At 44.5% G+C, this 576,716-nt stretch overlaps 5 protein-coding genes across 6 annotated transcripts; 1 reads left to right on the forward strand and 4 right to left on the reverse strand.

Annotated features, from left to right (window-relative positions):
* Positions 1–51,209: 51,209 nt before the first annotated feature.
* Positions 51,210–251,832, forward strand: IPO4 (importin 4). Its single transcript, XM_073671034.1, has 30 exons — positions 51,210–51,398; positions 53,521–53,607; positions 54,072–54,151; positions 92,793–92,834; positions 93,936–94,065; positions 96,208–96,387; positions 96,486–96,551; positions 113,076–113,177; positions 115,574–115,657; positions 116,762–116,926; positions 120,143–120,196; positions 121,910–122,019; positions 124,260–124,368; positions 126,771–126,900; positions 141,316–141,429; positions 141,577–141,690; positions 141,802–141,925; positions 142,232–142,343; positions 142,608–142,714; positions 144,392–144,469; positions 150,978–151,035; positions 157,281–157,386; positions 179,317–179,510; positions 179,735–179,779; positions 209,243–209,368; positions 209,690–209,898; positions 222,906–223,038; positions 237,718–237,822; positions 245,030–245,099; positions 251,354–251,832. Exons 1-30 carry the CDS (start codon positions 51,333–51,335, stop codon positions 251,476–251,478), a joined length of 3,225 nt encoding a protein of 1,074 aa, XP_073527135.1. The 5' UTR covers positions 51,210–51,332; the 3' UTR covers positions 251,479–251,832.
* On the reverse strand, positions 201,495–204,796 carry LOC141254673 (uncharacterized). The gene is made up of 2 exons (XM_073671033.1): positions 204,247–204,796; positions 201,495–202,399 (listed from the first exon to the last, which is right to left on the reverse strand). The coding sequence occupies exons 1-2, from the start codon at positions 204,389–204,391 to the stop codon at positions 201,714–201,716; spliced, it is 831 nt and encodes a 276-aa protein (XP_073527134.1). The 5' UTR covers positions 204,392–204,796; the 3' UTR covers positions 201,495–201,713.
* A 546-nt stretch (positions 251,833–252,378) lies between the features above and the next one.
* REC8 (REC8 meiotic recombination protein) lies at positions 252,379–373,251 on the reverse strand. The gene is made up of 19 exons (XM_073671035.1): positions 372,932–373,251; positions 361,447–361,515; positions 350,589–350,731; positions 349,038–349,113; positions 348,356–348,473; positions 347,612–347,702; positions 341,382–341,455; positions 309,453–310,173; positions 307,231–307,297; positions 298,618–298,700; positions 288,389–288,459; positions 286,894–287,049; positions 283,904–283,970; positions 282,618–282,724; positions 282,307–282,355; positions 279,238–279,304; positions 267,787–267,894; positions 267,473–267,579; positions 252,379–253,344 (listed from the first exon to the last, which is right to left on the reverse strand). The coding sequence occupies exons 1-19, from the start codon at positions 372,985–372,987 to the stop codon at positions 253,244–253,246; spliced, it is 2,331 nt and encodes a 776-aa protein (XP_073527136.1). The 5' UTR covers positions 372,988–373,251; the 3' UTR covers positions 252,379–253,243.
* A 29,411-nt stretch (positions 373,252–402,662) lies between these two features.
* IRF9 (interferon regulatory factor 9) lies at positions 402,663–422,522 on the reverse strand. Of its 2 annotated transcripts, none has more exons than XM_073671038.1 (8): positions 422,370–422,522; positions 420,600–420,779; positions 420,286–420,466; positions 415,843–415,952; positions 415,637–415,766; positions 406,515–406,877; positions 406,128–406,243; positions 402,663–404,040 (listed from the first exon to the last, which is right to left on the reverse strand). In XM_073671038.1, the coding sequence occupies exons 2-8, from the start codon at positions 420,777–420,779 to the stop codon at positions 403,885–403,887; spliced, it is 1,236 nt and encodes a 411-aa protein (XP_073527139.1). In that variant the 5' UTR covers positions 422,370–422,522; the 3' UTR covers positions 402,663–403,884. The 2 variants fall into 2 exon arrangements, with proteins under 2 accessions (XP_073527139.1, XP_073527138.1); XM_073671037.1 differs by having other exon boundaries at positions 415,843–415,967.
* Positions 422,523–502,334: 79,812 nt separating this feature from the next.
* On the reverse strand, positions 502,335–556,663 carry RNF31 (ring finger protein 31). Its single transcript, XM_073671039.1, has 22 exons — positions 556,564–556,663; positions 549,691–549,919; positions 543,847–543,990; positions 539,906–540,061; positions 539,758–539,817; positions 539,600–539,648; positions 538,879–539,047; positions 537,561–538,164; positions 537,282–537,479; positions 533,853–534,104; positions 533,511–533,693; positions 533,227–533,433; positions 531,933–532,106; positions 531,550–531,648; positions 513,412–513,501; positions 512,965–513,079; positions 509,757–509,875; positions 507,705–507,818; positions 505,618–505,675; positions 503,344–503,440; positions 502,967–503,135; positions 502,335–502,861 (listed from the first exon to the last, which is right to left on the reverse strand). Exons 2-22 carry the CDS (start codon positions 549,844–549,846, stop codon positions 502,805–502,807), a joined length of 3,270 nt encoding a protein of 1,089 aa, XP_073527140.1. The 5' UTR covers positions 549,847–549,919; positions 556,564–556,663; the 3' UTR covers positions 502,335–502,804.
* Positions 556,664–576,716: the final 20,053 nt, after the last annotated feature.

The following is a 576,716-nucleotide window of genomic DNA, read 5'->3' on the forward strand; positions in this document are numbered from 1 at the left end:
TAGGATCGGTGCTCTTAGCAGCACCGATCCTAGGCTGCACATCACTGTTTCCGGCAATCTGATTGCCGGAAACAGTGAGAAATGCTGTGATTGGCTGTTCAGAATTGAACCCTGAGGTAAGATGGCACCGAAATTTTAATTTTAGCACTGCGACTTCGGTCGCGGTGCCGCTTTAAAGATAGGGCGTACTAATACGTATCTGGTCCATAAGTCCCAGGGCACAGATACGTATTAGCACGCCTTGGGTCGGAAAGGGGTTAAAGTCCCACAATCGTAATATTTTTTGGAAAGCACAGTATCTGTACAACTCCCATTAATACAGACAAATCACAACAAAACTTTTCTTTCTTGCACCAAGGATCACAGGTATCCAACTAAAAAATCAATGTGGCACTTGGCAAAAAAATCTTTCAGATGTTTTCATCATATATATGAAAATATTTTTTTATTCTAGGCAATCAATAAAGCACAACGCGTTTTGGCTAATTTTTCACAATAGCCTTCTTCAGATAATAAAAAATAAAATCAAGAGCACAAACAAACCATGGTCAACACACAACAACAGTTCTTCCATTATAAAGGCAATCAAATTTAGTAGGAGTGGTTGTTCACAGAAAGAGAATTGTTACAACCACACCCATCCCCAAAAATTTTTCTAATTTTATTTAAAAACTTGCATATAAATCATATTAAAGTATCTAAAATTCACTGCGTTGTTTCATTATATTAATATCAGATAAAATCATGAGTACTAAAAACTTATATTTTCTCCACCACATCATTTAACCCATCTGGGTAAAGGCATTGCAGGCGGTAAATCTAATAGGATTCTTTTCTGTTTAATAGTGCATTGCGATTATTCGCATTTTTGGGAATCTGCTCTATAGGGGTCACTTTCACATCAAAGCATTTCTTATGTTTTATCATCAAATGTCTTGATAGGCTATGTTTCACATACCCATTTTTAGCATTGTGCCTGTGGCCATTCATGCGGGACCGCACATTCTGAACAGTGCGGCCCACATATTGAAGACCGCAGGTACAGCTGATAACGTATATGACGTAATTGCTGTTGCATGACATTCTTTGTTTAATTTGGAATGTTTCACCAGTAGCATTGGATCTGATACTTTTTGCTCCAAGATCAATTACATTGCAACTGCAACATTTTTTCAAATTGCATTTATATACGCCTGCATCTCTTGTTTTAAAGGTAGTGATTTTTTCTTTATTTTTAATCTCTTTAATCCTGCTTGGTGCGAGTAAATTCTTTGTTTGCCCCATTTTGAACGTTATTCCTGGTTCAGTCGGGAGGAATTTATTTAGTACTGGATCTTTCATAAGAATATACCAGTATTTTTTCAAAACCTGACGAACTATCCTGTTCCCTTTATTATACGTCGTCACAAAATTGTATTTCCACACATTTTCTTTTCTTTCACATTCTCCTTTTTTTTAATTCTTTGCAATGCATTTTCATTTCTGATTTTTTTATTTTCATTTGATTTTATGAAACAATCCTGGGTTTTTTGTAAGTTAATTTCATATACTCCACTTATAAGTTTGTCTGGGTATATTTTTTGTTTAAATCTTCTTTTTAAAATGTCAGACTCTGTAATATATTGATTAGTATTAGTACAATTTTTTCTAATCCTAAAAAACTTATTACAGGGGATGTTTCTTTTCCACTTAGTATAGGGTGCACTGCGAAAGTCCAGATAACCATTTGTGTCAACTTTTTTAAAATGAGTTTTTGTGGTTATAGTAGTATTATGATAGCTTAATTCCAAATCCAAAAACACTATAGTTTTATTACTAATATTAGAGGAAAAAGATATACCCCAAACATTGTGGTTTAAATCTATCAGTTTTTGGGCATCTATTTCACTCCCCTTCCAAAATATAACTAAATCATCTATGTACCGCCGGTATAACATGATCTTATCTCTGTATTTTGGAGATTGTAATGGCGATAGGGACTCGAATCTCCCCATAAATAAATTAGCAAAACTTGGCGCGACTCGAGTCCTCATCGCGGTGCCGAGTTGCTGTATATAAAATTTATCTTGAAAAGAAAACAAATTGTGCCTAAGAATAAAATATAGACCTTCATGTAGAAAGTTTTTTTGTTCAACCTGCATATTTGGAACAAGACTCAAATAATAATCCACTGCTCTAACACCCAATTCGTGATCAATATTCGAATAGAGCCCGTTCACATCAAGCGTTATAAAAAAAATTATTTTCATTCCATGATAGAGATTTGCATTCCTTGATGAGTTGACTTGAGTCACGCAAGTATGACGGTAGAGTTTTCACAATATCCTGTAAAAACAGGTCTATATAGTGCGAGAGGTAGCTTGTTAATGACCCAATCCCTGATATTATCGGGCGGCCCAGGGGTGTCACTGGGTCCTTATGGACCTTTGGCAAATTATAGAAAAATGGTATAGTAGGAGAATTATTCGTTAAACGTTTTTATTTTTTGTTCAAAATATTTTCCTCAAAGGCCTTATTAATTTATTGCTGATATTCCTTATTAAAATCGTGGCTTGGATCTATACAGGGCTGGCGTCAGCACCCGGCACACCCGGGCAAGTGCCGGGGCCCTGAGCAGGCTGGGAGGCCCATTCGCCGTCAGGCACCCCACCGCGCTATGGGATCCATGAGCGGAGGAGAGCGGTGCCAACGCCCGCTCCCCCCACTTGCTCAGGTCCCTGAGCCATCACAGCACAGAGTGGGAAGACGCCGGCGCGCGTGAGAAGTGAGGTGAGTATTTGATATTTTTTTAATTTTTTTTTTATATTGTATGAAGGCTTGTGGCATTATAAGGGAGGGGAGGTGGGGTGGTGTGACATCCTGCTTGGGGCATTATAAGGGAGGGGGTGTGTGTGACATCCTGCTTGGGGCATTATAAGGGAGGGGGGGTGACATCCTGCATGGGGCATTATAAGGGAGATGGGGTGACATCCTGCATGGGGCATTATAAGCGAGAGGGGGGTGTGACATCCTTTATGGGGCATTATAAGGGAGGGGGGGTGTGACATCCTGCATGGGGCATTATAAGTGAGGGGGGTGTGTGACATCCTGCATGGGGCATTATAAGCGAGGGGGGTGTGTGACATCCTGCATGGGGCATTATAAGCGAGGGGGGTGTGTGACATCCTGCATGGGGCATTATAAGCGAGGGGGGGGTGTGACATCCTGCATGGGGCATTATAAGGGAGGCAGGGTGTGACATCCTGCATGGAGCATTATAAGGGAGGCAGGGTGTGACATCCTGCATGGAGCATTATAAGGGATGGGGGGGGGACATCCTGGATGGGGCATTATAAGGGGGGGTGACATCCTACATGGGGCATTATGCGGGGGGAACAGCCTGCGTGGGGCATTATGCGGGGGAACAGCTTGCGTGGGGCATTATATGGGGGGAACAGCCTGTGTGGGGCATTATGTGGGGGGAACAGCCTGCATGATTCATTATGTGGGGGGAACAGCCTGCATGATTCATTATGTGGGGGGAACTGCCTGCATGGAGCATTATGTGGGGGCACAGCCTGCAAGGAGCATTATATGGGGGCCAGTATCCTGTATGGAGCATTATGTGGGGGCACAGCCTGCATGGAGCGTTATATGGGGGCCAGTATCCTGTATGGAGCGTTATATGGGGGCCAGTATACTGTGTGGAGCTATTTGTTGGTTTCTGAGCTATTGTGGAATTTACAATAGATATCGGTCATGTAATGTAAGAAGTGAAATCTTCGGCGTTGTACTATATATTTATGTTTATCTGCGGTATCTGTTCAGCATGAATCGTGGTATGTGTTAAAGGAGCCCACTGAGACTCTTTCGCCCAGGGCCCACAAAAATCTGGAAACGGCCCTGGATCTATAGATACCTCTTTATAATATTTATTATCAGAAAGTATATTCATCGCTTCTTTGAAATAATCATCTCTATTCTGGATGACTATCCCTCCCCCTTTGTCTGCCTGTTTAACAACCAAATCCTGATTGTTTCTTAATTTCTCTAAAGCATTCTTTTCAATTCTGGTGATTATTATCCCTAATTTTTTGTTCAGATTTCTGTTCTGATGAACTTTTCTTTTTCTTTTTATTCTTTATACTTTTATTTTTACTATGATCAATTTCTAGTTTAACCCCTTTAAAGCCCATGACGTACTAATACGCGTCTGTGCCCTGGGCTTTAAGAGCCTGACCCGTATTAGTACGTCATGGCGATCGCGATCGCCGCCGGGTGTCAGCTGATTGTCACAGCTTACACCCGATACTATGTGCAGGGAGCGGTCCTGCACCGCTCCCAGCACATTAACCCCCGCAATGCTGCGATTGAAGTCGATCGCAGCATTGCGGAGGCAAGGGGAGGTGATCGCCGATACTTGCCTCCTCTTCCGGCGTCCAGCGCTGTCTGCCGCGGCTTCCCGGGTGTTGCCATGACGACCCGATGTCGTCATGACAACATCCGGGTCACCAGACAGCAGGAAGATAGTTTGGAGATGCACTGCGCATGTCCAAACAATCTTCTCCCTGTCCAGCGCTGACAGCCTGCATGGCACAGGGATGGTGCTGCATTCCTGTGCCATGCAGGCGATCAGAATAAAAAAAGTGAAAGTCCCATAGTGGGACAAAGTAAAAAAACTGTCTGAAAGTGAAAAAAAAAACTTAAAAAAAATAATCCACTAAAAATAAAAACATAATGTACCCATCAATAAATATTATTATGAAAAAAAACAAACAAACAATAAAAGTACACATATTTGGTATCACCGCGTCTGTAACGACCTGACCTATAAAACTGTCCCACTAGTTAACCCCTTCAGTGAACACGGTAAAAAAAAAAGCAAAAAAACAATGCTTTATCATCATACCACCAAACAAAAAATGGAATAACACGCGATCAAAGACGAATATAAATAAAAATGGTACCGCTGAAAACGTCATCTCATCCCGCAAAAAACAAGCCGCCATACAACTCCATCATCCAAAAAATCAAAAAGTTAGAGCTCTCAGAATAAAGCGATGCAAAAAAATAATTTTTACTATAAAATAGCTTTTACTGTGTAAAAGCGCCAAAACATAGAAAAACTATATAAATGTGGTACCGCTGTAAACGTACTGACCCGAAGAATAAAGCTGCCTTATCAAATTTACCACATGCGGAACAGAATAAAAAAATGTAAAAAAAAACAATTCCTGAATTGTTGATTTTTGTTTATTCTGCCTCCCAAAAATAGGAATAGAAAGTGATCAAAAAATGTCACGTGCCTGAAAATGGCACCAATAACAACGTCAACTCATCCCGCAAAAAACAAGCCGTCACATGACTCGGTCTGCCAAAATATGGCGATGCAAAAACTAGATTTTACAAAATATGTGTCTTTTAGTGTGTGACAGCTGTCAATCATAAAAACCCGATATGATTCTGGTATCGCTGTAATCGCACCGACCCGAAGAATAAAGTAATCTCATCACTTATACCGCATGAGGAACAGCGTAAAAAATAAACGCTAGGGCTGACGTTGGGGTTGTGCTAATGTTAGGGTTGGGGTTGTTTTATTTTCCAATGTAAAAAAAAAAAAAAAAAAAAAGATGACGATATGGCGACTAGTGTTGAGCGCAAGTGCTCGCTACTTGAGTTTGCATCGCGTGCTCAGGTATGCACTGAGTATCGCGGGTGCTCGAGTCTCCGCCCCATATGCTTCGCGGCCAAAAAAACCTCGCGGGGATTGCCTGCAATGCACGAGCGATCCCCGCATGTTTTTTTGGGGGCGTCTAATAACCGTGAAACATGCGGGCGGGGACTCGAGCATTTCACTTGAGCACCCGTGATACATGGTGCATACCTGAGTACCCGATGCAAACTCAAGTAGCGAGCACTTGCGCTCAAGACTAATGACAACTTATTCAATATGATGACCTAATGTTATCAAATTCTGTGTCGTACCTCTGGGTTCAAAATGTTCACTATACCCCTTGATAAAATCCTTGAGGGGTGTAGTTTCCAAAATGGGGTCACTTGTGGGGGAGCTCCACTGTTTAGGCACATCAGGGGCTCTCCAAACGCGACATGGTGTCCGCTAACAAATTGAATGGAAAATCGGCTCAAATTGTTAGCGGACACCATGTTGCGTTTGGAGAGCCCCTGATGTGCCTAAACAGTGGAGCTCCCCCACAAGTGACCACATTTTGGAAACTAGACCCCCCAAGGCACCTATCTAGATGCATAGTGAGAACTTGGAACCCATAGGTGCTTCACAAATTGATTCGTAAAAATGAAAAAGTATTTTTTTTTCCACTTTTTCATTTTTACGAATCAATTTGTGAAGCACCTGAGGGTTCCTAGTGCTCACTATGCATCTAGATAGGTGCCTTGGGGGGTCTAGTTTCCAAGATGGGGTCACTTGTGGGGGAACTCCACTGTTTAGGCACATCAGGGGCTCTCCAAACGCAACATGGCGTCCGCTAATTATTCAAGCAAATTTTACAATCAAAAAGTCAAATGGCGCTCCTTCCCTTCCGAGCCCTGCCGTGCGCCCAAACAGTGTTTTTTCCCCACATATGGGGTATCTGCGTGCCCAGGGGAAATTGCACAACAAATTTTGGGGTCCATTTTTTCCTGTTACCCCTGCAAAAATAAAAAAAATTGGGTCTAAAGTAACATTTTTGTGAAAAAAGTTAAATGTTCATTTTTTTTCTTCCACATTACAAAAATTCCTGTGAAGCACCTGAAGGGTTAATAAAGTTCTTGAATGTGGTTTTGAGCACCTTGAGGGGTGCAGTTTTTAGAATGGTGTCACTTTTGTGTATTTTCTGTCATAAAGACCTCTCAAAATGACTTCAAATGTGATGTGGTCCCTAAAAAAATGGTTTTGTAAATTTTGTTGGAAAAATGAGAAATCGCTGGTCAACTTTTAACCCTTATAGCTCCCTAACAAAAAAAAATTTTGGTTCCAAAATTGTGCTGATGTAAAGTAGACATGTGGGAAATGTTATTTATTAACTCTTTTGTGTGACATATCTCTCTGATTTAAGGGCATAAAAATTCAAATTTTGAAAATTGCTAAATTTTCAAAATTTTCGCCAAATTTCCATTTTTTTCACAAATAAACGCAAGTGATATCAAAGAAATTTTACCACAATCAGGAAGTACAATATGTCACGAAAAAACAGTCTTAGAATCAGGGGGATCCGTTGAAGCGTTCCAGAGTAATTACCTCATAAAGTGACAGTGGTCAGAATTGTAAAAATTGGCCTGGTCATTAACGTGCAAACCACCTTGGGTTGTAATTGGGTTAAACTCCTCAGAGACTAATGAAAAAAACATTTCCAAATAATGTCCCCTATGGTGTATGGGGTAAAAAGATGATCTCGGTAGGACTTCTTTATGTAAATAATTGTCTTCAAAACTTTCCTTTTCTGTATATTCAATGCTATTAACCTTATTTCTTTCTTTAATAGCAAAATGCCTTTCTAATGTGAGTTTCCAAGTGAACTGATTTAAATCTAAAAATAAATCAAAACAGTTCGCATTTTTCGTTGGGCAAAAATTAAGCCCTTTGGATAGAATTTCCATTTCAGCTGATGGTAATATATATGAAGATAAATTAAATATTTTTTATAGTACATTCAGTTATTTTAACGGACTCCAGAGTTTGCTTCTGATCCGGATCCGTCTCTATACCCCTGTTCTCAGACTGCATAGTCAATGTGTTTACCTGATACATTTTATTTTCATTAATTAACTCCATTATTTTGTTACATTCTTTTTTTAATCTACCACTCCCTCTGCTGCCCCTGGGCCTCCTTTTCTTTTTTTTTTGTTTGCTTGTCCCGATATCTGGGGAAAACAATTTGTGATTGTGTTTTGCAGAGTGGAGGAGAGAGATTGAGCTGTCTGCGAGCAGCTTGTTACAGGTGGGAGAATTATATCTGAATTTGTTGGGCGCGTCGGTCCAATCTCTAAAAAAGAGATGTGTGAACAGGTTGATAATGGAGATGGTGTGGATGCCTATAGTACTGTGGAAAAAAACTGTTGATTGATCTGACAGATTATGGACTGTCAAGTCATTGATATTAAATTCTGGAGAGGATAGATCTAATTTATCATTTATAATACTGGTTTTCTTAAAGGGACATTCTACATGAGATAAAGGTAAATGCAGTGTTATTTTACTGCAATGGGCTATGGGCTCCATATCCAGAATTTCAAATGGTCTGGATTGGATTGCATCTGGTGTAAGGGAGACAATAGGATATTTATTCATAAAAATTTCCTACATTCTTAATATTCAGGGTTTGCAATCTCTTAGAAAACCAGACAACAGGTGTTTTCACGTTATTCAGGTCTTTTGGGTTATTTATTAAATTATTGGATCTCTGCAGATTTTTTCGATTTTAGATCCACTCCGAGTTCTCCAGTATTTTTTTCTTTTGGAGATGTTTTATTATCTTTCGTTTCCAGCGCATCTCTACGAAATTTTTTAATTTTAGTTTTCACTAAATCGTTTTCAAAGGTCTCCAACTTCCTTGTTACATCCGTATTAATTGTATCAAAAAAAGAACAGGATTTATACCCTTCTAATTCTGTAAGATTACCTTCACACATATTATCTGATTTTCTAGCTAAAATAGTACACTTTTTTACTAATAGTCTCATAAGATCGCATGAACAATTATCTAAGATATTATCCCACTCTTTACTAAAAACCACATCATCTGGAAAAGTACCTTTAAAATATATTTGCACCCCTTTCGGAATAATTCCTTGTTCAATACAAGGAATTATTCCGAAATTCCTGTATACCCGTGAAATAGGAAACTTTGGGGGATCCAGTAATAGATTTTTATATTTCACTTCAATGCAGCACATGGTGGATAATTAGGAGAGATTTTAACGGCTTTCCTAAGGCAACATCAAGGATCACAGGTATCCAACTGAAAAATCTATTACTGGATCCCCCAAATTTTCCTATGACATAAGATTTCAATTGAAGCCTCAATATATTGGATACCAGGTGAGCAAAACACTTGGTGAATTGATTCTGTTATCCTTAACAGCTACTCTTAGATCGGCACCCTGGTCTCCTTTTTCTCCTTACAGAGAAACCCTTCCTAGTTTCTTGCACGTAAGTGTCTTTTCATCATCTTCTGCCCCTCTGTGCATCCACTTTCACACACCTGAATGGATGGTCATTTTGTTATATGCTAAAACTACATTTCCCAACAGCACACTGCTTCTGCTCACTGTCACAGGCCGCCTCTGTTTTCTCCTGGGATGGGTGACTATGTAAAAAAATGTTTTTAGGTCACATTCACTAAATATTCATTATTATTTTCAATGCACTTAGAACTCGAGGCTTCATTGGCAGTGATCATCAGGGTATGTGCCCACGATGCGTCCAGGCCTGCGGCCCAGATGCTGCGGAAGAGCCGCCTGCGCCTTCCGCTCATTTTATGCAAATAAGCGACTGTCATTTTTTTTTTCACATGCGGACTTTCCTCATAGAGGTTAGGTCTAATGGGAAAGCCCGCATGCGGACCCGCAAGAGAAATTGACATGCTGCGGTCTGGAAAGACGCGCCGCATGTCAGTTTCCACGGGTGATCCGCAGGTGCACGGAGACGCATAGTGGAAATGGGATTAAAATCCCACCCACTATGCTGTAATATCTGGCCGCTGTGGGTTTGATGCTGCATAAACACACAGCGGCTCCGGATCATGGGCACACAGCCTCAAGCTTCATGTGCAGGCAACGAGGTTGCCAAGTGCAAGCAAGCTAACAATTTATTGGAAAAATAACAAAAGTCACAGAATACTGTGTATATACAGCAGAACTAGAAGAACCTAGAATATGACATTTTCAGTTGTTTCACACTTTTTTGTTAAGTATATAATTCCACATGTGGTAATTCATAGTTTTGATGCCTTCAGTGTGAATGTACAATTTTCATAGTCATGAAAATACAGAAAGATCTTTAAATGAGAAGGTGTGTCCAAACTTTTGGTCTGTACTATATAAAAATATATATATAGCGCCAACATATTCCACAGCACTTTACAATTGAATACAGGCAATAGTATCATTTAAGGAGAACCTGTCAGCACAATTTAGCAATGTAAAGTAAAGACATGGCCATTATTGCACTGATTAAACTGATACCATTGGTGAAGAAATCCACTTTGTGGATCTTGTTTAATGAGCATTTGGAGTTTTCTTCTATTGAGATTTCTGTGCACAAAGATGGGACTGTGGGTAGGGTCTTCTCCTCCAGCGTTTCAGTTACACAAATCTCATTAGAAGGAAACTTCAATTGTGGATTTCTTCACCAAAGGTATCAATTTAATCAGTTTAATAGCACCATTATGGCCATACCTTTATTTTACATTTCTAAATCGTGCTGACAGGTTCTCTTTAAATGGTTAAACAGGAGCGATCAGATCAAGCTCTAGTTGCTGCTATTACAGGAAAATGCAGGAATGGTGTGGACTCCGTTCCTGAGCCTATTCCAAACTTGGGGACCCAATGTTTGATGTACTATTTGTTGAGAAAAGGTTAAAGTGGTTGTCCACTACTAATAAGCATATTAAAATTGGCACTGGGTGCTGCTAAAAAAACAAAACACATACTCCGCTACCAGGCCCCCTGTGCTCTTCTGTACAGCTTCCTGCGTCCCTCACTTTACTCCTGGCAGGACCAATTATGTATTTTTCTATGTCTATCATATGTAGTATCCCTAAATTGTGATCCTTCCACTTATACTGGTTGTAAGTGGAAATGCTACCCATATTGATGTTCAGCAAGAGAAGACAGATGTATAGTCTATGCACCATCTGCACCTCTAACACATGACATTTTAGGTTTGCTGGCTCAGGATCTTGGACCCATTTTACACAAGTCTATCTTAATTCAGTACTTACTCAAATAATCATATTTTATTTACCAGTTAATAAAATCTACACTTTTTGATGGGCTAAAAATTAAAAGGAAATTTTTGAGAAATGTTTACTTATTGTTTTATAGACAAATGTAATGAAAGTAAAATTGTTGCACGAACATTATACATTGGTGTATGCTTGAAGAATGACAAGGGCACAGTCCAGTAACCTCGTCCTGGTGGAAAACTCATATTGATAGCTCTCTCCCAGTTAGAAATAAATGAAGATCCAAGGAGAGTGTATGAGAGAGGGCATGTCCTAAGACCCGGGCTGTATTCAATTATGGCAGCTTCATTGCAGTCATTTCTGAGAAAGGACTCCTGAAAAATGTATCCGAAAATGCTATTCACTTCTATTATAACGACTTGTTGGTCATATCTTTGGTCTTTTGAACATTTTCTTACATTTCAGGTTTTGAAAATCCCGACAAGAAACAAGAAATAGCTTTGCACTTTGCAGGGTCTCCTGATGAAATACGCTCAAAACTAGTCAATGTCCAATCAAAAAGCTGTAAAAAAAATAAATAAATAAAAAGCTTTAGTAAATAAAACTTTCTAAGGGTATGTGCACACGATGCAGAAATGCTCAGGATTTTTTCCTGAGCGTTTCTGCATCTCTCTGGCAGGAAAAAACGCATGCGGATTGTACATGCGGTTTCCTGCCAGGGACATGCGGAAATGAAGCGGTCTTCACTTTCATTTCCGCATGCGGGTTGACAAGCGCTTTCCAAGCAATTTTAGCATCACTTGGAAAGTGCTTGTCAACTTCACACTATATAAATCCATGCACCCGGCATGGATTTATATAGTGTGTGAATGTCAAAAAATAAATCTATACTTTACCCTCTGATGGCCCCCGGTGTCCTGCTTCGCTCGGTCCCGGCTGCCGGCAGTGAAGACTTTAGGACCTTCCGACGTCAGCGTCACGTGACCCGTCACATGACTCTGACGTCAGCGAAGGTCCTTCTTCATTCAACCGCGAAGTGCGGGGAATCAAGCAGGAGCGCTGCGCGGGCCGTCAGAAGGTGAGAATATATATATTTTTTATTTTATTCTTTTTTTTTTTAATGGTACCTGGGTCTGGATGAGAGTCCTCTCCTCCACACCCGGGTACCATCCGCACATTAGACCACATGAAAAGCGCATCAACATATACAGTGATGCCGATTCCATGCGGTCTAATGCAAGTCAATGGCGGCAAAAGAGCAGCGTTTCCGCAAAATTAATTGACATGCTGCGGATTTTTGAGCGCAGCGTTTACGCTGCGGAAAAATCCGCATCATGGGCACAGCACATGCGGATTTCAATTGGGGAACATTGCTGCCCTTCTACCATGCGTTTTTCATGCGTTTCTGCGGCGTTTACGCAACTGCAAAAACGCCGCGGAAACGCATGAAAAACGCATCGTGTGAACTCAGCCTAAAACCGCTTCAGGAGATTAAAAACACTCTGAAGAAGGAATGATTTCTGAAGCTGTTTCCACTAGTAAACTTGTCATTTTTGACTGCCTTAAGAAAAAAAATCTCCTATCGATATACCATAATTTTCCCAGATAGGAATAGCCCATTTAAGTGTGTGACATGAAAGCCTTAGGCTACTTTCACACATCGATTTTCCTCATCTGTGCGCTGTCAGTTTTATAAACAGACCGCTCACTAAACTATCGATTTTAATATTACCATTCACACCATCCTAAGGCTGTGTGCCCACTATGCATTTTCTAAGTGTTAATACTGCGGAATTTAAGCAGCCGAAACGCTTGGGAGACGCTTAGTAAACCTTCCCCCATGGTCCCCAATACAATTCCGCACTTTCAATGCCCATGATGCGGATTTTTCCGCAGCGTTTATGCTGCGCTCAAAAATCTGCAGCATGTCCATTAATTTTGTGGAAGCGCTGCGTTTTCGCCGCCATTGACTTGCATTAGAACGCGTGACATACGCAACACTGCATCTGTACATGCGTAATTGGCGCGTTCTAATGTGCGGATGGTACCCGGGTGTGGAGAAGATGAGACTCTCCTCCACACCCAGGTACCATAGAAACTGTAAAAACAAGAATAAAATAAAAAATAAAGATTTTACACTGTGTGCAGAATTATTAGGCAAATGAGTATTTTGATCACATGATACTTTTTATACATGTTGTCCTACTCCAAGCTGCATAGACTTGAGAGCCAACTACCAATTAAGTAAATCTGGTGATGTGCATCTCTGTAATGAGGAGGGGTGTTGACTAATGACATCAACACCCTATATAAGGTGTGCTTAATTATTAGGCAACTTCCTTTCCTTTGGCAAAATGGGTCAGAAGAGAGATTTGACGGGCTCTGAAAAGTCCAAAATTGTGAGATGTCTTGCAGAGGGATGCAGCAGTCTTGAAATTTCCAAACTTTTGAAGCGTGATCACCGAACAATCAAGCATTTCATGGCAAATAGCCAACAGGGTCGCAAGAAGCGTGTTGGCCAAAAAAGGCGCAAAATAACTGCCCACGAATTGAGGAAAATCAAGCGTGAAGCTGCCAAGATGCCATTCGCCACCAGTTTTGCCATATTTCAGAGCTGCAACGTTACTGGAGTATCAAAAAGCACAAGGTGTGCGATACTCAGGAACATGGCCAAGGTAAAGAAGGCTGAAAAACGAACACCTTTGAACAAGAAACATAAGATAAAATGTCAAGAATGGGCCAAGAAATATCTTAAGACTGATTTTTCAAAGGTTTTATGGACTGATGAAATGAGAGTGACTCTTGATGGGCCAGAGGCTGGATCAGTAAAGGGCAGAGCGCTCCACTCCAACTCAGACGCCAGCAAGGTGGAGGTGGGATACTGGTATGGGCTGGTATCATCAAAGATGAACTTGTGGAACCTTTTCTGGTTGAGGATGGAGTGAAGCTAAGCTCCCAGACCTACTGCCAGTTTCTGGAAGACAACTTCTTCAAGCAGTGGTACAGGAAGAAGTCGGTAACGTTCAAGAAAACCATGATTTTCATGCAGGACAATGCTCCATCACATGCATCCAACTACTCCACAGCGTGGCTGGCCAGTGAAGGTCTAAAAGAAGAAAAAATAATGACATGGCCCCCTTGTTCACCTGATCTGAACCCCATAGAGAACCTGTGGTCCATCATAAAATGTGAGATCTACAGGGAGGGAAAACAGTACACCTCTCGGAACAGTGTCTGGGAAGCTGTGATGGCTGCTACACGCAATTTGATCGAAAACAGATCAAGCAACTGACAGAATCTATGGATGGAAGGCTGTTGAGTGTTATCATAAAGAAAGGTGGCTATATTGATCACTTTTTTTTTTGTTTTTGCATGTCAGAAATGTTTATCTCTAAAGTTTGTGCACTGATGTTGGTTTACCTGGTGAAAATAAAAAAGTGAGATGGAATTATATTTGGTTTATATTAAGTTGCCTAATAATTCTGCACAGTAATAGTTACCTGCACAAACAGATATCCTCTTAAGATAGCCAAATCTAAAAAAAAAACACTCCAACTTCCAAAAATATTAAGCTTGGATATTTATGAGTCTTTTGGGTTGATTGAGAACATAGATGTTGATCAATAATAAAAATAATCCTCTAAAATACAACTTGCCTAATAATTCTGCACACAGTGTATTCACCTTCCGACGGCCCCCGGACTCCTTCACTGTGCTTGCCGACAGATCGCGCAGGACTGAAGGACCTGCGCTGACGTCACAGTCATGTGACGGCATGTCTTTCAGTACAGTGTCCCGCGATCAGCTGGCAGCCAGAAACAAGCGCTGCAAGACTGCGGGGGCCATCGGAAGGTAAGTATAGGTTTATTTTTTTATTTTTAACCATTCTAAAGGTCACACTATATAAATCCATGCCGGTTGCATGGATTTATATAGTGTGACCTAGTTGTCAAGTACTTTCCAAGTGATACTAAAATCGCTTGGAAAGCGCTTGACACCCGCATGCGGAAATGCATGTGAAGAATGCTTAATTTCCGCATGTCCCTGGCATGAAAAACCCATGTACAATCCGCATGCGTTTTTTTCTGCCAGGGAGATGCAGAAACGCTCAGGAAAAAATCCTGAGCATTTCTGCATCGTGGGCACATAGCCTTAGTGTTCTCAACCCTTTTATCGCCCTATAGATTTAAATACCCCCAAAAATGCATCCAACACACTGTATGATAACCCCTACAGTAAATTCCCCTACTGTAACCCCCACATGCACAGTATGATGACTCCATAGTCCCCCCAGCAACATATGATGTCCACACAACCACCCACACAATATGATAGCTCTGACAGCACCCAAACACAGTATGATGGTCCACACACACCCCCCACAGCAACCCCGACAGCAACCCCCCCCCCTCACACAGTATGAAGGTCCCCACAAAGTATGATGATCCCCACAGACCCACATTGTATGATGATCCTCACACAGTTTGATGGCCCCATAGGCCCTCCACAGGACCTCCAAACAATATGATGAAGGTACCCACAGTATGATGGTCAGCACATTTCCCCCACACACAGCAATAGGGCAGCACGGTGGCTCAGCGGTTAGCACTGTATGGTAGCTCAGTGGTTAGCACTGCAGCCTTGCAGCTCTGGGGTACTGGGTTCAAATCCCACCAAGGACAACATCTGCAAGGAGTTTGTATGTTCTCCCCGTGTTTGTGTGGGTTTCATCCGGGTTCTCTGGTTTCCTTCCACATTCCAAAGACATGATAGGGAATGTAGATTGTGAGCCCCAATGGGGACAGTGCCGATAATGTCTGTAAAGCGCTGTGGAATTAATGGCGCTGTATAAGTGAGTAAAATAAATAAATATATACCGTATTTTGCGGATTATAAGACGCACCCCAAATTTTGGGGTACAAAATAGGAAAAAATATTTGTTTGTTTTTTTTAAATAAAATGGTGCGCCTTATAATCCTTTTTACCTGGGGGCAGTGGTAGTGGAGGGTGGGCCACAGGAGCCAGGATCACACATACCGGAGACTGGTGGCAGAGGAGGCTGCGGCAGGAGACGGGCGATGCTGCGGCCCCGCCCTCAAGAAATATCAGTGATTCAAGGCGGTGGTGGTGGCGGCGGGAGCTGGGCTACCGCAGCGGGTCGATGCTGCTGCCCTGTCCTCAGAAGTCGGCGGTGAGCGGAGGCGAGGTTCCCTATCCTGTACATAGCCCTGCGCTGTGCTTTTGTAAAATGGCCGCGGGAGCATGCGCAGATCGAGATCTCTAGAGAACTAGCCCAGCTCCCGCCACCACCACCACCGCCTTGAATCACTGACATTTTTTCTGAGGGCGGGGCTGAAGCATCGCCCCGCTACTGCTGCAGCCGCCGCCAACCTCCTGTGTTTGGGACCCCATCCGACGCCGCCCCCCCAGGTAACGGTAACTTTTCATTATAAGACGCACACCCTTTTTCCTCCCAAATTTGAGGGGAAAAAGTGTGTTTTATAATCCGAAAAATACGGTGAGTAAAATAAATAATATTGGCCCCCTCAGTAGTCCCCACCACAATATGATGGTCGCCACAAGCCCCCCACATCATATGATGACCCCCTTTCAGTAGTCCCCATCACAGTATAAGACCCCACAGACCCTTACAAGTCCTGACTAGGAGAGCATGAGCTGCCGTGCAGATAAATGTGTGTAAAGCAGTAATTTATACAATTTATTAATGTTCAGCTGTAATCCCCTCTGGTCCCAGAAGTTCCTCCTCAAGTCTTTTGGTGGCTGACACTGGATAGTGTGATAATGACTCGATGTGAAGGAGGCTTCATGACTCTCTTTGTGCACAATCACAGCCCTCCTCCCCAGAAACCTGCAAATAGTTAGCAGAATTCTATTTACGACCCCTCCCCCTACCTTAACACCCGCACATCCAACAATCAGCATGCAGGTGGAAACTCATCTGACTGAGTCATTTCACACAGAGAACACAGCGCTGCCCTGCTAACCTGCAGTGAGTGTCACCCCTGCATCCAGGACGGCTCCCTCTGTCTCCATTAGCCAGGCTCCAATGATCACCACGCTCCGCTCCGGGTGCTCAGCTCCTCTCTGCTGTGCACGCAGCGCAGTGATCTAGAGGGTCGTGTCTATGGACAGAGCAGCCGGCTCCGGGCCCCCTGAACGCTGGGGCCCCATAGCAGTCGCGTGGTCTGCCTCTATGGACGGTACGCCACTTGTTGGACCTTTTGGTGTTGAAGATGGACTCAAAACCAACTCCCAAACCTACTGCCAGTCTTTAGAAGATACTTTATTCAAGTAGTGGTACAGGAAAAAGTCTGCATATTTCAAGTTCTTCACTGCTTGGCTCACCAATAAAGGCCTCAAAGATGAAAGAATAATGACATGGCCGCTTACTCATCTGTCCTAATCCATATTGAGAATTTGTGGGCTCTTCTTACTGGGATATCTGGGGTGAACGAAAACAGTCACCTCTATAAACAGTGTCTGAGAGGCTGTGGTTGGTGCTGCCCAAAAAGTTGGTCATTAACAGAGTAAGAAACTGACAAACTCCATGGATGGAAGACTTATGACTGTTATTGAAAAGGATGGTGGCTATATATTGGTCACTGTTATACAGTGCAGACCAAAAGTTTGGACACATCTTCTCATTTAAAGATTTTTCTGTATTTTCTTGACTATGAAAATTGTACATTCACACTGAAGGCATCAAAACTATGAAATAACACATGTGGAATTTTATACTTAACAAAAAAGTGTGAAACAACTGAAAATATGTCTTATATTCTAGGTTCTTCAAAGTAGCCACCTTTTGCTTTGATGACTGCTTTGAGAATCTTTAAATGAGAAGGTATGTCCAAACTTTTGGTCTGTACTTTATATATTTTTTAAATGTCAGAAATATATTTTTGTACATTTTGAGTTGTTTAGTTATTATTCGCACTATAACAGATGAAAATAAACAATTCTGATGGGAAAACTTACATTTCTCATTTAGTTGGGTAATAATTCTGCACACTAATAGTTGTCCAATAATGTGAACACGTGGATATTCTCCAAAAAAAAGACCAACAACTCCCTTATACTTTCTCAAACATTCACGTTTTTGGTTTATTAACCTTTTGGATTGACCGACAGCACTCTAGTTATTCAATAATAAAATTAATCTTCAAAACTACAAATTGCCAAATAATTGTGCACATGGTGTATGGGGATCCATCAAAAACAATTTAAAAATGGAAGACAATTGATCCATTTCTAAAAGTTAATGGAAAAAAACTTTAAACATTCTACCTCGTTAATTTTTTTTTTTTTTAAATAGATGAGGAAAAAAAAGCAGAGTGTACGCAAAATGGAGGGAAAATGAATGACACATTGGGAAAAAATTAGTCTGTTTTTGATGGATGGAAAACAGCTGTATGAATGTAGCCTTACACACAATGCCAAATAGCTATGACCACGCACAGCAATAGATCATCCAAGTCCAGGTCTGCACTCACCTACAAGTTTTCATAAATTCGGTAATTCACAATCTCCATAAATTCAGGTACACCTGGGCATCTGAATTCATATATCAAAATATTTAGCAGTGTTAGACCACGTTCACACGCTCAGTATTTGGTCAGTATTTTACATCAGTATTTGAAAGCAAAAATCAGGAGTGGGTGATAAATACAGAAGTGGTGACGTTTTTCTATTATACTTTTCCTCTGACTGTTCCTCTCCTGATTTTGGTTTACAAATACTGATGTAAAATACTGACCAAATACTGACTGTGTGAATAGGGCCTTAGTGATACGGAGTTCTTCCTTAATATTAAATATTCATCAATAATAAACACTGAAATGTCTCTTACCAATTGGTCTCACGAGCCACGTCATTTCGGAGTACATGCCTCCTTGCTCATGCGTGCAGAGATGGACCAGCTACCAGCTAGGACAACCCTTTTTTATCGAAATGTTTGGTCCCGATAAAATAAAAAAGCTTATACTCCCCTCCCGTGCTGGAGCCGTTCCAGCAGTGGTGGCACTCGCGTTCCCAGGGTTTCCATGCGGTTGTTGTGACATGTGAGCCCCGTGCCAATCAGCGCCGGCGTCACTATCTTCGCCTTCATACGAATTGAACATGAAGAGGAAGTTCCAGATCAGCCGCAGACCCGGCTTTCTCTTCATGTTCAATTTGATTAGTACGAAGGAAATGCCAGTCACCCAGCTCTGATTTGGGCACCAGGTTCACGTGTCGTAAGAATCGCATGGGGGCCCTGCGAGTGCCAACACGGCTGGAAGAGCGCCTGCAGGGGAGGTGTGTATACAGCAAAATTACAGTATTGGTTTAATCCTCTTTGATAGGTTGTGTCGAAACCATGTTATTCAATATACAGTTAGGTCCATATATATTTGGACAGAGACAACATTTTTTCTCATTTTGGTTCTAGACATTACCACAATGAATTTTAAACAAAACAATTCAGATGCAGTTGAAGTTCAGACTTTCAGCTTTCATTTGAGGGTATCCACATTAAAATTGGATGAAGGGTTTAGGAGTTTCAGCTCCTTAACATGTGCCACCCTGTTTTTAAAGGGACCAAAAGTAATTGGACAGATTAAATAATTGTAAATAAAATGTTCATTTCTAGTACTTGGTTGAAAACCCTTTGTTGGCAATGACTGCCTGAAGTCTTGAACTCATGGACATCACCAGACGCTGTATTTCCTCCTTTTTGATACTCTGCCAGGCCTTCACTGCGGTGGTTTTCAGTTGCTGTTTGTTTGTGGGCCTTTCTGTCTGAAGTTTAGTCTTTAACAAGTGAAATGCATGATCAATTGGGTTGAGATCAGGTGACTGACTTGGCCATTCAAGAATATTCCACTTATTTGCTTTAATAAACTCCTGGGTTGCTTTGGCTTTATGTTTTGGGTCATTGTCCATCTGTAGTATGAAAGGACAACCAATCAGTTTGGCTGCATTTGGCTGGATCTGAGCACACAGTATGGCTCTGAATACATCAGAATTCATTCAGCTGCTTCTGTCCTGTGTCACATCATCAATAAACACTAGTGACCCAGTGCCACTGGCAGCCATGCATGCCCAAGCCATCACACTGCCTCCGCCGTGTTTTACAGATGATGTGGTATGCTTTGGATCATGAGCTGTACCACGTCTTTGCCATACTTTTCTCTTTCCATCATTCTGGTAGAGGTTGATCTTGGTTTCATCTGTCCAAAGAATGTACTTCCAGAACTGTGCTGGCATTTTTAGATGTTTTTTAGCAAAGTCCAGTCTAGGCTTTTTATTCTTGATGCTTATGAGTGGCTTGCACCGTGCAGTGAACCCTCTGTATTTACTTTCATGCAGTCTTCTCTTTATGGTAGATTTGGATATTGATATGCCTACCTCCTGGAGAGTGTTGTTCACTTGGTTGGCTGTTGTGAAGGGGTTTCTCTTCACCATGGAGATTATTCTGCGATCATCCACCACTGTTGTCTTCCGTGGGCGCACAGGTCTTTTTGCATTGATGAGTTCACCAGTGCTTTCTTTCTTTCTCAGGATGTACCAAACTGTAGATTTTGCCACTCCTAATATTGTAGCAATTTCTCTGATGGTTTTTTTCTGTTTTTGCAGCTTAAGGATGACTTGTTTCACCTGCATGGAGAGCTCCTTTGACCGCATGTTTACTTCACAGCAAAACCTTCCAAATGCAAGCACCACACCTCAAATCAACTTCCCGACCTTTTATCTGCTTAATTGAGAATGACATAATGAAGGGATTGCCCACACCTGTCCATGAAATAGCCTTGGAGTCAATTGTCCAATTACTTTTGGTCCCTTTAAAAACAGGGTGGCACATGTTAAGGAGCTGAAACTCCTAAACCCTTCATCCAATTTTAATGTGGATACCCTCAAATGAAAGCTGAAAGTCTGAACTTCAACTGCATCTGAATTGTTTTGTTTAAAAATTCATTATGGTAATGTCTAGAACCAAAATTAGAAAAATGTTGTCTCTGTTCAAATATATATGAACCTAACTGTACCTCCCACTCTAATAATGTCTATTGCCTTTTTTTATCCGCACTTAACCCCTTCACTACTCAGATTTTCTTTTTTTTGCTTTTGTTTTTGACTCCCCTTCTTCCAAGAGTCAGAACTTTTTATTTTTCCATCAATACAGCCGTGTGAGGGCTAGTTTTTTTTGTGGGACAAGTTGTACTTTTGAACGACACCATTCATTTTACCAAATAGTGTACTGGAAAATGTGAAAAAATTCCCAGTGCAATGAAATTGCAAAAAAACGTGCAATTCCACAAATGTTTTTTTGGGGTTATATATTTGCCATGTTCACTATGTGGTAAAACTGACCTTGCAATATGATTCTCCAGGTCAGTATGAGTACCCAAATACTAAACATGTATAGTTTGTTTTTTTATTTAGGTGGTGAAAAAAAAATCGTAAATTTATAAAAAAAAAAAAAAAAAAAAAAAGAAATGTTTTTGTTGCCATTTTCCGAGGCCCGTAACGTTTTCATTTTTCAGGATCTGGGGCTATGTGAGGGCTTAATTTTTACGCCCTGAGCTGATGTTTTTATTGATACCATTTTTCAGTACATATGATGTTTTGATCGACTTCTACAGCATTGTTGCGACAGCCAAAAAAATGTAATTCTGACATTTTGATTTTTTTCTTGTTACAATGTTTACCAATCGGATTCATTTACTTTATATTTTGATAAATCGTACTTTTCTGAACACAGCAATACCAAATGTGTATTTTTTTTGTTTGTTTTATTCTTAATGGGAAAAAGGGGTGATTTGAACTTTTCGCCTGTGCTATACATAACATTGCTTCAGCAGCTCCCCATCTGTCATGACAACTCATTGGTGCCCCGCGATTAAGTGACCATGGAGCCGATGGGTGGGATGAATGACGCGCTTCCGGTTGGCGCATGTTAAATCCTGCTGTCAGTGATTGACAGCGGGATTTAACTGGTTAATAGCTGCAGACAGAGCATCACTTCACTCGCGGCTGTTAGAACCACTTGATGGCTGATTACTTCAGCTATCAAGTGCGGGAAAAGATGTGGGCTCGGCTTGTGAGCCCACATTAAAGGCAAGTACACGACCTTTGACGTACATGTTCGTAGTCACTTAAAGGGGTTGTTCAGTACTTTATATTGATGACCTATACTTAGGATAGGTCATCAATATCTGATCGGTGGGGGGTTTGACACATGGCACTCTCACAAATCAGTTATTTTTGATGACAGCAGCATCCAGATTGGGCTTAGTTATGGAGTGGAGCTACACATTTCTGTCAACTGTAGAGTGGCTGCAGCTCGGTGCTGTTGTAATAGGCATGGATGAGCAGTACCCGGCCTCGGCCAGTATACTGTTGACAGAGCTGTGTAGTTATTTTTCAAGACCTCTGCAATTTTCCCTGGCTGGATATTACAGTAGCTTCTGGGCTAAATCCAGACTGATGGCAGTCCATTCTTGTCCAGTTAGTTCTTCAAGTTTTTTAAACTTTTTATGTTTTTGTCTGTATACCCATTTTTTGAATATTGACCACAGGTCTCAATGGGATTAAGATCTGGGGAGTTTCCTAGCTTCCTGGCCATGGACCCAGAATTTAAATGTTTTCTTCACCTAGCCATTTAGTTTTTACTTTTGCCTTATGACGTGGTGATCCATCGTGCTCGAAAAAGCATTGGTCATCACCATATAGAATATTATGCAGCCCCAAAAATAAGCCATAATCATCAATATTAACAGAAATAAACACTTGAAATAGATCACTCTGTTTGTAATGACTCTATATAGTATATGAGTTTCACTTTTTGTATTGAAGAACTGAAATAAATTAACTTTTCGATGATATTCTAATTTTGTGAGAAGCACCTGTGTATATATATGTCCTCCATCCTAGTGTATATGTTCCCAATCCTGGTATATATGTCCCTAATCCTGGGCCCCATCCTGATATATATGTCCCTAATCCTGGACCCCATCCTGATATATATGTCCCTAATCCTGGGCCCCATCCTGCTATATATGGCTCGATCAAGGGCCCCATCCTGCTATATATATATCACCCATTCTGGTATATATGTCCCTTATCCTGGCATATATCCCCCATTGTGTTATGTATGTTCCCCATCCAGGTATAGAGTCATGGGCGAAAGTGTTTGCACCTTTGAAATTGTTCCAGAAAATGAAGTATTTCTTCCAGAAAATGATTGCAATTACACATGTTTTGGTATACATGCGTTTATTTCCTTTGTGGGTATAGGAACAACACCAAAAAAAAAGATAAAAAAAGGCAAATTGGACATAATTTCACACAAAACCCCAAAAATGGGACGGACAAATTTGTTAGCACCTTTCCAAAATTGTGGGTAAACAACTTAGTTTCAAGCATGTGATGCTCGTTCAAACTTACCTGTGGCAAGTAACAGGTGTGGGCCGGCTTGGACTGGCCCACTGGTGGGCCCCTGTGCAAGAGTGGGCCACCACCCTCTTATATGAGCAGTACTTGGCACTATATACTTGAATCACTATGTACAAAGGCAGCATCTAAGGCTATGTTCACACACGTTGTGTTTTACTGCGTGTTTTGCAGCAGATTTTTATGCAAATTTTCAGCTGTGTCTAGCAGTACCAGCAAAGTCTATGAGAAACCAGAACTCTCTGTTCAGACATGTTGCTTTTTGTTTGCTGCGTATTTTCTGCCTTGCTTGTGTATTTGGAAAATAGAGCATGTCACTTGTTTCAGCGTTTCTGCAGCAGAAAATGCACCTGCATTTCCTGAAGTTGAAAAATGGGGCCCTGGAGTTGGTTACTGGTGGGCCCTTGGCACCCAAGTCTGACACTGGGTGTGGGCAATATGAAAATCACACCTGAAAACAGATAAAAAAAAAGGGGAAAAGTTTACTCAGTCTTTGCATTGTGTGTCTGTGTGTGTCACACTAAGAATGGAGAACAGAACGGTCTGAAGACTTGAGAACCAAAATTGGTGAAAAATATCAACAATCTCAAGATTACAAGTCCCTCTCCAGAGATTTTGATGTTCCTTTGTCCACAGTGTGCAACATAATCAAGAAGTTTACAACCCATGGCACTTTAGTTAATACTCCTGGACATGGACGGCAGAGAAAAACTGATGAAAGATTGAAATGCAGGATAGTCTGGTGGTGGATAAGCAGGCCTAATCAAGTTCCAAGGAAACTCAAGCTGTCTTGCAGGCTCAGGGTCCATCAGTGTCAGTCCAAACTAACTGTTGATATTTGAATTAAATGAAACGCTATGGCAGGAGACCCAGGAGGACCCCACTGCTGACACAGAGACATAAAAAAGCTAGACTGCAGTTTGCCAAAATGTACGTGAATAAACCAAAATCCTTCTAGGAACGTGTCTTGTGGACAGATGAGCCCAAGATAGAGCTTTTTGGTAAAGCACATCATTTTACTGTTTGCAGAAAATAATGCCTACAAAAAAAAAAAAAAAAAAAAAAGAGTACAGTACCTCCAGTCAAATATGGTGGAGGTTCAAAGATGTTTTGGGGTTGTTTTGCTGCCTCTGGCACTGGGTGCCTTGACTGTGTGCAAGGCATCATGACATCTGAAGAATATCAAAGGATTTTGGGTCACAATGTAGTGCCCAGTGTCATAAAACTGGGTTAGCGTCCTAAGTTAGAGGCAGTGGCCTTCCACCAATGGAGGCAGACCACGCGGCCGCTATGGGGCCCGTAAGTCAGGGGGGCCCCATGCCAGCGCTGACACAGGCCCCTCTCCCGCCCAGCAACACACTTTCAACTGTATTGTCATCGCCGATGCTGGTTCAGTTGAAATCAATGATGAAAGATGAAGTGCTCTGCTCCCTTCATTATTCTCCCACGTGTCTTAGATCTGAAAGCGCAGCACGTGCGATGATGTCATTTCATCGCGCTTGCTGTACAGAACAGTGAAGACACAGCTTCAGAATGCTCCCTGCGAAGACCAGAGCAGCGGCTGACCGAGGAGAGACGAGTATTTATTTGTTTAAAATCAGTGAGCACACGGTGGCCACACTACTACATGGATGACTATTGACTGTGCATTATACTATATGGAGGACTATGGGTTATGCATTATATTATATGAAGGCTATGGGCTGTGGATTATACTAATATGGAGGACTATGGCTGTGCATTATATATGAAGGTACATTATACTAGATGGAGGACTACGGGGAATGCATTATATATGCAGGACTATGGAGACTGCATTATATTATATGAGGACTATGGGGTGCATTATACTATATGGAGGACTACCGGCTGTGTGTAGCGCCAGCATCCCTGCATGCTTCCCTCCTCCCCCGGCAGGGACGCTGACTCACTCATCGCCACGGCCCAAGTCCCGCACTTCCTTCTCCGGCTGCTGCGTAGGGTCTGCACATGGCTCACATATCCCCGAGCACTGTGCTTAGGGCGCGCGCTCCCTCCATCTTAAAGGGACAGCACACGTTTTCCTAAAGTGTCCCAGACACTTATGATTTAAGGCAACTCGATCTGATGGGAGGTGCCTGAGCAATGCGTTTAGTCAGTCTGCACGTTTGTTAGTTCTCAGGTCTCTAGTTTGTTAGTACCTGCCAGTACCCGCTAGTGTCTGCCTGTACCTGCCAGTACCCTCTTGTTCATACTTGTTCCTGCCTGTCCTTGCTTGTGCCTTCCAGCGTACCTGCCTACACCTGCCGTGCCAGTTTGTACATCAGCCATTCGTGCCTGCATCTGCTTGTACCAGTCTGTATACCAGCTGTACCTGCCTGCATCTGCCAGTGCCCACCTGTGTACCAGCCATACCTGCTTGCATCTGCCAGTACCCACCTAAATACCAGCCCTACCTACCTGCACCTGCCAGTGCCAGTCTGTATATCAGCTGTCCCTGCAGGCACCTGCCGCTCCGGGGTTCTAACCGTGGCTGCCTGTACCAGCTGAACCTACCATTGTTGGCCTTTCCAGCTTCATATCTTTTGGGGACAAGCTGCCGTGCATCTGAGATCCATCTTGGTGTAGCACCTGTTGTCCATCTGGAGCCAAGTCTAATCCCACCATCAGGGGCTCTAACGAAGAGTCAGGTGTTCACCTAGTTGCGCCCCTCCAGGCTCTCCTTATATCACGGCATAGTGGTTCCACCACTCCCATTACACTGTGCAGTATAGTATATGGAGGACAATGGGCTGTGCATTATACTATATGAAGGACTATGGGCTGTGAATTACACTATATGAAGGATATGGGCTGTGTACAGTCATGGCCAAAAGTTTTGAGAATGACGCCAAAATTATATTTTCACATGATCTGCTGGCCTCTGGTTTTTATTAGTGTTTGTCTGATGTTTATATCACATACAGAAATATAATTGCAATCATATTATGAGTACCAATAGGTTATATTGACAGTTAGAATGAGTTAATGCAGCAAGTCAATATTTGCAGTGTTGCCTCTTCTTCTTCAAGACCTCTGTAATTCTCCCTGACATGCTCTCAATCAACTTTTGGACCAAATCCTGACTGATAGCAATCCATTCTTGCATAATCAATGCTTGCATTTTGCCAGAATTTGTTGGTTTTTGTTTGTCCACCCGTCTCTTGATGGTTGACCACAAGTTCTCAATGGGATTAAGATCTGGGGAGTTTCCAGGCCATGGACCCAAAATCTCTATGTTTTGTTCCATGAGCCATTTAGTTATCACCTTTGCTTTATGGCAAGGTGCTCCATCATGCTGGAAAAGGCATTGTTGGGCGCCAAACTGCTCTTGGACGGTTGGGAGAAGTTGCTCTTGGAGGACATTCTGGTACCATTCTTTATTCATGGCTGTGTTTTTAGGCAAGACTGTGAGTGAGCCGATTCCCTTGGCTGAGAAGCAACCCCACACATGAATGGTTTCAGGATGCTTTACAGTTGGCATGAGACAAGACTGGTGGTAGCGCTCACCTCTTCTTCTCCGAATAAGCTGTTTTCCAGATGTCCCAAACAATCGAAAAGGGGATTCATCAGAGAAAATGACTTTGCCCCAGTCCTCAGCAGTCCACTCCCTGTACCTTTTGCAGAATATCAGTCGGTCCCTGATGTTTTATCTGGAGAGAAGTGGCTTCTTTGCTGCCCTCCTTGAAACCAGCCCTTGCTCAAAGAGTCTCCGCCTCACAGTGCGTGCAGAAGCACTCACACCAGCCTGCTGCCATTCCTGAGCAAGCTCGGCACTGCTGGTAGTCCGATCCCGCAGCTGAAACAGTTTTAAGATACGGTCCTGGCGCTTGCTGGTCTTTCTTGGGCACCCTGGAGCCTTTTTGACAACAATGGTAGCTCTCTCCTTGAAGTTCTTGATGATGCAATAGATTGTTGACTGAGGTGCAATCTTTGTAGCTGCGATACTCTTCCCTGTTAGGCCATTTTTGTGCAATGATGGCTGCACGTGTTTCTTTAGAGATAACCATGGTTAACTGAAGAGAAACAATGATACCAAGAACCAGCCTCCTTTTAAAGTGTCCAGTGATGTCATTCTTACTTAATCATGACTGATTGATCGCCAGCCCTGTCCTCATCAACACCCACACCTGTGTTAATGGATCAATCACTAAAACGATGTTAGCTGCTCCTTTTAAGGCAAGACTGCAATGATGTTGAAATGTGTTTTGGGGGTTAAAGTTCATTTTCTGGGCAAATATTGACTTTGCAAGTACAGTAATTGCTGTTAAGCTGATCACTCTTTGACATTCAGGAGTATATGCAAATTGCCATTACAAAAAATGAAGCAGTAAACTTTGGAAAAATTACTATTTGTCTCATTCTCGATACTTTTGGCCATGACTGTATATTACTAATATGGAGGACACTGGGTCTGGGCTGTGCATTATGTTATGGATCTGGGTGGTGGAACCTCTGTGCTGCGGTGCAAGGAGGGACCAGAGGGGCGTAACTAGGTATCTACTCGGACTGACCAAGGTTGCACGGCGGCTAAATCGACTCCGTGAACCAGGGAAGGACCGAGCAGAGGGACCAGGGCCTGTCCTTGTAAGAGAGCAGGTGACTCCCACGGGTAACTGGCAGGAGCCTCCGGGTAGGCACGGCAGGTAACTGGTAGGAGCCTCCAGGTAGGCTAGCTGATAGGCACAGCAGGTAACTGGTACGTTCTCCGTGTAGGCAGGCACGCCAAGTCCATAGACAGACTGGAGGGTTGGGATCGTAGGCAGACCGTCGGGCTGGTGAGTACTCTTGTCTGGCGGAGACAGGTAGTCAGGCTAGCAGACAGGACTGGTAGTTAGGCTGGCGGACTGGACTGGTAGTCAGGCTGGCGGACTGGACTGGACGTCAGGCTGGCGGACTGGACTGGACGTCAGGCTGGCGGACTGGACTGGACGTCAGGCTGGCGGACTGGACTGGACGTCAGGCTGGCGGACTGGACTGGACGTCAGGCTGGCGGACTGGACTGGACGTCAGGCTGGCGGACTGGACTGGACGTCAGGCTGGCGGACTGGACTGGTAGTCAGGCTGGCGGACTGGACTGGACGTCAGGCTGGCGGACTGGACTGGTAGTCAGGCTGGCGGACTGGACTGGTAGTCAGGCTGGCGGACTGGACTGGTAGTCAGGCTGGCGGACTGGACTGGTAGTCAGGCTGGCGGACTGGACTGGTAGTCAGGCTGGCGGACTGGACTGGTAGTCAGGCTGGCAGCAGGACCTGAGGGCTGAAGCTGAGTTTAGGACACAAAGCTACAACCTTGCACGGGCACCTCCATTTTGGAGGAGGTGCCTTTTATATGAGAGGTCCTCCGGCCATTGGCCGGGGACTCCTTAGGACGGCGCGCGCGGCCCCTTTAAGAGGGAGGGAGCACGCGCCCTAAGCACAGTTCCCGGGAAGCTGCGCGCGCCGGCGGCAGCAGCAGCAGGAGAGCCGGAAGACGCCGGGAGCGCGGCGGTAAGGGGGACGGCGTCTCTGCCTGTCAGGGGGCAGAGACGCCGCTACTTGGGGGGCAGAGACGCCGCTACTACACATTTTATATGGAAGTACATTAAATTATGGGGGTGCATTATATACAGTATGTATAACTATGGAGAATGCATTATATTATGGAGGACCATGGGGTGCATTATCTAATATGCAGCACTATGGGGTGCATTATACTATATGGAGGACTATGGGCTGTGCATTATACTGTATGGAGCACTATGGGCTGTGCATTATACTGTATGGAGCACTATGGGCTGTGCATTATACTGTATATATATATATATAGGGCTATGGGCTGAGCATTATACTATATGGAAGTCTATGGGCTGTGCCTTATCCTATATGGAGGGCTATGGGCTGTGCATTATCCTATATGGAGGGCTATGGGCTGTGCATTATATCTGGAGGAAGGCTATGTTGGGGCTATTATAATTTTTGCAGGGCTATGTGGAGGCCATTATACTATTTGGAGGGCTACGTGGGTGCCATTATAATAATTGGAGGGCTATGAGAGAACCTTTATACTTTATGGATAGCTATTTGAGGGCCATTATACTGTATGCAAGTAATTATACAGTGTGAAGGATTGTGTGGGGTCCATCATACTGTGCAGATGGCTGTGTGGTGGCCATTATACTATTTGGAGAGCTAGTGGTAGCCTTTATACAGTGTGGAGAGGTGTGGGGGCCATTATACTATATGTAGGCCCATTATGCTGCATGGAGGGCTGTGTGGAGGTCACAGTTGGGGACTATACTGTGTTGGGGGTCACCATACTTTGCTAGCGTAGTTGGGGGGTACAGTGGGGTCATTATACTGTGCATGTGGAGGACACAGTGAAGGATATCACTCTGGAGGTATCATATAGTATTTGTGGGGCACTTTTGTTTTCATCATACTTTATGGGTGCAGTGCAATTGGAATATATGGACTTCAATAGGTGGAGAATTACTTTGAAAAGTTGTGAGATATGCTCTTATGTGACCTAGCCGAATATTATTATTTTTTTTTTTTTTTGGGGGGGGGGGGGGGGGGTTAGGGGAGCCCAATTAGAACTTATGCTATGGGGCCCCATTTAAGTCTTCAGCTATGGGGCACCATGACTTCTTCGTACACTCGTGGCCTTAAGTCTCTCAGCAGGACAATGACCCTACACATTCTTCAAGAAGCAGCCAGAAATGGATGGAAACAAAGTGCTGGAGAGTTCTGAAGTGGGCAGCAATGAGTCTGGATCTAAATCCCATTAAACACTCGTGGAGAGATCTTAAAATTGCTGTAGGGAGAAGGCACCCTTCAAATATGAGAGACCTGGAGCAGTTTGCAAAAGAAGAGTGGTCCAAAATTCCAGTTGAGAGGTGTAAGGCTGCGTGCCCACTATGCGTTTTTCAAGCATTTTTGCTGCGGAATTGCCGCAGCGGAAACGCTTTAAAAACGCTTGGTAATACGTGCCCCATGGTCCCCAATGATAATCTGCATGTTCTGTGCCCATGCTGCGGAATTTTCCACTGCGGATTTTCATTGCAGAAAAATCCGCCGCATGTCCATTAGTTGTGCGTTTCCGCATGCGGATTTGACTACACAATGCATTTGAAAAACGCATGGCAAATCCGCATGTTAAAACGCTTCAAAAACGCTTAAAAAATGCGTGTAAAGTCTGCATGCGTTTTTACTGGCATGGACATGCAGAAATGCTGCGGAAAATTTCTGCTTAAATTCTGCAACGTGGGCACATAGCCTAAGAAGCTTGTTGATGGTTATAGGAAGCGATTGATTGCAGTTATTTATTCCAGAGGGTGTGCAATCAAATATTGAGTTGAGGGTGCTAACAATTTTGTCCAGCTCATTTTTAGGGTTTTGTGTGAAATTATGTCCAATTTGACTTTTTTCCTGTTTTTTTTTTTTGTGTGTTGTTCTAATACACACAAAGGAAATAAACATGTGTATAACAAAACATGTGTGAGGCTGTGTGGCCACTATGCGTTTTTTAAGCGTTTTCACAGCCGCAATTCCGCTGCAGAAACGCTTAAAAAACGCTTGGTCCCCAATGCCATGTTCCCCAATGATAATCCGCATGTGCTGTGCTGTGCGGAAAAATCCGCAGCACTACCAATTATTTTGCGGAAGCGCTGCGTTTTCACCGCCATTGACATGCATTGGAACGCATGGATTCCGCATCACTGCATCTGTACATGTGGATTCCATGCGTTCCAATGTGCGGATGGTAACCGGGTCTGGAGAAGAGGAGACTCTCCTCCGGACCCGGGTACCATAGAACCAGTAAAAAAAAGAATAAAATAAAAAATAAATATTATACTCACCTTTTGATGGCCCCCAGAGTCCTTGTCGCTGTTTGCCGGCAGCTCGCAGTAGACTAAAGGACCTGCGCTGACGTCATTTAGTCATGTGACGAGTCACGCGACCGCTGACGTCTGCAGGTCCTTAAATCTACAGCGAGCTGTCGGCAAGCCAGGACGCATCGGATAAAGACACCGGGGGCCATCAGAAGGTAAGTACGAGGGTCAGTCAATAAGTAATGCCTCATATTTTTTTTCTCCTTTTAATTGGCAAGAAATTCAAATGCAATTACATAGGTTGAAAACCACAACATTAACGATTAATTTGTCACTTTTCAATCTCCATCCATTTCCACAGTCTTGGTCCACCGTTTAACAAGGGCATGTATTCCAGCATGGTAAAAAGCATTCTTGGGACCCACCGTGCACAAACTTTTCTGTATCCCAGTTGTCCAATACTTTTCATCACACTGCCTTTACTGAGGCAGATAATGCCACACAATTCATCTGCAGTCACCCAGCGGCCACCACGAATGATGTCATCGACTCGCTGAATGTTGCTTGGAGTCACTGCGGTTACTGGCCTGCCACTCCGCATTTTTTCAGCCAACGGTGATGGCCCTTCAGCTGTGTTACAGCGATGAACCCATCGTCTAACAGTACTGACATCCACTGTTGCATCACCGTACACATTTTTCAGTCTCTCATGAATTCGAATGGGCGTTTCACCTTCTGCATGCAAGAATTCAATCACAGAACGTTGTCTAATACGAACATCGATGTCAGTCATTTTGCAAACGGATACAGTCCTGCCACCTGTTGGTGCAGGAAGTTGCAATTGCTTTGGATTGGAGAAGAAGGTTTGAGGAATTGTGCCAAATTCGAATATTTAACATAACTACCTTATTTAAGGAGAAAAAAAAAATAGGAGGCATTACTTATTGACTGACCCTCGCATAATATTTATTTTTTTATTTTTTACCATTCTTTCGGTCACACCATATAAATCCATGCCGTTTGCGTGGATTTATATAGTGTGACCAAGTTGTCATGCATGCAAAAACACTTCACTTCCGCTTGTCCCTGGCAGGAAAAACGCATGTACAATCCGCATGCGTTTTTACTGTCAGGGAGATGCAGAAACGCTCAGGTAAAATCCGGAACATTTCTGCATCGTGGGTGTGATGAAAGCCGGCCGGTGGGTGCAGCTCTCTGGCGCCCCCTTACCTCTCAGGTCAGTCAAGGTACTGCACCTAGAGAAAGTAGTGCCAGGTAGCTGCAACCAGCACAGGGAACACGGTAGAGTGTTATCCCTTCAACGTCACTAAACCGTAACGTCACTACACAGCACAACTCGCTAGCGCCCTCTTAGCCTCAGGTCAGTCAAGGAACTGCACCTAGGATAAGCGGTCGCCAGAGAAACTGTCCTGTAACCTACTGGGTATCGGGGCCCTCTGTAGTGAGGGCGGTATATATATCTTCCTTGGCCGCGCCAGGAATATATATATCTGAACCTCCGACCGTCACTACCAGCCTTCCCCAATCCCCAGTTGGTATGCTGCCACCAGTCCCTATTTTAGATATACGCCCAGTCCGTGAATGGGCCTATATCGGGTCAGGAACCAACCCTGGGTAGCGTTTTTGGCTTGAGCCGAGCTCACACGGACGTGCGTTCGTTATGCAGAATAAAAGGCAGGCCCACAATTACTTGAGGTAATTGATTATAATAATACACGATATACAACTAAATATACACAGGTATAAGGTCAGGCTAAACTATACAACAATGGAATACAACACACAGAATCACCACAGCATATCAGTTACCGGTTTCTTGATTTTCTTGTGACGCAGGGAGAGGATTCTGCGGTCGCAGGCACGGTTCTTTGTTACAGGCTGAGGCCTACCACCGCATGGTCAAACTGCTCCTCCCCTTGGTGGCCTCAGCTGGTGCTCAGATGTTCAGCACACCACTCTTGGGTCAAGACTGACTTATCTCTTGTCTGTCCTGCTATCTTACCTGCCCCGTCCCGCCCACTGCTGGTGAGGTCAGCTGGCTCAGTCTCCACCCTCAGGTCTAACTTCGATCAGAAGCCCAAATTCTAAGGAACCCAATAACTTCTTCTGGGATGGTCTCATGATACCCCCAGGGGTTCCCATGGATTCGGGCCGCCGTAACCGACCTTTTGATATCAATTATGATACCATACGGTCCTCAGGAATGGCTCAGCGCTATATCTTGGCTTCCAGAGCACGTACAAACGTCTACCGCGGAGGCTAGTGTGCGCAATGGCTCCGGGACGCCGTGATATTTTTTATTGGCCCATCCCACGCAACATGCGTGTACTATTCATGTTTCTATATCTTATGCCTCCATGCTTGTGACAGACAAAGAAACTAGTCCTATGGGACAAATGGTCAGTTACAGATGGACGAAGCACCCCCCCCCCTGCTGGCTGTGTTTCCTCTCGAAGTTTTTGAAGCTCCTAGCATTCAAGTGTTAAGTAGGCCCTGGGGCTTCTTATCTCACAGGAGCCTGGATGGGGGAAACTATCTAGTTGACGTTTTAACAGAAGGTCCCAAGGGTGGGGGCTGCTGAAGTGTGGCCATCCCTGGATATGATTTATCATTACCAAGATGGCGGCTACGGGTTCATCACACCTCCCCCTATACGAGGGCGCGAGGGGGTAGCACATTCCTGTGTTCCCCCGTGCGTCCTTCTGCACCCTCCCCTTGCCGGGATAACCCGTCAGCGTTACCGTGGTCACGGCCTCTTCTGTGGCGAATGGAGAAGTGGTACTGCTGGAGAGCGAGGCTCCAGCGTAGCAACCTGCCATTCGACCCAGAGACCGTGTGTAACCAGCTGAGGGGGTTGTGGTCCGTCTCCACGGTGAAATGGCTCCCGTACAAGTAGGGCTGCAGACGCTGCAGGGCCCATACAATTGCCAGGCATTCTTTTTCCACCGTGGAGTAAGCCACCTCCCGGGGCAGTAGCTTCCTGCTCAGGTACAAGACAGGATGTTCCTGGCCTGTCGTGTTGACCTGACTTAGCACAGCACCGAGGCCAAAGTCACTGGCGTCGGTCTGTACCACAAACGGCCGGTCGAAGTCGGCAGCTTGCAGTACAGGGGAGCTACTTAGGGCGGCCTTGAGTGCCCCGAAAGCTGTCTCAGAGGCGACTGTCCAGTCGACTGCGACGGGCAGCTTCTTCTTGGTGAGGTCCGTCAGGGGCTTGGCCAGGGTGCTATAGTGTGGGACGAACCTCCTATAGTACCCGGCGGTCCCCAAGAAGGACATCACCTGCTTTTTGGTCCTAGGAGTGGGCCAGGATGCGATGGCATCCACTTTCCCAGGTTCTGGCTTCAGAACCCCCCCCGCCTACCCGGTGACCCAGGTAGAGGACCTCACTCATGCCCAGCTGGCACTTTTCCGGCTTGATGGTCAAGCCTGCCCGGTGGATCCGACCGAGCACCTGCCGCAGGTGCTCTAGGTGATCCTCCCAAGTGGGACTGAAGACTGCAATATCGTCCAAGTATGCAGCCGCGTACCCTTCAAGTCCCTCAAGCAGCGTATTGACCATCCGCTGAAAAGTGGCAGGGGCATTCTTCATGCCGAATGGCATCACTGTGGACTCGTACAGTCCAAAAGGGGTGATAAAGGCAGAGCGTTCCCTTGCCGCGGGGGTCAGAGGAATCTGCCAGTACCCCCGGCTCAGATCCATGATGGTCAGGTACTTAGCCCCGGCCATCCGATCGAACAGGTCATCGATGCGTGGTATGGGGAACGCATCGGTGGCCGTTACAGCGTTGAGCCCCCGGTAGTCCACGCAGAACCGTGTAGTTCGGTCCTTTTTTGGAACGAGGACTACAGGCGAGGCCCACGCGCTGCTGGATGCCTGGATCACCCCCAGCTTCAGCATCTCGTCTATCTCTTGGCGCATGTTTCCCTGCACCTCGAAAGAGACCCGATATGCTGAACGCCGGATCGGCGGGTGATCGCCAGTGTCCACGTCGTGGACAGCCATCTCAGTCCTTCCGGGCAGGCTGCTGAACCGCCCCCGGAAGGGGTGCAGGGTGGTCCCCAGCTGGGACCGTTGGTCCTCCGTGAGCTGGTGGCCAACCCCCACATCCTCGATGGACCCACCCGCCTTGGCTTGGGTGAGCAGATCCAGGAGGGTTTCTACCTCTCCTTCCTCGGGAAGGTTGCACACTGGGTGGGCAGTCGCTTCCCGCTCATGATGAGCCTTCATCATGTTCACGTGGAAGGCCTTCCTCCTTCCACGGGCGTGATCCAGGGTGACCAGATAGGTGACGGCATTGAGTTTCTGGTGCACGAAGTAGGGACCTTCCCAGGCTGCCTGAAGCTTGTTCTGTGGTACAGGGACCAGTACCCACACCTTTTGACCCACCTGGTAGGTCCTCTCACAAGCATTCTGGTCGTACCACCGCTTCTGGTCGGCCTGGGCCATATTGTCCTGCACCAGCTTTGCCAAGGCCATCATCCTGTCCCGGTGGCGCACGACATACTCGATGACCGACACCTCGGGGGTGGCCAAATCCCCTTCCCATGCTTCCTTCACCAGAGCCAGGGGGCCCCATACCCATCGCCCGTACAGGAGCTCAAAGGGGGAGAACCCCGTTGAGGCCTGCGGAACCTCCCGGTAAGCAAATAGGAGGTGTCGGAGGTAACGCTCCCAGTCTCTCCCGTGGGAGTCGACCAACATCTTAAGCATCTGCTTTAAGGTGCCATTGAACCGCTCACACAGGCCATTAGTCTGTGGGTGATACGGGCTGGCCACCAGATGTTGCACCTGCATTTGCTTACAGAGGGACTCCATCAGCCGCGACATGAACTGGGTCCCTCGGTCGGTGAGCATTTCCTGGGGGAAACCCACTCTGTAGAAGATCTCCAGTAAGGCGGTAGCCACCTTGTCGGCCCGAATGGACGACAAAGCTACCGCTTCCGGGTACCGGGTGGCATAGTCCACTACCGTGAGTATGAAGCATTTCCCGGAGTGGCTGGGGGTGGACAGAGGTCCAATAAGATCCACAGCGACCCTCGAGAAAGGCTCTTCGATGATTGGCAGAGTTACCAGTGGGGCTTTGGGGCGCGGCCCCGCCTTCCCCACCCTCTGACAGGTGTCACACGAACGGCAGTAGGCACCCACCGCGGCTCCCATCCCAGGCCAGTAGAAATGCTGAGCTATCCTGGCCTTGGTTTTAGCGATCCCTAGGTGTCCGGCCATCGGAATCTCGTGTGCGATCCGCAACAATTCCGCCCTGAACGGATAGGGTACCACTAACTGTCGGTCCCTGGGCCACGCCTCCGGTGAACCCTGCTGGACCGTTACCCGGTACAGCCGTCCCTGGTCCCAGACCACACGCTCGCAGTCTGACTCCATGGGAGGCTGTGCCGCCTGTTCCTTGAGAGCTTTCAGGCTGTCGTCTGCTTCCAACGCAGCCTGAAATTCCTGACTTGATGTGGCCAGAATCGACGAAACTGCCACATCCTCCGTCAGCCCCTCCGGGCATGTCACCTGGCCGCTGTCTGACCCGGCAGACACTTGGTCAGAAGTGGGGAAGCCGTCGGACCTCTGCAAGGCTCCTTGGGCTCCCACTCCTGGTGACAGCGGCTATGACCGCTGTGACCGTGGGTAGTGCCCGCTTCCCCTCTGTTTCTGACCAAGCCGCCCGATCAGGCAAGCTTCCTAGGCCTTTGGACATCTCGGATGTGGGGAACTCCTGCCCTGGGGTCTTACCTGGCGGCTCCTCTCTTGGGACACCCCCACCCCCCATGGCCTGTTCCTCTACAGAATCCTGCCCGCCCCCTTCCTCACCGGAGGACAAGAGGTCACGGCACGCCGGCTGAGCACCTCTGCGGGCATCCCCACACTCCCCACCTGCTTTCACTAACCCTGTTTGTGTTGTGTCTGTGCAGGTGTTACCCTCAGGTTTCACTCCCTCCTCCTCAGCAGGACGCACACTACATACAACATGGTTGGCATTAGCAGCAGACAAATCAATACACTCTTGGGGGGCCGAACTTGGGGGTTCAGAGGGTACATACTGCGATACTAGACGCCCCAAGTCGGTCCCTAATAAAACATTTGCGGGAATATTTGGCGTTACTCCCACCTCCCGCATCCCCCTCCCGGCACCCCAGTCCAAATACACCATGGCAACGGGAAGTGCCGGCTCCACGCCTCCAACCCCGGAGACGGAAAGAGTCTTTCCTGGTACCAAGTCCTGGGGGGACACCACCTCAGGCCGTACCAGTGTTCGTTCAGCGCCAGTGCCCCGCAGTCCCATGACCACAGAACGGCCTATGGTGACGGGTTGGATGTTGTCCAGGGACCTACCACCACCCCCTCCCACACACAAAACATTGGGCGCTCTCTGGGACTGGGATGGGGTCTTTTGGCGCTGGGGACACTCAGCCCTAAAGTGTCCTGGTTTGTTGCATAGATGACAACGTCTTACGTCTGGTCCTTGCCTGGAGAGGGCAACAGGGGGATACACCCCTTGTGTTCTAGGGGCCGGCGAAACAGGGGCATGATTGGGCTTACCCCCTCTCCAGGTGCTGCTGGCAGACTTCTTCAGCTCAGGCGCCCTGTTATTGGCATACTCGTCTGCCAGGGCGGCTGTAGCAGAAGCCCCTGTTGGTTTTCGGTCACGGAGGAACTGTCGGAGGTCCTCTGGGCAGTTCCACAAGAACTGCTCCGTGACGAACAGTTCCTGGACCTCCTGGCGGGTAGTAAGCGCTAGACCCGAGGTCCAGTGCTCTGCGGCTCTCAACAGCGCCCGCATATGATCGGTCCAGGTGTCCTTGGGGCCACGCAGCAGGCTCCGGAACTTCTGGCGGTACGACTCGGGAGTGAGGTTGTACTGCCGGATCAGGGCCCGCTTGATGCAGTCGTAGTTCTGTACCTCCCCGGCAGGTAAGTCCCCCAAGGCATCCAGGGACTTACCCCTCAAACGGGGGGTCAGGTATCTGGCCCACTGATCCCGGACCAGATGGTGCTGAAGACAGGTCCGTTCAAATGCCACCAGAAAGGAGTCCAGGTCCCCATCCTTCTCCAGTAGAGGGAAGTCCTCAGCTCGGACTTTGGACGACTTGGTCTCCTGATGGGTTGGTTGCTCTAGCGGAAGCCCCCGCTGGGCCAGGTCCAGTCGGTGCTGGCGCTCCGCAGCTCGCTGTGCACGCTCCGCAGCCTCCCGGCGCTCTGCAGCTTCACGCTCCGCAGCCCGCTCCGCAGCCCGCTCTGCACGCTCCTCCTCCGCTGCCTTCTCTGATGCTGCCAGGAGGGTTTTGTAGACGGCATCGCCATGAGACTGGAGACTTGCCATAGCCGCTTGTAAAAGGGCTTGTGATCTGGACAGGCTGGGCTGGGTAGGTGGTGGGCAGCCCACTGCGGGACCGTATACTGGGGACTGGCTCCCTGAGGTGCCCGGGCTGGACTCCTCCTCGCCATGAGTAACAATGTCCTCCCCTCCTGCCACACGGACCGTAGCATTAGCCTCCTGCAGGGTCTTGCTCCTGGTGCCGTCTGCCATCTTGGTAACCGACACCGCTGCAACCATGAGTTTGCACACACCTTGTTATACTTTTAGCCTGACCGTCTAACGTTGGGCTGACCTTAAGACTCCAGCAGTGGAAGTTACCACTGGCAGTCTTTAGTGCCTGGGAGTAGGGGTCCCACAACACTATTATTCTGCAATCCCACCGCTGACACCAATGTGATGAAAGCCGGCCGGTGGGTGCAGCTCTCTGGCGCCCCCTTACCTCTCAGGTCAGTCAAGGTACTGCACCTAGAGAAAGTAGTGCCAGGTAGCTGCAACCAGCTCAGGGAACACGGTAGAGTGTTATCCCTTCAACGTCACTAAACCGTAACGTCACTACACAGCACAACTCGCTAGCGCCCTCTTAGCCTCAGGTCAGTCAAGGAACTGCACCTAGGATAAGCGGTCGCCAGAGAAACTGTCCTGTAACCTACTGGGTATCGGGGCCCTCTGTAGTGAGGGCGGTATATATATCTTCCTTGGCCGCACCAGGAATATATATATCTGAACCTCCGACCGTCACTACCAGCCTTCCCCAATCCCCAGTTGGTATGCTGCCACCAGTCCCTATTTTAGATATACGCCCAGTCCGTGAATGGGCCTATATCGGGTCAGGAACCAACCCTGGGTAGCGTTTTTGGCTTGAGCCGAGCTCACATGGACGTGCGTTCGTTATGCAGAATAAAAGGCAGGCCCACAATTACTTGAGGTAATTGATTATAATAATACACTAGATACACGATATACAGCTAAATATACACAGGTATAAGGTCAGGCTAAACTATACAACAATGGAATACAACACACAGAATCACCACAGCATATCAGTTACCAGTTTCTTGATTTTCTTGTGACGCAGGGAGAGGATTCTGCGGTCGCAGGCACGGTTCTTTGTTACAGGCTGAGGCCTACCACCGCATGGTCAAACTGCTCCTCCCCTTGGTGGCCTCAGCTGGTGCTCAGATGTTCAGCACACCACTCTTGGGTCAAGACTGACTTATCTCTTGTCTGTCCTGCTATCTTACCTGCCCCGTCCCGCCCACTGCTGGTGAGGTCAGCTGGCTCAGTCTCCACCCTCAGGTCTAACTTCGATCAGAAGCCCAAATTCTAAGGAACCCAATAACTTCTTCTGGGATGGTCTCATGATACCCCCAGGGGTTCCCATGGATTCGGGCCGCCGTAACCGACCTTTTGATATCAATTAGGATACCATACGGTCCTCAGGAATGGCTCAGCGCTATATCTTGGCTTCCAGAGCACGTACAAATGTCTACCGCGGAGGCTTGTGTGCGCAATGGCTCCGGGACGCCGTGATATTTTTTATTGGCCCATCTCACGCAACATGCGTGTACTATTCATGTTTCTATATCTTATGCCTCCATGCTTGTGACAGACAAAGAAACTAGTCCTATGGGACAAATGGTCAGTTACAGATGGACGAAGCACCCCCCCCCCTGCTGGCTGTGTTTCCTCTCGAAGTCTTTGAAGCTCCTAGCATTCAAGTGTTAAGTAGGCCCTGGGGCTGCTTATCTCACAGGAGCCTGGATGGGGGAAACTATCTAGTTGACGTTTTAACAGAAGGTCCCAAGGGTGGGGGCTGCTGAAGTGTGGCCATCCCTGGATATGATTTATCATTACCAAGATGGCGGCTATGGGTTCATCACAGTGGGCACATAGCCTAAGACCTCGCTCACACTTGCATATAAATGCCCCGCATGCAATGCGATAAAAAAAACACATTGCACTCACACCAATGTTATTCAATGAGGCAGTGTCCATCTGCGAGTTTTTCCTCAGCTGGAATCGGATTGAGGAAAAAAAATCATAGTATGCAGCGATTTCACTCCGAAATTGGATGGATGTGAGAAAAAAATTGGATGCTATATGTACCATCAGAGTGGCATCCGATGTTGACGGTGTAAGGCAGCACTAGTCATCATAATGGGGGATACTCGCTGCACCGGGTAAATCAAAGCACATCAGCAATGTCCTTCCGGTATTTCACAATGCTGCAGTTTATTGCACTTCATAAACCACAGTTCACCGGGTCCAACTCAGTGGCACGCCGACACACATATATATATATATATATATATATATATATAATGTTCACGAGCAAAGTGGCAGACCGGCCCACTTGCTCCAGGTACAGCCTTCAGCAAGGTAATAACATAGCAATGTCCATATAACACAGTGTATTACCTTTGCCGGGTTTAGCTGCTGCAGTCCATTAGGCTTGCCACCACTGTGGCTTTGCGGCTTCCCAGGTGGGGGTCTCTAGCCGTCATTCCCTCAAAGGCCACTGACATCCACACAGGATCCAGGCTCTGTCTTTCAGGCACCAGGCTTCACTCGGCCTCACTAGGCCTCACACGGTCAGTGTCCCACACACATGGGAACAGGCCTTACGCCTCTCTCACAGAACACACCTGTCTCCCATCAAGCAGTGTTTATATATGCATCCCGTGCACACACACACGCAGACAGGACCTTGCTGATGTCACAGTCATGTGATCAGACAGACATTCTGTGCGCGCAGGACCTGTGCTATGTCACAGTCATGTGACCAGTCACCTGAGGGGGAAGGTACATGGTCAGGTAAAACACATCCTGGACCATTACCGTAATGCCAGCAAGTCCCTGCATTACAACGGATACATTACAATTCTGTAACATAGGAAACTGTAAATGATCCTGTAAAAGATTAATAGCTGCAGAATACAAAAACGGATTGTATATGGACAGCACACAGATGACAAGTGAGAAAAAATCGTCCCACTCTCCTGGATGAGAATGGGACCAATTTTTTATGCGTAAGTGTGAGCAAAGCCTAATTGCAATAATTTTCTGGGAGAAACTTCATTTTCTGGAACAATTTAAAAGGTGCCAACACTTTCGGCCACAACTGTATATATCCCCCACCCATATATATATTCTGGCATATACTGTATGTCCCCCATTCTGCCGCTGTTCTTTAATGCATAGAAAAAAAATGATTGTACTCACCTTCCCTCCGCCCCCCCCCTCGTGCCGTGCACCATACTCCTCTGAGGCCAGCAGCTGACTTCCGCGTGCAAGTGACGGGAGCGCATGACATCACTGCCATGCGGCCCCAATCATGTGCACGCCGACATCAGCTGCTGGCCTCTGATTGACCAGCAGCAGGTATTGCAGAGCACAGACCCAGCGGGTCTGTGTGCAGCAATACACTGGAGCTGAATGTGTGTCCGAGGACGTACATCTATTTGAAGTTTGCACTGGCATGGGTGGGCACCTCACCCACCCAGAGCCCAGAAGTTGATGTGAAATCACAGGATATGGGCTCCGGCTACATCTTGGTTGTAGCATCGGCGTCTCTGCCCCGTTCTAGGCAGAGACGCCGTCCCTCTCACCTCCCCGCTCCTGGCGCGGCATCCTCCAGCGCTGCTCTCCCCGCTGCTTCCGGCACGCGCTCCTTCCCCGGCAGTGTGCTTAGGGCGCGCGCGCGCGTGCGCTCCCCCTCTCTTAAAGGGACCGTGCGCGCCGTCCTAAGGAGTCCCCGGCCAATTGCCGGAGGACCTCCCATATAAAAGGCACCTCCTCCAAGATGGAGGTGCCCGAGCAATGTTGTAGCACTGTTCACTACTCTGCTTCAGCCCTCAGGTCCCGTTGCCAGTTACCTGCCAGATACCTGCCAGATTCCTGCCAGTCAGCTGTTTAAATTCCTGCCTGATATCCTGCTACCCGCCTGCTAGCCTGAGGTCCGACGGTCTGCCTTACTACTCCTGTCAGTCTGTCTATGGACCAGCTTGCCCGCTCACCTGGGAGCGCACTCCTGCTACCTGCCTGCTAGCCTACCTGGAGGCTCTGCCGTCACGTGCTGTGACCACCTGCCTGTCCAGTGACTCCTGCCCGCTCACCTGGGAGCGCTCATCTGCTGCCTGTCTGCTAGCCTACCTGGAGGCTCTGCCGTCACGTGCTGTGACCACCCGCCTGTCCAGAGACTTCTGCCCGCTCACCTGGGAGCGCTCATCTGCCGCCTGTCTGTTGGTCTTCCTGGAGGCTCCGCCGTCACATGCTGTGACCACCCGTTTATCCAGAGACTCTCGCCTGCTCACCTGGGAGCTCACGTCTACCATCAGCCGCCACAGGTCGTACCAACCCTTTACCCAGAGACTGCCCCGGTCACTTGCCGTAACCATCTGCCCGTTCATCCAGAGACTGCCCCGGTCACTTGCCGTGACCTCCTGCCCGTTCTTCTAGAGACTGTCCCGGTCACCTGCTGTGACTGCCTGCCTGGTCACCACCCGCTCCCTTACAAGGACCGCTCCCTTGTATAGTAGCTCAGAGGTTCCGCCTCCCAGACCCGTTACAGTTTGCTCGGGCCATGGAACCCGGTGGCACCCAAGCTCCCTCGCTCTCTGACCTATACCATGAACTCTCCTGTCAGAGATCCCAGCAGGAGTCCATCCTGAACCACCTGCGGAATGTCAACTCCCGCCTGGACACACTGTCTGCTCCACCAGCAACCACCGCTAGTGTCACGACTCGCACCCCGGCAGCACCGTTGCCCACCAATACCATGGCATCCTGTCTCGGACCCCGGCTGTCTGCACCTCCTCGCTTCGGAGGGGACCCCACTCAAGCTCGGGGCTTCATAAACCAGTGCACTCTGCACTTTGAACTCTTGACTCACCAGTTTATCTCCGACCGGGCCAAAGTGGCATTCATCATGTCCCATCTCACTGGGGAGGCACTGGCATGGCTTAACCCCCTGTGGGAGAGAGGGGATCCCCTGGTGTCCGACCTGTCGTCTTTCCTCATTGCTTTCCGGAGAGTCTTCGATGAACCGGGACGAAAAACCTCATCTGCCTCCTCTTTGCTACGTCTCCGTCAAGGGAGTCTTACCGTGGGCCAATATGCCATACGGTTCCGCACCCTCGCTTCTGAGCTTGCCTGGGATAATGAGGCCCTGGTGTCCGTCTTCTGGGAGGGCCTTTCCGGTCGGATTAAAGATGAGCTCGCCGGTCGGGATATTCCTACCACCCTGGATGACCTGGTGTCGTTGGCTACCCGGATTGACATCCGGTTTCAAGAACGCACCAAAGAGACCACCCGAGAGAGAAGGTTTCCCCGCCTAGCTCCTACTTTCCAGAAACCTGTCTCCTCTTCTGTCACTCCCCGGGCACACTCACCCGAGCCCATGCAGGTCGACCAGACCAAGATGGTCAAATCTCGCCAGTAGTCTCGCCGAGCCGAGGGGAGCTGCTTCTATTGTGGCAGTAAGGAGCACTTGATTCGTTCCTGCCCGGAGAGGCCGGGAAACTCCAGTGTCTAGGACCGCTCGGAGAGGTCGCCCTAGACAAAAATAAATCCTCTCCAACCCTGACTTTGTCTGTATCTATCTCCTGGGGAGAGACCCGTCACTTTGAACTTGCCCACCTGGATTCTGGATCCGCTGGAAACCTCATCTCCCAGTCCCTGGTTGAGAAATACCGTATTCCCACCAAGTCTCTGGCTGAACCCTTGTCGGTCGCCTCAGTGGATGGAAGACTCCTTCCGGTGACCATCCTGCTCGCCACGGAACCCATAACCCTGCAGGTGGGAATGCTGCACTCTGAGGTAATCTCCTTCCATGTGTTGCCCGGACTCTCCCACTCCCTATTGCTAGGTCTACCTTGGCTCCAAACACACGAACCCGTGTTGAACTGGCATTCCGGTGAAGTACTCCGGTGGGGACCGGACTGCCATAAGACCTGCCTGGTTCCGGTTCGTCCGGTTCGTCCTCCACCTACCCCAGCTAACTTACCCGGTCTTCCGGCTCCTTACTGGACCTATGCTGACGTCTTTGGTAAGAAGGAAGCAGAGACATTGCCACCTCATAGGCCATATGATTGCCCGATTGACCTGGTTCCTGGCGCCACTCCACCCCGTGGGCGTATTTATCCGTTGTCTGCGGCCGACACCCGGGCCATGTCTGAGTACATAGAGGAGAATCTGGCCAGGGGATTCATCCGGAAGTCTACTTCCCCGGCTGGAGCCGGATTCTTCTTTGTCAAAAAAAAAGATGGCTCGCTACGCCCCTGTATTGACTATAGAGGACTCAATCAGATCACGGTTAAAAATAAATACCCCCTTCCGCTCATCTCCGAGTTATTTGATCGCCTTAAAGGCGCCAGGATCTTTTCCAAGCTGGATCTACGTGGAGCGTATAACCTGGTCCGTATCCGTCAGGGAGACGAGTGGAAAACGGCATTTAATACCCGTGACGGACACTATGAGTACCGTGTGATGCCCTTCGGTCTCTGCAATACTCCCGCCGTCTTCCAAGAACTGGTCAACGACATCTTCCGTGACCTTCTTTACTCCTGCGTGGTGGTATACCTGGACGATATCTTGGTCTTCTCTCCGGATCTTCCCTCACACCGGAGGGATGTTCGTCAGGTCCTGCTGAGGCTCAGGCAGAACCACCTCTATGCTAAATACGAGAAGTGCCTTTTTGAGCAGACCTCTCTTCCATTTCTGGGCTACGTTATCTCCCAGACGGGTTTGCGAATGGATCCCGAGAAGCTCTCTGCTGTCCTAAAGTGGCCCCGGCCGGAGGGCTTGAAGGCGATACAGCGATTCCTGGGCTTCGCTAATTACTATCGTCTCTTCATTCCTCACTTCTCGTCTCGAACTGCGCCCATATCTGCGCTCACCCGTAAGGGAGCAAATCCCAAGGTATGGCCACCCGAAGCTGAGGAGGCCTTCCTTTCCCTGAAGCAAGCCTTCTCCTCTGCCCCTGTGCTGCACCGTCCGGACTGCAACAAACAGTTCTACCTGGAAGTTGATGCTTCCTCCTCTGGAGCCGGAGCGGTGCTCACCCAAAAGTCTTCTTCCGGGAGAATGGTAACCTGCGGCTTCTTCTCTAAAATCTTCTCCTCCTCTGAGCGCAATTACTCCATTGGAGACCGAGAACTGTTAGCCGTTAAATTGGCGCTGGAGGAGTGGCGTTACCTGCTTGAAGGGGCTCTATACCCGGTGATCATCTACACGGATCACAAAAACCTGGCATATCTCCAAAATGCCCAGAGACTTAATCCACGTCAGGCCCGGTGGTCTTTGTTTTTTGCCCGCTTCGATTTCATCCTTCATTTCCGCCCGGCGGACAAGAATGTCAAAGCTGATGCCTTGTCCCGATCTTTCCTGTCCTCCGACCAAGAGGAGGAGCCTATGCACATTATCGACCCCTCCAAGGTGATGAATGTGGCCCCCCTGGATTTGACTCGTCTTCCACCCGGCAAGACGTTCGTGGCGCCTCCTGACCGTGAGAAGGTTCTTCACTGGGGTCATTCTTCTAAACTTGCTGGCCATGCCGGCCAAAAAAAGACCTTCCTACTCATTTCCCGGCATTACTGGTGGTCTACTCTGCGTAAGGATGTGGTGGACTTCGTCTCTGCATGTTCATCTTGTGGCCGCAACAAGGTTCCCAGACACTTACCAGCTGGTCATCTCCTGCCGCTTCCCATACCTGTTGCCCCGTGGCAACACATCGCTATGGACTTCATTACCGATCTTCCTGTCTCTGCCGGGTGTACTGTCATTTGGGTGGTCGCTGACCGCTTTTCTAAAATGGCCCACTTCATTCCCCTGCCTGGTCTTCCATCTGCACCTGAGCTGGCTAAGGACTTTATCCGCCATATCTTCCGTCTTCATGGCCTACCCCTCCACATCGTGTCGGATCGAGGAGTTCAGTTCACCTCGCGCTTCTGGAGAGCCACATGTAAACTGCTGGACGTCACCCTGGACTTCTCCTCCGCTTACCACCCTCAGTCCAATGGTCAAGTGGAGCGGATCAATCAAATCCTTACCAGCTATCTCCGGCACTTTGTTAATGCCCACCATTCTGATTGGGTGGACCTCCTCCCTTGGGCCGAGTTCTCTTACAATAACCACGAGAGCGAGTCCTCTTCCAAATCCCCGTTCTTTGTTGTCTTTGGCCAGCACCCCCGGATTCCGTTTCCCGTCTCCGCCTCTGTGGACAACCCTGCCGCGCAGTCTCTTGTTAGCGAGTTTTCTACCATTTGGGAAAGTACTAGATCCGCACTTCTTCTGTCCTCCGAGCGGATGAAGAGATTTGCTGATAAGAGACGTCTGGATCCGCCTCAATTCCGTCCGGGAGACAAGGTTTGGCTCTCCTCCAAACATGTGCGGCTCAAGATACCCTCCTACAAGTTAGGTCCTCGCTTCATCGGCCCATTCAAAATCCTCAGGCAAATAAATCCGGTGGCCTACAAACTGAAACTCCCGGCCACCTTACGGATTCCTAACTCCTTCCATGTGTCTCTCCTCAAACCCGTTGTCTTTAACTCTTTTTCCAATAATCCAGGTGCCCCTCCTGCTCCGGTTTCCGCTGATGACGTCTTTGAGGTAGAGAGTATTCTGGCCTCCAAGAGGGTAAGAGGAAAGACCTTTTTTCTGGTAGATTGGAAGGGGTTTGGTCCTGAGGAGAGAACTTGGGAACCCAGGGAGAACATCAACGCCCCGCTTCTCCTTGAGAAATTTCTTTCTGGCCAAAAAAAGAGGGGGCCTAAAGGGGGGGGTACTGTAGCATCGGCGTCTCTGCCCCGTTCTAGGCAGAGACGCCGTCCCTCTCACCTCCCCGCTCCTGGCGCGGCATCCTCCAGCGCTGCTCTCCCCGCTGCTTCCGGCACGCGCTCCTTCCCCGGCAGTGTGCTTAGGGCGCGCGCGCGCGCGCTCCCCCTCTCTTAAAGGGACCGCGCGCGCCGTCCTAAGGAGTCCCCGGCCAATTGCCGGAGGACCTCCCATATAAAAGGCACCTCCTCCAAGATGGAGGTGCCCGAGCAATATTGTAGTACTGTTCACTACTCTGCTTCAGCCCTCAGGTCCCGTTGCCAGTTACCTGCCAGATTCCTGCCAGTCAGCTGTCTAAATTCCTGCCTGATATCCTGCTACCCGCCTGCTAGCCTGAGGTCCGACGGTCTGCCTTACTACTCCTGTCAGTCTGTCTATGGACCAGCTTGCCCGCTCACCTGGGAGCGCTCATCTGCTGCCTGTCTGCTAGCCTACCTGGAGGCTCTGCCGTCACGTGCTGTGACCACCCGCCTGTCCATACACTTCTGCCCGCTCACCTGGGAGCGTTCATCTGCCGCCTGTCTGTTGGTCTTCCTGGAGGCTCCGCCGTCACATGCTGTGACCACCCGTTTATCCAGAGACTCTCGCCTGCTCACCTGGGAGCTCACGTCTACCATCAGCCGCCACAGGTCGTACCAACCCTTTACCCAGAGACTGCCCCGGTCACTTGCCGTAACCATCTGCCCGTTCATCCAGAGACTGCCCCGGTCACTTGCCGTGACCTCCTGCCCGTTCTTCTAGAGACTGTCCCGGTCACCTGCTGTGACTGCCTGCCTGGTCGCCACCCGCTCCCTTACAAGGACCGCTCCCTTGTATAGTAGCTCAGAGGTTCCGCCTCCCAGACCCGTTACATTGGTTCACGTGATCGGCACTGAGAAAGCAGGGATATCGTCCCTCAGAATGAAAGAAGAGGGTAATTAAAAAAATACTTGTTTAATTGATTTAAATCAAACTGTAAAACACTGAATGTAGTGAAAAACCTCTTTAAGAAAATTACCACGAATCGTATATAATCCTCCAAGAGCTCCTAAGGATCCAGGAGCAATGCTTTTGCCAGCAAGATGGAGCACCATGTCACATTAGAAAAGTGAAAACTGAGTGGCTCAGTGAACAAAACATTAGCAATTTGGGTCCAAGGCCAAGATCTAAATCCTATTGAGAACCTGTGGTCAGTCCTCAAAAAGGAAGTGGACAAACAACAACATAGAAATTGTGATATACTCCAAGCACTGATTAGAATGGGCTGCCATCAGTCAGAGTTTGGACCAGAACCCGCTATTCCGTTTGTCAGAGAAAATTGCAGAAGTCAACAGTGTAAATATTGAGTCTGTGCATAAACTTGATGCATTTGTCAATAAAAGTATAAAAAATGCTGAGATGAGCGGATCGATTAGCAGGCTCCGTGGCCAGTGTCCATGTCAGTGGTACTTGGCGACTAGACTGGAGGCCTGAGAATCTCTTACGTTCTGGTGTTCCTCAGGCGGTATTTGTCAGGGCTGGTGAGACACGATTTGTATATCACTTTGCACCAATGACATTGTGCCAGCCATGGCTAATCAAAAGCCACTCTAGGGGCTCTGGAAGGTAAGAGATTCGCAGGCCAGTGTTCAGGTCAGTGGTACCTGGTGGCTAGACTGGAAGCCTGCGAATCTCTTATGTTCTGGTGTTCCTCGGGAGGCATTTGTCAGGGCTGGTGAGACACCATTTGTAGATCACTTTGCACCAATGACGTCTTGCCAGCCATGGCTAATCAAAAGCCACTCTAGGGGCGCCGCAAGGGAAGAGATTTGTACGCCTCCTGTCTACTCACCATGTACCACTGACTTGGACACTGGCCTGGAAATCGATCTGCTCATCTCTATAGTAACCATAGAAACATCTGACTAAAGAACTAAAAACACTGAAGCAAACTTTGTGAAAACCAAAATTTGTGTCAGTCTCAAACTTTTCACCACAACAGCATGTGACTGCAGTTTGCTAAAGAGTGACAATGTGTAATGTGGGTGAGCATAACTGGAGTAATATTTCTGGCCAGGCATCTTAATTAATTTGGGGAATCTCATTCTTTCTCGCCCCTCATTAAGACTGGCAAACAAAATGCCATTCTTAATGAATCAGGGCGTATGTGTGCATAAGTCATTTACTATAATGATTAAAATAGTACAGGTCAAAAGAGGAAAGAACAAGATGGTACATTTGTAAAAATGCGCACACCTCAATACTATAATTTATAAGCTTTATTGGACTAGTTTAAAAACAACAACACACATGATTTCAACACCCAAAATCCACAATACATGATTGGCCATGTGCAAAATACAACTCTAATAAATAGCTTAGGTTCATATGATTATCATATACAATCTATTCCAAGGTAAATGCATAAAAAATCACAGTAATAAATATATTCTCTGGCATACCCCAGGATAATATCAGCAATACAGTTCATTGATGTATGCACCCCATCCTGGTATACGTGTCTTCATACTGGTATATGCCCCCCATCCTGGTATGTGGTCCCCCATCCTGGTATGTGGTTCTTTCATCCTAGTATATGTCCCACATCCTGGTCTATGTCCCCTATCCTGGTATGTGGGTCCCCCTTCCTGCTATACATTTCTTCATCCTGGTATATGTCCCCCATCCTTGTATATGCTCATTTCATCCTGGTATATGTCCCCCATCCCAGTATATGCTCCCCCTTCCTGGTATACATTTCTTCATCCTGGTATGTGGTTCTTTCATCGTAGTATATGCTCCCCCATCTTTGCATATGCACCCCATTCTAGTATATGCACCCCATCCTGCCTTCTCTGCTGTTTTTCAATACCTAGAAAAACAAACAAGCGATAAACGCTCCTGCTCACCTTTCCCAGCTCCCTTGTAGCATGTCGTTGTCTTCTGAAGCCGGGCAGCTGATTTCAGTGTCCAAGCAACAGGGGTGCAAAACATCACTGCCCTGCGCCCAGTCACTTGCATGCCAACGTCAGCTGCTGGCCTCTGATTGGCTGGCAGCGTGTATTGCGGCACCCTGACCCGGCAAGTTCATGCGCTGTAATACACTTAGGCTGTGTGCCCACGTAGCGTTTTACAAGCGTATATGATGCGGAATTTCCACAGCGTAAACGCTTGTAAAACGCTTGGTAATTCGCACCCCATGGTCCCCAATGAGAATCCGCAAGTTCAATGCCCATGCTGCGGATTATTCCGCAGCGTTTTTGATGCGCTCAAAAATCCGCAGCATGTTCATTAATTTTGCGTTTACGCATGCGGAATTGCCTTGTCAATGCAATAAAAAACACAAGGCAATTCGACATGTCCAAAACGCTTTTAAAACGCGCGAAAAACGCTTGCAAAATGCCGCATGCATTTTCCGGGAAAGGACATGCAGAAATGAAACAGAAATTTTCAGCTTCATTTCTGCAACGTGGGCACATAGCCTTATGCTGGATGTGCATCTAAGGACGCACATCCAGCTGAAGTAGGGGCTGGCGTCGGCGGCGTTGGTGTCCGCACTATGGCACCATTATATTGAAGACACTGTTCAATAAAATGGTGCCGCACGCTGGTATGTTCACACGCTGTCTTCGGTGCCACGCTGGTATGTTCACACGCTGTCTTCGGTGCCACGCTGGTATGTTCACACGCTGTCTTCGGTGCCACGCTGAGCAGGCTTCAGACAGAAGGACACATCCACCGTTTTATATAAGAGATAGATATATATCTATTTATATACAGGATACCAGCAGCGATAATACTGCGATAGTAAAACACTTCTTGTTTTCTGTGGAGTTGAATCTAGTGAATTCCTCCATGTGAAGGAATGGCGCGCTCTGCTCCTCCCGGGCAGCAGATGGCGCTATGCTCGGTCCTCACTCTGCCGGACACCCACGTGGAGGAGACAGTTAGGGGCAGCTCGCGGTGGCAGCAACGACATTCCTGTCAGGGTAAAGAAAGCCGTTAGTTATCATGGCGCACATACTAGAGGCCATGCTGACTAATCTTCTGCGGCCGGACAACGCCATCATCCAGCAGGTAGGAGCCGAGATGAGGCAGAGGATGGGATGACAGGAAGAGGCAGAGTGACAGGACTGCGCCAGGGATGCTGGACATGGCGGGGACACGACACATATGACAGGACTGAGGGCGGCTCTTCGGTTCCTGACTGCCCTGTTTACCTCAGCTGATATTGTCACCCATGTCTCCAGGCTCTCTACCACCTCTCCTCATACTTCTGGCAGAATGACAGGACTGTACCAGGGATGCTGGACATGGCGGGTACACGACACATATGACAGGACTGAGGGCAGCTCCTCTGCTCCTGACTGCCCTGTTTACCTCACAGCTGATATTGTCACCCATGTCTCCAGGCTCTCTACCACCTCTCCTCATACTTCTGGGTCCACCATTGGCACTGGAGGACATCTGTAGGAACATGCTGGGCACAGGAGTGTTTAGTGGCACCGTCCCTGCTGAGGGAGTGACCACTTTGGTGTCCTCAGTCTGGCCCTGAAGCCTGGTCACCCACCTACTGTGGTGCCTCCTGCCATGATGAGACTGCTGGGCACAGGATTGCCAATGCTGTGCTCCAGCCTATGGAGCTTTTAGGTGCCTGTTGGAAATATTCAGACCCCGTATGATTGCACTGGTGGGGTCCAGGCAGCACACTGTGGCTCATAGTGCCAGCATATCACTAGAAAGGGTCTCTTCAGTCTTTCTACATTAGATGTTTATGTCGGGAGGGTTCTCCAATAGAAGCCGCCAGGCTATTACAACTGTATGGGCATTTAGTGGCAGGTGTCAGCCATTGTAAAAACAAAAATACACTGCACATTATCCATTACAGAGGCTGTCTCCCTTCTTGAAAAGTTTCCTATAAGTTCAGTTAGCAGTTGAAAACATTCTGTGCTTCACTCACTCTCCTGATGTCTGCAGCACTGACGTCATGTTGACAGCACTGCAGCCAATCAGTGACCTCCGCTGCTCTATTGATGTAGACAGGTTTTCCAGCTCCAAAGTTCGAGTCTCCATTAATTTCTTTGGGCTAAAGTTCAGTCGAACTTCCACAGGTCTTCTCATCCCTACTGCCGCGTGAATATAAGATGGCACTTTTTTTATATAGTGAAAATAACACATACCTGCCTAGTGTCGTAAAATCCCCCAGGTTCACTGGGACCTATGCACACATGAAAAACGTCGGTTGGGGAGACCCCGTCACTTGACTAGGCGAGTTTGAGCCGCAAACTGAATAAAAAATGGTCATGTTTCCATTTGTATTTAATTTTTTATTGCGGATGATCGGTTTGCAAAAATGGCCGATGATATGCCTATAATTAATATGCTAATATTGAGCAGAATTTATTTCCGCCTCTTGATTTGGCCCGCCACAACAGTCACAATTTCTCAATTAATTGCCCACCCCTGCTACAGACTATAATTTAGAATATCAGTGAATTAGGCTGTTTTTAAAGAGGTTAACTAGGTGCAGCTTATTTTAAATAAAAGCAAACTGCACTTTATTAACCATCCCTGGGTCCAGCAGTATACCTTTGACATAGCCAAAAATCAAAATCTGAACAAGCTTTAAAATAGTACATTTCTAATATATAACAAGGAGTATAGCCTGTTAAAGGGATGACTAGGTAATAAATAAGTCGCATTCAGATGTTTTTTTTTTTGTTTTTTTTCTGGCGTACGATTTTCATTCATTTTAGTCTGTTTTTACTGATGTGTGGTTTCTTATTTTTTTCTCATACACAAAACAAATAAATAAAAACTTCCACCACTGCTCCCAGTGTTTGTTGTTGTCTGCAGCGTTGATGTCATGTCGACAGCACTGCAGCCAATTAGTGAGCTCAGTAGTGTGTCTGCCCAAGTTGACAGCATAAGCTATACAAAGCCGCTGAGCTCACTGATTTGCTTCACTGCAGAGACTCTGCACTGGACCCAGGGAGGGTGAGTACAGCTCATTTTGTTTGATTTTTAAATAAACTGCACCTGAGGACACTGGAAACTTCCTGTAATTAGCTATATTTTGGATAAGCCTGGAGTATAGCACTTCATCTTACACTATTGTTGGGCATGAAAAGTGTGGAGTTTCTTTTCTTTTTCAAGAACAGTACTGATTGGCTAACACATTTTTCCTCCACTTTTTCAGGCCACTGCTCAGCTAAAAGAAGCTGTCAAAGATCCATTGATTATTCCAGCATTGTGTGATGTACTGCGAGGTGCTCAAGACCCACAGGTAACAACCAACTACGAGGACCACCTCTTACCTGATTACTGTAAGACCGGCTGGGCAAGTTTTACTTTTCTTGCAATAACATGGTGTGGACAAGGCGGCCTATTCCCCCACAAATACCGACATGAGTCTTTAAATTGACTGGGTCTACCCTTGGAAATTAAGATTTCTGCAGATAAAGCATAAAGGGGGTTTCGGACTCTTACAAATACTCAAAGTTTTTCAAAATAATTAAACCATAATAATTTATATTTTTTTCCCCCAAAGATGTACTTTTAAATTGATTTTTTTGATGTACCCCTGTAATAGGTAACACATTTTGCTTGTTAGGTACAGCATTGGTGAATTATTTCTCAAAAGAATTGCATTTTGGCAAGACTTGCTTATATTTGCAATGTATTATCGTTCTGAAAAAAATATATTGAATGCAGCTTTACAATATTGTTAATTATGTATATTTGATGCAGATTCGTCAGTTTGCAGCAGTTTTATTACGTAGACGTTTGATCAAAAGATGGAAGATGATGCCTCAAGATCATCAAGAAAGGCGAGTAGGAAGGAGTCGATCTATTGAGCTGTCCTATTACCTGGCAGTTCTCACTTTGTATGAGATCACACTTATAGGGGTAGAAAAATACATAAAATGTCAAGTCACACTCGATTTGTGTAAAGAGGTATTTGCTTTAGCGCATCACAATGTCCGCCATCATGTTACACTGACAGAAACCTGTCCTAGAATATTAGTAGGACGGGTGCCTGTGAGCATGTGCAGTAGTGGTTCCCAGGGCTGTGGAGTCGGTATAAAATGGACAGACTACGACTCCTAATATAAATAATAAATTGGGTACAGTAGTTCAATGTAGTTTGTGGGGAATATTTTTTCATAAGAATTTGGGAAAGTTATGAAATGTCCTATAAATGTCTGTCCTATTCCTGATCTAAGGGTCTAGACTTTTAGCTGAGATTATTCTGTGCTACAGTAAATTTATCACTTAAACATGAGCCATGTATGAGGGAGTCGGAAGTCAGGTAAATTAAGGTGTTGGAGGTTTGGCTTACCGACTCCACAGCCCTGCTGGTTCCACCTACGTGTCTTGGGCATAACCTATACCACGTACTATGAATATGCCGCTCAGTAATCAGAAAGGCAGGGTGGACAGTAGTGTGAGCAGCCCCTTTAGAGGGAGTGTTTTAAAAATAAAGAAATAAACATTACGTACATCGGTAACACAAGTGATGTTGTCCCATCCATCTTCTTTCACCTGACCCTTGCAGCTAATAGCTGACCTCAGCCTTGACGTTTACATCTTCAGCACATGAATGCTGAAGCTGGTGAATTACTGCTGTCACATGAATGTTGGATGAGGCCTCAATAAATGAAGCACCAGTGCTGGAGCTGCAGGGGATTGGAGGAATGAGTAATGCTTATTTCTTTGTTTTATTACAGGCTTCTCCTTTTGAAAATAATTCCAGTAAATCCCTTTTAACATGAACAGCTTCATTAAAATAAGTGTAAGCAGCAGCTAAGGTGTTTTATTACTGTGCCAGCTTCATTATACTCCTCTCCTTTAAAGTGAATTTGTCACCAGGTTTTTAACACCTAACCTGAGAGCAGCAAAATAGAGACAGAGACCCTATTCTCTGTCAAACAGCTGTTTTCTGTAGTTTTGATAAAATCACTGTTTTACCAGCAGGAGATAATTACTAGAGGACTAGTAAACCTGCTGCCATGTAGTCATTAATATAAATGAGCACTGTATACCCCTGCCCCCACCACTGATCATCAGCTTTCTGCCTATGCGCAGTGTACACTGAATACATGATAGTTTCAGAGAGCTTTCACTTCTCACAGCAAACCTGAAACATTCTAAGCAAGTGTTCATTCATTCAAATTAACCAGTTCAGGACCAAGCCATTTTCCCCTGTTTTGGACTTTTATGTACACTTTTTTTTGTTTAGATATCAAGGAAAAATAGGAAATGCATGTCAATTCATCCATTTTTATTATGACCACAAAAGACTGTTAAAATTGAGATGGTTACCCCTTCTGTAGAAATTATTTTTTTATATTGGCCATAATTTTTTTTTCACGAAGGGGGCAAGACTAGAAACAGCGATTCTGACTGGAAGTGTCTTTTTTTATTATTTATTTTCGCTTTTTGTACTTATTTATTTCACACACAGTGCCACCTATAAGGTCTTAACTCCTTCATAGCATGGCAATTTTTTGTTAGTTTTTCCTCTCCTTCTTCCAAAAGCCATAACTTTTATTTTTCCATCAATATAGCCATGTGAGGGCTTGTTTTTTGAGAGACGAGTTGTACTTTTGAATGACCCCATTCATTCTACCACATAGTGTACTGGAAAACAGGGAAAAAATCCAAGCGTGTTGAAATTGCAAAAAAAAAAAAATGTAATTTCACAATTGTTTTTTTTTCCTTAGAAACAGATACTCAACCTCAGGATTTCTCTCTATATATTATAATTTAATATATATATTATAATGATATGAGGACATCCTTTCAAATATAGCAATATGTCCTGCCCAGGATAAGAAGTATGTTATCCGTAAGCACCTAAAGGGTATCCCAATCCAAACACCTTTTTATGTCAACAAGTTGAGGGTATCTATGAACTCTTGAGGGCCTCTTTCATGGGTACAATAGTGACTAGTATACACCTAAGTCCACGGCCCCACTATCAGTATTTGGTCAGTATTCGGTCAGTATTTTTTCTCAGATGTGAAAGCCAAAACCAGGAGTGGGTGATAAATGCAGAATTGGTGCACTTGTTTCTATTATACCTTTAATCTGATTGTTCCTCACCTGGTTTTGTCTCCCATTCCTGAGAAAAAATACTGACCAAATACTGACAGTGGGGCCGTGGCCTTATAGACAGATCCTATATCCATCCTAATACCCTTTTTCTAGGGGTTTGCAGCATGAGAACCACACTTGGGTGCTGCCCTTGTTAGGATGGGAGTCAATGCAAGGGGCACGACAGGGTAGCTTTCTTGGTCTTTGAACAACCTGAAAGAAACCCCCGGTCGTCCTATGGCTTCGCCACAGTGAAGATGGGTGAGATCCACAGGCGGACCTACCGCTGGTGCATATGCATCGGGGCCTGGCAGTGCAGGGGGGCCCTTGCAGGGTGGATAATAATGATGGCAATCTGGCCAGTTTCACGGAGCCCGAGGCTCCCGTGGGCCCATGGCCAGATTGCCCTCATCCTGTGCGGCGGGCAGGGAGCGATCCCTGCAGCTCTGCTGCCTATAGGAGGAAATGGCAGCAGAGCTGTAGCGATCTGTCCTCTGCTTCCTGCCCGCCTGCGCTTTGTGTGACACAGATGCGCGCCTGCTTGATGACGTCAGCAAGCAGCGCGTGCCTGTGTCAGGGAGAAAGTTGCTGGTGAGGACGATGCTGCAGGGGAGCGGGCTTAGAGGTAAGTTGTTGTTTTCTTTTATTTTATCTAATACACTGGGGCAGTGATGGGAGAGCAATGATGGGGGGGAGCAATGATGGGGATGATGGTGGGTGGGGGAGAGCAATCATGAGGATGATGGGGGAGAGCAATGATGGGGGGAAGAGCAATGGTGGGGATGATGGGGGGGGAGCAATGGTGGGGATGATGGGGGGGAGAGCAATGGTGGGGATGATGGGGGGGAGAGCAATGGTGGGGATGATGGGGGGGAGAGCAATGGTGGGGATGATGGGGGGGAGCAGTGATGGGGGGAGAGCAATGATGGGGGGGAGCAATGATGGGGATGATGGGGGAGAGCAATGATGGGGATGATGGGAAGGGAGACCAATGATGGGGGGAGAGGAATGATGGGGATGATGGGGGGGAGCAATGGTGGGGATGATGGGGGGGAGAGCAATGGTGGGGATGATGGGGGGGAGCAATGATGGGGGTGATGGGGGGAGAGCAATGATGGGGGGGGAGCAATGATGGGGATGATGGGGGGGAGCAATGATGGGGATGATGGGGGAGAGCAATGATGGGGGGAGAGCAATGATGGGGATGATGGGGGGGAGCAATGATGGGGGTGATGGGGGGAGAGCTATGATGGGGGGGAGATCAATGATGGGGTAATGGGGGGGAGCTATGATGGGGGAGAGCAGTGATGGGGGCAATGATGGGGGAGAGCAATAATGGTGATGAGGGGGCGCGATGATGGGAGTGATGGGGGGCAATGATGGGGGTGATGGGAGGTAGCAATGATGGGGGGCGCGATGATGGGGGTGATGGGGGCGCGATGATGGGGGTGATGGGAGCGCGATGATGGGGGGGAAGCGATGATGGGGGTGATGAAGGGAGCGCGATGATGGGGGGAGCGCGATGGGGAGGGAGAGCGATGATGGGGGTGATGGGGGGAGCAATGATGGGGGTGAAGGGGGAGAGCAATGACGGAGCTGGTGTGGGACAGCAATGACGAGGGTGGGGGAGAGGACACTGAGGTGTGGTGTGGAAGAACAAAGATGGGAGGAGAGCAATGATGGGGGTAAGGTGTATAGGACACTTTATAATGAATTGAAAGGTGGGAGAAGACGCTGTCAGGGACTTGTAATGAATTGAGATGTGGCGGAAGATGCTCAGTACCTGATAACGTCTTCTCCCACCTCTAAAGTGTGGGGGAGATATGTATGTATACAATATATGTGACCTTGTTATTTTCTAGGCTGGAGATCATCATGACAAGACGAGTTGTGGCTGGGAGATATCGACATGAAGGTCTGACCAGATGGAGAAGAAGCAGCAGAAACCGACTCTGGTCAGATGAGACGTCAGCGGTAAGTGCCTGGATGTAAATATTATTCTGTATCTGCACTGTGTGACTTGGAGTGATAATGTTACATGTAAAATCCCTTAGGCTGCATTCTCACATTTGTGTGAAATGTCCGTCTGCTATCAGATTTTTTATTGGCCAGCACAAGGACTTGTAGAGTTTTATAGATTCATTCACACATCCATGAATATCACTTATCTGAGAATGAGATCAGTGAGGGTCAAAGAATGTCCTGTTCTGATCCAATTTTGATAATCAGAATAGGACATGCTCAATGCGTCTGTAAAATCGGGCAGCACACCGACACTGCACACATACAAGAATGTAGCCTTATTATGTATAGCACAGTCCCTTAGTATATAGACTATGTAAGGTGTGTGTGTGTATGTATATATAATATATAATGTCTGTGGCTATATATATATCTGTAGCTTTGTCTCAATAAAAGGTGGGGGGCCCAGACACATTTTTTGCACAGGGGCCCCAAGCTGTCAATGTCTGCTTCTGGTGAGATCTATGCATGTGTTTTCACTATTGCACTTTTAATGTGTGTGTGCACATGAGATTTGATTATATTAATGTCTGGGTGAACTTGGATGTAGAATCTGTCTATTAGGTGCATAGTAGTCACTAGTGTACCCTTGAGAGAGATCCGTAAGAGTTTGATACCCTCTACTTGTTGACATAAAGGGGTGTTTGGATCGGGATACCCTTTATGTGCTTATGGATAAAATACGTATTATCCTGGACAGGACATACTCCTATAGGTGAATGGATTTTTGGACAATTCATTTTTTTTATTGGAATAATTAAGTTATAATTTAAGGGATGTCCCCCTATCTACATATATGTAAAACTGATGTGGGAATATGATTATCCAGGTCAGTATGAGTACTACGATACCAAACATCTATAAGTAGATTTTTGGTACTCATCGTAAAATCTTTCTCGTAGTCTTAATTGGGGGACACAAAAAAAACATGGGATAGTCTGCTGCCACCTGAAGGCTGACCTTATTAATACATCTAATTGAAAATTTGCTACTCCCCTCTCTGCAGACTATATGTTGCCTGCTACCATCAGGCTCTTCAGTTTAGTGAGAAAGCAGTAGAAGAACCCCAAACAATAATTAGGCTATGTGCACACGAAGCATTTTTACTGCGTTTCCGCGGTGGTTTTTCCGCTGCGAAAACGCTTAATAGGTCTGCCAACTATAGCAATGGTAATCCTGATGTGCTGTGCACATGATGTGGAAATTTACACTTTGGATTACCATTGCGGTAAAGACCGCAGCATGACCATTGTGCGGTGTTTCTGCTGCAAATTCGCATATATTTTTACCTGCGCATTTTCTGCATTTCAATTAAAGCCAATAGGCGCGAATTTGCGGCGGAAACGCGGTGCGGGAGGTACCCGGGTCGGGAGAGGAGGACTACTAGCAGTAGTCTCCTCAGCCAAGCCGGCTACCACGCGGTGTAAAAAAAAAAAAAAAAAGTAAAAAACAAAACAAAAACACTATACTCACCTGTCCGGCGCCTCCCCGGTGTCCTCTTAGTCCTGGTCCCGGAGCGATGTTCCCAACATTGTACTGAGCTGCCAGGACCTGCGGTCACTTGAGCGATCAGCTGATCGTTCACATGACCTCACTGTGGGAACATTCTGAAGAATGTTCCCATGGTGCTGAGCTCACCGGGGCTGATCTTCAGCTGATGAACCCCAATGACCTCCTGCAGCAGCATGTATACTGGCAGGAGTGATTTTACACCCCTGTCAGTGTACATTGCTGTCTTCTACAGCAGTGACATCAGTGATTGCTGATGTTACTGCTGTAGAAGTGACCCGGATCGCCAAGGGACAATCGTTGACATAATCGTGGACTGCGTCGTTGACGGCGGGCAGGTGAGGGATATGGTTGTTTGTTTTTTTACTTTTTTTTTTTTTCAGAAGATCGATGGCTTCGCGGACAGAGTATAATAAAACATTTTTTTAAAACCATGTGTTTTTTATTTAATTAAAATACTTTATTCTGGCCATATCTTTTAGTGAAAAGGCGGCGATAACTTTACTACGCAGTTAGTAATGGTGGCATCTTAAAGACGCTCTCGATTATTAACCTGGGCTTCACGTCAGTCGCCAATACAAGGCTGATTTGAACCCCAACTCCATTACCCCACTCGCCACCGCTACACAGTAGTGGGAAGAGCGGAGGCTAAGCGCCAGATTTGGCGCATCTTATGGATACGCCATTTCTGGGACTGCTGAGGGGTGATATTTATATCCGCGGAGGAGGCTAGTATTTATGTCCCCTTCCCTGGCTATTAATATCAGCCCGCAGCTGTCTGTTTAGCCTTTTCTGGTTAGATTTTATAAGGGGACTCCACGTCAATTTTTTTCTGGGGTCCCCCTGTAATCTAGCCAGTAAAGGCTAAATAAACAGCTGTGTGATAATATTAATAGCCAGGGAACATTTTTGGCTAATGGCCCCTTCCCTGGCTACTAATATCAGCCCCCAGCCGTCGGCTTTCCCTCTGCTGGTTATAAAAATGAAGCGGGAGGCCATGCCATTTTTTTTTTTTTTAATTTTAAGCTCTGTGCCCACGGTCCGGACGTAGCAGCGCTTTGGACACACATTTTTCTGCGTCCAAAACGTTGCATTCTATTGAACGCAGGTAAATCCACATGTGTTCACTGAACCATGCGGATTTACCGCATTCAATACATTTTTGTGGTCAAATTTATTTTGCGGAGACTAGCGACTCCGCAAGAGAATTTAACATTCTGCGGTCCTGAAAGACGTGCCGCATGTCAATGTCCATGGGTGATCCGCAGCCTCAGATGCACTCATATTGGACATGGGTTTTCTAGAGATCCCATCCACTATGCTGTAACATTTGGACGCTGCGGGTTGGACGCTGTATAGACACGCAGCGTCAAACCTGCAGCGGCTCTTGATCGTGGCGACGTACCCAAACTCACCCTCACCATGTCAATTTCTGTAACTGACACGCCAGTCTCCGCTGCAGATTTTGACCGATTGAAGTGTCATTATATGCGATGGATTCACATGTACCGACAACAAAAGTGCTGCATTAGAACACTGCGTTTTGGACGTTGCAAAAATACGCTGCTTCCAAAGCGCTGCTGAGTGCTGATCGGGGGGGATGTAGCAGCTAGCCAAACAGCTGTGAGCTGTTAATAATGGCCAGGGACCATGTTTGCAAATGGTACCTTCCTAGGCTAAAAAATAGCAGCTCACAGCTGCCACATAAATTACATGAATGGAAATGCTAATGAGATTGGGCGAATGGGATTAGCTGACGCCTAGCTTTTATGTTTGGTGATGACAAGGTGTCAATCAGACCCCTTCATCACCAAACCTAATTAAAGTAAAGAGTAAATAAACACACAGAGCAAACACTTTATTTGAAATACAGCAGACACATTCTTTAATCATTTAAATTAACCATTATACTCACCCCAGTTCTGACGGTAATCCAAGGGTTTAAGCAATGTCCCACCAAATAACCTTATTTAGCTCCAAAAAAAACATTCATTGATGTACAAAAACTCTTCAAAATCTGCATCAAAAAATGCGTCAAAACTGCGCGTTTTTTCCACAGCGTTTTTTCTGCCAAGGAGATGCAGAAACGTTCAGGAAATTTCTGCTTCAATTCCTGAACGTGCGCACATAGCCTTACAACGTAAAAGGAAAATAATCCAATTACATCTTGAGAGAAAAGCAAAGTAAATGCATGACTGACCAGACAACCAAGGTTGGGTGCTGTGTCCCCCAATGAAGACTACCAGAAACAGATTTTACGGTGAGTACCAAAAATTCACTTTTCTCGTTCATTTGGATACACAGAAACCATGGGATATCCCAAATCTCTCTCTGGGGTGGGAATGAGCAACTGCTGACTGCAGTATCTTCCTGCCAAGACTTGCGTCTGCAGAAGCAGACTTAGAAAACATCCTCACCAATACGCTGCCTTACATAATTGCAGAACTGATGCCTGGAGAAAAACGGCCCAGGAAACCCTTAGTCCACGCAGATTGTTCCCAAACCATGCACTGGCACCTGCCCTATAAGCCTTGTTCATGGCTGATCTGATTCAGCGAGCAATGATCCCCTAGAGGCAGTTGAGCCTCTGGCAGACCATACCGGGATGACCACAAGATATCAGAACAGAGCTCTGAGAGACAGGTAGAGATTCACAGCTCTGACTGTGTCAGATTATCCTAAGAGCCTCTCCGAAAAATGAGAGGTGAAGTAACTAAAGGAAGGAGAGCAGTCTCGTTATTAAAGTGAAAAGGCGGAAAATCCTGGAGGGAGCCGAATGCCAGAATACTGTCCCTGAGAAGGCGATCACTAGAAAGCCAAAATAGAGGGTTCTCCCTGATTGGCAAAAGGGGGAAGACCGAAGGGCGGTAGGTTCCACTAGAAATCTCCCGGATCCCGGGGAATAACACTGTGCCCACAAGTTCGCCCTGCCTGGACAGGCAGTTCTGACCCATGGGCTACAAGTTAAATTCTGCTAGACAAGGAAAGCCAAGGTAGGAACCTGGCCCTTGGGAGTCTGTCCTAGCTCAATATAGGCATGCAAAAATGTAAAAAGAAGGATATTGCCATACTACCGCTAAATTAAATAGCCGAAAAGTGACCCTTAAAGGGGTTTTCCCACGAACAAAAGTTCATTTTAAAAACTGGCTGTTTTTGACCGTGTATGGAACATACCACAGCTCCTGAGCGGGGGAGGAAGCAAAAGACAATACAGACATTACAGCAGGGGATTGCAGAGGATTCATTTTGTGAGGTAAAACATTTCATTGCCTGTTTTTAAACAATATTTTACCTCAGAAAATGAATCCTCTGTGAACCCATGCTGTAATGTCTGTATTGTCCTTTGCTTCCTCCCCTGCCCAGGAGATGTGGTATGTTCTGTACACGGTCAGACACAGGCAATTTTTAAAATCAACTTTTGTTCGTGGGAAAACCCCTTTAAGGCCACTATTCCCTAACCTTAGACAGACAAACTAAATCCGAAAGCTCTGGGCCTTTCAGAACTACGGACCCGACAATCCTGCAGGTAAACTAAAATGACCAAATTATTGGGGAGAAGAGGATAGCTTGGGTCTGTGGGCATCTGCCACGATGAACAAGGGTTCTTGACTTAAACTGCAGAATCCTAAGCAAAACCAACCTTCAACATATTGAGACCAAGCTGAGTAAAGAGAATCCTACGCTAGTAAGGAAAGACCAAGATTCCTCTGGAATGTGGAAGAGCCCAGAAATCTCCCCTGACCATCCACCTACTGGGGGAAGCACTAGTGTAGGCGGTAGGCTACTTGGGAGACCCACAGAGGCTTAAAATCTCCACATGCCCTGGGGATCCAGACAACGTATCAGAAGTCAATAGTCTGAACAACCTGCATTAACACCAAAATGAGACGAATTTGGCCAGAGCTTCCATAGGAGGTGAAAGGATGGACGCACTGCCAGTACTCTCCTATATAGGCATCAAGGACTGTAGGTGAACAGGACTAGGATAATGTAGAGACTGTGTAAAGGATAAAATGAATAACTGAACTAAACACCTCAAAAGAGAGACCTCAATAGTCACCCATTGTATCGAAGGCCTCTTTCACATTTCTGGATATTTCCGGTTCTGGAAAAACCAGTACCGGAGATGTCCGTGTGTGCCGTATCAGGAGCATATGTACTGGCGCTTTGGAATCAGCGGTACTATTCCCAAGCGCCGGGTGCTGAACGCTGCCCTCATCATTGTCCCCTGCGGCGCTGGGATCAGTGCGAGCAAAGGACAATGATGAGTGTAATATTCTGTGCCCGCTGTGTCCTGGTGTAAATATAAGAATAAAATAAAAAAGTCCTTATACTCACTTGTCCGAAGATGTCCCACGCTGTGACCACTCACGCCGAGAAGCCGGGGAGACTGACTCACTGCAGCGAGTGGGCCCCCTGCATTGTGTTGAGCTCATGAGCAGTGCAGCAGATAAAATACAGACATGTCAGCGTGTTTTGCCCACGGACACATCGTCCGTGGAAACACACTAACATGTGCACAGACCCATTCGTTTGAATGGGTCTACATGTGTAAGTGTCTCCAGTACGTGTCACCACACGTACCGGACACACTGAAGTGTGAAAGAGCCCTAAAGAAGTACTACTCAGGAAGCATCATTCCTGGTGCATCTGATCAATGGTCTCTTATTGGCTCAAGACGCTTAAATGAGCGTAAGCCAACTACATCCCATTCTGCCAAGTAAAAAAGATCTGCAGGGTAAGTCGGTAACCCCTGTTTCTAGAATTAGAGGAAATGGTTCTACTAAAGGCTGGAATCAAGAGGAAGCACTTGTTGTTCAGCGGAAAAGCCTGAGCAGGGCTACCTGGGTTACCTAACGTGAACCTGTCATGTCGTATTTACTGTCTACACTGCCCCCATTGCTTTGTTAGTGATGCAGTGTGCATCACTAACAAGCTTTTTTCATTAAAATTGGTGGTGTTGTAATGATTCTATAACATTTTATTACTTATATCCTACCTGCTAGTTTTCAGTCATAGGGGTGTGATCCTCATATTCAGTCAGGGATGGGTGCAGCATTCAGTCACTGCTGGTGCCACCCACGTATTTGAAATTTGTTCTCGGCGAGCGCTGATATTTGTGGGGCGCAGGCGCAGCTTTACATGTCCGGCCCCGGGTCCCCGCGCGTGAGCAGTGAGGCTGTGTACTTCGCTATGACTGCTCTATGATCCGCTGGTCCCCTTGTGTGTGCAGTGAGGCTGTGTACTTCGCAGCTTCACTGCGCATGCGCTATGACCTGTGAGGAGCAGCGAGTTATAGCGCATGCGCAATGAAGCTGCGAAGTACACAGCCTCACTGCGCACGTGTCGGGACCTGAAGCTGGACATGTAAAACTGCGCCCGCGCCCCATAAATATCAGCGCTCGCCGGGAGCAAATTTTAAATACGTGGGCGGCACCAGCAGTGACTGATTTCTGCGCCCGCCCCTGACTGAATATAAGGATCACACCCCTATGACTGAAAATGAGCAGGTAGGATATAAGTAATAAAATGTTATAGAATCATTATAACACTACCAATTTTAATGAAAAAAGCTTGTTAGTGATGCACATTGCATCACTAACAACGCAGTGGGGCAGTGTAGATCGTAGATAGGACATGTCGGGTTCCCTTTTAAGGAATGCAATAATATGAGAGGTCTCCTCCTGAGACTAAAACAGTGGCTGGAAGTTGAAGAAGTGCATAGAATTCCTGTAACTTCGCCAGCACGGAAGGTCTTTGTTGTTGACACACCTAGGACGAGATCAGAGACCTGTTCACCTGAAATACCAAAGGGTCTGAATTAGCTGGACTGAGTAGGACGAGGCCAAGGTACCCACTGGTCCATTTGTGCAAGCTGACCTACCAAGCGGTATCCGCTAGATGGTGTCTTGCCCTGGATAGTGGTTCTGGTGCCAACTAGATTGCCTTTGTGATCAGCCATACAAAAAGGCCTTGCTTGTAGTGCTGGCCTGCTGAGAAAAAATAAATGGTCAGAACAATGCTTGCGTAATCTGCAAAACTGATAGTCTAAGTTAGCCTGACTGACTCCTTTCTGAAGAGGCATCTGTCCTGGATAGGGTCACCTTAGGACAGGTTACATGCTACCCTGAACTGATGAGTCTGAGTTTGATGGTTTGACTCATCTAGAAAAAAAGATCAGTGTACTGACTGGTCTGCTATTGTGATCCAACCTGCCACGGAACTCGCTTAGTTGAACCAGCTAATGTAAGTGGAAAGATCCTTGCCTGGTCTGCTTCCATGCCGTGTGGCTCGCTTGTGCGATATGACCTAAAAATGAGAAGTCACTGGTTGTACTTGCTCCGAAGTACAGTCAGGTTTGCATGAGAGGTCACGTCCTGCGGAGGGTCTCTGCCAGATAGTCTACCCCTCTGGGAGAGAGCAGATATGAGTAAACTGGGGAGCCCAAACTAGAACTACCCAAATCTACCCCTAAGAGAGAGCACTAGTGATGAGCGAGTATGTTCGGTTAACCCTTTCGCCGAGTATACTCGGCCGAGCACCGAGTATTTATAGAATGCTTGGGCTTTACGTTTTCGTCGCTCCGTGAACATGATTTGCAACTGTTTGACAGATTTAATACATGTGAGGAATGCTGGAAAAAAAGGCATTCCTCACATGTATTAAATCTGTCAAACAGTTGCAAATCATGTTCACGGAGCGACGAAAACTTAAAGCCCGAGCATTCTATAAATACTCGGTGCTCGGCCGAGTATACTCGGCGAAAGGGTTAACCGAACATACTCGCTCATCACTAGAGAGCACATCATACCTGCCCTCACCATACGTACCGCTGAGAAGACAAACAGTAGCATTGTCAGGAAACTGTCTGACCCACCTAAGCAATACCTTCCTGTGAGTGCAATCTATTGGTTGACCAACTGTGGAAAGTAGCCAGAGCACTATAAGATACCACTCGTGCTGTCGGATCGCCCGCATGACCACCTGCTCTAAAGAAGTCCATGCTGGGGGTAGCAAACCACTGAGGAAGGTGGTTGAGAGTTCCTGTAGATTGCTAAACATGTGGTGCGCTCTATAGAGAGAACCCCCCTCATGGGCCTGACTCACCCAGGAAGGAGGTAGAGTGCTAGCAGGATCACTCCTGCAATGCGCCACTTTACCTGCTGTGGGAGGTGATCCACCTAGTTTCCGGGTTATATCACCTGTGGAAACTTTACGGCTGTGAGGTCTCTTCTGGAAGGTTTGACTCACTTTAGACGGTGGTCCAAATAACCTTTTGAATTACAGGGTCCTGAGAGGGATTCGCCCGACTGTAAGGCTTCAGCTGGTTGGTCTTGACTCGCTCTGGAAGGTGGTCAGACTAACTTCCGGGTTGCAGGGTCATCTGTGGGATTTGCCTGGTTGTACGGTCTCGGCTGGCGGGTCTGTCCTACTCCTGCTGGTTACACAGAAGAGCATCTAGGTTGCAAGGTTCTCTGCTAGCTTAGCCCAGCTGTACAGCCTGAGTTGGTAGGTCTGACTCTCTCTGGGAAGTGTTCAGCGTATCACGGACTGGGAAGAGACTTTTAGATGCCTCATGACCGCATGCCAGGTATATGTCATCCTGGCAGCCTTGGCCCCTGCTGTGACAAGGCTAAAGCCCATCTACGGTGGCTTGTAAAAGTTTGGGCACCCCTGGTCAAAATGACTGTTGTGAACAGTTAAGTAAGTTAAAGATGAAATGATCTCTAAAAGGGCTAAAGTTAAAGATGACACATTTCCTTTTTGTATTTTAGGCAAAAAGTCATTTTTTTACATTTTAAAAATTACAAAAAGGAAAATGGGCCTATGCAAAAGTTTGGACACCCTTGGAGATTTGTGTGCTCAGATAACTTTGACCAATGTTTCAGACCTTAATTAGCCTGTTGGGGTTATGGCTTGTTCACTGTCATCGTTAGGAAAAGCCAGGTGATGCACATTTCCCAGTTTTATAAAAACCCAGCCTCCTCTAACGTTGTGCCAAAAAACAGACCGCAGCAGGAGAAGGCTAAAAGAAGATAGCAAAGCGTTTTCAAGTTGCCATTTCCACAGTTTGAAATGTAATTAAGAAATGGCAGTTAACAGGAACAGTGGAGGTCAAGATAAGGTCTGGAAGACTAAGCAAAATTTCAGTGAGAGCTGTTTGTAGGATTTCTAGAGAGGCAAATCAGCACCCCCACTTGACTTCAAAAGACCTTCAGAAAGATTTAACACTCTGGAGTTGTGGTACATTGTTCTACTGTTATGTACACCAGCACAAATATGGCCTTCATGGGAGATTCATCACAAGAAAACCTCTCCTGTATCCTCATCATATAATTCAGCAAAAGAACATTTAAACAAGCCTGATGCATTTTGAAAACAAGTCCTGTGGACCGATGATGTTAAAATACAACTCTTTGGCCACAATGATCAAAGGTATGTGTGGAGAAAAAAAACACTGAATTTCAGGAAAAGAACATCTCGCCAACCATTAAGCATGGGGGTGGATCAATCATGCTTTGGGGTTGTGTTGCTGCCAATGGCACCTAGAACATTTCATGGGAAGAGGGAAGAATGGATTCAATAAAATTTCGACAAATTCTTGATGCCAACATAACACCATCTGTAAAAAAGCTGAAGTTGAAAAAAGGATGGTTTATACAAATGGATAATGATCCTAAACACACTTCAAAATCCACAATAGACTACCTCAAAAGGTGCAAGCTGATGGTTTTACAATGGCCCTCACATTACCCTGATCTCAGCATTATTGAAAATCTGTGTCTAGACCTCAAAATAGCAGTGCATGCAAGATGACCCAGGAATCTCACAGAACTGGAAGAATTTTTAAAGGAAGAATGGATGAAAATTCCTCAAACAAGAATTGAAAGACTCTTTTCTGGCTACAAAAGCATTTACAAGCTGTGATACTTGCAAAAGGGGGTGCTTCTAGTTAGTGCGTGAGTGACAACAAAAGTGTAAATCGCCACACACTGAACGAATGAGAACCAATGACTACCTTGGAGTAACCAGGGCAGTCTGGCGAACACAATCCCTCCCAGTTTCGGCCCCTATAAGCGTGACTAAACTGCCAGGACATCACTAGTGTTGGTCGCCTGACTAACCAACTGTTTGCTTGATCCTGAAGAATGACTTCACATATACAGCGGGCAGTGGCCATAGTGCTAAGGGTGGTAAAGGCCCTCAATGCTAGTTCCAGAACTGCACCCAAGGTCTAGGGTACAGAGGAGCTGGGGGCCCATGCAGGTAGAGGGCACATCCTCATACCCAGGTCACGGGGGATCCCCTGGGTAGCAATTGGCAGAGGACGAGGGAGGTACGAGCAGTGCTGTATGTTATAGCCTGGCTTGAGGGAAACCCGACCCTGCTCACATGCAAGCATACTAAATAACTACATGGTGATAGGAGAAAGGGGTAGCTGCTGGGACACTGCGAGTGTAGGATCCCCCAACAACAAACAGCCCACCCCGTCCTAGGGTCGCTAAGGTCAGAAATCACGGTGATGCGCAACAGGATTGTGACCGAGGGCGCTTAGGCTGGCCGGTGCGTTGAGTTGGGCTAGAGGAAGCCTAGAAGTTATGGTTGAATACCCAAGGAAGATGGAGCACAAACGAAAGAAAGAGGAAGAGGTGTGGCCCCGTGGCAGGAAGGGGCGTAGCGCACTCTAATTGGTCACAGGGTGGGCATATCCTGGCGCACTGATTGGTTAGCAGGTGGGGCTCACCAGCCACACTGGCTGTGGGGGTGTGTGCACGCTGAACCTGCTGATTGGCTGTCAGATGGTCAATCAGTGGGTCCGGTGGTTGTCCGTCAGGTGAGGCCTGCAGGCGACCCTGATTGGCTTGGGGTGCGAGAACAGTGAACGAGCTGATCATGAAAAGTGATCTAGTGTGTGAATAGTGCAAGGTTACACCCAAGTTTGATATTCAAGGTGTATACATGCATACATCACCTAGCTTGAGCATACCTGGGCAACAAGTTTAAACACCTATCTTGACAAACTACACCCCCATCATCATACAGGACCTCTCCCAAAAAGCTGCATGCACCCTGGATGGGAGGAGAAGGTGCCCCCACAACTCCCTTTTTTCTCCAGAGCTGTGCACTCAGAAGCTACCACCCTGAGAAGGCATAGAGGGAGGAGAGGGGAAAAGGACTCACGACAAGGTTATATTTTTCCTGGTCTGAAGATCCAGAACCCTTTATCTTCTGCTCCATGCGCACACGTGCTATGTGGGACGGCGGGCAAGAGCTAGTTGGCTTATGGACCTCTGACCCCCAATATCTGACTATCGACTGTGTCAAGATACGTTGGTCCGGCCACATCGACGCGAGAGGATACGGACTGAGCCTATACTCTCCAAACAAAAAGAGAAAAGGGAGACAATGAAGGCACCAAGCACGCTAAATAATTGAATATGGATGCAATATCATGAAAAAAAGATATAAATTTTATTAGGACACTAGACACAACCATTTAAAAGCATCATTAAAAAAAAATTCAAGACAGAAAAAAAGGACACATAGACAAAAGAATCCCCTTACATAAATTGACATATCAATCCGATACAATCTTTGGTAACAAACAATTGATCTGTGGGAAATATTTGGCAAATATAATAGATAACCTGATAAGTCTATTGGATATTAAGATATGTAGGGGTTCTGGTGGGTCTATTTAAATCACTCTATTATACAAACATTAGCCTTATCAGGTTATCTATTATATTTGCCAAATATTTCCCACAGATCCTAATAAAATTTATATATATTTTTTTCATGATATTGCATCCATATTCAATTATTTAGCGTGCTTGGTGGCTTCATTATCCCACTTTTCTCTTTTTGTTTGCATAATATTTACATAGGAACTCCGGCACAAGCGTGTATTTAGATATTTTGAGTTGCTGGGTCAGATACTACTTAGCCTATACTCTCCATCGCTACGTGGGTGAAACAGAGTGCACAATTACTCTGTTCCCTAGGACATCCATCTGAAACACAAAGAAAAATGGTTAGTACCTAACCTAAGACAGGTCTGACAGACCGTGCCTCCAACTGACACTACAAAAAACTGAAGAGCCTAATGCTAACAGGCAAGGTATAGTCTGCAGGGGTGGAGCCAAATTTCAATTAGATGTATTAATAGTGTCAGCCTCCAGGTGGCAGCAAACTATCCCATGGTTTCTGTGTCCACTAATGAAACGAGCAAGAAAGCTTTTTTTTTTTTTTTAAGTGTTGAAAACAAATTCGAAAATTTGTAAAGGAAAAAAATAATTTGCTTTTCTCGCCATTTTCCGAGACCCATAACTGTTTAATTTTTCGGTATATGGGGCTGTTATTTTTTTGCTCCGAGTGGATGCTTTTATTTATACCCTCCATTTTGGAGTAGATACGATATTTTCCCCTCACCCATGACAGCACACCTTGAGAGAGGGATCCGCCCCACCAAGGACAGGAAACCGTCTGAAATAAAAGGGCGGTACCTCTTCCTCGCTTCAGTTGATTTCCTGTCCTTGATGGGAACCTGTCTGGAAGAAAGAAGACTTATCTGGGGCTGTTCCGGTGTGGAAGAGTGGGCACTGGCCTGTGCACCGGGTTCCAGTCTCCAGAAGCGCCGTCCGCAGCTCCCCTGGGGTCCTGCGTCCAAGAAGGCGCACGCGGTGAGGCAGGCTCCGTCCTCCCATAGACCGCGGCGCCGTCCTCCCCCTGCCGCTCCTGTCGGCCGCGCTTCCGGATATGACGCGCCTGACGTCACAGTTCGGGGCACGCTGGGAGAGGCGTGCCAGGTGATGTCAGGGGGCGGCACCCGATCTAAGATGGCGGCGCCCTGTGAAGCGTTCCAGGCCATTTTTTTTCAGATTGGAGCTCCGGCCTGGGAAAGGAGGAGGGCCCATGAACCGGAGGAGGTTCTGGATGGCCCTATTTTAGGGTGGGGGGTTATCCTGGAAGCGTGGTACGCTTCTGAAGCATGGCTGACCAGGATAGCCAAGAGCAGCAGCTAACCCCCCCCCCTCAGCAACGGAAGAAGCAGAGGGATGCCTCGCACACAGACAGCCGCTCGGGCAATCGTAGTGGCAGCCGCAGGAACAAGGTGTCAAGCGCCTTTGGACCATCCAGAAAGGAATCATCGGTTCCGCTACAGCCTCCGAATCCGGTACCCGTTTATGACTTCCGGGGGTGAGTGATCTTCGTGAATGTCACCTTTTTAGTAATGGGAAGTCTCTTATGTGCTTCCTTTTTATAGGAGCCTAAGAAGAGTAGCGCCAAGCAAAAGCACAGATTGTGTGCCCTATGCCAAACTTCCCTCCCCATAGATTGGCAAAAGCCGCTTTGCCCGAACTGCGTTGCTAAAACTATAGCGGAAAATTCCCTGGATTTCGCATCTAATTTAAAGTCTATAGTCCACGCAGAGGTTCACGGGTCCCTGAAGGGGTTGCTTAGAGGAAAGAATAGATCCCATAGAGATGTCTTCTCCAACTCTGATTCCTCCCAGTCCGAGGATCTGTGGCTGAGTGATTCATCATCCTCTTCCTCATCGGATAACGGTAGACCCTGCTTCCCCATTGAGAGTACGGACAGGCTGGTTAGAGCAGTCAGATGAACCATGGGTCTGGGGGAGGAGAAAGCATCCAAATCCCGGGAAGACATTGTTTGCGGGCCTTGGAGAGAAAAAGAGACGCTCCTTTCCGGTAAACATTAAAATTCAGGGCCTCATTGACCGGGAGTGGAGGAAACCAGAAAGATCAGGGGCCTTACCCTCCTTCTCTAAAAGAAGGTACCCCTTCGAAGAGAAGGACTCTGAGCCTTGGGATAAAGTCCCCAAAGTTGACGGGACTGTAGCCAGGTCATCCAAAAAATCTTCCCTGCCCTTGGAGGACTCTGGCGTCCTAAAAGATGCCCTTGATAAAAAGGCTGACTCCTTTCTGCGTCACACTTGGGAAGCTGCAGCAGGAAGCCTGAAGCCAGCGGTAGCTGGCACCTGTGTGACAAGATCCCTAATGGTGTGGCTCCAACAGTTGGAGGACCAACTTAAAGATAAAAAGGTCTCTAGGGATAGAATCCTTTCAGATCTACCCCTAATGCAGGCAGCATCGGCCTTCCTGGCGGACTCTTCAGCAGACTCTGTCAGGCTTTCGGCTAGAGCAGCAGGTCTGTCTAATGCTGCCAGATGGACCTTGTGGCTCAAAGGTTGCCCAGGCGACCTACAGTCAAAGCATAAATTGTGTTCCCTCCCGTGTGATGGTAGACTCCTGTTTGGCCAGAAGTTGGAAGGCCTTTTAGCAAAGGCGGGCAATAAGAACAAAGGGTTCCCAGGATTTTCAGGGGACTCAAAAAGGTTTGGTTTTCGGAGAAGGAAATTTAATCGGGGTCGCCCTCCAGGAGACAGGAGAAGATGGGAGACCAAAAAGGAGTCGGGCTATATGTTTGGAGGACCGTCCTCAAATACAAAGAGATCCTCCCAATGACTCCAAGCTGGAGGTTGGGGGGAGGCTTTCCCACTTTTTTCCAGCTTGGAAAGCAATTACAGCAAACCCCTGGATTTTGAACATTGTAAGTGGTGGCCTGAAGATACGGTTCAGCCAGATCCCTTGTCGGACCTTTGTGGTTACCCCCAAAAGGAAGGTCCAGGAAGAACAGATAACACTGGAAGCCGAAATATTAGGGCTAGTAAGGAAACGAGTCCTTCTCGAAGTGCCGATACCACAAAGAGGGAAGGGATTCTATTCCCCTCTGTTCATGATAAAAAAAAAAAACAACGGGTCCTTAACCCCTTAATAACATCTGACGTACTAATACGCGTCTGTGCCCTGGGACTTAAGAGCCAGACCCGTATTAGTACGTCATCGCGATCGCGCGCTCACACAGGCTGTGCGGGCGCGATCGCCGCCGGGTGTCAGCTGATTGTCACAGCTGACACCCGGTACTATGTGCAGGGAGCGGTCCTGCACCGTTCCCAGCACATTAACCCCCGCGATGCTGCGATCGAAGTCGATCGCGGCATTGCGGGGGCAAGGGGAGGTGATCGGCGATACTCACCTCCTCTTCCGGCTTCCAGCGCAGTCTGCAAAGGCTTCCCGGGTGTTGCCATGACGACCCGATGTCGTCATGACAACATCCGGGTCACCAGAGAGCAGGAAGATTGCTTGGACATGCGCAGTGCATCTCCAAGCAATCTTCACACTGTGCACTCCTGACAGCCTTCATGGCATAGGGATGGTGCTCCATTCCTGTGCCATGCAGGCGATCAGAAAAAAAAAAGTGAAAGTCCCAGAGTGGGACAAAGTAATAAAGTGTATAAACTGTGTGAAAGTGGAAAAAAAAAAAAAAAATGTGCAAAAATATTATAAAAAAATGAAAAAAAATAATACACCAAAAATAAAAATATAATGTACCCATCAATAAATATTATTATAAAAAAAATAAAAAAAAAAAAACAATAAAAGTACACATATTTGGTATCGCCGCGTCCGGAACAACCTGACCTATAAAACTGTCCCACTAGTTAACCCCTTCAGTGAACACGGTAAAAAAAAAAAAAAAAAAAAACAAAGCAAAAAACAATGCTTTATCACCATACCGCCAAACAAAAAGTGGAATAACACGCGATCAAAAAGACGCATATAAATAAAAATGATACCGCTGAAAACGTCATCTCGTCCCGCAAAAAACAAGCTGCCATACAGCTCCATCAGCCGAAAAATAAAAAAGTTATAGCTCTCAGAATAAAGCGATGCTAAAAAATATTTTTTTCTATAAAATAGCTTTTATTGTGTATAAGCGCCAAAACATAGAAAAATGATACAAATGTGGTACCGCTGTAAACGTACTGACCCGAAGAATAAAGCTACCTCATCAATTTTACCACACGCGGAACAGAATAAAAAAAAAAAAAAAAAAAACAATTCCTGAATTGTTGGTTTTTGTTTATTCTGCCTCCCAAAAATCGGAATAGAAAAAATGTCACGTGCCTGAAAATGGCACCAATAACAACGTCAAGTCATCCCGCAAAAAACGAGCCGTCACATGACTGTCTGCCAAAATCTGGAAAATTATAGCTCTCAAAATATGGCGATGCAAAAACTAGATTTTACAAAAAATGCGTCTTTTAGTGTGTGACAGCTGTCAGTCATAAAAACCCCATATGATTCTGGCATTGCTGTAATCACACCGACCCGAAGAATAAAGTCGTCTAATCACTTATACCGCACAAGGAACGGCGTCAAAAATAAACTCTTGGGTTAGGATTGGGCTAGGGTTGTGCTGGGGCTAGGGTTGTGCTGGGGCTAGGGTTGTGGTTGGGATTTTTTTCAAAAGTAAGAAAAAAAGATGACGATATGGCGACTAGTGTTGAGAGCAAGTGCTCGCTACTTGAGTTTGCATCGGGTGCTCTGGTATGCATTGAGTATCGTGGGTATTTGAGTGACATGCTCGAGTCTCTGCCCCATATGCTTCGCAGCCAAAAAACTTTACGGGGATTGCCTGCCATGCACGAGCGATCCCCGCATGTTTTTTTTTGGGTGTCTAATAACCGTGAAACATGCGGAGCAGGGACTCGAGCATGTCACTCGAGCACACGCTGTACATGGTGCATACCTGAGTACCCGATGCAAACTCAAGTAGCGAGCACTTGCTCTCAAGAATAATGACAACTTATTCAATATGATGACCTAATGTAAACAAATTCTGTGCCGTACCTCTGGGTTCAAAATGTTCACTATACACCTTAATAAAATCCTTGAGGGGTATAGTTTCCAAAATGGGGACACTTGTGGGGGAGCTCCACTGTTTAGGCACATCACGGGCTCTCCAAACGCGACATGGTGTCCGCTAACAAATTGAATGGAAAATCGGCTCAAATTGTTAGCGGACGCCATGTTGCTTTTGGAGAGCCCCTGTGTGCCCAAACAGTGGAGCTCCCCCACAAGTGACCCCATTTTGGAAACTAGACCCCCCAAGGCACCTATCTAGATGCATAGTGAGCACTTGGAATCCCCAGGTGCTTCACAAATTGATTCGTAAAAATGAAAAAGTGAAAAAAAAAACACTTTTTCATTTTTATGAATCAATTTGTGAAGCACCTGGGGTTCCAAGTGCTCACTATGAATCTAGATAGGTGCCTTGGGGGGTCTAGTTTCCAAAATGGGGTCACTTGTGGGGGAGCTCCAATGTTTGGGCACGCAGGGACTCTCTAAATGCAACATGGTATCCGCTAACAAATTGAATGGAAAATCGGCTCAAATTGTTAGCGGACACCACATTGCGTTTGGAGAGCCCCTCTGTGCCCAAACTTTGGAGCTCCCCCACAAGTGACCCCATTTTGGAAACTAGACCCCCCAAGGCACCTATCTAGATGCATAGTGAGCACTTGGAATCCCCAGGTGCTTCATAAATTGATTTGTAAAAATGAAAAAGTGAAAAAAAAACCACTTTTTCATTTTTATGAATCCATTTGTGAAGCACCTGGGGTTCCAAGTGCTCACTATGAATCTAGATAGGTGCCTTGGGGGGTCTAGTTTCCAAAATGGGGTCACTTGTGGGGGAGCTCCAAAGTTTGGGCACAGAGGGGCTCTCCAAACGCAATGTGGTGTCCGCTAACAATTTGAGCCGATTTTCCATTCAATTTGTTAGCGGATACCATGTTGCATTTAGAGAGTCCCTGTGTGCCCAAACATTGGAACTCCCCCACAAGTGACCCCATTTTGGAAACTAGACCCCCCAAGGCACCTATCTAGATTCATAGTGAGCACTTGGAACCCCTAGGTGCTTCACAAATTGATTCGTAAAAATGAAAAAGTGTTTTTTTTTTCACTTTTTCATTATTACGAATCAATTTGTGAAGCACCTGGGGGTTGCAACTGCTCACTATGCATCTAGATAGGTGCCTTGGGGGGTCTAGTTTCCAAAATGGGGTCACTTGTGGGGGAGCTCCAATGTTTGGGCACACAGGGGCTATCTAAACGCAACATGGTGTCCGCTAATTATTCAAGCAAATTTTACAATCAAAAAGTCAAATGGCGCTCCTTCCCTTCCGAGCCCTACAGTGCGCCCAAACAGTGTTTTTTCCCCAAATATTGGGTATCTGCGTGCCCAGGGGAAATTGCACAACAAATTTTGCGGTCCATTTTTTCTTGTTACCCCTGTGAAAATAAAAAAAATTGGGTCAAAAGTAACATTTTTGTGAAAAAAGTTAAATGTTCATTTTTTTCTTCCACATTCAAAAAATTCCTGTGAAGCACCTGAAGGGTTAATAAAGTTCTTGAATGTGGTTTTGAGCACCTTGAGGGCTGCAGTTTTTAGAATGGTGTTACTTTTGCGTATTTTCTGTCATAAAGACCTCTCAAAGTGACTTCAAATGTGATGTGGTCCCTAAAAAAATGGTTTTGTAAATTTTGTTGGAAAAATGAGAAATCACTGGTCAACTTTTAACCCTTATAGCTCCCTAACAAAAAAAAATTTTGGTTCCAAAATTGTGCTGATGTAAAGTAGACATGTGGGAAATGTTATTTATTAACTCTTTTGTGTGACATATCGCTCTGATTTCAGGGCTTAAAAATTCAAATTTTGAAAATTGCAAAATTTTCAAAATTTTCGCCAAATTTCCGTTTTTTTTCACAAATAAACGCAAGTGATATCGAAGAAATTTTTCCACAATCATGAAGTACAATATGTCACGAAAAAACAATCTCAGAATCAGGGGGATCCGTTGAAGCGTTCCAGAGTAATTACCTCATAAAGTGACAGTGGTCAGAATTGTAAAAATTGGCCCGGTCATTAACGTGCAAACCACCCGCGGGGCTTAAGGGGTTAAGGACCATCATCAACCTCAGGAGTCTGAACCAGTTAATAGAAAACCAGACTTTCAAGATGGAGTCAGTGAGCTCGGCAGTGAAGCTCTTACACCACAATTGCTTTATGGCAGTAATAGACTTGAAGGACGCATATTATCACTTCCCAATTCATCCAGACTACCAGAAGTATCTGAGAGTAGCCCTGTTCATTCAGGAAGAGCTGAGGCATTTTCAGTTTGCTGCCCTACCCTTCGGCCTCTCCATAGCCCCAAGAATATTTACAAAACTAATAGCGGAAGTAACAGCCTTTCTACGAATCAAGAACGTAGTGATCGTGCCCTATTTAGACGACTTCTTAATAGTAGGGAAATCAAAAGTCCACTGCTCCAGTCAACTTTTAGAAGTCATGACTGTGTTGCTTCAGCTAGGGTGGTTGGTAAATTCCCAAAAGTCAAAACTAACCCCCTCAAGGACTCAGACCTTCCTAGGTCTAATCCTAGACTCTCATCTCCAAGCCTGCTTCCTCCCAGAAGACAAGATCCGCAAATTGATCGTTTTAGTCTTGAAAGCCATGCGATCTCCAGTGATGTCCCTAAGAGAGGCAATGTCCCTCCTGGGCTCTATGACGGCCTGTCTCCCAGCAGTCAAATGGGCTCAGGGGCATATGAGACTTCTTCAGTGGGAGGTCCCATCAGCGCAGAGGTCCTTCAACGGGCATTTAGAAAGCAAGTTCTCTCTCTCCCCAGAAGCTGTAGATTCCCTTTCATGGTGGACAGACAGGGGAAATCTGACCTCAGGCGTACAGTGGTCCAGACCAGTAGATCGGGTGATTACGACCGATGCGAGCAGTTCCGGATGGGGGGGTCATCTGGCAGAACTCTCAATACAGGGTCACTGGACATACCACGAGATTGGGGCATCCTCAAACATAAAAGATCTTTGGGCAGTAGAGAGATCCCTCATAGGCTTTCTTCTTTACATTCAGGGTCACCACGTCCAGGTCAGGTCTGACAACCGGACATCAGTAGCCTATGTGAATCATCAGGGGTGAACAAGATCACGCTCTCTGATGGCTGTGGCAGACAGAATCCTTCATCTGGCAGAGCGACACCTCCCATCCCTCAGTGCCCTTGACATAAAGGGGGTAGAAAACGTAAAGGCAGATTTTCTCAGCCGCCATACCCTAAGACAGGGGGAATGGAGCTTAAACCCGGGGGTCTTCCAACAGATTGTCTAGTTATGGGGGCAGCCAGACATAGACCTGTTCGCCACAAGAGCAAACAGGAAGGTAGACAGATTCTGTTCCTTAAATCCAGCAGAAAGTCCCCATGCCGTGGATGCCCTCCAGATCCCTCGAAAGTTCAGGAAGGCCGATGCCTTTCCCCCTTTAGTAGTGGTTCCAGTAGTGGTGAGGAAGATTCGGGAGGAAGGCGCAAGGGTAATTCTTATAGCCCCTTTTTGGCCCAAGAGGTCTTGGTTCTCCCTGCTTCGACTAATGTCGGTTTCAGATTCCTGGGTTCTACCAGAGAGGCCGGACCTTCTCATTCAGGGACCAGTATTCCACGCCCAAGCCAGAGGTTTCCATCTTGCGGCGTGGAATTTGAGAGGTCACTACTAAGTAGCAAGGGGTTTTCACCAGGGTTAGTCTCTACCTTGCTGGGTAGTAGGAAACCAATAACGACTAAGATTTATAACAGAGTCTGGAGTAAATTCCTAGAATTTATAGATGCCCCATTATCAGACAAGCCTCCAATCAGGGGAATCTTGGAATTTCTGCAAAAGGGGCGTGACCTGGGTCTAGCCACAGGGACTCTTAAAGTTCAGGTGTCGGCATTGGGGGCGCTCTATAATTGTAACTTGGCTGGGAACAGGTGGGTCTCGAGGTTTATCAAGTCCTGTGCCAGAGCCAGACCGGTTCGGTCCCTAAGAGTTCCTTCCTGGGACCTGAATTTGGTCTTGAACGCACTTACCAGTGACCCATTCGAACCCCTGCAGGATATCTCTCCAAAGATCCTCACCCTTAAGACCATCCTCTTAGTGGCCTTAACGTCGGCTCGTAGGGTGGGTGACCTACAGGCCCTTTCGTTTAATCCTCCCTACACACAAATTTTTGACGATATGGTCACCTTGCGTCCAGATCCAGCATACCTTCCCAAAGTGGTATCTAGATTTCACTGTAACCAGGAGATTGTACTACCCTCGTTTTGCAGCAATCCTAAGAACCCAGGGGAAGTTAGGTTCCTTAACCTAGATGTTAGAAGATCCCTACTACAGTACATTAACATGACTAGTGTATGGAGGAAGGACTATTCCTTGTTCCTGGCCTTTCAGGGGAGTAGGAAAGGTCACGGGGTGTCCAAGGGTACCATTTCTAGGTGGCTTAGGGAGGCCATTCGCTTAGCATATACGTCCACAGGAGTTCCGGCCCCGGACAATGTCAGGGCTCATTCCACTAGAGGCGTCGCAACCTCCTGGGCGGAAAGGGCAGACGTCTCAATCGATCAGATATGTAGAGCTGCTACTTGGTCTACACCATCCACCTTCTTTAAACACCATCGGTTGGATCTGTCCTCCTCTGACCTCACCTTTGGGAGAAGGGTACTTCAGGCGGTGGTCCCTCCCTAGGGTGCTCATAATTCTCCAAAATTCTCTCAAGGTGTGCTGTCATGGGTGAGGGGAAAACACCAAGGTTAGTTACCGGTAGCCAGTTTTTCCTGAGCCCATGACAGCACCCGTAGTCCCCCCCCCCACCCCCCCCCACCCTATTTTTTCTGTTTCTCACACCCTGGTGTGCACTGCTTTGGGTGTTATATATTGTAGGTGTTGGTTATATGCCTAACCTGTTTGAGAGGTCCTCTCAATGCTCTGTAAACAACTGAAGCGAGGGAGAGGTACCGCCCTTTTATTTCAGATGGTTTCCTGTCCTTGGTGGGGCGGATTCCTCTCTCAAGGTGTGCTGTCATGGGCTCAGGAAAAAACGGCTACCGGTAAGTAACCTTGGTGTTTTGTTCTCCTCTTATTGCATTTTATTGCCGTGTGGCAGTGGCCAAAAAACCGCAGTAATTCTGGCGTTTTGATTTTGTTTTTATTATGCCGATTACCAATCGGATTAATATATTTTGATCGGACTTTTACGAACACAGTGATACCAAATAGGTGTTTTTTTTTTTTTTAATTGGGCAAAAGGGGGGGGTAATTTGAGTGTTTTTTTTTTTCTTGATACAACCCCTGGCAAAAATTATGGAATCACCGGGCTCAGAGGATGTTCATTCAGTTGTTTAATGTTGTTGAAAAAAAGCTGATCACAGACATGGCACAAAACTAAAGTCCTTTCAAATGGCAACTTTAGGGCTTTAAGAAACACTAAAAGAAATCAAGATTAAAAATGTGGTTCACCATCAGGCTTCGGCTTCTGAAATCTGTAAAGCTGCAACGTGGTCTTCACTCCACACCTTTTCAAGGTTTTACAAGATCCACACTTCTTCTTTGGCTGATGCCAGTCCTGCAGGTGGCGTTTGCCCGCAGTCTGACCTAGTCTGTGACTTTCTTGTGTTCTCCCACCCAAGGGACTGCTTTAGGACGTCCCATGGTCCTGTGTCCCCCAATGAAGCGATAAAGAAAGAGGGATTTTTGATACTCATCTTAAAATCTTTCTTGGAGCCTTCATTGGGGGACACAGCACCCCCCCTAATTTTGGGCATCTCCTTTAGTTTTCACAGTTGTGCCCAGTTGGGCATTGCATAGTTGGTTATTTTATGTTTCTCCTACTGGTTTAGCCACTAACTGGTGAGCTTGGTGCCTGTAGGCACGTGCATACTGCGGAGGAGGAGCTATTTCTTTTTTTGCCTAGTGTCAACCTCCTAGCGATAGCAGCAATGTGTCTCCCATTGAAGGCTCCAAGAAAGAGATTTTACGGTGAGTACCAAAAATCCCTCTTTTTTGGTCACCACAACATTGCAATAAAATTAAATAACAGGTAATCAAAACATCGTATCTAGCTCAAAATGGTATCAATAAAAACAGCAGCTTGGCGGTCAAAAAATAAGCCCTCAACCAGCCCCAGATTCTGAAAGGTGGAGACGATACTGGTCTTGGAAAATGGCACTATATATATATATATATATATATATATATATATATATATATATATATACATATACATATATATATATATATATATACATATACATATATATATATAGTATGTGTGTGTGTGTGTATATAATATATAATATATATATATATATACTAGATCAGATCTGGGCAACGTGCGGCCCGCGGGCCACATCTGGCCCTCTGGCTGTTCCAGTCCGGCCCGCGGACCGAGACAGCCGAAGGGCTGATAACAGTGGCCCACGAGCCGCACTGCACCGCACGCCGTCACTGCCCGCCTGCACACCGTCACCGCTGTCTCAATCCGTGGTCTCAATCCGCGGTGAATGCATTGGTGGAGGAGGGGCCGCCACTTCCCTCTTCCACCAATCAGCGTTAGAAACAGCTGACACAATGGCATCAGCCTGCACACTGCGGAGAGTCAGTGCATCAGAGACAGGAGCGTAGGGAAACGGGGAGTGAAGTAAGTATATGCTGGACACAGGGGGGGCTTTAATGCTGGACACAGGGACGGCTTTGCTTTGATGCTGGACACAGGGGGGCTTTAATGCTGGACACAAGAGATGCTTTAATGCTGGACACAGGGGGGGCTCTCATGCTGGACACAGGGGGGGCTCTCATGCTGGACACAGGGGGACTCTCATGCTGGACATAGTGGGGGGCTCTCATGCTGGACACAGGGAGGGCTCTCATGCTGGACACAGGGGGGGCTCTCATGCTGGACACAAGGGGGTCTCTCATGCTGGACACAGGGGGGTCTCTCATGCTGGACACAGGGGGGTCTCTCATGCTGGACACAGGGGGGTCTCTCATGCTGGACACAGGGGGGTCTCATATGCTGGACACAGGGGGGACTCTCATGCTGGACACAGGGGGGACTCTCATGCTGGACACAGGGGGGACTCTCATGCTGGACACAGGGAGGGCTGTCATGCTGGACACAGGGGGGGTCTCATGCTGGACACAGGGGGGGTCTCATGCTGGACACAGGGGGGGCTCTCATGCTGGACACTAGGGAGGGCTGTCAGGCTGGACACGGGGGGCTCTCATGCTGGACATGGGGGGCTTTAATGCTAGACACTGGGGGGCTTTAATGCTGGACACTGGGGGGCTGTCATGCTGGACACTTGGAAGGGCTGTCATGCTGGACATGAGGAGGCTCTCGAGCTCTCATACTGGACATGGGGGGGTGGGTGGTGCACATGCTGGACATGGGAGGGCTGTGTGGGGCTCATGCTGGACATGGGGGGGGCTGTGTGGGGCTCATGCTGGACATGGGGGGGCTGTGTGGGGCTCATGCTGGACTTGGGGGCTGTGTGGGGCTCATGTTGGACATGGGGGGCTGTGTGGGGCTCATGCTGGACATGGGGGGGCTGTGTGGGGCTCATGCTGGACATGGGGGGCTTTGTGGGGCTCATGCTGGACATGGGTAGGCTGTGTGGGGCTCATGCTCATGTTAATATTAATATTGAGCAGAATTCATTTCAGCCTATTGGTTCGGCCCTCCCCAACAGTCACGGTCTCTCATGTGGCCCCTCGGGAAAATTAATTGCCCACCCCTGTACTAGATGGTGGCCCGATACTAATGCATCGGGTATTCTAGAATAGGTATGCGGCCGACCGGGTGCAATTAGCAGAGCGGTGTTTAAATTTTGCGCCAAAATCGCTGATTGGTCGCGTTCGGCAACCGCGACCAATCAGCAAAGCGGTGTTTAAATTTGGCGGCAATATTGGAGATTTGTCGCGGGCGGTGGCCGCGACCAATCAGCGAACCGTGTTAGTGAGGACTGGAGAGCGTGTTTAAATTTGGCACCAAAATCGCTGATTAGTCACGACCAATCAGCAGAGCGATGTTTAAATTTGGCGCCAATACTGCTGATTGGTCGAGGCCGCCGGCTGCGACCAATCAGCGATTTTGGTGCCAAATTTAAACACGCTCTCCATTCCTCACTAACACGGTCCGCTGATTGGTCGCGGCCGTCGCCCGCGACCAATCCAGCGATTTTGGCGCCAAATTTAAACACCGCTCTGCTGATTGGTCGCGGCCGCCATCCACGACCAATCAGCGAGATTGGCGCCAAATTTAAACAACGCTCTGCTGACTGGTCGCGGTCGCCGGCCTCGACCAATCAGCATAGCGATGCAGAGCGGTGTTTAAATTTGGTGCCAAAATCGCTGATTGTTCGCGGCTGGCGGCCGCGACCAATCAGCAGAGTGAGGTTTAAATTTTGCGCCAATACTGCTGATTGATCTCGGCCAGCGACCGCGATCAATCAGCAGAGCGTTGTTTAAATTTGGCGCCAATCTCGCTGATTGGACGCGTCTGGCGTCCGCGACCAATGAGCAGAGCGTTGTTTAAATTTGGCGCCAAGCTCACTGATTGGTCGTGGCTGGCGTCCGCGACCAAATAGCACAGCAGTGTTTAAATGTCGCGGCAAGATCGGTGATTGGTCGCGGCCGCTATTTAAATGTGGCGCCCAAATCGGTGATTGGTCGCGGACAGCGGCCGCGACCAATCAGCAGAGCGGTGTTTAACTTTAGCGCCAAGATCACTGATTGGTCTCGTGCGGAGAGCGCGACCAATCAGCGAATCTTATTGGTGAGGAGCGGGGTGCGGAATCGTATTAGTGAGGACCGGGGAGCGCCGTTGCCTGTGCGGATACTTCCACTCCGAGAAGCCGGGAGATGAGTGACTGCTCGCAGCAGAAGTATCCCGACCCGCAGCGCCGCTCCCCGGTCCTCCCTTCACACCCTAGCCGCTGATGTCCCCACAGTATCCGCATGGTGTTACAAAGGTCCGGACATTTGTGTTAAAAATCGCTGATTGGTCGCTGGCGCTGCCCGCGACCAATCACTGATTTGGCCGCCAAATTTAAATATCGGCCGCGACCAATCACCGATCTTGGCTCCACATTTAAACACCGCTGTGCTGATTGGTCGCCGACGCTGTGCGCGACCAATCACCGATTTGGGCGGCACATTTAAATAGCGTCCGCGACCAATCAGTACAGCGGTGTTTAAATGTGGAGCCAAGATCGGTGATTGGTCGCGGCTGATATTTAAATTTGGCGCCGAAATCGGTGATTGGTCGCGGGCAGCGCCAGCGACCAATCAGCGATTTTTAACACAAATGTCCAGACCTTTGTAACACCATGCGGATACTGTGGGGACATCAGCGGCTAGGGTGTGAAGGGAGGACCAGGGAGCGGCGCTGCGGGTCCGGATACTTCTTCTCCGAGCGCCCGCTCATGTCCCGGGTTCTCGGAGCGGAAGTACCCGCACAGGCAGCGCCGCTGACATCCATGCGGCTAGGGCGTAAAGGGAGGACCAGGGAGCGGCGCTGCGGGTCCAATTGGTCGCGGCCGCTATTTAAATGTGCCGCACAAATCGTTGATTGGTCGTGGACTTGGCCCGCGACCAATCACTGATCTTGCTGCCAAAGTTAAACACTACTGTGCTGATTGGTCGCGGACGCTGCCTGCGACCAATCACCGATTTGGGCGCCAAATTTAAATATCGGCCGCGACCAATCACCGATCTTGGCTCCACATTTAAACACCGCTGTGCTGATTGTTCGCGGTCGATATTTAAATGTGGCGCCCAAATCCGTGATTGGTTGCGGGCAGCGTCCTCGACCAATCAGCACAGCGGTGTTTAAGTTTTGCACTAAGATCAGTGATTGGTCGGGTCCGAAGACCGCGACCAATCATCGAATCGTCTTGGTGAGGACCAGGGAGCGGCGCTGCCTGTGCGGGTACTTACGCTGCAAGAACCCGGGACATAGCGGGCGCTCGCAGCAGAAGTATCCCGACCTGCAGCGCTGCTCCCCATTCCTCCCTTCCGCATGGAGGTCAGCGGCGCCGGCGGTCCTTCCGCTGATACCGGCCGGGAGAAGAGCGCCTCGCGCCACTCATCTCCCGGCTGCATCTCCGTCCCGCAGATGGGTCTGGCGGTCGGGTTCCTTCTGCTGTTGCCGGCCGGGAGATGAGCGCCTTGCGGCGCTCATCTCCCGGCTGTATCGCCGCTCAGCTCCGTCCCGCAGATGAGCCGCTAACGGCCGCCATCTTTTTTCAGAGATCCCGCGACACTGATTGGCCGCTGCCGGACCAATGAGCGACGCGGGATTTCCTGGACAGACAGACACACAGACAGACAGACGGGATAAGACGATTATATATATAGATGTATATAGTATGTGTATATATATATATATATATATATATATATATATATATATATATATATATATAGTCCGGTTTTTTAAATGTGCCTGGCGCCAATATAAGCAAGTGACAGCGAGGCAGCAAACATGCCCCCTGACGAAGGGAACCACCGAAACGTGCGTCGGGGCTTCTCTGCTCTGCATGTGCCGACCTCAGACGGACCTTTAAATCCCTGACTATTCCCTGACTGTCTTTTGCTGAAACTGGATATCTCTGGTATGTATATATAGTGACTTTGGCATATGATAGGGAACGTATACTCAGCAATATAGGACAGCATGGGTATTTTAGTCTAGTATATATGCTGTACTTGGAAATAGGTATTAACATATCATCTATATATGGTGTTACTCCTCAAATACTTAGATAATCTATATCCGCCTTATATTGTACTGTTTGGTCCTGTATGTGTCCGCCATGTGGAGAGGGTTGTTGCGGGTTTTTATTCCTCATGTGTTTTCCACACTGATTCCTGCTTTTGTCTGATCATATATGTACTAATAAATTTTGATGCATATCTTTAAACTGTTGGCTCCTTTTTCGTTGTTTTGTTTTGGTTGGCTTTGTAATTTATGGCGATGGAGCTCAATATGTCCGTCATAGGGTAGTATTGAATAGAGTAATAATTCTATGACTATTAATATTTGACACGATATATACTATCTACTCATGATTAGCGTATTATATATATATATATATATATATACACACACATACACACACAAACTTTGGATTTTTTTTTCACCACTTAAATAAAAAAAGAACCTATACATGTTTGGTGTCTGTCCAGGTAATTACCTCGAGAATCATAATGGCAGTTCAGTTTTAGCATTTAGTTAATGTTATGCACACGCCCGGGCTAAGCGGCGTGTGCGTGTGATTGGTAGTGATTCCACTGGACCGTGCCGGAGAGTGAATGCCTGGAGGGGCGTGACTAAGTATTCACCCGATCCGACCAGGGTCGCACGACGGCATACGACGCCAGTGCACCAAGGAGGAACCGAGCAGAGGGACCAGGTGCTACTCCAGGACAGACCCCGGACACGGCTGTTGACCCACACAGGGGAATACAGGAACAGGCTGGTAGGCTGGCACACAGACTGGTGGGTATAGGCAGGCACGACTGGTATGCAGGCAGGCGGGTATGCAGGCAGGGGGGTAAAGGCAAGCACAGCTAGAGTGCAGACAGGGAGGCACTAGCAGGTAGGAACACAGGCGGGAAAGGACCCAGTACACACCGGGACTCAGGAACAAAACAGGCAGAGGGTTACAGGCAAGCACAGCTAGAGTGCAGACAAGGCTGAGCAGGGAGGACAGGGCTCTGTTCACACGGAACAGACAGGAAGGGAAAGACAGAGCCAGATACTCACACAGTACTTGCAGAGAAAACAAGCAGGAGTTAGGTACGAGTTCAGACTCTGCAGAAAAAGGAAGGGAACGGACATAGAGGCAAAACAGGTAAAGGACAGGAGAGTGTTCAGACTGGAACTGAGTGTACGGAGGAGACCGACACTACAGCGGGATACAGGAGCGGGTCTGGGAATACGGCCCCCAGAGAGGCGGAACGAACAGGCAAGGAGCGTGTTCAGACAGGACAGACCAGAAACAGGAGCGGGTCTAGGAAATCGGCCACTAGAAGGCGGAACGAACAGGCAAGGAGCGTGTTCAGACAGGACAGACAAGAGAACACAGAAAGGACTCAGTTCAGACACGGGAACTAATACCGCAAAGCAGGAGACATACAGGACACAGTTCAGACACGGGAGCTGATACCGCAAAGCAGGAGACATACAGGACTCAGTTCAGACACGGGAACTGATACAAAAAGCAGGAGACATACAGGACTTAGTTCAGACACGGGAACTAATACCGCAAAGCAGGAGAAATACAGGACTCAGTTCAGACACGGAAACTGATACAAAAAGCAGGAGACATACAGGACTAAGTTCAGACAGGCCTGGAAATACAGCCTCCAGGAAAGGCAGACAAGGAAACAAAGACGGGACCTGGCACCTTCAGAGTGCAAGCACACACTGAAGGAAAACACTTATGCTCAGGCCAGGATAGAAGGGAGCTGCTGAGCTATATACCAAGTGTCAGACAGCAATAGGCTGAGGACGCACAAGGGGTGTGACCCACAGCAGGTACAAAAAGCAGGAAGTGATCGGGCGCCGCCCTTAAGCAGCAGAAACAGACACAAACAGACAGCATGGAGGGAAGCCAGAGAGACACTCTGGACAGGAGATCAAGTGCGCTCTCTTGCACAGTGGGAGATGGACCACCATGCAAGGACGCCGCCAGGTATGTTACAGTTAACATGGTAAGCTAGTGCGAAATGCGCATTGGGGCCAGGGGTCACGTGGTAAGTGGGTCCTAACAGCTTTCCTGACTGGTAATAGCATGTAACACATGATTTGACACTGCTAACACCACAAAATGAGATATTCTTGCTTGATTCAGTGAGGTGACACTAACTGGGGTCTGAGATTTCAGCACAGTGTAACTGTGTACTGGGCACATGAGCACTGATAGTCTGCAGCCTGCATTTATAAGTGCACTTGAGGCATAGACTGAGGTATATATATATATAATGGTGTGCTGTTAAACTGTGACTTGTGTTTTCTCTGCCTGCTGTTTGCTACCTCCCGTGGAGAGGGGAAGATAAAGCCCTTCTGATTACTAAAAAGACTGGTGTTAAACTGTTTACTGCAATGTGATTTGATTGATAATGGCACTCAGGATATATACTTGTAAACCTGCAAACCACCCCAATTGATCGGTTCATTATTTACTATGGCTCACTGTCTGCTAAATAACTGTCAGCATATATATAAAATAAATGGATTTATACTTTTTCACAAAAATTGCTGCATTTGTAATTACTCTGTCTTTCTAAGTAAAATGCTTAATAATGGAGTTAGCATGATTTATATCAAAGTCTGGTTCTTTTTTTGGTATACTACTCATGATTAGCGTATTATATATATATATAGATAGATAGATGGATATACACACAGAAACTTTGGATTTTTTTTTCACCACTTAAATAAAAAAAGAACCTATACATGTTTGGTGTCTGTCCAGGTAATTACCTCGAGAATCATAATGGCAGTTCAGTTTTAGCATTTAGTTAACATGGTAAAAAAAACAATTGTGGAATTGCACTTTTTTTGCAATTTCGCCGCATTTGGAATTTTTTCACATTTTCCAGTATATTATATGGTAAAAATCAATGGTGTCATTCAAAAGTACATCTCATCCGGCGACAAAGAAGCTCTCACACGGCCATATTGACGGAAAAATAAAAAAGTTATGGCTCTGGGAAGAAGGAGAGCAAGAAACAAAAGCACGTAAACGGAAGATGGCCAGGGGTGAAGGGGTTAAAAACCTTTTACTGTATTTAATAGTCCTCTTAGGGGACTTTTAAGTTGCGATCGTCTGATCGCTTCTGCAATGCATTGTAATAGAAAATCGTAAAGGACCATTAAAAGACTACATTTTATTAGATATATTTTAAAACCAATCAATCATATAACAAATAGAGCAGACAAACGAATAAAAAAATACAGTAAAAAAGGGGTGACAATAAAGGCCCAGTGACTTGATAGGCTGTAGCACCAGGCGACACCACAACCACCCTTTTTTGGGTATTTTAGTCATTTGTCTGCTCGTTTTGCTTTATCGTTGATTGATTTTAATACATACAGTACAGACCAAAAGTTTGGACACACCTTCTCATTTAAAGATTTGTCTGTATTTTCATGACTATGAAAATTGTACATTCACACTGAAGGCATCAAAACTATGAATTAACACATGTGGAATTGCATAGTAAACAAAAATGTGTGAAACAACTGAAAATATGTCTTATATTCTAGGTTCTTCAAAGTAGCCACCTTTTGCTTTGATGACTGCTTTGCACACTCTTAGCATTCTCTTGATGAGCTTCAAGAAGTAGTCACCAGAAATGGTCTTCCAACAATCTTGAAGGAGTTCCCAGAGATGCTTAGCACTTGTTGGCCCTTTTGCCTTCACTCTGCGGTCCAGCTCACCCCAAACCATCTCGATTGGGTTCAGGTCTGGTGACTGTGGAGGCCAGGTCATCTGGCGTAGCACCCCATCACTCTCCTTCTTGGTCAAATAGCCCTTACACAGCCTGGAGGTGTGTTTGGGGTCATTGCCCTGATGAAAAATAAATGATGGTCCAACTAAACGCAAACCGGATGGAATAGCATGCCGCTGCAAGATGCTGTGGTAGCCATGCTGGTTCAGTATGCCTTCAATTTTGAATAAATCCCCAACAGTGTCACCAGTAAAGCACCCCCACACCATCACACCTCCTCCTCCTCCATGCTTCACGGTGGTAACCATGCATGTAGAGTCCATCCGTTAACTTTTTCTGCGTCGCACAAAGACACAGTGGTTGGAACCAAAGATCTCAAATTTGGACTCATCAGACCAAAGCACAGATTTCCACTGGTCTAATGTCAATTCCTTGTGTTCTTTAGCCCAAACAAGTCTCTTCTGCTTGTTGCCTGTCCTTAGCAGTGGTTTCCTAGCAGCTATTTTACCATGAAGGCCTGCTGCACAAAGTCTCCTCTTAACAGTTGTAGAGATGTGTCTGCTGCTAGAACTCTGTGTGGCATTGACCTGGTCTCTAATCTGAGCTGCTGTTAACCTGTGATTTCTGAGGCTGGTGACTCGGATAAACTTATCCTCAGAAGCAGAGGTGACTCTTGATCTTCCTTTCCTGGGGCGGTCCTCATGTGAGCCAGTTTCTTTGTAGCACTTGATGGTTTTTGCAACTGCACTTGGGGACACTTTCAGAGTTTTCCCAATTTTTCGCACTGACTGACCTTCATTTCTTAAAGTAATGATGGGCACTCGTTTTTCTTTACTTAGCTGCTTTTTTCTTGCCATAATACAAATTCTAACAGTCTATTCAGTAGGACTATCAGCTGTGTATCCACCAGACTTCTGCACAACACAACTGATGGTCCCAACCCCATTTATAAGGCAAGAAATCCCACTTATTAAACCTGACAGGGCACACCTGTGAAGTGAAAACCATTTCTGGTAACTACCTCTTGAAGCTCATCAAGAGAATGCCAAGAGTGTGCAAAGCAGTCATCAAAAAAAAAGGTGGCTACTTTGAAGAACCTAGAATATAAGACATATTTTCAGTTGTTTCACACTTTTTTGTTAAGTATATAATTCTACATGTGTTAATTCATAGTTTTGATGCCTTCAGTGTGAATGTACAATTTTCATAGTCATGAAAATACAGAAAAATCTGTAAATGAGAAGGTGTATCCAAACTTTTGGTCTGTACTGTATCTAATACAATTTAGTCTTTTAAGGGTTATGATTTTCTACTTTGATGACCTTGACACACATATATTACACTTTGTACTTGTCAGTTTGATATCACTTCTATGTATAGAGAAAATCACGATCTCCTATAAATGCCATCCACAAGCTGGCTTTTACAGGAGGATCGTAATGACAGGCATAATGGTCTACAGTAGACCCCCGGTTGTCATGACAACCCATCGGCGCACAATTATGTCACATGGGCGCCGATGGGAACGTGCAATGACACACCCCCACTTCGGTACACGTTAAATGTTGGTGTCTGAGACAGACAGCTTGATTTAGCAGGTTAACAGCTGCTTGCAAGCCCGCATCAAAGGCAGGGTCACCCGTCATATGTTGTGAAGGGGTTAAAAGACATTTAGGGTGCATTTTATATTATTGATTATTTGTATTGCCGATTTCCCCTGTACCTGGGGCTTGTTTATTAGTCCCAGTAACAGGTGAAATTCAGCCTCCTGACTGCATGGCAGAGCTGACGGGGTCTCTCCCTATTGCATGATCACTGGGTCCAACGGAGGAATCGCTCTCCGTTTCCTAATCTATTTACACAATGATCGAGAAAGCAGACATCAAAATAATCCATGTTTGCCTTCATGTTGAGGAGTCAGGCTGTGTCTGGCAGCTGCACAATGTCATGCAATCTAAATACTTACTATGCATTGACATTTTAAAACAGCAGTGCAGATTAAAGTGCAGACTGCCCGAACGTATAAAATATATGGTCGCTCCAGGACTGATAATGACTGTGCATAGATGGTTGCAATCTATGTGTAGTGATAAAGCTTTAGCTCTCTATTGAACCATTAATTCTGGGATCAATGTTTGTTTTAAATCAGAAACTTCACTAGTGTGATGCTTTACAGGACCCACAATCCCCAAGGTAGGCTATCAATATCAGATCTGGGGGAAGGGGTCTCAGTAATCCTGGACATGGTTCTTTTCCATGTAATATAATTACTTTGGAATTGATAAGATGATCACTGATCAAATACTAACACAAATTTTCTGTAGAGTAGGCCATCAATATCAGGTCAGTGGGGGTCCATCTATAAGCAACTGAAGCAGACTGGTACGGTGCTTGCCAGACCGCCTCTCCTTTATTTTTAACTAATCATCTCTATACATGACATAGTGGCTGTTCCTGGTACTGCAGAATCTTGCATGTATGCTAATAATGACACTTTCACTTACTACAACATTGATATTACTAATACAGCAGGGACTTAACTGTGCTGATTTAAAAAAAAAAAAGTAATATATTGTGTATTTTCTGTCTCTTAAAGTATTGTAAAGTGGCTGTTTGTCTCTTTATTCAGTGTGAAGTCCCTCCTGCTTGAAGCCATTTCAAAAGAATCAGAGTAAGTGAAAAAGATTGGTGTTAGGCCACATTCACATATTCAGTATTTGGTCAGTATTTTCCATCAGTATTTGTAAGCCAAAACCAGGAGTGGGTGATAAATACAGAAGTGGTGACGTGTTTCTATTATACTTTTCCTCTGATTGTTCCACTTTTGATTTTGGCTTACAAACGTGTGAACATGGCCTTAATCTGTTACTATATGCAGAGGTGTTTTATTCTGGGATGAAAGGCACATAGTGTTTTGGAAATGGAAGAGTGCACAGACAAGAGTCATGTGATCTGTGAGATAGACTGGTCAGACCCCCACCAATAACATAAGTACAATTTTCTCTAAATATGACAGGATTACTTGTGCATTCACAGCCCTTACCATTTTTTTTTTCTCAAAGTGTTTACCTATCATTAAAAATATGTCCAGTTTATATGTAGAGTAAACCGCAACGAGTAACTTTTTACGAACGTTTTAGGTTAAAGCCTTCAATATAGTCCAATGATATAATATCGGAATTTTTTTTAAAGATCTGAAATTTCCCAGCTTTTCTTGTATGGCGCTTGTTCTTGTGATTTTGTTTTTTTAGACGTCTTGTCTGAAAAATTAAAGGCCACATGAGAGAAATGCCGGCCCACCATTTGATGTTTGTTGGGGGCTCCAAGATCAACTGTCGGTGGAGGGGTGGGGGCTGGAGGAACTATAGAAGAATTAGGCTAGCTTGATTTCAGCATCCAATCCTTTTGCTTTTATGGGAGATAAGGCTCTGCCAGAGATGTTTGAAGACTGTGATGCCTTAATCCAATGCAGTTTTATCTGTCTTTCTACAAATATGCTGTTATTAGTGGTATTGATTAATAGCAGCATTTTTCCATTGTCCTGTGTAATGCTCAGAAATATCATTTGTTCGCTTGTTATTTCTTGTAATGTTGTATAGCAATTGCCATCCTACTAGTGGTCTCCTCTGCAGTGAAACTCCTGTGCTTCCGAACTATTATCACTTTTTTTTTAGAGAAAGTAGGATACATTATAATGGGGGATAAAGTTATGGTTAGGAGTAAAGTTTCATCATGTGGCCTATTTTTTTTCATAACTTATTCATCGATTTAGGCACAAAGTTCGCTATGCAATCGCCCAGCTCTCTGCCGTTATCCTGAGAAATGAGCAGTTGGAGCGTTGGCCACAGTTCATCCAGTTTGTGCTGGAGGCATGTCGCAGTAACATACCAGAGCAGACCCAGGTATGGATTTAAACACTTTTTGGTTTTCCACTATGTTTTCTCTTTGCTTGATATATTTCTTTAAATATTTGCTACACCCTTGACAATCTAATAGTCTTAGGCATATATATACACACATGAAATAACTGAGATGCAAGTGAAGTGTAGACTTTCAGGTTTAATTAAATCGGTTGAACAAAAATATCATGGGAAAAGTTTATCAATTGCAACCGTTTTTCTACAAAGTCTCCTTATTTAAGGGTCTGAAAAGTAATTGTACAAATAAACTTTACCATAAATGAAATGTTCATTTTGAAATACTTTGTAGAGAATCCTTTGCAGGCAGTGACTACCTGAAGTCTGGAAGCCATGGACGAACATTGGGTTTCCTCCTTTGTGATGCTTTGCCGGGCCTTTACTTCAGCTGACTTCAGTTGTTGCTTGTTTGTGGGTCTTTCTGCCTTAAAGGGTATTCCCATCTACAAGTTCTTATCCCAATATGTAGTAGGTGTAATAATAATAATATTAGCAAATACCTTCAATTAGAAATGTAGTATAGTATTTTTGATTCGCTATGCCACTTACCTCATGTGCAGGCAATACGGGACCTTAGGTATCTATGGTTACGACCACTCGCAGCTAGCTAGCTACCTGTCACTTTATCAGTGGATGTAACCATGGATACCTAAGGTCCTGCAATGCTACCTAAGGTCCTGCAATGCCTGCAAATGAGGAAAGAGACATAGCGAATCAAAAATACTATATTACATTTCTAATTGGAGATATTTGCTAATATTATTACACCTACTACATATTGGGATAGGATATTGGAGATGGGAATACGCCTTTTAAGTTTTCTCTTAAACATTTGAAATGCATGCTTGATGGGGTTAAGATCCGGTGATTGACTCGGCCGTGGAAAATAGTCCACTTCTTTGCCTTTATATATCTTCTGGGTTGCTTTCGCAGTGTGTTTTAGGTCATTGTTCATTTGTACTGTGAAGTGCCATCCAATCTTCCTTGCTGCATTTGGTTGAATCTGAGAAGCATAGCCCTGTACATTTTAGAATTCATCCGGCTGCTTCTATCTTCAGTCACATCATTAATAAACACATCATCAGTAAACACTAGTGACCCAGTGCCATTGGAAGCCATGCATGGCCCATGCCATCACACTGCCTCCACCATGTTTTACAGAGGATGCGGTGTGCTGTGGATCAAAGCCTTCTCCATTTTTTTTCCTTCCCATCGTTCTGTTACAGGTTGATCTTGGTTTCATCTGTCCAAATAATTATTTTCCAGAACTGGCTTCTTTATATATTTTTTTCAAAGTCTAAGCTTTACAAAGCCATTCTATTTTTAAGGCTGCTTAATGTTTTGCACCTTGTCATGGACCTTGTATTTGCTCTCATGAAGTCTTCTCTTTATGGTAGACTTAGATACTGAGACACCTCCTTCCCAGAGAGTGTTAATTTGGATGGATGTTGTGAAGTTTTTTTTATTTACCATGGAAAGGATTCTACGGTCATCCACCATTGTTGTCTTCCCTGGACGTCCAGGCCTTTTTGAGCTCCCAAGCTCATCAGTGCGGTCTTTTTTTTGCAGTATGTACCGAACTGTTGATTTGGCCTCTCCTAACATTTCTGCAATCTCTCTGATGAATTTCATCTTTTTTTCAGCCTAATGTTGGTCTGTTGCTCTTCCACTGAGTGCTCCTTTGACCTCATGTTGTGGATTTACAACAACAGTTTCCAAATGCAAATGCCACACCTGGAATTTGCTCCAAACCTTTCACCTGTTTAATTGATGATGGATTAACCAAGGAATGGTCCATACAGCTCAATAAAGAGCTTTTGAGATATCTGTCCAATTACTTTTGGTCCTTTTTAAAAAGAGGCCGCTGCATATTAAAGAGCTGTTATTCCTAAACCCTTACTCCAATTAGGATTAAAATACCCTCAAATTAAAGCTGAGAGTCTGCACTTTAAGCCCATATTGATTATATAATCTTGAATATGTTTTGGTAAGCCACTAAAATAACAAAACTTAGGTCCAAAAATATTTGGACAGCGACATAACTGTGTATATATGCATATGTATGTATATATTATGCCCATGGAACTTTTGTATTATAGCTATTATTATTTTTTTTTTTTATTTCAGGTCGGTCTCTTGGTTCTGCGCTGTGCCTTAGATTTCAGTGCTGCAAGCTTCCACCCCCACTTCCCAGATCTAATCAAATTTTTTAACCAAACTATTACTGTTCTTCAGAATGGACCCTTACTGTTTTATACTGTTCAGTGTATCACAAGTATTGTGCCTGAGCTGGTTGGTGATGAAACTGTAAGTACTGTGCAGCACCTAACCTCTTGCTTTACTTGTAATGATTTGCCTTTAGTCATGCTTTAACAGTTTTAATAATTTTATTTTATTTTTTTTAGAACATACTGAGAAGTTTGATGCCAAAGTTGGTAATAGCGATTAAAGAGTTGATAAAAATTAATCAGGTACTGCTTAATTTGTTTATTACTTTAATTAAATGGCACATGTCACATAGAAAATGCAGTCCAGTGTGCAGGCAGCAACAGCAGACTAGTGATAGTTTAATGGATAATGATTAAGTATAAATTACATTTTATTTATTTTAAACCTTTCTCTTTCTTTGTGTAGGAATTTAATATGCTGTTCTACTTAGTGGCTATCAGCCTTTTCTGTAAACCTTTTCACGTAGGGGTAGCCATCAATCACTGAGTTGGATGGCCCATGTAACTTTTAAGCATAGAAAGCTCTTTTATATAGAGAATGGCCCATGTCTTTTAAAAGAAGATAACAAGGCTGGATATTTATTTTACTACCTATTGTATGCAGGCTTATTTATTCCATAGAACAAGCTTAGGTTTGGAAGAAGAAAATACTAGTTATACATAATAAGTAATGTATCCAAAGGCTTTAAAAAGGTATTCCCATCTCCAAGATTTTAGCCCAATATGTAGTAGGTGTAATGATAATAATAGCAAATACCTCCAATTTGAAATGTGGTATAGTTCTGATTCGCTATGTCTCTTACCCAATCTGCACGGCATTGCAGTAGCTTAAGTATCCATGGTTACGACCACTAACAGCTAACTGTCACTAAAGGAATGGTCATAAACATGGATACCTAATCTACTGCAATGCCCTGCACATGGCTTATGTGACACCGAAACAGAAGAACTAGCCTACATTTCTATTTGAAGGTATATGCCAATATTATTATTATTAATATTACTACTACTACGTATTGGGAAAGGAACTTGTAGATGGTAATACCCTTTTAGTAATATCATAACGTCAAAAAAATGAAAAGAAAATGCCAAATAAAAAATGAAATACATTTTATTGCAGTAAAGATAAATTCACATTAGCAATTATAAAAAAAAGTGACAAAGGAATATCAAGCATATAAAAATACATTTCGGTGGGTGGATAAAGTCTTGAGGTTTTAAATCAAATGGCAGACAAAATAAAACCTGTGTGCATGCCGAGTATAATCTAATAGCAAAGAGCTAAGTAGCCTATTGGATAGACATACATATAGGTATCAACCAGTATTGCAAAAGATATATATATCTTAAGCCTTAAGAAAAATAGAAAATCATCAATAGGTCAAAATAGAAAAAGTAGCCATAGTTAGAAAAATGGTTTACATACACCCACCTAGGAGAAAACACACCCAACGATCATTTTGCTGAGGCTTCGTCTGAGGTATTGAGTAGATGGTCAGAAAGGCTGTATAAATCAGGGTGAACCAATCAGAGTAGAGTGTAATAACAATTAACACCTGTGGGAAATGATGGTAACATAAAGGATATTAAATACCTGTTTTCCCGGGGAATGGTTTGCAGAAGGATGTGTGTGCTGAAATGGCTTAAGGTAAACTGGAAGCAAAAAATGTTCACACGATCGCAGATAATAACACATGGTTGCGGAAAATGAGGACAAATAAAAAAGCATAGTGGAATGAGCAAGGCATGGGTCTGGAACAGGGATGTCAAACTCAAATACACAGAGGGCCAAAATTAAAAGCTTGGATAAAGGCGCGGGTCAACCTTGATATCTGTTAAAAAAAATGTCTACAATTGAGGTAGTTTTGCCTAATCATCAAATACACTACTCAAAAAAAATAAAGGGAGCACTCAAATAACACATCCTAGATCTGAATGAATGAAATATTCTCATTGAATACTTTGTTCTGTACAAAGTTGAATGTGCTGACAACAAAATCACACAAAAATCATCAATGGAAATCAAATTTATTAACCAATGGGGGCCTGGATTTGGAGTCACCCCCAAAATTAAAGTGGAAAAGCACACTACAGGCTGATCCAACTTTGATGTAATGTCCTTAAAACAGGTCAAAATGAGGCTCAGTATTGTGTGTGGCCTCCACTTGCCTACAACGCCTGGGCATGCTCCTGATGAGGTTGCGGATGGTCTCCTGTGGTATCTCCTCCCAGACCTCGACTAACGTATCCGCCAACTCCTGGACAGTCTATGGTGCATGGAGCGAGACATGATGTCCCAGATGTGCTCAATCGGATTCAGGTCTGGGGAACGGGCGGGCCAGTCCATAGCTCCAATGCCTTCATCTTGCAGGAACTGCTGACACATCCAGCCACATGAGGTCTGGCATTGTTCTGCATTAGGAGGAACCCAGGGCCAACCGCAGCAGCATATGGTCTCACAAGGGGTCTGAGGATCTCATCTCGGTACCTAATGGCAGTCAGGCTACCTCTGGCGAGCACATGGAGGGCTGTGTGGAAATGCCACCCCACACCATTACTGACCCACTGCCAAACCGGTCATGCTGAAGGATGTTGCAGGCAGCAGATCTCTCTCCACGGCGTCTCCAGACTCTGTCAAGTCTGTCACATGTGCTCAGTGTGAACCTGCTTTCATCTGTGAAGAGCACAGGGCGCCAGTGGCGACTTTTCCAATCCTGGTGTTCTGTGGAAAATGCCAAGCGTCCTGCACGGTGTTGGGCTGTGAGCACAACCCCCATCTGTGGACGTCGGGCCCTCATACCACCCTCATGGAGTCGGTTTCTAACCGTTTGTGCAGACACATTTGTGGCCTGCTGGAGGTCATTTTGCAGGGCTCTGGCAGTGCTCCTCCTGTTCCTCCTTGCACAAATGCAGAGGTAGCGGTCCTGCTGCTGGGTTGTTGCCCTCCTACGGTCCCCTTCACGTCTCCCGGTGTACTGGCCTGTCTGCTGGTAGTTCCTCCAGCCTCTGGACACTATTCTGACAGACACAGCAAACCTTCTTGCCACAGCTCGCATTGATGTGCCATCCTGGATGAGCTGCACTACCTGAGCAACTTCTGTGGGTTGTAGAGTCCGTCTCATGCTACCACGAGTGTGAAAGCACAACCAACATTCAAAAGTGACCAAAACATCAGCCAGAAAGAATTGGTACTGAGATGTGGTCTGTGGTCCCCACCTGCAGAACCACTCCTTTATTGAGGGTGTCTTGATAATTGCCAATAATTTCCATCTATTGTCTATTCCATTTGCACAACAGCATGTGAAATAGATTTTTAATCAGTGTTGCTTCGTAAGTGGACAGTTTGATTTCACAGAAGTTTGATTTACTTGGAGATATATTCTGTTGTTTAAGTGTTCCCTTTATTTTTTTGAGCAGTGTATAACGATTAACCTTTTCTTATAGAAACAAACTTAAAGGGGTTGTCCCACTATCAAAGTACATTTAATTATTAGATCTTAGAATAAAATAAGCACAATCACAAATGGGGCCTACTGGAATAATATAGACGGATTTTTGGTACTCACCATAAAATCTTTCTTGGAGCCTTCATTGGGGGTACACAGGTAACCATGGGTGTATGCTGCTATCGGTAGGAGGCTGACACTAGGCTTAAAAAAAGAATTAGCTCCTCCTCAGCAGTATACACCCTCCGACTGGCACTAAGTTCGTCATTTAGTGAAAAGCCGTAGGAGAAGCATATTAATACAAGTTAACAAGGCACATAGTCCAAACAGGCGCAAACCAGGGAGATTGCGGTGTCCTCCAATGAAGGCTCAGAGAAAGATTTTACGATGAGTGCCAAAAATCCTTATTTATCGCCTCATTGGGGGACAAAGGTAACCATGGGCAGTCCCTAGGGAGAGAACAAAAGCACTTGCTCAAATCAGGTCGGGAGGCTGTCAACCGCGGCCTGTAGCACTTTTTTACCTAGTCCAGCATCGGCCGAAGAGTAGGTAAGAACTTTGTAAAAGTTTGCAAAGGTATGAAGAGACGACCAGGTATTCTTGCAAGCCTGTGCTGCCGTAGCCTGGTGGCGAACGGCCCTGGATGCCTCTACCGCCTTGGTGGAATGAGCCCTTACTCTCGGAGGGGGCAGCTTGTCCTTTACTCGATTAGCTTCCAATATTGTAGAGCGAATCCAGCGAGCGATGGTAGATTTAGAAACAGGGAGACCCTTGCGACGACCCTCAGAAACGACAGAGAGTCAGAACACCTGAAAGAATCGTACCTTGAGAGGTAGCAGCGCAAAAGCTCTGACCTAATCCAGGTCTTTCAAGCCCTTTCAAGCGGATGCACAGGAGAAGGGCAAAAAGAGGGTAAGACAATATCTTCATTAATGTGGAAGGCGGAGACCACTTTTGACAGGAAAGAAGGTACTGCTCTAAGAATTACCTTATCCTGATGAAGAACGGGGAGCGACAGGAAAGAGCTGCCAATTCGGAGACCCTTCTAATGGATCTGATTGCTACCAGAAAGGCGACCTTCCAAGAAAGATAGGACAATGAGATCTCCTGAATAGGTTTTAAGGGAGGATCCTGATGAACACCCAACACGAGTTTAAGGGCCCACGGTTGTACAGGTTGACGATACGGTGGAACCAAGTGAGCAACGCCCCGAAGGAAGGTCTTTACTTGAGAACTAGTGGTCAAGTTGTGTGAAACGGGATCGAAAGCGCAGATACTTGACCCTTGAGGGTACTGAGGGATAAGCCGGAATCAAGGCCAGACTGGAAAAAGGCCAGAATGAAAGGCAGGGAAAAAGACATGGTGTGAAGAGAGCCAATCAACTCCCATTGAAAAAGGCCTTCCAGGTTTGGTAATAGATGCAAGAAGAAGCGGGCTTTCTTGCGCTGATCATGGTCTGTATGACCGGTGAAGATAAAACCCACCTCCCTCAGCACCACGGCTTCAACGCCCATAACATCAAACTGAGATACCAAGAATTTGGGTGGGAGAGTGGCCCTTGGGAGAGGTCTGCGTGGTCTGAGAGTGTCCAGGGAGTGTCTGCAAGCAGGTTGACCAGCTCTGCGTACCAGGCCCTTCTGGGCCAGTCTGGAGCCACCAGAATGACAGTAACTTCCTCCATCTTGATCTTCTTCTTGATGCATCTTAAAATCAAGGGAAGGGGCGAGAAGAGGTAAGGAAGGTGAAATTGAGACCATGGAATGACCAGGGCGTCATAAGCGATTTCCAGAGGATCACAAGACCTGAATACGAAGTGAGGGACCTTGTGATTCACCCGAGATGCCATTAGATTGACGTTGGGAGTGCCCCATCTCTGACAAATCTGATCAACACGGCTGGGTGAAGGGATCACTCGCCCAAGGACAGACTATCGTCCGTCGTGACAACTAGCCAATGGACAAAGAATGATCTCCCGAGGCACATGGAGGGGAGAGGGTCCACTAAGCCAACGACTGTCTCACTCGAGGAGGCAAGAGAAGGGGGTGGTCCAAGGAGGAAGTCCTCTTGTCCCAAGCCGAAAGGAGAGTCAGTTGGAGAGGGTGGGTATGGAACTGGGCAAAGGGAACGACCTCCAATGCGGCAATCATCTTCCCCAGAGCACGCATGCAGCGTCGTAGACGGTGAGGGGTTGGGCGTCTCAGCCCAAGGGTTTCCAGGCTGTGGGCCGAGATCTTGTCTTCAGGAAGGAGAACCCTGGCCAGAGAGGTGTCGAACAACATACCCAGGAAAACTAAGCTCTGGGACGAAATCTGTGCCGATTTCGCTCTGTTCACTATCCAACCGAGACGGGCAAGAGTGCCTAAGGCGATCTAGAGGCTCTGGCAGAGCAGTCCCGGAAGGAAGTACCCTTGATTAGCAGATTGTCCAGGTAGAGGATGATGACTGTTGCCTTTACCTTCGTGAACCCTCTGAGGGCAGAGGCTAGGCCGAACGGGAAAGCCGTGAATTGGTAATGATTCTCCTGGATCGCAAATGAATCTCTGATGTGACACGCAAATTGGGATATGAAGGCAAGCATCCTGAATGTCTACCGACGAGAGAAACTGCTCGGGTTCCATGGAAGAGAGAACCGAGAGTAGAGACTCCATTTTGAAATGACAGAGCCGCACCCGACGGTTCAGGAGCTTGAGATCCAGGATCGGGTGAAGGAAGCCGTCCTTTTTTGGGACAGTGATCAAGTTGGAATAAAAACCCATGAAAATCCCTTGAGGGAACGGGAATGATTACTCCTGCCTGTAGGAGAGAGATGGCCTCGAAGAAACCTGAAACGTGCCACGTCCCTTGGAGGGTGGGACATGAAAAAATGACTGATGGGGTGGGAAGAAAATTCTATTTTGTGGAAACTATATCCCTAACCCATGCGTCCCGGAAGAGGAGGAGACGGCCACCCACCCTGAGAGAGTTCCCAGGTGGGGGTGACCCGTCATGCCGAAGTGAATCTGCTAGAACAGGATTCCGAGGGCTTGTTAGGACGATCCCTTTTGCTCCAGGGAGGGGCAGGCTTATATGACTGCTTCCTCCTGTCCCTTTGGGCTGGGGATCGGTCCCGCTGAGGAGGAGCCATGGTAGAGGGGAAGGAGCGAAAGGGACGAAACTGAAAAGAACGTCTGGTGTTGAACGGCGTTTTAGCAGAGGCTGAGGAAGAGTGGTTCTCTTACCACCTGTGCCGTCCGAAATAAGCTGATCCAGCTTAGATCCGAAGTGCCGGGAACCCTGGAAGGGAAGGTTGGTAAGAGATTTTTTTTGGGAGGCGGATCAGCGTTCCAGACCTTAAGCCAAAGAATCCTACGTATGGCAACAGTATTACTGCTGGCCCGAGCTGAACAGTTGGCAGTGCTTAGAGAAGCAGAGAGTAGATATTTCCCTGCTTAGGAAATCTGGTCCACCAACTCTGCCAGCTCCTATGGTGAAGCAGAAGATGCAAGACCCTGACAAAGTAGTTTTGCCCAAGCGGAAATAGACTTGGCTACTCATGCGGAAGCCAAAAAGGGACAGAGGGAGCCTCAAAGGCTGATTTGGCGAGGAATTCAATTTGTCTGTCCATGGTGCCCTTAAGAAAGGAACCGTCAGGTAATGGCAGAATTGTCTTAGCAGATTGACGGGAGACTGGTGGATCGACGGATGGGGATTCTGCCCACCTGTTGACGAGATCCGGACTAAAGGGGTATAAGACATCCAGTTGTTTCCTACCAGGGAAACTCTTGTTAGGGTGTTCCCAGTGTTTTGTGAGAATTCCCTCTAATTCCTTATGACTAGAAAACATACGGGGGAGACGTTTAGTCTTTTTGAAGGATACGAATGGTCCTGAGGGAATCACGCATCCTCTTTGCTATTGATGGTCTGATTAACCGCGATAATGAGGCTGTCGACCATGCCCTTGAGTTTGGAATTCTGGTCCACATCAGAATCTGATTCCGAGCCGGACTCCGGATTGGATCCAGGGGTCATTTCAGGGGAGGACAAAACCAAAGGCATCTTAGAGGACGGGGATGGAGATCTGGATGAGGAAGGGGAGCACGCTCGGTTCTTGGATCTAGTCCCTGAACTGTCCTTGTGAGAGTGGCGGCTAGGTGCCTGCAAATCATGCTGAGGAACACTCGTGCGATGGAAGCGGCTGGGAGACTGGGTAAATGTTCCATGACCTGGACTAAGGATTGGCAAACCTTGGTAAGGTTTGACTGAGATAGGGCAACAGCCCACTCCGGAGGAGGGGGCATCCTCTCGTCCCAGGCTATGGTGGGCTCCTGTGAGGATAACATGATGGAGGGGCTGTAGGTTAGGCAAAAGGCTGTGGCCGGGCCTGTTGGGCCACTTCCTTAAACAGACGGCACAGGCGTAGTGAATTATGTTGGGAGAGGGACAGGAGAGAGGCTCCCTGAGCCTGTGCATATGTATGTGCCTGGGATACTGCTGAGGAGGGCTGATCCTGACATGAAAAAATAGCCTTGGTAGAGCCTACCGGGTCTGGAGGAAGGATCCAGTGAGCCGTCTGGTACAGTGTCCCCCAGGCAGGAGCAGCCGAGTATCCGATGGCTACGCAATGGGCTCTGCAGTAGCTGATGAATCCGGAAGACCGGGAGCCAGTGGATATGGACCGATGCGAGGAGAAGACGGAGGGCGGTCCCAGGCAGGGCGCTCTAAGACAGGGGGATGCATCCATAGACAGAAAAAAGCGCGCGAGGAAAAAACCTGCACACTGATTGGACAGTTTGAGCGAGGGGGCGTGGTCTCGCCAGCAGCAGGAGAGCTGGATGGCAGAAAAGAGAGGTGCAGCCCGTGAGCAATGTGGGTGGGCTCAGAGAACCGGAAGGATGATGGTAAGGAACATGCTGGAGGGAAGCCCGCTGTGATAGGCCATATGTTGTGAACAAGGGGTGTGTCCAAGAGCAGGCCAGGGACTAGATTAGGGACCTACCGGGGCTTCGGGAGTAGATTAAACTCCACTGATGCTCCCCCCACCGCGTTGATGGATGGTGGGAATCAGGAAGTACGGTACCTGTGGAGACCACCAGCTGCTGCAAAGGTACCAATGCGGCATCCGGCAGCCTGATTTTCCTATCATCCATGACCGCACCACAACGAGAGAGGGGATCCGCCCTTCCAGGACAGGAAACCTACAAAATAAAAGGGCGGTGCCTCTCAACCACCTCAGTTGGTTTCCTGTTCTTAAGGGGGAACCTTGTTAAAACGGCGGCAGAAAAAAGAAGAGAAGATTATTCCCAGACCTGGGCTGGTCGATTTCCAACAGGGCACAGTCTCTGCTGCGGCCGGCGCCAGGGACCTGGAAGTGCCATGGTGGGTCCAAGGGGGCCTCTTCCGTCGGACAGGCGCGAACAGCAGCCACACCATTACCTTATGGGGGTCTGTTCCATCGGACGGGCACTAGCAGCAGCCGCACTATTACCTTATGGTGGCCTGGCAGCCGCGCATCCCGGTGGCGCAGGACGCTATCCAGGAAATCACGCCCTAAGACGCATGCCGGTGAAAAAAGAAGTAGCGGAGACCCATGTCTTCTAACATGTTTCCGGCTACTGTTTTGTACCAGCCTGCGGCCCTGATGACGAGCGTACCGGAGGGTCCTTGATGGGAGAACCTTAGACAGGCTTACCTGTTGAAGATCCGGATAAGACTGAGCTGCGCCCCTACTTGGGGTCGGCAGCTCCAGCTCCGTGCATCAGTGGAGAAGCTGCTGTGGAGCGGCGCCCCTGTCTGGGGTCCGCAGCTTCAGCTCTGCATGTCAATGGAAGCACCTGTTGAGCTGCGCCCCTGCCTAGGGTCAGCAGCTCCAGCTTTGATCGGCACACTATTGGAGGCGCCCCTGCCTGGGGTTGGCCACCCCAGTATTGCTCAGGCATGGCCGGATGGAGAGGAGCAGGCCTATGACTTGATCCAGCCTCCAAATCCATACAGCTGCTGGTGAGTGATCTTCGTGCATGTTTACCTTGTTTATGGGGCCATTTCCTTGTTATGGTTACTAGGAAAGGCTGAAGGAAGTTAGCGCAAAACCCAGAAATGGGTGTGTATGCGCTCTGTAAGACCCCATCTGGGCCAAGGGCCACGTGCTTTAAATTTGGCTTCAGGACGGAAGCTGGACATTAGACCTCTAGGCTAAAGTTAGCCACATTTCTGGGCCGCACAGAGCCTCATGATTGGGCTTCTGAATTTATCACAAAAATGAGCCTCAATCTGCTCAGTAAATGTTAAACTAACACTCAGATGTTTTTACTGTTGTCCTCCAGTCTGTTTTACTCCATCCATAGGGACGGCACATGGTATTAATACAGTACATGGTCTCTGTGAAGGTCTGCTGTCCAGCTGCGTCTCATCAGTTGGCTCCTTCAGGTGGGGCTAGTCTGACAATTGAGATTTACCACCCAAAGGAAAGGTTTATCCTACATTCATTTTAAATAAAAATCTGAGCGCAGTGCCTCACAGTGCCTCATAAAGCCTCGTTGCGCTTCACAAAGAGCACATCATAGTGCTTTATAGCACATCGTAGTGCCTCATAGCACAGCATAGCGCTTCATGGCACATCATAATGCCTCATGGCACAGCATAGCATTACGCCTCCTGGCACAGCATAGCATTACGCCTCATGGCACAGCATAGCATTACGCCTCATGGCACAGCATAGCATTACGCCTCATGGCACAGCATAGCATTACGCCTCATGGCACAGCATAGTATTACGCCTCATGGCACCTCACAGCGACCCTCATAGCGCATTATAGTGCCTCATAGCACTTCATTGCACATTATAGTGTGCCATATAGCATCTCATAGTGCTCAATAGTGCCTTATGGCTCTTCATAGCGCCTCATAGCTTAACATATCATAGTGACTCATAGCATATCATAATGCCTTATGGTGCATTCATAGTGCCGTATAGCGCCTGTTAGTACCTCATAGTGCCTCATAGCGCTTCACAGTGCCTGTTAGTACCTCATAGTGCCTCATAGCGCTTCACAGTGCCTGTTAGTACCTCATGGGACCTCATAGTGTCTCTCGGTGCTTCAGGATGCCCCTGTGCCTTGTAGAGCTCTATGGGGTGTCTGTGCCTTGTAGCGCCCCTGTGCCTCATAGTCCCTCTTTGTTAAGGTACTGGTTGCACAACTAAGTTTATGTCTGAAAAAAACAAGTTCAGCAACTGTAAACCGTGCATGGTAAGGATACAGAATTCAGGGGGAAAAATATCCTAGCCTCTATTTTGAGACAGAGTGTGGCAGTATTCCTAGCTGGTGCTCAGCTGGCTCGGTGTAATGCCGGTTGGAGGCAGGTGACAATAAGAGCACTTCCTTAGTTTCCTTGTAGGTTTCACTCTTAAAGGTAGGAGGCATCACTTAGTGCTCATACAGCCATTGTGGGTTTGGTTCAATCAAGCGCAGTTTTATTGCTTTTTACAGGTTGCACAGAAGTCATAAACATTAATATTTCTGGTCTTGTCCAAGCGCTGACTAAATAGGACAGACACTGACTACTCATATACAGCTCAGCTAACCCAGCTTGATCAAACAAAACAATATCTATCCAGGGCAACCACTGATCCTTGCAGACTCAGCTCAGGTGCAGTCTGGCCTGTGTCTCTGATTAGCTCCAAGACACATACCATCTGCTCTGCTTTCCAGCAGTCTGACTAAGGTGAATGCCTAGCCTGCTCTGGTGCTTAGCTCTCCAGGTGCCCTAATCAAGACCTGTAAAGCTATTATTTAACCCAGTCTTACCTGGGTTTGCTACAACCCGAAGGGGCTGTACAGATTCCTGAGAGTTAGATCATTGGAAATGGACTCTATAAGATCTGCTATTAAATCTGCCGTTCCAGATTGCTATATAGCAGTATAGGCGTTTAAGGAGGTATACAATCAGGTTCCAATTCACGTGAAAAATCAAATTTCCTGAAAATAGTTCTTGGCATAAAATGAGGATTTAGTCCTTCAGTTTGTGTCCTTCCATTTAGCTGTTAATGAGCCTTAAGGCTTTTGGAGATTTATAGTAGTTAGGGCAACTCTCATATCGAAGGAAGAGGCATTGACAATATTTTTCCTCAACTATTTCGGGATTATGGGCAGATCCATCGAGCACTGCAGAACTCACTGGGCAGTGAGTAAGAGTTGTGGTCTCCCAAGGTAGAATAAGGAGTCCTGCTATATGTCAAAATTAATAAGCAGTCTGGCCACAACTCTGAACAAGGCAATATTGCTGTTAATAACTCTAATCTCCTACATTCCAGTAGTAGCCTGGTCACGGGTACCCGTGGGCTGCCTCTAAAGATCCGGTTCCTCTAACCTAAAGAAGCTTTAGGCAGTATATAAGAAAGCTCCATTCATCTATACATGGTCACCATGTAAAGGTCTTGTCATACAACAGAGTAGCTTTAGCTTACGCAAACCATTATGGAGGAACTCTGCCAAGATCCATAATGACACTTATGTCTAATCAGTTCAGATGGCGAAGTCTCACCTTTTATCTTTAACAGCACCTCATATAAAGAGGAAGAGAATTGCAAGTGGACCTTTTTAGCCGTAGACTACTGGAACAGTGCCTAATCTGCATTGAATAAGCAAGGAATGTGAAAGTGAGTTTTGGATCTAGGCCCATTTCCAGTCCAAAGATGGCACTCTGGTATCTGAATCCAGTGCTTACGGCTCTAACAAGCCTTCGCTTGAACCCATGGATTCAGGGTCTTCACATTAAAGACTATTATCCCGGTGGCCCTGACTTCAGCATGGTAAGTTAGTGACATTCAAGCTCTGTCGGTTAATCCTTTGTTTATACTGATACTAGAGGATGGGCCGGTTCCGGAGCTACCCTATCTTCCGAAGATGGCTTCGAATTTCCATAGAAGTCAGGAAATTGTGCACCATACTTTCTTTGCTAATCCAGAAGAATACATGGCAGAACAATAAGAAAGCAAATGTCCCCATCAAGCATTTTGTAAGGTTGCGATTGTCTTCATCTTGCACCTTCTATACACACTATAGGCTTGATCTGGGATCTTCTGCTGTCCTTTCCTTTAGGAAAACTGTTCTACAGGCTGTGGTCCCACCCTAACTTTAAAGTTTTTTCTCTGTAAATCTCTCGTTGTGGTGCTGTCATGGGTGATAGGAAAACACTAAATTACTTACCGGTAATGTGATTTTCCTGAGCCCATGACAGCACCCTTATATTCCCTCCCCTCACTGGTAGAAGTTGATCACGTCATTTCCTTCGTGGTGTTTGATTCACGCGGTGTGTAGAAGGAAAAATCATGGGATATATAACTATTAAGTAGTGTCCTCTCATGCTCTGTAAACAACTGAGGTGGTGGAGAGGCGCTGCCCTTTTATTCTGTAGGTTTCCTGTCCTGGAAGGGCAGATCCCCTCTCTCGTTGTGGTTCTGTCATGGGCTCAGGAAAATCACATTACCGGTAAGTAATTTTAGTGTTTTCACTTCTTGGGACGACATTAGGAGCCCCGGTGGAAGAGATGATTCTCTGGTGGACGTCCTTCTTGCTGCACCGTCTTGGTCCCTGACGGTGCAGAAGATGGTATCGACCCCTGGAGAGGGGGAAGGTCACAACTAGTGACACAGTCTTCCTCCCAGCCTGCTCTGAGGAGAGGGCTTGGGATGGGAATTACCAAGGACCGAACTCCTCCGACCGCACTGAACACTGTGAGGTGACAGGGAAAGGGTCCTGCCTCGCAGACCAGAGAGTGGGCGATGTGGATGGCACCACACTGCTCTCAGTCTCACCTGTGCTTGAAAACCGGGTGAGATACTACACCCTGTTACCCTGGGAAGGAATAATCTGAAAGAGAAAGGAAAAAAGATTAATTAACCACAACAGGGTACCTAAAAGGAAGAAGACTGATTTGAGATCAGATCCAGGTCTGCCTCCTACTGACACTAAGCTTAAACTGACGAGCTTGGTGCCAGTCAGTGGGTGTACACTACTGAGGAGGCGCATTTATTTCTTTTTTTTTTAGCCTAGTGTTAGCCTCCTAGCAACAGCAGCATACACCCATGGTTACCTGTCTCCCCCCAATGAGGCGATAAAAAAAATGTTATATAAGAGCCGTAAAAAGCATATGGCCTAATTTAAATATGTAATCCTAAAGAATGAAAAACCTAAAGAATGAAAAACCTTGAATTAATAACTATAGATAATAAAGTATGATGCCAGCAAAAGTGCCCCACAAACAGTTTGATACCCCCACAGTGATTTCCACACGCATGGTATGATGACCCTACTGTACTCCCCCCGCAAAGTATGGTGACCTCAAGAAAGGATGATGCCCCAACTGTGATCCAACAGCATAATGGTCTATGCAGTATAATGGGCTCCACATAGTCCTCCATGCAGTATAATGGGCCACATATAGTCCCCCATGCAGTATAATGGGCCCCATGTAGTCCTCCATGCGGTATAAGGCGTCCCACCTAGTCCTCCACACAGTAAATGAGCCCCACAGTCCTCTATGCAGTATAATGGGCCCCATATACAGTGGGTACGGAAAGTATTCATACCCCTTTAAATTTTTCACTCTTTGTTTCTTTGCAGCCATTTGGTAAATTCTAAAAAGTTCATTTTTTTTTCTCATTAATGTACACGCTTGCACCCCATCTTGACTGAAAAAAAAACTGAAATGTGGAAATTTTTGCAAATCTATTTAAAAACTAAAATATCACATGGTCATAAGTATTCAGACCCTTTGCTCAGTATTGAGTAGAAGCACCCTTTTGAGCTAGTACAGCCATGAGTCTTCTTGGAAATGATGCAACCAGTTTTCACACCTGGGTTTGGGAATCCTTTGCCATTTTTCCTTGCAGATTCTCTCCAGTTCTGTCAGGTTGTATGGTGAATGTTGGTGGACAGCCATTTTCAGGTCTCTCCAGAAATGCTCAATTGCGTTTAGGTCAGGGCTCTGGCTGGGCCAGTCAAGAATGGTCACACAGTTGTTCTGAAGCCACTCCTTTGTTATTTTAGCTGTGTGCTTAGGGTCATTGTCTTGTTGCAAGGTGAACCTTCGGTCAAGTCTGAGGTCCAGACCACTCTGGAAGAGGTTTTAATCCAGGATATCTCTGTACGTGGCTGCATTCATGTTTCCTTCAATTGCAACCAGTCGTCCTGTCCCTGCAGCTGAAAAACACCCCCATAGCATGATGCTGCCACCACCATGTTTCACTGTTGGGATTGTATTGGGCAGGTGATGAGCAGTGCCTGGTTTTCTCCACACATACCGCTTAGAATTATCACCAAAAAGTTCTATCTTCGTCTCATCAGACCAGAGAATCTTATTTCTCATAGTCTGGGAGTCCTTCATGTGTTTTTGAGCAAACTATGCGGGCTTTCATATGTCTTGCACTGAGGAGAGGATTCCGTCGGGCCACTCTGCCATAAAGGCCGAGGGCTGCAGTGATAGTTGACTTTGTGGAACTTTCTCCCATCTCCCTACTGCATCTCTGGAGCTCAGCCACAGTGATCTTGGGGTTCTTCTTTACCTCTCTCACCAAGGCTCTTCTCCCACGATTGCTCAGTTTGGCTGGACGTCCAGGTCTAGGAAGACTTCTGGTGGTCCCAAACTTCTTCCAATTAAGGATTATGGAGGCCACTGTGCTCTTAGGAACCTTGAGTAATGCAGAAATTCTTTTGTAACCTTGGCCAGATCTGTGCCTTGCCGCAACTGTCTCTGAGCTCCTTGGGTAGTTCCTTTTGAGCTCATGATTCTCATTTGGTCTGACATGCACTGTGAGCTGTGAGGACTTGATTTGGAAAGGCACACACCTGTGTAAGAACTATCCGTTTAATTAAACACAGCTGGACTCCAATGAAGGAGTAGAACCATCTCAAGGAGGATCACAAGAAAATGGACAGCATGTGACTTAAATATGAGTGTCTGAGCAAAGGGTCTGAATACTTTTGACCATGTGATATTTCAGTTTTTCTTTTTTAATAAATTTGCAAAGATTTCTACATTTCTGTTTTGTTTTTTTTTCAGTCAAGATGGGGTGCAGAGTGTACATTAGTGAAAAAAAAATAAACTTTTTAGAATTTACCAAATGACTGCAATAAAACAAAGAGTGAAAAATTTAAAGGGGTCTAAATGCTTCCCGTACCCACTGTAGTCCTCCATGCAGTATAATGGGCCCCACATAGTCCTCCATACAGAATTATGGGCCCCACATAGTCCTCCATAAAGAATAACGGACCCCACATAGGCCCCACATAGTCCTCCATAAAGAATAACGGACCCCACATAGTCCTCCATACAGAATAATGGGCCCCACATATTCCTCCATACAGTATAATGGGCCCCACATAGTCCTCCATACAGAATTATGGGCCCCACATAGTCCTCCATTGCGGGCCAAATATAATCACCCTGCGGGTTAGATTTGGCCCACTGACCAGAGTTTGACATGTGCATGTGTGGTGCAGAGGATATCTGCACTAAACATAGTACACTATAAATTGATTAATTGGAAACCGAATCTAAAGAAAAACGTGGAATAAAACATGAAGCCAAAATTGGCAGCAGATATGATTGATAAGCTTGTGTACAATATGCAACACCCACGGAGTCCAGGTGACTTGCTACTTGTCCATATGGATGTTAGCAGTCAAACATTTCATAAAGCGAAGAACCTTGGGTTGGTACAGAATGTTTCCATAAACAGTTAAAATGGGCACTGGCAGCAGTCAAAATGTGGAGGGGCATAATATGTGGCAGCATTTTTATATGGCATATTAAAGGTGTACTCTGGGGAGATACATTTTTTTGTTCTGACCCCTCACACCTCCCTTCTATGTCATTGCATCCTACGCAAGTATTCACCCCCCCCCTCCTGTAAGGAATAGCCAACCTGAGGATAGCAGGGTGCGTGGTACACAAATTTTTTCTCCCCGGAGTACCCCTTTTATGGAGGCAGATTGAAGAATCTGAGGGACAATTCTGTAAGAAAAAAAGCCCCCTTAGAAATAACGCTTGAATGGCATTCCAATCGGGTATGAATGTTAAGGATTTCCAAAATATATATTAGAAAGAACAAACATGGGAACTGTAATGCCAACAGCATTCTGAAACAGTCTGATTGAATTCATGAAAATTTTCTGTTATGGTAGCATTTCCCAAGCAGTTTTATCTAGTTTTCTTTGTAAATTGTAATTTTTCACAAGGAGTTACACCCTCAACTCCTTAACAGCTAGATCTCTGCATGGAGGTCTCTACCTTGTGAGACCACTCATATGAACTTTTGTTTTCTACCATTATCACTTTTTATTAGGCCCAGGCCTGTGAAGCAATGGAAGTATTTGATGAACTCATGGAAAGTGAAGTGTCAGTCATTGTCCACCATCTGTCAGAAGTGATCCACTTCTGCCTTGAGGTAGGAATAAACAGGGGCATTCTCAGAATCATGTTAGTTTTCAATGAAATAACCATATAGGCAGATTTATTAATATGGTGACACCATAATTTTGATGTAAAACACCTTACAAAAGTCTTAACATTTTCGTGCAACTTGGGAGATAGTTGTGGCTTTTGGCGTTTTCATGCTAGTTTGGCCAGCTTTGCCTAAATTGGCAAGAGCATAGGTGGGATGAGGCCTGCGTAAGCGTGCCCATCTAACTCATAAACATTTTTTTTTTGTATTTTTGCCAGAAATGTGCTAGAGTTTCTGACTGTAGTACATCTCTGGCAAAGGCGCACGGCACTTGAAAGATGCACCTAATTCATTTAGTGGCGTGTGTCTCTTTATCAAATGGGTGCATTTTATTCCTGCACGCCCCCCACATTAAGATTAGTGTGTACAATTCTGGTCTAATCAACCCCATAGTGCACACTGACAAACATATTTGTAATGGTTAGCCACCAGAAATATTTGGACAATGACACAAGTTTTGGCGGTTTAGCTGTTTACCAAAACATATTCAAGATATAGTTGTATAATCAATATGGCTTAAAGTACAGACTCTCAGCTTTTATTTGAGGGTATTCACATCCTAATTGGAGTAAGGGTTTAGGAATCACATCTTTTTAATATGTAGCTGCCTCTTTTTAACGGGACCAAAAGTAATTGGACAATTATTTCAAAAGCTCTTTAATGGGCTGCATGGGCTTTTTGCTAATCCATCATCAGTTAAGCAGTTAAAAGGTATGGAGCTGATTCCAGGTGTGGCATTTTCATTTGGAAACTATTACTGTGAACTCACAACATGCGTTCAAAGGAGCTCTCAGTGGAATAGAAACAGACCATCATTAGGTTGAAAAAAAAAAAAAGAAGAAATCCATCAGACAGAGGGCGAAAATGATAGGAGTGGCCAAATCAACCGTTTCGGTACATTCTGAAAAAAAAAGGGCACTGGTGAGCTTGAGAACTCAAAAAGGTCTGGACGTCCATGCTAGACAACAATGGTGGATGATTGCAGAATTCTTCTCGTGGTGAATAATAAACCCTTCACAACATATACCCAAGTGAAGAACACTTTCCAGGAAGTAGGTGTTTCAATATCCAAGTCTGCCATAAAGGGAAGACTTCATGAGAGCAAATAAAGAGGGTTCACTACAAGGTGCAAACCATTAATCAGCCTTAAAAATAGAAAGGCCTGCTTAGACGTTGCCAAAATGCATTCAACCAAATGCAGCAAGATTTATTGGACGACGCTTCAGAGTATAGATGGACAATGACCCAAAACATATTGTGAAAGCAACCCAGGAGATTAATGCAAAGAAGTGGAATATTCTGCAATGGCCGAGTCAATCACCAGATCTCAACCCCCGTCGAGCATGTATCTCACATGTTTAAGACAAAACTTAAGGCAGAAAGACCCTCAAACAACCACCTGAAGTCATCTGCAATAAAGGCTGGAAAAGCATCAGAATGGAGGAAACCCAACATTTGGTGATGTCCATGGCTTCCAGACTTAAGGCAGTCATTGCCTGCAAAGGACTCTCTACAAAGTATTAAAAATTTATATTTTATTCATGGTAAAGTTTATTTGTACAATTACTTTTGAGTCCCTAAAATGAGGAGGCTTTGTAGAAAACTAATTGCAATTGCTAAACTTTTCACAAGATATATTTGTTCAACCGCTTTAATTAAACCTGAAAGTCCACACATCAATGCATCTCAGTTATTTCATGTGTGTATGTATGCCTAAGACTATTAGATTGTTAAGGGTGTAGCTTGTGGGGCGGCGTAGCCTGGAGTCATGGGGACTCGGTCTTGCAGCAGGGTTGCTGTGAGGCACCAGGCTCCCCACCCTGCCGGTGCATTGCCGCCGCGGAGGTGGTTGGCGCATGGCGCCGCTCCTTTTAGGCAGGAAATGTTAGGACCCACTGCAAGGTTTGCCATGACGTGGCACTGGGCTTCATACAGTCTGATCAGAATGTTAAACTAAGAACCTCATGTTCGGTTATATATATTTTTGCCGAGATGCTTTAGATCAAATGTATGATTTTTTTGGAGGTGCAGTCCATGCTCCTTTTTTTGTATATCAATGCATCTCAGTTGTTTCATTTTAAATAAATCGTGACATGCAGAGCCCAAATCACGAAGATTCAGTCACTGTCCAAATATTTCTGGAAAAAATACAGTTCTTTCAGCATAAAATTGACATTGACCATTTAAATATAGTACTAGGAATGTAAAATCTCTGTCAGGCTAATAAACTCAATGGACACATTTTGAATGTAGCTTTCATAATGTGCGTGCTAAACATAAATTAAAAACATTATGGGAATGACCCTTAAATGTGACTTTGCTCTGCTTTTCTTGTGCAGATCGCCATAAACACATCACTGTCTGATAACCTTCGTGTGAAATCCCTTTACTGTATTCGCTTCCTCATCAAACTGAAAAGCAAAGTGAGTTATATACTGTTTGAACAACTTCCATTACATTAGTTAGGGAATGGCAACCATATTAAATGGGAAATTGGCAAGTAATTTGTGCAATTAAAACAAATGTGGGCAATGCTGTATAGTTCTATCTTATTCCCATGCATATGGTAATGTATTGAAATTGTCATCTCCATTCCAGCAGTCTGCAAGATATAGAGGACACTTAGGCTTAGTGCCCACGATGCAGTAATGAAGCAGAAATTTTCCTGAGCATTTCTGCATCTCCTTGGCAGAAAAACGCATGCGGTTTTTGCATTCATATTTGGCATGCGTTTTTCAAATGCATTGTATAGGCAAATCTGCATGCAGAAATGCACAAGAATTGGTCATGTCCGGATTTTTTCTGTGCGTAAAACCCGCGCAGAAAAAATTCTGACCATGTTCACAGAACTTGCAGAATGTCCTAGGAAGTCATGGGATAAGGTATGCAATTTGTTTCTGGAGCGTTTCCATACTGCAAATCCGCTCCAAAAACGCATCGTGGGCACACAGCCTTACCATAGTTTTAATAGGTCTGTATGCTATTTACATTGATGGTTAACACAGGGTTTTTTTTTTCAGTACCTCTTTCTAACCTAGCTTAGTGTGAAAGGAATGACCTTTGGCGATCAGTAGACTTGATCTACTATTTCTTAATTTCTTATTATTGTACCAAAATGACAGCAAACAGACTGGCAAGTTTCACATTGCTGGAATCAGGATCTCAGCCCTTTACATCATGCTGCTCTCAGATTACAGATCAAGAATCTGGTGACGGATTCCCTTTTAAACTGGTTGTTTTAGTATATTATAAGGGAATTCTGTGTTGATATAGGGAATGTGATGTTTTAGAGATTCAGCGAATAGCCAGAATAGATAGTTTGGGGGACTTGGCACATCTCGGTATTATGCAGACATCTAATTATCAGTAGGCACGCTTTGTTGTCCCACTTGTGGTAAACCCTGGCATCCGCTTATCACTAGGTATCCCTCCTGAGAAGAGGAGACTTGTAAAATGGACAACCTCTTTTAAGATGAGGGCTGCTATTTTGTTCTTGAGTTAATGTCCTTTTACTGTTTACATTTTAGTCTGTCTTGAAGCAAAAGCTGCTGCCCAAGATTCTTAATGGGATTTTCCCCATTATGTGCGCTGAGCCTCCTGCTGGGCAGTTGGACCCTGAAGATGAAGATGAGGATGATGAGTTGTTAGAAGAAGAAGCTGAGATGCAGTTACCCAAACACTATGCAGTTCAGGTCAGTCACACAAATCATAAATTCATTTAGAAGCCATAGAAATGGTATACACTTCGTCTAAAAGTATTGTTAATTTGCAGAATTTTACTTATCTTTTTTCCTCCCTTAATCAGTGCAAATATATTTAGTTTATAGAGTTTGTAGAATTGTACAATACCTAAAATGTCCTTTTAAAAATATCAGTTAGCTTTATTATAAAATATCTTACACTTCTCCCTTCCCTGCTAATTTCTAAATGTGTTTTTTTTTTTTACTTCTGTTCCTGTGACGTTTCATTTGAGGATTCTCAAATGAGGCATTACCAGGAGGCTGGGGCTGCGCTCACTTCCCTTTATCGTCTATCACCCTGCCTGGAACAGGAAGTCATCAGGGGGCTGCTCTGAGGTCACTTACCACAGTTTTCTTTTATCACCACTCTCTAAAGATGTCCTAAATCCATGGCACTGATAGCTGTGGGAGAAGTGACTGGGGTGCTGGCACTCTGCTTTTGTTCCCGCTGGATGCAGCTTCTTAAAGGGAAAGAAGATCTCATCAGGGGGTCGTGATGAAAGCAGGGTGAGTGACAGCAGTGCCACCCGACAACTTCTATCGCTGCCCTCAAACAAATTGTCGTCAGAGAGCGGCACTGCAATTATTCACCCTGGCTTTATCATCGCTCTCTGATGATGATTCGTTTGAGGATGGTGATAGAAGTTGTTGGGCGGTGCTTCTGTCACTCACCCTGCTTTTATTACCGCCCCCTAATGATGTCTCCTTTCACAGTAAGAAGCTATGTCAGGTGAGGACAGAAGCAGAGTGCCGACACTGCAATAATTACTGCCACAGCTTCTATCAACACCATGCATTTAGAATATTTTCAGAGGGCGGCAATGAAACTGGTAAGTGGCTGCATCGCCACCCCCTGAGGACGTCCTGCTCCAGGCAGGGTGATACACGCTGCAGGGAAGTGTATTTCCAGCCTCCTGATGATGCTTTGTTTGAGACTCTTCTGAATCGAAATATTACTGGAAGTGAATTAAACAAACACATTTATGGATTAGCTGTAGAAGACTTGTAGGGCATTGTATATTAAAGCACCCCTCCAGCGTTTTTTTTTTATTGCACTGTTTAGTGCTTTAAATGTAAAGTCCCATGCCCCTGTCTGATACTCACCTTCCTGCGTTTTCATAGTTTTTTGCCGTTGCTCCCATCGGTCTCTGGTGAAAAGTGACCTGCCTGCCGCTCCAATATTTCATGGAGCTGCGCGGAGGTCATTTCTCAATACAAGTCTATGAGAGCCTCGTTCTGGTTTTCATAAACTTTCATTGACAGCTTGTGATGTAGCTTCTGTCTTCCGGACAGTCAGAAGGCACCGTCACAAGATGGCGCCGCGGGACCGGAGCAGCACCGAAAAACAGGCAAGCCACCGGAAGGCGAGTATATGATCAGGGGCAGGGGACTTAAATTTAAATCGCCGCTCCAGCGCTGAAAAACAACAACCGCTGGAGTGGCGCTTTAACCCCTTAGTGACAGAGCCAATTATGTCCTTAATGACCAAGCCAAATTTTACAATTCTAACCACTGTCACTTTAAGGTAATAACTCTGGAATGCTTCAACGGATCCCACTGATTCTGAGACTGTTTTTTTTCTTTAAAATTATTTTTATTAGGAGATTTTTACAGTATAGGGAACAAGGGGTCAGGAAAGGGACAGAAACTGTTTTTAATTTTAACAGACATGTTGTACTTCATGGTAGTAGTAAAATTTCTTCAATATGACTTTTGTTTATTTGTGAAAAAAATGGAAATTTGGCGAAAATGTAGCAATTTTCAAACTTTGAATTTTTATGCCCTTAAATCTGAGAGATATGTCACACAAAATTAATAAATAACATTTCCCACATGTCTACTTTACATCAGCACAATTTTTGCAACAAAAGTAAAAGGAAGTTATAAGGGTTAAAAGTTGACCACTGATTTCTATTTCTTCCAACAAAATTTACAAAACCATTTTTTTAGGGACCACATCACATTTGAAGTCACTTTGAGGGGTCTATATTACAGAAAATACCCAAAAGTGAAACCATTCTAAAAACTGCACCCCTCAAGGTGCTCAAAACCCACATTCAAGAAGTTTGTTAACCCTTCAGGTGCTTCAAAGGAACTGAAGCAACGTGGAAGGAAACAATTAACATTTAACACAAATTTTACTTTAGACCCCAATTTTTTTATTTTTGCAAGGGTAACGAGAAAATGGACCACAAAATTTCTCTTGAGCATGCCGATACCCCATGTGTGGAAGAAAACCACTGTTTAAGCGCACAGCAGGGCTCGGTAGGGAAGGAGCACCGTATGACTTTTTGAACTCAAAATTGTCTGGAATCTAGAGCGGGTGCCATGTCGCTTTTGGAGTTCCACTGATGTGCCTAAACAGTGGAAACCCCCCACAAGTGACCCCATTTTGGAAACTACACCCCTCAAGGATTTTATCAAGGGTATATTGAGCATTTTAAACCCAGAGGTACGACACAGTAGTTGATAACCTTAGGTATTCATATTTAGTATGTTGTCATTAGTGATGAGCACAAGTGCTCCCTACTTTACTTTGCATCGGGTGCTCGGGTATGCACCATGTATCGCAGGTCCATGAGTGACATGATCGAATCGAGAACCCCAGCACAACCCTAAACTCAACCCTAACTGCCCGCCGGAAGATGACGGTAATCCGGGGTATGGTAGATGTACCGGGAGGGCTCGAAGGGGGCTTCATTTCTCGCTCCTCTGACATGTATATCATGTCAGAGGAGTGAGAAATGATTGTAACCGCGTTCACACTTTTTTTTTTTCGTGATTACAGTTATTCACTGAACAACGGTGATCACGTGATTGGGGACCGAAAAAATTGAGATTTTCCGACGCTGGGGGGGCGCTACACTGTTGTTCCTGGGCGCTGTTAAGTAGCGGTGCTGAGGAATAAGTACCCTTAACTGCCGCCGTGAAAAGGCGTATCGGCGGTCTTTAAAGCGAATGACAAAAGTGCTTCAGGAGTAAAAATAGATAGTTGTAAAGGACATTTTATGTATCTAACCACCCCTTTTAATATGAAATTGACTTTGGCATCATTTGTGATGTTTCCTGGGTAAATTTCATACTCCAATTCACCGAGGCAGTGATTATTTAAAGATAATGCCTTGTTACAAGTGTACTGATTTAATTCAAAAGCATTTTGTATTACAGGTTATTGATATATTGGCTCTTCATCTACCTCCTGAGAAATTGTTTCAGCAGCTGGTATGCAAGTGCAATAACCATTGTATCTATATTTTGTCAATTGATGTTTTTTTCTGTGAACTTTAATGAATTAGTCAAACCATTTTTCACTTTATTTAGATATAAGGGGTTCTCTGAGAAGGTGTCAAAATGGCCACTGTAAAGTGTTTCGTACTGCAACCTGTCCTAGACGTTACTGTCTTGCTGAGGGGTGGAATACTGAAAGAGCCTAGCTGATCTTCTCATTCATCCTGACAGGTTTACAACTGGCCAGAGCTGAAACAGCCTTTCCTGCTCAGTCAGTTGATGAGAATTTATTTTTTTTCCTGCTTTAGTTGTCTAGTTTTAAACTCTTTCCGCTCAGTCCACCTCTGTGTTTTGCTGTAAACTTGTAAGGCTGGCTAAGCATGGACCTGGAGAAAAAACATTCTGATGAGGACTTTTTTCCTCATGCTTCAGCTTTGCTCCATGTCTAGCTGTAAACCTGTCAGCCTAGTGTGCAGATTAGCTATGCCTCTTCATGATGTTACCTCTCAGCTTGACAGGAACTTACTCTAACATTACTCAGAAACAATGGGTTTCATTGTTCATTGAAACATCTGTCTTGAACAAAGTTTTATCAAGCAACCAATCCTAAAGCAAGCTTTGGATGAGTTTCAACCTGAAATATGTGATGGCAGTCATTTTGGACAATTTCTCGGAAAACCCATCAATAGATGTACTCCAGTTTCAAACATTAAAGGGGTTGTCCAGTCTAAAACTATAAGTCTGCAGTCACTCTATTCTCTGGTTCTGGTGCCGGGAACAGTGGTTATGTTACCGCAAGTGTGTGATATGCATACTCCTGGCCACAATCCGCCTAGACTGTTTCCTGCCTCGCTCAATACATTTTCATTCACCAAGGTTGTGCCTATCTTGTCGGATTGTGGCCAGGAGTATGCATATCGCATACTTGGGGTCACATAACCGCCGCCACTGGAGAATCCTCACAGCGCACGATGTGAAGATTCACAAGTCTGCAGACATAGTTTTAGAATGGACAACCCTTTTAAAGTTTTATCACTGTATAATTGCCAGTTATTCCATTTTCTTACATACTTTTTAAAAGGAAATCTTTATTGCCTACTTTCAGAACTTAAAAATCAGTCCTGGTCATGTGATAGACACATGGATCCACAACCTGTACAGGTATTAGAGCTGTGTAATGTAATAAGCTGTGCACCTGTATCTATCACATGACCAGGACTTTCTTTTTTTTTTGTTCTTGTACTTTTTTTCTTTCTTTTTTTTTTTTTAAATCTTGTAGAGTTTACATTTAAAGCTGGGCTTACATGACTACTTTGGCAGTGACACTTGCTGCTACATCGCAGTGTAATACAAGCGAATGGGATCGCATCACTAGCGGCAAGTCACAAGAAGACCTACGGCGTCTCATTTTTTGCAACTTGTTTGTCATAGTCACATTGTGACCCCTTTCATTTCTATTGCACTGCTATGTAGCAATGACACCTAGCGAACTTGGTCATGCGACAGAAGTCGTCGTGTAGCCCTAGCCTAATCTTTGTCAGTTTCTTCACCTACATCTCCTGTCTAAAACCATTATGTATTTTTCTAAATTTTTCTACTTCCTTGCCCTGTCCTTTTTTTATTCTTAATAAGGTAATTAGGGATTATTTATAGGAATATTGGTTGTACCTTGTTAATGTGCAAAATTTCTGCAACTTTTTTCTCAAGTCTCCACTCATGGAGCCATGTCTTCTTAGTTCGAATCCTTATGAGCGCAAAGCTGGTCTTGTGTGTCTTGCGGTGTTAAGTGAGGGCTGTGCAGATCACATCCGGAACAAGTATGTATAAAATAGACAAGTTATTTTTTTTTGTCTAATCAGTAATCAATTATTGTGATGTAATTATTGATGTTAAATTCAAATGTTTGAGCGAACAGTTGGAAAACTTTGTGATTTGCTGTAAACATGTAAAAAAAAAAATGAAGTGCATTAATTTATTTAGTTCAGTTTTGCTACATATTACATTATGCTGTATTGGCATCCTCAACAAATATTTTTAACTAGATGGTTTAAAGGGGTCGTCTCACCAAGATATCCCATGTCAATATGACCTTTGAAGCATATGGTTGTCATAGCGTGGGTTTGGCTGTCATGTATGGATGCTGTGGTGGATCAACCAGAAATGTAATGCTACATTCAAATTGTGTGTCTTCCCTCAGCGATAAAGGAATGATTACATGTGGGTTAGAGATGCTGGATTCTTAAAAAGAAAAAAAGAAATGGTCTGTCTTTATAGAGTAACCCCTTAAATTGCATACCAGTTTAGTGTAAATTAAAAACGTTTTATGCCAGTCACTGTGTGTACTGTCTGAGTATGGTATATGCACAGAGAAAGCGGAGTCGGCTCTATTGATTGGTAGGCCCTCCATGCAGCCAACATAAGTATATGCTTTCTTTTAAAGCACCACTCTGGCATTTTCTTTTTATTCCACTGCCCGAGTGGAATCACTAATTTATGTTTCCTGCATGTAGTTGAATACTTACCAGCCACAGTTTCTTCTGCTGTACTCTGTGTCGCTCCGGTCCTCTTCTGCTAGTTGTGACTTGCCGGATCGCTCCAGTGGTTGCTGGGCAGACAATATATTACTTCTTAATGTAAGTCTATGAGAGCCAGAACAAGGCTTTAATAGACTTACACTGAGAGCTTGTGATTAGTGATGAGCGAGTATGTTCTATTAACCCTTTCGCCGAGTATGCTCGGGCCGAGCTCCGAGTATTTACAGCTGCTTGGTGATATGGTGGAATCACTCCCATGTGCATGATTTGCGACTGTTTGACAGCTTTATTACATGGGAGGAATGTCTATTTCTTACACATTCCTCACATGTATTAAAGCTGTCAAACAGTCGCAAATCATGCACACGGGAGCGATTCAACCTTATCACCGAGCAGCTGTAAAAACTCGGAGCTCGGCCCGAGCATACTCGGCGAAAGGGATAACAGAACATACTCGCTCATCACTACTTGTGATCATTATCTCTGACTTGGAGCAGTGCTGGGAAGAGCAGAAGACAGCAGCAGGGAATATAAATTAGTGATGCCACTCAGGCAGTGAAATAAAAAATAAATAAATGCCAGAGTGCTGGTTTATACCTGTATATAAAAGGGTTATTAACTGCACTTTTCTGTGCTTAGGCCTCCTCAAAAAATAAAGACCCCGATTGATCAATTGTTTGTCAGAATTCTGCTGTAAAACTGTTATTTGAAAAGTCACAAAATAAATAAAATAAAGGTCACAAGTCAATGCTTAGCCAAAAGGAATTGTGGCCCAGTGTAGCCAACAAATTGATCATAATTTGCATTACACAGGTGGCATAAATTATGATAGAAATGTACTTAAAGGAGTATTCAAATCTCCAAAATCCTATCTCCATATGTAGTAGGTGTAATACTAATAATTTTAGCAAAAACTACAATTAGAAATGTGGTATAGTTTTTCAGATTCGCTATGTCTCTTGTCCTGCAATGCCCTGCACATGAGAAAAGAGACACAGTGAATCTGAAAAACTATACCACATTTCTAATTGGCGACATTTGCTAATATTATTATTATTACACCTACTACATATTGGGATAGGATCTTGGAGATGGGAATACCCCTTTAAGTATATTTTCTATGCTGGCGCACACCATCTGGAGCATGCTCCAAATGTATACCTCCTAATGAATTTAGTGCATTTTACTCCAGCACACCTTTCATTAACACTGGAGTGCAAAACGCAAGTCTTGATGAATCAGTGCCAAGGTATATTAGGATGTGAGTATGTGTAGATATGTATGCCTCCATATACCTATATACTGTATACATTGGGACCTTCTGCTGGAGGTATAAGATATGAAAGGCTCTCCATCTATACCAACAGATCGCTCAGATGTTATTTCAACAGGACTTTAGATGCAATGGAAACATCTTAAAAATAGAAGACTTTCATTTACAATTTGAGTTGCCATTGATCTGTCCCCAATATTTAATTCTGAAGGTCTTTGTTACTACATATATTTATTCTTTATCTTGGCAGGCACCTTCAGTCTATGCTACAGTTGGTTTGTCAAGCTATAACAGATGAAAATTGTATAGTACGGAATGCAGCACTTTATGCTCTGGGACAGTTTTCTGAACACTTGCAGGTAAAGTTCTCAGGGTTTTTTTTACCATTACTTTTATTCTTTTTTTGTAGATGGGTTTTCTTTTAACCAATATATTATAATTTTTTATTAAGTGTCTAACATGACATATCCAACGTATAGGAAGTTCACCTTAGTGGATGTAGTTCAACCGCTGAGTTTGAAGTACCGCTGTTGATTTCTGGAGCAAAAAAAACTGCTGGTGCTCTTCCACATGCAAGGCTGTCCATCTCTGTATTGACTTTCATGGGAAAAGTAGCACTGCAAACTCTTTGAATTAGTCATTGTTCACCTAATGCCCTGTCTTTCATTAAGTGAGATGTGGCATCCACCTATCAGGCATTGATGGCACATGCCCATACATAAGTTCTTTTATTATTGATAACTGCGATAGAAAAGAAAGGGACTATATTGCTTACTCATTTTAAAGGGTTTGCCAGTCTTTTGCTAAAAGTCTGCAGTCATGCATCCTCACAGTGTGCACACTGCATGCTGTCTGGATTCTCTGGTGTCTGCAACGAGAGTGGGTGGTCACATAACTGATGCACGTGAATTGAGAGAGGCGGCGCATGTATAATTGGAATGTGGCCAGAATTATGCAAATCGCATTACTGCCTGCTTTCGCTACCGAACATGGAGAATCCTGACAGCTAGCAGTGTGCTCGCTGTGAGGATTGAGATATCTGCAGATATTTATCAAAAGATCACACAACATCTTTATGGTGAACTTAAAATCAAAAAGTCAACTAGAATGTTCAACAGATTCATCTTAAATTTTTTTTTCATAGGATATGCAAAACACTTTATGATTTTAGTCAAGCTAAAATAATGTAAAATTATCCAGTAGTCTTGAATAACTATGGATGAAAAGTTGGTTTGATAAGGATAGGGCATCAATGTAAAAATAGTGGACAACTTCTTTAATCATTCCCCTTTTCAACTCCTGACCCAGCTGCTCCCCCCCCCTGCCTGGGACTTTTTGCAGTGACTCATGGCACAAACAGGGAAAATTGACCTCCTGTTTCTACATGGAGCTCAGAAGGATTCAGCTAGTCAGGTTTTAATCATGTGTTGTCATAGATCTAATGGAAACAAGAATTAGCTGGGTAGAAAGGCAAAATGAGCAATTGTAAGTACACAGTGTTATATAATATGATGACTGCAATATACTAAGAAGATAAAAATGTTGATGGGAGGAGTGCTTCTTTAATCGGTTTGGCTGAAATTCTTTTTTTTTTTCCCATTTAATTTTGCTTGATTCATTTTCCAAATAACAAGTAAGAATCTCAATAGATTATAAAACCCTAAGAAATGATTAAGACATGACTTAATAAATAATATGTTATTAATAATATAATATGAAAATGGATCTATGTGGTCATACAGATGAAAAATATGCAAAGGCAGTACATAATGTAGGTTATTTATTGGTGCCCAGCTATGACTATGGGTCAGATTATAAATTCCAGTAAGGTATCAGATTACCCATAAACTATAACATTGGATGGATAAGGAGGTGAAGGGAATAGACTATATTAATAAACTATAGCAACAGGGAAGGCGAGGGGGCAGGCTGTTTATCCATAGAGTTTAGGGAGGAAGATTCAGAGCCTCTGTACTGTGTATACTAAGAAGCAGAGGTTTGTGGAAGTGTAGTGTATTGTGATATCCAAGGCTCCCATATTTTCATAGTGAAAGAGTGGGAGATTGTTTCCCAACTGTAGATTTCCTCCAGTCTAAATGTTTATTTTATTTATTCTTTCACGAACTGAGGAAGGATCTGCTTGCAACCAATGGAGCGGTACCAATAATTTGGCTGGTGCTAAAAATTGGATCAAAAGGTTATGGTTAGATGGTTTGTAAGTTGTAGATGGGAGTGACCGAAATTATCTTTTAACTACTTTTAGGTAAATTATTTAGCAAATATACTTGTTTGTTTTTTTCCATAGATCAATGGTACAAATGAAGATGTGTAAATGTGTTATTAGACATACCTGTATAAGCTTCCTTCCCTACTTGTCAGTCACTTTTTATTTCCTCCACTTTTCATTCACTCTCAAAAACTGTTGAAATGTGTCTACAGTGAGGGATCACATAACACCTGCTGTCTATAAAAGTCTATGGAGAGGGGAGGGGGAAGCAGCTGGAGGGGAAAAAATGCAGCAAGACACTAGGAGAAACTGCTGAGGCTTCTATTGCAGAGGTAATAACTGCTAAAAATGCAGCATACAGAGGAATACCATACCAGAAAATAGTTTTGCTCTTCATATATCACACACAGGACAGTTACACTTTATCAAGTTTAATAGTTAGTTTTTTTTCTTCTTGTGATAACTTCTCAGCATACATTCTTGTACCTACTTTTGCAAGTTTTATTTGTAACGTCTTGCCTTGGTCTTTCTTAGCCGGACATCAGTGGTTATTCAGATACTGTGCTTCCATTGCTGTTGGAATATTTGTCACGTGTGGACCCATGTCATACAGCTCACCTCACTAAGGCTTACTATGCTCTTGAAAACTTTGTAGAGAACCTTGGTAAGAGCTGAGACTATCACTTTTATGTGTATGTGTGACTGTGATACATAGCCTCCATAATAATTTTAAGAAACTGTTATACAGGAAATATTGTAACCCATTATCAATCTGTGACGTTCATTTTTGTCACAGTTTGCAAGTGGGGTTTATGGTTAAGGCTCAGCCTGCTCCATACCGAGCAGTTGCTCCCTGTGTTACACAGCTGGCATCTGACAGCAACCTGAGCTAGCTATGATTGCTGCTGTTATATCATTTAGATACCACTGTCAATCACTGACAGCAGCATTTAGACAGAGCAGTTGTCGGTGAACGCATGCATTAGCTCCCATCAGCCTTTTTTGACACTATTGTTGGGAACCAATTGCTTGTAATGACAGCTGTGGTCCTTCTGAAGGCCCCCATGGCATATATAAATATAGATTTAATATGTATAATTATAAACACACATATTAGTAATGCTGCTATTTGTATGGCTGTAGGTCTTTTCTTTTTATAGTATGAGGCAGAGCTGGGCAAAGTGCAGGCGACATGCGGCCCTTTGGTTGTTACTGTGCATACCAGGACTGCCAAAGGGTTGGAAAAAGCTGCCCTCCACCCAACATCTAAGTTTCACCGTTAACTGCATCCTTGTGATGCAGATATCTGTGTATACAATGATGGAGGAGGGAGCAGTCTTCCACCATTGCACTTGCTGTACTCTCAGACACACAGACTCAGTGACCTCACTATATCAAGCCAGCTGGTGTGCAGCCTCAGTGGGGAGGGGAGGCTGCAATAGTACATCATAATGCGGGTGGAGGTGTGTGGGCACATCATACTCTGAATGGGGGCTTTGTGGGCACATCATACTGCATGGCATGGGGCTGTGTGAAGTCATTATTATTATTTATTATTGTGGCGCCATTTATTCCATGGCACTTTACATGTGAAAAAGGGGTATACATACAAGAACAATTACAGTAGTCTTGAACACAATGTGACAGCGACTGGTACAGGAGGAGTGAGGACCCTTCCCGCGAGGGCTCAGAATCTACAAGGGATGGGTGAGGATACAGTAGGTGAGGGTAGGGCTGGTCGTGCAGCGGTGGTTACTGCCATTTGTAGGCTTGTCGGAAGAGGTAGGTCTTCAGGCTCCTTTTGAAGGTTTCCACGGTCGACGAGAGTCTGATGTGTTGGGGTAGAGAGTTCCAGAGTAGGGGGGAAGCACGGGAGAAATCTTGTATGTGATTGTGGGAGGATGAGATAAGAGGGGAGTAGAGAAAGAGATCTTGTGAGGATCGGAGGTTGCGTGCGGGTATGTAACGGGAGACTAGGGCAGAGATATATGGAGGAGATAGGTTGTGAATGGCTTTGTATGCCGTGGTTAGGGTTTTGAAATGGAGTCTCTGAGCGATAGGGAGCCAGTGAAGAGATTGACAGAGAGGAGAGGCTGGGGAATAGCGGGGGGACAGGTGGATTAGTCGGGTAGCAGAGTTTAGGAGTGCATGGGGGGCTGTGTGGGGCTCTTTTTGGGGACATAATGTGTGGGATCTGCAAGGGGACAACATACTGCGTAGGGGGCTTTGTGAGCATTTAATGTATGGGCAGTTCTGCAGGGACAACATACTGTGTAGAGGGCATCATACTTTGGGCCTTTTTGGTGACTTAATACTGTGTGGAGGGGCTTTGTAGGGGCATCTTACTGCGTGAGGGGGGGCTATGTGGGGACAAACTGTTTGAAAAGCTTTGTGGGGACATCATACTGTGTGGGGGCCTGTGTGGGAACATTATACTCTGTGGAGGGACAACATACTGTTTGAGAGGTTGTGTTCGAACATCATACTGTCATCACCATACTCTGTGGGGAGCTGTGTGGGGGCATAATTTTTGATCAAGTGTAAGGGTGAATAAACAGGAGCAGTATAATTTGTACACTTTATAAAAATCAGTAAATTATATGGTGTTGATTAGCTGCCACAAATAACAGTTAATGTTAGGCTTCATTCACACTTCCGTGTTTAAACATGCACTTGAAAAAATGGTATCGGAGTCATCAGTGTTTTGAATCAGTGTGTCACTAGTGTATTGTCCGTGTGTCCGTTTATACCATCAGTGTGTCACTAATGCATGGTCCATGTGTCCGTTTTTACCATCGGTGTGTCATCAGTGCATGGTCTGTGTGTCCGGTTTTACCATCAGTGTGTTATCAGTGCATGGTCTGTGTGTCCAGTTTTATCATCCGTGCATGTTTCGTGTGTCCGTTTTGCACAGACTTACCACGGGCAAACTGAACGCTGCAGCTGATCACTGGCTGCTGATTTGGTTGCAGCGATCACATGACAACCCTATAGATTTTGATACCAATCGACAGGTAGGTAACACAGTGATTAGTTCGAAGCAGTGATGCTGTTCCAAGAAGATGGTATCAATATTTTTTTTAGTCCCTTAGTATGGGGTTGTTCAGTAGTGGACAACCCCTTTAAGTGCTAAGCAAAACTGACCTGTTAGAATTGGTAACAGTTGCTCTTCAAAGCAAAAAAATATGGTTAGTTTCTGCTTTGATCAAAAAGCCTTGTGCACCTATATAAGCTTTTTTTTTTTATATTCAATTCTAAGGGCCTTAGCTTTTTATCAAAGCTTTTACTCCAGAATTCTGATTTGAATAGCTCTGAAAAGTCGCAAAATGTTAAACACAATGACAGGCTGCTGTTTTTAACTTTTATCTTTTTCACTCCATTTTCATAGAGGAGGAGTTGGGGCAGGACAGCAGCGTGGCAACCCCCGCTCATCAAGTTCATGACGTGTGGTTGCGTTTTGTACACCACAAATCTTAGTCGTAGGGCTGTGGAGTCGGTAAACCAAACCCCAACTCCTCAATTTCCCTGACTTCCGACTCAGACTCCACAGCCCTACCTCACTACTGAGCATGTACATAAAGTGCAGCACAGATTCATCTCACTGCCTCACTACTGACCGTGTACATAAAGTGTAGCACAGATTCATCTCACTACTGAGCGTGTACATAAAGTGCAGCACAGATTCATCTCACTGCCTCACTACTGACCGTGTACATAAAGTGTAGCACAGATTCATCTCACTACTGAGCGTGTACATAAAGTGCAGCACAGATTCATCTCACTGCCTCACTACTGAGCGTGTACATAAAGTGCAGCAGATTCATCTCACTGCCTCACTACTGAGCGTGTACATAAAGTGCAGCACAGATTCATCTCACTACTGAGCGTGTACATAAAGTGCAGCACAGATTCATCTCACTGCCTCACTACTGAGCGTGTACATAAAGTGCAGCAGATTCATCTCACTACTGAGCGTGTACATAAAGTGCAGCACAGATTCATCTCACTACTGAGCGTGTACATAAAGTGCAGCACAGATTCATCTCACTGCCTCACTACTGAGCGTGTACATAAAGTGCAGCACAGATTCATCTCACTACTGAGCGTGTACATAAAGTGCAGCACAGATTCATCTCACTGCCTCACTACTGAGCGTGTACATAAAGTGCAGCAGATTCATCTCACTGCCTCACTACTGAGCGTGTACATAAAGTGCAGCACAGATTCATCTCACTGCCTCACTACTGAGCATGTACATAAAGTGCAGCAGATTCATCTCACTGCCTCACTACTGAGCGTGTACATAAAGTGCAGCACAGATTCATCTCACTGCCTCACTACTGAGCGTGTACATAAAGTGCAGCACAGATTCATCTCACTGCCTCACTACTGAGCGTGTACATAAAGTGCAGCACAGATTCATCTCACTGCCTCACTACTGAGCATGTACATAAAGTGCAGCAGATTCATCTCACTGCCTCACTACTGAGCGTGTACATAAAGTGCAGCACAGATTCATCTCACTGCCTCACTACTGAGCATGTACATAAAGTGCAGCAGATTCATCTCACTGCCTCACTACTGAGCATGTACATAAAGTGCAGCAGATTCATCTCACTGCCTCACTACTGAGCGTGTACATAAAGTGCAGCACAGATTCATCTCACTGCCTCACTACTGAGCGTGTACATAAAGTGCAGCACAGATTCATCTCACTACTGAGCGTGTACATAAAGTGCAGCACAGATTCATCTCACTGCCTCACTACTGAGCGTATACATAAAGTGCTGCACAGATTCATCTCACTACTGAGCGTGTACATAAAGTGCAGCACAGATTCATCTCACTGCCTCACTACTGAGCGTGTACATAGTGTAGCACAGATTCATCTCACTACTGAGCGTGTACATAAAGTGCAGCACAGATTCATCTCACTGCCTCACTACTGAGCGTGTACATAAAGTGCAGCACAGATTCATCTCACTGCCTCACTACTGAGCGTGTACATAAAGCGCAGCACAGATTCATCTCACTGCCTCACTACTGAGCGTGTACATAAAGTGCAGCACAGATTCATCTCACTGCCTCACTACTGAGCGTGTACATAAAGTGCAGCACAGATTCATCTCACTGCCTCACTACTGAGCATGTACATAAAGTGCTGCACAGATTCATCTCACTGCCTCACTACTGAGCGTGTACATAAAGTGCAGCACAGATTCATCTCACTGCCTCACTACTGAGCGTGTACATAGTGTAGCACAGATTCATCTCACTGCCTCACTACTGAGCGTGTACATAAAGTGCAGCACAGATTCATCTCACTGCCTCACTACTGAGCGTGTACATAAAGCGCAGCACAGATTCATCTCACTGCCTCACTACTGAGCGTGTACATAAAGTGCAGCACAGATTCATCTCACTGCCTCACTACTGAGCGTGTACATAAAGTGCAGCACAGATTCATCTCACTACTGAGCGTGTACATAAAGTGCAGCACAGATTCATCTCACTGCCTCACTACTGAGCGTGTACATAAAGTGCAGCACAGATTCATCTCACTACTGAGCATGTACATAAAGCGCAGCACAGATTCATCTCACTGCCTCACTACTGAGCGTGTACATAAAGTGCAGCACAGATTCATCTCACTGCCTCACTACTGAGCGTGTACATAAAGTGCAGCACAGATTCATCTCACTGCCTCACTACTGAGCGTGTACATAAAGGGCAGCACAGATTCATCTCACTACTGAGCATGTACATAAAGCGCAGCACAGATTTATCTCACTGCCTCACTACTGAGCGTGTACATAAAGTGCAGCACAGATTCATCTCACAGCCTCACTACTGAGCGTGTACATAAAGTGCAGCACAGATTCATCTCACTGCCTCACTACTGAGCGTGTACATAAAGTGCAGCACAGATTCATCTCACTGCTGTTATGTTCTGCTACCAAAGCTAAGGAAAGAGAGGAGATCTGTCCCTACTATAGGACTCAGCTGAATCCCTACGATGTAACAGGGAACCTGATCCTGCGATCAGATCTGCTAAAGTCCTAATCTAGTCTGTACGGAGACCTATAGATGTGGGGAGGGAATCCCTACAAGTACTAAGGACTGGGAGGAATATGGGACACCTCCTAACAGAAATAGTAGCAGACAGACGAACAAACAAAATAGATAGAACATAGAGGTCCGTAGACCAAGCAAACTAACAGAGTTAGATACAGAGCACAGGCTAGCTAGAAAGTAGATATACAATGAAGTCCAGCAAAGCCAGAAGGGCGGAGCAGGATTAAATAGGCCAACAAGGTCATGTGACCAGCAAAGGAAAAAAGACCTAAGAGCAAGGTTCTAACAGTACCCCCCCTTCTAAGAGGATCCTCCGGATCCCCTAGGACCAGGCTTATCAGGAAATCTCCTGTGAAACGCTCTGATAAGTCTGGACGCGGAAACATCATCTGATCTCACCCAAGAGTTATCCTCGGGTCCGAAACCTTTCCAGGCCACAAGATACTGCAAACTACCTCTATACCGTCTAGAGTCAAGGATGCGAGAAATTTCATATTCCCCGTCCTCCACCACCGGAGGAACAGAGGCAGAGGCGTCACCATCCGACACAACAGCTTTTTTTAACAGAGAGACATGAAAGACCGGATTAATTCTCCAGGAGGTAGGAACCTCCAACCTAACAGCAGATTGGTTGACAACCTGAAGCACCTTAAAGGGCCCTACAAACTTGGGACCCAATTTCTTAGAAGGAATCCTCAACCGCAGATTCCTAGAGGACAACCAAACCATGTCACCAACAGCGAACAAAACCTCCTGTCGTTTCCTATCAAAGTAGTCTTTAGATTTTCTGTTGGCCTCCTGAAGATTACCACGCACATCCGTCCAAACTCTTTCCAAATCACCGGAAAAATTCTCCTCCTCAGGCACGGCAGATCCCAACTTGGAGAACGACCCAAACGACGGATGTCTCCCAGAACAACAAAAAAAAGGCGAACAACCAGCAGAAGAAGATGTATGATTGTTCAGAGCAAATTCGGCAAGTGGCAGAAACTCAGACCACCCCTCTTGATTGTCTGCCACAAAACAACGCAAGAACTGCTCAACATCCTGGTTTTTCCTTTCTGTCTGGCCATTAGATTCAGGATGATATCCGGACGAAAACGACAAATGAATTCCCAACCTGTCACAAAAGGCACGCCAAAAACGAGCCACGAACTGAGGACCCCTATCAGAAACAATGTCAGTAGGAACGCCATGAAGTCTGACAATTTCCTTGACAAAGGCCTTAGCGAGAGTTTTAGCGCAGGGCAGTTTGACGAAGGGAACCAAGTGACACATCTTGCTAAAACGGTCCACGACCACCCAGATGACAGTAAAACCCTCAGAGGGGGGAAGGTCAGTTATAAAGTCCATAGCCAAATGTGTCCAAGGAGCACTGGGAACCTCCAAAGGACAAAGCAACCCCGCAGCAGGAGTATGTGAGGACTTAGATCTAGCACATATAGTACCTTGACGCACCCACTTAATGACTTCCTTCTGCCATCCAGGCCACCAAAAACTGCGACCCACCAGTCTCTTGGTCTCAGAGATTCCGGGATGACCTGCCAACCGAGATTCGTGACACTCAACAAACAAATCTCTCCTAAAGGTCCCAGGCACAAACAACCTCCCATGAGGAGTGTTAGATGGGGCATTCTCCTGAGCTTTAAGAATCTCATCTTCCAAAACGGAGTCTAAAGCAGCTATCACAACACCTTCTTGTAAAATGTTCTCCTCTTTCTCACCACCGACTATGGGAGAAAAACTGCGAGACAAGGCATCCGCCTTAACATTCCTAGTACCAGGGATGTAAGTAACGGAGAAATTAAACCGCGAGAAAAACAGTGCCCACCTAGCCTGACGGGCATTCAGGCGCTTGGCAGCATCAAGATATATCAGATTTTTATGATCCGTAAGAACCTGAACGGGAAATTCCGCACCTTCCAAGAAGTGGCGCCAGTGTTCAAATGCGAGTTTAATAGCCAATAATTCCCGATTACCAATATCGTAATTCAGTTCAGTCTCCGAAAAATTTTTTGAAAAAAAGGCACAGGGATGTAATCCATCCCCGTTATCCTGAGACAATACTGCGCCAACCCCCACAGAGGAAGCATCAACCTCAACCAAAAACGGCCTAGTAACATCAGGCTGCATAAGGATGGGAGCAGAGGTGAACCTCTCCTTGAGATACACAAAAGCTTCAATGGCCTCAGAAGACCACTGAACCGCATCAGCACCTTTCCTGGTGAGATCAGTCAGAGGTTTGACAATACTAGAAAAATTTTTTATGAATTTTCTATAGTAATTGGCGAAACCCAAAAACCTCTGTATCGATTTCAAACCAATAGGCCTAGGCCATTCCTGCACAGCCTGAACCTTAACCGGATCCATCTCAAAACCTTTGCTGGAGATAATGTAGCCCAAAAAACTAATTCTCTGTACAGCGAACTCACATTTCTCCAGCTTAGCAAAAAGCGAATTGTCCATTAATAACTGTAATACCTCACGCACGCTCCGCCAATGAGACTCCAGATCTGGCGAATAAATCAAAATGTCATCCAAATACACAACCACATTTTTACCGATCAAAGGTCTAAGGATGTCATTAATCAGATTCTGAAAAAATGCAGGAGCATTAGTAAGACCAAAAGGCATAACCAGATTCTCAAAATGACCCACAGGAGTGTTAAAAGCAGTCTTCCATTCATCACCCTCCTTCATGCGCAACAGATTGTATGCCCCCTTAAGGTCAATTTTAGAGAACCACTTGGCCCCCAATAACTGGTTAAACAGATCAGGAATCAATGGCAGTGGGTAAGGATTGCGTACCGTAATTTTCTTAATCTCACGAAAATCCAGACAAGGACGTAAACCGCCGTCCTTTTTTTTTTACAAAAAAAAATCCAACCGCCACAGGAGACTTAGAGGGCCTAATGTGACCGGCGGCCAAGCTTGTCTGTATGTATTCCTCCAAAGCCTTCCTCTCAGGAATAGTAAGGTTAAATAAACGACTCTTAGGAAGAGTCGCTCCAGGGACAAATTCAATAGAACAATCATAGTCTCTATGGGGAGGCAAAACCTGCGATTCTTTCTCAGAAAAAACTCTCCAAAAATCCTGAAGAGGAACAGGCAATTCTCCCCTATCCAAAGCTGCAATACGCCCGTTACAACACTTGTCATAACATTTATGGCTCCAGGATTTAATTTCACTGGTAGACCAATCCAGTACAGGATTGTGAAATTTTAACCAGGGCAAACCCAATATTACTGGAGAAGGCAAGTTATTCAACACTACCAAATCCAATTTCTCATGGTGAACACCATTAATAGTGAGAGGAAATTCACTGACCTTGAGAGTAATATTCTTCAAAGGAGAGCCATCCACAGAAACCACAGCAATGGGGGATGATAAAGGTTCAGGTTTTAAATTGAGTTTTTCCACGAATCCCCCATCAATTACATTCAGTGTAGACCCGCAATCAACAAACACCCGAAATTCCATCAATTTTTCCTGAGCAATCGTGGAAGCAGCTTAAAATATACCCTTGGAATTTAAACAGGCAATACGGGCGTGACTGACCATTTTTTTTTCTTTCTTCATACGAAGCTCACAGCCTTTAATCAAATGACCAGATTTTCCGCAATAGAAACACAAGCCTTCCGAAAAACGACGGTCTTTTTCTTGAGAGCGAGGTGCCACCGATCCAATCTCCATCGGTTCACCACTGTTAATACACACATTATCATAACCAGAAACTGACATAGCAGAGGATTTGCTCTCATTAACCCTAGCACGCAGTCTTCTATCCACCCGTATAGCTAATTGCATAGCCTGTTGCAAATCCTCAGGTGTAGGATAAGCAATTAGCAGGTCTTTAACCCTTTCACTGAGCCCAGCAAGAAATAGACTTTTCAGAGCAGAATCGTTCCACCCTGTTTGAGTGGACCAACGACGAAAATGTGTACAATATTTTTCCACATTACCCGATCCTTGTTTTAAACGTCTCAACTCAGTCTCAGCTGATGCGACACGGTCAGGATCATCATATAATAGTCCCAAAGCAGAAAAAAAACTATCCACTGATCTGAAGCATGAATCACTAGGTTGCAAAGAAAAGGCCCACTCCTGAGGCTCTTTGCGCAAAAGTGACATTATGAACCCTACGCGCTGGGATTCATCCCCAGAGGACTTAGGTCTCAAACGAAAATACAATAAGCAAGCATTTTTAAATGAAAAAAATTCTCGGTGTTCACCAAAAAATAAATCCGGCAAACATACCTTAGGCTCCAAGAAATGTGCTCCAGGACAGTTACTCACGTGCTGACGGAGCTCGGCCACCTCCAGAGAGAGTCCCTGCAGGCGATGAGCCAAATCCTGAACCGACACCATGATGGAACAGAAAAATCTTTCCTTAGAGAATTTGCTGGCTGGACTTACTGTTATGTTCTGCTACCAAAGCTAAGGAAAGAGAGGAGATCTGTCCCTACTATAGGACTCAGCTGAATCCCTACGATGTAACAGGGAACCTGATCCTGCGATCAGACCTGCTAAAGTCCTAATCTAGTCTGTACGGAGACCTATAGATGTGGGGAGGGAATCCCTACAAGTACTAAGGACTGGGAGGAATATGGGACACCTCCTAACAGAAATAGTAGCAGACAGACGAACAAACAAAATAGATAGAACATAGAGGTCCGTAGACCAAGCAAACTAACAGAGTTAGATACAGAGCACAGGCTAGCTAGAAAGTAGATATACAATGAAGTCCAGCAAAGCCAGAAGGGCGGAGCAGGATTAAATAGGCCAACAAGGTCATGTGACCAGCAAAGGAAAAAAGACCTAAGAGCAAGGTTCTAACAACTGCCTCACTACTGAGCATGTACATAAAGTGCAGCAGATTCATCTCACTGCCTCACTACTGAGCGTGTACATAAAGTGCAGCACAGATTCATCTCACTGCCTCACTACTGAGCGTGTACATAAAGTGCAGCACAGATTCATCTCACTGCCTCACTACTGAGCATGTACATAAAGTGCAGCAGATTCATCTCACTGCCTCACTACTGAGCGTGTACATAAAGTGCAGCACAGATTCATCTCACTGCCTCACTACTGAGCGTGTACATAAAGTGCAGCACAGATTCATCTCACTGCCTCACTACTGAGCGTGTACATAAAGTGCAGCACAGATTCATCTCACTGCCTCACTACTGAGCATGTACATAAAGTGCAGCAGATTCATCTCACTGCCTCACTACTGAGAAAGTACATAAAGTGCAGCAGATTCATCTCACTACTGAGCGTGTACATAAAGTGCAGCAGATTCATCTCACTGCCTCACTACTGAGCATGTACATAAAGTGCAGCAGATTCATCTCACTGCCTCACTACTGAGCGTGTACATAAAGTGCAGCAGATTCATCTCACTGCCTCACTACTAAGCGTGTACATAAAGTGCAGCACAGATTCATCTCGCTGCCTCACTACTGAGCATGTACATAAAGTGCAGCAGATTCATCTCACTGCCTCACTACTGAGCGTGTACATAAAGTGCAGCACAGATTCATCTCACTGCCTCACTACTGAGCATGTACATAAAGTGCAGCAGATTCATCTCACTGCCTCACTACTGAGCGTGTACATAAAGTGCAGCACAGATTTATCTCACTGCCTCACTACTGAGCGTGTACATAAAGTGCAGCACAGATTCATCTCACTGCCTCACTACTGAGCGTGTACATAAAGTGCAGCACAGATTCATCTCACTACTGAGCGTGTACATAAAGCGCAGCACAGATTCATCTCACTGCCTCACTACTGAGCGTGTACATAAAGTGCAGCACAGATTCATCTCACTGCCTCACTACTGAGCGTGTACATAAAGTGCAGCACAGATTCATCTCACTGCCTCACTACTGAGCGTGTACATAAAGTGCAGCACAGATTCATCTCACTACTGAGCATGTACATAAAATGCAGCACAGATTCATCTCACAGCCTCACTACTGAGCGTGTACATAAAGTGCAGCACAGATTCATCTCACTGCCTCACTACTGAGCGTGTACATAAAGTGCAGCACAGATTCATCTCACTGCCTCACTACTGAGCGTGTACATAAAGTGCAGCACAGATTCATCTCACTGCCTCACTACTGAGCGTGTACATAAAGTGCAGCACAGATTCATCTCACTACTGAGCATGTACATAAAATGCAGCACAGATTCATCTCACAGCCTCACTACTGAGCGTGTGCATAAAGTGCAGCACAGATTCATCTCACTGCCTCACTACTGAGCGTGTACATAAAGTGCAGCACAGATTCATCTCACTGCCTCAACACTGAGCATGTACATAAAGTGCAGCACAGATTCATCTCACTGCCTCACTACTGAGCGTGTACATAAAGTGCAGCACAGATTCATCTCACTACTGAGCATGTACATAAAATGCAGCACAGATTCATCTCACTGCCTCACTACTGAGCGTGTACATAAAGTGCAGCACAGATTCATCTCACTGCCTCGCTACTGAGCATGTACATAAAGTGCAGCACAGATTCATCTCACTGCCTCACTACTGAGCGTGTACATAAAGTGCAGCACAGATTCATCTCACTGCCTCACTACTGAGCGTGTACATAAAGTGCAGCACAGATTCATCTCACTACTGAGCATGTACATAAAGTGCAGCACAGATTCATCTCACTGCCTCACTACTGAGCGTGTACATAAAGTGCAGCACAGATTCATCTCACTACTGAGCATGTACATAAAGTGCAGCACAGATTCATCTCACTGCCTCACTACTGAGCGTGTACATAAAGTGCAGCACAGATTCATCTCACGGCCTCACTACTGAGCGTGTACATAAAGTGCAGCACAGATTCATCTCACTGCCTCGCTACTGAGCATGTACATAAAGTGCAGCACAGATTCATCTCACTACTGAGCGTGTACATAAAGTGCAGCACAAATTCATCTCACTGCCTCACTACTGAGCGTGTACATAAAGTGCAGCACAGATTCATCTCACTGCCTCACTACTGAGCGTGTACATAAAGTGCAGCACAGATTCATCTCACTGCCTCACTACTGAGCGTGTACATAAAGTACAGCACAGATTCATCTCACTACTGAGCGTGTACATAAAGTGCAGCACAGATTCATCTCACTACTGAGCGTGTACATAAAGTGCAGCACAGATTCATCTCACTGCCTCACTACTGAGCGTGTACATAAAGAGCAGCACAGATTCATCTCACTGCCTCACTACTGAGCGTGTACATAAAGTGCAGCACAGATTCATCTCACTGCCTCACTACTGAGCATGTACATAAAGTGCAGCACAGATTCATCTCACTACTGAGCGTGTACATAAAGTGCAGCACAGATTCATCTCACTGCCTCACTACTGAGCGTGTACATAAAGTGCAGCACAGATTCATCTCACTGCCTCGCTACTGAGCATGTACATAAAGTGCAGCACAGATTCATCTCACTACTGAGCATGTACATAAAGCGCAGCACAGATTCATCTCACTGCCTCACTACTGAGCGTGTACATAAAGTGCAGCACAGATTCATCTCACTACTGAGCATGTACATAAAATGCAGCACAGATTCATCTCACAGCCTCACTACTGAGCGTGTGCATAAAGTGCAGCACAGATTCATCTCACTGCCTCACTACTGAGCGTGTACATAAAGTGCAGCACAGATTCATCTCACTGCCTCAACACTGAGCATGTACATAAAGTGCAGCACAGATTCATCTCACTGCCTCACTACTGAGCGTGTACATAAAGTGCAGCACAGATTCATCTCACTACTGAGCATGTACATAAAATGCAGCACAGATTCATCTCACTGCCTCACTACTGAGCGTGTACATAAAGTGCAGCACAGATTCATCTCACTGCCTCGCTACTGAGCATGTACATAAAGTGCAGCACAGATTCATCTCACTGCCTCACTACTGAGCGTGTACATAAAGTGCAGCACAGATTCATCTCACTGCCTCACTACTGAGCGTGTACATAAAGTGCAGCACAGATTCATCTCACTACTGAGCATGTACATAAAGTGCAGCACAGATTCATCTCACTGCCTCACTACTGAGCGTGTACATAAAGTGCAGCACAGATTCATCTCACGGCCTCACTACTGAGCGTGTACATAAAGTGCAGCACAGATTCATCTCACTGCCTCGCTACTGAGCATGTACATAAAGTGCAGCACAGATTCATCTCACTACTGAGCGTGTACATAAAGTGCAGCACAAATTCATCTCACTGCCTCACTACTGAGCGTGTACATAAAGTGCAGCACAGATTCATCTCACTGCCTCACTACTGAGCGTGTACATAAAGTGCAGCACAGATTCATCTCACTGCCTCACTACTGAGCGTGTACATAAAGTGTAGCACAGATTCATCTCACTGCCTCACTACTGAGCGTGTACATAAAGTGCTGCACAGATTCATCTCACTGCCTCACTACTGAGCGTGTACATAAAGTGCAGCACAGATTCATCTCACTGCCTCACTACTGAGCGTGTACATAAAGTGTAGCACAGATTCATCTCAGCTAAACGCCGAGATCCTTAGATCAGGAACAGAATAGATATTTATAGGACATTTCATAACTTTCCCAAATTCTTCTGAAAACATTTACAGCACATCCTGCATTGTACTACGGTACAAAATTTATTATATATTTTAGGAGTCATTCCATTTTATAGTGACTTTGACTCCACAACCTTTCTTAGTCCATTCTAGGACTGGAATAAGATTTGTGGTGAGGCAGACATGGATTCATTAAGAGTTGTGCACCCCTTAATTAATCAGAAGTGTCTGACTACAAAATCCCCCCTCATCAAAACTGGTGAGAAAAAGGCCAATCTTGATAAATCAGGGCCATTTTACTATGTAGTGATTGTGTGAGAGTGAAGTTCTAAGTAACTGATAATGTGTCCACATGTTTAATGAGATTTCTAATACTTATCTATCCAATGGCTTAATGCAGGTTATAAAATTGAGCCATACCTCCCCACCTTGATGGAGCGAATACTGAGGTCCCTGAGCAACTCGGATAATGTCAGATTGAAGGAACTCTCAGTGAGCGCTCTGGGTGCCATCGGTGAGTATGCATTCTTCTGTCCCTTTTTTTTTTTTTTTTTAGCCCAGTACATCAGTCTTTTCAACAGTGTTGCGTTTCCTGCAACAAATCAGCATTTTGTCAGGTTTGCCTTTTGCTGCAAACTTAACCTTTTCTTTTTTTTGTCAGCCAATGGAGCCGGGAAATTGCTCTGCCCATATTTTCCTTCCATTATGGAAGTATTGAAAGTTCATTTAACACAAACAACCGAGGAAGGACGACCTGTTCAGATTCAGTGTTTAGGTGAGTGGAAGGGAGTAGAGTGGGTTGATATGTTCTGAACTGTTCACTTGTCTAAGTTCTTTTTTTTATCATGTTTCTTCTATGAACTAATCTTTCTTAATGTCTTGTCAGAAACCCTTGGAATTCTGGTCTACACTCTAGGTAAAGAAACATTCTTGCCATTGGCTGAAGACTGCTGCCTTCTAGGACTCGACTTATGTGATAGAATTGATGACCCAAGTATGAGAAGCTGTGCGTAAGTTATACCACACAATACAGGACAAAATGGTTGCAAATGCTACCAAAATAAATTGGTCCTTATATTTTTAGACTTTGGACCCAAAAGTGCCCAAGTGATTTTATTTATTTCATTTTTAGCCATTTCACTTCACTTGGAACTTTTTTTTCTTGTTTTTTTTTTTCCAATACTACAGTATATGGAAAAGGTGAATGGTGCCATTCAAAATTGCAACTGGTTCCACAAAAAACAAAGTGCAAGAACAGAAAACCACCCAGTCATGAAGGGGTTAAAGTATTGCATTTGTAATTTGTTTTGTTACAGTTATAGCCTGTTTGCCGCTCTTTCTGGAGTTATGGAACATAACCTTTCTCATCATCTGGAAAAAATTACAACTTTGATGCTGCTATCTCTAAAGTCAAGGGAAGGAATAGTGGTAAGTTTCAATTAGAAGAACTGCTTACATGTGTCTGCAGATCCATATGATTGCATCTTGGAGCAGGTATTACTGCCCCAACACCTAGAACCCCTGTGGTTCCACTGAACTGAGGGTAGATTACCATGAAACCCTATCAGCTGCCTCCTCCTACTGCTGCTACCCTCTGCGAAAGCAGCATGATTCACTGCAAAGGTTTCTGCACATAACACTTGTGTGCACCTAGACTAAATCCATTTTTTATTTACTCCTTTATTACCAAAGATCCAATATCATGAGAATCGCTCCTTCGTGTTGTTTGATGATGAAACAGATGAAGAGGATGTTGTCCTTCACGATGAAGATGACGATGGAGATCCCGACATTGAAGGGTATTCTGCATTTACTTGTTTATAGGGAACCTATAAGTTAATTCATGCTTCTCAAATCATAGGCGGCACAATTGCAGCCAGGTATATTTTTTTCTTGAATCACTCTAGCATTTTAGAGAAACTACTATTTGAAGATCTTTTAGATCTTTTTCCAGCAGTGCTCCAAGTGATTATTATTATTATTTGTTATTATAGCGCCATTTATTCCATGGCACTTTACATGTGAAAAAGGGGTATAATACAAGAACAATTACAATAATCTTGAACACAATGTGACAGCGACTGGTACAGGAGGAGCGAGGACAAGTCTCTCTCTATGTACACACTTGGGAGAGACCTGATAATCAACTAGTGTGGTGCTGGGAGAAGCTGCTGGGAAAAGATGTTCAGAATATGCATCGGACCGTTTTAGAGAAAACTATTCCGGAATCCATTTGTGCAGCCAGGTTTCTAATTCATGCTGCCCATGGTTTGGGCCCCATGAATCAGCTAGCAGATTCCCTTTAAAAGGAAACCAGTCACCAGGTTTTTGCCACTTAATCTGAGAGCAGCATAAAGAAGACACAGAGACCCTCATTTCAGCAATTTGTCACTTACTGGGCTGCTTGCAGTAGTTTTGATAAAATTACAGTTTTATCATCAGAAGATTATCACTAGAGGACTAGTGAACCTGCTGACACGTAGTCCTCCATATTCGTGAGCTCTGTATAAACCTGCCCCACCACTGATTGGCAGCTTTCTGCCTATGCACAGTGTGCACAGAAAGCTGTCAATCCATTGTATGGGCGAGTTTATACAGAGCTTATTATTCAGCGAACTCCGAGAACTGTTAGATGTGCATCAGAGAAAACAGTTATTTTGTCAAAATCACAACAAGCAGACCAATAACACATCTCTGCAATCAGTGTCTTTGCCCCTACATCATTCTGCTTTCAGTTAGGTAACAAACGCCAGATGACAAATTCCCTTTAAAGCAAGGATCTCTCATAGTGGCAGAAAATGGAAAATGTAGCTTTTTTTAATCATTTTAGTATTGCTCAGAAAACTTTTGTTATATATAATATTGTATTGTATGTATATTCCCGTTTTGTATCGCTTACTGGGCTGCTTGCTGTAATTTTGGTAAGATCATTGTTTTATGTGCTGCCGATCGCCCAGCTACCTGAATGTTTATCTCTATGTAACTCAGCCCACACCACTGATTGTCAGCTTTCTGCTCATGCCAATCAGTGGTGGTGGCGGGGTTATATGGCGCTCATGAATATTCTGGACTACATAGCAGCAGGTTTACTAGTCCACTAATGATCATCTCCTGCTGGTAAAACAGTGATTTTTATCAAAACTATACTAAGCAGCCCAATAAATGACACATTGCTGGAATCTGTCTCTCTGCCCCTACATCAAGCTGCTCTCAGATTAGGTGGCAAAAACCTGGTGATACATTCCCTCTAATTGCTCCCTGGATACAGTATCTTTTCATCATGTTGTTATTCTTATCTAATGATGTTGAGCAGATACTAAACAATTAGTTGTTGCTCGGTTATAGCAAACACGGATTGCAATAAAAAAAATGGTTTATTTGTTTACCAGTAGACTTGAGTTCCTTTATCTTTTAGAAATGGATATGACATGAAGTGCACGCTGCCTTATTATGATGTATTTATTATGTGTCTGCAGTTTTATTGTGGAGAATGTCTTTGTTGATGAGAAAGAAGAGGCATGCTCATCTCTAGGAAGGATAGCAATTCATGCCAGGTAACATTTAATTTTCCTTCACTTACTTTTCTCCTTCCTTCTTTCCCTTCTTAGTACATGGTATATCATTTCTTTCCTTCAACCCTCAGAAAATTCTTTCAGAAAGTCTTTATTTAATGACTAAGATTAATGTTATTTTTTTTTCTTCCCTTCATTTTATTTTTATTTATGTTTACCTACTTGACCTCTGTCTCTTCTTCTAATTTTCTGGTTTGTATTACTTACTCTGTCGCCTCATTGGGGGACACAGGACCATGGGGTGTTATGCTGCTGTCCACTAGGAGGCGACACTATGCTAAATCTGAAAGGCTATGTGCCCACGATGCAGAAATGAAGCAGAAAATTTCTGCAGCATTTCTGCATCTCCCTGGCAGAAAAAACGCATGCAGATTGTGCATGCGTTTTTCCTGCAGAATACATGCGGATACACATGCGGATTCACATGCGTTTCCGCATGGAGATTGACAAGCGCTTTCCAGGCGATAGCATCACTTGGAAAGTGCTTGACTACTAGGTCACACTGTATAAATCCATGCAAACGGCATGGATTTATACAGTGTGAACCGTAAAGATTAAAACAAATAAAGCTATACTCACCCCCGAGGCCCCGGCGTGGCTGCAGCGCTCGTTCCTGTCTGGTTCCCGGCTGCCGGCATATCGCGAGACAGAGCGGTGAAGGGCCTGCGGTCACATGACTGTGACGTCACCGCAGGTCCTTAAGCGATGCTGGCATTCAGAGAGAAGCCTTCGGAAAGGTGAGTATAAACTTTATTTGTTATTTTATTCTTTTTTTACAGGTAGAATGGTACCCAGGTCTGGATGAGAGTCTCCTCTCCTCCAGAACTGGGTACCACCCGCACATAGAGACGCATAGAAGCCGCTTGTAAAAAATGTACAGTCGCGGTTTCTATGCGTCTCAATGCAAGTCAATGGCGGGAGTTCCGCTGCGCTTCCGCAAAATTAAATGACATGCTGCGGATTTTTGTACGCAGCATAAACGCTGTGGAAAAATCCGCAGCATGTGCATAGAACATGCGGAATCCCCTTGGGGACCATGGGGTGCAGATTACCTAGCGTTTCACAAGCGTTTCCGCTGCGGAAATTCCGCAGCATAAACGCTTGAAAAACGCTACGTGGGCACACAGCCAAAAAGATTAAGGCTATGTGCCCACGATGCAGAAATGAAGCAGAAAATTTCTGCAGCATTTCTGCATCTCCCTGGCAGAAAAAACGCATGCAGATTGTGCATGTGTTTTTCCTGCAGAATACATGCGGATTCACACGCGTACCCACATGCGTTAACGCATGTGTTTCCGCATGCGGACTGACAAGCACTTTCCAGGCGATAGCATCACTTGGAAAGTGCTTGACAACTAGGTCACACTGTATAAATCCATGCAAACGGCATGGATTTATACAGTGTGACCATAAAAATAAAAAAAAATAAAGCTATACTCACCCCCGATGCCCCGGCGTGTGCTGCAGCGCTCTTCCTGGCTTCTTCCGGGTTGCCGGCACATCGCGAGACAGCCTGCGGTCACATGACCGCGACGTCATCTCAGGTCCTGGAAGGAGAAGCGCTGCCGGCAAGCAGAGAGAAGCCGCCGGACAGGTGAATATAAACTTTATTTTTGATTTTATTCTTTTTTTACAGGTACAATGGTATCCAGGTCTGGAGGAGAGTCTCCTCTCCTCCAGAACTGGGTACCATCCGCACATAGAGACGCATAAAATCCGCTTGTACAAATGTACAGACACGGATTCTATGCGTCTCAATGCAAGTCAATGGCGGCGCTTCCGCTGCTCTTCCGCAAAATTAATGAACATGCTGCGGATTTATTTGCGCTGCAGAAACGCTGCGGAAAAATCCGCAGAATGTGCATTGACATTGCGGAATGCCATTGGGGACCATGGGGTGCAGATTACCATGCGATTTGATGCGTTTCCGCTGCGGAAATTCCGCAGCATAAACGCATGAAAAACGCATCGTGTGCACGCAGCCTAACTGTGGCTCCTCCTCTGCAGTATACACCCCTGGATGGCGTCAGCCTTCTCCAGTTTTTGCTTAGTGTCGCATAGGAGGCACACCTAAAGATTTTTACTCAGATTTTTTTCCGACGGAATTACAGATGAAGATAAGTGGGTCTCCTGCGAGACTCCCGGCATGGCTCCTTCCTCTGCCCCCTTTTATGGGGTGCACAGTTGAAGTCGAGACGTCTACTTACCATGTCGCTCCTTCCCCAGCCCCTCGGGTGCTGGTTCGAAGTCGAGACCGCCCTCCTTCCCCAATTCCTTTTGGTCTCTGGGTTGAGGTCGAGGCGAGGATAACAGCCCCCTGATGGTGACAGCAGCACCCTCCCTAATCCCCCTCTGGGGGGTATTAGGTTGAGACGCCTCAGGTAGGGCCTGTGCAGGCATCCGCAGCTCCCAGTAGCTGACACTCTGCACCGAGTCCAGGAATCCCAGCCCTGCTGCGGACTCCTGTTGGGGCCGGGGGAGAGTGCAAGGCAGACATGGCATACATAGATACAGGCCTTCCCAGCCCTGTCTCTTTGCTGGCACCAGCGCTATGGTACCTCAGGGGGACCCTTTAAGGGCCCCCCCTTACACTAATACCCCCACCGCCATTACTGCCGTTAAAACCGGGGGGGGGGGAGTCACCAAACAGTGGACAGATCCACCTGAAGTGGATCTCCCAGTCTCCAGACTAGCAGCACAGACACTCCTTTCACTGCCAGATAGCTTAACCCTCAGGGACACAGCAGACCGGCAGGTGGAACGCATGGCTTGTTCAATTTTCGAGGCCGCAGGGGCCTCCCTGGCTCCCGTGTTCACCTCAGTTTGGGCTGCCAAGGCCATCTTGGCCTGGGCCCAAAATTTTCAAACTGGCCTACAAGCATCTACCCCTGAACTGTCGGACCAAGCGGCCCAAATAGCAGTTGTAGCAGATTACATGCTCCATGCAGCTCTGGATTCTGCAAGGGGTGCAGCGGGGATAGCATCAAACGCCATCACGATTTGTCGTATCCTCTGGCTGCGGGAATGGAAAGCAGATACAGCCTCAAAGAAGTCCCTCACACACCTCCCATACCTCAGTGGTCATCTTTTCGGTGAACAGTTGGACACAATGATATCCAACGCCACCGGGGGTAAGAGTACCTCTCTCTCCCAACTGAAGCCCAAACACACTTACAAAAAGCGCAATCAAGCACGATTCCGATCCTTTCGGAACTCTTCCGGCTGGTCCGTCTCCCGACCAGCACAAAATAACAACCGCACTCCACGCAGGGACAACTCGCGGTCGACGCAAAAGTCGGACAAGACCTGGCAATCAAGGGCAGGCCAGTCAAAATTTAAAGGAGGAAAATCTCGCATTTCCTCCTCATCATGACTCACGGACTCCGGAAGACACCCCACCTGTAGGCGGCCGTCTTTCGCTCTTTCACCAAGTCTGGCTGCCTATTACAGAAGACAGGTGAGTCAGGGAACTAGTGTCTTCAGGATACAAGATAGAGTTCACTTCCAACCCGCCAAACAGATTCTTTCTGTCTGTTCCCCCAAAACCGCCAGCCAAGGCTCTTGTCTTCGACCACGCGGTCTCCTCGCTTCTTCAAGCAGGAGTCATAGTACCGGTCCCCACGGCCGAGCGCTTCCAAGGGTTCTACTCACATTTATTCGTAGTCCCCAAAAAAGGAGGCAGTGTACGGCCCATACTGGACCTAAAACAGCTCAGCAAATATGTACGGGTACGTCATTTTCGCATGGAATCCCTTCGGTCCATCATTGCGTCCATGGAGAAAGGAGAATTTCTCGCCTCGATAACATTCAAGACGCATACCTGCATATACCAATTGCGTCCTCCCATCAGAGATTTCTCAGGTTCGCAATCGACCAGGAACACTACCAGTTCGTGGCTCTCCCGTTTGGACTCGCCACGGCTCCCATAGTGTTTACCAAAGTCATGGCAGTCACCATGGACGTCCTGCACTCCAGAGGCTTAATAGTCGTTCCATATCTGGACAATCTCCTCATCAAGGCTTCCACCTTCAGGGACTGCGAACTCAGCGTCTCAATCACAATCGACATTCTGACTCGCCTGGACTGGTTAGTCAACCTACAAAAGTCATCACCAACCCGAGTCAGTCTCTGACCTTCCTGGGAATGTTATTCAACACCCTCAAGGGTCTAGTACTCCTTCCCAAGGACAAGGCACTGCCTCTCCGTTTAGGAGTCCGTACCCTACTTCGCAAACCCCCTCGTTCTCTCCGGTTTGCCATGAGAGTCCTTGGCAGGATGGTGGCGGCAATAGAAGCGGTCCCATTTGCCCAGCTTCACCTCAGGCCTCTCCAACTAGCCATCCTCAAGTCATGGGACAGGAACCCTTTTTTTCTCGACAGGGAGTTTCAATTGACGTCGTCAACCAGGAGGTCCCTGCACTGGTGGCTCAAGCCAACCTCACTAACAAAGGGGAAATCCTTTCTCACAGGTCAATGGAAGGTTCTGACCACCGACGCGAGCCTGACGGGTTAGGGTGCGGTACACCTACACCACAGAGCACAGGGCATGTGGTCCCCAGCAGAAGTGACCATGCCCATCAACATCTTGGAAATTCCTGGCGGTGAGAGCCTTCCATCACTTACTGGCAGCCTCTCACATCAGAGTACAGTCGGACAATGCCACGGCTGTGGCATATGTAAATCACCAAGGGGGGACCCGCAGTGCCCAGGCGATGCGAGAAGTGACACACATTCTCCACTGGGCGGAAGACACAGGTTCGGTTCTCTCTGCGGTCCACATTCCAGGTGTGGGCAACTGGGAAGCAGACTTCCTCAGCCGGCAAGGAATGGACTCGGGAGAGTGGTCTCTCCATCCCGAAGTTTTTCGCCAGATCTGCCATCGCTGGGGGACTCCGGATGTGGACCTAATGGCATCTCACTACAATGCCAAAGTCTCCAACTTCATGGCCAGAACACACGACCCGCGGTCGCTAGGAGCGGACGCCCTGGTTCAGGACTGGACCCAGTTCCAGCTCCTGTACATTTTTCCACCTCTCCCCCTGATATCCAGAGTGGTGAGGAAGATCAAGCAAGAGGGAGTTCCAACCATCCTAAATGCACCAGACTGGCCCAGACGTACGTGGTACGCCGACATCGTGCAGCTCACAGCAGACGTTCCCTGGCATCTCCCCGACCGCCCGGATCTTGTGTCACAAGGCCTGTTATACCACCAGAACTCAGGGGCCCTCAATTTGACGGCATGGCCATTGAGACCTGGGTTTTAACCCAGTCAGGGTTCTCGCCTGACGTCATTGGAACCATGATCTGAGCACGGAAGCCAAGCTCTGCAAAGATTTATTACCGTACCTGGAAAGTGTCAGTCTCCCTTTCTTGTCTTCCATCAGTGCAAGGCGGTCCTCAGACCGGTACCTTCCTTCCTACCGAAGGTGATCTCTTTCCACATCAATGAGGACATTGTGTTACCATCTTTCTGCCCGGCTCCAGCGCATGCGCTTGAGAAGTCTCTTCATAAACTGGACCTTGTTAGAGCTCTACGCGTTTACCTTACAAGAACGGCTCCCTTTCAGCTTACGGACTCCTTGTTTGTCATTCCTGAGGGTCGCCGCAAGGGGTCTCTCCGCTTCCAAGTCGACCATCGCCCGTTGGATACGTTCGGCCATTTTGGAGGCATATCGGGTCTGAGATAGGCCTCCTCCGGGGGTAAAGGCCCACTCTGCTCGGACGGTGGGTGCCTCCTGGGCTGTTGGCCACCAGGCTTCCGCGTCTCAAATCTGCAAGGCCTCAACCTGGTCTTCCCTTCACACCTTTACGAGGTTTTACAGAATCCACACTTATGCCTCGGCTGATTCCAGCCTAGGACGGAAGGTTCTGCAAGCGGCGGTTGCCTGCCGTCCGACCTAGTCCGTGGCTATCTATTGTTCTCCCACCCTAGGGACTGCTTTTGGACGTCCCATGGTTACCTTTGTCCCCAAATGAAGCGATAAAGAAAGAGGGATCTTTGGTACTCATCGTAAAATCTCTTTCTTGGAGCCTTCATTGGGGGGGACAGCACCCTCCCTGGCTTTATGCATATGATGGGCCATTGTGCCCCTGTTGGACATGTACATAGTTACTCTTTGTTTGGTTCCTCCTACTGCTTTTGTCACTAACTGATGAGCTTGGTGCCTGTCGGTGGGTGTATACTGCCGAGGAGGAGCCATTTTCTTTTTTTTGCCTAGTGTCAGCCTCCTAGCGACAGCAGCGTACACCCATGGTTACCTGTGTTCCCCAATGAAGGCTCCAAGAAGGAGATTTTACTGTGAGTACCAAAAATACCTCTCTTTCATTTTTGGTCTATTTATTCAAATTCTTGTATTTTCTCACTGTCTTCATCTTTTTCTATGCATTATAATTCCTTTCTTATACAATTTTTATATTTTGATACTTTACCTCCAACAATACAATTTATTTTCTCCTTTTTTTTTACATTTTGCTTTAAATTTTTCCTTCAGCTCTTCATTTTTCCCTTATCTTGACTCATGCTTCCAGGAAGTATTTGAACACATTGAGGTAAGAGTGAACTATGGCAAGGGATGAAAATTTTGTTCTTTATGATACTTAAAGTAGCAAGTTGTTAATTTACTTATCTACTGTGTATATAACATATCTGAGGTTATGTGCACGTTAACTATTTGTTCTGCATCAGAAACGCTTTTGCAGGAAAAATGCTGCATAAAAACGTGTTTTTGCGTACGTTTTTATTGCTATTTTTATTGTTTTTTTTCCCAGTCATTAGAATGGGTGAAAAACACTGCAAAAACGCTGAAAGAGTTTATTTGCTGCATATTTGAAAGAGCTTCAAATCTGCCAGGAAAAAAGTAAGCTGCATAATTATAGGTTATAGACTAGATGGTGGCCCGATTCGAACGCATCGGGTATTCTAGAATATGTATGCGGCCGACCGGGCGCAATCAGCAGAACATTGTTTAAATTTGGCGTCAAAATCGCTGATTGGTTGCGGCCTGCAACCGCGGCCAATCAGCAGAGCGGTGTTTAAATTTGGCGCCAATATCGCTGATTGGTCGCGGCTGGCGGTCGCGACCAATCAGCAGAGCGGTGTTTAAATCAGCGATATTGGCGCCAAATTTAAACACCGCTCTGCTGATTGGTCGCGGCCTCTTGGCGCAAGATATAAACACCGCCGGCCGCGACCAATCAGCGAACCGTATTGGTGAGGAGCGGGGAGCTGAATCGTATTAGTGAGGAACGGGGAGCGCCGCTGCCTGTGCGGATACTTCCACTCCGAGAAGCCGGGAGATGAGCGACTGCTCGCAGCAGAAGTATCCCGACCCGCAGCGCCGCTCCCCGGTCCTCCCTTCACACCCTAGCCGCTGATGTCCCCACAGTATCCGCATAGTGTTACAAAGGTCCGGACATTTGTGTGAAAAATCGCTGATTGGTCCTGGCGCTGCCCGCGACCAATCACCGATTTGGGCGCCAAATTTAAATATCGGCCGCGACCAATCACCGATCTTGGCTCCACATTTAAACACCGCTGTGCTGATTGGTCGCGGCCGATATTTGAATTTGGCGCCCAAATCGGCGATTGGTCGCGGGCAGCGCCAGCGACCAATCAGCGATTTTTAACACAAATGTCTGGACCTTTGTAACACCATGCGGATACTGTGGGGACATCAGCGGCTAGGGAGTGAAGGGAGGACCGGGGAGCGGCGCTGCGAGTCCGGATGCTTCTGCTGCGAGCGCCCGCTCATGTCCCTGGTTCTTGCAGCGGAAGTATCCGGACAGGCAGCGGCGCTGACATCCAATTGGTCGCGGACGCTATTTAAAATTGCCGCACAAATCGGTGATTGGTCGCTGTCTTGGCCCGCGACCAATGACTGATCTTGGCGCCAAAGTTAAACACTATTGTGCTGATTGGTCGCGGACGCTGACCGCGACCAATGACCGATTTGGGCGCCAAATTTAAATATCGGCCGCAACCAATCACCGATTTGGGCGCCAAATTTATATATCGGCCGCGACCAATCACCGATCTTGGCTCCACATTTATACACCGCTGTGGTGATTGGTCGCGGCCGATATTTAAATTTGGCGCCCAAATCGGTGATTGGTCGTGGGCAGCGTCGGCGACCAATCAGCACAATAGTGTTTAAGTTTTGCGCTAAGATCATTGATTGGTCGGGTCCGAAGACCGCGACCAATCATCGAATCGTCTTGATGAGGACCGGGGAGCGCCGCTGCCTGTGCGGATACTTCCGCTGCGAGAACCCGGGACATAGCGGGCGCTCGCAGCAGAAGTATCCCAACCTGCAGCGCCGCTCCCCGGTCCTCCTTTCCGCATGGAGGTCAGCGACGCCGGCGGTCCATCCGCTGCTACCGGCCGGGAGATGAGCGCCTCGCGCAGCTCATCTCCCGACTGCATCTCCGTCCCGCAGATGGGTCCGACAGTCGGGTTCCTTCTGCTGTTGCCGGCCGGGAGATGAGCGCCTCGCGCCGGTTATCTCCCGGCTGCATCGCCGCTCAGCTCCGTCCCGCAGATGAGCCGCTAACGGCCGCCATCTTTTTTTAGAAATCCCCCGGCGCTGATTGGCCGCTGCCGGACCAGTGAGCGACGCGGGATTTCCTGGACAGACAGACAGACAGACTCACACAGACAGACAGACTCACACAGACAGACAGACTCACACAGACAGACAGACTCACACAGACAGACAGACTCACACAGACAGACAGACTCACACAGACAGACAGACTCACACAGACAGACAGACTCACAGACTCACTCACACAGACAGACAGACAGACTCACTCACACAGACAGACAGACAGACTCACTCACACAGACAGACAGACAGACAGACAGACTCACTCACACAGACAGACAGACGGGATAAGACGATTATATATATAGATAATTTAGTGCTAGAAAATGTATAATTGGTGGAGAAAGGTTGAACTTTATGAACCTAGGTCTTTTTTTCAACCTATATAACTATGTATGCCCGAGACTTCAGGAATCTCATTCAATTTGCTGGTACTATGCAATGCTTCGTTTTTTGTGACAAAAACTGCGTGAAAATGTGACAAAAAACGCAGCAAATACGTGTGCACATATCCTTATTAGTGTTCAAATATGTTAGGATAAGAGTAAGGGTATGTTCACATGTTGAGTTGGCGGGAAAAGTGCTACGTACAATACATGCATTTTTACTTGCATTTTTTCCCCAGTCATTTGAGTTTGTGAAAAATGCTGAAATGATTGACATGCTGCAAAATCTGCAAGGGAAAGAATAAGCATGAGGTTTCAGAAATCTCACCTCATTCTCTTTGCTGGTACTGTAAAATGCTGCATTTTTTCCCCAGCAAAAGCTTGAAAGAAAAAGGAAGTTATCACCTACCCACAGGATTAAAAAACATAAAACAAGGCCATCACATCTATTATATTCAGTTAATATGCAGGTTCACAAATATGCTGTGACCAATGTACAAACACACACATATATTTATCTATCTCTGTGTGTGTGTGTATGTATGTGTATATATATATATATATATATATATATATATATATACAGTACAGACCAAAAGTTTGGACACACCTTCTCATTTAAAGATTTTTCTGTATTTTCATGACTATGAAAATTGTACATTCACACTGAAGGCATCAAAACTATGAATTAACACATGTAGAATTATATACTTAACAAAAAAGTGTGAAACAACTGAAAATATGTCTGATATTCTAGGTTCTTCAAAGTAGCCACCTTTTGCTTTGATGACTGCTTTGCACATCCTTGGCATTCTCTTGATGAGCTTCAAGAGGTAGTCGTCACCGGAAATGGTTTTCACTTCACAGGTGTGCCCTGTCAGGTTTAATAGCACTTGTTGGCCCTTTTGCCTTCACTCTGCGGTCCAGCTCACCCCAAACCATCTTGATTGGGTTCAGGTCTGGTGACTGTGGAGGCCAGGTCATCTGGCGTAGCACCCCATCACTCTCCTTCTTGGTCAAATAGCCCTTACACAGCCTGGAGGTGTGTTTGGGGTCATTGTCCTGTTGAAAAATAAATGATTGTCCAACAAAACCCAAACTGGATGGAATAGCATGCCGCTGCAAGATGCTGTGGTAGCTATGCTGGTTCAGTATGCCTTCAATTTTGAATAAATCCCCAACAGTGTCACCAGCAAAGCACCCCCACATCATCACACCTCCTCCTCCATGCTTGACGGTGGGAACCAGGCAAGTAGAGTCCATCCGTTCACCTTTTCTGCGTCGCACAAAGACACGGTGGTTGGCTCCAAAGATCTCACATTTGGACTCATCAGACCAAAGCACAGATTTCCACTGGTCTAATGTCCATTCCTTGTGTTCTTTAGCCCAAACAAGTCTCTTCTGCTTGTTGCCTGTCCTTAGCAGTGGTTTCCTAGCAGCTATTTTACCATGAAGGCTTGCTGCACAAACTCTCCTCTTAACAGCTGTTGAAGAGATGTGTCTGCTGCTAGAACTCTGTGTGACATTGACCTGGTCTCTAATCTGAGCTGCTGTTAACCTGCGATTTCTGAGGCTGGTGACTCGGATAAACTTATCCTCAGAAGCAGAGGTGACTCTTAGTCTTCCTTTCCTGGGGGGGTACTCATGTGAGTCAGTTTCTTTGTAGCGCTTGATGGTTTTTGCAACTGCACTTGGGGACACTTTCAAAGTTTTCCCAATATTTCGCACTGACTGACCTTCATTTCTTAAAGTAATGATGGCCACTCGTTTTTCTTTACTTAGCTGTTTTTTTCTTGCCATAATTCAATTTCTAACAGTCTATTCAGTAGGACTATCAGCTGTGTATCCACCAGACTTCTGCACAACACAACTGATGGTCCCAACCCCATTTATAAGGCAAGAAATCCCACTTATTGAACCTGACAGGGCACACCTGTGAAGTGAAAACCATTTCCGGTGACCACCTCTTGAAGCTCATCAAGAGAATGCCAAGAGTGTGCAAAGCAGTCATCAAAGCAAAAGGTGGCTACTTTGAAGAACCTAGAATATAAGACATATTTTCAGTTGTTTCACACTTTTTTGTTAAGTATATAATTCCACATGTGTTATAGTTTTGATGCCTTCAGTGTGAATGTACAATTTTCATAGTCAAGAAAATACAGAAAAATCTTTAAATGAGAAGGTGTGTCCAAACTTTTGGTCTGTACTGTGCATGTATATGTGTATGTATATATACACATATATATATATATATATATATATATATATGTATGTATGTATGTATGTATGTGTGTGTGTGTGTGTGTGTGTGTGTATATATATATATATATATATATATATATATATATATATATATATATATATATATATATATATATATATATATATATATATATATATATATATATATACATATATATATATATACATATACATACACACACACACACACACACACAATGTGCATCAGCACACTGCAGTTAATGAGTACTTTCATTTCACTGTTGTTGTACACGTAAATAATGTGAAGTACTTAGTTAACAGTTTTGATCAAAAAGCATAAAAGCCATCCCACCACCGGCAAAGGTGACCTCAATGGGTGGGACACTATATCTCTTTAATTTACCTATTTTTGTGCCTAACTAAGCTTCAAACTGAGAAGGAGATAGGATCCGGCTTAACTCTAATTAAACCCTGTCTGGGATAGATGGGTGCTTCACTGTCCAGTGTTCGGTTGCACCCCCCAATATACAATAAAAATAAAAACCTAAAACAAGGCCAGCACGCCTAAAGTATTACATTTAGTAGGCAGGCGCTCTTATGTGTGGCCTATCCACAGGGTAAGTGATAATTACTTATTGCTAGGGTCCCACAGTTAGCACACCGACCATTCAGATCCCAAGAATGAGACCCTATTTTGAACCATGATTGCTGATGCGCGGTACCCCTCCATTCATTCTCTCTACGACTGTCGACACTCCAGAACCTCATTCTTGGGATCAGTAGAGGTTCCAGGGGTGCATAGGTGATTACTTGATTTTGAAGGAAAACTTCTTTTAAACGGTCCCAAAAATGTGAAGGTGTTGTCCCATTAAATAAAATTGATGACCTATCGTAAGGAGAGGTCATCAATATCACTTAACTGATCAATGGGAGTCCGCCACTCTGCAACCTCACTAAGCAGCTTTTGTTAGCTTTGGCGTTGGCCTGATGCTACCATTGATTGGAGCTGTACTGCACAACTCAGTGTATAGTCTCCACTGCTGAGGACAAATTAGGTCCTATGCAATGAAATTAGGAGCTGAGTTTCAAGAGAATAGGAGTTAGGCCATGGCCCCACTATCAGTATTTGATCAGTATTCGGTCAGTACTTTTTCTCAGGAGTGAGAGCCAAAACCAGGAGAGGAGCAATCAGAGAAAAGGTATAATAGAAACAAGTCACCAATTCTGCATTTATCACCCACTCCTGGTTTTGGCTCCCACTCCTGAGAAAAATTACTGACCAAATACTGATAGTGGACCGTGGCCTTAATGTTCAGTACTCTGCAGTGGTGACTACACATTGAACAGAGTTTAGTAGTTTAACTTAACATTAAATGTTAACACCCACCTGCCTATAATGCTAATTACAGTTGATCGGTGATGGTTTTGGCCCCCCCTCTGATCCAAATATTAGGCCAGTAGTATTGAATGCTTGGACGACTCCTTTATCTCACAGAGCTTGGCTCCTATAATTCAGTTTCTGATTGTTAATCTGTTAAGTCTTAATTTTGATATCAGTCATTGAAACTTGTCTCTGTCTCAGTCACCACATAACAGTGTCCGGAAAGCGGCATATGAAGCTTTAGGAAAATTTGTGTGTTCAATGGACCTTGTGTGTCAAAAGAACCCCAGTGAGCCGAATGCCAAAGGTGAGGGTTACAATAACATTTAACTTGTTTAAATGTGAGTGTACAAAAAGTATATATATAAATTGTGAGATATAGAAAGCTTCCTTCACACGTACGTGAAAACCTGTACTGGTGCCATAAGTGTTTTCCATTAGTGTGTCATGTGTGTGTTCTTTTTTACCATCAGTGTGTCATCGGGGTTTTTCCAATATTATTAACACCTTTAAAGCCCAAGACGTATTAATACTAGTGTTGAGCGAGCATGCTCGACACTGCTCGGTACTCGCCTAGCATCTCACTACTCGGGATGTTCGGCGAGCACCGAGCATTTTCGGGTTACTCGGGCGGGAGCTCGGGTCTCCACCCTGCATGTTTGGCGCTCTTTACAGAGCCAATGAATATGCAGGGATTGCCAGCCAGTCACTGTAATGCCGCAGCCATGTTGGTTGTACCTCGAGTATTTAAAAACGGGCGCCGCCATTTTGGACACAGTCGCTCCGGATCAGACAGTGTAGGGAGAGTGCTGCTGAGCTAGGGGGAGATTTATACTGCGAAATAGGTAGTGTAGGGTCTCTAAAGCCTGCAAAATGAAACAAACAGTCCTTCTGAGGACTAATATCCATCCCAGATATCAGGCAGGCAGGGAGGCTGTATAGGAGATGCAGTGGTTATACCAACAAACACTGCATTACAGTCCTGTGTGCTGCTGCTGCTCAAATTGCTAGACTTAGCCCCAGGTCTCAGGGGCCAGGAAAAAGCCTTTTTTTTTTTTTAATCTAAATCCTCTTTTTTTTTTTTCCTCAGTCAGACTGTACAAATACCCGTGTTATTAACCTTTTGGTATTTCTCCCCCCCCCCCAAAATAAATAAATAAATAAATAAAAATGGAGTGTGTCTGTGAGTGTTCAGACACAAATATATCTGTTTAAAAGAGTCTGGTTTCCGCCAGATAACTAGAACTGTGGTTTTGCAGTTCCACGGTTCAAATCTCTGTATTATCCACTTTTTTGCCTTTTTTCCATAAAAAAAACAGTTTCAGTGTCTCGCTGACTGTTCAGACACAAATATACAGTTATATGAAAAAGTTTGGGCACCCCTATTAATCTTAAGCTTATTGTTTTATAAAAATTGGTGTTTTTGCAACAGCTATTTCAGTTTGATATATGTAATAACTGTTGGACACAGTAATGTTTCTGCCTTGAAATGAGGTTTATTGTACTAACAGAAAATGTGCAATCTGCATTCAAACAAAATTTGACAGGTGCATAAGTATGGGCACCTCACCAGAAAAGTGACATTAATATTTAGTAGATCCTCCTTTTGCAAAAATAACAGCCTCTAGTCACTTCCTGTAGCTTTTAATGAGTTCCTGGATCCTGGATGAAGGTATTTTTGACCATTCCTCTTTACAAAACAATTCCAGTTCAGTTAAGTTTGATGGTCGCCGAGCATGGACAGCCCACTTCAAATGATCCCACAGATGTTCAATGATAGTCAGGTCTGGGGACTGGGATGGCCATTCCAGAACATTGTAATTGTTCCTCTGCATGAATGCCTGAGTAGATTTGGAGCGGTGTTTTGGATCATTGTCTTGCTGAAAGATCCATCCCCTGCGTAACTTCAACTTTGTCACTGATTCTTGAACATTATTGTCAAGAATCTGCTGATACTGAGTGGAATCCATGCGTCCCTCAACTTTAACAAGATTCCCGGTGCCGGCATTGGCCACACAGCCCCAAAGCATGATGGATCCTCCACCAAATTTTACTGTGGGTAGCAAGTGTTTTTCTTGGAATGCTGTGTTTTTTTGCTGCCATGCATAACGCCTTTTTGTATGACCAAACAACTCAATCTTGGTTTCATCAGTCCACAGGACCTTCTTCCAAAAAGAAATTGGCTTCTCCAAATGTGCTTTTGCATACCTCAGCCGACTCTGTTTGTGGCGTGCTTGCAGAAACGGCTTCTTTCGCATCACTCTCACATACAGCTTCTCCTTGTGCAAAGTGCGTTGTATAGTTGACCAATGCACAGTGACACCATCTGCAGCAAGTTGATGCTGCAGCTCTCTGGAGGTGGTCTGAGGATTGTCCTTGACTGATCTCACCATTCTTCTTCTCTGCCTTTCTGATGTTTTTCTTGGCCTGCCACTTCTGGCCTTAACAACAACTGTCCCTTTGTTCTTCCATTTCCTTACTATGTTCCTCACAGTGGAAACTGACAGGTTAAATCTCTGAGACAGCTTTTTGCATCCTTCTCCTGAACAACTATGTTGAATAATCTTTGTTTTCAGATCATTTGACAGTTGTTTTGAGGAGCCCATGATGCCACTCTTCAGAGGAGATTCAAACAGGAGAACAACTTGCAAGTGGCCACTTTAAGTAGCTTTTCTCATGATTGCATACACCTGGCTATGAAGTTCAAAGCTCAATGAGGTTACAAAACCAAAAATAGTGCTTTAGTAAGTCAGTAAAAAGTAGGTAGGAGTATTTAAAACAAGAAAATGATAAGGGTGCCCATACTTATGCACCTGTCAAATTTTGTTTGAATGCAGATTGCACATTTTCTGTTAGTACAATAAACCTCATTTCAAGGCAGAAACATTACTGTGTCCAACAGTTATTACATATATCAAACTGAAATAGCTGTTGCAAAAACACCAATTTTTATAAAACATTAAGCTTAAGATTAATAGGGGTGCCCAAACTTTTTCATATAACTGTATCTGTTTAAAAGATTCTGGTGTAGGCCAGAGAAATAGAACTGTGGTTTTCCTCTTCCACGGGTCAAATCTCCTTTTTATTACCCTTTTTCCATTGATAGTGCGAGTGTAAGCTATTTTACTTCATTTACAATGGGCAAGGCGCCTGGCAAGGGACGTGGAACTGGATGTTCTGGTGATGGTGCGTGTAGAGGACGGGGCCATGGCCAAGGTGAAAATGTGCCACAACCAACAGCCACATCTTCTCGCTCCCAGTTCTTGACCGAATTATTAGGGAAGCATACAACACCACTATTGCGAACTGATCAGTGTGAACAGGTTATTAATTGGATAGCAGATAATACTTCCAGTCACCTGGGCACCACAACCTCCGGTCTGTCTTCCACTCGGTCAAGTCTTAGTAGCCGTGAGTCTCGATCGCATACTCCTTCTCACCCTCCTTCCTCGCACCATGCCGAGTGTCGTCAGACAGCAACTGATCCCACAGTTGGACACTCTGAAGAGCTGTTCACTGGTCCATTTCCATATTTGTGCTCCTCGCCTGCTCCGCTTGAAGTGGTGGAAGAGGAGATCCCATGTAGCGATGGCCAAATATTTGAACAGCCACGGCCACAGGAAGGCGACGCTGGCAATTTGTCACAAGAGGTGGATGATGACGAGACACAGTTGCCATGAAGTGAGGAGTAGGACCGTGGTGCGGAAGTGGAAGAGGAGGAGGAGGTGGTGGATGATCTAGTAACTGACCCAACGTGGCAGGAGGACAGGCAGAGCAAGTCCAGCAGCACACACGGGGAGGGAGGCAGAGTACCCCAACAGGCAGGAAGAAGCAGTGTGGTGGCCGCACACAGAAAGCGGGCAACCGGTCCCCCTAACACCAACACGAGGGATGTTGCCAGTACACCCGGTAGGTCTTCCAGAGTCTGGAATTTTTTTAAAGACTCTGCTGATAACCCCAAAAAGGCCATTTGTACCACCTGCCAGGCCAGCTTCGGCAGGAGTGACAATACTACCAGCCTGACCACCACCAGCATGATCAGGCTCATGTCAGCAAAGCACCCGACTTTGTGGGGCGAACCCCAGGGTCCACGACCAGTGTCAGCGGGTGTCACCACTGCTTCTTCCGCTGTTGTGCATGTAAGAGAACCCCCTGTTGTGAGTGCAATGCAATCCTCTGTCCATACTGCATGCAAAGATGCCCCCTCCTCTCAGTCTTCACTTGTTATGGCAGTTTCTCAAGAAACAGCATCAACATCCACGTCCCACCGCAGCGTTCAATTGTCCATATCCCAGAACTTTGAACGAAACCGCAAATTCGCAGCCAACGCCCCACAGTCCTAAATTCGCACATTTCACGACTGCTTGCGTTGGAAATGCTGCCTTTTAGGCTGGTGGAGACGGAATCCTTCCGCAACCTTATGGCTGTGGCCGTCCCTCGGTACTCGGTCCCCAGCCGACACTATTTTGCCCGGTGTGCCATCCCCGCACTACACAATCACGTGTCCCAAAACATCTGCCGTGCCCTCAACAACGCAGTTACCGGGAGAGTCCACCTGACAACGGACACGTGGACAAGTGCTTGTGGCCAGGGACGGTACGTCTCCCTGACGGCACACTGGGTAATCAGTGGAAGCCGGGACCCAGTCGGACCTTGGGATGGAACACTTCCTCCCCACACCGAGGATTACGGGCCCTATGTCAGTCAGAGTTGCCCCCACAGTGTACAGCTCCTGCGCATCATCCTCCTCCTCCTCATGTTCAGCCTCCATCTCCGATATCACCACATCAGTTACAAGCTGGAAGCACTGCAGTACTGCCTCAGCCAAGCGGCAACAGGCTGTGCTGAAACTCATAAGCTTAGGTGATAAACCTCACACTGCTTGTGAGTTGTGGACATCTGTGAAAGAGCAGGCAGATCTGTGGCTGAGACCGCTGAACCTACATCCAGGCATGGTCGTGTGTGACAATGGCCATAACCTGGTGGCGGCTCTGAGGCGAGGCGAGATTACACACATACCATGCCTGGCTCATGTGCTTAACCTTGTGGTTCAGTGGTTTCTTAAATCATACCCCGAGTTGCCAGATCTGCTCGTCAAAGTATGCCGCCTGTCAGCTTATTTTCGGAATTCGGCTACAGCTTCCGCCGCCCTTGCTTTGTTGCAGCAGCGTTTGCAGCTTCCGGCACACCGGCTGGTGTGTGATATCCCCACTTGTTGGAACTCTACCCTCCTCATGTTGCAAAGGATTTGTGAGCAGAAGAGAGCAGTTGTGGAGTACCAGCTGCAACAAGGCTGTCGATATTCAGGTCAGACTCCACACATAAGACCTCAGGAGTGGACCTGGATGTCTAACATATCTACCATCCTGACAAACTTTGAGGCGTCCACCAAGATGGTGAGTGGCGATGACGCCATCATTAGCGTCAGTATCCCACTTGTCTGTCTTTTGCAACGTGCTCTGCAGAGAATTAAAGAGGAGGCATTGCAGCCAGAGTATGATGAGATGGATGAAGAAGCCATAGCGGGCGATTACACACAGCCCAGCCTCATCTCATCCCAACGTGAATTGGGGGACAATGAGGGAGAGGAGGAGGAGGAAGAACAGGAGCTGGTATCATGCGCTGTAGATGGTAGTACCTGTACAACTGTCATACAGTCGGTTCAGCGTGGGTGGCCTGAGGACAGGGGGGAGGAGGAGGAGGAGAGCATGGTCAGTCGTCATCTTGGTGAGGACAGGGAAGTCTTTCCTGTTACCAGTCTGGCACGCATGGCTGACTTTGTTACGCTGCCTTAACCGTGACCCTCGCGTTGTCAAAATGTTGTGTGACAGTCATTACTGGTTGGTGACACTTTTAGACCCCCGCTACAAGGAGAACTTTCGCTCTCTTATTCCTGAGGTGGAGAGGTCTACAAAAATGGGGCAGTACCAGAAGGCCCTTGCTGCAGAACTGTTAAAAAAAAAAATTCCCATCTGAACATGCTAGCGGCAGAGGTCACAGTTCGTTGCCCAACCAAGGCGTACAGGCGAGAGAGACGCAACTCCAATCCAGCAGAGGCAGGGGAACACTGTCAACGTTCTGGGACATTTTTCTGACACCCGCCCAGCTTACAGGCCCTGAGGCGCGGGGTACTCTCACAAGGAGTGGAAAGTTTCAAAAGATGGTGAGGGAGTACCTTGCCGACCATACCAGCGTCCTCCGTGACTCCTCTCTGCCTTTTAATTATTGGGTATCCAAGCTGGACACTTGGAATGAACTCGCTCTGTACGCCTTGGAGGTCCTGGCCTGCCCTGCTGCTAGCGTGTTACGGAGCGTGTTTTTAGTGCCGCTGAGGGAATTATAACTGATAAGCGCACTCGCCTGTCAACTGACAAGCTGACCCTTATCAAAATGAACAAGGGCTGGATTGGGCCAGACTTCTCATCACCACCAAATGACAGCAGAGTAACCTAAAGTCAAATCCACTGTGTTATTTCGGGAGGTGTATTCCCATGCACTGCTTCACACCCACACATGGGTATACTCTTCCTCATGCCAGCTGTTTTTTGCTCTTCTCCTTATCCTCAGCCTCCACCACCACTATACCACCAGATTGACCGTGGTCCGTGTTGCCAGCATTGCAAGTTCCTCCGTCCTAATTTTTGGCAGCTTTTGCTTGGAAGGCATAGGCAAAGACTATGGGAGACTGACTCCCCAATAATGGGAATAATGTTTTTAATATGCTGTACTGCATGGCTCTTATAAGGGGCATTGCAAGTTCCTCCGTCCTAATTTTTGGCAGCTTTTGCTTGGAAGTCATAGGCAAAGACTATGGGAGACCCACTCCCCAATAATGGGAATAATGTTTTTAATATTCTGTACTGCATGGCTCTTGTAAGGGGCATGAAAATCGTCTTGTTAAGCTACTGTGACCTCCACGTCTCTTCCAAGGGTCATTGATACTGTCTTTTTATTCCACTGTGACCTCCACGTCTCTTCCAAGGGGCATTAAAACCATCTAGTTAAGCTACTGTGACCTCCACGCCTCTTCCAAGGGGCATTAAAGCAGTGTTGTTAAACCACTTTGAACTCAACGTCTCTTCCAAGGGGCATTAAAATCGTCTTGTTAAGCTACTGTGACCTCCACATCTCTTCCAAGGGTCATTGATGCTGTCTTTTTATTCCACTGGGACCTCCACCACTTTTCCAAGGGGCATTGATATTGTCTTTTTATTCCACTGTGACCTCCACGTCTCTTCCAAGGGGCATTAAAACAGTCTTGTTAAACCACTCTGAACGCTACAGCTCTTCCAAGGGGCATTGAAATGTTGTTTTTAATTACCTCTAACCTCCACGACTCTTCCAACGGGCATTGCATTTCCTCCTAATTTTAGTCGGCTTTTGCTTTTCAATGCATAGGCGAACACTAAGGGAGACCCACTCCCCAATAATGGGTAGAAGGTTTTTAGTACGCTGTAATCCACGTCTGTTTCAAGGGGCATTGCAATTCCTCATAATTTTTGGAAAGCCTTCCATTCACTGCTTAGGCCAACAGTGTACAGGAGACCCATTTGCTATAAATGGAAAAAACGGTTTAGTTAAGGCCCTCTGACCTCCATGTCACTTCCAAGGGGCATTGGAGTGCCTCTAAATTTTTGGTAGGCATTGCACTCACTGTATGCCCTATAACTGTGTAGCCGAACCGCTCCTTTTGATACAGATACATATCCTACAAGACATGTGTGGTTGACTGGCCTGATATTTATGTGAATGGTCCCTGTTCCTCCTGCTCTTTCTCCTTTGCCACCACCTCATCCATCATTCATCACATGAAACTTTGTTTTAACGGGAGTCATAGAACTTGGATAGTAGCAGGAAAACATCCAGCAATCCTCAGAGGAGGTAAGATATGCGCCAAAACGCTGACCACCTCAGGCCTCGCCGCTACTACGTACATGCGCTCACATTCCAAGGAACGGAAAGCTAAGGCGATGGATGGCCTCATGATCATGAATAATTTACTCGTTGTGTAGGAGGCCGACCACTGCTGCTGTCTACCTTCTGAACTTTGCGTTGAAGCCTGATTGACCCAGGACCCGCAATCCTCTATGTCTGCATCCCAGTGTCCAACTGTGTCCCGGCTTCCACAATATTAACCCAGTGTGAAGGCGTCAGTGAGATGGACCATCCCTGGCCACATTCACTTGTCCACGTGTTTGTGGTTAGGCTTTCCTTCCCACTAAATGCACTGGGTAGGACCGTTTATGGACACCCCCGCCCCCAGGCGGCTGGGGACCGTGTGTGGGCACCCGGCTGCGGGGCGGCTGGGGACCAAGCGTGGACACCCGGCCGCCGGGCGGCTGGGGACTGAGTATGGATACCAGGCCGCCGACTCAGCCATGATGTGGTGGCCGGATTCCGCCTCCACATGCCTAAAAGGCCCAATTTCAAGTGCAAGCAAGCAAGCAGTATGGTATTGCAGCCTGGGGGTGGGTGGGTGGCAGGCTGCATACTTGCGCTTGCATTGCAAGGAATTGGGGAGGTACAATTGAACACTGCCCTGGGACAAGGACTTGAACGGGGATAGTTGCAAGTCTGCAACGACAGGTGCAGGGCGGGAGGCATCTTCGCATGTGCCATGAACAGGGGGTTGGCGTGCACACACTACAGCGGAATAGGCTGTCCTTCCCACTAAATGCACTGCGGAGGGCACAGGTAATGTTTTGGTATGCGCGCTTGTGTATAAGGCGCACCGGGACAAATAGGGGCGGCTGGGGACAGAGTGTGGACACCCGGCCGCCGGGCGGCTGAGGACTGAGTATGGATACCAGGCCGCCGACGCAGCCATGACATGGTGGCCGGCGTGTGCCTCCACAAGCCTAAAAGGCCTCACTTCAAGTGCAAGCAACTAGCAGTATGGTATTGCAGCCTGGGGGTGGGTGGGTGGGTGGAAGGCTGCACACTTACGCTTGCATTCCAAGAAAACAAAGCAGATGCTAACTTCTATCATCATCATCATGCTCCTCACCTTGGCACTCTCAACTCCCCTGATGGAGAAGCCAGGGCCCACCAGAGGAGTCTGGTTGTCTGGTGGGCTCATCCAATAATGCCCTAAAGCAGGCCAGGCTAAGAAAAGTGTGGGGAAGGTTACCGGGACAAATAGTGGCGGCTGGGGACTGAGTATGGAGACCTCGCTGCCGAAGCAGCCATGAGGTAGTGGCCAGCTTCGGCCTCCTCCTCCTCCAGACTGTGCGGGCGCGATCGCCGCCTGGTGTGAGCTGATTGTCACAGCTGACACCCGATGCTATGTGCTGGGAGCGGTCCCACACCGCTCCCGGCACATTAACCCCCACAATGCTGCGATCGAAGTCGATCGCAGCATTGCGGTGGCAAGGGGAGGTGATCGGGATACTCACCTCTCCTGCGGACCTCCAGCTCTGTCTGCCGCGGCTTCCCGGATGTTGGCTCAGCTTCCCGGATGTTGGTGCGACGTCCCGATGTTGCCATGACGACCCAATGTTACCATGACGACATCCGGGTCACCAGACAGCAGGAAGATATTTTGGTCATGCGCAGTGCAATGCAATGACCAAAATATCTTCTGCATCTGCAGCACTGACAGCCTGTAGAGTACAGGGATGGTGCTCCATCCCTGTGCTATACAGGCGATCAGAATAAAAAAAAGTGAAAGTCCCATAGTGGGACAAAGAATAAAAGTAAAAAAAACTGTCAAAGTGAAAAAAAAAAAAAAAAATTGTAAAAATATTTAAAAAATCCATAAAAAAAAAAAATATAATGTACCCATCAATAAATATTATTATGAAAAAAAAAACAATAAAAGTACACATATTTGGTATCGCCGCTTCCGGAACAACCTGACCTATAAAACTGTTCCACTAGTTATCCCCTTTAGTGAACACGGTAAAAAAACTAAATAAAAAAACGAAGCAAAAAACAATGCTTTATCATCATACCGCCAAACAAAAAATGGAATCACACGCGATCAAAAAGTCGAATAAAAATGGTACCACTGAAAACGTCATCATGTCCCGCAATAAACAAGCCGCCATACAGCTCCATCAGCCGAAAAATAAAAAAGTTATGCTCGAGTCTTCGCCCCATATGCTTCGCGGCCAAAAAAAACTTGCGGGGATTGCCTCCCATGCACAAGCAATCCCCGCATGCTTTTTTTTTGGGTGTCTAAAAACCGTGAAACATGCGGGGTGGGGACTCGAGCATGTCACTCGAGCACCTGTGATACATGGTGCGTACCTGAGTACCCGATGCAAACTCAAGTAGCGAGCACTTCTGCTCAAGGCTAATGACAACTTAATATGATGACCTAATGTTATCAAATTCTGTGTCGTACCTCTGGGTTCAAAATATTCACTATACCCCTTGATAAAATTCTTGAGGAGTGTAGTTTCCAAAATGGGGTCACTTGTTGGGGGTTTCCACTACACTGTGTTCCAAATTATTATGCAAATAATATTTTCTCAGATTTTCCCAAATTACCTATATGAATTGCAGTCATTGTAATTTTCCAGTCAAATAACTATTAGAGTACAATTGAAAGGTTTTTGTACAAACTGCCTATGATAACAGTATATTTTTTAAAAAATAAAAAACTCAAAATGCATGTTCCAAATTAGTATGCACAGCAGCGTTTTCAACCTTTTCATTTTAATAAAGAACAAAAAAATGGTCATTTTTGAAATTATAAGCATTAGCAGGTTATTACAAACTGAAATCAAACAGTTTTCAACTCAAAACTTTATTCTAGGTGATGTAACATTTGCACATAGGACCCCTTGTTCGAAAGGAGCTTCTGAACTCTCTCATTCATTGAATTTGTCAGGTTTTGGATGGTTTCTGCTTCAATTGTTTTGCATAAGGACAGAATACCCTCCCAGAGCTGTTGCTTAGATGTGAACTGCCTCCCGCCATCATAGACACTCCTTTTGATGATGCTCCAGAGGTTCTCAATGGGGTTGAGGTCAGGGGAGCATGGGGGCCACACCATTAGTTTGTCCCCTTTTATGCCCATAGCAGCCAGAGATGCAGATGTGCTATGTGCAGCATGAGACGGGGCATTATCATGCATGAAAATGATCTTGCTGCGGAATGCACTGTTCTTCTTCTTGAACCATGGAAGGAAGTGCTGTTTGAGAAACTCAACATACATTATGGAGTTCATCTTTACCCCTTCAGGGATCCTAAAAGGGCCGACAATCTCTCTCCCCATGATTCCAGCCCAAAACATTACTCAACCTCCTCCTTGTTAGCGCCGTAGCCATGTTTGCATGGGGTGTCCATCAACCAGCCATCCCCAATCCATCCATCTGGACCATCGAGATCATTTCATGCATGATAATGCCCCGTCTCATGCTGCACATAACACATCTGCATCTCTGGCTGCTATGGGCATAAAAGGGGACAAACTTATGGTGTGGCACCCATGCTCCCCTGACCTCAACCCCATTGAGAACCTCTAGAGCATCATCAAAAGGAGTGTCTATGATGGCGGGAGGCAGTTCACATCTAAGCAACAGCTCTGGGAGGGTATTCTGTCCTCATGCAAAACAATTAAAGCAGAAACCATCCAAAACCTGACAAATTCAATGGACGAGAGAGTTCAGAAGCTCCTTTCGAACAAGGGGTCCTATGTGCAAATGTAACATCACCTAGAATAAAGTTTTGAGTTGAAAACTGTTTGATTTCAGTTTGTAATAACCTGCTAATGCTTATAATTTAAAAAATGACCATTTTTTTGTTCTTTATTAAAATGAAAAGGTTGAAAACTCTGCTGTGCATAATAATTTGGAACATGCATTTTGAGTGCAGTTTGAGTTTTTTATTTTTTAAAAAATATACTGTTATCATAGGCAGTTTGTACAAAAACCTTTCAATTGTACTCTAATAGTTATTTGACTGGAAAATTACAATGACTGCAATTCATATAGGTAATTTGGGAAAATCTGAGAAAATATTATTTGCATAATAATTTGGAACACAGTGTATTTAGGCACATCAGGGGCTCTCCAAACGCGACATGGCGTCCGCTCTCGATTCCAGCCAATTTTGCGTTCAAAAAGTTACACAGTTCTCCTTCCCTTCTGAACTCTGCCGTGCGGCCAAACACTGTATGTTCCCCACATAATGGGGTATTTGCGTACTCAGGAGAAATTGCACAAAAGTTTTTGGGGTCCTTTTTCTCCTCTTACCCTTGTGAAAATAAAAAAAATTGGGGCTAAAACATAATTTTTGTGGAAAAAGTTTGATTTTTTTTATTTTCACGGCTCCATGTTATAAACTTCTGTAAAACACTTGGGGGTTCAGGGTGCTCACCACACATCTAGATAAGTTCCCTGAAGGGTCTAATTTCCAAAATGGTGTCACTTGTGGGGGGTTTCCACTGTTTAGGCACATCAGGGGCACATCCGCTAATTATTCAAGCAAATTTTACATTCAAAAAGTCAAATGGCGCTCCTTCCCTTCCGAACACTGCCTTGTGCCCAATGTTTCTTCCCCACATATGGGGTATCTGCGTACTCAGGGGAAATTGCACAACAAATTTTGGGGTCCATTTTTTTCCTTTACCCCTGCGAAAATATTGGGTCTAAAGTAACATTTTTGTCAAAAAAGTTGAATGATCATTTTTTTCTTCCACATTCCTAAAATTCCTGTGAAGCACCTGAAGGGTTAATAAAGTTCTTGAATGTGGTTTTGAGCACCTTGAGGGGTGCAGTTTTTAGAATGGTGTCACTTTTGGGTATTTTCTGTCATAAAGACCCCTCAAAGCGACTTCAAATGTGATGTGGTCCCTAAAAAAATGGTTTTGTAAATTTTGTTGGAAAAATGAGAAATCGCTGGTCAACTTTTAACCCTTATAGCTCCCTAATAAAAGAAAAAATAATAAATTTGCTTCCAAAATTGTACTGATGTAAAGTAGACATGTGGGAATTGTTATTTATTAACTTTTTTGTGTGACATATCTCTCTGATTTAAGGGCATAAAAATTAAAATTTTGAAAATTGCTAAATTTTTGCCAAATTTCCGTTTTTTTCACAAATAAACTCAAGTGATATCGAAGAAATGTTACCACAATCATACAATACAATATGCCAGAAAAAAACAATCTCAGAATCAGGGTGATCCGTTGAAACGTTCCAGAGTAATTACCTCATAAAGGGACAGTGGTCAGAATTGTAAAAATTGGCCTGGTCATTAACGTGCAAACCACCTTGGGTTGTAAAGGGGTTAAAGAAATAATTACATTTCAAAGCTTCTACTATACTTTGCAATATTAAACATATATAGCACACGGATGCCATACGTGTTCTGTATTTGTTTTTCACAGACCTATAGACTTGTATTGGCCCTTGCTGCCGGAAATAAATTGACATGTCTCCATGTGTTTTGCATCGACACGCGGTCCATGTAAAAACACGGACATGTGCATAGCAGCATAAGTTATAATGAGTATGTGTGGTATTTGTTAAAAAAATAACTGTAAAACATGTTTGGCTGGAAAACCTTGGGTCTTGGCATTCATATGGATGTTACTGTGACACCTATCACATACTTAAATTGCTTACCATGTAAAGCCCTTCATGACAATATTATTCCATAATGCCAGTGAATTCTTTCAGCAGCAGATTGAGCCCTGCAAAACTGCAGGAATGGTTTGAGGAACAGTATTTAGAGTTTATCCCCTTCCTGCAAGTGGACTTAACGGCACGTCCTAGTGTTGGGTTACTTAGTGCACGAGGACATACCAGTATGTCACCGGGATGACCACACACACCTTCCTAATGCAAGAACAGGTACTATTAGGTTGCAGTGTATAGCATCCCATCAGATTCTAGCATAATTGCGATCTAAAAGGTTACCAAGAAAGCCACACAAATTTGGTTCAGCTTCTAAAACAAGACATCGTCAGGGAGCGGAGATGCAAGAAGTGAGTGACACCAGCGCCGCCCCGCAGCTTCTATCACTACCTTCAAACGAATCGGCATCGGGGAGTGGTTATAGAAGCTATGTGAGTGATACCAGCACCACCCCTTGATGACTACTCATTTGAGGAGAAGTGAGTGCAGCCCCAGCCTCCTGTGACATCCTGTTTGTGACTCCTCTCAAATGAAACCTTACAGGAAGTGAGGCAAAAAAACAAAAAAAACATTTAGGGATTAGTAGGATATGGAATTTTATAATAAATCTAATTTACAAAAGTGCTTAGAGAGTAAAAATAGATATATAGAAAGAATATTTTAGGTACTGGATCGCCCTTTTAATCATGCTGACTCAAAGAATACAGCTAACACTTGGTTTGTGCTGAACAGTGACAGCAAAACGCAAAAGAAAAATTAATAATTTTAGAATTGTTTTTGTTGTTGCTTTTTTAAGAATTATGTTTACCCCTAATAAGTTACAAAAAGTTTAATGAGTTATATGTACTCTCAACAATGCCAGTGACAAATAAAACTCTGCTCCCCTCCATCTAAAACAAGCCCAACTAACTAGCTTTGGTGGTAATGTGTTACAATTCATTGAGGTCTCAGGAGAGGAGTTAGGCTAAGTGCCCACTATGCTGAAATGCTGCAGATTTTTTCCGCTTCTCCCTGGCAGGAAAAACACATGGGGATTTTACATGCGTTTTTCCCGCCAGGTAGAAGCGTTTGTCAAGCGTTTTTGCATGCATTTCTGCATGCTGGTTATCAAGCGCTTTTCCAAGCGATTTTAGCATCACTTGGAAAAGTGCTTGACAACTTGGTCACACTATATAAATCCATGCAACCGGCATGGATTTATATAGTGTGACCAAGTAATAGTTAAAAAAAAAAAAAAAAAAAAATGGTGAAAAATAAAGATTATACTTAACTTCCGATGTCCCCCGGTCTCCATAGCAATGCGTGCGGTGTATTGGGCGGCTCGCGGTGGTGTGAAGGACCTGCGATGACGTCATTGAGTCATCTGACAGGTCACGCGACCGCCGACGTCAGTGGTCGCGTGACCTGTCACCTGACTTAATGACTTCATTTTTAGAGCACTTTATGCTTCCCTCTGCCGACATTCTTTTTGGAGATGGAAATTTCATTCTCCAGCAGGACTTAGCACCTGTCCACACTGCCAAAAGTACCAATACCTGGTTTAAAAACAACAATATCACTGTGCTTGATTGGCCAGCAAACTCGCCTGAGCTTAACCCCATAGAGAATCTATGGGGTATTGTCAAGAGGAAGATGAGACACCAGACCCAACAATGCAGACAAGCTGAAGGCTGCTATCAAAGCAACCTGGGCTTCCATTACACCACAGCGGTGCCACAGGCTGATCACCTCCATGCCACGCCGCATTGATGCAGTAATTGATGCAAAAGGAGCCCCGACCAAGTATTGAGTGCAATTACTGAACATACATTTCAGTAGGCCAATATTTCGGATTTTAAAAACATTTTTGAAGCTGTTGTTATAAAGTATTCTAATTTACTGAGATAATGACTGTTGTGTTTTCATTGGCTATAAGCATTAGTCATCAACATTAACAGAAATAAACACTTGAAATAGATCACTCTGTTTGTAATGACTCTATATGAGTTTCACTTTTTGTATTAAAGAACTGAAATAAATTAACTTTTTGATGATATTCTAATTTGCTGAGATGCACCTGTATATTCATAGTATCTCCATACATACAGTAGCCAGTAGTATACTCTAGCACAGCTTTGAGGTTAATGCTTGCTGTAGCAATCTCATACCCCCCTCAATGGGTGGGGTAGTTGTGCCACGCAAAGACATTTGGACTAATCTTAGTCATGACTTCCAGCATGATTACATACTTACTGTTGTGCTCTCTGCATCTGGTCATAGCCATGTATTATGCTTATCAAGGCAACATCTGCGTTGATAGGGTATGTCTGCCCACCAAGACGGCATCCACATAGAATCTAGATGTCTGCCCACCAAGGAAAATTTGCATATATTCGTTATGTTACTCCCACCAGGACAACAGCTGCATATGTCCTCCAATATGACATCTGCATAGAATTATTATTATAGCGCCATTTATTCCATGGCGCTTTACATGTGAAAAAGGGGTATACATAGCAAAAACACTTACAATAATCTTAACAAAATGAGTCAGCAACTGGTACAGGAGGAGAGCGGACCCTGCCCGCGAGGGCTCACAATCTACGAGGAATGGGTGAGGGTAGAGCTGGTCGTGCAGCAATGTTGTGGAGCGGTGGTTACTGCAGGTTGTAGGCTTGCCAGAAGAGGTTGGTCTTCAGGTTTCTTTTGAAGGTTTTCATGGTAGGCGAGAGTCTGATATGTTGGGGTAGAGAGTTCCAGAGTAGGGAGGAAGCACGGGAGAAATCTTGTATGCGATTGTGGGAAGAGGGGAGTAGAGCAGTAGATCTTGTGAGGATCGAAGGTTACGTGCAGGTATGTACCGGGAGACTAGGTCAGTTGTATGGAGGAGACCGGTTGTGGATGGATTTGTATGCCAGTGTTAGGGTTTTGAACTGAATTCTCTTGGCAATGGGGAGCCAGTGAAGGGATTGACAGAGGGGAGAGGCCGGGGAATAGTGGGGGGACAGGTGGATTAGTCGGGCAGCTGAGTTTAGGATAGATTGGAGGGGGTCGAGAGTGTTGAAAAGGGAGGCCACAGATCAGGAGGTTGCAGTAGTCGAGGCGGGAGATGATGAGGGCATGCACTAGTGTTTTTGCAGAGTCTGTGCTGAGGAATGCGCGGATGCGGGAGATGTTTTTGAATTGGAGTCGGCAGGAAGTTTAAAGGGCTTGGATGTGTGGTTTGAAGGAGAGGTCAGAGTCCAGAGTTACCCCGAGGCAGCGAGCTATTCCAGTAGAGTTATTCCAGTAGTTTTGAGGCATAGGGGAGAAGTGATATGGGGCGGTAGCTGATCAGAGAGGATGGGTCAAGGGAGGGCTTTTTGAGGATGGGTGTGATTGAGGCGTGTTTGAAACATGAAGGGAAGACACCATCATGTTTGTGACAGGTTGAAGAGGTGGGATAGGGTTGGGATGAAGACTGTGGTAAGGTTAGGAATGAGGTGGAACGTGATTGGATCAAGTTTGCAGGTGGTGAGGTGTGACTTGGAGAGTAAAGAAGAGACTTGGTCTTCTGTAATGGTGGAGAAGTGGGGTTTGAAGGAGGAAGGTTGAGTAGATATGAGGAGGGGCTGTGGGGACTTTAGGGAAAAGTTTTGTCTGATGGTGTCAATCCTCTGCTTGAAGAATGAGGCAAAGTCTTCTGCTGGGGGACGGAGGAGAGAATTGAAGGTGTTGAATAACTGTTTAGGGTTGTGAGACAGGGAGAATATGAGAGATGAGAAGTAGGTTTATTTTGCTGCAGTGAGTGTGGACTTGAAAATAGTGAGGGATTGTTTGAATGCGATGAAGTGCTCGATGGAGTGGGACCTTTTCCATTTCCGCTCGGCAACCCTGGAGGCCCGTCGCAGTTCTTTAGTAAGGTTGGTGTGCCAGGGTTGCCTGTTGATTGTGCAAGCTTTGGTATGTGTGAGAGGGGCGACTGAGTTGAGAGCTGCGGCAGTTGTGGTATTATATAAAGCAGCAGAAACATCTGCATTGTGTAAGGAATTTGTCTGTAAGAGGGAGGAGGGATTCAGAGAGTGAGTGTAGGTCAAGGTGTTTGAGGTTTCTGCAAGGGTGTGCAAGTTTTTGAAGTGGGGATGGTGGACCTGGAGAGGAGAGGGCAGAGAATGTAAGTAGGTTGTGATCTGAGGGAGAGGAGAGTTAGAGAGGTTAGATAGGGAACAGAGGCGGGTGAATATTAGGTCCAGTGTGTGGCCATCTTTGAGTGGCTGCAGAAGACCATTGAGCAAGGTCGAAGGAGGAAGTGAGGGATAGGAGCTTAGAGACAGATGAGTGGGAAGTGTCGATGGGGATGTTGAAGTCACCCATTATAATAGTGGGGAGGTCAGTGGAAAGGAAGTGAAGCAGCCAGGTGGTGAAGTGGTATGAAGAATCTGTATGCCCTGCGCTCATTGACAAATCTTTATAGAATCTTCATGTTTTATTTACCAGGGTAGCATCTTTATGCCAAATAAATATTATATTCTGTACACACGGTCGATATCTTCATAGAACCTCTATGTTTTGCCCAGTAGGGCAATTCCCGTATAGATCTTGCATGTTCTGCCCAGCAGGGCATCTGTTTAAAATGTGTATGTTCTACTCTCAAGAGCGTCACCTGCATAGAAACTTTATATTTTTGTGTTGCTGGTCTATTATCATTTTAAACACTCATACACTGCGTTCCAAATAATTATGCAGATGCTGTTTTTCTCCAAGTTTCCTAAATGGTTGATGCAAATGAGTCCGTATGATGTTGAAATCATCAACCGTTGGAGTATAAAACAAATTTTATTGGACAAACTTCCCAATGATAACAGCATTTTTTTTCAAAGCTAAAAAAAAACCTCAAAATGCACTGTTCCAAATTATTATGCACAACAGAGTTTTCAAACATTTTATAGGCTGTAAATAGCGGAAAATTGTGATTTGCTGAATTTGCAGCTTTTTCAATCAAAAACATCTCGACAGGCCAAGAGGCCACACCAAAGAGGGGGGTGCTATTTTGGACGTACTCATACGTCCAAGGTCGTTAAGGGGGTTAAAGCGTGACACACCAAAAAGAGACAGAAAGAACGCTACTTTGAAAACATGATAAAATCTCATGTAATGAAAAAAAAAACGCAAATAACCTAATTTAAATAGAAATTCTGCACCGTTCAAAACTCATTAAATAAATGCTCATTGTGGGAATGTAGTCTAACGGGTCTCAAGACTGACGTCAGGGGATTATAGCGGCAACACCATGAGTTTCTCTCCTTTTATGTCCATAGCAGTCTATGACTGCGGTATTCTTTACAGCATGAGATGGTTCATTGTCATGTATGATGATGATTTTGCTATGGATAGCACAGTTCTTCTTTTTGTACCATAGACAAAAGTGGTCCGGCAGAAACTCTATACTTTGCCGAGGTCATTTTTCCACCTTCAGAGACCCTAAAGGGGCCTACCAGCTCTCTCCCCATGATTCTGGCCCAAAACATGATTCCGCCACTACCTTGCTAACGTCGCAGCCTTGTTGTGACATGGTGGCCATCCACTACTCCATCCATCTGGACCATCCAGGGTTGCATGGCACTCATCGGTAAAACAAGACTTTTAAAATTAGTCTGGGTGTCTGGGCTCACTGGAACCGTTTCTGCTTGTGAACACTGTTTAGGGGTGGCTGAATAGTAGGTTAATGCACAACTGAAAGCCTCTGAAACCTATACCATGAGGTTCGTGGGACTGTAGAGGTACTAGCTGCTTCAAATACTTCTCAGAGGAAGCTGATGCAAAACACGCGTTAGGGGTGGTCCTGGGTTCACCTCCACATTGGTATGCTCCCCCTTGTGTCCTTTATATAGACATTTCATGTTTATCCTGCATTTTCTGGTCATTTTATATATCATTATTATATACTGAGGTTATCTCTTCCCACTATCTTGATTGTGTTATGTTACCTATATCACATGCTCAGGTTAATTGTTAACTTACTTTACTTTTAATTGTTTGGCCATCATTTGACCATACATACAACTATATTTTTAGTTGCATTTGCCCCATACTACATATAGCTTCTGAGCATTTCATAATTTTTTCTCACACATCCTGTGTGGGTTTGTTACATTTTTCTTGGTAGTGGTTTGGTATCAGATATGTATTTGCAGGGTGAATATATTATTTACTTTTGATTGATTGGTTTATCTAACACTTATGGGGGTTATGAGGTGGCTATTGAGCTGATGTATATGTCTTTCCTCCAGCTGCTGATGTGTTAGTGCACCTAACTGCTTGTATATTCACCCTTTGTTTTTGTTTTTAATGTATGTATATGTATGTCTATTCAATAAAATAAAGTATTGTTTTTATTACAGCTGATTGCTCCATTGTTCAAGTAGGTTTAATATGCTTCAAATACCTGTTTGCTGCTTTTTAATGGTATTTTAGCAGCTGCTCTCTAAATCCTATTAATTTGTCTGGTAAAAACCTTCCTCATTATGCCTTTATCTGCATTAACCTGTCTGTGCTCTGTATCAGCCACAAATCTCTTCACAGTACGGTAATCACTCAAGTTTTCGTGAAATATCGAATGTTTTCATACTTTGTCCAAGGCTTTGCACTGTTTGACACTTTACAGCAAAAAGAGATCCTTTTTCTTTCCCATATTGTTTGAAACATGTCGCCTGCTTAATGTGGAACGGCCTGCTTAAGTAGTTTTTCTTTAATTGGACTCACCTGGCAAACTAATTATCATAGGTGTCTGATATTGATATCAGTGATCTAAAGACCCTGAGATGCAATACCATCCAAGAGTTTATTTGAAAAACAAAAAAATACATCTTTGACACTTAAATCCTTTAATTTGCATAATAATTTGGAACACAGTGAAAAGTGAATATGAGAAAACAATATAGTTTTATTGGTGTACATTAGTAGAGAAATGCAATTGGACTTAATTAAAAAAACATTAAAGCAACAAGAGCAGTGGTCACAGCAAAATGACATGATTAGAAAAAATATGGTAATTAAATTTAGAAACATGCAACAGTTTTACCCAGCAAGTGGCAGTATAATAAGCAGTAATGTACAAATAAAGTGCAAGTGCTATTACAAATACATCATAAATATGTATAAAACCAGAATAGATTACCTTAAAAGCTGAGACATAACAAAATGACAAAAGCCGGACTACCACTCCAACCCATCTGCATAGAATTCGTGTGTTCTCACTGTCCCTATGTCTGCATGAACAGCCCTATCACAAGGCGGCATGCCCGTGTACTACCACGCACCTTGTCTATCTAAAACTTTCTATTCTGCTCTGCAGCCACTATTACATGGTGTGTCTAGTTCAACATGAAAAATTTGGTGGAGAGTCCTGGTTTCTAACGGCTGATGATATTCTGTTGCTCTTACTGGTAGTATTGGTCAGGGGTTCTTTGTCTTTTACTATTGCTAGCTACAAACTAATTAAACTGGGTGCCTGCAGGAGCGGTATAGCTGGTGGGAGGAGGAAACACTCAACTGGCTAGTGTCTGCTCACTTTTGGCTGTAGCTGTAACCATTGTCTGTGTCTGTGTCCCCCAATGAACATGACAAAAAAAATATTTTACAGTAACTAAAAATCAATTAACAAAATAATACCTATTATTGGTGGTCCGAAGGCAAAGTAATTTTGCTCCTAACTTCCTATCTATTTAGTCCCATAATCTAAGCTATTTTCTAATATACTTGCTTTAAAAATTCCCTAACTAATCTGACTATTGTATTTTTTTTCTGTTTCCTGTCAAGCCAGGGAATGCTGGGATACTCAAACGAAGTGTCATCTGGGGATCTGCCCCCTCCCTGAAATGAAGACTCATCAGTGACACTCGTTTCAGGGGCTGTGGGGTTTCTGCGCTGTCTCCTGTTGTGCCCAGTGCTGTCCTTGCGCTGTCTCCTGTGCACAGTATCTGCTCTGTTGTCGGCAGAGCTGTGTCACTAATACCTGGTGTGCAGGAGACCAGTGTCACCCCTGCAAGTGACGTGTCTTTTCTTTGCTGGATATAGTGACACCGTGCTTTTACCAGCTTATTACTATTTCTAAGAGCGGACACTATGCACATGGGAGACAGCGCAGATAGTGCTGCTCACAGACAGGACAGCACAGCCCCTGAAACGAGCTGATGACGCTTCCTTTCAGGGAGGGGGCAGAAGGTGTGACAGTGACCACACACTCTACCCCCTACCCCCTACCCCTCCCCCCCCCGATGATGCTTTGAGTATCCCAGGATGCACTTGTGGTACTCAAATTAATCAACATCAGACCAGAAATAGAAAAAAAATACACTAGCTATTAGACTGTGTAGTTAGGAAACGGTAGGCAATTTTTAAAGCAAATATATTAGGAAATAGTTTAGATTATGGGATTGAATAGATAGGGAGTTAGTAGTAACATTAATTTGCCTTCGGACCACCCCTTTAAGTATTTATACGGGGAGGTTATGCAAGTGACCCGACTTACTGCAGTAGTGTGGGAACCTACTGTACACAATATTAGCCTATATTAGCTGATTATGTATGAAATTATTTGGTGACATTGAGATAAGTTGGAAAACTGTCTACATAGAACTTTCTTCATTTTCATTTAGCTGTTGTCTACTCATCTATATCTTTTCCAACAGCTCTCCTTCACCTTTTGGGAATTGTCATCCCTACCTATGTACAGGGTGCAATGCAAGATAAAGAACGTGAAGTGGTGATGACCATCCTAGAATCTTTAAACAATGTACTTAAAGATGTAAAGAAACCTTGCATTTCAGGACCTGAGCAGCTTTTGAATATATGCAGTGTCATCAAAGCATTGCTACAGAGCAAGGTATGCAATGTCAATACCAGTATCTAAACAATGTAAGAATATGTATATTAAAAAATCTCATCAAATGGTGCCAAACCAATTGGTAAAATGGGCAACTGACCCACCAGATATTTGGCATCCGATGATGTCACATTCAATAGGTTCAACTCTTCTGAGAATGGGAAGAAAGCCTTCCAGCCCACTACCTTCAGATCGAAATTTTATTATTTTTTCTGTACTTGCAGACTGCATGTCAAGATGAAACTGAAGATGGAGAGGATGAGCAGCAGGTATGCTTTTTTAATTTCTTTTTTATTGAATCAATTAAAAAAGGCATTAAAATTAATTACAACTTTTTTTATTGGAATTTTTTTCTTATTTTTTTTTTAAAGAAATAACCATAATTATGTTACCACTGTTTTTTGTTGAAAAAAAAAATCCAGAAGTATTGAAAAATCCAGAAGTATGGATCTAATGCCCAATTTCCCCCCCAGATCCTCTTAACCAGACTCCTAATACTCTTCCAAAAAATTTGAATTGTTTTACATCTCCATAACCCGTGAAACATGTCAGTATTATCTTCTTGACATTTCGGGCAGGGCCTCCGTCGGATTCCACCCCCCCTCACCCTCCCCACCCGAATCAGGACATTGAACCCATAAATGGCCCTATGAATAATCCTAAATTGGGTATCTCTCCATGCCTCATTAATCACGTTTTTTTTCATTGTTACCCATCCTTGTAGGATCTTATCAGCTATGTCCGGGTCATTAAGCTGTTTCGCCCAGCCCTTGAAAATTGTTTGCTCGCCTGTCGGGGATAGAGTTTCTCTCAACGTGCCGTAGATTCTTTATACATTCAGAGCATAGAGATCACCCTCTAGTAATTTGTCTATAACATTTTTACATAATTCCCTCTCAATCGAACACAAATCTTTCATAATCCAGCCTTTAAGCTGTGAGTATTGTATACTTTGAAAGGGACTGAGATTAAATCGTTCCACCACTTCCTTCTCAGTCATCCATCTCTTTTCTGTCACATGCATAATATCTTTCATCCGTCTCACCCCTTTTTCCTTCCATTCCTTAAAGAGTTTATTTTCCTTTCCCATCTTAAAATTTGGATATGCCCAAGGTTCCAAGTATTTAGACACTTTCCACGAAAGCCCGATCTTTTTCCGTACCGCTTTCAAAGTTAACAGCGTGTCGCGACATATTATGGAGTTTCTAATTTTCGGGCCAATACATGACATAGGGGAATGTAGCAGTGAGGCCAGGGCCCAAGGACTACAAAATTCGCCTCTAGTTTAATATCCGAATGTCTATCCGATCCCCTAAGCCAATCTATTACGTGTCTGGTGAGGCAAGCTAAATTGTATGCTCTGACATTAGGAGTGTTTAGTCCTCCCCGCTCAGGAGCTTGCATTAGAGTGTTCAAACTTATCCTAACTTTTTTTCCCTTCCACAAGAAAGATGAGAATGCTTTATCTAATCTACGAATATCTTTGCGTTTAAGCAGTAAAGGAATTGTCTGGAAGGGGTATAGCAATCTTGGAAAGCACGTCATTTTAATTAAGTGATTTCTTGCTAACAAGGGTAGTGGCAGACCACTCCAGCCCTGCAATTGCTTCTTCATTTTGGATATTAGAGGCGAATAGTTTAGGTTGTATACTGTATCTGCAGTGCGGCCCAGATGAACCCCTAGATATTTAATAGATGTTTTCGCTATTGGGATCCCACACATGTCGGCTCGCCTCTCCTTTTTCCCTTCATCATTAAGTAGTAAAATTTCGCATTTCTTTTTATTAATTTTAAAACCTGCAAAATCTCCAAATTTCTCTATCAAAGATAGCGTATTCCCTAGATCTTGTCTTGGATCTTTCATGAATAAGATAATATCGTCGGCAAACAGTGCCGACTTTATTTCCCTACCCCCTATCGGTATACCTTCAAAACTGTCCCCACCATTTAGAACTCTCGATAGCGGTTCTATAGCCAGGTTGAATAGCAGAGGCGATAGCGGACATCCCTGACGCTTCCCTTTCTTCAGAGGGAAGATGGCCGATAGAAACCCCGGTGTATATATTCTCACCTGGGGGTTGGAGTAGAGACCCTGAATGAAGGTGTGCATTGCACCTCTCAAACCTATTCCATCCAGTACCTGTTCCAGCCATGGCCACTGTATGTTGTCAAATGCTTTTTCAGCATCTAGTGTGACCATGGTTGGAAGATCCCCTATCTGTCCCCTTCTCACCACATCCATAATCAACATGGCCTTTCTAATATTCGTTACGGCGGACCGTCCCTTCACGAAGCCGACTTCGTGGGGCGTAATTATTCTAGGCAAAGCCATGATCTTTGACAGCATTTTTAGGTCTTGGTTAATAAGCGATATCGGTCGGTAATTGGAGGGGTCACCTAAGTCTTTGGCATTTTTTGGCAGTAATTTGATGTAGGCCAAATTGGCATACTGAGGTAACGCCTCTCCTCCCACTATTGCATTAAATCAAGCCGTCAGCACCGGCGATACTTGTTCTCCTAGAGCCTTATAAAATTCTCCTACAAACCCATCAGGTCCCGGGGCCTTGCCATTTCTCAATCCTCCAATCGCCGTCTTAACCTCTTCCACCGAGATCTCTGCATTCAAAAGCTCTAGTTTCTGTTGAGTAAAACTTTGCATGTGAGTCTTCTTTAACCATTCCCCTCCCCCTCCCCCTTTCTCTTGTTTTGTATCATATAGATTTCTATAGTAATCGCCCAGAATCTTGCTTATCTCCCCAGGATCTGAGGTGGTGCCTCCTGTTCTCTTATTCAGGCTAGGGATTAATGTCAGGGGTCTATGTCCCCTTGCCAGGTTAGCTAGCATTTTCCCTGCCCTGCCACCGAACCTATTTAGATCTACCTCTTGTTGTGCTCGTGTCATTTGTTCTTTTCTCTCCGCCCAAAGCTAAAATTCTTTTTTTTGCTGCTATCCATCTCTCTTTTGTCAAGGTAGAGTGGTCCTCCAAAAATGCTGTGTATGCTTCCCTCAAAAGTCCACTGGTCTTAGTATATTGCTCAGTTGTTCTTCTTTTGAACGTGGACTGATATCCCACTAGGCGCCCTCTCAAAATTGCTTTAGCTGTTTCCCAGTATAGTTGGACATTTAATTCATGTTCTTTGTTATTTACTGCAAACTCCACCCACCATTCCTTCAGTATCCTGTGAAAATTCTCCTCTCTAAGTAAAAACGTCGGAAACTGCCACAAGATGTCTGTCCCTCTTTGACATCTATCCTGTATCTTAACGCTGATTGGACTGTGGTCAGATATCACAAGGTCTTCAGTCACACTTTGATATGCTCTAGGAATCAGGGGGTCACTCAACCAGATTTGGTCGATACGCGACCAACTATCATGTGGATGTGAGTAGTGGGTAAATTCCCGCTCACTTGGATGTTGTAACCTCCATACGTCTTTTAGACCCGAACCCTCCCATGGCGTGTCTTTATGTCTGTCATTCTCCCCTATCATTAAAGTCTTTCCTGGTTTTTGTTTCCTGTCTTCCCTGTGGTTAGGAACCCCATTAAAGTCCCCTCCGACTATTATGTGTGTTTCATTATCTTTAGCAATGTTTGTTTTGAATTGTCTAAAAAATTCCTCTTGTTTTGTGTTAGGTGCATATACGTTATGTATGCTCAGAGTACCTCATGGCCCTGTTATCACTAAATGTTGCCACCTTCCCTCCGAGTCATCTTCTGTAGAATAAGAGAATGATTAAAGTGTTTGCTCATAAGTATCAATGTGCCGGCTTTCCTCCCTTGTGCTGGAGATCGGACCCACCCATGTTTTCTGCATCCTGAAAAAGTCTTCTCTCCCCAAGTGTGATTCCTGCAGTAAGGCTATGTCCGTTCTTAGTTTCTTCAAGTGTCTCAGGACCATTGCTCTCTTTCCCGTGGACTTGAGTCCTTTAACGTTCCATGATACGATCTTAACCATAGTCTAGTGGTATGTTGTTCTTATCCTGAAATTTCTGCGAGAGTTTTACAAGCCTAATGTCTGATCTTTGGTTGGTTATAGCGCTGCAATTTATCCCTCCCTCCCCTCCTCCAAATATATGAACAACTTCCCCATAAACATAGCTATAATATTTTACATATCTTTTTGTGACTTCCATCATTCCGGCCACACTACTTGCATCCCATAAACCCTTCATTCTTATTCTTGTATCTTTCCCCAAGCTCTACCCTCTTCAGCCCCCTCCTCTTCCTCCCCCTACCAATCTCTTAAATTTTTAATTTCAGAAAGAAAAGGTAATACGACCTCTCTCGAGATTTGTCCAGCGAAAAGAGAGAAGAGAAATAAATATATATATAAATATATATATATATATATATATATATATGTATATATACACCTATACACTGCTCAAAAAAATAAAGGGAACACTTAAACAACAGGATATAACTCCAAGTATATCAAACTTCTGTGAAATCAAACTGTCCACTTAGGAAGCAATACTGATTGACAATCAATTTCACATGCTGTTGTACAAGTGGAATAGACAATAGCTGGAAATTATTGACAATTATCAAGACACCCTCAATAAAGGAGTGGTTCTGCAGGTGGGGACCACAGACCACATCTCACTACCAATGCTTTCTGGCTGATGTTTTGGTCACTTTTGAATGTTGGTTGTGCTTTCACACTTGTGGTAGCATGAGACGGACTCTACAACCCACAGAAGTTGCTCAGGTAGTGCAGCTCATCCAGGATGGCACATCAATGCGAGCTGTGGCAAGAAGGTTTGCTGTGTCTGTCGGCCTAGTGTCTAGAGGCTGGAGGCGCTACCAGGAGACAGGCCAGTACACCAGGAGACGTGGAGGGGGCCGTAGGAGGGCAACAACCCAGCAGCAGGACCGCTACCTCTGCCTTTGTGCAAGGAGGAACAGGAGGAGCACTGCCAGAGCCCTGCAAAATGACCTTCAGCAAGCCACAAATGTGCATGTGTCTTCACAAATGGTTAGAAACCGATTCCATGAGGGTGGTATGAGGGCCCGACGTCCACAGATGAGGGTTGTGCTCACAGCCCAACACCGTGCAGGACGCTTGGCATTTGCCACAGAACAACAGGATTGGCAAAGTCGCCACTGGCGCCCTGTGCTCTTCACAGATGAAAGCAGGTTCACACTGAGCACATGTGACAGACATGACAGAGTCTGGAGACACCATGGAGAGCGATCTGCTGCCTGCAACATCCTTCAGCATGACCAGTTTGGCAGTGGGTCAGTAATGGTGTGGGGTGGCATTTCTTTGGAGGGTCGCACAGCCCTCCATGTTCTCGCCAGAGGTAGCCTGACTACCATTAGGTACCGAGATGAGATCCTCAGACCCCTTGTGAGACCATAAGCTGGTGTGGTTGGCCCTGGGTTCCTCCTAATGCAGGACAATGCCAGACCTCATGTGGCTGGAGTGTGTCAGCAGTTCCTGCAAGATGAAGGCATTGAAACTATGGACTGGCACTCCCGTTCCCCAGACCTGAATCCGATTGAGCACATCTGGGACATCATGTCTTGCTCCATCCACCATCACGTTGCACCACAGACTGTCCCGGAGTTAGCGGATGCTTTAGTCCAGGTCTGGGAGGAGATCCCACAGGAAACCATCCGCAACCTCATCAGGAGCATGCCCAGTCGTTGTAGGGAGGCCATACAGGCACGTGGAGGCCACACACAATACTGAGCCTCATTTTGACTTGTTTTAAGGACATTACATCAAAGTTGGATCAGCCTGTACTGTGTTTTTCCACTTTAATTTTGGGTGTGACTCCAAATCCAGGCCTCCATTGGTTAATAAATTTGATTTCCATTGATGATTTGTGTGTGATTTTGTTGTCAGCTCATTCAACTTTGTACAGAACAAAGTATTCAATGAGAATATTTCATTCATTCAGATCTAGGATGTGTTATTTGAGTGTTCCCTTTATTTTTTTGAGCAGTGTGTATATATATATATATATATGTGTGTGTGTGTGTATATATGTGTATATATGTGTGTGTATGTATATATATATATATATATATATATATATATATATTATATTATATTATATTATGTTTCGTCCAGATCTTTTCCTGCTGTTGAAGCTTGGTCAACACGTAGCAATTTCTTTATCTTTCCCGAGTCTTTTTCAGGGACCTCTACTTGATATCTTGCGAGCTCCTACTGGTGATCTTTGTTCCTCAGGCCTGTCTCCGTCTGCACCTCTCTCGGCCTGGGATCTGTTCTTTGACTCTCTTGGGCTGACCTCATTCCCTCTTCTCGGTGTTTCCCCGGTTTTTTCTCTCTCCGATAGGTATAATCTTTCTGCTTCTATGTGGTCCGTGTAGAACTTGAAGATACCATGTGGACTCTTCATCTTCAGAGTAGCGGGATATAGAAGTTGAAAAGGTATCTTTTTATGGTATAGGGCCGTGCACACCTTGCTAAATGCCTTTCTCTTCTTCGTCACCTCTGCCGAGTAGTCTCCAAAGACCAAAATCTTGTGTCCGTTGATTTATAGTGTGCGGAGCCTTTCTCTGAATGCTCTTAGAATCTCTTCCTTGTGCTTATAATCCAGATATTTGGCAATGGCCTGTCTGGGTCTTGGATGTGATACTTGTCTCTTATCCGAGTTGATATTGCCTCTTATTCCCTCTTGATCTCTCAGGGGGCCCACACTGTGTGCTCTCTCTACTCGACAGTTATGTTTGATACCTAGTGCCTGGGGTAGCTCGACCTCAAAAATGTTGTCTAGCTGCCATGCCGTTACTGATTCTGGAAGGCCCACTATTCTTAAATTGCTCCTCCTGGAGCGGTTTTCCAGGTCATCCAACTTGGTTCTGAGCGTGTCTGTTAGGTTAGTCAGGGCCCTTATTTGATTTGACATGGACTTTATTACATCCTCTGAGTCTGCTATTCGCTGTTCAGCCTCTTGCATCCTATTGTCCTGCATCTCAAATCTTGCCTCCATCTTAGACAGGGAGGCTTGTATTGCTGAGGTTATGACTAGTGATAAGCGAGCACTAAAATGCTCGGGTGCTCGAAGCTCGGGTCGAGCACATTAGAATACTCGGGTGCTCGACCCGAGCAACGAGCCCAATGTAAGTCTATGGGAAACGCGGGCATTTTTCTGCCCCCCCCCCCCCCCCCGCGGTCTGCAGAAGGTCAAAAATTGACCAAATCGATGGGAACAATGCTCAATTAAATGTCAGGCATGCAGAATATATAGGCAGACAGGCAGGCAGGGCATATAGGAGGGTACATGAAAAACATAGCAGGGCACTTGGAACACACTAGTGCCCTCCGATTTTCATGCACCCGTCTCTTTAAAAAAAGCCGGCCGGCAATTCAGCAACGGCATACACCGGTACCCGACAATTTAGAACAGAAAGAATAGAGCATCACACATAGATTAGATAGATAGAAACATGTCAGTCACATATATAATAAGTACAGTGATAGTGTTGGTTACTGTACTTGTCATTTAGTGTTAAAGGATTTATTAAAAAAATAATAGTGTTTTCATGCACCTGTCTCTTTAAAAAAGCCGGCCGGCAATTCATCATCGGTACCCGACAATTTAGAACAGAAAGAATAGAGCATCACACATAGATTAGATAGATAGATAGAAATATGTCAGTCACATATACAATAGGTACAGTGATAGTGTTGGTTACTGTACTTGTCATTTAGTGTTAAAATAAAGGATTTATTAAAAAAAAATTGGTGTGGGGTTCCCCGTAATTTTAGTCTCTAGCAGTGGTTAAGCAGACGGCTGGGGCTGATGTTTGAAGCCTGGGAAGGGGGTAATACCCACAGAGCTTCCCAGGCTACTAATATCAGCCCCCCAGCTGAATACCTAGCCTTTACTAGCTATTAAAATGGGGGACCCCAAAAAAAAATGACGTGGGGTCCCCCCTATTTTAATACCTAGCAAAGGCTAGGCAGACAGCTGGGGGCTGATATTAATAGCCCAGGAAGGGTACCATGAATATTGGCCCCCTCTCAGGCTAGAAACACCAGCCGTCAGCCGCCCCAGAAATGGCGCATCCATAGGATGTGCCAATTCTGGCACTTAGCCTCGCTCTTCCCACTGCCCTGTAGCGGTGGCAGTGGGGTAATAGGGTTGGGGTTGATGTCAGCTTATAATGCCAGCTGACATCCAGCTTGCCATGCCGCAGACACTGAGAAGCTCCTCAGTGTCTGGCTGTGACGGCATCCAGATGAGCCGAGTTCATGTCCAATGAACTCCGCTCACCTCATGCACGTCACTGACAGTGTGGGAGAATTCTCCTGCTCAAGCGCTGGGCGCAGCAGAATTCTCCCACGCTGGGATGGCATTGAGATGACAGACTGGATCGCAGCTGAGCGCTGCCATCCAGCTTGTCATCCTTCAGAGACGATGCAGAGCGCAAGCATGCCTGCGCTCTGCAGTGTCTATGAAGGATGGCATTCTGGATGGCAGCGCTCAGCTGCGATCCAGCTTGTCATCTCAATGCCATCCAGCTTGTCATCCTTCATAGACACTGCAGAGCGCAGGCATTCTTGCACTCTGCAGTGTCTCTGAAGCGCTACCTGCAGTGTCTCTGAAGCGCTGGATCTCAGCAGAGCGCTACCATCCAGCTTGTCATTCTTCAGACACTGCAGAGCGCAGGCATGCTTGCGCTCTGCAGTGTCTATGAAGGATGACAAGCTGGATGGCATTGAGATGACAGGCTGGATCGCAGCTGAGCGCTGCCATCCAGCATGCCATCCTTCATAGACACTGCAGAGCGCAGGCATGCTTGTGCTCTGCAGTGTCTCTTAAGGATGACAAGCTGGATGGCAGCGCTCAGCTGCTATCCAGCCTGTCATCAGAATGCCATCCCAGCGTGGGAGAATTCTCCTGCTCAAGCACTGAGCGCAGGAGAATTCTCCCACGCTGGGATGGCATTGAGATGACAGGCTGGATCGCAGCTGAACGCTGCCATCCAGCATGCCATCCTTCATAGACACTGCAGAGCGCAGGCATGCTTGCGCTCTGCAGTGTCTCTGAAGGATGACAAGCTGGATGGCAGCGCTCAGCTGCGATCCAGCCTGTCATCTCAATGCCATCCCAGTGTGGGAGAATTCTCCTGCTCAAGCACTGAGCGCAGGAGAATTCTCCCACGCTGTCAGTGACGTGCTTGAGGTGAGCTGAGTTCATTGGACATGAACTCGGCTCATCTGGATGCCGTCACAGCCAGACACTGAGGAGGTTCACTGAGGAACTTCTCAGTGTCTGCGGCATGGCAAGCTGGATGGCAGCGTTCTGCTTTGATCCAGCCTGTCATGTCAATGTAGCAGAGCTGAAGCTGTCCTGGGAACCATGGAAAGGTAAGGATGAGGTTGGTTTATTATTTTACTTTTATTGCAGAAGACATTGGCTTCAGCTGGAATGGGCAATACGGTAAGTATGGTTTAATTGAGAACATTAAAGGAATGTGTCTTTATTTCAATTAAAGGACTTTATTCTGGGTGTTTGTGTTTTTTTTAACTTTGACTATGGGTTTAGTAATGGGGGTGTCTTATAGACGCCTCTCCATTACTAACCTGGGCTTGATGTCAGCTGGCATTATAAGCTGACATCAACCCCAACCCTATTACCCCACTGCCACCGCTACAGGGCAGTGGGAAGAGCGAGGCTAAGTGCCTATGGATGCGCCATTTCTGGTGCGGCTGCCGACTGGTGTTTCTAGCCTGGGAGGGGGCCAATATTCATGGCACCCTTCCTGGGCTATTAATATCAGCCCCCAGCTGTCTGCCTTGCCTTTGCTAGGTATTAAAATGGGGGGGACCCCACGTCTTTTTTTTTTTTGGGTCCCCCATTTTAATAGCTAGTAAAGGCTAGGTATTCAGCTGGGGGCTGATATTAGTAGCCTGGGAAGCTCCGTGGGTATTACCCCCTTCCCAGGCTTCAAACATCTGCCCCAGCCGTCTGCTTAACCTCTGCTAGAGACTAAAATTACGGGGAACCCCACGCCAATTTTTTTTTTAATAAATCCTTTATTTTAACACTAAATGACAAGTACAGTAACCAACACTGTCACTGTACTTATTATATATGTGACTGACATGTTTCTATCTATCTAATCTATGTGTGATGCTCTATTCTTTGTGTTCTAAATTGTCGGGTACCGGTGTATGCCATTGATGAATTGCCGGCTTTTCATGTTTCACTGTGAGCACTGTTCCCATCGATTTGGGCAATCACTGTAATGCCACAACCACCATGGCTGTGGCATTACAGTGAGTGGCAGACAATCCCTGCATGATTGGTGCTCTAAATAGCGCCAGACATGCAGGACGGGGACCCGAGCTCCCGCCCGAGCATCGCGCAAGTACTCTGCGAGCTCTGAGCATCTCGAGTACTGAGATGCTCGGGCGAGTACCGAGCATGCTCGCTCATCACTAGTTATGACCTGTTTAATGTTCTGTGATATACGTGATGCAACTTCGCTGGCCATTTTGTCATAGTCTATGATGCACTCATGGGGTTTGTTCCCAATGTTGGCCTTGTGGCTAGTGCCTCTGCGTTTCCCTTTGAGCTCAGAGCTGGTCATTCTATACTCTGTACCTCCTTCAGCCAGGCTGATAAGTAGTGCTCTGGCTGTGTTCTCCCTGCCAGGCATTCTCCCTGCCAGGCATTCTCTGCATGAGGAGTTTGCTCCTCCCCCCACTCTGCACTAAAGGCCACATTGTTATCTCCCTCATAGTCTTCCATGGTGCCCTCTGTTAGGCTTTCTCCTGCTGTTATATAAGCCTCCTGTGTTGCATCCAGGACTTTCTTTTTATCTCCTCTCTGTCTCTCTTGCCTGTTGTTTGCCTCTCCCCTTTCCTGCTGTGCTCCTCTCTGTTCTCCAGCAGCATCTCTCCTAGGGGGGCGGGGAGTCTTCTCCACAGGCACCATGACACTCTCCTGATGGAGTGATTCATCTCCACGGTTCCCTGGGCCATCTCCAGTACCTGCACTCCGCAGCAAGTACCTGTCCATGCCGGTCACTTCCGCCTCTGCTCCTGTGGGTATTCTGGACCTCGGGCAGGCTCGGCGGCTCTGGATTAGTCGCTTTAATGGCAGGGTTTGCGGTAGCTGATTTCCTTCACCACTGCAGCAGCCAGGGCAGGAACAGGAAGTGTTAAATTACCTTTTAAAGCACACCTGTCAGCAGGAATGTGCTTAGTAAACTACATACACTGTCAGGTGGGCGCCATTATTCTGAGTAAAATGATACCTTTGATGATATCTGTCCAGTGATTCTTTAATTTCAGTTCTGCCATAATGATATGCATGTGCACTGGTGCTCTCATTATGTATTTATGTATTCCTATCTGTGCCTTGTGACAGGTCACTGTGCTTTCAGTGATCTGCCTACTATTTTACATACTGACTTTGTAATTTCTGTGTCACATTGAAATTTACATTCCCAAAATGGCCGCCGCGGCCGCCAGCATATGATACCTTTTAATGGCTAACAAAAATAAAATAGATGTTACAAGGCAAGCTTTCGAGACATCTTAGGTCTCTTCCTCAGGAATGGTATAACTAAATATATGAAGAAACACAAATATATACACACACACACACACACACACACGGCATGAAAATTTAAATAAACAAACTGAGCTTAGAGAGTGAATCCTTAATTGGGTTAGATTAGTGGTCTGCAAGTTTTATGGTCCCAAAATCCATGTAAGATCAGAGGCCTGGTTCTGTCACGGGTGTGTCAGGTGTAATAGACAGTTGATCTATATACACACACATATTTTTTTGTATTTCATTGCATATTTTGTTGTTGCTCACCTGATAGTTACACATGTTGTTATTTTCATTTTTCTGATTGGTCCTGTTTCAAGCTAAACACAGCCATTGTCATTTCCTTGCTATGCTATGATTAGGATGCCGGAAACGTGTCAGTTTTTATCTTTGTATGTTGGGTTTTATGGTATAAAGAAATAAAATAGTGCCTTTATTTTACCTGTGGAAGTGCCACTCTTTTCACTTTTCCATTTTTGCTGAGCCATACCAGCTGGAGTCATGGCACCCACCGGTTTTGCTCCCATGGACTTCCAACCCACAAAACGTGGTCAGCTCTGATTCTTTTTTCTGCATTACTTATAGTTTTCTTTGAAACAATTGTGCTTGCTGATTCCAGGTCTTTCTGTAGTTCTCTCTTGGTTTTTGGCTCTTAGACAACTCTTCTTATAATTCTTTCATTCCTTTCTCTGAAATCTTGCGGGGAGCACTTGGTCGTGGCCGGTTTATTGGGATATGATGTTCTTTCCACTTGCAAATTATGGCCCCAGCAGTGCTCGCTGGAGCCTTCAGTAGTTTAGAAATTCTTCTAGTAATTCCATCAGTATTGTTTGGCAACTATAAGGTGACGAAGGTCTAGAGACAGCTCAATAGTTTTATCCATCATGAGATGTTTCTTATGTGACACTTTGGTAATGAGGCACCTTTTTATAGGCCATCACTTGAACCAGTTGATATTATTTTTCACTAAGTGACAGGATTGCTTTCTAATTACTGATAGATTTCAGCTAGTGTCATGACTTTCCATTGTTTTTTGCACCTTTTTCTTCATGTGTTCAATACTTATTTTCTGGTGTCATTTCTCATTATAACACATAACCTAATTTATGGACATCTATGGTTTTATTTCTTTGCCTGTGTGGATTGGATGGGTTGTTACCGACATCTGGTGAGAATTTCATGTTAATAGCACCTTTAGAAATCTATTTAGTTTAAAAAAATGGTGACGTGTTCAATACCGATTTCACCCGCTGTATGTTTATGTTCATATGTGCAGAATACAGTGATGAGACAGAGCGTCGTAAAGTGCATTAAACTGTGTTCAAAGAACAAAGTACAGGCATGTAATAAATAAAGCGCTCACCGTTTTGAGTTGTGTTAACACAGGCACATCTCTGATGATGTCATTAATGGATAGTTAACTTGTTTTTACTGGACAACTCCCTGTGGATAGGTAATAGTTTTTTGATCCATGGGGGTCCAATTGCTGGGCTCTGCATCGATGGGCAGAACGGGGAACTTTTATCGCTATTAGAATAGAGCAGCAGTGCGCATGCTTATCTGCTCAATTTATTCCTTATGGAGCTGCACTCTTTTTCTGGCAGCACCATATAGAATGAATAGCGCTCCACTTTGTAACAGGGGTAAAAGTTCCCCATTCTGCCAATCGGCGCGGGTCCCAGAGGTGGGATGCCCACCAATCAGAAAGTTATCAACTATCCTGTGAATAGTTGATAACTTGTTTTCATGGCAGGTTCCCTTTAAGTACCAAAATTGACAGCCAAAATATTAATGGAGAATATCTCTACTATAAGCCGCGATGTGAGTCCTTTGTCCACCTGGAAATAGGAGCCGCATCTAACTTAAAGGGGTTGTCCAGTGAAAACAAGTTAAGTTAGATGCTGCTCCTATTTTCAGGTGGACAAAGGACTCACATCGCGGCTTATAGTAGAGATATTCTCCATTAATATTTTGGCTGTCCATTTTGGTTCTTAAAGGGGACCTGCTATATCCGCTAATGCTATTAACCTGCAGGTTAGTAGCGTTATGAAGGTGGCCAGCCACATTACTGAAATTGCGGCATTTGGGAGAAAATAAGCCTTATGTATCTCCATATTACAGTAACAAACGGGAATATAAACATGATAAAACAGTAAATGAAAATGCAGTCCACAAAAAGAAGGGAGTTGATCCAACACTTCAGGAAAATGCAAACTTTATTCCATTAGTGTTCCATTATAATTCAAAGGAAAATCCAGTTCTTTAGAATAGATGAATGCATCATCCAAGGAGAAAGTCCCAAGAGAAATATTTCAAAGTCCTGGTTGACGCGTTTCGAAGTGATACTTCTTTTTCATAACCTTTTGAGTATAGACCACAGGTTCTCAATGGGGCTGAGGACTGAGGAGTTTCCTGGCCATGGATCCAAAATTTCAATGGTTTGTTCACTGAGCCACTTGGTTATTACTTTTGCCTTGTGATATTATGCTCCATATTGCTGCCAATAGCATTTTTCATCACCAAATTACGCCTGGATCTTTGGGAGAAGTTGCTCTTGGAGGATGCTTAGATCCAATTCCTGATTCACAGCAAAATTGTGCCTGATCTCACTTCCTTGGATGAAAAGCAACCCCTCACATGAATGGCGCTTACCTTTTCTTCTCTGGACAATTTTTTTTTTTTTACGATATCACAAACAATCTGAGGGGAACTTCATCAAAGAAAATAACTTTACCCCAGTCCTCTGCAGTCTAATCTCTGTACTTCCTGTGAAGTTATTGACTCTTATGAAGTCCCCGTCTGACTGTTTGGGACATTTGGAAGACTGATCATTCTGATAAGAAAAGGTGAGCGCTACTAAGAATTGTGCATTGTCAACAGTAAAGCATCCTTAGACCACTCATGAATGCTATTGCACAGTTTTGCCTTAGAACACTGGCATAAATAGGGAATGGTATTTAAACATTTTCCAATAGCAACTTTTCCCAGCGATCCAGGAGCAATTTTAAGTAGTTTTCTATTGATCTTTACACCTAACCGTTACTCTGGCCCTGCCCCCTTACGCCACCTCCTGCATGACTCTCTGCTGGAATGTGCCTACGCTTGTGCTGGGATTGCATCATGCACCTCATGACTACCAGCTACTTTCTCCAATTGGTTGATGGACCACACTTCAAAAGAGAAGTCACATTGATGTGATGCCACCCTCGGAAGAATGCCTATGCCGAAACATGGGTCAGGAAGAGCACCATGCCAGCAGGAAAATTACTCCACGTACAGCATTAGTGCTTGGTGCTTGCTTGCTTTGAATTTATATATCAGTATTACTTCTGATATTACTGTGTATCGTATGTTAAACTGATTGCCTATTCAATATACAGTATTTTTCAGCATGATAGAGCACTGAGATACAAGGGAAAAAAGATAGGTAAGTAGCTCGCTGAACAAAACATTGAAATTTTTGGTCCATGGCCAGGAAACACCCAAGATCTCAATCCCATTGAGAAACTGTGGTTAATCCTCAAAAAGCTGGTGGACAAAGAAAAACACAGAAATTGTGATAGACTCCAAACACTGACTAGACCAGAATGGGCTGCCATTAGTCAGGATTTGGCCAGAAGCCCAATATCCAGCATGTCAGGGTGAATTGCAGATGTTTTGAAAAATAAATATTTAAAATACATGGGTATAGAAAAAGTTTTTAAACCCATCAGAGGTGGTGATCTCAGGAGAAAAATTCTGAATAGAGTAGAGTTTTTGGATTTTTAAGTTACAAACCCGTATCCCTTATGGTTTAAACACTCGACGGGATTTAACTCTACAGTACAATTGATGTTAGTTAATTCATGAGTTAGCTTTCTGGGTATTGTTTTTATCAGTCTTGTGTTTTTATAGAGCTCATATTCCTTACATTTCCTTCTAGCTGTTTGCTGATTTTAACTCTTTCCTCCCATTTAGACAGCTTGTTATTTTGTTTACTAATGAGTGCACCTGCTTCTTGATGGTGGCTTACTAACCCTATATATGTGAGTTGCCTCTATTTGACTACAGATCATGAATAAGGCTCGTCTGAGTTGAAACGCGTCGATTTGACTGATGTAATTCCTCCTTGGAGCAGATATGTGATGCTGCTTGTATTTCTCAGATGAACTCAATTTTTTTTTATCTTAGATTTAATAAACTACTGTTTTAACTTTATCCTACGCTGGAGTTTTTCCCCCTTTTTCTTTTTTGAAAAATAAGGGTCATCACTGTAAATATTGGGTCTCTGCATAAACTTGTCAATAAAAGTGTAAAACTTTATGAAATATGTATAATTGTACTTCAGCAACCATAGACATCTGACTATAAATCTAAAAACACTGCAGCCGAAAACTTTGTTTCAGGCTCAAAACTTTTGGCCTCGACTGACGTTTTGTATTAAATTCCATTACAAACTATATCGATGATAACAAAATAAATAAGGTCTGAATAAAAAGTTACAAATGTTAACCCCTTAACAACCTTAGGTTTTTCCGTTTTTGCATTTTCATTTTTTGCTCCCCTTCTTCCCAGAGCTAGAACTTTTTTTATTTTTCGTTCAATATGGCCATGTGAGGGCTTATTTTTTGTGGGACGAGTACTTTTGAATGGCATCACTGGTTTTACCATATCGTGTGCTGGAAAACGGGAAAAAAATTCCAAGTGCGGTGAAATTGCAAAAAAATGCAATGTTTTTTTTTTTTTTTTTTTTTTTTTACCACGTTCACTGAATGCCATTATTATTCACCAGGTCATTACGAGTCAGTTTTTTGCGCGTCGAGCTGACGTTTTTATTGGTGCCATTTTGGGGTAGATCCGATGTTTTGATCGCCCTTTATTGTATTTTATTGCAATGTTGCGGCGACCAAAAAAACGTAATTCTGGCGTTTAGAATTTTTTTTAACGTTAACCGATCGGATTAATTTTTTTTTTATATTCATAGATCAGGCGATTCTGAACTCGGCGATACCAAATATGTGTATGTGTTTTTTTTTTTTTATTATTATTTTATTTTGAATGGGGCAAAAACGGGGTGATTTAAACTTTTTTATATTTTATTTTAATAACATTTTTTTTTTACACTTTCTGCATGCTTCAATAGTCTCCATAGGAGACTAGAAGCAGCCGTTGTCTGATTGCTTCTACTTCATACAGGCGACAAGCAGATTTCCTGTATGCAGTACAAATGCTCACTTGCTATGAGTGCCGACCACTGGGTGGCGCTCATAGTAATTGAGACATAATAACCACAGGGGTCTGCTGCAGACCCCTGGTTGTCATGCCAACCCATCGGTGACCCGCAATCATGTGACTGGGTCTCCAGTGGGCGGGGCCAATGCCGCACTTCCGCGCGGCGATGTTAAATGCCGCTGTCAGAGATTGACAGCGGCATTTAACTGGTTAACAGTCGCGGGTGGATCGCGATTCCACCCGCGGCTGTTGCGGGCACATGTCCGCTGTAAGAATCAGCTCCGGAGCCCCCACTGAACCGACCTTTCCAACCTGGTGCGTACTATTACTGACCAAGTCGGAAAGGCGTTAAAGCACCCACTCCAGCGAGTGTTTTTTTTTTTTTTTTTTTTTTTTTTTTTTTTTCGGCACTGGTGTGATGCCACTAATGTATGTTCCCTAACCCTAATATTATTAGCAGCTGCCATCTTCAGCTGTTTCTGGCGGCGACCTCAACTTCTGACTGACTTGAAGTATTAAAAATAAAGCTGCTTTATGTAAAGCATGACACCAAAAAGAGAAAAATTGCAGCATCAAAAACGCATTGAAAAAGACGCAAGTACAAAATTTAGCTAATAGATACAGAAATGCTGCAGAAAATCTACAACATCAAAAACTCACCAAACGCTCATCGTGAGAACATAGCCTAATGCTAGAGATAGCTATAGTAATCGTATTGGATATTTGCTCAGTTAAATTTATTTTTAATTTAAATATGTATTGAAACTATTTTTTATATATTTTTACTTTTTAATATACTTTTAATAAATTAATACAAATATTTATTAAACTCATTTAAAATCACTCACACATGTAGGCAGTGCATGGTTACACAGTACTTTTAAAACTCATTTAATGTGTGGAAGCAGTGTTTGTTAATTCTGTTCCTTAGTGTTTGGATGGTGCGCCCTCTGTATTTCAGGTTCCATCAGTATTTCGATCTGTTGAGAGTCCTAAAAATTATATTGCAAATGAGGATCTTTCCACTGATGTTGAGTTAGTTGTGGGAATTTTTCCCAACCTGGCTGTGGCTTCCCTGCTAATGAATAACGCTCTTCATAAATCTGATTAATCATACCTTTGGGCATGATTCCACTGCGTGCCCTTAAATCCTGCTAACTACCAGTAGTGTTGAGTCATCTGAAGGATTTTATCAAATCTAATCTAGATTTACATTCACAGCTTGCAAGAGGACAATATCCCAACCAACGACATATATCATGATTTTCAGCTTATGAAAACCCTGTAATGCTATTAGTATTTGATAAAAACTGCATTTTATCACCCTCCCCCACAAACCCACTGACTACCATAACGCCTTCATAGCCAGGAAGTTTGAAGTTTTTGTGCTTTCATTTTCAACTCCCCTTCTTACAAGAGCCATCACTTTTTTAATATATCCATCGAACCAGCCATTTTTGGCTTTATTTTGTATGGGATTGAATGACCTCATTCACTTTATCACAAAATGTACATAAAATTGGGAAAAAAATCCTGCCTAAGTCAATGCGACTCCAGCCTTGGGGTCGTGCATGGAGCGGTTAGTCACCTCTCACTATACTGTGAGCAGCGGCTGTAATCACTGAACTTTGACAGCTTGCTCTGCACAGATGAGCTGCAGAGTGAGCTGTCAATCAAACTGAATGGGAGGGATTAAAGCCACGCTCGCAGTATAGTGAGCTATGACTGTAACCTCTCCATGCTCAACCCTATGACTGAAAGCGAGTGGCTCTCAGGAGGATATAAGTTAATTTTTTGAGAGGGTTATTATTTTAACCTCTTTGGGTGATGTGCTTGAATGCAACTGCTAAATACTGCATAAGATGGGCTGTCTTAGAAATGGCAACATTGTTTTTTTAAGCATTGTATTTATTAAATTTATAAAGCGAAGAAATGGTACCATCACAAGGCACTAGCTGTGCTGACAAAAAATAACAATAGAAGTTATTAACCTCCTACTCAAATCCTGAAAGAACAATAACAGAAAATGAACATTAAGGAGCAGGATGAGAAAATACATAGCCAAAATAGCCCAGATTGAGTGGAGTAATAAAGTCAAAAGAGCAGACAAAAAGGAAAGAAGAATATAGAGAAAAGCAGGTTCCTTTCATCTTCAGCTTCCATCTCACAGACAGGCAGGGTTTCAATATTGTAGCAATACAGCAGAGCTGAGAGCTGCAAAAAATGTATTTGCAAGAAGACATTTCATTTCTCCTGTTCTGTGTTAGTTACTTATTTCACACTTGTAATGTCTCCTTCATGTAAAATAACCTCTGGAGGCAGAATTTTTTTCCAGACAGCATCCTCCCCATAGTCTGGAAGATGTTACTTACATATAATAAAAACATGAATTTATCTGGAATATGGCTGTGTGCCCACGATGCTGTTTTTTAAGCGTTTCCGCAGCGGCAGAAACGCTGCAGAAACGCTTAAAAAACGCATGGTAGAAGGCCTGCCATGTTCCCCAATGATAATCTGCATGTGCTGTGCACATACTTGCGGAAATTTCCGCTGCGGATTATCATTGCAGAAAAAAACGCAGCATGTCCATTAATTTTGCGGAAGCGCTGCGTTTTCGCCGCCATTGACTTGCATTGGAATGCATGGATTCCGCATCACTGCATATGTAGATGCGCATTCCATGCGTTCCAATGTGCGGAGGGTACCGGGGTGCGGAGGGTACCGGGGTGTGGAGGACAGGAGACTCTCCTCCGGACCCGGGTACCATAGAACCTGTGAAAAATAGAACTCCCATGCCGGCAGCTCGCGGTGGACTGAAGGGACCTTAACTGACGTCATAGTCACGTGACGGCAGGTCCTTCAGTGTACCGCGATCTGCCGGCAGCCAGGACGGAGTGAAGCAAGACTCCAGGGGCCATCGGAAGGTAAGCATAGATTTATTTTTTTATTTTTAAACATTCTTTTACGGTCACACTATATATGCCGGTTGCATGGATTTACATAGTATAACCAAGTTGTCAAGCACTTTCCAAGTGAAGCTAAAATCGCTTGGAAAGCGCTTGTCAACCCACATGCGGAAATGCAAGTGAAGAACGCTTCACATCCGCATGTCCCTGGCAGGAAAAACGCATGTACAATCCGCATGTACAATCCGCATGCGTTTTTTCTGTCAGGGAGATGCAGAAACGCTCAGGAAAAATCCGGAGCATTTCTGCATCGTGGGCACATAGCGTAAGACATCAGATCTCAGATATCTAGGTATCATATTCCACTTTCTATGATCTGCATCCCATATATGAGGGACGATCCTACTGACAGATTCCCTTTAATACTGTAATTGCATTGAAATATACTGTCACAGATCCAATAGGCCTGGGATCTTGCGGTGTTAGCTTCTTACATGGTACTAATAGTTTACAGGAAAACACTGTTACAAATTCTGACATTTTTTGTTTAATATATTTTTCTCACAGGTGGGATGAAAAAAAAAAATTGGCAATAACAGCCAGTGCAGAACAACAACAGAACTATTGTGTTAGTGTGTCATGGGCTTATCATTCCCTTGACAAAATCATATTAAAGTGTTCATGAACACATAATCCCTTGTTTGTCGTTTCTCTGACACAAAATGGAAAAAAAAAGGAACACCACATAAACGCATGCATAAAACCATTCACACAGTCACTTGTACAGCTGACATGTGACACGAGCTGTGGATAAAAAAAATGGCAGGACTTGCTGTATGACATTTTTCTAGGATAAGTTTCACAATAAAGTGTTCTCTAATGAACATGTAGAGCAACATGTAACAATACAGTTGGTAGAATGTAAGCCCGCAAGGGCAGGGTCCTCTTCCCTCTGTACCAGTCTATCATTGTTAGTTTGTTTATTGTAAGTGATATCTGTATTTTGTTTCTAACCCCTCCATATGTATAGCACTAAGTACAGCAACTCTTCTCTGCCATTGACCCAATCTTTATTCACAGGCTGCAGCGATGATGTCTCGACTACAGTCAGGGCCGGTTTTAGACAAAATGGGGCCCTAGGCAAAAGTTTAAAGTGGGGCCCCCAATGCTCACATATTGCGCTGTCACACTGAAACATTTTGGTTATATTTACATGCGCTGAGTTCAGGTCGTTAAATGAGCGCGATCCACAATATTGCAGTTGATATAGTATGGCCCCATATGCCCCCATATAGTAAGATGCAGCCTCATATGCCCCCATATAGTATAATGCACTCCTCATGGTCCTGCAGTATTATGGCCACCATTTACTCGCTGATTTAAAAAATAAATGCATACTCTTGCCTCTCCTCATTCCTCCGGTCTCTGCAGAGCGTCTTAGCAGTTCCACTTCCCGGCGCGGGATGTCGTGACGTCATCGCGCCTCTGCGACAGAGGCAGAGAGGGAATGATGGGAGAGGGAGCGTCACATGACACTCTCTTCCATCAATGCTTTGAACTGTACCGGCATCTATGATGCTGATGCAGTTGATTGCGCGATGCAGGGGAGGGGGGCGGCGCTGGCATCAGCCCCCGCTGACTCATGGACCCTGTAGCTGCCGCGTGGTGTTCGCTATTAGCGGCACTCCACTGACTGGGGGCCTCTGAGAGAGTGGGGGCTCTAGGCAGATGCCTAGTCGGCCTACCCCGTACGCCAGCCCTGACTACAGTGCACATGACCACTGCAACCATTTGCTGGGTTCTGTTGATGTTGAAAGCACGACCTACGGATCTCAAGGATTGGTAGCAGCGGTTACATGTACTGTATAGTGATGTTACTAGAGATTTACGAGCATGCTTGGATGCTTGCCGCCTATCTTCAGCGTGCTCGAATGGTATGTTTGAGTCACTCTGTGCGAATGATTTGTGACTGTTTGACAGCTTTAATACATGTGAGGAATGCTTGTTTCTTAGTCATTCCTCACATTTATTAAAGCTGTTAAACAGTCGCAAATCATGTACACGGAGTGACTCAAACATGACACCCGAGCACGCTGAAGATACTCTTCAAGCACCCGAGCATGCTCGCCGAAAGGGTTAACAGAGCATACTCGCTCATCACTAGTACTGTAGTCTTGTCATCACTACTGCAGCCTGTAAATAATGGCTGAGGCAGCCATGAAGAATCATTGCTAGACCTGAGGAGGATGAATTACTCCTGTGTTTGTTACTGTAGACATGTGAGCCTGTGATGTCATAACAGTTTATCCTGGACAAGCCATATTAGATTTTTTATTTACTTTGAAGCACAATATTTTACATTCATTTACATCGCACTGTCAAAATAAAACAAAATATTTTTTTTCTTTTTGGACTTAAAAAAGAAAAAAAAAAATATATATATTTTTTGTGGAAGTGTCTTTTTAAATGATATTCATTTTTAAATAACACCTATAAAACTCAGTTGTAGAATCCATAGAGGAGGTTTCTGTGAATTATCAATGGTAATGTTTTGTCTGTTTGAGTTCACTGTTCTTGACTTGCACGCCTTCCAGTGCGCCACATACAGTGCTTGGTGGCTGAGAAATGTGAAGCCTTAAGAGGCCACACACACTGTCCAAAGCCAGAATAGACCATGAACTTACTGCGATGAAAGGAGGGAGGAAGTAGAATGAGACTATGGTACTTATAGCTACCAAAATAGGTGCCACTAGTCCCTTGAAAGTTCTTCTTTCTTGAACCCATAGACTTATGATTGATGTTTCCTTGTTTTCTATTGTGCTGTAGAATAAAGTGGTGCCAAGTAGAAGTCCAATGGAAGGAAGCAGACAGTCAAAGGTTCTGCTTTTATTAAGAAGTGTAAAGAGACAATGCCATTCCCTCTGGTCACATTCTGATTGTATTTCTACATATTCTGAAACCATATGTGTGCCATATGAAGCTGCAATTAGCCAACAAGTCAAACTGAGAAGACGAGACTGTACAGAGAGAGGTGTTTCAGCCATGGGTTTGCCACTCCATTTGTTCATACGTGAACGACTCCACTCTTCACTGAGGCATATCCATGGGATCAGCAGAGGAATATATCGATAGGTCTCATTTTGAAAGGATAAAAATTTCAGGAAAACAACATCTGTGCTGGGAGACAGTATCCAGCCACTAAACCATAAAAATAAAAAGAATCCTGTAACAGAGGAGTAGAGCGTTAGAATACAACTACATTGTGAGCACTTCTAATTTGTCGCAATGCTTGTTAGAGTTATGGTAGGATATGAAATTCAAGGTGCATAATGAGGTGGTAAATTGTTCATTAAGCAACATTTCTACTAGGTTTTTCATCTTTTCAGCTTTTTCTTTTTAAACTAGTTGTTGTTTTTCTAATATTGGCTGTTTTTTTTTTTCCATTTCCTGTTTTTCTTAGTTCAAGCACCAAAATGTTTTCATTAACTGTGTATATAAATGGAGAGAAATGTAAAGCTGTACCACAACTATTACAAAGCAGAAGACACCTTTCCAAAGGATAGGTATTAACGTGCTGATGATTGAAGATCCCACTGCTGGGACTTCACTGACCCTGAAAATGGGGGCTTGAATGAATTTGTCACACTGCTGCCAGTTCATCATTTATGGAACCAGTCATCCACAGCATTCCCATCGAAAATAGTACAACCTTTTTAGCAAGGAACAGATGATTTCTGAGCTTTGAGCGATCCCACCTTCATCTATTTTTCCATACTTTCTATAGTAGCTGTGCCTAATAATACTTTTAAGGAAGGAGGCCCATGACCAGTCTATACTCGGGCTGTGAAACACTGATATGTGAAACTGTACCTAGTCCTATACCCTTGTACAGCCACTGCCATATAATGAAGGGGGCAAGGAGTTCACCGTAGTGCCAGAGCTCCTACAAAGAGCTGATCTAATATTGAAGGCCTATCCAAAGGAGACTTGAAAACCCCCTTTTAGTACTTTTTTTTTTTTATTTTTATAAAAGGTGATGAGGTAACTTGATATATTACCATTAGTTATGCTTTACTCAGATGTCAAATGTATCAGAAATATCCTTGTATGTATTACAATGTGCCACCAGAATGGCAAGGCTGTTACTACTGTCATTATGGAGCCAGTAGTTGTTACCTAATGATTATAATGCAAACTGTAATCTGTGCGTTACAACAGTATGTATACCAGAAACAGGTAACTTAAGTAATGTCCTCAGATAAAGGGGCAATTTATTTGGTGAATTTAGAACTACTTGTGAATATTACTTCAATACCTTTTTGCAGAACTTTTTCACAGATAACATCAACAGTTGAATATACTTTCCTAAACAAAGACCTTTAGTATATGATGTGATAATGTATTACTATATCTTTGGAAATGTCAGCGGATAGGTCAATAAAGATAAGAACCTAGTCAAAGTCCAAATTATCATGTGTTACCAAGGTAAAGCTGAATACTAGATGTACACAGGGCATATGGTTAGTGGTCCTTTCAGCATGGCAATGGAGAGGACACTAGATTAATCATGGAGTCACTGTACAAGCAACAATTCTCATCCATTGTTCACTGAGCTCTGCATGGGGATTCTCAGAACCAGTGTCAAAATCAATAAATGTTGGAAAACTTGTAGAAGATGCATTCAGCGGCCATAGTAATCCGAAAGTAAAGTAGTCATATCTATGTGACCTGTACTATACATGGACATATGTGACTGGCTAATACGCTGACTGTCCTTGCTCCAATATCCAGTATATGACTATCAGTGTACTGTATCGCAGGTGGCTGGAGGAACAGCATTTATCTTTAAGCATTCAGTTTTGAGAACAATAGGAACAGTTTACAGTGCTGTTGTATGTTTGTTCTGTAATCAGCCTATGTTTATAATACAGGAGTAGGAACCTTATGTATACAAAGGGCGTAAATAAGAGCCAAGGAACCCTACAAATAACTTCAAAAACAGTCTTTAAAAGGATTGAGCCTAAAATCCTAGGCGTTGTACAAAGCAGCAAAATTAAAAGGCACTCTTACCTGTGATGACTGTATCTGTCATTAGCAGGATGAGCAGAGAAATGATAGATGATTGACTGTGAGCTTCTCGTAGGAACAGGAATGGCAAGCAATTGTAGCAACATTTTCCAAGTTGCATATATAGGACAGCCAGTTTTATCTCCATTCTGAATTGTGAGAGTACCGGGTTCACATGTAAACGTTCTGTAATTTTTTGGTAGTAGATGTAAGACTCACAAGTTCTTGATTGTCTGCATGGAACAGGTTCTTTCTATGTCACATTGTTTTTTCTTGGCATAAACGTGTTTGTCTAGGATGGTTTTGCCTTCTTTTCTCTTGTCACTCTCTTTTTTTCCCTCATCTACAAATCAAGAGTATCTGGTTTTGATGGCTTTGGGACAATGACCCAATGTTTCTCCTGATCAGAGCTCATCAAGTGAGCTGCAAACTGCTGTCTGAGCTTACACCTCTCCCTATGCTTGCATATTTGTTCTTCAGGTAATTATCCTGTAGAGCAGGTAGATCTGCCAGATCAGGTGGAGGCTCTCACTCCCCTTCGGCTTCCTCTTAGCAACGCCTTCTGCTCATAAACTGTCTTTTGGTGACCCACCCACCTGACTGGTTCCAATGTTGGCACCTGCTCAGGGATATTATGAAATGTCACTCTAGAATAGACTGGAAGGAAATATTTCATATTCATTGTCCTTCCCAACGAATTAAAGGATCTCTTCTCCTTTTTGATTTAAGATGTTTCTTCTTACATATTATTTTAGCCAATTTTGTAGTAAGGTCTTAATTTTTAATGAGTAAAGTAGAAAGTCAGTAATTTTTTTTTTTTGGCCATGTACCTACAAGGAATGACAACAGAAAGATCTAGACATCTACTAATGTTGCAAACTTTTTATCCTGCAATGTGGCCGTTGTGCAGTTTTCTGTTGCAATCCCAGTAAAATTGCCTTGATTTTTGAAAATCATTATAAAATAGTGAGTTGTACTAGACTATGGCCACCATATGTGAACACAGCCATAACCGCTTAAGGACGAAGCCAATTATGTCCTTAATGACCAAGTCAAATTTTACAATTCTGACCAGTGTCACTTTGAGGTAATAACTCTGGAACGCTTCAACAAATCCCAGTGATTCTGAGATTTGCGTGACACAGTGTACTTCATGATAGTGGTAAAATTTGTTCTATTTGACTTGTGTTTACTTGTGGAAAAAATAAAAATTTGGTGAAAATGTTGCAATTTTTGAAACTTTGAACTCTTATGCCGTTAAATCAGAGAGATATGTCACACAAAATAGTTAATAAATAACATTTTCCATATGTCTACTTTACATCAGCACAATTTTGGAACCAAATTTTATTTTTTGTTAGAAAGTTATAAGGGTTAAAAGTTGACCAGGGATTTTCTAATTTTTCCAACAAAATTTACAAAACCATTTTTTCAGGGACCACATCACATTTGAAGTGACTTTGAGGGGCCTTTATGACAGAAAATACCCAAAAATTACATTGTTCTAAAAACTGCACCCCTCTTGGTGCTCAAAACCACATTCAAGAAGTTTATTAATCTTTAAAGTGTTTCACAGGAACTGAAGCAACTTGGAAGTAAAAAATGAACATTTAACTTTTTTTCACAAAATGTTTACTTCAGACTCATTTTTTTTTATTTTCACAAGGGTAACTGGAAAAAATGGACCACAAAATTTGTTGTGCAATTTGTCCTGAGCATGACGAAACCCCATATGTGGGGGAAAACCACTGTTTGGGTGCACGGCAGGGTTTGGAAGGGAAGGAGCGCCATTTGATTTTTTGAATGCAAAAATGGCTAGAATTGAGAGCGGACGCCATGTTGCGTTTGGAGAGCCAGGTGCTTCACAGAAGTTTATAACGTACAGCCGTGAAATTAAGAAATCACTTTTTTCCACAAAAAATTACTTTTAGCCCAATTTTTTTTATTTTCACAAGGGTAACAGGCAAAAATGGACCCCAAAATTTGTTGTGTAATTGCTTCTGAGTATGAACATACCCCATATGTAGGGGAAAACTATTGTTTGGGCACATGGCAGGGCTTGTAAAGGAAGGAGTGATGTTTCAAACGCAGAATTTGATGGAATGGTCTGCGGGTGTCCTGTTGCGTTTGGAGAGCCCCTGATGTGCCTAAACAGTGGAAAACACTGACAAGTTATCCCATTTTGGAAACTACACCCCTTAAGGATTTTTTCCAGGGGTATAGTGAGCATTTTGAACCCACAGGTACTGCACAGAATTTGATTATTTTAGGTTGTCATATTGAAAATTTTCATTTTTTTCACGAAAATGTAGTAGTAGCCCCAAATTTGTGATTTTTAAGATGAGTAATAGGAGAAAACGGACCCCATAATTTGTTATGCTATTTCTCCCGAATGCGATGATGCCCCATATGTCATCAGAAATTACTGTTAGGCCACACGTCAGGGCTGAGAAGGAAGAAGCACTATTTGGCCTTTAGAGAATAGATTTTGGTAGAATAGTTTGTGGGCGACATTTGCGGAGCCCCAAAATTGCCAGAACAGCAGAAAAAAAACAAAAGTGACCCCATCGTAGAAATTACATACCTCAATTAATTTATCTACCGCTGCACACTTTTTATTTAGATTTTTCAGACACAGAATGAACAAAAAACAGCAATTCAGTTATTTTTTGCGCGGTTCACCGTGCAGTAAAAGTGATAAGACTGATTTGTTAGTCATGTTGGTACGATTACAGCGATACCAGATTTATATATTTTTTCTATGCTTTGCTATTTTTACACACTAAAAAAAGTATTTTACAAAAAAGAATTTGATTTTGCATCGTCACTTTGTAAGAGCTGTAACTTTATTTTTTTGCCGAATTAACCATATTATGGCTTGTTTTTTGCCGGACGGTTTGGCGTTTTTGTTTTCATAATTTTTTTTTCTACATACAAATTTTAAATTGCTTTTCATTCACTTTTCTGTGAGTAGGTATGATGAAAAAGCGTCATTTTTTGGCGTGTTTTTTATTTATATATTTTAACGTCGTTTGCCAAACGGAATAAATAACGTGACCATTTTATAGAGCGGGTCGTTCCGAATGCAGCGATACCAATTGTGTACGTTTTTTGTTTATTTTTGTTTTTTCACAAACGCTGCACTTTGAGCGGCGAAATGGATTTTAGTGATTTGTGTGCACTTTTTGTATGTGTTTTTTTTTTTTTTTTTTACACACTTTATTACACTTTTGTTTTACTTTTTCACCAAGTCCCGCTGAGGGACATGTGTAATTTTTCACTTTGATGACTGGTCTCATACACTGCAGTACTCCTGTACTGCAGTGCATGAGACCTGTCAGTGAGTCACCAGCTTATTGCTGGATCTCACAGGTCACCGTACCCTAGGATCATCACATGATCTCAGGGTACCATGGTAACCATCGGGACCCGCGATTCTCATCGCAGGGGTCCGATGATTACTTGCGACCCCCTTGTAATCACTTAAATAGCTCTGTCACGATTGACAGCGGTATTTAAGGGATTAACCGAACGAGACCGATACTGCATAGTGTCAGCTGCCATATACAGCTGACACCCGCGGGATTCGCCGCCACTGGGCGGTGCTATTCACTTATGCATCAGCACCATGAAAGAGCGGCGCTGAGGCATAAGTACTCTTAACGACCGCCGTGGAAATGCGTTACGGCGGTTGTTAAAGGGTTAAGGTCTGTTTACATTGACTTACAGTGGCATGTTAAAGTTTGGGCACCCCTGGTCAAAATTACTATTATTGTGAACAGTTAAGCAAGTTAAAGATGAAATGATCTCTAAAAGGCCTAAAGTTAAAGATTATGCATTTCTTTCGTATTTTAGGCAAACTTTATATATTTTCATCTTTTACATTTTAAAAATTACAAAAAGGAAAATGGGCTGATGCAAAAGTTTGGGCACCCTGCATGGTTAGTACCTAGTAGCACCCCTTTTTGAAAGTATCACTGCTTGTAAATGCTTTGTGTAGCCAGCCAAGAGTCTTTCAGTTCTTGTTTGAGGGATTTTCATTCATTCTTCCTTGGAAAATTCTTCCAGTTCTGTGAGATTCCTGGGTCGTCTTGCATGAACTGCTATTTTGCGGTTATAGATTTTCAATGACGTTCAGATCAGGGGACTGTGACGGCTATTGTAAAATTTTCAGCTTGTGCCTTTTGAGGTAGTCTATTGTGGATTTTGACGCGTGTTTATGATCATTATCCATTTGTAAAAGCCATCCTCTTTTCAACTTCAGCTTTTTTACAGATGGTGTTATGTTTGCATCAAGAATTTGTTGACATTTCATGAAATCCATTCTTTCCTCTTCCCATGAAATGTTCTCCGTGCCGTTGGCTGCAACACAACCCCAAAGCATGATTGATCCACCCCCATGCTTAATGGTTGACGAGATGTTCTTTTCCTGAAATTCTGTGCCCTTTTTTCTCCACACATACCTTTGATCATTGTGGCCAAAGAGTTGTATTTTAACCTCAGGACTTGTTTCCAAAATACATCAGACTTGTTTAGATGTTCTTTTGCATACTCCTGACCCTGAATTTTATGGTGAGGACGCAGGAGAGGTTTTCTTCTGATGACTCTTCTCTGGAGGCCATATTTATAATAATCATAATATGCCCCACCTGGCCCATTCATCTATTGAGTTATGTCTAAGATGCTTAGCTTGCATTTTAATTAAATATTTATTTTCTACATTTATTATTGCTACCAGTCTTAAGAGATGAAGAAATGTTTTACAAAATATGCTTTGAGAAAAGCTTCCTTGGTTTCACAGAACAATATCCTATCGCTTGTTTGACACTTAAAATCATCTTGTTCACAGAGCCATAACGCAGCCATGAAGAAATCGTATCTTACGACTTTTGTTTCAGGATGTAGAGAAATCACAAAAAAGTCTTAAATTTGCTCCTAGTTTTTTGTTCAATGTAATTTGTAAGGACAAGAAGTGATTGATGTTGCTTTTACTTTTCAGGGAGAGATAGATGCCATGTTGATGGAGTACGCAGGAGAGGGAATTCCTTTGGTTGCTGCTGCAGTTGGTGGTATGACATTTGCTCCATACTTTGCAGGTTTTCTTCCACTACTCCTCAATAAAACTGTAAGTATTGTGGTGTTTGACTGTATATTCTGTTTATTTTTTACATATGCCAAACAAAGAATTTTTGTATATTTCGAGCTAGCATGTTTTTACTGTTTGCACAGACTGCTGCTAGACTATTGTAAGTCTGATATGGCTTGTGTATATGCAGTCTCTGGTAAACCTGTGTGCGCAGCAGGTCTTCACTTAATGCCAAAAGGTCAACCATGTTGTAATTCTCTTCATTTATGGATATTTGTCCCTTTGAACTGAAGTGATTGCCTCATTTCATGTTAAGATAATGGTAGTAAATAAACCTTATGAACTTTCCTCTCCACGCAGAAGTCCAGTTGCTCTACCGCAGAGAAATCCTTTTCATTGGGTACACTTGCTGAATCAGTAGTAAGTCTGGAACAGGCCGCTGCTGAGTTTGTAGCCCAGTTACTTCCTGCTTTCATCGCTGGAACACAGGATGGAGATAATGAAGTTTGTAGTAATGCAGTGTTTGGACTTGGGGTCCTTGTGGAACATGGAGGTGCAGCCATGTACAAGTATCCTTGGTTGTTTAAATGTCTGCTCTTCAAGAATGGTTGTATTATCTTTCATGATGCATCCGGTTTAATATATGGTGTGTACAGAACTTCTTGACTCTTCTTTAACTTCTGCAAATCTGTACACAAGCGGCCTACCTGTGAACCTACTGAGTAACATTTTATAGGCTGATGACTTTTAAGCATTGCACACACCTTCAGTAGTTATAGGCCATAAATTTATTCCTCCTGACCTTACCATTCACATGGACGCTTGGTTTGGCCACAAAATGCATGTGTTTTTCTTGGGAAGAGGGAAGTAACCTACTCCCATACACTCATGGTTCTGACTTACCACGTTTGAAAACAAAGGATTGGGTTTGTTGAAATCTATGGGTGCAGGCCCCTTAGACAGAAATTATCTAACCTGTGAAAAGGCGACAGCTTGTTAGAGGTTAAATACCCCTTTAGGATGATTAATAATCTGCCATTGGGTGGACTGGTTATTAGGTAATACACTACAGTTACAGATGGTCTAAGGGTTACATTTTCTCCTTTTTGGAGAGTGCCAAATTGACATAAGGAGACTTATAGGCTATACAGTGCTCCACTGAAAATTTAAATATGTAAATAGTCTCTTCAGAGAAGAAGATGACAGGAACTCTAGCGCCATTTATTGGAGATAGCAATCCTAATACACAAAATTAACCTTTGTAAAGGGTCTTGCCACATGACTTGGTATAGAAAGCCCACCTAGAAGTTCTGTTTTCTGACACATTTTTTTTTTTTTGACCTTTATCAGAGCAAAGCAGGACAGGTGGTTGGTGGGGTGAAAGGCCTTTGAGAGGGTGTCTAAGGGGTTCATTTCTCTTTGTGGAGAGCGCCAAATTGGAGTAGGGTGACTTATAGGCCATGCAATAACAAGGAGCTTCTGATTTGGCTTCTTATCCTAAGTTATGTGGCCAGGATCTCTAAAGGGTTGATTTTGACTTTTCAGCATTGCCACCTCCAAATGGTGGCCATTATACTGTGTGTGTACGCGAGCCGTTATACTGTGTGTGTGTGTGTGTGTGTGTGTGTGTGTGTGTGTGCGCGCGCGCCCCGTTATACTGTGTGTTTGTGTGTTCGGGCCGTTATACAGTGTGTGTGTGTGGGCCATTATACTGCATGCGTGTGCGCGCGGACCGTTATACAGTGTGAGAGAGTGTGCGCGCGCGGGCCATTATACTGTTTGTGTGTGTGTGTGTGTGTGTGGGCCGTTATACAGTGTGTGCGCCGTTGTACAGTGTGTGTGTGTGTGTGTGTGTGTGTGTGTGTGTGTGTGTGTGTGTGTGTGTGTGGGCCGTTATACAGTGTGTGCGCGTGTGCCGTTGTACAGTGTGTGTGTGCGTGCGCAGGCCGTTATACAGTGTGTGTGCCCTCGCGCTGCACCACAGTATAATGATGCGCCCGCACATACACACACTGTACAACGGTGCGCGCGCGGGTGACTTATAGGCCATGCAGTAACAAGGAGCTTCTGATTTGGCTTCTTATGCTAAGTTATGTGGCCAGGATCTCTAAAGGGTTGATTTTGACTTTTCAGCATTGCCACCTCCAAATGGTGGCCATTATACTGTGTGTGTGTGTGTGTGTGTGTGTGTGTGTGTGTGTGTGTGTGTGTGTGGGCCGTTATACAGTGCGTGCGTGTTCGCGCGGACCGTTATACAGTGTGAGAGAGTGTGTGCGCGCGGGCCATTATACAGTGTGAGAGTGTGTGTGCGGGCCGTTATACTGTGTGTGTGTTTGTGTGTGCGCGGGCCGTTATACAGCGCGCGCGTGTGTGTGTGTGCTTGCGCGCGGGCCGTTATACAGTGTGTGTGCCCGCGCGCTGCACCACAGTATAATGGCGCGCCCGCACATACACACACTGTACAACGGTGCGCGCGCGGGTGACTTATAGGCCATGCAATAACAAGGAGCTTCTGATTTGGCTTCTTATCCTAAGTTATGTGGCCAGGATTTCTAAAGGGTTGATTTTGACTTTTCAGCATTGCCACCTCCAAATGGTGGCCATTATACTGTGTGTGTACGCGAGCCGTTATACTGTGTTTGTGTGTGCAGGCCGTTATACAGTGTGTGTGTGTGTGTGTGTGTGTGCGGGCCGTTATACTGTGTGCGTGCGTGTGGACCGTTATACAGTGTGAGAGAGTGTGCGCGTGCGGGCCGTTATACTGCGTGCGTGCGGACCGTTATACAGTCTGAGTGTGTGTGTGCGGGCACGCGGGCCTTTATACAGTGTGTGTGTGTGTGTGGGGGGGGGGGGGCGTTATACAGTGTGTGTGTGGGGGCGGGGGCTGTTATACAGTGTGTGTGTGTGTGTGTGTGTGTGTGTGTGTGTGTGTGTGTGTGTGTGTGTGTGTGTGCGCGCGCGCGCGCGCGCGTGTGCCGTTGTACAGTGTGTGTGTGTGTGTGGGGGGGCCATTATACAGTGCGTGTGTGTGTGTGTGCGCGCGCGGGCCGTTATACAGTGCGCGCTGCACCACAGTATAATGGCGCGCCCGCACATGCACACACTGTTGTACAGTGTGTGCGCGGACGCGCCATTATACTGTGGTGGGGTCACTGTGGGAGTGTCATACATTTTAGGGGCAATGAAAGCGGTATTTAGTGCATCAGAACACAAAGGGTCTTCAACGGGAGCATAATTTGTAAGGGCTGCAAAATTGTGAGATATGCTCTTCTGTCACCTCGCCAAATATATATTTATTTTGTTAGGGTGGGAGGTTCCAATTAGGACTTCTGCCTTGGGGCCTCATGATCTCTATGTACGCTCCTGTGATTGAATTATTATCAAGGCATCAGAAATTGTCCAAGGCTCTTTCACCTGTGCAATACTAAGGAAATCCCGAAAACATGATGTGTTAGGACCGTGAGAACTGGAATGAGCCAACACAAAGGTTAATATCCAGAAAACCCCTAAAAAAGTGTTACTGCAATATTATTGCCAGAAAGTGTATTAGACTTGCGTACAACTCATGATGAACATATCATCATGATGTGTATCTTAAGTCCAGCACTGGTGAGTGACAGCTAACATACTGTTTTGTACAGAATGGAGTGTGATTGCATGATGTAGCAACTATTCTCCCAGTTGTAAGTACACAACTAAATAAATTGTAGCAAGCTTTACACTGTATGAAAACAAGAACAGTTTCACTGGTGTAGATTGGGTCTCTTGCTTTCTCTGATTCCTTGCTGTAGAATGTATTGACATGGTAGCTTTGAAAATTCCATTTTTCTTACCTTAGTACCTGACATAACTTTTCTTCAAATTATTTAAAATTTTATAATTTAACCCCTTTCTGACGTGTGACCTAATAGTACGTCATGGTGACCTGGGCCGATTGGACCAATGACGTACTATTAGGTCATATGGCGATCGCGCCCGCACACAACCGGTGTGGTGCGATCGCCGCTGGGTGTCAGCTGATAGTCACAGCTGACACCCGGTACTATGTGCAGGGAGCGGTTCCGCACCCCCTCAATGCTGCAAACGAAGTCGATCGTAGCATTGCGGGGGCAAGGGGAAGTGATCGCAATACTCGCCTCCTCTCCCGGCCTCCAGCGCTGTCTGCCGCGGCTTCCCGGATGTTGCCATGACGACCTGATGTCATCATGACAACATCCGGGTCACCAGACAGCAGGAAAATACTTTGGTCATGCGCAGTGCAGCATCTGCAGTGCTGAAATCCTGTATAGCACAGGGATGGTGCTCAATCCCTATGCTATACAGGCGATCAGAATGTAAAAAGTGAAAGTCCCATAGTGGGACAAAGTATAAAAGTCCAAAAAGTGTTAAAAAAAATGAAAAGAAAAAAAAAATATTGTAAAAATATTAAAAAAATAATAATAATCCACCAAAAATAAAAATATAATGTACCCATCAATAAATTTTATTATGAAAAAAAATAAAAATAAATAAAAGTACACATATTTGGTATTGCCGCGTCCAGAACGACCTGACCTATAAAACTATCCCACTAGTTAACCCCTTTAGTGAACACGGTAAAAAAAACAAAAACAAAGCAAAAAACAATGCTTTATCATCATACCACCAAACAAAAAATGGAATAACACGCGATCAAAAAGACGAATATAAATAAAAATGGTACCGCTGAAAACGTCAGCTTGTCCCGCAAAAAAACAAGCAGCCATACAGCTCTATCAGCTGAAAAATTAAAAAGTTATAGCTCTCAGAATAAAGCGATGCAAAAAAATATTTTTTTCTATAAAATAGCTTTTATTGTGTAAAAGCGGCAAATCATAAAAATAAACATAAATGCGGTACCTTTGTAAACGTACTGACCCGAAGAATAAAGCTACCTTATAAAATTTTACCACACGCGGAACAGCATAAAAAAAAAAACATAAAAACAATTCCGGAATTGCTGGTTATTGTTTATTCTGCCTCCCAAAAATTGGAATAGAAAGCGATCAAAAAATGTCACGTGCCTGAAAATGGTACCAATAAAAACGTCACCTCATCCTGCAAAAAACAAGCCGTCACATGGCTCTGTCGGCCAAAATATGGAATCATTTATAGTTCTCAAAATATGGCGATGCAAAAACTAGATTTTACAAAAAAATGCGTCTTTTAGTGTGTGACAACTGTCAATCATAAAAACCCGATATGATTCTGGTATCGCTGTAATCGCCCCGACCCAAAGAATAAAGTCGTCTAATCACTTATACCGCACGAGGAACGGCGTGAAAAATAAACTCTGGGGTTGGGGTTAGGGTTGGGATTTTTTTCAAAAGTAAAAAAAAAAAAAAAAAAAAAAAAGATGACGAAATGGTAACTAGTGTTGAGCGCAAGTGCTCGCTACTTGAGTTTGCATCGGGTGCTCGGGTATGCACCGAGTATCGCGGGTGCTGGAGTGACATGCTCGAGTCTCCGCCCCATATGCTTTGTGGCCAAAAAAATCTTGCGGAGATTGCCTGCCATGCACGAGCTATCCCCGCATGTTTTTTTTTTTGGGTGTCTAATAGCCGTGAAACATGGGAGCTGGGACTCGAGCATGTCACTCGAGCAGGCGCGATACATAGTGCATACCTGAGTACCCGATGCAAACTCAAGTAGCGAGCACTTGCACTCAAGACTAATGACAACTTATGCAATATGATGACCTAATGTTATCAAATTCTGTCTCGTACCTCTGGGTTCAAAATGTTCCCTATACCCCTTGATAAAATCCTTGAGAGGTGTAGTTACCAAAATGGGGTCACTTGTGGAGTGTTTCCACTATTTAGGCGCATCAGGGGCTCTCCAAACGCGACATGGCATCCTCTCTCAATTCCAGCCAATTCTGCGTTCAAAAAGTCACACAGTGCTCCTTCCCTTCTGAACTCTGCCGTGCACCCAAACACTGTATTTTCCCCACATATGGGGTATTGGCGTACTCAGGAGAAATTGCACAACAGTTTTGGGGTCCATTTTTTCCTCTTACCCTTGTGAAAAAAAAAAAAATTGGGGCTAAAGCATAATTTTTGTAGAAAAAGTTAGATTTTTTTATTTTCATGGCTCCATGTTATAAACTTCTGTAAAGCACTTGGGGGTTCAGGGTGCTCACCACACATCTAGATAAGTTCCCTGAGGGGTCTCGTTTCCAAAATGGTGTCACTTGTGGGGGTTTTCCACTGTTCAGGCACATCCGCTAATTATTCAAGCAAATTTTACATTCAAAAAGTTAAATGGTTCTCCTTCCCTTCTGAACCCTGCCGTGTTCCCAAACAGTGTTTTACTCTGTCGCTTCATTGGGGGACACAGGACCATGGGTGTTATGCTGCTGTCCACTAGGAGGCGACACTATGCATAATCTGAAAAAGATTAACCGTGGCTCCTCCTCTGCAGTATACACCCCTGGACGGCATCGGCCTTCTCCAGTTTTTGCTTAGTGTCTCATAGGAGGCACACCTAAAACTTTTACTCCGTTTTCACTGACGAGATTACAGATGAAGAAAAGTGGGTCTACTGCGAGACTCTCGGCATGGCTCCTTCCTCGGCCCCTTATTACGGGGTGCACGGTGAAGTCGAGATGGCTATTTCCAATGTCGCTCCTTCCCCAGCCCCTCGGGTGCTGGTTCGAAGTCGAGACCCCCCCTCCTTCCCCAATTCCTTTTGGTTTCTGGGTTGAGGTCGAGGCGAGGATATAGCCCCTTGACGGTGACAGCAGCACCTCCCTAATCCCCCCCTGGGGGTATTAGGTTGAAACGCCTCAGGTAGGGCCTGTACAGGCAGCAGCTCCCAGCAGCCAGCACACTACGGCTGAATCCAGGGACCCCAGCCCTGCTGCGGGCTCCTGTCGGGGCCGGGGGGAGGCAGGCATGACACAACAGAGGCACAGGCCTCCCTGCGCCCTGTTTCTGCGGCAGCGCCAGCTCTATGGTGCCTCAGGGGGACTCTTCACAGGGCCCCCCCCCTTCCACTTATACCCCACCGCTATCCTGCCTTTAAATCCGGGGGGGTCCGGTTCAGATCCGGCCCCCTCCCGGACTTCCGCGCCGGCCTGGAGTCCCTTTGGGCACCAGGCATTTAATTTAGGCCGCGGCTTCAGGGCCGCCACCTCCTCTCCCCGCCCCCCCCGGATGACAAATATGACACTCTACAGTGTCATAGAGGGGGCGGATCGAGACTGAAAGGGCGCGATTTCACACAGTTCTGCCGCCCTTTTCAGCTCTCCGCTCCCCTTCTTTCTTAACTTTACTCCGGCGGCCATTATCTGCTGCAGGATTAGGAAAGACCAGCCAGTCTCCGGGGGGGCACAGGACTGTGGATCTTCGGCGCTGGAACTAGGGGCACACTGGTGGGATATGATCACAGCTTGAGTTCTCCTCGGCTGTGAGTCCATTATTCCTTATAGGCTCCTCTGCATAGCACCCCTGTAGAGCCCTCTGCATAGCGACCCCAGTGCACTATGCAGGGCTCAAGGTCCAAGAGAACCAAGCATGTACCCGCACTGCCAGGACTGCATCCAGACTACTGTGCCAGAGCCCCAAGAAGCCCCTGCCAATGCTTCGGTGTCTAATGCCACGCTGGAATGGGTCACTCAGATGTCGCAATCTATGACGCAGTCTATAGATAACCTAACCTCCACATTGCTTCAGGCTCTGCAGAGTCATGCCTCTGCTATAAACGCTACCCAGAAAAGGGAAGGCTCGACTCAGGGACATGACGACCCGGGCCCATCCACGTCTAGGTCAGGACGCAAGCGGACCCACAGGTCACGTTCATCTGCGTCATCCCATAGCACACCGTCATCCCCTTCTAGGGAGAGACACCATAGTTCCAGGTCATCTAGACCATCCCCTACCAGGGACAGAAAATGCAGTTCTCCGCAGCGATCCCCGATCAGAGAAGGCATCCACCCCGGTTCACCCAGTAGGAGACGCCTTAGTGATACACAGGATTCGGAAGGCATCTGTGATTCCGACTCAGACAAGGAAACTGAAGGGTCCCTGATCCCAGTCCCCCCTAGCAATACAGCGCTAGTTGAGGACGTAATCTCGTCCATCCATCGGGTGCTGGACATTTCTGATCCGCCCCCGGAGGCACCACAACACAAGATTTCCTTTGAAGAAGTTCTGAAGCCGCCTAAGGTCTTCTTTGACCACCCAGAGTTTAAGTCGATCCTTAAAAAGCAATTCTCACAGCCTGAAAAGAAGTTTACCAATCGCAAGTATCTGGAGGCGCGGTACCCCTTCCCACAGGAGGCCACCAAGGAATGGACAGATCCACCCGAAGTGGATCCCCCAGTCTCTAGGCTAGCAGCACAGTCACTCCTTTCACTGCCAGATAGCTCAACCCTCAGGGACGCAGCAGACTGGCAGGTAGAACGTATGGCTCGTTCAATTTTCGAGGCCGCAGGGGCCTCCCTGGCTCCCGCGTTCGCTTCAGTTTGGGCTGCCAAGGCCATCCTGGCTTGGGCCCAAAATTTACAAGCTGGCCTCCAAGTATCTGCTCCTGAGCTGTCGGACCAAGCGGTTCAAATAGCAGTTGTAGCAGATTACATGCTTCATGCTTCTCTAGATTCTGCAAGGGGTGCAGCGGGGATGGCATCAAACGCCATCACGATTCGGCGTATCCTCTGGCTGCGGGAATGGAAAGCAGACGCAGCCTCAAAGAAGTCCCTCACGCACCTCCTGTACCTCAGTGGTCGACTTTTTGGTGAACAGTTGGACACGATGATATCCAATGCCACCGAGGGTAAGAGTACCTCTCTCCCCCCAACTGAAACCCAAATGCACTTACAAGGAGCGTAACCAAACTCGATTCCGATCCTTTCGGAACTCTTCGGGCTGGTCCGTCTCGCGGCCAGCACAAAATAGCAACCGCTCCCCACGCAGGGACAACTCGCGGTCGACGCAAAAGTCGGACAAGACCTTGCAGTCAAAAGCAGGCCAGTCAAAGTCCAAAGGAGGAAAATCTCAGACTTCCTCCTCATCATGACTGACGGACTCCGGAAGACACCCCACCTGTAGGCGGCCGACTTTTGCTCTTTCATCAAGTCTGGCTGCCTATTACAGAAGACGGGTGGGTCAGGGAACTAGTGTCTTCGGGATACAAGATAGAGTTCACTTCCAACCCACCAAACAGACTTTCTTTCTGTTCCCCCAAAACCGCCAGCCAAGGCTCGTGCCTTCCGCCAAGCGGTCTTCTCGCTTCTTCAAGCAGGAGTCATAGTACCGGTCCCCGCAGCCGAGCGCTTCCGAGGGTTCTACTCCAATTTATTCATAGTCCCCAAGAAAGGAGGTGGCGTACGGCCCATACTGGACCTAAAACAGCTCAACAAATATGTACGGGTACGTCACTTCCGCATGGAGTCCCTTCGGTCCATCATTGCGTCCATGGAAAAGGGAGAATTTCTTGCCTCCAGACATACAAGACGCATACCTGCATATACCAATTGCACCCGCCCATCAGAGATTTCTCAGGTTCGCAATCGACCAGGACCACTACCAGTTCGTGGCTCTCCCGTTCTGACTCGCCACGGCTCCCAGAGTGTTTACCAAAGTCATGGCAGTCACCATGGACGTCCTGCACTCCAGAGGCATAGTAGTCGTTTCTTACCTGGACGATCTACTTATCAAGGCTCCCACCTTCAAGGACTGCGAGCTCAGCGTCTCAATCACAATCGACACTCTGAGTCGCCTGGGCTGGCTAGTCAACCTACAAAAGTCATCACTAACCCGAGTCAGTCTCTGACCTTCCTGGGAATGCTATTCAACACCTTCAGGGGTCTAGTGCTCCTTCCCAAGGACAAGGCACTGCCTCTCCGTTTAGGAGTCCGCAGCCTACTTCGCAAACCCCCTCGTTCTCTCCGGTTTGCCATGAGAGTCCTTGGCAGGATGGTTTCGGCAATAGAAGCGGTCCCATTTGCTCAGCTTCACCTCAGGCCTCTCCAACTAGCCATCCTCAAGTCATGAGACAGGAACCCTTTTTCTCTCGACAGGGAGTTCCAGCTGACGTCATCAACCAGGAGGTCCCTGCACTAGTGGCTCAAGCCAACCTCACTAACAAGGGGAAAATCTTTTTTCACGGGTCAATGGAAGGTTCTGACCACCGACGCGAGCCTGACGGGTTGGGGTGCGGTACACCTACACCACAGAGCACAGGGCAAGTGGTCCCCAGCGGAAGCGACCATCAACATCCTGGAAATTCGTGCCATCCTCCTGGTATTGAGAGCCTTCCATCACTTACTGGCAGCCTCTCACATCAGAGTACAGTCGGACAATGCCACGGCTGTGGCATATGTGAATCACCAAGGGGGGACCCGCAGTGCCCAGGCGATGCGAGAAGTGACACACATTCTCCACTGGGCGGAAGACACAGGTTCGGTTCTCTCTGCGGTCCACATTCCGGGTGTGGACAACTGGGAAGCAGACTTCCTCAGCCGGCAAGGAATGGACTCGGGAGAGTGGTCTCTCCATCCCGAAGTTTTTCGACAAATCTGCCATCGCTGGGGGACTCCGGACGTGGACCTAATGGCATCCCACTTCAATGCCAAGGTCTCCAACTTCATGGCCAGAACACACGACCCGCGGTCGCTAGGAGTGGACGCCCTGGTTCAGGACTGGACCCAGTTCCAGCTCCTGTACATTTTTCCACCTCTCCCCCTGATATCCAGAGTGGTGAGGAAGATCAAGCAAGAGGAAGTTCCAACCATCCTAATCGCACCGGACTGGCCCAGACGTACATGGTACGCCGACATCGTGCAGCTCACAGCAGACGTCCCCTGGCGTCTCCCCGACGGATCTTCTGTCACAAGGCCTGTTCTACCACCAGAACTCAGGGGCCCTCAATTTGACAGCGTGGCCATTGAGACCTGGGTTCTAACCCAGTCAGGGTTCTTGCCGGACGTCATTGGAACCATGATCAGGGCACGGAAGCCAACCTCTGCTAAGATTTATTACCGTACCTGGAAAGCCTTCTTTACCTGGTGCGAATCTCGTGGCCAGACCCCATTCCCTTATTCCCTCCCCAGGGTACTTGGGTTTCTCCAATCGGGTCTGGAGGCCAGACTGTCCCTGGCCTCCCTTAAGAGCCAGTTGTCAGCTCTCTCAGTGCTTTTTCAGACGTGCATTGCTAACAACAACAAGGACATTTCTTCAGGGGGTTTCCCGATTGGTTCCCCCCTACAGACGACCACTAGAAACGTGGGACCTCAACCTGGTGCTGACAGCATTGCAGGAAACACCCTTTGAACCCTTCAGGGAAGTCCCACTCCGCCTTCTATCCCAGAAAGTGGTTTTCCTGGTGGCAATCACCTCGCTACGCAGGGTGTCTGAACTGACAGCACTCTCCTGCTGACGGCCCTTCCTGGCTTTTTACCAGGACAAGGTAGTTCTCCGTACGGTCCCATCCTTCCTTCCGAAGGTTGTGTCCAACTTCCACCTCAATGAGGAAATTTCACTGCCATCCCTCTGTCTGGCCCCGGTTCATAGAGTGGAGAAGGCTCTGCATATGCTTGACCTTGTCAGGGCATTGCGTATCTATGTGTCTAGGACTGCGCCCTTCCGGAAGTCAGATTCTCTTTTCCTTCTTCTGGAAGGCGACCACAAGGGTCTGCCAGCTTCCAAATCTACCCTTGCCAGGTGGATCAAATCCACCATACAAGAGGCCTACCGCCTCAAAAATTCTCCTCTTCCAGCAGGTATTACGGCACACTCTACACGTGCGGTAGGGGCCTCCTAGGCCATTCGGCACCAGGCTTCGGCACAACAAGTGTGTAAGGCAGCCACCTGGACTAGCCTACACACGTTTACCAAACACTACAGGGTTCATACCCAGTCCTCAGCAGACGCGAGCCTGGTTTGACTTGTTCTGCAGGCGGCGGTACCCCAGTTGTAGGGGACTGTCTACACAATATTCGTCTATTGCTTCCCACCCAGGGACTGCTTTCGGACGTCCTGTGTCCCCCAATGAGGCGACAGAGTAAAGGAGATTTTTGTGTACTCACCGTAAAATCTTTCTCTTAGCCTCTAATTGGGGGACACAGCTCCCACCCTGTTGCCCTTTCCGGGCCGTTATGTTGAGTTCTCATATTAGTTTTTATTTTGAGCTCGTACATAGTTGCCTTCTTATAGGCATGGTTATGTTATCCATGTTACGTTCCTCCTAATGCTTTTGTACAAAACTGGAGAAGGCTGATGCCGTCCAGGGGTGTATACTGCAGAGGAGGAGCCACGGTTAATCTTTTTCAGATCATGCATAGTGTCGCCTCCTAGTGGACAGCAGCATAACACCCATGGTCCTGTGTCCCCCAATTAGAGGCTAAGAGAAAAAGATTTTACTGTGAGTACACAAAAATCTCCTTTTTCCCCACGTATGGGGTATCTGCGTGCTCAGGGGAAATTGCACAACAAATTTTGGGGTTCATTTTTTCCTGTTTCCTGTAAATAACAAAAAATTGGGTGTAAAGTAACATTTTTGTGAAAAAAGTTAAATGCTCATTGTTTTCATCCACATTCCAAAAATTTCTGTGTGAAGCACCTGAAGGGTTAATAAAGTTCTTGAATGTGGTTTTGAGCACCTTGAGGGGTGCAGTTTTTAGAATGGTGTCACTTTTGGGTATTTTCTGTCATAAAGACCCCTCAAAGTGACTTAAAATGTGATGTCCCTAAAAAAATGGTTTTGTAAATTTTGTTGGAAAAATTAGAAATCGCTGGTCACCCTTTATAGCTCCCTACTAAAAAAAAAAAAAAAAAAAAAAAAAAATTGGTTCCAAAATTGTGCTGATGTAAAGTAGACATGTGGGAAATGTTATTTATTAACTATTTTGTGTGAAATATCTCTCTGATTTAAGGGCATAAAAATTAACATTTTCAAAATTTGCGCCAAATTTCCGTTTGTTTCACAAGTAAACGCAAGTGATATCGAAGAAATTTTTACCACAATCATCAAGTACAATATGTCATGAAAAAATAATCTCAGAATCAGGGGGATCCATTGAAGCTTTCCAAAGTAATTACCTCATAAAGTGACAGTGGTCAGCATTGTAAAAATTGGCCTGGTCATTAACATGCAAACCACCCTCTGAGGTAAAGGGGTTAACCTCCATTTTCTAAACTGAAGTCAATTGTAACGTTCATTTCACACAAACTTGCTTTGATATCTGAAATTTCCAGCAGTAGTATACTATTATGCCTTTAGACGTACCATAAAATGACATAGTAAAAGTAGGTTGATTTCAATCACCAATTTCAGATATTCATATAAATTAGATTAACCAATTGGCTATTGGCTATACTTGATTTATAGATTCAAAGATATCGTATACCAAACGCTGGGTGGAGCTGTATCCAGTGCTTGGTCTGGTTATATTAGGGGGTGAGCTTTAACTTCAGGTACTCTGCCTACAGTGAGCTTTAATTTCACGTACTCTGAACTACTATAAAATTAGATGTGCAGACTTTCTTTATATTCAATTTGCTGTGTCTCCACCCTTGCCTTATAAAATTTACTTCCATTTTCCTTGACAAATCTCTAGAAATTTCCCAAAGATACTTTCTATATTATCCTCTATAATCAGCTCTCAGAAGAATGCTCGAACCCTGGACAATGTGTGTGGGGCAGTAAGTCGTATGATACTTACACATCCAGAAGGTGTTCCAATCAAACAGGTAGGAGATCATATTGAGTTTTTATTATTGTTCTATCGTTCCTGAGTTTTGGGAATTAGCAGAACGCTTACTTATCAATTCTATGGTGTGTAGAGTCATGGCCAAAAGTTTTGAGACTGATACAAATTTTGTTTTCCATTTTTGCTGTTTCAGTGTTTTTAGATCTATAGTCAGATGTGTCTCTATGGTTACTGAAGTACAGTTTCATATGTTTTTAAACTTCATTGATAAATATATATAGTTTATGCAAAGACTCATTATTTATAGTGTTGACCCTTATTTTTAAAGACTTTTGCAATTCGCCCTGTTATCAGCTTCTGGGCCAAATCCTGACTGACAGCCCATTCTTGTCCTTGGACTTTATCACAGTTTCTGTTTTTGTTTGTCCACTTGCTTTTTGAGCATTGACCACAGATCCTCAATGTGAATGAGGTCTGGTGAGTTTCTTGGTCATGGACCCAACATTTCAATGCTTTGTTCACCAAGCCACTTCGTTATCTTTTTTGCCTTGTGACCTAGTACTCCATCGTGCTGCGAAAAGCATGGTTTATCACCAAATTGTCCGAATTAATTGGAAGAAGTTGCTTTTGGGGAATGTTTTTAGATATTTTTTATTTGCTTTTTTATTTCACTCGCTTATATAGCGCCGTTAATTCCACAGCGCTTTTTACAGACTGAAACCAAAGACAAGAAAAATACCCAAATAACTGAAAGTAAATGTATAAATCGCACAGTGCAAAAATAATAATAAATAATAAAGGGTATTTAGTTGACATAATTTTGATCAAAATAATGTGAAAGCCATCCCGCACTTCACGGCAACCCTTATGGGACAGTCCTAACTCTAATATTAAAAACCTTACCATTTGTCAAGTGACATACATATGGACAAGGGCAGAGAGACTGGATCCCTGGTGTAAGCATAAATGGCCTTGTGTGAACATGCATTTACATTTTGCATGCACATCAACTTACGTTTCAGTTCAGACCTTCAGGTTTTTTTTTTTGCTTTTTACAGACTGTAGCAATTGGGCCTAAGAACACAAAACTGCAATACGAGGAGGAAACCCACGCAAACACAAGGATAACATACACTGCTCAAAAAAATAAAGGGAACACTCAAATAACACATCCTAGATCTGAATGAATGAAATATTCTCATTGAATACTTTGTGCTGTACAAAGTTGAATGTGCTGACAACAAAATCACACAAAAATCATCAATGGAAATCAAATTTATTAACCAATGGAGGCCTGGATTTGGAGTCACACCCAAAATTAAAGTGGAAAAACACACTACAGGCTGATCCAACTTTGATGTAATATCCTTAAAACAAGTCAAAATGAGGCTCAGTATTGTGTGTGGCCTCCACGTGCCTGTATGACCTCCCTACAACGCCTGGGCATGCTCCTGATGAGGTTGCAGATGGTCTCCTGTGGTACAGTTATATGAAAAAGTTTGGGCACCCCTATTAATCTTAAGCTTAATGTTTTATAAAAATTGGTGTTTTTGCAACAGCTATTTCAGTTTGATATATGTAATAACTGTTGGACACAGTAATGTTTCTGCCTTGAAATGAGGTTTATTGTACTAACAGAAAATGTGCAATCTGCATTCAAACAAAATTTGACTGGTGCATAAGTATGGGCACCTCACCAGAAAAGTGACATTAATATTTAGTAGATCCTCCTTTTGCAAAAATAACAGCCTCTAGTCTCTTCCTGTAGCTTTTAATGAGTTCCTGGATCCTGGATGAAGGTATTTTTGACCATTCCTCTTTACAAAAGAATTCCAGTTCAGTAAAGTTTGATGGTCGCCGAGCATGGACAGCCCTTTTCAAATGATCCCACAGATGTTCAATGATATTCAGGTCTGGGGACTGGGATGGCCATTTCAGAACATTGTAATTGTTCCTCTGCATGAATGCCTGAGTAGATTTAGAGCGGTGTTTTGGATCATTGTCTTGCTGAAAGATCCATCCCCTGCGTAACTTCAATTTTATCACTGATTCTTGAATATTATTGTCAAGAATCTGCTGATACTGAGTGGAATCCATGCGTCCCTCAACTTTAACAAGATTCCCGGTGCTGGCATTGGCCACACAGCCCCAAAGCATGATGGAACCTCCACCAAATTTTACTGTGGGTAGCAAGTGCTTTTCTTGGAGTGCTGTGTTTTTTTGCCGCCATGCATAACGCCTTTTTGTATGATCAAACAACTCAATCTTGGTTTCATCAGTCCACAGGACCTTCTTCCAAAAAGAAATTGGCTTCTCCAAATGTGCTTTTGCATACCTCAGCCGACTCTGTTTGTGGCGTGCTTGCAGAAACTGCTTCTTTCGCATCACTCTCCCATACAGCTTCTCCTTGTGCAAAGTGCGTTGTATAGTTGACCGATGCACAGTGACACCATCTGCAGCAAGTTGATGCTGCAGCTCTCTGGAGGTGGTCTGAGGATTGTCCTTGACTGATCTCACCATTCTTCTTCTCTGCCTTTCTGATGTTTTTCTTGGCCTGCCACTTCAGGCCTTAACAAGAACTGTCCCTGTGTTCTTCCATTTCCTTACTATGTTCCTCACAGTGGAAACTGACAGGTTAAATCTCTGAGACAGCTTTTTGTATCCTTCCCCTGAACAACTATGTTGAATAATCTTTGTTTTCAGATCATTTGCCAGTTGTTTTGAGGAGCCCATGATGCCACTCTTCAGAGGAGATTCAAACAGGAGAACAGTATCAAAAAGGAATAGTCGGCACTCCGTACAATTAGGGTGGTGCACGTGGAGAACAATGTCTGAAGGAAAAGAAAATCCCGGCACTCACGTGTTGATAATCAGTTGATTTATTCCACAACTCACACAAGACGTTTCAGCCTGTCCAAGGCTTTTTTCAATTGTGATTGTTATGCACACGCCCGGGCTAAGCGGCGTGTGCGTGTGATTGGTAGTGATTCCACTGGACCGTGCCGGAGAGTGAATGCCTGGAGGGGCGTGACTAAGTATTCACCCGATCCGACCAGGGTCGCACGACGGCATACGACGCCAGTGCACCAAGGAGGAACCGAGCAGAGGGACCAGGTGCTACTCCAGGACAGACCCCGGACACGGCTGTTGACCCACACAGGGGAATACAGGAACAGGCTGGTAGGCTGGCACACAGACTGGTGGGTACAGGCAGGCACGACTGGTATGCAGGCAGGCGGGTATGCAGGCAGGGGGGTAAAGGCAAGCACAACTAGTGTGCAGACAGGGAGGCACTAGCAGGTAGGAACACAGGCGGGATAGGACCCAGTACACACCGGGACTCAGGAACAATACAGGCAGAGGGTTACAGGCAAGCACAGCTAGAGTGCAGACAAGGCTGAGCAGGGGGGACAGGGCTCTGTTCACACAGAACAGACAGGAAGGGAAAGGCAGAGCCAGACACCCACAGGGTACTAGCAGAGAAGTAGCGAGTGGACCACAAACTCACAAACGGGAGTACAGAGACAACAAGCAGGAGTTAGGTACGAGTTCAGACTCTGCAGAAAAAGGAAGGGAACGGACATAGAGGCAAAACAGGTAAAGGATAGGAGAGAGTTCAGACTGGAACTGAGTGTACGGAGGAGACCGACACTGCAGCGGAATACAGGAGCGGGTCTGGGAATACGGCCCCCAGAGAGGCAGGACGAACAGGCAAGGTGCGTGTTCAGACAGGACAGACAAGATACAGGAGCAGGTCTAGGTAATCGGCCCCTAGAAGGCAGGAGGAACAGGCTAGGAGCGTGTTCAGACAGGTCAGACAAGATACAGGAACGGGTCTAGGTAATCGGCCCCTAGAAGGCAGGAGGAACAGGCTAGGAGCGTGTTCAGACAGGCCTGGAAATACAGCCTCCAGGATAGGCAGACAAGAGAACACAGAACGGGACCTGGCACCTTCAGAGTGCAAGCACACACTGAAAGAAACACTATGCTCAGGCAGGGATAGAAGGGAGCTGCTGAGCTATATACCAAGTGACAGACAGCAATAGGCTGAGGACGCACAAGGGGTGTGACCCACAGCAGGTACAAAAGGCAGGAAGTGATCGGGCGCCGCCCTTAAGCAGCAGAAACAGACACAAACAGACAGCATGGAGGGAAGCCAGAGAGACATTCTGGACAGGAGATCAAGTGCGCCCTCTTGCACAGTGGGAGATGGACCACCATGCAAGGACGCCGCCAGGTATGTTACAGTGATTAAATACATTCAGTCAAAACATTTATACACAAATCCACGGAAATGACATAATTCTCATTAACATAAAAAAGAGTAGACCAACAAAACAAAAAATATATAACAAAACTATTACAATAACATACAAAAAATAAGCACTAATACATTAAATTTCCACAAACAAAAAACAAGTGAATTCATATATTTAAGTAATCCCCAACCAAATATCAGAATATATAAATCGCAGATTGTAGAATTTATTACATGAATGTATCACATTTCAATACCTATATTTCCCCATATTCTCTCGGCTAAATATATGTAACATTTCATAGTTTTTCTAGAAAAAAATCCTTAATATTTTTTGATTTTTTAATATTTCCCATGGAATCCAATATATAAATGACAAATAAATTCATATATCCAAATAGTCTCCAATCAAATATAGGAGTATAAATGTTGAGACATGGATTCCATCTCATAAATAAATCATAAATGTTCTAATCCAAATTTCTCAATGTTCTTTTTATTAAACATATCTAACAATATATAATTTTTTAGAAATAATTCTTCCATGTCTCAAGATTTCTTCAAAATATTTATTAGAACAATACTACTTATTACATTAATATAAACAGCTGATTCCCCATGAACAGTCTGCATCCAGTGACTCAATCTATCCTTAATTTTCTTCTCCCTTATAATCATATTAGTAAATACCTTATAAAGGGATCAATATACTACCACATTCCCATAGATCCTAATTCACATCCTAGAAAGAATTCATCATATTATTCCTATGTCACTTTTCATCTCATTATAAATTGTAACTACATATAAAGCTACTGCTAAAGGAATAATAATAGACGTACGGGAATAGAGAACATCTGTCTTGTAAGTCATTCTCACCTCCCCTAGATCGTGGTCTGAGATAAGGGAGACTTTTTCAATTTATCCTTTGTTATCCTCTATCCCCTGAACAAGACTTTATTTATTTCGTTAAAGGTGACAGTATAATTGATTGTCTCTCCATCATTTTTAAAGATATCGTAAATACATAGGAAAAACCGTTCATCTTGTCATATCTCAGTTCTCAATCTCATTTAACCCAACAAAATATGGCAGTATAATATGCATCCCATTTGTTCCTATGTAGATACTTCAGGAATTCATCGCATCTGGGATGTCTAAAAAGAAAAATAGGATGCATATATTACTCATTTCCCTGGTCACACAATACCACTAACATCATATTCTCGATTCAGACCATTTGGATATAAAGTTCCCAAAGTATATATCCAAAAGGCTTCTCTACGTAAAATAATTTTTTTGATACTACCTCCTCTTCTAGGTGTATCTATTTGTTCTAAAACCTGATATTTCAATTGAGCTATTGAATGCCCTTTTTCCTTAAAATGTAATGGAAGGGGAAGCGAAGTATCGCCACACCTGATAGTAGATTTATGTTTATTGACCCGTGTTCCCACTGACTGCATGGTTTCTCCAATATATGAAAAACCGCACGGACATTTTATCTGGTAGACCACATTTGTAGATTTACACGTATAGAAACCTTTAATACTAAATCTTTTACCTGTCCTAGGATGACTAAAATATTCCCCCTTAATTACATTACTGCATTGAGCACAATTTAAACAGGGATACGTTCCTTTATTCTTTGTTGAGAGAAAAGTCTGTCTAGGAATTATTGCATCACTCCCAACATCAGCCCGTATTAGTTTATCCTTCACATTGGGCAATCTTTTGTTACAAATAAGGGGGGGTATATTAAATTCCATTACATTCAGATATGCCTGTCCTAGGATATACCAATATTTCTTTATAATTTGATCTACTTTTAAATTGACCGGATGATATTCCCTCACAAAACATATACGTGATTCATCCCTTTTGCATGTTTTCTTGTCCGTAACTACCTCTCTTAATGCCCCATCTAAAATACCTTGGGGATAATCTCTCAATCTAAAGTTTTCACACATTTCCTTAATTCTTGTTGAACAGATGGAGGGGTTGGTGACAATCCTAGTCACTCTCTGAAACTGTGATTTGGGGATAGCCTTTTTAACAGAATGTGGATATGCACTCCTAAAATGTAAGATACTATTCCTGTCCGTATCTTTTTTATATAAATCTGTCTCAAAGTCCCCTTTCTCATTCCTAATCACCATAGTATCCAAAAAATGTATCCTCTCAGTGCTGTGTGAAATGGTAAATTTTAATTCATTCCACACATTATTCAAATCATCATAGAATGTCATTAGGGTTTCTTGTGGCCCCTCCCATACGCAAAAGATGTCATCTATGAACCTAAACCAGGCTCTTCCATGTATTTTAAATAGAGGATGTACATAGACATAATGTTCCTCAAAAAATGACATATATGCATTTGCGTATGGGGGGGCCACATTCGCGCCCATTGCCGATCCCCTCTTCTGTTTATAGTATACATCTTGGAACAAAAAATAGTTCTCATACAGAACCACCTCTAGTAACTCCATAACCATATCTCTTTGAATCCCTGGAAATTCATTTATCTCCAGAAGCCACCTCACTGCGTTTAATCCTTTTTCATGTTCTATTGATGTATATAAACTTATCACATCTATTGTAGTGATGATGGCATCTGAAGATATGTTATGAATGGTTCGAATTTTTTCCAGAAAATCCCCTGTATCTAATAAAAAAGATTTGCTTTTCTTCACTAGAGGGGTCAAAATGTGTTCCAATATTATAGATAGAGGGGATAATACTGACTCTGTGGACGCCACAATTGGTCTACCCGGAGGATCAATTAAAGTTTTATGCACTTTCGGTAATATATAAAATACTGGGGTAATAGGATCATCTTTAATCAAAAAATCGGCCAACTTTGAATCAATTTTACCCCTTAATTTATATCTATCTACCATCATCTCAATTTTCCTTTGTATATCCTTCAATGGGTTCCCTTTTAATGGTTGATAAGTTGTAGAATCTGATAATTGTCTCATTATCTCCCCAATGTATCTCTCTCTATCCATAATCACAATTGATCCCCCTTTGTCAGCGGGCTTTATCTCTATCGTTTTATCATCCTGTAAAAGTTTAAGGGCTTCCTTTTCTTTCATGGTCAAATTACTACCATGAAAAAAACCTCCTAGTTGTGTCCGATGTAATAAAGATTCAACCTCTCTTGCAACAAAGCTAATATATGTTTCTGTCGGGTGATAAATCTTAGGTGGCGTAAAACTGCTCTTCGTTCTCAAACCTAAATCTGCTAACTTCAAACACTCCTCCTTATCTACAACAGATCTAATTGGTGCTGTTGGTGGTATAGTAGAAAAATGTGTTTTTAACCTTACATTTCTGAAGAAACGATTTAAATCCAAATCTAATTGAAAACCATTCAGTTTAGACATAACACCAAAAGACAGACCTTTCTGTAGCAATTCTATTTGTGACGATTGTAAAGTCTTAGAGGAAATATTGATAACTAGCATGTCCTTAATACCTGCGACCTTGTGGTCATCGCTGGAGTAATTCCTCCTGTGGTGACGACCGGCTCTCCTCGGTTTCTTCTGAAATGTCGTCCTCTTCCTCTCCTGAAAAAAGGGCGTTGTGGGTTCCAAGAGCCTGAAGTATCACTCCCAGAATCCGAAGAGTATTGACTGCTGCGGAAAAAAGTTCTAGAGTATTTTTCATGACCAAAAGCCGGGTCCCGCCACTTGTAGACCTTATTCATAAGGTAGTCCTCTATGTCTCTAGCAAACTTTCGGCGTTTTCTTTCCTGTAGATCTTTCCGAAAATTATCCATGGAGATATTCAGAGAGTCTTTCAGAGCAGTCAATTCATCCAGTTTCAAGCAAGTACTCAATTGAGTCTCGATATTATTTATTTCAGTCCCCAAATCAGTAATAGCTTTTTGTAATCTATCGATCGTCAGGAGAATTAAGTCCAGTGAACACTTATTTATAATCTGTTCAAATCCATCGCAGAAAGCCAAATCATCCGAGAAAAGAGTTGGGCGTAAGTGTACTCTCAACCCTCGTGGTATGCGTTTCTCCTTATAATATTCAGTTAGTGTTGCTGCATGAAGTTCATAAGAAACCAGCCTTTTCATCTCTTTTTCCAAATCTCGTCTTTTAAATTCACTTGTGGGTATCTTAAGAAACTCTGTCGAGATTGTGGATAACGAAATAATCTTTGCAGCCTCCTCTTCATTAAAAGTTTTGCTTACCGCTGCCATCAGGAAAGACGTGTGCTCGTACTTCAAACGATCAGTATCAAAAAGGAATAGTCGGCACTCCGTACAATTAGGGTGGTGCACGTGGAGAACAATGTCTGAAGGAAAAGAAAATCCCGGCACTCACGTGTTGATAATCAGTTGATTTATTCCACAACTCACACAAGACGTTTCAGCCTGTCCAAGGCTTTTTTCAATTGTGATTAAATACATTCAGTCAAAACATTTATACACAAATCCACGGAAATTACATAATTCTCATTAACATAAAAAATATATAAATCGCAGATTGTAGAATTTATTACATGAATGTATCACATTTCAATACCTATATTTCCCCATATTCTGGAATCCATGTCTCAACATTTATACTCCTATATTTGATTGGAGACTATTTGGATATATGAATTTATTTGTCATTTATATATTGGATTCCATGGGAAATATTAAAAAATCAAAAAATATTAAGGAATTTTTTTCTAGAAAGACTATGAAATGTTACATATATTTAGCCGAGAGAATATGGGGAAATATAGGTATTGAAATGTGATACATTCATGTAATAAATTCTACAATCTGCGATTTATATATTCTGATATTTGGTTGGGGATTACTTAAATATATGAATTCACTTGTTTTTTGTTTGTGGAAATTTAATGTATTAGTGCTTATTTTTTGTATGTTATTGTAATAGTTTTGTTATATATTTTTTGTTTTGTTGGTCTACTCTTTTTTATGTTGATGAGAATTATGTAATTTCCGTGGATTTGTGTATAAATGTTTTGACTGAATGTATTTAATCACAATTGAAAAAAGCCTTGGACAGGCTGAAACGTCTTGTGTGAGTTGTGGAATAAATCAACTGATTATCAACACGTGAGTGCCGGGATTTTCTTTTCCTTCAAACAGGAGAACAACTTTAAGTAGCTTTTCTCATGATTGCATACACCTGGCTATGAAGTTCAAAGCTCAATGAGGTTACAAAACCAAAAAAAGTGCTTTAGTAAGTCAGTAAAAAGTAGGTAGGAGTATTTAAAACAAGAAAATGATAAGGGTGCCCATACTTATGCACCTGACAAATTTTGTTTGAATGCAGATTGCACATTTTCTGTTAGTACAATAAACCTCATTTCAAGGCAGAAACATTACTGTGTCCAACAGTTATTACATATATCAAACTGAAATAGCTGTTGCAAAAACACCAATTTTTATAAAACATTAATAGGGGTGCCCAAACTTTTTCATATAACTGTATCTCCTCCCAGACCTGGACTAAAGCATCCGCCAACTCCTGGACCGTCTGTGGTGCAACGTGACGTTGGTGAATGGAGCGAGTCATGATGTCACAGATGTGATCAATCGGATTCAGGTCTGGGGAACGGGCGGGCCAGTCCATAGCTTCAACACCTTCATCTGGCAGGAACTGCTGCCACACTCCAGCCACATGAGGTCTGGCATTGTCCTGCATTAGGAGGAACCGAGGGCCAACCGCACCAGCATATGGTCTCACAAGGGGTCTGAGGATCTCATCTCAGTACCTAATGGCAGTCAGGCTACCTCTGGCGAGCACATGGAGGGCTGTGCGGCCCTCCAAAGAAATGCCACCCCACACCATTACTGACCCACTGCCAAACCAGTCATGCTGAAGGATGTTGCAGGCAGCAAATCGGTCACCACGGCGTCTCCAGACTCTGTCACGTCTGTCACATGTGCTCAGTGTGAACCTGCATTCATCTGTGAAGAGCAAAGGGGACCAGTGGCGACTTTGCCAATCCTGGTGTTCTGTGGAAAATTCCAAGCGTCCTGCATGGTGTTGGGCTGTGAGCACAACCCCCATCTGTGGATGTCGGGCCCTCATACCACCTTCATGGAGTCGGTTTCTAACCGTTTGTGCAGACACATGCACATTTGTGGCCTGCTGGAGATCATTTTGCAGGGCTCTGGCAGTGCTCCTCCTGTTCCTCCTTGCACAAAGGAGGAGGTAACGGTCTTGCTGCTGGGTTGTTGCCCTCCTATGACTCCCTCCACATCTCCTGGTATCTGCTCCATGCTCTGGACACTGTGCTGACAGACACAGCTACCTTTCTTGCCACAGCTAGCACTGATATGCCATCTTGGATGAACTGCACTACCTGAGCAACTTCTGTGGGTTGTACTGTAGACACCGCCTCATGCTACCGTACCTCTAGGGGTGAGAGCAATGGCAAAATGAAAAAGTGACCAAAACAACAGCCAAAAAGGATGAGAACAGAGAAATGGTCTGTGGTGACCCCCTGCAGAACCACTCCTTTATAGGGGGTATCTTGCTAATTGCCTATCATTTCTACCAGTTGTCTGTTCCATTTGCACAACAGCAGGAGAAATTGATTCACAATAAGTGTTGCTTCATAACTGGACAGGTAGATTTCACAGAAGTAATATTGACCTGAAGTTACATTGTGTTGTTTAAATGTTCCCTTTCTTTTTTTGAGCAGTGTATAAACTCCTTGCAGATGTTGTCTTTGGTGGGATTTGAACTCTGGACCTCAGCGCTTCAAGGCTACATTGCTAACCACTGAGCCACCATGATACCATTCTAACATGACAGTGTTCATAGGCAAAATTGTGCTCATGAAAACAAATTAGTGTTGGCACTATAATTTCCAATACAGCTGTAGACCCGGTCTTGTGAAGAAGGAGATCTATAGCCTGTCTGCCTCAACGGTCATGGAATTTAAATATAATTAATGGATCTTAAAGGGGTATTCCCATCTCCAAGATCCTATCCCAATATGTAGTAGGTGTAATAATAATAATATTAGCAAATACCTCCAATTAGAAATGTAGTATAGTATTTTTGATTTGCTATGCCACTTACCTCATGTGCAGGTATTGCAGGACCTTAGGTATCCACGGTTACGACCACTAGCAGCTAGCTAACTGTCACTTTATCAATGGACATAACCATGGATACCTAAAGTCCTGCACATGAGGAAAGAGACATAGCGAATCAAAAATACTACACTACAATTGTAGGTATTTGCTAATATTATTATTGTTATTACACCTACTACATATTGGGATAGGATCTTGGAGATGGGGATACCACTTTAAGAATTTATTGGTGAGTGCTGCATCTATTCTTGGACTTTATGCTATATCTATAAACTTGTGTTTGTGCACATTCCCTTGGATGAAATGCAGCCGCACACATGAATGGTCTTAGGATGCTTTACGATTGACATCATGCAGGACTCGTGGTAGTGTTTGCCTTTGCTTCTCCAGGCAATCATTCTTCCAGATGATCCAAACAGTCTGAAGGGGGCTTCATCAGAGAAAATAACTTCACCCCTGTCCTCTGTAGTCCAATCTCTGTATTTCCTGCAGAATGTCAGTCTTTCCTTGGTTTTTCTTGGAAAGAAGTGTGTTTTTGCTGCCCTTTTCCTCCAAAAGCCTTTGCTTCACTGTGCGTGCAGATGCACTGGATCCTGCTTTCTGCCATTCCTGAGCAAGCTTTGCAATGGTGTTGTACTGTTCCCTTAATTGAATCCTCTTTAGGAGACTCTACTGGCACTTGCTGGACTTATTTGACTTTGTGATGATCAAATATCATGGTTGATTTAGGGGCAATCTTACAAGCAGCAATGTCCTTGTCTGTAAAGCCCTTTTGATGCAAAGCAATGACTGCATGTGTTGAGGTATACATGGTTAACAGAAGAAAATGGTTTCAAGCACTTGCACCCTTTTAAAGCAACCAGTCTTCTTTTACAACTCAATCAGCATGACCAAGATATATCAGCTTCCTTGTCCTCCTGAACTAACAAAGAGATCACTGAACTGATGTAAACTGGTCATTTTATTTTAGGGCTGACATTCTGTGGAATTGGTGTTTTTGTGATTAAGTAAATTTTCTTTGGAGGAATGACTTTGCAATTTTTTTCAATTCATCTGATTACTCTTTAAACCAATCTAAAGTTAAAGGCGTTTTCCCATGAACAAAGTTAATTTTAATCAACATTTTTATCAATAGATTTTGGAATAATAATAATTTTCACAATTAAATCTGTTTAAAAAAAAATGTTCCTGTGCTGAGATAATCTTATAAATGTGCCCCTGCTGTGTACTGTGTAATGGCTGTGTCTGACCGTACAGGAACATGATCTGATCATACCACATCTCCTGGGCAGGGAGGGAGAAAAAGAGATTATACAGACAGTACAACAGGGGATCGCAAATTATTCTTTCTTTGAGGTAAAACATTGCTTAAAAACAGGCAAGAAATGTTTTACCTCACAAAAAGAATCAGCTGTGATCCCCTGCTGTAATGTCTGTATACTCTTTTGCATCTTTCCCTGCCCAGGAGCTGTGGTATGTTCAGACCATGTTCCTGTATGGTCAGGCACAGCTATTACACAGTACACAGCAGGGAAACATTTATAAGATTATCTCAGCACAGGAACATTTTATTTAATCACATCCAATTGTGGAACTTATTATTATTCCAAGATCTATTGATTAAAATGTACTTTGTTTGTGGGAAAACCCCTTTAATAGAAATTGTCACAATAAAACTGAAGCAGCAAACTTTGTGTAAACCAGAATTGTCAGTCTTAAAACCTTTGTCCACAACTGTATTTTCTCTCAGCTTTTCAATGATTCAGTTGGGAAAGTCCTTAATATCTGCCATAAATGTTCCAATGCAAATGAAATGGGGGACCCCAGTTTTCTACATTTCCTAGGGTTTTGTTTCCTGGTTCTTTGCCAGTCTCTGTACAACCTGACCTCTTACAGTAACATTTTGTCTGATGTCAGTGCTGTGGTTTGTGCAGAGGCTTCTCTGCAGTAATCACATGGGACAAGACCGTCCTCTCAAGAAGCCGGGGTGTACATGGACATGCAGGGAACCAGGTAAGTAAGCCAAGGAAACAATAGAAGAGGCAAGTTATAGAGGCATGCTTTATTTTATACTTTACAACCTTATTAATACACATTCAAATCTGATAGATAAATAAATAATTAATATCCAAACAACATCTGATCAGAGGACCAGAAAAACAGATGGGAAATCCCATGTATATACATGTAACCCTGAAATAGATACGTTCACCACTCATCGGCAATATAAGACCACAAGTACATAATCTAATACCAATACTGATAAGGGGGATATACCGTTAATATTTATGAACAAGTACAACAGTATATATGAGGCCCAGGAATGTCAGGCAAATGTCCAATTTAATAAATGTAATGTAATGTATTTCCACTACAAGCGAACATCACCTTCAAGAGAACCTGCCATGTCCCCAAACGCTATTAACCTGCCAATATAGGGTTAATCTGCAGGTCAATAGCCTTACAAAGTTGCCTAGTCACACTACTGGAAACACAGCTGCTGGGAGAAAAATCAACTTTATTTTTCCCCAGAGCCACCAGCTTTCAGTCAGAGACGTGCACAGCACCAGTAAGCACACCCCAGCACTTGGACAGCTTGCTATTCCCAGGTGCCCCGCAGAGCGAGCCGCCAATCAAGGTGCCAATGCTTGCTAACAGTCGCCACTCACTGTATACTGAGCAGTGACTGTAGCTGCTCCGAACACACCTGTGTGACTGAAAACCGCGGGTCCCCGGAGGAATAAAGGTAATTTTCTCCCAGTAGCTGCGCTTTCAGCATGGTGGATGGCAGCTCTGCAATGCTATTAACCCTCAGATTAACCCTACATTGGCAGTTTAATAGCGTTTGGGGATGTGACCGGTTCCCTTAAATGTTCTCTTTCTATAATGAATATTCTACAACTGCCTTGATGAATAACTTCAGATAGCTGCCTAGCAATATCCAGTTTTAGTACAGTCTGACATTGCTCCACTTCCACTCTCTTTTGAAGAGCCTGCACTGGGCAGAATTGATTCATTGTAGATGTATTTCAAGTCCATGCTTCATTTAGCATATTTTTTTTCTAAAGATAAAGAAACTATTAGATAAAAGTTGGAAAAGTGTTATCAATATAAATTCTCTGTCTAGTCCTCTGTCTTCTGAAGTGAAGTACCAAAAACTCCTTATTGTTTTGTGTAGTCCCATTTTATTACACCATTAACGGCTAATGGTACATGGCTAGCCTTTATATTATGCCTCTTGGGGCTAATGATACATATGTACAAACCCCAAATGCCAGGCCCTTGAGCATTGATCCATTTGAGTTTTTCTTTATTTTTTTGTCCATTTTTCTTTTATTAAGGATGATAACATTCCATTTCTATCCTTCTTTTAGGTACTTCCAGTGTTGCTTCGTTCGATGCCATTGAAGGAAGATTTTGAGGAGAACACTATAGTATTTAAATGCATTGCATTCCTTTATAACAAAAACCCTTCACAGGTATATTTTTAACATACATTATTGGAAGTCATATCTACATGAATACCTTTTATATCACCTTATGTAACAGGAATATTACAGCAATTTTACATCCAGTACTCTACTCAAATATGAGGCTGGTCTCTTTATGCTTCCTGAGGTATATTTCTTGGTAGCATTGGTAAGATGCATAGAAATAAGTCCGCAATTGCCCTGCAAACATATCCAAACATCCTCCTAAAAAATAAACATGGCGGTTCTCTTTAGTTTTATAGATACAGCCTTTGCCAGAGAGTGTTGCAAGAAATGCCCAACTGTTTTCATGATAGATGGTGTTGTTTTACTATAGCGTTTTGTTTTTAAGTTTGGTATTGCTGGGAAACTAAGCAATCTGGTAGTGTATGTGACTGCAAGTCCGGAAAAAGGCATAATTACTGATTTATGCAGAAATAGGATGCAAAAGTGCTAGAAGAAGCAAGGTGTTTAACCCCTAAATGACTAAGCCAAATATTTCAATTGACCACTATTACTTTATGTGGTAATAACTCTGGAATGCTTCTACATATCTCAGTCATTCTGAAATTGTTTCTCAATATATGACATACTGATGCTTAATCCTCTAAATGCCGCGATCTATAGCGATCGCAGCATTTAGAAGGATAGGAGAGGGAGGGGGCTCCCTGTCCCACCTGATCAGCATCTTCGCGATGTCATCAGGGGGGTCCGATGGTTGCCATGACAGCAGGAGATCAAATAATGACCTGTTAGACCACGTTAGGAGCATGGTATAAAAGGCATTCTGCCAGTGTAATGGCAATGGATTATACCAGTGATCAGAGTAATAAAACTTGAAGTCAAGTCCCTTAGAAGGACTAAGAAAATAAGTAAAAAAAAAATATATATATATATACACAAGGTGGTCCAAAAGTAGGTGGACAGAAAGTGTAATAAGGTTATGAAGGGGGAGATTTATCAAACATGGTGTAAAGTGAAACTGGCTCAGTTGCCCTTAGCAACCAATCAGATTCCACTTTTCATTCCTCACAAAGTTTATAGTCGAAAACCAAAAAGTGTCAGTGATTTGAAAAATTACATAAGAGATGCATTTCAAGAAATTAATACCCAAAGAGACTTGTGCAAAAAAGTTTGTGGAAGCGTAAGAGGCAGACTTCAAAGCTGTGCAAATTGTAATGGAAAACAGTTTGAGCACCTGCGGTGATAAAATTTAAGGGCTTTTGTATTATTGTTCAGAATAAAATTTAATTGTCAATGTTATGCTTGTGTTAGTAAATATAATTTTATATATAAATCAAAATAAATGTCATTATTTTCTGGCCACCTACTTTTGGACCACCCTGTATATAAAAAAACCTCAACAAAATGAAGAGCAAAAAATATTATGCTAATAAATATGTATATTTGTGTAGAAACAAAAATAAACAAAAAAAAAGTTCAAATATTTGGTATTGCTCAGGAACTACCTGATCTATAAAGCTGTTACACTATTTAACTTACAGTAAGCACCATAAAAAATATAGCAAAAACAGACATAAAAGTGGAATAAAACGCGATCAAAAAGTTATATGTAAATAGAAATGGTATCACTGAAAACATCATCTTGTCCCCACAAAAAAAGCAACCACACAGCTCAATCAGTGGAAAAAGAAAAAACTATAGCTATCAGAATAAGGCCATGCATAAATCATTTATTCTTTTTCTACAAAAATTATTTTGATTGTGTAAAAGCAGCAAAACATTAAAGAAAACAATATAAATGTGGTATTGCTGTATTCGTACTGACTCGATGAATAAAGCAGTTCTTAATTTTACGACATGGTGAACAGAGTTAAAAAAATATATATATATATTTCCTTAATTGCTGGTTTTTGCTTATTTTGCCTCCAAAAAGTGGAATAGAAAGCAATTAATAAATATTTTGTGCTGAAAAGTGGTACCAATAAAAACTCCCATAAAAAAACAAAACCTCATATGACTGTTAGCAGAAAAATAAAAAAAACTATAGCCTTCAAAATATGGTGATGTAAAAAAAACTTTATTTTATAAAAGAGCGTTTTTAGTTTAATAGTATCCAAAAAAATAAAAAAAATAAATGTGGGCTCGCTGTAAACATCGTGATCCAAAGAAGAATAAATTCAGTCTTTTCACTTATTCCGCACAGTGAATGGTGTAAAAAAATAAAAAATAAATAAAACAAATTCTTGACCTGCTCTTGATTTTGTTCCTTCTGCCTCCCAAAGATTGCAGGAAGGTTTAGCTCACATTTATCCTGCACTCTGCCTAGAGCGTTTACACTGGGTTTTCCATGTAAATCTCTAAATTACGTGATTTCAGACAAAATTCCAGATGGAAAATTCACTGTAATGAGGCAGATGGAGTCATTTTGAACTCTCGTCTGGCCTGTGATTAGGCGTGCACAAAAGCCCAGTTTTGTGTAGCTTTAAAGAGACGGACGCCGCTAAACAGAGGCTGGACAGAGTCCAGAGTAACCCTGCTGTCTCATTAATGAATGGAGTTGTCAGGGTTTCATCTGAATCACGCATTTCGGAGATGTAGGTGTTCAGCATAGCGCACAGGATAGATGTGAACTGATCTAAAATGTTCTGTACCCCAAAATTCTATCAATGAAAGCTAAACTCAACACACAAAAAAACAAGTCCCCACTCAGGTCCGTCATCTTTTAACGGAAATATAGGGGGCTTCCACGTTACTGATAGCATAAAGGCTCTGGTAAAAGTGCTATGACTCTGTGCTCCCGTATCCAAATGCCCCTCTTCCTCCTGAGCCCCACAATGTGCCTAAACCTCATTTAGTGTCCACATATTTGGCATTTCTGTAGCGATGAGAGCCCGCTTAATATATGGGGTGTGTGTCTCCAGAAGCGCGAGCTGGGCACTACAATGGTGGATTTGCAATTTTCACTTACTAAATTCACTGCTGCTTGTTTCTGGAAGACACCCATGGATTCAAAATTGTCACTACACCTGTAGATAAATTCCCATAAGGGTGTAACTTCCAAAATGGGGACACTTGAGGAAGGGGATTCTGCTCTTCTAGCACTTAGGGGCTTTGTATATGGAGCCCGCAAACTATTCTATGAAAATTTGTTCTCCAAGAGTCAAATAGCACTCCGTCCCTCCCGAGTGAGGCTAAGCAGTACTGTACAGCCACATTCAGCAGAAATTGTGTGATAAATGAAAAATCTGAGGTTAAAAGTAAATATTATTGGTGAATATGTAATAATTTATTTTTCACTGCCAAATAGTATAAAATTCTGTGACACACCTGTGCTGTCATTTTTATCACTACACCCCTGAGAGGTGTAGTTTGTAAAATGGGGTCATGGCACCTGCAAACCATAGCAGCCAAATCTGCACTACAGTATGGCGCACCTTCTCTTCTGACCTTTCCATTTTGCCTGAAAAGTAGTTTTCGACTACATATTATTGGCGCACTCAGGAGAAATTGCGTAACAAATTGTACCGTTAGTTTTCTCCTATTATCCCTTTTGAAAATGAAAAACTTGGGGCCAAAGCAATATTGTAGTGGAAAAAAATGTAATATTTAATTTACTCAGTCCAGTGTTGTATAACTCTGTGAATCGCCTGAGGGTTAAAAATGCTCACTAAACCCCTGTATGAATTCCTCAAGAGGTGTAGTTTCCAAAATGAGGTCACTTGTAGGGGTTACTGAAGTTTTTGGCATGTCGGGGGCTCTTCAAATGTGGCGTCCGCAATCTATTCCAGCCAAAATGTCGCTCCAAAATTCAAATAGTGTTCCTTCACTTCCAAGCCTTGCCGTGCACACAAACCGTAATTTTCCATTACGTATGGGGTATCGGTTTACTCAGACAGTGCACAACAAATTATAAGGTCCATTTTTTTCTATTTCTCTTGTGAAAATGAAAAATTTGGGGCTAAAGTAACATTTTCGTGGGGAAAATGCATTTTTTATTTTTTTTTTATTTTCATGGCTTAGCGTTATAAAATGCTGTGACTCACCTGTGGGTTCAAGGTTCTCACCACATATCTAGATAAGTTTTTTGAGGGGTATTATTTCCAAAACGGTGTTACTTGTGGGGGGTGAGGTTTCCACTATTTTAGGCACATCAGGGAGTCTGGAAACATGACATAGCGTTCGCGGTCTGTCCCAGCCAATTTTGCGCTACAAAAGTCGAATGGCGCTCCTTCCCTTCCGAGCCCTGCCGTGCGCCCAAACAGTAGTTTTCCACCACATATGGGGTATCTTTATACTCGGGAGAAATTTCACAACAAATTGTATGGTCCATTTTCTCCTGTTATCCTTGTGAAAATGTAAAATTTGGGGTTAAAACAATATTTTTGTAGGAAAAATTAAAATGTTAATTTTTTCCTTCCACATTGCTTTAATTCCTTTGAAACACCTAAAGGGATAATAAACGTATTCAATGTGGTTTTGAGGGGTGCAGTTTTTAAAATGGTGTCCCTTTTGGGTATTTTTGTATTTTCTGTCACACAGGCCCCTCAGTCACCTCATATGTGATGTGGTCCCTAACACAAAAAAAATGGTTTTGTAAATTTTGTTGGAAAAATGAGAAATTCATGATCAACTTTTAACCCTTCTAACTTCACAAAAAAAATTGTTTAAAAAATGATGCTGAGGTAAAGTAGACATGTGATAAATGTTAGTTCTACCACACAAAATGGTTAATAACTATCTGGTTTAAGTGCATAAAAATTCAAAGTTTGAAAATGTTCATTTTTTTGTCAATTTTTCAATATTTTAATAACGAAAATCATATCTAACAATATTTACCACTTGCATGAAGTACAACATGTCCCTTAAAAACTGTCTCAGAATCAGGGGGATCCGTTGAAGCGTTCCAGAGTTATTACTTCATAAACTGACACTGGTCAGAATTGAAAAAATTGGCCTTGTCAGGAAGGTGAAAACAGGCAGGGGGTGAAGGGGTTAATGGTAAATTTAGGTCGATATGTTTTGATTGATTATGAAAATGTTAAATTAACCATTTTCAATGTCAAAATTCTCCAATATTGCCAGCAAGATCCGGCGTGTGACTGCAAGTATGCGATTTGTATGGATGCAGTCACATGTCATCTAGACGTGCACACTGTCAGATTCTCTGGTATTGCATAGCAATTTGCAAACTTTCGGCAATGTTAGACTAGACGTGCTCGGCCTCGCTCAATACAAGTGAATTGAGGGAGGCCGAGCAGGCCAAGTCTAAAATGGCCGAAAGTTTGCAAATTGCTATGCAATACCAGAGAATCTTGACAGTGTGCGCGCACTGCACACTATAAGGTTTTGGAAGTCTGCAGTCACATATGGGACCCGCAGACTTTTATCAGCAGACCAGACAACCCCTTTAAACCAGATAGTTATACTACACAAAAAAAGTCCAGATTTAATATTTCCCATAGATTTAATATTTCCCATATGTCTATTTTACCTCCGCATCAGTTTTCAAATGTCCTTTTAAACCTTATAACATCCTAACAAAATAAAAGTTTCGCATTTTAATTTCTCAGAGGAAATTTATGAAACTTAAAAATTTTTGAATACCTGTTCAGTTTCGAAGTGTCATTAAGAGGCCTTATTGGAACCCCACTCACTCCACCAAAAGTAGTAGCATTTTAAAACCATCACCCTTTAATCTCTTATTGAACTTACTGTGTATGTACGGCACAAATCAGGAGCTGGTGTATGGAGCAAGCTCACGTCATTCTATGCGCCCATCAGCTGCCCCACTAAGTGATCATGGGGCGCCCATGAGTTACTATGAAAACGAGGAGTCTGTTGAAGACCTCCGTGCCTGTCATCACGGAGCTCCATTGAAACCCAGCCTTTGGCTGGGCTTTAAAAGAGACTGTGATTTTGCTATTTACGGCAATACTGTGTATTGCTCTATATTTAACGATCGCAGGTTCAAGTCCCCTAAGAGGACTAAAAATACAGTTTAAAAAAAAAGTTTTAAAAAACATTACATTTTCGGATACCATACACATAATGGTATCATTGCGTCCATAAAAAGTCCAGTCTATTAAAATATAAAATTAACTTGATCAGTGAGCACCGTAAGCACAAATTCAAAACCCCCCAATTGCTTCTTTTTTTTTTTTTTTTTTTTAGGTCACGGCAAACAAATGTTGTAAGAAGTGATCAAATTGTCATATCTATCCCAAAATGGTATCAATACAAACTTTCTCTCGCCTCGCAAAAAATAAGCCCTCACACAGCTCCATCGACCGAAAAATGAAAATGTTTCGAGTATCAAAAAATGGCGACATAATAAAAAATAGCATATAGTATAGTGTGCACGCTGTGATCACTGTATGGCACATTGATTGACCGCTTGCTGTGCACACATGATTACAGCGCACTTTCTGTATAGTAAGTGGTGACTAACAGCCCCCTCCTCTTCCCTGAGACTGGAAGCCAGCAACCAAGAGGAGAATATATCTTCATTTTCTCCCTGTATTCGCTGCTCCAGTAAAGCAGCCAGACATTATTTAAATGCTATTAACCTGCAGATTGCCACTCTATCTGCAGGTATGTAGTGTTTCTAGAGGTGACCTGTTCCCTTTTAAAAAAGGTAAGGAAGTGAAACACAAGGTGTATTTGACCGCTTTGTAAAACATTTATATAATGATAAATAATTTCTTGCATGAATGTGGAAAACCTCTGTACCCTCACAGTTGTAGTTGTGAAATTGGTTTTACCTGTGCCCTTCTTGTTCGTCTTATGAACAGTTGGTATGTGGAATTATATAAGCCTTCTTGAGCTTTTGAAAGATAACCATTTGTGAGGAGATCAAGAACATTTTACATTGATGGGTATAGTTGGCATGGCTAAAATACTAATTTAATACTACTAAATGTACGTGTAATTCAGATGGATGACTTTCCATTTAGTTGTGTGTAATACCAGAAGTGCAGGCTTCTCTTTTGGTGTTGATTCTTGAGTTAGGAAATACTTGTCTAACTGGAGCCGCAAGATGCTGTCATGTTTGTTATCAAGCTGCTGACTGCCCGTCAAGTAGACTCTTGTTGAAACAATATGTCTGCAGCAGGAGAACCACCCTGCGAGGGTAAAATCGACTTAATTGCAGGTGTTTGCTCCATGGAAAGGAACCTAGCATGTTTTTCAGCTGAGATCATATGTACACAGAATGCCTGCCTTTTCTTTTATGACCTTTGATTCTTCAATTCAGGTTGTTGCACACATTAATGAAATTGCAAGAATATTTGGTCATGTGTTAAGAACGAAGGAGATTAAACCAGGTAAGACTGTATTTATTGGGTCCTTTTTTTCTGTGCCAACTCTGCTGCAAATTGCTAATGAATATGATTTTCTAGTTCTAAAACAATATGCTGTGCACATTGGTGATCAGATATTTTACATAAACCCTCTATTTGCTGGTTCTGTAATCTTTATCATATTTTTACGGTTCGCCACTAGTCCACTACAATTTTTTTTTTAAGTAGACCAAATTCACAAAGAAAGCAGTTCTACCGATTGGGATTCTGGGCCCCTATTAATATTGCCACCTGCTACTTGCTTATCATTTTTCTTACAAAAAAAAAACACACTTACAACTAAGGCACTTAAATTCAAGTCTGATAATGTCTGTGTATATTTTGTAATTTTCCTCTGACCTACAATACACAGTTACTGATCCATATATTAATTATAAAGCAGGATATGCCATAGCTTTTAACAATGCATTTTTGGCAAGGAGAAAATAGATGGTTCTTGCCATTTACGCTCTGCTGGGCATTCAAGGTTGTGCTCCCTATAGACCTGCACCTTGCTTTCATCATATGGATTAGAACTATTTATATTTCCAGTTTAGCTGCAGTAACCTCTTTTATAACAGCTGAAGGCATTGGCCATTGTAATGTATATTTAGGTGTATACATACAGTGGGGAAAATAAGTATTTGATACATTGTCGATTTTGCAAGTTTTTCCATCTACAAAAAATGGAGAGGTCTGTCATTTTTATCGTAGGTACACTTCACCTGTGAGAGGCAGAATCTTTAAAAAAAAAAAAAAAAAAATTCAGAAAATCACATTGGATGATTTTTATATAATTAACCCCTTCGCAACCTTGGGTTTTGTCGTTTTTGCTTTTTCGTTTTTTGCTCCCCTTGTTCCCAGAGCCATGGCGTTTTTATTTTTTGGACAATATGGCCGTGTGAGGGCTTATTTTTTGCGGGACAAGTTGTACTTTTCAATGCCATTACTACTTTTACCATATCGTGTATGGGAAAACGGGAAAAAAATTCCAAGTGCGGTAAAATTGCAAAAAAAGTGCAGTAACACAGTTGTTTTTTATTTATTTTTTTTACCACGTTCACTGAATGCTAAAACTGACCTGCCATTCTTATTCTCCAGGTCATTACGAGTTCGTAGACACCAAACATGTATAGGTTATTTTATATTTAAGTGGTGAAAAAAATTTGGTAAAAAAAAACTAAAAAAAAATAGCGCCATTTTCCGATACCTGTAGCGTCTCCACTTTTCGTGATCTGGGGCTGGGTGAGGGCTTATTTTTTGCGCGCCGGGCTGACGTTTTTATTGATAACATTTTGGGTTAGATCCGATGTTTTGATCGCCCATTATTGCATTTTATTGCAATTTTGCGGCGACCAAAAAAAGTAATTCTGGCGTTTAGAATTTTTTTCTCGTTACACCGTTTACTGATCAGATTAATTCTTTTTTTATATCGATAGATCGGGCGATTCTGAACGCGGCGATACCAAATATGTGTATGTGGGGTTTTTTTTTTATATTTTATTTTGAATGGGGCGAAAGGGGGGTGATTTAAACTTTTATATTTTTTTTATATTTTTAAAAACATTTTTGTTTCACTTACTGCATGCTTCAATAGTCTCCATAGGAGACTAGAAGCAGCAGTTGTCTGATCGTCTCTGCTACATACAGGGGACGAGCAGATCCCCTGCATGCAGCAGAAATGGTCCTGTGCTATGAGCGCCGACCACTAGGTGGCGCTCATAGCGACCAGATCATGACAACCACAGGCGTCTGCTGCAGACCCTGGGTTTTCATGCACGCCCATCGGTGACCCGCGATCACGTGACGGGGTCGCCGATGGGCGGGGCTTATGACGCGCAACCCGGAAGCGCGCGTTAAATGACGCTGTCGGAGATTGACAGCGGCATTTAACATGTTAACAGCCGCAGGTGGATCGCGATTCCACCCGCGGCTGTTGCGGGCACATGTCAGCTGTAAGAATCAGATGACGTGCTCTGTTCAGTGAGGGCTCAGCGCAGCAGCCCTCATTGAACCGGGGGTACGCAAATGTGCGTACTAAGACGTCATGGGTTGGAAAGGGGTTAATTTGCATTTTATTGCATGAAATAAGTATTTGATACAATGGAAAAACAGAACTTAATATTTGTTACAGAAACCTTTGTTTGCAATTACAGAGGTCAGACGTTTCCTGTAGTTCTTGACCCACTTCTCCATACAGATCTTCTCCAGATCTTTCAGGTTTCGGTGCTGTTGCTGGGCAACATTGAGTTTCAGTTGCCGCCAAAGATTTTCTATTAAGTTCAGGTCTGGAGACTGGCTAGGCCACTCTGGGACTTTGAAATGCTTCTTACGAAGCGACTCCTTAGGCTGTGTGTTTTGGATCATTGTCATGCTGGAAGACCCAGGCATGACCCATCTTCAATGCTCTTATTGAGGGAAGGAGGTTGTTGGCCAAAATCTCACGATACATGACCCCATTCATCCTCCCTTCAATACGGTGCAGTTGTCCTGTCCCCTTTGCAGAAAAGCACCCCCAAAGTATGATGTTTCCCCCACCATGCTTCATGATTGGGACGGTGTTCATGGGGTTGTACTCATCCTTCTTCCTCCAAACACAGCGAGTGGAATTAATACCAAAAAGTTCTATTTTGGTCTCATCTGACCACATGACTTTCTCCCTTGCCTCCTCTGGATCATCCAGATGGTCATTGATGAACTTCTAACGGGCCTGGACTTGCATGCCCTGCTGGATTTTAATCTATGACGGCGTAGTGTGTTAGGAACAGTAATTTTTGAGACTGTTGTCCCAGCTCTCTTCAGGTCATTGACCAGGTCCTCCCATGTACTTCTAGGTTGATTCATAACCTTTCTCAGAATCATTCTTACCCCAGGAGGCAAGATCTTGCATGGAGCCCCAGACCGAGGAAGATTGACAGTCATCTTGTCTTTCTTCCATTTTCTAATAACTGTGCCAACAGTTGGTGGGGGGAGGCAGAATATATACATGGATTGAGGGGGGGGAGGCAGCATATATACATGGATTGAGGGGGGGGAGGCAGCATATATACATGGATTGAGGGGGGGGAGGCAGCATATATACATGGATTGAGGGGGGGGAGGCAGCATATATACATGGATTGAGGGGGGGGGAGGCAGCATATATACGTGGATTGGGGGGGAGGCAGCATATATACGTGGATTGAGGGGGGGAAGGCAGCATATATACGTGGATTGAGGGGGGCAGCAGCATATATACGTGGATTGAGGGGGGCAGCAGCATATATACGTGGATTGAGGGGGGCAGCATATATATGTGGATTGAGGGGGGGGAAGCATATATACGTGGATTGAGGGGGGAAGGTAGCATATATACGTGGATTGAGGGGGGAGGCAGCATATATACGTGGATTGAGGGGTGAGGCAGCATATATACGTGGATTGAGGCGGGAAGGCAGCATATATACGTGGATTGGGGGGGAGGCAGAATATATATGGATTGGGGGGGAAGGCTGCATATATACGTGGATTGAGGGGGGGAAGGTAGCATTATATATACGTGGATTGAGGGGGGGAAGGTAGCATTATATATACGTGGATTGAGGGGGGAGGCAGTATATATACGTGGATTGAGGGGGGAAGGCAGCATATATACGTGGATTGGGGAGGAAGGCAGCATATATACGTGGATTGAGAGGGGAAGGCAGCATATATACGTGGATTGAGGGGGGGAAGGCAGCATATATACGTGGATTGAGGGGGGAAGGTGGAATATATACGTGGATTGGGAGAGGGGGGGGCAGGCAGCATATATATGGATTGCGGTATATACCAAGATGGGGGTGAGCACATTCTTTATTTCTGCAGTCTCATACCCCTGCTCCTTTCTGTGGCTGCTCTATGCTGCCCTCGCCTGCTCTCTGTATGAGTTGTTTTTTTCTAAACTAAAACCTCAGTATTCGGGTTAATTTGCTGTATTGGCACTTGCCGGTAAATAAGTGGGTTTTGGGTTTCAGTTTGGGCACTCGATCTGTAAAAGGTTTGCCATCACTGCTCTATATAATGAGTTTCACTTTTTGTATTGAAAAACTGAAATAAATTCTAATTTTGTGAGAAGCATCTGTATGTTTATGCACTTTGGTTTTCTTAGCACAACAACTCTTTTAATATGAAATATGAAAGTTGTGTAAATTTCCTGATTAAGAGTTAAAGGGGCTTTTCCACAAAGTACTGTAGGGTCCTCATATTGTGCGTGTGGAGAAATTCACTGTTGGGGTGGGTTTTTTTTTTTACTGTGTTTAGGGGGCACTTTTGTTGGCATCATACTTTTTGGGTGCCACGAGAGGGGTTCCTTAGTGCATGGGAACACTAATGGGCTTCAATAGGGGCAAAACTACTTTGTAAGGACTCCAAAGTGATAAGAATGCTCTTCTGTGACAACTGCAGAAATTTATTTTGTTTTTTTGTGGTGGGCCCCAATTACAACTTCTGTTATGTGACCCCATGTTTTCTAAGAATGCCCCTAGTACTGTAGTGGCTGTATCTGACCATGCAGGAACACGGTTAGCTCATACCAGATCTCCTGGGCAGGAGAAGAAGCAAGACAGATAATATAAACAGGCCGGCAGGAGATCACAGCTGCTGCTTTCTGTAAGGTGAAACAATTAACCTGCCTGTTTAAAAACATGTTTTACCTCACAGAAAGAATCCTCTGTGATCCCGTGCTGTAATATCTGTATACTCTTTTTCTCCCTCCTGCCCAGGAGCTGTGGTATGATCAGACCATGTTCCTGTACGGTCAGACACAGCTATTACACAGTACACAGCAGGGGCACATTTATGAGATTATCTCAGCTAAGGAACATTGTTTTTTTAAAAAAAACATCCAATTGTTGAACTTACATTTTAATTAATAAATTTTGGAATAAAAGTATTTTGTTCTTGGAAAACCCCTTTAAGTTCTTGAAACTACCTCTACAGAGAAATGTATTCAAATGAATGTGGCTCATGAAGGGGAAACCCAAGCATGTGCAATATGAAAAGCGGCTATAATGGCCTGTTCATTTAAGGGGCTTTTCAGTTTCAAAACCCCCGTTGCAGTATTTTTTTAAAACTGCGCTTTAGTCACCCTGCTTGGGTCCAGTACCAAGTCTCCACCACTGCTCAACATGTGAAGAGCTGCTGAGCTTAATGATTGGCTGCAGTGCTGTCATAATGGCAGCGGAGCAGTGGCGGAGATTCTGAGCTGGACCTAAGAAGGATGAGTAAAGAACAGTAGCCCCAATTCTTCATCGACTTTGCAAGTGGGTTTTTTTTTGTATAGTTTTGTGTGTTTTGCTCTTTTCATTTTTATTTATTCATTATTTTATTTGCGCCTTTTTTTAGTCTACTTTCCACTTTGTGGGCAGAGTCTAGCTATTCCAGATATTTTAGCCTAATGAATCATTTGCAACTTATAAAAGTCACAAAATTTTGTGCAATTTCACTCCAGTATCCCCCCCCCCGGTGTAATTTTTGAGAAAGCCAAAATTTTGGTGCTATTTTTGAGTTTTTGGCACCAACATGCGCAGAACAAGATAGTTCAAGACAGGAAGAAAGCCCATTTTTGACATTGCACCAAATTCATAAGGAAAGTAACTAAAGAGGTTGTCCATTACTTTTACATTGATGCCCATCAATGTCTGATCGGTCGAGGTCCAGCACTCCCTGCCAATCAGCTGTTAGCGGTGGCCGCTGGCCAGAAGTGCTTACTTGCAGAGCTGTCCGTCTCCTTGTAGTGGCCGCCGCTGGGTACTGCACATCCGCCTCCCGTTGAATTGAATTGAAGGTGGATGGGCAGTAACAAGCCCCAGCCAGTACAATTAGACAGCCAAGCTCCGCAGGTATTTACGGCCAGCAGCCGCCACCACCGATAACAGCTGGTGCTGGATGTCAGACCCCGGCTGATCACACATTGATGCTCTATCCTATGGATAGGGCATCAATATAAAAGTAGTGAACAACCTCTTTAAAAAAATGCAACTGATCGGCAATCGGTGCTAGTATGTTTGTTGTTTAGAACAAACTGCAACCAGGCTTACAAGTTTTCTGAAACTGGAAAGGTCCTTTCAGTCTACCTGGAAAAATAGAACTACCTAACCTGGAAATCAAGGTGTAGTGCATTTTTGTTGGGTATTGTAAAACTATTGTCTTGTTTCACCGTATAAAATCTGATAAAATGTAAATGTTCACTATTATTTTTCATTTTATGATTTTTGCAGATACGGAGTTGACCATATTGATACTGTTGAGAAATGTGGGCCGGCATTTCCCCCAGGAATTGCAGAATGCTATGATGTCTCTTCCTGATGAAAAGTCTTCCAAGCTTCGCCTAGCTCTTCGCTAAGGCTAAGGAGCATATTTCAGTTAGTCTGTCCAGTTGACAGCCACAAAAACACTTTTTTTTTTTTTTTTCTAGATTAACTTTTCATGCTGATTCTGTAATCCTGTGATGCCACCATATGTTTCTCGACCTCAGGAGAAATGATTACCATGGTTTGCATTAATGTTCAAGTTGCAGTTGATAGTTCCAGTTTACCCTTTGGACCCAGAAGCCTGTTTGTCACCTACTCATCAGAACTGTTTTGTTGACAGACACAAATGGCTGAGAAGAGTGAAATGTCACAAATGCCTGTTTTTGCTGTTCAAACTAAAGCAATAAATATAGAGGTTTTGTTAAGGCTGGTAAAGATGTCCTATTTATTCTTGTTTAAGTCTACAGTATAGTACGCAGCTCTAAAGAACAAAGATGCACAAAAAAGGCAAGCATAAAAGAAAAAAAAAGTTACTTCTAAAGGGCATTTTCAGGTTTTTTAAAACAGCTTTATTGCATAATTGCATTTCTAACATCCCTTGTTATTTACCACTTTCACACCATACTGATAAAGGCCTGCACCGTTTTTCCTGTCACATCTCAATGCATCTGTCACTTTATACCAAACTCTGTAAAAACACATGCGCTCACCCAGTTTTAACAACCACAAAATAAAGGTTTGAGTCTCAAAAAATAGTAACACAGAGCAAATATATATATTTTTTTATTTATTTTTAAAAGAAAACTTTTAAGAAAGAAAACAAAGATATATGTTGCTGTAGCTGTAATACTTCATGCACAATATAGTTAACATGTCAATTTTATTATGCAGTGGACAGTGTAAAAAGGAAATGCAAAAAATAATGGCAGAATTGCTAGGGGTGGGGGAAGGTCCATTCAACCCCACAATTTTTTTTTCCTTTTTTCAATGCATTAAATGAAAAAAAATATGTCTCTTGGAAGATGGGAATAAAAAAATGTCCTGGTCCTTATGGACCCATGAGTTAAAAGGGTGGTCTTTCTCGATATTTCCATGAGTACAAGCATTTCCGTTATAAGTACAATGTATAGGGAGTTATGCAAATGACGGCTTATCTGTGCTCTACAGCATGCTTTCCTACAAACGGTCAGTAGGTTAAACAAAATAGGATCGCTTCTATATGCAATGTTTGAACAGTCCTCCTTGTGGAGAGTGCCAAGCCGGCGTAGTGAGATTTAAAAAGCCATACAATGCTCCAATGAGAATTTAAATGTACATATAGCCTTGTTAGAGAGAAAGAGGACTTGAATTCTAGCGCCATTTGTTGGCTATAGCAATCCTAAAAGCCAATATTGATCCTTTAAACGTTCCCCCTTACAACCTCTATAAGTGGCCTCTCATCCAGGCGAATCAGATCTCCTGTTTTGCACTGATGAGACAAACACCCTGAAACACATGTCTGCAAATGGAGTTTCTGGTTTGCCTCTTTATCCTAAGTAAGGCTCCGTAAAGGGTCAATATTGACTTTTAGGTTTTCTACATCCAATAGGTGGCGCTAGAAGTAAAGTATTTTTTTCTTTTTGCAGAGGCTATTTGCATATCTTAACATGTAATAACTGATGATAGAAACTCATTTTTAACACGAGTATGAAAGATTAAGAGCTGAACTTCAAATCTGATGTACAATGGATTGTGTGTACCATGACATCAAGAACAAAACGCAAGAACATTTTTTTTGTAGTCTGTATAAAACTTTATAACTATGTTTATAAAATAATAAATAATTAGCATAAACAATTTCACATCAGATAAAAACAGTTAAAACCTGCAGCTCTGTGAATAGAGTCTTCCCGGTGTGATGATTATAGGTCCATATGGTTCAGTCTGCTCCAGGTGAATAATTTCTTGTGTGCAAAGCACTAGGAGAAAATAGAGAACAGGAGCTGGTACATATGAGATGTTAGAAATTGGCGTTTTAGTGGACAACCATTCTCTGCCTCTAAAGGCATTGGTATGGATATTCACAAAAAAAAGTTCCTTTTACCCAACTGGACAAATATTCAGAATATGCACAAGGTAGAACAATTTTTGTAAAAGGCTTGTGTGTTAAATATACAGTGCTCAAAAAAATAAAGGGAACACTTAAACAACAGAATATAACTCCAAGTAAATCAACTTCTGTGAAATCAAACTATCCACTAAAGCCCCCGTCACACTAAGCGAGATCGCTGCTGAGTCACAAGTTTTGTGACGCAACAGCGACCTCAGCAGCGATCTCGTTACGTTTGACACTTAGCAGCGACCAGGCCCCTGCTGCGAGATCGCTGGTCGTGTCGGAATGGTCTGGACATTTCTTTGATCGTTGAGGTCCCGCTGGGTAGCATGCATCGGTGTGTTTCACACCTTACCAACGACCTTGTTGACGACTCAGACACAGAAACACATAGGCGTGCATCGTGATACAGGTCGTTACGGGTCGCCGCATCTCTGCTGCATTGTTGGGAAGATCTGACTGTTTTACATCTCACCAGCGACCACATAGCGACGCAGCAATGATCCCCGACAGGTCGTATCGTTGTCGGGATCGCTGTAGCGTCGTTTAGTGTGACGGGGCCTTTAGGAAGCAACACTGATTGACAATCAATTTCACATGCTGTTGTGCAAATAGAATAGACAATAGATGGAAATTATTGGCAATCATCAAGACACCCTCAATAAAGGAGTGGTTCCGCAGGTGGGGACCACAGACCACATCTCAGTACCAATGCTTTCTGGCTGATGTTTTGGTCACTTTTGAATGTTGGTTGTGCTTTCACACTCGTGGTAGCATGAGACGGACTCTACAACCCACAGAAGTTGGTCAGGTAGTGCAGCTCATCCAGGATGGCACATCAATGCGAGCTGTGGCAAGAAGGTTTGCTGTGTTTGTCAGCGTAGTGTCCAGAGGCTGGAGGCGCTACCAGGAGACGTGGAGGGGGCTGTAGGGGGGCAACAACCCAGCAGCAGGACCTCTACCTCCGCCTTTGTGCAAGGAGAAACAGGAGGAGCACTGCCAGAGCCCTGCAAAATTACCTCCAGCGGGCCACAAATGTGCATGTGTCTGCACAAACTGTTAGAAACCGACTCCATGAGGGTGGTATGAGGGCCCAGATGGAGGTTGTGCTCCCAGCCCAACACCGTTCAGGACGCTTGGCATTTGCCACAGAACACCAGAATTGGCAAAGTCGCCACTGGCTCCCTGTGCTCTTCACAGATGAAAGCATGTTCACACTGAGCACGTGACAGAGTCTGGAGACGCCGTGGAGAGCGATCTGCTGCCTGCAACATCCTTCAGCATGACCGGTTTGACAGTGGGTCAGTAATGGTGTGGGGTGGCATTTCTTTGGAGGGCCGCACAGCCCTCCATATGCTCGCCAGAGGTAGCCTGACTGCCATTAGGAACCGAGATGAGATCCTCAGACCCCTTGTGAGACCATATGCTGGTGCGGTTGGCCCTGGGTTCCTCCTAATGCAGTATAATGCCAGACCTCATGTGGCTGGAGTGTGGCAGCAGTTCCTGCAAGATGAAGGCATTGAAGCTATGGACTGGCCCGCCCGTTACCCAGACCTGAATCCGATTAAGCACATCTGGTACATCATGTCTTGCTCCATCCACCAACGTCACGTTGCACCACATACTGTCCAGGAGTTGGCGGATGCTTTAGTCCAGGTCTGGGAGGAGATCCCACAGGAGACCATCCACAACCTCATCAGGAGCATGCCCAGGGGTTGTAGGGAGGTCATACAGGCACGTGGAGGCCACACACAATACTGAGCCTCATTTTGACTTGTTTTAAGGACATTACATCAAAGTTGGATCAGCCTGTAGTGTGTTTTTCCACTTTAATTTTGGGGGTGACTCCAAATCCAGGCCTCCATTGGTTAATAAATTTGATTTCCATTGATGATTTTTGTGTGATTTTGTTGTCAGCACATTCAACTTTGTACAGAACAAAGTATTCAATGAGAATATTTCATTCATTCAGATCTAGGATGTGTTATTTGAGTGTTCCCTTTATTTTTTTGAGCAGTGTATATTTTAGCATAGATTTATGCACCCAACTTGGCAATGTAAATAGATTTGTGATACCTTGGCAAGCTTAAAATCCTTATTAGGGGAATTCTCCTGTAGGCGGTGACCTTTAAAGGGAACCTGTCATGTAAAAAAAATGATATTAACCTGCAGATATGAGGTTAATGATCTAAAGCTGAGCAGGCTGTCAGTCAGTGCTGGAACATGTTTACAGCCACCACTCTCTATGCACTGAGTGGTCATTGAAGCCATGCCGACCCACCCTTATGACTGAAAGTCTGACGAGAGGAATAAAGTTTATCTTCTCCCAGCAGTGGGGCTCTTGGTGCTGGCTCGCTTCAGAACACTATTAACCTGCAATTAACCCCATATCTGCAGGTTCATAGCCTTTTTATACATGATGGGTTTCCTTTAAAATAGCGCTTTTTTTTGCACATTATGCTAATGTCTCGAAATAGTCTAGCATTGTTTTAACCCAGTTCACTTGCATCTATACATTTCCGTCCCTCTTCATTTAAGACTGTTGGTCAGCGGCGAACATATCATTGATGCAATCTGTGCATGTACACCGGGGCCCAAGTAGTAAGTGGGCCCATTTCTACCCCCCAAAGCAGGTGAAATTGTGCATTATGATGAGCTATTGGATGGCAAATGGCCAATATATTATAATTGAGTCTGTGTCCACCAGTGCTGTTGGTCATGTGATCTAAAGTCTTATTGTTAGTTCTGTAAAGACTCTTGTGGGGACAAAATGTCAGTTGTTGATTCCTGTGAACTATATGACGGCAAGATCGCCTATTAGATTCCCCTCTGACTGCTCTCAGATGCCTCCATTCCTCGCCCTGCCCTCCCCCCTCCCCTCCCCTTATGCTTTCAGTTTTTGCTTTAAGCGAGTACAGGTAGAGTAGCTAACGTAATACAATAATTAGATGCAGACATAATCTCCCTCGTACAAACTGTATCTGAGGGCTGACACTCATCGGCGTAAATAAAATCGGTCCAATGTTGTTCCTGAAAAGTAGGACGAGTGTCATGTGAATTTTCTCACCTAGCATCCGTATGACATGCATTTTTAACATCAGCTTTTACATACAGTAATTGTCATTTCAACTAGTTTATACAGAGATAATATAAAGAAATGTCAGTGAGATATATCATCATTGCAATGTGTGTGTAGCTTACAGTCCATGTATTTAGCTGATAAAGAATTAAAAGAAAAAAATGGCGTGGGGTCCCCCTTAATTTTTCTAACCAGCTGAGGGAAAGCAGACAGCTGGGGGCTGATGTTTATAGTCTGGGAAGGGGGGTGTAAAGTGGCTGTCAGACACCTAATGGTTGGGCGATAACCAGCACTATTGTATGGACTTGTTGCTTTGTTTTACCTTGTGCTGCACAAAGGCTGTATTTAAGTTTTTATGGTGACGTGGTTAATGAGGATTGCAATAAACCAGCTGGACTTTAAATAGAAACGGTTCCTTTGTCTACCTCTTTAAGAAGCCGAGTGAGTCGACCTACCACAGGTAATAAACATGGAGCTTCCCAGGCTATTAGTATCTGCTCACAGCTGTCTATTTAGCCTTTACTGGTTATTAACTAGGTGTGACCCCACAAAAAAATGGGGTGATGTCCCCTATTTTTAATAACCAGCAAAGGCTAGGCAGACCGCTGCAGGCTGATATTAATAGCCTAGGAATGGGCCATGGATATTTGCCTCCTCCCAGACTAAGAACATCAGCCGTCAGCCACCCCAGAAATGCCGCATACATCAGAAGCACCAATTCTGGCGCTTAGCCTCCGCTCTTCCCACTTACCGTGGGGTAATAATTGTGGGGTTGATATCAGCTCTTTTAATGGCCGCCGACATCAAGCCCATGGGTTTGTAATGGAGAGGCGTCTATAAGACACCCCCATTACTAACCCCATAGTCAAATCTAATAAAGACAGAGGTAAAGTCCTTTTATTGAAATAAACACAGCGTCCTTTATTTGAAGTAAACACTTCCCACTCTGTTTTACACATTAATGTAAAATTAAAAATAGTAAACCACAGTATTCCTCACATGTCTGCCAATAATCCTTATGTCCCGCGACGAGCCCAACTCTGCTACATCTGGATGCCTTGCTGAGCAGTGGCATGATGCGACCATTCAGCTTGGTATCCAGAAGACGCTGAGCGTGAGAATGGAGCTTCAGTCCCGAGCGCTGATGTCAGCGAGGTGACATGAGTTCATAGCCGATGAACTCCGGTCATCTTGTCCTGATGTCACTGCTTGCTGCGTGAGAATTTTTCACACTGCAAGCAGTGACGTCAGGATAAGGTGACTGAAGTTCATCGGTTATGAACTCCAGTCACCTTGCTGACGTCCTCACTCAGCACTGAAGCTCATGCTCAGCTCAGTGTCTTCTGAATGGCATCCTGAACGGTAGCATCATGCCACCGCTCAGCAGCAAGACATCCAGATGTAGCAGAGTTGGGCTCGTTGCGGGACATGAATTATCGACAGACAGGTGAGTAATACTGTAGTTTATTTTAATTTTACAATAGTACATGGGTTGAGGGTGGGGAGTGTTTATTTCAAATAAAGGGCATTTCTCTGCCTGTGTCTTTATTACATTTGACTATGGGGTTAGTAATGGGGATGTCTTATAGATGTCAGCTGTTTTATGGCCGCTGACATCAAGCCCACAACTATTACACCACTTGCCACCGCATCAGGGCAAGTCCAGAATTGGCGCATCTGATGGATGCGCCATTTCTAGGGTGGCTGAAGGGCTGATCTTAATCTGGGAAGGGGCCAATATCCATGGTCCCTTCCTTGGCCAATATCAGCCCGCAGCTGTCTGCCTAGCCTTTTCCTGGTTATTAAAAATAGTGGAACCCCACACCATTTTTTTTGTGGGGTCAACTGTTGTTAATAAGCTTCTTGTTTATTACCCGCTTCCCAGACTATAAACATCAGCCCCCAGCTTTCTTTCAGCTGGTTAAGAATAATATGGAGGACCCCACCCCATTTTTTTATTTTATTCTATTGTGACGGGTCACACTCTGAATTTATTGTACGCGGCTGATGAAATGTCAGGTTTCCTATGCGATGGGTGTGTGAAAATCTTTTTCTCTCGCACTCATTGACTTGCATTGGCAAGCCTTGTCAGAAATACGCTGCCACTCGCAGCATGCTGAGATTTTTTCAGTCCGTTCCGAGCTGAGAAAAAAAAAAAAATCGCCGATGAACATAGATTCATTCACTAACATTAGTCAGAGTGCAATTCCGATTTTTTTTATTGGATTGCACTTGTCTGTTGAGGATGAGCCCTAAAAGTGATTCTCCAGTGTATTTCTATTAGATGCAGCTTCACACCTAAAAGCTTGTCAAGCAAAGGGTCAGGGAAGACATCCATTACATAAGATCACATAGGATACACTGAGGATCCGTGTATCCTATGTGACGTTGAACCAGACAACAGAGTCTGTGTATCCTATGTGATGCATTCACCAGAGTCTCAGTGTATCTGCTGTAATGTAGAAAATTAGGCTTTTTTTTCCCTTTCTCGTTCACTACATTGGGGATCACCTTGACACCAGGTGAAAAAAGCGTTCACTCCACCTGGTGAGCTACAGTAGTGTTCAAAAACAGGAGTTAAGCACAAAATCTTTATACTAGTTTTTGTTTCCATGCCTAGGAAACATTGCACACTGTTTTCTAACTCAAAACATGAAGAGAAATGTATATCATTTTTAACTACTTTACAGAAAATAAAATTAAACATTGAGCTGTTCTAAAAAAAAAAAAAATATATATATAGTGTCTGTATTTGTCTTTACAAACTCACAATATGTATTTTTTTTGAGGATTTAGCATTCCTGTGAATCACTAACCTAATCTTTAGTTGTATACCCATTGTTTGTGTAGAACTGCTTAACATCTATGTTGCATAGAGTCAACCAACTTCTGCCACCTGTCAACTGTTATTCCAGCCCAGAATGCTTTGACTACATCCCACAATTTGTTGGCTTTGCCTCAGAAACTCCATTGTTGATGTCACCCCATAAGTGTTCTATCAGACTAAGATCTCTGGTATGCGGTTAACAGGTCTGGCACCATAGTAGGAGAAACATGCCCATATTATGATGCTTGCACCACCATGCTTCACTGTCTTCTGAGAGTACTGTGGCTTGAATGCAGAGTTTGGGGTTCTGATGAACTGTCTGTGGCCCGTGGACCCAAAAAGAACAATTTTACTTTCATCAGTCCACAGAATGTTTCTCCATTTCTCTTTAGGCCAGTTGATGTGTTATTTGGCAAGTTGTATCTGCTTCAGTACATGTCTTTTTCTTAACAGTGGGACTTTGCAGGGACTTCTTGCTAAGAGATTAGCTTCACACAGGCGTCTTCTAACTGTCACAGTACTCACAGGTAACTTGAGACTGTCTTTGATCATCCTGGAGCTGATCATTAGCTGAGCCTTTGCCATTCTGGCTATTCTTCGATCCATTTGAATGGCAGTCTTACGTTTTCTTCCACGTCTATCTGGTTTTGCTTTCCATTTTAAAGCATTGGAGGTCATTTTAGCTGAACAGCCTATTCTTGTCTGCATTTCTTTATAAGTTTTATCCTCTCCAATCAACTTTTTAATCAAAGTATGCTGTTCTTCTGAACAATTTCTCGAACGACCCATATTTTTCAGGCTTTCAAGGAGAAACGCATGTACAACATGTGCTGGCTTCACCCTTAAATAAGGGCCACCTGATTCACACCTGTTTCTTCACAGAATGATTGACCTCTCTAATTGAACTCCACACTGCTATTATTTTGAACACACTCCTTTCAATAAATTATTCAAATACACAGACTCAAAAACATGCAGCAGATCATGAATGCGGAGTCTGTTGGTTTTCTTAGAATCTACTGCACCAACTGGTAAATTGTTTGACATGTGGTAATATAATTTATATCAAAAACAGATTAATCTGGTTAGTTATATTGGACTGCTATTATTTTGAACACTACTGCATATCAAGTCTTTGGACAAGAGGCAACTCCATTTAGTGCTGAAGGCAGTAGGAGACCCAAAACCCAAAAAATAGGGAAAAGTTTGTAACAAAAAAACAACCAGGGAGCAACATTGACTGAATTCGGGGAAGAAAAACACACAGGCCACAGGCACCCATAACTGACCTGGAGACAGTGGAACCAGGAATTGAGTTTGGGAGAGGTTTCCCCAATGTATTGCATGAGAAAAGGATTTTACCGGAAGTATAAAAATTCAATTTTTTTTTTTGTTAATAGTGTTTAGGGACACCGGACCATGAGCCATTCTATGGTAGTCCCACTGGTTGGGAAAAATAGCTAATCAAGCAGGATGCCTAGCAGACAACAACCTTCTGCATGTTCTCTGCCAAGCTGACATCAAAATCGTACAAGCCCTCAGCATGATCTGGACAAGCGAGTCAGACAGGGCATTAGATCTCAAAACTTTGGCTTCAACAACCACACTGTTAAAGGGAAGGTGCTGTGTTGTTGTTTTTTTATTGTGTAAATTTTATATTTTTTTCGATAACATGTTTTAACCCCTTAAGGACGGAGCCAATTATGCACTTAATGACCAAGCCAAATTTTACAATTCTGACCACTGCCACTTTATGAGGTAATAACTCTGGAATTTTCTCAAGGGTAACCAAAGAAAATGGGCCACAACATTTGTTGTGCAATTTCTCCTGAGTAAGCAGATACCTCATATGTGGGGGAAAACCACTGTTTGGGCGCACGGAAGGGAAGGAGCGCCATTTCACTTTTTGAATGTAAAATTTGCTTGAATAATTAGCAGACGCCATGTTGCGTTTGGAGAGCTCCTGATGTGGGGGGTTTCCACTGTTTAGGCACATCAGGAGCTCTCCAAACGCAACATGGCGTCTGCTAAGCTCCTGATGTGGGGGGTTTCCACTGTTTAGGCACATCAGGAGCTTAGCAGACGCCATGTTGCGTTTGGAGAGCTCCTGATGTGCCTAAACAGTGGAAACCCCCCACATCAGGAGCTCTCCAAACGCAACATGGCGTCTGCTAATTATTCAAGCAAATTTTACATTCAAAAAGTGAAATGGCGCTACCTTCCCTTCCGTGCGCCAAACAGTGGTTTTCCCCCACATATGGGGCATCTGCTTACTCAGGAGAAATTGCACAACATATTTTATGGTGTAATTTCTCCTGTTACCCTTATGAAAACGCAAAATTGGAGGCTGAAAAACATTTTTGTGGAAAAAATGTGAATTTTATTTTTTACAGCTCATGGTTATAAACTTCTGTGAAGCACCTGGGGGTTCAAGGTGCTCACCACACATCTAGATAAGTTCCCTGAGGGGTCTAGTTTCCAAAATGGTGTGACTTGTGCCTAAACAGTGGAAACCCCCCACAAGTCACACCATTTTGGAAACTAGACCCCTCAGGGAACTTATCTAGATGTGTGGTGAGCACCTTGAACCCCCAGGTGCTTCACAGAAGTTTATAACCATGAGCTGTAAAAAATAAAATTCACATTTTTTCCACAAAAATGTTTTTCAGCCTCCAATTTTGCGTTTTCATAAGGGTAACAGGAGAAATTACACCATAAAATATGTTGTGCAATTTCTCCTGAGTAAGCAGATGCCCCATATGTGGGGGAAAACTACTGTTTGGCGCACGGAAGGGAAGGAGCGCCATTTCACTTTTTGAATGTAAAATTTGCTTGAATAATTAACGGATGCCATGTTGCATTTGGAGAGCCCCTGATGCGCCTAAACAGTGGAAACCCCCCACAAGTGACCCCATTTTGGAAACTACACCCCTAAAGGATTTTATCAAGGGGTATAGTGAACATTTTGAACCTAGAGGTACGAGACAGAATTTGATAACATTATTGAATAAGTTGTCACAAGTCTTGAGCGCAAGTGCTCACTACTTGAGTTTGCATCGGGTACTCAGGTATGCACCATGTATCGCGGGTGCTCAAGTGACATGCTCGAGTCCCCGCCCGCATGTTTCACGGTTATTAGACACCCAAAAAAACAAACATACAGGGATCACTCGTGTATGGCAGGAAATCCACGCGGCTTTTTTTTGGCTGTGTAACAACCACGAAACATGCGGGACGAGGACTCTAGCATGTCACTCGAGCACCCACGATACCCGAGCACCCGATGCAAACTCAAGTAGCGAGCACTTACGCTCAACACTGGTCGCCATATTGTCTTTTTTTTTTTTTTTTTTTTTTTGCGCTTTACTTTTGAAAAAATCCCAACCCCAACCAAAAATATATATTTTTTTATTTTATAATTTTTATTTACCTAAGGGGGTACGAGAGGGAGTTTTGATTTTATTTTTTTTTATTTTGATCACTGAGACAAGGTTTATGGTGATACATGCTGGGGACCATGAGGGGAAGATCGGAGGACAGTGGAGGTACCGGGGGACTTCATTTCTCCCTCCTCTGACATGTATATCATGTCAGAAGAGAGAGAAATGATTGAAAACAGCAAGCACACTTTTTTTGTTTTGTGATCAGTTATTCACCGAATAACGGCGATCAGGGGCAGGAAAAACCGGCCCTGATCATATTCTCTAGGGTCTCTGCTACCCCCGGTAGCTGAGACACCGGAGAATTTCCGACTCTGGGGGGAGCTACAGCTTTTTCCTCAGCATCGCATTTTCACGGCGCTGAGGAATTAGTACCCTTAACTGCCGCTGTGAAAATACGTTACGGTGGTCGTTAACTTATGATCTATTAAAGTGTATTTATGTTTTTGTTTTGTTTTTTTAATGCAGCCACTTGGGGCTGCCATTTTACTTTGGAGGTCTGTAAGGGTCGCTGCAGGACACTTAGTCTGCAAATACGGCAACCTCTGGGCATAGGAGACAGCGGTCAGACGCCGACCTCTATCTCCAACATTGTAGTCGAAACAGCTGTGAACTGGGCACACCTGTGGACTGCCCAATTCACAGTTAGAGGTATAGCCGGGCACCATTTTATTATAGCCCAGCGCTATCCGCTGAGCTCCACTTACCCTCTATTGCCAGGACCTGTAACCGGAAGCTATACTGTTCACTTCTGGTCTAACAGGCCCTGGGTTGCTAGAAGGGCAAGCTGCGGAGACCGGAGGAGCTGTGGACAGCAGTGAAGAGCGTGGCGGTGACTTCATCCATTGGTAAGTATTGGGGCTGCGGCGGTCTCAGCACAGTATCAGGGTTGTGGCGGTGGAGGGACAGGCATGGTGTTTTTGTGCAGACAGTCTCATATTCCATGTCTCTCCCCACCTTCCCCCTCATATTTTTGCTTCTGCACAAGAGTACTACGCCTGGCCTTTCGCTGCAGCCCTGATACTGATACCCACCAATGGATTAAAAGTCACCGCCAAGCTCCTGTTATCGCTGCTCCTCCGGTCCACACTGATCTATCGTCCACGTCGTACCCACTGTCTATTATGCTTGCTGCTCCTCTGACCACGCTGCGCCTCTGGTTTGGTAGCACGTGTATATCACAGTGCAATCAACAACAAAATGGTGCTGCACTGTGATTCTAGTCTTTATTCTGTATTGAGCACTATATGGAGCCATCATACTGTGTGGCACCCTATATGGGGTGCATTATACTGGAGCACTATGCGGGGCCTATTATACTATATGGAAGGCAATGTGGGGCCCATTGTGCTACATAGAGGACTATATGGGAATCTAGGGGGTTCAATAAGATGAAAATTACTTTGTAAGGCCTGCAATCAGTGACCGTGTTGAATATTTATTTTATTTTATTTTATTTTTTTTTTGGGGGGGGGGGGGGTCACTTAATGTGTCACCCTGCTCAGTCTACTTCTATGAAAGCAGTGGTTTAACGTGTGACGAAGCTCTGTCTACTTCTATGGGAGTAGTAATGTAGTGGATGGAGTAATACATGATCCTGCTCATCATGTGATAAACTACACTTAGAGTAACACACGCTGGGATTAGATTCAGGGCTAAGTGTATCCTATCGCAGCACGTGACACACTTCACGTATCGAACCCCAGTTTATGATACAGCTAGCAGCACCAACTAACAGAATCAGAGCTGCCGGCCGTCCTCAGTCACACTTTACTTGTCACTATCACTTTGGAGTCACCAACAAAATGGCTCCACACTGTGATCCTAAACTTCATCCTTTCTTATCCTTTTGCGAACACCCAGAAGGGGAGGAGAGGAGTGATGTCACACACATGTGAGCAGACCCCGATCACAGTCGTAATGTGTGAGCTAGTTGTACACTAGGTTTTCATGGCAAATTTCAGTAGCTGCTCCCCCTAGTGTTTAAAAGTGGAAATATCAAGGCTTTTACTTTTTTTTTTTTTTTTTTTAAAGATTAAAACATTAATACTTTACACTTTTTCAATTGTTGAAAACTAAATTATTTTTGATGGCACTTTCCCTTTAAATACAGCTGAGATAAAAGTGTCTGGAGCATAGGACCTTGAGAAAAAAGGTTGTGAAGAGGCCATGGAGCAATTAAGACTAGCTGGATAAGGTCAAACCCGACAAGGCCAGTCTGTAGCTATAAGGAGCACTGGTATGCCCTCCCCCTTGACAACACTTGAGTACGTCTGCGGTTCTGAAGCAGCAGAACACTCTTGCCTGTAGTAGCATCCTTCATTATGTCACCTAGGTGCTTTGCAAACAATCTTTTGTGTAAATTGAAGCCCAGTAAGAGCCTTATTTGGATATCGGGTCAGCGGACCAGGATTTCAGGAAAGTCGGGGCGCCATACAGCCATGGAATTGGCTGCAGTGAGAGCCTTAAGTTGTGCTGACAAAAGGATAGTTCCGCAAAGGAACGTTGAGGTGTGCAGCAAACATGATGTGAGGTCAAGAATGTCATCCTGATGGGCCCCAGAAAATATACCTTGATGAAGATGCTTAACACAAGCTGTTCAGGCCTTGCTAATGCAGGACGCTGCAAAGGCAAGACATAAGGCAGAGCCAGCAGCCTAAACGGTTGCTTTTGAGAGAGTCTATTTTCTCATCCAGAGGCTCAATTAGGAATGCCACAACAAAGGGGCAAGGTAGTGTCAAGAGAAGCCACGTGGATCCACAGAGGTAGATATGGACCATTAACCAACCAATTCTTGCTTAAAAATGAAGACTTAAAACCTCCTAAAGCAGACCTGAACAAAGTGCAGCCCACAGGCCACAAAGGGCTGGAAACAGTGGCTCACAGGCTACCCTGCAACGCCCGACGTCCTGATGTCATTGCTATCTGCATTCTTAGGCCACGGCCCCACTATCAGTATTCGGTTAGTATTTTTTCTCAGGAGCGGATGATAAATGGAGAATTGGTGACTTGTTTCTATTATACCTTTTCTCTGATTGTTCCTCACCTGGTTTTGGCTCCCACTCCTGAGAAAAAATACTGACCGAATACTGACCAAATACTGATAGTGGGGCCATGGCCTTAGGATGCAAATAGCGGTGAATATAGTGGTGGAGGAGAGGGGCCACCAGATCCTTCTTCCATTATTTAGCTTGTGCAACTGAGACAGTGCATGCGTCAGTGCACACAACAAAGACTGAAGCAGATCGCTGGGAGAACACAAGTATGTTGTTATATAATATGTGGGATGTGTGTCAGTATATAAAGGGGCTATGTGAGTGCCAATAGTGAATATAGGGGCTCATGCTGTGTGTGGAATTATACTGTATGTAGGGGGGCTGTGTGGGGCGCATACTGTATATATTGGGGCTGTGTGGGCTTATATGGTACATAGGGGTGATATCAGCATACTTAACTCTGCTCAATATTAAGTGATGCAATTAAAATCAATAAATAATATGTTCATTTTAATATTGAGCCGAATTAATTTCAGCCTATTGGTTCAGCTCTTCACAACAGTCACGGTGTCTCATGTGGCCCCTCTCGAAGATTAATTGTCGCACCCCTGTCATAGGGGAAAGCTTGTGCTTACAAAAGGAATCTGCTTTCTGTGAGAGCGAAGCGGTGTTGTCCATGACCTGAACGGTGTCTCACTGTTCGAATGAGAAACCTGCTCGGACTCAGTCTGAGGTGTCCCCTGAAGATCAGACTGGGCAGGTGGAGAAGTTGTTTCATTTGCTGTGGCTCTTTCCCAAGAGTGATCTGGGAAGGTCAAGGAAACTTTGTGGAAAGAGATCCTATGTTTCTTGTGGGAACATCTGTCGGGTAGACCCCTCCAGCTCTACTGAGGGGGATCTAGGGGGTCCTGATTGGGCGGGCAGCTAAGTTACTGGGTGCAGATGGAGCCACATAGTAAGCGTTTGGCGTAGCTCGAGCAAATAAAGGTCTCTCAGATGGAGAGAAGTCACTAGGATAGGCGAGTACAGGGATGGAAGTGAGGAGGGTGTGCCTGGGGAAAAAAGGGTCCCTGGGAGAAAACACAGCGCAAAAAAGCAGAGATTGACAATATTTTGTTCCAAATCTTTCAAGGACCACCAGGGAGGGCCCAGAGCAACCACCAAGAGCAGGAGAAAGATGGGTGGGATAAAATATTATTCAGCAGCTTTGGAGGACAGGTAACTGGCTTACATGTGGTTACTGCAGGGAGGTATACTAACGTGGAGTGCACAATATGAACTGCCTGAAGAAAAAACATGGGGGACATTAACACCACTTATCTAGAAAGAAAAAAATAAACGGCAAAAGACCAGAGACAGGGCGCATCTGCCTACTACGGATACGGAGTTGCTTAGCGTTCTAGAAGAAGGTAGAGCCCACCAAACAAAGCCAACACTTTTTTTTTTTTTTTTACCTAGTATTGAGCTTTCTGGTATGACACATATACCCACGGCCCTGTGTTTCCAATGCTATTAATGAGAGATATGCATTTTAATAAACATGTAACAGTACATTTTGATTTGTCATGCGTTTTACTAAAGATTGTAGCAAATAATAGATTTCCAAAATTAATACTTAAAATAAAACCCTCTATGCATTTTTAACGACTTACCAAGACAGCTGTAAAAGAATCTGGAGACCAACAAGCGAGAAAGAGAATGTGGAGCCAGGCTGAGGAACTCTGAATGCCCAGCACTGTCAATCTCTGAGAATAATTTCCTAATGAGAGATTGCAATAAAAGCAAATTAGATACAATAAGGCCAAGTTAACATGACTGACATTCATAGTGCAAGTATAAAACGCAACGCCTGGACTAGCTGCAGCTGGTCTTTACTCGGAATGTGAACATTGGACATGTGAAACCGGCTTGTAGGGAGAATCACAGAGTTTGAAGCTCAGAATGGGACAATTGCTGAGGGTAATACCTTTGTAGATCACTCAGTAATACTTCTTCAGTTTCAGGTAATTCCACAATCATTTCTGGCATTTCAGAGACCATGGGTAAAAATCTATCTTCTTGACCAAAGAGTGATCTGCAATATAGCAAAACAGAAGGCAATATAAATATGATGTTCTAATTTCTGTTAAAGGCCACTTAATGATGACAAACTGCAAGGGATTTGTTGGCACGGAATATTAACCAATACTATAAAACAAATAATACTACAATTGTCAAAGTAGTATGAGTATAACACCAGTCAGCCATAACATTAACGCTCTATATTGTATTGGTGGCGCTGCTGAGAAAGGGCTCTTACCCATTGAGGCATTGACTCCATAAGACCTCTTTTCAGTGTTCTGTCTTATCTGATACCAAAAGCCAGTTAACACCATTAACTTTTGGTATACCTCCTCAAACCAGTTCTGAAAGGTTATAATTGATCTGCAATAATGTCACGGGTCAGCATAGGCAGAAATTTGTTGTGTTGTTTTACAGCTTTCAGAGCAGACAGGCTAGCCATCACTCCATAGGCATGAGTGATCCTCGACAGCCTGTGACCCTGTATCCACTTTACCAGTTGTCTTACTTTGGACCACGTTTGGTAGATATTAGGCATAGAATACCTGAAACACTCCACAGGAACCTGCTGTGAAAAATGCTCTGACCTAGTCATCCATTACAATTTGGCCTTTTTAAGAAAAGTTAAAAAAAAATACTCAAGTCCTTACGAATACCCATCTGTCTTACTTTCAACACATCAGACTCAAGAAGCAGTTATTTGCTGCCTAGTACAGTCCTGCTCAAACTTCATGGGTGCCAATAATGATAAGTACATAATGTGGAATATTTCCTGAAAAAAAATGAATCAAGTAAAACAGTTTTTTTGCATAGAGCATTTGTGTTAAATACAAAAGAGCAAATGATAAACAATAATTTAAAACAAAAAACAATGGGAGGGAAAAATAGAAAAACTTAAAGCGTGCTGTGACACTGGTATTGGCACCCTTTACATTACATTAATTTAGTATGGAAACACATTTTGACTCGCCTGTGGTAAATCAGAAAAGAGATTCACTTGTGATTGTCGGTGCCCATGTGACATAAATTAGCTAACTAATGATGACTTCAATGTTTTAAAAAGCCACATGGTAGGCTCTGTTCTTTTGTCACAATGGTGAAGACAAAGGAGCTGTCTGAGGACATCAGAACTGCTATTATTACCAAACACAAGACTTCCAAAGGTTATAATGCCATCTCCAAAGACCTTGGTATTCCAGTTTCAACAGTGCGCAATGTTATTAAGAAGTTTGCCAAGCATGGAACCGTCAAGAAACTCCCTGGATGTGGGGGAAAGAGGAAAATTGACGAGATGTCTTCGAAGGTTTGTCCGATGGTGGAGAAAACACCACGTCAAAACATCCAAAGACCTGAAGGCCAACCTGGAACAGTCTGGGGTTATGGTTTCAACAAGTACCATATGTCGCACACTAAACCAAGCAGAGCTTTATGGGCGAAGGACAAGGAAGAAACCATTGCTGAAGAAAAGACATAAAAAGGAATGACTGATCTTTGTGAAAGTGTACTTTGACAAACCACAATCCTTATGGGAAAATATTCTATGGATGGATGAAACAAAAATAGAGCTTTTTGGCAAAGCAACAATTTGTTTACAGACTGCGCAATGAAGCTTATAAGAAAAAGAACACCTTACCAACAGTTAAGCATGGTGGACGATCCATAATGTTGTGGGGTTACTTTGTGGCGTCTGGTACTGGACGGCTTAACCGTATCACAGGAATCATGAAGTCAGAATTATCGAGAGCTTTTAGAGCCAAATGTCCTACTCTGTGTAAAAAAGCTTGGTTTGAGTCGAAGATCATGGGTCCTCCAGCAAGACAATAACTCAAAGCACACATCCAAAAGTACACAGGAATGTTTGAAAAAGAAAAATGGACTGTTTTAAAATGGCCAGCAATGAGTCAGGATCTTAATCTCACTGAAAATCTTTGGGGTTAGCTGAAATCTGCCATTTGGAAAAAGAACCTTGCAAACATGCAAGAGCTTAAACATTCTGCAAAGGAAGAGTGGGAGAAATTCCAGCTGAGAAGTGCAAGAAGCTTATACTGTAGATGGCTACAAGAAACGTTTGGAGGCTGTCAGCAATGCCAAAGGGTGTGTAACCAAGTATTAATTAGGGGTGCCTCTATTGCTGCACATGCTGTTTATTCTGTTTCTTATTTGAAGTTACAACATGGAAGTTGAAAAACAATGTATTATTGTTGTATTACTTTGAACCACTAATTAAAAAATCCTGAAGATATAACTTTGGTAAATTTCCATTTATTTTTGAAGATATTGTGCAGTCTATGAAAAAAAAAAATAAGGGATACCAATAATGTTAAGCAGCACTGTATATACTACCGGGCCCAGACTGACCTACTCGGGAACTGGTGAATCCCACCATGTGCCCCATAGCAATGAGCGGTCCCCTACCACTTAACCCCTTCCCAACATGGCTATTTTCTGTTTTTGTGTTTTCTTCTCTCTTCTTCTAAGAGCCATAACTTTTTTACTTTTCTGTGGACACAGCCATATGAGGGCTTGTTTTGTGTGGGACAAATTTTAATTTTGATTGATGCCATTCATTTTATCATGTAATGTACTGGTACAAGGGAAACAAATTCCAAGTGCGGCTACATTGCAAAAACACGCAATTCCACAATTGTTTTTGTATTTACTATGTTCACTCTATGATAAAAATGATCTGGCAATATGATTCTCTAGGTCAGTACGATTACGGAGATACCAAACATGCATAACTTTTTTTTATATATTTAACCCCTTAGTGACCGAGCCAATTTTAACCTTAATGACCAGGCCAAATTTTAAAAAAAAACAAAAAAACTCTGGGACGCTTCAATGTATCCCAGTGATTCTGTGATTGTTTTTCGTGACACTTTGTACTACTTTTCATCTGCATCATTGATCAAACGTCATATAATTTTGTTAGAGTGTTAAAAGGGTTAAAATTTTAGCAACAATTGATCATTTTTTCAAAAAATGTAGAAAACCTGTTTCTTTAGTAACCAATTCAGATTCTAATGGCTTTTGGAGGGGCTATATATTGAAAACTCCCCATTTTAGAAACCACACCCGTCAAATACTTCAAAACTGTTGTCAGGAATTTTTTCTAACCCTTCAGGTGCTACACAGAAATTAATGCAAAGTGCAATGAAAAAAAAAAAAAAATTGTTACTCTAAAATGTTGCTTTAGCCCTATTTTTTGACTTTTACAGGGAATAGCACAAGAAAATAGATCCCACTGTTTGTTACCCAGTTTCTTCTGAGTGCGCTGATACCCCACATGTGGCCAGAAATCTGTTTGGACAAACGGCAGGGCTCAGGAGGGAAGGAGCACCATCTAAATTTTGGAACCAGTGAGCTCACCGCAGTTCAGGGGCCCGCTCTCGCTGCATCGAATCATTCTCCTTTGCTCGTCAACATGAGCGTCACCTCAAGCCACCGCTCATGGTGATAAGCAAATGTCACATAGATGGATTAAGGCGTGGGACACTATTTTTTATACTTCAGACAGGTGAGGGATATGGTTTTGTTTTTATTCTTTATTTTACACTTGTTGTAGACACCGGGGGCTGAATACAACTCTCAATATTGTCCCCTGCTGGCGCTGATTTTAGCACGAACAATGGACAATGATGAAACTTGCCTCCAGCACTCGGCGCCAGGGAACAGCGCAAACTGTACTGCTATTTCCCAGGCGTTGGTACATGTGATACAGATGCGGCACACTATTGCCACACAAGGACACTGATATCTCTGGTACTGTTTTTTCCAGTATCGGAAATATCAGGACGTGTGAAAGAGGCCTTATTTGGAGAGCCCCTGAGGTACCAAGACAGCAGAAACATCCACAAGAGAAGAGACCCTATTTTGGAAACTACCCATAAAAAGAATTCATCTAGGAAGAGGAGGGTGGGGGGGTGTTGAGCTTGTTGAACCCGTAGGTGCTTAACAGAACTTTTTAAAATGTGGATGTGAAAGCAAAAATTAAGTTTTTACGGTAAAATATTTTAGCCTCAAATTTGTAATTTTCACAATGGATAATAGGAGAAAACCGGACCCCATAATTTGTTGCGCAATTTCTCATGAATGTGATAACCCATATGCGGTGAAAAACTGCTGTTTTGGCAATGACAGGGCTAGGAAAGGAAAGAGAGCCATTTGATTTTTGGAGTTTAAATTTGTCTGGAATACATTACGCATGCCATATTGCACTTGCAGAGCCCCTGACATGCCAAAACAGCAGAAACCCCCTCAAGTCACCCGATTTTGGAAACTAGACCCCTCAAAGAATTAATTTAGGGGTGTACTAGGTATTTTTAACCTACCGTTGATTCATGAAACTATAACATTTAGATGTGAAAACAAAATTTTTTATTTTTTTCCATTAAAATATACTGTTTTAGCATCAAATTTATAATCTCTACGAGGGGTAATAAATTATGGGGTCCATTTTCTTCTGTCATGCAATTTTTATTGAACACAGTGATACCCTATATGTCATTGCACACTACTGTTCGAGCTCACAGCAGGGGTCGGATGGGAAGGAGGCTACTTGGCTTTTAGAACACCGATTCCATTTGAATAGATTGTGGACTCCATTATCCGAGCCCCTGAGGCGCCAGTTCAGCAGAAACCCCCACAAGTGACCCCATATTGGAAATTTCACTGCTTAAGGAATTCATCTAGGAGTATAGTGAGTATTTTGAACCCACAGGTGCCTCACAAAATTGTATATCATTGGGTGGTGGAAATAACATTTTAGTGGTAAACATGTAATTTTTGTTTACTTGTTGCAAATCTGTCAGGCACAAGGGTTAATAAGTGAAACTGGACCCCACAATTTATTGCGCAATTTCTCCCAAACACGGTGCTGCCCTATATGTCGTCAGAAATTTCTTCAGGGCTGAGAAGGAAGAAGCACTATTTGTCTTTTGGAGCACAGATTTTGGTAGACATTTGGGGAGCCCCGAAGGTGTCAGAACAGCAGAAAACCCCAAAAGTGACCCCACTGTAGAAATTACACCTCTTAATGAAATCATCTACGGTTGCAGTGATTATTTTGTAATATCCACGTTGTGCTCAATTGCTGGAGAATTGCAAATCTTCCATTTTAGTGCCCATACATTATGCCCCCATACTCTGTAGAGCCCCCATATATTGTAGCACCCCTATACATTGTGTCCAGCTTGTGCTTCTGGAGACACACACCCTGTAAATTAAGAGCGCTCTCCCCACTACAATAATGCCAAACATGTGGCCGCTTACTGTGGTGGCATTTGGATTTGGGAGAGCAGAATTCACTGGATTTTATCTAGGGGGGTGGGAGCCATGTTGCTTTTCCAGAGTCTTTGTTCTACCAGTAACATGGGAATCCCCTATAGTTCCAGTGACAGACGCAAGTGGGGACTGGTTTTGTGGGGGATAAGTTAAGGGTTTTTATTGGTAACATTTTGGGGCACATAACATTTTTTGATCACTTTTGGTATAAGGCTGGGATCACATTCTTTTGTTCTACGTTGAGCACTTATGTTGGGGTTTCCATGTAAATTCCACAAAAATGCGATTCAGACGAAACTTCTGATGGAACCACTCACTATAATGAGGCAGACAGACACTTTGGAGTCTATTTGGCAGTTGTTCCGGTGATATCCAACTTTTTAGGCTTTTAATGAACTGTTGTCGACCTCACTTGTGCGTTAAAATGATAGGGCACGGAATAGAGACCAGACTGACTCCATGTGCCTCATTATAGTGTGGTTCCTCACTTATGAGTCACATGGAGGCTTATTTTAGATGTCTTTTTAGCGCATAAGTGTGGTCAACCACAGTTTTGTGCACGCCTAAAAAAAATGGATACCACCGGAACAGATGCCAAATTAACTCCAAAGTGTAGATCTGCCTCAGAGTGGGTGGTTCCGTTGTTTTTTTTCGTCTGAATCACATTTTTGGGGGGATTTACACAGAAACCCCGAACTAAGCGGACAGCGCAGAATAAATGTAACCCGAGCCGTATTCTGATTTTTGGGAGACAGAATGAACAAATAGACAGCAGTGCAAGAATAGTTCTTATTTTTATTTTTGCACAGTTCACCGTATGGCATTAAGTGATAAGGTGCACTTTTCACTGCGAACTTGCGATCATCTGATACCACAGTATTGCTGTATATAGCAAAAATCGCGGTCTCCTGCCAGCAGCCAAAAACTGGCAATCACATGAGAACTGTCATGACAAGCACAGGGATCTTCAGCAGACCCCTGACCATCATGGTAATCCATAGACGCCCCGCGACTGTGTCATAAGAAATTGACAGCGTCATTTAACATGTTAACACGCAGCTGTCAGAGGCAGATGATGGCTGAATATCACAGCCATCATCTGCCAGGAAAGATGCAAGCTCAATTCCTAAGCCCGCATCAAAGTCGGGGAGCTGGCATATGATGTAAATATACGTCATGTATCCCATATTGACACCCGCTAAGTGAATGGAGCGCTGTGCTGCAAAACGTATATGAGGATAACCTATCATTCTATCACGTATATAACAAAACTGGTTTGACATCTTTATAGACCTTTTATGGGGAAGGATTCTTTGGTGTTTGCAGAAGAAACCTGTAAGTACTCGTATCAATAAGTGATAGAGAAATAATATAAACAGTTTGCCGCATTACATTTGAACACCCCACTGAGGGAGGCTCTGTGTATAGAGGCTCCGTTCTCTTTTTTTGAGTTCTTAAACTGCTTTGGTGCTACTAGGTTTCTAATTTTGAGGGCTCTTTGGAAAGGTCAGACCAGGGTTCCTAGGTAGATTATTACCAAGTATAGGATCACCAAGTAGGATATTTGTGATGTATTTAAACACAATCCTTTGTTCATTCTATATGTGGTTGTTCTGAAGAAGGAGTCTGATGACTTTGAAACCCGTTGACAAAAAAACACTTCAATTATCCTCTGTCTTGTGAATCATTGATCAGAAAATCAGCAGCTCAGAGTAAAAATGCACCATCTTCACACGTACATGTATGTCATATCTTGGTAAGGCTGTGTGCCCACGTAGCGTTTTTCAAGCGTTTATGCTGCGGAATTTCCGCAGCGGAAACGCTTGTAAAACGCTAGGTAATCCGCACCCCATGGTCCCCAAGGGGATTCCGCATGTTCTATGCACATGCTGCGGATTTTTCCGCAGCGTTTATGCTACGTACAAAAATCCGCAGCATGTCATTTAATTTTGCGGAAGCGCAGCGGAACTCCCGCCATTGACTTGCATTGAGACGCATAGAAACCGCGACTGTACATTTGTACAAGCGGCTTCTATGCGTCTCTATGTGCGGATGGTACCCAGTTCTGGAGGAGAGGAGACTCTCATCCAGACCTGGGTACCATTGTACCTGTAAAAAAAGAATAAAATAACAAATAAAGTTTATACTCACCTGTCCGGCGTCTTCTCTCTGAATGCCAGCAGCGCTGAAGGACCTGCGGTGACGTCACAGTCATGTGACCGCAGGCCCTTCACCGCTCTGTCTCGCGATATGCCGGCAGCCGGGAACCAGCCAGGAAGCAGCGCTGCAGCCACGCCGGGGCCTCGGGGGTGAGTATAGCTTTATTTGTTTTAATTTTTACGGTTCACACTGTATAAATCCATGCTGTTTGCATGGATTTATACAGTGTGACCTAGTTGTCAAGCACTTTCCAAGTGATGCTATCGCCTGGAAAGTGCTTGTCAATCTGCATGCGGAAACGCATGTGAACCCGCATGTATTCTGCAGGAAAAACGCATGCACAATCTGCATGCGTTTTTTTCTGCCAGGGAGATGCAGAAATGCTGCAGAAATTTTCTGCTTCATTTCTGCATCGTGGGCACATAGCCTAAGAGGTTAATGGTGAGGTGCATATTTGTATTCAGGAGCATAGTGTAGAAGATTTTTTTTATCCAGAAAGTATATATGTGTGACCTTTATATTTCTTGGGCTCTGTGCAACAAACTCTGTAGGGTTGAATCGTGGCTGAAAGATATTATAATGAAAGTCTGACCAGATGGAGAAGAAACAGTTGAGGCATCAGCAATAAAATACTGTGTGAAAATATTTATTTTGCATAACTTGGAGAGTAATGGTGGGAGTAAAAGTCTTGATTGTAAAAGAAACTCCCTTATTATGTACAACACAGTCCCTTACTACATAGCGTCCTCTCTTATTATGTATAGCGCAGTTCCACATGATATGGCGTCCTCTCTCACCATGTTATGTATAGCGATGTCTCTTATTATATAATGTTGTCATTTATTTTGTATCGTGATGTCCCTTGTTACAGCCAATAGTGGCCTTATAATCGTGAGCTAATCTAAATAACATGGTATTAAAATTGCACATGCATCAAAAAAGGAGAATGGATTCACTCTTTTTCTCCCCATTCTCTCCATGTTTTAATGTAATTTGAAGACTACAGTGTACAATATAGTTCTACTTTGCAAACTGTAATGTGTGCTAGAATTCTTATGTACATGTGTATGAGGCCTAAATATGAACATGCAATATTTCCATGTACAGTAGCAGTAGGGTGGGCCCCGAGAACCAGTTCCATCTGTGGACCCCAAGATAATGGTCCAAGAAAAAATTGTGGTTGCTATCAGGGCGCTGTCGGCATAGCCATGGAAAGAAGGACTACAGGACAAGGATAGAAATGAATGAAGGTCTTTCTGATTTCTTCCTTATGTACTTCAAAAGAACTCGGAACAATTTTGAAACACATCTCCAATGAAGACATTTATTATTTCACATCCTTGTACCCTCCTTGTGAGGCAGTGAGAGAATTATATGCGAGGGACGGTATGTATCTCCTAGGATGCACATAGAGGCATGTTGAACCCGCTGAAGTGCATTGCAGTCACAGACATAGCTGTGGTTGCAGTGCAAAATAAAAGTAAGTTTGAACTTTGGCAGACTATTTGACCAAGCGGATTTAAGAAAACCCGGCATGGACTTATTTTTGGAGCGATCTACAGGATGGAAGTGAGGCGGGTTGCTCCCTCCAGCTGGGTCTTACAAGTGACTCATGGCCACAGCTTTCATCTTTTTTAAACCTTGCAGCAAAGGTTTGGGTGTGTCAGTGTTGCGTTTGCAAGCTGCAGAGCAGGAGGCTCTGCAATACTGGCCTGTGTGACCTGGACACAGGCCTGCAAAGGCAATCTGATGCACCTTGAGTAACACGGCGGTGCAGTCGCCCATGGCAACGAGGTTTTGTTATAAAGACTGTATTCGAGGTCCCGGCTGCGATCCGGAGGATAAAGCTGCCTTTACTGTGTGAATTTTTTGGACAAGAAAAACTTTAAGTTGGACATTCTTGGGTCACTGCCTGTTAAATCGCACTGTGTGAACAACACTACACTCCCTCCCCCCTCTGCCCTGATAACAATAGCTATTTTTCTTGATCAATTATCATTTACTTGGAGTTGCTATTCCTGGCTCAGAGGGCAGAGCAGCAGTCAGCCTCCACCATGCATCGCTTTTACCTGCAGACACTCACTATTGTATTACTCTCCAGCCCTTAAAAGAATAACCTGCCTTCTGTTACAGCCAAATATTTCACATATTGACCATATTTCTGCACCTTAGTTCCTAGGTTTTCATGCATAGTTGAGTTGCTTGGCCTTGTTTCCATATTGAAAGTATGTCTTTTTGGGACAATTCTTCCAATTAACAAAGGAAATAAGCATGGACTGTCTTTCAACTGTTGCACAAAGTCTCCCTGGCAACCACTGCCTTTGTCCATTTCTTGGTGCTTCTTCAGAAGAGCTTGAATAGCACATCTTGAAACCCCAGTCTGCTTTGAAATCTTTGCCTAGGGAGAAATTGCTGATGCTGTATATCTTCCTTGTGTCTTGTTGCTGTACTCAGTCTTCTCATAGTGTATGATCTGTCACATGAAACGGTCTTCCACAACCTAAACTTTGTAGCAGAGTTTAGCTGTTCTTCACCCAGTTTTAAGCCTCCCACCCGGCTGTTTCTGTTTCAATAAATTAGTGTTTCAATCTACATATAAAAATGCTGATTATTATCACCTGTTTCGTATAACTGGTAACTTACACATCTGACTATAATCCTACAAAATCTCCGACTTTGTGCAAGTGCACCTAAAAGAATTGATTCTGTTTTGTAGGCAAAAGGTGGTCACAGCAAATATTAAATTGCTTTAGATTTCTCTTTTATTCATTCACTTTGCATTTTGTTAATTGATAAACAAACACTTCTATCATAGGCAGATTATAATGAGGTCAATCTGGGCTACCGCCCGGGGCCCCTGCCTCCCAAGGGGCCCATGGCCAGATTGCCCTCATTATAATGTGTGACAGGAGGGCCGGGAGTCTGAAGATTGAATCTGCTCTGTAAAACTGGTGTGTCCGGCGACGCTGCAGAGGATGACTCACCAGTTGCTGACTGTGTAAGTGCAGGAGAGGAGGCTCCGCCCACCTGCTCCGGACTCCAGCAGAGCACAGAGCCAGCTTACAGCATGGCCACTGCTCTCCCTGCCCCCTCCCCTGCTCTGAATGTTACTGCTCCACACTCCCCCTCCGAGAGCTCTGCAGTCGGGCCCCAAGAGGAGGGGAGGCTGCCCCACAGAGAAGATGGAAGAACCAGCATCATGTACAGAAAGGGTAAGTCCATGTGCAATGTGATATATATAGATATATCTCTATCTCTGTCTGTCTGTGAACCATCAGAGGGGCTCACTCGCTGTCATGGCCCGGGCTGCTTCCCCGGCATCTGTGCAGGACCGCCAGCACTTCACCTGACATGGCCGTGAACTGTGTGTCTGGTATTAATGACACGGCAGGGGTGACACTATAATTGTGCTTGTGTATTGCCCCTGCCGCATCATTACTACATGACACAACTGCACTGCGCACGGCCATGTCAGGTGAAGTGCTGGCAATCAAGCATCGCCAGAGGTCCTACACAGATGCCGTAGAAGCAGCCCAGGCCCCAACGGCGAGTGAGCCCCTCTGATGGTCCAGGACCATGTCTGTGACAGCCGGCAGCCCTGCACTGAGACATGCCTGAGGAGCTGCTGGACAGGACAGTTTTATGTGTCTGTGTGCATATCCGTGTGCCATATGCGTGCTCACGCGCAGGTCTGCGTACCGCGCGCGTGCTGGCCCGGCCGCGTCAGAGCTAGAAGACACGGCCCTGTGCGCGGCCCTGTCACGCCTTCTAAACTGCCCAGGGCCCTTGCTACTCTTAATCGACCCCTGACTTCTATATCTGAAGTCATTCTTAATTTGCAGCATTTTTCTACATCTGTCTAAAACTTTTGAACAGCACTGTACATATATACAATGACAATTTATTACAGTACCTTCTTTCTTCGGGTGTTAATAAAACGGGTTGAGACCGTTCCTCCTCCGACGCTTCCAAGGAAACATCTAAAGAGAGAAAAAAAACACTTTAATCCTAGGATTGCTACAATTTATAGCATCGTTGTAACAAAACATTACCTATTTTAGCTAAGTGACTACTGGCAGCTGTAACTAAAATATATTAAAATGGAGGACTTGACCTGTCACAGAGTCAATAGTAGGCACTTTTTTTTTCTTATAGTATTCTCACTGCTCCTGTGAATACATACAGTGGGTACGGAAAGTATTCAGACTCCTTTAAATTTTTCACTCTGTTTCATTGCAGCAATTTGGTAAATTCTAAAAAGTTCATTTTTTTCTCATTAATAACACTCTGCACCCCATCTTGACTGAAAAAAAAAAAAAAAAAAAGTAGAAATTTTTGCAAATTTATTAAAAAAGAAAAGCTAAAATATCACATGGTCATAAGTATTCAGACCCTTTGCTCAGTATTTAGTAGAAGCACCCTTTTGAGCTAGCACAGCCATGAGTCTTCTTGGGAATGATGCAACAAGTTTTTTCACACTTGGATTTGGGGATCCTTTGCCATTCTTCCTTGCAGATCCTCTCCAGTTCCGTCAGGTTGGATGGTGAACGTTGGTGGACAGCCATTTTCAGGTCTCTCCAGAGATGCTCAATTTGGTTTAAGTCAGGGCTCTGGCTGGGCCAGTCAAGAATGGTCACAGAGTTGTTCTGAAGCCACTCCTTTATTTTAACTGTGTGCTTAGGGTCATTGTCTTGTTGGAAGGTGAACCTTCGACCAAGTGTGAGGTCCAGAGCACTCTGGAAGGTGTTTTCATCCAGGATATCTCTGTACTTGGCCGCATTCATGTTTCCTTCAATTGCAACCAGTCGTACTGTCCCTGCAGCTGAAAAACACCCCCATAGCATGATGCGGCCACCACCATGTTTCACTGTTGGGATTGTATTGGTCAGGTGATGAGCAGTGCCTGGTTTTCTCCACACATACCGCTTAGAATTATCACCAAAAAGTTACATCTTCGACTCATCAGACCAGAGAATCTTATTTATCATAGTCTGGGAGTCCTTCATGTGTTTTTGAGCAAACTATGTGGGCTTTCATAGGTCTTGCACTGAGGAGAGGCTTCCGTCGGGCCACTCTGCCATAAAGGCCCGACTGGTGGAGGGCTGCAGTGATAGTCGACTTTGTGGAACTTTCTCCCATCTCCCTACTGCATCTCTGGAGTTCAGCCACAGTGATCTTGGGGTTCTTCTTTACCTCTCACCATGGCTCTTCTCCCACGATTGCTCAGTTTGGCTGGATGGCCAGGTCTAGGAAGACTTCTGGTGGTCCAAAACTTCTTCCATTTAAGGATTATGGAGGCCACTGTGCTCTTAGGAACCTTGAGTAATGCAGAAATTCTTTTGTAACCTTGGCCAGATCTATGCCTTGTCACAATTCTGTCTGAGCTCCTTGGGCAGTTCCTTTGAGCTCATGCTTCTCATTTGGTCTGACATGCACTGTGAGCTGTGAGGTCTTATATAGACAGGTGTGTGCATTTCTAAATCAAGTCCTATCAGTTTAATTAAACACAGCTGGACTCCAATGAAGGAGTAGAACCATCTCAAGGAGGATCACAAGGAAATGGACAGCATGTGACTTAAATATGAGTGTCTGAGCAAAGGGTCTGAATACTTATGACCATATGACATTTCTGTTTTTCTTTTTTAATAAATTGGCAAAAATTTCTACATTTGTTTTTTTCAGTCAAGATGGGGTGGAGAGTGTACTTTAATGAGTAAAAAATTAACTTTTTAAAATTTACCAAATGGCTGCAACGAAGCAAAGTGAAAAATTTAAAGGGGTCTGAATACTTTCTGTACCCACTGAAATATATTATATATATATATTTTTTTTTTTTTAAATCAGTCATATGACTCCAGAGATATAGAACTTTTTATTTAGTGCTAATTTTATGGTCTTTACCAAAGGGGCGTTGCTCACAAGGTAATTACACCGAGCGGCCTAGAGACATGCCCCCATGAATCCTATGAGCCACAACCCCTTGTAAAGACCATAAAATTAGCACCAAATAAAAAAAGCCCATATCTCTAAAACCGTATGGCCGATTAGAGAAAAAAAAAGCCAAAAGCAGAATACTCAGGGAAACAGCAGGATGAAAATAAGAATAAAAACTGGCTACTATTGATCTGGTGACAGGTCTTCTTTAACCCCTTCACAGCTTTTGATGTATATGACGTACATTTTGACTATTATACAGTAAAAAGAGAAAAAAAAGTTGTTAAATATGAAAAAAATAAACCTACAAATATTCAAATTACCTCCCTTTTGCCTCATTAAAAAAAATACACATTTGATATTGCTGCGTTCGAAAAGTCTGATCTATCAAAATATAAAGTATATTAATCCAATAGGTAAATGGTGTAACGAAAAAAAAAAAAAAAAAAAACGCCAGAATTACGGGTTTTTGTCTGCCGCAACATTGCAATAAAAACATTGCATCTACCCCAAAATGGTATCAGTAAAAACATCAGCTGAGGGTGCAAAAAATAAGCCATCACCCAGCCCTATATCCTGAAAAATGAAAAACTTACGGGTCTTGGAAAAGTGCGACAAAAGAAAAAAAAAAAAAAGTGTTCACAAATTTTCGAATTTTTTTTCATTACTTAAAAAAACAAAAACAACAACTATACATGCTTGGCATCTGCATACTTGGGAGAGTCATATTGCCAGGACAGTTTTACCATATAGTGAACATGGTGAATAAAAAAAAAAAAAAAAAAGATTGTGGAATTGCACTTTTTTGAATTTTAACACACTTGGATTTTTTTCCCCACTTTCTAGTGCATCACATGATAAAATGAATGATGTTATTCAAAAGTACAACAAGCCCTCATATGGGTAGTTATAGCTCTTGGAAGATGGGGAGTTATAAACAAAAACTAAAAGTTGCCTGGGGTGAAGGAGTTAAAGCTAAATCATAAAAATCTGTCATATAGTCTCAAATATTCATAACTGGTCAGGGGCAGATACTAGAATAGCCTACCTGAAGACAACTTTCTGCGGACACCATTTTCTGTGCCTGCACGCACTTCCTGTGAGGGAAAATACCCAGAGGCAGTACACTTTAATGTTTCAAATTTTCCTTTTTACTATTTTTTTTTTACCATTTCCTACATACATTAATAGTTTGTCAAAATCTATACACATGCTGCAGAACAGCCCTTTTCAGATATATGGACGTGATCTTCAGCCTCAAGTCATTTCTGCAATAAAACTGGTACATTCCCATTTTCTCCTTTTCATAAAGTATGGCGTTTGACAGCGTGTGTTCATCTATGTAGGTTCATCTCTCACCTCTAGTTCACTGATGAATTCTTCTTCTTGTTCCTGGATATACTGCAAGGGCTCTAAAAATGCACATCTAGACCATAGATCTCTAAGCTCTGGGGCCATGAAACTCTCTAACATAGAAGGAAGATATAATGAAAAACACTTAAGAGTAGTAAACCAGACACCTGTATTATATGAAGGGCAAATAGGGCAAGCATCCAGGGGCCTTCACTTACAAGCTCTCTCTAGTGCTTTCTAGATAATCCCAGTAAAGCGCTGTTAGTGAAAAGCTGCCATACACCTCTCACCTTCTACCTTGCCTAAACAAAAGCACCCTGCTTGACTGATTTTATCATGTCATCTATATCAGTATAGCTGCATTATGATTTTACATCATTAGCTGATTCTAGTAGACTTCTGCTATCACTTACACTCCTTTAAAACAGCGGTGCTGAGTTGTGTGTGTTGCCTGCTACTGACAAATCAGTGAAACTGCAAATGCTGCTCAGATTATGCATATGGCAGAAGAGAAGATCCTTTGCAATATGCATCAATAAAAGTAGCATTTGCAGCTTCACATCATTGAATTGTCAGCACCAGCTAACAAGGACAATTCAACTAATCTAAGTCTCTGTACACTGAGTCTCATATTATAATATAGCTCTCCTCTCAGCCCCCTGTATGTAGCTCTTCCTGCAGTAGCTCTCTCGTTTGTGTCCTGTATATACAGCCCATCCTGCTGTACATCTTTCTTTCCCCTCTGCAACCAGCCCATCCTGCAGTACAGCTTTACTTTATATCCCTTATATTGAATCCATCCTGCAAAACATCAGTCTTCTTAGTTACCAGCACGCCCACACACCGCTGCATCCTGGTATGAGCTTCACAGTGTAAGCAAGGACGCATGGTCCTTTTTTGGTACATCATCTCTTGCAGTAGAAGCTCTGCTCTAGACACAACACATCTATGCTGGCAGGAAGACAGCTGAGAGAAAGACTGCACTGCACAGGATCGACCAGGGCCCGATGGAACTATAGGATCGTTCCAATGGCAAACTAAGGGTAAATAGAGCCTGGAGGGGCATCCTTAGGGGGGATGATATGTGCAAAATGGGGCAGATTTAAAAATGGATTATATTGGCACAAATAATAAAAATTTGAACATTATTATAGAAGGACGTTATGATTTTGGGATTGCATATTCTAGCTATTTTCTAATACGTATGGCCTGCTGAAAATAACCAAAATTTACATGCAAAACAGAAAACTGCAAGAAAAAAAAATAACTGAAGAAAAAATTATCCCACTCACGGTAGGTTGGAGACTCAAGCAAAGACGCTGCAGTTCGAGATTTCATATCAGGAATTTTTACAGGGACCTGAATAAATGAAGATCTGTTCTTAACCGTGCACTTGATGAATACAAGAAAATACTGAAAACTGTAACCAGCACTATAATAATGCAAACACAAAATACATGTAAACATCATATTTTTGCCACATTCAATGGCTCCATTGGGGTTTCTAAAGCCCTGAAAAACAGAATTCAGATGTATCCACTGACGGGCGCACTGACCTTAATAAAGCAGATGGAGTCCCTGTGTGCTCTGTCTGACCTCATTTTTGGCAATGTCTACCTTTTGAGGTGGGCACAAGGACATAATTGACAAAGTTTTGTGCCCGCCTTAAAAAAAATATATATAAAGTATATAAAGTGACTCTGTCTGCTTCAATATAGTTAATAGCCATAGCTATTAGTGGATACGCCTGAATCCCACAAAGCAACTGCTGTGTGGCTAAAATAAGATGTGAATCTGGGCTAACTGGCCAACCTGTGTATGTTACGACATGCAGAATAGTGTTTTCTGCAATGCTATTCTGCCTAGTAAAGAGCATTTATGAGTGTGTCCCTATTGTTATGAAAAATCAAGCAACACACTTTGTACAGTCATTTGAAAATCATGCCTAAAGTAAATTAAAATTATTAATAACTTTGCACGCATGACATTTTTATGTTTCATTACAGGCAATGATTAAATTCATGTAGATCAGGTGAGGGCAATTACATGAGAGAACATGACTGTTTTGGTGGGCCAAACCAACAGGCTAAAATTAATTCTGCTCAATATTAATAGATTATAAATATTTAAATTATTAATATTAACATATTAATTGTACATATTTCAGATTAATTGTATCCCTTAACATTTAGCAGAATTACACACGTGGTCAAAATTGTTGGTACCCCTCGTTTAATTTATTATTACTTTTGTCAGATTCAAGTTATTTCTGTGACCATTGTGGGTTTTTCTTTTGTTAAACGAGGGGTACCAACAATTTTGACCACGTGTGTAACTATGCAAACTCACTGCTACTGACAATACATGTTACGATAGGGCTTATTGTAACATGTATTGTTGCCAGTAGCAGCTAATCAAAATAATGTCATTTACTGCTTTTTATAAAGTATATAAATTAGATGCTTCTGTTATTCAGCTCTTGTACCTTGATCAACAGCTCCGCTGCACCAAGTATGATATCGCCACAGCCCTCCCACCGACACAGTATATATGCCCCCCACAACCTTCCATCAAAGTATGATGGTCCCACAGCTCCCCACATACAAATTGATGTTCCTCACCCACCACAGACAATATGGTGAGCCTCACAGACCTCTACATGCACAGTATGACATTCCTCACAACCCTACCCACACACAGTATGACAGTCCACTACACACGATTGTCCCCCCAGCGCCCCATACACAATATGATGGCCCTCACAGCCCCTCAGACACAGTATGATACTCCTCACAGCACCTCACACATAGAATGATGGTCCTCACGGCGCCCCACACAAGGTATAAATGGTCCTCAGAGTGTCCCACACACATTAGGATTGTCTTCACAGGCCCCTTATACACAGTATAATCCCCCACAGCCCTCCACACACAGCCCTCACACAGTATGATGCCACACACAAAGCCCCCTACATACAGATATTATGAACAGCCCCCTATATACAGTATAAGACCACACACAGCCCACCCCGGTATATTCAGTATGATCTCACACACAGCCCTCCTATATACAGTATGGTCCTACACAAAGCCCTTCTAGATACAGTATAATCCCAAAGCCCCCCTATATACAGGATGATCCCAAAGCAGCCCCATATATAAAGTATAAGCCCACACACAGGCCACCTAAATAGTGTATGAGAACACACACAGTCCCCCTATATACAGTATGATACCACACAAAGCCCTCTATATACAGTATCTCACATAGCCCACCCATATACAGTATAATCCCACATACAGCTCCCTATATACAGTATGAAAACAGTGCCCCCTATATACAGCATCAACCCACACATAGCCCCATATATACAGCATCAACCCACACAGTCCCTATATACAGTATAAGCTCACATTTAGCCCCCTGTATATAGTATGATCTCATACACAGCCCCCTACAGTATGAAAACAGTGCCCCTATATATACACAGCATCAATTCACACATAGCCCTCTATATACAGTATAATCCCATATTTAGCCACCCCTATATACAGTATGATCTCACACAAAGCCCCTATATACAGAATTAGCCAAAACACACACCCCCTGTATACAGTAATTCCACACACAGACCCCACATACAGCATGAGCCCACACACAACTCTCCAAATGCTATGATCCTCCCAGACATAAAAACAAGTACTCACCTTGCTCCCTATCCCCCATGGTCTTTGCTGTATGAACTGACGCTCCGCACAGCAGATACTATGTAGTGAAGTCAATGAGTTTGCTGTCTCAGTTGCACACGCTTAATGGTGGAAGAAGGAGAAAGCCGCTCCCTCCTCCACCGTAAGGCCATGGCCCCACTATCAGTATTCGGTCAGTATTTTTTCTCAGGAGTGGGAGATAAAACCAGGAGTGGGTGATAAATGCAGAATTGGTGACTTGTTTCTATTATACCTTTTTCTCTGATTGTTCCTCACCTGCCTTTTAGCTCCCACTCCTGAGAAGAAATACTAACCGAATACTGACCAAATACTGATAGTGGGGCCGTGGCCTAATACTGACTGCAGATAGAGGTGAAATTGGAATGCAGGGTGCAGAAGGGCAGCCACATTGTCATGGGTCAAACTTTGCTCAGGTGATGTAGATTATACTGTATACGATTTATTAATGATCTTGATCATTTGTAATATGCCAGTCCCTTATGATAATGATATTATTTGTAAAGCATTTTACAATTTATAAAGTTTCTGAACTCTTGCCAGGAAAACATACATACCGCTGGCTGTGTATTTATAAGAGGATCACTTGTTTGCTCCAGCATGACCTTTTTTTCAATCTGTGTATTCTTGTCAATTATTAGACTGGTTCTCCGCACAGCACCTCTGAAGGGTCGTACATGTTTAGCTTCTAGGGGCACCTCTGGCAGCACCAACTGTTCAGAGCAAATTGGGGTGAGAATCTTTGGTTGTAGTAAAACTTTATATGCAGTTAAAATGAGTATTCTCAAGTTGTCTCTAAAAGGCCCCGTCACACATAACAAGATCGCTAGCAAGATAGTTATTACGTCACGGTTTTGGTATCGCTGGATAGACGTTTCGTGATCGCTGGGGAGCTGTCAAACATTCAGAACTTCCCAACGATTTCGGCCACCCCAGCGATCTAACTAACAATCTCGGCGGTCGTTGGGACGCTTTCACACAGCAGCTATTTCAACGATCCACACCTTGATAGGGACTGTACTGTGTCACAAAGGCGTGCATAAAATTACGCAAAATCAGGACTCAGTCGAATGAACGGATATCAACAGCCCGGAGAATTCTGCTAGGATCGGCAATCCAGCACGAGGTCAGAAACAAAGGATGGAATCGCTATTCTGTTGCCTTCTTTATGCACGGTGGAAAATGAGAGCGCTGTAGCAACCACCAATCGGGGAAGAGGGGCGCGGAAAAGTCCAATTTATGCACGCCTATGTGTCTCAGTTCTGAATCGCTAACAAGGTCGGTGATAAGGTGTCAAATACAGCGAGAGCGCAACGACCCAGGAATGGTCCAGGAAGCTTTGTAACGATCAGCGATCTCACAGCCGGGGCCTGATCGTTGCTACCTGTCAGACATAACGAGATCGCTAGCAAGATCGCTATTGCGTCACAAAAACCGTGACGTATCAACGATCTCGCTAGCGATCTTGTTATGTGTGACGGGGCCTTTACACATTCAGCTATCTGGATTTTCTCAGTGTACATTGCCATCACTAGATTTTTGTATAAAGATAACAGGGCATTTGAACAAGCACATGGTTCAGTTTGTTCAGCAGACAGCTATCTCTCTGGACCATGACATACACATGAATGCTGTGTTCAGTCCAGCATCCACATGTTTTCAATGGGAAGAGTGGAGAAAGTCGCTATCACACCACCTCTGGCAGCCACTTATCTCCCTCAAAGTAAAAGGCGCTGAAATTCCAACTACCTGAGGAGGCCCCAATACACATTAGATGGTTGCTGGTCCTGCCAAAATCATCAGATTCAGCTGACTTAAATCTAATGTGTATGAGGGCATTTAGGGAACAATTACATATTACTCACATATTCAATGCTTGCATATACAGAATTTTAGCATCTAAAGGGTACTTTTGAATTTGTATTTGTTGTCATTGCTCACATAAATATTCTAGAGTTAAACAATACCAGTGTAAATGTGCCACAGTTAAAAGAGAAAGACCAGACAACTGTGTATTAGTTATTTTCTTTTACTTACTTATATGTGTATTACCTGTGGACTTAATGGCTGAGGTGAAACTGGAGGAAGTACAGGTACAGGAGACTGCATCGCTAAAGCACTCTCTAGAAGGATAAATTGGCATTACGGTCAAAAGGTCAGACATATTTTGAAAATATGGTTTTATACACTGATACCTATGCATTTGTTACTCAAAAGTTTGTAACAGTATAATTTTCCATTGTATGGCAGAATTCAGACATATAAATAGTAGTATAGCATATAATACTTCCATTTTTTGCCCGTAAAAAAATTCATTAATCTAGCAAATGACATATCTTTTTTATGAATCAGATAAATTTTTATAAAAACACACTTTTTTCTCTCATTTTTTGAAATACAATCAAGTATAGAACAAAATATATAACCCAGAATCAAATGCAATGTAGTGGTAGGTATACCAAGGATAATCTTTAATATCTAGTTTGCACTTCGGTATAGAACAGAACCAAAACAATCCTTCCCACACAAAACCCTTAGGCTAGGTTCACGCAGTGCATTTTTGCAGCGTCTTTTTGCTGTGTATTTTTATGCAAATTTTAAGCTGCGTTTTACAGTACCAGCAAAGTCTATGAGTTTTCAGAAATCTCATGCGCACACATTGTTTTTTTTTCCTGACTTTTGTCAAAGAGCTGCGTCTTTGCAAACTGCAGCATGTCACTTCTTTCAGCGTTTTTCACCCATAGAAAGCAATGGACAGTGCAAAAACACAGCAAATATGCAGCAAAAAACGCAGGCATCAGGTTTTGCTGCATTTTTGGTGCCAAAACCTGAGGAAGTTGAATCATGTTTTTTTTTATACACTAAAATTTATCAGCATGCACAAGAGACAAATGTACACCGACAAAACTGCAGTAAAAAAGACACAGCAAAAACTCAGCAAAACCTGCATTTTTTTTACGTTGCTTCTTTACTGTAAAGAGAACAGGTTTTGCCTGTGAGAAAAACACACAATGTGTGAACATAGCCTTATAATCACAGACAAGGCCAAGCAAGACACCATAGGTGTCAACTACTTCATCAATAAGACCGAAACTGCAAATTTTAAGGTCCCACTGCAATTCGATGCTACATACCTCTTTGATCAGATCCAAAACTATTTATCAGTATTCCTCACTGTTCATACATTCCCACATCATGTGGATGAGGAGTGCATTGTCCAGCCTAAACCCAGGGCAGGCATCCGACCTGACTCCCCCATTTTACACCACAAGCTAGGATTTTTACGGATCCAATAAAAAGGTTAAAATTAGGACAATCTCTGTTATAGTTCAGGAATTAGTTACAATATATACAGTGGGTGAAATAAGTGTGGAACACGTCACCAATTTTCTAAGTAAAATATAATATTTCTAAAGGTGCTATTAACATGAAATTCTCACCAGATGTCAGTCACAACCCATTCAATCCACACAGGCAAAGAAATCAAATCATAGATGTCCATAAATTAAGTATAATGAGAAATGACACCGGGAAAAAGTATTTAACACTTGAATAAAGAGAGGTGCAAAAAGCCATGGAAAGTCATGACACCAGCTGAAATCTACCAGTAATTAGAAAGCAATCTGCCACTTAGTGAAAAATAATATCAGCGGATTCAAATGATGTCCAATAAAAAAGGTGTCTCATTACCAAGGTGTCACATAAGAAACATCTCATGATGGGTAAAACCAGTGAGTTATCTCAAGATCTTTGCAACCTTATTGTTGAAAAACAGAGTGATGACATTGGTTACAGGAGAATTTGTAAAGTACTGAAGGTTCCAGGGAGCACTGTTGGGGCTATAATCCAGAAGTGGAAAGAACATAATTTCACCATGAATCAGCCACGACTAGGTGTTCCCCGCAAGATTTCCAACAGATGAGTGAAAAGAATTATCAGAAGAGTTGTCCAAAAACTACCTGTGTATACCTACAAAAAGACCTGGAATCAGCAGGTGCAGTTGTTTAAAAGAAAACAATAATTACTACACTCAACCTCCATGGCCTGAATGCACGCTCACCACGCAAGACTCCATTGCTGAACAAAAAGCATGTTTTAGCACATTTAAAGTTTGCTGAACAACATTTAGACAAGCCTGTGAAATACTGGGAGAATATAGTCTGGTCAAACTCTTTGGATGCCATAATGGACACCATGTTTGGAGGCCAAAAAGCACTGTGTATCACCCAAAAAACACCATACCAACAGTGAAGTTTGGAGGTGGGAACAATATGGTGTGGGGCTATTTTTCAGCATATGGAGATGGAAAATTTCATATAATTGAAGGAAGGATGAATGGACAAATGTACCGAGACATTCTTGATAAAATCTGCCATCTACCAGGATGATGAAGATGAAACGAGGGTGGACATTTCAGCAAGACAATGATCCCAAACACACAGCCAAAGAAAATAAAGCTACTAGAATGACTCAAGCAATCCCCTTGATCTAAATCCAATCGAAAATGTATAAAAGGAACATAGAAGGAGAACACAGAACCTTCAGGATTTAAAGAGTGTTTGTGTGGAAATAATAAGCCAAAATCACACTTGAGCAATGCATGTGACTAGTTTCTCCATTCAGGAAGCGTCTTGAAGCTGGCATCACCAGCAAAGGCTTTTGTACAAAATAAATTTCAGTAAGCGTGTTCAATTTTTTTTCCTGTGTCATTTCTCATTATTACACATAACTTAATTTATGGATTTCTATGGTTTGATTTCTTTGCCCGTGTGGATTGGATGGGTTGTTACCGACATCTGGTGAGAATTTCATGTCAATAGCACCTTTAGAAATATATTTACTTAAAAAATTAGAGATGTTTTCAATACTTATTTCATACGCTGTAATTCCACTGGCCATTAGTCAATGATCCTATATATGAAATGCACTCACTCAGATGTAAGTAAGAACTGCCTATATAATGAGGCCACTGGACATTTCTGCTGTGACTAGTAGGTCAAGCATAGAGCTATATTCAATGTTGATGTTAATTGTTTGCCTATTTATTATACACAAGTCAAAGCTGTAAATTTTGGTAAAAAGCTCTATGTGGAATGGCAAACTGACGGAAGTTGCTTAAAGCTCTTAAAGGGAATCTGTCAACAAGTTTTTGAATCTGAGACAGATCTAGCAGTTCTCTGAATGTTGTTCAAAATGCTTTTATTTAAAGTTTTTTAAAATATTTTGGAGGAAGGGGGTATAGAAAAGAAAAGGGGAAGTCATTAGGAAAAGCATGGGGAAACAAGGGACAAATAGCAAAAAAGGGGGAAAGAAGTATACTTCGTAAAGCAGACAATATAAGGATCAAGAAATGCATTATATTTCTTTCATACAGTACAGACCAAAAGTTTGGACACACCTCATTTAAAGATTTTTCTGTATTTTCATGACTATGAAAATTGTACATTCACACTGAAGGCATCAAAACTATGAATTAACACATGTGGAATTATATACTTAACAAAAAAGTGTGAAACAACTGAAAATATGTCTTATATTCTAGGTTCTTCAAAGTAGCCACCTTTTGCTTTGATGACTGCTTTGCACACTCTTGGCATTCTCTTGATGAGCTTCCAGAGGTAGTCACCGGAAATGATCTTCCAACAATCTTGAAGGAGTTCCCAGAGATGCTTAGCACTTGTTGGCCCTTTTGCCTTCACTCTGCGGTCCAGCTCACCCCAAACCATCTCGATTGGGTTCAGGTCTGGTGACTGTGGAGGCCAGGTCATCTGGCGTAGCACCCCATCACTCTCCTTCTTGGTCAAATAGCCCTTACACAGCCTGGAGGTGTGTTTGGGGTCATTGTCCTGTTGAAAAATAAATGATGGTCCAACTAAACGCAAACCAGATGGAATAGCATGCCGCTGCAAGATGCTGTGGTAGCCATGCTGGTTCAGTATGCCTTCAATTTTGAATAAATCCCCAACAGTGTCACCAGCAAAGCACCCCCACACCATCACACCTCCTCCTCCATGCTTCACGGTGGGAACCAGGCATGTAGAGTCCATCCGTTCACCTTTTCTGCGTCGCACAAAGACACAGTGGTTGAAACCAAAGATCTCAAATTTGGACTCATCAGACCAAAGCACAGATTTCCACTGATCTAATGTCCATTCCTTGTGTTCTTTAGCACAAACAAGTCTCTTCTGCTTGTTGCCCGTCCTTAGCAGTGGTTTCCTAGCAGATATTTTACCATGAAGGCCTGCTGCACAAAGTCTCCTCTTAACAGTTGTTGTAGAGATGTGTCTGCTGCTAGAACTCTGTGTGGTATTGACCTGGTCTCTAATCTGAGCTGCTGTTAACCTGCGATTTCTGAGGCTGGCGACTCGGATAAACTTATCCTCAGAAGCAGAGGTGACTCTTGGTCTTCCTTTCCTGGGGCGGTCCTCATGTGAGCCAGTTTCTTTGTAGCGCTTGATGGTTTTTGCAACTGCACTTGGGGACACTTTCAAAGTTTGCCCAAGTTTTCGGACTGACTGACCTTCATTTCTTAAAGTAATGATGGCCACTCGTTTTTCTTTACTTAGAATTTGTATTATGGCAAGAAAAAAGCAGCTAACAGCCTATTCATTAGGACTATCAGCTGTGTATCCACCTGACTTTTGCACAACACAACTGATGGTCCCAACCCCATTGATAAGGCAAGAAATCCCACTTATTAAACCTGACAGGGCACACCTGTGAAGTGAAAACCATTTCCAGTGACTACCTCTTGAAGCTCATCAAGAGAATGCCAAGAGTGTGCAAAGCAGTCAGCAAAGCAAAATGTGGCTACTTTGAAGAACCTAGAATATAAGACATATTTTCAGTTGTTTCACACTTTTTTGTTAAGTATATAATTCCACATGTGTTAATTCATAGTTTTGATGCCTTCAGTGTGAATGTACAATTTTCAAAGTCATGAAAATACAGAAAAATCTTTAAATGAGAAGGTGTGTCCAAACTTTGTTTGTACTGTATAATAGCTATTAATAAAATATTCAAATGCAGTATCGTAGCATGAAGAGAGTTCTCCACATTCATGAGCTCTGTATAATTCACCCCCACCACTGTGTAACATACCTGGCGGCGTCCTTGCATAGTGGTCCATCTCCCACTGTGTAAGAGCACGCACTTGATCTCCAGTCCAGTCTGCTAGCCTGGCTTCCCTCCATGCTGTCTGCTTGCCTCTGTGTCTGCTGCTTAAGGGCGGCGCCCGATCACTTCCTGTTTCTTGTACCTGCTGCGGGCACACCCCTTGTGCGTCCTCAGCCTATTGCTGTCTGTCACCTGGTATTTAACCCAGCTGCTTCAATGAATCCCTGCCTGAGCATTGTGTTTCATTCAGTGTGCTCTCTCACTCTGAATGTGCCAGGTCCCCTTCTGTGTTTGCTTGCCTGCCCTTCCTGGAGGCTGCATTTCCAGGCCTGTCTGAACACGCTCCTTGCCTGTTCGTTCCGCCTTGTAGGGGCCACATACCTAGACCCGCTCCTGTATCTTGCTACTGTGTCTGTTCTTGTCTGTATACTCTTCTAGCCTGTTTCCTGTGTCTGTACCTTTCCTTTTTCTGCAGAGTCTGAACTCGTACCTAACTCCTGCTCGTTGTCACTGTACTTCCGTTTGTGAGTTAGTGGTCCACTCGCTACTTCACTAAGTACCCTGTGGGTATCTGGTTCTGCCTTTCCCTTCCTGCCTGTTCCGTGTGTGCGGAGCCCTGTCCCCCCTGCTCTGCCTTGCTCACCGCTCCGGCGGTTCTAGCCTGCTCTACTCTCGCTCACCGCTCCAGGCGGCCTCGTCCTGCTCTACTCTCGCTCACCGCTCCAGGCGGCCTCGTCTTGCCCTGCTCTCGCTCACCACTCTGGTTGGCCTTACTCTGCTGTGTTTGTCCGCCACACCTGTGGTTCTGTTCCTGAGTCCCAGTGTGTACTGGGTCCTATCCCGCCTGTGTTCCTACCTGCTAGTGCCTCCCTGTCTGTACTCTATCCGTGCTTGCCTGTACCCCCCTGCCTGCATACCCGCCTGCCTGCATACCTGTCGTGCCTGCCTATACCCACCAGTCTGTGTGCCAGCCTAACCTGTCTGTTCCTGTATTCCCCAGTGTGGGTCAACAGCCGTGTCCGGGGTCTGTCCTGGAGTAGCACCTGGTCCCTCTGCTCGGTTCCTCCTTGGTGCACTGGCGTCGTATGCCGTCGTGCGACCCTGGTCGGATCGGGTGAATACCTAGTTACGCCCCTCCAGGCATTCACTCTCCGGCACAGTCCAGTGGAAGCACACGCACACGCCGCTCAGCCCGGGCGTGTGCATTACACACTGATTGACAGCTCTCTGCCTATGTACAGTGTACACAGAAATCTGTCAATCAGTGGTGTGTGGGGTGGGTTATACAGAGCTCATGAATGTGGAGAACTACCTGGCAGCAGGTTTAATAGTCTTCTAATGATAATCTCCTGGTGATAAAACTGTGATTTTATCAAATCTATAGTAAGTAGCCCAGTAAGTGATACATCGTTGAAATCAGGGTCTCTTCCTCAATAATATGCTGCTCTCCTATTAGGTGGCAAAATCCTAGTGAAGACGTCATCGACCCATAGAAGAGGGACAATGGTTGGAACTATTAGAAAAGATCCCCCAACTATTGGAGAAGTGTGATTGACTTGGTTGGGTCTTTGGGGTAGACCTAGGGGTATCTCCGCTAGTTTATGTATTAGGATACGTCGAAGATATGGACATAACAGAGCCTAGAAAAATTGGTGATAGCTTGTATGCTATATATGACACAAACTAATTGCGTAACACTGATTAGATGACAAAAGCCCCACAATTAGGGAGTATATAAATAACTTTTTTAAATTTTAAAAGCCAATCAATGTTATCGAGAGTAGGGTAAATATTAAACATTTTGAACAAATATGGGCTCCATGGCTTGATACATAAGGACTTTTGTCAAGAGAGCTTTTAAGATATAAGTTGGGCTTGATTTGATTTGAATTGAGTTGGTGTGCTGGGGGAAGGTATTTAAAATAAAAATTAAAAAAATAGAAAATTTTAAAGCAATAGCAATTTTCAAACTATGAATGATTATCCCTTTAATTCCAATAGTCATACCACACTAAAACATTCATAAATAACATTTCCCTCATGTCTGCTTTACATCAGCACCATTTGTAAAATGTTGTTTTCTTTTGTTAGCATTTTAGAAGGTTTAAAATGTAGCAGTAATTTTTCATTTTTGCAAGGAAATTTACAGAACTTATTTTATTTTTATAGGGACCTGTTCAGTTTTAAAGTGACTTTGGGGGTCCTATATATTGGAAACCACCCAATAGTGATACCATTTTAAAAACCGCACCCCTCAACGTATTCAAAATGCCTTTCAGGTAGTTCATTAACCCTTCAGGTGCTTTTCAGGAAGTAATGGGAAGTTACATGACAAGAATGAAAAACTTAAATTTTTACCACCTAAATTTTGATAACTTCTGAACAGGCCGCTATAAACAGACATTAAGGTCATTATTTGGCCATTACCTGTCATGACAAACATCAGGACCACAGAATCAAGATCTCAGGGTGCCGATGAGGTTAAAGAGAGAGCCCCCACACTCTGTTAGCTACTATTTTGTAGCCACCATTGACAGCAGAATCTAAGGGGTTAAATATCCATGGTCGGTGCCCACACTGATCATGACTGATGCATCAAGTTGTCAGCTATAGTGTACAGGTGACAGCTACAGGATTGTCACCCGTCAGAGAATGCTAGTCTCTTATATCGTAGGTCAGTAAAAAGATGTATTGGCAGTCATTAAAGGGGTTAAGCAAACTTATGTCTAGTTGTCATTGGACTCTTATATGTAATTTTATTAGTGCTTATCCATGTGCAAGCAGGATTATTACATTTACCTAAGTGACAGTATTTCCCCTAATTAGAATTACAACTGCGACTTGCGGTTTAAAAAAAATGTGTGCGAGTCTCCTGTTCTAACTAATTCATTGAAACAACCTTTATTACATTTGTTCACAAGAACCAGCATGTTTTAAACCATGTGTATGTTCATTTATCATCTGTTTTTAACGTGTGTATTCCAATAATATGAATTAATCAATTAGTAAACCGGTAAGTTCATCAGAACTAAGAAGTATTTAATAAACTGTTTTGCTAATGTCAAGCATCATGAATAAGGGAGCCTGGACATCCGAAACACGTTGCTGCCATTGCCATCATGAAAGTCTTGTTTTTATCCCCTGTAACACACTCATGTGAATAAAGAAACGTTAAGAGCCTGTGAGCTGTATTTTTTTCTACTAACTGCTTTCACGCCAAGAAAGAGGGTTTTCCGTGATCCGAGCATTGAGGGAGTTTTCCCACGAACAATAGTTGAATTTAATCAATAGATCCTGGAATAATAAGTTTCACAATTGGATATGTTTAAATAAAATGTTCCTGTGCTGAGATAATCTTATAAATGTGCCCTGTGTCCCTGCAATGTACTGTGTAATCGCTGTGACACGGTCTGATTATACCACATCTCCTGGGCAGGGAGGAAGCAGAAGAGTATACAGACATTACAGAAGAGGATCACAGCTGATTCTTTTTGTGAGGTAAAACATTTCCCTGCCTGTTTTTAAACAAGGTTTTACTTCTAAGAAAGAATCAGCTGTGATCCCCTGCTGTAATGTCTGTATACTCTTTTGCTTCCCCCCTCCTTCCCAGGAGATGTGGTATGATCAGACCATGTTCCTGTATGGTCAGACACAGCGATTACACAGTACACAGGGGAACATTTATAAGATTATCTCAGCACAGGAACATTTTATTTAAACACATCCAATTGTGGAAGTTATTATTATTCCAAGATCTATTGATTAAAATGAACTTTTGTTCGTGGGGAAAACCTCTTTAAGGATACACTAACTGAGCTGGATACTCTTTCGTACTTTAAATGTACCTATCGGGAATCGCCATTTTGTGTCCTCAATAACCAAACAGCCCCCTGCATGACACAGCATGCTGCTTCCCAAATCTCCAAAAATGTTGCATTTGGGATATTGAATATCCAGACATCCACATGCTTACCTCTCTAAAGTGTCTCCAGTAAGACACTGGCATGCTGTTTTTCCAGATGAACTCTCTAAAACACTGTTCATTTTACTTAAAAAAAAAAAAAAAAAAGACAAAAAGGAACCCACACGGGGAATTGTGAAGGAAATAAAAGGAGTTGCAGCATCAGGACCATCTCGACTAGATTGCACTACCAATTACTGACAATGGATGATGGCACCAGGTATTCACTTTTGCTTTGAACCAAGACAGAAGCTGCACAGGTTGCACCAATGGTATGTCCGCCTCTGATCAGTTGATCTAATACTCACAACCACCCCTAATTACTTAAATCTATCAACAATAGGAATCTGCACTTGTATAGCAGGCAACTCCAGAGGAAAAGTATCCAATGGCATTCAGGCGATTTAGTCCAATTGATGAGGAGACTCGATCACTTCCCGAACTCCCTAATTATGGTCATTTTTTGGAGTAACAGAAGACCCAACATCTCCCAAAAGTGCATCATCAGTGTGAGAGATACCGACTGTTCCATAGAGCCATATCTAAAGTCTGTTATTTCACTAGATGGGCATAGCAAATATGCAGTGGGCTCTATTGCCACTACAAAAAGTAATGGTGAGAGGGTAACCCTGTCGGGTGCTACTTTCCCAGGCAAAAAGGTCCAAATATGCGACCTTTCACACAAATTCTTGCCTAAAGAAAATTCCACTTGACCATGTTGAACGCTTTGGCAGCATCAAGTGCAAGAACTGCTCGCCATCCTAATCCTCCCGAACTGAGCTGTAGCCCCAAGTCTTAGGTTTATGGTGGTAGATTTGAGCAGGGTGAATCCATTTTGATCCTCGTGGATCACGGTTATTACTCAGACTAGTCTATTTACACCTTTACAAAAGATCTGCTGGGAGAAGATGATTTGAACAATAGGAAACTGGTGCAGAAGAGTCTTTTCCCGGTCTTAAGGTTAAGTCTACTATCGCCTCCCTCATGGAGGCAGGCATTGAGTCCCGTTCCGCAGCCTCCTCAACCACCAGCAAGCAGGGAACTTGCACCTAAGCATAGATCTTGAAAATCTCTCCCGGAAGCCCATCAAAGCAAGGGGGCTTCTTGCTTTGGGTCTGCTTTAGTGCCTCCCCCAGCTTCTCAATCAGTTTATGGAAAGGATACATATCTGGCACATATCTGCATTGCCCCAGTCTTATCTTACCAGGAAAAACATCTATTGGTTGCCCTGTTACGTCATCCAGAAGAGCTGCAGCATCAAGCTCTGAAAGCATCTCTGAAGGAAGACTATGTAGAAGAAGACAAACACGAAAATAAGCTTGGTTTATCTGTGAGCGGTTAGTATAGTTGTATAAAACTAAGCTGTCAAATAATTTTCCCAATATGTCCGATCAATAATCATTTCTAATTCTCATAATTATAGAAAGAGTGATTCTTTTCAGGTGATGGGACTTTAGGAACCCCAACAGGTCATATCTTAAGGTTTTCCTATACACAAAATAAGTGCTAAACGTCATGGCCTCTTGAAGTCTCATGAGTACAATTGTGTGAAACTCTGCTCCATTGTAACATAACATTTTTGGATGTAGTTTTCATGTTAAAGAAATTTAATACAGTGCATCAATAAAACCCCAAAATATCTTCCCGTACGTGTCTGCGTTACAGTGATCATTCACTAATGGAAGCTATAAAATCTTTATTAACAGGGAAAATATATCATTTGCTCATCTCTCCTAGAAACACATTCTGCACATCATGTCCATTGCAGATGTTTGCAGAAATATTTTAGCGTGCTTTTACAAAAATCACACTTAAAGCGGTTGTCCAACCAACCCCTCATTAATATCCATATATTCTTATATATTCTGGCTTATGCCAGAAATTTTAAAGGGAACGTCTGGAACTTAACACTGATGGCCTATCCTTAGGATATGTCATCACTGTGTGATCAGTGGGGATGTGACACCCAGCACCCCTGCTGATCAGCTATTCCCGATGTTACAATTGCTCAGCTGCAGAGCTACACAGCTCCATTGACTGACTATTGGTCGCTGTCGGGTACTGCACATCTACCCCCTATTGAATTGAGTAGCTGTGCTGTGCAGCTCCACAACTAATCTGTTCCGGTCACCGACACAAGGAAACAGCTGATGTGCGGGGTATCACACCCCCAACGATCAGACACTGATGACCTAACCCAAGGATAGGATATCAAATGATAAAATACCAGACAACCTTAATAAAATTTCTGCAATGAGCCATTGTTGACTATATTAAAGAATATATGGATATTAATGAGAGGCTGGTAAATAGGAGTATACTCCGGAACTCTCTAAAGGCATCAATTTGAGGCAAGTTGATTTAGCTTACTAGCAAAGACAAAACAAGGAATATACTACTGGGCAAGGCTCTTCGTAAAGAGGTAGATGAGACAGAAGCGGCCTACATCCTGCAATCCTCTGCAGTGAATAATTCTAAATGGACGAAAGCTTGGGAGGAGTTGCAATCACACTTGTTAGAGATAGCAGAACATATGAAATTCTTTAACAGGCGGTCATATTATGAGGAGGAGGAAAAGGCAGGACATATGCCAACATAGCTAAGTCTCAGGACAGTATGTCACAACTATTCATTTTCCTACTGGAGAATTGATCACTGCTACACTGAGGATTCTGGATATATTCCAGGCCTTTTATATAGAGTTGTATAAACCTAGATTGCTCTCTCATAGACAGGGAATGGCTGAAATTGCCACTCCAGTTGGAGGAGTTGCAAGAAGCACCTGCATCCATGGCCAATAACAAAGGTCTGATCACCTCCCAGCAGAAGTATGTTAGCAGTAGGCTGACACTTCATGGCCAGAGATTTTACAAGTATTTAATGAGGCGCTGGAGGTTGGGTATCTGCGGTAATCCATGTATGAGATTATTATTATTGTATTGTCTAAGCCAGTTAAGGACCCATTACTTCCAGACTCCTACAGAGTCACATCATTGCTTCCCACTTATGTAAAAATAGTGGCAAAGATTTTGGCTATGCGTTTGTCTACAGCACAGGTGCACAACCAACCTGCAACCTGGGGGCCAAATGTATCCCATATTGCCATTCTATGTGGACCCCAGACATCTTTGACTCCCCAGTGGTCAGTATGTCTCAAACTAAAGGATAGCAGTGCTCACTTTATGGTCATCTTAACTCCTTTTATTACAATACTAAGTAGGAGAGCAGAAGAGCATCTTTGTTTATAATAGTTGAAGTTCCCGAAATTAAACCCACTTTTTGGATTATGGAATATATGGTACTGTCGATATATACCTCGGATCAGAATACTGCTTCAAATTTTATGTGGCCCTTGGGAGTTGTAGAATCACATAATTTGGGACTCAGACCAAAAAAGGTTTAGAGCAGGGGTCTCAAACTCGGCTGGGTATATGGGCCGCACATGGAAAAAATTTGAATTTGGGGGGCCGCATTCTTTGTTCAATGTGACATTTTTAGTGATACCATTTTTTTGTATACACCTTTTGAACATTTTTGCCGTGTTTATTTTTTTATGGCTTGGGTCGTTATGGATGTGGCGATAATAAACGTGCACTTTTTTGTGTTTACTTTAGTTTACATATAAAACAGCATTTTTAGTGCCCAATATTTTTTCATGCTTTATTTTATTTTTTATTTTTTTTACAATTTTATTTCCCCCAATTGGCCACATTCAGTAATATTGTCTTACAATTAGCATCATATAGTAATAATGGAAAACATCTTGTAGTAATGTTCCCCATCCAAGTCCCCATCTTGTACTAATGTGCCCCATCCAGGTCCCCATCCTGTGGCTATGTGCCCCATCCAGGTCCCCATCCTGTGGCAACGTTCCCCATCCTGGCGCCCATCTTGTACTAATGTGCCTCATCCAGGTCCCCATCTTGTGGCTATGTGCCCCATCCAGGTCCCCTCTTGTGGCTATGTGCCCCATCCAGGTCCCCTCTTGTGGCTATGTGCCCCATCCAGGTCCCCTCTTGTGGCTATGTGCCCCATCCAGGTCCACATCTTGAGGCTATGTGCCCCATCCAGGTCCCCATCCTGTGGCTATGTGCCCCATCCAGGTCCCCTCTTGTGGCTATGTGCCCCATCCAGGTCCCCTCTTGTGGCTATGTGCCCCATCCAGATCCCCATCCTGTGGCTATGTGCCCCATCCAGGTCCCCATCCTGTGGCAACGTTCCCCATCCTGGCGCCCATCTTGTACTAATGTGCCTCATCCAGGTCCCCATCTTGTGGCTATGTGCCCCATCCAGGTCCCCTCTTGTGGCTATGTGCCCCATCCAGGTCCCCTCTTGTGGCTATGTGCCCCATCCAGGTCCCCTCTTGTGGCTATGTGCCCCATCCAGGTCCACATCTTGAGGCTCTGTGCCCCATCCAGGTCCCCATCCTGTGGCTATGTGCCCCATCCAGGTCCCCTCTTGTGGCTCTGTGCCCCATCCAGGTCCCCTCTTGTGGCTCTGTGCCCCATCCAGGTCCCCATCCTGTGGCTCTGTGCCCCATCCAGGTCCCCATCCTGTGGCTATGTGCCCCATCCAGGTCCCCTCTTGTGGCTATGTGCCCCATCCAGGTCCCCATCCTGTGGCTATGTGCCCCATCCAGGTCCCCTCTTGTGGCTATGTGCCCCATCCAGGTCCCCTCTTGTGGCTATGTGCCCCATCCAGGTCCCCATCTTGAGGCTCTGTGCCCCATCCAGGTCCCCATCCTGTGGCTATGTGCCCCATCCAGGTCCCCATCCTGTGGCTCTGTGCCCCATCCAGGTCCCCTCTTGTGGCTATGTGCCCCATCCAGGTCCCCTCTTGTGGCTCTGTGCCCCATCCCGGTCCCCATGTTGTGGCTCTGTGCCCCCTGTGCTGTTCTTCACACACATAAAATAGAAAAAAAAAAGATGATTCTCACCTGTCCTCCGTTCCCTCGGCGGCCTTCCTGCAGATGTGGCCCGCAGGCACCACAGAGTCCGACCCCTTGACGATCCCGACCTGGTCCAGGAGGAGCCGTCGACAGCAGCGCTGCATTGCCGCACAGAGACTGTCTCCCAGCACAGCATTTTCAATGTCAGCCGCCGGCCAATCAGAGGCCAGCAGCTGACATCTGCATATGGCAATGACGTCATACTCGCTGCGCCGACACGCAGATATCAGCTGCTGGCCTCTGATTGGCCAGCGGCTGGCATTGGAAATGCAGTGCTGGGAAACAGTCTCTGTGCGGCAATTCAGCGCTGCTGTCGGCGGCTCCTCCTGGACCAGGTCGAGATCGTCAAGGGGTCTGTGCCTGCGGGCCGCATAAAGCAGCCTCAGGGGCCGCATGCGGCCCGCGGGCCGCGTGTTTGAGACCCCTGGTTTAGAGTGATAACTCAATTATACACCCAGATCTGTGGTTTTATGCTCTCTAGGTCCACATCTATTAACTTTCAAAGCACATATCTCAATATTCAGTTGTAAGCAGAGAGATAATGAAAGACAGAACAATTTGTTCTTTCAATGCAGCCATTCGATAATATACAATGGGAATTTTTGTGGGCGTTGTTGGCAAAAATAGGTTGTGGAGAAAAATTGTATAGCAGCAGATAAACTATTATATAAAGCTCCAAGAGCAAGTGTTTGGTCAATGGGTCACTCACTGATGCATTTGCACTGGCAGGGATGAGGGATTTGGATGATGGAAATTTAAAGGATGTTTGTTACACCTATTATGTGAAGGGGATGTTAAATTATTTTCTAGTTTACAATCTGAAGTGTGATATACCACACAATGATTTCTATAAATATTTGAAGCTGGGGCACAATCAGAATAAAGAAAGGGAAGGTGACAATGAAGGGAAGTCAATTATATCACAACATCCATTCACTGAATTGGTAAGCAGTGTATAAGATTTTTGCATTGGGCCTTATTTTGGTCATGTACCTACATATTAGGCAAAACTCAGCATAAAACATCATTGAACATAATAGAAAGCTGGAAATGGGATATAGGCCCTGTATTAAGTAATGGCAGGAGATGGGGAGTCATGGCAATAGCCAGGATGTTGTACAGTCATGGCCAAAAGTTTTGAGAATGACACCAAAATTATATTTTCACATGATCTGCTGGCCTCTGGTTTTTATTAGTGTTTGTCTGATGTTTAGATCACATACAGAAATATAATTGCAATCATATTATGAGTACCAATAGGTTATATTGACAGTTAGAATGAGTTAATGCAGCAAGTCAATATTTGCAGTGTTGCCTCTTCTTCTTCAAGACCTCTGTAATTCTCCCTGGCATTCTCTCAATCAACTTTTGGACCAAATCCTGACTGATAGCAGTCCATTCTTGCATAATCAATGCTTGCATTTTGCCAGAATTTGTTGGTTTTTGTTTGTCCACCCGTCTCTTGATGGTTGACCACAAGTTCTCAATGGGATTAAGATCTGGGGAGTTTCCAGGCCATGGACCCAAAATCTCTATGTTTTGTTCCATGAGCCATTTAGTTATCACCTTTGCTTTATGGCAAGGTGCTCCATCATGCTGGAAAAGGCATTGTTGGGCACCAAACTGCTCTTGGACGGTTGGGAGAAGTTGCTCTTGGAGGACATTCTGGTACCATTCTTTATTCATGGCTGTGTTTTTAGGCAAGACTGAGTGAGCCGATTCCCTTGGCTGAGAAGCAACCCCACACATGAATGGTTTCAGGATGCTTTACAGTTGGCATGAGACAAGACTGGTGGTAGCGCTCACCTCTTCTTCTCCGAATAAGCTGTTTTCCAGATGTCCCAAACAATCGAAAAGGGGATTCATCTGAGAAAATGACTTTGCCCCAGTCCTCAGCAGTCCACTCCCTGTACCTTTTGCAGAATATCAGTCGGTCCCTGATGTTTTTTCTGGAGAGAAGTGGCTTCTTTGCTGCCCTCCTTGAAACCAGCCCTTGCTCAAAGAGTCTCCGCCTCACAGCGCGTGCAGAAGCACTCACACCAGCCTGCTGCCATTCCTGAGCAAGCTCGGCACTGCTGGTAGTCCGATCCCGCAGCTGAAACAGTTTTAAGATACGGTCCTGGCGCTTGCTTGTCTTTCTTGGGCGCCCTGGAGCCTTTTTGACAACAATGGGAGCTCTCTCCTTGAAGTTCTTGATGATGCGATAGATTGTTGACTGAGGTGCAATCTTTGTAGCTGCGATACTCTTCCCTGTTAAGCCATTTTTGTGCAATGATGGCTGCACGTGTTTCTTTAGAGATAACCATGGTTAACTGAAGAGAAACAATGATACCAAGAACCAGCCTACTTTTAAAGTGTCCAGTGATGTCATTCTTACTTAATCATGACTGATTGATCGCCAGCCCTGTCCTCATCAAACACCCACACCTGTGTTAATGGATCAATTACTAAAACGATGTTAGCTGCTCCTTTTAAGGCAGGACTGCAATGATGTTGAAATGTGTTTTGGGGGTTAAAGTTCATTTTCTGGGCAAATATTGACTTTGCAAGTACAGTAATTGCTGTTAAGCTGATCACTCTTTGACATTCAGGAGTATATGCAAATTGCCATTACAAAAAATGAAGCAGTAAACTTTGGAAAAATTACTATTTGTCTCATTCTCAATACTTTTGGCCATGACTGTATATAGCCAGAAAACTTAGAGCTAGACACTGATTGAAATTAGAAACCTCCAACCAGGAAAGAATTTACAGACAAAATTGAATGGCTATTATCCATGGAAAGCCATACAGTGTAACTGGCTAGATAGATTAGGGTTGGCTCCAATCAGTTTAGTCTGGGACTACATTTTCTGCTAATGATCAATGATGTCTGTGTATTTCTACAGTATGAACAACTTTACACGTAGAATAAAATATATTGATTTTCGGAGTAATAAAGTAATCTGGTCTTGTAATATGGTAATCACTATTTTGTTGTGATACAGAATGTTGATTGGATGAATGTAGTCAATGCACCATAGTAATGTGGAAATTTTTTTCTTTTTTTTGTTTGTTTTTTTACAACAAAAAAAGAGAAGTTACACGATTGCAAAAAAAAAATAAAAATCTCAGTCATCAGAACTTCAAGCTCTTATTCAATTGAAATCACATGCTGAATTGGATATAACACTTGGCACCAGACCTCTCAACAGCTCACTGGCCACAGACCAAACACATGTTCAGGCCACAATGGAGGTACAACTCTGCACATGAAGGTGTACATAGGTCCTAAAAAGGGGTCAATTCCAATATTTAAAGGATTCACATCATTCATGAGAACAGGGTTCTGAAATGCCCTGTTGAAATGGAGCGGCAGCTGGGCCATTTCCGGCAGTCCAATACAGAATGAACGGAGTGGTGGCTGAGCCATCTCCGGCAGTCCTATACAGAATGAAGGGAGCAGTGGCTGTGCCATCTCCAGCAGTCCTATAAAGAATGAGTGGGGCGGTGGCTGAGCCATCTCCGGCAGTCCTATACAGAATGAAGGGAGCAGTGGCTGTGCCATCTCCAGCAGTCCTACAAAGAATGAGTGGGGCGGTGGCTGAGCCATCTCCGGCAGTCCTATACAGAACGAAGGGAGCAGTGGCTGTGCCATCTCCAGCAGTCCTACAAAGAATGAATGGCGTGGTGGCTGGACCATCTGCAGCAGTCCTATAAAGAATGAGTGTGGAAGTGACCTGAATGCTCTGCTTCAATGTTGAGAAAAAACCCTTTAATGCTTAATCCCTTTTATCTAGGCCAGTCTTTTTGGAAAAAATGTATTCAGGTGTAATTTGGCTGGTCCAACCAAACACCTCATATAATCATAATACAAAAACAAATTGTATTTGTTTCATAAAGATTTTTGTACAATCATGCTCAGTTTGACAGACTCATAATTCCATGTGTGTTATGATGAATCTGCTCTTCTTCATGCATTCCTTAGCACGGCGCCTGTCTTCTGGAGTAGTGTATTCCTCTACATCTTTATTACAGTTACTGACACAAAATATCAGCAGTACGTTTCATCTGTGGAATACACTCTTCAATACACCAAACGTAGCATAGTGTCCAGTGATGCAGTTTGCCATCTGTAGTTTCACCCACTGTACAGTTTGTCAAGTTGCTCAACACTGAAGAGCATTAAGCCGTGGGCCAATGTGGAAGCATTTCTATTCAAGAATGTAATTTACACTCAGTGAAGGTAGCTGAACAGACAGAGGCTTGTCAGTGCTTATCATATAATAGGCATATTTCAAATATTATTTTACTCAATTGTGCCAAGATCCTTTTTAATGCACTTTTTTATTTTTGAGTAGTAAACTAGCATCTACAATGCTGGTCATTGCCTTGTGGGTTTCTTTAAAACTCTTTCAGAAAGACAGAAACATGGCCAGATTAGGATTGGAGGCAGCCCCGAGTAAATATTTTTGTTGGAGAGTCCTCTAACTCTTCTGGGACCCAAACATCAAATGATCCCCTATTGCTGTAGGTGTCATGGAAACAGATGAGCCAGCAACTCCCTTGGATTACAAAACAGAGCCACACATGTGTATGGCCACATATCCATCTCTACTGGGGTGGATGATATAGAAGAAAAGCCACCAGGGATGGTGGCTGGGAAAAACCTAATATATCCAGGAAGGTGCAGGCACTAAGGTATGTGCCCCTTGTAACCTCCCTATAATCCCAGCCTGGACAGACATACCAAAGTCATAGTGTTAATCACTATAAAGAGTGCGCTGGTAATTGAGAACTATATTAAAAATCTTTGCAGCATGATAACTACTGCATCTTAAGGTATAAACAGGGGATATTTTTATTGAATACCCTAGGATACATATTTACCCTGACTTTGGGGAAGATCTGACTGGTGAGCCTTCTGTTTCACGCTTCCGTTTTTCATCTTCATGTGCTGAAAACAGAATAAAGAATTAAATAAAAACACAGCCTTGAGAAGACAGTATAAGGTAATGGTGTCAAGTGTAAGGTATATACAATAATCAGAGGACACTGAAAAACACCTCCGAATTCGCTGCATATGACAATGAAGCATACGGCTTGTTTTACAAGTGTCTTTACATGCTTTGTGTGGTAAACACTGACATATTTCTTTTATACCACACAAGGCAATATCGTTCTACTAGAATTTAGATGATTTGCTATATTAAATAGTATTTCTACTGAGAATGAAGCATCTCCAGAAAACACCCATCCTCTGCTGTCCTTTTCTATAGCTGCATAATTCTGTTACCAGATTTCTAAGCTGGTCCTAAACTGACTCCTGTTTCTCCACCATAAAACTTGCATGTTTATTTCAATGGGGACATACACTGTGTGCCGAATTATTAGGCAAATGAGTATTTTGATCACTTCGATACTTTTTATACATGTTGTCCTACTCCAAGCTGCATAGGCTTGAGAGCCAACTACCAATTGAGTAAATCTGGTGATGTGCATCTCTGTAATGAGGAGGGGTGTTGACTAATGACATCAACACCCTATATAAGGTGTGCTTAATTATTAGGCAACTTCCTTTCCATTGGCAAAATGGGTCAGAAGAGAGATTTGAGGGGCTCTGAAAAGTCCAAAATTGTGAGATGTCTTGCAAAGGGATGCAGCAATCTTGAAATTTCCAAACTTTTGAAGCGTGATCACCGAACAATCAAGCGTTTCATGGCAAATAGCCAACGGGGTCACAAGAAGCATGTTGGCCAAAAAGGCACAAAATAACTGCCCATGAATTGAGGAAAATCAAGTGTGAAGCTGCCAAGATGCCATTCACCACCAGTTTTGCCATATTTCAGAGCTGCAATGTTACTGGAGTATCAAAAAGCACAAGGTGTGCGATACTCAGGGACATGGCCAAGGTAAGGAAGGCTGAAAAACGACCACCTTTGAACAAGAAACATAAAATAAAAAAGTCAAGAATGGGCCAAGAAATATCTTAAGACTGATTTTTCAAAGGTTTTATTGACTGATGAAATGAGAGTGACTCTTGATGGGCCAGATGGATGGGCCAGAGGCTGGATCAGTAAAGGGCAGAGAGCTCCACTCCAACTCAGACGCCAGCAAGGTGGAGGTGGGGTACTGGTATGGGCTGGTATCATCAAAGATGAACTTGTGGGACCTTTTCGGGTTGAGGATAGAGTGAATCTCAACTCCCAGACCTACTGCCAGTTTCTGGAAGACAACTTCTTCAAGCAGTGGTACAGGAAGAAGTCTGTATCGTTCAAAAAAACATGATTTTCATGCAGGACAATGCTCCATCACATGCATCCAACTACTCCACAGCGTGGCTGGCCAGTAAAGGTTTAAAAGAATAAAAAATAATGACATGGCCCCCTTGTTCGCCTGATCTGAACCCCATAGAGAACCTGTGGTCCATCATAAAATGTGAGATCTACAGGGAGGGAAAACAGTACACCTCTCGGAACAGTGTCTGGGAGGCTGTGGTGGCTGCTGCACGCAACGTTTATCGAAAACAGATCAAGCAACTGACAGAATCTATGGATGGAAGGCTGTTGAGTGTCATCATAAAGAAAGGTGGCTATATTGATCACTAATTTTTGGGGTTTTTGTTTTTGCATGTCAGAAATGTTTATTTCTAAATTTTGTGCACTGATATTGGTTTACCTGGTGAAAATAAACAAGTGAGATGGGATTATATTTGGTTTTTATTAAGTTGCCTAATAATTCTGCACAGTAATAATTACCTGCACAAACAGATATCCTCCTAAGATAGCCAAATCTAAAAAAAACCCACTACAACTTCCAAAAATATTAAGCTTGGATATTTATGAGTCTTTTGGGTTGATTGAGAACCTAGTTGTTGATAAATAATAAAAATAATCCTCTAAAATGCAACTTGCCTAATAATTCTGCACACAGTGTATACTTCTGACAGTGCTGCAAGAACACAGTATTGGACATATTAGATTTCAATATGGCAGATCCGTAGTTTCTGCAGGATTGTAAAATTCTCAGATAACTTTTGGAATTTAGGAGAATAAGGTGAAATAAGGAAGTTGTAAACACATGGAAACAACATTATTATCCTTCATAAATACCTTCTTTTTTTCTCATCTTTTCATCTGGCTCCATTCCTTCCTCAGCTCTCTCTTTTTCTGCTGTGATCTCTTGTTCAGCTTCTCTGAGCCTCTGATTCAGTTTCTCAATATCTTTTAAATACGCTCTTTCCTTTTCTTCCATTCTCCGCAGCAGTTCTAATTGTTCAGCCTCCCACTGACGTTCCTTCTCTTTTTGAATTTTCTTGAGGTGTTTAATTTCCGCTTGCTTTTTCTGCAAGAGTTTTTCTGCAGCCCCTGCACGTTGAAGGCGTTTTAAGTCTTGTATAGTTTTCTGCAGGCGCTCTGTTTCGCTCCTAAGTTTCTCTTGGTGCTTTTTCGCTCTTTCTACTTCCTCTTTCCTCTCCCTCTCTCTTTCAGATTCCCGTTGCATCTCAATTTGTCGTTTCTCTTCTTTGAGACGCTCTATTTCTTTTTCCATGTCATGAAGTGGTCTTCTTTTACGGCCAACTTCAATTGCAGTGTCTTCCACATGCTGTTCTCCTTCAATTTCTCTATCTCTCATGGTCTCTATGGTCTTTGGTTTTTTGGGACTTAATTCCTTGGCATCCTTTGCGTCTTTTGGATGTTTCCTTCTGTCCAATTCCCCAGGTACATGCCTCCTTTGTGGCTCAGGCAATGTTTCAACTGCAGGTAATGATGGATGCTCAGACAAAAGCAACTCCCAATCTAGAGCGCTTACCTGGGGGAGGTCGTGTCCAAGCTGTAAGGTGACAGTAATGAGAGATAAACATAGTACACCTAAGTAACAGGACTTGTTTTTTTCATGTTTCCAAAATGATTTCCTATGTACAGTTAGTTCTGAAAGTATTTGCATAGTTAAAGAATTTTAGTAGCCTAGTTCCTATACACCATTACAATGGATCTGACATGAAGCCATCATGAGGTGAATGGTAGAGACATTCAATTTTATAAAAAAAAAAATATTGCATTAAACATTAAGGACTTTTTACATAGTACCACCATGTCTACAGGATGAAAAGTAATTGGACATAATATTGCCATAAGGAGTATTTTTAATAATTGGATGCAAATACGTTGCCATCAGTGACTACTTGAAGTCTGGAATAAATGAACATTACCTGCTACAGCATCTAATGTTCAATTTTCTCCCTTGAGATGCCTTACCAGGACCAGGCCCTTATTTGTGAGTATTTTTGCCATTAGTTATGTCTTCACTAAGAAAAAAAAAACACGATCAGGTTGAGTTCAGGTGACGAACGGGCCATCAAAGAGTATTTCATTACTTTACTTGAAGTTATTCCTGAGTTGCTTTTGCCATATGTTTTAGCCCTTGCCAATCCATACTGTAAAGCACCATTCTATAGTTTTGCACTTCACCCTCTTACTTCTATCTGCGTCACATCATTACTAGTGTTGAGCGAGCATGCTCGACACTGCTAGTTACTCGCCCGAGCATCTCACTACTCGGGATGTTCGGCGAGCACCGAGCATTATCGGGTTACTTGGGCGGGAGCTCGGGTCTCCGCCCTGCACGTTTGGCGCTCTTCACAGAGCCAATGAACATGCAGGGATTGCCAGCCAGTCACTGTAATGCCGAAGCCATGTTGTTTGTGGGCATTACAGTGATTGGCTGGCAGCACAGCGTCACCTCGAGTATTTAAAGCCGGGCGCCGCCATCTTGGACACAGTCGCTCCGGATCAGACAGTGTAGGGTCAGTGCTGCTGAGTTAGGGAGAGATATATAGTGCGAAATAGGCAGTGTAGGGTCTCTAAAGCTTGCCAAATCAAACAAACAGTCCTTCTGAGGACTAATATCCATCCCAGATATCAGGCAGGCAGGGAGGCTGTATAGGAGATGCAGTGGTTATACCAACAAACACTGCATTACAGTCCTGTGTGCTCCTGTTGGTCAAATTGCTAGACTTATCCCCCAGTCTCAGGGGCCAGGAAAAATTCTTTTTTTTTTCCCCATCTAAATCCTGTATTTATTTATTTTTCCCCTCAGTGAGACTGTACAAATACGCGTCTTATTAAAGTTTTGTTATTCCCCCCCCCCCCCCCCCCAAAAAAAAAAAAAAAAATTGAGTGTGTCTGTGACTGTTCAGACACCAATATATCTGTTTAAAAGAGTCTGGTGTAGGCCAGAGAAATAGAACTGTGGTTTTGCAGTTCCACAGGTCAAATCTGTGTTATCCTGCTTTTGGCATTTTTTGCCGTAGAAATAAAAAAACAGTAATAGTGTCTCCCTGACTGGTCAGACACCAATATATCTGTTTAAAAAATTCTGGTGTAGGCCAGAGAAATAGAACTGTGGTTTTCCTCTTCCACGGGTCTAATCGCCTTTTTGTTACCCTTTTTCCATTGATAGTGTGAGTGTAAGCTATTTTACTTCATTTACAATGGGCAAGGCGCGTGGCAAGGGACGTGGAACTGGACGTTCTGGTAATGGTGCGTATAGAGGATGGGGCCGTGGCCAAGGTGAAAATGTGCCACAACCAACAGCCACATCTTCTCGCTCCCACTTCTTGACCGAGTTACTAGGGAAGCACACTACAACACCAGTATTGCGAACTGATCAGTGTGGACAGGTTATTAATTGGATAGCAGATAATACTTCCATTTACCTGGGCACCACCACCTCCGGTCTGTCTTCCACACGGTCAAGTCTTAGTAGCCGTGAGTCTCGACCGCATACTCCTCCTCACCCTGATGCTCCTTCCTCCCACCATGCCGAGTGTCGTCAGACAGCAACTGATCCCACAGTTGGACACTTTGAAGAGCTGTTCACTGGTCCATTTCCATATTTATGCCCCTCGCCTGCTCCGCTTTAAGTGGTGAAAGAGGAGATCCCATGTAGCGATGCCCAAATATTTTAAACCGCCACGGCCACAGGAAGTAGACGTTGGCAATTGGTCACAAGAGGTGGACGATGACGAGACACAATTGCCACAAAGTGAGGAGGAGGATCGTGGTGCGCAAGTGGAAGAGGAGGAGGTGGTGGATGATCTAGTAACTGACCCAACGTGGCAGGAGGACATGCAGAGCGAGGCCAGCAGCACACAGGGGGAGGGAGGCAGAGTACCCCAACAGGAAGGAAGAAGCAGTGTGGTGGCCGCACACAGAAGGCGGGCAACAGTTCCCCGTAACACCAACACGAGGGACGTTGCCAGTACAACTGGTAGGTCTTCCAGAGTCTGGAATTTTTTTAAAGATTCTGCTGATAACCCCAAAAAGGCCATTTGTACCACCTGCCAGCATCAGCAGGGGTGACAAAACTACCAGCCTGACCACCAACAGCATGATCAGGCACATGGCAGCAAAGCACCCAACTTTGTGGGGCGAACCCCAGGGTCCACGACCAGTGTCAGCGGGTGTCACCACTTCTTCCGCTGTTGTGCGTGTAACAGAACTCCCTGTTGTGCATGCAAAGATGCCCCCTCCTCTTAGTCTTCACTTGTTATGGCAGTTTCTCAAGAAATAGCATCAACGTCCACGTCCCACCGCAGCGTTCAATTGTTCATATCCCAGGAGGTTTGAACAAAAGCGCAAATTTGCAGCCAAAGCCCCACAGGCCACAGTCCTAAATTCGCACATTTCACGACTGCTTGCGTTGGAAATGCTGCCTTTTAAGCTGGTGGAGACTGAATCCTTCCGCAACCTTATGGCGGTGGCCGTCCCTTGGTACTCGGTCCCCAGCCGACACTATTTTGCCCGGTGTGCCATCCCCGCACTACACAAGCACGTGTCCCAAAACATCTGCCGTACCCTCAAGAACGCAGTTACTGGGAGAGTCCACCTGACCACGGACACGTGGACAAGTGCTTGTGGCCAGGGATGGTACATCTCCCTGACGGCACACTGGGTAAACATAGTGGAAGCCGGGACCCAGTCGGACCTTGGGACGGAACACATCCTCCCCACACAGATGATTGCGGGCCCTATGTCAGTCAGAGTTGTCCCCACAGTGTACAGCTCCTGCACATCATCATCCTCCTCCTCCTCCTCATGTTCAGCCTCCATCTCAGATATCACCACATCAGTTACAAGCTGGAAGCACTGCAGTACTGCCTCAGCCAAGCGGCAACAGGCTGTGCTGAAACTCATAAGCTTAGGTGATAAACCTCACACTGCTTGTGAGTTGTGGACATCTGTGAAAGAGCAGGCAGATCTGTGGCTGAGACGGCTGAACCTACATCCAGGCATGGTCGTGTGTGACAATGGCTGTAACCTGGTGGCGGCTGAGGCGAGATCACACACGTACCATGCCTCGCTCATGTGCTTAACCTCGTGGTTCAGCAGTTTCTGAAATCGTACCCAGAGTTGCCAGATCTGCTCGTCAAAGTACGCCGCCTGTCAGCTCATTTTCGCAAGTCGGCTACAGCTTCCGCCGCCCTTGCTGTGTTGCAGCAGCGTTTGCAGCTTCCGGCACACTGGTGTGTGATGTCCCCACACGTTGGAACTCTACCCTCCACATGTTGCAAAAGATTTGTGAGCAGAAGAGAGCAGTTGTGGAGTACCAGCTGCAACAAGGCCGTCGATATTCAGGTCAGACTCCACACATAAGACCTCAGGAGTGGACCTGGATGTCTGACATATGTACCATCCTGACAAACTTTGAGGAGTCCACCAAGATGGTGATTGGCGCCATCATTAGCGTTAGCATCCCACTTGTCTGTCTTTTGCAACGCTCTCTGCAGAGAATTAAAGAGGAGGAATTGCAGCCAGAGTATGAGGAGATGGATCAAGAAGCCGTAATGGGCGATTACACACAGCCCAGCCTAATCTCATCCCAACGTGCATTGGGGGGACAATGAGGGAGAGGAGGAGGAGGAGGAGGAACAGGAGCTGGCATCATGCGCTGTAGACTGTACTACCTGTACAACTGTCATACAGTCGGTTCAGCGTGGGTGGCCTGAGGACAGGGGGGAGGAGGAGGAGAGCATGGTCAGTCGTCATCTTAGTGAGGACACAGAGGTCTTGCCCATTACCAGTCTGGCACGCATGGCTGACTTTGTTACGATGCCTTAACCTTGACTCTCACGTTGTCAAAATGTTGGGTGACAGTCATTACTGGTTGGTGACACTTGTAGACCCCCGCTACAAGGAGAACTTTCACGCGCTTATTCCTGAGGTGGAGAGGTCTACAAAAATGGGGCAGTACCAGAAGGCCCTTGCTGCAGAACTGTTAAAAAAATTCCCATCTGAACACGCTAGCGGCAGAGGTCACAGTTCGTTGACCAACCAAGGCGTACAGGCGAGAGAGACGCAACTCCAATCCAGCAGAGGCAGGGGAACACTGTCAACATTCTGGGACAGTTTTCTGAGACCTGCCCAGCTCACAGGCCCTGAGGCACGGGGTACTCTCACAAGGAGTGGAAAGTTTCAAAAGATGGTGAGGGAGTACCTTGCCGACCGTACCAGCGTCCTCAGTGATTCCTCTGTGCCTTTTAATTATTGGGTATCCAAGCTGGACACTTGGAATGAACTCCCTCTGTACGCCTTGGAGGTCCTGGCCTGACCTGCCGCTAACGTGTTATCGGAGCGTGTTTTTAGTGCCGCTGAGGGAATTATAACTGATATGCGCACTCGCCTGTCAACTGACAATGCTGACAAGCTGACCCTTATCAAAATGAACAAGGGCTGGATTGGGCCAGACTTCTCATCACCACCAAATGACAGCAGAGTAACCTAAAGTCAAATCCACTGTGTTATTTCGGGAGGTGTATTCCCACGCACCGCTTCACACCGACACATGGGTATACGCTTCCTCATTTCGGCTGTATTTTGCTCTTCTTATCCTCAGCCTCCACCACCACTATACCACCAGGGTGACCGTGGTCAGTGTTGCCAGCATTGCAAATTCCTCCGTCCTAATTTTTGGCAGCTTTTGCTTGGAAGGCATAGGCAAAGACTATGGGAGACCCACTCCCCAATAATGGGAATAATGTTTTTAATATGCTGTACTGCATGGCTCTTGTAAGGGGCATGAAAACCGTCTTTTTATTCCACTGCGACCTCCACGTCTCTTCCAAGGGGCATTAAAACTGTCTTGTTAAGCTACTGCGACCTCCACAACTTTTTCAAGGGGCATTGATATGGTCTTATTATTCCACTGCGAACTCCACCATTCTTCCAACGGGCATTGCATTTCCTCCTAATTTTAGTCAGCTTTTGCTTTTCAATGCATAGGTGAACACTAAGGGAGACCCACTCCCCAATAACGGGTAGAAGGTTTTTAGTATGCTGTAATCCACGTCTGTTTCAAGGGGCATTGCAGTTCCTCATAATTTTTGAAAAGCCTTCCATTCACTGCTTAGGCCAAAGTGTACAGGAGACCCATTTGCTATAAATGGAAAAAACGGTTTAGTTAAGGCCCTCTGACCTCCATGTCACTTCCAAGGGGCATTGGAGTGCCTCGAAATTTTTGGTAGGCATTGCACTCACTGCATGCCCTATAACTGTGTAGCTGAACCGCTCCTTTTGGTACAGAAACATATCCTACTAGACATGTGTGGTTGACTTTCCTGATATTGATGTGAATGGTCCCTGTTCCTCCTGCTCTTTCTCCTTTGCCACCACCTCATCCATCATTCATCACCTGAAGCTTTGTTTTAACGGGAGTCATAGAACTGGGATAGTAGCAGGAAAACATCCAGCAATCCTCGGAGGAGGTAGGATATGTGCCAAAACGCTGACCACCTCAGGCCTATCCGCTACTACATACATCCGCTTGCATTCCAAGAAAACAAAGCAGATGCTAACTTCTATCATCATCATCATCATGCTCCTCACCTTGGCACTCTCAACTCCCCTGATGGAGAAGCCAGGGCGCACCGGAGGAGTCTGGTTCTCTGGTGGGCTCGTCCAATGTTGCCCTAAAGCAGGCCGGGCTAAGAAAAGTGTGGGGGGAAGTTTCAAGGAGAAATAGGGGCGGCTGGGGACCATTTATGGACACCCGGCCGCCCCCAGGCGGCTGGGGACCGTGTGTGGACACCCGGCCTTAGGGAGGTTGGGGACCGAGTATTGACACCCGGCCGCGGGGCGGCTGGGGACCGAGTATGGATACCTCACTGCCGAAGCAGCCATGAGGTAGTGGCCAGCTTCGGCCTCCTCCAAACTAAAGGGCCCCATTTCAAGTGCAAGCTAGCAGTATGGTATTGCAGCCTGGGGGTGGGTGGGTGGCAGGCTGCATACTTGCGCTTGCATTGCAAGGAATGGGGGAGGTACAATTGAACACTGCCCTGGGACAAGGACTTGCACGGGGATAGTTGCAAGTCTGCATCTTCTGATGTGGCAAGGATCACTTCTGATGGGCACACTTTTAGGCCGTGACCTGGGTGTCAGATGCTTCCAGGGGTCTTCCCCATGCTGTTCCCATGTCTTTTCAGCACTGTATGCATGTGTCACACAGCACATGGCCAGATAAGATTGTAGAATGTTAAAATTACATTTCCCGGTGAATGCATTTGTCATGGTTGAAAGCAATACAAAAGTGCAAAAACGCATAAAAAAATGCTACTTGTGAACATAGCCCAAGGTGTGGAGGAGTATTTTTGCTTTTGGTTATTTATTTTACCTTATACACAAGTCTTTACCCTGGAAAGGAAGTTCCTTAACATATTTCACAGGAAAACCATTTCAGTTTTTAAACGTTTTATTGTGAGCCCGTAAAAGTGGCTTAATACCTCTGACCACGCTGTTGGCAGAAGTGACCTGGGGGTCAGAAATGCTTCCTGGGGCGATGCCCATGCTGTCCCCATGTCTTTTGAGCACTGTCAATGTCGTTTTGGGCACTTTTTTAGGCTTTCTACAGACTGTCGGGGGTGCCGCCGCAAAAATGCTCGGGTCTCCCATAGACTAACATTGTGCTCGTTGCTCGGGTCGAGCACCCGAGTATCACGGCGAGCTCAGCCCGAGCTTCGAGCACCTGAGCATTTTAGTGCTCGCTCAACACTAATCATTACTAAACACAAGTGACCCAACTCCATTGGCAGCCATATATATCGATGCCATACCACCGCCTCCACCATAGATGATATGATATGCTTCGTTCATGAGGTCTTCCTTTCCTTATCATGCATCTCTCTTTCCATCATTTAGTATAATTTAATTTTGGGTTCATCTAACCACAGAATCTTGTTCAAGAAATGGGCAGCCTTTAAATGTTTTCTAGCCAAGGTTTGGCCTTCATTGACATTCATGAATACCTCTTTTAAATGGTAGACTTTAACAGTGGAATAGTCCCATTGTCAAAATGGTTTATGACTTGGCTAGATGTTGCATTGTCAAGTATTTGGACTGGACAGTGAGACTTTCTATGAACCGCTACCAAACACAAATGCGACACATGTAGTCAACCTTTAACCTTTTATGTCCTTAACTTCTCATGAAATAATGAGATAGCAAGACACATCAGACCATGAAACTGCTTATCTGTCAATTCACAGTTTTGTGAATATGGAGGAACTCTCTCAGCAATCTGTGGCTCTTATTTTTGAAACAGACTGAGACTTCCCCAACTGCATGTTGGGAGTTGTAGTTTCACAAAGGCTGGAGTGTTGATGGTTGGAGACCTTTGGGCTATGTAAAAAATGTATATAATTCCCAAAGTTAATTTAATATACATGTTCAAAAAAAAAAAAAAAAAAAAAAAAACAACCTTAAATTGTCCAGGCTGGAATTCAAAAACTGCAGTCACTCTTCGTGCACACTGTCACAATTTCCCTGTATTCCAGCAAGTATGTGATTTGCATAAATGCGGTCACAGAGTCTAGTCAGCAGGTGACCACAAATATGCAAATTACATGTGGGAGGTGACGTCACCTCCCACAGGCACAGGGAATACAGGGAAACTGACAGCGCACGCATCGCACATTGTCAAGATTCAGAAGTCTGCAGTCACGTAAAGTCACTACAGACTTATTTCATCATTGACAACCCTTTTAATATAACTCTTCAATCACATCTTAATGGCTTGGATGCAAATCCATTGTGGTGGATTACAGAGGGTAAATTATGAAAATTTTCTCACTGTCTAAATACTTCTGGACACATGTTATCTGTGTGGAAACTGAATAATTAAACTTTCTGGATATTAATATTTACAATATTTTAAACAGCTGATGAAACATTTTTGGGTAACATTGTAGTCTCTCCTGTGTCAAAAGAGGATTTGGGGTACTTACTGTAAAATCTTTCACGTAGCTTTCATTGTGGGACATAGGGACCATGGGTGTTGGCTACTGCTACCAGAAGGTTCACGTTAAGGTAATACACTTAGATAATACAAAAAGGCGACTCCTCCTCTGCAGGCTACACCCACAGGTAGTGGGGAAAAAAAAAAAAAGGAGTAGAAAAAAAGATAGAAACAAAGCTGAATATTTAAAAAAAAAAAAGATAGTGTAGAAACTCTATAAGAAGAACGCAGAAGACCATGGAGACAGATTTTGCATTAAGTGCCAAAAATCCTCTTTTCCCAAGTGATTCATTGGGAGAAAGAGTAACCATGGGACGTCCAAAAACAGTCACTTGGGTAAGTAAGAAAAGGAAAACCGGAAAGGCAAGAGATTGTACGTCAGATTCTGGACTGAGGAACTGCCGCCCGTAACACCTTACTGCCAAGACTGGCATCCACAGACAGAAAGGTATGCTCTCTGTAGAGCTTAGAGAATGTGTGAACAGAAGATCAAGCAGAGGACTTGTAAACTTGAAGTGCAGACAACTGCATATGTAGAGTGGACCATGAGAATAAAAAGGAGGATTCTTGGCTTTCACTTAATCTGCTTCCAAAATTGCAGATTGTATCCACAGAGAAATTGTAGCCTGGGAAGCAGGCTGGCCACTGCCAGAGCCCTCTAGGATAATGAACAAGTAATTAGAACATCTAAAAGGGGCTGTGCTGGACAAGTAGAAGCTCAGACCACATCCAGCTAGTGGAGAGATTTCTTTCAAGAATGAGCAGTGAAATGAAAGGAGGAGACCACATTGAGTAGAAATGATAGTCTTGCAAACGGTTCTACTTTCTCTTTGTGGAGTACTAGGAAAGGCGAGCGACTCAAAAGAGCTGCCAACTGAGACCCTTCTAATAGATGTGTCGGCAATGAGGAAGGACACTTTCAATTAAATCAGCTGCAGGGAGACTTCCTTGAAAGGTTTGAAGGGAGACAGTCTCTAGCACTATGTTGAGATCCCATGGGGCACAGGAGAAAGGGGGTCAGTAGGCAGGAACAGAGTGTGCGACACCTGGGAGAAAGGTCCTGAATTGAGATTTAAAGGCAAGGTTTCACAGAAAAAAATGGACAGGGAAGAAAATTTCCCTTTAGAGAGCTGAGGGCCAAGCCCACCACTTGACCACACTGTAATAATGAGAGAAACAATCATAAAAAGGTTTTCCAGTTCCGATGGAATTTGAGAGCCAAGTAGGGATTCCAAGCTTTGATCATGGTCTGGACTACCTGATTGGAGAGATTGGACAGTCTTCAGTAAGGTGGCCTCAACATCCATTCCATTAAATTCAGCAACCAAGAATTTAGGTGGAAGAGGGGACCAAGAAGCAGCAAGTCTAACCAATCTGGGCGATTCCATAGGGCATTTTCAAACCAGGATCTTCACGGCCAATTTAGAGCCACAAGGATGACCAGAATCCCTCACTTTATCTTGAAAGTCTGGGAAGAAGGAGGTAGGGGGGTGTGGAAGATGTAAGAGAAGGTGAAGTGCGATCATGGGATCGCCGGAGCATTAGAGGCAATTGCCAGAGGATCTCGGGTCCGGGACATGACCCTAGGAATCTTGTGATTCATTCTTCATGCCATTAGGTTGACATCTGGGGCACCCCATCATTGACAAATCTGTAAGATGCAAGGTTAATAGGCCAATCTCCTGAGGAAAATTGCTTGCGAATGAGATACGGTATGTGTACTGCTGAAATCACTGGACATGGCCTTCTTCCCAGCAGAGTATCTGGGAGACGTTCACCATGGCTAGTCAGCTGCATGTTACGCTCTGAAGGTTACTGTATTCTATGGTGGTGGTGGTGGTGGTGCCGGTCTAAATGCTTGTAGGAAGACAGGTCAGATTGTTCTGTCAATAGAAAAAGGGAAGTCAAATGATCATGAGCTCCAGAATGTTGCTTGGCAAATGGGCCTCAGAGTTTCTAAACAGCAAAATGACAAAAAACGCTCCCCAACCCAGGAGGTTGGCAAAATACAGGAGGATGGAATACGTGGTAATTACTTGTCCGTGAATGGGGAAGAAGGAGAGGACCAGGCAGATTTAAGGTGAGAAAATTCAGCAGAGGACAGACTGGCTGACTGATGCATGAGGACAGAGCGATCCAGACACAGCAGTGATTTGTCCCACAAGGAAAGTAAAACCAGAGGATGGAGGCTGGTGTGAAACTTGGTAAAGGAAAAGTCTTCTATGGATACTATTATTCTGCCAGGATAAATCAATATACAGGGTGGGCCATTTATATGGATACACCTAAATTAAATGGAATGGTTGGTGAGATCAACTTCCTGTTTGTGGCACATTAGTATATGGGAGGGGGAAAACTTTTCCAGATGGGTGGTGAGCATGGTGGCCATTTTGAAGTCGGCCATTTTGGATCCAACTTTATTTTTTTCAATGTGAAGAGGGTCATGTGACACAAACTTATTGAGAATTACATAAGAAAAACAATGGTATGCTTGGTTTTAATGTAACTTTATTCTTTCATGAGTTTTTTATAAGTTTATGACCACTTATAAAATGTGTTCAAAGTGCTGCCCATTGTGTTGGATTGTCAATGTAACCCTCTTCTCCCACTCTTGACACACTGATAGCAACACCGCAGAAGAAATGCTAGCACAGGCTTTCAGTATCCGTTGTTTCAGATGCGGCACATCTTATATCTTCACAGCATAGACAATTGCCTTCAGATGACCCCAAAGATAAAAGTCTAAGGGGGTCAGATCGGGAGACCTTGGTGGCCATTCAACTGGCCCACAACGACCAATCCGCTTTCCAGGAAACTGTTCATGTAGGAATGCTCGGACCTGACACCCATAATGTGGTGGTGCACCATCTTGTTGGAAAAACTCAGGGAACGTGCCATCTTCAGTGCATAAAGAGGGAAACACATCATCATGTAGCAATTTCAGATATCCAGTGGCATTGAGGTTTCCATTGATGAAGAATGGCCCCACTATCTTTGTACCCCATATACCACACCATACCATCAAGATACAAGATGTGCAGCATCTGAAACAACGGATACTGGAATCTTATGCTAGCATTTCTTCTGCGGTATTGCTATCAGTGTGTCAAGAGTGGGAGAAGAGGGTTGCTTTGACAATCCAACACAATGGGCAGCACTTTGAACACATTTTATAAGTGGTCATAAACTTGTAAAAAACTCATGAAAGAATAAAGTTAAGTTAAAACCAAGCACACCATTGTTTTTCTTATGAAATTCTCAATAAGTTTGATGTGTCACATGACCCTCTTCCCATTTAAAAATATAGTTGGATCCAAAATGGCCGACTTCAAAAGTTTTCCCCCTCCCATATACTAATGTGCCACAAACAGGAAGTTGATATCACCAACCATTCTCATTTAATTTAGGTGTATCCATATAAATGGCCCACCCTGTAGATCCATAATCAATATAGAGTCATAGAACAACCATCAAATCAAAAAATGACATCCCTCTACCAGAAACCTGGTGGGGTAATCAAAAGCATGACCACTTCAATAGTGTTAAAAATTAAATTTTTATTAGATTATAGAAAGAACAAAATATTAAAAGACAAGGTACCTCAGTTGTGAGGGACGAACTCTTGCAATACCCTATAATAATTATGGCCACAGAACTCAAATTATGGCTCTAAATATAGTATGTACAAATTGGCAGTTGTATATGGGCATACCAATGCATATATTCCTAAATAACAGCTCACGTGGCAGAAATAGGGAGGAGAAAATATCCATCAGCTAAATTAAGGCCCAAAGTAATATCTATAAATCACCAATAATAACCTTCCATATAATAAGGTAACAGCAGCTGCAGTACTGTGAGATCCAAAGACCGATAAGTAAAAGTTCACAGTGCAATCAATTCATTGTGAAAAATACTAGTGTACCTCTAAATCAGAGGGAAATAGTGCAACCAATGATGACTGGCCCCACAAATTATCTATGATGAAGTACACTACTCTATCACAAAGGATACAAACAGCATAAAGAATGATTATACTGGTCAACAAATTTTAACTTTTTTTCTGTTTCCGGTTTTAAAATATGTTATGTTTATATATTTTGAGGCACTGATTTCAGAAATGTAATCAGAATTTCTGTAGCATGTACCATTTCCAAGAGATTTTCATTTTACGATAAGGATTTTTTGGTAGAAATAAATCAATGAAATTCATAATATGGACTCTTATAATATACAGCACTTAAGCCCTGTCCAATCATGAATTGCATTAGTTGTGCACTCTCAGGCATGCGCAGACACAACTGTCAGACTTGTCTATTTCCAAGTAGCATTATATAATAGCAGCAGTAACGATGCTGTATTCTTCATGCGTTTCTTCTTTTTTGCAGAAAATTTCAAAAGGAGCAAAACTGTTTAATACGTAATGAGTTGCAGAATGTTGCATCAATGTGGAGATTATACCCTTAAAGCCCAGAAAAGGAGTATAACTGCAGTTGTTAAGAAGGCGTAGGAGTTAGATTTTGAATGCAAAATTGGTGGCCAAGACAGAGCATGGGCTCCTCAGATATGCAGCTCATCTTGCGCTACGAGTTTGAGGCCTTGGGTGAAGGGTGTGCGACCATTGATGCAGTTTGCCATTCCAATGATCTGGAGGGAGCAGAAGGACCATATAACCAATTGCTACTTCAGCATGACGAATGGATCCGTTTTTTCTTCTAAGAACAAGAGGTCTATTGAATATCCCAACTTTGCTTCTGCAATTACACCAGTGGCGCACGATGAAAGTCTGCCAGTTCCAAAACCACCGCCGGTGTGGAGAATAGAAGAGGACGATGAAATGACAGTTGATTCATTAGAGATGGAAGCTGCTGCTGATTCAGATTTCGAACCATCAATATCAACTGATCCACGTTTAATATCTCAAGCAAGACTCAACGATCTGGTCAGAGATTTGGGTTTATCAAAGAGTCAGACAGAACTTCTTGGATCAAGGTTGCAAGGGAGGAATCTGTTGCAGCCAGGTACAAAAATGTCAGTATTTCGCAGTAGTCATGAAGATTTGACCAAAATCTGACAGTTTCAATTTTTGTAGTGATATTACTGGATTGTTTTCGTTCCTTGGAGTTGACCATGACCCAAGGGAACGGCGACTGTTCATTGATTCATCGGTCTTAAGTTTGAAGGCTGTCTTGCTACACAATGGCAATGTCTACCCTTCGATATCTATCAAAGAACAGGTTGAAAGTCTTTTTCAGGCATACAAGACAATGAAGTGCAACAGGTCACTTAAAATACATTTCCTTCATTCACACACTGACTTTTTCCCACCAAACCTCGGCGCTGTAAGTGATGAGCATGGTGAAAGGTTTCATCAAGACATTTCCCAGATGGAGAAATGGTACCAGGGGAGGTGGAGTCCCTCGATGCTGGGTGACTATTGTTGGAATCTCGTCCGTGAATCATCGGACAGTGATTATAAACGAAAATCAATGGCAGAACATTTTAAACTTGATCGCCGTTACCGACTTTTGCATTCGGAATATCACATGCCACTACAAATTTGACAGTATTCAATGCATACATATAATTGCATTTTTCTCAGAAATCTTTTGGGATAGAGCAATTCTGAAGTTATTTCTGAACTCAGCATGACAATTCTGATAAGATTCACCCAATTTCATGCAGGAAACAAAAAACTTGTTGAACAGGGTTACCTGAGGGGGCGTGACGGTGCTGAGGAGCTGAGAGGACACAGGAGATCTGAGCTCCCGCTATCTGGCTTATAATCCTGTACTCACCGGACCCTGAACTTCACTTCTGTGCCCTGCAGCACAGCTCCAGAGAAGAGGGGAGCAGCTGGGCTTCTGAGGAGCTGCTACGGAGAGGGCTCTGGTCCGGCGCACTCTGTGGACCCCGGTAGAGTTAACTCTGAGGAGCGACGGCCATCTTGAGGGCTCTACTCGTGGCGCAGCACACAGACACCTCTGAAGATATACGCTGGCAGTCGGTCTCCCTCTGAAAGGCCTGAGGAGTAACAGGCTTCTGGGAAGGCGCAGCGGTGAGTGTACTGGACAACCCGGTCCCACAGCCTGTCTAAAGGCCATTGGAATAATTGGAGGAGGGAAACACAGCGGCCACATCCTAACTCTGCAAGGGGAAGTGGAAGCCCAGGGGCATGAGACATTCAGCCTATATTTAGTCCCTTGCATCCATATATGGGACACAGAGTGACTGGAATATTATACAAAGCAACCAGAAGTCATTATTTCCTCCAACTTTTATTACTGAAAATAACATATGTTTTCTACTGAAACCGGCATATAATTTATAAAAGATATTACTGGGGCACTGCTGCAGTAAAGACACCAGGTGGCAGCATTGTCCAGCCACTGACCTTAAGGCTATGTGCCCACGATGCAGAAATGCTCCGGATTTTTCCTGAGCGTTTCTGCATCTCCCTGGCAGAAAAAACGCATGCGGATTGTACATGCGTTTTCCTGCCAGGGACATGCGGAAGTGAAGCGTTCTTCACTTACATTTCCCCATGCGGGTTGACAAGCGATTTTATCATCACTTGGAAAGTGCTTGACAACTTGGTCACACTATATAAATCCATGCATTATATAGTGTGACCCGAGAGAATGTTAAAAAATTCAAAAAAATATATATATGCTTACCCTCCAATGGCTTCGCTCGGTCCCGGCTGCCGGCAGCGGTACAGTGAAGGACCTGCCGACGTCAGCATCGCGTGACCCGTCACATGACTCCGACGTCAGCGCAGGTCCTTCATTCCATCGCGAAGTGCCGGGAAGCAAGGAGGAGCGCACCGCGGGCCGCCAGAAGGTAAGTATATATTTATTTTTTTATTTTATTCTTTTTTACAGCTTTTTTTTAATGGTACCTGGGTGTGGATGAGACTCTCCTCTCCTCTACACCAGGGTACCATCCGCACATTAGAACGCGCCAATTACGCAAGTACAGATGCAGTCTTGCGGAATTGGCGCGTTCTAATGCAAGTCAATGGCGGCGAAAACGCAGCAATTCCGCAAAATAATTGGTAGTGCTGCGTTTTTTTCCGCAATGATAATCCGCAGCGGAAATTTCTGCAGCATGTGCACAGCACATGCGGATTATCATTGGGGGACATGGCAGGCCTTCTACCATGCGTTTTTTTTTTTTTTTTTTAAGCGTTTCTGCAGTGTTTTAGCCGCTGCGGAAACGCTTAAAAAACGCATCGTGGGCACACAGCCTTACATAATAAATCTGCATAATATATCACTGGAGTAAATAGAATATAATACACCCTGCCTATACCGTTACAAAATGAGCCGAGGGAAAAATTCTAGTATAGCAGATAAATTGAAAGACTTTGCATGGAGGAGACCCCCAGGAAAACTCTCGATTGAGGAAGGCGCCAGCATCCTTGTCAAACAAAACAACGCATCGACGTAAGAGTCATGTATCTGATGAGGAGGAGGGAGAGTGACACGAAGAAATGACTTTGAAGCAAGTTGCTGACCAACTTTTAGAAGCTATATCCACTTGCAAAAACTCTCTGACCGGAAAGATAGAGGAGGTTCATTCAGACGTGGGCCTACTCCGCCAAGACATGCAAACTATGAGGAAACGTGTCACTGAGGCTGAGGCAAAGGTATCATAACTGGAAGATCAACTTATTAACAATAGGCGGCAGTTTATCAAAGTGGCTGGATCCATAAATGCCTGGCGCCAAAAAGCTGATGACCTAGAAAAACGAAGGAACAATATACAAATTATTGGTCTACCAGAACGAACAGAGAGACAGCATCCTGAAATCTATTTGGAAAATTGACTTAACCCCTTTAAAGCCCATGACGTACTAATACGCGTCAGTGCCCTGGGCTTTAAGAGCCTGACCCGTATTAGTACGTCATCGCGATCGCGCGCGCACACAGGTTGTGCGGGCGCGATCGCCGCCGGGTGTCAGCTGTGACAATGTGCAGGGAGCGGACCCGCACTGCTCCCAGCACATTAACCCCCGCAATGCTGCGATCGAAGTCGATCGCAGCATTGCGGTGGCAAGGGGAGGTGATCGGTATACTCACCTCCTCTTTCGGCCTCCAGCGCTGTCTGCCGCGGCTTCCCGGGTGTTGCCATGATGACCCGATGTCGTCATGACAACATCCGGGTCACCAGACAGCAGGAAGATTGTTTGGACATGTGCAGTGCATCTCCAAACTATCTTCTCCCTGTCCAGCGCTGACTGCCTGCATGGCACAGGGATGGTGCTCCATCCCTATGCTGTGCAGGCGATCAGAATAAAAAAAGTGAAAGTCCCATAGTGGGACAAAGTAAAAAAGTAAAAAAACTCCCAAAAAGTGAAAAAAAAATAAATAAATAAATTCACTAAAAATAAAAATATAATGTACCCATCAATAAATATTATGAAAAAAAAACAAACAATAAAAGTACACATATTTGGTATCGCCGCGTCCGTAACGACCTGGCCTATAAAACTGTTCCACTAGTTAACCCCTTCAGTGAACACAAAAAAAAAAAAGAATGCTTTATCATACCGCCAAACAAAAAATGGAATAACACAAAAAGACGAATATAAATAAAAATGGTACCGCTGAAAACGTCATCTCGTCCCGCAAAAAACAAGCCGCCATACAGCTCCATCATCCGAAAAATCAAAAAGTTACAGTTCTCAGAATAAAGCGATGCAAAAGAATAATTTTTTCTATAAAATAGCTTTTATTGTGTAAAAGCGCCAAAACATAAAAAACTATATAAATGTGGTACTGCTGTAAACGTACTGACCCGAAGAATAAAGCTACCTTATTAATTTTACCACACCCGGAGCAGAATAAAAAAAATGTAAAAAAAACACAATTCCTGAATTGTTGGTTTTTGTTTATTCTGCCTCCCAAAAGCTGGAATAGAAAGCAATCAAAAAATGTCACAACTCATCCCACAAAAAACAAGCCGTCACATGACTGTCGGCCAAAATATGGCGATGCAAAAACTAGATTTTACAAAATATGTGTCTTTTAGTGTGTGACAGCGGTCAATCATAAAAACCCGATATGATTCTGGTATCGCTGTAATCGCACCGACCCGAAGAATAAAGTAATCTCATCACTTATACCGCACGAGGAACGGCGTAAAAAATAAACGCTAGGGCTGGGGTTGGGGTTGTGCTAATGTTAGGGTTGGGTTGGTTTTTTTTCAAAAGTAAAATAAAAAAAAAAATTAAAAAAAGATGACGATATGGCAACTAGTGTTGAACGCAAGTGCTCGCTACTTGAGTTTGCATCGGGTGCTCGGGTATGCACCGAGTATCGCGGGTGCTCGAGTCTCCGCCGCATATGCTTCGCAGCCAAAAAAACCTCGCAGGGATTGCCTGCCATGCACGAGCGATCCCCGCATGGTTTTTTTTGGGGTGTCTAATAACCGTGAAACATGCGGGCGGGGATTCGAGCATTTTACTTGAGCACCCGTGATACATGGTGCATACCCGAGTACCCGATGCAAACTCAAGTAGCGAGCTCTTGCGCTCAAGAGTAATGACAACTTATTCAATATGATGACCTAATGTTATCAAATTCTATGTCGTACCTCTGAGTTCAAAATGTTCACTATACCCCTTAATAAAATCCTTGAGGGGTATAGTTTCCAAAATGGGGTCACTTGTGGGGGAGCTCCACTGTTTAGGCACATCAGGGGCTCTCCAAACGCGACATGGTGTCCGCTAACAAATTGAATGGAAAATCGGCTCAAATTGTTAGCGGACACCATGTTGCGTTTGGAGAGCCCCTGTGTGCCTAAACATTGGAGCTCCCACACAAGTGACCCCATTTTGGAAACTAGACCACCCAAGGCACCTATCTAGATGCATAGTGAGCACTTGGAACCCCCAGGTGCTTCACAAATTGATTAGTAAAAATGAAAAAGTTTTTTTTTTTCCACTTTTTCATTTTTACGAATCAATTTGTGAAGCACCTGGGGGATCCAAGTGCTCACTATGCATCTAGATAGGTGCCTTGGGTGGGGGGGGGGGGTCTAGTTTCCAAAATGGGGTCACTTGTGGGGGGTTTCCACTGTTTAGGCACATCAGGGACTCTCCAAACGCAACATGGCGTCCGCTAATTATTCAAGCAAATTTTACAATCAAAAAGTCAAATGGCGCCCCTTCCCTTCCGAGCCCTGCCGTGCGCCCAAACAGTGTTTTTTCCCCACATATGGGGTATCTGCGTGCCCAGGGGAAATTGCACAACAAATTTTGGGGTCCATTTTTTCTTGTTACCCCTGCGAAAATAAAAAAAAAATTGGTCTAAAGTAACATTTTTGTGAAAAAAGTTAAATGTTCATTTTTTTCTTCCACATTCCAAAAATTCCTGTGAAGCACCTGAAGGGTTAATAAAGTTCTTGAATGTGGTTTTGAGCACCTTGAGGGGTGCAGTTTTTAGCATGGTGTCACTTTTGGGTATTTTCTGTCATAAAGACCTCTCAAAGTGACTTCAAATGTGATGTGGTCCCTAAAAAAATGGTTTTGTAAATTTTGTTGGAAAAATTAGAAATCGCTGGTCAACTTTTAACCCTTATAGCTCCCTAACAAAAAAAAATTTGATTACAAAATTGTGCTGATGTAAAGTAGACATGTGGGAAATGTTATTTATTAACTATTTTGTGTGACATATCTCTCTGATTTAAGGGCATGAAAATTCAAAGTTTGAAAATTACAAAATGTTCAAAGTTTTCGCCAAATTTCCGTTTTTTTCACAAATAAACACAAGTGATATCGAAGAAATTTTACCACAATCATGAAGTACAATATGTCACGAAAAAACAGTCTCAGAATCAGGGGGATCCGTTGAAGTGTTCCAGAGTAATTACCTCATAAAGTGACAGTGGTCAGAAGTTAAAAAATTGGCCTGGTCATTAACGTGCAAACCACACTCGGGGGTAAAGGGGTTAAACGTGGATTACAAAATTCTTACAAAAATTCTAGCCATGAGACTTAATAAGGTGATACTATCTGTTGTCCATCGGACCAAACAGGTTTTATGACCGGAAAAAACACTTCTATTAACATCAGAAGTAATCAGTAATCAATAGCTCAATATAGCTCTCTGGGCCTTGGCTTCATTGGATGCGGCCAAAGCTTTTGACTCACTGGAGTGGCCATTTTTATTTGCTTGCCTAGAGAAATTTGATTTTGGCCCTAAATTTCGGGCCTGGATTCAAATATTGTATGCGGCCCCCAAAGCTAAGATAGTGATAAATAATATATCCTCCACATCTTTTTCATTGGAAAGGGGAACTCGCCACGGATGCCCTTTGTATCCGGCTTTATTCGCTCTGGCAATTGAAGCATTAGCAATAAGAATGCGATCATCTGAGGACATCAGTGGAATTATAATTGCAGACAGAACTGATAAAATTGGTTTATATGCAGATGACATGATAATTTTTTATGGACAGGTTAAAGATACTCTCCCATCTGTTATATGTACTATTGATAAGTTTAGTGAATATTCGGGTCTCTTTATAAATTGGGATAAGTCTTCTCTTATGTCTTTGTCGCCCACTCAGAATGCTGATTTGGAAACGTTATCTCCTTTACCTGTAGTGTCATGTTTCAAATACTTGGGAATTATGATTGATAGAGAGGACCTCTCGAGTAATATTCTCCTTTTATTAGAATACGCTAAATGTAAATTTTCTTTGTGGGGGAAATTACCGCCATCAGTGTCAGGAAGGATTAACTTAATTAAGATGATTTTACTCCCTAAATTTAACTATATATTACAACATGGTGCAGTACCGGTCCCTAAAAAATTCTTCACATCTCTTAACTCTTTGATGTCCACATTTATTTGGTGGAATTTCAGACCTAAACTCAGGTTATCTACCCTTCAAAGGCCTAAAGATATGGGAGGAGCAGCTCTGCCTGACTTCCATCTATATTATTTAGCAGGTCAACTAAAAGCGATCCGTAGTTGGATGCCTGACTCCCAGTTACCAAATTCTGAGAACCACTTGGCACACGTTTTAGGCACAGGTTTTTTACTGGGTTTTCTAGAATTGAATAAATCTACTGCCATTAAGAGGTTTCCCCTACATAGATTGGCGAGAACGGTATGGAAACAGGCAAAGAAAAGGATTGACTTTACACATGTTATAGCTGAAATGCCTATATGGAGGAATCCGTACTTTGCAACATTAGTGGAACATCCATCTGCCTCCTTTTGGATGGCTAGTGGGGTCTCTTTGTTAAGAGACATTTATGAAAGGTCTATACTGATGTCATTTGAACAGGTGCAAAATAAATTCAAAATTCCAAGATCTCAATTCTTCAGGTACCTCCAACTTAGAACTGGGCTCAGATTTCACCTACAAAATTTAGAAATAATTTGATTTATTTCCTCATTTTCCTTAATAGAAATACTTAAATCTCAAGGTCCACAAGGTCTTATATCCAGCTGGTATACATACTTGTTATCAACAGACTTAGATCGGAACCCTTTACCAGCTAAAAATAAGTGGAGACTTCTGATTCCGAATATGGGGGAGGAGGAATGGGAGGGAGTTTGAGTCCCCGTCCTTTGTCTCCCCCTCCGTCAATAATAAGTTGATTCAGCTATATATTATTCATCAGTCATACCTCACACCCCTCAGACTATATCAAATGGGGCACTCCTCTAGTTCAGAATGTTTACGATGTCATGCCATAGATGCTGACTTTGTTCATTTAATTTGGGACTGCTCAATTATTAGGTCCTTCTGGCAGGAAGTAATCGCTTAATTATCTTCCTTAATATCCATTCCAATTCCATGCGATCCTTTGATTTGCCTTTTTGGGGTAGTGGAGGATGATGCCAGGGATCACTATATTAAGATTTTCTTGAGAGAAACCTTATTTTTGGCCAGGAAATTGTTGGCATTGAGATGGATGGGAAATTCACATCCAACATTGCGATCTTTGATCGCATTGGTTAACTCCGTCATCCCATTCGAAAAGATAGTATGCCAAAATAGAGGTTGTCCGTTAAAATTCTCCAAAATATGGGACTATTGGAATTCTGTGTGTCTTACGGGTCTCTACTTAGGCAAAGGGTCTAAGTTGGGTAAGTAAATCTGAAATAGATGTGAGAACAAATAGAAAACCACAAGTTATAAGTGACAAACGTTGCTAATAGGGGCAGGCATGTAGGTCCATATATATTATGATGAGAGTCAATTTGAGCATGGAAAGGATAAAGACAGCACAAGTTTGATAAGTTGTGGTTGAGGGTTCAAAGTTTGAATTGTATCCTAATTAGGCAAATACCCTTTTTTCTTTATTTTTTATATAAATCCAGAAGATGAGACATCCACAGGGCAAAGAAATCATTCATATGAATGGGATACCTCATCCGACCAGTTTATGTTAATGTGTTCTCATTAATGTAAGAGATGTAGATCTGTGTTGATGTGATCTCTCTGGATGTTTTCTATTACCAAATGCAATGTGTAACTGTTTATAAAATTGTTTCATAAAACAAATTAAAGTTAAAAAAAACTGTTACCTGAGAGCAGCAGTAGAACTCTGAGCAGGGCATACACCCCTGAAGGGGTTGAGGGACGCATGCATGCCCTGCTCAGAGTTCCACTGCTGCTCTCAGGTAATCTGTCTTTATGCTGTTTGTATCCTTTGTGATAGAGTACTGTACTTAATCATAGATAATTTGTGGGGCCAGTCATCATTGGTTGCACTATTTCCCTCTGATTTAGAGGTACACTAGTATTTTTGATAATGAATTGATTGCACTGTGCACTTTTACTTATGGGTCATAGAATCATAGAATGGTAGAGTTGGAAGGGACCTCCTGGGTCATCTGGTCCAACCCCCTGCTCAAAGCAGGATTCACTAAATCATCTCAGACAGATGTCTGTCCAGCCTCTGTTTGAAGACGTACATTGAAGGAGAACTCACCACCTCTTGTGGCAGCCTGTTCCACTCATTGAACACCCTGTCAAAAAGTTTTTTCTAATATCTAATCTGTGTCTCCTCCCTTTCAGTTTCATCCCATTGCTTCTAGTCTTTCCTTGTGCAAATGAGAATAAAGATGATCCTTCTACAATGTGACAGCCCTTGAGATATTTATAGACAGCTATTAAGTCTCCTCTCAGTCTTTTTTGCAAGCTAAACATTCCCAAATCCTGAAACCTTTCCTCATAGGACATGGTTTGCAGACCGGTCAGCATTCTGGTCGCTCTTCTCTGAACTTGCTCCAGTTTGTCAATGTCTTTTTTAAAATGTGGTGCCCAAAACTGGACACCGTATTCCAGATGAGGTCTGACCAAAGAGGAATAAAGTCCGATAATGACTTCACGTGATCTAGACTGTATGCTTCTGTTAATACATCCCAGAATTGTATTTGCCTTTTTTGCTGCTGCATCACACTGTTGACTCATGTTCAGTCTATGATCTATTAGTATACCCAAGTCTTTTTCACATGTGCTGTTGCTTAGCTCTATTCCTCCCATTCTGTATATGCCTTTTTCATTTTTATTGCCCAGATGTAGTACTTTGCATTTTTCCCTGTTAAAAACCATTCTGTTAGTTGCTGCCTACTGCTCCAGTTTATTTAGGTCTTTTTGAATCCTCTCTCTCTCTTCTCTAGTGTTAGCTATCCCTCCTAGCTTTGTGCCATCAGCAAATTTAATCAGTTTACCCTCAATTCCTTCATCTAAATCATTGATAAAGATGTTGAACAATACAGGTCCCAGGACAGAGCCTTGTGGTACCCCACTTGAGACATTCATCCAACTGGATGTGAAGTCATTTACGACCACTCTTTGAGTCCGATCACTAAGCCAGTGATGAATCCACCTAACAGTTGCCTTGTCCATTCTATACTTGGTCATTTTTCAATAAGGATGGTGTGAGATACTTTGTCAAATGCTTTGCTGAAGTCAAGATATACTATATCTACAGCATTTCCCTGATCCACCCAGTCAGTGATTCTGTCAGAGGGAAATTAAGTTAGTCTGACATCTTGTTAGTTACAAACCCATGCTGACTCTGGTTAATCACTTCATTCTTATCCAGGTACTTACATACATGTTGTTTAATAATTTGTTCAAAGATCTTTCCTGGTATAGAAGTCAGACTCACCGGCCTATAATTCCCTGGGTCCACCTTCTTCACCTTTTTGAAGATAGGAACAACATTTGCTTTTCTCCAGTCTTCTGGGACTTCTCCTGTTCTCCAAGAATGTTCAAAGATTATGGAGAGTGGTTCTAAAATTTCTTCTACGATCTCTGTCAGTACTCTGGGGTGTAATTCATCTGGACCTGGAGACTTGAACTCATTTATGTTAGCTAAATATTCCCTCACAATCTCTCTGTTTACAGATAACGTGGATTCTTCTATTCCTTTAATAGGACAGTGAAGATCAGTTGATGTTACATTTTCTTTCTGAGAGAAAACTGATGCAAAATAGGAATTAAAAAGTTCGGCCTTCTCAACATCCTTTCTTACCATTTCATCATTTTCATCCTGTAAAAATCCTATAGCATCTTTGACTTTTCTTTTACTTAAACATACCCCCAAAATCCTTTTTTATTGCTTTTGACATCTCTTGCAAGCCTTAATTCATGGTCAGCTTTAACTAACCTGATACATGCCCTGCAGGTTCTGCAGACTGCATTATAATCTTCTTTAGATATGCCTCCCGCTTTCCATTTGATAAACATTTCTTTCTTTCTTTTTAGCATGTGTTTAAGTTCTGTGTTCATCCATCCTGGTTTCCTTAAATGCTTCCCATTCTTCCTACTTTTCAGGATTGTTAACGATTGTGCTTTGAGAATCTCATTTTTAAAAGTTTCCCATCCTTCCTGGACATTTTTGTCCTTAAGGACATCCAGCCATTGGATCCCTCCTGTTCTTTCTGAGTCGCTTAAAATCTGCCTTTCTAAAATCTAACCTTGAAGTTTGAGTCTTCACATGTCTTCCTCCTCTAGTTATCCAAAATTCTATAATAGCATGATCGCTGCCTCCTAGGGTCCCAGCCACTTTTACCTCCTCAACCATTTCCTCCTTGTTTATAAGGATTAGATCCAAAGTAGCAGATCCCCTTGTTTTCTCCCCTACCTTTTGGAAGATAAAGTTGTCAGCAAGAGAGGATAAGAATTTGCTTGACCTGTTAGTTTTACTTGAGAGAGATTCCAAACAAATGTCTGGATATTTGAACTCTCCCATGACCACTACATCATATTTTTTTTGGAGAACTTGGTCATTTGATACATAAAGAGTTCATCCATATCTTCAGCTTGCCCAGGTGGCCTGTAGTAAATGCCTACAATGGTGTCCTTTCCGTTGTTCTCTCCTTGTATTCTTACCCAAACAGTTTCCACAGAACTCCCAGTCTCTGCTTTAATCTCTGTGCAGATATACGCTTTTCTAACATACAATGCGACACCTCCTTCTCGTTTATCAAGTCTGTTTCTTGCAAATAAGTTGTATCCTTTTAGCCTTGTATTCCAATCATGTGTATCGTCCCACCAAGTTTCAGTGATTCCAATGACATCATATTTCTTTTCCTGCGTTAGTAGTTCCAATTCTCCTTGTTTGTTGCCCATGCTTTGTGCATTTGTATAAAAACATTTTAGTTTGTGATTGGTTTCCCTTCCTCCCATATTTTTATTATTTAGATTTTTTTTGCCTTTGTTCTTCCTTTCCATTTCCAGTAGCAGAGATCTCAATAGTATGTGTCAACTGTATATCTTTTTCTGGCCTTTTGCTTCCATTCCCACATTGTTCTAGTTTAAAGCTCTCCTGATGAGTGTAGAAAGGAGACTTCCAAATACACGTTTTCCAGTCTTCGTAAGGTGCACCCCATCTCTAGCAAGTAGTCCATCATATAGGTAATTCATTCCGTGATCTAGAAATCCAAATCCTTGTTGACGGCACCATCGACGTGGTCAGTTGTTCACCTGTAGAATCTTATTCCACCTCATTGTTCCATGGCCATCCACTGGGAGGATGGATGAGAAGACCACCTGCGCTCCCAATTCTTTCACTTTCTTGCCCAAGTCTTCAAAGTCACTGCATATGTTTTCCAGGTCCTTTCTTGCTGTGTCATTTGTCCCCACATGTATTAGCAGGAATGAGTAGTGATCTGTAGGTCTGACGAGTCTTGATATCCTGTCAGACACCTCTTTAATTTTTGCTCCTAGAAGACAGCACATTTCTCTTGAGGTTATGTCTGGTCTGCAGATAGCGGCCTCTGTTCCTTTTAACAGGGAATCCCCCATGACCACCACTCTCCGTTTTTTCTTCACAACATTTTTCTCTCTCCATCCAGGAGGATTCTGAGGGCTTACAAGGTTATTCATTGCTGGCAAAGTCTTATCTTGCTGTATTTCTTCATGGTTCTCCTGCGTGAGAGCCTGGTACTGGTTCCTGAGCAGTATGGGTGCTGACTGCCTCTCGATCCTCCTGCTTCTGTGGGTCACATGCTTCCATTCCTCTGTTTCGTCAGGTGCAGTTCGAATTTCTTCTCTTTCTGTATCATGAAGAGATAATTCTGCTCTGTCTAAGAACTCTTCACCTTCCTTAATGATTTTCAAGGTAGTTAACCTCTCTTCTAGATTTCGCAACTTTTCCTCCAACAGAGACACAAGCTTGCATTTCTGGCATGTGAAGTTTGGCTTTTCCACTGGCAAGTCTGTGAACATGTAGCAGGATATGCAGCTCACCAAATGGCTCCTGGACTCTTCCATGTTCTTATTGTTAATGTGTTATGAAAACAGTGAAAAACGCGCCAAAATTTGCAAGCCTACCAGTGTTCTTTGAGCTCGCGGAGACCCTTCACTTATCCCATATCACTTATCACATACAGGCTGATGACCGGATCATACAGCTTTATATGATAATCCCGACTTATTATAATTGCCAGACCTGAAATAACAAGCACTTTTCACCTATTGTGTCCCCCCATTTCCGTGTAGAATGTAAGCTTGCAAGCAGGGAACTCACTCCTGATGTAACTGTTAAACTGTCTCACCTTGTATTGAGTTTATTGTTTGTACATGTCCCCGCTTAATTGTAAAGTGCTGCGGAATATGTTGGCGCTATATAAATAAAAATTATTATTATTATTATTATCCCAAGATGCAGTGGGAAAATGCAAATGATCTCCTCAGGACTCCTCCCCTGGGTCTTTGGCTCTCACAGTACTGCAGACGCTGTTACCTTATTATATGGAAGGTTATTATTGGTGATTTATAGATATTATTTTGGGCCTTAATTTAGCTGATGGATATTTTCTCCTCCCTATTTCTGCCACGTGAGCTGTTATTTAGGAATATATGCATTGGTATGCCCATATACAACTGCCAATTTGTACCTACTATATTTAGAGCCATAATTTGAGTTCTGTAGCCATTATTATTATAGGGTATTGCAAGAGTTCGTCCCTCACAACTGAGGTACCTTGTCTTTTAATATTTTGTTCTTTTTATAATCTAATAAAAATTTAATTTTTAACACTATTGAAGTGGTCATGCTTTTGATTACCCCACCAGGTTTCTGGTAGAGGGGTGTCATTTTTTGATTTGATTATTCAGCCTAAAATCCTCACGTAATAGTAGAGATGAACTAGGGAAGAGGGTCTTAGATTATGGTCAGGGGAAGGAGTGTCTTCTTGTCCTCCATAAGGAAAACCCTAGTCGCAGTTGTGTCAAATAACATTTCTATAAAAAGGAGGCACTGGGATTAAGAAGCACTTTGTCTCACTTCAAATTGATCATCAACATCTCAAAGTGTCCATGGTTATTTCCAGACACTAAGTTGTTGAAGCGAGAAGGAGCCTTGGTGAGCATGCCATATAGATAGGGGATAACCATGACCCCCCTAGCATAGAGAAGGGCCATGACTGCGGACACACGCCATGGCCAGGCCAAATTAAAGAGCGATAAACTGAAAATGAGAGTTGTGAATTACAAAGCAAAAGAACCCCTGGTGATGGGGCAAAACATGGGGATGTGGAGATAGGTGTTGTGAATGTCCCATGAAGACAGCCTCCATGGAACATGACAGGTTCCTATCTCAGAGCACAGGGACTCCATCCTGAACTGCCGAAGCCAGACCTGATTGATAAGACAATTTAGGTCGAGGAAGGGTCTGACAGACCCATCTTTCTTTCTTGGAAACTGCCGTATAAACAAGTTTAAAATTAAAAAAAAAAATATGAATCATTCCTGAAGCGGGATGGGTACAATGACCCCTGAGTGAAGGAGAGATGACTTGAGAGACACAGGAAGCCATTGTGGGAGAACAGGGAAGTGATCTGAAAAAAAAAAGATGATTACGAGGGTTGAAGGGAATCAGTCAGCAGGTTTTGCCACCTCATCAGAGAGCAGCATAATATAGAAAGAGACCCTGATTCCAATGATGTCTCACTTTGTTTGTGTCACAGCTTCTGCACCCAGTAAACTGAGTTTTTAGATGTAGCTAAAGCTGACCCCACACACACACACACCACAGCTTTCTATGTACATGGTCTATTCACAGTGAGCTGCTTATCAGGAGAGGGGTCGTGGTCGGACTAGGGTTTGCGTGCACTGTGGTCCGAGCAGTAATATCCTGGTGAAAAAAAACTGTACTGTATGGAAACAATAGCACAAAGCCTAAAAAGTGACACGTTTCTGAAATCTGTGTCTCAGCTGCTACATAATGCTGTCCTCATATTGCATAGCAAAAAACAGCTAACAGATTCCCTTTAATAGAAAAATCTATCTAGTATCCAGATCAGAAGACCTCTTTGACCCAACTGCCATCGACTGTGGAAAGCCATTATGCCCCGCAAGACTTGAAGACGACAGCCAAATCATGCAGAAGATGACTTGTTAGTCCTGGACTTGGCTGACAAGTCAAGTTAGCTGTAGAGGTGCCAGAATGGTGAAAGACTGCCATCCCTCTTTTTGAGTGGCGGGTGTCTTCTCTTGACGGTTTGAGGAAAATTGGCGAAAGGACCAAAACTAGAGAGAGAGTGTCCTGTGGTCTTGGTTGGACCATTTAGGTCCTAATTGTGAAAGCAAGGTGCTAGCTGCTTTTGCCTCCGGTACCTTGACAAATAATTCTGTCTAGCATGGCCCCGTAGAGACAAAAAACAACAAAAGTAAGTCTGCAAGAGATTTCTAAGAGGCAGGGTCAGCATTCCAAGCCTTCAACTAAAGGACTCTGCAGGTGGCCATAATGTTTCAAAGCAGCTTCCAGTCATTGAGATCAGAGTTATTTGCCCACAAGAGAGATCTGATTGCCTAGGCCATAGAGTTCTGCAGCTGGACCACTAAAAATGTTAACCTGCTGCAGTTGCTTAGAACAGGTCGAAACAGCCTTAGAAACCCAAGTGGCTGCAAAGGCCAGACGCAAGGCTGAGCCAGTCGCCTCAATAGTGGACTTAGCCAGGGAATCGATACATTTGTCTGTCAGGTCCTTAATGTATAATATATTATATAAGAATATATAAACCTATAAATAGTAGCAGGAACATGCAGACCATATACTGAATGTGAGCAGATACAATTATAAATAAGGTGCAGTCATTAATAATAGCAGAAAAAGAGAAAAGAAAAAAAGGAAGGTCATAGAACTCCTTTTACACGGTAGACTTGTACCTCACATTTGGAATCATTAATATTAAAGTGAATAACATGAGAAAAACGGCACAGCAATTGAAGTACATAGCATAACAAATAACTTGCCATCAATGAGAATTGTCAGATATCAACCATCATACAGTATGTTTCCATAAATGTAATGCAACAGCCTCAATGATTGCACCAAAAGTCAGAGGAGATGTCTATGCATGATGTGATCTGAAATGAAGTATGGAGGTGAATCCTATCAAATATAACATGTTGAACAGCTACAGCAGAACATGCCACCTCCCAGCATCACCTGTGGGGTGGGTGTTTTCCTCAGCAGTCTATGGCCTGGTCCAAGACAGGTAACTTAGGCTGGGTACCCTGGCTAGTGTGAGTGCTGTTCTCTAGAAGGAGACATGAGAGGAGAAGGAGAAAGAGAGAGCAATAGAGAAAACTATAGGTACCAGCAAGGGGAGACCTAGGCTGATGGAATAGAGTGGTCAGTTCCTAAGCCAAGGAGGGCCTACCAGGGCCTGAAGAACTATTAGACACCAGGTGCTGAGATGATCAGGCTGCTGTATGTTCGCAGAGGACTCTTGGTACCAGAGTGAAAATGTGCGGGTCAGCAGTCAAGCACTGTGAGCTGTAATCCTCAGCGGGGCCGACGAGCACGTGGAGAAAGGAGTGAAGATTAGGTGGAAGCAAAATATGGGTGGGACGATGGGATAGAACAAGGGAAGTCTGTGCTGCTGCTGATAGGACAGCAGAGGAAAAGGGAGCAGAGCCACCAAAGAAGGCCTGCTTTGTGTACATATGTTATGGAAAGACAGAAGAGCATTATCGATGCCAGACTAGAGGATAAGCAGAAGCACAGGAAATGTGGAATGGAGGATATATTTGCCCGTCCTTAAAGAAGTTGTCCACTACTAGGACACCCCTTTCTTAATCTGAGTGTTTGCACCCCATTAAAATAAAAACACTCACTTCCCATGCAGGCACCATTTCAGCAGTGTCAGCACTCGCCCTCCAGGGGCTCATGAGATTGGGTGCAGGGCTTGCGTGATGTAACAATCAGCGGCGGCTTCACTGTCCCACCTTCGGATGTATAAGGCTATGTGCCCATGATCAGGAATAGCAGTGCATTGGACACAGTGTATTTTCGCTGCATCCAAAACACTACGTTCTAATTGCCACACTTGTTTTTCAGCACATGCAGATCCACCGCATGTAATGACATTCAACTGGTCAAAATCCGCAGCGGAGACTAAATTAACATGCTGCGTATCGTAAACATGCACCACGGGTGAGTTTATGCAGCGTTAAAAAGAAGCATAGTGGGCATGGGATTTCTATAAATCCCATTCACTTTGCTTGTAAGGTAGAACGCAGCATTTTGAACGCAGCGTAGGTGAGCTGCATCCAAAACGCTGCTAATCCTGATCGTGGGCACATAGCCTCTTGATTACTTATACGTACAAAGGCAGAGGCAGTGATGCCGGCACTGATTGCGCAGGGCTCACATGACGTAACAACCTCATGTGACCCCAGGGATAGCGAGTGCCAACATCACTGGAACGACGCTGGCATGGGACATGGGAGGTTGTGTTTTTATTTTAATGGGGGCAAACACTCAGATTGAGTGTAGTGGACAACCCCTTTAAGTCTGGAATGGTGGCTACTTTCCATCTTTATTCCATGCTATGCGCTATGCTTTGGAGAATGAGCGGAAAGGAGAAGAGGCAAGGATCAACATCTTAAAAAACTGCCAAGCTGATCTGGTCCTGCCGGACAAAATAGAGGGTGCTCAGTGAGACTCTTTTGGCATTGTTCCCTCTATCTGGAGTGGTGTCACAGAGGAGTTTGTACTGCTCCGATTCCAAGCCTAGAAAAGGGAAAGAAAAAAAAAAAGAAAGAAATGGGAAAAAAAAATAAGTAGATAGAGATATGGGCATCCCAGATCGGAGTCTACCTCCTACATGACAGTGAGCTAACCTGGTGTTAGCTTGGTGCCAGTGGATGGTGAAAGCTTGCTAAATAGGAGCCCACTATTTTGTATTATTTTCTTGTGCCGGAGAAAAGTCAATGAAATAATAATTATATGTCTCATTGTATATGTTCACTGCAGTCACCTCTACTGATGGCAGAAGAGCAGGCTCCACTTCTTTCATTGTTATCATTTCTGGAGACGTCAAGTGAGTAGGGTCTAGAAAACAGATAAATGGGGTCATTATTCCTTTAAAAAAATAATTGATCTATTAAACCATAATAGAATACCCAAACACTCAGGTTAGTTATTATTTGCAATTTAAATAAGCCTTATTTTACTCCAGTTCTAGTACAAATCATCAATGAGGTGCCCTTAAAGAGTACCCATAAACCAGTCTATGGCTGCTCTTTTAAAGGGGTATTACCATCTCCAAGATCCTATTAATAATATAAGGAAATACCTCCAATTAGAAATGTAGTATAGGTCTTCTGATAAACTATGTCGCTTTCCCCACGTGCAGGGCATTGCAATAGCTTACGTATCCATGGTTACGATCACTCAGTGACAGTTAATTACTTGTTAGTAATCGTAACCAATCGATACCAAGTAACTGCAATGGACAGCATGTGACTTAAATATGAGTGTCTGAGCATTTCTACATTTCTGTATTTTTTCAGTCAAGACGGGGTGCAGAGTGTACTTTAATGAGAAAAAAAAATTAACTTTAGAATTTACCAAATGGCTGCAATGAAACAAAGAGTGAAAAATTTAAAGGGGTCTGAATACTTTCCGTACCCACTGTATGTATGTATGTGTGTGCTGCCCCGGCCGGGCCGCTGCGGTCACGGTACTGGTGCACGGCGGTCCGAGTGCTGGTATGGTCCGACCAGGGACGCACGCCAGTCTTTATCAATTGTGGGGGTTAATAATAAAAAGGTTTGTGACGCCAGTTGGGATGTTCAGCCTGGTATGGCCGGGCACTATTAAGGGCCCCTGGGAATTAGGTGGTGATGAGCAGTGCCAGATGATTAACCCTTTCCAACCAGGGCTGGCTCCCAGGGGATTTGGAGCAGGAATGGCACAGCAGGAAATAATCAGCTTGAGACAGGGTAATAACCAGTTTATACCTTTCACTGGAGTTCAGCAAACAGTTCCAGAAGCTTCTGTAAAATTCACATACAGGATTTTGGACACACCTGCATGGTGAGGGTTCAGTCTCTGCTGTGAGGTTGTGTAGCCTTCCTGCTGCTAATTATACCTCTGGTACACAATTCCTTGGATCCCCAGGGGTCCAAAGTGAACAGTTAATGGATCTGTGATCCCTTCCAGGGAGCAGCCAACATGAATCCTGTCAGAACACTCACTTTCTTTTGCAGAGGAGTCTTTGACTCCACACGGTTGCTGAGCTCCTGGGAAAACACTTCACTGCTGGTTATATGAAGACCGAGCAGTCTTTCAGTTTAGCACAGACTCTGGAAGTCTTTGTGCTCTAGGGACTGAATCCTGCCTTGTGCAGCTAGCTTGTACATGCAGAGAGTACACTTCTCTCCCTTGCACAGAGAACTCAATGATGCTCCTTCCTCACACTACATCTAGAACTGAAGCACCTCCTCCCCTATCTGAGGGATCGTGCAAAACTTCCTGGTTTGGACAAAAGTGCACAATCCTCCAGTAACAATATGTGTATGTAATGAAAACAGCAGAGAACTTATCTCTCACCATTGCTGGCAATACATATGAATTATATCACACATGCAGGCATTTTGTGGCGCTATAGACACAGGCGCCACGTATGTATGCATGTATATATTTTGCAGAGGGGCAGTGTGCGTGTCTGCATGTGTGTATATATATTGTGAGACAGTGAGGGGAATTATATGCGAGGTATGGTATGTATCCCCTAGGATGCGCATAGAGGCATATTGAACCCGCTGGAGTGCATTGCAAGCACAGACACACCTGTGGTTGCAGTGCAAAATAAAAGTAAGTTTGGACTTGGTCAAGCTATTTGACCAAGTCAGATTTAAGAAAACCCGGCAGGGGCACTTATTTTTGGAGTGAACTACAGAATGGCAGTGGGGCAGTTCACTCCCTTCAGCCTGGGTCTTGCATGTGGCTCATGTCCACAGTTTTATTTAAAAACCTGCAGCAAAGGTTTGGGTGTGTCAGTTTTGTGCTTGCAAGTTGCAGAGCAGGAGGCTCTGCAATACTGGCCTGTGTGACCTGAACACAGAGCCCAAGAAGGCAAAGCTTCTGACGCACCTCAGAGCAATGTGGCGGCGTAGTCGCCCACGACAACAGGTTTGGAAATGGACTGCTCTTTGATGACCCGGCTGCAAACCGGAGGATACAGTTTGCCTTTAAATATGTGAGTTTTGGAAAAATAAAAGACGCTTAAGTTGAACTGTACTTTGGTCACTGCCTCATTACCGCACAGTGTGAATACCGCTGCACTACAATATATATTTTGCAAAGGGGCAGTGTATGCCCTTTACTGTGACCTGACTTACGCCTTTGACTTTTCCCTTGGTGTCTACGTGCTCTCTTGGTATTGATCCCGGAACGTCTGATTTGCCTCAGTCTGTCCGTGAGTAGTGACTAGCGTCACATTACGTCTGGCCATATACTTTTTTTTTTTCCCCACTCACCAATGGATCCAGTACATGCACTCTGTGACCAGGTGACGATTCTGACTCAGATGGTTCAGGATCTGGTCGGGGATCACCAGAGGCTAGAATCATCACAGTCCCAGCTCCAGAGTCAGTTTAGTACTCTGGGTGTTTCCCAAAGCTCTCTGCTATTGACAGTAGTTATGTCTTCTGGACCCACTGAGGTAAAGTTGACTGCCCCCGAACCAGTTGTGGAACTTCCTGACAGATTTTCTGGGGAGAGGGATCAATTTAGGGTATTCATGGAGAGCTGAGCCAAATTATTCTTTACTCTACAATCCCGGTCTTTTGGGGATGAGTCCCAGCAGGTGGGTATAATCATGTCCCTATTGCGTGGAGGTCCTCAAACTTGGGCATTCTTTGTCCCCACTAGCCCCAGAACGGCCTTTTGCTGAAGCTGTGCCAAGACATTTTGATCCAGCACCCATTCCCCTTGTCTCAGAGGATTGCGGTTTAGGAAATCTTCTTTGGTATTTTCCTTCCCCCTTATATGTAGGGCCGTCAGAGAAAGGAGATGCTTCTCCGCTATCTGCAACAGACAGACAGACAGTTACTCTCATTAAAGTTTTTGACAGAGTTCCCCCCCTGGCAGTTTATGTAGGCCACAGATACTCGATTGTCCGAGAGGATCTTGACACTCTGGCCCTGTAGGGATACAAGGAACTAGCTTACAGCCCGCTCTACAGCCAGCAATTAATTTACTTTGGAGGAAAGCATTTTCTCACTCAGTCCAGATTCCCTGGACCACCTCCCTACCTAGATGGGCTCCCCACCCTGTGGGACTCGCATCTGTTGTGACTATTTTAGTGATATTAACCACCCAGGGAACTCCCCCCTGGAGAGGTTTGATACATCTAACCACCACCAAAGGGATTGTACTGACCGACAAGACAACATCATTTTGTCCTCTAAGGGAAAACTCGTTATGTAACATGTCACACTGCACGACCCTGGAATGGAATTGTGCCCATAAAACCACTGGGAAGCATGATGCCAAAGTACCCAGCAGGGACATTGCACCCATAAGAGACATGGAGGAAACTCTTACAGCTTTTTTTCACCTGGCACTGAATTTTCTCTATTTTTAAAACTGGAAGGTAAAATTCCTGGATCTCTGAATCCAGTATAATCCCAAGAAAGTGCTGAGCTTTTAAGGGCACTAATCTGGATTTTTCTACATTAAAACAACCATCCCAGGTTTCTTAGGGTGGTCATTACCCCCTCTAGGTGTTTATTACATTGGTGGGCCGAGTTTCCTATCACAAAGAAATCATCCAGATAAAGGATGATCAAGATTTCTCAATCTTGGATATGAGCCATGACTTCCGCCAGCACCTTTGTAAAATACCCTACGGGCTACTGCTAACCCAAACGGAAGGGCCCTTAATTGGAAGTGCCTAACCACCACATTAATGACTAATGGCACCCTTAAGCATCTCTGACAATCCACATGTATGGGCACGTGATGGTACTGGATTTAAAAGACACGTACTGCCATGTAACTACCAGAAAAAAGCACTTTTATTGCTGATTTGATTGACTCCTTTTTAAAGGTTTGTACATTTAGGAATTTATTCAGGGCTTTTAGATTAGCAATAGTCCTAAAAGAGCTGTCTGGTTTGGATATCAGAAAGAGGGGGGGGGGGGGGGGGGGGGGGGGGGAGTAGAATCCCTTTCCCTCTTTCCAACTCTGGGACTTCCACAGGGACGGCCTTCTGATCCAAGTCCAGAACTTCTTTGTAAGGCTGACTGCTCTCTCAGGGAGGAACGATAAGGACTCAGAACAAACTTTCTTTGAGGGACCGACTGGAATTTTAACTTCAGACCTGACCTAATAAGGCTGAGGATCCAGTTACTGGCTGAAATGCCTTCCTAGGCAAGGAAGTAATAAGAAGAAAGCCTTCCCCCTACCTGGGCTTGGAGTCATTGACTCGATTTCCGGGCCACCTGAGAGGAGGACCCGAACAAGAGCTCTCTACCGTTTCTTCTGCAATCTTCCCATTTTGTCCTGATCTTTAAAAGGTTTGCTTCAGACAAATTATATTTTCCAGAAAGATAGCCTATAGATAGGATTTCCAAGTCTATCCATGCCTTTCTTCACGTCTCCCGCTTTTTCAAGGGTCTTATCCAGCGCTGGGCAAAAGAGATATTCTCCCTCACAAGGGATGGAGCATAGTCTTGTTCTGGCCTGGATATCTCCTGGCCAACATTTCAGCCATAAAGCCCTGCGGGCAGCATTGGAAAGGGTGGTCGACCTTGCTTCCAATCTCAGAGTCCGCTGAGGCATCTTCAAAAAGGCTGCTGCATCTTGCATTAGCGGAATGGTGGACAAGACATCTTTCCTTGCCACCCTGTCTTTCAGCTGGGATTCCAGCTGCTCCAGCCAGATCATCAATGATCTGGTCATGCATGTTGCTGTTATAGCCGGCTTCTAGGCACCTGCCAAGTACCCTTGAGAAAGGTGTCTACTTTTCTATCAAGTGGGTCTTTCAAAGCCCCCATAACGTCAAAGGGCAGAGAGGCTCTCCTGTACGCTTTAGTTATTGCCACATAAAGTCTTTGGGCCTTGTTCCAAAATAATTAAGAAGGTTCCTCCAAAAGGGGTATTTTTCTTTTAAAAGAAGGGGGAAGGGAGCCCTTCCTCTCAGGCCTTTTCCATTCTTTTTGTGCCAGCCCCTGAATTTTCTAACTTAATGGAAAGTCCCTTCTTTTTTTCTAATCTAGACCACAGAACATAAAAGCCTGCACTGACCTCTCAGGCCTAGCGCCCACAATGCTCATGGTAGATCGGACTGCTTTAACGAGTCCATCAACCTCATTTAACGGAAAATAATGAGGCACTGAAAACAATGCGGTCATTGGTCGCGCCCTCCGGCCGCGCAATGTGCCTGCCTTCCGAGGCGCACGGCAGTTCCGGTTCCGGCCTCACGTGACCTGCAGGGAGGAAATCCCAGCACGCAGCAGGCACTCTACACCCACCACCTGCACTACACCAGAGCAGCCCATCACCAGGCAGGGGTCGCCGCTCACCGCCATGCCGCACATGTGCCAGCCCCTTGAGCCCACCGTGGTGTCCACGAGCCCTGCGCTGGCCGGGGCTCCCTGCCTAAACCAGACCGGCGAGGGCTGTAAAGAAATCTTTTAACGATCTTAACAGGTAAGCCTGCTACAGGTTCCCCCATCAAGGACCAGAAACCAACTGATGCGGGAGAGAGGTACCGCCCTTTTTAGGGTTTGCGGTCCTTGGTGGGCGGATCCCCTCTCTTGTGGTTTTGTCATTGGTGATCAATAAAAAAAAAATAATAATATTATTAATAATACAAACTGTACTCACTCTCCCCAGGTCCAACATTGAGTCTCTGCCACTGCACATCTATATGTTTTTGCCCGTAGCGTTGATATCACATTGTCATCACTGCAGCCAATCAGTAAGCTGAGTGGCTCTGCCCGTTTAGACAGCATGAGCTGCTCCGAGCCTCTGACCTAACAGACATTAGCAGCAGCGGCGGAGTAGAGGAAGTGATTATAGAACTTTTTTTTTTTTTTTTTTTTTTTAAAAATAAACTATGCCTAGAGACAAAGCTTTTCTGAAAACGGAAATCCCCTTTAATAAGTGTTGTTCTGCAAAATCATCTTTGATGAACATTAGTGTTCAAGCTAAATCAAATGAACAGTCTTATTTTTGGTATCCTTCCACTCTCACCTTCTCTATGGCCCGTTCTCCTCCTGCGTCCTGGAGGCGTCTCTTCTAGTCGGACAATATCAGGTCCTGAATTTTCCAACAGCATACTAAGCTGTGTCATGTAAAGAGAGGAGAAAATCTTTTAACATGGAGCACTTAAGCAGACTTTTTTTTCATGAAACATGAAAAGATCCAATATATCAACAGATATTGGCAAAATGTAAGCATTAAAGGGGTATTCCCATCTCCAAGATCCTATCCCAATATGTAGTAGGTGTAATAATGATAATATTGGCAAATACCTCCAATTAGAAATGTAGTATAGTTTCTGATTTGCCATGTCTCTTTCCTCATGTGCAGGTATTGCAGGACCTTAGGTATCCATGGTTACGACCACTCATATAGTGACATTTAGCTAGTTGCTAGTAGTCATAATCATGGATACATAAGGTCCTGCATATGAGGAAAGAGACACAGTGAATCAGAAAAACTATACTACATTTCTAATTGGAGGCATTTGCTAATATCATTATTACACCTACTACATATTGGATCTTGGAGATGGGAATACCCCCTTAAAGTAATCTTCTAGCATTAATAAAACCTTGTATATTTTGCTAAATCTTTGAAATTTAAATATAGACAATAACATGAAGGATGAAACAATGTAATTCCTTCACCTGTTCATGCCCATATCAAATGTATTTACGTTGTGTTGAAACAGTTCAAAATGAGTCACACAGACTATCATACACAGTATTTTACCTGTGGGATCATCATTGGCTCAGGCAATTCAGGAGATATTCCCATCATCCCAAAAAAAGGATTGGGGGCATCCTCCAGCATCTGCATGAGCATCAGGTTATCTGGAAGCAACAAGTGTCTAAAATATGCACAAAATGTTTCACTATATTATGCAGAAACTAGCTTATATGCTATAAATATATGTATAAAGGAAACAACACATAGTATATTAGGAAAAAAATGATAGTAACTGAGCCAACGATATGGAAACTTATGCCATACAATAGGAGTTCTTTAATTTTCACAAATGTAATCCATGTCAATAAAGTATTAGAAGATAATACAATGGAGATTGTACACCACTAAAAGAGCAGAACAGAAGGCCCTCTCAATAAGGCCCTCTATGCTCTATAACTTCAGATTCTCATGAATCCAGTCATGGAACTAAATCTTTCTTAAATGGTCAGAATCTGCCACCACCTGTCTATTCTTCTAAATAACTTATTAGATTAGTGAAGATGGCTACACCGTCATAATCTTCTTTATAAATGTGTTCCAGGAGCTGTCTTTTCATCATCAGTAACTGTCATAGGACTTTTTGTTTTTCCCTGTGTAGAACTTGGTGGTTTTTTAAGTAAAAAAAATGGCATTCTATGATTTGTGTATTGTAATTTGGCAATTCTACAAATTGTAAAATACTTACCGGCCTGTGTGTGGTAAGTCATTTCTTCCTTGCTGCACAGCCTTACACAGGCGTTCTATAGTAATCTCCACTTCCTCTAAGAGATGGACAGGTTTTTAGACAATGAAAATGGCATAAATACAACGGCAATAGGAGAAATCAGAAAGCATGTTTGAAACAAAAGAAAACTATTGACAGTGGAACAAACCTTCCAATGTGCATAGACACAAAGGATAAGACCACACAGTGCCTATGGGTGTGACATAGGTAGCAGAGCAGAAGATTGTTGTATGCTACATCATAGCATGAATGAAGAAGGTGCCATGTTAAGCCAACTGCAAAAAAATCCATTCGGTACAAAATCTGTGACTTGCAAACTGTACTCACTGAGCCGTACAGCTACTCTCCACTTGATGCTGTGTCACTTGTTTGGATGGTAGGAGAAGACGGCAGCCGATTAACTGCAGTGGTCACGTGAATATTAATATAATTTATCTTCCTTAAGTCACCCAGGGTCCATTAAGTAATTAAGTATAACTTGTAAATTAAGTGACAACTTTAAGGATTGTTATGATAATACATAATAGCCATGGTGGTTTAGGTAGATTTACATGGTCAGTACTAAATATCTTCTCTCATGCACAGTTTTGTGTGTAATTGAGCAAATCATTAAGCTAGGACAGGCTGACATGTCTTGTACAGTTACTCTCTTAGTGATGCCACAGGATTTAGCAAGGAATATGACTTCCCCACAGCCCAATAGAAGTTAAAGTTATTACAACGGTAACATTAAAAGAAGGGGTTGTCAGACCTTAGGCTACAAGTCTGCAGTCACTATGTGCCAGCAGACTTGTGAATCTTCACACTGCGCGCACTGAGACTTGTGAATCTTAACATCACGTGCACGGAGCAGACGGAGTACGGCCACACTCAATACACTTGCATTGAGCGGGCCTCGCACATTTAGTTGCCATGTGGCTGCATGTATGCAAAGCACATATTTGCGGTCATGCGTCCACCATTCCCAGAGCCGGAAAATCCTCACAGCGTGCACGATCGGAGGGGATTCACAAGTCTAACTGCAGACTTGTAGCCTACGGCCAGACAACTCCTTTAAGATTAAATTCACAGAAAGACATGTGACGCATTGTTTAATGCTTCCTTTTAAAAAAAAAGGATTCAAACTGCCTTATGACAGGCCGATGATGTCAGCAGGTTGCTAAAAGTCATATTATATTGCATTACTTACTTTTAGCATGTTTTAGACACATCTGATCAAAGCTTACATTATATTGCTTTGGCACACTTCATGTGCTACTGTTTCTTGCTAAACTATTGAGCAAAGTAGAAGCACTAGTGCAATAAAATTTGCAGAAATATGCAACTTCCCTGCCAGGGTTGTGTTGTATGCTTTACATTGTAAAAATCGGTTAGAAGATTTGACCAGAGATGCCTTCATTACTGCATACAACTGTAATTCAAGTGACACACTAGAAGATCAACTGAACAAAATATGGCATGAAGTAGATGTCTATGATGTTATCTGGTGTACAGTGTACAAAGCTGTCTTACCTATAAGCAGGTCACATTGTCGGTGATAAACACACACTACTCCATAGCTGAGCTGTGCAGAGAGATACAGTGATAAGCGAGGTATGGGAGAACCCCGGTACGGAGGAGGGACCTGCTGAAGAATATACTGAACGATCTTCTGACTGAGAAGAGACAAATAGAAAATGAACATTATGAATACACCAGTCCTAATACAAATGATATTGTGTGGACTGAAAGGCTGTCTTATTTATAAGAAAAAAATATAACAAGGACAATATGTTCTGGGTCCAGAATTTTCCATTGGGAAATCTGGAACTGTAATACTGGGGTACTGGTGTCCTCTTATGTGGCAGCAGGGCCTGACAGCCACTGCTAATTTTGCAACCTCAACCCCCCCTTCCAAAAGCTACACTGGTGATCATGCCAATAGTTATGAGGACCCTCATTGAAAAATGAGCAAAACGTGTGTTAAAAAGATTTAAAAAAAATAATATCTAAAAAGGTTTAAATCACCCCCCTTTTGCCCCATTCAGAATAAAATAAAAAATAAACCCCACATACACATTTGGTATCGTCGCATTCAGAATCGCCCGATCAATATAAAAAAAGAATTAATCCAATCAGTAAACGGCGTAACGAGAAAAATTCCAAAACGCCAAAATTACGTTTTTTTGGTCGCCGCAACATTGCAATAAAATGCAATAACAAGCGATCAAAACATCGTATGTATCCTAAAATGGCATCAATAAAAACGTCAGCCCAGCGCCCAAAAAACTAGGCCCTCACCCAGCCCCAGATCCTGAAAAATGGCGCCTTTTTTTTTTTTTTTGGGCAAACTTTGGCATTTTTTTTCACTACTTAACCCTTTACAACCCAAGGTGGATTGCACGTTAATGACCATGCCAATTTTTACAATTCTGACCACTGTCACTCTATGAGGTAATTACTCTGGAATGCTTCAACAGATCCCCCTGATTCTGAGGTTGTTTTTTCGTGACATATTGTACTTATTGTAAAATTTCTTCGATATCACTTGCGTTTATTTGTGAAAAAAACACAGATGATTATTGGTGAAAATTTTGAAAATTCTGCAATTTTCAAAATTTTAATTTTTATGCCCTTAACCCCTTAAGCCCCGCAGGTGGTTTGCACGTTAATGACCAGGCCAATTTTTACAATTCTGACCACTGTCACTTTATGAGGTAATTACTCTGGAACGCTTCAACGGATCCCCCTGATTCTGAGACTGTTTTTTCGTGACATATTGTACTTCATGATTGTGGAAAAATTTCTTCGATATCACTTGCGTTTATTTGTGAAAAAAACGGAAATTTGGCGAAAATTTTGAAACTTTTGCAATTTTCAAAATTTGAATTTTTAAGCCCTGAAATCAGAGCGATATGTCACACAAAAGAGTTAATAAATAACATTTCCCACATGTCTACTTTACATCAGCACAATTTTGGAACCAAAATTTTTTTTTGTTATGGAGCTATAAGGGTTAAAATTGACCAGCGATTTCTCATTTTTCCAACAAAATTTACAAAACCATTTTTTTAGGGACCACATCACATTTGAAGTCACTTGGAGAGGTCTTTTTGACAGAAAATACCCAAAAGTGACACCATTCTAAAAACTGCACCCCTCAAGGTGCTCAAAACCACATTCAAGAACTTTATTAACCCTTCAGGTGCTTCACAGGAATTTTTGGAATGTGGAAGAAAAAAATGAACATTTAACTTTTTTCACAAAAATGTTACTTTAGACCAATTTTTTTTATTTTCACAGGGGTAACAAGAAAAAATGGACCCCAAAATTTGTTGTGCAATTTCCGCTGGGCACGCAGATACCCAATATTTGGGGAAAAAACACTGTTTGGGCGCACGGCAGGGCTCGGAAGGGAAGGAGCGCCATTTGACTTTTTGATTGTAAAATTTGCTTGAATAATTAGCGGACGCCATGTTGTGTTTGGAGAGCCCCTGTGTGCCCAAACTTTGGAGCTCCCCCACAAGTGACCCCATTTTGGAAACTAGACCCCCCAAGGCACCTTTATAGATGCATAGTGAGCACTTGGAACCCCCAGGTGCTTCACAAATTGATTCGTAAAAATGAAAAAGTGAAAAAAAAAAACACTTTTTCATTTTTACGAATCAATTTGTGAAGCACCTAGGGGTTCCAAGTGCTCACTATGCATCTAGATAGGTGCCTTGGGGGGTCTAGTTTCCAAAATGGGGTCACTTGTGGGGGAGCTCCAATGTTTGGGCACACAGGGGCTCTCCAAACGCAACATGGCGTCCGCTAACAATTTGAGCCGATTTTCCATTCAATTTGTTAGCGGACACCATGACGCGTTTGGAGAGCCCGTGATGTGCCTAAACAGTGGAGTTCCCCCACAAGTGTCCCCATTTTGGAAACTATACCCCTCAAGGATTTTATTAAGGTGTATAGTGAACATTTTGAACCCAGAGGTACGGCACAGAATTTGTTTACATTAGGTCATCATATTGAATAAGTTGTCATTATTCTTGAGCGCAAGTGCTCGCTACTTGAGTTTGCATCGGGTACTCAGGTATGCACCATGTACAGCGTGTGCTGGAGTGACATGCTCGAGTCCCTGCTCCGCATGTTTCACGGTTATTAGACACCCAAAAAAAAACATGCGGGGATCGCTCGTGCATGGCAGGCAATCCCCGTAAAGTTTTTTGGCCGCGAAGCATATGGGGCAGAGACTCGAGCATGTCACTCAAATACCCACGATACTCAATGCATACCAGAGCACCCGATGCAAACTCAAGTAGCGAGCACTTGCGCTCAACACTAGTCGCCATATCGTCATCTTTTTTTCTTACTTTTGAAAAAAATCCCAACCCCAGCCCTAACCCTAGCCCCAGCCCTAACCCTAGCCCCAGCCCTAACCCTAGCCCCAGCCCCAGCACAACCCTAGCCCTAACCCTAGCCCAATCCTAACCCAAGAGTTTATTTTTGACGCCGTTCCTTGTGCGGTATAAGTGATTAGACGACTTTATTCTTCGGGTCGGTGTGATTACAGCAATGCCAGAATCATATGGGGTTTTTATGACCGACAGCTGTCACACACTAAAAGACGCATTTTTTGTAAAATCTAGTTTTTGCATCGCCATATTTTGAGAGCTATAATTTTTCCAGATTTTGGCAGACAGTCATGTGAAGGCTCGTTTTTTGCGGGATGACTTGACGTTGTTATTGGTGCCATTTTCAGGCACGTGACATTTTTTGATCGCTTTCTATTCAGATTTTTGGGAGGCAGAATAAACAAAAACCAACAATTCAGGAATTGTTTTTTTTTTGTTTTGTTTTTTTTTATTCTGTTCCGCGTGTGGTAAAATTGATGAGGTAGCTTTATTCTTCGGGTCAGTACGTTTACAGCGGTACCACATTTGTATCATTTTTCTATGTTTTGGCGCTTATACACAAAAGCTATTTTATAGAAAAAAATATTTTTTAGCATCGCTTTATTCTGAGAGCTATAACTTTTTTATTTTTCGGCTGATGGAGCTGTATGGCGGCTTGTTTTTTGCGGGACGAGATGACGTTTTCAGCGGTATCATTTTTATTTATATGCGTCTTTTTGATCGCGTGTTATTCCACTTTTTGTTTGGCGGTATGGTGATAAAGCATTGTTTTTTGCTTCGTTTTTTTTTTTTTTTTTTTTTTTACAGTGTTCACTGAAGGGGTTAACTAGTGGGACAGTTTTATAGGTCAGGTTGTTCCGGACGCGGCGATACCAAATGTGTGTACTTTTATTGGGGTTTTTGTTTGTTTGTTTTTTTTTATAATAATATTTATTGATGGGTACATTATATTTTATTTTTGGTGTATTATTTTTTTTATTTTTTTAGAATATTTTTGCACATTTTTTTTTTTCCCACTTTCACACAGTTTATACACTTTATTACTTTGTCCCACTCTGGGACTTTCACTTTTTTTTTTTCTGATCGCCTGCATGGCACAGGAATGAAGCACCATCCCTATGCCATGAAGGCTGTCAGAAGTGCACAGTGTGAAGATTGCTTGGAGATGCACTGCGCATGCCCAAGCAATCTTCCTGCTCTCTGGTGACCCGGATGTTGTCATGACGACATCGGGTCGTCATGGCAACACCCGGGAAGCCTTTGCAGACTGCGCTGGAAGCAGGAAGAGGAGGTGAGTATCGCCGATCACCTCCGCTTGCCCCCGCAATGCCGCGATCGACTTCGATCGCAGCATCGCGGGGGTTAATGTGCTGGGAGCGGTGCAGGACCACTCCCTGCACATAGTACTGGGTGTCAGCTGTGACAATCAGCTGACACCAGGCGGCGATCGCGCCCGCACAGCCTGTGTGCGCGTGCGATCGCCATGACGTACTAATACGGGTCTGGCTCTTAAGTCCCAGTGTACAGACGCGTATTAGTACGTCAGATGTTATTAAGGGGTTAAAATCAGAGATGTCACACAAAAGAATTAATAAATAACATTTCCCACATGTCTAACTTTACATTAGCACAATTTTGGAACCAAATTTTTTTTTTTACTTTTATTAGGGAGCTATAAGGGTTAAAAGTTGACCAGCGATTTCTCATTTTTCCAACAAAACCTTTTTTTTTTGGGGGACAACATCACATTTGAAGTCACTTTGAGGGGTCTTTATGACATAAAATACCAAAAAGTGACACCATTCTAAAAACTGCACCCCTCAACGTGCTCAAAACCACATTCAAGAACTTTAACCCTTAAGGTGCTTCACAGGAATTTTTGGAATGTGGAAGAAAAAAAAATTAAAATTTAAACTTTTTTCACAAAAATGTTACTTTAGACCCAAGTTTTTTTTGTTTTTTTTTCGCAGGGGTAACAGGAAAAAATGGACCCCAAAATTTGTTGTGCAATTTCCCCTGAGCACGCAGATACCCCATACGTGGGGAAAAACCACTGTTTGGGCGCACGGCAGGGTTCGGAAGTGAAGGAGCGCCATTTGACTTTTTGTAAAATTTGCTTGAATAATTATCGGACACCATGTTGCGTTTAGGCACATCAGGGGCTCTCCAAACAGTGGAAACCCCCCTCACAAGTGACCCCATTTTGGAAAGCAGACCATTCAGGGAACTTATCTAGATGTGTGGTGAGCACCTTGAACCCACAAGTGCTTTACAAAAGTTTATAACATGGAGCCGTGAAAATAAAAATCAAACTTTTTCCACAAAAATGATGTTTTAGCCCCAATTTTTTTATTTTCACAAGGGTAAGAGGAGAAAATGGACCCCAAAAACTTTTGTGCAATTTCTCCTGAGTACATCAATACCATATGTTGGGAAAATACAGTGTTTGGGCGCACGGCAGAGTTCAGAAGGGAAGGAGCAGTGTGTGACTTTTTGAACGCAAAATTGGCTGGAATTGAGAGTGGACGCCATGTCGCGTTTGGAGAGCCCCTGATGTGCCTAAATAATGGAAACCCCCCCACAAATGACCCCATTTTGGAAACTACCCCTTGATAAAATCCTTGAGGGGTGTATAGTGAACATTTTGAACACAGAGGTACGACACAGAATTTGATAACATTAAGTCATAATATTGAATAAGTTGTCATTAGTCTTGAGCACAAGTGCTCACTACTTGAGTTTGCATCGGGTACTCCGGTATGCACCATGTATCGAGGGTGCTCGAGTGACATGCTCGAGTCAACACTAGTCGCCATATCGTTTTTTTTTTTTGTTTGTTTTTTTTACTTTTGAACAAAAATCCCAACCCTAACCCTAGCCATAACCCTAGCCCAAACCCCAACCCCAACCCTAGCGTTTATTTTTTACGCCGTTCCTCGTGTGGTATAAGTGATTAGATGACTTTATTCTTTGGGTCGCTGCGATTACAGAGATACCAGAATCTTTCATTTTTTGCTCCCCTTCCCAGAGCCATAACTTTTTTGGTTTTTGGTCAATATGGCCATGTGAGGGCTTATTTTTTGCGGGACAAGTTGTGCTTTTGAACGACACCTTTGGTTTTACCATATCACATACTGGAAAATGGGAAAAAATTCCAAGTGCGGTGGAATTGCAAAAAAAGTGCAATTCCACAGTTGTTTTTTGTTTGTTTTTTTACCGTGTTCACTGAATGCTAAAACTGACCTGCCATTATGATTCCCCAGGTCATTACGAGTTCATACATACCAAACATGTATAGGTTCATTTTTAAGTGGTGAAAAAAAAAATTCAAATTAAAAAAAAAAACGGTCGCCATTCTTCGGGATCTGAGCTGACTTTTTATTGATATCATTTTGGGTTAGATGCAATGTTTTGATCATCCGTTATTGCAATGTTGCGGCGATGAAAAAAGTAATTCTGGTGGTGCCCTGCTGTGAGAATTAGCAGGCACTTTTAATGTTATCACCGTGACTGCGGTTGCAGTGCCGCATTAAAGATATGATGTATCCATATGTCCAAGGTCGGCAACTACTTACCAACCTGGACATATGGTTATGTCCAAGGTCGTGAAGGGGTTAAAGCAGGGTTAGGTTATAAAAAAAATAGCCCAAGCACTGATCAATCCATCATCCAAAAATGGAAGGAGTATGGCACAGCTGCAATCCTATCAAGACATGGTCATCCATCTAAATTGACATCCCAAGCAAAGAGCACTAACTAGAGAAGCAGTCAAAAGGCCCATGGTCACTCTGGAGGAGCTTCAGAGATCCACAGCTCAGATGGGAGAATCTGTCCACACGACAACCATTAGGCTGGGGTCACACAAGCATTTGATTCTCTCATGCGAGAGAATCGGGCAGATTATGAAAATGACACTCAGCTCAAACTGTCAAGAGTTTGACCATGTGTCAGTTTACTGCAATACAATTCTCTCGCATGAGAGAATCGTATCACAAGTGCGGAGAAGACTGAACTTAATTTCTCCATTGTTTGTCGGATGTCATCCTAGTGCAGTCCGATGTTTTACATGCAGCCATAGACTTGAATGACTGAGTGATCTGATTTGCAGAACCACTTGCAGTACACTGCGATTCTATTTTTTTTGCCGATTTGACATGAGAAAAACAAAACACATCTGCACTGCCCAAAAGTATAACATTGGTCCAAGTGCTAGCCAATAAAACATCAAGCACTCAACCGAGTTATACGCTTGTGTGAGCGAGCCCCTAGTCATATACTACACTAATCTGGCCTTTATGCAACAGTGGCAAGAAGAAAGCAAGCCATAAGAAGGCCCGTTTGCAGTTGGTAAAAAGTCATGTAGAGGACACAGCTAGCATTTGGAAAGATAGTGCTTTGGTCAGATGACTACAAAGTAGAGCTTTCCGCCACACATAGCGTTTTACAAAGTTAACGCGGCACATCACCCTGTAAACACAATCCCCACCGTCAAGCATGGGGGTGGCAGCATCATGCTGTGAGGATGCTTGAGACTGGGGCGTAGGTTCATCTTAAAGCAGGACAACTATCCTAAACATACTGCTAGAGCTACAATGGATTGGTTTAAATCAACACATTCATTTGTGTGAATAGCCCTGCCCAGACCTAAATCCCATTGAGAATCTGTGGCAAGACTTGAAACTTGCTGTTCACAGACACTCTCCATCCAATCTAACTGAGCTAGAGCTAGTTTGCAAAGAATGGGCAAAAATTTCAGCCTCTAGATGTGCAAAGCTGGTAGAGACATGCCCGCAAAGACTTGCAGCAGTAATTGCAGCGAAAGGTGGTCCTAGAAAGTATTGACTCGGGGAGGAGGGGGGGGGGGGGGGGGACTGAATCAAAATGCACATCACAACTTTCAGATTTATATTTTTAAAATATTTAGAAAACCATGCAACATTTCCTTTGGGCTGTGTGCATAAGTTGCGTTTTTTTCAGTACAGATTTGTCACAAAACCTGAAGGGTTTCCTGATGCCAGCAAAACTAATGAAAATCCTGAAGTCTCATGCACACTTTGCTTATTTGTTCCTTGCAGATTTGGTGCAGATGTAAATCTGCAGCATGTCAATTCTTTCAATGTTTTTGCTGCAGACTTCACTCATATTAATGAGTGGGGAAAAATCTGCACCAAAATGCAAGTAAAACATGCAGCAAAAACGAACAATTTTGATGCTGCGTTTTTCCTGCCAAGAGGTGCAGAAATTTCTGCATCAAATACTTAATGTCACATCAAGAAAGGGAATACCAAACATCCAGAGTAGATCGACCCATAAAGTCAAATTTTATTTGCAGGGAAAACACTAGCCGCCGCCCCAACGCACGTTTCTTTAAACTTTAATCAACACCTCTCCTGATGAAGGTTTAACGAAACGTGCGTTGGGGCAGCAGGGACACTTCAGAAAGCTGCGTTATATACATGTAAGTTTACTAGTTGAATTCTTACTTACTTGGGAAGATTAACCCATTATTACTTACCGTATGTATATCTTAGATTGTTCTGTGAACTTCGATTAAGACATCTATTGACTAATTGCTGTATATATTATATATATATACACACATACATATACACACACACATACACATATTTTACCTGCATTCATGCACAGCCGCCTTTGATTCATTGATCTATTTGTAACCTTTTTAACATATTCAAATAAAAGTTGATTTTATGGGTCGATCTACTCTGTGGGTGTTTTGTACTCACTTTCTTGGTGTGACATATGTTATCTGGGTTTTTGCCCAGAATATTCTTCCTGCATGCACCCTTATGTGGCACCCCTGAGGGTTCAGTTGCCACAGGGGTACTGCACCTCAGCTTGAGGTGTGGTATCTCCTCTTCCAGGTAAGGATGGAGCATCTCACAGGACCTCACTTTACCACTCAACTCTACACCACTCCTGTCCTGAAGTACCAGGGTGCTGCCCCGGCCCGGGATAGAGGAGATGGGGGGGGGGGGGAAACCATGTAGTGGGTGAGGGTGGAGGACACACTTTTAGTAGACACTTACTGATTCATATTTAATCTACGGCCATCTTAAGTTCAAGGTCTTTGATTGTGGTCTTCTGCCAGGGTCCAGCAAGAGTCTGCAGCTGACTGAAGATACACGGTCAGAAGCGGGTCAGAATTAACCACTGTCTCTACCCAGTCAAGGTCCTGACCTAAGAAGGCCTTGGAGGGGAGTAGAGGAGATAGGATCCCAGGGGGATACGGACGGAGCAGAGTCGCCACCTGTATTCTTTACTCTGGCCTAGTCAGAGGGATTCCTGCTACAAGAGGGGTGACCGGCCCCCGATATCTGACTTTGTTACTTCACGTCTCAGTCAGAAAAGCCCGGAGGCTTAGTGGATCCAAGGGGGGATACGGACGGAGCGGAGACGCCACCTGTATCTCTTACACTGCGTTTATCCAGTGGGATCCGGCCTTACACCTCGTTCTAACCACCCACAGTCAGGAGAAGACTTAGTGGGAGAACTTACCAAGGAGAGGAACACACACCAGAGGGGTCTCGACAGGTGCTCCTGATCTACCTGGGAAGTGCTGAACCCCCTTCCCGGTGGCCACAGTACGCCGTGTGTTAGCAGAGAGAAGCTTTGCGGCTGAAAGTTCACCTGAAAGTGAGTAAAGATCCGGATGACTTCACACACCGCCTCAGCCTGTTATTTCCTGCGCGCCACGGCACCCACCATTCCTTCTCACACTGCCCTGAGGCCTGCTCCGCCTGTGGGGAGCCATCCCATCTTAGCTGCCCATAATACCAGCCTCAGTGGACTGTTGCAGCGCTGGTGTCCATCACCGGAAACCGCAGGTGGCGTAGTCGAAATACCACTCATCCTAAAAGAAGCCCATTATTTTTTACTGTGACAGCCCTGGGCACGGAACGGGTCCAGGCCACGACTGCATCCCCGCGACACCTACACTGACCCGGCTCCAAGTAACCCCACAGCTCAGGGAGGGCTTGAGCGTCACACTTATACCAACACAAAGTAGAAAATATTTGTGAAGTGTATCACACAAAATCCAAATTAAATATATTTAAATTTGTGGGTGTAACGTGAAAAAAAAAAAAGTGTGAAAAAGTTCACGGGATATGAATACTTTAAGGCATTGTACATGTTTCCGTTTTGTCAGGCTTTTTCCAAACTGCCAGGAAGTTTTTACTTGAATTATTTTTGATAACTGTTTATCTCAAGAAAAATAAATATACTGATTATGTATATGTTTTTTTTCTATATTATGTAGTGTCTGATGAAGATTCAGAAGGTGTGGCCTAAACGTCACTAAATTTTTTGGATTGCCTTAGAATACAATTTGGACTTTTTCTTCCATTGGATAACCTGTATAATATTATCCTTACGGAGTGGAACTTTTCCTGAGAACCCTCTCTTTCTAGGAGTACCGTATATCCTTATTATTCTAGTACATGGTGAATAGGCACAGAAAACAGTGTGAACAGCCTAACTCATAGAATTGTAGAGGATATGTGAATGCAGTCACACCTGAATTATTTTTAGGATGTGAATAGACTTTAAAGGGAATCTTTCAGCGGCTTAATCTGCTACAGATATAGATCTTTAGAGAACTTTGCTAGCAGTTCTCAGAATGTATAGCTCTGTATAACCCCACCCACACTACAGTGTACACAGAAAAGCTTCCAATCAGTGGTGGGGGCAGGGTTATACGGAGCTCATGAACATGCTGGACTACCTGGTAGCATGTTTACTAGTCCTCCAACGATTATCTCCTGCTGATTAAAACTACAGCAAGCAGCCCAGTAAACGTGACACATCACTTTAATCAGGGTCTCTGTCTCTACATTTTGCTGCTCTCAGCTGTGGTGACAGATTCCCTTTAAAGCATATGATTTTAGTAAGCATATTCTTTATTATAACACAGTATCAAGAATGATGCAGTAATTGTCAGTCATCAGTATTACTACACATACCATGTTATGATGACATTTACTTTCAGATATTCACGTTTTACAATCTTTGTGCCTTTAGTGGCGGCCAACCTAAAAAACACATGAAGATAATAAGTATATATGCATTGTGGTGTTTTATTTCCATTAAACATGCCTAGTTTATGTATTAAATCACAATAAATCAACATCTGTTAGGCCTCATTCAGACGTCAGTTTTTTTGCCATGCTTGAAAAACAATTCAGATTTCACCAGTGATTTTCATTAGATTTTCATCAGAGTGACATCAGTGTTTCAGTTTTTTTTCACTGATCAGAAAAAAAAAAAAAAAAAAAAAAATCAGACATGTAGACGGCCTCGTTGAATAATATGGGGAAGAGTGATATCCGTCAAAACAACGGATAGCACTAGTCCAATTTTCATGGTCATGTGTACGAGCCCCAAGCATGTTGCCGATAGCAAAACATTCGTTCGTTGGTTGATTGGATCATTTATGTGGGCCATTAAATTATCTTTGTCGGCAGCACTTCATACCGCTTAAATAGGAAGTGTACTGGTGACAACCTGATGCGGTGTCGGGCTGAATGATCATATAATAAGGGCTTGACTGCGTATAAGACGGAAGAGTGCAATGCAAGAATAAAATCGGATTGTACTCGGGACCAATGTTATTCTATGAGGCAGTGCATAGCTGTGTATTTTTTCTCAGCTGTATTGGTCATGTGAAAAAAATTGCAGCATGTTGTTATTTGACTCTGAAATTGGACAGTGCAAGAGAAAAATTGAATGCCATGTGGACAATCAGAGTGGCATCCGATTTATACAGATGCATTTCAATTCTGTAGCATAGGAAACTGTAAATGGTCCTGTAAAAGAATAATAGCTGCTGAAAAAAAAAAATGATTGTTTAAAAGGACAACGCACGGATTACAAGTGAGAGAAAAATTGTACCACTCTCATGGATAAGAATGAGACCGATTATTTATACACAAGTGTGAGCGTACGGTTTCACACGTCCAGATATTTCCAGTACTGGAAAAATCAGTACCGGAGATATCAGTTTGTCAGTTTTCCCCTTGTGCGGCACAAGTGTGCCGCATCAGGAGCACACGTACTGGCGCCTGGGAATCAGTGTACAGTTCGTGCTGAACGCTGCCCTCATTATTGTCCCTTGCTCGCGCTGTTATCAGCACTAGCAAGTGACAATGTTGGGAGTAGTAGTCTGCTCCCACAGTATCCCTGTGTAAGAATAAGAATAAAATAAAATCCTTATACTCACCTGTCCGGAGATGTCCCCGCTGTAATCCTCTGACGCAGAGGAGCCAGGGTAATGAGCCGCCCCAGCGATGCGCTGAGCTCAGGAGCAGTGTCCAGTCACTCAGTGAGCTCCGCTCAGTGCAGGGCCCCATTCGCTGGAGCGCCTCATTCTCCCCGGCGTCAGTGGTTGTAATGATTACAGTGGGGGGACATCGCCGGACAGGCGAGTATAAGAATTTTATTCTTATTTTTACACAGGGACACTGCGGGAGCAGACTACTACTCCCAACATTGTCCCTTGCTCGTGCTGAACTCAGCGCGAGCAAGGGACAATGATGAGGGCAGCATTCAGCACCCAGCGCTTGGGAACAGCGCTAACTGTACCGCTGATTCCCATGCGCCGGTATGTGTGACACTGATACAAACACGGATGACATCAGTGTTTGTTCAGCGGAAGACATTTTGAGGGCCGTGCACGTAAAAAAAAACAACATGTCAGCGTGTGGAGCACACTGACACACGGTCCTTGGAAACACACTGACGTACGCAGACTCAGATTTGAATGGGTCTGGTGTGTCAGGGTCTCCAGTACATGTGGAAACTGTCACCACATGTACTGGAGATACTGACGTGTGACAGAGCCCTTATCATTCTATCACTATAATTTTTTTATCGACCTGTAGATAAGAGGGCATAAATGAGCACCATTTGTTAAAGACTCATGTAAATGGGCCATTAGGCTATTGTTCACACATAGTGTACTCATACATGTTCAATGTATGCGCTGAGAAAGTCATAAGTTACTTACCGGTAACGGGATTTTTCGGAGACCATGACAGCACCACGAGAGAGGGGATCCGCCCACCAAGGACAGAAAACCTATAGGCTTAAAAGAGGGCGGCCCTCCCTCTCACCTCAGTTTGGATTACAAAGCATTGAGAAGACCACCAGGTTAGTAGACATAGCAAAACAATCATAAAAATAACATTTTTATACAACACCACTAAGTGTGAAAAGGTTGTAATTAATAGATGAGGAGTGCTCCCATAAGTTGAAGGGAGGGAATATAAGGGTGCTGTCATGGTCTCCGAAAAATCCCGTTACCGGTAAGTAACTTATGACTTTATCGGTCGACCATGACAGCACCACGAGAGAATTGCAGAGATGAAAAAGTCTAGGGAGGGACCACAGCCTGGAGCACCCTTCTCCCAAATGTGAGGTTGGATGAAACACCCAAATCCAGTCTATAGTGCCTATAGAAGGTAGATGGAGAAGACCAGGTAGCAGCCTTACATATGTCTTCCATCGAGACACCAGTCTTCTCCGCCCATGAGGTTGCCACCGCCCGGGTAGAGTGAGCCTTCAACCCCTGTGGCGCTTCCTCACCACTGGAGACATAGGCTAGAGTAATAGCCTCCCTGATCCACCTAGCTATGGTGGATTTAGTAACCTTAAGCCCCTTCCTCACCCCTTGGAAGGAGATAAATAAGGAACTATTTTTCCTGCAGGCCTGGGTGACCGACAGGTACTTAAAATCACACATCTTCTAACATCTAAGGTATGGAACTCTGCTTCTTTTTGGTTACTTGGATTAGGACAGAATGAGGGAAGTATTATTTCCTGGAGTCTATGGAAACTGGAAACTACTTTAGGGAGATATGCCAGGTCCGTTCTAAGAATTATTCTATCGTCCAGGATTTGAGTGAAAGGTGGGGCTGAAGACAGAGCCTGGATATCACTAACCCTTCTAGCTGATGTTAGAGCTATTAGAAGCGCTGTTTTAAGGGAGATGGACTTAAGAGATACTGACTGACTATTGGTTCAAAAGGTGAACCAGTTAATGCTTTTAGAACTAAATTTAGATCCCAGGGTACCAAATCGCTTTTGATAACCGGTCTGGATCCAAACACAGCTCTGATAAAGCGAGAAATCCAGTAATTCCCTGCCAAGTCACAGTTATATAGAGCACCTAAGGCAGAGACTTGGACTTTAAGGGTGCTTGTCGCCAACCCCATCTCGAGGCCCTTCTGTAAAAATTCTACAATTGTACTAATTGGAGCTCCCGTACCAACTGTAGAACCAGAGAAAGATTAAAAAAAAATTTCCAAGTTCTAGCGTAAATCCTGGTGGTGACAGGTTTTTTACTATGCATTAGTGTAGTCACTAGATCTCGGGAGAATCCTTTGCGTTCTAACAGGGACCTCTCAAGTTCCACACCGTCAAGTGGAGGCCAGGAGCTTGAGGATGGAGTATCGGACCCTGGCTGAGGAGATCCGGGATTTCTGGTAGGACCCAAAGATCGGAGATGGACAAGTTCCTCAGGCATGAGAACCAGGGCCTCCTAGGCCAAAAGGGGATGACCAGAAGGACCCTCGCCTTATCCTCTCTGATCTTTCTTAGAACCATGGGAAGGAGATTGAATGGGGGGGGGGGGGGGGGGGAGGCGTAGGCCAGACTGAAATCCCAAACTCTTTGGAGAGAGTCTACTGCCAGGGGATTTTCTCTGGGATTTAGGGTGCAAAAGGGCTTTGTCTTTCGATTTAGCCTTGTGGCAAAGATCTACCACCAGAAGACCCCATTTCCGGACTATTTGGAAAAAAAAAAAATATCCTGCTTTAGTTCTCATTCGCCCTGTCTCAGAGAAAAATGGCTTAAGTAGTTTGCTTTTACGTTTTCTTTTCCTTTGATGTAGAGGGCTGTTAAGGAAATGAGATGGCATTCCGAAATCCAGGTGGCTCAAAAGGCTGGTACCGATTTGGAGGAAGGACCCTTCTCAGCCAGGGGATCATCCCTGGAGGCTGCAGATTCGTCCATCCTGCTGGAGCCGTGATGACTGGACTTAGACGCCGAACCTAGTTTTCCTGAGAACCGGCCATTACCAGAAACACGCAGGCGATGCATCTTTTGGGGCTCCCCAAACTGCCGCTGAGATGGTGGAGATGGCGGCTGCTCAACTTGCAGCTGCAGTAGCTGCTGTTGCTGTTCACTATCAAACTCCATGATAGGGAGAATGAAGCTGGGAAGCCCTGAACAGTGGTGCCTGGCCAGTTAAATAGGCCTTGATTCACCCCTCCGCCACCAGATTTCAATCAAATTCCTCTTTCCCCCCCCCCACAGTACCTTTACAAAGAGGGACTATGAGGTACAGACACCCTATAAAAGCACTACAAGGCACAGGGGGCACCCTGAATCGCTATGAGGTACTAACAGGCGCTATACGGCACTATGAATGCACCATAAGGCACTATGGTATGCTATGAGTCACTATAGTTTATGCTATGAAGAGCCATAAGGTGCTATGAAGTGCTATACGGCACTATGAATGCACCATAGGGCACTATGGTATGCTATGAGTCACTATATGTTATGCTATGAAGAGCCATAAGGCGCTATGAAGTGCTATGAGGCACTATGCCATGAGGCACTATAAAGCACTATGAGACGCTATACGCCACTATGATGTGCTTTGAGACACTAACATGCGTTATGAGGCACTGTGAAGCGCCATGTGCCACGAGGCACTATTACGTGACATGAAAAGCTATACCACAAGGCACCGTGCTATAATGCGCCAAGAGGCACCGTGCTATAATGCACCAAGATGTGCTATGAAGCGCTATGCTATGACGCACTATGATGTGCTATGCTATGATGCACTATGAGGCGCTATGCTATGAGGCACTATGATGTGCCATGAGGCGCTATGCTATGAGACACTATAATGTGCTATAAAGCGCTATGCCATGACGCACTATGATGTGCAATGAGGCACTATGATGTGCCATGAGGCACTATAATGTGCTATAAAGCACTATGATGTGCAATGAGGCACTATGATGCACTATGATGTGCCATGAGGCACTATGATGTGCTATAAAGCGCTATGCTATGAGGCACTATGATGTGCTAGAAAGAGCTATGATGTGCTCTTTGTGAAGCGCAAAGAGGCTTTATAAGGCACTGTGCTCAGATTTATATTTAAAAGAGTAATCCATCTGAATGTAGGATAAACCTTTCCTTTGGGTGGCAAATCTCAATTGTCAGACTAGCCCCACCCAAAGGAGCCAACTGATGAGACACAGCTGGACAGCAGACCTTCACAGAGACCATGTGCTGTATTAACACCATGTGCCGTCCTATGGATGGAGTAAACAGACTGGAGGACAACAGTAAAACCCTCAGTGTTAGTTTAATATTTACTGAGCAGATTGAGGATCATTTTTGTGGTAAATTCTGAAGGCCAATCATGAGGCTCTGCACAGCCCAGACATGTGGCCCACTTTAGCCTAGAGGTCTAAGGTCCAGCTTCCGTCCTGAAGCCAATTTTAAAGCACGATGCCCTTGGCTCAGATGGGGTCTTAGAGAGCGCACACACACACACACACATTTTTGAGTTTTGCACAAACATCCTTCAGCCTTTCCTAGTATCCATAACAAGGAAAGGGCCCCATAATCAAGGTAAACATTCACGAAGATCACTCACCACCAGCTGTACGGATTCGGAGGCAGGAACGAGTCACAGGCCTGTTCCTCTCCATCCGTCCATGCCTGAGCAATACTGGGGTGGTCAATCCCAGGCAGGGCTTCTCCACTGATGCACGGAACTGAAGCTGTCAACCCCAGACAGGGGCACAGGTCCACAGCAGCTTCTCCACTGATGCACGGAGCTGGAGCTGTCGACCCCAGACAGGGGCGCAGGTCCACAGCAGCTTCTCCATTTATGCACGGAACTGGAGCTGTCGACTTTTTTTTTTTTTCTTTTCAGGGACACATGCATCGCGGTTAATACCACTTTAACAAACAGATGCCGGTAACCCGACTTCCGGTCACATGATCTCCTCGAGGCGTGGTGACGTCATCAGGCCGCGACTTACAGGAGGACAGAAGTGCGCGCCCGCACGAGGATGCCTCATACACCGCTGGCGCTCCCAGGTAGGCCCTGCCCATAGCGATGGCCTGCTACCTCTGAACGGGGTGCCGCTCTCCCGTGGCCCGCTCCTGGTCGGGGCGGAGGTTCGCAGACGGCCTCAGACCCGGCGCGCCGACCTCCGCCGGGTGTCGATGGGGACAACACACCACGCAACTCGCATCTCCAAGGCGATGGTGGGCTTGCCACCCCAGATAGGGGCGCAGTCCCACTGCAATCTGGATCCTAACCAGGGCAGACTCCTCTACAGAAAGCGCAATCTGGCTGAAGCAGATAAAAGGGCTGCCACCCCAGCTAGGGGCGCAGCTCCCCTGCATATCCGGTGCAAAAAAAAAAATGCTATGCCTCTCCCAGATAGGGGTGCTGCTCGACAGTCGTCGCCATCCAGATCTTCCACGAGCCTGCAATAGGTTCCCTCCATCAAGGACAGGAAACCAAACTGAGGCGAGAGGGAGGGCCGTCCCCTTTTAAGCCTGTAGGCTTCCTGTCCTTGGTGGGCGGATCCCCTCTCTCGTGGTGCTGTCATGGTCGACCGATAAATGTTCCTAAATCATACACCTAATGGAGCATAAACCAACAGGTGTCCAGAGTGTTCTTTTGGCATTAGCTGGGCTAGTATTGTCAGCATGCCTTCTTTTCCACTGGATTAGAAATCATGCAGTGTAGTTATTCAAGTTGTCTATGGCAATTCCTGGATAATTCCCCTTATAGATTTTAGGATTTCTGCCTCATCTTTGTGTCACTGGGGATGTCACCTGCAATTTGACAGTATGAGCAAATCTCCTCATAATCTGACATGTAATAACAATAACATTTTTTACAGTGGTGCTTGAAAATTTGAGAACTTTATTTCACATATTTCTGCATAAATTTGACCAAAAACTACGGTACATGAGATTTTCACAGTCCTAAAAGATATTGGATTTTGTTATTGAGGAAAATGATCCAATATCACATATCAGTAAATGGAAAAGTATGTGAATCTTTTCTTTTAGTATCCAGTCTGAACCCTTTATGCAACAATAACTGCATCTAAACATTTCTGATTACTTCTGTACATCGGCTTGGAGGAATTTTATCCCGTTTCTTGCTACAAAGTAACTCCACCTCTTAGGTCAGTAGGCTTTCTCCCATGAGCGGCTTGCTTCAGGTCCTTCCACATCATCTCTATAGGATTAAAGTCAGCACTTTGACTTGCCCATTCCAAAACTTTAACTTTATTCTTAAACCACTCTTTTGTAGAATGACTTTTGAGTCATTGTCCTGCTGCATGACCCACATTCTCCTAAAGGGGTGTTCTCAAGTTTAAAAGTTATTCCATATCCAGAGGACAGAAGATAACTTTTGAATCACTGGGGGTCTGACTGCCGTGGCCCCCATCGATCCCGAGGCTCTATGGAGCGGAGGTTGATCATGCACACTACTGTTCCATTCATCGAAGAGGTTTTCTCATTTGTTTGCCTCCCGGCTTCCTGATTGCTAGGGAACAGTACACTCTTAAAGATTAACACTTTGGACCAGAGACATGGTTGCACCGCTGGTTTCAACTGAGTGCCCTCCCATGCTGCTAGCGAAGGTAGCTTTGCCTCTACAGCATGGTAGAATGCTCTAAGGGCTCATTCAGATCTCCATGTTGCGCGTACAGGTGCATCTCACTAAATTAGAATATCATCAAAAAGTTAATTTATTTCAGTTCTTAAATACAAAAAGTGAAACTCATATATTATATAGAGTCATTACAAACAGAGTGATCTATTCCAAGTGTTTATTTCTGTTAATGTTGATGATTATGGCTTATAGCCAATGAAAACACAAAAGTCATTATCTCAGTAAATTACAATCATTAACAAAAAAAAACACCTGCAAAGGCTTCTTAAGCGTTTAAAAAGGTCCCTTAGTCTATTTCAGTAGGCTCCACAATCATGGGGAAGACTGCTGACTTGACAGATGTCTTATATATTCATGTATGGAGTGCCGAAGTTCTCTTTGCAATTAGATTACTTTTTTCTTCAGAGCACCCGAATAGACCAGTGAGCGACCCCTCTTTTTTCTATTAATCATTTTTGGGATCCCGCTCCTGGGACATTGCAGCAGTTACGTGTTCACACTATTAGAAGTTTGATAGCCTTTTTTCTGACCATGCGTCCCTCCCACTAATTCCTTCTATTCATTCACAGGTGGTTTTAACTAGCTCTACCAGCCCATACATTGTAGGTTTAAAGCCCAAGCAGAGACATATTGTCCATACAGGCTTACAGCCCAAGAGTGGCATATCCAGTGGTAGCGTAGTTACCCATCATACAAAGGTGACCTTGTCATGGTTGATGGGCACACATAAATTGGCCAAATTATGCACAAAAAAACCTTCATTTTGTAAAGTGACATCAGTCTAGATATAATATTTCTTATATATTCATGTATGGAGTGCCGCAGTCATTGACACACTCCACAAGGTCCCAGAGTTCCAATTTTCATTTGGAGATCAAGGTCCCAGAGTCTGGAGGAAGAGTGGAGAGACACACAATCCAAGCTGCTTGAGGTCTGGTGTGAAGTTTCCACAATCAGTGATGGTTTGGGGAGCCATGTCATCTGCTGGTGTAGGTCCACTGTGTTTTATCAAGACTAAAGTTAGCGCAGCCGTCTACCAGGACATTTTAGAGTACTTCATGCTTCCCTCTGCCGACAAGCTTTTTGGAGATGGAAATTTCATTCTCCAGCAGGACTTGGCACCTGTCCGCACTGCCAAAAGTACCAATACCTGGTTTAAAAACAACAGTATCCCTGTGCTTGATTGGCCAGCAAACTCGCCTGACCTTAACCCCATAGAGAATCTATGGGGTATTGTCAAGAGGAAGATGAGAGACACCAGACCCAACAATGCAGATGAGCTGAAGGCTGCTATCAAAGCAACCTGGGCTTCCATAACACCTCAGCAGTGCCACAGGCTGATCGCCTCCATGCCACGCTGCATTGATGCAGTAATCGATGCAAAAGGAGCCCCACCAAGTATTGAGGGCATTTATTGAACATACATTTCAGTAGGCCAACATTTCGGATTTTAAAAGAAAATTTCAAGCTGTTGTTATAAAGTATTCTAATTTACTGAGATAATGACTTTTGTGTTTTCATTGGCTGCAAGCCATAATCATCAACATTAACAGTAATAAACACTTGAAATAGATCACTGTTTGTAATGACTATATAATATACGAGTTTCATTTTTTGTATTGAAGAACTGAAATTAACTTTTTGATGATATTCTAATTTAGTGAGATGCACTGTATGTGTTGTATCTGTGCTTTTCACTAATATAACATGTACTCATTATAGTCTATGGAGCTGTTCACATGTCTGTTTTCATAGAGATTTGTCACTTCCTTCATGATACCGGAAAAAAACAAACCAAAACAGACAATACAACTGTATGGGTCTGTGAAAAACACGTACAGCACAAAGATGCCATCCGTGTACTATCCGTGTGCAACTCTGCAAAGGAGAAACTTTGTAATTTATTTATCCATATGTCAAAAATATTGATGACCCACTGATAGTATACAAACTAAACACTGATGACAGTACAATTTTTTTTCTGCGTATGTGAAAAATACGGACATCTGAATAAAGCCTAGAGCCTAGGAGCAGCACAAGCTCCTTGCTTAGGTAACTGGCTTACCGCAATGTCTCACTTACTGGGCTGATTGCTTTAGTTTTCCTCTACCAGTTCTCTGAATACTGAGCTCTGCATAACATTACCCACACCACTGACTGGCATCTGTCTGCCTATGCACAGTGTACACAGAAAGCTGTCAATTAGTGCTGTGTATGGGGTAATACAGAGTTCATAAATATGAATGACTACCTGGCAGTAGGGTTACTAGTCTCTAGTGATAAAATCACTGGTTTTATCAGCAGGAGATTATCAAAAATACAACAAGCAGCCCAGTAGATAGTGTAGTTATCATATACAGTGTATAGGGTACATTCTGTAGTTATATACAGAGCTTAGTGTAGTTGTATGCAGTACATATTGCGGTTATGTATATTATGTAGGTATATAGTACATAGTATATTACATATACAGTACATAGTGTGGTTATACACAGTACACAATAGTACAGTGTATAGGGTACATGTGTAGGGCACAGAGTGTGGCTATTAGATACAGCGTATAGGGCACAGAGTGTGGCTATTAGATACAGCGTATAGGGCACAGAGTGTGGCTATTAGATACAGCGTATAGGGCACAGAGTGTGGCTATTAGATACAGCGTATAGGGCACAGAGTGTGGCTATTAGATACAGCGTATAGGGCACAGAGTGTGGCTATTAGATACAGCGTATAGGGCACAGAGTGTGGCTATTAGATACAGCGTATAGGGCACAGAGTGTGGCTATTAGATACAGCGTATAGGGCACAGAGTGTGGCTATTAGATACAGCGTATAGGGCACAGAGTGTGGCTATTAGATACAGCGTATAGGGCACAGAGTGTGGCTATTAGATACAGCGTATAGGGCACAGAGTGTGGCTATTAGATACTGTGTATAGGGTACAGAGTGTGGCTATTAGATACTGCGTATAGGGTACATAGTGTGGCTATTAGATACAGCGTATAGGGCACATAGTGTGGCTATTAGATACTGCGTATAGGGTACATAGTGTGGCTATTAGATACTGCGTATAGGGTACATAGTGTGGCTATTAGATACTGCGTATAGGGTACATAGTGTGGCTATTAGATACTGCGTATAGGGTACATAGTGTGGCTATTAGATACTGTGTATAGGGTACATAGTGTGGCTATTAGATACTGCGTATAGGGTACATAGTGTGGCTATTAGATACTGTGTATAGGGTACATAGTGTGGCTATTAGATACTGTGTATAGGGTACATAGTGTGGCTATTAGATACTGTGTATAGGGTACATAGTGTGGCTATTAGATACTGTGTATAGGGTACATAGTGTGGCTATTAGATACTGTGTATAGGGTACATAGTGTGGCTATTAGATACTGTGTATAGGGTACATAGTGTGGCTATTAGATACTGTGTATAGGGTACATAGTGTGGCTATTAGATACTGTGTATAGGGTACATAGTGTGGCTATTAGATACTGTGTATAGGGTACATAGTGTGGCTATTAGATACTGTGTATAGGGTACATAGTGTGGCTATTAGATACTGTGTATAGGGTACATAGTGTGGCTATTAGATACTGTGTATAGGGTACATAGTGTGGCTATTAGATACTGTGTATAGGGTACATAGTGTGGCTATTAGATACTGTGCATGGTGTATTCCATATACAGTACACATCACATACCATATGGTAGAGAAGCAGCCTGTGCGTCGTTGAAGGACATTGGGAAAATAAAACATAATGATGAATGGACCCGAGTCTTCTCCAGGCGCTTTCTTCTGCTCTAGCTCCACCTGATTTACCCTGCCTGGTATTACAGATTTAATCGCTACCACAAGTAAAACCTGTGAATAATAATAGATGATAAAATGACAGCTCCTATTATCTGTGTCCGATGAGAAGAGACTCTATAAAACTCTGTTCAGACACAGCGACATCAGCGCCGATTGTGAAGTGCTCGTCCGCTGACAGAGTGGTACATCTATCACCGGTGTATGTATAGTAGTCATTGCCATTCCGCCAATCACAGAGCGCACAGCCGTAGCACGCCCCGCCAACCAATAGCGCCAAACCATCCTAGCCAACCAATAGCGGAAGAGTCACAGAAGCAGAACAACTTCGACTCTGAACAGGTGCAATTGTAGTTCGCTATTAACCAATCAGAACGCCGTTACTGGGGTCCTGAGAATTTGGCTCGGGTTTCCCGCGCTAAAACATTTCCAGGTCTCTAGGAGCACAATGAGTGCCGCTAGATAGAATGTGCTCTGACAGGATTACACCTCCATGAAAAAGGAATTGGACTGTGTGTATCTTCAGTGTTAGATATGACAGATTGTAATAAAAGTCCGCAGGTAGAAAGTAGCAGGGAGGGTATGTGCTCCATGTAAGATCCCCCCATGGTATTACTGCCACCATAAAACTGGCACAGAACTCAAATGGCAGTCTCAGTACCAACATTTTATAAGCGGTCACCTTAAACATTGGCATAGCTACACTCTGGTGCCTTAGGGTCACCTGTTATTAAAAGGCTATTCCCAGAATTGAAAACTATCCCCCATCAGTGACCGCTCAGACCCCTGGCGATCACAAGAATGGGGGTCTGGATCCGGGGAACGGACCACAGCAGACCTCTGTCTTGAATGGAGCAGAGGCACACCTGCTCCACCTCAGCTCCATCCGTTGTCTTTAGGACTGCCGGAAATGGCAGAGCCCCAGAGACAATGTTTGGTGGTCAAATATGCGCACCTCCGCTCCATTCAAGATGGGGTCCAGAGCCCCGTTCTTGTTGAGGACTTTCAATCCTGGGAATACCCCTTTAAAAGAGCAACCAAACTTTCAGGAAGTTTTTTTTTTCCATATTTGGCAGGTGCATAGTTGCCTGCAAATTGGTGGAGGTCCAGGTCCTGAGACCCCCCTGATCGCTCAATAGATCCCCAAACAGTGCGCAGAGAAAATCCAGCCGGGGCAGTGCTGGACTAGTTCCGTCTTTGGCAGGATCTGCAAACTATATTTTTTTTTAAAAGACTGGAGCATTTCATAGAAAAATATACAGTACAGACCAAAAGTTTGGACACACCTTCTCATTTAAAGAAATTTCTGTATTTTCATGACTATGAAAATTGTACATTCTTCACACTGAAGGCATCAAAACTATGAATTAACACATGTGGAATTATATACTTAACAAAAAAGTGTGAAACAACTGAAAATATGTCTTATATTCTTGGTTCTTCAAAGTAGCCACCTTTTGCTTTGATGACTGCTTTGCACACTCTTGGCATTCTCTTGATGAGCTTCAAGAGGTAGTCACCAGAAATGGTCTTCCAACAATCTTGAAGGAGTTCCCAGAGATGCTTAGCACTTGTTGGCCCTTTTGCCTTCACTCTGCGGTCCAGCTCACCCCAAACCATCTCAATTGGGTTCAGGTCTGGTGACTGTGGAGGCCAAGTCATCTGGCGTAGCACCCCATCACTCTCCTTCTTGGTCAAATAGCCCTTACACAGCCTGGAGGTGTGTTTGGGGTCATTGTCCTGTTGAAAAATAAATGATGGTCCAACTAAACGCAAACCGGATGGAATAGCATGCCGCTGCAAGATGCTGTGGTAGCCATGCTGGTTCAGTATGCCTTCAATTTTGAATAAATCCCCAAAAGTGTCACCAGCAAAGCACCCCCACACCATCACACCTCCTCCTCTCAAAGTAATGATGACCACTCGTTTTTCTTTACTTAGAATTTGTATTATGGCAAGAAAAAAGCAGCTAACAGTCTATTCAGTAGGACTATCAGCTGTGTATCCACCTAACTTCTGCACAACACAACTTATGGTCTCAACCCCATTTATAAGGCAAGAAATCCCACTTATTAAACCTGACAGGGCACACCTGTGAAGTGAAAACCATTTCCGGTGACTACCTCTTGAAGCTCATCAAGAGGAATGCCAAGAGTGTGCAAAGCAGTCATCAAAGCAAAAGGTGGCTACTTTGAAGAACCAAGAATATAAGACATATTTTCAGTTGTTTCACACTTTTTTGTTAAGTATATAATTCCACATGTGTTAATTCATAGTTTTGATGCCTTCAGTGTGAATGTACAATTTTCATAGTCAGGAAAATACAGAAATTTCTTTAAATGAGAAGGTGTGTCCAAACTTTTGGTCTGTACTGTACCTAGCTGCAATTGTGCAGCCAGACTCCGATTCACATAGTATTTTAAAGGGAAAAACCGCTATTAACCTGCAGATATGGGGTTAATCTACATGTTAATAGCGTTCTGAAGCTATGCAGCGCCGACACTTAGACCCCCACTGCCAGCAAGGAATTAACTTAATTCCTCCCGGTATCATTCAGGTTTCAGTCATGGATGTAGGTTCAGTCATCATTCACTGTATAGAGCGCGGCAGCTGTAACCGCGTCCCCCGCACTGACTGACAGCACCTCAGCATTATAGCCTGCTGTCAGTCAGTGCCAGGGTCACGGTTACAGCCGCCACTTTCTATACACTCGATGGCCCTACCCCTATGACTGAAATCGGAACGCTGCCAGGAGGAATAAAGTTAATTTCCTCCCCGCAGCGGGGGTCTAAGTGTCGGCCCCAGGCAGGTTCAGAACACTATTAACATGCAGATTAACCCAATATCTGCAGGTTAGTGGCATTTTTTTTCCCCTTTTAACCCCTTCACGCCGCAGCCCTTTTCCGTTTTTTTCCGCCTCTCTTCTTCCCAGAGCCATAACTTTTTTATTTTTAAGTCAATATAGCCGTGTGAGGTTTGTTATTTGCGGGACGAGTTGTACTTTTGAATGACACCATTGGTTTTACCATATCTTATACTGGAAAATGGGAAAAAAAATTCCAAGTGCGGTGAAATTGCAAAAAAAAGTTCCACAATAGTTTTTTTTTTTTTTTTTTTTCCCCCCACTAAATGCTAAAACTGAACTGTCATTATGATTCCCCAGGTCATTACGAGTTTGTACATACCAAACATGTATAGGTTCTTTGTTTATTTGAGTGGTGAAAAAAAAAATCTAAAGTTTGTTTAAAAAACAAAAAAAACGGTGCCATTTTCCAAGACCCGTAGCGTCTCTATTTTTGGGGATCTGGGACCGGATGAGGGCTTATTTTTTGCACGCCGTGCTAACATGCTTATTGATACCATCTTGGTGTAGATACGATCTTTTGATCGCCTGTTATTGCAATGTTGCAACAACCAAAAAAAACTTTATTCTGGTGTTTAGATTTTTTTTTCTCATTACGCCATTTACAAATCCTTTTTTTTTTTTACATAGATCAGGCGATTCTGAACACAGCGATACCAAATATGTGCATACTTTATTTTTTTTATTGTTTTATTTTGAATGGTGTAAAAGGGGGGTGATTTTAAACTCATGTATTTTTTTTAATATTTTGAAACCTTTTTTTTTTCTACTTCTTAGTTGCTTCAATAGTCTCCGTAGGAGACTAGAAGCTGCGATCTTCTGATTGCCTGTTTTACACATAGCAGGGCTTCAGACATGTTACCGGTTCATATTTCAGCCTCATGCACATGTACAACATACAATACAGTGTGTAAACAGTCTGTGCCTCCTAATGAATCTGGCACATATTTCAGCTTGCATGCGCCACCACAAGAAATCTCCTACAGTCAGGGACTAGTTGACATTTCTGTTGTATTTTCACCACTTTTGAGGAGTAAATAATGTTAAAAATGCTTTTTCAATGGGCAGATCAAAGCCTTTTATTTGGGCTCCTGCTACCTGTATCGTGACATCAGTCCCAGTAATGTTGCCGAGACTGTTGACCACGTCTACAAGAAGGTCTGCCTGGATTAGAATTTCCTCCGATCTCGGCAGTTACAGCAGGAGTGCAGCTGTTATCACCATCCTCCTCCGGCTCGTGATGCTGTGAACATAATGGCGGTATCTATACCATCACCTTGATGTCATACTATGTTAGAACCACTTTTGTGGCTCATGGAATGTAAAGATTTACTCATTACATTTTTTTTTTTTTTTTTTTAAGGGAGAAACGGGAAGAGGAGAAAAAAAAATAGTGTATCCATAACCATTTCTGATGCACGTGTATTCACCGTATCTTTATTATATCAAGGTGCCACGGCCAAGACTGACTGTGGTATCTGAGGGGAAAGCACCAGCAAGTGACAGTGCAGGCATCGGTCATGTATCCAAACCATAACTGTGCCATAATAGCTCTTATTTTAATCATGATAAATAAAAATTTATATTTTATTCTCATATTTCTGTTACTTCTGTTTATTATCTGATGGTAATTGCACTATTCGAGAAGCCTAGGTTAAATTGATTGCATTATAGAAGTACTTCTTTTGTAATATTTATAGGACTCTTTTCATATAAAGCCATAATAGCTCTGCAGCATACGGTTAGGGACCTAAACTCCCAGCAAGTGACAGTGCAGGCCCAGGTCATGTAATTAAAGGGAACCTGTCATGTCCTGTGTAGTATCTAAACTGCCCCCATTGCTTTGTTAGTGACACAATGTGCATCACTAACACGCTTTTTTCATTAAAATCGACACTAACATAATGCGTAAAAAAATTTTTATATTTTATATCATACCTGCTCGTTTTGTCATAGGGGTGCGATTCCTAACATTTAGTCAGGGCTGGTGCCACCCACGCATTTGAATTCTGCTCCTGGCTTGCACTGACATCAATATGCCGCACTTGTGCAGTATCTCATGGGCAGCCGAGCTTGTATGTCTGGGAGCTATCCCCCCCACCCCCCCCACCTCACGTATAGCACACAGCATACAGCCGAGTCCCCCTGCTCCACGTATACCACACAGTATACAGCCGAGTCCCCCTGCCCCACATATAGCACACAGTATATAGCCAAGTTCCCATCCCCAATACATAGTGTATACAGTCAAGATCCCCTCCTCCACATAGAGCATATAGTATATAAACAAGTACCCCTCCCCCACATATAGCAGACAGTATATAAACAAGTACCCCTCCCCCACATATACACACAGTATATAGACAAGTCTCCCTGCCCCACATAAAGCACACAGTATATAGCCAAGTCCCCCTTACCCCACTGTGAAGGATCAGCTCTGGGTAGACTCAGGTTCAAAACAAACTGGGGATTTGTGTGTCCATAAACCAGTCAGGAGAACAAAACATAACAGCCTCTTTCTGGCACAAAAAGATATAACTGAACAAAACTCAAAATAACCAGTCCATACAGCACGGCCTCAGCCGTTTAAATAAAGTGACTTTCTCTGCCTCCAGCAGAGTCTGAGCAACACATCAAGGCTTGCTCACTTTGCACAACACACAGACAGACTGAGGCAGGTGCAGATGTCTTAAATCAGACCTTCCAAGACCTGGATTGGAGGTAAGTGAGCAGCCGATCCCACCCAGCTCTTTCAGCTGCTAGTAAAACCCGGTCCTATAATCCGGGCCCATTAAACACCTCTCAGCACTATGTGTGCTGGAGCCTGCTTTTCCGAGTCCTACATCACCAAGGCTTGGCACCTTGGGGACACATACCTCCCGCCCACAACGTGTCTGGCTGCAACCTTACATCCCCCCCCCCCCCTGCCCCGGCACCTTCTGCCACCATACAATAGACCCTGGATAGGGCATCAGCATTCCCATGTTGTTTCCCAGGCCTATGCTCCACCAGGAAACTAAAATATTGTAGGGCTAGGAACCACCTAGTTACTCGGGCATTGTTCCTCTTTTTTTCTCGCATCCACCTCAGTGGAGCATGGTCTGACACTAACCTGAACCTTCTACCTAACAGGTAATACCTCAGAGTGTCCAACGCTCACTTGATGGCTAAACATTAGTGTTGAGCGAGTATGTTAGGTTAACCCTTTCGCCGAGTATACTCGGCCGAGCACCGAGTATTTATAGAATGCTTGGGCTTTAAGTTTTCGTCGCTCTGTGAACATGATTTGCAACTGTTTGACAGATTTAATACATGTGAGGAATGCTGGAAAAACAGGCATTCCTCACATGTATTAAATCTGTCAAACAGTTGCAAATCATGTTCACGGAGCGACGAAAACTTAAAGCCCGAGCATTCTATAAATACTCGGTGCTCGGCCGAGTATACTTGGCAAAAGGGTTAACCGAACATACTCGCTCAACACTACTAAACATTCTTTTTGCACTATGGAGTAGTTCTTCTCACACATTAACAGTTTCCGACCGAGGTACATTATAGGGTGTTCCTCTCCGTTAATCTACTGGGACAAGACTGCTCCCAGCCCGACATCCGATGCGGCCGTCTGGACCACAAACTCTTTGGAGAAGTTGGGTGCCACCAAGACTGGCTGTTTACAGAGGGCCAGTTTTAATTCCTGGAAGGCCACTTTAGCTTCCGGGGATCACTTAGCCATAGCCGACTTCGTCCCTTTCAGAAGATCCGTCAGCGGGGCTGCTATCAGGGCAAAGTTAAGGACAAATCTTTGATAGTAGCCCACGATGCCTAGAAATGCTCTGACCTGCTTCTTCGAGAGGGGCTGTGGCCAGTTCAGGATTGACTCAACCTTATTTATTTGTGGTTTTATTTCCCCTCTACCAACCACGTAGCCCAGATACTTGGTTTCCTCAAACCCCATAGCACATTTCTTCGGGTTGATGGTAAAGCCCGCCTTCCTTACAGCGTCAAGTATGGCTTGAACTTTGCCAAGATAATTTTCCCAGTCTTGGCTGAATATGATGATGTCATCTAAGTAGGCCACTGCATACTTTTTGTGGGGTGCTAAGATCCGGTCCTTGGCTCTCTGGAAGGATTCCGCAGCTCCCTGCAACCCAAACGGCATCCTGACGTATTGATAACATCCGTCTGACGTCGAGAAGGTCGTCTTCTCCTTAGCCTCTTTGGACAGGGGAATTTTCCAGTATCCTTTCATGAGGCCCAGGGTGGTGATGTACTGATCGGGTCCTAGCATTTCGATAAGCTCATCTACCCTAGGCATTGGGTAGGCGTCGAACTTCGAGACCTCGTTCAGCTTACTATAGTCATTGTAAAACCGCTATTCTGGTCTCGGCACTAAGACTATGGGACTGGACCAGCCCCTCTTGGACTCTTCAATGACTCCCAGGTTAAGCATCCACTTCACTTCTTTCGAGATCACCTCTCTAAAGGCCTCTGGGATCCGATACGGTTTCAGGTTGACGCAAACATGAGGCACCGTGAGTACCTCATGCTCTATGACCTAAGTGAGGCTTGGCAACTCTAAAAACAGGTCTTTATTTCGCTGTAGCAACTCTTTGCACTGTTGCTTTTGGGCACGTGACAGTGACTCTGCCACCTTGACCTCTTTCACATTGGCGTCAGCCTCAGCCACTAAACACGGAGCTTCCACGGGCTCCCTATCTCGCCATGGCTTAATCAAGTTGACGTGGTACACCTGATAGGGCTTCCTTCTCCCTGGCTGGTGGACTTTATAGTTGACCTCACCAACCTTTTCAACTATTTCATAGTTGAAAAAAAATTTCGCCAGGAATTTGCTCTCCACTGTAGGTACCAGTGACGCGCCCCCTGGGCCGTGGGGGTACCCGGAGCCGGGCCTTGTAGATGCTGGGGGTAGTAGTCACCGTGGCGATGACCCGGTCCGTGACCCAGGGCGGTCAAACCAGGGTAGTAGTCTATGTGCACAAATATTAATATCCGACTACACCACCTGTGGATTGCGGTTATCGGTAACCGCCGCTGCGGGGCAGTCCGCTGAAGCTGGTGGTATGTGCAGCTAGATGATGTGACTCCCCACAGGTGGAGTGTAGCTTCAGGGCAGCGTGGGTGGATGATGGCGGTGGTAGTGCCGGGATCAGTAATGATAACACGGAGCCTTTGCAATGCAGTCTCAGGGTCTTTACTTACAGTTCTTTCACTCCAAGTTATTACTGCAGGTTAATAACTTCCCGTGTCGTCCTGTGTTTACCGAGTAAGGGGCTCAGTCGACTCCCAGGTAGCTCTGGAGCATTTAGCAGGACCCCCTTCTGTGTGTCCTCTCTGGCCTCTCTCCTTGTACCTCACACCTAGCGGCACCTCTGTCGAGTGTCCTCGGGCCTTAGCGGGTGACGTGTGTTCCGTCCCCTGACCCTATGTGGCTACTTTCCTAGTGGCTGGTATGGACGCCCTGCTGTACTTGAAGTGCTGCAGCCTCCGGTTCCCAGTTGAGCCCTGTAGTCTCCGCTGGCTGGGGGACCCGGTTCCCCTTCTTTGGCCTGACCCCCCCTACCTACTGGCAGCGGCAGGCGTACGGGTGGCGGCTGCACGGCCCGTACCCCTAGGGTCCCTTCACTCTTCATCCTGGAGCCTTCCTGCTCCCTCTTTCCTCTCTTCTCTCCTTTCAGGCTCAGGCCTCCTGGCTTGGCCCGCCTGTCGGGCAGAGCTCATACAGAGCCTCTGCCCCCTGTCAGCACCTCTGACTGACTGGAACTGAACTCTCTCCACTCTCTGAACCAAGATGGTTCCTTACTTTTATACTTCCTACTAATATGCTCCCAGGATCTACGTCCTCCACCCATCCACTACATAGTTCCCCCTCTCTAAGTGGTTCCTCCCCACTCCAGCCAGGGATCAGGGACTGTGCTCTCCCGTAGGAGCAATCTCGCCCTGTCCCCCGGAAATGTGGTGCAGTGGATGTAGTGTTAGGGTCCTGAGCCATACTCCTTCCTTACCTGAGAGTGAGATACCACACCTCTGGGTGAGATGCAATACCTCTGTGGCGACCGAACCCTCAGGGGCGCCACACCAGCACCAGTACCCAATCCCCCGGGTTGAAGTGTCTCACTCTTGCCGATCTATTGTACAGCCTAGATTGTGCCTCTTGTGCTTTGAGGAGGCACACCCTGGCAATTCTCTCTTGCATCTGAGCCACGTGTTCGATTACACTCCGGTAGGGTGTAGCCTCCGCCTCCCAGGTCTCCTTTGCCACATCCAGGAGTCCTCAGGGATGTCGGCTATACAACAGTTCAAAAGGAGAGAATCCAGTAGAGGACTGTGGTACCTCTCTGATGGAGAAAAGAAGGTACGGCAGTAGGCAGTCCCAGTCTCGGCTGTCCTTCTCTTCGACCTTCTTTAACATGGCCTTCAAGGTTTTGCTGAACCTTTCCACCAATCCGTCCGTCTGTGGATGGTAGACTGAGGTCCGTAGTTGTGCGATTTGCAGAGTTTTGCACAACTCTCTCATCACCTTTGACATAAATGGGGTCCCTTGATCCGTTAATATCTCCTTAGGTAACCCCGTTCTAGAAAAAATATGGACCAACTTCAGGCTATACACTTGGAGGAGGAGTTACGTAGCAGCACAGCCTCCGGATACTGTGTTGAGTACCACCAGGATATTCTGATGCCCTCTGGCAGACTTGACCAGGGGCCCCACCAGATCCATGGCTATGCAATCAAACAGCACTTCAATGATAGGTAACGGCACTAAGGGGCTCCAGAGGTGTGCCACCGGGGAGGTCAGCTGGCAGGTGGGACAGGACCTACAATAATTCACAATTTCTCTGTGACAACCGGGCCAAAAGAACCTGTGGAGGATTTGTTCCTGTGTTTTTTCTACCCCCAGATGACCACCTAACACATGTGCATGGGCCATGACTAATACATTACGCCTGTGTGTCCTCGGCACCAGCAACTGCTCGATGAACTCCCCTCTCAACTTGGTGACTCGGTATAGCAAGTCCCCATTGACAGCAAAGTATGGGAATCTGGTGCCCCCCTGGCTCTTGAGCAACACCGTTAAGTACAGGCACATTATCAAATGCCTCTTTAAGAGTTAAATCCCTGAGCTGGGCAGTCCCAAAGTTTCTCTTGGACACCTCCAGCTCAGGGATGTTGGCTTCAGGGGATGCTGCCCCCTCCTCATCGCCCACAAACACACACATGGGAAACTCGTCGGTTACGGGCTGCGGCGAGGGTTCTTCAGGGGTGTTCTGGCTGTCGTCCGAGCAACCAGGTGTCACCGCTTTCCCCCACATGTCCCAGAATAATGCACAGTCCCGTCCGATTATTATCGGGTTAAGCAAGTCTTTAACGACCCCCACTTCCTGAGCTGTGGTGCTACAGTCCTTGTTTACATATACCTGGGCGACAGCATAGTTTTTAGCGTCCCCATGGATACACCAGACACCCACCACCTTCCCACGAACCAGCCGATGAGGGAGTGTGGCCCTTATCAGGGTCACCAAACTTCCTGAGTCCTAACAGTCCAGACACTTGTACCCCGTTTACGGACACTGAGCATGCATTAGGGCCCTCGCAATGTTGAGGAACCGCACTGCAGGCGGGGTAGGCAAAATAGGAGTATCGCCGGCCTATGTTGCAGTCCATCGGTTCAGAGTTCATGGGACACCGGGCGGCTATATGACCAGGGGTATGACACCTCCAACAGAGGATGGAATGGGACTGATTACCCAGCTGCGATTCAGCAGCCTCCTGGGACTTTCGACGCCCACCCAGTGAGGATTTAGTCCCCTTCTTTTGGGAGACATCCCCCCTTTGGGAACCCCAGAAAGGTGACCTAACCCCTGCTTGACCACTCAGGGAACCCTCTACCGCCCGGTACCTCTCCACTAGGCCCACCAGGTCATCTGCATTTTGGGGATCTCCCTGAGCAACCCAGGACCGAATCGGCTTTGGCAGAGTAGATAAACCCATCCATGACCACTCTCTCGACCATCTGGGCTGGGGAACAAGTCTCTGGCTGTAGCCACTTCTGGACTAGGTGCAGAGGGTCAAACATTTGTGACCGGGGACGTTTGTCCCTGTGGAAGTCGCAGAGGTGGACTAGTTATGCCCTGACTGCCAGGGTTACATCCAGCCGGGCCAGGATCTCCGCCTTAAGTTTACTATACTCCTTAGCGTCTTGCGCCAAATCAAAGTACGCCTTCTGTGGTTCCCCGGTCAGATATGGCGCTAGAACCTCCGCCCACTGCTCCGGTGGTAGTCTCTCACGGCCGCCACCCTCTCAAAACATGGCCAGGAACGCCTCGATGTCATCCCCCGGAGTCATCTTTTGCAACGCCCCGCTCACAGTTTTCCTCACCTGGGACTCGTCGCTTCGTCCTGGAGGTGGTGCGGCTTCTCTGCCACGGACGGCCTCCGCCAGGAGCGTCATCTGTTCCTGCTGCTGTTGCTGCTGCATCTGTTGCTTTTGAAGCTGGAATTGTTGTATTAACAGTTTATTTGTATCCTGCTGAGCTTGCTGCTGCTGCATATTTGCCTGCACCAGTTGCTTAATCAGCTCCTCCATGCTGCCAGATGAACCTTGCTGGCTGGCGGCCTTCACCCAGGACATGTGCGGTTTCCTGTAGCAGTCACACTGCCCCTTGGGATTCGTGCCCGCGCTTCTAGCACCAATTTGTGAAGGATCAGCTCTGGGTAGACGCAGGTTCACACAGGGATGCAGTCCGCAGGTTCAAAACAAACTGGTGGTTTATTGTGTGTCTATAAACAGTCAGGAGAACAAAACATAATGTACTTTTTCTTGCACAAAAAGATATAACTGAACAAAACTCAAAATAACCAGTCCATACAGCACGGCCTCGGCTGTTTAAATAAAGTGCCTTTCTCTGCCTCCAGCAGAGTCTGAGCAGCACATGCAAGGCTTGCTCACTTTGCACAACACACAGACAGACTGAGGCAGGCGCAGCTGTCTTAAATAATCAGACCTTCCAAGACCTGGACTGGATGTAAGTGAGCAGCCGATCCCACCCTGCTCTTTCAGCAGCTCGTAAAACCCTGCCCTATAATCCTGGCCCATTAAACACCTCTCAGCACTATGTGTGCTGGAGCCTACTTTTCAGAGTCCTACATCACCAAGGTTTGGCACCTTGGGGACACATACCTCCCGTCCACGACCTGTCCGGCTGCAACCTTACACCACATATATCACACAGTACAGTACAACAAAGTTCCTCCGGCAAAAAAGATCAAGGTGCTCAAGGACTGGCCAGCCCAGTCACCAGACATGAACATCATTCAGCATGTTTGGGGTAGGATGAAAGAGAAAGGTTGGAAGACAAAACCAAAGAATCTAGATGAACTCTGGGAGGCATGTAAGACTGCATTCTTTGCTATTCCTGATGACTTCATTAATAAATTGTATGAATCATTGTTGAATCGCATGGATGCAGTCCTTTAAGGTCATGGAAGTCACACAAAATATTAAATATGACTCTAATAGCACCACAACTTCATTCACCAATGTTATGCAACATATATTTGTATTTTAAGATAATTATTTGTTTGAATATCACATTACTTTCTGTGGGCGACAAAACTTTTGTCTTGCCAAAATCTGACCATTCTGTGTTCATTAAATGATCAATATTTCAGCATTGATGCCAATTTATTTTCTTTACCTGAACCAAATTTGGGAGGGTTTCAGATTTCAAAAGAGTAATTTATAAAACCAATGGATGAATTTAACGTCAGGTTATAAGCTTTTATTTACATAACATGGATAAGCGACATAACTTCTGACAGGGAGTGTATATAGCCAAGTCCCCCTTCTCCACATATAGCACACAGTATATAGCCAAGTTCCCCTGCCTCACATACAGCACACAGTATATAGCTAAATCCCCCTGTCCCACGTATAGCCCACGTATATAGCAAAGTCCCCCTGCCCCACATATAGCCCACAGTATATAGCCAAGTCCCCCTCCCCCACATATAGCATACAGTATATAGCCAAGTCCCCCTCCCCACAAATAGCATACAGTATAAATTTAAATTTAAAATTTTTCAAACTTTGTTTCATTGCAGCCATTTGGTAAATTCTAAAAACTTCATTTTTTTCTCATTAAAGTACACTCTGCACCCCATCTTGACAAAAAAAACAGAAATGTAGAATTTTTTGCAAATTTATTAAAAAAGAAAAACTGAAATATCGCATGGTCATAAGTATTCAGACCCTTTGCTCAGTATTGAGTAGAAGCACCCTTTTGGGCTAGTACAGCCATGAGTCTTCTTGGGAATGATGCAACAAGTTTTTCACACCTGGACGCCATAATTTTCACGCCATCATTTTATGGCTGTGATCCAGTATACATCAGCATTAGGATGTATGCGATAACTACCTGTTTCTAAAACAGTGTTTAATATAAGTTATATTTTATATACATTTGTTTTTCTTCCCCCTCTTTATCTTCCCTTTAGTTTCTAGGGAATATTTTCTAACCCGAGAAAACCCCTTTAAGATAGCGGGGCAGTAAAGCTATGCGTGTCTGTTATTTCTATAGCTGCGTTATTCAGATGTAGCAGAGCTGATCTTATAAAATGTCAGATGTAGAAAAGACGACTTTCCATACATAGCAACAGAGCTGAGGTTGTCGAATGAAGCAGAGCTGTGTTTGGCATTACAGAAGAGCTGAAAGTCCTTGTAGGTTGATAAGCACTTCCCATCAGTGAGAGGAGGGAGAGGCCAGGGTACCGTCACGTCAAAATTTAGTGCCTGAAACAAAGCTGGAGTTGACATGACATCACAGGAAGTGAGAGTAATCTCAGTCCCAGCATCAGATGACTAAGAGAGCTAGCGCCGCTCAGAGAACTTTTAGACTTTTTTCCTGCATCTCCCTGGCAGGAAAAACGCATGCGTTCTTCACATGCATTTCCGCATTTCCGATTTTAGCATCACTTGGAAAAGTGCTTGTCAACTTGGTCACACTATATAAATCCATGCAACCGGCATGGATTTATATAGTGTGACCAAGATAATCGTTAAAAAAAGATTAAAAATGGTAAAACAAATATATATATTATACTCCCCTTCCGACGACCCCCAGTCTCCTTCTCCGATGCATCCGGTGTCTTGGGCGGCTCGCGGTGGTGTAAAAGGACCTTCCATGATGTCATTTAGTCATGTGACCGGTCACACGACCGCCGACTTCATCGGTCGTGTGACCGGTCACATGACTAAATGATGTCATGGAAGGTCCTTTTACACCACCGCGAGCCGCCGCACCGTACAGGAGACCGGGGGCCATAAGAAGGTGAGTATAATGTTTTTTTTTTATTTTAATTCTTTCTTTTTTAACTACAGGTACTATGGTACCCGGGTCTAGAGGAGAGTCTCCTCTTCTCCAGACCCGGGTACCATCCGCACATTGAATCGCTTAATATCCGCATGTGCACATGTACTCATGCGGATATTATGCGTTTCAATGTAAGTCAATGGCGGCAATTACGCCGCGTTTCCGTAAAATTAATGGACATGCTGCAGATTTTTCCGCAATGATAATCAACAGCGGAAATTTCCGCAGTATGTGCGCAGCACATGCGGATTATCATTGGGGACCATGGCAGACCTTCTCCCAAGCATTTTTTAAGCGTTTCCGTGGCAGAATTGCCGCTGCAGAAACGCTTAAAAAAGCATAGTGGGCACACAGCCTAAGTAATGAAAGATAATTATGAAAGTGTCCATCTCAGGCAGATAAATAGTATGGGAGCATGGGTTAAGTAGTGGTCAACCCCTTTAATGCCTATGCATTTAGAATAGGATGCTATAAAAGCTTTTGTATGTGTAGCATCTAGGAGTCCTAATACTTTTGTCAACACATAAATAGGCTTACTAGAGTGTTAGTCATGTGTCACTACTAGACTGCTTTTTAAAGGAATACTACATGTAATTGCTCAAAAAATACTAGTACAGTACTACTCCATTTTCTGATACTGTCCTGTCCCATTTTTCAGGAAAAGTGATAGAAAGTATAGAGAAAAATAAGAATAATTTTGTGTTTAAGAAAGCATCTATGCATTGTTCTCTATAAATATTTTAAAGGACCACTGAACATAGAAAATTCCCACACAACAAATAAACAATCCCAGAGATTCTACCCATAATTTAAACAGAAATAAATTCAATAAAAATCTCTCTTCGTTTCTAGTGATCACCCATTTGTACCCCCTACTCTTCCTCCTCACTATATTGTGTCCAGCTTTAAAATAACTGGCTGCAGAAGGAGACTTCCCCATCTGATCTTTCTGAAGGACACAAAGAGCCGGTTCATCTTTTGTGTTCATTTAAGTCAGTTTTCTTTGTTTATCTTGTGGTATTCACTGACTTTTATTGAGTCAAATTCATCAAAAAGTCAAACACGGTTCATGAATTCACTGCTTTTTTAAAGCCATAAATGATCCCATGTGAGCATCAGCCCCGGCCTATATAAGGCTCACTGAAACACACCCTTTTTTCTTTGTATTTCATGAAGACTTCTGTGTTGCTGGACCTGGCTCAGTGGTTAGCTTTGTAACCTTGCAACACTGGATTCCAGAGTTCCAATCCCACCAAGTACAAGATCTACAAGGTGTTTGTATGTTTTCCCTGAGTTTGTATGGGTTTCCTCAGGGTACTCCAAAGACATACTGAAAGGGAATTTAGATTGTGAGCCCCAATGGGGACAGTGATGATGATGTCTGTAAAGTGCAGTGGAATTAATGGCGCTGCATAAGTGAGTAAAATAATAATAAAAAAAAAGTTCTAAGCCGTGCCCGTCAATTTACAGTCAGCCAAACATATAAGTGAACATCAGTGTTCTTTGCAGGATTTCTCCAATACGGTTTGTTTCAGGGACATGCAGACTGACAAAAAGTGTGAGAAAAAGTATCTCCTATTTCCTTTTATAATTTATTTCTAGACTTATTGTTATTTTGATAATTGCACTCATCTTTCAGCTAAAGGTTAATTGTTCCTGTGCGTTAAAGGTTTACAATGTGTGGAGTCAGGTCATTGTAGCATCGGCGTCTCTGCCCCCTGCCAGGTAGAGACTCCGTCCCTCTCACCGCCTCGCTCCCTGCCCGGCATCCTCCAGCGCTCCTCTTCCTGCTTCTGCTGCCGGCGCGCGCAGCTTCCCGGGCACTGTGCTTAGGGCGCACGCTCCCTCCCTCTTAAAGGGGCCGCGCGCGCCGCCCTAAGGAGTCCCCGGCCAATTGCCGGAGGTCCTCCCATATATTAGGCACCTCCTCCAAAATGGAGGTGCCCGAGCAATAGTTGATGCACAGTGTTCTAACCTCTGCTTCAGCCCTCAGGTCCCGCTGCTAGCCTGACTACTAGTCCTGCCCGCCAGCCTGACTATCAGTCCAGTCCGCCAGCCTGACTACTCTCCAGCCCGACAGTCTGTCTCCCATTCAGTCCGCCAGTCTGTCTATGGGCCTCACCCGCCTGCTTACCTGGAAGCACCTGCCTGTTACCTGTCAGCTTACCTGGAGGCTCCTGCCCGTCACTTGCCGTGACCACCTGACAGCCTACCTAGAGACTCTCGCCTGTCACTTGCCGTGACCACCTGTCTGCCTACCTGGAGGCTCCTGCCCGTCACTTGCCGTGACCACCTGACAGCCTACCTAGAGGCTCCCGCCTGTCACTTGCCGTGACCACCTGTCTGCCTACCTGGAGGCTCCTGCCCGTCACTTGCCGTGACCACCTGACAGCCTACCTAGAGGCTCCCGCCTGTCGCCTGCTGTCTCTGCCAGTTCATCTACCTGGACCTCTCGTCAGCCTGCCTGCTGTGCCCATCTGCAGTATCGGTCAGTCTCAGACATCTGACCCGTGGGAGTCACCTGCTCCCTTACAAGGTCGTCCCCAGAGTAGCACCTGGTCCCTCTGCTCGGTCCCTCCCTGGTCACGGAGTCGTTAGCCGCCGTACGACCTGGGTCGGTCCGAGTTGATACTTAGTTATGCCCCTCTGGGTCCCTCCTTGCACCACAGCACAGAGGTTCCACCACCCGGATCCGTAACAGTTTGCTCGGGCAATGGAACCCGGTGGCTCCAAAGCTCCTTCGCTCTCTGACCTGTACCAGGAGGTTTCTCGTCAGAGATCCCAACAGGAAACCATCCTGAACTTTCTGTGGAGTGTCAACTCCCGCCTGGACACACTGACTGTTCCTCCTGTGTCCGCCTCGAGTCGTGCGACTCCCTCCCCGGCAGCGCCGCTGCCCACCAATACCACGGCATCCAACCCAGGTCCCTGGCTTTCTGCACCTGCTCGTTTTGGAGGCGATCCCGCTCTAGCTCGGGGTTTCATAAACCAGTGCACCCTGCACTTTGAACTCTTGGCACATCAGTTCATCTCAACCGAGCCAAGGTGGCATTCACCATGTCCCATCTCACTGGGGAAGCACTGGCATGGCTAAATCCCCTGTGGGAGAGAGGGGATCCCCTGGTGTCCGATCTATCGTCTTTCCTCGCTGCTTTCCGGAAAGTCTTCGATGAACCAGGACGAAAATCCTCTTCAGCCTCCTCTCTGCTACATCTCCGCCAAGAGAGTCTCACCGTGGGCCAATATGCCATACGGTTCCATACCCTCGCTTCTGAGCTTGCCTGGGACAACGAGGCTCTGGTGTTCGTCTTCTGGGAGCGCCTTTCCGGCCGGATTAAGGATGAGTTAGCCGGCCGGGACATTCCTACCACCCTGGATGACCTGGTGTCGCTAGCTACCCGGATTGACATCCGTTTCCAAGAATGTACCAAAGAGACTACCCGGGAGCGAAGATTTCCTCGCCTTGCTCCTACTTTCCAGAGACCTGTCTCTCAATTAGCAACTCCCCGGGCACGCTCGCCCGAACCTATGCAGGTCGACCCCAAGATGGTCAAATCTCGCCAAGAGTCACGCCGAGCCAAGGCGAGCTGTTTCTATTGTGGCAGTAAGAGGCACTTCATCCGTTCCTGCCCGGTGAAGCCGGGAAACGCCAGTGTCTAGGACCGCTCGGAGAGGTCGTCCTAGACAAAAGTAAACCCTCTCCTTCCCTGACTTTGTCTGTCTCCATCTCATGGGGAGAGAACCGCTACTTTGAAATTGCACACCTGGATCCCGGAGCTGCTGGGAATCTCATATCCCAGTCCCTGGTAGAGAAATATCACATTCCCACCAAACCTCTGGTTGAACCATTGGCAGTCGCCTCCGTGGATGGAAGACTCCTTCCAGTGACCATCCTGCTCGTCACAGAACCTATAACCCTGCCGGTGGGAATGCTGCACTCTGAGAGGATCTCCTTCCATGTGCTTTCTGGTCTCTCTCACTCCCTATTGCTAGGTCTACCCTGGCTTCAGAGACATGAACCCGTGCTGAACTGGCAATCCGGTGAAGTTCTCCGTTGGGGGCAAGATTGCCATAAGACTTGCCTGGCCCCAGTCCGCCTAGTTCGTCCGCCTCTCACCCCAGCTAATCTACCCGGTTTGCCGGCACCTTACTGGCCCTATGCAGATGTCTTCGACAAAAAGGAAGCAGAGACACTGCCACCTCATAGGCAATATGATTGCCCGATAGACCTGGTACCCGGTGCCACTCCACCCCGTGGGCATATTTACCCGTTGTTGTTGGCCGAAACCCGGGCCATGTCGGAATACATTAAGGAGAATCTAGCTAGGAGATTCATCCGGAAATCTACCTCCCCGGCTGGAGCCGGATTCTTCACGGTCAAAAATAAATACCCCCTGCCACTCATCTCCGAGTTGTTTGACCGCCTTAAGGGCGCTAGGATCTTTTCCAAGCTGGATCTAAATGGGGCGTATAACCTGGTCCGGATCCGTCAAGGAGACGAGTGGAAGACGGCATTCAATACCTGGGACGGTCACTATGAATACCGTGTAATGCCTTTCGGTCTCTGCAATGCTCCCGCCATCTTCCAAGAATTAGTCAATGACATCTTCCGTGATCTTCTATATTCCTGCATGGTGGTGTACCTGGACGACATCTTGGTCTTCTCTCTGGACCTTCCCACACACCAGAGGGATGTTCGTCAGGTCCTGCTTAGGCTCAGGCAGAATCACCTCTATGCCAAATTTTAGAAGTGCCTCTTCGAGCAGACCTCCCTTCCTTTCCTGGGCTATATTATCTCCCAGACAAGTCTATGAATGGACCCCGAGAAGCTCTCTGCCGTCTTAAAATGACCCCGTCCGGAGGGGTTGAAGGCCATTCAGCGACTCCTGGGCTTCGCCAACTACTACCGTCTCTTCATCCTGCACTTCTCTTCTCGGACTGCTCCCATCTCTGCGCTCACCCGTATAGGAGCAAATCCCAAGGTATGGCCGCCCGAAGCTGAGGAGGCCTTCCTTTCCTTAAAGCAAGCCTTCTCCTCTGCCCCAGTGCTGCACCGTCCGGACTGCAACAAACAGTTCTTCCTGGAGGTTGATGCTTCCTCCTCCGGAGCGGTGCTCACCCAAAAATCTTCATCCGGGAGAATGGTAACCTGCGGCTTCTTCTCCAAACTCTTCTCCTCGTCTGAGCGCAACTACTCCATAGGAGACCGAGAACTGCTAGCCATCAAATTGGTGCTGGAGGAGTGGCGTTACCTGCTTGAAGGGGCTCTATACCCAGTGATCATCTATACTGATCACAAAAACCTTGCATATCTCCAGAATGCCCAAAGACTCAATCCGCGTCAGGCCCGGTGGTCTTTGTTCTTCGCTCGCTTCGACTTTATCCTACATTTCCGCCCGGCGGACAAGAATGTTAAAGCTGACGCCTTGTCCCGATCCTTCCTGTCCTCCGATCTAGAGGAGGAGCCTACGCACATCATCGACCCCTCCAAAGTGATGAGTATGGCCCCCTTAGATCTGACTCGTCTCCCACCCGGTAAGACGTTTCTTAAAAACTTGCATACATAATTTAACATACAATTTAAGATGTAAAGATGGGTACCCAGTGAAGGCTGAAGCGCCCAGGCGCACAACACATACACAGGCGGCAGAGATCAGCTGCATTTATAGGACAAAAATGGAGCAGTACTTATAGCAGGCACATTTGCAGAGAGAAAAAAAAAAAAAAAGGGAGAGGAGGGTTTAACATATATTGGTAGTCCATACAATATTACATGCAGAGGTCCATATAATAATCTCCCCAAAGAGTTCATAAAGTGCATGTGTCTTGCACAAAGAAAAATGAATAATAGTAGTAATCCATTCAATATTTCATGCAAAAACTCTATGCAATAGATTACCCAGTAGATTGTATAATCACAGTCCCTGCAGTAATGTGCCACTAATGACAGGTGAGGTACCTATACATGGGAGCCCCAGTAAAGAATGTATTAGTAAGGCATGCCATAAGAGCATGAATATACGAGGAGCTCCCTCCAAAATAGAGAATCAGACAAACAGTCAGAAGCAATGCATACCCATGTCTGTGCAGCCCGCATCAGGTCGTCAGCCTAGCCCCGAACGCGCGATTTCGCCTTAGGGTCCAGGTCTTCCCCTCCTTCAATGTGGAGGACGAGGAAGTCAGATTGAAATGGGAAAGCCTAGCGAGTAACTGCTCAAGGGGATTCATGGAACTACTCATATCTATGAATACCAAAACACTTGGAGCACTAGACGCCCAAATTGATGAGGTACAGAATGGATTGAAACAGGAATTATCACCTGAGAATCTGGTATCCCTTAATCTTGAAATAGATGCCGAGTTCACCAAATGGGAGAAAAGTATATGTGAAGATAAAACTCAGAAATTCCAGCGGGATTTTAATGATCAGCAAACTAACACTATGTATAAATGGAATCAGAGACCGGCTCGTATAAGGACATACTCACGCTCTAGAACGACCTCATTCTCCTCCTATGCATCCAGTGAGGGGTCAGTGTCGGGCACCTCTAGGTGGCACACTTACAAAAATATGGGACCAAGTAAGGACAAGCAGTCTACAAAACGTAAAATACCGCCACCAACCAACCAAGAAAAACGAAACAAGATTGGATTAGAGGTGATTAATCTATCCTCTCATACTCTGACTCCCACTCAGAGGGAAATATTATCCAAGGGTTTGTCATTTGCACCTACTAACAACTTTAATTTGTTCCTAGCAATAAAAGATCTCTACTTATTTGCGAGGAAACTCATTTTGAAAAAGCTGCATACTAGAGAGACAGTAAAATAAACACAATTCATGGAAAGGGTAGTATATAAATCACAATATAAATATGTATTTCAATTACCGTAAGCATTATCGTCAATACTACCAGATAGTGGACTAAATAAGCTCCATCGTCAAAGGGAAATATGCAAAACGAAGAAAAAAGGACGAAACCAGAGCCTCCAAGAGTTTTTGAAAATATTCAACAAACAAGTTTATTATAAATAAGCATACAAAAGGGGTAAGTGCAGAAAATATGCGAAGCTTAAAATAACCCTCCCCACATGGCAACCCTCAAGACAGATCCTATATTCCACATAATGAGATCATTAATTTGTAATAACATATAAGCAATAGGACCATCACTATGGGAAAAAGACACCACATTGTGTATCCATATATGTCACTGTAATAGTGGGCACGACAATGTTATTTCATACTTGTTCAGAACTTAATTTGGCAATGCTATTTCCTAATATTATAAATGGATACGCTTAATGATTCCTGCTGCCCTTTACTGCCTAAGACAATAATTCACAACACAACCATTGTGTACATACCAGGGATGTCAGACGGTCACAAGGCAGCCAAAGGGAATACGGGTCTATCTGGAAGGTGCACAAGTGGAGCAGGGAATGCCCCGACGCGCGTTTCGGTCTTCCCTTCGTCAGGGGGCGTATGACTAGAACAGATGTGTCACAATTTATAGGCGCCGTGCGGCACCAAGGACCGTAAGTGACGCATGCGTCACCATGGGGAACATGGCGTCCGCGTCACATGACATCCGGCGGCGGGGCAAAATGCCCCGGCGCCGCATGCCAATCAAGACACGGAGAGCCGGCAAGCGCCGAGACCCACATAGCGCGCATGAATGCCTGGTCACAAGTATCCCTATAGGTAATGAGAATAGACATAGGACTTCGATGGAGATAAAAAGAAAAGGGAGTTTCATAGACCCAACCACAGGGATTATCGCCAAAGCAATGATTGATCACAGCATCCAAGGGTTTGTCATTTGCACCTACTAACAACTTTAATTTGTTCCTAGCAATAAAAGATCTCTACTTATTTGCGAGGAAACTCATTTTGAAAAAGCTGCATACTAGAGAGACAGATGAACAATTTCCAAGTAGCGCCCTTGAGAGAGAAGCCCTACAAGCCCTTGAGGATTTATTGATGGAACAGGCCCCCGAATGCACAGGTATGTTCCCCAAGTCTAGTCTTGTGCGGTCAACAAGGTTCCCCCCTCTATCATTATGCCTTGCGGTCGAGATCTTTGTCAGACTCGTCATTGATGAGTTTCGCAGGATCCCGACCTGTCGCACTTTTGACAATTTGACCTCATGTCAGCGGAGGGCCTTATATACTCTAAAAAATATGGACGATGTGGTCATCAAACCCGCAGATAAAGGGGGGGGGGCATTGTTTTATGGCCCAAGAATATGTACGAGAAAGAGGCATTTAGGCAGTTGAGAGATAAAACTACTTACCGTAGGTTGGAACGGAGTCCAATGTTGACCTATTCGGTTGAATTAGAGGACATACTATTTCGTGCCCTTGATAGGGGTATTATCCCGAAGAAGGTCTATGATGGTCTTATTACAAAGTCACCTAGAATCCCCACTATTTATTTCTTGCCCAAAATCCATAAGAACCCATCGGAACCGCCGGGGCGTCCGATTGTGTCTGGCATTGGGGGGCTCTGTGAACCTATTTGTAAATTCATCGACTATTATCTCAAACCACTGGTGGAAACATTGCCCTCCTATGCACGAGACACGACGGACGTTCTGGCTCGTATCGATGGGATGACCTTGGATAGTAACATGATGATGGCCACAGCAGATATAGAGTCCCTATATACCTGCATACGACATTGTGATGGCCTTGAGGCCTGTAAATTCTTCTTACGTAATAGCAATTGGGATGATCAGACGTGTGACCTAATCCTGGAGCTATTGGCTTACATCTTAACACATAATTTTTTCGTGTTTAAGGACACCTTTTACCTGCAGGGGTGCGGCACTGTGATGGGGGCGGCCTGTGCCCCCTCTTATGCTAATCTCTTCCTTGGTTTTTGGGAGAGGGAGATCTTTGGCGGGGGGGGGTTGGGTCCGGGCCGCCAACCATGCGCTGTGCTGGATACTCTATATTGACGACGTATTCATCGTCTGGCAGGGTACTGATAGCCAACTCCAGGATTTTATGTCACAACTTAATGTGAACAGATTCAACATCAGATTGACGTATTCTAGCAGTAGGATACAGGTTGACTTTTTAGACATCAGGATTTTTGTGGACTCCTTATCCCAACTTCAGACTGATGTACACCACAAATCCACTGCGGTGAACTCACTATTACATGCTAGCTCTGGGCACCCATACTCTACCATCAAGGGTATCCCTGTGGGACAATTCATGAGAGTTAGGCGGATCTGCTCATCAGATGCATGCTTTGAGACACAATCTGACGATATGAGGGAAAGGTTTAAATCTCATGGATATAGCAACAGGTGCATTAAGCGAGGGTACATCAAAGCAAAGAATAGGGGAAGAAATACCTTACTGCACCCCCACCCAAAGAACCGAGAGGCCCAGGATGCCGTTCGATTCATTTCAACTTATAATGGGGAATGGAATACCATGAGAGAGTGTTTGGTTAAACACTGGAACATTCTAAAAACTGAACCCATGCTATCTCAATTCCTTTCAGATCGCCCCCTCATGACACCTAGACGATGCCCCAATCTAAAGGATTTACTGACTAGAAGCCATTATATCCCTATGAAAGTAAATCCATTCGGAACCCATGGACCACCCACTGGATGCTTCCCCTGTGGTGACTGTGTTTCTTGCAAGAATATATTGAGGTCAACGAGCTTCACTACGGCCGATGGGAACAAGACATATAGGATTAAACAGCATATCACATGCTCTACCTCACAGGTAATTTATTATGCCGTATGTAGTTGCCCAAAAATTTATATTGGGTTAACTTCTAGACAGTTGAGGATACGTACACGTGAGCATGTGAGGGATATCTGTGCGGCTGCAACCGCTATAGATCCCTCCCAGTTGAAAACGATACCCCATCATTATAGGAAGATGCATAATTGCAATCCTAAATGTTTCTTGGTCCGCGGCATAGAACACATACAATGTGGCATTAGAGGGGGCGATATAAAGCGCCTCTTGGCACAAAAGGAATGCCGGTGGATCACACTCCTGGGAACACAAGGCCTTAATGAAGTAATGGGCTTTGCCTCATTCTTATATGGCGTCTGTCCCTGTCTCTCCCCTACTTCTCTAATCACGGGTTGTAATTTTTAATCCTGTGTTTTTATTTGTTTTAATCTATTTATTGCATTGACTAATTTTGATAATTTTTTCACTTTGTAAGATAACATCTAACAGCTCGTAAGGAATTGAGTTTTGCATGAATCCCCTCCCCTTTTTCTCTACTCGTCTCCCTGACATAATCTTTGCCCACGCATTTGGAGGACTGTACTTGTCTAGGACCGATGACTATTGGTCTATATTAGTTAAAGGACTGTGCCCATTAAGAGTAATTGGATGGACTTTCTCTTTATTTTCAGCAATTATGTGTATGAAGAAGATATGACCTGAGATCTGTATGTTTATCATAATTATTGATTATATTATGTGAACTCTTCATACCCTGTATACATTATGAACATCTATCCATCCACATGCATTTATTTATTGCACTCTGCACTTTATATTGTAATATTCTGTATGCTTCCCTATGTGGATCAGTCAATTCTGTGCACGGATATCCTATTTGAAAGGGACTTTTCCCTCTCTCTTATCTATGCTAATAGAAATAAGTATATGTATCTGGGGGGAGGGATGGTGGGCCCCTTTTCTTGCCATTGTTGTGCATATAACTATTGTCATAGGACACAGCTGTTCTTTCAGCCTATAACTACTGTGACATAGATGTACCTGCTGTGCTTGGTGCGCATGTGCTCTCTCTGGCCGCGTCCTACGATACGCCTCTCCCTGTCTTCACTCACTCCTGCACTCCGTGGTCCGTACTAGGTGCCAGCCGGACCATGTGACTGCTTGAGTGATTGACGGGGGGCGTGGCTGCCGTGGGGTGTGACCACAGAGAGGGCACATGCGCCGCCCACTACACCACCATTGGTCCAGCAGGAGCACATGGGGCAAGGTCCTTGCAGCTTAAAACCCAGGATGAAATATGTTGATAACCACGCCCCTGAGGAAGCCATACGGCGAAAGCGCGCGTTCGGGGCTAGGCTGACGACCTGGTGCGGGCTGCACAGACATAGAATCATAGAATCATAGAATGGTAGAGTTGGAAGGGACCTCCTGGGTCATCTGGTCCAACCCCCTGCTCAAAGCAGGATTCACTAGATCATCTCAGACAGATGTCTGTCCAGCCTCTGTTTGAAGACGTCCATTGAAGGGGAACTCACCACCTCTCGTGGCAGCCTGTTCCACTCACTAATCACCCTAACTGTCAAAAAGTTTTTTCTAATATCTAATCTGTGTCTCCTCCCATTTAGTTTCATCCCATTGCTTCTAGTCTTTCCTTGTGCAAATGAGAATAAAGATGATCCTTCTACAATGTGACAGCCCTTGACATATTTGTAGACAGCTATTAAGTCTCCTCTCAGTCTTCTTTTTTGCAAGCTAAACATTCCCAAATCCTGCAACCGTTCCTCATAGGACATGGTTTGCAGACCAGTCACCATTCTGGTCGCTCTTCTCTGAACTTGCTCCAGTTTGTCTATGTCTTTTTTAAAATGTGGTGCCCAAAACTGTACACAGTATTCCAGATGAGGTCTGACCAAAGAGGAGTAAAGACCGATAATGACTTCACGTGATCTAGACTGTATGCTTCTGTTAATACATCCCAGAATTGTATTTGCCTTTTTTGCTGCTGCATCACACTGTTGACTCATGTTCAGTCTATGATCTATTAGTATACCTAAGTCTTTTTCACATGTACTGTTGCTTAGCTCTATTCCTCCCATTCTGTATATGCTTTTTTCATTTTTATTGCCCAGATGTAGTACTTTGCATTTTTCCCTGTTAAAAACCATTCTGTTGGTTGCTGCCCACTGCTCCAGTTTATTTAGGTCTTTTTGAATCCTCTCTCTCTCTTCTCTAGTATTAGCTATCCCTCCTAGCTTTGTGTCATCAGCAAATTTAATCAGTTTACCCTCAATTCCTTCATCTAAATCATTGATAAAGATGTTGAACAATACAGGTCCCAGGACGGAGCCCTGTGGTACCCCACTTGAGACATTCATCCAGCTGGATGTGAAGCCATTTACAACCACCCTTTGAGTCCGATCACTAAGCCAGTTATGAATCCACCTAACAGTTGCCTGGTCCATTGCATACTTGGTCATTTTTTCAATAAGGATGATGTGAGATACTTTGTCAAATGCTTTGCTGAAGTCAAGATATACTATATCTACAGCATTTCCCTGATCCACCCAGTCAGTGATTCTGTCATAGAAGGAAATTAAGTTATGCATACATGGGTATGCATTGCTTCTGACTGTTTCTCTGATTCTCTATTTTGGAGGGAGCTCCTCGTATATTCATGCTCTTATGGCATGCCTTACTAATACATTCTTTACTGGGGCTCCCATGTATAGGTACCTAACCTGTCATTAGTGGCACATTACTGCAGGGACTCTGATTATACAATCTACTGGGTAATCTATTGCATAGAGTTTTTGCATGAAATATTGAATGGATTACTATTATTATTATTCATTTTTCTTTGCGCAAGACACCTGCACTTTATGAACTCTTTGGGGAGATTATTATATGGACCTCTGCACGTAATATTGTATGGACTACCAATATATGTTAAACCCTCCCCTCCCTTTTTTTTTTTTTTTTCTCTCTGCAAATGTGCCTGCTATAAGTACTGCTGCATTTTTGTCCTATAAATGCAGCTGATCTCTGCGGCCTGTGTATGTGTTGTGCGCCTGGGCGCTTCAGCCTTCACTGGGTACCCATCTTTACATCTTAAATTGTATGTTAAATTATGTATGCAAGTTTTTAAGAAATTGAATTAATAAAAATTATGTTTTTTATCGCTAAACTCAATGGCCTCCTCTTTTTCTGCTATAATGTTATGAGTTGCTTAGCTTGAATTTAGGGCACTTGCCCGATACAAAACTAGTAATGCATGTTCTAGAACGGAAATATATGTGTATACCGGTAAGACGTTTGTAGTAGTTCCAGCTCGGGAGAGGATTCTTCACTGGGGTCATTCAACTAGACTAGCCGGCCATGCCAGTCAGAAGAAAACTTTCCTGCTCATTTCCCGGCATTACTGGTGGCCCACCCTGCGCAAGGATGTGGTAGACTTCGTCTCGGCCTGTTCGTCTTGTGCCCGCAACAAAGTTCCCAGACATCTTACAGCCGGTCACCTCCTGCCTCTTCCCGTACCTGCTGCCCCTTGGCAACACATTGCTATGGACTTTATTACAGATCTCCCTGTTTCTGCCGGCTGTACAGTCTTTTGGGTGCTCGCCGACCGCTTTTCTAAAATGGCCCACTTCATCCCTCTGCCTGATCTCCCGCCTGCATCGGAGCTAGCTAAGGACTTCATCCTTCACATCTTCCGTCTCCATGGCCTACCCCTCCACATTGTGTCAGATCGAGAAGTTCAATTCACCTCACGCTTCTGGAGAGCTACGTGTAAGCTGCTGGATGTCACCCTGGATTTCTCCTCTGCTTACCATCCACAGTCCAATGGCGAAGTGGAGCGTATCAACCAGATCCTTACCAGCTACCTCCGGCACTTTGTTAATGCTCACCATGCCGATTGGGTGGACCTCCTACCATGGGCCGAATTCTCCTACAACAACCATGAGAGCGAATCTACTTCCAAGTCCCCGTTCTTTGTAGTCTATGGTCAACATCCCCGGATTCCGTTTCCCGTCTCCGCTTCTGTGGACAACCCTGCTGCGGAGTCTCTGGTCAGCGAATTTTCCACCATTTGGGAGAATACTAGGTCCGCACTTCTTCAGTCCTCTGAGCGGATGAAGAGATATGCTGACAAGAGACGTCTGGATCCGCCTCAATTCCGTCCGGGAGACAAGGTTTGGCTCGCCTCCAAACATGTTAGGCTCAAAATACCCTCCTACAAGTTGGGTCCTCGGTTCATTCGTCCATTTGAAGTCCTCAAACAAATCAACCCAGTGGCCTACAAGCTAAAACTCCCGGCCACCTTACGGATTCCCAACTCCTTCCACGTATCTCTCCTCGAACCAGTTGTGTTTAATTCTTTTTCCAACAATCCAAGTACTCCCCCTGCTCCGGTTTCCGCTGAGGACGTTTTTGAGGTAGAGAACATTCTGGCCACCAAGAGGGTAAGAGGAAAAAACTTTTTTCTGGTGGATTGGAAGGGGTTTGGCCCAGAGGAGAGAACTTGGGAACCCAGGGAGAACATTCATGCCCTGCTTCTTCTTGAAAAATTTCTTTCTGGCCTAAAAAAGAGGGGGCGTAAAGGGGGGGGGGGTACTGTTGCATCTGCGTCTCTGCCCCCTGCCAGGCAGAGACGTCGTCGCTCTCACCGCCGCGCTCCCTGCCCAGCATCCTCCAGCGTTCCTCTTCCAGGTTCTGCTGCCGGAGCGCGCAGCTTCCCGGGCACTGTGCTTAGGGCGCGCACGCGCTTCCTCCCTCTTAAAGGGGCCGCGCACGCCGCCCTAAGGGGTCCCCGGCCAATTGCCGGAGGTCCTCCCATATATTAGGCACCTCCTCCAAAATGGAGGTGCCCGAGCAATAGTTGATGCACAGTGTTCTAACCTCTGCTTCAGCCCTCAGGTCCCGCTGCTAGCCTGACTACTAGTCCTGCCCGCCAGCCTGACTAGCAGTCCAGTCCGCCAGCCTGACTACTCTCCAGCCCGACAGTCTACCTCCCATTTAGTCCGCCAGTCTGTCTATGGGCCTCACCCGCCTGCTTACCTGGAAGCACCTGCCTGTTACCGGTCTGCCTACCTGGAGGCTCCTGCCCGTCACTTGCCGTGACCACCTGACAGCCTACCTAGAGGCTCCCGCCTGTCACTTGCCGTGACCACCTGTCTGCCTACCTGGAGGCTCCTGCCCGTCACTTGCCGTGACCACCTGACAGCCTACATAGAGGCTCTCGCCTGCTGTCTCTGCCAGTTCATCTACCCGGACCTCTCGTCAGCCTGCCTGCTGTGCCAATCTGCAGTATCGGTCAGTCTAAGCCATCTGACCCGTGGACGTCACCTCCTCCCTTACAAGGTCGTCCCCAGAGTAGCACCTGGTCCCTCTGCTTGGTCCCTCCCTGGTCACGGAGTCGTTAGCCGCCGTACGACCTGGGTCGGTCCGAGTTGATACTTAGTTACGCCCCTCTGGGTCCCTCCTTGCACCACAGCACAGAGGTTCCACCACCCGGATCCGTAACAGCCATCATCACAATGACATAGCTATATATTACTATTATATTACAAAATAGTATTAATAGTTATGAAACTTTTTTGCTTAAAAATTATTTATATATTTTTTCATCACAAAGACCAAAAAGTTAATATAAAGCAAATTCTATTTTATGTGTAGTGGTCATCAATATAAACATAGTATGTCACAAGCAACAGTCAAAAGACATATAGCATACAGTGTTTCATGGCTATGACTGAACATACAAATATATTGTGTACTTATTGCTAATAAATGATAATATATAAAAAATGTTTAACAGCACTAATATGAACTCTAATATGTTGACCTGGAACCTACATAATATATAATAGACATGTATAAGTATATTCACTAACAAAAATCATATATTACAAACAGGAAGGTACAGAAGAGATAAAGTAAAACATAAGAGTGCTAGAGCTGCATAGGTGACATTCAGAATGTACTGTGTCCGAGATCGAGTGTCTTTGTATATGTCACCAACCTTCATTTTCATCAGGTTGGTTACACAGTACTTTGCACACAGAGGCTAAGATAGTTTGATAGTGAAGCAATTTCCTTATTGCACTATGCATATAACAATACACTAGTTATGAACGGAAATCCTTTAGAAGAGGAACAATTATTCTGCAGTTTATTAAGAAGTAATAACTGAAGTCATAAATCAAGACTAGACTAGATTTAATATACTGCCCTAGCCTTTAGCTACTCTAGTTTAAAGGGAATCTGTCAGCAGGTTTTTGTTACCTCATCTGAGAGCAGCATAATGTAGGAAAAGAGACCCTGATGCCAACAATGTGTCACTTAGTTTACTGGGTGCAGTCGTTCTGACAAAATCCTGGTTCTTAGATGTAGAATGCAGCAAAACTGTGAAAGCTAACCCCGCCCACACCAGTCTCTGTATATTATCTATTGACAGTGAGCAGCTTATCACAGGAGGAGGCGGAGTCGAATTAGCAAACATGTGCTAGCTAGCCACAGCGATGATAATGTCCTTGTAATACAATGAAGGTTTTAAGTAAACAACAGCACATAGATGATAAATGACACATCATTAAATTCAGTGTTTTAACCCCTACCTCATGCTGTCTTCAAATTACAAAGCAAAAACCTGCTGACAAGTTCCCTTTAATCAGAGTGACTTTGGCACTCTTGCCCTGCCTTACCTCTCTAGTTCCTGTATTTGGACACATAATGAAATTGCTTACATACTGATATAAGCTTTATCTACATCTGAACACGTCTAAATAAAAATATATACAAATGGTATTAATCCTGGATCAAAGGAGGATGGAAAATATAATATACAATATAAGTGCACAACCAAATTACGAAAATTCAGGTATACTATCCAATGTAGTTACTGGTAACAGAGTAATGAGATATGGGGAAGAGGGATTTTGCATGTGTGCATCTGGAAACTGAACATCAAAGACACTCTCGGTTGCTTGACGCACCATCTCAGAGGCCAAAACTTGTTCTATCTGTAGGAAGAATGCGAGATTAGTTATTTCACATGAAGCTAAATACATGTGCACATTGTAAGTAGAAAAAAATGAGATAGTTAATAACATTGCATGACTATAGTGATGTAGAAACATAACATCATTCTAGAAGATATTTCTTAACTTTATTTTATGTTTAATCTGTTTTTATTAAGTACCGTATTTTTCGGACTATAAGACGTACTTTTTTTGGGGGGTGCGTCTTATAGTCCGATATACATAAATGCTGTGGGTGGTGGCGGATGTGGGGGAAGCGACAGCGGTGGAGTCGCGGGGCACAGGAGGCAGAAGCCGCCTGCTGCAGCCTACACTGTGCCTGCTACTAAAGAAAATGAATATTCACTGCTCCCCACGCCCATGGGCGTGGGAAGCAGTGAATATTCATTTTCCTTAATAGCCGCCTTCCCCTCATCCCGGTATGTATGGCCCCCCTCATCCCTCTTCCTAATATGTATGGCACCCTTCATCCTTGTATGTATGGCCCCCCTCATCCTGGTATGCTTGGCACCCCCTGATCCCCATCACGCTGCACAGAAAAAAATAAACAATTATACTCACCTCCTCTCTCTTCCAGTGCTGTGTCCCACTCCCATGGGTGTGGTGAATATTCATGGACTTTAATAGCGGGCACGCAGACCGCCGAGCGCAGCAGGAGCCGCACTGTGGGTACAGTGTGCGCGCTATTAGGGAGAATGAATGGTCACTGCTCCTCATGCACACAGTCCTGGCGTGGGGAGCAGTGACTATTCTGGCACAGCATCTCGCTATGTGAGGGCGCATGGCAGTTACGCCATGCACGGCTCACACAGTGAGATCCCTCTCGGCAACAGAGCTGGGCGCAGTGCTGGAGGAGAGAGGAGGTGAGTATGATTGTTTATTTTTTTTTCTGTGCAGCGTGAGGGGGATCAGGGGGTGCCAAGCATACCGGGATGAGGTGGGCCATGCATACAAGGATGAGGGGGGCCATACATACAGGGATGAGGCATGAGGGGGGCCATACATACAGGGATGAAGACGGCCATACATACAGGGATGAAGGGGGCCCATACATGCAGGGATGAAGGATGAGGGGGGCCATACATACTGGGATGAAGGGGGCCATACATACACTGATGAATGGGGCCCATACATACAGGGATGAGGGGGGCCCATACATACAGGGATGAAGAGTGCCATACATACCAGGAAAAGGAATGAAGGTGCAATACATACCAGGAAGAGGGATGAAAGTGCCATACATACCAGGATGGGTGTGAGGGAGGCCATACATACCATACCGGCTATTAAGGAAAATGAGTACTCACTGATACCCACGCCCATGGGGGATTGGGGTCCCATGCATATCAGGATGGGGATGAGGGCCACGTATAACAGGAAGGAGGGGGCCATATACCCCAGGATGGGGGATATTAACAGAATTGGGGGACATTACCCCTATAACAGTGTCAGCAGAAGACCCACTTCCCTTTAACAGGGCATCATGACCACATTTTTTGCTTACATTTTTTCTTCTATTTTCCTCCTCAAAAAACCTAGGTGCGTCTTATAGTCCGAAAAATATGGTAATAACATATATCGAATACAAAAAAAGGCATAAAAGAAATGCAGGTAGATACAAAGAACAAACAAGGCTTCATATATACTCAGGAAACAAGTCACAGACCAATAACAGTGTATGACTTTAAGGAAGGAGGAAACTAATCACTATGTGAGTAATAAAAAAAAGGTAAGAAGAGAAGAGGAAGAATGAAAAAGGAAGAAGGGGGTAAGGGGTAAGCTAAGAATAAAGGGTATATGACAAGAGTCAGACCTCTTATGTAGCATTGAAAATATGGTCAAATTCAGGGGTGGCAAAGAACATAATCCAAGGGCTCCATACTTGCAAAAAACGTTTCATTTCAGCCGCTAATCTCAGCAGTTAAGTCTTCCATTTTATGAAGACAGGTCATCTCCTTAAACCACTCGGCCAAAGATGGAGGTTGATTCGATTTCCTAACTTTATTTTATAACACACACTATTCTCATAACACTGGCTATAGATGTATCAAATGATAAAGTTTCCTCACCTTTGCTGTGATAAGCTTGTCTGTAGTATGGCTATGTTCTGAAATTTCCTCCCCAAAACATAAAGTGACATGGCAATCAGGTGGAGTACCTCCTTTAGCTTTATATGTTTCCAAATCTGAAGCAATGTAACACAGAGGGAAATTCATAAAATAGTGCAAAAGTGAATGACTTGCCCATAGCCGCCATCATTTTCAGAATTTTCAATCACATTTTTCACAAACAATTGTTATTACAGAAACAGCAATGACTTGCATGGGTAACATTTCAACTTTTCCCTTTCATTAGCATTTTCCCTATAGAAAGAAACAGAGAAGCGCCCATTCTAAATGTCATACAGAATATGTCCTAAGACAATCAGAAGTGGATCTAGCAGCTCCGACACTTACCTCTCAAGAACTTATGAGTGTCGAACAGTTTTACGAGGGCATCTCTTTCCAATTTGTTGATCACTCCATCAGAATATGAAGGCCCAGTCCAGTAAATACGCCCTGAACATAATTTCTGACGCTGAGCAAAGATTCCATCAGTGTTACTGGCTAGCATGACACCAGATTGAAGGAAACTGAGTAAAGTCTCTGTTCTTGAACGTATGTCTGCCTGAAATTGGTCTCCTGGAGCAGGAAGAAGCACATGTTCCATTCCACTAAAACACTTTTCAAGAGGAGCCTTTGCTGATAATTTGCATTCTCCACTTTGAACCACCTTCTCTGCCACTACAACTCCACTATAAATCAGTGTAATCCTCAAATCTGGAAAATAAATCAAGGAGTACATCAATATGTTTAGGAAACAGGTATTTGACATCAACATAAGAAGTCTCACCTTATTCTGTAATATTGCACCTTCCTTACAACTTTTGTACAGCTCTGTGTAGATATATATTATTGACATGTGGATGTAACTCTTTCAAAGGCAGATCCAGCAATACCTTTACATGGCCAATCTGTTCCTCTGTTACTGAGAAATCTGCATTTGAATTGATATACAAATGAGGATGTAGATCTGAAGCCTCTATCACTCCAGCTCTATTCCCCAACCAGAGCCACATCTCTTCCTGACTGACAGCCTCTATGCAGTGTGATTTAAGGCAAAGGAGCTATTAGTCAAGCAGGGGAAGGCGACAATGGGCAGGGAGTAGAGCTTGACTGACAGAGGCTTCAGATTAACAGCCAAATTTGCATATAAATTCAAACGTGGAGCACAACCCCCATCTGTGGACGTCGGGCCGTCATTACACCCTCATGGAGTCGGTTTCTAACCGTTTGTGCAGACACATGCACATTTGTGGCCTGCTGGAGGTCATTTTGCAGGGCTCTGGCAGTGCTCCTCCTGTTCCTCCTTGCACAAAGGCGGAGGTAGCGGCCCTGCTGCTGGGTTGTTGCCCTCCTCCAGCCCCCTCCACGTCTCCTGGTATACAGGCCTGTCTCCTGGTAGTGCCTCCAGCCTCTGGACACTACGCTGACAGACACAGCAAACCTTCTTGCCACAGCTCATATTGATGTGCCATCCTGGATGAGCTGCACTACCTGAGCAACTTCTGTGGGTTGTAGAGTCCGTCTCATGCTACCACGAGTGTGAAAGCACACCCAACATTCAAAAGTGACCAAAACATCAGCCAGAAAGCATTGGTGCTGAGATGTGGTCTGTGGTCCCCACCAGCAGAACCACTCCTTTATTGAGTGTGTCTTGATAATTGCCAATAATTTCCATCTATTGTCTATTTCATTTGCAAAACAGCATGTGAAATTGATTGGCAATCAGTGTTGCTTCCTAAGTGGACAGTTTGATTTCACAGGAGTCTGATTTACTTGGAGTTATAGTCTGTTGTTTAAGTGTTCCCTTTATTTTTTTGAGCACTGTATCTCTCTCTCTATATATATATATTTTATATATATATATATATATATATATATATATATATATATATATCTATATCTATCTATATATCTATATATATATATACACACATATACATACATATATATATATATATATATATATATATATATATATATACACACACATATACATACATATATACATATATATATATATATACACACATATACATACATAAAATCGCTAAAATCGCTAAAATCGCTTGGAAAGCGCTTGTCAACCCGCATGCAGAAATGCATGCAAAGACGCTTGACAAACGCTTCTACCTGGCGGGAAAACCGCATGTAAAATCCGCATGCGTTTTTCCTGCCAGGGAGAAGCGGAAAAAATATGCAGCATTTCTGCATCGTGGGCACATAGCCTAAGAGTGAATGATCAGTCCAGGAAGCGAAAGAGGCATATTGCTCTGAGAAAGGTATATGACAAACTTTCTTATCTTCATTTGTTCTATCGATTAAAACAAGAGTTTCTCTACATGTTATTTTTCCCTAATAGATAAGATCAGGTACACCCACACTCCTACATTAATATATTACTACTTCATTACAGTACTGTGCTCTATGGACTTTATATGTAAAAATATTTTCATTTTATTAATTGCCTTAGAATTCACCTACAAAGACTTGCTGTGAATGACTCTTATTGTGGACATGTTCCCAATGCTATTCTGTTTCTCGTGGTACTTTTCAATACATTTTGGAAGAAGGGCACAGGTGCGACTAGAAGAGCATCAGGTAAGTGTCAGGAGGATTAGAAGGCACAGCCAAGTAAGTTTAAGGCTATGTGCCCACGATGCAGAGATTTTTCCTGAGCGTTTCTGCATCTCCCTGGCAGAAAAAAAATGCATGCGGATTGTGCATGCGTTTTCCTGCCAGGGACATGCGGATGTGAAGCGTTCTTTACATGCATTTCCGCATGCGGGTTGACAAGCGCTTTCCAAGCGATTTTAGCATCACTTGGAAAGTGCTTGACAACTTGGTCACACTATATAAATCCATGCAAACGGCATGGATTTGTATAGTGTGACCGAAAGAATGGTAAAAAATAAATATATACTTACCTTCTGATGGCCCCCGGTGTCCTAGTCTCTGCTTGCCGGCAGCTCGTGGTAGATTTAAGAACCTGCTGACGTCAGCGGTCGCGTGACCTGTCACATGATTAAATTACGTCAGCGCAGGTCCTTTAGTCTACCACAAGCTGCCGGCAAGCAGAGACAAGGACACCAGGGGCCATCAGAAGGTAAGGCTATGTGCCCACGATGCAGAAATGAAGCAGAAAATTTCTGCATCTCCCTGGCAGAAAAACGCATGCAGATTGTGCATGCGTTTTTCCTGCAGAATACATGCGGATTCACATGCGTTTCCGCATGCAGATTGACAAGCGCTTTCCAGGCGATAGCATCACTTGGAAAGTGCTTGACAACTAGCATGGATTTATACAGTGTGAACCGTAAAAATAAAATAAAGCTATACTCACCCCCGATGTCCCGGCGTGGCTGCAGCGCTCCTTCCTGTCTGGTTCCCGGCTGCCGGCATATCGCGAGACACAGCGGTGAAGGGCCTGCGGTCACATGACTGTGACATCACCGAAGGTCCTTCAGCGCTGCCGGCATGCAGAGAAGCCTTCGGAAAGGTGAATATAAACTTTATTTATTATTTTATTCTTTTTTTTACAGGTACAATGGTACCCAGGTCTGGATGAGAGTCTCCTCTCCTGCAGAACTGGGTACCATCCGCACATAGAGACGCATAGAATTCGCTTGTAGAAATGTACAGAGGCGCATTCTATGCGTCTCAATGCAAGTCAATGGCGGCCATTCCGCTGCGCTTCCGTAAAATTAAATGACATGCTGCGGATTTTTGTACGCAGCATAAACGCTGCGGAAAAATCCGCAGCATGTGCATAGAACATGCGGAATCCCCTTGGGGACCATGGGGTGCGGATTACCTAGCGTTTCACAAGCGTTTACGCTGCGGAAATTCCGCAGCATAAAGGCTTGAAAAACGCTACGTGGGCACCCAGCCTAAGTATAATGTATATTTTTTATTTTATTCTTTTTTTTTACAGGTACTATGGTACCCAGGTCCGGAGGAAAGTCTCCTCTTCTTCAAACCCGGGTACCATCCGCACATTGAAAAGCATGGATTCTGCATGTACAGATGCAGTGATGCGGATTCCATGCGTTCCAATGCAAGTCAATGGCGGCGAAAACGCAGCGCTTCCGCAAAATAATTGGTAGTGCTGCGTATTTTTCCGCAATGATTATCCGCAGCGGAAATTTCCGCAGCATGAGCACAGCACATGCAGATTATCATTGGGGAACATGGCAGACCTTCTACCAAGTGTTTTTTAAGCGTTTCTGCAGCATAGTGGGCACACAGCCTAATTACCTGTAGTTCTCCCAGTACCAAGAACTGCCTCCAGGTAATTTGTTCCAGGAAAATGTGTCAAATACTAACTGCTGTTTTCATTGTGGCTGTGTTTTTCCACTCAATCAATGGATGAAAAAAGAAAAGCCATTTCTGCAAAATGGACAATGCATAGGACTGGAAAAATAGTGAAATTTCTATACCACTTTTAAAAACTGGAACAGATTTTCTTATACGGTAGCATGTGACTGGAGTTTTGAAAAAAAAAAAAAAATTCCCTTGAATTAAAGATATTGAGGTCACATCTGAACAGGTAATAATAAAATACTATTTATACCACAATTGCAGATAAGAAGTACAATTACCTTTTTGTTTCTCATGTAATGCAAAAGCAAGGGGAGAGATGGAGGGTGTGGAAGGAAAGATAAAGAAATCACCAACTAGCGCAATGGAATAAGATGGAACAAGTCAACCGGTAGATTAAAAATAATAAAAACGCTAAAAGAAACGTTCTCTGGAGTAAATATACCAATACTATTTGACCTGTGTACTGGATAGATTTACATTTTCCATTAAAGGGATCTTGACATCAGGTTTCCTTGTGCTAAACTGCTTCCTTTGCTTTCTTCAAGTCTAATACATGGTAAAAGTGTCTTCATTACACCACCATACATACCTTTGGAAAGTAACTCATAGAAGCAAGGGGGCTGGACTCTGAGGCTTGCATTAGGTATCCAGGACAATCCTCGTTAACCCATCAGACCAGTTGGTGATCAATTTCATACAGTGGTGGACAAGAATTATGTTAATATGCTTAAGTATGTTGGGCTTGGGTGGGGTGATCAAGACACTTAGGGAGCTATTTAGCATTAGAAGAATGTGGTGGAAGCAGTTTAGCACAGTGAAACCTGATGACAGGTTGCCTTGAAGTGAAAAGATTTTTCTCAAAATATAGCACTTTATTCCTATCACTTCTCTCCGATCTTTGTCTTCTTTGTAGATCCAGCATTAGACATTGAGATAACAGCTCCAACCTAAATCATATCCTATTTGCCAATTATAATAATTCTATAGTTATAGAACTTAAAACCAGCAGCATGGCATCTAATTTATGCAATTTTGTGTGTGGCTAGAGTGAGTGGAGACAGGGCAAAAACTTAGAACAAGGATGAATTCTCATCGCAACACAATAAAAGAAAAAAGAATGATGAGATCTACCTGTGACAAAACATTTTTGTATACCTTATCACAGCATAATGGACATGAAATTACTGGTATTAAAAGGTAATTTTCAAATCTTAGAAATACAGAAAAGTCTGGGCATACAAACTAATGACAACCTTTGACACACTCAGTGCAGGAATGAATGTGTCGCATGAATTTACGTCATTCTACATCAACTAAGGAATGCCCGACTTGTGGGGGCATCAAAGCCCCGGACCAGACTTCAATCACAGGACAAAAAAATGTTCACACTCCTTATCTATGAACTATTCCAATATTTACCGGCCACAACTGTTATCCCTCTCCCATAATGATAGTTCTGCTTCACGTCACTTGTCTCATCTATTACTTTATGTCTGTGTCTTGTGTATAAATATGTGACTCTTCAGATTTTGTGTTATACTATGCCTGATGAAGAGACCTGAGTAGTCTCGAAAGCTTGCAATTTGTTACCTTCTAATGGCTAACTGAAAAGATGGTATCAACCACTGAGGACTCTTAAATCTAAATATTTTTGTATTTTGTGGGGATTTTTTGCATTTTCCTTCCCAATAAAATTAACCATAGAATACAAAAAATATATATAAAAATGGTACAGACTCTTTCATGTGATTTTTTCATAATAGCAGTTCTGGTATGTATAAAATATGGTCAACAAAAATCATAATTAGAAGTGAGAATTTATATGGAAAACTGTCTTTACTGCTGTTTTCCTATTTGTGAACAGACAGATTGCTGTATAATTTAATAGGATCTGTTTGTTGAAGCCCTGGTCCACTTGATCCCATTCCAGTCCTCTCTAGACTAATGCAGTTTCTGGTAGGTCAGGTATTTTCTAGTCAGTTTATGATAAGGGAATTTTCTGTTTTTGTCTTTTTCCTCGCCTCGTTTCAATAGCCATAACATTTTTTATTTTTCTTTCGACATAGTTATATGAGGGCTTGTTTTGTACAGGACGAGCTGTAGCTTTTAATGAAACCATTCATTTTACCTTACAGTGACCTTGAAAATGGGAAAAATGCAAGTGGAATGAAATTGAGAAAAAAATCCCCCACAATTCCGTCATTAATTTTTGTGATTTGTTTTTACAGCGTTTATTGTGTTGTAAAAATGACTTGGCAATATAATTCTCCAGGTCAGTAAAATTATGGTGATATTAAACTTGTCCAGTTTTTTTATTGTTTTAGTGGTAAAAACAATTTCTAAAATGTTGATTGTGTCATCATTTTCTGAGACCTGAGCAGGTGGGGGGGGGGCCTACTCAAGGTCGGGCACCCCGCCGCGCTATGGGCCCTGTGAGCGGAGGAGAGCGATGCCAGGGCCCCGGCAGCCGGCACAATACTTACCTCTCCCCGTGCCTCCGCAGCAGGACCTGCATCTTCCGCGGCTGCTGCACTGTGACGTCTCAGGTCAGAGGGCGCGGTGACGTCTTTCCACCGCGCCCTCTCCTGAGTAGTCACAGCACAGAGCGGGACAACGCCGGTGACGCTGGAGTCCAGAGCTGAGCAGCGGCAGCAGGTGAGGAGAAGTGAGGTCAGTATTTGATTTTTTTTTTTTTTATGTATGGAGGTATGGGGCATTATAAGGGAGGGGGGGGGGGTGACATACTGCACGGGGCATTATATGGAGGGGGGGGAGTGACATCCTGCATGGGGTATTATAAGGGGGGGGGTGACACCCTCCATGGGGCATTATAATGGGGGAATGGGGAAGTGACATCTTGCATGGGGCATTATATGAGGGGGTGACACCTTGCATGGGGCATTATAAGGGGGGGGAGTGACATCCTGCATGGGACATTATATGGGCTGGGGGGGGGGGGGGGAGTGACATCCTGCATGGGGCATTATATGTGGGGGGAGTGACATTCTGCATGGGGCATTATATGGGGGGGGGAGTGACATCCTGCATGGGGCATTATAAGGGGAGGGAGGGAAGTGACATCCTGCATGGGGCATTATATGGGGGGGGAAGTGACATTCTGCACGGGACATTATAAGGGGGGTGAGTGACATCCTGCATGGGGCATTATAAGGGGGGGTGACATCCAGCATGGGGCGTTATAATAAGGGGGGGGGGGGGTGACATCCTGCATGGGACATTATATGGGGGGATTGAGTGACATCCTGCATGGGGCATTATAAGGGGGGTACAGCCTGCATGGAGCATTATGTGGGGGCACAGCCTGCATGGAGCATTATATGGGGGCCAGTATCCTGTATGGAGCATTTTATGGGGGCCAGTATTCTGTATGGAGCGATTCGCTTGTTTCTGAGCTATTGTGAAATTTACAATAGAGTAGCTCATGTAATTTAACAAGTGAAATCTTTGGCATTATAATATATATACATATATATATATATATTTCTCTGCTGTATCTGTGCATCATGAATCGTGGTATGTGTTAAAGGGGCCCACTGAGACTCTTTCGCCCAGGGCCCACAAAAACCTGGAGCCAGCCCTGCTGCAGAGTTTTAGTTTTGTTGTTTTTTGTCTCCTGAGCTGCCATTTTTTATTAGTTTTGAGGTACATATGAGATTTTGATAGCTTTTTATTGCATTGTTTTGGAAGTACGACAACCAAAAATTCCAAATTGTTTTATTTTCAGCGTTTAACATATGGTTTAAATAATTACATATTTTAATATATCAGACTTTGGATATATCGATAGCAAATGTGTAATTTTTTATGTTTTAATTTACATTTTTTGTAGGGGAAAAGTGGGAGATATGCGTGTGCGTGTGTGTATATACACACTTTTTTTTATCTTTACTATATGTTTCAGTCTATTTTGGGGGACTTGAATAGCATATTTGCAGTTTTCTTATTAAGCCTCCTGTGGATGAGCTTCACAGGAGGACTAATATGGCAGTTACAGGGGCTTTCCGCAGGCCAAAGCTGCCATTATAATCCATCGGTTCCCTGCAATAATGTAATTTACAAGCAGTTGTCAGAAACTGACAGCAGCATTTAAATGGTTAAAATGCATTGATTGGAGCAAGCGTTGGTCACTGCAGTTACAGGGAAATGAGTGTCTCATTCCAGGCAAAAGCCGCCAGCTATGTAACGCAACTGGCATCTGCCTGGTACTAAGCTGGCTCAGCTCCTGAGTTGGCTTCATACTTTGCTAAGCGACCTATGACGAAAACATATGTCATAGGTCATTAAAGGGAATCAACAGGTTTTTGCTATGAAATCTGAGGACAGCATGAGGTAGGGGTTAAAACACTGAAATCAGTGATATGCCACTCATAAGGTTGTGTGCTGTTTACTTACAATGAAGGTTTTATCACTAGGACATGATCATTGAGAAGACTAGCTGCCTCGTGCCAAGTCGTCCGACTCTGCCCCCTCGTCTGATAATCAGCTCACTGTCTATAGACAATGTACATGCAGAGCCTGGTGTGGGCAGCTTTCTGAGCTCTGCTACATCCTACATCTAAGCACTCTGTGTCACAATTCCTGAGCCCAGCATTGTTGGAATCAGGGTCTATTTTCTTACCTCATCTGAGAGCAGCTTAATGTAGCAAAAACCTGCTGACAGATTCCCTTTAAGCAGCTCATATTATCATGTATGTCACCTTTTTGCCACTTCCCCACTGCTTATACAGAAGTATGGAAATGTGTCAGGTGACATGATCAATGCTGGCAGAGGACCTTTGAAGGATGGGTATTTTATTTTGTTATTTGAGTGTGGTGAGCCATTTATTAAAAAAAAAAAAAAAACAACTTTTTTGCTAGCTTGAAGCTGGAGGAACAATTACCAAACTCCATAACAAATGTCACCTACATCTTCACCAGTACACAGAAGGGAAAAGTAAAGATGGCACTGTTTTACAAAACATGAGAAATAGAAAGTGTGAATATTCGTAAAAAAACAAAGCTATGCGTTACCTAACACATGCCCAGCTTTCTTATGACTCAGCATGATGACACATCGCTTAACTCTCTTAACTCTCACAACATTCATCTGAGAAGAGCATTTATCACCTTCAATTTCAGTATTCATAACTTACGCTTATTAGTGGAAGACTCCAACACAGGAAAATGTTGTGTTACAGCAGGTGTATCTGTGTTGCTAAGATCACTTCCAATCCCAGAATCCTCGGGGAAAACAGAGCTGGTCACCTCCGAAACTTCAAATTCCTGATAGAAAAAACAAACACTGTTCAGACACAAAATAGGAAGATGATGAAAACAAAGTTGATCCTGTTACTCTTACCTGTTTGACCTGGGGTTTCTTTTCCACTGGTTCGGTTTCATCAGACGAGCTGCTCCTTGAGTCTGTAGTGCTCTTCCTCTTCTGACTTTGCCTTTTAGAGATTGGGATACCTTCGAGAGTAATCACTGTTTTACTTATTTCATAATTCAATAGTACACATGAAAATAAGACACTTTGTAATATATCTTATCAGAGAAATCTTCTTCTTTCTCCCCCTGGACTGATCTTTCATTCTCAATGGGTAAAATCTGTTCTCAGTGAATACTGATTTTCCCATTACTGACAAAGGAGATGACAGTTGCTGCTCATAAGATTCTATGGAGACGGGAGGAGCTAGAGGCAGACACATTCTGCTGCAAGTTCTCCTGAAATGACAGTGTCACTTTAAAGGGAATCTGTCAGTAGGATCAACCCTTCTAAGCCATGTATATGGGCATGTAGGTTATAGGAAGCTAAATAAAATGATACCTTGATATCTGCGATCCAATGTCTTATTCCAGAGAAATCCACGTTTTTCTTATATGTAAATGAGCTTTCCAGGCTATGAGGCGGACACCGATCTGCATGAGAATCTGCCTCCGAAGATTATTTTAACCCATTCAACCCCAAGCCTGTTTTCATCTTCCTGACAAGACCAATTCTTTTCAATTCTGACCAGTGTCACTTTATATGGTAATAACACTGGAACGCTTCAAGGGATCAAAGTGATTCTGAGAATGGTTTTTCATGACATATTGTACTTCATGATAGTGGTAACATTTGTTCAATATGATTTGCGTTTATTTGTCAAAATATAGGAAATTTGACAAAAAAATTTGCAATTTTCAAACTTCAAATTTTTATGCCTTTTATGTCACACAAAATAGCTAATAAATAACATTTACCACATGTCTACTTTACATCTGCATCTTTTTTTAAACCAAAATTATTCTTTTTTTCGGTAGGAAGTTAGAAGGGTTAAAAGTTTAACATTTTAACTTTTTTTTTTTCACAAAAATGTTTCTTTAGCCCAATTTTTTTTTATTTTCACAAGGATAATAGGAGAAAATGGACCATACAATTCGTTGTGCAATTTCTCCTGGAGTACGCCGATATCACGTATGTGGTGGAAAACTACTGTTTGGGCGCACGGCATGGCTCGGAAGGGAAGGAGTACCGTTTGACTTTTTGAATGCAAAATTGCCTGGAATCGAAAGCGGACACCATGTCATGTTTGCAGAGCCCCTGATGTGCCTAAACAGTGGAAACCCACCACAAGTGACCCCATTTTGGAAACTACAGTCCTGAAAGAACATATCTAGAGTGTGGTGAGCACCTTGATTTCCCAGGTGCTTCACAGAATTTTATAACGTTTAGCCGAAAAAAATAAAAAATCTTATTTTTCCCATAAAAATGTTTTGAGCTCCAAATTTTGCATTTTTACAAGGGTAACAGAAAAAAATGCACAGTACAATTTGTTGTGCAACTTCTTCAGAGTATGCCATACTGAATACCCCATATACGGTGTACCTGACAGTTTGTTGTGGAATTTCTACTGAGTGCGCCAATACCCTACATGTAATCAGGAACTACTTTTCAGGCACAGTGGAAGCTCAGAAGGGAAGGAGCGCCATATTACAGTGCAGATTTTACTGTTATGGTTTGCGGGTGCCATGACCCACTGGAAGAGCCCGAAAAGCAGAACCTCCCGCTCATAAGTGACCCCATTTTACAAACTACATCTCTCAATGAATTAATCTAAGTGTGCAGTGATCATATTGACACCACAGGTGTGTTACAGAATGTTATACCATTGGGCAGGGAAGGAAAAATAATTACATTTTTACCACAAAAATTTTGTTTTAGACCCAGATTTTACATTTTCACACGAGTAAATGGGTAAAAATGGCACCAAAATCTGTCACACAATTTCAGCTGAATGTCGTAATACCCCATATGTGGTTGTACAGTACTGCTTAGCCACACGGCGAGACTCGGGAGGGACAAAGCGCTATTTGCCTCCTGGAGCACAGATTTTCCTAGAATAGTTTGCTGACTCCATATACAGAGCACCTAGGTGCTAAAAAAAGCAGAATACCCACCTCAAGTGACCCCATTTTGGAAATTATACTACTTTGGGAATTTATCTACAAGTGTAGTGATGATTTGACTCCATGGGTGTTTTCCGGAAACAAGCAGCAGTGGATGTTGATTAGTGAAAACTGCAAATCTGCTATTGTAGTGCCCGTACACTGTAGTGGTCGTACGTTGTAGTGCCCGTACACTGTAGTGGTCGTACGTTGTAGTGCCCAGTACATTATGTACAGATAGTGCTCCTGGAGACATGCACCCATAAATTAGCCGGGCTCTGATCGTTACACAAATGCCAAACATGTGTACGCTAAATTTGGTTTAGGCACACTGTGGGGCCCAAAAAGGAGAGGGGCATTTGGACTTGGGATTGCAGAATTTGCTGAATTTCTTTTGGGGAGAGCAATTTCGCTTTTCTGGAGCCTTTGTACTACCAATGACATGGAAGCCCCCTATATTTCCATTGACATATGATGGACCTGAGTAGGGACTTGCTTTTTTGTGGATTGAGTTTAAGCTATTGTTAGGAACATTTTAAATAACATTTTCCTGTGCTCTACGCTGAGCACTTATATCGGGGTTTTCATCTAAATCTTCGAATGACATGATTAGGATGAAACCCCCAAGGGATCCATTCACTATAATAATATACTATAATATAATATAATAATATATAATAAGGCAGCAGAGTTACTCTGGACTCCATCTGGCCTCTGTTCAGCTGTGTCCTTCTTTTCAGAAGTGCACAAAGCTGTGATCAACTACACTTTTTTGCACACCTAAAAAGATGGACACCACCGAAATATGGGCCAAACAGCGTCCATGGTGCCTCCATCTGCCTCATTTTACGGAATTTTCCGTCGAGGTTTCTGTCTGAATCACGTATTTCAGAGATTTACACGGAAACCCCGATGTAAGTGCTCAGCGTAGAGTGCAGGAGAAATGTGAGCCGAGCCTTACTGCAATCTTTGGGAGACAGAATAAACAAATCAATAGTAGGTCAAGAATTGGTTTTATTTATTTTTTTGCACCGTTCAGGCTTTCTGTAGGTGGGTAACCCGGATGTCGATGACGACCTCGGGTTGCCATCGGAACGATCGGACCCTTGCAATGACGTTGCAGGGGCACCGATCGGATGGAAGAGGGAGCCCCCTCTGTTTTACAGCATCCTAAATGTTGCAATGATATCGATTGCGGCATTTTGGGTGTTAAATAGCTGGGTAGCATGCACCGCTACTGGCTCGAAGAGCCAGGTCTCAGCTGTCATGTATGCTAAGCTCCCGGCGGCGATCACGTGTGCACAGCACAATTGCCAGGACATACCCATACGTCCAAGGTCTGGAATCCATTCCTAACCAGGACATATGGGTATGTCAAAGGTCGTGAAGGGGTGAAACAAAAGGGAGAATTACTAGTGTGATGTGTAATGGACGCTCTCTGGTTTCCTGATCTCACTGCAGAGCTGTGTTATTATAATTGACACATCTGATGGTTCCTTTCAGGTTCAGCTTCCATGTCATAAGCAACCATTGTTGCTTATACAGCAGCGCGCGGTGAGAGCTGCAACAAATGAGTTTGTAAGGAGACTAAGTTCAGTTCTACTGTTCTGTGTTAGTTACATGTTTCACACTGGTAATGCCTCTTTTTATTAAAAATAAGCTCTGGAGGCAGATTCTACAGGATATCTGTGTCCAGTTCATAGATCTGAACAGTTAATTTACATATAAGAAAAACATGGATTTCAGATATCAAGGTATCATTTTATCCAGCTTGCTATAACCTACATGGCCATATAGATGGCTTAAAAGGGTTGATCCTACTGACAGAAATCCCTTTATGTAATAATAGAGCAAAAAATGCTTGACACTTTTCATGTGTAGCACTAGATACTTACACTATACTTGGATATTATTTGAAATCCAATGTAATTTAAGTCCAGCCTATGGCCCGATTCATCAAAGCTTTGTAAATGGTTTTGAAAAATCACAAAATGTTTGCGCAACATCAAGCTACACAACAATTTTGCAACTTTTTACATTTTCACTCCCAGCTCTGACAAAGTGGATGGAGCTATGGAATGATGGGGCATAGTGGGGTGTGGCGACCTCCACTTATCAAATTCATTATGCCACGATTCATTCAAGTTCCATACGCCACTCTCTGACTGGAGTAAGATTTGTTGTGAGGTGCATGCCACCACACGCCTTGCCTGATTCTTTTTGTGGTGTGCACCTCTTAATGAATCAAGCACCTCGCAATCCACCCTACCCCCTAATACATCAGTCTTGATGAATCAGTGCCTACATGTCCAGCAATGTAAACATGAGACTGCATCATCTACATCATCTACTTAGCTATGATTGAGGCCCTCACCTTGCTCTGCAGGTGGAACGATTCGATACACCTTGTATGGCTCAGATATATCCAACTGTGACCTATGAGGAAGTTCTTGGAATTCTGGGCTCTTGTTTAGAGCACAGCGAAGTCTTGTTTTCCATGTTGCTGCATCAACTTTTTCTCCACTTTGGTATTTTTTCTTGTACATAGCCCATGCCTAATTATATATATATATATATATATATATATATATATAAGAAAACAGAATTTATTAAATAAGGCTAAAACAATAAAATTCAATGGAATGTAAAGGAAGAAAAGACATTTTATAAGTGGATTAAGTAAGGCACCTTAAAGATGGCAGCATCTTCATCATGGCGAAAGTCTTGTTTGCCTGCATGTTTCCATGGGATTCGGAAGCATGTTTTCTGTACATCATCCCATGTAAGCCCAGAGTACCTTCCACTTTCAATCTGTTCCACCAGCCATGGCTTCAACTTTCTAGTGGACCGGGCATGACCAGCAGCCATCTACAAATAAATATATAACATTAATCATAATAGTAAGACTGCAGGAGATTGTAAAAATCTACATAAATTAAGCTCTGCTTTTTACACTCTATTCTTCACATAGCAGAGAATTTAATTTTTCAAATTCATTAAAGGGAATGCGTCACCCCCTGGGCAATATCAGACCTCTACTATGGCCATACAGGTGATAGAAAAGTAAATCTATACTTACCTGTATGGCCCATAGCAGAGGTCTGATTGCAGAGAAATCTGGTTTTATAAAGACAGGGAATCTGTCATGAAAAAAACACCTCTATTAACCTGCAGATATGGGGTTAATCTGCAGTTTAATACTGAACACTACTGGGAGGAATAAAGTTAATTTCCTCCGGTCATCAGGGTTCTTAGTGCAGGTGCCAGGCAGGTTAAGAATGCAATGAACCTGCAGATTAAGCCCATATCTGCCTGTTAATATCGTTTTTTCCCATGACAGGTTCCCTTTAAAGGGTAAATATTGACTTTTAGGATTTCTGCTTCCATAAGGTGGCACTAGAGTTCCAGTCCGCTTCCTCTGTGAAGGCTATTTGCATACAGGTTACTAAACATACTAGTTTTTAATTACCTAGTGTAATGCTTACCTGTTCTTTATTTTCTCTGGTGGGGACCGTTTGATTTCTGTCTGTTCTTTCTGACCCAAGAGATTTCTATATAGTGCCTGCATCATGGAGTCGAGGTAGTTTGAAACTCATCTCCTATTGCCCACCTCCTTTAACTCTTAAACTACTGCTCCTGTCCCAAAGAATATTCAGGGTTGCATGCAAGTCATTGTATTCCTGTAGACTGTAGCTATCACTCCATAGATAAAACTGGAAAGTTACTCTACAAAAGGTCACCATTGCACCCCTAGCCTGCTGTGTCACACCCCCAAGCTTTAATGTTCAGCTCTACCAGATCAGATTGGCTATTGTGTATTAGCACAAGCCCACCACAAACTTGCCAGGAAGCCAGTGCATGGAAAGTTATTTCCATTTCAGCAAGGATACATATAAGATGATCAGGTAGATGCATCACATACAATACATCTAATAAGCCTCAATAAGACCACCAGAGCCCTGGAGAGCGGCATAGGAGAGAGAATATTATTATTTATTTTTAGAGCACCATTGATTCCATATAAGCATTCACCATTCCGCAATACATTTTTTTTTATAGCAATGCTACTACCTTAACTTACAATTATCAAGCAATTTTCTAATTATATAAGAAAAAAAAGTATTTGCACCATAATTATTTTAAGATATTTACAAGTCCTACGTACGTTATAAAGTTTTCCATAACACTGTAATTACACACCCATCAGAAAGACTAAATGTAACAGGTTTTAATGGATTGCTTAACACTAACCTATTTGTTTCATTGTAGAATGGATATATAGTCTGCAGGGAAGTATCCATGTGTATAGAAAGCCTGAGATATTAGGACGACCCCTCCCCTCCCCCTTCAGTCTATTTATATTAGTAAACATTCCAAACAATGAAGGGCTTTGCTCCAGTGTCAGATCATAGCATGGTAAAATCAAAGACCTGAAACTGTAGTATACAATCCACCTACCTTACACCTCTTCAATTTGTGGTATTTTCTCTGCTAGAATCAGTTTTGTTTTTCTCAGTTTCTTTTCTTCTCTGTGATCATCACCACCCCCAGTTTCTCTTCCTGCAGTTTGTTCTTGGTGCTGCTTCCTCCTTTTCCCAGAAATCATGTGACCTGCAGAGAGTAAAGCACAAGCCTGTGACTAGCAGCAAGCTGTCTATCCAGCATGGGGCAGTGTTGTTAGATTCTACATTGCATTACTCACAGTATCTTTGTATGACATGGCATATTACCAGTAGACTGTAATTTTAACCCTTGATCAATAAACTATTTTTGGTCCAGCCTATTCGCTGAACGTTCATCTTGTGCATACTATCGACGGTATAGTAAAGGAGTAATTAGTTGCGACGCGGTGTTCTATATTTTGCATACCGTACATAGATCATTATAATGTATAGAAAGCGGTACATTTGTTATGCTTTTAAGATCATGAAATATAGAAATTATTTTTTTATGATATGGGTGTCTTTTTGTATGTTTTTTCTTTTACATTTTATATTTCCATTTTTATCAAACTTTTATTATCATGTGTTAACATTCCAGAGAAATAACTTAGATATAAAATATCAAAATAATAATAATAATAATAATAATAATAATAAAAATATGTTTTGGACACATCATACGAAGACCACAATCACTGTAGAAGGACATCATGGTCAGAAGATGACTTGATACTAGCAGAGAAGTCCCTGGTGGACAAGATTGATCCTCCTACAGAGCGTTCATCCATCAAGTCGCCATGGCTCGAGACTAAGCTGAAGGCTGTTAAATAAAAGTAAATAATAAAATATCAATGATATGGCATAGCACATACATTCTTAGATCAGGCCACTGGCGGACACAGACTGAAGAGGACCCCTGAACAAGAGCAATATATGGGCCCTTTACAGCCCAATAATTCATCAAAATGCACAATTCCAGGAGGAGGAAATGGGTCCTTACCCCTTGGGCCCCTGTGCGGCCCCACATGTTGCAGCAATGACATGTCCACGCCTACATCAAGCTTTACCTTATAGCACAGCATCTTCTCTAGGATAATTCCCGGCTTATTTGCTCACACAAGAACTTGCTGCCTATGTGATTGGGGGAGTTCCCCACTCTGATGTGTATGTAGCAAATACAAGGACATTCTGCTCTGGTCCAGAGAAGGCATAAATCTGACAGGTGTCTGTAAGCAGTGCCGGACTGGCCATCTGGGCCGGAACAGTCAGTGGGCCACTCAGTCTCCCTAGAGAAGAACTGCACAAGTTACTCCAATTATTATTATTTATTATTATAGTCCCATTTATTCCAAGGCGCTTTACATGTGAAAGAGGTATACATACAAAAATAATTACAATAATCTTGAACAGAACGTGATGGTGACTGATACCCGAGGAGCGAGGACCCTGCCTGCGAGGGCTAACAGACTACAAGGGATGGGTGAGGACACAGTAGGTGAGGGTAGAGCTTGTCGTGCAGCGGTATGGTGGGGAGAGAGTTACTGCAGGTTGTAGGCTTGTTGGAAGAGGTGGGTCTTCAGGTTCCTTTTGAAGGTTTCCACGGTTCCAATAATTTAATATTTAGATCTTTGCACTGCCTCTGTGCAGGAATCAACTCCAGCACTGTGTCCTACCTCCACCCGCTCTCCCATGTGACACCCTTTTGGGAGGCCTATGAGGAGTGCATGATACTGTATGAAGGTCCATGGGAAGTGCATGATACTATATAGAGGCCTATGGGGAGTGGATGATACTATATAGAGGCCTATGAGAGTGCATCATACTATATGGAGACCTGTGGGGAGGGCATTATACTTATATGGAGGCCTATGGGGAGTGCATTCTTCTATATGGAGGAATATGGGATGCATTATACTATATGGAGGTCTATAGGGAGTGCATTATACTATATAGAGGCCTATGAGGAGTGCAGTATACTATATAGAGAACTATGGGGTGCATTATACTATATGGAGGCTATTTAGGGGGCCATCATACAGTGAGGGGGCTATCATACAGTGTGGGGATTACAGTGAGGGGGCCATCATACAGTGTGGGAGTTAATGTGGGGTCTTTGTACAGTGTTGGAGTCATCAAACAGTTTGGGGCCTACTAAGGGGTCAGTATACAGTAAGGGGGCATTATACTGTGTATAGGAGAGCATCACACTGTGTAGAGGGGAGCTGTAAAGGGGGTGACATTATTAAATGTTAAGTTGGCACTTATTGTTATAGGGGCACTCTGGTTATTGTGATTGTTAAAGGGGCACACAGTGGGCATTATTATTTTCTAGTGGGCAAAATGTGGGCTCTATTTTCTATGGTACTTGCACAGAGCATTACTATATTTTAGAGGTTTGTTTTACCATCTAGAGGGCACACAGTACCACACAGTAGGTGTAGTAATAAGGACACATACGGCAGCATAGGCTCAGTATTCGGTATCAGCAGGATAAGGAGTTTGTGCTGGTTGGGAGTGGATGAGGACGGTGCCTGGAAAGTGAGGAGTCAAATGTGTCTTTGTTGTAATCTCTGCAGATGAGTCTTGGATGGAGAAGTTGTCATCTCGGTCTGGGCCAGATGGAAAAGATGAGGAAAAGTGAAAGATTCCATCAAAAAGAACGTCAGCTGTAAGTCACCATCTATAACTGTACTATGATCTTTTAGATGTTCTGCAGGACTGGAATCTACCACTATATGGTCACCATATTGCAGTATTATCAGTATTGGTCTTTGTATAGAGATTATTTTCAGCAACAGCACGGTCATCTGCTGAAGTTCCCCTACATCCACTATTTGGAGCCGCCACCATAGTTGTATGTAATCAGGGTTACCTGTTTAGGGACCTACACAGAAGTTTCGCCTCCCCTGAACCAAAACCCTAGCTATGCCTCTGACTCAAGACGGAGGAGGTTAACCCTTTCATTGCCTCCTTATAGCTGATTGAGAAAACAATGTGTTTAGGTAGGCAATGAAAAGGTTAAACCGTGCAATTTCTGTCATCTCAGCTGACTTACCCATACACAAGAGCTTTTGTTGAGCCAAGCGCTCCTGTGTCCTCTGAGAAAGCCGCCGACTGACACAGTCGGGCAGCAGCTTCTCTCTGGGAGGACAATGCGATTGGCAGTCCAAAATTGGACAAGCGTGATCGACCTCTTCCCTGATCATCATGGTAAACAATGCGAACTGGACAATCTGTAAGAGATTGCTCAATGCTCATAGGCAACCATTGTTCTTGGCAGTACAGTTCCTGTATCAATGATCTTTTGAGCTGCACAAAAGATCATTTTACCCGATCAACGAGCGTTTTGCTCTTTCATTAAAGTTGTTCCCTACTAGGACAGCCCCTTCTTGATCTAAATGTTTGACCCCGATAAAATAAAAAAATCTTATACTCACCTCCCATGCCGGCACCGTTTCAGTGGTGTCGGTACTCGCATTTCCCAGGGCTCTCATGCGATGTTGTGACATGTGAGCCAGGCGCTCTATCAGCGCTGGAGTCACTGTCCCCGCCTTCGTATGAATTGAAGATGAAGAGGAATTCAGAGATTAGCTGCAGCCCTGACTTCCTCCTCATGTTCAGTTCGACAGGAGGCGGGGCCAGTGATGCCAGCTCCTCACATGTCACAATAACCACACGAGAGCCCCGAGACCGCAAGTACCGACACCGCTTGAACAACGGAGGTACGGGAGGGGGATATAAGCTTTTTTATTTTATCGTGGCAAAGCGTGGGGTATGAGAAGGGGTTGTACTAGTAGTGGACAATCCTTTTAAATGATTGGCAGCTGGTTTACACTGAAAGATTGTGAAATGAGCTTGTTCACAATAATCTTTCAGTGTAAATGATGCTTAATTCTGTTGATGCTGTGATGCAGAGTCCTGCTTTCAAAATGCCTTCATATACATTAGACAATGCATTGATTCAGACAGCAGCCTCACAAAGTGGGCCAGTCACATCCACAAAATGCAGATCTGACTGGTTCAATGTGCGGTTTGGTCTGTAAATCGGACCAGAATAGTGCATGTTAGGATTTTTTATACAGGTCTATTTGGAAAATCAGCCATATGCACTGGCACTCTAATGGAATGGTCTGAATGAGCCCTAAAGTTGGTTAAACCTACTAATTTTGCAAAATTGGCTGATCAACTAATGCAGGGTCTCAAACACTCAGCCCAAGAGCTTAATGCGGCCACTGAGGCTGTCATCTATGGCCTGTGGGGCATTGGAGCTTCTGAGGCAGGGAGCAGGCCAAAGGAGGAACGCCCACCACCCATTAATGGCATCATGCTGGAGCGTAGTGTGTTGAAGCTGAGGCTTCTCTTTCCTGTGCTGCTGAATTGCTGGCATAGTTGAATATGGAGAGAAGGTGTTTTATTTTTTCACCACTTCCCTAAATCTGTCATGTGCAATGCAGCAGGAGATGACTCCCTGCAAACCGCCATACATGTAGAGTGTGGTGATGGCTCTAGCTCAAAAGCAGAATTGGCACCATCATTAGCAGGTGTCAGCTGTATATCATAGCTGACACCCTGCTGCAATGACCACGATTGGTATTAGCACCAATCGCCAGGGCTGTGGAGTCGGTAAGCTAAACCTTCGACTCCGACTCCTCAATTTCCATGACACCGACTCCAACTCCGACTCCACGACTCCGACTCCCTCATACATGGCTCATGTTTAAGTGATAACTTTACTGTAGCACAGATTAATCTCAGCTAAAAGTCTAGACCCTTAGATCAGGAATAGGACAGACATTTATAGGACATTTCATAACTTTCCCAAATTCTTATGAAAAAAATATTCCCCACAAACTGCATTGAACTATTGTACCCAATTTATTGTACACTGCTCAAAAAAATAAAGGGAACACTGAACCCCTTAAGCCCCGAGGGTGGTTTGCACGTTAATGACCAGGCCAATTTTTACAATTCTGACCACTGTCACTTTATGAGGTAATTACTCTGGAACGCTTCAACGGATCCCCCTGATTCTGAGATTGTTTTTTTCGTGACATATTGTACTTCATGATTGTGGTAAAATTTCTTCGATATCACTTGCGTTTATTTGTGAAAAAAACGGAAATTTGGCGAAAATTTTGCAATTTTCAAAATTTGAATTTTTATGCCCTTAAATCAGAGAGATATGTCACACAAAAGAGTTAATAAATAACATTTCCCACATGTCTACTTTACATCAGCACAATTTTGGAACCAAAATTTTTTTTTGTTAGGGAGCTATAAGGGTTAAAAGTTGACCAGCGATTTCTCATTTTTCCAACAAAATTTACAAAACCATTTTTTTAGGGACCACATCACATTTGAAGTCACTTTGAGAGGTCTTTATGACAGAAAATACCCAAAAGTGACACCATTCTAAAAACTGCACCCCTCAAGGTGCTCAAAACCACATTCAAGAACTTTATTAACCCTTCAGGTGCTTCACAGGAATTTTTTGAATGTGGAAGAAAAAAATGAACATTTAACTTTTTTCACAAAAATGTTACTTTAGACCCAATTTTTTTTTATTTTCACAGGGGTAACAAGAAAAAATGGACCCCAAAATTTGTTGTGCAATTTCCCCTGGGCACGCAGATACCCAATATGTGGGGAAAAAACACTGTTTGGGCGCACGGCAGGGCTCGGAAGGGAAGGAGCGCCATTTGACTTTTTGATTATAAAATTTGCTTGAATAATTAGCGGACACCATGTTGTGTTTGGAGAGCCCCTGTGTGCCCAAACATTGGAGCTCCCCCACAAGTGACCCCATTTTGGAAACTAGACTAGAATCAATTTGTGAAGCACCTGGGGGTTCCAAGTGCTCACTATGCATCTAGATAGGTGCCTTGGGGGGTCTAGTTTCCAAAATGGGGTCACTTGTGGGGGAGCTCCAATGTTTGGGCACACAGGGACTCTCCAAATGCAACATGGTATCCTCTAACAAATTGTCGGCTCAAATTGTTAGCGGACATCATGTTGCGTTTGGAGAGCCCCTGTGTGCCCAAACATTGGAGCTCCCCCACAAGTGACCCCATTTTGGAAACTAGACCCCCCAAGGCACCTCTCTAGATGCATAGTGAGCACTTGAAACCCCCAGGTGCTTCACAAATTGATTCGTAAAAATGAAAAAGTGAAAAAAAAAACACTTTTTCATTTTTATGAATCAATTTGTGAAGCACCTGGGGGATCCAAGTGCTCACTATGCATCTAGATAGGTGCCTTGGGGGGTCTAGTTTCCAAAATGGGGTCACTTATGGGGGAGCTCCAATGTTTGGGCACGCAGTAGCTCTCCAAACGCAACATGGCGTCCGCTAACAATTTGAGCCGATTTTCCATTCAATTTGTTAGCGGACACCATGTCGCGTTTGGAGAACCCGTGATGTGCCTAAACAGTGGAGCTCCCCCACAAGTGACCCCATTTTGGAAACTATACCCCTCAAGGATTTTATTAAGGTGTATAGTGAACATTTTGAACCCAGAGGTACGACACAGAATTTGTTTACATTAGGTCATCATATTGAATAAGTTGTCATTAGTCTTGAGCGCAAGTGCTCGCTACTTGAGTTTGCATCGGGTACTCAGGTATGCACCATGTACAGCGTGTGCTTGAGTGACATGCTCGAGTCCCTGCTCCGCATGTTTCACGGTTATTAGACACCCAAAAAAAAACATGCGGGGATCGCTCGTGCATGGCAGGCAATCCCCGTAAAGTTTTTTTGGCCGTGAAGCATATGGGGCAGAGACTCGAGCATGTCACTCAAATACCCACGATACTCAATGTATACCAGAGCACCCGATGCAAACTCAAGTAGCGAGCAATTGCGCTCAACACTAGTCGCCATATCGTCATCTTTTTTTCTTACTTTTGAAAAAAATCCCAACCCCATCACAACCCTAACCTCAACCCCAGCCCTAACCCTAGCACAACCCTAACCCTAGCACAACCCTAACCCTAGCACAACCCTAATCCTAGCACAACTCTAACCCCAAACCCAGCCCTAACCCTAGCCCAATCCTAACCCAAGAGTTTATTTTTGACGCCGTTCCTCGTGCGGTATAAGTAATTAGACGACTTTATTCTTCGGGTCGGTGTGATTACAGCAATACCAGAATCATATGGGGTTTTTATGACTGACAGCTGTCACACACTAAAAGACGCATTTTTTGTAAAATCTAGTTTTTGCATCGCCATATTTTGAGAGCTATAATTTTTCCAGATTTTGGCAGATAGTCATGTGACGGCTCGTTTTTTGCGGGATGAGTTGACGTTGTTATTGGTGCCATTTTCAGGCACGTGCCATTTTTTGATCGCTTTCTATTCCTATTTTTGGGAGGCAGAATAAACAAAAACCAACAATTCAGGAATTGTTTTTTTTTTTTTTTTTATTCTGTTCTGCGTGTGGTAAAATTGATAAGGCAGCTTTATTCTTCGGGTCAGTACGTTTACAGCGGTACCACATTTATATCGTTTTTCTATGTTTTGCACTTTTACATAATAAAAGCAATTTTATAGAAAAAAATATTTTTTAGCTTTATTCTGAGAGCTATAACTTTTTTATTTTTCGACTGATGGAGCTGTATGTTGGCTTGTTTTTTGCGGGACGAGATGAAGTTTTCAGCAGTACCATTTTTATTTATATTTGTCTTTTTGATCGCGTGTTATTCCATTTTTTGTTTGGCAGTATGGTGATAAAGGATTGTTTTTTGCTTCGTTTTTTTTTTTTTTTTTTTACCGTGTTCACTGAAGGGGTTAACTAGTGGGACAGTTTTATAGGTCAGGTTGTTCCGGACGCGGTGATACCAAATATGTGTACTTTTATTGTTTTTTTTTTTTATAATAATATTTATTGATGGGTACATTATATTTTTATTTTTGGTGGATTATTTTTTTTATTTTTATTTTTTATATTTTTGCAATTTTTTTTTTTTTTTTTCACTTTCTGAAAGTTTATATACTTTATTACTTTGTCCCACTCTGGGACTTTCACTTTTTTTTCTCTGATCGCCTGCATGGCACAGGAATGCAGCACCATCCCTGTGTCATGCAGGCGGTCAGCGCTGGACAGGGAGAAGATTGTTTGGAGATGCACTGCGCATGTCCAAACAATCTTCCTGCTGTCTGGTGACCCGGATGTTGTCATGACGACATCGGGTCGTCATGGCAACACCCGGGAAGCCTTTGCAGACAGCGCTGGAAGCCGGAAGAGGAGGTGAGTATCTGTGATCACCTCCCCTTGCCCCCCAATGCTGCGATCGACTTCGATCGACTTCGATCGCAGCATCGCGGGGGTTAATGTGCTGGGAGCGGTGCAGGACCGCTCCCTGCACATAGTATCGGGTGTCAGCTGTGACAATCAGCTGACACCCGGCGGCGATCGCGCCCGCACAGCCTGTGTGCGCGCGCGATCGCCATGACGTACTAATACGGGTCTGGCTCTTAAGTCCCAGGGCACAGACGCGTATTAGTACGTCAGATGTTGTTAAGGAGTTAAACAACAGAATATAACTCCAAGTGAATCAAACTTCTGTGAAATCAAACTGTCCACTTAGGAAGCAACACTGATTGACAATCAATTTCACATGCTGTTGTGCAAAAGGAATAGACAATAGATGGAAATTATTGGCAATTATCAAGACACACTGAATAAAGGAGTGGTTCTGCAGGTGGGGACCACAGACCACATCTCAGTACCAATGCTTTCTGGCTGATATTTTGTCACTTTTGAATGTTGGTTGTGCTTTCACACTCGTGGTAGCATGAGACGGTCTCTACAACCCACAGATGTTGCTCAGGTAGTGCAGCTCATCCAGGAAGGCACAGCAATGCGAGCTGTGGCAAGAAGGATTTCTGTGTCTGTCAGCGTAGTGTCTAGAGGCTGGAGGCGCTACCAGGAGACAGGCCAGTACACCAGGAGATGTGGAGGGGGCCATAGGAGGGCAACAACCAAGTAGCAGGACAGCTACCTCCACCTTTGTGCAAGGAGGAACAGGAGGAGCACTGCCAGAGCCCTGCAAAATGACCTCCAGCAGGCCACAAATGTGCATGTGTCTGCACAAACGGTTAGAAACCGACTCCATGAGGGTGGTATGAGGGCCCGACGTCCACAGATGGGGGTTGTGATCACAGCCCAACACCGTGCAGGACGCTTGGCATTTGCCACAGAACAATAGGATTAGCAAAGTCGTCACTGGCACCCTGTGCTATTCACAGATGAAAGCAGGTTCACACTGAGCACATGTGACAGACGTGACAGAGTCTGGAGACACCGTGGAGAGCGATCTTCTTCCTGCAACATCCTTCAGCATGACCGGTTTGGCAGTGGGTCAGTAATGGTGTGGGGTGGCATTTCTTTGGAGGGCCGCACAGCCCTCAATGTGCTCGCCAGAGGTAGCCTGACTGCCATTAGGTACTGAGATGAGATCCTCAGACCCCTTGTGAGGCCATATGCTGGTGCGTTTGGCCCTGGATTCCTCCTAATTCAGAACAATGCCAGACCTCATGTGGCTGGAGTGTGTCAACAGTTCCTGCAAGATGAAGGCATTGAAGCTATGGACTGGCCCTCCCGTTCCCCAGACCTGAATCCGATTGAGCACATCTGGGACATCATGTCTCTCTCCATCCACCAACGTCACGTTGCACCACAGACTGTCCAGGAGTTGGCGGATGCTTTAGTCCAGGTCTGGGAGGAGATCCCACAGGAGACCATCCGCAACCTCATCAGGAGCATTCCCAGGCATTGTAGGGAGGTTGTTAGAACTCTCCTGTTAGTTTTTTTCTATTATGCTGGTCACATGACCATTTTTGCCTATTTAATCCTGCTCCGCCCTTCTGGCCTTGCTGGACTTCATTGTAATTTCTACTCTTAAGCTAGCCAGGTGCTTTGTTACCTTTCTCAGTCAGTTTAGGTAGGTCTTTTGACCTCTATGTTCTATGTTGTTTGTTTGTCTTTTTAATGCTACAATTTCTGCTAGGAGGTGTCCATCTTTCTCCCAGTCCCTAGTTCTTGTAGGGATCTGACGCGCCCCCTGGGCCATTGTTGTTTGGGGGATACCCGGAGCCGGATCAGATGGGGGTTGTAGTCTCCGAGTGGCGGTGACCCGGTCCGTGCCCAGGGTGTCAAGCTCAGTGTGTGGCAGTCTTTACAGATGTTATTAGTTGTTCTTTGTGTCGACTACGCCACCCGTTGATTTGCGGTCAATACGGCCGCCGCTGCAGCAGGGTCCGCTGAGGCTGGTGGTATGTGTGCAGCTTCGGGTAGTATAACCCCCAACGGGAGGGGTATAGCCTCAGGGGGTCAGGTGTAGAGGATGGTGGTAGTGGTGGTGCAGTGTGGATGGTAAGAAGACTCAGAGTCGGGCTGTGCAGTTCAGGGTTTTTACTTACTGCTGTTCTGTTGGTCACTCTGGCCTTGAGTGACCGCCCGAGCCGTGCTGCGTCCACCAGGTCCTGGACTCGGCCAACCCCCAAGCAATTCTGGAGCGTGGTCCTGAGCTCCCTTTCTGACTGTCCTTTCTACTGGCCTTTCTCACCAGGGGTCCACTTATATCCGGCTCCCTCGGGCCTCTTGGTGGGTGCACCTCTCCGGGGTTCCCTGACCCTATGCCTGGTGTGCCTTCTTAGTGGACTTAGTGAGGGGCTGCTCCACATGAAATGCCGCAGCCTCCGGTTCTTAGCTGAGGGTTGTTTCTCTCCTCCACTAATTTGGGATCCGGTTCCCTTGCGTGCCAACCCTTCACCCTTCTGGTTGTATACTAGGTTCTTGGGGTTCCTTCTTCTCCCCCTCTGGGTCCTTCTCTTCTCCTCTCTCTTCTTTCTGCAGGCGCTCCTGGACCTCTCTCAGGACTCACTAACCCTCTACAGAAGACTGACCCTGATCTAAGATGGTTCCCACCTTATATACTCCCTCTATGTGTGAGCTCAGGTGACCAGCACCCAATGAGCTCCTAGCATTACCCAGACTGCTCCCCCTATCTGCCCCTACACTACTGGGATGTTCCACCCCCCTCCCACTCCAGCCAGGGACAGACACTGTCGTACCTGCACATATACCTAGTGGGAGTACCATCGGTCTGTCCCTCGGAAATGGGATGTATGTAGTGTATGCAGCTAACTGAGCTCAGTTCCACACTCCATCCTTACCCGGGAGTGGAATATCACACCTCTGGGTTGAGGTGCAATACCCCTGTAGCAGCCGAATCCTCAGGGTGCTACAGATCCCTCCCTCACATCTATAGGTCTTCGTTCAGACTAGCTGAGGACTTTAGCGGGTCTGATCGCAGGATCAAGTTCCCCGTTACATCGTAGGGATCTAGCTTAGTTCTATTGTAGGGACAGATCTCCTGTCTTTCCTTAGTGCTTGTAGCAGATCATAACAGAGGTTATAGAGGCACGTGGAGGCCACACACAATACTGAGCCTCGTTTTGACATGTTTTAAGGACATTACATCAAAGTTGGATCAGCCTGTAGTGTGTTTTTCCACTTTAATTTTGGGGGTGACTCTAAATCTTGGCCTCCATTGGTTAATAAATTTGATTTCCATTGATGATTTTTGTGTGATTTTGTTGTCAGCACATTCAACTTTGTACAGAACGAAGTATTCAATGAGAATATTTCATTCATTCAGATCTAGGATGTGTTATTTGAGTTTCCCCTTTATTTGTTTGAGCAGTTTATATTTTAGGAGTTGGAGTCGGTCCATTTCATACCGACTCCGATTCCGACTCCACCAAAATGGACACCAACTCCATGACTCCGACTCCAACTCCTCAGCCCTGACAATCGCGCCCATTTAATTAGAGTTGTTTGTCAGTCAGTGTCGAGGACACGGTTACAGCCACCACTTACTGTGCACAGAGCAGTGACTGAAAACATGTCGACAACACCCCAATGACTGAAAGAGCAGGGCTGCTGGGGGGAATAGAGGTCACTTTTCAATGTAAGTCTATGAGAGCCTTGTTTTTAATGAAAGCTAGTGGCAGTTACCTATGACTTTCGGTCAGTCAGAAGTTGCGGCCACAAAATGATCGCTGATAAAAGGTGACGACAGCGGAAGTAAGTATAATACTATGGTATGGGCCCTTAGATTAGTAGCACCACTCCAGCGTTGAAAAAAAATAAAATGTTGGAGCGGGGCTTAACCGCACAACAAGTGGGCCTGTGTCTTCTCAAAGTATCAGTCCGGGCCTGTCTTTAAGTGCATTGCGGTTGTTAAATTGGCAATACACATAGCACTTGTTAGGAAGACGGATATCTTTTTTGACCGAACATAAATAAATCTACTGGGGAGATTTGCACATTTTTATTTCAATAGGGAGAAGATAAGCTGTTGCCAGAGCCCTCACATGTTGAAATTGCAAGAGCACAAGCTCTGTTTCCCTGAAATCTGCAGTGAGGAAGCTAGAGGGTCCTGATACACATAAGATCTTTGGGTTAGTTGATTTGGTTCTCATATATGTAGCCCACAAATAAAACTATAAAGGGTGCAGAGTTTTCAGATGCATCTGACTCGCCCCCTGGGCCGTGGGGCACTCGGATCCGGGCAATAGGGAGACGATGGGGGTAGTAGTGGCAACCCGGTTCCGTGGCTCAGGGTGGTCAGGCCAATGGTAGTCTGCTACGTTCTGCTGATAATGTCCGACTACGCCACCCGTGGATTGCGGTTATTAGGAACCGCCGCTGCATGCAGACCGCTGGGGCTGATGAGGTGTGCAGCTAGGGTAGTGTGACTCCCCACGGGAAGAGTGCGGCCCCAGGGCAGTATAATGGATGGTGGGAGTGATGGTAGTGAGAGTCCCAGTGCTGATAGTGCTGGAGGAGCAAGGAGCACACAGACAACAAGTTGCAGTCCAGGGTCTTTACTGAAACAGGTAAACTGACCCATAAACAGTCCCAGCTAGGAGGGGACCTGGATGTCTGAGAGCAACGGGGAAATTGGCCCTGGTCAGGGTGAGGGTGTAGGCCTACCGTGCTTTCTGCGCTCCTTCTGGCTATCTCCTCGTTATAGGGTAACAGCCCACGTTTCTGAGCTTTCCGTGTATTCTCGCCTGTATGGCCTGCGACGTGGGTTCCTTTCTGCTCCCAGCCTTGTACGGCTTTACTGGTCCCTTCGGTTGTGGCAGGGCCTCCAGGCTTCTTAGGCCAAGGAATATACAGTCCCTTGCGGACTGGTTCTCTGCTGGAGGTTGTAGAATCCTCCCAGCCTCAGACACCAAAGTCTGGTAAAGTCAGTCTCTTATCTGCCAAGACAGGCTTGCTTCGCCTCTTGTCTCTGGCTTGTGGCTCTCCTCCTGCCACACTTCCTCTTAGGTGCAGTGCAACTGTCTGTTCCTGCTCTGCTCTGGGACACGTCTCAGTACTGAGACAGGCCATCAAGTTCTCCCTAACCCTGCTCTCAGTACCAGCTTTTATAGGGGCAGCCAGCTCCCCCTACTGGCCTGAGACAGGAGGCATTGCATGCTAATGTTCCCCTGACTAGAGAACCTCCCCCTTGCTCTCAGACACAGCTTTAATTACACTTGTGGCATCCAGGCCAGGGTGACACATTCCCCCCTAGTGAAATTTAGTACTCCGGGACTAAACAATACACAAAGACAATATGCATAACTATAAAACATTATCAGACAGACGACGCACAAATTGAGTTTTTAAGGTCACAGTGTGGTCTGTGACCGGGTGTCCATATCACCAATACAACGGGGAGCCTTAACCAGGTGGGGGTCTGTCCTACCCCAAGTCCTTCACAGTCTTAGTTCATTCCTGGGTTAGGCTCCGAACGCAGTCCATACCAGGTCCCGGTTATAAAAAGTCCATAACCTGTGAGTCCTTACGGTAGCTGCAAGAAACTGAAGCACAGAATTACCAAACATGCATGTAACTTTGCAAACATTTTCAACATTTGGCAACAGGGTTATTTACAATCTTAGTACACTCTATATTCTCCAGCGAGCGGGTATCTGTCCCTTTGTGCTCCTGGTTGACCTACGTAGCCCACTGTCTGGTGGTGGACCAACCTGGCTTTCCCCACTAGCGTTAGGGGTACAGCTACCAGCTGGGTGTACAGGTAGGGCAGGCAGCTGTCTGCGGGTCCTTTGGCTTACCGCAGGCATGGCAGGCTCACTGTCAGCAGAGGGTTGACTCTCCTGGGCTGCTGGTATGGGCTCTTCTGCCTCTGGAACCGCTTGCTCCTCTTCACCTTCCGGCTCTGGTGTTGGTTGTTGCTGTGCCGGTTGCAGGAAATGCAGGACAGGTACCACTATGGCATCATTTATGCGAGTCCAGGACTGAGGGAACTCTCCGAGAACGGTGCTGATCATTTCTTCCTTGTCCTCTGCGGGTTCAAGGTCACTCTTATCCTCTTCTGCACTACGGAGTTGCTCGGGGCACCTTTGAGGTGGTCTCTGGAGACGGTGCTAGTGGTTTCTCCTCCGTCCTTGGTGATTACGCACACCTTTGGGTTGTCGTGGTCAGACTGCAGTACGGTGTAGGGTTCCCTTTCCCACTGGTCGTCCAACTTATGTAGCCTTCTTTTTCGCCTTAGGACTTGCTCACCAGGTTCTAGGGGACCAGCAGGGGCGTGTTGGTTGAAGAGTCTTTCTTGCATTTCTCTCACCTGGGCCAAGCTCCTCTCCACACTCTCCTGTACCTTCTTGTACTGCAGTTGCCGTTCCGTATCCCAGTCCGCATCCGGGGAGGTGTCCTCAGGTATTAGGACTCCCATCTCCAGGTCTACGGGCAGCTTACCTGGTCTGGCTCGCATCAGGTAAGCCGGGGTGCAGTTTGTAGCATTCACCGGGATATTGTTGTATAAGTCTATCAGGTCCGGCAGTTTTTCTGGCCACAGGCTGCGTTCCTCCAGGAGCAACGTCTTCAGGAGATCAATGACTATATTGTTCATCTTCTCACACATCCCGTTGGTTTGGGAGTGGTAAGGCATTGTACGAATCTTCTTACAGCCATAGAGGTTGCAGAACTCCTGGAAGATTTCAGCCTCGAACGCTGGACCCTGGTCTGTCAGGACCTGTTCCGGATACCCATGTGGACGGCAGAAGTATTGCTGGAAGGCTCTGGCCGCTGTTTGGGCTGTCAAGTCCTTTACCGGGACCACCACTAGAAAACGGGAATAGTGGTCCACGATTGTCAGGGCATAGATGTATCCTGACCGTCTGGGAGCCAATTTGACGTGGTCCAGAGCTACCAGCTCAAGAGGCTGCGTGGTGACGATGGGCCTCAAGGGTGTCTTCTGGCTGGTGCGGTCCTTCCTCCTCAGGTGACAAGGGCCACAGTCTCTGCACCATTTTTCTACAGCTCCTCTCATGCCGACCCAAAAGAACCTTCCTCTTAGCAGGAACTCCAGTTTCTTCCAACCGAAGTGCCCCGCTCTGTCATGGTAAGCCCCCAGGACCATAGCTGCATCCCGCCTTGGGACCACGACTTGCCAGGTCAGCTCGTGCGTCCGGTGGTTGACAATCCTTCTGCACAACTTGCCTTCGTAGAGGAACAGCTTGCTCTTCTCCTTCCATAGCTGCTTGGCTTCCTCTGGGGCATCTTGATCTAAGCGGGCGTCTTCCCGGGTCACTATCTTGGGTCTCGGCCCAGCTGTGGTGAGGTAGGGGATTGATCATCACAGTTGTTAGATCCTCCTCCTTCACGCGGTGAGAGTGCTGAGCGGCTCCATACCGGTGAAACGCGGGGAGTTCTACCTCCTCCAGCTCTTCTGGGTCTTCGTCACCTTCAGGTAAGTGAGGCATCCTCGACAGGGCGTCTGCGTTGGCATTGGTTTTGCCGGCCCGGTACTTGATCACGAAGTCATAGTTGGAGAGACGGGCCATCCACCGCTGTTCTAGGGCACCCAGTCTTGCATTGTCCAGGTGTGTCAACGGGTTGTTGTCCGTGTACACGGTGAACTTTGCGAAGGCCAGGTAATGCTTGAAGCGTTCCGTCACGGCCCACACCACTGCCAAGAATTCTAGCTTGAAGGAGCTGTAATTCTCCGGGTTCCTCTCGGTGGGCCTCAGCTTCCGACTGGCGTATGCGATCACCCGTTCTCTGCCCTGTTGGTTTTGGGACAGTACGGCTCCCAGTCCCACATTGCTGGCGTCTGTGTGGTGAATGAAAGGCTGGCCATAATAAGGGTAGGCCAGGATCTCATCCCCCGTGAGGGCCATCTTTAGCTGGCGGAAGGACTCCTCTTCCGGTTTATCCCACTTGAAGGGTGGCTTTTGACTTCGGGACTTAGACTGTCCGATCAGGAGGTCCTGCATAGGAGCTGCCATCTTAGTGAACCCGGGGATGAACCTTCGGTAGTAGCCTACCAACCCGAGAAACTGTCTCACCTCTTTGATGTTCGAGGGGCTTGGCCAGCTCTTGATTGCCGTGACCTTGTCAGGGTCGGGGGCCACTCCTTCCGCGCTTACCACGTGCCCTAGGTACTGGACCTTTGGTTTCAGCAGGTGACACTTCGATGGTTTTACCTTCAGGCCATAGCCTGCCAGGGCTTCGAACACCTCGGCCAGGTGCTTTAGGTGGTCCTCGTAGGTTTTCGAATAGACGATCACGTCGTCCAGGTAAAGGAGGACCGTCTCGAAGTTTCGGTGCCCTAGACAGCATTCCATCAGCCGCTGGAAGGTCCCTGGTGCGTTGCAGAGCCCGAAAGGCATACAGTTGAACTCACTCAGTCCCATCGGGGTGGTGAAGGCGGTCTTCTCCTTGTCAGCCTCTGCCACAGGAACCTGCCAGTACCCGCTAGTAAGGTCCAAAGTAGAAAAGAAGTTAGCTGATTTTAGTGCTGCTAAAGACTCCTCTATTCTAGGCAGCGGATATGCGTCTTTGTGGGTGATGCGGTTGATTTGTCTATAGTCCACGCACATTCTCATGGTGCCGTCTTTCTTTTTGACCAGAACCAAGGGGGCTACCCAGGGGCTACAGCTGTCTCTAATGACCCCAGCTTCTTTCATCTCTCTTAGCATGCCCTTTGCGTTCTGGTAGTGTGCAGGGGGTACAGGTCTGTGTCTTTCTTTTATCGGTGGGTGGCTCCCTGTGGGGATGTGGTGTTCTATCCCCTTTACTCTGCCGAAGTCTAGCGGGTGCTTACTAAAGGCTCTCTCGTACTCCTGTACCACCCGGTAGACTCCTTGTTTTTGGTGCAGGGGAGTGGAGTCAGCACCCACATGGAGTTTCTGGCACCAGTCCTCCTTTTGTTTCTGGGAGCCATTACCCTCCGCCTGTGGAGATGGAGGCAAGGGTTCCACGGCCCTGATAGCTTTGTGTTCGACAACAAACAGTTTGGCGAGTGTAGCGTACCTGGGTAAGTGTACCTCCCTCTCCCCAATGTTGAGGATGCGGACGGGCACCCTCCCATGACGGACATCAACCACCCCCCGGGCTGTCAAAATGGGGGGCCTGCTGTCTGAGTACACGGGTTCTACCATGGCTTGGTAGTCTCTACCTCTCAACCCGATTGCAGTCCGACACCAGATCATCATTTCACTTTTGGGAGGCATGGAAATGGGGAATGGGTCACTCAGTCTTACGCTACCGATCTCACCACCAGACAGTTCTACCTGCTGCCGTCTCATCAGGGCTTTTATCTCCTTGTTGAGGACTCTCTGTTGGCTGGAACTAGCATTCACCGCCACCTGTTGTAGAATTACAATTACCTCTGAAAGACAATTTTCAATCACGTTAGTACCCACAGTTATTTTAGGGTGACTTTCACGACGGTCAATGTCCACAATAATCACTCCCTGTGCCGGCAGTTCAACTTTACCAATTTTAATGGTCATCTCCTTGAACCCCATCTGCGGCACGGGTAAGCCATTACTGGCGATGATGCTCAAGTTACTGTCTGGATACCGTGTGATATCAGCATCAGTCCAATACTGCTTAAAAAGTACATAAGGGATAGTGGTTACTTGTGACCCAGTATCCAGCAAGGCGCTCATGGGGATACCGTCCAGCACCACGGGTAAAACCGGGCGCCCCCCAACGTACTTATCACGCCAATTATAAGGGCCTGGTGATCTTATGCCTGGGGGTTGGCCCTCTGCCCCAGGTTGGACCCGTTTAAATTACAGTACCTGAAAATGTGTCCGGGCTGGTTGCATCGACGGCAAATGGGCTGTCCATCCTCTGCGTAGCGGTCTGTGGGCCTCCCTCGGAACGACAGGATCCTCCTCTGTCGACGCCACGGGACATCCTCCGGACTTGAAGCCAGCTCGATGGGTCTTGACGGGTCCACTTGTAACGCCTGGACGGTCCTGGTCAACGCCGCGACGCTCCTGGTCAGCTCCTGGACTTGGTGGTGCAGGTCTTTCGACGGGGCTTGGTTCAGGGCCTGTGCATCAGCCCCCACGGGGTCCATAGAGGAGGGCGCCGCCTCCTGGTGGTAGGTGAGAGCAGGGCGCCGGGGGTTTATAGCGCCACTGGTTGCAGATTCACGGAGCACCCTTATGGCCCTGTCCTTAAATTGGGCAAAGGTCAGGTCGGGGTTCTGAAAGAACATGAGGCGCAGTTGGGCCCTGTGGGCGCTGGACAGCAGACCTTCTATGAATTGTTCTGTTAGCAGTTTATCTGTTTCCTGCACACTGCCAGGGTCAGTTTGTTGAATAGCCCTCAAGGCTTCCTGCAGATTTAGGGCATAGTCTCTGATGCTGTCCTGTGCCCGCTGCTTACATCCATAGAACCTCATTTTAATTTCAGCGGAGGTACGTGTGTCAAAGGTACCCCGCAGCCGGGCCAAAATACCCTTCACAGTCCTTTTCTCCTCAGTGAGCCATGATTTTACCTCCCTCTGGGCTGCGCCAGTTAACTGCCCTGTTAATATGCTGACCTTCTGTTCCTCTGTCAGGGGGTAAACGTGGAACAAACTGTATAGCCTTTCCTTGAAGTCAAGTTAGGGCATGGGGCTCCCCTGAGTATTTGGGCAGCCAGGCCGCTCCAGGGATGTAGGGCAGGGAAAAGGGCATCACCGCTGCTGCAGCTGCGTTGGTGGTAGTGGGCGCCTCTGTGTCCGACATCTTCCTCCCCCCTAGTTAAGCGTGGCCTACCTTCCGACGATCCTCTTCTGTAGGCCGCGGCTCCGCTGCTGCTGCTCTGGACGAGGACCTGGCGTCGCGTCCTGATGACGTCAGCGTCGCTCTCTCTCCCTTCCAGGACCTTGCGCAGCGTCGGTGCGTGGGGCGGAGCTTCGGGTCTCGCGCGCTTTCGGCGTCCACGCCCCTCTTCTTCCCGCGCGGCGTCCTGAAGATGGCGTCCGATGGCGGGAAACAGCTGCGGATGGCGGGAAGACGGCGGGAAACGGTCCAAGATGGCGTCTGATGGCGGGAATCGGCTCCGGATGGCGGGAAACGACTTCGGACGGCGGGAAACTTCGCCACAGGTAAGTTACAAAAGTCTTTTTCAGGCACGCAGTACCCGGTGGTTGCGGGCACGAAATCCTGCCGACTACGCCAAAGCTGACTCGCCCCCTGGGCCGTGGGGCACTCGGATCCGGGCAATAGGGGGAACGATGGGAGTAGTAGTGGCAACCCGGTTCCGTGGCTCAGGGTGGTCAGGCCAGTGGTAGTCCGTTACGTGTTGTTGATTATGTCCGACTACGCCACCCGTGGATTGCGGTTATTAGGAACCGCCGCTGCATGCAGACCGCTGGGGCTGATGAGGTGTGCAGCTAGGGTAGTGTGACTCCCCACGGGAAGAGTGCGGCCCCAGGGCAGTATAATGGATGGTGGGAGTGATGGTAGTGAGAGTCCCAGTGCTGATAGTGCTGGAGGAGCAAGGAGCACACAGACAACAAGTTGCAGTCCAGGGTCTTTACTGAAACAGGTAAACTGACCCATAAACAGTCCCAGCTAGGAGGGGACCTGGATGTCTGAGAGCAACGGGGAAATTGGCCCTGGTCAGGGTGAGGGTGTAGGCCTACCGTGCTTTCTGCGCTCCTTCTGGCTATCTCCTCGTTATAGGGTAACAGCCCACGTTTACGAGCTTTCCGTGTATTCTCGCCTGTATGGCCTGCGACGTGGGTTCCTTTCTGCTCCCAGCCTTGTACGGCTTTACTGGTCCCTTCGGTTGTGGCAGGGCCTCCAGGCTTCTTAGGCCAAGGAATATACAGTCCCTTGCGGACTGGTTCTCTGCTGGGGGTTGTAGAATCCTCCCAGCCTCAGACACCAAAGTCTGGTAAAGTCAGTCTCTTATCTGCCAAGACAGGCTTGCTTCGCCTCTTGTCTCTGGCTTGTGGCTCTCCTCCTGCCACACTTCCTCTCAGGTGCAGTGCAACTGTCTGTCCCTGCTCTGCTCTCGGACACGTCTCAGTACTGAGACAGGCCATCAAGTTCTCCCTAACCCTGCTCTCAGTACCAGCTTTTATAGGGGCAGCCAGCTCCCCCTACTGGCCTGAGACAGGAGGCATTGCATGCTAATGTTCCCCTGACTAGAGAACCTCCCCCTTGCTCTCAGACACAGCTTTAATTACACTTGTGGCATCCAGGCCAGGGTGACACACATCCAGGTCTTACAGCTTGTCTGGTCCAAAAGGTCCCCTTGTCTCATATGAGAAGACTAAAAGGATCAAAGAAGTATTCTCGAGTTTGGAAGTTATCCCCTAGAAATGGGATCGCTGAGGGTCAGATCACTGGGACTCCACAGATCTGAATTATTAAGGCTGTGCTGAGCCCCATGTGAATGGAGTGGAAATCAATAGTGTGCACTGCCACTCCATTCATTCTTATACTAGTATAGCACTTCGGCTATCTTTGGCAGTTTCATTAAGAATGAATGGTGCAGTAGTGCGCATGATCAACCAACCATCACTCCATTCACACTGGGCCCTTCAGAGCCCTGGTTCTTTGGATTGGTGGTTGGGGGTCCCAGTTGTCGAGTCCCAAGTGATTAGGAAGTTATTCCCTATCCTGTTGATAGGTGATAACTTTCAACCTTGAGAATATCCCTTTAAAGAGGTGTGATCGCTACAAAGCCCTGTTGGAAATTTTGCGTTGTGGCCCAGTATCTTCAAATTAATCTACTGTGTGTGGCCAACTTTAAGGCAAGTGTAAAAAGTAAAGTAGGACAAAGCAAATGGTACACAAACACATACTATATATTTTATGATCTACACAGGTTGGATTTATTTATTTTACTCACATAGCACCATAAATTCTGCAGCACTTTACACACATCATCATCAATGGGTTTGATGGGGATCACAATCTACATTCCCTATCAGTATGTCTTTGGAGTGTGGGATGAAACCGGAGAACCCGGAGGAAACCCACACAAACACGGGGAAAACATGCAATTGCAGATGTGTGACTGCAGACTTATGATTCTCCCAGGCGCATGTGTGGCACCCCAGGGGTCTGGTTACCACAGTAATAGAAATGTTATGTCTGAGAGCAAGTGGGAGGTTTCTCTGGTCAGGAGCCCTAAGCATGCAACACGGCCCACCCAGACCTGGGAGGGGAGGAATCTGCCCTTATAAACTGGGTCTGGGGCGGGATTAAGTTAGTCAGAGCCTGGAGTGAAGTTCCAGGCACAGGGAGAGTTACAACAGGAGCTCTGTAGGAGCAGGAGCGAGTGCCAGAGGCTGGAAGCTAGAAAGCTCGCCTTGGCTGAAGACACTAAACCCGGACACGGAGTCCATTCTGTGGGGACATCCAGGTCCAGCAGCAGAATCCAACCGGCAGGGGATTCCATGTCCTCTGGCCTTAGAAACCCGAAGGCACGGTCACAAGCAAGGGACCAGCACCGCCATCGTGAAGCGGAGGCTAACGGAAGGCCCCAAGTCACCGGCCATACAGGTGAGCACCACACAGTATACTCAGGGACGTGGGCTACTTCTACCCGCATAGAGCAAGGTAGCCAGGAAAGAGTGCCGATAGTCGGGGAGGCCTACAACTCCACCTGGCCAGGGGAGATCCTGCTTGCTCACAGACTGACCAGGCCCCTACGGCTAACCAGTACTCCCGGGAGGGTCTGCTTTATACCATCAGTAAAGACCCTGAACTGTACCACACGTCTCTGTGTTTAATCGCCGCACCATTACTTCTGGTACGCTCACACCATCACTCCCATCATCCACACTAGCTGCCCTGAGGCAATACTCCTCCCGTGGGGAGTTATCCCATACTTAGCTGCGCAAATTACATCAGCCTCAGCGGTCTGCAGCGCAGCGGCGGTCCCCACTGACCGCAATCCACGGGTGGCGTAGTCGGACATTTGTCATCACACTCAGACTGCCACTGGTTTGACCGCCCTGGGCACGGACCGGGTCACCGCCACGGAAGACTACAACCCCCAGAGATCCGGCCCCTGCACAGCACAGGCCCAGGGGGCGCGTCACATGCACTGTGCACTGCAAGGATTCGCCGGTGTCTGAGATGGGACCGGAGGGTACGTATGCGTTATGCATACTCCCAGCCAGAACCCGACTAAAGGGTTGCGCCCTGTCTAGTGACGTGGCCACCCAGTGGGCTCAGCCATCTAGTCGGCGTAGCCTCGCTGAATACAAGTATATGGAGCGAGGCCACGCCCACAAGTTGGGAGAATGCATAACGCATACATCACCGCCGTTCCCAGCTCAGACGAATTCTCGCAGCGCACAGTGCATTCTCTGGGGGGATTATTAAGTCTGCAGTCACAGAGAGTGATTGCAGGAATATCATTTTAGACTGGACAACCCCTTTAAGAACATGTATTGAGCATACCATAGCACACAACCAAAAACATATGAAGATATAGAAATAAAAAGAAAAAAACTATATTTTGTCATCGATACAATGATATATTCAACAATATACAGTACAGACCAAAAGTTTGGACACACCTTCTCATTTAAAGATTTTTCTGTATTTTCATGACTATGAAAATTGTACATTCACACTGAAGGCATCAAAACTATGAATTAACACATGTGGAATTATATACTTAACAATAAAGTGTGAAACAACTGAAATATGTCTTATATTCTAGGTTCTTCAAAGCAGCCACCTTTTGCTTTCATGACTGCTTTGCACACTCTTGCCATTCTCTTGATGAGCTTCAAGAGGTAGTCACCGGAAATGGTCTTCCAACAATCTTGAAGGAGTTCCCAGAGATGCTTAGCACTTGTTGGCCCTTTTGCCTTTACTCTCCGGTCCAGCTCACCCCAAACCATCTCGATTGGGTTCAGGTCTGATGACTGCGGAGGCCAGGTCATCTGGCGTAGCACCCCATCACTCTCCTTCTTGGTCAAATAGCCCTTACACAGCCTGGAGGTGTGTTTGGGGTCATTGTCCTGTTGAAAAATAAATGATGGTCCAACTAAACGCAAACCGGATGGAATAGCATGCCGCTGTAAGATGCTGTGGTAGCCATGCTGGTTCAGTATGCCTTCAATTTTGAATAAATCCCCAACAGTGTCACCAGCAAAGCACCACCACACCATCACACCTCCTCCTCCATGCTTCACGGTGGGAACCAGACATGTAGAGTCCATCCGTTCACCTTTTCTGCGTCGCACAAAAACATGGTGGTTGGAACCAAAGATCTCAAATTTGGACTCATCAGACCAAAGCACAGATTTCCACTGGTCTGATGTCCATTCCTTGTGTTCTTTAGCCCAAACAAGTCTCTTCTGCTTGTTGCCTGTCCTTAGCAGTGGTTTCCTAGCAGCTATTTTACCATGAAGGCCTGCTGCACAAAGTCTCCTCTTAACAGTTGTTGTAGAGATGTGTCTGCTGCTAGAACTCTGTGTTGCATTGACCTGGTCTCTAATCTGAGCTGTTGTTAACCTGCGATTTCTGAGGCTGGTGACTCGGATAAACTTATCCTCAGAAGCAGAGGTGACTCTTGGTCTTCCTTTCCTGGGGCGGTCCTCATGTGAGCCAGTTTCTTTGTAGCACTTGATGGTTTTTGCAACTGCACTTGGGGACACTTTCAAAGTTTGCCCAATTTTTCAGACTGACTGACCTTCATTTCTTAAAGTAATGATGGCCACTCGTTTTTCTTTACTTAGCTGTTTTTTTCTTGTCATAATACAAATTCTAACAGTCTATTCAGTAGGACTATCAGCTGTGTATCCACCTGACTTCTGCACAACACAGCTGATGGTCCCAACCACATTTATAAGGCAAGAAATCCCACTTATTAAACCTGACAGGGCACACCTTTGAAGTGAAAACCATTTCCGGTGACTACCTCTTGAAGCTCATCAAGAGAATGCCAAGAGTGTGCAAAGCAGTCATCAAAGCAAAAGGTGGGTACTTTGAAGAACCTAGAATATAAGACATATTTTCAGTTGTTTCACACTTTTTTGTTAAGTATATAATTCCACATGTGTTAATTCATAGTTTTGATGCCTTCAGTGTGAATGTACAATTTTCAAAGTCATGAAAATACAGAAAAATCTTTAAATGAGAAGGTGTGTCCAAACTTTTGGTCTGTACTGTATGCCTGTACATAAATAATATCAAATCACAAGTACACATGGAGCACTTAAAAAGCACAATAGTGCATAGCAAGGTACAACAGTAGGATAAGTATAATAACTCACCCCACTTCCCATACATTCCTAATGCCATATTTAACCACAATGAATAACTACAATAATATTCTTTCCAAAAAATAAACAAATACCTCTAATGATTTGTGCACATGACCATATTTTTGGTCCGAGCATGATTCGACAAAACATCGGATCGCACTTGGACCAATGTTATTCTATGCTAGAAAACAGGGGAATACGGGAAAAGGGAATAGTCAGCTCACCAGACATTAATTAGCAGTATCCATCTGTAGGCAGCGCACGGAGCTGTCCCAGCCTCAGACGTAGAGACAAAAGAAAGGAAAAAGAGAATCTTCCAGAGGTAACCAAAATATAAAAAGTGAAATTTATGGATCACATTAAAAAACAGTAATAGCCGGTCACCAAATGGGGTCCAAGAGAAAAAACACAGTACAGACCAACGCGTTTCAGTTTATCATGGCATATTATTTTATATTATACCATGATTAAGGCGATAAGCTGAAACAAATTGGTCTGTACTGTGTTTTTTCTCTTGGACCCCATTTGGTGACGGGCTATTACTGTTTTTTAATGTGATCAATAAATTTCACTTTTTATATTTTTGGCTACCACTGGAAGATTCTCTTTTTCCTTTTTAATGTTATTCTATGGAACCAGTGCGTGGAAATCATCGGACTGTAGTTGGATGACATATGAGTGCAGTCCGATTTCCACGGACTGACAGAATGGATGAGAGAATAGGAGTGTGATTGCATAATTGACTCGATTCTCTCATATGAGAGAATACACCGTCGTCTGCCCCTAGCCTAAAAGTGAATCACCAGCTGACAACATGATACATCAAGAACATGCACAGTATGATTATAATCAAGTTCCAGAAAATAGGTCAGGTACAAAAGACCTCACTTGTGTCACCACGAATTTTGGCTTCCTCAAGTGTCACCCCCTAAAGAGATGCTACTTAGTAACAATACATGAAATAGGCCTTTTTGACCAATATTTATCTCACCTCTATAGCTACCTTTAGGCTAGAGACGTAGAGATTATATTTTGGTGCTCACATAGTGTTTTTTTGGTCTTCTTTTTTGCTTAAACTGTATTGTCTGTGTCATGACTCTGCCGCTGTGTCCTAGGGACGCAGTGAGTGACAGCTCAGCTGCCCAATAGATGGCAGCGGCATAAAAGATGTACTGGGCTGTCAGTATTGTGAATGGGATAGCCCAGCTGCCCAATCAGGGACTGGAGTGTGTTGACTATCCTCATGCTAGTTAGGATTGCCAAAGCAGCCCAATTCCAGGCTGAGCCTGCTGGGCTTCCTCCAGATGTCACCCTTTTAGGGTGATCGCCTGGCTATGTAGCTGGCTGGCAATGGTCCGACCATTGTCTGTTGTAGTTTTGCTCGGTGGAGTATGTTCCTTGTGCTTTAGTGTTCTGCTGTTCTGATGTCTGCTGCCTAACCTTGGACCTTGCCTTTGACTATTCGTTTGTCTCGCCCCTTTGTCTCAATCTGCACCGTTTTTGGAATGCAGACTTCGAACTGTAACCTGTTTTCTCTTGTCTTGGCCCTCTGCCTTTGAAGGTCACTCTTAGAATTTGAACACGGACTTCTTGACTTCTCTACTTGTGTCCCTCAGAAGTGACAATAGTAAGTGTCACATTCCTGCCTCACAGATTGTCCATGAGACAGTCTGTATGTGTACTGGCAAATATTTGTACAAATGCTTTACAACCATATTGTGGTTAAGTCTCTGCGGGCATGACATTATTATAATACTGCTGTGGCACATTTCTAGTGAAACAATGTTAAACTACTGTATTAGTAGCATGTTAAATTGTTATTTTGTATGGCATTTTGCTTTATTGCTTTTAGAGCGACTGTTTTAAAAGATAAACTTGTTGAATGGAAACAGCAGATGTCCCCAAACCAGTTTGACTGCTTAGATACTTAACAGTAGCTGTCAAGTTGGTACATGGGTCTCTTGGCACCTACCCGATCCCTCGAACTAGGGGTGCCCTAGTCTATCCCTGTCCTCCGGATTACCCCAGATGGTGGAGACGCTGGAGTCTCGTACCTAGTTATGCTCCTAACTTAACCCTTATCTGATCCCCACCCACCCAGGGAGTTAAGGGGCTGAAGTATATTAGAAAACACTAACCAGACAGACAGGAGTAAACAGACAGGGATAAAAGAAAACTACAATAATACAAACACACTCACAAAACAATGTAAGAAAAAAGAAGAAAGAAAAATCAGCTCACCCAAACTCTAGGCGCATGGAAGCATAGGATCCACCGGACCAGGTGTGAATATGACAAAAAAACAGAGTTGATCCAGCTTCTTGTAAATTTGCAGATTTATTGAAAAATAGGAGAACTTTTAAAACATGCTATTTAAAAAAAAAAAAAAAAAGCAACATGGCAGCTATGCGTTTCAAATGCACACGGTGTACTTTGAGCTGCAGCTGAAATGACAGCACAACTATTTAAACCATCACCCACCAATGAAATCACATATAAGACTTCACATCGTCGTTGGTAAAATCATTGCATATGCAAGACAATGATTAAAAAGATTTTAGAAAAAACAATGCACAAGCAAACACAAAATCAAGAAAACTATACAGTGTAATCCCAGATGAGTGAAAAAAGCAAGAATGCAGAGCAATGTTAATAATGGAACATTAGTTCCTTCCGCGCATTCAGTCCTTTGGGACAGCAAGTATGTGAATGATACATCCAATAGGCTTCACGATACCGGAGCCACTTTTTGATGTCCCCGCCCTTTGGAGAGCAGGAGATTTTAACAATTTTAACAATTTTCTAACAATATCTGTTAGATGTTCGGAAATGCGCTTTTTTGAGATCCATTGTTAACATTGCTCTGCATTCTTGCTTTTTTCACTCATCTCGGATTACACTGTCTAGTTTTCTTGATTTTTTGTAAAATCTTTTTAATTATTGTCTTGCATATGTAATGATTTTACCGACGACCATGTGATGTCTTATATGTGATTTCATTGGTGGGTGGTGGTTTAAATAGTTATACAGTGCGGAAGAAAAAGTGACCAGGCTCCTTGCTTCCTCTCGCGCTAGCACCTGCACCTGTGACACTATTCCCTCACATCTCCTTAAGTCCCTTTCTCCAGCTGTCACCACTCACCTAACTAAAATATTCAACCTCTCCCTCTCATCTGGTATCTTTTCCTCCTCTTTTAAACACGCCAGCATACATCCATTACTTAAAAAAAACATCCCTCGACCAGAACTGTGCTGCTAACTATAGACCTGTTTCCAATCTTCCCTTTATCTCTAAATTACTGGAACGCCTGGTCCATTCCCTTCTAATCCGCTATCTCTCAGATAATTCTCTTCTTGACCCTTTACAATCTGGTTCCCGCTTTTTACATTCTACTGAAACTGCCCTCACTAAAGTCTCTAATGATCTACTAACAGCCAAATCTAATGGTCACTATTCCCTGCTGTTTCTCCTGGATCTCTCTACAGCATTTAACTCCGTGGATCACCAGCACCTCCTCACTCTGCTCCACTCTATTGGCCTCAAGCTGTTCTATCCTGGATCTCCTTTTATCTCTCTGACCGCTTCTTCACTGTGTCTTTTGCTGGCTCCCTTCCTCTCCCCTTCCCCTTATTGTCGGGGTTCCTCAAGGATCAGTCCTAGACCCCCTTCTTTTCTCCTTATACACCGCACCTATTGGACAAACAATCAGCAGATTCGGTTTTCAGTATCATCTCTATGCTGATGACACCCAATGATACACCTCACCTCCAGACATTACCCCTGCATTATTACAAAATACCAGTGATTGTCTTTCCGCTGCCTCTAACACTATGTCATCCCTCTATCTAAAATTGAATCTGTCAAAAACTGAACTACTCATAATTCGTCCCTCCACTAACCTACCTGTGCCCGATATTGCCATTCCCGTTTGTGGCTCCACCATTAATCCCCAGCAACACGCCCGCTGTCTTGGGGTCATACTCGATTCAGATCTTACATGAAATCACTCGCACGCTCATGTCATCTACACCTCAAAAACATCTCTAGAATCAGAACTTTTCTTACCTTTGACTCTGGAAAAACTCTTACTGTAGCTCTTATTCATTCTCGTCTGGACTATTGCAACTCTCTACTAATCGGTCTTCCTCTTTCTAAACTTTCCTTCTACAATCCATCCTGAACGCAGCAGCCAGGATCATATTCCTCACCAACCAATACACCGATGCCTCTTCCCTGTGCCAGTCATTGCACTGGTTGCCCATCCAATACAGAGTTCAATATAAACTTATCACTTTTACCCACAAAGCTCTCCACGATTCAGCACCACCCTACATCTCCTCCCTCGTCTCAGTCTACCACCCTACCCGTGCCCTCCGTTCTGCTAATGACTTAAAACTAAAATCCTCCTTAATCCGAACCTCCCACTCCAGTCTCCAAGATTTCTCACGTGCTGCGCCAATTCTTTGGAATGCACTACCCAGGACAATTCGATTAAATCCCAATACCCACAGTTTTAAGCGTGCCCTAAACACCCATTTCTTTAGACTGGCCTATCGCCTTAACACACTTATCTAACTGTCCCAGTTTGGCCTATATCAAAATTTTCTTAAAAATCAAGTTCATACCATCCATGTACTGATTAGCGTCTGTCTGTACTGTACACATACTGGCTGGCGACCAGTTCATGTAGTGTTATGTACTTACCCTATTTAGCATATTATGGCTGTATTATACAATATTTGTACATTTTACCTTTTGTGTCCCCCCCTATTTCCTCATAGACTGTAAGCTTGCGAGCAGAGCCCTCACTCCTTTTAATATCTGAGTTATGCTTATTCTTTAATGTCTTTTTGTCTGTTCAAGCCCCCCCTAAAATTGTAAAGTGCTGAGGAATATGTTGGCGCTATAAAAATAAAAATTATTATTATTATTATACAGTCATTTCAGCTGCAGCTCAGACAAAGAACGCTGTGTGTGTTTGAAACGCAAAGCTGCCATGTTACTTTTTTTTTTTTAAGTAGCATAATTTAAAAGTTTTCCTATTTTTCAACTATGTTTTTTAGGTCACACTCACAAAACAGAGTGGGAAACAGTGGAGGTATAGAGGGGAAACCAAATGTGAGAGGATAAGGATAAACACGCAAACCAACTCCACGCAGCAATCTCTATAAAAACTCTCCCAACTGCCAACTCAAAACACTAAACTTTTTCCTTCACCACCAAACCAGGAAGTAGAACTATCACTGGCAACTCCCAAGTGCTAGTGGCCGAGCATATATAGCAGAGGGGAGTGGCCAATGCAGAGCTGCTGAGACAATTCAGGATGGAGAGCTCCAGGAGATCATCTGAACTGATTAACCCTCGCCATGACAGAGCAATGAAAACCTGCACTGTTTAATAGGATGGTGAAGCAGTTTTAATAAGTGCAGGAGTTTGTGTTACCAGACGCTGCAATCTTCTGGTCCCTCTCTGTCGCAGTATCCCCATGACAGTAGCTCTTTATAATTCTGCATATTTGTGTTTATTATTTATTTATTTATTTTATTTTACTCACTTACAGTGGTGGCCAAAAGTATTGGCACCCCTGCAATTCTGTCATATAATACTCAGTTTCTTCCTGAAAATGATTGCAATCGCAAATTCTTTGGTACTATTATCTTCATTTAATTTGCTTGCAAGGAAAAAACACAAAAAAGAATGAAGCAAAAATCAAATCATTGATCATTTCACACAAAACTCCAAAAATGGGCCAGACAAAAGTATTGGCACCCTCAGCCTAATACTTGGTTGCACAACCTTTAGCCAAAATAACTGCAAACAACCGCTTCCGGTAACCATCAATGAGTTTCTTACAATGCTCTGCTGGAATTGTAGACCATTCTTCTTTGGCAAACTGCTCCAGGTCCCTGATATTTGAAGGGTGCCTTCTCCAAACTACCGTTTTGAGATCTCTCCACAGGTGTTCTATGGGATTCAGGTCTGGACTCATTGCTGGCCACCTTAGAAGTCTCCAGTGCTTTCTCTCAATCCATTTTATAGTGCTTTTGGAAGTGTGTTTTGGGTCATTGTCCTGCTGGAAGACCCATGACCTCTGAGGGAGACCCAGCTTTCTCACACTGGGACCTACATTATGCTGCAAAATTTGTTGGTAGTCTTCAGACTTCATAATACCATGCACACGGTCAAGCAGTCCAGTGCCAGAGGCAGCAAAGCAACCCCAAAACATCAGGGAACCTCCGCCATGTTTGACTGTAGGGACCGTGTTCTTTTCTTTGAATGCCTTTTTTTTTTCCTGTACACTCTGTGTTGATGCTTTTTCCCAAAAAGCTCTACTTTTGTCTCATCTGACCAGAGAACATTCTTCCAAAACGTTTTAGGCTTTCTCAGGTAAGTTTTGGCAAACTCCAGCCTGGCTTTTTTATGTCTCGGGGTAAGAAGTGGGGTCTTCCTTGGTATCCTACCATACAGTCCTTTTTCATTCAGACGCCGACGGATAGTACGGGTTGACACTGTTGTACCCTCGGACTGCAGGGCAGCTTGAACTTGTTTGGATGTTAGTCGAAGTTCTTTATCCACCATCCGCACAATCTTGCGTTGAAATCTCTAGTCAATTTTTCTTTTCCGTCCACATCTAGGGACGTTATCCACAGTGCCATGGGCTTTAAACTTCTTGATGACACTGCGCACGGAAGACACAGGAACATTCAGGTCTTTGGAGATGGACTTGTAGCCTTGAGATTGCTCATGCTTCCTTACAATTTGGTTTCTCAAGTCCTCAGACAGTTCTTTGGTCTTCTTTCTTTTCTCCATGCTCAATGTGGTACACACAAGGACACAGGACAGAGGTTGAGTCAACTTTAATCCATGTTAACTGGCTGCAAGTGTGATTTAGTTATTGCCAACACCTGTTAGGTGCCACAGGTAAATTACAGGTGCTGTTATTTACACGAATTAGAGAAGCATCACATGATTTTTCAAACAGTGCCAATACTTTTGTCCACCCCCTTTTTTAGGTTTGGTGTGGAATTATATCCAATTTGGCTTTAGGACAATTCTTTTTGTGTTTTTTCATTGAAGACAAATTAAATGAAGATAATAATACCAAAGAATTTGTGATTGCAATCATTTTCAGGAAGAAACTGAGTATTATCTGACAGAATTGCAGGGGTGCCAATACTTTTGGCCACCACTGTATATAGCACCATTAATTTCACAGCGCTTTACAGACATTATCAGCACTGTCCCCATTGGGGGTCACAATCTAAATTCCCTATCAGTATGTCTTTGGAGTGTGGGAGGAAACCGGAGAACCCAGAGGAAACCCACTCAAACTTGGGGAGAATATCTAAACTCCTTGCAGATGTTGTCCTTGGTGGGATTTGAACCCAGGACCCCAGCGCTGCAAGGCTGCAGTGCTAACCACTGAGTCATCGTGCTGCCCATATTACTTTCATTGTCTTCATTTCATTACATATTGCTGTGTTTACTGCTTTTAGCATCTCATAGTTATAAACTTTAGTGTTTCTGCTTGCCATCTTTTTCTTCTTAGGTTGATGTTTGGTGCAGTTTTTAATATTTTGTCATGATAATCTGATATTTCAGAATGGTGATATTTGAAAACGTACCATGATACATGCTTAGCAGACTCACTATACACACCAAAATCGATAACCTTTGTAAACTACAAGGAGAAGACTGTCACTCAAGGTGTGGGAAAGACTTAGTGCAACACAAAGGGAAAAGGGAAAGGGAGCCCAGACTCTAGGGATAGGGGGGAGTGCAGACCTCCTAGGCTGGTCTAGTGTCACTCTGTCTCTCCCAACGCCCCTATATTGGCTCTTCACCAATCGCCGCACACGTGCCTCGCCCTGTCTTTCCCTGGCGCATGGCTAAGGCTAGGGAAGGGAGGAGATGAGTACTAGTCGATCCCCACTGAACACTAAAGAGAGAAAGGGAGGACAAACAGGGGGAAATTGCTTAGCTTTAGATGACTCCAGACAAATGCACACACGTCCTCAAGCTCCAGAGAGGAAGAAGTACTGCTCTTGCAAAAGCCTTCACAAGAAGTAATGAATATCACCAGCACCTCCCTCTGGAACACAGCAGGTATTAATACACCCAGGCCAGGGTGTTAATTAGCCAGAGGAAGGCAGCTGCTAGGTCCTAGAGACAGCCTCTAAGAAGATGTCTGTAATGCCAAACGTAGAGATCTCCTGCAACCCACTGCAGGGCAACTGTCTGTCACTTCTGACACACCCGTGACAAAGACCTAGACACACATTACGCACATTAGTTACCATTGTATTTATTACAAGATGTCAGCGTCCTCGCTCAGGCAGCACAATGTCATCACTGCATTCCGCCGCACCTGCCGGCCTGCTCTTGCTTACAAGGGCAGAAAAGGACTTGGTGGCTTTGGGCATTGAGGAAGAAGCTTAGGTAACTATAAGCCTTATTTTAGTTGGGGCTGCAGCACCGTGGGAGCAATTTTTATGATGGGCGCACTCTTCAATTATTATTTTTGACAGGGGCACTCTGGGAACATTATTACTGACAGAGGTACTCTGGGAACATTATTACTGACAGGGGCACTCTGGGGGACATTATTAGTGACTGGCTTTCTAGGGCCAATATAAACCAACTAGAGGCATACTATTTAAATTCAAATATAACTTTAATTCAAATATGATTTATTTAATTATATTGTGTGGCATTAATGCTTAAGTAATCATCACCATAATAAAGCTTGATATGACATATTCACTTCTTTCTACTGTCTATCATAAGAAGGGTTATTAGGGTAGAATTCCCAAACAGATAAAATTCTTATTTATCCCCTATGAATGCTCTATGAACAGAGAAAATTTTGGAGCATCTCAATTAATTCTGTTGTCGGTTATTGCACCAGTTGGAGTGCACCATCCCTTTATATTGTTTCCATTTGATATTGTATACTGATAATGGGGTTAGAGATCATAATCATAATAGTCATAATATTTATCTGCCCTAGCTATAAAGTTCAATAATAAAGTACTGCAAATCATTTCTCATCACCCTAAAGTACAGACAAAGAGTGATTCTAGAGTGCTCCTATTGTTCCTTCATATCTCCTATGTGTTTTCTCACTATTTGCGGTTCATTATGGAGAGTGTTTTTCAGGACAAAGTGCAAACCAGCAGCATGGCTGTATGTAATTAACTTAGACAATAGAACCGGTCTAAAAGCTGGTGTCCCTTTAAAATGTTTTGCCACACCCTCAATGCTGAATGCATCCATATCACTGGTTCAGACTATCAACAACATACGAGTATAAAGATTTACATGACATAATTATGGTTAATTGTTAAATATTTATTCCGGCTCTGCTTGCTTTCATATGTGGAGGTGAGTGGCGCATCACATCTATTGTACAGATTCCTGCTGTGACGAGTGTGTGATTGACAGATATTATGCACCCGACTTATTTATTAGGACAGGTTCGCCACACCTGCCATCCGATGGCACATTTGTCCTGACAGGTATATGTAGCCGTGACGTCACTGGAACTGCTCATCTTTCAATACTTTAGTACGTGTATCGATAAAACTGGGATGACAATAAGCGCAATAGGGTCTTATCCGGATTACAAGGGAAAAAGTAAAACAGGATTTGCTCACCTGGAAGGGTTGTGACAGTCACAACCCCTTTCATAGAATCATAGAATATTAGAGTTGGAAGGGACCTCCATGGTCATCGTGTCCAACCCCCTACTCAATGCAGGATTCACTGAACCATCTTACACAGATGTCTGTCCAGCCTCTGTTTCCTTTGAAGACTTCCATTGAAGGAGAACTCACCACCTCTCGTGGCAGCCTGTTCCACTCATTGATGACTGTAGCGCCGGCGTCCCTGCCCTCTGCTAGGCAGGGACACTGTTCCCCTCACCCCTCTGCTCCGAGCCTGGCGTCCTCCTCCCGCTCTGCTGGCAGCGCGCGCTCCTTCCCGGCCACTGTGCTTAGGGCGCGCGCGCTCCCCCCCCTTAAAGGGGCCGCGCGCGCCGTCCTAAGGAGTCCCCGGCTAATGGCCGGAGGACTTCACCATATATAAGGCACCTCCTCCAAAATGGAGGTGCCCGAGCAATGTTGTTGCACTGTTCTCTACTCTGCTTCAGCCCTCAGGTCCCGTTGCCAGTTACCTGCCAGTTACCTGCCAGAATCCTGCCAGTTTGCTGTTTCCTGCCTGACATTCCTCCTACCTGCTTGCTAGCCTGAGGTCCGACGGTCTGCCTTCCTACTCCTGTCAGTCTGTCTATGGACCAGCTTGCCCGCTCACCTGGGAGCGCACATCTGCTACCTGCCTGCTAGCCTACCTGGAGGCTCCGCCGTCACGTGCTGTGACCACCTGCCATTCCAGAGACTCCTGCCCGCTCACCTGGGAGCGCTCATCTGCTGCCTGTCTGTTGGCCTACCTGGAGGCTCCGCCGTCACGTGCTGTGACCACCTGCCATTCCAGAGACTCCTGCCCGCTCACCTGGGAGCGCTCATCTGCTGCCTGTCTGTTTGCCTACCTGGAGGCTCCGCCATCACATGCTGTGACCACCCGTTTATCCAGAGACTCTCGCTTGCTCACCTGGGAGCACACATCTACCATCTGCCTGCTAGCCTACCTGGAGGCTCAGCCATCACAGGTCGTACCTACCCTTTACCCAGAGACTGCCCCGGTCACTTGCCGTGACCTTCTGCCCGTTCATCCAGAGACTGCCCCGGTCACTTGCCGTGACCTTCTGCCTGTTCATCCAGAGACTGCCCCGGTCACTTGCCGTGACCTTCAGCCCGTTCACCCAGAGGCTGTCCCGGTCACCTGCTGTGACTGCCTGCCCGTCTTCCCTGGTCGCAACCCGCTCCCTTACAAGGACCGCCCCCTTGTATAGTAGCTCAGAGGTTCCGCCTCCCAGACCCGTTACAGTTTGCTCGGGTCATGGAACCCGGTGGCACCCAAGCTCCCTCACTCTCGGACCTGTGTCATGAACTGTCCCGTCAGAGGTCCCAACAGGAGTCCATCCTGGGTCACCTGCGGAATGTCAATTCTCGCCTGGACACTCTGACTGCTCCACCAGCAACCACCGCCAGTGCCATGACTCGCAATCCGGCAGCTCCGCTGCCCACCAATACTATGGTATCCTACCCCGGACCCCGGCTTTCTGCACCTCCTCGCTTCGGAGGCGACTCCGCTCAGGCTTGGGGCTTTATAAATCAGTGCACCCTGCACTTTGAACTCCTGTCCCACCAGTTTAACTCCGACCGGGCCAAAATTGCCTTCATCATGTCCCATCTCACCGGGGGGAGGCCCTGGCCTGGCTAAATCCTCTATGGGAGAGAGGAGACCCCCTGGTGTCCGACTTGCCTGCCTTTCTCACGGCTTTCCGGAAAGTCTTCGACGAACCCGGACGGAAGACCTCATCCGCATCATCTCTGCTACGCCTCCGTCAGGGAAGTCTCATCGTGGGCCAATATGCCATACGGTTCCGTACCCTTGCCTCGGAGCTGGCCTGGGATAACGACGCTCTGGTATCTGTCTTCTGGGAGGGTCTGTCCGGCCGTATTAAAGATGAACTCGCCGGTCGAGACATTCCTACCTCTCTCGATGACCTAATAACTCTTGCCACCCGGATTGACCTACGGTTCCAGGAGTGTGCCAAAGAAGTCACCCGTGAGAGGAGGTTTCCACGTCTAGCTCCTACTTTTCAGAAACCCGTCACTCCCTCCGTTTCTCCCCAGGTACACTCTCCTGAGCCTATGCAGGTCGACCAGACCAAGATGGTCAAAACCCGTCAGGACTTACGCCGTGCCGAGGGGAGCTGCTTCTACTGTGGCAGTAAGGAGCACCGGATCCGTACCTGCCCGGAGAGGTCGGGAAACGCCTGTGTCTAGGTTCGCTCAGAGAGGTCGACCTAGACAAGAATAAATCCTCTCCATCTCTGCTGCTGTCAGTCTCAATTATCTGCGGAGAGAATCGTTATTTCGAACTAGCCCAACTTGACTCTGGAGCGGCCGGGAATCTTATTTCACAGGCCCTGGTAGAAAAATACCGCATTCCCACCAAACCTCTGGCTATACCATTATCTGTCGCTGCTGTGGATGGGGGCCTCTTACCACGTCCCATCCAACTCATCACCGAATCCATAACTCTGCAGGTGGGAATGCTGCATTCTGAGAGCATCTCTTTTCATGTTCTGCCTGGACTCTCTCACGCCCTCTTACTAGGTCTACCTTGGCTCCAGAGACATGCACCCGTGCTTGACTGGCAGACCGGAGAAGTCCTTCGCTGGGGACAGGACTGTCATAAGACTTGTTTGGTTCCTGTTCATCCCGCCCGTCCTTCTCCTACCCCAACTAATCTACCTGGACTTCCGATTCCCTATTGGTCATTTGCTGATGTCTTTAATAAAAAGGAGGCAGAGACATTACCCCCTCATAGACCATACGACTGTCCTATCGACCTGTTACCCGGTACTACGCCTCCCCGTGGGCGTATTTACCCATTGTCCGCTGCTGAGACCCGGTCGATGTCCGAATATATTGAGGAGAATTTGGCCAGGGGATTCATCCGGAAATCTACCTCCCCGGCGGGAGCAGGCTTCTTTTTCGTAAAAAAGAAGGACGGCTCTCTCCGTCCCTGTATAGACTATAGAGGCCTTAACCAGATCACGGTGAAGAATAAGTACCCCCTTCCGCTCATTCCAGAATTATTTGATCGTCTGATGGGGGCTAGAATCTTCACCAAACTGGACCTCCGTGGGGCGTACAACCTGGTCCGTATCAGTCAAGGGGATGAATGGAAGACTGCATTCAACACCCGGGACGGCCACTATGAATATCTGGTAATGCCCTTTGGTCTCTGTAACGCTCCTGCCGTCTTTCAAGAGTTGGTCAATGACATCTTCCGGGACCTTCTCTACTCCTGCGTAGTGGTGTACCTAGACGACATCTTGGTCTTCTCTCCGGATCTCCAGACTCACCGGAGGGACGTTCGTCAGGTCCTGCTCAGGCTCAGGCAGAATCACCTCTTCGCTAAATATGAGAAGTGCCTCTTTGAGCAGACCTCGCTTCCGTTTTTGGGCTACATTATTTCTCAGACCGGCCTACGAATGGATCCAGAGAAACTGTCTGCCATCGAGAAATGGCCCCGACCGGAGGGGTTAAAGGCCATTCAGCGGTTCCTGGGCTTCGCCAACTACTACCGCCTCTTCATACCGCACTTCTCTTCCCGGACTGCCCCAATTTCCGTGCTCACCCGTAAGGGCACTAATCCCAGAGAGTGGCCGCCCGAAGCAGAGGAGGCCTTTCTTTCCTTAAAACAGGCCTTCTCTTCCGCCCCGGTGCTGCATCGCTCAGATGGCAACAAGCAGTTCTTCCTGGAGGTGGACGCCTCCTCCTCTGTAGCCGGAGCGGTACTTACCCAAAAATCATCTTCCGGGAGAATGGTAACTTGTGGCTTCTTCTCCAAACTCTTCTCCTCTTCTGAGCGCAACTATTCCATAGGAGATCGAGAGTTATTGGCCATCAAGCTGGCATTGGAGGAGTGGCGTTACCTGCTCGAAGGGCTCTTCACCCGGTAATAATTTACACTGACCACAAGAACTTGGCTTACCTCCAGCATGCCCAGAGACTTAACCCGCGCCAAGCTCGGTGGTCCTTGTTTTTTGCTCGCTTTGATTTTATTCTTCATTTTCGCCCTGCTGACAAAAACATCAAGGCGGACGCCTTGTCCCGATCCTTTCTGGTGTCTGATCTCGAGGAGGAACCGAAACACATCATCGATCCCGCCAGAGTAACGCAGGTGGCTCCCGTGAGTCTAAATCGTCTCCCTCCCGGTAAGACGTTCGTATCAGTACCTGATCGGGAGAAGATCCCACACTGGGGTCACTCATCTAAACTAGCTGGCCACGCCGGTCAGAAAAAGACCCTCCAGCTTATTACCCGGCACTACTGGTGGCCTACCCTGCACAAGGACGTAATAGACTTTGTTTCTGCCTGTGTGTCCTGCGCCCGCAACAAGATTCCGAGACATCTGCCAGCCGGTCGCCTCCTTCCGCTTCCAGTACCTGCTGCCCCCTGGCAGCATATAGCAATGGACTTTATAACTGATCTCCCCGTCTCTGCCGGTTGTACGGTCATTTGGGTGGTCGCTGACCGCTTTTCCAAGATGGCTCATTTCGTTCCCCTGCCAGGCCTCCCGTCTGCACCCGAGCTGGCTAAAGACTTTATCCGCCACATCTTCCGTCTTCATGGACTGCCCCTCCACATAGTGTCGGATCGCGGGGTACAGTTCACCTCACGCTTCTGGAGAGCCACTTGTAAACTGCTAGACAGTCACCCTGGACTTCTCCTCCGCTTACCACCCACAGTCTAATGGGCAAGTGGAGCGGATCAATCAGAACCTGACCAGTTACCTCCGGCACTTCGTTAATGCCCACCATTCAGACTGGGTGGATCTCCTGCCATGGGCCGAATTTTCTTACAACAATCACGAGAGCGAATCTTCCTCCAAATCCCCGTTTTTTGTAGTCTTCGGTCAGCATCCTCGGATCCCATTTCCCGTCTCCACCTCGGTGGACAATCCGGCTGCGGAATCTCTTGTTAACAAATTTTCCTCCATATGGGAGAGTACCCGGTCCGCACTCCTTCTGTCATCCGAGCGTATGAAAAGACATGCTGACAAAAAACGTCTGGATCTTCCTCAATTCTGTCCAGGGGATAAGGTCTGGCTCTCGTCCAAGTATGTCCGGCTCAAGATTCCTTCCTATAAGTTAGGGCCTCGGTTCATCGGTCCTCTGGAGGTCATCAGTCAGATCAACCCGGTGGCCTATAAATTGAAACTCCCGGCCAACTTGCGGATCCCTAACTCCTTCCATGTATCTCTCCTCAAACCTGTGGTACTTAGCTGTCACGCTGTCTCTGTATACTGGAGGTAGGGGGCCTAAGCTGACCCTAAGCTGGGGCCCTGACTAATCCCTCAACCTGGAGGTACTGTTAAAGGTACAGAGGTCCAGGCCGCCAGCGTAACCCCTACCTCCTGAGGATTCCTGCACCTAAGTAATCTAGTCCTGAGAAGGACCCCGATCACAACAAAAGGGGACAAGTAATAATATGCCCACACACAGTACTTAGACGAACGAGACAGTACAAGGGAAAAACCAAAACCACCTTGCATACAAAAACTACACAACTACAACAGAGGGAACACCAACGGGAAAGGAGATAAATGATAAAGCGAGGAAGGGAAAAAACACTCCAAATACACTTATCTCTGAAACTCCAAATACCACGATCCGCTCTGTTAGTCTGCATGAAATGCTTTCACCGACACTTCCCTAACAGACCAGCAGGCATTTGAAGGAGTCTCACTACAGCAGCATTGATTGCAGCTGGGCGAGGCTGGACCTCGTCTAGCACAGAGAGAGAGAGAATTAACTCCCTCACTGCCGAAAAACACAAAGCACCAAAAAGTCAGCTGCGAGAAGTCAGGCTGTGTAATCGTGACGATCTTCGTGGCGACACACCCGTGACAGTACCCCCCCTTCTACGAGGGGCCTCCGGACCCTCAGGGCCAGGTTTATCCGGGTGAGTCGTGTGGAAGGCCCGAACTAATCGGTCTGCGTTAATATCCGACGCAGGAACCCACATCCTCTCCTCAGGACCATACCCTTTCCAATGAACCAGGTACTGAAGGGACCGGCGATTAAAGCGTGAATCGATGACCCTCGATACCTGGAACTCCAAGTTACCCTTGACCACCACTGGAGGGGGAGGTAAAGGTGACGGTACCACCGGCGCCACATACCTCTTAAGCAACGATCTGTGGAACACGTTGTGAATTTTAAACGTAGGGGGGAGGTCAAGACGGAATGCCACCGGATTAATAATAGAACTGATTCTGTACGGCCTGATGAACCTGGGACCCAGTTTCCAGGAGGGAACCTTAATTTTTATATTCCTGGTAGACAACCATACCCGATCGTTCACACTAAGGTCCGGACCAGACACTCTCCTCCTATCAGCCATACGTTTGTATCGGTTCCCCATAGTATTCAGATTCTTCAGCACCCCTCTCCATACTGAAGCGAGTGATGAGGAAAATCGTTCCTCCTCAGGAACCCCCGAAGAGCCCCCCCTACTGAAAGTACAAAACTGGGGGTGAAAACCATATGCCCCAAAAAACGGGGACTTACCAGTGGACTCGCTCCGCCTATTATTAAGAGCAAACTCTGCCAGAGGTAAGAAAGAAGCCCAGTCCTCCTGGTTCTCTGACACAAAACACCGGAGATATGTCTCCAAGCTCTGGTTCATACGTTCCGTCTCACCATTGGTCTGAGGATGAAAAGCCGATGAGAACGACAAATGCATCCCCCGCCGTGCACAAAACGCCTTCCAGAACTTGGACACAAACTGAGACCCCCGATCAGACACCACCTCGGAGGGTACCCCGTGAAGCCTCACAATCTCCCCAATGAACACCTGTGCAAGAGTTTTAGCATTAGGGAGAGCCGGAAGAGCGATAAAATGTGCCATCTTGCTGAACCTGTCCACTACAACGAGTATGACCGTTTTACCCGAAGACGGAGGGAGGTCTGTAATAAAGTCCATAGACAGATGAGTCCAAGGACGCTCCGGGATCTTCAAAGGTAAGAGGGCCCCAGACGGACGGGTATGTGAGGTCTTAGAGTGCGCACAAACCCCACAGGACGCGACAAAAGTTACCACCTCCTTATGTAAGTTAGGCCACCAAAACCGACGCGAGAGGAGATCCACAGTTGCTCTACTCCCTGGGTGTCCTGCAAAAACTGAGTTATGGTGTGCCTCGATCACCTTTTGTCGCAACTGATCTGGAACAAACAGTCTCCCCGGAGGTCCAACAGAACTGTCCCCCTGAGCCTCCAATACCTCCTCCTCCAGCTCAGAGCATACTGCCGAAACCACCACCCCCTCCTGAAGGATAGGAATCGGGTCGTCCGTATTCCCGGCCCCAGGGAAACTACGAGATAAGGCATCCGCCTTTACATTTTTTGACCCAGGACGATATGTAACGACAAAATTAAACCTGGTAAAAAACAATGACCACCTAGCTTGTCTGGGATTCAGACGTTTCGCGGACTCCAGATATAGCAGGTTCTTGTGATCGGTGATGACGGTGACCGGATGGACTGCCCCCTCCAAAAAATGGCGCCACTCCTCAAAAGCTAACTTAATGGCCAAGAGTTCCCTATTGCCGACATCGTAATTCCTCTCAGCGGACGACAATTTTTTAGAGAAAAAGGCGCACGGATGCCACTTACCAGGGGACGAACCTTGTGACAATACTGCTCCCACCCCTACCTCGGAAGCGTCTACCTCTACAATGAATGGCTGTGACGCATCAGGTTGAATGAGTATGGGTGCCGAGGCAAAACATTTTTTCAAGGAGGAGAATGCTTGACAAGCCTTGTCAGACCACCTAGAAAAATCCGTCCCCTTTTTAGTCATGTCTGTGAGAGGCTTAACCATGGACGAGAAATTACGAATGAACTTCCGGTAATAATTAGCAAACCCCAGGAAACGTTGTAGTGCCTTAAGATTCTCTGGCCGATCCCACTCAAGAACTGCCCGCACTTTCCCAGGGTCCATACGAAAACCGGACGCTGAAACCAGGAAGCCTAAAAACTGGAGTTCCTGTACGGCGAACACACACTTTTCCCATTTGGCATACAGTTTATTATCCCGCAAGATCTGTAACACCTGCCTAACGTGCTCCTGATGAGACACCAGATCCGGCGAGTAAATTAAGATATCATCCAGATATATGACAACAAACTGTCCCACCAGGCGGCGAAAAATGTCATTAACAAAGTGTTGGAACACCGCCGGGGCATTAGTCAGACCGAATGGCATGACAAGGTTCTCATAATGCCCCTCCGGAGTGTTAAACGCCGTCTTCCACTCATCCCCCTCCTTCATCCTAATCAGATTGTACGCCCCCCTGAGATCCAACTTAGAGAACCATTTGGCGCCCACGATCTGATTAAAGAGATCGGGAATAAGTGGGAGCGGATACGGATCTCGGACCGTAATCCGATTAAGTTCACGGAAATCCAGGCAAGGGCGTAGGCCTCCATCTTTCTTCTTAACAAAGAAGAACCCCGCAGCCACCGGTGAAGATGAAGGTCTAATATGCCCCTTAGCCAGACTTTCTGAAATATAATCCTTCATGGCCTGCCTCTCAGGACCAGAAAGGTTATACAACCTAGCTTTAGGTAACTTGGCCTCAGGGAGCAGTTTTACAGAACAGTCATACTCGCGATGAGGAGGTAGTTCCTGACACCCTTTCTCCGAGAATACATCCTCAAAGTCCGCCAGAAATGGAGGTAAGACCCAAGGAGTAACCGCACCGATGACCGTGTTCATGCAGTTTTTATTACAGAATTTACTCCATTGGCTTATCTCTCTGGTTTGCCAATTAATAACCGGGTTATGCTTAGTTAACCAAGGAAGGCCCAACACTATAGGAGTGGGAAGACCCTCCAACACGTAGCAAGACAACAGTTCTTTATGTATCGCCCCCACTTGAAGTTTTACGTCATGCACAGCTTGCAAAAAACTTCCCTGACCGAGAGGCCTGGCATCGATCGAGAATATGGGGATGGGTTTAGCCAACTCACTCAATCGCATACCTTGAACCCGGGCAAACCGAGCATCAACCAGATTAGCCCCGGCCCCACTATCCAGAAGAACAGATATCCTCTCAGTTCTCGTACCCACCACCACCTCCGCCGGTACGAGAAACTGAGACGAACCTAGGGACGAAATACCTACTCCCAGATTGCCGTCCACCACACAACCTGGGATCAACAGTTTTCCGACGACTCTTCACTCTGCAAGGGACGGGATGGACACCCCCCAATAAAATGTCCCTTTCTCCCGCAGAAGAAACACCTTCCTGTCTTATTGCGCACCACCGGTCCCCTCCCCCGAAATGATGTCCCTCCTAATTGCATAGGCTCCTCTGGACTGACCAGGGGAACCACCATATGAGGGGACCTTGTAGGAGGTGGAGTCATCACAGGGGGTAGAGTTATCCCGCACCTCTCCCGAAGCCGTCTGTCAACGCGAATAGCAAGGGCCATAGCGGCTTCCAGTGACGCGGGAGAGTCATACTGTGCCAACACATCCTGTAATTTGTCGGATAAACCTTGACAAAACTGGCTCCTAAGAGCCGGGTCATTCCACTGGGTGTCCGTGGCCCACCTACGGAACTCCGAACAGAATTCCTCCGCCGGACGATCTCCCTGCTGGATCCTACGTAACTTAGACTCAGCAAGGGAGATCCGATCTGGGTCATCATATACGAGTCCCAGAGCAGCGAAAAACCTATCCACTGACTGGAGAGCCGGGGAGCCCGGGGGAAGAGAGAACGCCCAAGATTGTGGGTCCCCTTGCAGGAGCGAGATGACAATTCCCACCCTTTGTTCTTCACTCCCCGATGACCGAGGCCGCAGCCGAAAGTACAACTTGCATGCCTCCCGGAAAACAAAAAACTTGTCCCGCCCCCCAGTGAACCTGTCAGGGAGAGCTACTTTAGGTTCTGGTCCGGCTTGCTCCTGAGGATACAAAACCTTGGACCTAACGTCCGCCAGCTCCATGGACAAACTCTGCAACTGCCGAGCTAGACCGGCTACTGGATCCATGGTAGCTGGAGAAAAACTAAGTGGTCGGTGAAAATGTCACGCTGTCTCTGTATACTGGAGGTAGGGGGCCTAAGCTGACCCTAAGCTGGGGCCCTGACTAATCCCTCAACCTGGAGGTACTGTTAAAGGTACAGAGGTCCAGGCCGCCAGCGTAACCCCTACCTCCTGAGGATCCCTGCACCTAAGTAATCTAGTCCTGAGAAGGACCCCGATCACAACAAAAGGGGACAAGTAATAATATGCCCACACACAGTACTTAGACGAACGAGACAGTACAAGGGAAAAACCAAAACCACCTTGCATACAAAAACTACACAACTACAACAGAGGGAACACCAACGGGAAAGGAGATAAATGATAAAGCGAGGAAGGGAAAAAACACTCCAAATACACTTATCTCTGAAACTCCAAATACCACGATCCGCTCTGTTAGTCTGCATGAAATGCTTTCACCGACACTTCCCTAACAGACCAGCAGGCATTTGAAGGAGTCTCACTACAGCAGCATTGATTGCAGCTGGGCGAGGCTGGACCTCGTCTAGCACAGAGAGAGAGAGAATTAACTCCCTCACTGCCGAAAAACACAAAGCACCAAAAAGTCAGCTGCGAGAAGTCAGGCTGTGTAATCATGACGATCTTCGTGGCGACACACCCGTGACATTAACTCCTTTTCCAAGTCTACAGGTACGCCTCCTGCTCCGGTTTCCGCTGAAAACGAATTTGAGGTAGAGAACATTCTGGCCACCAAAAGGGTAAGAGGGAAGACCTTTTTTCTAGTAGATTGGAAGGGGTTTGGTCCTGAAGAGAGAACGTGGGAGCCCCGGGAGAACATCCATGCCCCTCTCATCCTAGCTAAATTTCTCTCTGGCCTAAAAAGGGGGGGCCTAAAGGGGGGGGTACTGTAGCGCCGGCGTCCCTGCCCTCTGCTAGATAGGGACGCTGTTCCCCTCACCCCTCTGCTCCGAGCCCGGCGTCCTCCTCCCGCTCTGCTGGCAGCGCGCGCTCCTTCCCGGCCACTGTGCTTAGGGCGCGCGCGCGCTCCCCCCCTCTTAAAGGGGCTGCGCGCGCCGTCCTAAGGAGTCCCCGGCCAATGGCCGGAGGACTTCACCATATATAAGGCACCTCCTCCAAATTGGAGGTGCCCGAGCAATGTTGTTGCACTGTTCTCTACTCTGCTTCAGCCCTCAGGTCCCGTTGCCAGTTACCTGCCAGTTACCTGCCAGAATCCTGCCAGTTTGCTGTCTGTTTCCTGCCTGACATTCCTCCTACCTGCTTGCTAGCCTGAGGTCCTACGGTCTGCCTTCCTACTCCTGTCAGTCTGTCTATGGACCAGCTTGCCCGCTCACCTGGGAGCGCACATCTGCTACCTGCCTGCTAGCCTACCTGGAGGCTCCGCCGTCATGTGCTGTGACCACCTGCCATTCCAGAGACTCCTGCCCGCTCACCTGGGAGCGCTCATCTGCTGCCTGTCTGTTGGCCTACCTGGAGGCTCCGCCGTCACGTGCTGTGACCACCTGCCATTCCAGAGACTCCTGCCCGCTCACCTGGGAGCGCTCATCTGCTGCCTGTCTGTTGGCCTACCTGGAGGCTCCGCCGTCACATGCTGTGACCACCCGTTTATCCAGAGACTCTCGCTTGCTCACCTGGGAGCACACATCTACCATCTGCCTGCTAGCCTACCTGGAGGCTCAGCCATCACAGGTCGTACCTACCCTTTACCCAGAGACTGCTCCGGTCACTTGCCGTGACCTTCTGCCCGTTCATCCAGAGACTGCCCCGGTCACTTGCCGTGACCTTCTGCCCGTTCATCCAGAGACTGCCCCGGTCACTTGCCGTGACCTTCAGCCCGTTCACCCAGAGACTGTCCCGGTCACCTGCTGTGACTGCCTGCCCGTCTTCCCTGGTCGCCACCCGCTCCCTTACAAGGACCGCCCCCTTGTATAATAGTTCAGAGGTTCCGCCTCCCAGACCCGTTACAATGACCCTCACTGTCAAAAAGTTTTTTCTAATATCTAATCTGTATCTTCTCCCTTTCAGTTTCATCCCATTGCTTCTTGTTTTTCCAGGTGCAAATGAGAATAAGGATGGTCCCTCTACACTGTGTCATTAACTTGTATGAAAGCGGCTGCTGCAGATCCACCAAAAAGATAGGGTACAAACTTGGAGGTAAAAGTGGATGTAAACCCGCGCTGCCGAGGATCCAATATGCGATAAGAGACCAGATGCAGTATAGATGTGGTTTTGAGGTTGTAGTGCCGGCATCCCTGCCCTCTGTTAGGCAGGGACGCTGCTCCCCTCACCGCTCTGCCCCGTGCCCGGCGTCCCTCTCCCGCTCTGCTGTCAGCGCGCGCTCCTTCCCGGCGTCCTCCTCCCCCTCTGCTCTCAGCGCGCGCTCCTTCCCGGCCCCGGTGCTTAGGGCGCGCGCGCTCCCCTCCTCTTAAAGGGGCCGCGCGCGCCGTCCTAAGGAGTCCCCGGCCAATGGCCGGAGGACTTCATCATATATAAGGCACCTCCTCCAAAATGGAGGTGCCCGAGCAATGTTGTTTGCACCTGTGTCTCACCTGTGCTTCAGCCCTCAGGTCCCGTTGCCAGTTACCTGCCAGTTACCTGTCAGATTCCTGCCTGATTACTTGCTACCTGTCTGCTAGCCTGAGGTCCGACGGTCTGCCTTACTACTCCTGTCAGTCTGTCTAAGGACCAGCCTGCCCGCTCACCTGGGAGCGCTTCTCCGTTACCTGCCTGCTTGCCAGCCCGGAGGCTCCGCTGTCACGTGCTGTGACCACCAGCTACTCCAGACTCTTGCCCGCTCACCTGGGAGCGCTTCTCCGCTACCTGCCTGCTTGCCTGCCCGGAGGCTCCGCTGTCACGTGCTGTGACCACCAGCTACTCCAGACTCTTGCCCGCTCACCTGGGAGCGCTTCTCCGCTACCTGCCTGCTTGCCTGCCCGGAGGCTCCGCTGTCACGTGCTGTGACCACCAGCTACTCCAGACTCTTGCCCGCTCACCTGGGAGCGCTTCTCCGCTACCTGCCTGCTTGCCTGCCCGGGGGCTCCGCTGTCACGTGCTGTGACCGCCAGCTATTCCTGAGACTCTTGCCCGCTCACCTGGGAGCGCTTCTCCGTTGCCTGCCTGCTTGCCTGCCTGGAGGCTCCGCCGTCGCGTGCTGTGGCCACCTGCTATTCCAGAGACTCTCGCTTGCTCACCTGGGAGCACACATTCTTCATCTGCCTTGCTAGCCTACCTGGAGGTTCAGCCATCACAGGTCGTACCTACCCTTTATCCAGAGACTGCCCCGATCACTTGCCGTGTCCTCCTGCCCGTACACCCAGAGACTGTCCTGGTCACCTCCTGTGACTACCTGCCTGGTCGCCACCCGCTCCTTTACAAGGACCGCCCCCTTGTATTGTAGCCCAGAGGTTCCGCCTCCCAGACCCGTTACAGAGGTAATCATACCTCTTCATTGTGGTTGTCCTGATTAGAGATATGATTACCTCGAAATGCGTTGGATCCCCGGCAGCCCAGGTGTACATCCACTTTTACCTCCAAGTTTGTATCCAATACGGAAGTAAGAAGAGCCGGATTAATCCTTTTAATCCTGAATCTGAGATTATTTTAGTTTTGTGCCATTTGGGCAGCTTTAAGGGAATATCTGGCTTCACTCACTTTCGTATCAGTGGGTGAGAGATACAGGTGATGTCACGACAACTGATAGGTGCTGGGACTCCTATGCAATTGGTAGGTATCATGCACTTGTCTTTCTCTTTGAATAGAGCAGATGCAGAATGCCTGCTGATTCCACATGCCACTATAGGGATCTGCAGATGTGACACTATTGGCGCTGCTTGCCTCTCGATATGAAAGTGAGCAAATCCAGAATAACCCACTAACAACCACTGATAGTAACCTTTTAAAGATCAGTTATCTGTCATTGGTCACAGTATGGCTTCTACGATTTCTTCACAGAGTGTGGCTTGCAACCATACAGTGGTGGCCAAAAGTATTGGCACCCCTGCAATTCTGTCAGATAATACTCAGTTTCTTCCTGAAAATGATTGCAATCACAAATTCTTTGGTATTATTATCTTTATTTAATTTGTCTTCAATGCAAAAACACAAAAAGAATTGTCCTAAAGCCAAATTGGATACAATTCAACACCAAACCTAAAAAAGGGGGTGGACAAAAGTATTGGCACTGTTTGAAAAAATCATGTGATGCTTCTCTAATTCGTGTAATTAACAGCACCTATTAACAGCACCTGTAACTTACCTGTGGCACCTAACAGGTGTTGGCAATAACTAAATCACACTTGCAGCCAGTTAACATGGATTAAAGTTGACTCAACCTCTGTCCTGTGTCCTTGTGTGTACCACATTGACCATGGAGAAAAGAAAGAAGACCAAAGAACTGTCTGAGGACTTGAGAAACCAAATTGTGAGGAAGCATGAGCAATCTCAAGGCTACAAGTCCATCTCCAAAGACCTGAATGTTCCTGTGTCTTCCGTGCGCAGTGTCATCAAGAAGTTTAAAGCCCATGGCACTGTGGCTAACCTCCCTAGATGTGGACGGAAAAGAAAAATTGATGAGAGATTTCAACGCAAGATTGTGCGGATGGTGGATAAAGAACCTCGACTAACATCCAAACAAGTTCAAGCTGCCCTGCAGTCCGAGGGTACAACAGTGTCAACCCGTACTATCCGTCGGCGTCTGAATGAAAAAGAACTGTATGGTAGGATACCAAGGAAGACCCCACTTCTTACCCCGAGACATAAAAAAGCCAGGCTGGAGTTTGCCAAACTTACCTGAGAAAGCCTAAAACGTTTTGGAAGAATGTTCTCTGGTCAGATGAGACAAAAGTAGAGCTTTTTGGGAAAAAGCATCAGCATAGAGTGTACAGGGAAAAAAAAGAGGCATTCAAAGAAAAGAACACGGTCCCTACAGTCAAACATGGCGGAGGTTCCCTGATGTTTTGGGGTTGCTTTGCTGCCTCTGGCACTGGACTGCTTGACAGTGTGCATGGTATTATGAAGTCTGAAGACTACCAACAAATTTTGCAGCATAATGTAGGGCCCAGTGTGAGAAAGCTGGGTCTCCCTCAGAGGTCATGGGTCTTCCAGCAGGACAATGACCCAAAGCACACTTCCAAAAGCACTATAAAATGGATTGACAGAAAGCAATGGAGACTTCTAAGGTGGCCAGCAATGAGTCCAGACCTGAATCCCATAGAACACCTGTGGAGAGATCTCAAAATGGCAGTTTGGAGAAGGCACCCTTCAAATATCAGGGACCTGGAGCAGTTTGCCAAAGAAGAATGGTCTACAATTCCAGCAGAGCATTGTAAGAAACTCATTGATGGTTACCTGAAACGGTTGTTCGCAGTTATTTTGGCTAAAGGTTGTGCAACCAAGTATTAGGCTGAGGATGCCAATACTTTTGTCTGGCCCATTTTTGGAGTTTTGTGTGAAATGATCAATGATTTGATTTTTGCTTCATTCTTTTTTGTGTTTTTTTTCCATGCAAGCAAATTAAATGAAGATAATGAGACCAAAGAATTTGTGATTGCAATCATTTTCAGGAAGAAACTGAGTATTATCTGACAGAATTGCAGGGGTGCCAATACTTTTGGCCACCACTGTATCTCCTAGCTGGATGAGACTCTCAATGTAAAAAAGGAGGCTCACTGCAGTACAGAATAGCAGTATTCAGTATCAAGTGATATGGATCCTAAGTATGGCCATAGGCATGAGCCCTAAAAGTGCGTTATTGGAGATTACAGTAAAAGTTAACATAGCATGTATAGTGGATAGGAAATAAGTAGAGATGATCAAAGCGATTGAATGCAAATTGCATTATAGTAGAATTTTAGGATGTACAATAAAAAAATATTATATTGTGTTAGCCATTATTATCTGCTCCATCCCCTGCACTTCACTGCACAGCAACATCTACCTCATCTATAACATCACTGCACCGCCCTGGAGCTTAGCTCTACCTGTGGAGAGCTGAACCAACTCTGCTGCATTACCAACAGCTCCAGAGAATCTGCACCGCAGCGGCGGCTCCATATAGCCGCATACCACAGGTGGCGTCACGAACATTTATATAAAAACTATAATCCCCTTTAAATTACCCCTCTTTTATTGACCGCCCTGGGTAATGGAACGGGTCACTGTGACATCCCCCAGCATCGACCGGCTCAGCTACCGAGTACCCCACGGCCCAGGGGGCGCGTCATACTTGGCGTCACGAACAGGATATTAACCAACCCGTTATAACCGGGTATTGTGCGCCTAGAGACTGTGTTGTATATTGAATGTGGCGCCCGCCCCAGAAGAACGGATGCCATTATGTGCGTTATCAAGGACAACAAGTAACCTCCCATCGTGGGCCGGGTCCCAGAATGGCGCCAAAAGCGCAGCCCACCCCATGCACCTGTGGCCATATACCTGGATCTGTCCATCAGTCTGGGGAAGCTGCCCCCAGGTGTGGCCGACAGCAAGCATGGGACCGCCCGAGAAAGAGGAGAGGAGAGAAGAAACCTTGGAGACAGGGCGGGGTCTCCAGCAAAGCAGCCAGACTGCACCTGGCAGGCGACATGGACGGAGATCAGCCTCAGACTCCGGGCCGTGGCCTGCAGCCAAGTGCGTCATCCCTCAACCTGGAGGGGATCTTAACGAAGCTGTCCCTGGAGGATACTGGATTCCTCCGAGATGAGGTGCAAGAGCTGGGCAGAAGGATGGAGGAGGCTCAGCAGGCTGCCGTCGCTGTCTGGAGGGCCGAGCTACTAGAGAAGTTGCTGACCAGGCAGCAGTTTGCGCTGCATGCGGGCGGCAGCGCCCCAGCCTCGGCGGAGCTATTCCCGGACCAGGAGGCGATGGATAGTACCGAAGCGATCGCGGGAGCAGGTAGGAGCGAAATCCCTGTCCCGGACGCCGCTGGTGCTGGTCCATTCCTGGTCCCCCTGCAGGAACCTTCTATCCCGGGCGCTTGTGACGCAGATCTGCTCCTGGGACCCCTGCTAGAGTCACCTGCCCCCACACCCGAATGGGTGTACGGACGTGCAGCCTGGGATTGGTCCATGGAGGTTGAAGACCGGAGCCTCCCTTTATTGCCTGCTCCCACGCCCACGGTTGCCCAGAGAGAAGAGAGGGACCAATTCAGATGGGATAACCCGGTCTGCGACCTGATGGGATTTCCCTGGGAGACCCAAAAAGAGGCCGCACGCCGAGAGGAGCATTGCCAGCGAGAACTCCTTCAACTAGAGGCGGAGTGGCGCACCCGGCGGGTGCGCTGGGAGAGGATGGAGGCCAGCAACATGGAGGAGAAGACCTGGGCCCGCAAAGCGAAGCCGGCCACGCCTGATCCACGGGTAGAGGGGGTCGTAGTCAAGTTTGACCTGGATGGAGGATGGGGCTTTATCCGGGAACCACAAATTGGCACAGACCTCTTTGTAATCCGGCGGGACATGGAGTCCCATTTGCAGCAGGGACATCTGGAGCCGGATCTGTACCCTGGTGACAAGGTGACCTACACCAAGTACAGAGGAGAGCTGGGCTGGTACGCTCTCCATGTTCATAGGGTGGTGAAGGAGAGTGTACCCTTGCCACTTGAAGGAGATGACCCGGCTGGGCCATCTAGTGGTGGGCCAATGTTCCCCCGGAGGGGACCCCACTACTGAACTGTTTAGTTGAAAATAAAAGTTGAACTGTATATAGTTACGCGGAAGGGTACATCATTGTTGAGTGAACTGAAACAGTTTTGAGTGTTTGCTTAGTTACCCAGTGAGGGTATAAAAGGCTGAGGACTGTGAGCAGCCAAAAACTTTTAAACTGTATATAGTTTGCACTTCTTAAGGTGCTTCTTATTGGTTTTATGCAGACCGCAGAACAAAAACCCGTTTGGAGTGGCTGAAGACGTGGTCCAACAGCTGGATCACCTATGCCCTGCAGCCACGCCCAGGGCCTACGTTGAGGATTTTAGGACGGGTCCCTCAAATTGCACCTTCTTCAGTGAGATGGACACCCAGCTATAGATTTCACTGTAGTTTGTTGAAAAATGATTGATATGGAAAAATGTTTTATTGACGTGAAGAAAGTTTTATTGAAGAAAGTTTTATAATGTCTTGATAAAGAAACATGTAACGTTCAAGAAAATGTGCCTCCCATAAAGGGAAGAAAGAGTTATGGTTATTCTTATATGTGATGCATCTAAAATTTTGTATGTCTAAGATATCTTGTTTTTTACTCTGTTCCAGCCCGTGGACGTGCTGTGTTTTACCAGGGGGGTATGTGGCGCCCCTGCGGGTTCATTCGCCACAGAAGTACTGCATCTCATCCAGAGGTGTGGTATCCCACTCTCAGGTAAGGATGGAGTACTGCCCTCGACCCACCCATTTACATTCATTACACTCCACTTCAGAGGTCAGGGCGAGATTGCTCCTAAGGGAGAGCACAGTCCCTGGTCCCTAGCTGGAGGGTGGAACCATGTAGTGGGTGTGGGTGGAGGAAGTAGTTTAGGGGAGCACTTCAGTAGGAGTATAAAAAGGGGAGCCATCTTGGGAGTGGTCAGAACAGTCAGAGTGTTCCGTCTGAGAAGAAGGAGTGGGAGCAGGAGCTCTGTAGGAGCTCTGCTCAGAGGAAAGAGGAGCGGGCCTAGAGTGAGAGGCCCAGGAAGACTGGCAGGACGAGGAAGGGAGCGGAGGAAGGCTGCAGGAGTGAGGGGATCCCAGGGGCACGGCGAGTGCGGAAGCCACCCGTGCGCCCGAATCTGCAGGAACGTGGAGGGATCAGGCCGCAAAGGGGACCGGCCCCTAACTAGTGGAGAACTACAAGGCTCAGCTAGAAACCGGAAACCGGAGGCTTCTGTACTTTCAGGGTGCAGTTGCTCACAGCCGCAACTATATCGCCGAAAAGGTAGCCATATAGGATTCAGGGGACTGCAGGTTGCCCGCCAAGATCCGAGGTTACTGGCTTGGGACACTGGTTGCGAGGCGCAGAGCAGGAGGGTGAGAGCCAGCGCAGGAAGACGACCGAGGAAGGCACACAGAATGGGGTCCCGTTATGTACTCCTGAAACACCTGGGAGTTTGCTGAACCCCTGCCTCGGTAAACACAGGACGACGTGGGAGGTTACACTGGCCCTGGTAACCTGGAGTGCAACAACTGTGAGTAAACCTTGAATACTGCACCCCACTGTGTCCTAGCATTATTATCTGCGCCATCCCCTGCACTTCACTGCACAGCAACATCTACCTCATCTATAACATCACTGCACTGCCCTGGAGCTTAGCTCTACCTGTGGAGAGCTGAGCCAACTCTGCTGCATTACTAACAGCTCCAGAGAATCTGCACCACAGCGGCGGCTCCATATAGCCGCATACCACAGGTGGCGTCACGAACATTTATATAAAAACTATAATCCCCTTTAAATTACCCCTCTTTTATTGACCGCCCTGGTTCACGGAAAGGGTCACCACCACTGTGACATCCCCCCACATGCACATACACACAGTACGCAGACATGCACACACACACGGTACACAGACATGCGCACAGATTAAGGCATATACACACATATATGGTACACAGATATGCACACATACAATACGCAAACACGCACATCCACAAACATATACACAGATAGACACATACAGGCATACATACATATTTGAACACAAATTCTTTAAAACACATACAGTACAGACCAAAAGTTTGGACACACCTTCTCATTTAAATTTTTTTCTGTATTTTCATGACTATGAAAATTGTACATTCACTAATGAGGCAGCAGAGTCACTCTGAACTACGTCTAGTCTCTGTTCAGCGGTGTCCTTCTATTCAGAGGTGCACAGAGCTGTGGCCGACGGCACTTTTATGCACTCTTAAAAAGACACCGCCAGATCAGAGTCCGTAGTGTCTCCATCTGCCTCATTATAGGGAATCTTTGTTGTGGGTTCTGTCTGAATCATGTATTTCAGAGAGTTACATGGAAAACCCAGTGTAAGTGCTCAGTGTAGAGCACAGGATAAATGTGAGCCGGGCCTTACTGCGATATGTGGGAGGCAGAATGAACAAATTAATAGTAGGTCAAGAATTTGTTTTATTTATTTTTTATGCCGTTTCTCGTGCAGTATAAATGATTAGACAATTTTATTCTCAGGTCAGTGCGATTACAGTGATACCAGATTTATATTGTTTTATATTGTTTTTTTCATGTTTTTTCATGTTTGACTGCTGTCACACACTCAAAGACTTTTTTTGTGCGAATCACCATGTTTTGAGAGCTATAGTTTTTCTATATTTATGCCGACAGTCTGGTCTTGTTTTTTGCAATACGAGTTGAGTTTTTATTGGTACCATTTTCGGGGAAATAAAATCTTTTGATCGCTTTCTATTACGATTTTTTGGGAGGCAGAATTACAAAAACCAGCAATTCAGGATTTTTTTTAATGCCATTCTTCATGTGGTAAAATTGATGAGGCAGCTTTATTCTTCGGGTCAGTACGATAACAGCCGCTTTTACACAATAAAAACTATTTCATAGAAAAAATTATTATTTTTGCATCGCTGTATTCTGAGAGGTATAGTTTTTTATCTTTCAGCTGATGGAGCTGTAATGCAGCTTGTTTTTGCAGTATGATGAAAAAGCATATTTTTGCCTTTTTTTTACGGTGGTTGCTGAAGGGGATAACGTGTGACAGGTTTGTAGGTCGCCTTACTCTCACCTGCCTTTTCAGCTTTGCCCATACATTTTCAATAGGATTGAGATCAGGGCTTTGTACTGGCCACTCCAAAACATTGACTTTGTTATCCTTAAAGGGGTTTCCTACCCCAAAAAAAGTTCATTTCAAAAATTGTCTGTCTGACCGTGTACAGAACATACCACATCTCCTGGGCAGGGGAGGAAGCAAAAGACAATACAGACATTACAGCAGGGGATCACAGAGGATTCATTTTGTGAGGTAAAACATTTTACTGCCTGTTTTTAAACAATATTTTACCTCACAAAATGAATCCTCTGTGATCCCCTGCTGTAATGTCTGTATTGTCTTTTGCTTCCTCCCCTGCCCAGGAGATGTGGTATGTTCTGTGCACGGTCACACACAGCCAATTTTTAAAATGAACTTTTGTTCATGGCAAAATCCCTTTAAGCCACTTTGTTACCATTTTGGCAGTATGCTTCGGGTCATTGTCCATTTGGAAGACCCATTTCCGCCCAAGCTTTAACTTCCTGGCTGATGTCTTGAGATGTTGCTTCAGTATTGCCACATAATCTTCTTTTCTCATGAGGAGCCATCTACAGTTGAAACCAGAAGTTTACATACACTATATAAAAAGACACATATGCATGTTTTTTCCCAATATCTGACATTAAATCAGAATAAACCTTTCCCATTTTAGGTCAATTAGGATTACCATAATTTTTTATATTTGCCAAATGGCAGAATAATGAGAGAGAGAATGTTTTAAGGTATTTATATAACTTACTGCAAAGTCCAAAGTTTACATACACTAAGGTTACTATGCCTTTAAACAATTCTGGACTGCCCATATGATGATGTCATGTGTTTGGAAACTTCTGATTTTGGTTTTATGGCAACATCTGAGTTAATTAGAGACATACCTGTGGATGTATTTTATGCACACCTGAAACACACTGCTTCTTTGTGTAGCATCATGGGAAAGTCTAAAGAAATCAGCCAAGATATCAGGAAGAGAATTGTGGACTTGCACAAATCTGGCTCCTCCTTGAGTACAATTTCAAAATACCTGAAGGTGCCTCGTTCATCTGTACAAACAACTAGAATTGTTTAAATGCATAGTAATCTTAGTGTATGTAAACTTTTGACTTTGCTAATAACTAATAAAAATGCCATAAAACATTTTCTTCGACGGGGGCACAGACCGCAATGTGAAAGCACCCTTCTTCTGATTTCATATCAGATATTGAGAAAAACATGTATATGTGTCTTTTTATATAGTGTATGTAAACATCTGGTTTCAACTGTATATATATTTTTTAATTATTATTTTGTGATTTTTACTTTTTTTTTTTTTACTTTCTTACTTAGTCCCTCTATGGGACTTTAACTTTTTTTCACTTTGATCGCTGGTATAATCCATTGCAATGCACTAGCATTCCAATGTTTTATACCTGTCAGCATAGGCGGATTATAATGAGGGCAATCTGGGCTACCGCCCAGGGCTCCGGGGGCCCATGGCCAGATTGCCCTCATTATAATATGTGCGGCGCAGGCAGAGGCGGGGGTCCCCGGACCGCTCCCCCAGCCGCTGCTTCTTCTTCGGCTAGGAGACACGGCCCTGTGCGCGGCCGTGTCTGCTAGCATGATGTCACGCAGTGTGCGCCCTGCACTGCTGCACCGGAGAGGAGCTGGACGACTACAGCGGAGTCGGGGGATGGTGAGTGTGTGTGTGATTGAGTGTGTGATTGAGTGTGTGTGTGCAGGCAGATATCATTGTGTGATGTCTGTTTATATGTATTTTGTGTTTCAAATGTGTTTATGCGTGCATGTATATGTTTGTATATGTTTGTGTGCGGCCTCCCACTGTCTCTGGGGGGGGCGCCGTGCGGCCTCCCGCTGTATCTGGGGGGCGCCATGCGGCCTCCCACTGTGTTTAGATGGCTACGTTCAGCCTCCCGATGTCTCTGGGGGGCTCTGTGCGGCCTCCTGCTGTGTATAGATGGCTATGTGCGGCCTCCCGCTGTGTATAGATGGCTACGTGCGGCCTCCCACTGCGTATAGATGGAGTAGTGCGGCTTCCTGCTGTGTATAGATGGCGTAGTGCGGCCTCCTGCTGTGTATAGATGGCGCAGTGTGGCCTCCAGCTGTGTATAGATGGCTATGTGCGGCCTCCCGATGTCTCTGGGGGGCTCTGTGCGGCCTCCCGCTGTGTATAGATGGCTACATGCGGCCTCCCGCTGTGAATAGATGTCTACGTGCGGCCTCCTGCTGTGTATAGATGGAGCAGTGCGGCTTCCTGCTGTGTATAGATGGCATAGTGTGGCCTCCTACCGTGTATAGATGGCGCAATGTGGCCTCCTGCTGTGTATAGATGGCGCAGTGCGGCCTCCTGTTGTGTATAGATGGTGCAGTGCGGCCTCCTGCTGTGTATAGATGGCGATGTGCGGCCTCCTGCTGTGTATAGATGGTGCAGTGCGGCCTCCTGCTGTGTATAGATGGCGCAGTGCGGCCTCCTGCTGTGTATAGATGTCTATGTGCGGCCTCCTGCTGTGTATAGATGGCTACGTGCGGCCTCCTGCTGTGTATAGATCGGCCTCCTGCTGTGTATAGATGGCTACGTGCGGCCTCCTGCTGTGCATAGATGGCTATGTGCGGCCTCCTGCTGTGTATAGATGGCACAGTGCGGCCTCCTGCTGTGTATAGATGGCACAGTGCGGCTTCCTGCTGTGTATAGATGACTACGTGCGGCCTCCTGCTGTGTATAGATGGCGCCGTGCGGCCTCCCGCTGTGTATAGATGGCGCCGTGCGGCCTCCTGCTGTGTATAGATGGCTGCGTGCGGCCTCCTGCTGTGTATAGATGGCGCAGTGCGGCCCCCTGCTGTGTATAGAGGGCTATGTGCGGCCTCCTTCTGTGTATAGATGGCGCTGTGCTGCCTCCTGCTGTGTATAGGAGGATTGTGGCAGCTCAAATTGTGTGTAGGGTCTCATACTGTATATAGGGGATGACAGCATACTTAATTCTGCTCAATATTAAGTCATAAAATTAATGTAAAAAAAATTATTATAATTAATATATTAATATTGTGCCAAATTAATTTCACGTGAACTATCACATGATCTATCACAGGGGATCATGTGACGTGTCACGTGATACATCAGGTGTGTGTGGGGGGGGGCCCGCACCTTGTAAACTGCCCGAGGCCCTTGCTACTCTTAATCCATCCCTGCACTAACAGAAGCCTCTTAGACCATGCTCTGAGCATGGTCTAACAGGCTTGCTGTAGCCTGGTGACCCGGATGTCACGACAGCCTCAGGTTGCCATGGCAACGATCAGGCCCTCACGATGATGTTGCGTGGGCAACGATTGGACAGGAGAGGGAGCCCCCTCCCTTTCCCAGCCACCTAAATGCTGGGATATTGATCGCAGCATTTAGGGGGTTAAACAGCTGGGGGCAGTGCGCGTACCACTACTGAAACAGACTATCAGCTGTCATGTAAGCTGTGTTAGAATCTATGTTGTTTTACTTTCGGCCATCTTATTGTAGTTTGCTGGCTTCTAGTCTTTTCCTCTGGTGCTGGGTGTCTTGGTCACGTGATCTCTTCACTCTTTATTACTCAGCACCTGTCTCCCATTCCCCGCTGGACATCAGTGTTGTTACACTCGTGCTCTGGCTAAGTAGCCTTGTTAAGTTCTTTGTGCTTTGGAAAATTGATTTCCTGGGACTTCTTGTTCCACCAGTTTTGTTCCCTTTTATTTTCGTATCTGCAACTAACTTTTCTGTTAGGGGGTCTCCTGTTTTTGCTCCCAGTCCTTAGATCTTTTAGGGACCCCTTTCCCCTTCCTTTAGGTCTTCGTTTGAGTTCAGTGCAGGAGTTTTGGTGGGGCTATTCTCAAGGAATAGGGCACCCACTCCAGCGTAGGGTTTGACTGAGTCTCAGTGCAGGGACAGCGCATCCCTCCTATTCCTTAGTTCTAAGTTGCAGATCATAACAGTATGTCCAGCCCCATTTAAAAAAAAAAAGGGGGGGGGAGGGGATTTTCTCTTCTCCTCTTCCTGGGTTTTCTTCAGTATGTGTACCATCCAGGAGCTTGCCCAACGCTTGAAAGGATTGACTCTGGAGTTGCAGATCAGAACAAGCTGCTGTGCTCACATGATCCTCAGGATGTACCAATACGTCCAAGGTCGAGAACCCTTTCCCAACCATGACGTATGGGTACGACCAAGTTTGTGAAGGTGTTAAATCTGAGATACAGTGTCCAGGTGCAGAAAAATGTTTTACTGCAGGCGACCAGCTCATTCCTTAGGGTGTGCCTGGGTAGATTCATCCTCGTTTGTAGGGAACACTTAAACAACGCAATGTAACTCCAAGTCAATAACACTTCTGTGAAATCTACCTGTCCAGTTATGAAGCAACACTGATTGTGAACCAATTTCTCTTGCTGTTGTGCAAATGGAACAGACAACTGGTAGAAATGATCGGCAATTAGCAAGATATCCCCTATAAAGGAGTGGTTCTGCAGGTGGTGACAACAGACCATTTCTCTGTTCTCATCCTTTTTGGCTGTTGTTTTGGTCACTTTTTCATTTTGCCATTGCTCTCACCCCTAGAGGTACAGTAGCATGAGGCAGTGTCTACAGTACAGCCCACAGAAATTGCTCAGGTAGTGCAGTTCATCCAGGATGGCACATCAGTGCGAGCTGTGGCAAGAAGGGTAGCTGTGTCGGTCAGCGTAGTGTCCAGAGCATGGGACAGATACCAGGAGATGTGGAGGGAGCCATAGGAGGGCAAAAACCCAGCAGCAGGACCGTTACCTCCTCCTTTGTGCAAGGAGAAACAGGAGTAGCACTGCCAGAGCCCTGCAAAATGACCTCCAGCAGGCCACAAATGTGCATATGTCTGCACAAACAGTTGGAAACCGACTCCATGAGGGTGGTATGAGGGCCCGACATCCACAGAGCGGGGTTGTGCTCACAGCCCAACACCCTGCAGGATGCTTGACATTTGCCACAGAACACCAGAATTGGCAAAGTCGCCACTGGCACCCTGTGCTCTTCACAGATGAAAGCAGGTTCACACTGAGCACATGTGACAGACGTGACAGAGTCTGGAGACACCGTGGAGAGCGATCTGCAGCCTGCAACATCCTTCAGCATGACCGGTTTGGCAGTGGGTCAGTAATGGTGTGGGGTGGCATTTCTTTGGAGGGCCGCACAGCCCTCCATGTGCTTGCCAGAGGTAGCCTGGCTGCCATTAGGTACCGATGTGAGATCCTCAGACCCCTTGTGAGACCATATGCTGGTGCGGTTGGCCCTTGATTCCTCCTAATGCAGGACAATGCCAGACCTCATGTGGCTGGAGTGTGTCAGCAGTTCCTGCAAGATGAAGGCATTGAAGCTATGGACTGGCCCGCCCGTTCCCCAGACCTGAATCCGATTGAGCACATCTGAGACATCATGTCTCGCTCCATCCACCAACGTCACTTTGCACCACAAACTGTCCAGGAGTTGGCGGATGCTTTAGTCCAGGTCTGGGAGGAGATCCCACAGGAGACCATCCGCAACCTCAACAGGAGCATGCCCAGGCATTGTATGGAGGTCATACAGGCATGTGGAGGCCACACACAATACTGAGCCTCATTTTGACTTGTTTTAAGGACATTACATCAAAGTTGGATCAGCCTGTAGTGTGTTTTTCCACTTTAATTTTGGGGGTGACTCCAAATCCAGGCCTCCATTGGTTAATAAATTTGATTTCCATTGATGATTTTTGTGTGATTTTGTTGTCAACACATTCAACTTTGTACAGAACAAAGTATTCAATGATAATATTTCATTCATTCAGATCTAGGATGTGTTATTTGAGTGTTCCCTTTATTTTTTTTTGAGCAGTGTAGTTACCTTTAGACACCTTGAACACTGTATCATGTGCATCACATTGAAGGATGTACATGAAAAGAAATCCATGATCTTATAGTCCTGATTTGTGTTGGGTATGCAGACTGTATTTGTTGATAATATGTGGGTACAAGCCCTGCATGTTTTGCAGTTACAGGAGAATTGGAACTACTAACGCAGGAAAAGAAATATGATGTCATTGGAATCACTTGGTGTGACGATACACATGATTGGAATACAAGGCTTAAAGGATACAACTTATTTGCAAGAAACAGACTTGATAAACGAGGAGGAGGTGTCGCTTTGTATGTTAGAAAAGCGTATATCTGCACAGAGATTGAAGCAGAGACTGGGAGTTCTGTGGAAACTGTTTGGGTAAGAATACAAGGAGAGAACAACGGAAATGACACCATTGTAGGCATTTACTACAGGCCACCTGAAGATATGAATGAACTCTTTATGTATCAAATGATCAAGTTCTCCAAAAAATATGACGTAGTGGTCATGGGAGATTTCAACTATCCAGACATTTGTTGTGAATCTCTCTCAAGTAAAACTAACAGGTCAAGCACATTCTTATCCTCTCTTGCTGACAACTTTATCTTCCAAAAGGTAGGGGAGAAGACAAGGGGATCTGCTACTTTGGATCTAATCCTTATAAACAGGGAGGAAATGGTTGAGGAGGTAAAAGTAGCTGGGACCCTAGGAGGCAGCGATCATGCTATTATAAAATTTTGGATAACTAGAGGAGGAAGACATGTGAAGACTCAAACTTCAAGGTTAGATTTTAGAAAGGCAGATTTTAAGCAACTCAGAAAGAGAATAGGAGGGATCCAATGGCTGGATGTCCTTAAGGACAAAAATGTCCAGGAAGGATGGGAAATTTTTAAAAATGAGATTCTCAAAGCACAATCGTTAACAATCCCGAAAAGTAGGAAGAATGGGAAGCATTTAAGGAAACCAGGATGGATGAACACAGAACTTAAACACATGCTAAAAAGAAAGAAAGAAATGTTTATCAAATGGAAAGAGGGAGGCATATCTAAGGAAGATTATAATGCTGTCTGCAGAACCTGTAGGGCACTATGAGGTTAGCTAAAGCTGACAATGAATTAAGGCTTGCAAGAGATGTCAAAAGCAATAAAAAAGGATTTTGGGGGTATGTCAAAAGTAAAAGAAAAGTCAAAGATGCTATAGGATTTTTACAGGATGAAAATGGTGAAATGGTAAGAAAGGATGTTGAGAAGGCCGAACTTTTTAATTCCTATTTTGCATCATTTTTCTCTTAGAAAGAAAATGTAACATCAACTGATCTTCACTGTCCTATTAAAGGAATAGAAGAATCCAGGTTACCTGTAAACAGAAAGATTGTGAGGGAATATTTAGCTAACATAAATGAGTTCAAGTCTCCAGGTCCAGATGAATTCCACCTCAGAGTACTGAAAGAGATCGTAGAAGAAATTTTAGAACCACTCTCCATAATCTTTGAACATTCTTGGAGAACAGGAGAAGTCCCAGAAGACTGGAGAAGAGCAAATGTTGTTCCTATCTTCAAAAAGGGGAAGAAGGTGGACCCAGGGAATTATAGGCCGGTGAGTCTGACTTCTATACCAGGAAAGATCTTTGAACAAATTATTAAACAACATGTATGTAGGTACCTGGATAAGAATGAAGTGATTAACCAGAGACAGCATGGGTTTGTAACTAACAAGTCATGTCAGACTAACTTAATTTCCTTCTATGACAGAATCACTGACTGGGTGGATGAGGGAAATGCTGTAGATATAGTATATCTTGACTTCAGCAAAGCATTTGACAAAGTATCTCACACCATCCTTATTGAAAAAATGACCAAGTATACAATGGACAAGGAAACTGTTAGGTGGATTCATAACTGGCTTAGTGATTGGACTCAAAGAGTGGTCGTAAATGGCTTCACATCCAGTTGGATGAATGTCACAAGTGGGGTACCACAGGGCTCTGTCCTGGGACCTGTATTGTTCAACATCTTTATCAATGATTTAGATTAAGGAATTGAGGGTAAACTGATTAAATTTGCTGATGACACAAAGCTAGGAGGGATAGCTAACACTAGAGAAGAGAGAGAGAGGCTTCAAAAAGACCTAAATAATCTGGAGCAGTGGGCAGCAACTAACAGAATGGTTTTTAACAGGGAAAAATGCAAAATACTACATCTGGGCAATAAAAATGAAAAAAGCATATACAGAATGGGAGAAATAGAGCTAAGCAACAGTACATGTGAAAAAGACTTAGGTATACTAATAGATCATAGACTGAACATGAGTCAACAGTGTGATGCAGCACCATATTTTAAAAAAGACATTGACAAACTGGAGCAAGTTCAGAGAAGAGCGACCAGAATGGTGACTGGTCTGCAAACCATGTCCTATGAGGAACGGTTACAGGATTTGGGAATGTTTAGCTTGCAAAAAAGAAGACTGAGAGGAGACTTAATAGCTGTCTACAAATATCTCAAGGGCTGTCACATTGTAGAAGGATCATCTTGATTCTCATTTGCACAACGAAAGACTAGAAGCAATGGGATGTAACTGAATGGGAGGAGACACAGATTAGATATTAGAAAAAAATTTTTGACAGTTAGGGTGATCAATGAGTGGAACAGGCTGCCACGAGAGGTGGTGAGTTCTCCTTCAATGGACGTCTTCTAACAGAGGCTGGACAGACATCTGTCTGAGATGATTTAGTGAATCCTGCTTTGAGTAGGGGGTTGGACCAGATGACCCAGAAGGTCCCTTCCAACTCTACTATTCTATGATTCTATTCTATGATTCTATGATCATCTCTGATGGTGATGAAAGGACACTTCTGAGAAGGAGGTTCCTTAAAGGGGTTGTCCGAACCGAATCGATAAGTCACACAGAGTGACTGCAGACTTATGAATCCCCTCCAGTGCATGCACTGTGTGCTGCGGGGATTCGCCGGTTTCTGAGCCTGGACTGAAGGGTATGTATGAATACACTTTTATTTAGCTACTGGACAACTCCTTTAAGTTAGGGTCTGTGCACACAATCCGGAGCCGCTGCGGGTTTGACGCTGCATGTTATGCAGCGTCAAACCCGCAGTGGCCAGATGTTACAGCATAGTGGATGGGATTTGTAGAAATCTCATGCCCACTATGCGTATCTTTCCAGAACGCAGCATGTAAATTTCTCTTGTGGGTCCGCATGCGGACTTTCCCCATAGACCTAACCTCTATAAGGAGAGTCAGCATGTGAAAAAAAAAAATGGCACCTCTCATTTGCATAATGAGCGGAAGCCGCAGGCTGGTACGCATTGTGGGCATATAGCCTTAAAGGGGTTGTGCCACCATAAAGAATACAGTTAACCAACCAGAAAAGGTGGAAATAAATAAGTTTTGCAATTTATAGTGATTCAAAATTATGCTTCATTCAAAAGATACCAAGCTTTTATTTTTTGAATTCTGCTTAGAATTCTTCTAAACCCATCTGCGAGCCTTTCTGAAAGCAACATGACCATTTAAAAATTTCGGGGGTTTGGAGGAGGGGAGAGGAAGGGTTGGATCCTGACAGATCTGACAGATTTAAGTCACCCTATCCGAGGGCATATATGAGAAAAGCTGTCAGTCAACAGCAGGCAACTGTGTGAACCGAGCAGCTCATGAATACTGAGGACTCCACAGAACGACTATTATGAAAGGACTACAGTGCTGAACTGAATCAATAGTAGTTTTATAAAAACCAAAGGAAAAAAAACCTGTCACACTGCTATAATCAGGGTGACTACTCTGGCACAGGAAATCCCTGATGGTCTTTGCAAGAGTAAATGCGGCAAGTAACCACAGTAGACAATCAGTGGCCTCATTACTCACATGCCCAGAACCAGTAGGCAAGTCATCAGTGGGTTCATCCACCAGAACATGAACGCTGAGGTTACTGATTGGCTGCAGTGGTCACATACCTATAGCTTGTAAACAAACACTGGAGTGAATAGTCGTAACATCTGCGCTGGAAATACAAGGGCCAGAAGAGAAGAGTATAACTATTTTTTCTTATTTTAAAGTATTTTTAAAGACTGAAATCCCTTTGCATAAACATTAAATGATGTAACCTACTGTAATCATTTAATATCCACACAAACCTATAAAAGCCTATTGCTATTCTCTCTTAGTGGTATTCTGCTAGAGGGAAACAGTTATATTTAGTTCACCTCCAGGGACAGGCCTGTGTCTGCTGTAAACATCCTCTGTGTCATGTTACCTACAGGTTTCAGTTTATGGCTTAGTTATTGGAAAAATAACTTTAATATTGCAGCACCTGACACTGCTGCAACAGCCACGGTCAGTGCTAACACTTATTATGGCCATTTAACCCTTTAGATGTCACGATCAATAGCAACAGTGGCATCTAGATGGCTAACATGACTCATAGAATGTTAGAGTTGGACGTGACCTCCGGGGTTATCGTGTTCAACCCCCTGCTCAATGCAGGATTCACTAAAGCATCTCATACAGATGTCTGTCCAGCCTCTGTTTGATGACTTCCACCATTTTTGACCACTTCACCCTTTTCATCCAGGAAAAATCCTATAGCATCTTTGACTTTTCTTTTGCTTTTGACATACCCCCAAATCTTTTTTTTTTATTGCTTTTGATCTCCCTTTCAAGCCTCACTTCATCACTGGCTTTAGCTCTTCTAACACTTGCCTTGCATTCCCTGCAGACAGCATTATATTCATCTTTAGATATGCCTCCCTCTTTCCATTTGATATATATTTTTTTCCTTTTTAACAAGTGTTTAAGTTCTATGTTCATCCTTCCTGGTCTCTTTAAATGCTTCCAACTCTTCCTTCTTTTCGGGATTGTTACTGATTGTGCAGTGAGAATTTCATTCTCCAAAATCCCCCATCCTTTTTGGATATTTCTATCCTTTAGCACATACATCTATTGGACCTTTCCTATCCTCTTTCTAAGTTAATTAAAATCTGCCTTTCTGAAGTCCAACATTAAAGTCTTGAGTCCTCGCAGGTCTTCCTCCTCTTGTAATCCAAAATTTGAGAATAGCATGATCGCTTCCTCCTAAATTCCCAGCCACCTTTACTTCCTCAACCATTTCCTCCCTGTCGATAAGAATTAGGTCCAAAATAGCATATCCTCTTGTTCTCTCTTCTACCTTTTGAAAGATAAAGGAGTCAGCGAGAAAATATAAGAATTTTTTGGACCCATTACTTTTGCCTGAGAGAGATTCCCAACAAATATCTGGACAGTTAAAATCTCCCATGATCACTATGTCGTACTTGTTTGAGGAAAAAAGACATCTAATGTAAAAACAGTTCATCCATATCTTCAGTCTGTCCAGGTGGCCATTTTAAACATCTACATTCTTCCTCCTTAACCCCATCGGCATGCACAGTTTATGGCAACCATCGAAACCTGTGGTTATGGCAATCCGAGGCCAAATAATGGCACCGGGGTTTGCCAGCTATGGTGGCCTGTTAGACCCTGCCTTAAGCAGGGTCCTACAAGCCAAGTGTCAATGTAAAACTGACAGGTTTATTGAACTGCAATATATTAGTATTGCAATGTATTAGACCAGAGATGAATTTGTAAAATATTCAAGTTTCATAGTGGGACTAATTAAAAAAAAAAAAAAAAAAAAAATTGTAAAAATGTTTAAAAAAAAAATCACAAAATAGAAAAAATAACTGAAAAATGTTCTGCTATTAGTATTGCAATTTATATGAATAAATAAACGAAAACAACCCATGCACTTAAGTGTTATTGCCGAATCTGGCTAGCCTCTACAATGAACATCGTAAAAGAGATAAATAACACCAAAAATGCTGTTTTTTTTTATCATACAGCAACACAAAAAAATGGTATAAAAATTCATAAAAAGTTGTTTGTACATCAAAATAGTATAATTAAAAACATCAACTCGTTCTGTAAAAAAAACAGCCATTGAGCTTTGTGATTGGAAAAATAACAAATGTATAGCTTTCAGAATATGGTAATAATCATTTTTTGTAAAAATTTATTTCCGTAAAAAAAGGGTTTTTCAGCATAAAAAACTGTCACAGTAATTGTACTGACCCGAAAAATATCAATCGTCTTATCACTTTCATCAAACAGTGAATGGTGTAAAAAATAAAAATAGTATAATAATTCCTGGACTTTTGTTTTTGTTCATTTTGCCTCCCAAAAATCAAAATAAAAAGTGATAAAAAAATGGTACCAATAAAATGCCAACTCCTCCCTCTAAAAAAAGCACTCATACAGCTCTGTGAGAATAGCACTAAGAGCAAAAAAAATAATAGCACTATTTTATGACTTTTCCCAAACATGAAAAACTTCTGTCAAGTCCATCATCTAGCAAAGGATAAATGGAGAAGTTCCATGTTACCGACAGCACAAAGGCTCATTAAAAGTACCATGACCCCAATTAAAGAATCCTGTAAAATCCACGCTCCAAAAGCCAAATTTTCCACACCCTGCTGTCACGGGTGTATCAAGTGTGACAGACAGTCGTTCTGGATCTGGCTGTAGAAGTTCTCTGGGCTTCGCATTGCAGCTGCCTTCTTGATCCTCTCATCTCTGTAGTGCAGTGATACCCTTCTCCCTTTAGGACCCAGCAGTGACCTCCACCTCCTGCTGCTAATTGACACACCCTTGCTTGGTAGTTAAAAACTCTCAGCGTCCCTAGAGAGTCGCCGGTGATAGTTCTATGTTCCTCTGTCCATGCCTGGAGTACTAGTAGTCGGCTAGATTGTTCTTGGACTACCCTTGAAGGACAGTTGGCATTATCTCTCTGATGTTTTCTCAAGCTAAGTGTATCCCCTTTGTTTGTTTAACTTGTTGTCTTTAGTTACAGTGGGGCCTGAATAGTGTTCACCCTGTCCCCTCCCTACCTAGGGCCAAGCTCTAGGGACATTCATGGATTAGGTTTCCTGCTCAGTGATAGGTGTGGAACCTATATAGGGACGACAGGGTACTCAGGGTGATATTAGATCTGCATAGGAGTCTCCACTCCCCCTTTTCCTAGTTGTTGGGCTTCCTTCCCCCCCTACTGTCTTTGTACACTTGTTCCTTCCCTCACCTTGCGTGACATTATCACCGGCCGTACATAAAAAATACATACAAACTGAAGTGGGGTTTTTTTGTGTGTATTTTTTTCTTTTTGGTGTGTTTTTTTTCCCCTCTCCCTTGGTTCATGGATCCCGTTGCAATGCTGGCAGAGCATCTGCACAGGCTGTCACTGGAGGTAACTGACCTTCGCTCTGAGGTTCAGCAGCAACAGCAGCGGCTGCAGACTCCTAATGTTGGGGACTCTGCGGGTAGGCCTGTCCAGCCTGAACCCAAAATTGCCCTCCCAGACAGGTTTTCAGGAGATAGCGACAAGTTTTTTTGTATTCAAAGAAGCTTGCAAATTATGTTTTAAACTTCATACTTACTCCTCTGGAGATGAGGAGCATTGATTGTGATCTCACTGTTCCTTCTACTGAAGTTCTAGACCTCCTTCATTGTCCCATAAAGTATGATGCCAACAAAAGTGTCCCCCAGACACAGTATGATACCCCCATGGTGAATTCCTCAACATGCACAGTATAATAACCCTACTGTACCCCACCTCAACTCCCAAGGCAAAGTATGATGACCCCAACACAATATGATCCCCCCAACTGTGACCACCACACAGCCCTCCATGCAGTATAATGGGCCTACATACAGTATAATGACCCCACACCTCTCCACACTCCAGAGTATAATGCACTTACCATGGTCCTCCACACAGTATAATGCACTTGCCATGGTCCTCCACACAGTATAATGTACCCAATGGTCCTCCACACAGTATAATGCACTCCCTATGGTCCGCCACGCAGTATAATGCACTCCCTATGGTCCTCCACACGGTATAATTCACTCCCCATGGTCCTCCACATGGTATAATTCACTCCCCATGGTCCTCCACATGGTATAATTCACTCCCCATGGTCCTCCACATGGTATAATTCACTCCCCATGGTCCTCAACACAGTATAATGCACTCCCTATGGTCTTCCACGCAGTATAATGCACTCCCTATGGTCCTCCACGCAGTATAATGCACCCCATGGTCCTCCACGCAGTATAATGCACTCCCCATGGTCCTGCACACAGTATAATGCACTCCCCATGGTCCTCCACACAGTATAAGACACTCCCCATGGTCCTCCACACAGTATAATGCACTTCCCATGCTCCTCCACATGGTATAATTCACTCCCCATGGTCCTCGACACAGTACAATGCACTCCTCATGGTCCTTCGCACAATATAAGACACTCCCCATGGTCCTCAACACAGTATAATGCACCCCATGGTCCTCCACGCAGTATAATGCACCCATGGTCCTCCACGCAGTATAATGGACTCACTATGGTCCCCCACTCAGTATAATGCACTCCCTATAGTCCTACACACAGTATAATGCACTCCCTATGGTCCTCCACACAGTATAATGCACTCTCTATGGTCCTCCACACAGTATAATGTACTCCCCATGGTCTTCCACACAGTATAATGCACTCCCCATGGTCCTCCACTCAGTATAATGCACTCCCTATGGTCCTCCACACAGTATAATGCACTCCCTATGGTCCTCACACAGTATGCAGACATGCGCACACACTCACAGTACGCAGACATGTGCACACGCACACAGTATGCAGACATTTGTGCATGCACACAGTACGCAGACATTTGTGCACGCACACAGTACGCAGACATGCTGTCACACTGTCACAGAATACTGGAGGTAGGGGGCCTAAGCTGACCCTAAGTTGGGGCCCTGACTAATCCCTCATCCTGGAGGTACTGTTAAAGGTACAGAGGTCCAGGCCGCCAGCGTAACCCCTACCTTCTGAGGATCCCTGCACCTAAGTAATCTAGTCCTGAGAAGGACCCCGATCACAACAATAGGGAACCAGAAATAATATGCCCACACACAGTATTTAGACGAACGAGACAGTACAAGGGAAAAACCAAAACCACCTTGCATACAACTTCTAAACAACTACAACAGAGGGAACACCAACGGGAAAGGAGATAAATGATAAAGCGAGGAAAGGGAAAACACACTTCCAAATACACTTATCTCAGCAACTCCAAACACCACGATCCGCTCTGTAAGTCTGAATGAAAAGCTTTCACCGACACCTCCCAAACAGACCTGCAGGAATATAAAGGAGTCTCACTAAAGAAGCATTGATTGCAGCTGGGCGAGGCTGGACCTCAGCTAGCCCAGAGAGAGAGAGAATTAACTCCTACACTGCCGAGAAAACACAAAGCACCAACAAGTCAGCTACGAGAAGTCAGGCTGTGTACTCGTGACGATCTTCGTGGCAACACACCCGTGACACATGCGCACACATACACAGTACGCAGACATGCGCACACATACACAGTACACAGACATGCGCACACACACAGTACTGACATGCGAGCGCACACAGTACGCAGACATGCACGTGCACACAGTACGCAGACGTGCACACACACAGTACGCAAACGTGCACACACACACAGTAGGCAGACATGCACGCACATGGTAAGCAGACATACAGGCACACGGTACACAGATATGCACACATACATTACGCAGACATGTGCATACACAAACATATACACAGATACGTACACATACAGGCATACGTACATATTTGAACACATTCTTAAAAACAAGTAAAACAGACATAAATACACTGCTCAAAAAAATAAAGGGAACACTCAAATAACACATCCTAGATCTGAATGAATTAAATATTCTCATTAAAATCTTTGTTCTGTACAAAGTTGAACAAAATCACACAAAAATCATCAATGGAAATCAAATTTATTAACCAATGGAGGCCTGGACTTGGAGTCACCCCCAAAATTAAAGTGGAAAAACACACTACAGGCAGATCCAACTTTGATGTAATGCCCTTAATACAAGTCAAAATGAGGCTCAGTATTGTGAGTGGCCTCCACGTGCCTGTATGACCTCCCCACAACGCCTAGGCATGCTCCTGATGAGGTTGCGGATGGTCTCCTGTGGGATCTCCTCCCAGACCTGGACTAAAGCATCCGCCAACTCCTGGACAGTCTGTCGTCCATTGGTGGATGGAGCGAGACATGATGTCTCAGATGTGCTCAATCGGATTCAGGTCTGGGGAACGGGCGGGCCAGTCCATAGCTTCAATGCCTTCATCTTGCAGGAACTGCTGACACACTCCAGCCACATGAGGTCTGGCATTGTCCTGCATTAGGAGGAACCAAGGGCCAACCGCACCAGCATATGGTCTTACAAGGGGTCTGAGGATCTCATCTCGGTACCTAATGGCAGTCAAGCTACCTCTGGCAAGCACATGGAGGGCTGTGAGGCCCTCCAAAGAAATTCCACACCACACCATTACTGACCCACTGCCAAACCGGTCATGCTGAAGGATGTTGCAGGCAGCAGATCGCTATCCACGGCGTCTCCAGACTCTGTCACGTCTGCTCAGTGTGAACCTGCTTTCATCTGTGAAGAGAACAGGGCGCCAGTGGCGACTTTACCAATCCTGGTGTTCTGTGGCAAATGCCAAGCGTCATGCACGGTGTTGGGCTGTGAACACAACTCCCATGTGTGGATGTCGGGCCCGCCGCCCTCACACCACCCTCATGGAGTCGGTTTCTAACCGTTTGTGCAGACACATGCACATTTATGGCCTGCTGGAGGTCATTTTGCAGGGCTCTGGCAGTGCTCCTCCTGTTCCTCCTTGTACAAAGGCGGAGGTAGCGGTCCTGCTGCTGGGTTGTTGCCCTCCTACGGCCCCCTCCATGTCTCCTGGTGTACTGGCCTGTCTGCTGGTAGCGCCTCCAGCCTCTGGACGCTGCGCTGACAGACACAGCAAACCTTCTTGCCACAGCTCGCATTGATGTGCCATCCTGGATGAGCTGCACTACCTGAGCAACTTCTGTGGGTTGTAGAGTCCGTCTCATGCTACCACGAGTGTGAAAGCACAACCAACATTCAAAAGTGACCAAAACATCAGCCAGAAAGCATTGGTCCTGAGATGGGGTCTGTGGTCCACACCTGCAGAACCACTCCTTTATTCAGTGTGTCTTGATAATTGCCAATAATTTCCATCTATTGTCTATTCCATTTGCACAACAGCATGTGAAATTGATTGTCAATCAGTGTTGCTTCCTAAGTGGACAGTTTGATTTCACAGAAGTTTGATTTACTTGGAGTTATATTCTGTTGTTTAAGTGTTCCCTTTATTTTTTTTTGAGCAGTGTATATACACACTGTCATACACACAAGACACATTAGAAATATATTTAATATGGGGATTGGGGAATCTGGCGACAAGCCTCACTTACCTGCCCCTGGCCTGTGTCCGGTCCAGCTTTGCAGGGCCGCCGGCATGTCTTTGGCCGTCAGACACATGGTCCTGGACCATCAGGGGGGCCCACTCGCCGTCGGGGCCTGGACCCCCTTGGGGCAGCAGTCAGTATCAGGGCAGCAGTCAGTATCGGGACAGCAGTCAGTATCGGGGCAGGAGCGAGTATTGGGGCAGCAGTGAGTAGCATCTCCACAGGGCGCAGGACCTCCGGCGGTGTTTGAATCCTGGCACTTCATCGGGGCTCCCCTCCTGCTGCGGCTCTTCAGACATGGCTACGCGCAGCGCGCTGTGTCTGCTAATAATGATGCGGCAGGGACGACACACAAGCACAATTAAAGGTGCAGTGTCGCTCCTGCCGTGTCATTACTACCATAAATCAGAATAAGGTTCTGGCACTCAAAAACCACAATAGCATTGGGGTCAAAGGTTATATATGTCCTTTTATTGATGTACATACAGCAAAATCCAATTTAAAGGAAGATTTCTGCCCAACATTTCAACCCACACGGGTTTTCCTCAGGGGCTTCAAAAACTAGTTCCATAGTATGTGAAAAAAACAGCAAAAGACAGAAGTATCAATAACAATGTGCGTACATCATCAAAATAACTTAGGTATATCTATGAAGAGTAAATATAGAATATGAAACAGCAGACATTCCCCAAAGAAAGACCCATAAGGTTTCAATATTAAAGCTGTTTTATCATGAAAACCTAAAATTATAGATATAAATATCAACGGGATAGGAGAAAAGGTCAAGCGGCAAAATGTATGATAACAGTGCATAGTGAAAATTAATGACGATCATGATCCTGTATAATGTCATTGTGACTAGTCACTGCGACTAGTGAATGTTGGATATCCTATAGTGAAAAGATTGTGATATTGTGGAAAATCAGGAATCTTGCAGATGCTTCATGGAGTGCTGTATTTAAAGCTGCTCTGTTAGCACAGTGAGCGCCACACATCCAGGACTCCCTCTGCACAAACAGGTAATCTCTATATACCCAAGTGAGCATTTCTATCCGTTCTACTTTGAAACCGCTTCTATGGGTCAACTATTTTGGATCCTCTCTAGTGGGACATGTTACCTTTTATTATCCTCTGTTTTCCTAGGACCATTGCCTGCCATTCCTAAGTTCCACATATTAAACAGGCAAATCATTGAGGGACCCTCACATTTTTGATATATGGACTATGTGCTATAGACACTGAGTGGTGTGTTATTTCATTTCAGCTACACAGGGTAACTCCCGGTGTAGTATACTGGTTGTGGCCATATTCTACTATTTCACTGACCATTTGGTATGTATAAAAATTTCCCTAGATTCCTGATTTTCCACAATCTCTATGAATTTTCCACAATATCACAATCTTTTCACTATAGGATATCCAACATTCAGTAGTCGCAGCAAGTCCTGACCATATACTCTTCAACTCTCCATATGGGTATTATAAATTTTTCATGTTTATTATCACAATGACATTATACAGGATCATGATCGTTATTAATTTTCACTATGCACTGTTATCATAAATTTTGCCGCTTGACCTTTTCTCCTATCCCGTTGATATTTATATCTATAATTTTAGGTTCTCATGATAAAACATCTTTAATATTGAAACCTTATGGGTCTTTCTTTGGGGAATGTCTGCTGTTTCATATTCTATATTTACTCTTCATAGATATACCTAAGTTATTTTGATGATGTACGCACATTGTTATTGATACTTCTGTCTTTTGCTGTTTTTTTCACATACTATGGAACTAGTTTTTGAAGTCCCTGAGGAAATCCCGTGTGGGTTGAAACGTTGGGCAGAAATCTTCCTTTAAATTGGATTTTGCTGTATGTACATCAATAAAAGGACATATATAACCTTTGACCCCAATGCTATTGTGGTTTTTGAGTGCCAGAACCTTATTCTGATTTATGTTTAATTTTTGGTTCTTGGCACCTACTTTGTATAGTGAGCCCAGTCTTTCTATTTGGACTATTTGGCGTCATTACTACCAGACACGGACGCACAGCACACTGCGCGCAGCCATGTCTGAAGTGCCGGCATTCTTGCTGCAGTGCCAACACAGCAGGAGGGGGGCCCCAATGCAGGGGCGGCGGAGCAGGAGGGGGGCCCCGATGCAGGGGCGGCGGAGCAGGAGGGGGGCCCCGGTGCAGGAGTGGCGGGGGTACACGGTGCAGGCAACTGCTATGGGTCTCACGGGCCCCACAGCAGTCGCGTGGCCTGCCGCCATTTGCGGTACGCCACTGCATGGAGGGTGAGGTGTTGGAGACTCAGGGTAACGGCCCTGCCTCCTACCCTTTGGGGAGGTTATTTGTACCATCTAATCTGTGCCGTAAAGTAATTAAGGAACATCATAACTCGGTGCTTGCTGGTCATCCTGGTGGTAAGGTAACTGCGGATCTCCTTTCTCGTCTTTTTGGTGGTCGGGGTTGCATCAGGATGTGGTTAAACACGTGTCCCCTTTTAGTATTTGCGCACGTTCTAAAGTATCGCATACCCGTTCGTCTGGTCCTTTTCTTCCACTACTTATTCCTAGCAGGCCATGGATTGGATCCATTGTTCATGGATTTTATTACTGATCTACTGGTATCTGCTGGCAAGACTGTGGTTCTGGTGGTTGTAGATCGGTTCAGTAAAATGGTTCACTTCGTTGCATTACCGGCACTTCCGAATGCCAAGACTCTTGCTCATGTGTTTATAAATGAGATTGTGAAGCTTCACGGGGTTCCCGCCGACGTGGTGTCAGATCGAGGAACCCAGTTTGTTTTCAAGTTCAGCAAAGCTTTCTGTACTCGACTATGGGTGCAGCTGTACTTTTCTTTGGCCTTCCACCCTCAGTCGAATGGACAGACCGAGCACATTAATCAGAATTTGGAGACTTACCTCAGGTCTTTTGTCTCCGAGAACTAGGAGGATTGGGTCATCTTACTTACCATTGGACGAGTTTGCTATTAATAATCATCGCCAAGAATCTACAGGCAGGTCACCGTTCTTTGGTGCATACAGTTTCCATCCACAGTTTGGTACTTTTAGTGGGGGAGAGGCTTCAGCAGTTCCTGAGGAGGAATGTTTTACTTCGCCGCTCTCCTCTGTGTGGCGGGGGTTTCAGAGTAATTTGAAGATCATGGGAGACAGGTACAAACGTACGGCTGACAGGAAATGCTCGCCAGGTCCGGACCTATTTGTGAATGAATTTGTGTGGTTGTCTACTAGGAATATCAAGTTGAAGGTTCCTTCCTGGAAGCTGGGACCTAGATTTATTAGTCCCTATAAAATAACCACCGTCATTAACCCAGCAGCGTTTCGTCTTGAGTTACCTCAGGCCCTTAAGATCCACAATGTGTTTCACAGATCTCTGCTCAAGAAATATGTAGAACCTGGTAATTTGGAGTTTCAAATTTCGAAGATTGTAGGTTCTAGTCTCCAGCGTCGTTCACTACAGTACTTGGTGCACTGGAGGGGTTATGATCCAGAGGAAAGGATGTGGGTTTTGGCATGAGAGGTGAATGCCCAAGGCTGGTTCATTCGTTCCACACCTCTCGTCCAGAGAAACCTAGTCCTGAGGCCACTCGCAGAAGGGAGGGTACTGTCAAGGGTGTTTCTAGTGTGACAGTCTTTCTGGATCCGGCTGTAGAATGTCTCTGCGCTTGGCATTGCAGACATCTTCTTGATCATCTCATCTCTGTAGTTTAGTGATATCCTTCTTCCTTTAGGACCCACCAGTGACCTGCACCTCCTGCTGCTAATTGACACACCCTTGGTTGGTAGTTAAAAACTCTCAGTGTCTCCAGAGAGTCGCCGGTGATAGTTCTATGTTCCTCTGTCCACGCCTGGAGTACTAGTAGTTGGCTAGATTCTTCTTGGACTTCCCTTGGAGGACAGTTGGCGTTATCTCTCTGGTGTCTTCGCAAGCTAAATGTATCTCCTTTGTTTATCTTGTTGTCTTTAGTTACAGTGGGGCCTGACTAGTGTTCACCCAGTCCCCTCCCTACCTAGGGCCAAGCCCTAGGGACATTCAGGGATTAGGTTTCCTGCTCGGCCATAGGTGCGGAACCTATATAGGGACGACAGGGTAGTCAGGGTGATATTAGATCTGCCTAGAGGTCTCCACTCCCCCTTTCCCTAGTTGTTGGGCTCCCTTCCCCCTCTTACCGTCGGTGTACACTTGTTCCTTCCCTCACCTTCCGTGACACCTTCCTTCTAGATCACACAGATGTAGCTAGGAGAGCCAACTTAATTTACAGAGTGTGAGTTTTCAGAAACACAAACTGGGAACTAAAATGGAATATTTACAATTTTCACTCTTCAACATCTACAACATTTTATTGTAAAAAAAAATAATAATTTTTCATTGTCATGATCCAGTGTTACATGGGGTAACTTTTTGCTGTTCTGACAGCTCAGGAACTATGCAAATGTTACATAGTTTTCACTATCCCAGCCAAATTTGCATTAGAAAAGTTTAATTAAACACCTTCCCTTCAGCGCCCTGCCATGTCCCCCAGCAGGAGTTTCCAACCACATATAGGGTGTTGATGTATTTGGGAGAATTTGCAGAATAAATTGTTGGGTTCACTTTATCCTTGTGAAAATAAAAAATATGGAGCTAAATCAACAGTTTTGTCTAATAGAATTCAATTAATTGGAATTTATTATTTTTTTCATTCCATTTTGCGTTAAGTTCTGTGAAGCACCTGAAAGGTTAACAGAGCTCTTGAATGTGATTTTGAATATTTAGGAGGAGTGTATTGGTTAAAATTGCGTCACTTTTAGGAATTTACAATAAATAGGCCCCTCAAAGTCACTTCAAAAGTGAATATTTACTTTAAATACAGATTTTGAAAATTTCCTTGAAAATATGAAAAAATTCTAAAGTATGCCAACATAAAGTAGACATAAATAATATTTAACTTACAGTGGTGGCCAAAAGTATTGGCACCCCTGCAATTCTGTCAGATAATGCTCAGTTTCTTCCTGAAAATGATTGCAATCACAAATTCTTTGGTATTATTATCTTCATTTAATTAGTCTTCAAATTTTTATGGTGTTCATCATTTGGGTTATGGTACAGTTTTATAGCATGGGTCGTTCCGGACGTCTTGATACCAAACGTATAGTTTTTGTTTGCTTTTGTTTTTTCATACATGATTATATATTTTTTTATGTACAGTAATATTTTCCCAATTGGCTCCATACAATAGTAATTGCCTCCATCTGGTGCCCTACAGTAATTATGGCCCCCACAAACTATTTATATTCCTCATTCTGGCCCCCATCCTACAATCCTCTGTCCTGAACCCTATCCTGTAATGTCCACCCCGTTCTGGTCCACATCTTTTCATAAATGTCCACCATCCTGGTACGTTTCCTATAATAATGTCCCCCGTCCTGGCCCCTATACTGTAATAATATTCCCTTATCTTGTAATAATGTCCCCATATTCTGCAATAGCGTTATCCATTCTAACCCCCATCCTGTAATAATGTAAAAGGAATTTGGCACACCAGAAAAAAACTGATTCAAAAAGGAATTTATTGTATATAATATATAGATATTCACTTGTTTAGCAACATAATTGATGTTTCGGCTGTTATGGCCTTCCTCAGAAACATAAGTCCTTATGGGAAGGTATACGGTATATTGCTTAGTGGGAAGCCGGAGTGCTGGCATTAGGAGTTACCAAAAGCGCCCAGAGAGAAAGCACACTCGTGCTGTGGGAATGGTGCTCATTTTACATTATATTGGAGTGGACTCCTATTTGAGCGTCCTACTAGCGAGGGCCTCGCAGCCTTATTTTTGCATCCAGTAATAATGTTATCCATCCTGGCTCCAATCCTGTTCATTATTCCCTTCCTGTAATAATGGCTTCAGTCATGGTCCCCATCCTTTAATGTTCCCAGTCCTGCCATCATGTCCCCCTTCCTGTAATAATGCCCACAATCCTACTGCTGTTCACATACGCATTCAAAAGAGAAAAAAAGATTCTTCTCACTTGTCCCTGCTCTCATGACACCGCAATCTCTTCCTCCTCCACAGCCATTGCAGGAGGACGGGGCAGTGCATTGTAGTGATGTTCTGCGCCACCTGCAACGGGCATGTCATCATCAGCTGCCAGCTATAGCTGTTGTTGTACAGCGGGACGGTGGTTTCCTGCACCTCCGTACATTTCAACTGAATGCGCATTTGAGGACGCACATTCAGCTGAAAAAGGCGCTGGCGTTGGCAGGTCCCTTTCTTCCCCAGGCTCGTTTGATCGTTACACCCCTCATCTCGGGAGATCCGGCGCCCCGTGTTCAAGACCCCTGATATAGACAGTGCGTTTATTGACTGCTTGACCCAATTTAATATGCACATTTATTGAGCGTGGTGCAACTGGTCCATTCATTCCTAAACAACATGCAGTCAGAAAATGCACGGAAAAGCCTATGCTTGTTTATGCAGAACCTGATCTGTGCAGCGTTACCCTTAGGACAGGGTCACACAAGCATTTGATTCTCTCATAAGAAAGAATCGGGCCGATTATGCAAATGATACTCGGCTCAAACTCTGTCACAGTTTGAGCCGAGTATGAGTGCACTGTGCTCCGATCCTCTTGCATGAGAGATTCACAGCACAGGTGCAGAGTAGACAAAGTAATTTTGCCATTTCCTCCATTGCCGGTGTCTGCGGTAATCGGACTGCACTTGGATGACATCCAAGTGCAGTGCGATGTTTCACAAGCACCTGTAGGCTTTTATGGGTGTTTGCATTCCGATTCTTGGATGCACTCGCAGCATGTTGCGATTTTTTCCTCAATCTGATTCAGCATGAGAAAAACATTACAGATCTGCACTGCCGCATAGTATAACATTGGTCCGACTGGAATCCGATGGTGCGGCTGACTGAGAGTCAGACACTTGAACCACCTACAGTGGCCCCACATGAATTTATTTCAAAATCGTGCAGCCATTGCCCACCGCGAGTGGGCTGAGTTTTGGCTTTGCTGCCATCAACATCGGGTGGTCATACTCTTGACACTCAAGAAGTTGTTAAAGGGAATCTGTCAGCAGGTTTTAGCTATGTAATCTGACAGCAGCATGGTGTAAGGACAGAGAACCTGATTCCACCAATAGTGATAGACTGAGAAGCTGCTGACCGGCAGGGACAAATGTAATATACGCTGTTGGAGCGTCAGTCTTCTCAGAAGGTGCAGCGATGTCCCAGGGAGAAGTGGAAGGAACACTTCTTGGTCTCTCTCCTCACTGAACTGTGAGATCCCATGATAACTTGCGAGTATCTCACTGCTTAGTGAGGAGAGAGACAATGAAGTGTTCTCATATGCCCGGCTCCCGGGGACCCTGTTGTACTTTCTGAGAAAACCAAACATCGCAGCTCCAGAAGCGATAAGTATATTACAGATGTCCCTACCAGTCAGCAGCTTCTCTATCATTATTACTCTGATCGGAGCGTTTTCACTACAACGATAGGTAGTGAAGCTGCAGACAGATATGGAAAGTCTTCTAATAAATTAGTAGTATGTCCCCGGGAGCAGCATGCGTCCGGTCTCTGACTGCGCGAGCGCATTAGAAGCATGCATGGAACAGAGGGATCAGTGAGAAGCCAAAAGGTGGCCATGTGCTTACACTGAAAAAGATGTACAAAAACAAACGTTTTTTTTCGGTAGATACTGACTTTCACAGCAGAACTAAAACAGGTAAACGTACACATATAATTCCATTTTTTAATAAAATTAGATTTTTGGTGATTGGTTCTCTTTAAGCTGTTTTGTCAGCAACACATTTTGACAGGGACATCCAAGAACAACCTAGAGAAGAAGCTGGACTCTGCAGAATTGGTTTTTGGTAGCCAGTAAGGAAATAGGGCTGAACATTCCTGCTGTCAAAATAATGAAGGATGTCCCTAGCAATCTCCACAGCAATGATTCCACAGATTCCGAAAAACATTTCCCTTTCATGCATCATAGAATTGATTGTTGTGCGTTCATTAATCCTTCTACGGTGAAACATTTAACTGATCATATTTTGTATGAAGTCGATTTCACTAATAGAAATTGTTTTTTAAATAAAAATATCCAATCTCTGTTGAAAAAGAAAAGATAAAGAATACATCTACTTTTATTTATTGGATAAATATCACATTTACAATATTTATTTGTTTGCAGGTAAAAAGTAAAGATTTATGGATGGTGATTTCTTTGAGAAATTGGAATTAGTGGCATCTCAATCATCAGTACCTAAAAAGAGAAGCAGAGCATTAGGTAAAAAAGACAGAAGATAATGTAACATTTGTTACCCAACCAAGAAGGAAACAGTGATGTATAATATTAACATCGCCTCACCTCTACAAGTCTTTTCTTATAAGTTACATCATCTTCACTGATCTCACGAATGGGGCATTTTTGGAGGTAGCGTTTACATACAGTGACAGTTTCTTCCAAGTCATAAAGAATACAAGGATCCAGAGCCAAATCATTAATTTGACTCACTAAATACTCCTTATAATGAGATCTAGGAAAGACACAATACAGGGCGTCATTATTATCCGACAATGCATACAGATCTGTAATGGTGAATTCTCTATTCCTACCATCAGGTCTTGAACAAGATACAACAGAGATTAAGACCCTAAAATGTACATCTGTGACGTACATTGGAATAGATAAAAATGTACTAATGTAATGGCCAAGAGGAGATAAAGGGAGTATCCAATACTTACTCACACAACCCCGCATATCCATGGACAGTCTGCTTTCCACAGGCTTCATCTGTTAATCCATCAATAGTCTCTTTCTGCTCCATCACGCGACATCCACCTTTATAAGACAATTGCAAAATAGGAGCAAAGAAAAAGCTAAGTGTTATGTGTAAAGAAAGGTTATCTCAACAGTAGTGACTATATATGATCCTACACACTAAACAACTGTTTAAATAAAACGTATACACTTTTTTACTTATCCTAATTTACGGTCTGTATTATACTCGTAGTTCAGAGCCGCAGTAGCAGCTCTGCAAGCTTCAGAGAGGACATCTCCCATCATTCTTTGCTGGTTTAATGTCTGACCAGAGCTTGCTTAAGGCTATGTGCCCACGATGCAGAAATGCTCTGGATTTTTTCCTGAGCGTTTCTGCATCTCCCTGGCAGAAAAAACGCATGTTGTACATGCGTTTTTCCTGCCAGGGACATACGGATATGAAGCGTTCTTCACATGCATTTCCGCATGCGGGTTGACAAGCTCTTTCCAGGCGATTTTAGCATCTCTTGGAAAGTGCTTGACAACTTGGTCACACTATATAAATCCATGCAACCGGCATGGATTTATATAGTGTGACAGTAAAAGAATGTTTAAAAATAATAAAAATAAATCTATACTTACCTTCTTACCTGCTTTGCTCCGTCCTCCCTTGCCGGCAGCTCGCGGTACACTACACGGAAGGAACTGCCGTCACATGACTATGACGTCAGCGCAGGTCCTTCAGTCCACTGCGATCTGCCGGCAAGGGAGGGCAAACGCAGTGGGGGCCATCAGAAGGTAAATATGATATTTATTTTTCATTTCTTTTTTTTACAGGTTCTATGGTACCCGGGTCCAGAGGAGAGTCTCCTGTCCTCCACAACCGGGTACCATCCGCACATTGAAACGCTTGGATTCCGCATCTACAGATGCAGTGATGCGGAATCCAAGCGATTCAATGCAAGTCAGTCAATGGCGGCGAAAACGCAGCGCTTCCGCAAAATAATTGGTAGTGCTGCGTTTTTTTCCGCATTGATAACCCGCAGCGGAAATTTCCGCAGCATCTGCACAGCACATGCATATTATCATTGGGGAACATGGCAGACCTTCTACCATGCGTTTTTTAAGCGTTTCTGCAGCGTTTTTGCCGCTGCGGAAATGCTTAAAAAACAAATCGTGGGCACACATCCTTAGTGATTTTTCCCATTGGGAAGTGTCATATTTCCACCATGCTCTCTACCAGCTCACATAACAAGAGCTCAGTTAAGATTTGATATGTTTGCTTGCAAGCTTGTTGGCCGTTTTAAATAACAACCAGCAGAATTATGCATGCAGCTCTGGCTTTAACACAGGCTGTAACTCCAGATCAGTAGACAATATATGTACCAAGTCACTCAATTTTTCATGCACACTATAACTAAATGTATAAAGTTTAGATGTATGAACTTCACTCACAAAGTGGTGAACTTGACATAACATGTTAGGGTCCTCTATGAGCTATGCAAGTATACAATATGATCTGGGGTGTCTTGGAAGGGGCCTGACATTTGAGCAGATAGGTAGATAGGTAAGATGGCAATTATTTTATCCTATTGCTCTAAATAGCATCAACATGTTTAATGAAAAATGAGTTAATAGATATGTAGCCATATTAAAAGGGACAGACAATAGTTGTGTAAATGCTGTCAACCGCATGGGTGTGGGGCTGACATCTAAGGAGTATTATATCTCTAGTGGTGGCTGCAGACAAATAGAAGTGTTTAAAGGGAAGACTGGTCGGACAGGCAGCTTCTCCCCGCCCGCTCCTCTGGAGTGATAGGTCTCTCCCAATACACGCATGTAGTGAGACCTGTCATTACAGTACAGTGGATGGGGAATAGCCGCTTGTCCGAATAGTGTTCCATTCAGCTTGGTCCCTGGCAGCAATTCAATTATGGCTGAAATCATACAAACCAGTGTCTGATACATTTTGCCCATGGATCGGGCTGCATATATCAGCTGTCAGGTTTTCTTTAATTGTACAGTATTGCTATACAGGGGATATGGAGCTCTGTGTCAGATAAACCAGAGCTCTGGTAACTATAGAATATACATTAAAAAAATATTCAGCAGATTTTTATTTATCTAGCCTAAAAATGCTAAATGGCAAACCTAGTTTAACTTAGTATAACACATATTTCTAAATGTTACATCTTTCTGATTCTGTATTCCCTGAAATTGTGATTAATAAAGTGGGATATCACATCATCCCCACATACCTCCAGGTCCAGCCTGTGTTCCAGCAGGGGGGTCTGTGTTAAAGGCCACATTAAACATCTGAGTGAAAGACACAAAATATGTCAGGAATCAAGAAAAGGAAAAAACATAATAAAAGAAGTGACTGATAATTGTGAGTATGGAGTAGACTGAACGATTTATTAAAAGCTGGAATATCAGAGATACAGCAATGAGGTTTCAGAATGTATAAAGAAAAATGATGGGTGTAATAAAGCTAAATCACAAGCATTGAGTCATTCTGAGCTGCAGAAAGTTAAAAAGCTTTAAGGGGTTCTCCTGTACTGGACTAGCACAGCTTAATCGATTCAGGACCCATATTAAAATAAAAACAGTGGATATTCACCTACTACAGAGAGACTGTTCCCGGAGAGTGATGTGACTTTTTATGTCACATACAGGCTGCAGGCAATGAGTGGCTGCTTTTTGGCTGCAACTCATCAATACTCCGTCAGGGCGGACATCCGTTCTGATGAAATAGTAAAGGCTGCAGCTGATGAGCGCCCACTCACTGGCTGCAACCTGCTCGAAACACAGCAAGTCACATCACTCTCTAGGAACAGCGTCGCCGGCATCACTGGAATGGCACAGCTGCAGGGAGTGAGTATACACTGTTTTTATTTTAATTCGGTCATTAATAGACTATGCTCGGGCTGTCCTGTAGTGAATAACCTCTTAAAGAAGTTGTCCACTCCATCGACGACTCCTTGCCATACCCAAAGCTTGGCCCCGATAAAATGAGAATGTTTATACTCACCTCCTGTGCCGTCGTCGTTCCCGATGTCAGCACTCGCATTCCCGGGGCTCAGGTGCTGTTGTTGTGACACGAGAGCCCGGAAGCCATCCAGCGCTGACGTCACTGTCTCTACCTTCTCTCGAATTGAACATGAAGGGGAAGTAAGAGATCTGCTGCAGCCTGGACTTCCTCTTCAAGTTCAATTGGACAGTAGTTAGAGACAGTGATGCCAGCACTGAATGGATGCGTCACAACAACAGAACGGGAGCCACGGGGATAGCGAGTGCCAACACCGCGGGAAAGGCGCCGACACGGGAGAATATAGGCTTTTAGATTTTATTGGGGCCAAACATTTAGATCAAGAAGGGGTTTTCCTAGCAGTGGACAACCCATTTAAAGCGTACTTCCACAAGAAAATGATTACAGTGCAGGACTCTGCAGTATAAACATATTTGTAAATCAGTCTAGAAGCTTTTGATGATAACCACAAACTACACTAAAATATACAGTGCGGGAGCAAGCATCATAAGATTTTACAACTCCCGCTCCTGCAGTGAAGACAGTAGCTAAAAGTGATAAGCAAGTTGTTGTTTTGTGGAGCCCAGAGCACTGATTTTAGTGATCGAGTGAGTGTGTGTTATTGTCAGAAATCACTAAAACCATACGTGCACATATTCACTATTTGCAGCAGATATTTCTGCAGCAAATACTGCAGTGTTGGCAGGAAAAAAGCTGCGTAAAATACTTGAGTTGGTGATGCATTTTTTCCTATTAATTTGAATGGGTGAAAAACGCTGAAAGGATTGACATGTTGCAGATTTGAAACTGCTTCAAATCTGCAAGGGAAAAAATAAGCAGCATGTGAGTGAGACCCCCAATCACTGTGCTGGTACTGTAAAACGCTTTGTTTTCGAAAGAGCTCATTGAATATAATCATGTTTCGAAATCATTTTTCTGACTCCTGCACTATAATCATTTTTTGGTGACTCTGGAGGTGTGCTTTAAGTCCTGAATATGAAAAAGAAACCAAGATATCAAGACAGAGGGGAGACGTCATAGGTAAAGTTTTGTAACCTAGACAATACAAACCTATTACCAAATGAATCATACTCACATGTTAATTACAGAAATGAATCATTACGCTACCAAACATGATTAGGTATCTGACTCATTTTGCAGTGGTGCACCTCAGTTTCATGTACAGTAATATACTACTCATAGTAGGTTAGGTTTCGTATGTTAGGTTTTTCCAAGTAAAAATGTTTTACCATTATTATGTAACATAATCATTATGTATAAAGGAGAACCAAGACAGACACGTCCGAATCTGCTTACCTGAAGCAGTTTTTGCAGACGAGACACCTCCCAGTCCCGCAGGTAGAATAAGCAGTCTCTAGGATGATGAGCATGAAGAGACATCCTGATTGTGCAAGCTGGGACTGTGCATTTCTAGGAAAGAATGATACATTAAAACATAGATCACATTTTCATAGTTAAAAATGCACTCTGGAAAAAATATTATTTGGACTATGCAGTTAATTTCCTTTTTGATGGAATCCTACCCACAAACATTTGTACAAATATTTCTAGCTCACAAAAAAATAATTCCAGGGATGGACTGCAGTACATCCGCGGTAAAAAAAACTGCGACTTTTTAGAAAGACCCATTTGATGAATCAGTCTAAAAGATTCTGGAAATGCCACATTGACATTAATCAGGAAATTAATGAAACAACTTAAAAAAAAAAAAAAAGTCACAAATTTTTTGATGAACCTCTCGCAAATCAAAAAGTCACAAATTGAGAGTTATTCAAGCCAAAAACATCGGGCCGTGTATGTTTCAGGGAGCCAGAGTCAGGTAGGACGGATTTAAGAATTCAGGAATAATGGCAGACAAAGAAATAAGCCAAAGGTTGGCACTGCCAAGGGAAATCAATGTAAAATTTTCTTGAAGAATAAGAATTTTAATTAAAGGGAATGTGTCACCCCCTGGGAGTTATCAGACCTCTACTATGGCCATACAGGTGATAGAAAAGTAAATCTATACATACCTGTATGTCCCATATTAGCGGTCTGCTTGCAGAGAAATGTAGTTTTATAAAATCGGTTTTCATCTGCTTGGTGCACTCGTCTCATTGACATCCCGCGCATGCGCAAAGCACAGCTAACATCAGGAGCGCTTTTTTTCCTCCAGGCCCCATTTTTACCTGCAGTGCTGTAGTGTGCAGGTGCCGGGGAGTCACAGTGAAAGCGCTCCTGATGTGAGGATGCGGGATGTCAATGAGAAGAGTGCACCTCACAGGGCCCTGTGATGTGCAGGGGAGGGGAGGAAAATGGAAAATAAGCTGATAGGCGAGGATTTCTGGACTTCCTAAGCAGATAGCCGGGGATTTCTTGGCGTCCCCCGGGCGCCATGCAGATGAAAACCGATTTTATAAAACATTTCTCTGCAAGCAGACCGCTAATATGGGACATACTGGTATATATAGATTCACATTTCTATAACCTGTATGCCCAAATTAGAGGTCTAATATCTCCCAGGGGGTGAAAGATTCCCTTTAATTAAAGTACAATAAAAACTATGCTTTTTGGTGCAGGTTCTGCACCTTCCGCAGATGAGGCCCTGATTCCAGTGATGTGTCACTTACTGGGCTGCTTGCTGTAGTTTTGATAAAATCATTGTTTTATTAGCAGGAGATTATCACCAGAGGACTAGTAAACCTGCTGCCAGGAAATCCAACCACACCCTCATCACTGATTGGCAGCTTAATTCCCATGCACAGTGTACACAGAAATCTGTCAATCAGTGATGTGGACGGGGTTATACAGAGCTCAGCATTCAGCGCACTGCTAGATCTGCAGCAGATAAAACCGTGATTTTATCATAATTGTAGAAAGCAGCCCATTAAGTGATACATGGCTGGAATCAGGGTCTCTGCCCCTACGTCATGCTGCTCTCAGATGAGGTAGCAAAAACATGGTGACAGATTCCCTTTAAACAAACTTAACATTACTGTTTGCTTTTGAATCATCATAACATAATTGAGTAAGGTTCCTAAGACAATGTAGGGAGCAGCTGTCACAATATGCTGATGGCCATCACGATAACACCTCCGATATAATAATATGGCCTTATAATGCTGACAGGGAGAGCACATGGAAATTAGATTGCATAAATCTCTCCAGCTCATAGAGGAAGTGATTCAGGTAAGAGGTGCATCTTGAGGAATTTCTGCATGTACTGTATATTAAAATATTTACTTTACTGTTATATTGCACCCTATGGATAAGAAGCATCTAAAAACTGCAAACATCGTAATATCTGACTATGTGGAAATAAACCAATACAGAAAAATCATCCATGGACAAATTGAACAAGCTACTTACATTTTTGGAGTGGAAAGTGTTGTAACATCCACTACAGAACTGATGGCGACACTGAGAGCAGTTGAAATGCATACAACCTCCTCTGGCAAGAGCATAAGAAAATTTGCAGTGTGGACAAGCTGTGGAAGAAAGATTACATTATGTTACTAGCGGTAAGAGCCCACTAGTAACATTGATTCTGGGGGCCCCCAAATGCACATATTACCAGCAGTCACATGCTCCATGCATTGCAATGGAAAGTTGGCAGAGTTTGAAGCTGCTTTTACCACAAAAGGTTGAAACATTTCAAATTGATTGTTAATGGCTTTAAGTTTTTTTGCAGTTAAACAACAGTTTTAATGAGAAAACTGTTCAGTTGTTACTACATGCTCAACAACCCCTGTAAGCAAGAAAGTGATTGGTAAGGAAGTGACATCTGTGGTGGTAACAAGAAGGTGGGACGTGAGAATGGAGGGTTTGTTACTGCTCCTCTGTCATCTCAGTCTGCCTATGTATCAATATAATAATAAAAAAAGGTGGGATTTTTAACCCTTTAGAGACATCTGTCGTATGTTTATGGCACATTTGCGCACTTGTAACTGCCGTGATTAGGGCTAGCTCTGATCACAAAAGTTTGATCTCTTAGACGCTGCTGTCAATCATGACTAACATTTAAAAAGAAAGGAATGGGATGGTGGATGTGCTTCATAGGAGACTGGTAATTGTACAAACGTCGGCAATACTGTAGTATATTGCATAAGTGATCAACTGATCGCAGGTACAAGCCCCCTAGGGGACTAATAAAAACAAAAAGAACAAAACATTAACCCCTTCGCAACGTGGTAAATTTCCGATTTTGCACCTTTGTTTTTTTCCTCCCCTTCTTCCCAGAACCCTAACGTTTTTATTTTTCTGTCTACATTGATATATGAGGGCTTGTTTTTTACAGGACGGGTTGCACTTTTGAATGACACCATTCATTCTACCACATAGTGTACTGGAAAACGGGGAAAAAATTCCAAGTGGGGAGAAATTGTGAAAAAAAATGCAATTCTACCATTGTTTTTTGGGAATTGTTTTTACTGTGCACATTTTGAGGTAAAAATGACCTTGCAATGATTCTGCTCATCAGTACTATTACGGCGATAGTAAACATGCCCAGTTTTTATTATTTAAGTAATGAAAAAAAAATTAGAAGTTTGCAAAAAAAAAAAAAAAAATATTGGGGGTTGTGTCGCCATTTTCCAAGACTCGTAACGTTTTAATTTTTCGGTCAATGGAGCTGTGTGACAGATTATTTTTTGCAGGGCTAAACGACCTTTTTGGGATAGATATGACATTTTGATCGCTTGTTACAACCAGGGCTGTGGAGTCGGAGCCAGTATAAAATGGACTCCTAAAATATCTAATAAATTGGGTACAGTAGTACAATGCAGTTTGTGGGGAATATTTTTTCATAAGAATTTGGGAAAGTTATGAAATGTCCTATAAATGTCTGTCCTATTCCTGATCTAAGGGTCTAGACTTTTATCTGAGATTAATCTGTGCTACAGTAAATTTATCACTTATACATGAGCCGCGTATGAGGGAGTCGGAGTTGTGGAGTCAGAGGTTTGGCTTACCGACTCCACTGCCCTGGTTACAACACTTTTTGTGGTATTGCAGGGACCAAAAAAAAAACAAAAACCGTAATTTTAGCGGTCTTGAATTTTTCATTCGCTGACGATGTTTACCGATTAGGTTATTTTTATATTTTGATAGATAGGACTTTTCTGAAGTCGGCTATACCATGTGTGTATTTTTTTATTATTATTTTTCTTTTAATGGGGCAAAAGGGGGTGATGTAAGGCTTGGTTTTTATTTTTTTTCATATTTTTTAAAACTTGTTTCATACTTTCAACTGTACTGGTTAGTCCCGGTAGGGGACTTATATCTGCAACCATCTAATTATCGTCCGGTGTATTTACTGAAAATCACAATCTCCTTTGAAGCCCGCCCACAGACAGGGTTTCAAAGGAGCTCCATAATGACAAGCACTGGGGTCTTCAATAGATCACCCTGCTGTCATAGCAACCCAACGGCGATCCACAGTCACATTACGGCTGCGCTACTGTGAGCATGGAATGACGCGCCACCATGCCGATGCTATCAGAGTTTGATAGCGGAATTTAATAGGTTAACAATCGTGGGCTCCGCTCCGCTTCACATTATTAGAGGCAGGTCCTGGCTATAAAACATAAAATTACAGCTCACCCTGCAAAAGACAAACCCTCATACAACAGCTGAAATTTTTTTTTTATGGATCTCAGAATATGGAAGACTTACATATTTTAACTAGTATAAAAAAAATTAAATAATGAAAAACCTATATAATTTTGGCATGACAATATCTGTAATGACCTGCTGAACAAAGTAATAAGATAATTTTTAGAGCAAACTGAATGTCACATAAAAAAACCTCAAAAAACAACAATGGCATTGCTGCTTATTTTTTCAAATTCAATAAGTCTTGGAATTTTTTTTCATGTTTTTCAGTACATTATATGGTAAAATAAATGGTGTCATTCAGAACTACAAAAACAAGCCCCCAAACAACTAGGTTGACGGAAAAAAATAAAATAAATAAAAGACAAAAGCAAAAAAAATTAAAGTGCCTCCAAGGGGTTAATAAATGATGCTGTACACTGTCTCATTAGAAGTGTGAATCCTGCTAATTAATGCAAGATCTCACTACTTAGTGCAGAGAGATGGATACTGTACATGCGGCTGTCGGGAGCGAGTTACCGGGAGTAAGTACTTTATCATTTTTTCCTACCTTTGTGTACTGCTTTAAGCGTCCATGACTGTTAGACTGCCCTCTGCTGTGATCAGTGCAGAGACCAGTGTGACAGTGATGGATAGTGGAGCAGTGCACAGAGGCAGGGAACACACTTCTAATGAAATAACACTGTCACCAGCAGCAGCTTCATGTTACAGCCCTGATCTCTCTGAGCAGCAAGTTCACTTCCAGGCTGTGGAGTGATGCAGTGCCGCTCAGAGTGCTGGGAGCGACTTTCTCCAGACAGTTGAATTTGCATAAAATGCACGCGCCCTTCACATGGTATGCAAATGAGCATACTTAGCGATTTTTTAATTATATTTAGAAAAGCTTTCCACTTTTTTATGTGTGATATAGTAAAATAATAAGAAGGAGGAGTCATATTTGGAACTCTTTAAGCTGCATACTTACTAATCCCATTGTCCTGCAAGTACACAGCCAGGCCCTGCGCCTGATATTCAGCATCATTTTCTCTCTTCCAACTTTGGAAATCTTCACAACTTAGAGCTCGATGCTGGTCTTCCCACTGTATTATAAACAGGAAAGTCATAGTGTTTAATCAGAATTTAGAAAAACGAATTTAGGATGTTTAAAACATACAATACAAGATGAAAATAAGCCTAAACTTGAAGGTCATACAGCATTTTTACTTGTGTTATATCGTCCTGGCAATAGCAAGGGACAGGCACCATGCCACTAAACCCAATGGCTTCAGGATGCACACTTGGGGCACTTATCTAGGTTCTAGATCTTCATAATACATAAACCATCTTTGCTTAGCTCATTTCCTTTGCAGTCTATCTAACTAGTTATCTATGTCAGGGTCACCAGCCCACATTTCAGTATTCTAACACTTACCGGTCGTTTGCATTTCCTGCAGAAGCTGCAAGAACACTGAGGACACTTTACATCCAGTTGATCTCCTTCATAAATAAATCCAAATGAACACTAAAAAATAGAAACAAACACAAGTCTATTAGTTACAGTTATCGGGCTACATATTATAGCATTCTTTGTATTCTACAGATTATAGCTTCACAATTTATGTTTCAGTTTTTAGCTGATTTTGGCAAATATTGAGAACTGTCTGGTAATGCATTTTACAAAAATAGTTACCAAGTAGCCTCTGCAGTTTAATTAGTGTAAAAAAAAAAAACTATCTTTAAAAAGAACCTGTAACTTGATTCATTCTGCCCAAATCAAGGACAGCATGAATCAGAGCCTGGCTGCACGATGGAGCATGGTATATTTTTTTCTGAAGTGCTCTGGCATTTCAGAGCACTACCCCAGATGACTGACAGGTCTCTCACTATGTACACATATAGGATAGACTTGTCAATCAACTGGAGCAGGGAGAAGCTGGCCAGGGCTAGCGCTGGACTACTTAGGACTCTCCTTACAGACGAAGGCAGCATTTCAAACCATCATTTTTCTGAAACGCAAGAGTGTTTCAGAGGAGAACATACCTGACTGGAGTCCTGCGGCCAAGCTCGGATTCATGCCGATGCAACAAGGATTAAGTGACAGGTTCCATTTAATAAATGAATGCCTATGTTATTAGGACTGACTACAGAAAGGGTCTAATATGAAGTATTCTACATACACTATTGATTATGTATTTTCATTGATTCTTTTCAGCTAGGCAGATAAACATGACCTGCACATTTCTCTGAAATTCTGTGGCAAGCTCTCTTACTATGCATTACTGATTGCATAACAGGAACTACTGACAAGGAAGAAGCCAAAGCAAATGACAGGCCCTAGATCAAACGCCATTCAGAACTGCAGGGACTATAAAGTAGGTACACCAATACAGATTCTTACATTCAGGAGATCTCTTATCAGATTCAGCATCAGGAGAAAATTGGAAAAACCTTTATAATGCATCTTACTGCTCTGTTGAGATTTGATCAAAGCTTTAAACCTGTCCATGATAATGATGGGTCTTCGTGTACAGTAAATATAGTATGCATTAATAGCAGGAGGAGAGGTTTGTTCATATGAAGTATTCTATATACACCGCATTCCAACTTATTATTCAAATTGAATGTGACTCAGGATCTTTGGAGCACTGAAATCAATCTCAAACACCTGTGACAATTAGTTTGCCAGGTGAGCCCAATTAAAGGAAAACAAATTAAGAAGGACGTTCCACATTATTAAGCAGCCAGGTGTCAAGCAATATTGGAAAGAAAAAGGATCTCTCTGGTCTCGAAGCCAAGCCTCCGACTCCACAGCACGGCCTCACTACTGAGCGTGTGCATAAAGTGCAGCACAGATTCATCTCACTACTGAGCGTGTACATAAAGTGCAGCACAGATTCATCTCACTACTGAGCATGTACATAAAGTGCAGCACAGATTCATCTCACTACTGAGCGTGTGCATAAAGTGCAGCACAGATTCATCTCACTGCCTCACTACTGAACATGTACATAAAGTGCAGCACAGATTCATCTCACTGCCTCACTACTGAACATGTACATGTACATAAAGTGCAGCACAGATTCATCTCACTGCCTCACTACTGAGCGTGTACATAAAGTGCAGCACAGATTCATCTCACTGCCTCACTACTGAGCGTGTGCATAAAGTGCAGCACAGATTCATCTCACTGCCTCACTACTGAGCGTGTGCATAAAGTGCAGCACAGATTCATCTCACTGCCTCACTACTGAGCGTGTACATAAAGTGCAGCACAGATTCATCTCACTGCCTCACTACTGAGATTGTGCATAAAGTGCAGCACAGATTCATCTCACTGCCTCACTACTGAGCGTGTACATAAAGTGCAGCACAGATTCAGCTCACTGCCTCACTACTGAGCGTGTGCATAAAGTGCAGCACAGATTCATCTCACTGCCTCACTACTGAGCGTGTACATAAAGTGCAGCATAGATTCATCTCACTGCCTCACTACTGAACATGTACATAAAGTGCAGCACAGATTCATCTCACTGCCTCACTACTGAGCGTGTACATAAAGTGCAGCACAGATTCATCTCACTGCCTCACTACTGAGCGTGTACATAAAGTGCAGCATAGATTCATCTCACTGCCTCACGTGTACATAAAGTGCAGCACAGATTCATCTCACTACTGAGCGTGTACATAAAATGCAGCACAGATTCATCTCACTGCCTCACTACTGAACATGTACATAAAGTGCGGCACAGATTCATCTCACTGCCTCACTACTGTTAGAACCTTGCTCTTAGGTTTTTTCCTTTGCTGGTCACATGACCTCGTTGGCCTATTTAATCCTGCTCCGCCCTTCTGGCTTTGCTGGACTTCATTGTATAACTACTTTCTAGCTAGCCTGTGCTCTGTATCTAACTCTGTTAGTTTGCTTGGTCTACGGACCTCAGTGTTCTATATATTTTGTTTGTTTGTCTGTCTGCTACTATTTCTGTTAGGAGGTGTCCCATTTTCCTCCCAGTCCTTAGTACTTGTAGGGATTCCTTCCCCACATCTATAGGTCTCCGTACAGACTAGCTTGGGACTTTAGCAGGTCTGATCGCAGGATCAGGTTCCCTGTTACATCGTAGGGATTCAGCTGAGTTCTATCGTAGGGACAGATTTCCTCTCTTTCCTTAGCTCTGGTAGCAGAACATAACAGTAAGTCCAGCCTGCAAATTCTCTAAGGAAAGATTTTTCTGTTCCATCATGGTGTCGGTTCAGGATTTGGCTCATCGCCTGCAGGGACTCTCTCTGGAGGTGGCCGAGCTCAGTCAGCACGTGAGTAACTGTCCTGGAGCACATTTCTTGGAGCCTAAGGTATGTTTGCCGGATTTATTTTTTGGTGAACACCGAGAATTTTTTTCATTTAAAAATGCTTGCTTATTGTATTTTCGTTTGAGACCCAAGTCCTCTGGGGATGAATCCTAGCGCATAGTGTTCATAATGTCACTTTTGCGCAAAGAGCCTCAGGAGTGGGCCTTTTCTTTGCAACCTAGTGATAAATGCTTCAGATCAGTGGATAGTTTTTTTTTCTGCTTTGGGACTATTATATGATGATCCTGACCGTGTCGCATCAGCTGAGACTGAGTTAAGACGTTTGAGACAGGGATCAGGTAATGTGGAAAAATATTGTACTCATTTCCGTCGTTGGTCTACTCAAACAGGGTGGAACGATTCTGCTCTGAAAAGTCTATTTCTTGCTGGGCTCAATGAAAGGGTTAAAGACCTGCTAATTGCTTATCCTACACCTGAAGATTTGCAACAGGCTATGCAATTAGCTATACGGGTGGATAGGAGACTGCGTGCAAGGGTTAATGAGAGCAAATCCTCTGCTATGTCAGTTTCTGGTTATGAGAATGTGTGTACTAACAGTGGTGAATCGATGGAGATTGGATCGGTGGCACCTCGCTCTCAAGAAAAAGACCGTCGATTTTCTGAAGGCTTGTGTTTCTATTGCGGAAAATCTGGTCATTTGATTAAAGGCTGTGAGCTTCGTATGAAGAAAGAAAAAAAAATGGTCAGTCATGCCCGTATTGCCTGTTTAAATTCCAAGGGTGTATTTTTAGCTGCTTCCACGATTGCTCAGGAAAAATTAATGGAATGTCGGGTGTTTGTTGATTGTGGATCTACTCTGAATGTAATTGATGGGGGATTCTTGGAAAGACTCAATTTAAAACCTTTATCATCCCCCATTGCTGTGGTTTCTGTGGATGGTTCCCCTTTGAAGAATATTACTCTCAAGGTCTGTGAATTTCCTCTCACTATTAATGGTGTTCACCATGAGAAATTGGATTTGGTAGTTTTGAATAACTTGCCTTCTCCAGTAATATTGGGATTGCCCTGGTTAAAATTTCACAATCCTGTACTGGATTGGTCTACCAATGAAATTAAATCCTGGAGCCATAAATGTTATGACAAGTGTTGTAACGGGCGTATTGCAGCTTTGGATAGGGGAGAATTGCCTGTTCCTATTCAGGATTTTTGGAGAGTTTTTTCTGAGAAGGAATCGCAGGTTTTGCCTCCCCATAGAGACTATGATTGTTCTATTGAATTTGTCCCTGGAGCGACTCTTCCTAAAAGTCGTTTATTTAACCTTACTATTCCTGAGAGGAAGGCTTTGGATGAATACATACAGACAAGTTTGGCCGCCGGTCACATTAGGCCCTCTAAGTCTCCTGTGGCGGTTGGATTTTTTTTTGTAAAAAAAAAGGATGGCGGTTTACGTCCTTGTCTGGATTTTCGTGAGATTAACAAAATTACTGTACGCAATCCTTACCCACTACCATTGATTCCTGATCTGTTTAACCAGTTAATGGGGGCCAAGTGGTTCTCTAAAATTGACCTTAAGGGGGCATACAATCTGTTGCGCATGAAGGAGGGTGACGAATGGAAGACTGCTTTTAACACTCCTGTGGGTCATTTTGAGAATCTGGTTATGCCTTTTGGTCTTACTAATGCTCCTGCATTTTTTCAGAATCTTATTAATGACATCCTTAGACCTTTGATCGGCAAAAATGTGGTTGTGTATTTGGATGACATTTTGATTTATTCGCCGGATCTGGAGTCTCATTGGCGGAGCGTACGTGAGGTATTACAATTGTTAATGGACAATTCGCTTTTTGCTAAGCTGGAGAAATGTGAGTTCGCTGTACAGAGAATTAGTTTTTTGGGTTACATTATCTCCAGCGAAGGTTTTGAGATGGACCCGGTTAAAGTTCAAGCTGTACAGGAATGGTCTAGGCCTATTGGTTTGAAATCGATACAGAGGTTTTTAGGTTTCGCCAATTATTACAGAAAATTCATAAAATTTTTTTCTAGTATTGTCAAACCTCTGACCGATCTCACCAGGAAAGGTGCTGATGCGGTTCAGTGGTCTTCTGAGGCCATTGAAGCTTTTGTGTATCTCAAGGAGAGGTTCACCTCTGCTCCCATCCTTATGCAGCCTGATGTGACTAAGCCGTTTTTGGTTGAGGTTGATGCTTCTTCGGTGGGGGTTGGCGCAGTATTGTCTCAGGATAACGGGGATGGATTACATTCCTGTGCCTTTTTTTCAAAAAATTTTTCGGAGACTGAACTGAATTACGATATTGGTAATTGGGAATTATTGGCTATTAAACTCGCATTTGAACACTGGCGCCACTTCTTGGAAGGTGCGGAATTTCCCGTTCAGGTTCTTACGGATCATAAAAATCTGATATATCTTGATGCTGCCAAGCGCCTGAATGCCCGTCAGGCTAGGTGGGCACTGTTTTTCTCGCGGTTTAATTTCTCCGTTACTTACATCCCTGGTACTAAGAATGTTAAGGCGGATGCCTTGTCTCGCAGTTTTTCTCCCATAGTCGGTGCTGAGAAAGAGGAGAACATTTTACAAGAAGGTGTTGTGATAGCTGCTTTGGACTCCGTTTTGGAAGACGAGATTCTTAAAGCACAGGAGAATGCCCCATCTAACACTCCTCATGGGAGGTTGTTTGTGCCTGGGACCTTTAGGAGAGATTTGTTTATTGAGTGTCACGAATCTCGGTTGGCAGGTCATCCCGGAATCTCTGAGACCAAGAGACTGGTGGGTCACAGTTTTTGGTGGCCTGGATGGCAGAAGGAAGTCATTAAGTGGGTGCGTCAATGTACTATATGTGCTAGATCTAAGTCCTCACATACTCCTGCTGCGGGGTTGCTTTGTCCTTTGGAGGTTCCTAGTGCTCCTTGGACACATTTGGCTATGGACTTTATAACTGACCTTCCCCCCTCTGAGGGTTTTACTGTCATCTGGGTGGTCGTGGACCGTTTTAGCAAGATGTGTCACTTGGTTCCCTTCGTCAAACTGCCCTGCGCTAAAACTCTCGCTAAGGCCTTTGTCAAGGAAATTGTCAGACTTCATGGCGTTCCTACTGACATTGTTTCTGATAGGGGTCCTCAGTTCGTGGCTCGTTTTTGGCGTGCCTTTTGTGACAGGTTGGGAGTTCATCTGTCGTTCTCGTCCGGATATCATCCTGAATCTAATGGCCAGACAGAAAGGAAAAACCAGGATGTTGAGCAGTTCTTGCGTTGTTTTGTGGCAGACAATCAAGAGGGGTGGTCTGAGTTTCTGCCACTTGCTGAATTTGCTCTGAACAATCATACATCTTCTTCTGCTGGTTGTTCGCCTTTTTTTTGTTGTTCTGGGAGACATCCGTCGTTTGGGTCGTTCTCCAAGTTGGGATCTGCCGTGCCTGAGGAGGAGAATTTTTCCGGCGATTTGGAGAGAGTTTGGACGGATGTGCGTGGTAATCTTCAGGAGGCCAACAGAAAATCTAAAGACTACTTTGATAGGAAACGACAGGAGGTTTTGTTCGCTGTTGGTGACATGGTTTGGTTGTCCTCTAGGAATCTGCGGTTGAGGATTCCTTCTAAGAAATTGGGTCCCAAGTTTGTAGGGCCCTTTAAGGTGCTTCAGGTTGTCAACCAATCTGCTGTTAGGTTGGAGGTTCCTACCTCCTGGAGAATTAATCCAGTATTTCATGTCTCTCTGTTAAAAAAAGCTGTTGTGTCGGATGGTGACGCCTCTGCCTCTGTTCCTCCGGTGGTGGAGGACGGGGAATATGAAATTTCTCGCATCCTTAACTCTAGACGGTATAGAGGTAGTTTGCAGTATCTGGTGGCCTGTAAAGGTTTCGGACCCGAGGATAACTCTTGGGTGAGGTCAGATGATGTTTCCGCGTCCAGACTTATCAGAGCGTTTCACAGGAGATTTCCTGATAAGCCTGGTCCTAGGGGATCCGGAGGATCCTCTTAGAAGGGGGGGTACTGTTAGAACCTTGCTCTTAGGTTTTTTCCTTTGCTGGTCACATGACCTCGTTGGCCTATTTAATCCTGCTCCGCCCTTCTGGCTTTGCTGGACTTCATTGTATAACTACTTTCTAGCTAGCCTGTGCTCTGTATCTAACTCTGTTAGTTTGCTTGGTCTACGGACCTCAGTGTTCTATATATTTTGTTTGTTTGTCTGTCTGCTACTATTTCTGTTAGGAGGTGTCCCATTTTCCTCCCAGTCCTTAGTACTTGTAGGGATTCCTTCCCCACATCTATAGGTCTCCGTACAGACTAGCTTGGGACTTTAGCAGGTCTGATCGCAGGATCAGGTTCCCTGTTACATCGTAGGGATTCAGCCGAGTTCTATCGTAGGGACAGATTTCCTCTCTTTCCTTAGCTCTGGTAGCAGAACATAACTACTGAGCATGTACATAAAGTGCTGCACAGATTCATCTCACTGCCTCATTACTGAGCGTGTACATAAAGTGCAGCACAGGTTCACCTCACTGCCTCACTACTGAGCGAGTACATAAAATGCAGCACAGATTCATCTCACGGCCTCACCACTGAGCGTGTACATAAAGTGCAGCACAGATTCATCTCACTGCCTCACTACTGAGCGTGTACATAAAGTGCAGCACAGATTCACCTCACTGCCTCACTACTGAGCGTGTACATAAAGTGCAGCACAGATTCATCTCACTGCCTCACTACTGAGAGTGTACATAAAGTGCTGCACAGATTCATCTCACTGCCTCACTACTGAGCATGTACATAAAGTGCAGCACAGATTCATCTCACTGCCTCACTACTGAGCGTGTACATAAAGTGCAGCAAAGATTCATCTCACTGCCTCATGTGTACATAAAGTGCAGCACAGATTCATCTCACTGCCTCACTACTGAGCGTGTACATAAAATGCAGCACAGATTCATCTCACTGCCTCACTACTGAGCGTGTACATAAAGTGCAGCACAGATTCATCTCACTGCCTCACTACTGAGCGTGTACATAAAGTGCAGCACAGATTCATCTCACTGCCTCACTACTGAGCATGTACATAAAGTGCAGCACAGATTCATCTCACTGCCTCACTACTGAGCATGTACATAAAGTGCAGCACAGATTCATCTCACTACTGAGCGTGTACATAAAGTGCAGCATAGATTCATCTCACTGCCTCACTACTGAGCGTGTACATAAAGTGCAGCAAAGATTCATCTCACTGCCTCACTACTGAGCATGTACATAAAGTGCAGCACAGATTCATCTCACTACTGAGCGTGTACATAAAGTGCAGCATAGATTCATCTCACTGCCTCACTACTGAGCGTGTACGTAAAGTGCAGCACAGATTCATCTCACTACTGAGCGTGTACATAAAGTGCAGCAGATTCATCTCACTACTGAGCGTGTACATAAAGTGCAGCACAGATTCATCTCACTACTGAGCGTGTACATAAAGTGCAGCACAGATTCATCTCACGGCCTCACTACTGAGCGTGTACATAAAGTGCAGCACAGATTCATCTCACTGCCTCACTACTGAGCGTGTACATAAAGTGCTGCACAGATTCATCTCACGGCCTCACTACTGAGCGTGTACATAAAGTGCAGCACAGATTCATCTCACTGCCTCACTACTGAGCGTGTACATAAAGTGCAGCACAGATTCATCTCACTGCCTCACTACTGAGCGTGTACATAAACTGCAGCACAGATTCATCTCACTGCCTCACTACTGAGCGTGTACATTAAGTGCAGCACAGATTCATCTCACGGCCTCACCACTGAGCGTGTACATAAAGTGCTGCACAGATTCATCTCACGGCCTCACCACTGAGCGTGTACATAAAGTGCAGCACAGATTCATCTCACTGCCTCACTACTGAGCATGTACATAAAGTGCAGCACAGATTCATCTCACTGCCTCACTACTGAGCGTGTACGTAAAGTGCAGCACAGATTCATCTCACTACTGAGCGTGTACATAAAGTGCAGCACAGATTCATCTCACTACTGAGCGTGTACATAAAGTGCAGCACAGATTCATCTCACTACTGAGCGTGTACATAAAGTGCAGCACAGATTCATCTCACTACTGAGCGTGTACATAAAGTGTAGCACAGATTCATCTCACTGCCTCACTACTGAGCGTGTACGTAAAGTGCAGCACAGATTCATCTCACTACTGAGCGTGTACATAAAGTGCAGCACAGATTCATCTCACTACTGAGCGTGTACATAAAGTGCAGCACAGATTCATCTCACTACTGAGCGTGTACATAAAGTGCAGCACAGATTCATCTCACTACTGAGCGTGTACATAAAGTGCAGCACAGATTCATCTCACTACTGAGCGTGTACATAAAGTGCAGCACAGATTCCTCTCACTGCCCCACTACTGAGCGTGTACATAAAGTGCAGCACAGATTCATCTCAGCTAAACGCCGAGATCCTTAGATCAGGAACAGAACAGACATTTATAGGACCTTTCATAGCTTTCCCAGATTCTTATGAAAACATTTACAGCACATCCTACATTGAACTACTGTACCCAATTTATTATATATTTTAGGAGTCTGAATTGGTCCATTTTATACCGATTCCAACTCCACCAAAATATACACTGACTCCACAGCCCTGCATCCTACAAAGAAATGCAAGCAGAAACTATCCAAAAATGCACCTCTTAAAGGGGTTGTCCACTACTATTTCAAATATGCCAAAGCGTTTTTATGATGAAAAGCAGCTTCTTTGTAATTACCTCCTTCTGCTTTTTTTGCCTGTGAGCGGCGCTATCACTGGCTGCTGACAGGCATCACGTGACCTCCGGCTGCAGCCAGCTCTGACATCCGCTGACGTCACAATAAGTCCAGGTTGCAGCCGGGGGTCTCTCTCTTCTGCGTTCCACCGGTGGCTGCTTGGCTGTGGGCGGGGTTATCCCAGAGCATCACACCCAGCATTCAAGGTGCGCTCTCCCTCTCCCCATTCATTGGGAAAGCGCGCGGTGGATGCTGAGTGTGACGCGGTGGGGTAACCAAGCCCACAACCCAGCAGCCACCGCTGGACCCCAGCGCTGAGTCACGCCTCAATAGACAGGACGTCAGCGGGGGGTTACGTGCTGTCTGTGAGCGACCAGTGATAACACCGCTCACAGGCAGAGGGAGGTAATTATAAAGAAGTTGTTTTTCATCATAAAAACGCTCTGGTATATTTTAAATAGTAGTGTACAACCCCTTTAAAACGGCAAATTCTACAAATGACCATTTTCAGTTCTTTACAACCTTTTAAATGTTTGGAAACTCCAGGAGGAGTGTGTGTGTGTGTGGGGGGGGGGGGGGGGGGTATCGAAATCTGTGTTCATGTATGTTTATTTTGTATGCGTAAAAATTCAATAAAAATCTTATCTGACTTTAAAAAAAAAAAAAAAAAAAAAGTTTGGAAATTGTGCTGTACATAATAATTTGGAACAGTGCATTATGAGTTTAGTTTAAAAATAAACTGACTCATTTGCATCAACCATTTATGAAAATCAGAAAAAAGATCCTAGTTACTTACCGTTAATGGGATTTTACAGAGCCTATGACAGCACCACCTGAGAGAGGGTATTCGCCCACCAAGGACAGGAACCTACTGAATAAAAAGGCTGTACCTCTCTTCCGCATCAGTTTTTGATTCAGAGCATGAGAGGGCCTCCGAACAATAGGTTAGTGCATAACTACCACCTAAACATTTCTTAATAAAACACCCTAAGAAGTGCACACCATAAGTGATAAAGGGGAGGGAATTAATAGGGTGCTGTCATGGGCTCTGTAAAATCCCATTACCGGTAAGTAGCTAGGATCTTTTCCCCTTCTTCCATGACAGCACCACCTGAGAGATTTAGAGAGATCAGATACCAGAGGGAGGGATCACCACTTGCAACACCTTTCTCCCAAAGGACAGTTCAGTAGAAGAGGAAAGGTCAAGACGGTAATGCTTATAAAATGTAGCGGGGGATGACCAAGTTGCCGCCTTACATATGATGTCGATGGGCACATCCGCCTTCTCCACCCAGGAAGCAGCTACAGCCCTGGTGGAGTGGGCCTTGAGGTTCTCTGGAACCGGCAGATTGCTAGAAGAGTACGCTAAGCCAATGGTGTCTCTGACCCACCTAGCTATGGTCCCCCTTGTAACCTTAAGCCCTTTCCTAGCCCCCTGAAATGAGATGATTAAGCCGTCACTTTTTCTCCAGGCCTTTGCTACCTCCAAATATTGGACTAATACCCTGTTAACATCTAAAGTGTGAAGTTTTTGTTCCTCTGAATATCTAGGATCAGGATAGAAGGAAGGGAGAGTAATTACTTGTGTCCTATAGAATTCGGAGGCCACTTTTGGAAGATAGGCCGGATCTGGTCTTAAGATTACTCTATCCATACACACTTGAGTGAACGGATGGTTAACTGACAGAGCGTGCAGATCACTAACCCTACAAGCTGACGTTAGAGCTACCAGCATGGCTGTTTTTAAGGTGAGAATTTTCTCCGAAACTTCCTCTAAGGGCTCAAAGGGGGACTTGGTTAGTGCTTCTAGAACCAGATTAAGGTCCCAAGGAGGCATCCTTGGAGTAGGAATAGGTCTAGATCTACTGCAAGCTTTAATGAATCTGATGATCCACCTATTCGCTGCTAAGTCGTAATTATATAGTGCCCCCAGAGCTGATACTTGTACCTTAAGGGTACTGGTGGCTAACCCCATGCTTAAGCCTTTCTGAAGGAATTCCAGGATGGTCCCAATAGGAACCCTCCCTTTGGCGGACTGACCCGAGGTAGACAGAAACTTAGCCCAGGTTCTGCCATAGATCTTAGTCGTCACTGGCTTCCTACTCGCCAGTAGAGTAGTAACTAGACTTGGAGAGAACCCCTCCTGTGTTAGTAGCAACCTTTCAAAATCCAGACCGTCAAATGCAGGCCCGATCTTTGGGGATGGAACACTGGGCCCTGCCTGAGGAGATCTGGGGTGTCCGGAAGAACCCATGGATCCGCTTGGGACATTCTCTTCATCCAAGTGAACCATGGTCTCTTGGGCCAAAACGGGGCGATCAATATAACCCTCGCCTGTTCTTCTCGGATCTTCCTCAGGATAGTAGGGATCAGCATTAGAGGGGGAAAGGCATAGACCAGAGTAAAGTCCCAAGGAATTTGCAGCGCGTCCACTGCAAACGGCATCTCCTTTGGATTCAAGGAGCAAAAGATTTTCGTCTTCCGATTGTGTTTGTTCGCAAACAGATCTATCTGAGGTTGTCCCCATTGGCCGACAATTTCCTGGAATACCGCTGGATTCAATTCCCATTCTCCTTGTTTCAATATGTGTCGGCTTTTACGTTCTCCTCTCCTCTTATATGCAGCGCCGAGAGCGTAAATAGATGATTCTCCGCAAAGTTAAGGATCTGGTCCGCTACTAACATCAGAAGAAGGGATCTGGTACCCCCCTGACGATTGATGTAGGCGACTGTCGATCGGTTGTCCGACATTATCCGGATGTGATGACCCTGAAGAAGAGAACTGAACCCTACTAGTGCATTTCTGACAGCCAACAGCTCTCTCATGTTGGAGGAGAGACCCATCTCGCTGTTCGACCAAAGGCCTTGTATTGAATGATCTCTCAGGTGAGCTCCCCAGCCTTCTGCGCTTGTGTCTGTCGTAATCGTATCCGACACCTGCAAAGACCAAGGAACCCCCAGAGAATGATTTACCGGATTCATCCACCACTCCAGCGAGTTGATTACTAAACTTGAAAGGGATATTTTTCCATCGAGGCGACCTCTGAGCCGTTTGTCTGCTGTCAGGATCTACTGCTGAAGACATCTGGTATGGAACTGGGCCCACTGAACTGCTGGGATACAAGATGTCATCGTACCCAATAGAGACATTACATTTCTCAATGTCATGGATGGATTGTTGATTACGCGTGATATGAGGGAGCTGATCTTTAGTTTCTTGTCCTCTGGCAGAAAACAATTCTGGTTTTCCGAGTCCAAAATGAGACCCAGGAATGACTGAACCTTTTTTGGTTCTAGTCTCGATTTTTCTAAGTTTAACATCCAACCCAGGCCATGACTTCTACCAGAGCCAGTGCGCAGAGCTGTTTTGATCTGCTCACCAATAAAAAATCGTCCAGGTAAGGGATGACTAGGATATCTTTCTCCCTTAGATGCGCTGTGACTTCCAGGATAATCTTTGTAAAAACCCTTGGAGCCATGGAGATGCCAAAGGGAAGAGCTGCGAACTAAAAATGCCTTATGTGCTTGCCGAACCGTACAGCAACCCTCAGAAACTGTTGGTGTGCAGGAAAGATTGGGACGTGATGGTAGGCGTCCTTCAAATCGAGGACGCACATATAGCATTCTGGAAACAACATTTTTTTGGCCGATTTTATTGATTCCATTTTGAATGGCCTGTAAATCAAATGATCGTTCAGCTTCTTCAAGTTGACAATGGTTCGGAAGGAGCCATCCGGCTTCTTTATTAGGAAGAGAGTTGAGTAAAACCCTCTCCCTTGCTCGGGTACAGGTGTTTCTACCAGAACCCCCTTCACAACCAGAGTGAGTACTTCCTATTGCAGGGCCATCTGTTCCCTTAGGCCTCTGGGGGCTGAAATCCTGACGGTGTTCCTGGGAATGTCTTTGAATTCCAACTTCAGCCCCCTCCTGATTATCCCTAAAATCCAAGCACTGGACAATATTTTTTCCCAGGCAGGCAGGAAGTGGGACAACCTTCCTCCCACCTGGGGAGATCCGTCACTTAGGCTATGTGCCCACGTAGCAGATTTGATGCAGAGCGTTTTTGCCTCTCTCTGGCAGAAAAAAACGCATGCAGATTTACATGCGTTTTTTCTGCCAGAGAGAAGCGTTTTTACATGCGTTTTCGCATGCGTTTTTTCAAGCAGTTTTCCAAGCGATTTTGAGCATCACTTGGAAAAGTGCTTGACAAGTTGGTCACACAATATACAGTTATATGAAAAAGTTTGGGCACCCCTATTAATCTTAAGCTTAATGTTTTATAAAAATTGGTGTTTTTGCAACAGCTATTTCAGTTTGATATATGTAATAACTGTTGGACACAGTAATGTTTCTGCCTTGAAATGAGGTTTATTGTACTAACAGAAAATGTGCAATCTGCATTCAAACAAAATTTGACAGGTGCATAAGTATGGGCACCTCACCAGAAAAGTGACATTAATATTTAGTAGATCCTCCTTTTGCAAAAATAACAGCCTCTAGTCGCTTCCTGTAGCTTTTAATGATTTCCTGGATCCTGGATGAAGGTATTTTTGACCATTCCTCTTCACAAAACAATTCCAGTTCAGTTAAGTTTGATGGTCGCCGAGCATGGACAGCCTTCTTCAAATGATCCCACAGATGTTCAATGATATTCAGGTCTGGGGACTGGGATGGCCATTCCAGAACATTGTAATTGTTCCTCTGCATGAATGCCTGAGTAGATTTGGAGCGGTGTTTTGGATCATTGTCTTGCTGAAAGATCCATCCCCTGCGTAACTTCAACTTTGTCACTGATTCTTGAACATTATTGTCAAGAATCTGCTGATACTGAGTGGAATCCATGTGTCCCTCAACTCTATCAAGATTCCCGGTGCCGGCATTGGCCACACAGCCCCAAAGCATGATGGAACCTCCACCAAATTTTACTGTGGGTAGCAAGTGTTTTTCTTGGAATGCTGTGTTTTTTTGCCGCCATGCATAACGCCTTTTTGTATGACCAAACAACTCAATCTTGGTTTCATCAGTCCACAGGACTTTCTTCCAAAAAGAAATTGGCTTCTCCAAATGTGCTTTTGCATACCTCAGCCGACTCGGTTTGTGGCGTGCTTGCAGAAACGGCTTCTTTCGCATCACTCTCCCATACAGCTTCTCCTTGTGCAAAGTGCGTTGTATAGTTGATCGATGCACAGTGACACCATCTGCAGCAAGTTGATGCTGCAGCTCTCTGGAGGTGGTCTGAGGATTGTCCTTGACTGATCTCACCATTCTTCTCCTCTGCCTTTCTGTTGTTTTTCTTGGCCTGCCACTTCTGGCCTTAACAAGAACTGTCCCTGTGTTCTTCCATTTCCTTACTATGTTGCTCACAGTGGAAACTGACAGGTTAAATCTCTGAGACAGCTTTTTGTATCCTTCCCCTGAATAACTATGTTGAATAATCTTTGTTTTCAGATCATTTGACAGTTGTTTTGAGGAGCCCATGATGCCACTCTTCAGAGGAGATTCAAACAGGAGAACAACTTGCAAGTGGCCACTTTAAGAAGCTTTTCTCATGATTGCATACATCTGGCTATGAAGTTCAAAGCTCAATGAGGTTACAAAACCAAAAAAAGTGCTTTAGTAAGTCAGTAAAAAGTAGGTAGGAGTATTTAAAACAAGAAAATGATAAGGGTGCCCATACTTATGCACCTGTCAAATTTTATTTGAATGCAGATTGTACATTTTCTGTTAGTACAATAAACCTCATTTCAAGGCAGAAACATTACTGTGTCCAACAGTTATTACATATATCAAACTGAAATAGCTGTTGCAAAAACACCAATTTTTATAAAACATTAAGCTTAAGATTAATAGGGGTGCCCAAACTTTTTCATATAACTGTAAGTCCATGCTTTAAATGCAGCATCTATAGTTAAAAAAAAAAAAAAAAAAAGAGAATTAAAACGTTAAAAATCAAAAAAAACCTGTATACTCACCTCTCCAGTCTCCTCCCGGCGGCGATCCTCTCTCTTCGGCGTCCCGCAGTGTACCGTCAGGACCTGCGGTGACGTCATTTAGTCAGCTGATGGTCACGCGACCATCACCTGACCGCCGACGTCAGCGGTCGCGTGACCATCAGTTGACTAAATGACGTCACCGCAGGTCCTGACAGTACACCGCGGGACGCCAAGGAAAGAGGACGTGGCCGGGAGCAGACCGGGGGCCACCGGAGAGTTGAATATACAGGTTTTGTTTGTTTTTAACTTTTTTATTTCTTTTTTTCACCGCGTGGTAGCCGGGATGAAGAGGAGTTGTAGTCTCCTCTTCATCCCGGGTACCACATGCACCATGATTACGCTGCAAATTTGCGGCCATTGAATTTAATTGAAACAAAGCAAATCCACATATACCTGCGGGTTTGCTGCATTTCAATGTTCTTCAATGGCCGCGAATTTGCAGCGTAATCGCTGTAGAAATGGTCATGCTGCGTTTTGCAACGCAATGTGAATTTGGCACGCAAATTAGCGCATCATGTGCACAGCACATCCGAATTCACATTGCTTTGCATGGCAGACTGTTTTACAAGCGTTTTTTGCAGCCGTAAAAACGCTGCAAAAACGCTACGTGGGCACATGGCCTTAGGGGCTTCGGCTTCCTGTCTCTCCAACCACTTTGGTCTCTAGTAAACTTGCTCTGATTGTATTTCCTTTTCCGAAAGGAGCTCTTATATCGGGGAACAGACACAGTAGGAAACCCATGTTTCTTGTCCGCTGCCTTATCCAGGATGTCATCTAAGGCCTTCCCAAAAAGAAAGTCCCCTTCGCAAGGGATTGAGCAAAGTTTAGATTTTGACTGCACATCCCCCGGCCAGCTCTTGAGCCATAATGCCCTGCGGGCTGCATTAGAAAGATTTGCTGACCCGGCAGCCAGCCTAACTGAATCTGCAAGGAATGCAGCCGCCCCTTGCAAAAGAGGCAGACCTGACAGAATTTTCTCTCTAGAGACATTCCCTTTGATCTGGTCCTCTAACTGTTGAAGCCAGATCATCATAGACCTAGCGGTGCAGGTGGCTGCCACTGCCGGTTTAAGAGCCCCAGCCGAGGACTCCCAGACCTGTTTTAAAAAAGACTTCGCTTTTTTATCAAGCGGATCTTTTAGGGTCCCCAAATCCTCAAAGGGTAGGGTGGATCTTTTTGAGGACTTCGCGATGGCCACATCAATTTTAGGGGTTTTGTCCCACTTAGCTGCATCTTCCTCTTCAAAGGGGCATCCCCGCTTAGAAGGCGGCGGCAGCTGGCCTTTCCTCTTCCACACCTGCCGGCTGGAACGCGCTACGCAGCAGAGTCCCTCCTGCGCGTGCGCAGACCCAGCGACTCCCGGCGCGCTTGCACGGGGATGACCCAGAAATCGTACCCCGCGCATGCGCAGATCCAGGCTTCCGGCGTGCTACGTCACAGGGCACGACGCGACCCTGCACGTGCGCAGCCCGCCCGGAAGGCCTGCCTGCCGGCGCGCCCAGCCACAGCCATCGTGCGTGCACAGACCCGGCTGCAGGACCCAGCGCATGCGGGAGAGGACCCCGGAAGGCGCCCCCCCCGCACGCAGACCCAGGTATAGCAAGATGGGGCTGGGAACAGAGGGCCATCTGCTGTCTCTTCACGGCCTCCAGGCCGCATCGATCCCGGGATCCACTGCAGACCCCAGGCACAGGTAGGCGAGGCACCACCTAGAGAGGCTCCCATCAAGGACAGGAACCAAAACTGATGCGGAAGAGAGGTACCGCCTTTTTATTCAGTAGGTTCCTGTCCTTGGTGGGCAGATACCCTCTCTCAGGTGGTGCTGTCATGGGAGAAGGGGAAAAATATAAATTTGCATAATAATTTGGAACGCGGTGAAAATTAACCCTTTCACCGAGTATGCTCGGGCCGAGCTCCGAGTAATTATAGCTGCTCGGTGATATGGTTGAATCGGCTCCCGTGTGCATGATTTGCAACTGTTTGACAGTTTTATTACATGTGAGGAATGTCTATTTCTTACACATTCCTCACATGTAATAAAACTGTCAAACGATTGCAAATCATGCACACGGGAGCGATTCAATCATATCACCGAGCAGCTATAAATACTCGGAGCTCGGCCCGAGCGTACTCGGACAGAACATAATCGATCAACACTAGGTATATTATAAATGGTTTATTACAAGGAGGTCACTTCTTGCCAGTGTTAAAAAGTAATTATGGTATGCGCAAAGACAAGTACTTCATGATCTCCAAATACTTGGCACGTAGCCCTCTTCTTTCTACTACAACAGACATTTGTATTGCACTTTCTACATAAAGGACCCAGAAAATTACAATTTTATTACTAAGGTTCTTAACCCTTTATTTCGACCTGCAATATTTTGACAATAATAATCTTTTCTTTGGGCAAGCTTCTATCTTGCATTAGAAGTAAGAACTGAACCATTGTCACATCCTAAGTAAAGCCAAAATTAAATATTTTAGGTATACCCACATGTGTGCACCAAAGAAATTTGGGGTCTTTCATAAGTGTCCTCTCTGTCAACTTTTTATGGAATAAATTGTACGCATCCTCCTCCAGAGTGTCCCGTAACTGGAAAGCACCCCAGAAAAAAATGAAGTTATTACACACTTGTATTATAAATCAAAAACCATGATAAAAGCAATAAGTAAATACAGATGTTTGATATATTTTACAATAAATAACTCAATAAAGTTCAACTGTTTGTACACCAATCAAAAAGGCAAACCAGTCTGAATATTCTTCTAGTGTGTGTGAAGCACCTATGGGAAGATTTTAAGAGATTCTAATGGAAAAAAATGTTTTGCTTCCACAGATTCATATAAAATGGGTACATTGCTGAAAAATAAACTTACCAGGATATCAAGTGTAGAAAAATAGTGTAAGAGTTCACCCTCATCACTAATCTCTGGCTCCTCGCATGCTGGGCACACCATATCTCTAATGTGTTTCTCCTTTAATGCAACCGTAAAGTGCATCCGAAAGCAGTCTGGGCAGATGCAGCACTCGCAAGACGTTAAAGAGCGCATCTGGAAAAGAGGCAAGATCAAAAATTTTGTATGTGGTGACTGCAAATAACCTACAGGAAAGGTATTGCTGCATACACTTAATCTTCAGGAGCACACTGTTGTTGACTAGATACTTTAAGCCCAATCTTCAGGAGCACACTGTTGTTGACTAGATACTTTAAGCCCAATCTTCAGGAGCACACTGTTGTTGACTAGATACTTTAAGCCCAATCTTCAGGAGCACACTGTTGTTGACTATCTACTTTAAGCCCAATCTTCAGAAGCACACTGTTGTTGACTAGCTACTTTAACCCCAATCACCAGGAGCACATGGTTGCTGACTAGGAACATTTAACCCCCTTTGTGCATATAGGCATAACTGTACAATTTTGGCAGAGTACTCTCAACACAAAACTGCTTCCTTTCATTAATACGTCTACACCCTTTTCCCACCAATTACAGATCAAGGCCTGTATTTTACAACAACCTTTGGATGACTATGGAAATCTGACTGCAAACAATGAACAGTGTTCCTCTGTCTGAAGAAGAGCATTTCTGATCTGGATGCCAAACAATAAAGGCAGTCTGCACAGAACTTATCATGGCTGTTTTAATATAGTGCAGAAGGGATAGCTGCCAGATCACAGTCCCCCTCCACAGCAGCATCAATGAGATCTCAGTCAGCCTGCATTTATGATGGGCAAGTACCACCAAAACACCTGTTCATGGAAAAAAGACTAATCTGCAAGTTTGTACCGACAATGTATTACAAATCAGACTTGATACTCAGCTGGTCTCTTTAAGGAGAGCCAATCCTACTACCCTGCCCCAAGCACCTCCAGGGGCATCTCATTCAGTCAACCAAGCTTAAGGGTCGGATCTCCAGAGATACAACACCTATGACATGGATAGTTAATGAGTGTAAATTCTGTGAAAATCCCTTTAAATTAAGAAAACTAAATTTATGAAGCCCATCACCACTATTTCTAACATTATATGGCAATAATAATATATGCAAGTAAAAAAAAGGTGGAGGTGAACAAACTCTGGTGCTGCAAAAAGTGGAATACTATAAAATGAGCATCCACACTGTTGTAGTGATGAGTGATATGCCAGTATTATTCTATGTGCCCAATGGTACCTTATTGCGTGGAAGCTGCCATCCACAGACTGCACATTCTTGAGTTAGCATCCTCTTGATAAAGTCACGGTCTTGTGATTCCCTCACTGCTTCAACAACATCCTGAAGGTTATACCGTCCTTCACCTTCCTGAAGCAGCGAGAGAGCCAGCTCTGCACGTCCCCAACTATGTAGAGCATGTTCTGCAAGCAATCGTCTAAGAAGTGCCTAAAAGATCAGGAACAGCTTTAGTATCCAAACTACAAAATCCTACTCATCAAACACACTAAATAGATCACAAGCACCTGTCTGTCTCCAGAGTTTATCTCAAATGGAACTTCTTTATCTTCCCATAGACGTTTGAGAAAGGGCTCCAGAAGAGGTTTTTGTAAAATGCTAAGTGCTCTAGTTACACTGCCGGCACTCTCATAGAGGGCAGCAACCACTTTATCTCGATTTTGGAAGCCAAGGCCACATAGTTCTTCCACCTAGAAAGTGTAACCAAAGAGAGAGCGTTTAGTATACACTAACTGCATCACATCACTGTCTACAAAATTAGTAATTGCTGAGTAATTATCCATAAAAGTAAAACAATCGTGTGGATCTCTTTTAAGTGTAAACATTGTGCTCCCTTGCTAGTAACTAACCTTGTTCCTTCGCTGTATGATGCATAGGTTCACCGCTTCCTCCATATCACCTCCACATGATAGCCATGCACTACGAGCTTCTTCTGCTGTGAAAGCCCCCAGCTTGGAGCCTGCTTTCTGAGACGCAGCATCAATTAAATGTTCTAACACATAAACAAGCTCAGACTGCAGCCACGAAAGAGGCACCTCTGTACCCGAGTATCGTACTGCACTGCAAACTTCTTCTGGAGACACCCCATAGGCCTCCCCTTCCTGAAAGAATGGACATAGGATTACAAGTATGTAATGCTTTAACTTTCACTTATGAGTCTGTTTGTGCATTAATGTCCTAAACTGCAAATGAAGTTCAATAAATGGAAAACAAGTAACCACCACAAAAAAAAACACTAAAAATGTACAGTAACCCATGTTTTGGACAAATGGTACTTAGAGGTGGCTTTCATTCAATATATAAAGTAAAAAATATGTACAAATGTGTTAGTGATTGAGAAAGGGCTGTCTGAGTAGTGAACAACCCCTTTAAGTTATCCTATGTTTCCCCCAAGTAAAATAATAGTAAGTATACTCCCCTCTGGTGCGGGCGCCATTCCAGCAGGGTTGGCACTGGCAATCCCGGGGCTTGTGTGACATTATTATGTCACGCAAACTCTGCGGCCAGTTCACTGTCCCCTCCTTCAGACATAACAGACATCTGAAGGTATGAGAGCTGCAGCTGCTCTCTCACTTCTTCCGGATGTGTGATTTGTTCGAAGGAGGGGAGAGTGAAGTGGCTGTTGATTGGCCACAGGGATTGCCACGTGGCATGAGGGTTCAAGCTGCCAAAAAACGGATGTAAAACGCTCCCCAAAGCGAGTTTCGTGTGGTTGTAGTCTTGCTTTTTCAAGGGGAAGTTGTGACTTAAAGTCTTAAAATTTGCCAAATTTATCAAAGTGGCTTATGCTGTTGATAAATTTGTGCATTTTCGGAATGTCTTGTCTAAGTCGGCACCAGAATTTGCACCCAAATTTTGTCTTACTTTTCAATTTGATGGATTATGTGAGCAGCAAAAAGAGAACATAAGATGCCAAAGTGAGGTAGCAGGAGCCAACTTCAGCTATAGGGAACCAGTCCGGTCCCCTGAGTGTTCCAAAGTGCTGCTAGATGTCCAGAATTGAACATGTCTCATTACAAACACTTGCAGCTGCAGCGCTCCTCTTCTGCTGTTAGCTCAGTTGCAGAGCTGTGCCTGACTGCAACACTTTTAGCTTTCGCCTCTCACAGCTAGTGTGGAGAGAGAGTGTACAGCAAAGCTAACAGCACAGAGGAGAACTATAACATCAGATGTGTTTATAATGAGTTCTGCTGGACTGCCCCTCCCCCACACTGGCTGCCTGTGAGTTAGATTAAATCAGGCACAGCGCTGTTAGGCTGTGTGCCCACTATACGTTTTTTAAGTGCTTCCGCAGCGGCAATTCCGCTGCAGAAATGCTTAAAAAACGCTTGGTAGAAGGTCTGCCATGTTCCCCAATGATAATCCGCATGTGCTGTGCTCATGCTGCAGAAATTTCCGGTGCGGATTATCATTGCGGAAAAAAACGCAGCACTACCAATTATTTTGCAGAATCGCGGCGTTTTCGCCGCCATTGACTTGCATTGGACAGCATGATATCCGCATCACTGCATCTGCACATGCGGATATCACGCGGTTCAATGTGCGGATGGTACCCGGGTTTGGAGAAGAGGAGACTCTCCTAAGGACCCGGGTACCATAGTACCTGTAAAAAAAAGAATAAAATAAAAAATATACATTATACTTAGCTTTTGATGGCCCCCGGTGTCCTTATCTGATCAGTCGGCGGTCGCGTGACCCGTCACATGACTAAATGACGTCATGGCAGGTCCTTTTAGACCACCGCGAGCTGCCGGCAAGCCAGGACAGATCGGATAAGGACACCGGGGGCCATCAGAAAGTAAGTATAATATTTATTTTTTACCATTCTTTAAGGTCACACTATATAAATACATGCTGTTTGAATGGATTTATATAGTGTGACCAAGTTGTCAAGCACTTTCAAAGTGATGCTAAAATCGCTTGGAAAGCTCTTGTCAACCCGCATGCGGAAACGCATGTGAAGAACGCTTCACTTCCGCTTGTCCCTGGCAGGAAAACGCATGTAAAATCCGCATGAGTTTTTTCTGCCAGGGAGATGCAGAAACGCTCAGGAAAAATCTGTAGCATTTCGGCATCGTGGGCGCATAGCCTAAGAGTTCGCTTACACCACCATATAAATCAGTACAAACTGATAAAAAAAAAAAAGGTATTGAACTCGGACCAATGTTATTCAATGAGTCAGTGCTGCTGAACGTTTCTTTCAGAGCCAAATGCTGCAATTTGGCTCTGAAATTAGATGAGACTCACCCATTCAAGTCTGTGGGTGTGAGAAAAAAAAAATCTGATGCCATACAGAGCCACAGTATGACATCCAATTTTTACGGATACATTGCAGTTCTGAAACACAGGAAACTGTAAATGCTCCTGTAAATGATTAATAACTGCTGAGTAGAAAAAACGGATTGCATACGGACTGCACACAGATGACAAATGAAAAAAAAAAATTGTCCCACTTTTCTGGATGAAAATCAGACCGATTTTTTTTATACACTCGTGTGACCCTCGCCTAAGAGGACAACTGCAGCTGTACATTTGTTTGCAATAAGTATGTCCTGCTGAGTATGATTATAACTGTCAGTCATTACATGTCACACTGGTAGCGCCCCTTTCATTTAAAATAAGCTCTTAAGACAGATTCTCAGGGAGATCTAGGTCCAGTACATAATATAAAAATAAGCTATTAAGATTAGTGTTGAGCGAGTATGTTCTGTCCGAGTATGCTCGGGCCGAGCACCGAGTATTTACAGCTGCTTGGTGTTATGTTTGAATCGCTCCCATGTGCATGATTTGTGACTGTTTGACAGCTGTAATGCATGTGAGGAATGTGTAAGAAATAGACATTCCTCCCATGTAATAAAACTGTCAAACAGTTGCAAATCATGCACACGGGAGCGATTCAACCATATCACCGAGCAGCTGTAAATCATCGGTGCTCGGCTGAGCATACTCGGCGAAAGGGTTAACAAAACATACTCGCTCATCACTAATTAAGATCTAAGAAAAATGAGTATTTCTCTGAAATAAGACATCGGAATGTCAAGATATCATTATATTCAGATTTCTATTGCCTGCATGCCCATATAGACAGCTTAGGAGGGTTGATCATACAGACAGATTCCCTTTAATGCAGCCTTAAATATGAATTAGGATGGTCTACATAATACACATTGTGCACCTAAAATTTTCATTTGATGACACCAATTTGATGGATCTGGAAGCATGGGAAGGCGCTTTACAGATAGTGAGCACTGCAAGTTTCTTTTTTGCATTTCACTAACCTTAATCATTGCCACTATTTTTGCTCCATCCTCCTTTAATTGCTTTTGTCTCATCTCATCCTGATATTTTATCTGTCTGTCTTCTTCCTTTTTCTTATTTTCTTCTGTAGGTATCACTCCTTCGCTCGTTCGGTCACACACCTGACAAACACGGCCAGTGCACATGTTGTAAAAGGTGCAGTGCGAGCACTGCCAACCCTAGGGTCCACATAACAAAGGTTAAAGTACTTTCATCCCTTTCTCATTTATTTTTACAGCTTACTATCCTATTACAATTACCTTTGACATTTTCATTTGATTTTCCTTTTCACCATTTAGCCGTTCAGAAAAAATGTCCAAGCTGCTTCTCAAGTCCATGATGGGTCTCTCAGTCATGATTGAGTTGTCGGGGCTGCTTTTCTTTGAGCAAAGACTAGCATTGTTATTCACTTGGGTTAGTGACCTTGAGATAGTTCTCTCAATATCGGCAGATTTGTCATACATACTACCAGACACAGATGTCTTGCTATTTTCTGACACAGACATAAGTCTACTCTGGTCAGTTAAGCCAGTTGTCTTGTGAAAGTCTCCAGTTTCCTTAGTATCCATCAAGGTAAAAGCAGCAGACTCAAGGCCATCTCTAGATGGTTTCCCGGCTAAGCGAGGTCGCTCACACGCTCCACACAAGACGGCTGAAGAAGGATTTTGTAGAGTACAAGCCTGGCACACCCATGTGTCTTTCTGCAAAGAAGCTTCTAATGCCAAGCTTGATGCATTGTTACAACCACGGGGGCGATCACAGCCCACACACAGCACTGACCCCCCTCTATTTAAAATATGGCATGACATACATTGCCATGGTGGGCGAGATGAAACAGGTGAAACAAATTCATCATCCTTGAGCCTTTATTAAAAAAAAAAAAAAAAGAAAAAGAAGCCTTCAGAAGTCTGATTAAAGGGAATGTACATTTTTGTAACAATTGTTTTATTGCTTCAACACAACTTAAATAAAAAAAAAAATAGCTCTGCAAAATGTTCTACTGTTATAGGTGTGTACTGAGCTGTAGACACATAAGTGTCTATGGTAACAGACTACAAGCAAACCTTATGTAGTCTGAGCAGCAGTCATACTCTCTTCTGTCTTTGTCTTACTTTCAGCAAATCTACAAGAATTAGGCTAATAAATGGGTAACCACTACATTTTTTATATGAAAAATAAACTCATGGAGGTATTAAATAGTCACGTGATATGACCACCTGAAGAAAGAAGATTGGTGGGGGACAAGGGCAGTGGACGGATATCTGCTGGTTGTTTGATTACTACAAAGGCCCATTTTTAATATAAAAAATTTAGTAGACAACCCTGTAACAAATTACGAATGGCCAGATCGCATCATAACAATGCAAATCAAAATACACAATTATTGTAGTCCTTTACCATGTAGACACATAACAGAATAATTTTAAGAATTTACAAAACCTTTAGTTTTATTACTTCAATGTGTATTTAAAAATTATTTCAAAATTGCACATACCACTACATACATACATACATACATACATACATACATATATATATATATATATATATATATATATTTTTAAATATGACCAATACCTGTGTGTGGGTGGTGTGCCACAGGGGGTGCGTTGGTGATGTGATCGATTGGGATGCGAGTGCACTCTCTGATCGCACTCTAAACACAGCGCATCATTACATGAATTACACACAACAGAGACTGTCTTCACACCACACAGTCCACATCCTTCAGGAGGTGCTTCTGAGACTAGAGACATAATCAGTACCAAAAAATATGAACTTAGATTCTACAAATGTCATAATGCCTTATAAGACAGATTAAAATAAAGCATGCACAAACAGACAAATTCAGAATATAATGCAATTCTCAAATACATAACATTGAAGGTAAAAGGCACTGCCCAATCTGCCAAAGTTGGAGAGGTACATATATGTGCAAACATGACATGTACTATATGTATTTACATACTAACTCATATGTATATTCATGCTTATGGGTCCATAAATTGGGTAAATTTTGTATTGTTGGTTCCCTTGTCCTAATTTAGAGCCTATTCCGCTTTTTGTTAGGGTCCACACGAGAGGTTTAGTGTAAACCCTTGGCCATTTATATGTTTGATTGCTTTAAATTCTTTATACTTTTGTTAATGTGATTGGGTAATAACAGAGATTTTTTACTATCATTGGAAGTGCGAAGATTTTATTTTAATGTGCACCTTTCAGGCTTTCTGTAGAACTCTCTAATAAAAGGCTGAGAATAAAAGAGTAGATTTAAATGTCAAAGCAATTTTTGCCTTACCTGATGGGGTAGGTCTAGAAAAAACGACCGAATCTGAAACCAAGGCTGGCTGCAAATATACAAAAACCCAATTGTCACAAAAACTGTTATTTAAAAGGATGCATAAATCAACAAATATTACTGTACAAACTGCATAAAGATATCAAAACCTACTTTACCTGAGACGCATTCATAATCAACAGTTCCTTTGCCGCTTGATCCTGATATGGATGGGAGTTCTGGGGAAAAATAGGTTATGATTTCTGGTAAGGATAATTATAGGATTTGAAAAACAGAATCCAGACCTAACAGCAATGAGGCACTCACAGAAATCAAAAGATTGAGCTCACGGTGCAGGATGATGACATCTGCTGTCACAGAGGCAACATTGGCGATATCCGGTTCCTCCTCAGTATCCGGGAAGCTAAGACCGTCTGGAAGAGACTGTGTGTAGCCATACAATGACAAGACATGACGCCCACCCTAGGAGGTAAGAAAAGCAGTGGCTCATTATATATAAATATCACAGCAAAATACTCTGATGGATTCTAGTAAATCAGCCAAGACATAGTGACATTCAGTCTACCCAAAATGCTTCCTTTGGATTGGCATTTTCACTATACTTTTTTAATTTTTCAATTTATTGTCTTTATTTTCTATTACAAAAATATTCAGAAATCACAACTAAAAGGACAAAAGGATTATGATTTAGTAATTTCTCGTCCAACCTCTCCTTTGTACCTTGATGTGTAAATTCATGTTTATAATCTAGAGTTAATAAAATGCGCTATTCTGTTTATTAGTGTATTAGAATAGGAGGAGACTTGAAGAAATGCAGGTATTTGCTTTATTCCTGCTGATGTCACATATACTAGATATAGACAGAGACAGAAATAGAGTCGGATAGAGAAAAGGCAATAGCTAAAATAATTTGAGTATTTTATACAAACAAGGAATTGCTTACTGGATGTGAATCTGTAGATGTGCTATTGCAAGTAGGGACTTCTCATAAAATGAATGCCTTGCCTTGCACAGCTGCACTCCCAGTCCCTTGGCTGTGTAAAGGAATTACAGCTGGCACAATTCATTTTATTTTTATCTTTGTACCCCTAAGACTTTGAGGGGGGCACAACGCTAAATAGGTATTGCAGCACCCTCATTCTTAGAATTTGCTTCTGCCCCAGAGGTTAAACCCAATAATGGTAAAATGATGGTATATCCTAGCCATCACTTTATAGAAAGTGAATACCCCTTATGTGCCATGTTAACAACAAGTGTACGGACAGGGAGGAGAGGAATAACAAGTGGAATGAGGGCTAGCAAGCGGTAGAACCAGTGACCGGTGACAGGATCCAGCAACTTCATCTTACGGAATTAAAAGGAAAGAGGGGATTGCAGCACAATGACTGAGCTTTAACGGTAAAGACTCCACAGATGTTCTACACATGAAGATCTAAGAGCATTTGTGGAGTTATTGTTTTCTCCGAAAGTACACTTTTATAAAAAAAAAAAAAAAAGTCTGCCACGCTATGGGAATGGTCTGGCATTTCAGCGGAGCCCTATTAAAGTGAATAGCTCTTCGCTGAAAATACCCAGCCCCTGTACAAGAATGGTGCGGTCTCTGGCAAAAAAAAAAAAAGAACAGTGTCAGACACTCAATTAGCTCATTGACTCTTAATTGACAACTCAACCTCAATCGCCTATAAAGCTCATGTTATCATGTAATCAATAATAAATTATATATATATATATATATATATATATATATATATATATATATATATATATATATATACACATATACACAGTACTCATCTAAAGATTTTTCTGTATTTTCATGACTATGAAAATTGTACATTCACACTGAAAGCATCAAAGCTATGAATTAACACATGTGGAATTATATACTTAACAAAAAAGTGTGAAACAACTGAAAATATGTCTTATATTCTAGGTTCTTCAAAGTAGCCACCTTTTGCTTTGATGACTGCTTTGCACACTCTTGGCATTCTCTTGATGAGCTTCAAGAGGTAGTCACCGGAAATGGTTTTCACTTCACAAGTGTGCCCTGTCAGGTTTAATAAGTGGGATTTCTTGCCTTATAAATGGGGTTGGGACCATCAGTTGTGTTGTGCAGAAGTCTGGTGGATACACAGCTGATAGTCCTACTGAATAGACTGTTAGAATTTGTATTATGGCAAGAAAAAAGCAGCTAAGTAAAGAAAAACGAGTGGCCATCATTACTTTAAGAAATGAAGGTCAGTCAGTTCGAAAAATTGGGAAAACTTTGAAAGTGTCCCCAAGTGCAGTTGCTAAAACCATCAAGTGCTACAAAGAAACTGGCTCACATGAGGACCGCCCCAGGAAAGGAAGACCAAGAGTCACCTCTGCTTCTGAGGATACGTTTATCCGAGTCACCAGCCTCAGAAATCGCAGGTTAACAGCAGCTCAGATTAGAGACCAGGTCAATGCCACACAGAGTTCTAGCAGCAGACACATCTCTTCAACAACTGTTAAGAGGAGACTTTGTGCAGCAGGCCTTCATGGTAAAATAGCTGCTAGAAAACCACTGCTAAGGCCAGGCAACAAGCAGAAGAGACTTGTTTGGGCTAAAGAACACAAGGAATGGACATTAGACCAGTGGAAATCTGTGCTTTGGTCTGATGAGTCCAAATTTGAGATCTTTGGTTCCAACCCCCGTGTCTTTGTGCGACGCAGAAAAGGTGAACGGATGGACTCTACATGCCTGGTTCCCACCTTGAAGCATGGAAGAGGAGGTGTGATGGTGTGGGGGTGCTTTGCATGGTGACACTGTTGGGGATTTATTCAAAATTGAAGGCATACTGAACCAGCATGGCTACCACAGCATCTTGCAGCGGCATGCTATTCCATCCTGTTTGCGTTTAGTTGAACCATCATTTATTTTTCAACAGGACAATGACCCCAAACACACCTCCAGGCTGTGTAAGGGCTATTTGACCAAGAAGGAGAGTGATGGGGTGCTACGCCAGATGACCTGGCCTCCACAGTCACCAGACCTGAACCCAATCGAGATGGTTTGGGGTGAGCTGGACCGCAGAGTGAAGGCGAAAGGGCCAACAAGTGCTAAGCATCTCTGGGAACTCCTTCAAGATTGTTGGAAGACCATTTCCGGTAACTACCTCTTGAAGCTCATCAAGAGAATGCCAAGAGTGTGCAAAGCAGTCATGAAAGCAAAAGGTGGCTACTTTGAAGAACCTAGAATATAAGACATATTTTCAGTTGTTTCACACTTTTTTGTTAAGTATATAATTCCACATGTGTTAATTCATAGTTTTGATGCCTTCAGTGTGAATGTACAATTTTCATAGTCATGAAAATACAGAAAAATCTTTAAATGAGAAGGCGTGTCCAAACTCTTGGTCTGTACTGTATATATATATATATATATATATATATATATATATATAACACAATAGATGTTCCCTTCCTAGAAGTTCCTTGTACTACATTATATGGAAAGCTCAGCACTAGATATAGTGTATAATGGTATATAATGTCACACCTCAGATTTTACAGTGGCGATCTTTTATTTCATGTCGTCATGTGTTTATTCTAACACTGAATGCTCTGAACTGACCATTTAATATAATATCTAGCCCTGGCATGTAAAAAAAAAATAGTACAATTAGCAAAAATAGGTTAAAGCCAATGGAAATATTAAAGGGAACCTGTCAGATTCATGCTGCCTGAACAATAAGCAGCATGAATCAGACACTGCCTACACAATTGCAGCCGTGCATGTTTTACTCTGAAATGCTGAGGCGTTTCAGAGAAGACATACTTTGAAAAGCATGGGGACTATGTGCCTCATGTGCCTAGTCTGAGGCTGGTCCCCGACGGCTTCTCCCCGACTCAGCTGACTGACACACTGCTCCTTTTGTGTGTATACCGGAGAGACCTGTCAGTTAAGGGGATTAGGAGAAGGGGAAATTGGCGTGGGGCCTGCCTCGAACAGGTCAGCTGAAGACGCACAATCCCCGTCGGCTTTTAAAAGTATGTTTTCTGCGCTACAGCGCTTCAGAGTAAGACATGACTGACTGTAATCACACAGCCAGGCAATGATTCATGCTGCCCGAATCCAATGACAAGTTCCCTTCAATGTCTCTGAAATTCTGCAAATTTACTATGACTTATGGGCAACACTGTCACCAGAAAGTCATTGTGCAAAGCATCCTACAGATGCAAATAAAGCCCTATAATCGCTACAATAATGAAATACGACTTACATTAACGGCATCAACAGTCGATTTAAACACTGGGTTGTTAAATTTGACACTTCTCCAGAACTTAGGTCTGTGTGGGGAGAGGAGATTCTTTCCATATTTCTCCAGGATATTGAGAGCATCAATCACACTGCGAAGATGTTGTAACTACGGTATGAAGAATAGCATGAATTCAAGTGAAATAATAACACTTTACATTTCAAACACTGAGTGACAGTTCACGCTTATACTATAGTATATAATAAAAGAGCAAAATACAAACGCCTGTGAAACTGGTGCTTTATATGGAGCATTCGCATTGGGATGAAAACTGGAGAAAAGCCTTAGCTACTTACCGGTAACGGGATTTTTCGGAGCCCATGACAGCACCACGAGAGAGAGGATCCGCCCATCAAGGACAGGAAACCTACAGGTTAAAAAGGGCGGCACCTCTCTCTCGCCTTAGTTTAGTTAACAGAGCATGAGAGGACCGCCAAGGTTAGTTACAATAAACACATCATTACATTAAGTACATTACTTTCACCAACTTCTCCCAAAGGTGCACAAAACAAAGGAAAGCCAACTCTACGGGAGTGCAAAACACGAGTGAAGTGAGGGAATATACGGGTGCTGTCATGTGCTCCGAAAAATCCTGTTACCGGTAAGTAACTAAGGCTTTATTCGTTCTCCCATGACAGCACCACAAGAGAATTACAGAGACGAAAGGAAATTAGTGAGGGACCACCGCTTGAAGCACCCTTCTCCCAAAGGTGAGATCGGCAGAGACACCCAGGTCCAATCTATAATGCCTATAAAAGGTAGAAGGAGAAGACCAAGTGGCAGCCTTACATATCTCTTCGATGGAAAGCCTTGTCTTCTCCGCCCAGGAGGTTGCTATCGCTCTGGTGGAATGAGCTCTCAACCCCTCCGGAACCTCCTTATTCCCTGAGGAGTAGGCGAGAGATATGGCCTCTCTAATCCATCTTGCAATCGTAGACTTTGAGGTCTTACAACCCTTTCTAGCCCCCTGATGGCATATAAATAGGGAATTATCCTTCCTAAAACTGCGTGAAATCTGTAGGTATTTGAGTACGCACCTCCTCACGTCTAAAGGGTGTAGCCTCTCTTCTTTTTGATTTTTGGGGGGGAAAGCAAAAAGTTGGGAGAATTACCTCCTGAGTTCTATGGAACCGAGTGACTACTTTTGGAAGAAAGGCTGGGTCAGGTTTTAATACAATCCTATCATCCAGAATCTGAGTAAATGGCGGACATATGGAAAGAGCCTGTATGTCACTCACTCTTCTGGCTGAAGTCAGGGCCACTAACAGGGCTGTTTTAAGGAAAATAATTTTTGGGGAGGCTAAATCTAGGGGCTCGAAGGGAGGATTAGTTAAGGCATCTAGGACCAAATTCAAATCCCAGGGAGAGGATTTTGCTTTGATAATGGGTCTACACCTAAAGGAAGCTTTCATAAATCGTGCTATCCAATAATTAGCTGCAATATCGGAAGAAAATAAAGCTCCCAAAGCCGACACCTGTACTTTTAAGGTACTAGTGGTAAGCCCCAACTCTAAGCCCCGCTGCAGAAACTCTAGTATTTTCCCAATAGGGGGCCCCTCCTCTGGTTTAAATTCAGTAAATGATAAAAACTTCCTCCAGGTCCTAGCATAAATGCGTGTGGTAACGGGTTTTCTGCTAGACAAGAGAGTATTTACTACATTTGCGGGGAATCCCTTGTTGGTTAACAGCACCCTCTCAAATTCCACGCCGTCAAATGGAGACTCGAGGCTGGAGGATGGGAAACCGGACCCTGAGTGAGAAGGTCCGGAATCTCCGGAAGGATCCAGGGATCTGATATGGACATTTTTCGGAGACAAGGGATCCACGGTCTTTTGGGCCAAAAGGGGCATATGAGTATTACTCTGGCCTTGTCAGCCCTGATCTTCCTTATAACTGCTGGAAGCAGGATCATGGGAGGAAATGCATATGCCAGAGGGAATTTCCAGGGAACCATAAAGGCGTCCACTGTCAGGGGTTCTTCTCTGGGGTTTAGGGAACAGAATGTTGTCACCTTCCGGTTGGATTTTGTCGCAAATAAGTCCACTGTCGGAAGACCCCACATTGCCACAATTCTGGAGAAGATTTGAGGATTCAAGGACCATTCTCCCTCTTTTATGGAAGTACGGCTTAGGAAATCCGCTGTGAGGTTTTCTTTCCCTTTTAGATGAATAGCCGAAAGGGAGAGACAATGATCTTCTGCCTTCTGAAGAAGTCTGTCCGTTACCCTCATTAAGTCTCTTGAGCGGGTTCCCCCTTGGTGATTTATATAAGCTACCGAGACTTGATTGTCCGAGAGTATACGGACATGCTGGCCCTGTAAATATATAAGGAACTTGTTGAACGCATAATCCACCGCCAAAAGCTCCTTAACATTTGAGGACAACTGTACCTCACTCCTTGACCAGGTCCCCTGAACTAAGTTTCCTTCGAAGTGAGCTCCCCAACCTGCAGCACTCGCATCTGTAGTTAAGACTGCCGTTGGCTTACACTCCCAGGGGACTCCCCTAGAAAGATTATCGTGTTGTAACCACCAATGAAGGGAATGTATGGCCCGAGGACACAGGGTAAACTCACGGTCTAAATGTCCCTCTAGGACTGAGTTGTTATACAATACATCCCACTGAAGAGCCCTTGAATGAAATTGTGACCAACGAACTGCGGAAAAACTCGAGGTTAAGGTGCCTAATAGCGACATGGCTTTACGGAGTGACATAGAGGGTTTATCCATACACTGTTTTACCAAACCCTGGATTCTTGTAATTTTTTCTTCAGATAAATAACATAACTGTTTTTTAGAATCTAAAATGACCCCCAGATACTGCTGAGCTTTGAGTGGAGTTAATCTAGATTTTCCCAAATTTAGAAACCACCCCAAACCCTCCAAGACAGACATGGTCACCTGAAGGTGGGCCTCGCATTGAACAAAAGAGTTTCCCACTATCAGGAGATCATCCAGGTAAGGGATTATTAGAATGTCTCTTTCTCTTATATGGGCCATAACCTCTGCCATTAATTTGGTGAAAATTCGCAGGGCTATGCTAACCCAAAGGGAAGTGCAGTGTACTGAAAGTGTTTAACCACCCCCTCAATTTCAATGGCCAGCCTCAGGTATTTCTGATAGTAACTATGAATGGGAATATAGTAATACGCATCCTTGAGATCGAGAACTACCATATAACAGTGGGGAAAAAGCAATTTTATTACTGTTTTCAAGGATTCCATTTTGAAAGTGTCTACTTTAAGGAAGCTATTTAAAGATTTTAGATTTATAATTGTCCTGAAACTCCCATCCGGTTTCGGGACCAAGAAGAGCGGGGAGTAGAATCCGAGACCCTTTTCTGAATCCGGAACCTCAATCAGGACATTTTTCCTTATTAAGACTTGAATTTCCGATACGAGGGCAGTCTGGCGTTCTGGGGAGGAACTAGAGGGAACAATCATGATTCTTGTGAGGAAAAGCTTGAAATTGAAATTTTAGACCATATTTAATCAGGCTCAAAATCCAATTACTATGAGAAATCTGTTCCCAAGCTGGGAAAAATAATGGCAATCTCCCTCCCACCTGGGCTGATTGTGCATTCCCTGGCTTCTGCTCATTTTTTGGAGATGAACAAAAGAGAAGGCCTCTACCTTTTCGACCTCTTTCTTCGGACTTGTCCGGTTCCCTGAAGAATCTTCTTCGGATGAATTTTCTTTTCCGAAACGATCTCTTAAAGGAGGGTAGAGGTACCGATGGAAAACCCTTCTTAGGATCTCCGGCCTTCTCCAACAATTCGTCCATAGTCTGGCCAAAGAGATATTCCCCTTCGCAAGGGATTGTACACAGTCTGGACTTTGTCTGTACATCCCCAGGCCAGCATTTAATCCATAACGCTCGTCGAGCCGCATTTGACAGAGCTGATGACTTTGCTGCCAATCTGACTAAGTCCGCAGAAGCATCAGCAAGAAAGGCCGCTGCACCCTGAACCAGTGGAAGGGAAGAAATAATCTCCTTCCTAGAGACACCATCCCTTAGCTGACTGTTTAACTGTTCCAGCCAAACCATCAGGGCTCTAGATGTGCAGGTGGCTGCTCCTGCTGGTCTCAGTGCTACTGCAGCTGTCTCCCATGCACCTTTTAAGAAGGTATCGGCTCGTCTGTCCAGGGGGTCTTTTAATGCTCCCATGTCATCAAACGGGAGGGAAGTCTTTTTTGCCGCTTTAGCGACAGCAACGTCCAGCTTTGGTGCTTTTGACCAAGAGGAACATATGGCATCCTCAAATGAGTATCTCCTCTTGAAAGATGGAGGAACACTGCCCTTCCTGTCGGGTTTTTTCCACTCTCTATCAATGAGGTCTTTAACTTTTGTATTCACGGGAAAACCTTTTCTCTTTTTCTGACCTAATCCACCAAACATTACGTCCTCCACAGATTTTTCTGCCCTCATGTCTACAATGCCCATGGTAGACCGGACAGCTTTTACCAAGGCATCAACCTCCTGCAGAGGAAAACACTGTCTATCCGATTCACTATCAGAAGAAGAGAGAGCGGAGGAGGAAACGTCAGATATGTCAGAGTCTGAACCCGGCTGAGGTTCCCGAGAAATATGAGTAGATTCTGAGCCTTGCAAAGCCTTGCCTATTTCCTTTCTAATTAAAGTCTTTAGGCCCAGGGAAAACTCCGGGGTTTCCTCCGTCATTACTTTGTTAATACACAGCTGGCACAATTTCTTAATATATGCATCTGGGAGCGGATTGCTACATAAGGCACATTCTTTATGTTTAGATTTAGCTGAACATTTCTTGCTCTGAAAGAGGAGTTTATAGAAAGAAAAAGGAGGAGGAAACTATTAGTAGAACTTCCACGAAGATTCCACTTACCCCACAGAATATCTAGTACTGTAGAAGCAGAAGAATCCATCATAATCGGCGGGGAATCACGCTGAACCGGACCATTTTTTCTGCTCTTAGTGGTGAACTTCCTAGCTGAACGACTAGACCCAGACCGGGAATGACGTTGCACCACCAGTTGTGAGGGCTCCCCAGAGGGCTGCTCCTGCAGCAGTTGTTCTTGCTGAGGTGAAAGCTGCTCCTGCGAATCTCCCATGTCTGCCAAGGTAACAATGGGCTGGGAAGCACCTCTGTATGTTGCCAGGACTCTTTTATACTGGCCATACCAGGTACCATGTGTGGGTTGTTCTGTTTTTTTTTTTTTACAAACCCAGGAGGGAGTTAGTTGTTCCCTCGTGGTTCCCCTCCCTCAGGTGGGCTCACCGCCGCCTGCCCAGCTGACGTTGTCTTCCTCGTGGACACTTCGGCGTCCTCATGCTCGCGCGCACTTCCTGGTTGCGCGCGCGAGCTCCGCCCACTTCCGGTGACGTCCCCAACGAACCGGAAAAATGTCACAGGGCCGCGCCTGTCACGTGCCCCGCCGGCGCAGCCCGGATCTCCTGCCTCGTACAGCAGGGGGGGGGGGGGGGACGTCCGCTAGCGGCTCCACACATGGCGGACATCTACCTCCCGTGAGGGGATGTCACGCCTGCCGCAACACACACGGAGGTGCCCCAATGAGCCCTGCCGTGGCGTCTCCAGAGGCCCAGGACCGACAGGTCCATCCCAGCGCCCTGTGGCTCCCTCTGGGGCAAGAGACCATCTTCTGCAGGTAAGCCTGCGAGGTCTCCCATCATGGACAGGAAACCTAAACTGAGGCGAGAGAGAGGTGCCGCCCTTTTTAACCTGTAGGTTTCCTGTCCTTGATTGGCGGATCCTCTCTCTCGTGGTGCTGTCATGGGAGAACGAATAAAAAAAGACAAGATTCTTGTTTATATACCTGTTCAACACCGGGAAGCAGTGTCCGCAGGTCCAGTCTGCAATACCGATCTTTGAATGGGACCTCTAGCATCCGGTCAAGTAGATCGGTTGTCACAGTGTCAGGCTGCTGAATTAAAGCAAGTTCCAAAGCACTTCTCAGCTGCCAGGTAGCCATGTTTCCTCGGAAGACACTATCATTGGTATATTCGAAATACAGAGCAGCACTTTAGTTTCCTTCGGTAACAAACCTTTAATTAAAAAAAAAAAAAAAAAAAAAAAGACACAAAAATTTATTGATTCACCAAATATATAGATACATGTGTTATGAACCGTATACACAACACACCATACATTACTTAACCCCTTAAAGGGAATCCGTCATCAGGTTTGGATATGTAATCCGAAAGCAGCATGATGTAGAGGCTGAAACCCTGATTCCATTGATGTATCACTTACTAGGCTGCGTGTTGCTGTTGTTTCAATAAAATCAGTGTTTAATCAGCAGGAGATTATCACTAGCCCCTCATTGAATAGCAGCTTTCTGTCAATGTACAGTATACACAGAAAGATGTCAATCAGTGGTGTGGGCTAAGCATTCAGAGATCTGCTAGAACTGCGGCAGAGAAAACTGTGACTTTATCAAAACTGCTGCATCCAGTAAACTAAATGACATATCGTTGAAATCAGGTCTTTGCCCCTACATCATGGAGCTCTCAGTTGGAGTAGCAAAAACCAGGTGATAGATTCTCTTTAATGACTAGGCCTTAAAGAGGTTTAATTTATGGCATTTTGTTTCATTATGAGGTTAAAGCGGTTGTCCGGTCAGAAGTGATAAGTCTGCAGTCACTCTGTGTGACTGCAGACTTATGAATCCCCCCAGCGCAGGTACTGTGTGCTGCGAGGATAGGCCGGTTTCAGACCCGGGAGCAGAGGGTAAGTATAAGTTAAACATACCCCCGGCCAGTTGGCACCGCCTCGCTCCTTACACTTGCATTGAGCGAGGCTGCACCTTCTAGTCGGACGCGCCCACTGACTGTCTGCGTCGTGGCCTCGCTCAATACAAGTGTATGGAGCGAGGCGGCGCCGACTGGCCGGTGTATGTATAAATCATATCACTTTTGACCGGACAATCCCTTTAATTATTTATTAATATGTAAAAAAAAAAAATTAAAACAACTCAAGAAAAAGCAGCCTTGAAATTAAGGGTCCTGTCCCTTTCCATGTCCCATAAATTCCCTAAGGCTATGTTCACACATGTTGGGTTTTTCAGCGTCACAAATCTGCAGCAAAACATAATCTCTGGCAGGAAATAAGCTGCGTCAAAAACGCAGGTTTTTCTGCGTTTTTTTGTGCTTTTTTTCAGCGTTTCTTTCACTGTTCTTCTGTCTCTATTTATGCATGTACATATAGTTCTGTGAAAAAAAAAAAATTCTATTTTGCCATCAAAAATGCTGAAAAAAACGCTGATGCAAATTTTGGTGCGTTTTTTATGCGCTTTTTCAGCGTTTTTTTTTCACCACCCACTACTTTCTATGGGTGAAAAAACGCTAAAGGAGTGACATGCTCTATTTTCCAAAAACCCAACCAAGGCACAAAATACGCAACAACCATGATGTGTGAACAGAGAATTCTGGTTTCTCATAGACTTTGCTGGTACTGCAAAACGCAGCTGAAAATTTACATAAAAATCTGCAGCAAAAAACGCTGAAAAACTCAACATGTGTGAACATAGCCTAACTCCTACAGGCGACATTTCATAGCCATCCATATGACAAGCAAGATGAATGTCTAAACAAATTGAACAACTCAATATATGAGGTAATTCCTTACACAGAGTAGTGTTTTTGGTTACTTACCTAGACATACTATGACTATTACAGGAAACTTTAATACTTTGTATCAGCTCATTGTTGCTTCTATAGTATTCCAAAAAATATATTCAATGTGCTTTGTTCCTGGTGTGCACTGCTGTGTATGAACCAAAATCTATGGGTTATATCTTAGGTTAGATGATGCAAAACTACCAAAATTGCATCCTCTGGTGGATAATAATGTTCTAGTCACTTGTCTGCCAGTATATTTCACTAATAATATCTAAATGACACAAGACTTCACGCCTTTCCTGTTCTCAATTCCAATGTCGCTGGTCAGTACTAGAAGGAGGGCTGAGCTATAGAGAATGGATTTGCCTTTAGCAGCCTGTGCTTGAGTTTCTCGGCTGTTTTCCTTCTGCAGGGGAGTGCTCCTGCTGAGGCAAGTATAGCAAATATGAGTGAGATATCAGGGACCCAGTTTAACAAATAATGAAGGAACTTGATTACAGAGCTAGCTATGGGCTGGATCTGGAAGGTCAGGCTGATCTTCAAGTTTGATTCCAGACTAAAAGCTTCATTCAGACATTCGTGTTTCACAGAGAGAACTCATATCCATTATAGTCTAAAGGCATGATCACTTACGCCAGAAATGTTACTTCAGTTCCTAACTGCGGTGACGCGGAGGGCAATTTTCAGACTCATCTGATTCATTAAGAGGAGTGCATCTTTTAATGAATCAAGAGCGTCTGACTCCAGCAACCCCCTGGTCAAGATCGGCTTTATTCACCTTCGCACATCCATTTTTCTCATCTCTGTGCTGTCCATATTTAAGACAGGCAGCAGCACACTGACCCAGAGTTTACTGGAACCAGTCGTACATCCAACATTTATAATGGATGCATGCTTCCCTTCTGTTAAACTCTGTGCATGTCCCTTTTCTCATCCGTTTTTGAAGAGGAGACTGAGAATACATCCGTTTTTTATTTGTTTAGAACTTTTTCTATTGTAAAGTGTCAGTAGAAAAAACGGTTCAGACAGTTTACTTCTTTCAGTTTTTAATAAAGGATAAGAAAAAACAACAACAAAGTAAAATGGAGGTAAAACGGATGACACGAGAGAAAAACTGTCTGATTTTAATAGATGTAAATATAAAACAGGATGTGCGAATGTTGCCTAATGGGTAAGAGAAGCTCGGAAATGTATTATTTTTTTGCGTATGACAAAAATGGATGCCACACCGAAGGGAAAAATAGTTGGGCAAATGATCAGCTGTGTTCTGTTACCCTGAATGACACATTAACATGCATTTTTAGATTAAATATTCCATTGATCAAGAAAAGGAGATCATTATGGTCGAACAAGTATAAATCCAAGTAACCTATTGTGATCAGGGCTGTGGAGTCAGTAAGCCAAACCACTGCCTCACTACTGAGCGTGTACATAAAGTGCAGCACAGATTCATCTCACTGCCCCACTACTGAGCATGTACATAAAGTGCAGCACAGATTCATCTCACTGCCCTACTACTGAGCATGTACATAAAGTGCAGCACAGATTCATCTCACTACTGAGCGTGTACATAAAGTGCAGCACAGATTCATCTCACTGCCTCACTACTGAGCGTGTACATAAAGTGCAGCACAGATTCATCTCACTGCCTCACTACTGAGCGTGTACATAAAGTGCAGCACAGATTCATCTCACTGCCTCACTACTGAGCGTGTACATAAAGTGCAGCACAGATTCATCTCACTGCCCCACAACTGAGCATGTACATAAAGTGCAGCACAGATTCATCTCACTGCCCCACTACTGAGCGTGTACATAAAGTGCAGCACAGATTCATCTCACTGCCTCACTACTGAGCGTGTACATAAAGTGCAGCACAGATTCATCTTACTGCCTCACTACTGAGCGTGTACATAAAGTGCAGCACAGATTCATCTTACTGCCTCACTACTGAGCGTGTACATAAAGTGCAGCACAGATTCATCTCACTGCCTCACTACTGAGCGTGTACATAAAGTGCAGCACAGATTCATCTCACTGCCTCACTACTGAGCGTGTACATAAAGTGCAGCACAGATTCGCCTCACTACTGAGCGTGTACATAAAGTGCAGCACAGATTCATCTCACTGCCTCACTACTGAGCGTGTACATAAAGTGCAGCACAGATTCATCTCACTGCCTCACTACTGATCGTTTACATAAAGTGCAGCACAGATTCATCTCACTGCCTCACTACTGAGCGTTTACATAAAGTGCAGCACAGATTCGCCTCACTACTGAGCATGTACATAAAGTGCAGCACAGATTCATCTCACTGCCTCACTACTGAGCGTGTACATAAAGTGCAGCACAGATTCATCTCACTGCCTCACTACTGATCGTTTACATAAAGTGCAGCACAGATTCATCTCACGGCCTCACTACTGATCGTTTACATAAAGTGCAGCACAGATTCACCTCACTACTGAGCGTGTACATAAAGTGCAGCACAGATTCATCTCACTGCCTCACTACTGATCGTTTACATAAAGTGCAGCACAGATTCACCTCACTACTGAGCGTGTACATAAAGTGCAGCACAGATTCATCTCACTGCCTCACTACTGAGCATGTACATAAAGTGCAGCAGATTCATCTTACTGCCTCACTAAGGAGCGTGTACATAAAGTGCAGCACAGATTCATCTCACTGCCTCACTACTGAGCGTGTACATAAAGTGCAGCACAGATTCATCTCACTGCCTCACTACTGAGCGTGTACATAAAGTGCAGCACAGATTCATCTCACTGCCTCACTACTGAGCGTGTACATAAAGTGCTGCACAGATTCATCTCACTGCCTCACTACTGAGCGTGTACATAAAGAGCAGCACAGATTCATCTCACTGCTTCACTACTGAGCGTGTACATAAAGTGCAGCACAGATTCATTTAACTGCCTCACTACTGAGCGTGTACATAAAGTGCAGCATAGATTCATCTCACTGCCTCACTACTGAGCGTGTACATAAAGTGCAGCACAGATTCATCTCACTGCCTCACTACTGAGCGTGTACATAAAGTGCAGCACAGATTCATCTCACTGCCTCACTACTGCGCGTGTACATAAAGTGAAGCACAGATTCATCTCACTGCCTCACTACTGAGCGTGTACATAAAGTGCAGCACAGATTCATCTCAGCTAAAAGCCAAGATCCTTAGATCAGGAAAAGGACAGACATTTATAAGACATTTCAAAACTTTCCCAAATTCTTATGAAAACAGCAAATCATGCATTGCACTAATAAACCCAATTTATTATATAATTTTCGGAGTCAGTCCATTTTATACCGACTCCAACTCCACAGCCCTGACTTGTGATAAAGGCTCTTTCAGATGTCTGTGATAATCAGTCTAACGTCGGATCGCAATGCCGGGACTGGCCGCACATCTACTGACCTGAGTGTGACAGCTTCACATTTCTATGAAGCCGTCACATTTCTATGAAGCCGTCACACTAGGGTCATTAGATGTGCAGCCAGTCCGTGCACTGTGATCCGACATCAGACTGATTATCACAGATATATGAAAGCCCTAAAAGAGAAAACAGGAAAGTAAGGTTGGCAGATGTGTCCATAATAATAATAGCAACATAAACTGGGGGTCGCACTGCGGAGGCCCCAGCGATCCTGAGAACAAGACTCTGCAGCGCCCTGTTATGAATGGAGCACGGCGTGTGTACTCGACCCCCACTCATTGTTTATGGGAAAAATTGGGCTCACACTATAAAGCCATATTCCCACGATGAGCTTTTGATGTTGCAGATTTTCTGCACCTATTATGTAAATTAAGTTATTTGAGATTTTTTCATTGCAATTTTAAATTGCATTTTTTTGTCTCTTGTTGGGATGTCATGTTTTAAACAAAGCTGGTATTTTGCTTTGCCAAAACTTCATTGAAATAGTCATATGTGGATTACATGCCTTTTTTTTTTCCTTTTTAAATAATTTTTATATCAGATGCCTTTTACGTCGCGGAATCGCACTAAAACCGCATGCGCATTTTTTTAGCTGTGAATTTTCCATATTTACAGAAAACTCAAAGTACCCACAGGAGAAATTGACACGTTACGGATTTAAAACACACACTGAGGTCAGTTGCACGGAGTACAAAAAAAAAAAAAAAAAAACACAGTGGGTGAGATATTTCTATATATCCCATCCACTTTGCCGGAGCTGTAAGATGCTGCCTTTTTGATTCAGTGAAAGTACACAGTGCCAAACAATCACCAAAAGCTCATTGTGGGCACAGCCCATGTAAAGCACAGAGAGCGTTACATCCATATAGGATATATTTTCTGCAGTAAATCCAGATCACCAAATCTGCATCACATGGTACAGGGTGAAATACCGGGGTAAAGCCTTATCGATAGATTGCGGATTTCATAGTCAAAAAAGCGGACAATTTGTGCTTCGGATCTTGTCCACTGCATATGGAGGAGACCTAACAAATAACTACCCCAGTGCTGGGAATGTAATCCACTTCACACATCATCCGTGTGAACATAGACATACCCGAATGGTCCTGTTTGTTATAATCAGAAGAGAACATCCACATTAATTTCCCAAAAAATCAATATCACATGACCTCCGCAATCAAACAACTGGCAATACTTTAGCGTAAAACCCTTTTATGTACATCTGCCTCCATATTCCCCATGTGATTAGATCTACTCCAGCCGGCACATGGCCAGGTCCAGATATCATTTCCTTACTGGTAACTGTAGCTCCTTCCTGCGATCTGCGGACCCCTGTAACCCACCTCTGTAACCTTATAAACAAATGACATGAGAAATGGGAGGTTATCACTAAGTAGCCATATTTATATGAAACCCAGGCATGAAGGCACTAACAATAACAACAGAAACACCAAGCACTAAACCAGGGATCAGAGTACAGACTGGCACACTGCACAGTATGGTCGCCACAGAGGACGTGTGGGCATGCTGAGCCCTGTAGTTCAACTGCCTGACTGCCTGTCACCCGTGACCCCCACTCGCCCTATACACACTCCATAACCCATAAGCAGTACCTGTCTGAGCGCAGCTACTTCTCGTCTTATGTTTCTCTTACTTCCTCTTTCCCAAGAAATGACAGATTCATTGGTTGTTATTTAAGACCTAGCGACCTCTATAGGCCGGAGGTAAACTCGCACTGGAGGAGGACAATACTGAACACGTCCAGGCTTCGTGTGACAGACAATGTGAGGTGCTATTATTTGTTCGGGTTTCCAGCAGATTTTTTGGGGGGATCTTCTTTAACCCCTTTACCTCAGAGGGTGGTTTGCACGTTAATGACCAGGCCAATTTTTACAATTCTGACCACTGTCCCTTTATGAGGTAATTACTCTGGAACGCTTCAACGGATCCCCCTGATTCTGAGATTGTTTTTTCGTGACATATTGTACTTCATGATAGTGGTAAAATTTCTTCGATATCACTTGCGCTTATTTGTGAAAAAATTGGAAATTTGGCGAAAATTTTGAAAATTTCACAATTTTCAAAATTTTAATTTTTATTCCGTTAAATCAGAGAGCTATGTCACACAAAATAATTAATAAATAACAATTCCCACCTGTCTACTTTACATCAGCACAATTTTGGAGCCAAAAATTTTTTTTATTAGGAAGTGATAAGGGTTAAAAGTTGACCAGCGATTTCACATTTTTCAAACAAAATTTACAAAACCATTTTTTTAGGGACATCACATTTGAAGTCACTTTGAGGGGTCTATATGACAGAAAATACCCAAAAGTGACACCATTCTAAAAACCGCACCCCTCAAGGTGCTGAAAACCACATTCAAGAAGTTTATTAACCCTTCAAGTGCTTCACAGGAAGTTTTGGAATGTGGAAGAAAAAAATAAACATTTAACTTCTCCTGAGTACACCAAACCCCATATGTGGGGAAAACCACTGTTTGGGAGCACGGCAGGGTTCGGAAGGGAAGGAGCAGCATTTGACTGTTTGAATGTAAAATTTGCTGGAATAATTAGCGGACACCATGTTGCGTTTGGGGAGCCCCTGATGTGCCTAAACAGTGGAAACCCCCCACAAGTGACACCATCTTGGAAACTAGACCCCTCAGGGAACTTATCTAGATGTGTAGTGAGCACCCTGAACCCCCAGATGCTTCACAGAAGTTTATAACATGGAGCCGTGAAAATAAAAAAATCTAACTTTTTCCACAAAAATGATCTTTTACCCCCAAATTTTTTTATTTTCACAAGGGTAAGAGGAGAAAATGGACCCCAAAAACTGTTGTGCAATTTTTCCTGAGTACGCCAATACCCCATATGTGGGGAAAATACACTGGGCACACTGCAGGGTTCAGAAGGGAAGGAGCACTGTGTGACTTTTTGAACACAAAATTGGCTGGAATTGAGAGCAGACGCCATGTCGCGTTTGGAGAGCCCCTGATGCGCCTAAATAGTGGAAACCCCCTACAAGTTACCCCATTTTGGAAACTAGACCCCTCAATGATTTTATCAAGTGGTATAGTGACCATTTTTAACCCAGAGGTACGACACAGAATTTGATAACATTAGGTCATTGAATAAGTTGTCATTAGTCTTGAGCGCAAGTGCTCGCTACTTCAGTTTGCTTCAGGTACTCAGGTATGCACCATGTATCGCGGGTGCTCAAGTGACATGCTCGAGTCCCTGCCTCGCATATTTCACGGTTGTTAGACACCCAAAAAAAACATGCGGGGATCGCTCGTGCATGGCATGCAATCCCCACAAGTTTTTTTGGGCCGCGAAGCATATGGGGCGAAGACTCGAGCATGTCACTCGAACACCCGTGATACTCGGTGCATACCCAAGCACCCGATGCAAACTCAACCAGCGAGCACTTGTGCTCAACACTAGTCGCCATATCATCATCTTTTTTTTTCTTTACTTTTGAAAAACTCTCAACCCCAACACAACCCTAACCCTAGCATGACCCTAAACCTAGCACAACCCTAACCCTAGCACAACCCTAACCCTAGCACAACCCTAACCCTAGCACAACCCTAACCCTAGCACAACCCTAACTCTAGCACAACCCTAACCCTAGCACAACCCTAACCCTAGCACAACCCTGACCCTAGCACAACCCCAACCCAGCACAACAATAACCCTAGCACAACAGGCTAACAGCAGCTCAGATTAGAGACCATGTCAATGCCACACAGAGTTCTAGCAGCAGACACATCTCTTCAACAACTGTTAAGAGGAGACTTTGTGCAGCAGGCCTTCATGGTAAAATAGCTGCTAGGAAACCACTGCTAAGGACAGGAAACAAGCAGAAGAGACTTGTTTGGGCTAAAGAACACAAGGAATGGACATTAGACCAGTGGAAATCTGTGCTTTGGTCTGATGAGTCCAAATTTGAGATCTTTGGTTCCAACCCCCGTGTCTTTGTGCGACGCAGAAAAGCTGAATGGATGGACTCTACATGCCTGGTTCCCACCGTGAAGCATGGAGGAGGAGGTGTGATGGTGTGGGGGTGCTTTGCTGGTGACACTGTTAGGGATTTATTCAAAATTGAAGGCATACTGAACCAGCATGGCTACCACAGCATCTTGCAGCGGCATGCTATTCCATCCGGTTTGCGTTTAGTTGGACCATCATTTATTTTTCAACAGGACAATGACTCCAAACACACCTCCAGGCTGTGTAAGGGCTATTTGACCAAGAGGGAGAGTGATGGGGTGCTACGCCAGATGACCTGGCCTCCGCAGTCACCAAACCTGAACCCAATCGAGATGGTTTGGGGTGAGCTGGACCGCAGAGTGAAGGCAAAAGGGCCAACAAGTGCTAAGCATCTCTGGGAACTCCTTCAAGATTGTTGGAAGACCATTTCCGGTGACTACCTCTTGAAGCTCATCAAGAGAATGCCAAGAGTGTGCAAAGCAGTCATCAAAGCAAAAGGTGGCTACATTGAAGAACCTAGAATATAAGACATATTTTCAGTTGTTTCACACTTTTTTGTTAAGTATATAATTCCACATGTGTTAATTCATAGTTTTGATGCCTTCAGTGTGAATGTACAATTTTCATACTCATGAAAATACAGAAAAATCTTTCAATGAGAAGGTGTGTCCAAACTTTTGGTCTGTACTGTACCAATTCCAAAATTACCAAACTGGGAGCTGACCCACACTCCTCCACCACCTCCTCCAGTATGGCAAAAGGCCCAAGCAAGAAAACGTTCTACCTCCCCTTCTGGTTCACCCCAAAATAGGGGTCATCAACATATTAAAAGATGAAGACACATAGATCTGATGCTCATGGACACCTTATTTACAAGAGAGGGACACTGGACTGACACTTCTGAATGCTTCTTTCACATTGAAACATGACCGTTATTTTTAAAAAATCACATGATCCATATGGCAGTTGGGGGACACATGAAGAGGGTTTTTTTAATTTTTTCTCTTTTGATAGCCTTGTTTATTGACATTGTTCCTAACTGACTGCTGCAGAAACCTTTGGTTCGAATCTTCACCCCAGTGTGGTACTTCTAACTTCTTGACATTAGTTTTTATGTCAGAGATGGACTCTAGCAAGTTTGGGAAATTTTTCCTTTTTCTTCTAACCATTTTTTGACTCTGTTTTTTTTTCCTGAGCCCAAATGTATAGAAGGACACAATTTTGATTGTGGACACATGTTGTGCCATTTACAGTATAATGTGTTTTCTTTTTTTTTGTGCTTCCCTCACCCTCTTCCCTTTTTCTTTTATCCTCATCTTTCCCCCCTTTCTAGATACACTCATCAAGGATGTATGTGCAGGATTGGCTGGGAGTGAGTTAGATAGTTTTTTTCTTATACGTGCCCTACATGCTCAGGACACACAGGTGATGGATCTGCCATGGTGCGTTTCATTTCCTTAAATGTCAAGGGACTTAACACTGATGTTAAGAGACGCCTGCTTCTTCAGGAGTTGAAAACGCTAAAAGCCAATGTGGCATTCCTTCAGGAGACGCAACATGACAGATTGGCATCTTTTAAATTAGCGCAAGGGAGGTTTCCTACAATATATACGGCCACTCAACACAAAAAAAGCTGTGGTGGCTATTTTGGCTGCTCGGAATTGCCCTTTACAAGTCACCAACTCTATTTCGGACCCTAACGGACGATATCTTCTTTTATCAGGCACTCTGAGAGGAACCCAAATCACTTTATGTAATGTTTATGCCCCTAACTCTGGTTAACTCCCCTTCCTGAAACGTGTAACAGCGAAACTAAATCGTATCCCACCATCCGCATTATACATTGGAGCAAGGGCAGACATACAGCCGATGCAGCCGGTGCAACTGCACCGGGGCCCGGCGGTGCTGGGGGGGCCCTTGCTGGCGGCTAATGATGAGTGCAATCTGGCCTGCTTCTCGGAGCCCCAGGCTCCGGGGGACCCATGGGCAGATTTCCCAGATCACACGCGGTGGGCAGGGAGCGATCCCTCCGGCTCCGCTGCTGACAGGAGGAAAATGGCAGTGGAGCGGAGGGATCCGTCCTCTGCTTCCTGCCCGGTGCTTCCTCCCTGACACAGGCCCGTGCTGCTTGATGACATCATCATGCAGCGCGGGCCTGTGTGAGGGAGGAAGTTACCGGAGACGAGGATGCTGCAGGGGAGCGGGCTGAGAGGTAAGTTGTGTGTTTTTTTTTTATACTGAAATGCTGGGGAGAGGAATAGGAGAATGAGGGGAGGTGGGGGAGAACAATGATAGGGCTGGGGAGAGCAATGACAGGGCTGGGGAGAGCAATGATGGGGCTGGGAGAGCAGTGATGAGGATGGGGTGAGCAACGATGGGGCTGGGGAGAGCAATGATGGGGATAGGGAGAGCTATGGTGGGGCTGGGGTGAGCAATGATGGGGCCGGGGAGAGCAATGACGGGGCCAGGGAGAGCAATGATGGGGCCGGGGAGAGCAATGATGGGGCCGGGGAAAGCAATGGAGAGCAATGATGGGGCCGGGGAGAGCAATGATGGGGCCGGGGAGAGCTATGATGGGGCCAGAGAGAGCAATGATGGGGCCGGAGAGAGCAATGATGGGGCCAGAGAGAGCAATGATGGGGCCGGGGTGAGCAATGATGGGACCAGGGTGAGCAATGATGGGGCTGGGGTGAGCAATGCTGGGGCTGGGGTGAGCAATTATGGGGATAGTGGGGATGAGGAGAGCAATGATGAGGATAGTGGGGATGGGGAGAGCAATGATGAGGATGGTGGGGATGGGAAGAGCAATGATGAGGATGGGGAGAGCACTGATGAGGATGGGGAGAGCAATAACGGGGGTGCTGGGAGAAAGCAATGATGGGGGTGCTGGGAGAGAGCAATGATGGGGGTTTCACTTTGCTTGTACTGTAAAGCCTTGTATACTCTCCGTGTGCACATAGCCATACAGTTAATTGGGGAGAGTCACACAGACTGAATTATTTATATTATTGGTCGGTGGAGATTATAGTTAATGGGGGGTACAGTGCTGCTTATCACTGGGCTATCACTTTATATTTTGATTACTAAGTGGCTAATGGTATATTAATGGGGGGGGGGTACATATCTGTAGTCAGGGACGAAATGTGGGGGAGACACATGTATATATGCAATATATGTGACCTTGTTATTTTCTAGCCTGGAGATCATTGTGACAAGACGAGTCGTGGCTGGGAGATGTCGACATGAAGGTCTGACCAGATGGAGAAGAAGCAGCAGAAACCGACTCTGATCAGATGAGACGTTAGTGGTAAGTGCCTGGATGTAAATTATTCTGTATCTGCACTGTGTGTCTTGGAGTGATAATGTTATCTGTAAAATCCCTTAGGCTGCATTCTCCAATTTGTGTGAAATGTCCGTGTGCTGCCAGATTTTTTTATCGGATGGTTCACGGACTCGTAGAGTTTTATAGATCCATTCACACATCCATGAAAATCACGGATCTGAGAATGAGATCTGTGAGGGTCAGAGAATGTCCTGTTCTGATCTGATTTTGAAGATCAGAATAGGACATGCTTAATTTGTCTGTAAAAGCGAGCAGCGCACTGACACTGCACACAGATACAGGAATGTAGCCTTATTATGTATAGCACAGTCCCTTAATATATAGTATACACTGTGTGCCGAATTATTAGGCAAATGACTATTTTGATCACATGATACTTTTTATACATGTTGTCCTACTCCAAGCTGCATAGGCTTGAGAGCCAACTACCAATTAAGTAAATCTGGTGATGTGCATCTCTGTAATGAGGAGGGGTGTTGACTAATGACATCAACACCCTATATAAGGTGTGCTTAATTATTAGGCAACTTCCTTTCCTTTGGCAAAATGGGTCAGAAGAGAGATTTGACGGGCTCTGAAAAGTCCAAAATTGTGAGATGTCTTGCAGAGGGATGCAGCACTCTTGAAATTTCCAAACTTTTGAAGCGTGATCACCGAACAATCAAGCATTTCATGGCAAATAGCCTACAGGGTCGCAAGAAGCGTGTTGGCCAAAATAGGCGCAAAATAACTACCCACGAATTGAGGAAAATCAAGCGTGAAGCTGCCAAGATGCCATTCGCCACCAGTTTTGCCATATTTCAGAGCTGCAACGTTACTGAAGTATCAAAAAGCACAAGGTGTGCGATACTCAGGGACATGGCCAAGGTAAGGAAGGCTGAAAAACGACCACCTTTGAACAAGAAACATAAGATAAAACGTCAAGAATGGGCCAAGAAATATCTTAAGACTGATTTTTCAAAGGTTTTATGGACTGATGAAATGAGAGTGACTCTTGATGGGCCAGATGAATGGGTCAGAGGCTGGATCAGTAAAGGGCAGAGAGCTCCACTCCGACTCAGACGCCAGCAAGGTGGAGGTGTGGTACTGGTATGGGCTGGTATCATCAAAGATGAACTTGTGGAACCTTTTCGGGTTGAGGATGGAGTGAAGCTCAACTCCCAGACCTACTGCCAGTTTCTGGAAGACAACTTCTTCAAGCAGTGGTACAGGAAGAAGTTGGTATCGTTCAAGAAAAACATGATTTTCATGCAGGACAATGCTCCATCACATGCATCCAACTACTCCACAGCGTGGCTGGCCAGTGAAGGTCTAAAAGAAGAAAAAATAATGACATGGCCCCCTTGTTCACCGGATCTGAACCCCATAGAGAGCCTGTGGTCCATCATAAAATGTGAGATCTACAGGGAGGGAAAACAGTACACCTCTCGGAACAGTGTCTGGGATGCTGTGATGGCTGCTACACGCAATGTTGATCGAAAACACATCAAGCAACTGACATAATATATGGATGGAAGGCTGTTGAGTGTTATCATAAAGAAAGGTGGCTATATTGATCACTAATTTTTTGGGTTTTTGTTTTTGCATGTCAGAAATATTTATCTCTAAAGTTTGTGCACTGATGTTGGTTTACCTGGTGAAAATAAACACATGAGATGGAATTATATTTGGTTTTTATTAAGTTGCCTAATAATTCGGCACAGTAATAGTTACCTACACAAACAGATATCCTCCTAAGATAGCCAAATCTAAAAAAAAAAACACTACAACTTCCAAAAATATTAAGCTTGTGTAACGGGTCTGGGAGGCGGAACCTCTGAGCTACTATACAAGGGGGCAGTCCTTGTAAGGGAGCGGGTGGCGACCAGGGAAGACGGGCAGGAGGTCACAGCAGGTGACCGGGACAGTCTCTGAGTGAACGGGCTGGAGGTCACGGCAAGTGACCGGGGCAGTCTCTGGATGAACGGGCTGATGGTCACGGCAAGTGACCGGGGCAGTCTCTGAATGAACGGGCAGATGGTCACGGCAAGTGACCGGGGCAGTCTCTGGATGAACGGGCAGATGGTCACGGCAAGTGACCGGGGCAGTCTCTAGGTAAAGGGTTGGTACGACCTGTGGCGGCTGATGATAGACGTGAGCTCCCAGGTGAGCAGGCGAGAGTCTCTGGATGAACGGGTGGTCACAGCATGTGACGGCGGAGCTTCCAGGAAGACCAACAGACAGGCGGCAGATGAGCGCTCCCAGGTGAGCGGGCAGAAGTCTCTGGACAGGCGGGTGGTCACAGCACGTGACGGCAGAGCCTCCAGGTAGGCTAGCAGACAGGCAGCAGATGAGCGCTCCCAGGTGAGCGAGCAGGAGTCACTGGACAGGCAGGTGGTCACAGCACGTGACGGCGGAGCCTCCAGGTAGACTAGCAGGCAGGTAGCTGGTGTGTGCTCCCAGGTGAGCGGGCAAGCTGGTCCATAGACAGACTGACAGGAGTTGGAAGGCAGACCGTCGGACCTCAGGCAAGCAGGCAGGTGGCTGATGTGCGCTCCCAGGTGAGCGGGCAGGCTGGTCCTTAGACAGACTGACAGGAGTAGTAAGGCAGACCGTCGGACCTCAGACTAGCAGGCAGGTAGCAGATAATCAGGCAGGAATCTGGCAGGTAACTGGCAACGGGACCTGAGGGCTGAAGCAGAGTAGAACAGTGCAACAACATTGCTCGGGCACCTCCATTTTGGAGGAGGTGCCTTATATATGGTGAAGTCCTCCGGCCATTGGCCGGGGACTCCTTAGGACGGCGCGCGCGGCCCCTTTAAGAGGAAGGGAGAGCGCGCGCGCGCGCCCTAAGCACAGTGGCCGGGAAGGAGCGCGCGCTGCCAGCAGAGCGAGAGGAGGACGCCGGGCACGGAGCAGGGAGGTGAGGGGAACAGCGTCCCTGCCTGGCAGAGGGCAGGGACGCTGGCGCTACAGCTTGGATATTTATGAGTCTTTTTGGTTGATTGAGAACATAGATATTGATCAATAATAAAAATAATCCTCTAAAATACAACTTGCCTAATAATTCTGCACACAGTGTACTCACTTATTATGTATAGTGCCATCCTTAGTTATATAGTTTCATATTTTATTATGTATAACACCCTCCTTTATTACGTACCATCCTCTCTAGCTATATATGGTGTTGTCTGTTATTGTATAGCTTCCTCTGTTATGTACAGTGCTGTCCCTTACATAGCGTATTCTTGTTATTTCTGTCAGTCATAGCGCCCTCTTTACATAGTCCTCTCTTGTTAGATGTAAAATGACTGGTGATGGAGCAGCCGGTGACTAGAAGACCAGTCCATCAGCTAATCCATCAGAAAAGAAGCTTTCCCATGCTCCATCAGCCCTCATTGCATTATATATGTAACAATAGAGGATGGTATGTAATAAAGACAGGTGGCTATAAATAATCCAATATGTAAGGGACGGTGCTGTACATAATAAGAGAGGGCACTATGTAATAAGGGATGGCAATATACAGGTGCATCTCACAAAATTGGAATATCATCAAAAAGTTCATTTATTTCAGTTCTTCAATACAAAAAGTGAAACTCAAATATTATATAGAGTCATTACAAACAGAGTGATCTATTTCAAGTGATATTTCTGTTAATGTTGATGATTGTGGCTTACAGTCAATGAAAATACAAACGACATTATCTCAGTAAATAAGAATAATTAACAAAAAACACCTGCAAAGGCTTCCTAAGCGTTTAAAAAGGTCCCTTAGTCTGTTTCAGTAGGCTCCACAATCATGGGGAAGACTGCTGACTTGACAAATGTCTAGAAGGCAGTCATTGACAAACTCCACAAGGTCCCAGAGTTCCAATTTTCATTTGGAAATCAAGGTCCCAGAGTCTGGAGTGTAGCGTCGGCGTCCCTGCCCTCTGCTAGGCAGGGACGCTGTTCCCCTCACCTCTCTGCTCCGAGCCCGGCGTCCTCCTCCCGCTCTGCTGGCAGCGCGCGCTCCTTCCCGGCCACTGTGCTTAGGGCGCGCGCGCGCTCCCTCCCTCTTAAAGGGGCCGCGCGCGCCGTCCTAAGGAGTCCCCGGCCAATGGCCGGAGGACTTCACCATATATAAGGCACCTCCTCCAAAATGGAGGTGCCCGAGCAATGTTGTTGCACTGTTCACTACTCTGCTTCAGCCCTCAGGTCCCGTTGCCAGTTACCTGCCTGATTCCTGCCAGAGTCCTGCCAGTTTGCTGTCTGTTTCCTGCCTGATATTCCTGCTACCTGCTTGCTAGCCTGAGGTCCGACGGTCTGCCTTCCTACTCCTGTCAGTCTGTCTATGGACCAGCTTGGCCGCTCACCTGGGAGCGCACATCTGCTACCTGCCTGCTAGCCTTCCTGGAGGCTCCGCCGTCACGTGCTGTGACCACCTGCTATTCCAGAGACTCCTGCCCGCTCACCTGGGAGCGCTCATCTGCTACCTGCCTGCTTGCCTACCTGGAGGCTCCGCCGTCACGTGCTGTGACCACCTGCTATTCCAGAGACTCCTGCCCGCTCACCTGGGAGCGCTCCTCCGCTACCTGCCTGCTTGCCTACCTGGAGGCTCCGCCGTCACGTGCTGTGACCACCTGCTATTCCAGAGACTCTTGCCCGCTCACCTGGGAGCGCTCATCTGCTACCTGTCTGTTGGACTTCCTGGAGGCTCCGCCGTCACATGCTGTGACCACCCGATTATCCAGAGACTCTCGCCTGCTCACCTGGGAGCTCACGTCTATCATCTGCCGCCACAGGTCGTACCAATCCTTTACCCAGAGACTGCCCCGGTCACTTGCCGTGACCTCCTGCCCGTTCATCCAGAGACTGCCCCGGTCACTTGCCGCGACCTCCTGCCCGTTCATCCAGAGACTGCCCCGGTCACTTGCCGTGACCTCCTGTCCGTTCATTCAGAGACTGTCCCAGTCACTGCCTGCTGTGACTGCCTGCCCGTCTACCCTGGTCGCCACCCGCTCCCTTACAAGGACCGCCCCCTTGTATAGTAGCTCAGAGGTTCCGCCTCCCAGACCCGTTACAGTTTGCTCGGGCCATGGAACCCGGTGGCACCCAAGCTCCCTCGCTCTCGGACCTCTGTCATGAACTGTCCCGTCAGAGGTCCCAACAGGAGTCCATCCTGGGTCACCTGCGGAATGTCAATTCTCGCCTGGACACTCTGACTGCTCCACCAGCAACCACCGCCAGTGCCATGACTCGCAACCCGGCAGCTCCGCTGCCCACCAATACCATGGTATCCTACCCCGGACCCCGGCTTTCTGCACCTCCTCGCTTCGGAGGCGACTCCGCCCAGGCTCGGGGCTTCATAAATCAGTGCACCCTGCACTTTGAACTCCTGTCCCACCAGTTTAACTCCGACCGGGCCAAAATTGCCTTCATCATGTCCCATCTCACCGGGGAGGCCCTGGCCTGGCTAAATCCTCTATGGGAGAGAGGAGACCCCCTGGTGTCCGACTTGCCTGCCTTTCTCATGGCTTTCCGGAAAGTCTTCGACGAACCCGGACGGAAGACCTCATCCGCATCATCTCTGCTATGCCTCCGTCAGGGAAGTCTCACCGTGGGCCAATATGCCATACGGTTCCGTACCCTTGCCTCGGAGCTGGCCTGGGATAACGACGCTCTGGTATCCGTCTTCTGGGAGGGTCTGTCCGGCCGTATTAAAGATGAACTTGCCGGTCGGGACATTCCTACCACTCTCGATGACCTAATAACTCTTGCCACCCGGATTGACCTACGGTTCCAGGAGCGTGCCAAAGAGGTCACCCGTGAGAGGAGGTTTCCACGTCTAGCTCCTACTTTTCAGAGATCCGTCTCTCCCCAGGTACACTCTCCTGAGCCTATGCAGGTCGACCAGACCAAGATGGTCAAAACCCGTCAGGACTTACGCCGTGCCGAAGGGAGCTGCTTCTACTGTGGCAGTAAGGAGCACCGGATCTGTACCTGCCCGGAGAGGTCGGGAAACGCCTGTGTCTAGGTTCGCTCAGAGAGGTCAACCTAGACAAGAATAAATCCTCTCCATCTCTGCTACTGTCAGTCTCTATTATCTGCGGGGAGAATCGTTATTTCGAACTAGCCCAACTTGACTCTGGAGCGGCCGGTAATCTTATCTCACAGTCCCTGGTAGAAAAATACCGCATTCCCACCAAACCTCTGGCTGTACCTTTATCTGTCGCTGCTGTGGATGGGGGCCTCTTACCACGTCCCATCCAACTCATCACCGAATCCGTAACTCTGCAGGTGGGAATGCTGCATTCTGAGAGCATCTCTTTTCATGTTCTGCCTGGACTCTCTCACGCCCTCTTACTAGGTCTACCTTGGCTCCAGAGACATGCACCCGTGCTTGACTGGCAGACCGGAGAAGTCCTTCGCTGGGGACAGGACTGTCATAAGACTTGTTTGGTTCCTGTTCATCCCGTCCGTCCTTCTCCTACCCCAACTAATCTACCTGGACTTCCGATTCCCTATTGGTCATTTGCTGATGTCTTTAATAAAAAGGAGGCAGAGACATTACCCCCTCATAGACCATACGACTGTCCTATCGACCTGTTACCCGGTACTACTCCTCCCCGTGGGCGTATTTACCCATTGTCCGCTGCTGAGACCCGGTCGATGTCCGAATATATTGAGGAGAATTTGGCCAGGGGATTCATCCGGAAATCTACCTCCCCGGCGGGAGCAGGCTTCTTCTTCGTAAAAAAGAAGGACGGCTCTCTCCGTCCCTGTATAGACTATAGAGGCCTTAACCAGATCACGGTGAAGAATAAGTACCCCCTTCCGCTCATTCCAGAATCATTTGATCGCCTGAGGGGGGCTAGAGTCTTCACCAAACTGGACCTCCGTGGGGCGTACAACCTGGTCCGTATCCGTCAAGGGGATGAATGGAAGACTGCATTCAACACCCGGGACGGCCACTATGAATATCTGGTAATGCCCTTTGGTCTCTGTAACGCTCCTGCCGTCTTTCAAGAGTTGGTCAATGACATCTTCCGGGACCTTCTCTACTCCTGCGTTGTGGTGTACCTGGACGACATCTTGGTCTTCTCTCCGGATCTCCAGACTCACCGGAGGGACGTTCGTCAGGTCCTGCTCAGGCTCAGGCAGAACCACCTCTTCGCTAAATATGAGAAGTGCCTCTTTGAGCAGACCTCGCTTCCGTTTTTGGGCTACATTATTTCTCAGACCGGCCTACGAATGGATCCAGAGAAACTGTCTGCCATCGAGAAATGGCCCCGACCGGAGGGGTTGAAGGCCATTCAGCGGTTCCTGGGCTTCGCCAACTACTACCGCCTCTTCATACCGCACTTCTCTTCCCGGACTGCCCCAATTTCCGCGCTCACCCGTAAGGGTACTAATCCCAAAGAGTGGCCGCCCGAAGCAGAGGAGGCCTTTCTTTCCTTAAAACAGGCCTTCTCTTCCGCCCCGGTGCTGCATCGTCCGGACGGCAACAAGCAGTTCTTTCTGGAGGTTGACGCCTCCTCCTCTGGAGCCGGAGCTGTACTTACTCAAAAATCTTCTTCCGGGAGTATGGTAACTTGCGGCTTCTTCTCCAAACTCTTCTCCTCTTCTGAGCGCAATTATTCCATAGGAGACCGAGAGTTATTGGCCATCAAGCTGGCATTGGAGGAGTGGCGTTACCTACTCGAGGGGGCTCTTCATCCGGTAATAATTTACACTGACCACAAGAACTTGGCTTATCTCCAGCATGCCCAGAGACTTAATCCGCGCCAAGCCCGGTGGTCCTTGTTTTTTGCTCGCTTTGATTTTGTTCTACATTTTCGCCCGGCTGACAAGAACATCAAAGCAGACGCCTTGTCCCGATCCTTTCTGGTATCTGATCTCGAGGAAGAACCTAAACATATCATCGATCCCGCCAGAGTAATGCAGGTGGCTCCCGTGAGTCTAAATCGTCTCCCTCCCGGTAAGACGTTCGTATCGGTACCTGATCGGGAGAAGATCCTACACTGGGGTCATTCGTCTAAACTAGCTGGCCACGCCGGTCAGAAAAAGACCCTCCAGCTTATTTCCCGGCACTACTGGTGGCCTAACCTGCGCAAGGATGTAATAGACTTTGTTTCTGCCTGTGTGTCCTGTGCCCGCAACAAAGTTCCGAGACACCTGCCAGCCGGTCGCCTTCTTCCTCTGCCAGTACCTGCTGCCCCCTGGCAGCATATAGCGATGGACTTCATAACTGATCTTCCCGTCTCTGCCGGTTGTACGGTCATTTGGGTGGTCGCTGACCGCTTTTCCAAGATGGCTCACTTCATTCCCCTGCCAGGCCTCCCGTCTGCACCCGAGCTGGCTAAAGACTTTATCCGCCACATCTTCCGTCTTCATGGCCTGCCCCGTCACATCGTGTCGGATCGTGGGGTACAGTTCACTTCTCGTTTCTGGAGAGCCACTTGTAAATTGCTAGACGTCACCCTGGACTTCTCCTCCGCTTACCACCCACAGTCTAATGGTCAAGTGGAGCGGATCAATCAGATCCTGACCAGTTACCTCCGGCACTTCGTTAATGCCCACCATTCTGACTGGGTGGATCTCCTGCCATGGGCCGAATTCTCGTACAACAATCACGAGAGCGAATCTTCCTCCAAATCCCCGTTTTTTGTAGTCTTCGGTCAGCATCCTCGGATCCCGTTTCCCGTCTCCACCTCGGTGGACAATCCGGCTGCGGAATCTCTTGTTAACAAATTTTCCTCCACATGGGAGAGTACCCGGTCCGCACTCCTTCTGTCATCCGAGCGTATGAAAAGACATGCTGACAAAAAACGTCTGGATCCTCCTCAATTCCGTCCAGGGGATAAGGTCTGGCTCTCGTCCAAGTATGTCCGGCTCAAGATTCCTTCCTATAAGTTAGGGCCTCGGTTCATCGGTCCTCTGGAAGTCATCAGTCAGATCAACCCGGTGGCCTATAAATTGAAACTCCCAGCCAACTTGCGGATCCCTAACTCCTTCCATGTATCTCTCCTCAAACCTGTGGTACTTAACTCTTTTTCCCAGTCTACAGGCACGCCTCCTGCTCCGGTTTCCGCTGAAAACGAATTTGAGGTAGAGAACATTCTGGCCACCAAAAGGGTAAGAGGGAAGACCTTTTTTCTAGTAGATTGGAAGGGGTTTGGTCCTGAAGAGAGAACGTGGGAGCCCCGGGAGAACATCCATGCCCCTCTCATCCTTGCTAAATTTCTGTCTGGCCTAAAAAAGGGGGGGCCTAAAGGGGGGGGTACTGTAGCGTCGGCGTCCCTGCCCTCTGCTAGGCAGGGACGCTGTTCCCCTCACCTCTCTGCTCCGAGCCCGGCGTCCTCCTCCCGCTCTGCTGGCAGCGCGCGCTCCTTCCCGGCCACTGTGCTTAGGGCGCGCGCGCGCGCACTCCCTCCCTCTTAAAGGGGCCGCGCACGCCGTCCTAAGGAGTCCCCGGCCAATGGCCGGAGGACTTCACCATATATAAGGCACCTCCTCCAAAATGGAGGTGCCCGAGCAATGTTGTTGCACTGTTCACTACTCTGCTTCAGCCCTCAGGTCCCGTTGCCAGTTACCTGCCTGATTCCTGCCAGAGTCCTGCCAGTTTGCTGTCTGTTTCCTGCCTGATATTCCTGCTACCTGCTTGCTAGCCTGAGGTCCGACGGTCTGCCTTCCTACTCCTGTCAGTCTGTCTATGGACCAGCTTGGCCGCTCACCTGGGAGCGCACATCTGCTACCTGCCTGCTAGCCTTCCTGGAGGCTCCGCCGTCACGTGCTGTGACCACCTGCTATTCCAGAGACTCCTGCCCGCTCACCTGGGAGCGCTCATCTGCTACCTGCCTGCTTGCCTACCTGGAGGCTCCGCCGTCACGTGCTGTGACCACCTGCTATTCCAGAGACTCCTGCCCGCTTACCTGGGAGCGCTCCTCCGCTACCTGCCTGCTTGCCTACCTGGAGGCTCCGCCGTCACGTGCTGTGACCACCTGCTATTCCAGAGACTCTTGCCCGCTCACCTGGGAGCGCTCATCTGCTACCTGTCTGTTGGACTTCCTGGAGGCTCCGCCGTCACATGCTGTGACCACCCGATTATCCAGAGACTCTCGCCTGCTCACCTGGGAGCTCACGTCTATCATCTGCCGCCACAGGTCGTACCAATCCTTTACCCAGAGACTGCCCCGGTCACTTGCCGTGACCTCCTGCCCGTTCATCCAGAGACTGCCCCGGTCACTTGCCGCGACCTCCTACCCGTTCATCCAGAGACTGCCCCGGTCACTTGCCGTGACCTCCTGTCCGTTCATTCAGAGACTGTCCCAGTCACCTGCTGTGACTGCCTGCCCGTCTACCCTGGTCGCCACCCGCTCCCTTACAAGGACCGCCCCCTTGTATAGTAGCTCAGAGGTTCCGCCTCCCAGACCCGTTACATGGAGGAAGAGTGGAGAGGCACACAATCCAAGCTGCTTGAGGTCTAGTGTGAAGTTTCCACAATCAGTGATTGTTTGGGGAGCCATGTCATCTGCTGGTGTAGGTCCACTGTGTTTTATCAAGACCAAAGTCAGCGCAGCCATCTACCAGGAAATTTTAGAGCACTTCATGCTTCCCTCTGCCAACAAGCTTTTTGGAGATGGAAATTTCATTCTCCAGCAAGACTTGGCACCTGTCCACACTGCCAAAAGTACCAATACCTGGTTTAAAAACAACAGTATCCCTGTGCTTGATTGACCAGCAAACTCGCCTGACCTTAACCCCATAGAGAATCTTTGGGGTATTGTCAAGAGGAAGATGAGAGACACCAGACCCAACAATGCAGACGAGCTGAAGGCTGCTATCAAAGCAACCTGGGTTTCCATAACACCTCAGCAGTGCCACAGGCTGATCGCCTTCATGCCACGCCACATGGATGCAGTAATTGATGCAAAAGGAGCCCCAACCAAGTATTGAGAGCATTTACTGAACATATAGTTCAGTAGGCCAACATTTCAGATTTTAAAAACATTTTTCAAGCTCTTGTTATAAAGTATTCTAATTTACTGAGATCATGACTTTCAGTAAAAAAAAAAAATTAAACTCATGAAATAGGCCTGGACAGAAATTATGGTAACCCTGAAAATAATATGACAAAAGGAACATGTTAAATCAAGTTGTGTCCACTAATTAGCATCACAGGTGTCTACAAACTTGTAATCAGTCAGTGGGCCTGTATATAGGGCTACAAATACTCACTGTGCTGTTTGGTGACATGGTATTTACCACACTCAACATGGACTAGAGGAAGCAAAGGAAAGAGTTGTCTCAGGAGACTAGAAAGAAAATTATAGACAATCATGTTAAAGGTAAAGGTTATCAGACCATCTCCAAGCAGCTTGATGTTCCTGTGACTACAGTTGCACATATTATTCAGAAATTTAAGATCCATGGGACTGTAGCCAACCTCCCTAGACGTGACCGCTGGAGGAAAATTGATGACAAATCAAAGAGATGGATAATACGAATGGTAACAAAAGAGCCCAGGATAACTTCTAAAGAGATTAAAGGTGAACTTCAAGATCAGGGAACATCAGTGTCAGATCGCACCATCCGTCGTTGTTTGATCCAAAGTGGACTTAATGGGAGACGACCAAGGAGAACACCATTGTTGAAAAAAAATCCTAAAAAAGCCAGACTGGAATTTGCCAAACTACATGTTGACAAGCCACAAAGCTTCTGGAAGAATGTCCTATGGACAGATGAGACAAAAATGGAAGTTTTTGGCAAGGCACATCAGCTCTATATTCACAGATGGAAAAATGAAGCATATCAAGAAAAGAACACTGTCCCTACTGTGAAACATGCAGGAGGCTCTGTTATGTTCTGGGGCTGCTTTGCTGAATCTGGCACAGGGTGTCTTGAATCTGTGCAGGGTACAATGAAATCTCAAGACTATCAAGGGATTCTAAAGAGAAATGTGCTGTTCAGTATCAGAAAGCTTGGTCTCAGTCGCAGGTCTTGGGTCTTGCAACAGGATAATGACCCAAAACACACAGCTAAAAACACAGAACAATGGCTAAGAGGAAAACATTGGACTATTCTGAAGTGGCCTTCTATGAACCCTGACCTAAATCATATTGAGCATCTTTGGAAAGAGCTGAAACATGCCGTCTGGAAAAGGCAACCTTCAAACACGAGACAACTGGAGCAGTTTGCTCATGAGGAGTGGGCCAAAATACCTGTCGAGAGGTGCAGAAGTCTCATTGACAGTTACAGGAATCATTTGATTGCAGTGATTGCCTCAAAAGGTTGTTCAACAAAATATTAAATATTAAGTTAAGAGCACCATCATTTTTGTCCAGGCCTATTTCATGAGTTTAATTTTTTTAAAAATTCTATGGAAGCAGGGTTGAAAATCAATGACTGACTTTCATTTGTTCATTTTCATAGATTTTTAATTTATTATTACTTTTGTCAGATTCAAGTTATTTCTGTGACCATTGTGGGTTTTTCTTTCATTAAACGAGGGGTACCAACAATTTTGACCACGTGTGTATACATCTGTAGCTTTGTCACCATAAACGGTAGGGGGCCCAGACGCATTTCTTGCACAGGGGCCCCAAGTAGTAAGTGTCCGTCTCTGCATTGGAGGTGATTTTAATTTACCTTTCTCAGAGATGAAGGACAGGTTCTCTGTAAACAGTCTACCACCCTCTATAGCATTACTTAAACAGACAAAATCGTTCCTCAAACTAATTCGTGAACATGGTCTTTATGACGTTTGGTGCATCTCAAATCCAACCGCCAGACAGTATACGCTCTACTCACACCCCCATTCCACCTGCTCTGAAATGGGTTCTATCTGCGGATATCTTGGTCAGATCATGCTCCAGTTGCTATTAGATCTATTTCCGATCTCCTCTCCGAGGAGGGAGTGCCACTGGAGGTTAAATGATTACCTACTTAACACTAGGACTACTGGACTCGTGACCCCGCCTAGAACTACTGAAAGGAGTCATTTTGACTCCTTGCTTGTTTTTGTTTATTTTTAGAGTTTCATTTGTGGTTATTTATTAATAATTATATTTTTTGTAATGTATTATTATTGTGAGATCCAACAGTAATGCTTTTGATTGTTTTTTTTCTGCTTTTCTTATTTTTCTACAGAAAATAACAATAATTATAATAGACGTTTTTCAAACATTTTTTTTTATTCAAGTGCACACATATAAACAACAACTGAAGAACAAAAAGCAGAGAAAATGTAGGTGGAGGAGCATAAAAATGAAAATATGGCGCAGAATTCACCTTCTAAACATTTGGTGTTTCGCATTTTAGGCATTGCCTTTGATTTATGGCAGTACATTGCCCACACAAAGACTTACCACAAGTCTTACAATTTCTGACAGATCTATTTTTCTTGCACTTTTCTTTGATCTGGCAAAATTTTGTTTGAACCATCACTTCTGAGCATGTAGAAACTTGGGACGTGGAACCCTTTTCCCTATCTGTGACATAAGGACCACTCAACTCTCTCACAAGCGTTTGCAAAAATGCCTTGCGTGACATTTTTTGGTGGGTAATCTCCTTGAATATTATCCATGCATTTATACCCGCAAAGTCTAAGGCATTTTCAAATGCATGAACAGGCCATCTCCTTGTGCATGTTCGTGTGGTATATTTTCGTGCCATCTGATCCACTCCATATTTTGTTTCATTGTAAAACTTTACCGTTTCTGGAGTTTTTTTAGCGGAATCGGACGCAACAACAACATCTGGATGGACGGAACTCAAAATGACAACATTTTTGTTGGGCTTTCCTTGATATACTGTAAGTGTAAAATTGTCTTCATTTCTAAACACTTTAGTGTTGTACAATTCCTCTTTCATGGATTTTATTTCTTTAGGCACTTCTCGCCTTATCTTGTTCAGTGTTCCCACGATGGTTGTTCCTTTGCTTTTTAGCTGTTTAGCTAATTTTACTGAAGTAAAATAATTATCGGTTGTAACATTGCGACCTTTTTTCAAAAACGGGTCCAATAACTTCATTACCACATGGTCAGCTAAACGGTCCTCAGCACGGCGTGTGTCATCTTTGCCTAGATAAGGGAAGCCATTTGCCAGATATTTGCTCCTCTTATCAACAGCTAGCCAATATTTGTGGCCATATTTATCTGGTTTGGAAGGCATGTACTGTGTGAATGGACACCTAGTTTTGCTTGGGAAAAGTTGCTCATCCACCGTTATGTATGGGCCAGGTTTGTAACACGCAATACAATTTTCAATAAACCTGTCCCACACAGTAGAAAATAGAGCAAACTTGTCCGTTTGCAGTCTCTCCGATCGAGTAGATTTCTCATCAAATCTGAGAAACCTCATAATTTCAACAAAGCGGTCCCTAGACATTGTCGCTTTGCAAAACGGTATTCCCCAGTCATTACACCAAATACTGCTAATCGAGTGACGGTTCGTGCCAGAT

The sequence above is a fragment of the Phyllobates terribilis genome, unplaced genomic scaffold, assembly GCF_046119375.1.
Source record: "Phyllobates terribilis strain yellow unplaced genomic scaffold, ASM4611937v1 Scaffold_1__5_contigs__length_1240528914, whole genome shotgun sequence".
In the NCBI taxonomy this organism is placed as follows: Eukaryota; Metazoa; Chordata; class Amphibia; order Anura; family Dendrobatidae; genus Phyllobates; species Phyllobates terribilis.

Coding starts and splice junctions, on each gene's coding strand:
- IRF9 (XM_073671037.1), bottom strand. CDS start 420,779: ATGGCTGCTGGTCATGCCCGGTCCACTAGAAAGTTGAAGCCATGGCTG. Junction 415,968..420,285: donor CGTTCCACCTGCAGAGCAAG/GTGAGGGCCTCA, acceptor TAAGTAAAACAG/TGATTACTCTCGAAGGTATC. Junction 406,878..415,636: donor GGAGTCTTCCACTAATAAGC/GTAAGTTATGAA, acceptor TTTATTTTCCAG/ATTTGAGGATTACACTGATT.
- LOC141254673 (XM_073671033.1), bottom strand. CDS start 204,391: ATGGAGATAAAACTGGCTGTCCTATATATGCAACTTGGAAAATGTTGC. Junction 202,400..204,246: donor GACAGATACAGTCATCACAG/GTAAGAGTGCCT, acceptor CCTCTGTTACAG/GATTCTTTTTATTTTTATGG.
- IPO4 (XM_073671034.1), top strand. CDS start 51,333: ATGGCGCACATACTAGAGGCCATGCTGACTAATCTTCTGCGGCCGGAC. Junction 96,552..113,075: donor AGTTGATAAAAATTAATCAG/GTACTGCTTAAT, acceptor ACTTTTTATTAG/GCCCAGGCCTGTGAAGCAAT. Junction 157,387..179,316: donor CAGTGAGCCGAATGCCAAAG/GTGAGGGTTACA, acceptor CTTTTCCAACAG/CTCTCCTTCACCTTTTGGGA.
- RNF31 (XM_073671039.1), bottom strand. CDS start 549,846: ATGGCTACCTGGCAGCTGAGAAGTGCTTTGGAACTTGCTTTAATTCAG. Junction 540,062..543,846: donor CGACTGTTGATGCCGTTAAT/GTAAGTCGTATT, acceptor CTTACCTCCTAG/GGTGGGCGTCATGTCTTGTC. Junction 537,480..537,560: donor ATCAAATGAAAATGTCAAAG/GTAATTGTAATA, acceptor TGTGGACCCTAG/GGTTGGCAGTGCTCGCACTG.
- REC8 (XM_073671035.1), bottom strand. CDS start 372,987: ATGTTTTATTTTCCCAATGTCCTTCAACGACGCACAGGCTGCTTCTCT. Junction 307,298..309,452: donor AAAGATGAGAAAAAAAGAAG/GTATTTATGAAG, acceptor TTCTGTTTTCAG/CACATGAAGATGAAAAACGG. Junction 282,725..283,903: donor GCTTGAGTCTCCAACCTACC/GTGAGTGGGATA, acceptor CTTCTATGTTAG/AGAGTTTCATGGCCCCAGAG.